This window comes from Simochromis diagramma, unplaced genomic scaffold (genome assembly GCF_900408965.1).
Source record: "Simochromis diagramma unplaced genomic scaffold, fSimDia1.1 OVJJ01000371.1, whole genome shotgun sequence".
Classification (NCBI taxonomy): Eukaryota; Metazoa; Chordata; class Actinopteri; order Cichliformes; family Cichlidae; genus Simochromis; species Simochromis diagramma.
In genome coordinates this window covers 4,777,079-5,273,058 of record NW_024386920.1, presented here as the reverse complement: position 1 = coordinate 5,273,058, position 495,980 = coordinate 4,777,079, and the positions used below count along the sequence as shown (strand labels likewise).

General features: G+C 40.5%; 4 protein-coding genes and 6 long non-coding RNA genes across 13 annotated transcripts; 5 read left to right on the top strand and 5 right to left on the bottom strand.

Moving 5' to 3' along the window:
- Positions 1-10,279: 10,279 nt before the first annotated feature.
- On the bottom strand, positions 10,280-18,336 carry LOC120736559. Its single transcript, XM_040036784.1, has 5 exons — positions 17,848-18,336; positions 15,791-15,847; positions 11,414-12,397; positions 11,191-11,343; positions 10,280-11,097 (listed from the first exon to the last, which is right to left on the bottom strand). Exons 3-5 carry the CDS (start codon positions 12,395-12,397, stop codon positions 10,993-10,995), a joined length of 1,242 nt encoding a protein of 413 aa, XP_039892718.1. The 5' UTR covers positions 15,791-15,847; positions 17,848-18,336; the 3' UTR covers positions 10,280-10,992.
- Positions 18,337-21,103: 2,767 nt separating this feature from the next.
- LOC120736560 lies at positions 21,104-22,154 on the bottom strand. The gene is made up of 2 exons (XR_005696534.1): positions 21,755-22,154; positions 21,104-21,656 (listed from the first exon to the last, which is right to left on the bottom strand). It is a non-coding gene; the product is annotated as an uncharacterized LOC120736560 (long non-coding RNA).
- Positions 22,155-39,501: 17,347 nt separating this feature from the next.
- ca10a (carbonic anhydrase Xa) lies at positions 39,502-379,143 on the top strand. Its single transcript, XM_040036833.1, has 9 exons — positions 39,502-40,073; positions 89,300-89,374; positions 186,609-186,751; positions 341,124-341,309; positions 364,825-364,920; positions 367,779-367,851; positions 372,566-372,720; positions 373,014-373,188; positions 377,343-379,143. Exons 1-9 carry the CDS (start codon positions 40,013-40,015, stop codon positions 377,363-377,365), a joined length of 987 nt encoding a protein of 328 aa, XP_039892767.1. The 5' UTR covers positions 39,502-40,012; the 3' UTR covers positions 377,366-379,143.
- Positions 47,517-68,657, top strand: LOC120736593. The gene is made up of 4 exons (XR_005696541.1): positions 47,517-48,764; positions 52,668-52,677; positions 66,841-66,845; positions 68,645-68,657. It is a non-coding gene; the product is annotated as an uncharacterized LOC120736593 (long non-coding RNA).
- Positions 135,611-138,618, bottom strand: LOC120736594. Its single transcript, XR_005696542.1, has 2 exons — positions 138,499-138,618; positions 135,611-135,752 (listed from the first exon to the last, which is right to left on the bottom strand). It is a non-coding gene; the product is annotated as an uncharacterized LOC120736594 (long non-coding RNA).
- On the top strand, positions 314,155-325,143 carry LOC120736592. Of its 2 annotated transcripts, none has more exons than XR_005696538.1 (2): positions 314,155-314,167; positions 324,977-325,143. It is a non-coding gene; the product is annotated as an uncharacterized LOC120736592 (long non-coding RNA). The 2 variants fall into 2 exon arrangements; XR_005696540.1 differs by lacking the exon at positions 314,155-314,167 and adding an exon at positions 322,122-322,133.
- A 19,994-nt stretch (positions 379,144-399,137) lies between the features above and the next one.
- Positions 399,138-412,315, bottom strand: LOC120736643. Its single transcript, XR_005696562.1, has 3 exons — positions 412,177-412,315; positions 409,768-409,772; positions 399,138-399,148 (listed from the first exon to the last, which is right to left on the bottom strand). It is a non-coding gene; the product is annotated as an uncharacterized LOC120736643 (long non-coding RNA).
- On the top strand, positions 404,937-425,288 carry LOC120736642. The gene is made up of 3 exons (XR_005696561.1): positions 404,937-405,042; positions 412,301-412,308; positions 425,278-425,288. It is a non-coding gene; the product is annotated as an uncharacterized LOC120736642 (long non-coding RNA).
- A 37,029-nt stretch (positions 425,289-462,317) lies between these two features.
- eme1 (essential meiotic structure-specific endonuclease 1) lies at positions 462,318-474,397 on the bottom strand. 2 transcript variants are annotated; one of them, XM_040036835.1, is made up of 9 exons: positions 474,178-474,397; positions 472,816-473,528; positions 472,522-472,649; positions 472,268-472,357; positions 470,771-470,892; positions 468,433-468,571; positions 466,508-466,623; positions 466,208-466,397; positions 462,318-462,599 (listed from the first exon to the last, which is right to left on the bottom strand). In XM_040036835.1, exons 2-9 carry the CDS (start codon positions 473,504-473,506, stop codon positions 462,423-462,425), a joined length of 1,653 nt encoding a protein of 550 aa, XP_039892769.1. In that variant the 5' UTR covers positions 473,507-473,528; positions 474,178-474,397; the 3' UTR covers positions 462,318-462,422. The 2 variants fall into 2 exon arrangements, with proteins under 2 accessions (XP_039892769.1, XP_039892770.1); XM_040036836.1 differs by lacking the exon at positions 474,178-474,397 and adding an exon at positions 474,043-474,130.
- A 3,806-nt stretch (positions 474,398-478,203) lies between these two features.
- Positions 478,204-481,258, top strand: mrpl27 (mitochondrial ribosomal protein L27). Of its 2 annotated transcripts, none has more exons than XM_040036841.1 (4): positions 478,204-478,334; positions 478,831-478,959; positions 479,417-479,484; positions 480,553-481,258. In XM_040036841.1, exons 1-4 carry the CDS (start codon positions 478,295-478,297, stop codon positions 480,757-480,759), a joined length of 444 nt encoding a protein of 147 aa, XP_039892775.1. In that variant the 5' UTR covers positions 478,204-478,294; the 3' UTR covers positions 480,760-481,258. The 2 variants fall into 2 exon arrangements, with proteins under 2 accessions (XP_039892775.1, XP_039892774.1); XM_040036840.1 differs by having other exon boundaries at positions 478,252-478,349.
- The last annotated feature ends 14,722 nt before the right edge of the window (positions 481,259-495,980 follow it).

Sequence of the window (495,980 nt, the reverse complement as noted above, 5' to 3'; positions counted from 1 at the left end):
TCCACAATACACAAGGGCCTGTGTACTGGCTGATGCCATTCACATTACACCAGGGCCAGTGGTGTTGGCCGAGGACATTCACATTTCACCAGGGCCAGTGTTGTTGGCTGAGGCCATCCACATTACACCACTGCCAGTGCTTCCTGTGTGGCATCATCACCACAACAAGTCCTGTGTGCCTGCTGAGGCCATCCACATTACACCAGGGCCTGTGCTACTCGATGCACCATGCAAATTCACCAGAGCTTGTGTTGCCGGCTTGATGCGATCCACAATACACAAGGTCCTGTTGCTACTGGCTAAGGCCATTCACATTACACCAGGGTGTGTGGTGCTTACCAATACCATCCATATTTCACACGGCAGTGTTGTTAGATTATGCCATCCACATTACACCAGGTCCTGTGCTGCTGGCTGAGGCCATCCACATTGCACCGGGGCCATGGGGTTGGATGAGGACATTAACATTACACCAGGGACTGTGTTGCTGGCTGAGGCCATTCACATTATACCAGGGCCTGTACTACTCGTTGATACCATCCACATTTTACCAGGGCTTGTGTTGCTGGCTGATGCGATCCACAGTACAGCAGGGCCTGTACTTTTGGCTGAGGCCATCCACATTACACCAGGGCCTTTGGTGCTGGCCAATACCATCCACATTTCACCAGGGCTTGTGTTGCTGGCTGATGACATCCACAACACAGAAGGGCCTGTGATATTGGCTGATGCCATCCACATTACACCAGGGCCAGTGGTGTTGGCTGAGGCCATCCACTTTACACAACGGCCTGTGGTGCTGGCCAATACCATCCACATTTCACCAGGGCAAGTGTTGTTGGATGAGGCCATCCGCATTGCACCAGGGACAGTGCTTCCTGTCAGGCCATCATCACCACATCAGGGCCTGTGGTGCTGGATGATTCCATCAACATTACACCAGGGCCTGTGCTACTGGTTGATGCCATCCACATTACACCAGGGCCAGTGGTGCTGGCCAATACCATCCACATTTCACCAGGGCCAGTGTTGTTGGCTCAGGCCATCCACATTACACCACTGCCAGTGCTTCCTGTGACTCCATCATCACCAAACCAGGGCCTGTTGTGCTGGCTGAGGCCATCCACATTTCACCAGGGCCTGTGCTACTCGTTGATACCAACCACATTTCACCAGGGCTTGTGTTGTTGGCTCAGGCCATCCACATTACATCAGGGCCTGTGCTTCCTTTGAGGCCATCTTTACCCCACCAGGGCCTTTGATGCTCGTTGATGCCATCCACTTTAGGGCCTGTGATGCTGGCCAATATCATTCACATTACACCAGGGCCAGTGGTGTAAGCTAAGGCCATCCACATTACACCAGGGTGTGTGGTGCTTACCATACCATCCATATTTCACAAGGGCCAGTGTTGTTAGATTATGCCATCCACATTACACCAGGGACTGTGTTGCTGGCTGAGGCCATTCACATTGCAGTAGGGCCTGTGCTGTATGGAGTGCCAGGACTGCCATAATGCATTAATTAAATACACCATTAAATAATTAATTAAATGTGGCAATAATTAATTAAAATTGGAATTAATTAATTAAATAAATAGTTATGACACATGTAATTAATTAATTATTGACACATTTAATTAATTATTTATGTATTTCACATTTTAATTAATTATTGACACATTTAATTAATTATTGACACATTTAATTAATTATTTAATGATATATTTATTTATTTCATTTTGGCAGTCATGGCGCCTGGCTCTCATCATGAAATAATTTTATCTGTCAGCCTCACCCATCAAACTCAGGGGGCGGGGTTAACGCTGATCGAGTCAAAACCATTGCTTTGGCCTGGTGGCCATTGTTTCTAGCACACAACAACCGGCATGTGGAAGCTAACAGAACTGGACTTTGAAAAACCCTGTTTGTGTGTCACCAAATACTGTTTTAATATTTTTTTAGCCGAGAATGTAGTGGTTTAATCTTCATGTGTCTGGTCGGTTTGTCAAGATACAGCCTCTTTGCAAAAGTGCTTCGATGATTTCGAGATGTCTGCACAGTCTCACGGCAAAGCGTGGGATAGACCCGCTCGCTCGCAAGCAATCCCACCGACAAAGCGCAGGCCCCGGTACACAGCTGTAGTAACCCCCGCTGACTTCTTTTACTGAGGTTATATTTATCGGGGTTTTATTTCCTGATGTTCGTATGTGTCCTACGTGTTTCAGTCGCCAATTCTGAATTATAACTAACATTAAAAACATGTTTAAGGAGGAGAGAGAGCAAATAAATCTGTTTACATCTGATCTTTGGGTTTTTGTTCGTAATCAGCGTGACCTGTGTATGAACGCATAAAGAGATAACGTTGGTGTTTCTGTCCATGTAGTAACTGCTGGCTTTAACTGTACAAAGGTTGTTCGACACTATTGAAACACATACAGACTTCATGAGTTCGGCTAATATTTTTATAGTGAATATTAATCATGGGGTAAACGGCCCTGTACACCACGGAGGGCGAGGTCAGCATATCCACGATATCCACGATATCCTCAGCTCCATGAGTTAACACAAAGTTTCCCAGCTGACTATCTAACTGCAACTATTCCAGAGACGTGAAATATACAGCATAAGAAAAGTGTAAGAGACTCGGCAGCAGATTAGATAACAGTTATACATTTAATAAATCACCAAATGAATCCAAGAAACGAGCAAACCTGTTCCGACAATTTGAGTTTGTATTCCCTCAGCTGCAGACTCGCTGCTGTTTAATGTTTGAAAAGGAAGATTAGATATAAAAAACGTCAAACATAGACTCAGTCTGCCTTCACATTGATATGAGGCCAGCACGTATAGTGGCTGTGTCCTGTTTTAAGATCATACATGTTAAATTGTTGTCTGACCTCCGTCGATCCAGCCGCTCAGTCCGTGGTTACCATGGTTACTGCCAAAGCAGCTATATGTTAACAGCTGGCATGGGAAACCTACACCAGCATGGGGTGTTTATGTTTTTCATTGAAAAAGAACCGTCTGAATGGTTAACTGAAGTTAACTTGGATATAAATTATAGTTAAGGAGTTTCACAGATACGCTACGTGAGCGACTGTTCACCTGAAATCAGCAGGCTATTACTGAAATACAGTGCTATATCATAAACTATGATATAAATAGGGAGGCTCTATTAACACTGTTTAGTTTAAAGACACCTTCCTGCCTTATTAGTCTCCTTCATGAGCAGTATTAGTTTTCTTCTAACATCCAGAAGTCTGCACCATGTGTTCATAGTTTGTAACAAGCCTTTGACGGTAAACATAACATGACCGAAAAAGAAAAAAAAAAAAAAAAAAAAAAGAGAGAGAGTGTTGACATAGAAGAGAAAATGCTCTCCATTTGGAGACAGGAAATGGTCATTTATGTTTGATGTGTGTTTATTCCTCCCTAAATATCGTCGGTGAAGTTTGCCATGCACGTCAGTTTTCCTGCGCATTTTTTATACCTCTGCCAACAGAGAGAGAAAAAAATCACATTCTAACAGACAGCTGGTGCTTGAATACGTTGATAATATTAAAAAACAGATGATATTTAGATGATAGTTCAGTCTAACACATTGCCAGTGAACCATTAAACGTCTGTGAAACTATGCAGTTATGAAACGTACTTTAACCTCAGCCAAACCGATTTGCTCAGTTGTAAATAAAAACAGCGAAGTAAACGTGACCCGACAGACAGAACCTGAGTTGAATGAAGTCCAGCGTTTACACCACTGAGAGCTAAAACTCGCTGGTTTCAAGCTGTGTGGGGGTGATTGGACATCAGCCGCTCATGAAGCTGCTTCGCCTATAATGCTCTGTAAGGAAACAAGCTCAGCAGCAGCTCTGCGCTCGGGGACAACATATATTTACTTATCTTGTGCAGAAAAATGCGCTGACATGCTTTATATCGAGCACCGGCTGCCGGTTTTAAACTGTGGACTATCACCAGTAACGTAGGCGTGTTTCTTGGAATTAGCCGCAGGTGTTAAACAGCTGACAGATGAGGAGGAGGATGCATGCAGGTAAACTGAGGGTTGTGAGCTGATCGCTGGTTTTCGTGAGAAAAATGTCAGCTCGTTCTTTTGTTACAGAAGCACAGAGCACAAGAGCAGGCGGAAAGAGCGATCGTTCGGTGAAAATGAGAATCTGCGAATGCAACATGTGGAACACGGAGAGTGGAATATGTAAACGATGGTGTCGAACAGTACCACACGCCCTGATGTAATGTGGATGGCATCAACGAGTAGCACAGGACCTGGTGTAATGTGGATGGCATGTGCCAGCAACGCAGGCCCTGGTGAAATTAGGATGGCCTCAGCCAGCAACGCAGGCCCTTGTGTGGGGAAGATGGCCTCACAGGAAGCACTGTCCCTGGTGTAATGTGGATGGCCTCAGCCAACAACAGTGGCCCTGGTGAAATATAGATGGTATTGGTCAGCACCACACGCCCTGGTGTAATGTGAATGGCCTCATCCAACAACACTGGCCCTGGTGAAATGTGGATTATATTGGCCTGCACCACAGGCCCTGGTTTAATGTAGATGGCATCAGCCAGTAGCACAGACCCTTGAGTATTGTGAATGGCATCAGCCAGCAACACCACTGGCCCTTGTGAAATGTGGATGATTTCGGCCAGCAACACAGGCCCTTGGGTAATGTGGAAGGCTAGCAACACTGGCCCTTGTGTAATGTGGATGGTATCAGCCAGCACCACAGGCCCTGGTGTGGTGATGATGGCCTCACAGGAAGCACTGTCCCTGGTGTAATTTGGATGGCCTCATCCAACAACACTGGCCCTTGTGAAATATGGATGGTATTAGCCAGCACCACAGGCCCTGGTGTAATGTGAATGTCCTCAGCCAGAAGCACAGGCCCTTGTGTATTGTGGATCGCATCAGCCAGCAACACAAGCCCTGGTGAAATGTGGTTGGTATCAACGAGTAGCACAGGCCCTGGTGTAATGTGGATGGCCTCAGCCAGCACCACAGGCCCTGGTTTGGTGATGATGGCATCACAGGAAGCACTGGCAGTGGTGTAATGTGGATGGCCTGAGCCAACAACACTGGCCCTGGTGTAATGTGGATGGTATTGGCCAGCACCACAGGCCGTTGTGTAATGTGATGATGGCCTGACAGCAAGCACTGTCCCTGGTGTAATGCGGATGGCCTCAGCCAACACCACTGGCCCTGGTGTAATGTGCATGGCATCAGCCAGTATCACAGGCCCTTCTGTGTTGTGGATGTCATCAGCCAGCAACACAAGCCCTGGTGAAATGTGGATGGTATTGGCCAACACCACTGGCCCTGGTGTAATGTGAATGTCCTCAGCCAGTAGCACAGGCCCTTGAGTATTCTGGATGGCCTCATCTAGCAACACCACAGGCCCTGGTGAAATGTGGTTGTTTTCGGCCAGCAACACAGGCCCTTGGGTAATGTGGAAGGCTAGCAGCACAGGCCCTTGTGTACTGTGGATCGCATCAGCCAGCAACACAAGCCCTGGAGAAATGTGAATGGTATCAACGAGTAGCACAGGCCCTTGTGTAATGTGGTTGTTTTCGGCCAGCAACACAGGCCCTACTGCAATGTGAATGGCCTCAGCCAGCAACACAGTCCCTGGTGTAATGTTAATGTCCTCATCCAACCCCATGGCCCCGGTGCAATGTGGATGGCCTCAGCCAGCAGCACAGGACCTGGTGTAATGTGGATGGCATAATCTAACAACACTGGCCCTTGTGAAATATGGATGGTATTGGTAAGCACCACACACCCTGGTGTAATGTGAATGGCCTTAGCCAGTAGCACAGGACCTTGTGTATTGTGGATCGCATCAGCCAGCAACACAAGCTCTGGTGAAATTTGCATGGTGCATCGAGTAGCACAGGCCCTGGTGTAATGTGGATGGCCTCAGCAGGCACCACAGGACTTGTTGTGGTGATGATGGCCACACAGGAAGCACTGGCAGTGGTGTAATGTGGATGGCCTCAGCCAACAACACTGGCCCTGGTGAAATGTGAATGTCCTCGGCCAACACCACTGGCCCTGGTGTAATGTGAATGGCATCAGCCAGTATCACAGGCCCTTGTGTATTGTGGATGGTGTCGAACAGCACCACATGCCCTGATGTAATGTGGATGGCATCAACGACTAGCACAGGACCTGGTGTAATGTGGATGGCATGTGCCAGCAACGCAGGCCCTGGTGAAATTAGGATGGCCTCAGCCAGCAACGCAGGCCCTGGTGTGGAGAAGATAGCCTAACAGGGAGCACTGGCCCTGGTGTAATGTGGATGGCATCAGCCAACAGTACAGGCCCTGGTGTGGTGAAGATGGCCTCACAGGAAGCACTGTCCCTGGTGTAAAGTGTATGGCCTCAGCCAACAACAGTGGCCCTGGTGAAATATAGATGGTATTGGTCAGCACCACAGGCCCTGGTGTAATGTGAATGGCCTCATCCAACAACACTGGCCCTGGTGAAATGTGGATTATATTGGCCTGCACCACAGGCCCTGGTTTAATGTAGATGGCATCAGCCAGTAGCACAGGCCCTTGAGTATTGTGAATGGCATCAGCCAGCAACACCACTGGCCCTTGTGAAATGTGGATGATTTCGGCCAGCAACACAGGCCCTTGGGTAATGTGGAAGGCTAGCAACACTGGCCCTTGTGTAATGTGGATGGCATCAGCCAGCACCACAGGCCCTGGTGTGGTGATGATGGCCTGACAGGAAGCACTGTCCCTGCTGTAATGCGGATGGCCTCATCCAACAACACTGGCCCTGGTGAAATGTGGATGGTATTGGCCAGCACCACAGGCCCTGGTGTAATGTGGATGGCCTCAGCCAAAAGTACAGGCCCTGGTGTGGTGAAGATGGCCTCACAGGAAGCACTGTACCTGATCTAAAGTGTATGGCCTCAGCCAACAACAGTGGACCTGGTGAAATGTGGATGGCATTGGCCAGCACAACAGGCCATATTGTAACGTGAATGTCCTCAGCCAGTAGCACAGGCCCTTGTGTACTGTGAATGGCCTCATCCAGCAACACCACAGGCCCTGGTGAAATGTGGTTGTTTTCGGCCAGCAACACAGGCCCTTGGGTAATTTGGATGGCTAGCAGCACAGGCCCTGGTCTGGTGATGATGGCTTCACAGGAATCACTGGCACTGGTGTATTTTCGATGGCATCAGCCATCAACACAGGCCCTCGTGAAATATAGGTGGCCTCAGCCAGCAGCACAGGCCCTACTGCAATGTGAATGGCCTCAGCCAGCAACACAGTCCCTGGTGTAATGTTAATGTCCTCATCCAACCCCATGGCCCCGGTGCAATTTGGATGGCCTCAGCCAGCAGCACAGGACCTGGTGTAATGTGGATGGCATAATCTAACAACACTGGCCCTTGTGAAATATGGATGGTATTGGTAAGCACCACACACCCTGGTGTAATGTGGATGGCCTTAGCTTACACCACTGGCCCAGGTGTAATGTGCATGATATCGGCCAGCACCAGAGGCCCTGGTGTAATGTGAATGTCCTCAGCCAACACCATTGGCCCTGGTGTAATGTGGATGGCATCAACGAGCATCAAAGGCCCTGGTGGGGTAAAGATGGCCTCACAGGAAGCACAGTCTCTGGTGTAATGTGGATGGCCTAAGCCAACACCATTGGCCCTGGTGTAATGTGGATGGTATTGGCTAGCAGCACAGGCCCTGGTGTAACGTGAATGGCCTCATCCAACAACACTGGCCCTGGTGAAATGTGGATTATATTGGCCTGCACCACAGGCCCTGGTTTAATGTAGATGGCATCAGCCAGTAGCACAGGCCCTTGAGTATTGTGAATGGCATCAGCCAGCAACACCACTGGCCCTTGTGAAATGTGGATGATTTCGGCCAGCACCAGAGGCCCTGGTGTAATGTGAATGTCCTCAGCCAACACCATTGGCCCTGGTGTAATGTGGATGGCATCAACGAGCATCAAAGGCCCTGGTGGGGTAAAGATGGCATCACAGGAAGCACTGGCAGTGGTGTAATGTGGATGGCCTCAGCCAACAACACTGGCCCTGGTGTAATGTGGATGGTATTGGCCAGCACCACAGGCCCTGGTGTAATGTGGATGGCCTCAGCCAAAAGTACAGGCCCTGGTGTGGTGAAGATGGCCTCACAGGAAGCACTGTACCTGATCTAAAGTGTATGGCCTCAGCCAACAACAGTGGACCTGGTGAAATGTGGATGGCATTGGCCAGCACAACAGGCCATATTGTAACGTGAATGTCCTCAGCCAGTAGCACGGGCCCTTGTGTACTGTGGATCGCATCAGCCAGCAACACAAGCCCTGGAGAAATATGGATGGTATCAACGAGTAGCACAGGCCCTGGTGTAATGTGAATGGCCTCATCCAGCAACACCACAGGCCCTGGTGAAATGTGGTTGTTTTCGGCCAGCAACACAGGCCCTTGGGTAATTTGGATGGCTAGCAGCACAGGCCCTGGTCTGGTGATGATGGCTTCACAGGAATCACTGGCACTGGTGTATTTTCGATGGCATCAGCCATCAACACAGGCCCTCGTGAAATATAGGTGGCCTCAGCCAGCAGCACAGGCCCTACTGCAATGTGAATGGCCTCAGCCAGCAACACAGTCCCTGGTGTAATGTTAATGTCCTCATCCAACCCCATGGCCCCGGTGCAATTTGGATGGCCTCAGCCAGCAGCACAGGACCTGGTGTAATGTGGATGGCATAATCTAACAACACTGGCCCTTGTGAAATATGGATGGTATTGGTAAGCACCACACACCCTGGTGTAATGTGGATGGCCTTAGCTTACACCACTGGCCCTGGTGTAATGTGCATGATATCGGCCAGCACCAGAGGCCCTGGTGTAATGTGAATGTCCTCAGCCAACACCATTGGCCCTGGTGTAATGTGGATGGCATCAACGAGCATCAAAGGCCCTGGTGGGGTAAAGATGGCCTCACAGGAAGCACAGTCTCTGGTGTAATGTGGATGGCCTAAGCCAACACCATTGGCCCTGGTGTAATGTGGATGGTATTGGTTAGCAGCACAGGCCCTGGTGTAACGTGAATGGCCTCATCCAACAACACTGGCCCTGGTGAAATGTGGATTATATTGGCCTGCACCACAGGCCCTGGTTTAATGTAGATGGCATCAGCCAGTAGCACAGACCTTTGAGTATTGTGAATGGCATCAGCCAGCAACACCACTGGCCCTTGTGAAATGTGGTTGTTTTCGGCCAGCAACACAGGCCCTTGGTTAATTTGGATGGCTAGCAGCACAGGCCCTGGTGTGGTGAAGATGGCCTCACAGGAATCACTGTCCGTGGTGTAATGTGGATGGCCTCAGCAAACAACACTGGCCCTGGTGAAATGTCCGTGGTATTGGCCAGCACCACAGGCCCTTGTGTAATGTAGATGGCATCAGCCAGTAGCACAGGCCCTTGAGTATTGTGAATGGCATCAGCCAGCAACACCACTGGCCCTTGTGAAATGTGGATGGTTTCGGCCAGCAACACAGGCCCTTGGGTAATGTGGAAGGCTAGCAGCACTGGCCCTTGTATAATGTGGATGGTATCAGCCAGCACCACAGGCCCTGGTGTGGTGATGATGGGCTCACAGGAAGCACTGTCCCTCGTGTAATTTGGATGGCCTCATCCAACAACACTGGCCCTGGTGAAATATAGATGGTATTAGCCAGCACCACAGGCCCTGGTGTAATTTGAATGTCCTCAGCCACCAGCACAACAGGCAGTGGTGTAATGTGGATCGCATCAGCCAGCAACACAAGCCCTGGTGAAATGTGGTTGGTATCAACGAGTAGCACAGGCCCTGGTGTAATGTGGATGGCCTCAGCCAGCACCACAGGTCCTGGTTTGGTTATGATGGCATCACAGGAAGCACTGGCAGTGGTGTAATGTGGATGGTTTGAGCCAACAGCACTGGCCCTGGTGTAATGTGGATGGTATTGGCGAGCACCACATGCCCTGGTGTGGTGATGATGGCCTGACAGGAAGCACTGGCCCTGGTGAAATGTGGATGGCATCAGCCAGTAGCACAGGCCCTTGTGTACTGTGGATCGCATCAGCCAGCAACACAAGCCCTGGAGAAATGTGAATGGTATCAACGAGTAGCACAGGCCCTGGTGTAATGTGAATGGCCTCATCCAGCAACACCACAGGCCCTGGTGAAATGTGGTTGTTTTCGGCCAGCAACACAGGCCCTTGGGTAATTTGGATGGCTAGCAGCACAGGCCCTGGTCTGATGAAGATGGCCTCACAGGAATCATTGGCCCTGGTGTATTTTCGATGGCATCAGCAAGCAGCACAGACCCTGGTCTAGTGAAGATGGTCTCACAGGACCATGAGCCATTTACACTGACCAGTGTTTCACTTTAACTGTAACACATTCATTATTTAGTTCCAACATTTCTAAGAGAAATAACTGAATGTAAAAAATGCCAGCCCTCAGGCCAGGTTTAATTGATAGAGATATATGCATGCATTGTGAAATTTATGTATCCCATATAATTGTTATTCACCTAATCATGGCATACCCACCCCTTCCTCCCTAGTTAACTGCAACCCAAAAGAACTAGTGGGGCTATTTACACACTCACAACCAGTGTGGGGTAAAAAGAGCCACCAAAAAGCTGTGTACCTGATTAATTATTTCATTTTGGGAACAATAATATCTATAGTCTGTGGACAGCTTTATGACCCATCAACATTTTAAAAACCATGTGAAGGACTCTGTCTACATTGTATGTTTTACAGAATTTGTAAAACTGTTAAAAGGTCTCTCTTGCAAATGCGACTCAGAGTCTCAAGAGACATACCTGTGTAAATCAACAATAAAAATAATAAAATAAATAAATCTAGACCCATTTGTGTATGTTTTTGGAATATGGTAAACTAATAAACCAGTATATCAAAAGAAAAGGTAAAATTACAATATTCCTATATACTTACTTTTTGACTCGTAAAGAACTTGGAGGCATTGTCCCCAAGAATAATTGGAAGTCCCCTCAAGGCGTAACATCTATTGACAGTGGGCTCCATGCTCTGCAACATGTTAAAACAGACACATTTACCACTCTAACTCATGAGATGAGACATGCTGTACAATTAAAAGAATAAAATATGATGCCAACTCACCTGCTTTTGCTTCCGAAGGTCTGCCAGTTCTTGGCCCACACGTCCTGTCTTTCTCGTGAAGACCTCTTCTAAGCCAGGATACAGACCATCCAGAGCAGAAAAGAATACTCCTATGACACTTTTTCCAGTAATTCTGTTGAATTCCAAGTTGACCTATAAAACAAGCCCAGTTATTATTTTCAAAAATACAACTACATGAAAAACATAAAATAAAATCACAAACCTGGCTTTCAGTAAAAAGCGCTGGCCACCGCTGAACCATCTGGCTGATGTCAGGCTTATCCTTCACTACTTCTGCTCTTCTTAAGGCAAAAGTGATGTTCATAGCATGTTTTATGATGGAAACATCCGGAGATTTTTTCTTCATTTCATCAACCATGGCTTCTCGGGCAGTTTCAAGACTAGCGCTATCCATTCCCTCTGGGAAGTCTGGGAGGTAGTTTACTTCTCCTTTTCGTGGTTTCTTTATGTTTTTGTGTGGAGGTTCACCATCAGAATTGCATTTTCCACGTTTGCCTGCATTTACAGTTACATCTGGGTGTCCCAGCTTGCGCATATCATTTCTGTAGTTGCCCATTTTAAATTTAAGGCTGTTCTTCCAACCTTGATAGCCAGATGATGAGCCTCGTTCTTTGAGGCATGGATGTTCCGCTACTAAGGCCTTTGCTACATCATCAATGTCCTTGTCTTCTGGGTAGGCTTTATAACTATAAATAGCCTCGGCCAGCCTGTCAAGGATGCAATGCTTCAGGTCTTTTGAGATTTTGAGGTAGGTTGCATCACGGAGGTATGTAAGATTTCCTTGGCGAAGTTGGTATTCTACACTAACGGAAAACTTTGGAATGATGAACGGGTCAGGCCACTCTTTGCGCACCTCCACCGATGATGATGAGACAGACAAGATCTCTGTATCTGCCTGGCTGCTTGTCTCACTAAAGCTGTCCAATACTGGCACTGGTGTAAGCATTATGATTGGGATGATACGAATTGTTGGCTTCTCTGGAACTTCGGACATATCTCTCAGATTAACAGGAGCATTGTCAAATTCAGGCTCATCATATTGCAAAGTAAACTCGTAATTTGCTTGAATGGTTGTCTTGATCCAGTTGATTAAATCATCGATTGTATTAGGACGTGGCTTTACCGTTAGTTTTCGAATGTCCCCTTCATTCACAATAAGTCTCATGGTCATCTTCGTTTCTGCCATCTAGGGGACAAAACAGCATGTTATAGCAAATTTATCTGACTCCAGTAAATAAATAAAGCTGGACATGTCTTGATTTAGATGGCCAAGGCTATATGATTAATTAATTTTCTTATCCAGTGCCAAATAAAAAGCAAAATTCAAACATTCGCCCTCCTCTGGATAATGTAAGAAGAGGACGTATGTATGAATTTGGCTTTAGTGACTGACTAATCACAACTGGGTAGCCAGTTTGGATGAATATTATAACATCAGCCATCTAAATCACTTCATGTTCAGCTATATCATTTTTTCAGATTTTGTGTATTTATCCACTACGATTTTTGAGTATTCTTGTTTGATTTGTTTTAACAAAGTACAAATCGCTTGAGAGTAACCATAAGCTTCCCTTGTATTTTGTAAGCACATAGCGGGAAAACGTCAGTCAAATCAGACCACTTTGTCACACAAAATGAACCCAAGGAGTGACATAACTCGTAGGACCGAATGTGCTCCTCATACCATGCGGTCATTTTTCTGCAGACAAACATGATTTCAGTGTTTGAAGCAATGATATGTGTGATCTGACCAAAAGCAGGCAGACCTGAACAGGAACCAATGCAGAGGATCATATCTACATTATATTTGATTCCATCGATGCAGACTGATGATGCAACAAGTACTGATCCAGGAGCAGATATACTTTGAGGGAGAGCTCTCTGAACATCAATGGAGTAAGATGAGACCAAAACCTTAGAAACTTTTGTCAGCTCAACTGGTGGCCTGAAAAATGAATTGCAGTCCAAATAATAACTAATTGCTTTCTGATGTTTCATTGCAAGCGTCAATGCCACATTTTTGAAGTTCTGTGCTTCCCTTATAGCTCTTTTGAAAAATTTATGTTTCCCCTCAAAGCGTATAGTCCAAACATCAGTTAATGGACCAAATTTTCTTATCAGCTGAGGGTAGTGTTCTACGTAATGGTGCTTTGGCCGCAATCTAAAGCTAGGGAATGTTGCTTGCAGCAGTTCTCTGTGTTCCTGCAGTTTGCTGTCAAGAAAACACAGCGTTTCCTCCGTGTGTTTAGGCATTACCACTAGCTCCACAATGTCCTTGAGTAGCATGAGAATGTCCCACGCTCTGACTCCTTTTGGAACACGGTGGCCTATGAGAAACGGTAATAGTCTGATTAAAGACCAGTTTTCATGGCCATTACCACCGATGGTCCCTTTGGCTGAAAATCCTTTACTGATTGTTTGTGGCTGATCAGTCTTGTCCGAAAAAGTATAGTCAAATGTTTTAATAGCCTGATTTACTTCATCAAGAGAGAAAAACTTCTGGCTAATCAGTTCTGACAGGCACAGAGATAATTCTACTGGGACAATCCCTTCCAAAACATCATGTAAAATGTCAGGAGGATAACCCTTGACGACATGGAAATGTTCCAGTTTCTCTGTAAGAGGGCATACACCTTTTACACCAGTGTTCTGACAAAACTGTGGGTCTTTTAACACATCTTGAACATGCCTGTCGTGATTTATTTGGTCTCTGATCTGAAAGACACCAGAGCATGCATCATTTTGTTGGATGCCATACAGAATCTGCAAAATTTCTGAACTGTAAAGCTTTCTTGAAAGCCTGCAAGAGAATGGGCTGCAAGGTTGTCGGCAACAACAAACGATACTGTTCCTTTGATACTTGCACCTAACTTTTCCACAAAAACACCGTGCTTTTCTAATGTGGCCAAATCATTAATTAGAGGCTCAAGCACTTTCCGATATCCACACTGTTTAATAGTGGTGGTGTTGCAAAGGAGACCAAGCTGAATGCAGTTGAGTGTAGATCTATACTTTGCAGGTAGATTAGCAATAGTCCAGTACACGGCGCACATTTTATGTTTTAGTTTCGAGGTTCCCAGTGGATTTGCTACCTCGAAGTCATCTACGTACAGGATAAGCGCAATGGTGAACTCATCCCCTGAAAGTAGTGTATTTTCTTTGAAATGCTCCCCATCAGCATATGAAGTAAATTCATTTGAGGCATGCAGGTTCTCTGCCATTGCTTTATCCAAAATTTCACTTTTGTTTAACAGTTTTGTCAACATACTTTGTATGGGCACATACACAACTGTTTTTGTGCCTTTTGCTACACGATATTCTACTGGCATTACCAAGGGAAACTCATTTCGCACATAGGCAGCTCGTCTTTTCTGGGTGCTCATCTTTCCATGTTTTCCACACAATGATGTCACAACATTGCTCTCAGAAACAGCACCAACAATTTCTTTTACAAGTGAATCATCCACATTTGGATAAAATTTTATCAGCACAGACTTGACATTACTGAAATAAAGTGGCTGTGACATGTCATGTATTTGGCAAAGGTACTCAATCACTTCTTGGGTAGCACTTTCTGGGATATGCAAAATAGTTTGCATTTTCAATAACAGAGATGCTACATTGTGCTCAAGTTGTTTTCTTAAATCATCTACATCATCATCAGAGGCTTCTGACAAGGTTTCTAGGTCTTCGGGTTCAGATGTTTGCATTTGCTCTTCTTCATTTTCACTTTCATTTGCCACTTCATCACGTACAATTATTTCAGGCTTGAAATCCTTCCAAGATTGCTCTTTGTGCATTTTACTTTTGTGCGAGTTGAATGTGGCATACACACTAGTTTGAAAGTCACAGTATTTAAATGGGCATTGAACATTGTGATTTACTTTTAAATGTGTACTTCGTAGATGACCCAAATATTCTCTTTCAGAGCAAGATACAATGAAGTCACATGACATGCAGCAGAAATTTACATTAGGGTTTGTTGGTTGCTGATCTGTGATTTTAGAGTGAAATCTGGATAGATGTATTTTAAGTGCATTCAAAGACTTGAACGTACATAAACATTCTTGATGTAAGCAAGGAAAAGGCTCAGTTCTTGTGTATGTCCCATGTTTTAGCCTTAAATGCTTCAAGAGCTGTCCTCTCTTCTCACAGATGAAATTGCAATACTTGCATTTCCACATCATGTTTGCATAATCTTTAAAATCTGCAAACGTACAACAATGATTACTGATTAAAAAGCTGTATTTATAAGACAGCAAGTGTACATTTAGGTTTTTCTGTAACGACAAGTGGTGGCTGTTTATTTTATAAGTTGAAGGTGTCTGAGTGTCCAAAGGTTTAATAAAATATTGATTGCAATTTAGGCCAAACAAACTGTATTGGATTTAGAAGTCTCTGCATTCTAAATTCATGACCAGTAAATCCTCATCATTATCAATCTGTTAATACATACAGCACTTTGATTCATATTGTGTAGGGATTACTGTATGCTCTATAATTAACTTGCATTGCCTGTGGAAACCCCTACTTTTTAAATAATGTCAAGTGAAGTTTCTTTCTGTGTACTATCATTCACCTTTATGGTAGGTATTCCTGGTTCCAACCTTTTTTCCTGGTTTATGTTGTTTCTTTCCTGAGGATAAAAACATAGAAAAAAATAAACATACAATACTGGTTTCTACAAGTTTTTAGAACATTTTAAATTCATTCATATTACTTTGAGCAACTGTATCCCCCACCCACCACAACAGCAACCTTTTCTGTGTAAACTTACCTTTATGGCAAATATTCTATTTTGTGCAATTTTGAATGCATTATTTTACAGTTTATGAAGCACGACGTGTTCTGCGTTCTGATTGGCTGAGGACCGTGACTCCGGTACGGTAGTGATGGGATTTCCGGCTCTTTTTAGAGATCCGGCTCTTTCGGCTCGGATCACTAAAAAGAGCCGGCTCTTTCGGCTCCGATCCGGCTCTTCAGGTTGTTTTGTTGCTTTAATTAATTTATTATTCACAATAATATAAAATTATGCACAAAAGAATTACTAACGTAAAAAAAGTGGTTTTATTTATATATGTTTATATATAAATATATGCGGTGGCCCCTAGAGACAAAACACGTACAAACTCCAAAACATATTTCTAGCATGAACTGAACTTCCAAAGCAGAGCTACTAGATCACATAAATTACACAATTGAAAACATGTGTGTATTGTTTGTGTATTTATACACAGGCATTCATATATATTCAAATAATTAAAAAAAAAGTTCATCTACCTGTTACTATCACACACCAAATCCGGTCGTTGGTACTTGCTGGCTTGTGTAGCCACAAGATAACAAAAGCTAAACACTGCACCCAGCATCCTGGAGCACTTCTGTTGTCTTTTGTACGTGTTTTGAGTTTTTATGTGCTTCGGAGTTTTTACGTGCTTCGGAGTTTTTACGTGTTTCGGAGTTTTTACGTGTTTTGGAGTTTTTACTTGTTTTGGAGTTTGTACGTGTTTTTACGTGTTTTGGAGTTTGTACATGTTTAGAGTTCGTACGTGATTTGAAGTTTGTATGCGCTTTGTCTCTAGGGACCACCGTAAATATACTTTTATTTATTCACTCCACATAAAATGTAATAAATAAATCATATAATACAAAAATCAACTATTCACATTTCAACTTTTAACTATTTAAATTTTCAGCTGTTTCCTTTTACAAATTTAAAGTGAAAACAACACAAAACACTGCAAAACACAACACAATTACATATAAATCATAATATGAAAACAAAAAGAAGATCCACATTCTCTGTCATATGGGCCCGCATGAATCCGCACTTTCTGAAACCTTTATCATCTGCAACCGAAAATAGTTGTGGATGATTACTATACCTTTCTAATGTGACGTTGTTGTCCCTGGCTCTCTTTCTCTCTCTCTCCCTCTGGCTCTGTTCCTGTGCTACTGAGTGTAACTACCGCCCCTCCCCCTCTGCCCAGCATAAAGCACAAGGCTCACGTGCAGAGTGAAGCTGAAAAAAGTGCGAGAGAGGGTGAGAGAAAGAAAAAAAAGAAAAAAAACACGTGACGGCTCGCGATAAGGAGCCGCTGGCTCTAAGATCCATTTCGTTCGCGAATGACCCATCACTACTGTATGGCACAGAATGCTTTCAGTTTGTCGAATGAAGTGCTATTTGTCACATCCAAACCTCAGTAAAGTGTTAAGTCCAGAGAGAGGAAAAAACACGAGTTTTTCTGAAACACTAGTCCCGTTTGCAGAGTTCAGTACGATGTACCGCACGGAGCAGCGAGGGCCGAGGACGAGACGCTGCTCAGCTCTGTATGGCGCTGCAGCAGCGCACATGTTAATAAAGTAAACTTTACAAGAGGCCGCGGTTTGGATGGACGAGGAAGATGCTAGAACCATTACGCATGAGCAGGGGTTAAGGCTGTGAGGGTTACAGCCTTAAAACATTTATAATAAATACTTTTCACTACTTTGCGGATTTCATTTATTGCGGGTTGTTTTTGGGACGTAACCCAGCGGTAAACGAGGGCTCACTGTAGATTGAATTAGCGTGCACATTTGCGTAATGTAACATGCAACTATTTTTGCTTAAAGTTGAAATACAAAGATTTAACTCACCAGTTTGCGTGGAGGTTTGAGGAAAAGTACTCCCTATCGACTGTAGACTGAAACAAACATGTCCAATCCCAGGCAAAACCACCAAAAACGACTTGTCTTAATTTTTTCTGACAAACAAGTCCAGACGTCTCTTCGGTTCCAGTGGCGGGAAAAATATGGGAGGGGCAACAAAAACTTAAAAATAGTGAAAGTGCTTTCAACTAAACATGATCAGTAAACATCAAATTTACTTTTATTATTTGAGTGTTGAGTTTAAAACTTATTCTCTTATAAAAAAAATGAACTTAAACTATTTATTAGAATAAACTTAAAATAGAAAGGACCATGTTAAATGTATTCATTTTAGTGCATCACATGCAAAACAATATAGGTTAAGTGCAAAAAGCTTCCACCAATGAGTTCTGTCTGACACAGTTATATGATTTTAGTTTTACAAAGAAAATTAATTACCATCAGTGATTATAGCTAAACCATTTGAATGCAAATAACTTTTGGGTTTACAGTGCAGCAACACAGGCCCTTGGGTAATGTGGAAGACTAGCAGCACTGGCCCTTGTGTAATGTGGATGGTATAGGGCACCAGCCCAAGGCTCCGGGCCTGGTGTGGTGATGATGGCCTGCAGGAACAGCACTGGCCCTGGTGAAATGTGTGGATGGCCTCATCACCAGTAGCACAGGCCCATTGTGTCTGTGGATCGCCCCTTGGTATCAGCACACGCCAACACAGAAGCCTTGGAGAGCCAATGTGAAATGGTATCACACCAGTAGACACAGGCCCCTGGTGTAATGTGGATGGCCTCCATGTCCCGCAGCACACCACGGCCGCTGGTGTATGAACCATGTGGTTGTTTTCGGCCAGCAAACAGGCCCTGGGTAAGTTGGATGGCTAGCAGCACAGGCCCTGGTCTGGTTTGAAGATGGCCTCACAGGAATCATTGGCCTGGTGTATTTTCGATGGCATCAGCAAGCAGCACAGACCCTGGTCTAGTGAAGATGGTCTCACAGGACCATGAGCCATTTACACTGACCAGTGTTTCACTTTAACTGTAACACATTCATTATTTAGTTCCAACATTTCTAAGAGAAATAACTGAATGTAAAAAATGCCAGCCCTCAGGCCAGGTTTAATTGATAGAGATATATGCATGCATTGTGAAATTTATGTATCCCATATAATTGTTATTCACCTAATCATGGCATACCCACCCCTTCCTCCCTAGTTAACTGCAACCCAAAAGAACTAGTGGGGCTATTTACACACTCACAACCAGTGTGGGGTAAAAAGAGCCACCAAAAAGCTGTCAGCCACAGATGTGCTAGAAGAGTTAGAAACTCTACTTATGGAGAAACTTTCTAAGTACAGGTACTCCTGCCCAAATAACATGATATAACCCCACATACAGCCCAGCCATAAAATGAACCAAGTCATTTAATTAAAGACAGCATGGGACCAAATGCATGTAACCAGCCTGCACCAACCTGGCATTTCTTCCTCCTGAATTAAATGAATGAATGGATGAAAGTTAAATGACTACAAACCTAAAGCCACTAGTTCCCACACTGGAGCTCCCTGACACTGTGTGTTAACCGTATTTAGCTTGTATCAACAGTTGTAACAGGCTAAGCCACTTGAGACACTGCATTGAATTTGTTCCTGTCTTAATGATTTCAGCTGACTGGTTTCAACTCAGATGTTCTGCTTTTTCCTTTCAGTAGATCAAATCAGCTCGTGCTGCTTCTGCTTCCAATTTAATGGCAAGAAGAAGAAGAAGAATGCTTCAGCGAAGTGGCATTCATGGTCTCAGTGAACAGTCATGGTCACACACTGCATGTGGTTTTAAAAGCAACATGTCTGTTCAGTACAACGATCGAGATGTGTAATATTAGTGCAGCTACGGTTTGTTCTTGAACATCAGTTCTGTTTTCTACTTTGATCACTTAGACCAAAAAAGTGTTGTTTTCAGATTCTTTCTTTTAAATCTATAAAGCACCTGCTCATTTTTTATTACAATTAGTTTCACATAAATGTTAGTTTTTCCTTTATGATCTTTTAATGCTTACACTACACTGTACACATTAGAGACATTTCAGTTACCTGTTTCTGTTGACTCAGAGTTGTGAAATGTTCTTTTATTTAATGCACAATATGAAGTTCATAATTTTCTTACAAATAAAACTCTAATGACAAACATGAACAGCTGTGCTTATTTCTGAGACATGAGTTTTTGAATGTGTTCATATTTAGACAGTGTGCATCTGTAATCTGAAACTGTAATGGTGAACCTGAGGTGATGGTCAACAGAAGGCAAATATATATCAATATAAAACAATATTGAAGGGCCTGTGGTGCTGGCCAATACCACGGACATTTCACCAGGGCCAGTGTTGTTTGCTGAGGCCATCCACATTACACCAGGGACAGTGATTCCTGTGAGGCCATCTTCACCACACCAGGGCCTGTCTTTACCCCCTGCAGAGTGTGGATGCTGTGCACACAATCACCTTATTTAATGTAGTAAACATGCACCGCTAGCTCACGTGACTGACTGTCTCCATAGTTATATCGTATATTATTAGCTATGTAAACAGCTTCCAAAGATACCGCCATAGCTCTCTGCAGCTGTAACACTTTCACACTTTGCAAATCATTTCACGATTTTGATAGTTATGAAGACAGAATATGTTTTTAAGGTCATGCTAGGCGGTTGCTATGGTGGTTGCTGTGGACTTGGCTGGACCGCGTCCGATTCCTGTTATTAGCTGTCCGCTGTAGGAAGGCTGCGTTCCATTTACAAGTAGTGACAGTCTGCCGCAACTCGAACTCAAACCCCGCTTTGTTCTTTAATTATAGGCCTTTTATAGCCGTTCATGACACGCACACACACACATAAAGCACTTTGCCTCACCATGAGAATGGAACTTTACCTAAGCTAACCTTTAAAATATCTGATATAGGATAGAAAAATGAAGCAACCAGAGATTTAATGATGAAGACTCTGGGTTCTGTAGTGACCTGAATGACTCTTTGCATACAATTTATTGAAGAGGATTTTAGAATGCACTTTTTTTTGATAAATTAGTTTGCTAAATTATAAGAATATATATATTTTTTCATTTAACAATTGCAACTGAAAGAAATTAAATATTGAACAAAAATATATTGTCACATTCTGAGCATGCTCAGCATGCTGACAGACTTGAAGTTGCTACAGATTTTAAGAAGTGATAATTATAGGGAAAAAATTTCTCTTTTTCATCCGTTTAATCAAACATTTGATGCCTTAGATGTCTCAGTCCTATAGCATTCTGCAACTACAACTAAGCTGAAGCTTGGATTTGGCTGCAGGTGCCCCTGTACATCCTTCTCAACATGTGGGTACCATTTAATCACACTTCTTCCTGAGCTTTGCTTCATCACAAGACCAAAGGTGGCATCCCGTGTCACGGTCATATCATCATCCAGAAGAAACATTTGAAGAAACATCATGGAGAAGAAACATTTACGCGCCTCCTGGTTTTGTTTTCTGATCCTGCAAAAAGACTGAGGACAACAAAGCCCAGAGAACACGAGATACACAACATCCAACATTCAGACTCAACAGCCTCCATAAATGAAGAGCACCAGGTTGGTTCAGTTATAGTAGATATGAGCATACTTCACATTACTGGGTATGAATAATAATCAAGAGACAAACTTTAAAGATGCAGAGCATGATGTCCCATCATCAGACTGTAAACAAACATCCACTAGGCTTCTTTGCTGGCAAAATTGATGATTCTCCTATCAGGGATCAGTAGAGTGTATTAACCTGTGGTATAAGCAGCAGTCACTGAAATATTACTGTTTCAGATAAGAAATCTAGCACATAAAAGCCAGGGTGGGAGGGATCTCTGCAAACTGACTTACCTCTGCAAGTGTGAAGCTCAACAAAAATCTGACTCTCCAGTCACAGACAAACAAAAAACTCCAGCTGGGAGATAGAAAACGCTGTCTGGGTCTTGGAATTTTTTAAATAAAGTCTGCAACACAGAAAGAGCTGTGATCATGCTATTTATTACTGCGCCAGCACACAACAAACATTGCAGTTCAGTCATGTCAGTGCTGCCACAGAAGTGGTGCTCCTACTCCTTTATGCATTCCAAGGAAGAGGGAGGAAGTTACAAACTGATCCTACATATTTATGGCTTTATCTACAAATAAAGCGTTTTTCATGGTCTTCTTAAAGACAGCTGTAAATTCAATATCCCCGTGCTGGGCAAACAGGTTTTGCAGCTGTTTGAGCTAAGATGTTAAAGTTATTCACATAATGAAAACCTATACTTTGTTTCAGGGCGAGTTCCCCATTCAAATGCATGTAATAATTAGAAACGCACTGTCTTGGCGAAATAAAGCGTTTTTGTACAACTTCATATAAATAGCTGTAGTTTTTGATAGAAGGCTAAGACACACACATTTATGGCTTTATCTTATACAATTCAATATCCCCGTGCTGGGCAAACAGGTTTTGCAGCTGTTTGAGCTAAGATTTACAAGTTATTCACATAATGAAAACCTATACTTTGTTTCGGGCGAGAACTCCATTCAAATGCATGTAATAGCGAGAAACGCACTAACGTGGTGAAATAAAGCCTTTTTATCGGTCTTCATAAAGAAGGCTGTAACTTTTGATAGAAGACTCAGAAATACATATTTATGGCTTTATCTTATAGAATTCAATATCCCCGTGCAGGGCAAACAGGTTCTGCAGCTGTTTGAGCTAAGATTTTCAAGTTATTCACAAAATGAAAAATACTTTGTGTCGGGCGAGAACTCCATTCAAATGCATGTAATAGTCAGAAACGCACTGTCTTGGCGAAATAAAGCCTTTTTGTACAACTTCATGAAGACAGCTGTAGTTTTTGATAGACGACGCAGGCTCACATATTTATGGCTTTATCTTATAGAATTCAATATCCCCGTGCTGGGCAAACAGGTTTTGCAGCTGTTTGAGCTAAGATTTTCAAGTTATTCACATAATGAAAACCTATACTTTGTTTCGGGCGAGAACTCCATTCAAATGCATGTAATAGCGAGAAACGCACTAACGTGGTGAAATACAGCGTTTTTAATGGTCTTCATAAAGACAGCTGTAACTTTTGATAGAAGGCTCAGAAATACATATTCATGGCTTTATCTTATAGAACTCAATATCCCCGTGCTGGGCAAACAGGTTTTGCAGCTGTTTGAGCTAAGATTTTCACGTTATTCACATAATGAAAACCTATACTTTGTTTTGCGCGAGTTCCCCATTCAAATGCATGTAATAGCGAGAAACGCACTGTCTTGACGAAAGAAAGCGTTTTTGTACAACTTCATATAAATAGCTGTAGCTTTTGATAGAAGGCTCAGAAATACATATTTATGGCTTTATCTTATAGAATTCAATATCCCCGTGCTGGGCAAACAGGTTTTGCAGCTGTTTGAGCTAAGATTTTCAAGTTATTCACATAATGAAAACCTATACTTTGTTTCGGGCGAGTTCCCCATTCAAATGCATGTAATAGCGAGAAACGCACTAACGTGGTGAAATACAGCGTTTTTAATGGTCTTCATAAAGACAGCTGTAACTTTTGATAGAAGGCTCAGATATACATATTCATGGCTTTATCTTTTAGAACTCAATATCCCCGTGCTGGGCAAACAGGTTTTGCAGCTGTTTGAGCTAAGATTTTCAAGTTATTCACATAATGAAAACCTATACTTTGTTTTGCGCGAGTTCCCCATTCAAATGCATGTAACAGTGAGAAACGCACTGTCTTGGCGAAATAAAGCGTTTTTGAACAACTTCATGAAGACAGCTGTAGTTTTTGATAGAAGGCTAAGACACACACATTTATGGCTTTATCTTATACAATTCAATATCCCCGTGCTGGGCAAACAGGTTTTGCAGCTGTTTGAGCTAAGATTTACAAGTTATTCACATAATGAAAACCTATACTTTGTGTCGGGCGAGAACTCCATTCAAATGCATGTAATAGCGAGAAACGCACTAACGTGGTGAAATACAGCGTTTTTAATGGTCTTCATAAAGACAGCTGTAACTTTTAATAGAAGATTCAGATATACGTATTCATGGCTTTATCTTTTAGAACTCAATGTCCCCGTGCTGGGCAAACAGGTTTTGCAGCTGTTTGAGCTAAGATTTTCACGTTATTCACATAATGAAAACCTATACTTTGTGTCAGGCGAGAACTCCATTCAAATGCATGTAATCGTCAGAAACGCACTGTCTTGGCGAAATAAAGCGTTTTTCATCAACTTCATGAAGACAGCTGTAACTTTTGATAGAAGACTCACACACACTAATATGTTCTCACTCTGTTGGGAGAAAACTCTGCAAAAGACCCAGGAGAAATAAAGACACAATGAGACAAGGTTACTTTTTATGCTTTAACGTGCGCACGGGTGAGCTGCTGAGAACAACTCACACCATGCACAGTGGTTTGGCATTTTTTATAGGCACAGAGCACAGAGACAGTGAGAACAGGATAAGAAAATAATAAACAGATAAAATAAAACAACTCCATATATGGTTCTAGTCTAGTCAGCAGAGAGCTAAGAAAGATAAAACAATCTGAGACAATATGTCCTTGCTGGGAAAATCTGAAAGACACTTCTAAACTACTTATCTTAAACACAGCTTGTACATTTAAAAGAAGGTAAAGTTACATAGAATCATTTTTCCTCTAACATATTCCCTCCTGTTTTAACTTATTTTAAATGTTTACAACAGTATCTGAAAAAGTCATTGATTAAGTATGTTTAGCAAGTTTTAAATTGTGAGCATAGCAAAAATGTAAATCATGTGGTCTAAAGAATAAAACAAATAAAAGAATAAAAGAATTAGGGAAAATACAATAAAAGAAAGTATAAAAGTAATAATGAAGAAAAATAATAAAACTAAAACTACAAAAATAAAAGGATAAAAAGAAAAGAATATAAACTTTATGTTGTACCTGCATAACTACTAATGTGTTAATCAGTGCATGATCACTTGACAAGTCATTTTTTTAATCACCACGTCATTTATTAGCAGCTATTACAAGTTCTTCTCTAACAGAATTGCAACGGGATGCTGTTCTTCTTTAGGCACGGCAGCATAAGCAGTCATTGTAGTTGTTATCATCTTTGAAATCATTACTCTTAGACATGGCGGTGTAGCTGCTCCAGATGTGTGGTCAGTGACATATTTCTGCAGAATGGTCAAATTCTGCAAAGCTTCATAAATGTCTCCTCCAGCTTCGTATCCATCAGGGATAAACGTGCAACATGTCTCCCCAATCAGCTTGCAAACTCCTCCTTGTGATGCTGTTAGCAGGTCTAGTGTCAGTCTGTTCTGCAGCACCATCGTTCTGATGGCCTTCTGTTCTCCTGCTAAAGCCGGTCCCAGGGTCTTTGTCAAAGTTGATGTTTCGTAGCAGAGCATATCGGTTGACCTCCACATGATCCCGCACCTCGGCAGCTCCAATGCCAGGGACCAAGCTCTGTAAGAATTTCACTCCTCCTCAGATGCGAAACTCTGGTTCCTTTACTGCTTGGTGCCGTCCGTGCACATCCTGTCTGGTACTGAGTCTTTGTTTGTAGTGGCATCCGGTAGATGTAGTTGGAGCGACAGTTAAGGCTCATCAGCGTCGTGTTACTGGCACAGGTTTCGTTGATTGAACAGGCCATACACTTCCTCTCGTTCCTCGGTGGGCAGAAAGTGTATATGTATTTACATAGGTGAGTAGGCAGCTCCCCCACTGCCCGCGATCCATTGTTCATCACACATACTGGCAGTTGTGCTGCGTTCAGTTTGTTAAGTAGAATTACATCAGGCAGTGGGTCTGAGACTTGGGGCCAGGTCAGTAGGTAGGTCTGTCCGGAACAGTTCACATTTGTGGGTGATGATGACCTCCAGGTTGCTTTTGCTGGGATGCTGTAGTTGGCCTTGGACCAAAGAGTACCGTAGCCTGGATGTGTTGCCAGGCCCAACAGGCACCAACTGCGATCTTCAGGTATGCTGTACGGCCACAGGCCAGACGTCTGTGAGGATAGGGGCATATGGGTACATGCATAGCAGTCAGTTTTATTATTCAAGTGAGCTGTAGTGTTCATAAGCTGCCACCAGAAGTTAGTGACGTAGCCATGGGGAAACTTGGTGTACTTTCCTTTGTCATACAGTGTCTGCCTTTTCTTCATATAGCGTGACTTGTTGTCCCTCACGGAAGCAAAGATGAGGAGCCCGGCCAGGGTCAGGGCCGCTGCAGTTATTAGGAGCCACCACCTCATGACAACAGGACACACCCTCCTGTCGTGAGTAGACCCCCCGGCCAGAAAGGCTGTTCCCTCCACCGGGCGAGATCACAACAATTGGGCGAGCCTGTGTCGGCTGAGTTTAGATGGCTTCACTTACTCGTCTGCAATGGCTCTGATGGATCCAAGATGGTCGTTCTGCAATTTTGCAAGCGGTGGGCGTGGTGAGGAGAACCTGATGTGGTCCCTCCCACCTGGGTGCGCTCCAGCTTTTCCTTTGGAGCACCTTTATCAGAACCCAGTCACCGGGCTGTAATCTGCAAGACACTTGATAGACATCATTACATTCTTCGTTATTTACAATCATCTCTTTATTTTCCTACAACTTAGACATACATTTTGCTACTGAAATTGTATCTGCCTTTTTCACTGGGTAGATTTCTGGCCACTGTGAGAATACATCTATAACCACTAGGGCGTATTTTTACCCTTGGCAGTCCTTTAGCTCAATAAAGTCCATATGAATTGTGTGAAAAGGGTGAGGTGGAGTGGGAAAACGGCCTCTTTTTGGTCTCAGATTTCCCTGAGCATTATATTTTTTGACACGTCATGCACGTTCTGACAAATTGTTTTGCTGAAGTTTCAAAATTTACAGTGTAGAAATGAGAGTTGACAATACAGGTCATTCCCCCCGATGACAAATGCGTACAGCCATGAGTCACTAATGCCGCCATCTTGTGGAGAGATTTTGGCAACACTGGCTTGCCATAACACATCATTAAGTCGTTTGTCAGAACTCCACCGTGTTTTAGCCATTTTGCCTGTTCGGCTGTGCTTGCTGCTTTTTGTTCATTTTTCAACACATCCAGTGGAATCTGATGCGTGTTTACTGCCATCAATGTGATGTTTGTCGTTTGTGCCGCCTGTTTTGCTGCTCTGTCAGCAAAGTTATTGCCTGTAGTAATGAAAGAGCCATCAGTTTTGTGTGCTGCACATTTACACAATGCGAGTTGTTGTGGTAAATGTATTACAGTCAGTAGGCGTTGTAGCAGGCTGGCATGCTGAACCGGTTTTCCGGTTGGTCTAATCATTCCTCTGTTTTGCCAAATTTTTTGCAAAATGATGCACAGCAGAGAAAACATACTGGCTGTCTGTATGTATATTTATTAGTTTGTCTTTGTGTATTTCACTTTCGCGTATCACAGCTATCAGCTCAGCGCTCTGTGCAGGACATGAAGAAGAAAGTGGTTTTGCTTCTATTATTTTACTATCTGTGGTTACTGCGTAACCTACACAATTTCGGCCTGTGCTGTAAGGTCAAATAAGTTCTTAAGTGGCTGCCTCAAAACTGTTTTGCATTATTTCTCTGTGGCCTACTCCTACAATCTCGTGTGAAGTGACCTTCCTCTCCACGGTTCTAGCAGGCGTTGTCTCTATGTTATCTGCTGTTTCTGCGTGGCTGTCTGCAGCCTTGGTGTTTGTGACTTTGCTCGCCTCTCTGTCCCTGATAGCCACCTGCGGATTAGTGTTTTAGTCTATTGTCAACACGTCAGCCTTATTTTTTAAGTTACAGAATGCTTCTTCTTTTTTTTGTCTTGGTTTGGGAGAATAGATGCAACACTACATTTTCACTTAAGGCAGTTTTAAATAATTTCTAGTTTTTCAAACAAATCATGGATCTCACACATTTCAAACTTTCAAGTTAGGGTTGTTTCCCATTTATACATATATATATTTAACTTTGCATTGCTCACAGCTCATAGCTCACAGCTCTAAACCTAGGCATTTTCCAATCATATGCCTAATCACTATGTGTCACTGTGATTCTCAAGTATTGTCACAAGTTCGTTTAAATTTGTTTCCAAAACCAACAAAATAATCAAACAAAAACAAAAACATACACGTGTCAGGACACAAAAGAAAAAGAAAAATGCTGCCACCCGAACAAGGCAGAAGTCTGCATATGTTGGCTTTTAATAGCATGCAGCTTCTGCTCTAAAAGAAACAAATAAATAAAAATAAAAGAAAATGTGTAACATGCTCATCAGCTTAGCAGTGTCTACATATTTAATTCAGCTTCTCAATCCTGTAGTTTTAGCTGTTGTCTACAGGGTTTTGCTTATTGGTTGTTATTATAGGTGTGCTCTATATCTCAGCAATGTGTCATTCTAGAATGATAGGTTTCAAGCTGGTCAAGTGCCTCTATGCACTTCATTAGTTTAGTTATTCTCTGTATTGTCTTCATCTCACATGTCATTACACTGAGTTTCAGCAAACCTTAAGCTTGATGCAGACTCCTGTTTAACAACTATCCACCTCACATCATAACCGACTAAGGTGCCTCTTCATATTAATATTATGTCATTGTTAATATTATCCTCTTTGTCTTATATAACAGCAATAGCATATTATAATATTTTATTAGTGTGTACCACTATACTACTACTGAGCCAATTTGTTAGTTAGGATCATCTTATTCAGCAAACAGATAATTTAGAATTCATCCAATCTGTGGTCACATTTGTTCTCTCTGTTGCATGGCAGACCAGGCAGTTCTATTATAATATATTATTTATATTTTATTTTGTATCCATCAAGGGCTTCAGATGACCTGCAGTATCATCCTTTTCCCAAGGTGGAGACAGTTACCTTTTCACACACTGTCCTTGGCTGAACAATGACACAGCCTTAATATACTTTATTTATGTTATTAAAATATTTTCGTGTGAATTATTTGCTTTATATTCATTTTATACATTGTGGGCATGGTCATCATGCCAACTGTGTTTCATTGTTAATATCACTTTACAGGTTGTTATCCTTGCTATTATTAATTTCAAATACTCTAAAGATAATTTCTACTGTAATTTTCCCTTTGTTTATCTTTATTTCGTACTTTTTATATTTATATCTACTCAGTGGGGTCTGTTTTCAACCCTTTTAAACTACTTCAAACTACTGTGATCTCTAGTTTTCACTTAATAAGGGATTATTATGTTCTTCCTGATATGGGTGGTGCTGCAGATGCGGCTGCAGGAATGAGTGTTGGTTTACTAAAAGGATTGTGGGCACTGCACAGTGTCTCGTCTTCTGGTTTTACTAAACTGGCAGTTGAGTTCTGTTCTTCTGACTGTTTATATTTTGATTTCTTAAATTTCTCAATTTACAGACATTGTTTTGTCCGGCCCCTGGACTTTTCTTTTCTCACCACTGCTCGTCAGCAGGAGTGAGTTTTAATTTCACAAGATTACCCATCTTATTTATGTATTTACTTATTTTTGTTTAAGTAATATATACACGATACAGCTGCTATCACCTTCGCTGGTATTAGAGACGAGAGTGGTTGCTCACACGCCCTTCGACTTTCGGACTAGTTCCGAAAGCGGTGTGAACTTTACGAGACGGAACTCGACCGTTCTCTCAACTCACCAGCACGTCAGTGAATAGCAGTAAAAGAAAAACACAGTAGGAGCAGCTCAGTCTCTTATTGGACCGTGAAAATTCAGCTTGCTCCGTTAATTAAAACAATACACACACACATTCACATTCACACCTATTCGCGCGACCGGAACCCTTATCATAAGGGGAGCTGCCAGTCTTTCTGTAGACGAGCTACTTACTCCCTAGACCCTGTCTAGACCCAGCTGGGGGAGCTACCCAGAGCTCCAAACCTAACCCACAGAGGTGGGGAGCTTCCAGTCGACGAGCTCCAAGCTACCAGTCGACGAGCTACTTCCGCTATTTCAAATTCCCTGAATTTAAAATACGCTTTTACGCAAGATTGTGTCAGTGTGTCTGTATCTACCTGGTCAGTGTCGCCGGGTCTGGTCCACCTCGATCGGGCCCCACCACCGTGGGTCGCTTTCTAAGACGTTGGCCAAGACCCGAATTTAACGCTCTTGGTCTTTTATCACACACCTGGTGTGTGAGCTGTCGACAGGCGAACAACGTGGACTGGTCACGGAGATGGGACACGATGGAGGCGCTCCGGCTCGAAGGACCAAGAAATGTTGGGAGAAAACTCTGCAAAAGACCCAGGAGAAATAAAGACACAATGAGACAAGGTTACTTTTTATGCTTTAACGTGCGCACGGGTGAGCTGCTGAGAACAACTCACACCATGCACAGTGGTTTGGCATTTTTTATAGGCACAGAGCACAGAGACAGTGAGAACAGGATAAGAAAATAATAAACAGATAAAATAAAACAACTCCATATATGGTTCTAGTCTAGTCAGCAGAGAGCTAAGAAAGATAAAACAATCTGAGACAATATGTCCTTGCTGGGAAAATCTGAAAGACACTTCTAAACTACTTATCTTAAACACAGCTTGTACATTTAAAAGAAGGTAAAGTTACATAGAATCATTTTTCCTCTAACACACTCCCAACTCGTCAAATGTGTGACGCATGGTCAGGCTCCCTCTGCTTCACTTATCGACGCGCAGTGTACCTCGCGTCGAGATTTGAAATGCAGGGTCCTCTTATTAAATACTATAGAGCTCCCTAAACGTTGCTTATTGACGACAAGAGATTTTCGCGGAAGAGCCTGTTGCTCGTATATTTATATATTTCCAAAATCAAATTGTAGTGACGATACAGAACACAATAAATTATATAATGTAAACAACTACCTAAGAAACAGCAGATACAGCAGATAAATTAAGGCTATTACTTTTGTGTCGTTTATTGCATTTATGGAGGGAGTGGTGTACGCTGGGTAATGGCACAGCTAGGGACTGGGTGACTTTATTCACCCGCTTTGGCTTTTATCAGTCCATACAATGGAACCTCATGCTCTGCATTTCAAAGTTTACCTCCTCATTATTATTCATACCCAGTAATGTGAAGTATGCTTATATCTACTATAATTGAACCAACCTGGTGCTCTTCATTTATGGAGGCTGTTGAGTCTGAATGTTGGATGAGGTGTATCTCGTGTTCTCTGGGCTTTGTTGTCCTCAGTCTTTTTGCAGGATCCGAAAACAAAACCAGGAGGCGCGTAAATGTTTCTTCTCCATGATGTTTCTTCAAATGTTTCTTCTGGATGATGATAAGACTGTGACACGGGATGCCACCTTTGGTCTTGTGATGAAGCAAAGCTCAGGAAGAAGTGTGATTAAATGGTACCCACATGTTGAGAAGGATGTACAGGGTCACCTGCAGCCAAATCCAAGTCTCAGGTTAGTTGTAGTTGCAGAACGCTATAGGACTGAGACACCTGAGGCATCAAATGTTTGATTAAACGGATGAAAAAGAGAAGTTTCTTCCCTATAATTATCACTTTTTAAAATCTGTAGCAACTTCAAGTCTGTCATGCAGAGCATGCTCAGAATGTGACAATATATTTTTGTTCAATATTTAATTTCTTTCAGTTGCAATTGTTAAATGAAAAAAAAAATATATTCTTATAATTTAGCAAACTAATTTATCAAAAAAATATATACATATATCTGTATTAGTTTTAATAAATTAATTTGACACCTGTATTGAAAATACCATATTGTATTCATACAGAATCAGTATGGTATCATTGTTTGTCTGCTCACTGATTGTTGAAACTAAGAGCTAGTTTGATCTGTTTAGATCTAAAGTATCCAAAGTTGAGCTCTGATGTTTCTTCACCCCTGTGTGTGATATGTGATTTCCTACATGCTGGCAGAGCAGCAGTTTGTGCTCACAGATGGTGACGGTGTGGAGAGACGGTGGTGTTTCCTCAGAAGAACCAGCAGAGTCACAAAGGGCACCAGTCCATCTCACCACCTTAACTTGCTGACTGATGCTCGTCTGCACTGCACAGAGGAAATCAACTGACCGAGGTTTGTCCAGTGACGTGTTATGAAATGTATATTTGTTTTATGCTTACAGATATGTTTTTCTTGACAGAGGCTCTGCAGAGGTTTGACAAAGCAGAGAGAATATGTGCTTTACATTTTACTGTGATTTATTGAGATATTTGTTGCCTGATGTTCAGCAGGAATGGAGAAATAGAATCAAAGGGAGATGTTTTTCCTGTTTTTGTAATGATGTAAGTAAATCTTCAATATTATTTATTTGCTTGGTTATATTAGGAGTGTTTCTGAGTGAGGAGTCGTCATCCAGGTAAAGTGACGTAGATCAGTGGATACACTTGTCTCCCCTTTAAAGGAGACGATCCAAGTCATCCTTAAATGTTAGTGCTTTCAAATACACAAACATTTTTAAAATCCAACTTTGACTGTAATACAAAATAAATCTTTGCATGTGTGTTTTCAAACTCTCAGATGGGCAGGATATCAGTCTTGGACTGTCCAACCTGCAGGAGCAGCACTGAACGACCACCACACATGAGCATGTTCCTGCAACATTCAGCATTTGATCCTTAATCTGTGTGCTTCTGCTTTTGGTAAGTATAGTTACCTAACTGCAGTAACTCTAAACACATGCCATCCATTTCTAACGGCCTGGTTACTTCCTGTCAGTTACTTTAGAAACCATGTGGTCACCTGACCTAACACTGTTTCTTCTTCTTCCCCTTAATGTTCAAGTGTCAAAAGTCAAACAGCTGGAGAGGAAACTACACCAATGTACTGGGATGTTTCACCAACACATGCCAGACGCTGTTCCTTCATGGTGACATCACTAGAGACAGCCCCGCCCACCTCAGGACCTCGCCATTGATCATGATGATTATAATGATGACAGCGAGCGGAACTAAGACTGTAAAAATCCATGACCATAATGTTTAGATGCTTTCTAATGTAATTAATGAATACTGAGTTTTTGTCTCTTCTTTTTTTCTCATTTGTTACTAACAAAGTTCACCAAACTCACACAGTTTACATTCTGTATGTTTCCATCAAGATTTATTTTCGTAGAAATCATTGTTTTTCTCCTTTTCTCAACATTTCACAATTCTGAGTCAACAGAAACAGGTATCAGAAATGTCTCTAATGTAGACATGTACAGTGTACTGTAAGCATTAAAAGATCATAAAGGAAAAAGTAAGTTTTATGTGAAACTGATTGTAATAAAAAAATGAACAGGTGCTTTATAGATTTAAAGAAAGAATCTGAAAACAACACTTTTTTGGTCTAAGTGATCAAAGAACAAACCGTAGCTGCACTAATATTACACATCTCGATTGTTGTGGTGAACAGACATGTTGCTTTTAAAACCACATGAAGTGTGTGACCATGACTGTTCACTGAGACCATGAACGCCACTTCGCTGAAGCATTCTTCTTCTTCTTCTTCTTCTTGCCATTAAAATGGAAGCAGAAAGAGCACGAGCTGCTTTGATCTACTGAAAGGAAAAAGCAGAACATCTGAGCTGAAACCAGTCAGCTGAAATCATTAAGACAGGAACAATCATTCAGTGCAGTGTATCAGGTGGCTTAGCCTGTTACAACTGTTGATACAAGCTAAATACGGTTAACAGACAGTGTCAGGGAGCTCCAGTGTGGGAACTAGTGGCTTTAGGTTTGTAGTCATTTAACTTTCATCCATTCATTCATTTAATTCAGGAGGAAGAAATGCCAGGTTGGTGCAGGCTGTTTACATGCATTTGGTCCCATGCTGTCTTTAACTAAATGACTTGGTTCATTTTATGGCTGGGCTGTATGTGGGGTTATATCATGTTATTTGGGCAGGAGTACCTGTCCCCTGCTAGACTTAGAAACTCTACTTATGGAGAAACGTTCTAACTCTTATAGCACATCTGTGGCTCTTTTTACCCCACACTGGTTGTGAGTGTGTAAATAGCCCCACTAGTTCTTTTGGGTTGCAGTTAACTGGGGAGGAAGGGGTGGGTATGCCATGACTAGATGAATAACAATTATCTGGGATACATAAATTTCATAATGTATGCATATATCTCTATAAACCTGGCCTGAGGGCTGCCATTTTTTACATTCAGTTATTTCTTTGTTGAATCTAAATAATGAATGTGTTACAATTAAACTGACACTGGTCAGTGTAAATGGCACATTGGGACATAGAAACCTTTAAATTAAACCCGATCACCTGATATTGAGTGTCAAACAATATCAAAGCTGTAAAAGCTGTTTACAGTCAGAATTTTTAAAAACTATGATTGTAAATCATATCAGGTGGCGGGGGAGGACGCTGGACAGACCTGGTGCACCTAAACGCGTAGTGAGGGTGTGCTGGGAACGTCTAGCAGAGACCCCAGTCCGCGAGATCTTCAACGCACACCTCCGGCAGAGCTTCAACAGCATTCCGAGGGAGACTGGGGACATTGAGTCCGAATGGACCATGTTCAGCGTCTCCATTGCCGAAGCTGCTGCATTGAGCTGCGGCCGCAAGGTGGTTGGTGCCTGCCGTGGTGGTAATCCCCGAACCAAATGGTGGACACCAGAGGTGAAGGGAGCCACCAGGCTGAAGAAAGAGTCCTATCGGGCTTGGTTAGCCTGTGGGACGCCGGAGGCAGCCGACAGGTATCGACAGGCCAAGCGGAATGCGGCTCAGGCAGTGGCTGAAGCAAAAACTCGGGTGTGGGAGGAGTTCAGAGAGGCCATGGAAAAAGACTTTCGGACTGCCTCGAAGAGATTCTGGCAAACCGTCAGGCGTCTCAGGAGGGGAAAGCGGTGCTCTACCTGCACTGTGTATAGTGCTGGCGGAGCGCTGCTGACGTCGACTGAGAAAATTGTCAGGCGGTGGAAGGAATACTTCGAGGACCTCCTTAATCCCACTGACACGTCTTCCGAGGAAGAAGCAGAGTCTGGGGATGAGGGGAATGACCCGCCAATTTCCGGGGGCGAGGTCACTGAGGCAGTTAAACAACTCCTTGGTGGCAGAGCCCCTGGTGTTGATGAGGTCTGCCCCGAGTTCCTGAAGGCTCTGGACGTTGTAGGGCTGTCCTGGTTGACACACCTCTGCAATGTTGCGTGGAGATCAGGGGCAGTACCTGTGGACTGGCAGACCGGGGTGGTGGTCCCCATCTTTAAGAAGGGGGACCGGAGGGTGTGTTCCAACTACAGGGGGATCACACTCCTCAGCCTCCCTGGGAAAGTCTATGCCAGGGTGCTGGAAAGGAGAGTTCGTCCGCTAGTTGAACCTCGGATACAGGAGGAACAATGCGGTTTTTGTCCTGGTCGCGGAACACTGGACCAGCTCTTTATCCTCTCGAGGATACTTGAGGGTGCATGGGAGTTTGCCCAACCAGTCTACATGTGTTTTGTGGACTTGGAGAAGACATTCGACCGTGTCCCTCGGGGTGTCCTGTGGGAGGTGTTGTGGGAGTATGGGGTGTCTGGCCCATTGCTACGGGCCATTCGATCTCTATACAACCGTTGCAAGAGCTTGGTTCGCATTGCCGGCAATAAGTCGGACTCATTCCCTGTGGGTGATGGGCTCCGCCAGCGCTGCCCTTTGTCTCCGGTTCTGTTCATAATTTTTATGGACAGGATTTCTAGGCGCAGCCAAGTGGCGGAGGGCTTTCGCTTTGGTGGCCTCAGAATCTCATCTCTGATTTTTGCGGATGATGTGGTTCTGTTGGCTTCATCGGGTGAGGGCCTCCAGCTCGCACTGGAACGGTTCGCAGCCGAGTGTGAAGCAGCGAGAATGAGGATCAGCACCTCCAAATCTGAGGCCATGGTTCTCAGCCGGAAAAGGGTGGAGTGCCCACTCCGGGTCGGGGATGAGTTCCTGCCCCAAGTGGAGGAGTTCAAGTATCTCGGGGTCTTGTTCGCGAGTGATGGGAGAAGGGAGCCGGAGATCGACAGACGGATTGGGGCTGCAGCTGCAGTAATGCAGACGCTGCACCGGTCCGTCGTGGTGAAGAGGGAGCTGAGTGTAAAAGCGAAGCTCTCAATTTACCGGTCGATCTACGTCCCTACCCTCACCTACCAGCCCAAACCAGTACTCCACCTCCACCTTGCTGGCGTCTGAGTCGGACTGGAGCTCTCTGCCCTTTACCAATCCAGCCACGGGCCCATCCCTCTGGCCCATCAAGACTCACTCTCATTTCATCAGTCCATAAAACCTTAGAAAAATCAGTCTTGAGATATTTCTTGGCCCAGTCTTGACGTTTCAGCTTGTGTGTCTTTTTCAGTGGTGGTCGTCTTTCAGCCTTTCTTACCTTGGCCATGTCTCTGAGTATTGCACACCTTGTGCTTTTGGGCACTCCAGTGATGTTGCAGCTCTGAAATATGGCCAAACTGGTGGCAAGTGGCATCTTGGCAGCTGCACGCTTGACTTTTCTCAGTTCATGGGCAGTTATTTTGCGCCTTGGTTTTTCCACACGCTTCTTGCGACCCTGTTGACTATTTTGAATGAAACGCTTGATTGTTCGATGATCACGCTTCAGAAGCTTTGCAATTTTGAGACTGCTGCATCCCTCTGCAAGATATCTCACTATTTTTGACTTTTCTGAGCCTGTCAAGTCCTTCTTTTGACCCATTTTGCCAAAGGAAAGGACGTTGCCTAATAATTATGCACACCTGATATAGGGTGTTGATGTCATTAGACCACACCCCTTCTCATTACAGAGATGCACATCACCTAATATGCTTAATTGGTAGTAGGCTTTCGAGCCTATACAGCTTGGAGTAAGACAACATGCATGAAGAGGATGATGTGGACAAAATACTCATTTGCCTAATAATTCTGCACTCCCTGTATTTATAGGTAACTAAAAGACTGGGCTTCTTGACTATTATTTGGAAGTCTATGCAAAAAGTACATGGAGCATGCTATCGTTTCTTTTTCACCAAACTCCCAAAGGAAAGGACGTTGGGAGTGGGACAGGGGACGAGGGCTGATGCCGGGGGCTGCCTGGCACCTGTGGCTCGGTCGGGCCCATTCCGGGGAGTGGGGGATCCTCAGGCTTGTAGGCCCAGGGCTCTGTCCAATCTGGCGTAGCTGACTATTTATTTTTTAGCTGTAGATGGTTTATCTGCTGCCTCTGATGAGACGGAACAAATCAGATCAGAATTTGCTTTGTCTAACTTTTTAACAAAGAAAAATGCTTTGTCAAAAGGTATGTGCCTTTGACAACGTCTCCATCTAGTGGTGAAATTTCTAAACTGCATCCACGGTCACACAAACAGAAGAGGCCAAAAATGTGCCTGATATTTCGGCCATTACTAAGCTTTCACTGTTTAAGGAGAACCTTTTGACCTTTGAGACTTGTAGTCATATTCTGAGCCTGCACAGATAATGAGGAGCAAAGAGAGAAATATATTTGCATTCATCATCAGTTGTTCAGTTGTTTTCAGTTACAGTTTTTCTCAATCAATTTGATGACAAAAAGTAGAAAAAAAGAATTAAATGAAATGAAAAGAAAAACGTAAACAGTCATTGTGAGTTGTTGTTGTTGTGCCATTGTTTGTCACACACTGGACTGTGGCTGTGGTCTGTGGCAAATTTTACTCTTCACCATAGCATTTGGTCTCTGGCAGTTAGCTTTGTCACAAACATAAAGGATCTAGGGGTGCCTGCGGGCAAAATCTGTTTTAAAAAGGTAAGTCATTACATTATCCTTTAAACACAGTGGGTTTATTGAAACACAAAGAATTCCAACACAGCATAGCTGCAACCATGTGGCATGTTATCTGCCTACAGAAAATAGCCAAATCTTACAGACAATGGTGGATGTCAGCCAGAGGGAATGTATCCACCAAACAGTCCAAAAAACAATTTTACTTTTGATCTGTTCTGGGGTTGCTTCTTGAGGTCATATGTAAAAACAGAGAGAACACATTAAAATGTCATGTCAATACATACAGTCTCTTTGTGCAGATTATAGAGGGACTTCACAAGCACCATGTCTGACACAAGCACCACAAAACACCAAACAAATTTTCCAAGTCCCACCCCCCAGTCGCCTCTACATCACAGCTGAGAGGCTCAAATGTCTTAAAATCAAAACATATGTGATAGAAAATTATCAATGTGCTAAAACAGAGCTTTTCTCTTTTTCCTACTTACAAAGCATTTTATTCTTAATCTAAGAGAAATCAAAATATAAATCTGATCAATATATAAACAACAAATGCAAAAGTGTTTGAGTAGTAGAAATGGCTGTTCTAATTTCTGAGATCTGTGTGTTAGTGTTTTCTGTGTGTGCACATGATCCAGCTTCAGGCTGTGTCAACAGCTCATCATACACATAATCCTGAATAAAAAAAAAAACCAAAACATTACGGCTTTGCGGCTCCCAGTGTTTTCTTTTGCGTGGAAACTGGGTCCAAATGGCTCTTTGGCTCTTAGGTTGCTGACCCCTGATCTAGGAGGTCTAGATGTATGCCTGAAGTGCACTGCCATGTAAATAATTTGCATTTACTGAATACGTACTGAGTACCACTGTTCAAAAGTTGAATAAAGAAACAAACTAATTTTTGCCTTTATTTTTTTTATTAAAACCACTTTATAGAACATCACATCAGTTATAATGTAGAATCCATGTCATTTATAGTTTACAAATGACAAAATGTTTATACAAAATCATGACAGCGTTTACATGATATCACCCACTACTAACACTACTTAATTTACTGTATCTTTTGAAAAATTACCGCTATTTATACAGTACAAGACTTAAGAATATTTAACAAGAGCAAGTTTCATTTTGCCCTGGTTTTACTACCACACTGTTCACCAAAACGCAGCAAACCTTCACCATCTTATCCAGAAGGGTCACCTCTTCACCCTCACATGAAAGAAGTAATCTGATTAGCATGGTGGTATGTTCGAAGCAGGGATTTCGGAGTGCCCCTTGTGTAGAGCGGAAACCCAGTCACGATGTGTTTCATCCATTTCATAGGCTGGTTTGCCTGCAATAATGCCAAATAATTAGCAACTCTATACATAGAACGTAGTTCTGCAAAATCACTCATTAGGATGTTTGTTCTAATTTGCTATGACCTCAGAGTGCATCGAAAATGAAACTAATAGGCTATAAAGAGTGATATGAACTCCCACACAGAGTCTTTTGTTATGCCCATAAATTTCTGTGTCTTTGGAAAGCAGAGTTGAACATATTCACGTGTAACGTTATTGGAAATTATCGGATTATGAGTAAATCAAAAAATAACTACAAGAGCAACGCACAGAGGAAAAAAGCTTATGGTAGGAATTAAATCTAGGCCAGCTGTTAACAAATTACTTATTACTTACAAATTACTTAATTATCATGTATATGTTATAAATTTGCACTAATTATGCTGGAATGCTGTCATCGTAAACTTACGGGTGCCTGTTTTATAGAAATGTATTTTTTCCTCACATTTTCAGATTTCCAACACCTTGATTAAGTTCTGTGTGCATGCATGAAAATGCACAAGCGCCGATAAGCGAGTACTTTTATTTTGTGAACTGTTGCCGGAAGTCTTGATGTTATTGGGTTAAACTTGGCACTGGTCCCTTGCGGTGACGGGGAGAAGTCTCGATCGGAAGCTCAGCACCTGGCGATGCGAGTTCACAGAGTTGTGAGGCGTCTCCAGGTGTTACACGGATCCCACCGCTGTCCCACCAGTCATTAACCCAGGCTTTCCCCCTGTATTTTACGCCCGATACACAGAATTTCCTGAAGCGATCATATGCGATTTTACGTGGTAATAAGGGGATGTCCGCTGTGTGAAACAGCACCGGATGGATGGAAGGATGTGGCCGTTCCATGGCGCACTGGAGTAATAATACAGTGAACTGACGAAGGATCGCTACAGTTTGGCTTTTCTCTTTCTTTTTACCCATCTTTGGAATCTGGTGGGAACGTGCAGTGTTTATTCCTAAGGCTTTAATCGCCTGTTATGTGCGTGGCGAGGAAAATACCCAGTGGAAGAGGTACAGCAGGATCCGACGTAAAGGCACAGAGCATCTGAAAAAGCTTCGTTTTCTGATTTGTTTGTTTTTTATGCTGGTGCGTAATGTACGTGGAATGAAGACAGAGAATGGATATAATTTGGGAGATACTGATCATTCTTCAAGCTAATTTTATTGTTTGTATATCAGGTGAGTTGTGGGTATATTAAAAAAAACCCAATTCATCAATGAATTATCTGGAACTTTTTTTCTGAAATTCTGTCTGATATGGGTGAGATTTGGTTTATCAAACTAGTGTGCAGGAAATGGCCAGGTGGAGGGGGACGCATCAGAATGCACTCTAGTTTGTGCGCCTGGCGAGAATCATTCTCGTTGTTTCTCTTTTTGCTCACCTATACATACCTCTTCGCGTGTATGTGACCTTTTATGTGGGACTCAAAAACAGAGAAGGTATCGCCTCCAACAACTGATGCGCAGTCTTTTGACACACGCATAACGCGAGATTGACTTTTTTTTTCTTTTTTCTTTTTGGTCACTCGGTGGATGCATTGCAGAAGAACTCCCACAGTCTCTCCTCACCGGTCCTTTCCAGTTTTTGTGAAGTCTCTAGGCTCCAGAAACAGTTCACTTAGAGTTATTGTCACATAAAGCTGTTATGCGCACCGCTGAGTGCGCTGCAGTCTACGATATGAGAAGCAGATTTGGGGCTGTAGGTCATGCAGCAGATGTACCTAAGCTTTCGGCGCTTGCCGATGGAGCGAAGCTTTTACTCTAGCTCATGTTTCAAGCAAATACAGGAGTTCAACGCCCATTTCTATACTCCGTACCTAATAGAGCACGTTTCTTTTTTTATCGGTATGTTAAAAGCACTTTGATAATTAAAAAGAAAGAATTGTGGCCCTTTTTGTCTTTAAAATTCTAAATTTGTCCGAATTTACCCGTAAGATTTTAGAACAAGACAGATATTTGCAGACCAAAAAACCGATGCGCATCAAACAAGCGAAGCTTCATTTTAAACACGTATCCGCGCCTCGGTGATAAACAGCAGGGACACGATTTGGTTATCTTTACTGCTCTGCCTTTATTTATTTATTTTTATCCGTCTTTCGAAATGACGCAAACCTGAGAATTCACAACGAAGACGTGCGTAAATCCTCCGTATTCACGCATTATGCACGCTAAGCTCTTATCTCATTTTTGTACCTACACGATGTCAGGGAGGGAAAATGATTTATATTCCAGTCAACCCACTATATAGTGTCCTAGCTTCCCTCCCTCACTCCTTCCCTACCTTCCGGTAGTGACTGTTTTAAAATGGTTGTAATTAAAAGCTTAGTACGGACAACGCTGTTCTTTTTCAACACTATTAAACAAACTTGAATAAGAAGGTAGAGGATTAACTTGCTGTCAGCCCCAGTAAGAAAAATGTGCTTTTCAGAAACACAATCAGCTAAGAGGTGTGGAATTTAAAATACAGCTGAGATTTACTGCAGCTGTCAAACACCATCATTCATCACATACATTAGTGTTTAGTGTTTAATCTCAGTTGTTCTAACCCTAGCATCTGGTATAATAGTCATCTATCCACCCCCAAGCATCAGTCACCCATGGGCAGTGTTTTCTGTGCTAAATCTAGTTAGTCAGTTATGGCCTTTTAAAATATGTCCCTTTATGAAGTTTATGAACCAAAACTTGGTTGAAAATGAATAGATTAAATGCTGGTTCTTCAGATGAACGACATCTGAAAAGATTATGTTTCTTTCTCAATCTATGTTATAGTGAGCTTATTTGTACAAGTCTCTGCACAGTCAGTGCTTATTGTTCCCACATACTTGTGAAACACAATGATACAGAAGAAGACCCTAGGTTTAAATCTGCTAGTGTTCTGATGAGGTCATAATAAATAAATGTTTTGCTTACCCCCCTCTTTACCAATTTAATCTTCTAGGACCTGGCGTCCACATATGTGGACATCACATTTTGGGTTATTTCGACAAAATACTCAATTTTGCTCTACATGGGCCTGATATCCACTTACAAGGACATTATACTGCTGCTGTTCTATCAAAATGTTAAACAAATATCCTCATATGTGGCTCTTATTTTTCTTAAAAACAAAAATAAGGTAAAAAATTCTTTGCTTTTACATTCATCGGGCCCCAATATGCCCAAATGTCAAAGAGAAATTAAAAATGCATGTCGTGGAAGAGTTCGGGTCTTAGGAGGTTAAATACGTCCAATTTGCAGCCAATCACAGAGTCAGCCATCCTGATCTTTTTTTTTTCTGTCTATTGTTGTCACCAGGTCTGGTGCTGCTCTCCCAGCAGACCACAACAAAGCAAATGGACTGGTTTTTATACAGCACTTTTCTACTTTACTTGAGCACTCAAAGGGATTTATGCAACATGCCTCATTCACACATTCATGCAAGCACTTTATTCTATTCTTAAGGGCTTTCTATCTAACATTCTCTCTCCAATGGATGCATTGGAGAGCAACTTGGGATTAGTAACTTGCCCAAGGATATTTGACAAGCAGAGTGGAGCAGGCAGGGATCAAACCACAAACCTTCCAATTGGTTGATGACCTGTTCTGCCTCCTTGGCAAAAACACAAAGATACAATATTATAACACAAGTGGAACAAACCCTGTGAACTAATTGAGGCAGGTAACTTCAGTTAGAGAGTGTCATACAGACTTACATGTATGCCTCTCTTCATATCATATACTAAACACACCCTCACTGTTTAGCAAATATCCCATCTCTCCCTCTGATGTGTCAGTGCTTCTGCTGCCTTGCCATCATTGCCTGCTGTTTCAACATTTCCATCACCACAGCATACACCTGCAGTCTCTGGGGGATGTTTAGTCGTCACTCCCCTACTTCTGTGGTTACCATATTTATTGGAAGTGACGATCATCAAGACTGGATGCCAGGTTATGTTTTCCAGTGCTGATATGAAGCAATAACTTCAAGGAAGAGCTATCAGATAGTAATATCTGTTCCAAATTTGTTCCAGTTATTCTAAAACCAAGTGAGATGTCTTATGTCAATTCAACGACATTTTTCAACACAGTTAATTGACACATATTTATACATGACATTCCTAAACACAGCATGAATAGCAATAACATTACTAGCTGCAAACCTGTCCATTTTGGAAGTTTGAGTAAAATGCAGTATTCACCTTTATATATCACTCAAGGTTTTAATTTCTTTGATTTATTTCAACTCCAACATAAATGTGTTGTGTAAATTGGCTCTAAAAGAGCTACTTTGACATCGTTTTTACACATATGTCATTTGTGAACCATTCATTTTGCTTGTGCATGCAATTTACAACATCCTCAGCACCACAGAGATCATTCCGGGTGATGTGACCTAAATATCTCAGGCTATTCACAACATGTAGTTGTACTTTTGCCAAATAAGATGAGGGAAAATTAATCCACTCTAAACATGTTTAGATGTTCAGATTTTCAGTTTTGATCATCTTTTAGTATTTCTTATCCAGTTCAGTTTTTAAAAGTCAGTAGCTGCAAAGGAAATGAGTAAGTGGAACCTAGGCAGAGATTGACTTGGGTCTCTGTAACAGTGAATCCAAGGACATGTTGATATTCTCTTTACTCCTGAGGCTTGGTGTGGGCATGTACACATTCAGCTGCTCAGTTAAACACTGGCATGCGCGCTAACCTATAGACCTCTGTGTCATCATGTGTACTTGTTGCCTGAGTCACATTTGACAGTGAAAATCTTTGCTTGATGGTGCTTGGGATTCTATAGTGTGTCAGCAGTTTCCTTTCAGTGACATTTATTCTTTAACAAATATCTGATGGATTGGAATACATTTATTAGCCAAATGTAGATACACACACATGAATGTGGACTGTGATAAGCAAAACTTCAAAGGCAGCCTATCATGCACAGTTGAGCCTGGATTGTGGACACAAAAGTCTCGTCATTGACAAGGCTTTAATCTATGCTGTAATCAAGATGCAAAGTTTGGTGTCGCTAAGATGGCAGTGAACATGAGGCTGACTCACTTGGTACTGTGACAGAACCCCTAGGTTAATTTATGAAGTGGAGGATCATTCGAAATCAAGGATACTCATAGTAGGGCTGTTTCAATCCACCAGTACACTATAAAGAATTTGCAACACATCAATCACAATCTGATTTAAGTTGCACCACATCTACAAGCTATTTTCAGCTTTTCTCTTATTCACTGGGGGTCACCACAGCACGTAGCTCAAGCATCACTGGCTACCATTATAATTCTGATAAGAATATTGTTTCAAAAATTTAGTAAACAACTTTGTTAGTACATTTTCAGCCCCATTTTTCTTTTGAGAATAGATGTTAGTAGGTGGTGACCTTTACAAACTAGCTATTAGTTACTCTTTTGGACATTATACCCATGAATTTACTTTTTTGTGATTTCTAAATATCTTTATGGATATGCACTGTGTTGGAACAAGGCATCGAAGAAGATAACAGTGGTTGAATCTGCTGTGATGAAATCTATTCCCACTGCTGTGTAATACATTATTGTAAATTTAAATGTTATTAGGAAATGATCAGACAAAGTGGGTTTTCAGGAAACACTGTTAAATGGTGTGAGTGTGATTAAAATGGTGGATGGGTTCTTTTGCATTTTGAGAGAAGTCAACTGAGTCTAGTAATAGATTCAATGTTGTACTGATGCTGTTATTTTTATTATCTACATGGATGTTAAAATCACCAACAGCAATTATTTTATCTTAGGCAGAGCACTAAATCAGATAAAAAGTCAGAGTAAGGCCCAGGTGGACAATAGAGAACAACAAATAAAACTTTTTTTGAGTTTTCCAGCTAGGGTGGACAGGGCTAAGCTTCAGGTTTTCAAGTGAACTACAATTCTGCCTAGGTCTTTGGTTGATTAACAAGCTGGAGTGGGAGATTTCTGCCACACATCCCCTCTGGCCTGTGTTTCAAGGATTCTGTCAATTTGTAATACTCAGAGGTGTTGATTCATTTAAACTAACATAATCATTATGGTGTAACAAGGTTTTTCTTTCAGGCAGAGTAAATCAATTTGTTGATCAGTTATTCATTTATGTACTAACAGGGACTTCTGCTGGGCAGACACTGTGCGATTTTTTCAGTCGCGCGATTCAGCTCCTGCTCAAACTGTACGATTGACTCGCAGGGGTTAGAAGTTCGTAGGTCACGATGCAGGGTCTCACACTATACGGCCCGATGCTCTGATGCGACCTGAGTGCTCACACTGTGCGTCCATAAAAATGAAGGTTATAACAGAAATTCTGTCGCTCGCTCTCCCTCTCTGTCTTTCACTCACACACACACACACACCACCGCCATCAACTTTGCTAAATTGCTAATGAAAAACGTTGATCAGGCAGCTGTGATTGAGCAGCAGTGTAGATCCAACTATTTTCACGGTTGTTGTGGTCGTGATAATTTTGTGAGGCCACATCGAAAAGGCTCGGATGAGCTTTCCAAAGTTCTACAAGTTGTGCCTCCATCGCTTGTGTCCAGATCACACGCTGCACTGCCGTGCTGCGCCGTCTTTTTCGCTGACATTTGTGTTTGCGCGTGCGCAGTGTGACAACCTGCGGTGACACCCTCACGACCAAGCGATTGATGATCGGGAGCTCGTCGTGAGGTGTCAATCGCTTCTCGTTACCCCACGTATACTACACGATGCACGACGCACGATGAAGGCCAAAATCGGGCCGATCGCCAAAACGGTCGCACGACTCAAAAATTAGCTCAAAATGGGCCAAAAACCGCACAGTGTCTGCCCAGCATTATAAGACAGAGACCTAATGCTTAACAGTCCACCTTTCACTGTTGTACTCTTGGGTGCAGCAGTGGATACTATATTGTTCTTTCTTTGTGATTTTTTTGTATTTAAATAATTTTTGGCAGGTTTTTGTGAGGGAGCAGACACAGTCTTCAGGGGACTGGGTTTTGGGGGGATAACAGGAAGAGAGAAGTTGCAAAGAGGAATGTAAGACTGCTTCCTTGTCCCAACTCTGGAAAGTCATATTTTGGAGGGTTAATAAATTTGGGCAGATTTCTAGAAATGAGAGCTGCTCCATCAAAAATGGGGTAGAGGTCTCTCCTGACAAAATCAGGTTTCCTCTAGAAGGTTACCGAAATTTCTATAAAGCCCATATTGTTTTTTGGACACCACTCAGATAGCCAGCAATTTAAGGAGAACATGAGGCTACACATGTCACTCTTAAATTGATTAGGACAGGGAACAGAAAAAACTTTGGAGTCTGACATTGTTTTGGCAAAGCTACACACCAACTCAATATTAATTTTAATGACCTTCAATTAAATTACTGCCAGCCTGAATTATAATTTTACCAAATTAATCTTTACCTTTAACCAGCAGTTTTGAATTTCCCTCAATGTCACATGCTCTTTCCCCTAAAAGACAATTCACTATAGTTGCCGGTATCCCTAGCTTCACGTCTCAAAACAGAATCGCCAGAGTTACCTGAGTTTGTTGTTTGGTGGGTGTGTCTCTAGTGCGTAAAAATGATTAGTGGTGGTGTACCGGGAGCTTCTGTTTAGACCTAACAGGGCCTACGATATCTTTGGCTCCCCTGGCTAAAGGTATGGCGTTATTTTTGTGCCACTATTCTGAGCGCACGTAAAAGGATGTAACGCAAAAACTCAGCTTTATTGCTAGACTGTCAAAGAAATTAAAAATAACCTAAAATGTGAATCTTGAAACCTAAACTAATTTATCCCAAAAGGTGATTCTGTTCATCTGGAAGTAGCGTTTTCAGTGGGAGAAACATTTCGTCATTCATCCAAGTGACCTGTGAAATATTAAAATCAGGAAACTTGATTCCCACACTTTGGTAGAATTTTGAAATACAATAAGTCTCATTGTCCATGAGAGAATGATAGTTAGGAAACATTTAACACTGTTATCCTTGTCTAATCAAAACTGAATTAGGTTTCCTTCCACATATAGCTTTGCAAAAATTGCATAAAAAGCGCTTGCAGGAACAAAAACATAATATTCCAGAAACAGGCTTTGCCGATCCGATCAGCTGTTCGTAACACTTCCCATATTGAAACAGGTGTCAGCATTAACGATCGCATGTCCGCCATTTCCTGCCCGAAACCGGAAGTGACGTCATTTTCACGGAAAATTTTACTTCTAGGCCTTAAAAGCCTATACTGGTGTTTTTATAAGTCATGTTTGACTTTATGCTTTTCTGAATAGTTTCTGGGATGCTTAGAACTTGAATTGCACTGCTGAAAATAGTTTATTTTGATGCACATGCTGTTTTCTTTGCAAATTTGCATCATAGGATTGTTTTTTGTTTTTCCTACAGTATATAAAAATTGGTGTATCTCAAAAATAAAACTATGAAGACACTCAAAATAAATTTCCTGTTGTTGTAAACTATTTTTTCCAACTTTTTAAGTGTGCCTATGCCAAGAGGCACACTTATTACTATTCGTCGGATTTATTATTAAGTGTGCCTATGCCAAGAGGCACACTTATTACTATTCGTCGGATTTATTAAGTGTGCCTATGCCAAGAGGCACACTTATTACTATTCGTCAGATGCACACTTATTACTATTCGTCGGATTTATTATTCTTATTAAGTGTGCCTATGCCAAAAGGCACACTTATTACTATTCGTCGGATTTATTATTCTTATTCTTATTCTTATTTTCCTTTTTCCGCCTGAAATTTTGCAGCGAAACCACAGTTTTGAGGCACGGTTCACATATGTTATATCATTTTGTGCGGCTGGATCTGGAATTGTGTGCTATGACTTTTGGTGTTTATGACTTTTATAGTTTTTTAAATATTAATATTTTAGTGAAAATTTTCCCGCGCTTATGTGCCGCACAGTTTTGACACAAGGGTTACATATGTTATATCATTTTGTGCGGCTGGGTCTGGACTAGTATGCTATGACTTTTGGTGTTTATGACTTTTATAGTTTTTTAAATATTTAGATTTTAGTGCAAATTTTGGCCCATTTCTAGGTCCATGAGAAAGATTCAACTTTTGGCACCATAGAAACAGATTTCAAACTTCATTTGTGGTGTGTTGGCTCACTCTAGTGGTATGTCGGGAGTGGTACGGCCTGTCTACCCGTATTTGTATTACCGTAATGATGACAACATCAACGGCGCGCACAGTGTCGCTGCTTTCAGGAACCATTGGAATTTTTAAGGTTGCGCGAACCATTGAATACTTACGGTAACCGCAAGGGTGTATGCTTGGTGGAACACTCCATATCCCACAATTCATAGCACGCCTCTACCGAGTGAAACAATGGTGGCCACCATTTCGTTTTATATGTATTTTATTAGTGTTTCTAGGTCACAAAATAAACTTTTAAGATATTTTCAGGCGAGAATGTAGGTGTGTAAACTTCAAATATCTGCTTGTTTTATCAAGACATCCCATATTAGCAAGTTCTCTTACGTGTTGCTGCTAGCCGGCTAGCTACCTAGCGCCGCTAGCGACCCTTTGCTAAAAAGCACCCGGGCTTGGCTTTCAGTGATGCGTCTCTAACTCCTTTCACCCCCGATCGCTCACAAACAGTCTTTGTCTTAGCTGGACTTATTTTTCGTTTATATGGGCCGATGATGCTGGTCGATGTGGAAAAAATAACTGAGTTGTTTGGTGGTGGCTAACGCGGAGCTACAACAGAGGGCAGCTATTCACCGGTGTATGACAGAAAGGTCATGCGGGGAAAGAGACATACGAGGCGGCCGCCGATCAACCGATGGTGGCTAACGCGGAGCTCAATCGTGGATCAGGGAAACCGAAGGCAGGAGAAGCAGGCGGCTGCCGGTCGAAGCGTGAGGTGAACTGAATTTCAGGTAAGAAGTTATGAACTGCACTCTATTTGCGTCAGATATAAACCGAGTTTAGGTGTAGTTTATTTTCGTTGTGCTGACTTTTTACAATAACTCTACTGTGTGCTAGCTAGCACGACAGAGTTTATATACAGCTGTGCGTGCTAAGTTACTGATGTTGAACTTTATGACAGCCTCCCCTGTCATAACTTCAGTCATGAAACTGATCAATGATCGGCTTTTCTCTCTTGTTTGTTTATTGCACTAAACAACAGCAGCACGTTTAAGCTTGATCAGCTGTTGTTAGAATTCATTTGATTTTAATGTCTAGTATCAGCTGATGTTTGCTGGAGTCACAGCTGAAAAAACGGCTGGTCCAAACCATGAGATGTCCTTACTGAATCATCAGAGCTGAACTGGTGATGGAGAAACAGGTTTACCTTTTAGGTGACATGAATGAGTTGAAGGGAAGTTATGAACTGTTTCTGAGTAGTGATGGGATTTCCGGCTCTTTTTAGAGATCCGGCTCTTTCGGTTCGGCTCACTAAAAAGAGCCGGCTCTTTCGGCTCCGAACCGACTCTTCAGGTTGTTTTGTTGCTTTAATTAATTTATTATTAACAATAATATAAAATTATGCACAAAAGGAATTACTAACGTAAAAAAAAGTGGTTTTATTTATATATGTTTATATATAAATATATGCGGTGGCCCCTAGAGACAAAACACGTACAAACTCCAAAACACATTTCTAGCATGAACTGAACTTCCAAAGCAGAGCTACTAGATCACTTAAATTACACAATTGAAAGCATGTGTGTATTGTTTGTGTATTTATACACAGGCAGTCATATATATTCAAATAATTTTAAAAAAAAGTTCATTTACCTGTTACTACCACACACCAAATCCGGTCGTTGGTACTTGCTGGCTTGTGTAGCCACAAGATAACAAAAGCTCAACATTGCGCCCAGCATCCTGGAGCACTTCTGTTGTCTTTTGTACGTGTTTTGAGTTTTTATGTGCTTCTGAGTTTTTATGTGCTTCGGAGTTTGTACGTGTTTTTACGTGTTTTGGAGTTTGTACGTGTTTTTATGTGTTTTGGAGTTTTTACGTGTTTTGGAGTTTGTACATGCTTCAGAGTTCGTACGTGATTTGAAGTTTGTATGTGCTTTGTCTCTAGGGGCCACCGTAAATATACTTTTATTTATTCACTCCACATAAAATGTAATAAATAAATCATATAATACAAAAATCAACTATTCACATTTCAACTTTTAACTATTTAAATTTTCAGCTTTTTCCTTTTACAAATTTAAATTGAAACAACACAAAACACTGCAAACCACAACACAATTAAATATAAATTATAATATGAAAACAAAAATAACATGCATATTCTCTGTCATATGGGCCTGCATGAATAAACTTTCTGAATCCTTTATCATCTGCAACCGAAAATAGTTGAGGATGATTACTATACCTTTCTAATGTGACGTTGTTGTCCCTGACTCTCTTTCTCTCTCTCTCTCCCTCTGGCTCTGTTCCTGTGCTACTGAGTGTAACTACCGCCCCTCCCCCCTCTGCCCAGCCTAAAGCACAAGGCTCCCGTGCAGAGTGAAGCGGGAAAAAAGTGCGAGAGAGAGGGTGAGAGAAAGAAAGAAAAAAAACCCACGTGACGGCTCGCGATAAGGAGCCGGCTCGCGTCGTTCACGTCAAAGAGCCGGCTCTAAGAGCCATTTCGTTCGCGAACGACCCATCACTATTTCTGAGAGACAAATAACACCAATATCCTTTTTTGTGTAGCTGACAGCTGGTAACTGTGCAGGGGCGGATCTAGCAAAGCTTTTGCCAGGGGGCCAGGTAGGGCATTAACAGGGAAAGGGGGACACAAAGATATACTTTTCTTTCTTACTCTCATATAAAATATTTAGCTTTTATTAAATAGTTATCTGAATCTTACAACCAAAGTTTGTATAATAATACACAAGATTGGCTGTAGACCATTGTTAATCATTCAGAACACTGTGTAAAAATAACAAAAAACAAAAAGTGAATGCAAAAGAGCATAAATATTTATTTTACGTGTTTGATGTGTGTGGCAGGGCGTGGTCTGCAGTGCCGCTGCAGGGGAGGTGGACCCACGGGTGTAAAGTCTGTGCTCTCTCAGCTGTTTTTTGGGTGTGTGTTGGGCTGTGAGTTGAAAAGCTACAGCCGGCTGTGTGGGTACACCAACCCATGTGTGAAAAGTGGTCCATAACGTAATGCTTCAAAGCGTGTTCATGCAAACATTGTCGGGTCTGCCGTGGTACAATGGGACTTCTGCTCATGAACCTCTGTGCACAGCGTCTGCAAATCAGGGCTGTACGAAGTCCCCTCATCTTTACACAAAACTGTAAGCTGTCATCTGTGAGGCGCAAGCGGTGTTTGATTTTACCATAGTTCATGGTGGACAATGGGTGCTCTGGTGAGTTTTGCTCTCTATAGCCGTATGAATGGCAAACTACACTGATTAGCAGCGGCATAGGCACACTTAAAATTTCTTCTGAAATTTTCGCTCTCTAGTTTGTATTTAAAGTTTTGAGGGATAAGCCTCTTAAATTTCTCCAAGTAGAAATGTATGTAAAAAACAAAACAAAAACGATTTTCAATTTTTTTTGTAGTTTATTGCACTTTTTTTTGCAATTAATGCCATTACTATGGACTTAATGCATACATACAGTATTATTAAAATATGGGCTATAACAGTTGTATTGATGTATAGCAACTTGAAATGCTCCCAAAAATGGCACTACAGCATATAAAAATATAAAGTAAGCTCTGGCGGACTTGGTTCTATGGTAGGTCTTAAAGGGTTAAGCGGGTCAGTAGTCTGAGTTTTGAACAACCTGTAGATGAGCTAGCCCTTTCTTGTTTAGACAGGTAAATAGACTATTACAATAGTTGAGTCTTGTAGAGACAAAAGCATGAATTATCATCTTAAGTTCACTTATTGACACCATACATCTAAGTTTTTAGATGTTTCCCAAATCCAAAAAGCAAATTCTTACCATTTGATTTAAGTTTTGCTCTAAAGAAAAAACTTCATCAAAAATAACACCTAGATTTCTGAGGTTATGCTTCTGTGAGGAACCTAAATCACCCAGTCACTGTTGAAAGCCAGACATTACACTGTCCGGTGACACAATCAAAGGTTCAGTTTTGTCTGGGTTTAGCTGTAAGTAATTGTTGTTCAACCATTGCTTAATGTCTGTTAAACAGTCATTTAAGTCTTCTGAAGATCATAAGCTCTCCGCTCTGATTGGGTAGTATAGCTGAATGTCATCAGCAAAAAAGATGATAAGATGCATCAGGAAACAAACAGGGGAAGTTTTAGGAGTGACAGCGAGAGAGAGAGCCAGAGAGAGACAGCAGAAAAAGAGAGAGAGCGAGTTTTGAGATGTGAGAGATTTGTGACGTTTAGCGTGTTTGAGGTGTGAAGTTAATGTGTTGTCTTGTGTAGTTAGTGTGTAGTGTTGTGGATAGTTTTGTGTTGTGTGTCAGAACAATGAGGCGACTGCTGTCTCCAGGTAGAAAAAGGAGTGATACACCTGCTACTGTCAGACCTGCAGGTATCAGGCTATGATGTTCTCCTTTATAGTGGACAGAAATTATGTTTTTGGAGTGACAAAAATAATTTGTGTGTATATGGGGGTGGGAATGCACGTTTGTGTCTGCGTGCGCCTGTTCGTCTGTGTCTATATGTCAGGTTGGGTCTTAGACTCAACCTCTCTGGGTACATCTCAGGCCCTCCAAAGTACGGAGGCCTATCTCCCCTCACCTCACTCCCTGCCGGTGGCTGATGCCCTCAGACGTTGGTGTGTTGGTGGTTCTTGTCGACTGGGGCTGGGCGCTCATGTATGTACCGGTTCACTCCTGGTCTAAACAAGGGTTTAGAATGTCTGGCGCCTGTGGCCCGGCTGGGCCCCTTCCGGGGGGTGGGGTGCCCTCAGGCCTCTGGTCTCGGGGGTCCTCTCTGGCACAGCTGGCTGCCGGCAGAGCCCGCGGGCACGCCACTGCAACCCCCTCTGGCCTCTGCTCCGTAGCTGCTGGGTGACCTCTCGTTTGGGGCTCTACTCAGCTCTTCCCAGGAGGGTGGCACGGTTGCCCCCCTTTTTGGTGGTCTCCTCGGGTCCTCGTACTCTGGGGCCTCTGGATGTCTGGGGCCTGGATCTCCTCCATACCTGCTTCATGCCCTGGGGGACGGGGCTATGGCTCCCCACACTCCCTAGCAGATCGTTACATGGAGAAACCTTTGGAATACAAGCGTGCTGATCCACACAGGTATGCACACAGGTGTACACATGGGTGTTCACAGACATGGACTACACCTTTCTTGGCTGCTGCCTCAAAGCACATTGTGCGCTGTCTATCTTGCGTGCTGCACAATAGCGTTTAATATTTAGTATCTACTGCTAGCTAGTTTATTGTGATGGTGCTGTATTTATTATGTTGCTCTTTTTTGTTTGCTTTCTCTTCTGTTTTTTTTTCTCCATACAGGTGATCCAGGTGTTTTGTTTGTTTTTCTTTCTTCCTTCCCCCCTTTCTCACCGTCTCTTCTCCCCTCTGTTTTTCTCTCTCTCCCTCTCTTTCTTTCATTCTTTCTCCCTGTCCTATCCCCCAGTCATGTCTGTCCCGTTTGTAGCAACCGAAAATAAAATAAATACATAATTATAATAAAGGTCAATCAAATGGACCAATATGGCAAGGCCATGATGATCCACTTGGTAAAATAAATCCGCTTGGCATCTTTCTTGGCCTTAAGACAACAATTCTGATGGCTAAAGATCCAAACGGGACAAAAAAAAAAATAATAATAATAATAATAATTTGTGTGGCATCTCGTTGAATGCAGAACAGCTGATTGTTCTGTAAATAGTTTGAAATGGTTATTTAAAAAAATCAAGGTAAAAGGTAAATGGATGCAAACTTTGTTGTTTGCAGAACATGTGCATAGGATTTTAAAATTGACAATTTATATTTGCATTTAAAGTTATGAAATATGATTCATTAAACATGTTTGTGGTTGTTACAGTAAAAAAATATAACTTTTTCTACTCTGATTTTATGTTTTTTGTCTGATTTTAGATCAATTGTCTTAATACAGTATGTCAAAATGAAAACATAACTGTAAATTCAGACACGTGAGGTTGTGCTGAAAATGATACCAAACAGGGCAAGTAAATAGTTTTTAAAGGTAAAATGTGGAGGGAAAATCAAAAGTAGTTAAAAATGGCCAATTATACCCTGGACCCCAGAGGGTTAAACGTTTTTCTTAAAGTAACGCAATAGTTACTTTTCAAGTAATTAATTACTTTTAGAATATTGTAACTCAGTTACTTTTTTGAAGAAGTAACTAGTAAATATAATTAATTACTTTTTCAACGTAACTTGCCCAACACTGGTTACTAGTGTCATTGTATCTGTGCCATCGTGGCAGATGAGGCAAGGGATGAAAAGGCAGGGCAGTTAGCTGTTTGTGTTAGGTATGTGTCAGAGGGGGCAGGGAAGGAGTGTTTCCTTGCACTTGCAGAGATAAAAATATTTGATGCCCAGTCCATTGCAAATGAGCTTCAGTAGCAGATCCAAAACAATGGTCTTGCAGAGCTTAAGTGTGTAGCACAAACATATGATGTTATGAGTGGCTCCACTGGAGGTGTACAAGCACATTTCAGAACGCTCCATCCTGAGGCTATGTGCATTGTTATGGTCATCAAATCAACCTGGTTTTGTGCAATACTTGCAAGGCTGTCCCAGAGGCTGTGGAGCTTTTCAGCTTGTTGGAGTGTGTGTATTCTTTCTTCAGCATCTCCCTAGTCAATCATCATAAGTTCATGGAGGCTCAGTCAAAGCTTGGATTGACAAAAACTGAGCTTGTGCAACTTTCAAACACTCGCTGGGCATGTCAGTTGCTATCAGTTAGTGCAGTTCTTGAGACATTGTCTGCCATTTTGGAGTGCCTGCTATCTGCCATTGGATCCCCCATAGCTGTTGGTCTCAGAGCAAAGCTCTACAAGTTCTCAGCAGTCTGTGCACTACTGATGTTTCACACTTCTGTCTGTAACCGAATGACTCCACAAGTTCCTGCAGAAAGAGACTTTAGACCTGGCAGAAGCTTTTATCTGCAAACAAATTGTGTGTGACACACTTAAGGGCAAACACTCAGATGCATTTGCCACAGAGCTGTATGAGAAAACCAAGGCCCCTTTGCAACACCTACGGTATCCCTGAACCAGGTGCCAAGCTAAGGCACAAACAGAAGAAAATGAATTCACGCACTGAAAATTTATTTGTGGCCTAAGATGTTTAATCTGTCCAAAACTTTGAAAAGCAATTCCTCAGTCTTTGTTTTCTGTTTGTGAAATTTTGTGCTCATGCACTATGTTCGTTCATATCGTGTGCTTCTCTTGGGGGCTAAGCCCACCCCTGTCGTTAAAACCTAGTGACGCCCCTGTTTAGAGGTACCATATCTGGGAACACAATGGCACTGATTTTGTCAAAAAGCTCTTGGGATTTCTCTTGTTTTTTTTATATGAGTCTAGAAAAATATTCTGATCTTACATTTTTCACTGTATCATTTAAGAAGATGTGAATGATGAAGCCTGTGTACTTTAAGTTTAGTTTTCTTCTATTGTCATTCTGTTTTATGGCATGTGTTCTCCTTAGGTTTAATGTAGACTTGTTTATCCAAGGGTATGTCTTCTCTTGTGAGATGGAGCTTGTTTTAATAGGTGCCACTTGATCCAAAATGGATGAGCATTCTCTATTAAAGGACTGGATAAGAGTATTTACATCATTTCCAATAGAATGTAGAGAACTGTCACACATGACAGAGAACCTCTCAGCAGTGGTCTCAGTTGAATGTTAAAATCCCCAAGAAGCAAAGCTTTCTCCAGGTTGATAATAGAAGATAAGAAGTCTGTAAAATCAAGAACAGAGTAGCAGTGCCAGGAGGGCGATAAATTAAAACACAATCGTGTGTCCTTGGGCGAGACACTTCACCCGTTGCCTACTGGTGGTGGTCAGAGGGCCCGGTGGCGCCAGTGTCCGACAGCCTCGCCTCTGTCAGTGCGCCCCAGGGTGGTTGTGGCTACAATGTAGCTTGCCGTCACCAGTGTGTGAATGGGAGGGTGACTGGATGTGTAAAGTGCTTTGGGGTCCTTAGGGACTAGTAAAGCGCTATACAAATACAGGCCATTTACCAATAAACCATTTTCGTATAGCCAACCTTAATTGTTTGTGACTCAAAAGATCAATAGTTTTCAGTTTGCATACCTCTGCATGCGTAACTATCTAGCAAGTCCTCCACCACGGTGACCTAAACTGGGGGCACCCAGATAGGAGCACCTAAAAAGTTTGTTTAGGGTGAATGAACTCACCATCTGTCATGTTGCCATGAGAAACAGAAAATGCAGGTTTTTTCTTGTGAAAAGCTCATTCAGGGAGAAGGATTTGTTTGAGATGGAGCAGGTGTTCAAAAGGGCAATCCGAATAAATGCTGGCAGCACCGGTTTCTCATCAGCTTGTCGAAGTGGAACTGACAACAAACACCTTGTCCAATCACGTGGTCTACAGTTGCGCCACCGAACCAGTGAGACCAGCCACTGGTTTTGCAATGCAAACTGCGAGGACACAGTAATCGACACAAATCAGAGCATCAGATGAGAAAGACCCAGCCTGTAGTGGCTGTGAGTATGCATTTACAACCAAATCTGGAAGGGTAACCGGCAGCAAAAACCGGGGATGCCTCCAGATTGTCTAATGTGCACTTGGATGTCGGCCCTACAGCCTCTTTTCCTCAATTTCTTCTTAGGATTGCCTGAGGCACATTTCGTAAGGAGCAAGAAGTAATCCGGTGAGGAAAAGGAGCACCCAAATGGTGGGGGGAAAGTTTTCTTATAACTGTCCCAATCATCATAAAGGTGTTCCACAGACTCTTTGATGTGGAGTACGGAAGAACAGTCATAAATCAGAGCAGCATAGGTACATAAATTAAAGAATAGGGCTGATAAAATATCATAAAATACAATAGTAGATTGCATACAGGCAGAAGTCAAGCCAAGCACAGGCCCCATCTTGTTTAGGTGTCATCAGCGTTCAGGTGTGAGCTCTCTGTTTTTTATAGCAGCTCCACAAAAATTGATGTAACAAAAGTGAAATCATAGTCATGGGTAGGAGGGCTATGGGTTGCTTTTGTTCGGATACAACTTGAATGTAACAGCAATCCCAAAGGGGTAAACATGTTGACACATCTGCTGTTTGGTCCTTCTTTAAGTAACACAGATAAGATGAAGTGGTGTTGGAAGTCCTTTGGCATGTTGAAATTGCTCTGATTATCCAGTTGTATTGAAAATTGGAGACAATGCTCCTGTAAGTTTTTTATGGGTCCACTTTTATCAGATCCGAGGTTTTAGACCAGTATAAACCTTTAGGTCTGGAGCCCTGAGGGCAGTCTTTTTTGCCTGGTGGGTCATTCAGGTTTTATGTAACAGAAGTGCATTGTATAGGTAAAATACTTCTGGAGGGAGTATGATAACCCACATTAGTTATAGAGTGATCTAGTTCTAGTTTCAGCTGTTTTGATAAGATATAACTCAGAAGATATAACTCTTATTCTAACAAATATTAACTAAACTGTCCATCATTATGAAAATAACCACATTGCTTTTACGCCATGTTTTCTTTTCTTTAATCACCAAATCATGCACACTAACCACATATAGAAATTAATTAAGCTTTTTGAGATATTACAAAAAGAGTAGTATTGATTTGTGTGTTGCTACATTGTGTTGCAGGATCTAACAAGATTTGTTGTGTGTGCTTTTACACAGTTCACTTTTTATAGCAAACAGCAGATATGCAGAAGAGTTCTTGTGATATGTTTCATTTTGCAGCATTGATCTTTTTGCTCCAAAAAAAGATATATGTGAGGAGGACTCATACTTGTGTCTGCTGTTCTTTATCTATTAAGAGCAGTGTTGGGTAAGTTACTTTAAAATAGTAACTTAGTTACATTACTAGTTACTTCTCTCAAAAGTAACTCAGTTACTTCAAGTTACTCGTTACTTTCAAAGTAACTAGTTACTAGGGAAAGTAACTTTGATTTTACTCAGAATTCTCTTGTTAATCAATCAATCAATCAATCTTTATTTATAAAGCACTTTTCATACAGAAAAAATGTAGCACAAAGTGCTTTACATAGTTAAAAGCAGCCCACCCCACCCTCCAACGCACTCCCCACACTCTCAATACACATATATCCCCCCACCCCCACCCACACACACATACACACACGCGCACACTTAAAGAGTAAAAATTGGGCTGGGCTCGCATGAGCCAAGTGAGGAAACATTATAACAGAGAGCCATCTGCACCGGGAGCCGGTCACAGACCGCAGCCTCCGGGCTGGGCACACAGCAGGAGGGAGGCCAAGGAGCCCCCCAACCAGGCTAAGAGGACCCCAGAGACCCAGCAGCCATGGTCAATAACAGCCCCGGTGCAGAGAGCGCCCTCCGAGAATGTGTTGCTTCCATAACTTTGCCAGTCTTCTAGCTTGCTTACTTGCCACAAGTGCACTGTGCCACCTACCAATAGAAAGAAAAAGATAATGTGCATATTTCCACGAGAGAAATCCCACGCCTGGACCGTCATTGACTGCTGCCATGATTCTAGCCTACGTCACAGCGTCATGTGCGCCTTTTACATCCAACACAAAAACTGCAGTCGTGGTGCTTTCGATTGTACTCAGAACTCGGAAATTCTGCCTTCTGAATAGGAAGATGTAGGTAACACCAGACTGCAGATGAGTTGCATACAGGGCTGGACTGGGACAAAAAAATCGTCCCGGGGAATTTGACTAGAGACCGGCCCACCATTATAGGAAAAATCATAAAGCCTTTGAATGAAAATAAACACTGTTGTGACAGTGATGTACACTGTTTTGATGGTATATATGCATCAATCTATCAATCGTTTGTTGTAAGATTCAGATAATTATTTTTTAAAAGCTAGACATTTTAAATGAGAATAAGAAAGAAAAGTATTTCTTTGTGCCCCCCTTTCCCTGTTAATGCCCTACCTGCCCCCCTGGCAACACTTTGCTAGACCCGCCTCTGCACAGTTACCAGCTGTCAGCTACCTAAAAAAGGATCCTGGGGTTATTTGTCTCTCAGAAACAGTTCATAACTTCCCTTCAACTCATTCATGTCACCTAAAAGATAAACCTGTTTCTCCATCACCTGTTCAGCTCTGATGATTCAGTAAGGACATCTCCTGGTTTCATCTTCATGTTTCCCTCTCACCAGATAACCAAACCATATCATGACCAGCAGCTTTTTTGCAGCTGTGGCTCCAGCAAACATCAGCTGATACTAGAAATTAATATTAAATAAATTCTAACAACAGCTGATCAAGCTTAAACGTGCTGCTGTTGTTTAGCGCGACATCCGCTGGTTTCCTCTTTCGGCGCAAAGTGGGCGATAAACAAACAAGAGAGCCGATCAGCTGATCATTGATCAGTTTTCATGATTGAAGTAGAAACGGGAGAGGGAGGGGGGAGAATGAGAGAAGAAGAGGCAGCTGTGCAGCAAAGACACAGAATAACTCCAGCTTTGTGTCTTTTTCATTGTAGCTAAATTACGGGACAAACTGTTCCCTTTCACCTCAATAAGAAACGCGTAATATTTTCTCTGAATACCAGACGGGATGGTTGGCAACTCTAATAACTTATGAACAAAATAAAGTTCAACATCATTAACTTCATAGCACCCACCCAGCTGTATAGAAACTCCGTCATGCTAGCTAGCACGCAGTACGGAAAAAGTCAGAATAACGAAAATAAACTCCACCTAAACTTGGCTCATATCTGACCCAGAGAGACTGCAGGTCATAACTTCTTACCTGAAGTTCAGTTCACACTTGGACCGGCAGCCGCCTCGGGTCTCTTTTCCTTCTGCGTCCCCTTTCCTTCATCCACCTGCTGGCCTCCACCACTTGCTAATGTTACTGAATCTGTGGAAACTCCGCGATAGCCACCACACGAAGTAACGAATAACGAGCCTATCTAAATCCCAGTAACGAGTAACGCGTTCCTGATTTTGGCATAATAACTAGTTACCGTGCTCGTTACCACAATAATAACGTAGTTACTGTAACGCGTTACTTAATAATGCGTTAGTCCCAACACTGATTAAGAGTAAGAAATTACTTTTCCACTGTAATATGACAATGGCCCAGCACAATAAAGAAAACTTAACATAAATTGGCAACTGGTAGGCCTTGCTCTGTTTTGCATCTTTTTGCATTTTGCATATATGTAGCCTTAAATTTGAAGAAGCCTGTGTCTCTCTTCCACAAAGAACATTGAAACACCTTGAAAGCAAAATGGTAAAGTATACGCATGTTAGCAAGGCAGTGACTTGCCTGACTTAACCCCTCTAACTGTTTCCACATCAGATAACTTTGTACCATCAAAATTTTGGATTAGAGATTTAGATTAAAGCTTAGTGTCCAATATTGGGACAAGGAGTTAAAAGGTTGTCTGGTACTAGTATAATTGTGACCTGTTTTTTAAACCTCTTAACATCCAACCAAACGTTGGTATCTCTAGTGTTGGGGGTAGGGTTTAGCTTTGGTTAACATCTTATCCTGTCTTATAGAATTTCTGTCTGTTTGGAACACCTAAAAGTAAAAGCTTGTAAAAGAAAAGTTGCAGTATGTGTGGAACATTAAAAAAAAAACATATATAACATCTTGTGATTTCTAAAAGAATTGCCTGGTTAGCATGTGGCAAAAAATAAACCCAAGTGAGGTCACTTGCAACTGTACATTAAATTTTTAGATTTTTGAATTTAAAAGGTAACATATTCTAGTTTCATGTGGCTAAAATGAAGCCTAACTGTATCCAAAATGGTTTGGTGGTGCTGGTGGATTTTAGGAAGTCAAGGTAAATTAAATGCAGAGGTTCACTTGCAGATATTTGAGCAGTAAAACTGAACTGTTTGAAAACAGTGCATTTGTTTAGTTATCAAACTCATCACCGTTCTCCTTCTTTTGTTTACCCTGTGCATTTTGTTTCTACTCTCTGGGGGTGATTCTAAAGTGGGATTTCAGCTTGCTGAACATGTATGAATGGAATCTTGAAAGTTTAAAAAATTCAATAATGAATTCTTTAGCAGAGGCAGTACCAAAATTGCAGAAGCAATAATGAAATTCCCAGGTCACCAATTACTAGAAAATTTCAAAACAACATGAGGCAACCTAATACTGGCTCCAAGCCAAAGTAATATTAACACCTGAATTCTACCAGGGACGACAACAGAACATCATCAGTGATTCTGCTTCCCCAAGCTAAACCTTTTGTTATAAATTGCGACCAGTGCAGTTAATCACACATTACCTTCAGAGAAAATGCAGCCTTCAGGAAGCTTACAAATTTACAGAAGGCAATGAAATCACAGGGTTGGGGCCTTTGGTGTATTCCTGACAATAACACATGTTTCTACTGGCTGGCCATATGCCATCTGAGAAAAAGCCATGTCACAAAGGATGCCTGCAATCACTCCCTTCTCCTCTGAGTTGATGTAGCTGTTGAAACCATGTGGCACCTGCGGTGCGTTTTTGCTTGAATCTCTACCCAACATTTTTCACATCTAGTTTTCAAATCTTTTTGGATAAATAAATTAAAGTCACATAATGTTCTCAACATCTTCCTGCAGTTAAAAAAAAGATATTTATTAATACAATTTGTAAAAATGTTACATCTTCTAGAGCTGCAGTAGCATGTTTCAGTGATAACAAATCCACAAACCAATTTATACATTTTGAAACAATTTGGTCTATATTGGTTCCAGTTGACTAAAACAATCTGTTTGTTTGATAGAAAACCCTATAATTACTGCAGAGTTATGGTTTGCCATTTTCACAGACAGTACACAGATTTCTAAAAAATATTTGATTCTTTCTTTACAGTATATGACTAAATTATATCCACCTTACGTTTATGTGCCCTCTACATGACAACCATGCTAAAAAAATGTGATGACGTGTGATTAATTTTCATCACTACGCGAGGATTTAAAACAGGCCCTGTGGATTATTTTTAGATGCATAACTTTGTATCGATTTTGTGTTAGAACAATTTATACTTCTACTACTTGTGAGCATTGGATCCCATTAGTCTATAGTCATAATTATACCAGGGGCCTAATCTAATTTTAAGTTAGTTTGGAGATTACTGTTGAAAGTGTTAGAACACAACATCTAAACCTTACTCAAACTACAGCTCTCGCACTGGGAAAACTACAGTGTGGGCTATTTATATGGATACACCGTAATAAAATGGGAATGGTTGGTGATATTAAAGTCCTGTTTGTGGCACATTAGTATATGTGAGGGGGCAAACTCCTCAAGATGGGTGGTGACCATGGTGGCCATTTAGAAGTCGGCCATCTTGGATACAACTTTTGTTTTTTCATTAGGAAGAGGGCCATGTGACACATCAAACTTATTTGTAATGTCACAAGAAAAGCAATGGTGTGCTTGGTTTCAACGTAACTTTATTCTTTCATGAGTTATTTACAAGTTTCTGACCACTTATAACATGTGTTCAATGTGCTGCCCATTGTGTTGGATTGTCAATGCAACCCTCTTCTCCCACTCTTCACACACTGATAGCAACACCGCAGGAGAAATGCCAGCACAGGCATCCAATTCAATTCAATTCAATTCAATTTTATTTATATAGCGCCAAATCACAACAAAATTCGCCTCAAGGCGCTTCATAGATACAGAGAAAAACCCAACAATCATATGACCCCCTATGAGCAAGCACTTTGGCGACAGTGGGAAGGAAAAACTCCCTCTTAACAGGAAGAAACCTCCGGCAGAACCAGGCTCAGGGAGGGGCGGCCATCTGCTGCGACCGGTTGGGGTGAGAGAAGGAAGACAGGATAAAGACATGCTGTGGAAGAGAGACAGAGGTTAATAACAGATATGATTCAATGCAGAGAGGTCTATTAATACATAGTGAGTGACGAAGGTGACTGGAAAGGAAAAACTCAATGCATCATGGGAATCCCCCGGCAGCCTACATCTATTGCAGCATAACTAAGGGAGGATTCAGGGTCACCTGGTCCAGCCCTAACTATATGCTTTAGCAAAAAGGAAAGTTTTAAGCCTAATCTTAAAAGTAGAGATAGTGTCTGTCTCCCGAATCCAAACTGGAAGCTAGTTCCACAGAAGAGGGGCCTGAAAACTGAAGGCTCTCCCTCCCATTCTACTTTTAAATACTCTAGGAACAACAAGTAGGCCTGCAGAGCGAGAGCGAAGCGCTCTAATAGGGTGATATGGTACTACAAGGTCATTAAGATAAGATGGGGCCTGATTATTTAAGACCTTGTATGTGAGGAGCAGGATTTTGAATTCAATTCTGGATTTAACAGGAAGCCAGTGAAGGGAAGCCAAAACAGGAGAAATATGCTCTCTCTTTCTAGTCCCTGTCAGGACTCTTGCTGCAGCATTTTGGATTAGCTGAAGGCTTTTCAGCGAGTTTTTTGGACATCCTGATAATAATGAATTACAGTAGTCCAGCCTGGAAGTAATAAATGCATGAACTAGTTTTTCAGCATCACTCTGAGACAGGATATTTCTAATTTTAGAGATGTTGCGCAAATGGAAGAAAGCAGTCTTACATATTTGTTTAATATGTGCGTTGAAGGACATGTCCTGGTCAAAAATGACTCCAAGGTTCCTCACCGCGTTACTGGAGGCCAAGGTAATGCCATCCAGAGTAAGAATCTGGTTAGATACCATATTTCTAAGATTTTCAGGGCCGAGTACAATAACCTCAGTTTTATCTGAATTAAGAAGCAGAAAGTTAGCGGCCATCCAGGTCTTTATGTCTTTAAGACATTCCTGCAGTTTAACTAATTGGTGTGTGTCATCTGGCTTCATGGACAGATAGAGCTGGGTGTCATCTGCATAGCAGTGAAAATGTATGCTATGTCTTCTAATGATGCTGCTTAAGGGAAGCATGTATAATGTAAACAGAATTGGTCCTAGCACTGAACCCTGTGGAACTCCATAATTAACCTCAGTGTGTGAAGAGGACTCTCCATTTACATGCACAAATTGGAGTCTATTAGATAGATATGATACAAACCACTGCAGCGCAGTACCTGTAATACCTACAGCATGTTCTAATCGCTCTAATAGGATATTATGGTCAACAGTATCGAATGCTGCACTAAGGTCTAGCAGGACAAGCACAGAGATGAGTCCACTGTCAGAGGCCATAAGAAGATCATTTGTAACCTTCACTAAAGCTGTTTCTGTGCTGTGATGAGCTCTGAAACCTGACTGAAACTCTTCAAATAAACCATTCCTCTGCAGATGATCTGTTAGCTGTTTGACAACTACTCTTTCAAGGATTTTTGATATGAAAGGAAGGTTGGAGATTGGCCTATAATTAGCTAAGACTGCTGGGTCTAGAGATGGCTTTTTGAGTAAAGGTTTAACTACAGCCATCTTGAAGGCCTGTGGTACATAGCCGATCATTAGAGATAGGTTGATCATATTTAAGATCCAGTATCCGTAGTTTCAGGTGCTGCACATCTCATATCTTCACACCATTGACAATTGCCTTCAGATGACCTAAAAGATAAAAGTGTAAGGGGGTCAGATCGGGAGACCTTGGGGGCCATTCAACTGGCCCACGACGACCAATCCACTTTCCAGGAAACTTTTCATCTAGGAATGCTCGGACCTGGCACCCATAATGTGGTGTTCTAAGGGTGCCATTTGTGAGTAGCTAATATCCGCCGAAGGGATGTTCGACTAATGCCACTCTCCAGTGACATGCGGCGAGTGCTACGCTGTGGGCTCTTGCTGAATGAAGCTAGGACAGCCACTGATGTTTCTTCATTAGTGACAGTTTTCTTGCGTCCACATTTTGGCAAATCCAACACTGAACCAGTTTCATGAAACTTAGCAAGCAGTTTGCTAACTTTAGCATGGGAGGTGGGTGGTCTCGTAGGGTGTCTTGCATTGAAATCTGCTGCAATGACCTGGTTACCGCGTTCACCAGATATCAACACAATTTTGATCCGCTCCTCACGTGTTAACCTCTTCAACATGTCAATGGCTGTGAACAAAGAGAAACTTTTAAATAACTCATGAAAGAATAAAGTTATGTTGAAACCAAGCACACCATTGTTTTTCTTGTGACATTACCAATAAGTTTGATGTGTCACATGGCCCTCTTCCTATTGAAAAAACAAAAGTTGTATCCAAGATGGCCAACATCTAAATGGCCCCCATGGTCACCACCCATCTTGATGAGTTTGCCCCCTCACATATACTAATGTGCCACAAACAGGACTTTAATATCACCAACCATTCCCATGTTATTACGGTGTATCCATATAAATGGCCCACCCTGTACATCTGTTCAACCAGCTGTATCAATTTGCCTTTTGTACTTTTTAGCTTATCTGGATGAATTACACAAGCTTATTCCAAGTTACGGCATCTCTCATCTATGTGGACATCCACATTTTGCAAGAATCACTACTCATACCACAAACAAATACATTTTCAAAATTGGCTGGAATGCAAAACAATTAGCTAAGAAAGTTTGTTAAACAGAAGGTTGGTTGAAGATTTAGATAGTTGAATTTGGCCCTTGAAGCAAATCCTCATATTAGATTTTATGATGAATAATGGGAACATCTTGCAACCTGCTGGTGATGAGTAAAAGAAAATACAAGGAGGTATCAAATCTGATAACAGATTACTACCACAATTAGAATAACGCTTCTTTGGTGAAGAGATTGGTTCAAAGTAAGGTCAAGGATTTGTCCTTTCACAATAAATACAAATATTTAGCTGTCTGGATAACCAGCGGAAGATTACTTTAACATTTAGTTTGTATACTAAATCTAAATCTACTATGACTCTAATAATATGCTGATATCCAACCCACTCTTCTGTTCTTTTCCTTTTGGTCACTCCTGCACAAAAAACAGTCTCCTAAAGGACTATTGTAAGTGACTCTAGTGGCCCTCTGTATAAATCCATCCTATTTGAGAAACAATAGCAAAAGTGTTTATTTGGAAGGAGGACTTAATAATTTTAGTTCTCTAAACTTGAAAAAGATATTCTTAAATAAATTTTAAGACTAAATTGCTTGCTGCAGTTACAAAGTCACTTACAGTCTGCAGCTAATCTTAGATTTCATTAGACTTTGCCCCAGTTCCACCTGAAAATGTATTAACCTTACAAAAGTGGAAATGTTTCTGATACTTCTTTATTTAGTTACATGCAAATAGCGAGAAAAATTGGAAAGAAGTAAGGGAAGGGGAAGAAGGAGGAAAAAGGAGGAGGAAAGGGAGGCCTTTCCATTCAATCTATGTAAGTAGTTTTATATTTTTAAAAAATGTTTTAAATGCTGTTAGAAAAAGAAGTCCTCACAACTGACAAATAACACACATCTGTGTATATGTGAGAGTAACAATAACATGTCAGAGTGGCCACCAACCGTTTCCCTATGCAGCCACAGCTTATCACATCTGCTGCTCTGGAATCTGAATTCTATCAACCAGCTAGAGTGAGAAGACCTACATGCCAGTTGTAATTTACCACTGTGAGATGGGATTGTGGAGTGTGTATGTACATGTGTATCTGTGTGGGAATGCTGCAGCCAGAGAGAGTGCAATGAGGAAGCTAGCAGTGACTGGTGAAGAAAGGGGTCTGGAAAGAAGCCTGGATGAAAGAAAGTGACTGTGGTGGCAATGATGTGGCAGCACTACACTGCAGGTGGGGAGGGAATTTTTTACAAGCACAGAAAGCAGTACTGTCTGGTCTGTACAGTGGCACCAGCCAAGCACCCTCAATTTACTCTCGATCCCACACACAGGCCTTATCAGGGAAGCCAAATCTCCAGCTGCTAATCTGATAATCCTGCGCAGATGTGTGTCTGCAGTGGGAGTAGGAAAACTGTGTTTGATAGAGAGTAAGTGAGTGTGTTCTACAATAAGTGGGAGAGTGATACAGAGACACAGAAAGCTGGTGTTTAACCAGGCAGACAGACTCTCTTCTTTTTCTGTGACGGTTGCTGTTTGCTTTGCTGTGTCACTACTTCTGGAATAATCTACACTGGTGTTTGCTCTGTCAAGGTTTAAATGCAACAGAGATGCTATTTGGTCAAACTAAAAATCAAGAAAAGTCACATTTCAGTAAACAATTAGATGCACAGTATATGGACAAGAATGGAGTTTTGCAATTTCTTGGGGCACTTTTTCACTTACTTTCTGTCCAGTCTTTGGACCTGACCAGGTGCAAGAGGAATGTTTTTTCTCTTTTCCTTTTTAATGAAACTAAAACAGACATATAACAGAAAACCAGCAGCAAAGAATCCATCAAACTGTATCTTTATCAACTTTGTTTCTATTAGCCTGTAACAACAAGTTGGTGGTTTTGCCACAGTAGAGAATTACTTCCCAGCACGCATCATTGTTTGCAGTGTTTTCATTTACAGCTGTAGAGTACTGCTGCCTGCATGCCTGTGCTCAGTGCCGCTGAGTCATATGACCATGACAACTAAACACAGCAGAGCAGGAAGGCGGGGGATGGATCAAAGTGTACCAGCATAAGAGAGGAGTTTTCACAGACATGTCTCCTTTCTGATGAACAGGAGCAATTTACTGAACTTAAAGAAGAGGAAAAAGCTAATGTATGGATCTGATAATTGACTCAATTCCAATACTCCACCCACCCCAATCCAAAATATTTGAAATCTCATCCACATGATCTCTAATTTGACACTTCCCTTTCTTGAGTCTGTGACACCTAGGGATGGGTATCGAAAACCGGTTCTTGTTGAGAACCGGTTCCCACTGTTTCAGTTCCTTGGAATTGTTTGCCATTTTTGCAAACGATTCCCTTATCGATTCCAGTCGCCCCGAATGACGTCACCACGTTGCGGAGCGTCATTTACCTGGCAGGAAACACGGCGGCTCAAACGCTCAAAAGTTTGATTATACTTTACGAGAACGGATGACAACAGGGCAACTTGCAATACTTGCAAAGTAGATACTTCATTTAAGGGAGGAAACACTACAAATATGCAAAAGCATTTGCTCACAAAACACGCGATGACCTTAAATGAATGTCGTGTTTTTAATTCCGCTCCGGACTCGTGAATTTCAACCCAGCAGCAGCGGTAACATTTGCATGTCCTCTCCCGCTAATGCGGCAGGTAAATAATCAACTAACAGTGCATATTATGTTAGCGCGATCTGCACGTACAAAACCTGCCATTACTGTGCGTTTAGGTGACCATGATGAGAGAGACAGACAGAGTCTGGCTCAGATGCTGGCAGTTCTCGCTGCAGTCTACCGTTAGCGTCTCCTTTCAGGCCGGGATAGACGAATGTCACCCAGCAGTGACTAAAAGTGGTAAAAGGCTTGAACCCATTTGCCACAGCAGATGGCCCCAATTTTCGGTAAGTGAATGTGTTTAATTGTAGGCAGGGACATTACTGGATATTCTTGTGTAGTTGCTACAGAATAATTTATGTTATACTTTGTTATTGTTACAGAAGAATATTTATTTTATTATTTTACATTTACAATTTTTTTTTCCTGGGGACCCTGTGACACCCCATTGAAGAGCCATAGGCTGGATCTCTTTTTTTTTTTTTTTTTTTTCTAAATGACATCAGAAACAGCAGTATGCGACATTACGTGATGGCAGAGCTTCAGTTCATCCTTTGTCATTTTTTTTTTTTTTTTTTTTTTTTTTTTTTAATAAATAGGACAGGGGGAATGAATGAGAGAAAGAGGGGGAGAGAAAGAAAGAAAACCAAAGGGGAGAAGAGACGGTGAGAAGGGGGGGGGAAGAGAGAAAGAAAAAAAAAAATAAAAAATAACTCCTGGGTCACCTGTATGGAGAAAAAAAAAACAAACAAAAAACAAACAAACAGAGGAGACAGCAAACAACAAAGAGCAACATAATAATAGAGAAAACAAAGCACCATCACAATAAACTAGCTAGTCATAGATATCAATAGTTACTAAATAATAAACGATATTGTGCAGCACGCAAGATAGACAGCGCACAGTGTGCTTTGAGGCAGCAGCCAAGAAAGCTTTAGTCCGCGTCTGTGAATACCCATGTGTACACCTGTGTGCATACCTGTGTGGATCAGCATGCTTGCATTCCAAAGGTTTCTCCATGTAATGATCTGCTAGGGAGTGTGGGGAGCCACAGCCCTGTCCTCCAGGGTGTGAAGCGGGTATGGAGGAGATCAAAACTCCAGACATCCAGAGGCCCCCAGAACACAAGAGACCATGGAAGACCAACAGAGGGGCAGCCGCGCCACTGTTCCAGTAAGAGCTGAGGAGAGTCCCAGATGAGGGCTCGCCCAGCAGCCGCGGAGCAGAAGCCAGGGGGAGTTGCAGTGACGCGCCCGTGAGCTCCGCCGGCCCCCAGCTGTGCCTGAGTGACCGAGCCCCAGGCCGAGAGGCCGGGGGCACCCCACCTCCAAAGGGGCCCGAGCGAGCCCCAGGCCCCAGGCCCCGACAAGCGGCCGCCAAGGAGTGAGCCGGTGTGTACCCGGACGCCCACCCCCAGACACAAAGAACCACCAACACACCGACACCTGAGGGAGTCCGCCACCGGCAGGGGAAGTGGTGGTGGGTGGAGATAGGCCTCCATACCTTGGAGGGCCTGAGGTGTCCCCAGAGAGGTGGCGTCTGATACCCAACCTGACATATAGACACAGACATACAGGCACACACAGACACAAACATCCATTCCCACCCTCATGCTCTCATATGCACTCACTCCACACTCAACCAACGTGGAGACAGACATAAAGAGACGCTGTACACACAATCACACTCCCCAAGCGTACTCTACAAACCGGGTCTAGGTACCCTTGCCCCTGGAGGGGGGAATTGCACCCAGACCCAGGTGGTGTTACCCTTTTCCCTGCGGTGGGGAGAGGCAGACCACCCCGACTCCGCAGCAGCAGGGAGGCCCCACACCCCAGACCGCAGTCGGACGGCCAACTCCTCCTACTAGCCCTCCCGCTCCAGCAGGCCGCAGAGAATGGGGGTGGGAGAAGACTCCAAACCTCCCTCCACCCGCTCATTGTAGTGTTGATGCATATGTGTTCTAAGGTGCAATTAAAACCCAGGAGGGCATGGAGCTACCTGCCAAGGAGCAGCAGGTAAGCGCATAGTCCCTCCTGCTAGCCCTCAATGACTAAGTGTATTTAAAATTGAGAGGTGGGCAACGATGTCAGGGGTGAGGTATACACCCTGATGGTAATTTGGACTCCGTGATTGTGCCCACCCCCAAGATCCTATATGTATGTGTAATGAGAGTGTGAATAATGTGAATGTCTAAGTTGTGGGATAAAATTGAGGCAGAGGCAGCCAGAAGGGGACAGAGGGGGGGGGTAGCCTCCTCTGCACCCTGGTGACATACCCCTACTCCAAGGCCCTGCATGTGTGGGTGGTTGTGGAGGAGCGGGAAGAATGTAATCAGTTCAGATTGTTTGTCTTGTTTGTCTGGCTGTCTGTTTTGTTAGCAGTCTGTCCACCACAATGACACCAAGTTTAGCAAATCACAAACTGCATGAATATATCTCAAAATCTAAACATTTATACAACTTATAGAAGCCAAAGATTTCAGCCAGTTCTGCTCCAATCACTTTAGTATGTTATATATATACTATATATATTATTTTTAAAATACAGCACTGTATGTCTTCACAATAACACAGATTACAAAAACTGCTGATGTCACCAGTCTGACATCATGTTGTAATAAAACCACCATAAAATATTGAGGTTAGGGTTAAGGTTTTTCCTTTACAACTCGTTGGAGGAAGTTGCAACCTGTCAGCGTACTTGCTTAAATTAAAGTTTTAACATTTTAATCATAACATTTTAAATAGTCCGGAATTCTTAAAACAGGGCTGAATAATAACGTGAACGTTATGCATAACAATTAGAGTTACTTTGTGAGGAAATATCCGTTCAAAACATCTATGGCAAGAACACTTAAAGGTTGTCCTAGAAATAATTTTTGAAGAGATGAAACCAACATGTACCAGAATAATTTTAAGAGACAAGCTTGGGGAAGGAAATTGAGGAAATTCATGATTAAAAGCATCTGCAAAACACAAAGTGAAGGCAGGGTGATGCCTTCGGTTTTTATGACAGCCAATAGTACTGAGTCAGTAGTATTTAAAGGCGATGCTTTATTGGTCATTGTTTTCTGGACTTAATCTGGCTGGCCAGTCATGCCCTTTCAAAAGACAACACTATTGCATCTCATTTCAATTGAAAAGTAAGTGATGTCTTTTACTTAGGTGCTTTTACGTAGGTGTTATAACGACTACAATTTTAACTCATTTTAACCATCCACTAACTATCAAGCATAAGCATACCTGTTCACACAATGAGTTTCTTCCATTACAAATCCTTCACTACCATGGGCAAGACCAAAGAGCCGTGAAAGGTTGTCAGGGACAAGACTGCAGACCTGCACAAGGCTGGAATGGGCTACAAAACTAGAACGGAATCCAAAAGTAAGCACTTTTCAGTCCATAATCTGAAAGTGGAAAGAACATAAACCGGCCACAACCAGATGCTCCCTTCAAAATTTCAGACAAAGGAACGGGAAAAAAAAGTATTTGTTCCTATTCAGGAACAAATACATTTCGTTTTCAACTCATCTCAAAACAATGAACAAGAAAACATCAATAATAAATACTACTGAACTTTGTGTTGTACTGTGAACATCAAGTGCTCCTTTGATTTCAGTTTGTATTTTTTTTGATAGGGTTTTGTGTTATGCTTTCTGTGGTGACTTTTTTTTGCATTTGATTCTGCTGGTTGTCAGACGTGTTTATTGGCGTGTGGAGGAATTGTGTTCTTTTACTCTTCACCATTTTTCAGATGTCTAGAAAACTCATCCTTCAATGTATTTTTCAGGGGACAGAAATTTAGTTAGGCTTAGTAAAAATATGAAAAACTTGCAAAGCAGCACAAGATGTAGGACAATTTGCTACGTTATCACAAAAACAACTTATAATATTTTATTTAACATAATATTCATTTCTGTGAGGCACAAAGCAGAAAAGGCCACTGATTAGAAAGCTAAGACTATATTTAGTTCAATAGGATCAGAGGCCACAGATGACAGATGTACTCACCTTCTTTAAACTCATAGTTTTCTGCTTTCTTCAAGTACACAAAAAAAGATTTTTTTTTTTCTTGTTTTGTGGTATTTGGTAGAGGAGAAATAGTGTGACATAGAGATGAGTAGTGTTGGTCAAGTTACTAATTACTGATTACTTCCCCCAAAAAGTAATCCCATTACTTTACTGATTACTTATTTTCAAAAGTAATTAATTACTTAAACACGATTTACAACCTGAAGAGGTAAAGCGATAGATCTTTCAGCCCAATTCTACTTTTTCTGCATAATCCATCATACAAAATGTAATCAAATGGAAAAGTCTCTCTTTTTTTTTTTTAACTTGTTTTATTAGTTTTAATCTTTTAACTTTATGCATCAAGTAAAAATTTAATTATATGCAACATTCTCTGACTGGAAGAAATTTGTTTAATATTTAAACCTATTTTCTGCACATTCCAGCACATAAAATAAAATATTTTTTGTGTTTACACTCAGTCTTTCAAATAGATGCAAGTAAAACACAGCAGAAAATAAATAAAGTCAAAGACTAGCGGTCCTTTTGCTCTATTTTCACCTGTAAAGCAGGAGTGGGGTAGGCGGAGGTGTGCCCTGGTGCAGGTGTGCCGCAGCGGTCAGTGCAACAATCCGCGAGTTTCTCTGTGAGTTTCCCACTACGTCGTTGCGCACTCTGTGCTTGTTTAGGGGGGGTTTTTTTTCGCTGTAAAAATAAGTTTTCTTCCCACGCACAACGGACACTAATGTTTTTGTCACTTTTTATGGAATCAAACTCAAAGTAAGGTCAGTACTTCCACGCTTTAAACGCTGCACGCTCATACTCTCTCCCACAATCGATATATTATCCATTGTTGATCTGCACACAGCTGTTGTCACGAACATCACACTCGCTTATGTCATTGTCATGAGACATTCTCGCAAAAAAATCACAGTTTTAGTAACGCAGTAATGCAGCGTTCCTACAGGAAAGTAACGGTAATCTAATTACTGTTTTTGCGATAGTAATCCCTTACTTTACTCGTTACTTGAAAAAAGTAATCAGATTACAGTAACACGTTACAAGTAACGCGTTACTGCCCATCTCTGGAGATGAGACACTGCACAGTGCAGTAAAAGTGAGCAAATGAAGAGTGTGTTCTTGTTAGGTGCACATTTACGTGATCAGTGAGCCGTAAACACGCAGCCACTTCTCTGTGGCTCCTCTCAATGCATGTCTGATAATGTCACAGTTAGGATGTGTAAAAGAATGCCACTCTGTTGACCCAACTTTGCCTGTTGGGGGTAAGAGAGCTTCAAGTACACGGTAAGACTGTTTGGCTAATCAGTGCACTAAAATTGAAAGAATTTTTCCTTTACAACTCTGTCTAGTGAGGTTTGGAACGGTGTAGTTGTTGTTGAACAGGTCACCTGCTAATTGAAAGGTTGGTGGTTCGATCCCTGTCTGTTCCAGTCTGCATGCCACTCCTTGGGGCAGATACAAACCTAGTATAAACAGTCTATGTTCAAGTTAATTTACTGTGCAGAGGACTTTTTTGTCTGTGAACTCTATGGTTGTATTGGATTTCCTTTTAGAATCTCAGTCAAAAACAAGAGGAAAAAAAAACCCCCACTTTCAGTAATCCAGGGTGAGTTGACAAAATTAACTGCATTTATCTTTTTCTCTGACTTGACATTTTCTTACTCCTCTGCACCAAAACAGTTGCTAAGACACACAAGCTCATTTAAATTTTCTGATGATAAAGAAACTCTCTTTATCTGTACAATATGACCTGCAACAGAGAAAACCATTTCACAAGGTATGGATGTTGCAGGCATTGCCAAGTACTTATATGCAATGGAGGCCAGCCTGCTAGTGATGGGATTTCTGGCTCTTTTTAGAGAACCGGCTCTTTCGGCTCCCAACCGGCTCTTTAGGTTGTTTTGTTGCTTTAATTAATTAATTATCAACAACAATATAAAATTATGCACAACAGGAATTAGTAATGTAAAAAAACTTGGTTTTCTTTATGTATGTTTGTATATAAATAGTTATGGGGGCCCCTAGAGACAAAGCACGTAAAAACTCCATCCATCCATCCATCCATCTTCATCTGCTTTATCCGAGGCCGGGTCGCGGGGGCAGCAGCCTAAGCAAAGAGGCCCAGACCTCCCTCTCCCCAGCCACCTCCTCCAGCTTATCCGGGGGAATACCAAGGCGTTCCCAGGCCAGCCGAGAGATATAATCTCTCCAGCGTGTCCTGGGTCTGCCCCGGGGCCTCCTCCCGGTGGGACATGCCTGGAACACCTCACCCAGGAGGCGCCCAGGGGGCATCCTTGTCAGATGCCCGAACCACCTCAGCTGGCTCCTTTCGATGTGGAGCAGCAGCTGCTCTACTCTGAGCCCCTCCCGGATGGCCGAACTTCTCACCCTATCTCTAAGGGAGAGGCCAGCCACCCTTCGGAGGAAGCTCATTTCTGCCGCTTGTATCCGCGATCTCGTTCTTTCGGTCACTACCCACAGCTCGTGGCCATAGGTGAGGGTAGGGACGTAGATCGACCGGTAAATTGAGAGCTTCGCTTTTACACTCAGCTCCCTCTTCACCACGACGGACCGGTGCAGCGTCTGCATTACTGCAGCTGCAGCCCCAATCCGTCTGTCGATCTCCAGCTCCCTTCTCCCATCACTCGCGAACAAGACCCCGAGATACTTGAACTCCTCCACTTGGGGCAGGAACTCATCCCCGACCCGGAGTGGGCACTCCACCCTTTTCCGGCTGAGAACCATGGCCTCAGATTTGGAGGTGCTGATCCTCATTCTCACTGCTTCACACTCGGCTGCGAACCGTTCCAGTGCGAGCTGGAGGCCCTCACCCGATGAAGCCAACAGAACCACATCATCCGCAAAAATCAGAGATGAGATTCTGAGGCCACCAAAGCGAAAGCCCTCCGCCACTTGGCTGCGCCTAGAAATCCTGTCCATAAAAATTATGAACAGAACCGGAGACAAAGGGCAGCGCTGGCGGAGCCCATCACCCACCGGGAACGAGTCCGACTTATTGCCGGCAATGCGAACCAAGCTCTTGCAACGGTTGTATAGAGATCGAATGGCCCGTAGCAATGGGCCAGACACCCCATACTCCCGCAACACCTCCCACAGGACACCCCGAGCGACACGGTCGAATGCCTTCTCCAAGTCCACAAAACACATGTAGACTGGTTGGGCAAACTCCCATGCACCCTCAAGTATCCTCGAGAGGATAAAGAGCTGGTCCAGTGTTCCGCGACCAGGACGAAAACCGCATTGTTCCTCCTGTATCCGAGGTTCGACTAGTGGACGAACTCTCCTTTCCAGCACCCTGGCATAGACTTTCCCAGGGAGGCTGAGGAGTGTGATCCCCCTGTAGTTGGAACACACCCTCCGGTCGCCCTTCTTAAAGATGGGGACCACCACCCCGGTCTGCCAGTCCACAGGTACTGCCCCTGATCTCCACGCAACATTGCAGAGGCGTGTCAACCAGGACAGCCCTACAACGTCCAGAGCCATCAGGAACTCGGGGCGGACCTCATCAACACCAGGGGCTCTGCCACCAAGGAGTTGTGTAACTGCCTCAGTGACCTCGCCCCCGGAAATTGGCGGGTCATTCCTCTCATCCCCAGACTCTGCTTCTTCCTCGGAAGACGTGTCAGTGGGATTAAGGAGGTCCTCGAAGTATTCCTTCCACCGCCTGACAATTTTCTCAGTCGACGTCAGCAGCGCTCCGCCAGCACTATACACAGTGCAGGTAGAGCACCGCTTTCCCCTCCTGAGACGCCTGATGGTTTGCCAGAATCTCTTCGAGGCAGTCCGAAAGTCTTTTTCCATGGCCTCTCCGAACTCCTCCCACACCCGAGTTTTTGCTTCAGCCACTGCCTGAGCCGCATTCCGCTTGGCCTGTCGATACCTGTTGGCTGCCTCCGGAGTCCCACAGGCTATCCAAGCCCGATAGGACTCTTTCTTCAGCCTGGTGGCTCCCTTCACCTCTGGTGTCCACCATTTGGTTCGGGGATTACCACCACGGCAGGCACCAACCACCTTGCGGCCGCAGCTCAATGCAGCAGCTTCGGCAATGGAGACGCTGAACATGGTCCATTCGGACTCAATGTCCCCAGTCTCCCTCGGAATGCTGTTGAAGCTCTGCCGGAGGTGTGCGTTGAAGATCTCGCGGACTGGGGCCTCTGCTAGACGTTCCCAGCACACCCTCACTACGCGTTTAGGTGCACCAGGTCTGTCCAGCGTCCTCCCCCGCCACCTGATCCAACTCACCACCAGGTGGTGATCAGTTGACAGTTCAGCCGCTCTCTTTACCCGAGTGTCCAGAACATATGGTCGCAGGTCTGGTGATACGATTACAAAATCGATCATCGACCTACGGCCTAGAGCGTCCTGGTGCCACGTGCACTTATGGACACTCTTATGTTCGAACAGGTCCAATAACAAAGCACCACTCGGGTTCAGATCAGGGAGGCCGTTCCTCCCAATCACGCCCCTCTAGGTCTCGCTGTCGTTACCCACGTGGAGCACCTTCCAGCACCCCCCCCCCCCCCCAGGGACTCTAAGAAGGCTGGGTACTCTGAACTGCCACTCGGCGCATAAGCGCAGATGACAGTCAGGACCCGTTCCCCGACCCTAAGGCGCAGGGAACAAACCCTCTCGTCCACTGGGGAAAAACCCCAACGTACCGGCAGCAAGCCGAGGGGATATTAGAATACCCACCCCAGCCCGCCGCCTCTCACCAGGGGCAACTCCAGACTGAGACAGAGTCCAGCCCCTCTCCAGGAGACTGGTTCCAGAGCCCAAGCCATGCGTAGAGGTGAGCCCGACTATATCTAGCCGGTACCTCTCAACCTCACGCACTAACTCAGGCTCCTTCCCCACCAGAGAGGTGACATTCCATGTCCCTATTGGGCAGGGTAAACTGTTCCCTCGATATCCTTTTCATAAGGGTCTTCTGAATCGCTCTTTGTCTGGTCCCTCACCCAGGACCAATTTGCCATGGGAGACCCTACCAGGGGGCAAAAGCCCCCAGACAACATAGCCCCTGGGATCCCTGGGACACACAAACCCCTCCACCACGATAAGGTAGCGATTCAAGGAGGAGACATAAAAACTCCAAAACACATTTCTAGCGTTAACTGAACTTCCAAAACAGAGCTACCTAGATCACTTAAATTACACAATCGAATGCATATGTCTATTGTTTTTGTATTAATACACAAACACACACACACACACACACACACACACACACATATATATATATATATATATATATATATATATATATATATATTAGGGGTGCAACGATATTCGTATCGATATTGAACCGTTCGATACAGTGCTTTCGGTTCGGTACGCATATGTATCGAACAATACAATTAAAAAAAAAAAATTTAATTTTTTTTTTTTTTTTTTTTTTTTTTTTTTTTTTTTTTTAAATGTGTCCCGTTTGGATCTATAGCCATCAGAATTGTTGTCTTGAGGCCAAGAAAGATGCCAAGAGGATTTATTTTACCAAGTGGATCATCATATTGGTCCATTTGATTGACCTTTATTATAATTATGAATTTATTTTATTTTCAGTTGCAAACGGGACAGACATGACTGTGGGATAGGACAGGGGGAAAGAATGAAAGAAAGAGAGGGAGAGAAAGAAAGAAAACCAAAGGGGATAAAAAAAAAGAACAATACAAAATTTGTAATTTATTTTATCAACTTTCCTTCTGACGATGCTGTCTGTGTTGAGTGCTCAGTGAATCTGCGTTCGACTACTCCGCCTAGGCTCGAGAGTGCAGCCTAGGCGGAGTAGTCGAACGCAGATTCACTGAGCACTCAACACAGACAGCATGGTCAGAAGGAAGAGCGCAGGGCAAGCTAGCGAGACAGAAGTGGACCTCCCCCACCCTCATTCAGATCTGGCGTTTGGAATTATTTTGGTTTTCATGTGACGTATGACCCTGAAGGTAAGCGAGTCATGGACTAAAGTAAAACAGTATGTTGGATGTGCCATGCAATGCTTAATTACATGGGTGGGAGCTAGTGTGTTAGCGCAGTTAGCTCGTTAACGTGTTGGCCGTCTAGCCCCATGCACGGGGCGATCGGTGGTAGCTCGTTAACGGAGATTTGCCGTGTTGTGGCGTTAAGGTTATTTCAACGAGATTAACCTGAAAGCACTAGTGGGAACACAACGAATATGACTGCACATTTATGCTGACATCATCCTAGTGCAAAGACAAAAACAACAAGCATGCTACTAACTTTAGCCGAGTCATTTAGACAGCTGTTAGCACATGATTCTCCTTATGGGGACCTGATATGTTTAATATGCTGCTGAGAATATAGCCCAGAAGAAGCGGATAGTATAGCTTTTATTTTGGAAAGAGACATTTCTCTGTAATAAACTCTCTTTTCCAAAGATGAGTGATTCCTCAATCAGATACAGGGCTCGCAATATCGCTAGCCCAACGTCCCGGGGCTATCTCTGCCCTGCCTGTCGGGCTATTGTAGGAAGGAAAAATATATGTCAATGCTTTTGCATTCTTTCAGAAATGTAGCTGGGTAATTATGTCATTGGGTGAGCCACTGTCAATATGTGACATATTGAAATCGTGTTTGAATTTGCGCTTGTTTTTTTGCTTTCACTTTGCAATCGCGCGAACTGTGTATAGAGAGCGACAGTACTGATCTGTGAGTGATGATAATTTGTGCACCAATTCCTCTGACATCGTCTTATTAATTGTTAGCTTACTATGCAAACATGACAAGTGAAATCTCCCGCAGCTTAAACATGTGAGAGGTTGATCGCGCAGAGAATCGCTGAGCTTATGTGAGTGTGTGTGTAAAAGCAGCAGGATATATATTTTAGTTCTGCTGAGCCAAATAAGACAGGTCAGGGTGAAGAAGTGACAGCCAAAGAAAAGCTTACCACAAAACGGAGAAGTTATGACAAATCAGACTATAAGGCAAAAAGAAAGTGCAGCTTTATGGTTTCATGGACAAAATAATTTCTGTGGCTGCAATATGACGAGCTAAATAACCAGGGCTGCACATAAGTGGTCCACAGGTGCGTATTCGCTGTCAAAATAAAAAACACGCACAAGGGTTAGGGTTAAATTTAAAAACTGTACTTTTGAGTTAAAATATATATTTATAATTTTAATAAATGACAAATTAAAAAGACATGAACATTTTTTTGTATCGAAAAAATATCGAACCGTGACACCAAAGTATCGAACCGAACCGAACCGTGAATTTTGTGTATCGTTGCACCCCTAATATATATATATATATATATTCAAATAATTAAAAAAACAACAACTTAATTTACCTATTACTACCACACACCCAATCCGATTGTTGGTACTTCTGGCTTGTGTAGCCACTAGGTAACGAAAGCTCAACACACCCCCTAGCATCCTAGAGCACTTCCGTTGTGTTTTGGAGTTTGTACGTGCTCCAGTTTGTACGTTTTGGAGTAATAAATCAATTATAAAATACAAAAACCAACTATTTACATTTCATACATTTCAACTTTTAACTACTTAAATTTTAAGCTTTTTCCTTTTAAAGAAATTTAAAGTGAAACAACACAAAACACTGCAAACCACAACACAATTAAATATAAACTAAAACATGGGGAAAAAGGGGGAAAAAAAGAACGCCCAGATCTTTAATTAAGGGAAAGGTTGGCATTTAGAAATATTAATATCACACTCAACTGACTGTGTTTTATCTTCCCATTGCACTGATGGGTGGACAGTTCTTAGGTGCCTGTGCTTGTTGTTTGTGGAGCCGGCTCTATATTATATCCTTTTCTTGTAGACTCTACACTCTGCCTTTGTTTTGTCAATAAGATTGAAATGGCTCCAGACTTTGCTTCTTTTCTTGGTGTCACTCATTTTCTTTACCTTTCCAATGTGACGGTGTTGTCTCTTGTTGTTGCTTCCGGCTCTCTTTCTTTCCCCTCTCCCTCCTGCTCTTGTTGTGTGCTACTGCTGTTGCAACTACCGAACCCGCCCCCTCAGCTCAGCGCTGAGCAGAGGGGGGAGGGGCGCAAACGCAAGGCTCTGTTTGACGTCTCTGCTCAGCGCAAACACAAGGGACTTGCAGCGTAAAGTGAAAAAAAGTGAAAGAGAGGGCAGGAGAAAGGGGGAAAAAAACAAACAAACCCCACGCTCGCATCGTTCGCTTCAAAGATCCGGCTCTAAGAGCCATATCGTTCGCGACCGACCCATCACTACAGCCTGCTGCTGTATGCTTGGACCACCACTCTAATGGACAGGCCTCTGTACTGATGGTGGGCTCTCCTGTATCGATGTATCAAAGCACACTCGAAGCTGAGTATTCCTCCTGTTCTGAATCAAACTGACATAGGAGCCAATACAGCTAACCTTTTCTTTGGTGGTGACATGTTGTTGCTTCCACAAGTTTCTCTCCAGCAACCCTCTGTTCCTTGAGCATGTTGGCGACTGAGACCAAAACTTCACCTCTGTCAGCTCTGTGCATATACTTGAAGTCCTTGAATCGGGGTCCAGTGCAGTAGCAATTTTCAGTTATGCAATGTTGATATTTTCTTTGTGTGTCTCCAGGTCTGTTCTGACTGAAGATCATGTAGGCAGGGTCATCATTTGAGCTCTCCATGACCCAAGAGAGTTCACAAAAAGCAGGCGGAACCACAGAACATGAAACATACTTTTTTCCTCCCAGAAGTTCAATCTCATACCTGCAAAAGAAAAAATACAAAAGAAAAACATTTAAAATGAAAATGTAGTGCATTCATTTACTTCTATACGCACAAAAATGTCCTCTAAATATTCATGCTATATTTACACACATACAGACGCTGTCACGGCGGGGTGCGCCGGTGTGAAGAATGAGGTAGACCCAGATGCAGACACGGTGGAGACAAGACGTAGTTTCAAAAATAAAGCGAGCCTTTATTGTGGCTGATTGCAGAAGAAAAACAGGAAACTAGGGAAACTAAGGAGACTATGAACACTGTGTTAACAGAAGGCCGTGACACTCAGTGACAGAACTATGTCAAAACTATGAACACTGAGTAAACTAGGAAACACAGTGACACAATGAGGTAAACCTATGAAAACTGTGGTGAGGTTAACAGACGATCTGACACACTGACTGAGCGGAAACACACCATGTGATTCTACTTCTCTTGATCATTCCTTATGTGTATAAATACACATAAGGAATGATCAAGAGAAGTAGAATCACATGGGGAAAACAGCTGACAACAATTAACATAATGACAGGACACGTGAAACTAAATACAATAAACACAAAACACAAAGCTCTTTCAAAATAAAACAGGAAACATAAGGAGACACAGACATGACTTGAACTTGACAAACAAAGAAAACTTGGACATGAAACATGGCAGAATGTAACTAGATAAACTGAAATGAAACTAGATTAAAAATAATAACAAAAACACCAACAAACTCAGAATACTGGGTCACATGACCCAGGACCATGACAGACGCTATTTCTCTCTCACACACACAGTAAGAAATAAATGATGTAAAACCTTCCTGCAGGGTTTCAGTAGTGTTTCTAACATCTGCAGTTTGTCCATTTCAGCTGTAGTTGGCAATCTTGCAATCTTGGTGTTCTGTGTGGACATCCTTGAGTGTCTGCTGGTGTCTGCGGATAGTTTTCATCATGTCCAGAATTTAATTCCATCTGGTGGAAATGTTTTGTTTGTCTTTCTTTTGTTTGCGTAAGTTTGTTGCTGTTCAAATTCTGTAACTCTTGCTGGGCTGTGTTTAAAGTTGTTTAGTTGCTTTGCAACGTGAATAAAATGTTCTGCACATGTTTCAGCAAAATGTCTGTCTTGTTCTGTTCTTCTGTTTTCAATACAGAAAAGAGACATTTTGTGAACACAGCTTCCGTTGTTCATCAGTACTCCACTTTAAACCTTAGGTAATTACAACTCGTATATTCTTCTTGTGATGATGTGTCTTGAAGGAGGCTCATACATGTCTACATTTGTTGGGATCCTAAGAACATTCCTTTAGACCAATATCTTCGACAACACTAATTGGCCTACATTTTTTTAGCTATCCACTTTGGTATGGCGTTTGTTAGCTTGTCTTACTTTTGTTTATCTATACTTACATGCTTAGATGTCCTTACATACTGCATCCAACGTAGTCTGCTGAAGCCTCCTGCCACAGTATGTTTGGGTGTGTGATTTGCTAATATCAATACTGTGTAGTGCATTGAGTGATCCTTTAGACTTGAAGTACTCTGGTGACGAGAAAACTCAACCTTGCAGTGTTTGCAAATAACTTTAGTGCTATCAACGCTGCAGTCAGGAACAGTTTTAAAATGAAAATGTCACAGACTTTCAAAATAATAATGATTTTGAAAAACTGCTTTAATGTGCGGTAAAATAATTGTCAATTAATTGGGATGTGCAATTAGTTGACTAGCCAAATAATTACTTACTAGTGATTTAATCTAACTGTTAAAATTGTTGTTAATGTTAAAAATTTAATTGATGCCTAAAACCGGTAAATTATTATGTCCTAAATGTTATGCAGCCCTCTGCCACCATATGGCGCATGGTTGTTGAGAAACCAAATCTAGGCCTTATCTTTGTAGTGTTAACCTTGTTAACACTATTAGAATGAGATTGCAGATACAAGTGGAAGTGAATGGGCTCTCCCTTAGCAGTTGAGTGAGGAGTTCCCTCATTCCGGAAGGTCTCAGGTAAAGCTGCTACTTCTCCTCAAAAGGAGATGGCTGTCATTCCTGGACACACTGGAGAGATTACATTTATCGGCTGGGCCTGGGAAAGGAGGACGTGGCGAGGGGGAAGTCTTTAGATAAGTGGGAGAAAATGGCTGGATGATTTATTGTTTTGATATTTTTAAATGTTATTAAAGTCGTTGTAATGAATTTTCTAACATTGTGCATTTTTCATAACACATGGCACGATATGCCACACTTCTCAGTCACAGTTTATTTATTTTTCAAATGTTGCTATTTTGTCATATTTTAGTTGTTTTATTATTTTAGTAATACGTGAGCTGTAGTAACATGTTTTAATATCGTATATAACATTGGTTTATTTTAAGTGTTTTTCTTCTTTGTTGTCTGTTTGGAGTATAGCGTGAAATGTTGATGATGTGCAATGCGGGGTGCTGCACAGTTAAATTGCACGTCTTAATTAAATTGCACATCCTAATTTAACGTTTTAGAGTAGTTGGTTGGTCACCTTTTTTTCTTTAGTTGACTAGTAAATAATGTGTTAATGTGCCTAGCCCATATATATGTATATATATATAGAGAGAGAGACATACATGTATAAAAGCATAGATTTAATTTTATTTGATAATTGATATTGAAACAGATTTTTAATCAGGTTGCCACAGTTATTGTTGCGTTAGTTCTTAGTTGCATTGCACTGCATCTTGTGACATTAAAAGTTACACTTAAAGCTATTAGGAGTGGCTCATGGTCAAAGAAGACATTAATTTGACCTTAATTATCTCCTTCTCCTTCTTCTGTCCATCCCTCACTCCACCTGCACTGCTCCATGGCTGGTGCTACCAAAGGCACCCTCCTGTGACTGCTAGGGCTTATTGCTAGTTGTTGCAATACTACTGTTGACAGCAGAGTAGCAGCAGCAGCCCTAACGGCTAACATGTTGCTTAATTTGACATATTTTACTGCATGGATTTTATTTTGTCTTAGCTTTTCACGAACCTCCCATTCACACAAGTGAATTTCTTGTGTGGACTCCCTCTTTGTTACCTACTTTGAGCCAGTTAATGACAACACACACACACACAGAATGAGAGAGATAATGGTCTCATAAGTCAGTAAGCACAGCTGTTGGCAAGGTCAAGTTTAATTTATGGATGCACTTTGGCACTTCTAGTTTAGCCTCTGCATCTCTTCCATTCTGACGTTCTCTTCTTTTCTTTCCCCTTTCCTCCCTTTCTGAGTCCATCCTGTACCTGCCCTGCTGTCCTGTCACGCTCCTCCATCCCTCTCTCTTCCTGCATGGTTGGGCTTATGAATTGCTCAAGCCCTTCAATGAATATCAATGCAAGAGCTTGGATATTTTATGAAAATAAACTGTTTACTGAGACTGTCTCCTTTGGCTTTATGGGAGGTTGGCAACGGCTGAATTGAGTGCTGCCTCATTCCCAAGCAGGGATGAAATAAGATGGTTCAATGCTAAATAGGATTCAGGTCAGTAAGAGTCTGTGGCCAGCCAGATCTGTCATACAGGTTTAGAGCAACATTCTCATTTCAGAAACCACACAACAAAGTGTGGAATTTTTTTTTTTTTTTACCAAGGGCGTTCTCACATCTGCAGCTTAAAGAGGGTAATCTCTTTAATCAAGGAGGAGTCCACTAATTGCCAAGGTCAATAAATGACTGGTTTCCAGCACAACACAGATTGTAATACAAACTCTAGATTAGGGCAACACAACTAGCACTCACAGGGGTTCAGACAGTATTTTACTAACCATAACAATAATTACCAAGCAATAGAAGGTAATTTATTTTTGTTAGCAAATAATATAATATAATATCTAATATTAGGTAATAGTCAGTTTTATCTTTCAAAGTCTAGATTCTAGGCAAAAGGGATGAATTGATAGATGGATATTGGTATTATACTGATAATCAGATACGAGGATAAATAGACTAGCGAGCTGTTGTATGTATAACAGTGCAGATATCAACACAGTTCTGTACAAGTAGCTAGATGCCCTTTGAAGGAGCAAAGAGCTTTACTTTACACAGCCTCAATTTAAAGGTTTGGTGAAATGGGTGACACTGGGAGCCCATGGTACATCATGCATCCATGAACATCTGATATTTAATGAGAATAAAAAGGACTCTGAAAAAATGAGACCACGTCAAAGAACACAAACTGATGACAGGCTTGTACATGTGTCTTCTAGAGCAGGGGGACCTTCCTGGTACTGCAACAAATTCAATCCATTTGGCTTACCTCAGATTTTCTTTATTGTTTCCCCTCCTTAAAATGCTTTTTGACAGCTGCTCTTCCACAAAGAACATTTGTGATGAGGCTTCAGGCAGGTAGTAGATAGACCAACTGAAGGCCCAGATGAATTTCTTAGGTCATGTCTTTGTTAAATTTTTCCCATTTCTTAAGGACATGATTTCCAGATATTGTTCATCTGTTGTCGATTTGTTTGTAGGTCTACCAAATCTTCTTTTTCCCTCCACTAAAATGAAACTAATAACTCTTTTAGAATCACTGTGTTGGTGGAAAAATACTATTATGTGCTTGTCAAACTCTTTGCTGTCTTTATGTGTACACACAACACTAGTTTATCCTTTGAAATATGTGCCTTTTGTCTTGAATGATACACAAGTGCTTGTTTTATATCTGGAATTATACATAAGTAAAATGTTAAGTAACTTGACAAACAACAATAGCAAAAACAAACTTTCCTATTAAAATGGTAAATTAGATGAGTCTGAAGCTGCGTCCAATGTAAATGGTAAATGGACTGCTTCTTATATAGCGCTTTTCTACTCTCACTAAGCACTCAAAGCGCTTTATACAACTCGTGCATTCACCCAAACCTACCCATTCACACAAGCACTTTATCTAAGGCGACCTGCTACAGCCACCCCAATGTCCAAAGCCAACCTTTCTAAGATCATCAGAAATCCTAGAGAACTGCTTTTAAAGACCACTTTAAACAATTCCAAAAGGTCTGACTCCCTGGAAGCAAAATATAAAGAAATGATGGGCGGCTCAAAAATTTTGCACAGTACTGTATAGATATCTGTAGCACTTCACAAGTCAAACTCCCACCTCTACTACTTGTAGTCTTGTTTTCATGTTGCTCCTTGTGTTATTCATTTTCTTTTCCTTCTATTTGTATGAGCTTGTGGCATGTTTGGGGATTTTGTCTTTTGCTTAACCTTGCCTGGTTTGTATGCTTTGCTGCCTGCCTTAATGTGTATGACCCATGTCCGTTTTTGCAATAAAAGTTAGATATTTTAAATAACACACCCAGCAACCCAGCAAGAAAAGTGTTTCCTGTGTTTGTCACAAACAGTTATATAGATAACTCCCGCAATAAACAAGGGACCACTGTAGGGACCACTGTATATATAGGGACCACTGCAAAGAGGGGCTAAGGCATTTGTGAATTTTGACTGCCTGATGAACTGAGGAGCTACATCCTGGTCACACTGAACTACAATTCCTTTAGCCCTCCACCCAAACTAACTCAGAGGGCAACCTCCATAAGGCCCACATCTATTCCTGCATCTGGGTTGACTGACAACAATACCTCTTGGATTACTGTTCTTCCAAAAACATTTCCCAAGGCCCCAGAGACTCATTCACTGCTTACCTCCCCAGAGAGCACATTGCAAGAGGTAACCTTTGGTCCCCACTTCTTGTTTTTGAGTCTGTGCTAACCTCCAAAACTGCTGTTGTGACTCACAGCCTTTCCCCTTCACTCCACAGTAAAATCGTCGCCAGTGTCATGTTCCCCAGTATAGCTGGTTTCACATTAATTAGAAAAAGCAGGTCACTGCCACTAACTGCTTTAAATGAAACTAACGTCATTTTCACATAATTTTTTTCAAATAATTAAACTAAGTCATTAATTTAGTACTACCTTGGTACTACCTACCTTGTCAAAGTGTAAAGTGGCAATAGCTGACTGTGGCTTGCTTTGTAGGCTACTGTGTTGTTCAATGATGCAGTTCTGGAAACTAGAATTACTTGCTTTGATTACAATAATATGACAAAACAGATATTTTAATGGAGAAAATTTGCATGCACTGCATTACTTTAACAAGGAAATTAATTATGTTATGGTTCACCAAGTTCTGGAGCCAATGGTAAAACTATTTTCTTCAAATCAAATCAGCACTATTGAGGTGTGTGTGTGTGTGGTTTCTGATCAAAAGTTAATCAGCTTTGTAGAAGTTTTGATATTTTTTATGATGTCCATCTGACTAACTTCCCAACATCTATCTATACATACATTTTCTTCCACTTATACAATTCAGGGTTCCAAGGTGGCCCAAGTGAGGTACACCCCGAACAATCACTATGCGAGCACACAGAGGCAAACAATGATTCGTGGTCATTAGGTTTACTGGCCATTTATAATTTGCCAGTAAACCTAATGTCTTGAGAGAGCCCATGGAGGCACATGGGGAGCTTGCAAACTAGACACAGAATGGCCCCAGCTGGTTGTAAGTGCCGTCGTTACCACTGTCACCTTATAGTAAAAGGTTCAGGGAATACAGCTCTCCAGTACATGGTAGTATAGTGGTATGCAAAAGTTGGGGCATCCCTGATAATTTTCATGATTTTTCTTCATAAGTCATTGGTTGATTGGATCAGCAATTTCAGCAATATATCATATAGCAGATGAACAAAATTATATTTGAGAAGTGAAATAAACTTTATAGAATTTACAAAAAGTGTGCAATAATTACTTAAACAAAATACAGTTGCATAAATTTGGGCACCCTTGCCATTTAATGATTTTAATACCTTTAGCACTAATTATTGGAACACAAAATTTGTTTGGTAAGCTCCCTGATCCTTGATCTACACACACAGGCGAATCCAATCATGAGAAAGGGTATTTAAGGTGGCCAGTTACACTGCATCATTCAACTATTCAGCCCACTTTGCACAAGGGGATGCTGTATGGGAGAGTAATGCAGAATTAGCCTTTTCTGCACACATGCCACAAACAGAGTGGCTTGAGGTATGCTAAAGCACATTTGGACAAGCCAGCTTCATTTTGGAATAAGGTCCTGTGGACTGATGAAATTAAAATTGAGTTATTTGGGCATAACAAGAGGAAACACACAGCATTCCAAGAGAAAGACTTGCTACCCACAGTAAAATTTGAGGTTGAGGGTCCCATGGATTCCAGTCAATATCAGCAGATTCTTTTAATTCAACTCAATTCAATTTTATTTATATAGCCAAATCACAACAACAGTCGCCTCGAGGCACTTTATATTGTAAGGTATACCATACAATAATACAGAGAGCAACGTTCAAGAATCAGTGACAAAGTTGAAGTTGTGCCGGATATTGAGCTGGATATTTCAACCAGACAATGGCCCTAAACACTGCTCAAAATCTACTAATGCAATCATGCAGAGGAACAAGTACAATGTTCTGGAATGGCCATCTCCAGACCTGAATATTGAAAAACTTGAAAATCTATGGTGGATTTTTCTGTTGGGGTGCCCAAATTTATGCACCTGCCTAATTTTGTTTAGGTAACTATTGCACACTTTCTGTAAATCCTATAAACTTAATTTCACTTAAATATCATTGTGTTCATTTGCTACAGTATATGATATAATTAGATGACAGTGCTGATTTATGAAGGAAAATCATGAAAATGATCAGGGATGCCCAAACTGTTGCATATCGCTGTAAATGGGTCACCAGTAACCTCACTGATGTTAGTTGCATTATTTTTTAACACGAATAAAGAGATCAGTGTGTATTCTGTCTTCGTCAGTCTCATGGTAGTAGCATTAGCCAAAAGTTGAAGAAATAAAACAGACTACATAAAAAGAAACCTGTTGCAATTTAGGTCCTTTTGGGTTCTTTGGGGGGGTTGCCAGTCTAGAAGAGCTGGCCAGAGGGTGCAGTCTTCTAATAGTCTGGAAAGACTGACATAGTCCTATTTGGTTGGTCGATGCAATGCTTTAGGCCAACTCCAATGAAATTGAACCTGCTCTCCAGTGTTACTGCAACAAGGATTTTGGAAGTGATAACAGAAGGAAGAGGGTTGTTCAACCACCTCAACATCCATTAAAGAGAAACAATCAGGACAACATCTGGACATTAAATTAGGCCTTAATTTTGGTGTTTAATTAGTAAATGAAGAGTTGGGGTTGTGGGGGAATTAAGATCCAAAAAAGTATGATTCCAAAAAAAGTAATTCTCACTCACAACTTTCTCTTTGTGCCCAGACTTCTAGGCCTTTGCCTTCCAGACCTTTGTCTACAGTTGACACAACATAAAATAATAAAATTTGTACTAATGTCTATGGAGTCATTGGATCACACAACAGCTTGCTAAGTGTATACACATGTGTGCGTTTAGGTTGAAACTATTTCCTAAGCCCTGTTGTTTATAAGAGGTTAACAGAGTATATTACAGTTAGGCTGGGGAAAAAAATCATTGTTGCTTCATTGTTTACATTTCAGATACAAGTGACTGATGTCCCTGTTGCTGTGTCTCTTCTCTCCCCCTTTAGCACAGCCAAATCCACCAAAAATTCATGAAGGATGGTGGGCATACAAGGAGGTGGTGCAGGGGAGCTTTGTTCCAGGTATGCTTCAAAACTGTGTGCAGCACTTTGATGCATATAGTTTTCACAATACAGATTTTCCTGCATGTACTTTAAATATAATATATATAGTGCACATGTATAGTGTGTGTTTGATCCAGAAGTCAGTGATTACTACACATTTAAGATTACATCGGGCAACGTTGCCCTTCTCTCACAGCTAACACGTCTTTTTGATTGATAGCAGCTCACTGATCCTCCCAACTTTTCCATCTTGTTTTGTATCTGCATGCCAATTATTTCCCAGAGATTGTATTTTCTGCTTAGCTTAGGTGCTTTTGAGTTGTGTGTGTGTGTGTGTGTGTGTGTGTGTGTGTGTGTGTGTGTGTGTGTGTGTGTGTGTGTGTGTGTGTGTGTGTGTGTAGATGATGCAATCTCTGTCTTTATGAGGACTAAATGTCTGCATGCAAAAAGAGCAATTAGGAAAATTGAAATAGAGGACATTTAATTTCTACTCTTGTACTAGCATCAAAGCGAACTTTACCTGCAGGTTAAATGTGAGCAGTGAATCTTTACACGATGAAAGTGGAAGTATTAAGGAGCAATTAGAGGTAACTCACCCTAAGGCTGTTTTGTCAACTCCCTGTTTCTCATGAGGTATCCGTTGGTGTCAATACCCTGACAAACTTGCCACTGCAATATCAGCTGGCAAGAGATAATAGTCCCTTTTTACAGAAAATTTAAAGACTGAGTTTGAAGGGCAGGCAGTGCTTTTGAAAAGGTTTAAAATCCCAGAGACTGGATTGGTGCACTTTCTGGTCCTGGAATCTTTGTGCTTTTTTTTTTTGCCTTCCCTTGTTCATTATATTTTCTGGCCAGTGTAATAGGCTGGTGCATCGGGTACCTGATACCAAAGAAAACCTTCTGTATATCTGGGCCACAGCGTGGTATCTAAAAATTCTCTCTTGTTGTGCATACAATAACATAACAGTTACCAGTGTACAGTTACTGTGTAACCTACATACACATTCACAGGTCATAGTTTCAAGACAGCTAAAATGCTGCTTACACTTGGTTCACAAGCTGTGAAGTTATTACAAATCCTAGACTGCTACTGGATTGGATGGGTTTCTGCTCATCATTTCAAAATCTATTTTTGTTGAAAGGCATATATTATCATAGGAAAATTTGTAATAGATATTGATTTGGATATTTTTTAGCAAGGATAGACAGATATAATAAAACTTTATTAAGTGTTCAGTGAGGGTATAATAAGAAAAACAAAATTGGTTGTGATTTGAGGTTTTGCAGAATTCTCCAATATTTCTCTCTGTGTATGAAGATGAAAATGTCATGATTTCAAATCACTCAAACGGATTCAGTAGCGTAATAAGGTAGCAGGACACTGCAGTATGTATCCTGTGAATAAAGTTCTGAAGGCCACTGTTCGCATTTCAGCTATATATAGTTATATTGCGATTATCAAAGAGACAGTTTAGGAGGAAATGTTATTTTGGATTACATAATCATCTGACAGGAGTTCTTAACAAAAGTAGCAGTTTGTATGTTTGATTGACGGTCAGATTATTGTTGTTGAAAAAGAAATGGAAATACTACTTCGACCTCACAGGGAAAAACAGTAATATCAATGCAAAGCTCATCTCAGGTTTGAAATAGTGCTATCAGAGTTCTGAACCCTCTTCCCTTCTTTTCACCTGTTAATAGCCCATTTCACTTTGCTGAAACACTTCTCTGTGGAGGTCAAAAACTGTGGCCCAGCATATTGGAACATTTGCACCCCAAGGTTAGCAAAGCAGATGTAATCACGTTTTCAGGCCTGGTTGACCTTCAGAATATTGCACAACCTTTCAGTGTACTCTCAATTAGCTTTAAATTTGATAAAGGTCAGATAAAACTCCAGGTACTGCATCAGTTTCCGCTTTGCGTTTACCTTTTGTTTCTTTGCCATGTCCTTACATGTGACTCCTTCAGTTAAAAGTTGTGTAATGTGTCATCAGCATCACTCACTGCACTTCCAGAAAAAAGGTTACAATAAAAGTCAATTTCTATGATCTACATGAATCTACCTACTAGAGCAAATTATTGTTTTGCTTTTTGGAAAACCAAAAAGGCAAATATATGTTCCCAAGTAGTAAAAAGTTGCATCCAAATGTTAAAGTGCAATTAGCAGACAGTGTTCAGAAAGAAATTATGATATAAATTTTGATGCAAAAGTTACCACTTTTTGAAAGTCCTTTGAAAATGCAAGTCGCTTTTCAAATATCCTGTATCTTATTTTGCCCCTTATTTTTTGCGTTAGGGCAACTGTTATGATTTGACAAATACATAAATAAAATACAATTGAACAGAAAATTAAATTAAAAGTTCATTTTTGTATCATTGTATAGCGTTCAAAACTGGTGTCCATAAGATACAAAGCATAGGGGTACTTATTTGGGAACTTGAGAATTACATTGCCCCAGTTATAAGCCATTGTACCTCTAAAGACACTATAAGGTAATTTATTTTGTGTTCTTCTTTCTGTAGCAAAGACTTGAGGGCTCAAACAATTCTTCCATTATTACATCTTTGGATTATGCTTCTTAGTTTATTCATTTTGGTATAATTAATGAATAAGCGTGCTTCATTTAATTTGTGTGCCATTTAGTTTTTGTCTGTGATCATATTATTCAGCTGAATTTGAATTAACATAGCAACAAGTTTTTTTTGTGCTGTAAAAACAATAACCACCATTAAAGTTATTAGAATTCTAAATGACCAAAATAAAAATTGCTCAGAAAAGCAGAGCCTCAGTTCTAGTCTGTGTTTATCTTAGAGCACAGGCATGAGCAGAATTTTAGGTATGCTAAAAATATCATACAAATTAGATCCTGCTCACCCAGTTGCAAATCCTTTGTTTTTGAGTGTATGAGTTTTCATATCCATCTAATTTTTATGTATTAATGCAAGACTATTAGACAGTGGCTCTAGTGGCAATACATACCAAGGAAGACTTGGGTATTTGAATCTTTCGGGGTTTCTTGATCTTAACAATGTTAAGAAGGAGTGTTAGTGTGTGATTTGTCTTATAAGGTGGCTCTTTTAAGTAAATCTTTTTCATTGGACTTAAATCCAAATCTATGTGAAGGTTTCAAAAATACCTGGATTGATGTAACATTGCTATCATAGACATAGCTGCACCAATAAACTATGGCTGCAAACCTGATATTTAAAAACTAATATGTATAACTTTTTACTAGAGGTGGGGAGATTGATCTAAATATTGATAATACTTGTAACATCGGACCCAAGAAACATAAGCTGGGCGAATATGGCGACAGCAGCACTTTTATTCAATACTGTGGTTTTGCATCGGGACACAGACACTCCCGCTCTCTCCCACTGCTGTCACATCCGCCCTCCTCTCCGACTGTCACTGCCAACATATAAAGAGTTGACAGTGACAGATCCCCAGCAAACCTGTTCACCCTGCCCCTGCGCTGCCCCGGGAGCTCACTGCGTCACCCCTCCTCTGCAGCTGGCCAGAGACCACACCCACGCCACAATACTTTACTGGTCTCAGATATTGGCTAAATACTAGTGCATCGATACTTTGTTTCTATCCTCTAAGTTTAATATGTAGCACACTGAATTATATTAAATCGCCTCTGTCAGTGCGCCCCAGGGCAGCTGTGGCTACAATGTAGCTTGCCATCGCCAGTGTGTGAATGTGTGTGTGAATGGGTGAATGACTGAATGTAGTGTGAAGCGCTTTGGGGTCCTTAGGGACTAGAAAAGCGCTATACAAATGCAGGCCATTTACCATTTACCATAAATAATTGTTTTGAGAAATGAAAACATATACTTCCAAATATGCAGTAATAATTTATTTTTGTTTTTAAGAAAAGTAAGAGCCACATATGAGGATATTCGTTTAACATTTTGATAGAACAGTAGCAGTATAATGTCCTCGTAAGTGGCTATCAGGCCCTTGTAGAGCAAAATTGAGTATTTTGGTCTAAATAACCCAAAATGTGATGTCCACATATGTAGACGCCAGGTCCTAGGAGGTTAATGTGCTTCCTGGACTAAGAGAAGCCCAATACAAAACACATAGAATGCTTATCACAGGCAGCCAACCTAATTTTTACAGTGAGCTGTTGGCTGGCAGTGTTTTAGAGTTTTGGTCACATTTCTACTTGGATATCAGTCTATCGTGAAAAGATTTACATTTTCTGTAATATCACATGTCACACACACAAAAAAAACCTGTCTTCTTTCAGCTACTCGCTTTAGTAGTTGCCACAGTGTATCATCTGCCTCCATCTAACCCTGTCCCTAGCATCCTGTGTCACACCAATCCTCTGCATGTCCTCTGTCACTACATCCATGAACATTCTCTGTGGTCTTTAACATTGTCTGTAACTTTCTCCAGTATATCCACCCCACATCTCTAAACATCTCCAAGCTGGCATCACTTCCTCCTTGCTAATATGCTGCACCTTCTGATTCACTAACTGTCCTCCTCTCTCTCATTTTATTCAATCACGAATTCCCTAGAGTACCGCTTTCACTTTCTCTACACAATGTCTTCACTTATTAAAGTATTTCCATCTCTAACCATAATAGCTCCAATGTGCTGAACATCCTTTCCAGCTATATTTAAAGTCCCTGCTTATACCTGCATACTCCTGCCTGTCTTTCAGTGTCAATGCCCCCCCCCCCCCCCCTTTTTTTTCTTCCTCTGTCTTTAATTGACAGTAACACAATTTCCACAAGCAACCCTTTGGCAAACAGCACAACAGCCCCGACTGATCTAGTATGGAAATCTCATTGAGAATTTGCATATTTGATTTTGCAAAGGTTTTATGCAGGGGCTCTTGGTGATGTCACCCTCGACATTTATCAGCACAAGGATGACACTGGCTTGTGGCCTCAACGTGCCTGGCAGCAGACGCACTCCAATCCCAACTTGTCAATCTACAGGGCCCACATCCCCTATACAGGAAGCCTGTTTCAGCTCTCTGTTAAAAGTCAAATTCTCTGATCCTATGAGTCTTACCCAGCAGGTAATGTAGAGTTCAGATGGAGCTGATGTGGGTGAAGGGACTCGCCAAATCATAACTACCTCGAAATCATCCAGGTGTCTTCCCTACTAACACTGATAAGCTAAGCAAACCTGAGTAGCCTTGCAGGTCAAATCTAATCAGTCCCACCTGTTTATGGATTTATTTTAGAGGCCTGGACAGTAAGTGTTAGGTTTTGTATTGTTGATTGTCATTTATGCTTAGAAATATTTACTTCTGTATGCTTAGAGTTTTATAATTAGTTTTAGATTGGTAGAGGTTTGATCCTTAATAGTCTGCAAACTTTGTGTGCATTAGAGAGCACTCTGGGAGCATGGGAGAGGTCGTACCTTCTCTTATTGTTTTATGGTAGGATAAACGTGGCTATATCTGTTTTAGGCTAAGTGCCTTTTGTTTAAATGAACTGCTGGACTTCCAAACCAGCAGGGTTAGGGAAGTCATTTATGGGGTCACACACACACACACACACACACACACACACACACACACACACACACACACACACACACACACACACACACACAAGGTACTCTTTGTTTGTATGTAGGCGTCATATGTTAATGAACCTATGCATATTCATGTAACCTCAATAAAAGAGCAGTGTTACGGGGGAGCGGACGAGAGCAACTGGGGTCAAGCGAAGGAACGGCGTTTGTCCGGTTCTCTCCCGTGCACGAGAAACATGAAGAACTTTGCCTACTTCGTGTCTTGCTTGCTGTGTAATTATATTGTCTTCAACGTGGTCAAAGGAGCTTGCAAAGAAAAGCGTCTGGACTTCTTTAAGTTGCTTGAAGACGTTTCACCTCTCATCCGAGAAGCTTCTTCAGTTCTAAGGTCAAATGGTGGAGAGTCCCAGATATAAACCTAGTGGGAGTAACCCCCCACAGAGGGACAAAAGGACCCCCTGATGATCCTCTAGTCGCCTGAGCCAAAGTGGGAAACTGGGTGTGGGTCCCAATCAGCCAGGGTTTCGGGTGTGTTCATTGTGAAACCTGGCCCCACCTTATCATGCGAATTCCTGAGGTCAGATGGCCCAGGATGTGGGTGGGCGTTTGACCTTAGAACTGAAGAAGCTTCTCGGATGAGAGGTGAAACGTCTTCAAGCAACTTAAAGAAGTCCAGACGCTTTTCTTTGCAAGCTCCTTTGACTACGATGACCTGGATGACTGAGAACCTTCACAGACATATTGTCTTCAACGTTCCAGCGAATAGGTTCAGGCTACAAACCTATCAGTAAGCCTCAAGATCTTATAATATAAAGTAACCTGTAACCTGCTATTTGCACTTTAAAAGAAATAATACTGAGATTTTTACCTTTACTATTTCACAAAAGGTTAAAAATTGAATGTCCACAATTTAGATTTTAATTGCAGGACATTTTATTATAGCGATTTAGCAGGAGCAGAGCAAAAGCAAAATCAAAAGTCATAATTACAAAATCAATAATCAAATCACCCGAACTATACTATAAACTTCTCTGAGCTAATGCTGATTTTGTTTGCCTAAAGATGCACTTATCACAACCAAGAGAAAAACAGCATCCCCTCAGCATTTAGTAGAAGTATGATGTAAACTGAAATCCTTCAGAATTAACCATCTAACATGGCAAAAACGAACAGAGAGGATGTATTTGTATCTGTTGTATCTATCTGTTGTATTTTCCAACTTCTTCACTTAATTTGTATCCATGTCTGCCCTTTCTCTCCCCCTATCTTACTGGATGTCACATCTTCTGAAATGACACCTCACTCCTGAGGACATCCAGCTGTGTTATTACATCTGATCACCCAATTACATGATTTAACACAAAGTTTAAACTTTAAAACTGCTTCATTACATGTTCTTCGTCATTTCTGACAGAAATGATAAAAGTATATTTAGATTTTTTTTTCTTTGATTAAGAATTAAATGCTTTATTATTAGGAAATAGGGAAAAGTTCTGTTTTAGCACTTTGATCATTTTTAATCACAAAGACCTTTTACCCTCTCTCAGCTATGAGGACAAGAAGCAGGGGGGACTTCAGTCACTCTCAACCTCACCTGGCAAACTAAATAATCTATTACATGGATTATATCTATATTCAAAATATACAAGATAATAGTTGGCATATACTCAGTTAATAGGATTAGCCACAGGGGGTGTACAACCTTAGTGTTTTCCCATCTATTGCTGTGCATTCATTGATTTTTCCAGCATGTACCATGAGCTCATTTATACCATATATTAACCTCTAGTGCACAGCATCTGTAATTGGTCATTGTGTGTTTCCTAGTCAATGGGTAATAAACTATTCTGTTTATTTAGAAAACAAAAAGATGTACATTTTATTTGAAATACGTAGTCCCAGATTTACACTAGCACCTGAATGCAGCTTAAATTTGGGTATCTCTACAATTTGTGAAGTTGAAAGTAGAGACTACATGAGTTCATGTAGTCTATACTTTGCATGGAGTGGAGCACATAAGTTGTTGGGACCTGGAAATTTAAACATTAATGAGTAAAACTGAAAGGCATTGATGAGCAGTACGAATTTACTTCATCTTATAGTAACTGACCTTTATTCACAGACTGCTGAAGAGAACTAGCCTTTAAAAAAAAAAAAAAATTCCTATTATTCCTCAAACTCTCTCTCTCCCCTTCTGCTCAAATAAACTATGTACACTGTTTACACAAGCTCAACATTTAATGAGTCTTTTTTATATTAAAGGCCCTGTCTCACTGCAAACTCACTCTCATTCAGTTCAGTTCAATTTCATTTATACACCACCAAATAACAACAACTGTCAATCAATCATATGACCCTCTATGAGAAAGCACTTTAGCGACAGTGGGAAGGAAAACCTCCCTTTTAACAGGAAGAAACCTTAGGCAGAACCAGGTTGAGGGAGGGCGACCATTGTCCGGCAGATGTTACAGTCAAATGGCCGGTGTGTTGTGGAGTCGACCTAAAAGCAGACACACAAGGGGCAGAACTGAAGTTTAATAAAAAGTGAGCCGTTTATTCAGGCTGGTGGAAAAAAACCCAAAAATGAACCAAGGCGAACACTAAACAATACCCTAAACTGAGTGAACTAAAACTAGACATGAGAAACCATAAACATGAAAAAGAACATGTAAATGTACTGAAGAAAAAAAAAAAGATTCTTGAGAGGCATGGATTTCAGTGACATGAGATGAGGAAAAACAATGAACAAAGGGAGACAGAGGATGTAAATATACAGAAGGGTAACAAGGGAAGTGGAATCACATGGGGAACACCACTGACACAAATGAGTGTGACGCCAAGTTATGGGGAAGCAAATCTAAACACACTGAACACTACGAGACTGTCAAAATAAAACAGGAAAGACATAAACTAAGACACAACGACTTGACAAGGTGACAGGGAGGTAGAAACGGGAGATGAGACATGGACCCAAACTAAGGGACAAATACGCAGGACATGATGGACACACAAAAGTGCACACGATGGACAGAGGAGACATAGCATGAAACACAGGGAAGGAAACATGTAACAGGAAGGGAAGATGAGACACCTCAACAACACAACATGGAAATGGAACTATAACTAAGCACAGCAGCTCATAGTATTGATTAATCCAATACTCAAGAATTAGCAACCAAAATATTACAACGCAAAGAAATCACAAAAACACCATGAACTCATAAGCTAGGTCAACTGACTCAGAACCATGACAGGTTGGGTGAGAGAAGGAAGACAAGACAAAAGAACATGCTGTGAAAGAGAGCCAGAGATTAATAACAAATATGCATTACAGTGGTATCTCGCTACAACACCGTTCACCTTTCGCGGCTTCACTGTTTTGCGGATTTGTGCAATTTTGCTTTCAGCTTGTCAAATTTACGTAAATCTTCGATCGCTAGCAGTTTGACTTAGAAGTTGTGTACTGTATGTTTGTAAGTTTTCTCCCCAACAAACACAACAATGTGGATGAAACGTTTTGCACCCTCAAAGTGCCTTTGAGGCAGCTGTGGTTGCCTTTAACGTAATATAATATATATATATATATATATATATATATATATATAAACAACACCCAGCACGCCCCTGCGGGCGGTTTATCCTTCAAGCTCGGGTCCTCTACCAGAGGCCTGGGAGCTTGAGGGTCCTGCGCAGTATCTTAGCTGTTCCCAGGACTGCGCTCTTCTGGACAGAGATCTCCGATGTTATTCCCGGGATCTGCTGGAGCCACTCGCCTAGCTTGGGAGTCACTGCACCTAGTGCTCCGATTACCACGGGGACCACCGTTACCTTCACCCTCCACATCCTCTCGAGCTCTTCTCTGAGCCCTTGGTATTTCTCCAGCTTCTCGTGTTCCTTCTTCCTGATATTGCTGTCATTCGGAACCGCTACATCGATCACTACGGCCGTCTTCTTCTGTTTGTCTACCACCACTATGTCCGGTTGGTTAGCCACCACCATTTTGTCCGTCTGTATCTGGAAGTCCCACAGGATCTTAGCTCGGTCATTCTCCACCACCCTTGGGGGCATCTCCCATTTTGACCTCGGGACTTCCAGGTTATACTCGGCACAGATGTTCCTGTACACTATGCCGGCCACTTGGTTATGGCGTTCCATGTATGCCTTGCCTGCTAGCATCTTGCACCCTGCTGTTATGTGCTGGATTGTCTCTGGGGCATCTTTACACAGCCTGCACCTGGGGTCTTGCCTGGTGTGATAGACCCCAGCCTCTATGGCTCTTGTACTCAGAGCTTGTTCTTGTGCTGCCATGATTAGTGCCTCTGTGCTGTCTTTCAGTCCAGCTTTGTCCAGCCACTGGTAGGATTTCTGGATATCAGCCACCTCCTCTATCTGCCGGTGGTACATACCGTGCAGGGGCCTGTCCTTCCATGATGGTTCCTCGTCTACCTCCTCTTTCTTGGGTTTCTGCTGCCTGAGGTATTCACTGAGCACTCGGTCAGTTGGGGCCATCTTATTCTTGGATGTTCGTTGTCTCATCCTGGACTGTGGTGCTGACACTCACCAGTCCCCGGCCCCCTTCCTTCCGCTTAGCGTACAGCCTCAGGGTGCTGGACTTGGGGTGAAACCCTCCATGCATGGTAAGGAGCTTTCTTGTCTTTATGTCAGTGGCTTCTATCTCCTCCTTTGGCCAGCCTATTACCCCAGCAGGGTACCTGATCACGGGCAGGGCGTACGTGTTGATGGCCCGGATCTTGTTCTTGCCATTCAGCTGACTCCTCAGGACTTGCCTGACCCTCTGCAGGTACTTGGTGGTTGCAGCCTTTCTAGCGGCCTCTTCATGGTTCCCATTCGCCTGCGGGATCCCCAGGTACTTGTAACTGTCCTCTATGTCTGCAATGTTGCCTTCTGGTAGTTCAATCCCCTCAGTTCTGACTACCTTCCCTCTCTTTGTTACCATCCGACTACACTTCTCCAGTCCGAACGACATTCCAATGTCATTGCTGTATAGCCTGGTAGTGTGGATCAGTGAATCGATGTCTCGTTCACTCTTGGCATACAGCTTGATGTCATCCATGTACAGGAGGTGGCTGACAACTGCTCCGTTCCGTAGTCGGTATCCGTAGCCAGTCTTGTTAATGATCTCACTGAGGGGGTTCAGGCCTATGCAGAACAGCAGTGGGGACAGAGCATCTCCTTGGTAGATCCCGCACTTGATGGTGACTTGTGCTATGGGCTTGGAGTTGGCCTCTAGTGTTGTACGCCACATCCCCATTGAGTTCCTGATGAAGGCTCTTAGGGTCCCATTGATCTTGTACAATTCTAGGCATTCCAGTATCCAGCTGTGGGGCATTGAGTCATAGGCCTTCTTGTAATCAATCCAGGCAGTGCACAGGTTGGTCAGTCTGGTCTTGCAGTCTCGGCTGACTGTTCTGTCTACCAGTAGCTGGTGTTTTGCGCCTCTGGTATTCTTGCCAATTCCTTTCTGTGTCCCACTCATGTATTGACCCATGTGCCTGTTCATCTTAGCCGATATGATGCCTGACAGGAGCTTCCATGTAGTACTGAGGCAGGTTATTGGTCGGTAGTTGGAGGGGACCGGTCCCTTCTTGGGGTCCTTGGGGATCAGGACCGTCCGACCTTCGGTTAGCCATTCCGGGTGTCTCTCGTTAACTAGCAGCTGGTTCATTTGTGCTGCCAGACGCTCGTGGAGTGCAGTCAGCTTCTTTAGCCAGTAGGCGTGAACCATGTCGGGCCCTGGTGCTGTCCAACTCTTCATACTGGAGACCCTTTCTTGGATATCTGCCACTGTGATGGTTACTGGACCCTGTTCAGGGAGGTCGCTGTGGTCTGCCCTCAGATCCACTAGCCACTGAGCATTGCCGTTATGGGTTGCGTCCTTCTCCCATATGCTCTTCCAGTATTGCTCCGTCTCCAGCCTTGGTGGTGCTGTTCTCTTATTATTATTGTTCCCTTGCCACTGAGAGTACACCTTTGCTGGTTCTGTGGAGAACAGCTGGTTTATTCTCCTGCCTTCTATCTCTCTGGTGTACCTCCTCAAGCGGCTGGCCAAGGCTGTGAGTCTTTGCTTGGCAGTTTCCAAGGCCTCAGGTATGGACAGCTTGCTGTATTTCTTATGCACCTTCTTTGTCGCACCTTTCTGCAACTCCGTTAGTTGGCTAACCTCCCTCCGTGCTACTTTGATCTTGCCCTCTAGCCTCCTTCTCCATGGAGGGTACTATATATATATATATATATATATATATATATATATATATATATATTTTTTTTTTTTTTTTTTTTTGCCTGTCCCGTTTGGCTCTTTTGCCATCAGAATTATTGTCTAAAGGCAAAGAAAGATGCCCAACGGATTTACTTTACCAAATTGACCATCCCAGCCTTGCCATAATGGTCCATTTGATTCACCTTTTATTGTTTATTTTATTTTCACTTGCTGAATACGGGACAGACTTGACTGGAGGAAAGAAGGGGAGAAAGAAAGAGGGAAAGAGAAACAGCTGAGAAGAGGGACGGGGGAGAAGGGCAAAAAACAAAAACCAACAGAATGGGCAGCAAAAAAAAAGAAAAAAAAAAGAAGCATATATCGATCACCTGCATCACCTGTTGAGAAAGAAAAAAGAAAACAAGCAGAAGAGAAGAAGAGTAATAGAATAAACAACATCACAATGATATATGGGAATATGACAGTAAATACTAAATATTAAACATTATTGTGCAGCACATAAGATCAACAGAACACAGTGTGCTTTGAGGTAGGAGCCAAAAAGGGTGTAGTTTGTGGGTGTGATCACCCGTGTGTACACCTGTGAGCATGGACGCGCTTGTTTTTAAAAGGTTCCTTCATGTAATGATCTGCTAGAGGGTGTGGGGGGGGCCACTGCCCCGTCCTCCAGGGCATGAAGCAGGTATGGAGGAGATCAAAACTCCAGAAATCCAGAGGCCCCCAGAACACAAGAGACCAAGGAAGACCAACAGAGGGGCAGCCGCGCCACTGTCCCAGAAAGAGCTGAGGAGAGCCCCAGATGAGGGCTCACTCAGCAGCCGCGGAGCAGAAGCCAGGGGGAGTTGCAGTGACGCGCCCGTGAGCTCCGCCGGCAGCCAGCTGTGCCTGAGTGACCGAGCCCCAGGCCGAGAGGCCGGGGGCACCCCACCCCAAACGAGCCCCAGGCTCCAGGCCCCGATAAGCGGCCGCCAAGGAGTGAGCCGGTGTGTACCTGGACGCCCATCCCCAGACACAAAGAACCACCAACGCACCGATGTCTGAGGGAGTCCGCAACTGGCAGGGGAAGTGGTGGGGGGAGATAGGCCTCCAAACCTTGGAGGGCCTGAGATGTCCCCAGAGAGGTGGCGTCTGATACCCAACCTGACATATAGACACAGACATATAGGCACACACAGATACAAACATCCATTCCCACCCTCATGCTCTCATATGCACTTACTCCACACTCAACCAACGTGGAGACAGACATAAAGAGACGCTGTACACACGATCACACTCCCCAAGCGTACTCTACGAACCGGGTCTAGGTACCCTTGCCCCTGGAGGGGGCAAGGGTAATATAATATAATATAATATAATGTAATGGACTTATTTTTCTACGAAGGTTTAAACAAGAGAGTAAAGTGTGAAAATGTTCATGCCTATCTCAAAAAAGTGTATAAAGTGTGTAGTGAGGGGTTTTACAGCCTTAAAACATCTATAATAATTGTAAAAAATAAAGTTGGCTACGTCGCGGATTTCACCTATTGCGGGTTATTTTTTAGCACGTAACCCCCGTGATAAACGAGAGACCACTGTAAGTAAAATTCTACTTTTAAATACTCTAGGAACAACAAGTAACCCTTGTGTGCGAGGGTTAAAGTACTCTAATGGGGGGGATACGATACTGTAAGGTCATTAGGATAAGATGGGGCCTGATTATTTAAGACCTTGTATGTGAGAAGCAGGATTTTTTTTAATTCAATTCTGTATTTAATAGGGAGCCATCGAAGCCAGTATAGGAGAAATATGCTCTCTCTTTCTAGTCCCTGTCAGTGTTCTTGCTGAAGCATTTTGGATTAACTCTTAGGACATCCTGGTAATAGTGAATTACAGTAGTTCAGCCTAAAAGTAATAAATGCATGAACTAGTTTTTCAGCGTCACTCTGAGACAGGATATTTTTAATTTTAGAGATATTATTCTGATGGAAGATGGCAGTCTGACATATTTGTTTAATATGTTCATTGAAGGACATGTCCTTGTCAAAAATGACTCCAAGGTTCCTCACAGTGTTACTGGAGGCCAAGGTAATGCCATCCAGAATAAGAATCTAAGATTTTCAGGGCCAAGTACAATAACTTCAGTTTTATCTGAATTTAAAAGCAAAAGATTAGAAGCCATCCAGGTCTTTATGTCTACAAGACATTCCTGCAGTTTAACTAATATGTGTGTGTTATCTGGCTTCATGGTTAGATAAAGTTGGGTGTCATCTGCATAGCAGTGAAAATGTATGTTATGCCTTCTGACGATACTGCCTAAGGGAAGCATGTATAACGTAAACAGAATTGATCCTAGCACTTAATCCTGTGGAACTCCATAATTAACCTCAGTGTGTGAAGAGGACTCTCCATTTACATGAAAAAAATGGAGTCTATTAGATAGATATGATACAAACCACTGCAGCACAGTACCTGTAACACCTACAGTGTGCTCTAATCGCTTTAATAGGATGTTATGGTCAACAGTATCGAACCCTGCACTGAAGTCTCGCAGGACAAGCACAGAGAGGAGTCCACTGTCAGAGGTCATAAGAAGATCATTTGTAACCTTCACTAAAGCTGTGTCTGTGCTGTGATGAGCTCTGAAACCTGACTGAAACTCTTCAAATAAGCCATTCCTCTGCAGATGATCTGTTAGCTGTTTGACAACTACTCTTTCAAGAATTTGTGAAAGGAAGGTTATAGATGATCTAAGACCGCTGGGTCAAGAGATGGCTTTAAGTACTGCCAGCTAGAAGGCCTGTGGTACATAGCCAATTATTAGAGATAAGTTCATATCATATTTAAGATCAAATAAGATCATATTTAAGATTAAATTAATGGCAGGACTTCTATGAGCAGTCTTGTAGAATTGGAGTCTGGTGGTTTGGAGGAAGTAATTACTGAAGTTAACTAGATTCTAAATAATAATAATACTGAAAGTAGCTCTAGATAACATTACAATTTTTTCTTGAGCAATTTTTTCTCTAATGGTTACAATTTTAATTGTGAAGAAGTTCATGAAGTCATTACTAGTTAACGTTAAAAGGATGGTTGGCTCAACAGCATTCTGACTTTTTGTCAGCCTGGCTACAGTGCTGAAGAGAAACCTAGGGTTGTTTTTATTTTCTTCAGTCAGTGATGAATAGTAAGATGTTCTAGCTTTACAGAGGGCTTTCTTATAAAGCAATTATAAACTATTTTTCCAGGCTAAATGATGATCTTCTAAATTTCTGATACGCCATTTCCTCTCCAGCTTATGAGTTATCTGCTTTAAGGTGCATGTTTGAGACTTATACCATGGAGTAAAGTCCTTCTGATTTAAGGCTTCCTTTTTCACAGGAGCTAATACATATACACACACACACACACATATATACACATATGCACGTGTATATATATATATATACTAGGGGTGCAACGATACACAAAATTCACGGTTCGGTTCGATACATACATATATACATATATTTACATATGTATGTATATACATATATGTACATATGTATGTATATACATATATATACATATATATATACACATACATATATACACATATATATATACACATACATATATATATATACACACGTATATACACATACACGTATATATATATATATATATATATATATATATATATATATACATATATATATATATATATATATACGTGTATGTGTATATACGTGTGTATATATATGTATATGTGTATATATGTATATGTATATAAACAAAAAAAAACAAACACCCAGCACGCCCCTGCGGGCGGTTTATCCTTCCAGCTCGGGTCCTCTACCAGAGGCCTGGGAGCTTGAGGGTCCTGCGCAGTATCTTAGCTGTTCCCAGGACTGCGCTCTTCTGGACAGAGATCTCTGATGTTATTCCCGGGATCTGCTGGAGCCACTCGCCTAGCTTGGGAGTCACCGCACCTAGTGCTCCGATTACCACGGGGACCACTGTTACCTTCACCCTCCACATCCATATAATAACCAATCTAAATCTTATGTAAAGAAAATACAAGATTACAGACATTTATACCACAGAGTTTACATAAAGAGCAGCTGCAGTCTAGCAGTGTGAATCTGTGAGTATGTTTTTTTCTATAGAACAGAATATGTGAGTGAAAGAGGGGAGGAAAAATAAAGAAATATAAACACAAAGAGGAAAACTGAAGAAAGTGAAACAAGAAACAAAGGAAAAGGAAATGGAATCCAAAAAACAGGCATTCTTTTTCACCTCCACATCCTGTCTGTAGAAATCCAAGCCAATATACAAGGGCCGTCCTTTTATTGTATTTGTCGACCTTCTACCTGTGTTGGATAGTCCTTTTTGCTTGATGGACACTTCTGTTGTCTCAAACAAAAGTCTTGTCCTGTGCAGCAGCTGCTGTCCTTATGTCTCCTTGTGTTGCTGCTTCCTCTCTAACTAAATGTGAATCTGACAGAGTTCACATTCACAGCCTGTGTGGTGTTACTGCTCACTGTCAGAAAGCGTGCACGAGATACACTCTCTAATCTGTACGTACACACACACACACAACACACACACACACACACACACACGGAAGCAAAATAATTCAGTTTGAGCAGAGTGCATGGAATCATGCTGCGCTGATGTTAGATTACTGTTTACATTTTTGGTAACCTTCTGTGAGTTACTAATGTTATAAATGTTGTAAAAATGACACACACACACACACACACAGTCAAGCTGACTGAACATACCCAGATGTTCTGAGACGCATACTGGTGTACACTGTGACAGCTGTGGGCATTAAGTGGCCGTATGATGGATGGGGTTCAGACAGCATGGCCATCATAACCTCTCCATTATTTACCCTCCACTGACTGAAAGCAGGGGAGGAGAAAAGGAAACAAAATAAGGCAGAAGAAAAAGAAAGGAAATGTGAAAAAGGAAAGAAGGGAAGGAAACATATATGAAAAAGTGGGAGAAACAGAAAATAAGGAAAAATGTAAAAGTGGAGTGTAGCAAAGAAAACAGTGGAAGTAGAAGGAGGAAAATAAATAGGTGAGAAGCAGTAAGAAGAAAAAAAACATAGCAAGAAGGATGAAGGAAAGGGATATGAGTGGGGGAAATCAAATAGCAAATGTACAAAATAGAAAGTAAAAGAACATAAAAAAGTAACACAGAAAATGAAAGTCAACACATCAGAAAAGGTGAAAAAGAAATGAAACAGATAATGAAAAGTTGAAAAACGTGCTAAAACAAATCAGAATATGATGCAGGAAAGGAAATATGACGATGAAAGGGTAAGAAGAAAAGAAACTTGAGGTAATGGAAATGTGCAGGAAACATTATTGATGAAGATGAGGTGGGGAAAGGAAACTAATGAGGACACTGCAAAGATGTTAGACATTTAAGAAAAAGAGTCAAAGATAAAAAGAGGGGAACTTACAGAAAAAGGAGAAGGAAAGGTAGAAAAGATATGGTAAAAGATATTATTAATAAAATGGTGCCAAGGAAGAGTAAAACTATGGAAAGGCAACAGGAAAAAGCGGTAAGGAAAGGAAATAAAGGAAAATTAACTAAGGGAATCTTAGCAAAAGTAATTATCAGATAAAATAAAACAGATCAGAGGACATCAGATAGAAAGGAAATCTGGGAAAAATGAGATAACCAAAACACATATGAATGGAATGATAAACATAAACAAAGATGTTAGAATTCAAAAGTGGGAAAGGTAAGTGGGTGGTAAAATGAGAGCAAAAAATGAGACCGAAGATAAAGAGAAGGTTGGAGGGGAGAGAAGATGAAAGAAAACAGATGAGAAGACACAAGAAACAGTAGAGTAGCTGAAGAGTGGGGGTATGCAGGGAAAGAGTCAAGTCTGAGTTAGACCAAGTGAGGAGATGAAAGCAAAGGCTAGTAAGAGAAATAAAGTTGATGGTTGAGGGATGATAGCACAGGCAGAAGAAATATAAATAAATAGAAAAATCCTCCTCCCTCCCCCATCCTTTTCACAAACAGCCTCCAAGGCCATTTCTATACAGGTCTTTAGTGAGGGGCCTGCTATTAGAATCATTATATTTTTTTTATTTGTTATATTGGTTTAAATGATATCTGATTATATTCTGATAAGTAGTAAGCAATCAAGAAAGATTAAAAATCAGCAAAGTCACATAAATCTTTCTGCGTTTAACAATTGCAACATATTAAATACAATTTCTTTCACTCACAGTCGTTTATAACGATGGACTGGAGACATATGTCTTATCTTTTCACATTCTTCCAAACAGTTTCAACCTTGGTCGATTGTGGGTGTGTCTGTGAGACTAAATTATGTCTACACACATCAATCAAGCCTTTATTTGTCACATGCAATGTTATACATACATGTTACCTGGATAAACTCTGTTATAGCATTCTGCATCACTAATAGAGAAAGCTGAATGTTAAGTGCTTTTACCCTCTCAGGTATAATGAGAGGTAAGCTCGGGGGGCGGGGAACTTCATTCAATTCAATCCCTCCTTCTGTTATGACCAGACGGTCAAAAGCAGGGAAGTGGACTCAAATGCAGACACCACACGGAGGCTCGGAAGGTACAGTGGAAAAAAAAACGATTTATTTGGGCACTACAAGTAGCACATGGTGAAGGTGGAAAATGAAAATAAAACACTACACATGAACAGAGGGCAAGAGGGAAACACTTGGCCTCTGAATTAAATCTACTAACGCAAGAACTTAGAATTTAAGCACTAAGAACTTGTAACTGAATTCACACTGTGACAGGTAAGAACTATGAGACCAAACTACTACTAGTAATGCAGAAAACAAAGCTATAAAGCACTCTGCTTGACTAGGGCAATCTCCACAAAAACCGAGGTCCGGGTGATGCTAAAGCAGTTCGCTTTCACTCACAGTGAGGTGCTGGGCAGGGAGGCAGGCAGGTGTGTTACGCTGAGAACAGGGGTCCGTTCTTTGTACCTCGCTTACTACATCCAAGATCAAATCATCGCGCCAACTTTGAGCTCGCTATCCCGGTTCTCCGAACACACCTGTTGTTGACGATTAGTATAGCTGGATGAAGTAATGTGAGATCACTGGGTGGCTTAACAGGGGCTACGCATCGATAGTAGAAACATTGATCGGCAACCCTTTGATTGGTCGGCGAAAATGTCGAAGGAGCGCGCTCAGTATTTTTCGGCAGCAGAGCAAGAACTCTTGATTGAGGGATTTCAGGAGTTTCAGAGTTTAATTAAAACGCAAGGGAACACTGCAAAGGCTGCAAAAGCAAGGAGAGAGGGCTGGCAGAAAGTTGCTGACAAATTAAACTCGTAAGTAATTTAATAATAATAATAATAATGGATTGGGTTTATATAGCGCTTTTCAAGGCACCCAAAGCGCTTTACAATGCCACTATTCATTCACTCTCACATTCACACACTGGTGGAAGCAGCTACGGTTGTAGCCACAGCTGCCCTGGGGCAGACTGACAGAAGCCAGGCTGCCATATCGCGCCATCGGCCTCTCTGGCCAACACCAGTAGACGGTAGGGTACATTTATTATATTATATTACATTATATCCTCTTTCACATTAGAGCCAAAACAGGACCCACTAGAACATGGGAACAAGTAAAAGTGAAATATAAGAATATTCTACAGAATGGTAATATTTATCACTTATATTGCTTTTAGTCTCTTGGAAAGAGACCCTGAAATAATCTGTTTGTTTATAACAGCAACCAAGAAAAGGGCAGAGCAAAAAAAGACAGGTGGTGGTCCTGCACCCCCTCGTCAACAAGTTGGTTAAGTAAATAATACCCTCACGGGAAAATCGATATCTCTCTATGAGCACACTGTCGCGCTGAGCTAAAGGATCCTGTCTATCCCGCAATATACGCTGAATTCTGGAAACTCTCCTTATCAATCTTGCACCTTCCGCAATGGGCTGCTCGCGTATACGGACAGGACATGGCTGCGACAGGCTTCCCAAATCCACCTTCGCTTTTATAGCCGTGGTCTCTCATCTTGCTTACATGAAGTAATTTACTATTACCACTCTAACATATGAATTACATCTGAAATAATCAAATACATGAAATAGAATGATTAATAGTACATTTCCCTATTTTTAGGAAATGACCTGTATGTATCTGTATGAAATCAATAAAAGAATCAAGTACTGCATTATCTTTAGTTACATTGATAATATTTATTTATGGACAAACAGTGGTAAAATATCGCTGTTGCTTTCGTATAAATGAAGCGGACATACCTGAGTGGCCGCGATCTAATCCTGTTTACATAAAGTAAGCCTGCTCCCAAGCAGGTTTATGTTTACGGATCTGTTGCTATGACAGCAAGTCCCGGATGAGCTTCGGAGAACCGAACGATCCAAGATCACGCGAAATCGTCAACAATCAAATCCAGCTAATTTACTTGGCGAGGTACGAAGAACGGACCCCAGGAAAGCACACCAGCGACAGGAGTTGGGTGGTAAATGACAACGAGTTCCAAACCTCAGTGAAGCTGTAGTGGGGAGAAGCCAGGGTTAGCTCAGAAAAAGACCTAAAACAGAATTCACAAGACTATGAGTCTCGCTGATGTTCCAGCAAGGAATGTTTGAGAACGCTGGTCTTAAGAACCTGCCAGCTGATTACACACAGGTGCCACAAACGAGGGGGTATGGTGACTCTGCCCAGTGATGGACTCACTGGCACGCAGGAAAAACCAGCACTCACCCAGACCATGACACCTTCAGTAAATTCCAGTCAGATTTAAATTATTTTGGTAAATAGTGCAGTGTTAAACTCTGTACATAGTCCCCTCAGAGAGAAGCAAATGTCTAGAAGCAAATGTCTATCTGTTTTCCTTCATCTATCACTTTTTAGTAATGTGATGATGAACAAAAAAGTTAAACTGCACAACTTTTTCTATTGATTATAGTTTTCAAGTCTTTGCTTTAAGCTCTTTAAACAATAAGTGAGACCCTAGCCAGACGTAGCTGAATAAAGCACTCACTGTGGAGAGTGTTAGTAAAACTTCTATTTGCCTTTGAGGATCTGCAAAGGAATGTCAGTGGAATGCAAAAGCTGAGTATTATATCAGGGGCATGTATTGTAGTGCCGTGCTTGGAGAGATGTAAAGATTAAGCTGCAATCGTGAGCTCAACATGCTCTCCATTTTGCTTATGGAGGCAGAAGAGCCAGATGCATAAAGAGTGTTTGGCAGCTAGCAGAGAGGTGGGAGGGAGACATTATGCAGAGTGCACAGGCAGACACTGATGGCTTCTAGCACAGACAAATCAATGATGGTCAAATGCACAACAAGCTCTGTCTCTGCAAAACCTCTGATCTATTTAAGACAGTCTCATATCTATCCCTAAAGTTGCATTAATCTTGGTGAGAAAATAACAATACGACACAAGAATAAATTGTGTTAGAATTGTTTTAACAGTATTTCCCCTAAGCACCAGGCATCCGTGTATAATACTTTCTGGTTGGCCTTTGTAGATGTTCTTTTTATGTCAACATTTGGTTAAAAAATGTTTTTCAGTCTATTAAAAAGATATTAAAAAGATTTTCTATTAATTAAAAGTCTAACACATGCCACAGCTGCCAAGCCAGTAATCAGATTAGATATGGTCCAAAATGAAAGTTTTGCAGATGTCTACATTCTGCCAAACCACTGCTTCAAAAACTGAAAACACAATTTATGTCCCAAAAGGTTGATTCTTTTCATCTGGACGTAGCGTTTCTTTCGCTTTTTTTGTCATCCACGTACCTGAACCAATGACTTGTTGTTGTCTCTGGTGTTCCAAGGTAGGATAACAAAGCCCTCTTTCCCAATTCTTCCATGTACAAGTTGGCCACAATGGGTGAAACTGGGGAACCCATGAAATGTGAAATAGGTGGAATGAAGGCACAGTTCCAAAAGCAAACACACTTGGTCAGTGCTGAGAGTGGTCCCGAGTTGATCATACTGACGATTGCACCCTGTTTATGTATGTTTGGTAAACACTACATCCAGATGAACAGAATCAACCTTTTGGGATTTACTTACCTGGATGATTGAGCATGCATCAAAACACATTTTATTTAGTTGTAACAAATAAAATATGGAATGGTTGTAACAGCCAGACAACATCTACACCAGGTACAGTGGTTCCTCGTTTATCGCTGGAGTTACATTCTAAAAATAACCCATGATAGGTGAAATCCGCGAAGTAGCCAACTTTAATTTTTACAATTATTATAGAACTTTTAAGACTGTAAAACCCATCACAACACACTGTATACACTTTTCTCAGACAGGCACGAACATTTTCACACTTTTCTCTCTTGTTTAAACACTCTCAAAGTTCAAACCTTTGTAGAAAAATAAGTCCAGTATTATAGAATGAAACCAAAGATCAAACCCTGTTTTCGGGTCCAGAACATGAGAATAGAACACCTGCAAGAGAATTCAACATTAATGAATCAGTGGTACTGAAGTAGAGGAAGCAAGAAGAATGAGTTGAGTAAACTTTGACTTATCTGACAGCTTTGTTTCACTTAATTCGCCTTATAATCCAGTGTGCCTTATGGCCCGAAAAATACGGTAACTTCTACCTTACTTCTACCATGTCCAGAAGTCCAACTTTTTGTGCGATTGTTACCATCTTCCTCCACTTTTTGGGTGCTACAGCAGGTACCTTTGACGGTGCAAAACGTTTCGTCAACATTGTCGTGTTTGTTGGGGAGAAAACTTACAAACATACAGTATAGCACTTCAGAGTCACACTGCTAGCTCTAAGATTTATGTAAATTTGACAAGCTGAATGCATTCTGTACTGTACAGGAGACACAACACGAAATTGATTGACAATGGTCTACAGCCAATCAGGACGCAGAAAACAATGCGCTGTAAAAAAAAAAAAAGAAGCAAAATTGCACACAAAAAAATCTGCGAAATATCGAGGCTGCACAAGGTGAACCGCGTTATAGCGAGGGACCACTGTATACAGATAAGTATTACAAGCTTTTAAAAAATAAATAAAAACATCTTTATCAATACATCAGATGTAGCTGCAGATGAGGTGTGGCTGTAGCTCAGCTGGTAGAGCAAGTCCTCTACTAAATGGAAGGTGGTTCAATCCCTGGATGCTGAAAGAACCCCTTGGCACTCATACATAATTGCTCCCACACACTGGTGTGGGATGAAGATACAGTAGTTAGTAGTGCTGTCTCACAGGAAGAAGGCTCAATCTGTTTAATTTGTACCGATTTTCAAACCTCTCCCTGAAGTTCTTACCCTTAGGTCTAAGCCACTTAATTGTGACTGTATGTTATATACCATCCAAACATCCAAAAGTCTTTGCCATGATGCAATTCAAAGACTCTTTTCCCCTGGTAAAAATGAAGGAAGCACCACACTTGTTTATTAATCTCTTTTACTTGGAAACAAATAAGCATACTATACAGGGCTCTAGACTAACTTTTTGCCATGGTTGCACTGGTGCGCCTAAAAATAAAATTTAGGCGCACCAGCATAAAATTTAGGCGCACCAGCATAAAAGTTAGGCGTACCCAAATTTTTTAACTGCATTACTTAACACCGCAGTTTTACATGTTCACGTTTTTTTGATTTGTAAATGATTAACTAACAACCTTTCAAAATGATTAACTTGACACCCCCTTTGCTGCCCAAATTAACAGCAGCTCCATCAGCCCCCATAGCAATGATTTTATCCAACCAGTTACTGCACTGGTCCCCAAGAGCAGCAAATGCTTTCTTTGAGGCAGCATAAATTCCTAAACAAATTAAAAAAAATACCATTTACTTATCAGATCAAAAGTTTACAATGCAGTCTTTTTCAGTTTGAGTTTCTATATTCATGTATTATTGCTATGTTTAATTTTCAATGATAAGAATATGCTAGATATGGTTAATTCAGTAACACGACATAATATTATTAATCATATACATAGGCTACGTGACATGACATGGCTTACCTTGGGCATGGGCATGCTGGACCTCAATGTGTCCAATCAGTATATTCGCTGGTCTTCCTTTTTGCAAGATACGAGCGTACACAATGACACATTCTTTTGTGGCGATGTCTGCGTCTCCATCGATCAGGAAGGCCATGTATGTACTGTTCACAATTTCCACTGACGTCTTTTTTTTCAGTGTGTCAGCGATTACGCCTATAAACTGGGCGCACGCAACATCATTGCTGTATGTGGGGTTTATGTCCAAGCCATTTTTCTTGTGAAGAGTTGTTTCTGACTTGAACTTAGTAAACGGAACTTCTTCTTTTGCAATATTGTAGGCGATGTTAAACTTAATGATCATCTCGGCCTCCTCCGATGACCTGTTTACTCCTGCCTGCCGCTGAAAGGCAGTGGGGAGCGGGGACATTTTGGCAGAGCATTTATCGCGGCATATAATGTGTCTTCTCGATGCTGTATGCTTTTTCAGCGTTTCAATTCGAAACGTATTAGCACCAGCGACAAATGCAGTGTTGCCGGCCATGGTCTTTCCACACTCGCGACAATAAATGCAGTGCATCATATTGTCAGCTTGGCTGTATCTTAGGCAGGGAAACTGGTCAAGCCACTCGATTCGAAATTTATTCGAAATTTTCTCACTTTTACTTTCAGTGGACTCCGGCTGGGAGTCGATCGTATGTGGCTCATTTTCTGATGCCGTCTCCGGACCAGTGTTTGACAAAAACAGAGAGGTTGATGGCTCCGTGTCAGAGCGCTGGCTCAGAATTTTGGACTGATCAGGCCTTAACTTAACGAAAAAGTTATCAATTGTTCTTTTCATATTTTCTCAATACCAACTTCATACACTTCTGACCTGGGCTACTCACCCTTCTCTATCTGCCCGCACTTTCAAACGTAAACACAAGTAGGTCTGCAGGAATATCTGGACCACGGCCAATCACAGAGGTCCCCGCCTCTGAGTATCTCTGATTGGTTTAGAACACGACATGGGCATAATGTGTGTCTGCTGTTGAACACACGGAGACTTTCAGGGTTGCTGAAAATTTTTTTTCTGAGAAAATACTTGGTTGCACCGGTGCGACCAAGTATTTTTTTTACTTGGTCGCACCGGTGCAACCAAGTATTTTTTATTAGTCGCACCATGGAGAAATTTGGTCGCATTTGCGACCAAATTGGTCGCACTCTAGAGCCCTGCTATACTTTATTTACTTTATTTAAGCAATCGAAAAAAACTGTAAATGTTGAGTGTTGAGCTATTCAATAGCTTTATTGATGAGAAAGTGCCTCTGGGGCAGATGACTTCCCCTGCAGCTGCTAACCAAATTTACAACATAGATCTGCACAACGACACAAAAATGAATTATCCAGATAGGATTTACAGCAAGGACTAAGAGAAATAGGTGGACAATGTCACAAGTATTCATTTGCCATAATCTTTGACTTTGATTTCATCACTTGTACCCAGCAGTGTTTTGGTTAAAATATATATATATTAGGGGTGCAACGATACACAAAATTCATGGTTCGGTTCGGTTCGATACTTTGGTGTCACGGTTCGATATTTTTTCGATACAAAAAAATGTTCATGCCTTTTTAATTTGTCATTTATTAAAATTATAAATATCAGGGCTCGCAAAATTTCAAAATCCCTGGTAGCCCTTCGGGCAGGGACTCTTCAGTTTTTTGTAGCCCAAAATAAGTTTAAGTAGTCCGAATAAAAAAGAGAGCAATTTTTTGATTGATGTTTTGTTTCCCGTTTTGTTTCCGTTACAATATTATACATTAAAGTATAATATTGTAACGGAAACAAAACATTAATCAAAAAATTGTTGAAAAACAAATTACAACATTGTATAAAAATTACAATCATGAACTCAAATACTTGGTTCTAATTGAACAGAAATTTCTATGAACTTGTAAGAACTGTGTAGGACATGAATCAGTCTGTGTCAGATCCTGAATTTGAAATTTCCACTGAAGTCACGGGTAAGAGACAAGTGGAACCAAGATCGAGGCCATTTGCTTTTTGAAGTTTGCAAAGACTGCTAAATTTTGCCAGTGGTAGTTCACTCTTTGCAACATAGTACGCTGTTCTAAACAGATTTTTCAGGTTTATTTTTAGTATGTTATTTGCAATTGGTGTTTGTTCTGGGAAAGATATTGCAGACTGAGCAATAATGCATTTCTTGCATTTCTCATGGGTTCTAATGGGGGCCTTTCTTAAAATGACTGGTCCCAGTAACAAAGGCGCTTGTCGACTCAGAAATCGAGAGAAAACCAACAACACACCCGGCAGAACATTATGTTATTTACACGGGTGCACATAAGTGGTCCACATGTGTGCATTCGCTGTCAAAATAAAAGACGCGCACCAGATAAGAAGTTGCAACGCGCGTTTGTGTCCATATAAAAGGCAGTGTTTTTGTCCACTAGAGTGGGATTTTCACGGCACATTCTGCACCACATCTCTGTGCGTTCATCATTTGTTTGAAGCCAGCTCACCTCCTGCAACCACTTTTCCGAGAATACGTGCTTCTTTTGTGGTTTGGACTCCTGACATTTCTTTGGAGGTAGAGGAACACCACAGTAATTGCTTAAAGGAGCTTCTTCGACATCTTTAAGAGTTCTAAACAAATGTCTGCCCTCCTCCAGAAAATCTTATGTACGCAAACACGCGTTGCAACTTCTTATCTTGTGCGCGTTTTTTATTTTGACAGCGAATGCGCACCTGCGGACCACTTATGTGCAGCCCTGGTTATTTAGCTCGTCATATCGCAGCCACAGAAATTCTTTTGTCCATGAAACCATAAAGCTGCACTTTCTTTTTGCCTTATAGTCTGATTTGTCATAACTTCTCCGTTTTGTGGTAAGCTTTTCTTTGGCTGTCACTTCTTCACCCTGACCTGTCTTATTTGGCTCAGCAGAACTGAAATATATATCCTGCTGCTTTTACACACGCACTCACATAAGCTCAGCGATTCTCTGCGCGATCAACCTCTCACATGTTTAAGCTTGCTGCGGGAGATTTCACTTGTCATGTTTGCATAGTAAGCTAACGATTGATAAGACTATGTCAGAGGAATTGGTGCGCAAATTATCATCACTCACCAATCAGTGCTGTCGCTCTCTATACACAGTTCGCACGATTGCAAAGTGAAAGCAAAAAAACAAGCGCAAATTCAAACGCGATTTCAATATGTCACATATTGACAGTGGCTCACCGATGCCAATGACATAATTACCCAGCTACATTTCTGAAAGAATGCAAAAGCATTGACATATATTTTTCCTTCCTACGATAGCCAGACGGGCAGGGAAGAGATAGATTTTGGTAGCTCGGCTGGAAAAATCGCTAGCCCCGGGACGTCGGGTTAGCGATATTGCAAGCCCTGTATCTGATTGAGGAATCACTCATCTTTGGAAAAGAGAGTTTATTACAGAGAAATGGCTCTTTCCAAAATAAAAGCTATACTATACGCTTCTTCTGGGCTATATTCTCAGCAGCATATTAAACATATCAGGTCCCCATAAGGCGAATCCTGTGCTAACGGCTGTCTAAATGACTCGGGTAAAGTTAGTAGCATGCGTGCTTGTTGTTTTTGTCTGCTTCCACTTGTCTTTGCACTAGGATGATGTCGACGTAAATGTGTAGTCATATTCGTTGTGTTCCCACTAGTGCTGTCAGCGTAAATCTCGTTGAAATGACGTTAACGCCACAACACGGCAAATCTCCATTAACGAGCTACGATCGCCCCGTGCATGGGGCTGGACGGCCAACACGTTAATCGCTGAGCTTATGTGAGTGCGTGTGTAAAAGCAGCAGGATTTATATTTTAGTTCTGCTGAGCCAAATAAGACAGGTCAGGGTGAAGAAGTGACAGCCAAAGAAAAGCTTACCACAAAACGGAGAAGTTATGACAAATCAGACTATAAGGCAAAAAGAAAGTGCAGCTTTATGGTTTCATGGACAAAATAATTTCTGTGGCTGCAATATGACGAGCTAAATAACCAGGGCTGCACATAAGTGGTCCGCAGGTGCGCATTCGCCGTCAAAATAAAAAACGCGCACAAGATAAGAAGTTGCAACGCATCTTTTCAGGAGGAGGACAGACATTTGTTTAGAACTCTTAAAGATGTCAAAGAAGCTCCTTTAAGCAATTACTGTGGTGTTCCTCTACCTCCAAAGAAATGTCAGGAGTCCAAACCACAAAAGAAGCACGTATTCTCGGAAAAGTGGTTGCAGGAGGTGAGCTGGCTTCAAACAAATGATGAACGCACAGAGATGTGGTGCAGAATGTGCCGTGAAAATTTAATAAATGACAAATTAAAAAGGCATGAACATTTTTTTTTTGTATCGAAAAAATATCGAACCGTGACACCAAAGTATCGAACCGAACCGTGAATTTTGTGTATCGTTGCACCCCTAGTATATATGTATATGTATATATGTGTATGTGTGTATATATATGTATGTGTATATGTGTATATATATATATGTGTGTATATGTGTATACTGTATATGTATATGTATGTATATGTATATGTGTATATATATGTATATGTATATATATGTATATGTACGTGTGTGTCTGTGTCTGTGTCTGTGCGCTACTGTATGTTGAATGGCACTGTGTTCAGTCTCCTTGAGTCTGCAAAAAGAAGGTGATGAAAGAGAGGTGTAAAGTGTGTGTTACAGCATGAGAGAAACGATGAGGTCTGTATACTTGACTGTTGATGCAATATGGCAGCCTTTTACTCAATCTGCTCTTAGGAATAAGATTTCCCTTGCTCTGTCTATTTGACAAATATCTTAAATACACAGAATAGACAGATAGACAGAAATTTGACACGAAAATCAATTCAACTCAGGAAATCATTTTTCAGTTTAGATATGTTCATTGGGGCTGATCCACAGTTCTTAAGTCATCAGTTCACTCTTGTAAATTCCTTGTAACAGATATTTCATTAAGTTGAGGTCTCTCAGGTCATTAAAATAATACAAATCCTCAAATTGTAACCAGTATTGGGGTCATTACTCGACCCCAATACATTGGTATAGATTGTGACTGGTCCATTGTCCTCCCTCAAAATTAGTTACTGATGTTGTTACAACAATTTTTTTTGGATCCACGGTGCATATGAGAAAGTAAACACTTGTCTTGTAAGGTCCATTTGCCATCCTTGACCTGGTACAAACTATAAATGGTCCATTTTCCTTTCTCTTGTTTTTGGCTCTCAATGCACTGATTTGAAGAATAACTTGTTGACAATTGCAGCACAATGTCACCTGTTTCTGTTCAAAATAAAAAATCGGAGTTGTTGCATAAAGCTTCGTAATTTAACCCTTTCAGTTTTCACTCATATTTTTATAAGTGAAAAGTGTTATTTGAAGCAGTAAACAGTGTCTTATTTAGACACTGAAATAAATAGTTTACTGCTAAATAAGAGACAAATAAAATACTAAATTTTAAATCACCAAAAGTCAAACACAAACTTCTTGAATGGGCTGTAACACACAGTTGGCAATTTGTCAGATAATTACACCCTTAACCAAAGCAGCTAGATTTAAACATTACCAGTTTCCAAATGGGTGATAAATAACAAAAACCACCATAAAGTTTTGGTTAATAGACTGGTACTTTTTTCTCCACCTGAGAATTCAAAGCACTTTATTCAACATATAGGTGGCTATAGCCGTGGCTGTAGCTCAGGTAGTAGAGTGGGTCACCTACTAACCGGAAGGTTGTTGGTTTGATTCCAGTCTGCATGCCAAATGTCCTTGGGCAAGATACTAACCCCTGGTTCCTCTCCGATGCATCCATCGGACTATGAATGTTAGTTAGGTAGCATTGTAAACCTAGAAAAGTGCTGGTGTGAATGAGCAAGTTGTTTAAAGTGTTTTAAGTGCGCAGATAGATTAGAAAAGTGCTATATAAGAACCAGTCTCATTCACACACACACTTTTTCTATGCTTACGTCCTTTTCATACATTCACACTCTGATAGATGCATTGGAGAAGAACTTGGGGTTAGTATTTTGCTGAAGAGTCACCCCCTGCCAAGCATTTTAAAAAATGGACATATAAAAAGCTTCTGCAATAACGTTGCATTTCAGACCTGGAAGCTATGTTCAGCTTTTAAATACCCTCAGTGGATATAAAGCAGTACTGAAAGAGTGTGGCTGACCATAGCTCCACTGTTGTCATTAAACTGAAGGTAACAGTAACAGTAATTTGTTCTTAGCTACAGTAGTTGAAATGAGATCAAAATGCCACAGGGGAACCAGATAACCAAATGAGTTCCAATCAATGACATTGTAAATATGCACGCAAACACAGTGCATGGCATATCTACTGTCAAATGTGGCAGAAAAGCACAAGCATTATTCCAGAATAATCCTAAATGAAGCATGCTGAAAAGAGAAGTGATATTTGAATTCAGTCTAGGACAAAAGCACATATGGAGAAACAGAGAGAGAGAGGCTGAATAATTACCAGAGATGAGGTTCCTCCAACCTCTTCTGCCCCTGCGATTTTCCTTGAAATGATCTGATCAGTGCTTCTGCTTTTAGCAAATTACCCCAAATTTGAGATAAGTCAGCCCATTAACCAACAAGCTGTGTAAAGATCTGAGGAGGTCGTGGACCTGCTCTTTTTGTTTCTTTTTATTGAATGCCCAAAAGGATTTAATATGCAGACCGCTGGTGCTTTTTTCTACTGTGATTGCTGGAGACTTGTAATCAAATCAGCCTGCACAAGCATTAAGAGAAGATTCGTTGTAGATGTTGTTTAATTTTACAGCCAAAAAATAGCACTGGGTAGCTAGCTGTCTTCTGTAGTGACTTTTAATTGCGTCCATTTTTTTCTAATCCACTTAGTCAAATAGATAAAGTGCCTGTAATATGATTCAGAAAACCACAAAAAAGAGAAACCAAAGCAGGAAAGACCATGTCCATCAGCTTTTTTTTTTAAATCTGTGTAAATGCCAATGTGTAGTACCTACCTAGTAAAGCCACAACATTTGTTATGGGTATTGTGTGACTTCCTTTGCCATGTTTCACTGTTTTAAAAAGTCAACTCAAAGAGGCTGCAGAGATTGTGCTCCTCTCCCCCAGATGGAAAGATAGATACACAAAAGAACAGCAGCACCTGGCCTCTGTTGTCTGTGTGTGTCGAGGATTTTTCCCTGCTCAAAAAATTTCTCTGCTGCCCTTTCTCCTTGTCAAGAGGCAATTTCTAATCAGAAATATAGCAAAAAGCACTTCTCGGCGTATTAAAAAAACATTTCTACACATGAACAAAAGACGTATATTTTTAAAAGTCTGGTAAATACTAAAGCTTTGAATCAATTCATCTTGTCAGCCCAACAGTGAAAAACAACAGGCTATGAACAGGATATAAATAGAAATATGAAATATAAAACTATACAGAAATATGAAATATGAACTATGCAAGTTGTAAACAGTTGTAGAATTATAATTATCATATTGTACAGAATGATTGTCTATACAGCATTTACAGTAGTGCAGTTTAAATCAGTGAGATATGTGGCTAATATAGGGAAGAAGTTGTTCCGGTACCTGGTGGTCTTAGTCCGGAGGCTCCTGTGCGCTACAGGCCAGAGGGCAGAAGGGTGAAGAGTCCATGTGCTGGTTGACTGGGGTCTTTGATGATTTTCCCAGCTCTTTTCAGACACCGCTTTCTGTAGATGTCATTTATGGCAGGAAGTGGTGCTCCGGCGATGTGCTGGGCAGTTTTCACGACCCTCTGCAACGCCTTCTGGTCCGAGCAGTTCCCATTCAAGACTGTTGTACAGTTGGTCCGGATGCTCACGATGGTGCAGCGGTAGAATTTCACCAGGATGTCTGAGGACAGGTGGTTCTTCCTCAGAGTCCTCAGGAAGAAGAGGCACTGGTGAGCTTTCTTGACCATCTTGGAGCAGTTGGTCATCCAGATGAGATCCTCGGAAATGTGGACTCCCAGGAACTTGAAGCTGCTCACACGCTCCACATCTGTCCCTTTAATATAGATGGGTATCCACTCATCTATATTAAAGGTGGGTCAGCATTCCTCCTGTAGTCCACAATGAGCTCCTTGGTCTTCTCGGTGTTGAGCAGCAGGTTGTTGGTGTCGCAATACTCAGCCAGACGATCCACCTCCTCTCTGTAGGCAGCCTCATTATTGTCATTGATGAGAACATTGTTCATTTGATTGTTCATGTAAAACTGAAGTGTAATGTTACCCTGTGAGGGTAACATTACACTTCGGGAAATAAATAATAATAATAATTTGTCAAATAATTATTCTTTTTTTAAATATAGAATTAGCTACTCAAAGTTCCAATTTTAAGGTATGTTACTTCATCCCAAGGCAATAAAGGCAATAAATGTTTGTTAAAGATTTGAGTTAATGTAATAGCCTTGAAATATCCAGCAACTAGTTAAGCTGTAGTGATTTCAGTATTGACATAAAGGTGAATTCATAGAGAAAATGTTATAGTTTATAATGTACTCAGAAGGGGGGATGTTATGGTAAGGACTAATTCAATGGTTCATGCAGTACCCTCTGGTGCCTGCGCCGTATGTGTTTGTTGTTGCAGCTTGACAATAAACAGAGTCACCACGTTAAGACAGAGCTGTCCCCGTCTCATTAATGTTGCTGCTATTATAAACCCAAGAACTACCAAAACATTTCACTCAGAGCAGAAGGCTTGACTTGTGCAGCTACGAATGTGTGGCGCTGCAGGCCATCGTTGAAGTAGACAGCGTGGTCACGGGGAGTCAGAGCGATAGCTAACCTTAACTGCGCTTTTCTTTAAGATCCATCACCATTTGCAGTTGCGTGTTGGCCGAGTTTTGGCTGTGAAGTGAACGTTCAGAGTGAGGCAGCAAGGCTGGCCCTTTCGCTGGGAGCTAACGAGTCTTCAGGAGGGCTTTAGCGACCTCGCCTTAATGTTGTCTGTTGTTGGCCTGAGATTGGGCTCACTCTATGGACCTGACGCCAAGAAAAAAGTGAGTCAGCGGTGAACGTGTTACCCTGCCATCCAGATAATGCCGTGGTTGTTCCTCATGCTTCGTTCGACTGCGAAAGCGCTCCCATCTCATAGCCTGAGAATTTTTTTGTTTTACTTTTTGTTTCATGCCATTCATCATCTTTGGACCCACGCTGTCTGGTGGATGGTTGATGTTTAAAGGAGCTGTCCAAACAAATCAGAGTTTCACATTCTTTAAAAGTGACTGTTTAATATTTATGTTAGACCAAAGCTGCAGTTGTCTGACAGCACAGCGTGCTCCAGGCAGGCGCTGGTTCTTAAACTTGAACCCTGGAGCCCCTCTTCCATACCTGCAGCAGCCAGATAAATGAAAACATTTTTACAGTTATAGGAGGGACCCAGATCCCATCACCTCTCAGTCGTTCAGTGCAACTTATACATTCCCATACCCCTACATAGAGGGGCTAATATCCCCTACACATGTATGGGTAACTAGCAAAAAATAATTTCCCCCTTAAAATTTAAAACAATCTTAAATACATAAATAAAAAGGTCTGAATACTTTCTGTAGCCAATGTATATATTTTTCTATTATAAATAATCCAGTCATGGATTATCCTCAATGAGTTCCTCCAATATTTCTCCAATACTTAACAATGTAAAAAATTTAAAGTTACTGAATAATAACTAATAATAACTAATAATGAACAGTGATCAGAGATGGGCAGTAACGCGTTACTTTAATCCGATTACTTTTTTCAAGTAACGAGTAAAGTAAGGGATTACTATTGCAAAAACAGTAATTAGATTACCGTTACTTTCCCGTAGGAACGCTGCGTTACTGCGTTACTAAAACTGTGATTTTTTTTTTGGGAGAATGTCTCATGACAGTGACGTAAGCAAGTGCGACGTTCGTGACAACAGCTGTGTGCAGAGCAACAATGGATCATATATCGAGTGTGGGAGAGAGTATGAGCGTGCAGCGTTTAAAGCGTGGAAACACTGACCTTACTTTGAGTTTGATTCCATAAAAAGTGACAAAAACATTAGCGTCCATTAGCATTGTGCGTGGGAAGAAAACTTCTTTTTACAGCGAAAAAACCCCCCTAAACGTCCAAGCAAGCACCGAGTGCGCTACCACGTAATGGGAAATTCACAGAGAAACTCGCGGATTCTTCAACTGACTGCTGCGGCACACCTGCACCAGGATAAACCTCCGCCTACCCCACTCCTGCTTTACAGGTGAAAATAGAGCAAAAGGACCGCTAGTCTTTGACTTTATTTATTTTCTGCTGTGTTTTACTTGCATCTATTTGGAAGACTGAGTGTAAACACAAAAAAATTATTTTATGTGCTGGAATGTGCAGAAAATAGGTTTAAATATTAAACAAATTTCTTCCAGTCAGAGAATGTTGCATATAATTAAATTTTTTGCTTGATGCATAAAGTTAAAAGATTAAAACTAATAAAACAAATTTTAAAAATGGACCTTTCCATTTGATTACATTTTGTATGATGGATTATGCAGAAAAAGTAGAATTGGGCTGAAAGATCTATCACTTTATCACCTATTCAGGTTGTAAATCGTGTTTTTAAAAAGTAACTAAGTAATTAATTACTTTTGAAAATAAGTAATCAGTAAAGTAACGGGATTACTTTTTGGGGGAAGTAATCAGTAATTAATTACTGATTTCTTTTTTCAAGTAACTTGACCAACACTGACAGTGATCCAGGTCACTTTCAGTCACCATCCAGTGAACATGTTTTGTCACTGTATGTATTCTCATGTTTACAACAGATTAGCACCCTGTCCAGGATGTACCTTTCCTCTCACCCTATAACAGCTGGGATCCAGCCTCTGTTTGACCCTGCAGTAGATAAGTGGAAGAAGATGGATGGCTGGATAAATGGATGCATCAATAGCTGGCTGGCTGGATTTTCATGCTTTTGCACTATATCTTTAAGATTTAATCCATCTCCTCTTTTGTCAGTGGCAAAAAATCCATGTAGATTCTGCACATAGACTTAACTACAGCAGCAGAGGATATTTTTATAGCTCTGCTACATCTGGCACATCAGAATATCTGATGTAATTCAGTCTCGTAATCCAGTAATTGGCAAGAGAGAACAAGGTAAGCAAAGAATTATGATATGATGAATTTACATTTCATATACTGGCTGAGTTAAAGCTAAAAACAAAAGCTTAGAAACTGGTGAGTGGCAGACCCCATATTAAATCAACCAATTCTTGGAATATTTTCTACGGGTCCATCTCCAATTTGCATAAATCATATATGGTCCAAAGTTTGAACATGTATAATGAGTCCTGTGAAATTTTAACTTCCCATGAATACTTTCCAAAATATACATATATATTTTAAAATAGTCCATCAACCCACTTTCTGTCCTTTCCCCCCGGCACATCTGCTGCAATGTTTGAACCCAAATATCTCATAAACTATAAAAGATAGAATACAAAAAAAGGCCTGAAAGTGTGTTGATCTTTCAAAAAATATATGTCTCGAAAAGCTAATATTTCAGTTATTCACTCATACCAGTCATAAATGTTCAAATTTTCTACCATAAAACCTTTCTGCACATTGGAGATGGTTGAGCAGAAGGTTCATGTTGATTTGAGACAGAAGTGTTTCAATGTTCTGTTTGCAGAGAAACAGTTTATTCATCTTATTTACCCACTATGGCAACCCCTTGTCACAATAGAGCAGCCAAAAGAAGCTACATTTTTACACTTTTAAGTCATTTAGTTGTAGTTGCCTTGATCAGTTTGTTTTTTTTTAGCTGAATTCGAACTGTCATTAGGAGTGTTTGTTCACATAGTTTTCCCTAAATTTTTTTTACACTGCACTTCCCATAGATCAATTTGCAACAGTAAATTTCCAGACTTACAGCAACTCTCACAAAAAACAAACAAACATCAAAACAAACATGGCAGTCTACCCAGACTGCTGAAGTACAACTCATGCTACAGTGTGATTTAAACCACAGTCTAAATCACCATGGAGACAACTTTATACAAACTACCTCAACATGTATTCTGATAATTGCTTATAAACAGTGGCTCTAATGATTATAAATATAATGAGTATAATGAAAATGTTGCCGACAGTGATAATCCCACAAAGAACCTGATTCTGCTATCCTTCTGCTAATAATTAGTCATCTTTGATTTCATTTGCACCAAAAGGAAAAATCCTTACTTTCCAAGAAAGTGGTGGTATGACAGCACATTAGAGTTGAAGTTTAAAAACATCAGCACAAACATGCATGTGGCATTCACTGCTTGCTAGCATTAGTAAGAATAGATTGATCAAAGTAAAATAATTTGGTTTAGAGCAACAAATCCGGTTTTGGTAGCGTCTGTTTCTAAAGACTGTGCTGTGGGATAATGTAGTTTTTTTGAAAAATGGTGTGATTTTTTTTTTTAAATTTATTAGCAGCTTTTTGCTGTTTTTATAATAGTGGAGGCTATTTGGTTGAACCTGTTGTCACTCACCGAAAATTTTCAATGAAATAACAATGTTTTCTCAAAGCCACTGGTAACAGGGCAGTAGAGGCAACTGCATTGCAACAGGGAGCAATCTCACTTTCAACTCCTTATTTAGGCATGCTTTGCATCGCATTTTAACATGCTGTACACTCACATGTCATTTTTAGTGTGGGTGCTTAAATAAGCAACACAAATCTCTGGTTTTATTGTCCTTCCTTTACTTAAATTCCTTTTCATCTTGCAAAGGCAGTTGCTGTGTTCATTGTAGCATTCCCTGCTAGCATGCTTGCCTTCCTCTAACTGATTAATGACATTGTTTTTCTTTGGATTTGCTTCTTGCCTGTTCAAGCCAAGTAGCTCTCGTTGCTCACCCAGTTTCTCTTCACTCTTCAATTAAGTACAAACAGTCTTTATTTTTCCTCTTTATATTTGAGGAAAACCCAACAGTGAGAGCTTAAAAGAGCAAAGAGAAAAGCCTAACATTTCTATTTAATACAGTCTTTAGTTTTCTAATCTTTCTTAATTTTAGATTTAGTGGTCCACTTTCTTTGATATTATGGAGTCCTACATGATACAAAGCCTAAAATGGATTCATCATTATTAATTCAATGCAGTTTTCAAACTATATTGAACACTAAACAGTAGTGACTGGCGATACTTATGTTGTAGTTCATCACAGGAGCTGAAGGAAAAAAAACATTAGTGTTTCCCCTAAACTTTTCTTGGTGGGGTTGGCCTTGTCCTTGTTTTAACACAGTGTGAGTCTAGAGCATTTGCAAAGCACTAACTAATTAGTGTCATAATTGAATTGGCTGAATAAACAGTTTTAGAGACTGATTAAAAATGAGTAGAAGCTAACTGATGCCATGTTCACCCTTTACAAATGATGGAAAATGCTTTAGTCTACGTTATACTTATGGTGCATTAAATTTGGATCTCATCTATATGCCTTTGCTTAATACTAGTAAACCAGAACAAAACAGAATTAGAAATGACTATTACTGATCACAAATTTGGTTTTATATTATAGTTTCTCCGATAGAGTAATGTTAAATCCCAATTAAACTGCTTAACTGAGCACCACTTTCGAAGCACCAGGTTCGAGTCTGATCTGCGGCCCTTTGCTGCATGTCTTCAAAACAAGCTAAAAACCAGCAAAAATGACTTAAACATAAAAAATCACCAAGAACAATACAGTATCATCAACAGCACCAAAAAGAAACAGTGAAATGTGCATTATTAAACATTTGGTCTTTGTTACTACATGAGTTAATAACTGATCAACAAATCGATTTAATCTGCCTTACAGGAACCTGTTTACAACAGGATGATTATGTCATCTTAAATTAATCAACACCCCCAAATTATACGAATAAGAATCCACGAAGTAGAGGCTGAAGGGGCGATGTGGCAGCAGTTTTCCACACCAGCCTATTGATCAACCAAATACCAAGACAGACTTTTAATCCATGTAAAAGCAACTTTTAAATTTACAATAATTAAAATACACAGCAGTGGGTAGTAGTTTTCATCACAGCAGATGTCTTTCTGAAAGTGCTGTAAGTAAGTTTAAGAATATAATTCACCCACTGTTATCATCTTCAATGCCCTGTACCAACACAGAGGAGAGCAGCTACCTGAATGCTACTCCAACAGAGGTTGATTATCTTGTTAATAATTTTACCTTCTCACTACGTATGACTCTGGACACTGAGAGCCTCAAATCAGAAAGACTTGACTCTTGGAGTAGCCTGGCTAACAGTGTAGCCAGGCTGACAAAAAGTCAGAGCACCCATTCCTTTAACATTAACTAGTAATGATTTCATGAATGTCTTCACAAATAAAATTTTAACCATTAGAGAAAAAAATTACTCATAATCATTTCACAGATGTAACATTATTTACAGCTACTTTCAGTACCATTAATATTTATTTACAGTCTTCTTCTCCAATCGTTCTGAGTTAACTTCAGTAATTACTTCCCCCATCTTTTAGACCCCATTCCTACAAGACAGCTCACAGAAATCCTACCATTAATTAAAGCTTCAATCCCAAGTGTGATCAACTTATCTCTAATAACCTGCTATGTACCCTAGGCCTTCTAGCTGCCGGTAGTTAAACCTTTACTTAAAAAGCAATCTCTTGATCCAGCGGTCTTTGCTAATTATAGGCCAATCTCCAATCTTCCTTTCATATCAAAGATTTTTGAAAGAGTAGTTGTCAAACAGCAAACAGATCATCTGCAGAGGAATGGCTTATTTGAAGAGTTTCAGTCAGGTTTGAGAGCTCATCACAGCACAGAAACAGCTTTAGTGAAGGCTACAAATGATCGTATGGCCTCTGACAGTGGGCTCATCCAGAGCGTTCTCACTCCCGAGGCGTAACATGTCGACGTTTTGTCACGTCCCGCGGCGTTCCTGAGGAACGCGAAAGGAGACCTTTGGCGTTCTTATGGTACGCGGCGGGTTATGGCTGGAATCCAGTGCAATGACGCTCCCGCGGTAGTAGACGTTCCAGCCCTGTATTCCAGCCCTAAACCTAACCTTATCCCTAGCCCTGACCATAACCTTATTCCTGACCTTAACCAGGACTTTAATGATGTTAAATAGCGTGTTTCTAAGCGATTTGAAGAAAAAGAGCGAACATGTGTAGGTTCAGTCCAGACGGTTCTCATATTTCCTCTTTTTCCGAGGTCGTCATTTAGGAACGTGGTGGGTAGCCGAAAACGTAATATGGTGACGATTTGTCACCTAGCGTAAAATGTTACGCTTTGGGAGTGAGAACGGGTTGGCTCATCTGTGTGCATGTCCTGCTAGACCTCTGCACTGAGTCAACAGTGAGACTGTTGTTTATATTATGGTCAACAGTATTACTGTTGACCATAATCTGTCTAATCGCTCTAATCGCTATTAGAGCGATTAGAGCATGCTGTAGCTATTACAGGTATTGTGCTGCAGTGGTTTGTATCATATCTATCTAATAGACTCCAGTTTGTTAATGTAAATAGAGAGTCCTCTTCACACACTAAGGTTAATTATGGTGTTCCACAGGGTTCAGTGCTAGGGCCAATTCTGTTTACGTTATACATGCTTCCCTTAGGCAGTATCATCAGAAGGGATAGCATACATTTTCACTCCTATGTTGATGACACCCAACTTTATCTATCCATGAAGCCAGAAAACATACACAAATTAGTTAAACTACAGGAATGTCTTAAAGACATAAAGAATGGCCTCTAATTTTTTGTTTCTAAATTCAGATAAAACTGAGGTCATTGTACTCTGCCCTAAATATCTTAGAAATATGGTATCTAACCAGATTCTTATTCTGGATGGCATTACCTTGCGCATCAGTGACACTGTGAGGAACCTTGGAGTCATTTTTGATCAGGATATGTCCTTCGATGCACATATTAAACAAATATGTAGGACTGCTTTCTTCCATTTGCGCAATATCTCTAAAATTAAAAATATCCTGTCTCAGAGTGACGCTAAAAAGTAGCTCATGCATTTACAGGGAGTGCAGAATTATTAGGCACATGAGTATTTTTTCCACATCATCCTCTTCATGCATGTTGTCTTACTCGAAGCTGTATAGGCTCGAAAGCCTACTACCAATTAAGCATATTAGGTGATGTGCATCTCTGTAATGAGAAGGGGTGTGGTCTAATGACATCAACACCCTATATCAGGTGTGCATAATTATTAGGCAACGTCCTTTCCTTTGGCAAAATGGGTCAAAAGAAGGACTTGACGGGCTCAGAAAAGTCAAAAATAGTGAGATATCTTGCAGAGGGATGCAGCAGTCTCAAAATTGCAAAGCTTCTGAAGCGTGATCATCGAACAATCAAGCGTTTCATTCAAAATAGTCAACAGGGTCGCAAGAAGCGTGTGGAAAAACCAAGGCGCAAAATAACTGCCCATGAACTGAGAAAAGTCAAGCGTGCAGCTGCCAAGATGCCACTTGCCACCAGTTTGGCCATATTTCAGAGCTGCAACATCACTGGAGTGCCCAAAAGCACAAGGTGTGCAATACTCAGAGACATGGCCAAGGTAAGAAAGGCTGAAAGACGACCACCACTGAACGAGACACACAAGCTGAAACGTCAAGACTGGGCCAAGAAATATCTCAAGACTGATTTTTCTAAGGTTTTATGGACTGATGAAATGAGAGTGAGTCTTGATGGGCCAGATGGATGGGCCCGTGGCTGGATTGGTAAAGGGCAGAGAGCTCCAGTCTGACTCAGACGCCAGCAAGGTGGAGGTGGAGTACTGGATTGGGCTGGTATCATCAAAGATGATCTTGTGGGGCCTTTTCGGGTTGAGGATGGAGTCAAGCTCAACTCCCAGTCCTACTGCCAGTTTCTGGAAGACACCTTCTTCAAGCAGTGGTACAGGAAGAAGTCTGCATCCTTCAAGAAAAACATGATTTTCATGCAGGACAATGCTCCATCACACGCGTCCAAGTACTCCACAGCGTGGCTGGCAAGAAAGGGTATAAAAGAAGAAAAACTAATGACATGGCCACCTTGTTCACCTGATCTGAACTCCATTGAGAACCTGTGGTCCATCATCAAATGTGAGATTTACAAGGAGGGAAAACAGTACACCTCTCTGAACAGTGTCTGGGAGGCTGTGGTTGCTGCTGCACGCAATGTTGATGGTGAACAGATCAAAACACTGACAGAATCCATGGATGGCAGGCTTTTGAGTGTCCTTGCAAAGAAAGGTGGCTATATTGGTCGCTGATTTGTTTTTGTTTTGTTTTTGAATGTCAGAAATGTATATTTGTGAATGTGGAGATGTTATATTGGTTTCACTGGTAAAAATAAATAATTGAAATGGGTATATATTTGTTTTTTGTTAAGTTGCCTAATAATTATGCACAGTAATAGTCACCTGCACACACAGATATCCCCCTAAAATAGCTAAAACTAAAAACAAACTAAAAACTACTTCCAAAAACATTCAGCTTTGATATTAATGAGTTTTTTGGGTTCATTGAGAACATGGTTGTTGTTCAATAATAAAATTATTCCTCAAAAATACAACTTGCCTAATAATTCTGCACTCCCTGTATTACCTCTAAGCTGGACTACTGTAATTCACTATTATCAGGACGTCCTAAAAACTCCTGAAAAGCCTTCAGTTAATCCAAAATGCTGCAGCAAGAGTACTGACAGGGACTACACAGAGCAAGCATATTTCTCCTATATTGGCTTCCCTTTGTTGGCTCCCCGTTAAATCCAGAATTTAATTCAAAATCCTGCTCCTCACATACAAGATCTTGAATAATCAGACCCAATCTTATCTTAATGACCTTATAGTACCATAGCATCCCATTAGAGCACTTCGCTCTCGCACAAAAACATTGTGTTTTTGTGAGACTGTGACATGCTTGGTGCAGCTGAACAGTGTCTCGTCGTCTCTTTGTTGAAATGCGCTCTGTGGGATCCAACTCGAGTCCCAGGCGCTGAAAGACGGAGGCAGAACACACTTCTCCGAACGGGCTCCGGAACTGAGCCCTGGAGTGAACTTGGAGCCCGGGCTGGTCCGACTCCGATCTCCCCGTGGGGGATGTTAGGCAGTCCGTTTCTTCTTGCGGTCCGACTGCTTGGCTGGTGGTGGGGAACCCTGAGCGGCAGCAGGCGGGACATGTTTCCTGGGCCAGTGGGTCTTAGGGTTCTGCGATCCTAGGGGACCCTGGGCCGCGACCTGTGGAGCTGGGCGGCGAGGGATTTTAAACGTCGGCACGCTGGCTAGACGGCTGGTGACCTGGCGAACGTGTGCCGACTGGGTGGAGGCGGGGGCGCAGGCTGGGTCTTCCTAGGGAGACACAGCTGCAGGGCCTCTCCCTCTTTCTTTTTCTCCTCGCACTGTCTTTGCATGGTGGCAACAGCGGTCCCGAAAAGGCCAGCGGGGTCGATGCTTTCATCCAGAATGTCACGTTTTTCTCTGTCCGAAAGCCCCGACAAGTTCAGCCATCTTGCCCTCTCCTGTAGGACAATGATGCTGAGAGCTCTGCCCGCCGCTTGTACCGCTGCTCTAGTGAGGTGGAGACACTGGTCCGTAACAACGCCCACCTCTTCCCACAGCTCGCTAGCATCCAGGTTCGCAGCAGTCTGGTCTTGGAGCTCCGCCGAGTAGGCTAGCAGGAGCGATGAGGCGTTCAATGCCCTCACGGTGGTGGCAACTGATTTATACGTCTTGTCAGCCAGGGAGGACTGCAGGCGTTCGGCCTTGGAGGGCAGGGATGGACCAGATGACATGGAAAGTTTCTGGCCACCAGATTCTCCACTGTGGGAATTTGGTAGATGCCCTTCTCCTTCATTCCAGCGCATTCAAACGCCGCCACTACCTGCATGGGGTTGGGTGACAAAAATTGCTTTGCCCAGCAGCGTGTGACCTTGTCCACGCATTCGGGGAAAAGCGGCAGTACCTGTTTAGTTGTGCGCTTTGCTTTGGGGAGCCTTCTACCCTCGTATCGTGAGGTGGAGGTCTCCGTTGTCACCGCGGGCCATGGCATTGCCAGCTTTTCAGCTGCCCGTTTTGCAACATCAAATAGCTCCAATCCGCGGGACTGTGTGCCGGGGTTATCACAATCGGCCCCTTGTGTCGCAGAATTCCGACCAGAGGGGGCAAAGAAAGCGTCGTCATCCTCGTCCGAGACGAGATGTTCCGATGCTACCTCAGAGGATTCACTGAGTAGCTCATCACTAGCCTCGAGGGAATCAGACAACATAGCTTCGCAGCTGACCTCGGCATCATCCACCAGCAGGAGGACGATGTCCATCTCGTCACCCCAGCTGGTGCCTGGTGTGGCTGCCTCAGTGTGCTCCATCGGCGGGCCGATTGGAGACAGCATTGGGTCCTTCTTCAGCGAAGGTTTTTTAGGGTGAAGCGAGCGCAGTGTTCGCATGAACCCGGTGTGGAAATAGCCACTTGGGCGTGTTGCAGCCCGAAGCACATCACACACGCGTCATGTGTATCTGAACCTGAGATTTTGCAACCGCAGGGGCAAATTCTGGGCAGCGGTTTGCAGTCTGCCATATTAAGGAAGCTTGGTGTAGCTAGCTTGGAATGGCTGGACAGCTAACGCTGATCTTTTTTCTTCTTTCGGTCGGGTAGCTATGGTGAGCTAGTATGACCTAGCTAGTGTGTTGGCTAGCGCTTGTGCTACTTGGCTTGGTGACCGTGTGTAGCAAAGACAGTTAGCTTGGTCAGCTAGCTGTTGTGCTAGGTGCGTGGTGACAGCTAACACACTCTCTGACCTGGCTCTGTGGTGAAGAGCAGGCGACTTGAAACGCGAACCGTGCTAGCGCCCGGTGACCAAGGTGTTAGCTTGCTCGTGTGGACAGTTAGGCTAGCACTCACGTTCACAGTCAGGAGAGATGAGGTTTCTAAGAAGCGAGAAGAGGAAATTGAATGACGGGTGACGCTGCGTCACACCCTTTTATAAGGAGGAGTGTGGCCCCTCCCTGATGCAAGCGTCACGACTGCCAGCCAATGCTGGCTGGAGTAATGATATAGAGGCTTCTGAGGACAACACTGAGAGAGCGTTCCCTATAGTAAGACACCGAAACGAATGTTTGAAAGAGAACACATTTACGTGGTATTAGTTGATGCATTGACAATACAATTTTGGTTAATATATTTTTATAGTTGATGTCATTGATTATGTCAATGAATTGTTGCAGATCATTATTAGCAGTTGCCTTTCAATTATTATTTTCAGTTTTTCAAAGCACTGTAATTCACAAAAAGCTCAAAATTAAGATAAAAATGCTGAGAACTCCAGATATCCTTCCCCTCAGCAACTTCTTTTCCCCTCATAATCTTTATTAATAGTTGTTCAGGGGCATAAATATTTTTATTGTCATCACTACATCTGCTCTCACATTAAAACACATAGAACAAATCCATTGGGAGAGTATTAAATAAAAACATTAAAGAGACAGCACAGGTGAAAGGTCTTAATAGCGTTCTTGATACTTTAATCAGAAATAGTTTTAATGTCTTTTTAAATAATATAAACAAGGGTTTAGAATGCCCTGGCGCCTGTGGCCCAGCTGGGCCCCTTTTGGGGGGTGGGGTGCCCTCAGTCCTCTCTGGCACAGCTGGCTGCCGGCAGAGCCCGCGGGCATGTCACTGCAACCCCCTCTGGCCTCTGTTCCGTGGCTGCTACCTCAAGGCACATTGTGCGCTGTCGATCTTGCATACTGCACAATAACATGTAATATTTAGTATCTACTGTTAGCTAGTTTATTGTGATGGTGTTGTATTTATTATGTTGCTCTTTTTTGTTTGTTTTCTCTTCTGTTTTTTCTTATCTCCATACAGGTGATCCAGGTGTTTTGTTTGTTTTTCTTTTTTTCTTCTTCCCCCCTTTCTCACCATCTCTTCTCCCCTCTATTTTTCTTTCTCTCCCTCTCTTTCTTTCATTCTTTCTCCCTGTCCTATCCCCCAGTCATGTCTGTCCCGTCTGTAACAACCGAAAATCAAATCAAATAAATACATAATTATAATAAAGGTCAATCAAATGGACCAATATGGCAAGGCTATGATGATCCAATTGGTAAAGTAAATCCGCTTGGCATCTTTCTTGGCCTTCAGACAACAATTGTGATGGCTAAAGATCCAAACGGGACAGGCAAAAAAAAAAAAAGAAAGAAAGAAAGAAAAAGCAATAGTTTTAATGTTGTGCTCGGTTTCCTTTTTAAATAATATAAACAAAGGTTTAGAATGACAAAATTTTACTTTGTGGGTAGGGTTAAGGTTAGCTATGATAATTACCTAGAATAATTAATATGTTAATTAGGTGTAATTACTAATTACACCTAATTACTAATTACTAATGTGTTACTATTGAATATTGAACTGAATAATACATTACTCCACCACAACAAAAAATTTAGAGTGAATATTATCAATAATGAATCATCCCCCAGCAACCATCTCCAGCTTATCTGGACTGTATAAAAGATGGACAACAACTTCCTGCCATTATAGAAAAATGAAAACAAAATTTCTTGTTTGTGGGGGCTGCTTTGTTGTACTTTTCGAGCCAGAGTCTGCACAGTCTGCGTCCAACACCCACCCACACACCTCCTGGACGTGACTGCGAAGATGTCCCCATACACTTTTTAAGTAGCCTCGCTGCACCAATTTTGAGGGTATTTGCTAATGGATGTACCAAGATTTACATGATGGCTCGTTTTAAAGTTTAAGGTAAATACAGCCAAGTCTCTATTATAAAAAGGACAGACATTTTAACATTTTATAGTTCCATACAACATCTAATATAATTTTGTAGCTGGCATAGTTAATTCGTTAGCAAGATTAGCAGTTAGCATGTTAGAGGCTTGTTGCTAGCTAGGTACCTTTACTAGTTAGCTATAATACAAATCTATCACATCTATGTAGTCTGTTCTTTTCAATTAAGAACTGGAATCCAGAGTTCATATTATTATCAACAGATACATTTATCTTGGAGGAAATAGAGTGAAGGAGGTCCTCAGGACAAGCTGGGTTTCCGGTTGTTTCTTTTTTTGGCAGACCCACCCTAGAAGATGGACAGCACAGAGTTAAGGCACAGAGATGAAGCACAGGGGCTCTGGACTTTTATATAATGATGTTATATTAAGTCCTGTAGAAAGTTATATATTTAACAAATATGTTATCCTTTCTGGTTACTGGTATGAATGACTCTGAATTACTTTATGGTAAATAACAACATTAGCAATACACAGTGAATAAATCCAGATTCCAGTTTTTAGTTCAACATAAAAGTAAAGAGCTTTGACCTTCCATCAGGTTTTATTTAATGCTGTGGAGGGAAAATATCATGTCCTTTTCATGCAGCTGACTACATTCAGTGTTTTAAACAGACACTGTACAGGTTTGAGATCAGCAGCTTTCTTAAACCCCAAACTGAGTTACTGTTTCTGCTGATATATAGTGACACCAGTTACACGGACGATTAATCCCTTTGCCTTTTTGTCTTTAACTTCAGCAATAGAACAGCTGCAGCTTTCACTGACATGCTATAGCACTTTATTTAATCAGTTAATTTTGGAGTGAACATACAAAGAAAAGACTACAAAAAGCAAACATATAGGATGATTTTTCTGTTGTCACTTGGTGCTGCTGAGGTCTGAATCTGAGGGCAGCTCCTGTAATCACAAAGGAAAAAGAATTATTACAAGCTGTGAACTCTGAAATGTATCCCTCAAATCTGAAATAAAGCTGATCCTTCCCTGTCATTGTACTCTTCAGGGTCTTAAGTTCTGCTCTAACAATTTTAATTCTGCAGTACTACGGATAGCTGACATTTAAACTGTTAAGGGCAAAGCCTTATATACAAACAGATTATTCAGTATCACATTTTGGCTGTTGTTGGTGCTTTTTAAATGAAGATCTGAAAAGATGAGATGATAGAGCAGATTGACAGTCCCTACTGCATTGAGGTCACCTGCAGGAAAACAGAGACATACATATGGCAGTGACAGATGTCACCAGTGTTTGAGCTGCTATCTGAGCATTGGACAATATATATTAAGGCTTCATATTATTTCTTTCAAATGATGTAAAATGTGCAGACTACTGCATGTGTACATTTGTAAACAATACCCCATAAAGAATAATTCAGGTTGATTTTTTAAAACTGAATATTAGAAATGAAAATATCTAAAAATAAATATACAGGGTAGGTCTAAACTTGGAAAGAAAGTGATTGGACATCTTTAACTCCATGTTATGTTAATTTCATGTTAAACAGTTTTGTGTTGCCAGTCAAAAGAGACAGTTCCAGTAAGACTCATTAAAAAATTTCAATAATAGATATATTTCAGTCCTTATGCTACATTTTTTTTAATCAACTGAAGGTCTTGTGAACATTACAACTTTTGAACTTCTGTTTGTTATTTATTGCCTGCATGTCTCAATACTCTGAGTTTATAAACCTTGAATTTAAGTTCTAAAAAATATAATTTCTGGATTATTTTGACTACTTGGCAGTCATCTCCAGAACCACAAACTTCACTTTCTGAAGGTTTCCCAGTATAAACAAGGGACATTGGAGAAAAAAAATGAAGATGAACTTTTGAGAGATCTCACAAACGTTTTGCGAGATCTCGCAAAAGTAACTTGGGATCTCGCAAAAATTGATCCTTATTTTTTTCTCCAATGTCCTTTGCGTGGCTCCGTAGTTTCTCATGTGGGGCTGACAGGGTAGGTTACATGGTTTTTGTCCTCCACTTGTTTTCTACATTTTCTTGTAGTCTGTGAGTCTTTTGGATATCACCTTTGAATCAAAACTTTTTTTTTACTTGAGCTGCAATGACAGTTCCAGTTCATAGGATGTCAGTGAGACAGTTTGAGCAAAGCTGGGGCCAAATCTTAGGAGGGAGAGAAATCGTCTCTAGGAGCTGACTGACCTGAAGCTGAGAAAAATAGGATTATTGTCTCATTGTATATTCAGTACTGTTCATATGTGTTTATTTGGACCCAACAGAGAGCTAACAGCATGAAGGAAAGCTGAAAACCAGCACAAAGAGACTTCATTGCAATTGCCACAGTGATTCTGCTGTAGAAACATGAGCATGCAGAAATAAAGGCTGCAGCCTGCCTTATCACCCATTGTTATCTGATAAAATTCAGTGGTAGCTGACTTTACCTCAGCTCACAAATGACTGCTCACTTGACTGCGGGTCCTGGACTGGGATCAGCATTCACTCAGCTTTAGTGTCACTTTGGGTTTTTGGCTAGCTTTATGTTAGCATGCTGTCTGTACATGTACTTGCAAAGACCAAATTTGTGTTAGCAGCGTAATACAGTTGTTTTTGTCGTGGACACAGCTCGCTCTCTGCAAGAACCAATTCTCAATTCCCGTCATTATCCACAAATTCATCAAGTGAAATTATGTGGTCGGTGAACAGCTGCCTTAAGAATAGGTGGGTCTGCATGGATGTTACTGTTCGGGTGTGCAAATTCCCTCAGAGGTGCAGGATTCTCGTAATCCTTTCATCTGCTTCACGTTGAGGTATATGTGTTTCCTTGTATAGAAAAATCAGGGCAGGACAGTATGCAGATAGTTTGAAAATCATATGGAGATTCCACACCACTGTTGGTTCCTAAGAATTCTGAATTACTAACATACACATGGTGGTAAGAACAAAATAGACTGGCATGCATGTGTCATAACCAGTGAGCCATGCTGGACTCAAACCCCCCACTCCTTAACGGGAGCAAGATGGTTGTGATAGAAGTCTTTAACCATGGTTTTATCTAGATGGCCAAACAAGGCACCCAGGAATATTCCTCTAGGCCGTAACCCTTCCAAGCCCACTATATGCTGTATGCCTCTGCCATGGCATCTAATGTCCATAACTGACCTGACCGAATATGCTGGATGCCTATCGATGAGCCAGGTGGGTAGCAGGCGGTCAGATGGTGACCACAGAGGATAACCTTAAACTGCAAACTGTGGGAAACATTGCAGATGTACATGTTGTGCGGAAGATTTAGTTGGACAGATGGGATTGATTATGTCATCAATTTTGAATGGACTGATAGAATATGGCGAGAGTTTCAGTGAGTAAAAGGACATGTTTTGTGGATGGGTTGGAAGTCACCACACCGGAGTGCCATCTCCAGCTCTTGGTAAGTGATTTTTGCTTGGCCATTGCTCTGAGGATGGAAACCAGTTGAGAGACTAGCCTGAGCTCCAAGGGAGGTAGGCTAATGACAAAATCCAGAGGTATATGGCACCATGGACGAGGTCCATGGTTGAACGAGGTTGGGGAAACCTGCCTGTCTTGCTTTGGGCACAAACTCAATAGACAGACACATATTCATGGGGATCTTTTACAAATATTGGCTCCCAGAACAAATGTTGAAGAAATGAGATGTGGTTTTTACCTAGGTGACAGGTGAACTTGCCAGTATGTCCACAGGTCATATGGATGACCTCGATGACTGGATGACTTCTGAATAGACTCTGGATGCCAACAGCTTCTGGTCCCCAATGATATAATTTTCTGCTGGAGAGAGCAAAGAAAGAAGAAGGCACAGTGATGCATTTTACCTTCCTTGGACTGGGATAAGATGACTCCAACTCCAGAATCAGAGGCATTGACCTGAACAATGATTTGCCAATTGACATGTCTGGCTGGACGAGAACTGGAGCAGAAGCAAATAAGGTCCTTGCAGGTGGAAAAGGCATTTTGTGCTGCATCATCCCACCTGAAGGCAGCTTTAGAAAATGTGAGGTCAGGGAGTGAGAGAGCGATCTTACTAAAGCTGCAAACTGGTGGTAAAAGTTAGTGAACCAAGAAAGACTTGGAGGTATTTCTGAGTGGATGTTACCACTTGAATCTTTGCTGGGTCTGCGCTGATCTATCCATGTCCCACAATGTAACCTAGGAACGAAAGAGTCAATGTATAACACACTTCTCCCCTTTGAAAAACAGTTTGTTTTCCAGGAGGTGCTGCAGCACCTGACAAACGTGAGGTTCATGTTCAGAAAGAGTCTTTCAGAAAGTCAGAAATTCATCTATATAGACAAACACAAACCAATTAAGATAATCTGAGAGGACATAATTTACCATTTTCCTTCATAGAAACCAGGTGATAGTCATTGCAAGGATCCAGTTTTTGTGAAAATTGTGGCTCCCTGTAATAACTCAAATGCAGATGAGAAAAGAGGCTAAGAGGATATTATATTATATATTATAAGACCACGAAAGTGAATACAAAGCCGTAAGGTTCTTTTTCTTCTCAAAAAAGAAGAAAGCGGCTCCTGAAGGAGAGGAAGATACTAAGATAATACCGGCAGCTGATTATTCAGTTATGTATTTCTCCAGGACTTTACATTCCGGTTTCATTAAGCTATAAAATCTGCTGTTGGGAAGAGGAGTCCCTGGGATTAGGTCTATCGAGGAGTTGTATGTGGAGGGAGAGAAAAAAAACACTGATTGGGAGGTTTTGGTTGCTTTCCCTAAGAGAGAGCAGTTCCTGAAAAACTAACTCTATCAAGAATTAGTTTCTCTTCCACTCAATCTGGGTGTTATGCTTCCTTATCCAAGGGTGCCCAAGAACCAATGAAATGCTGGAAGCTTCAAAATCATACAAGTCAATGTATTCAACATGATTGTCAGACAGTATCAAAGACACGGGAAAGGTTTGATGTGTTATATCAGGTTGCCGGGAGCCATCTAATGCAGTACTTAGCTGCACCCCTCCAAAGGCAAACACAGGTCATTAGTTAGACTCTTGTACAAAAAACTCTTGTACAAAAATTGCTTGGCGCATTGACCTCAGGGAGTTGTTTCTCTTGCTTCTGAACTCCTGCATATGATCATCCACTCTAATACACATTAAAATGAAAGAGTCGAGTGAGTCAGACAAATCAGTGGCTCCCAATGTATTCCTAATATCATCAGACAAGCTCTTGGGAGCTCCATAACCCCCTCCTCAGCCAATATCCAGATATCTATGAAATCATATGGTAAGGTCATTTGGAAAGGAAACTTTCCAAATTTTTGGCATTAATGAGCTCTTCACATGAACAGGAACAGAATGTCCTCCACCATTGTCTCTTACACAGATTTCTCCGACCAGGGAAACAATGGGGTTTGTGCACAGAAGAGAGAAACAGGTGACTAATCAGACAAGACAAGCGAGAGACTTAATGACTAGAGATGATCTTACTAACGTGGTTAGTTCAACTCTCAGGCAAAGGCTGAAGGGTCTATCCCAATATAAGTAGTGGCAGGTTGATCAGCAGATGACAAATGGGTTAGCTTGATCACTTTAGGTGTGCCAGAGTGGAGTGCGGGAATCCCGAAACAATCCTACCCCTGCAAGGAAAGGTGTGGTTAGAAGCACACACACAAATACACCCATACATTCATGCTGACAGAAAAGGAGACAGAAAATGAGAGAAAAGAGAGGATGGCAGAGACACACAGGAGGACTGGAGGACCACGACAGCACGTTTCATAGATTTGACAGTAATTTTTCACAGGGTAAAAACATTTTCATGCAAATATTAATACATGAGGATCAGTAACTTTGCCTTGCTGAACAAATCTTGTTTTCCTTTGCCTTTATGATTTTACTACTGGAATGTGCTCAACTTGGGAGTGACATCAAAACCAGCTCTGAGGAAACTCTTAGAGCTCGCAGCAACTGAGCAAAAACCATTTGTCAAGAATTCTTTTTCAAAAGATGTCTTATCTATCAGCAGCTACTGAAGACCGTGAGCAAAGATCAAATATGATGCTATATAGATCACTTCAATTTAGTTTTGTTTCTCTAACGCCAAGTTACAACAGCAGTTTCCTCAAGGTGCTTTATATTGTAATGTAGAGAGCCTACAATGATACAGAGAAAAGCCCAACAATCAAACAGCCCCCTTTTGAGCAATCCTTTGGCAACAATGGGACAGAAAAACGTCCTTTTAAGACAAAGAACCTAATAGCAGAATCATTTGCCACAGCCAGTTGGAGACGGTGAAATTTCCCTGCACAAGACCATGAAACACTATGAGGTTAAATTTCAGAAGCAGTCAGCGAGTGAAGCAGAAGCAGGTCCTCAAAATGAGGGGACACAAGATGAGCTCACGTATTGGTAACTTGAGGTTACGATATATGAACAGTTCATTACTGACTACCCAAAAGACCACTACAGATGGTTGTAAAGTACACCATCTATTATTTAAATAATATCAGACGATATTGTGTGTTTGTGAGAGAGAAAGAGAGAGGGATGGCTCAAGAAAGGAAAGGGTCACAGAGACTGCTAATGTTTAGGACCCAGTGTTCTGTGCTATGTTCCAGCATCTCCTCTGTTTCTGTAAAGCGCAATACTTTTCATTTAGTTTTAGTTTTGAAACCAAAGTTAAGTGGCTTAAAAGACTTGAAAGTGAATTTTAAAAATATCCAGAAATTGAAATGTAAAGGGACACTGAGGGAGCAACAAACAAGGTCTCATTGAAGAAAAACATCTCCTTAATGAAAAGTTAAGACTGTGTTTGGATATTGGATTAGCTTTTTAATTACAGAGCTACAGTGCTTTATAGTAAACAACAGACAATCAATATAGGAGATAACATTTGAACATCTTTTTGAGTGCCATGATTCGATCTACATGCTACTTGCAAGTGTCACTGTATACAGCTACATTGTCTAAATACATTGAACAGCCTTGTATCCAGAAACATCTATATTAATGAATCCCTGAAATATGAATATTGTGCATTTAGACGACTAAATAGCATGACAGTTGCAGGAAGAAGGTATGTATCTGGCAAATTAATTGCATTAATTTTATAGAAGTCAACACAGGGCTTAAATGTAGAATCTGGAGTCTTCTCCAGCAAACATGGAGATGCCAGAGAAGGAAGACTCAGCAATAAATATGGCATATATACTAAAATGGTTTTTTTTAGTTTCTTCAACCTATAGTTTTTTACCCTTATTCATTATGTTAAAACATCACTGTGCATACTGAGAAGCAGTTTGCAAGCTCTTCTGTGCTAATGTGTCATGTCTTTCATTCTGCTTTCTCATTTTTTTAACCACTTCTAGCTCCAGTCCGTTCTCAAGTCTTTTAGTTTTTTATTTGCTTCAAGCTCATGCTGTGCTCAGTCTTACTGGTGTGGTTGTGAAGCCCATCTAAAAGGCATGGCTCAGTCTGTAGTGGACAGATTCAGTCCTGTTTCTCTTTAACACATCTGACATACCAAAGAACATGTGGAGGATAAAAGAGAATGGATCTATGGTTAGTTTTGCAGAATGTGTTAAGTGGACTTGGGCTGTAAGTCTAGAATAAACTTTCAATAAACCAATGTGTACCATAACAGTAAATTAAGAAAACTGAAAATGTGAGTAAAATTAATAAGGTTTGTGGCACTTATTGTCACTCACTGCAAAATCTCAGAGTTTGGTATTTTTGGCAGTATTGCTGCAGATGGTAGATATGTATATGCATAGAGATGGCAATTATTAAGAATTTAACAATTCTGATTCCATTATCGATATCACATATCAATTCAGCTCCTTACTGATTCTCACTGGTTCCACTTTGAAAGGTTTTTTGTGCATGTTGGAGGTATTTCCCCTCTTTGTTTTCATCAGTGTTGAGGTCATTACTCAAAAAAAACTAAAGTAAAAAAGTTATTACATCTATTACACAAACATTTTTCTTACATTACATTACATTCAGTACATTACTTAATTATGCCCAGGAGAAAGACTTTTATTATAGTACTCATCATGTTACTTTCATGTTGCTCTGTAAAATGATCTGTCTCATATTAACCAATTAAAAATATAAACCTACAGGCTACAGTCCCACACACCACACAAATGCCTATCCTAATGAGGACACGTGATCTTTCTCTTAGTATTTAGGTATGAAAAATAACAAAACAAAATAAGCAAAATAAAGCAAAGATGAAAACCAGCTCAAAGAGCCTTTAAAGCAGTTGCCATTTGTGATTCTACTAGAAACATGAACAGGTAGAAACGGAGGCTGCAGCCTGACTGCTCATCAGTTTGTTAGATGTTGAAGTTCAGTTGGCTGGCTTCACCACAAATGACAGCTCACGGTGCTGGGCTGGGGTCAGTATTTACTCAGCTTTAACATCACTCCGGGTTCTTGGCTAGCTTAGCATTAGCATGCTGTGAAATGATCAGGACCCACATGGTGTTCGAGTGTCATAGCACCTTTATTTTGAAACACAGTGTTTCCCACTGCTTCAGCACAGTCCGCTTTCCAGCTTCTTCCCACACCCACTGCTCCTTCCCAACTCCAGACACTAAAAAGAGGGGAGAGTTCATTAGTTCCAGTCCCTCTCACCTGCCCCTTCCAACCTCCCGGCACCACCCCGTGAGCATACTGTGCCACCCCTCTACTGCAGCAGAGCCAGAGACCATACCCCTGCCACACATGCTGTCTGTGCAGGTGCTTCTGAAGAGCTGAAGTTGTGTTGTGGGAACAGTATAATGCAGTATAATCCTGGAGCAGGACAGAAATAACATAAATAGCCTGGCCATAAGAGGTGGCTCTTTTGTGTTGTGCCATCCAGTGCCATCTCCAGCCATGTGTATATATTGGCACTTAACAGTATGCACTATATTACTCTGTTTGTGTGATCCTTTGGGTGGACCAATTTTTAGCAAAGTGTGTTTTGGGGTTTGAAAACCACAGAGATGTGGTGTTTAGAGAAAATACGTCTCAGCTGTTCCGACACTCCTGACATATAAGGGCTCACTAAAGGTTTTTGCTTAGGCAGCAATTGTCCTTCTCTCCTGTCAACATAATAGAAAGCATCTGTTTACACATTGTAACATTATCTTTTGTTAGGCACTAGGTTCTTGCTATCCTGAGGTGAGTATTTGTATCTATTTTGGGTGTGGATGGAGGAGTATGTGTACATGCACATGCACTGAAAAATGAGGTACACCTACTATCAAAAATCAATCACTGAATAATTTGTCTTTTTCTGTACAAACAATTTATTTGCCACATGTCAAACTGAGCACTATGATCAGTTGCTCAACTATAAATCTTTCATCCTATGGTTTAAATCCAAGTCCACCATCTTAAATGGGTTCTTATGCTGGTCCTTGTTCTAGAGTGAGCAGAAAGGGAATGACTGTCCAAAAGTTGTCCATTGAGACAGGTGCAACATACTCAAAATGAGATGAAATTGGAAAGTAAAACTAGCTATGGAGAGTAAGCTTCATTTTATTTAAAGGAGATTTACAAGAATTGTCTGTGGACAAGTGGTCAGGGGTTTAGTAAGGTGGTAAAGTTTATGCACTGAAACTACTTGGCTAATTTCAGTGTATGTTAATACATGTGCTCCAATGAAAACTACAATAAAAAAATACTTAAAAATAGTTTTTAGAGTGAAACAGCAAATGAATTAGATCTAGCAGGGAATAAATGTGAAGATAACTAGCATCCTCTAGTAAGCAGTCCTCCCTCCATCTCCCCTTCCCCCTCTTCCTCTTCTCTTTTCTTCAGTCTTGGATTTACAGCATAGCCACTGCTTTAAGTTAAATGTGTTGTTACTGATGGAAGAAAACATGGGGCTAAACATAGCACAGGCCCTTTGTACTCATAGCTTTTCAGGTCACGCAGGCTCAAGAGATTACAAAAGCAATTGTACACCAATAACTCTAAATCAAGTGATACTACCATGTGTTCTCCTTCAGGCTATTAGCCCCCAGTGTGATGGTAGCTTTGCACTCTCACTGTAGTAATCACCAAAAACAATTCATGTCCACATACAAACACACATATAAACCTTGACCTCAGCAGCTCAGCAACACATTTTAAAACTCAAGAAATTAAATTGTCTAAATTCTGCAGTGTGAGCGTAGATGAGGTGAGGGATAACAGACAAACTTAAATATGAGCACTATCATGCTGAAGCAAGTAGTATGCAGGCAGTCATAGACTGCACTGCAATCAATTGGGACAAGAGAATAGGAAGTGAAAGTGTAGTTAATTTGTTGTTAATACTAAAGTATCCTCACTGGGTTTGTCTGGAAAAATTACAATACTTATCCATTAATATACATGCAAAAGTATTAAGCATGTTGTGTAATTCTAAGTAATTCTCCGTTCGTAATATTATACTTGTTCAGGTTGTTTCATTTGCCTTCATGTTAAATAAGCAAGCAGATAGCAGTTTATTTGCAACCAGAAGTCAACGATCAGTTAAGTATTAGCAAGCAGGTAAACTACACGCAGTGTTGGGAAGGTTACTTTTAAAATGTATTCCATTACAGATTACAGAATACATGCCCCAAAATGTATTCTGTAATGTATTCCGTTATGTTACTCAATGAGAGTAACGTAATCAGAAAACTTTGGATTACTTAATATATTATCATGCTGTTTACAACTACGTGAATGTACTATTGCTGTGATTTATTACTGTTACTGGAGGTCCGCGGTTCCGAACCGTAGTAAAGGGACCTCTGGCTAATATGGTGGGTTCTGTGTCGGGCTCGTAGCCGAAAAATAGCTTTACTTTGTTGTGTGGGTCAACTTTGCTTGCGAGAGACAGAGAGAGGCGTTGAAAGACTGCTCCAACGGAACTTATTGTTTCGGAGGAAAACACGAACACAGTGTACAATCGAGTCTTAATAGCGTACTTACAACTGGGCTCGTCAGGCACTCTTCTTGGCTGCAGTGGTTATTATTATATTTACATGCTTCCAGCTCCCGTTTTTGCTCGATGACAACTCGTACTTTTCCTTTTTCTCCCTCCCTCGACACATAACGGGTATGGCAGTCCATTCTCCCTGGAGCATGGACTACACTGCCTATGATGCTACATTCTTTAGAGCTATACCTGTAGCGTTCTGCCTATTAGCTTAGCACAACAACAACAAAAAGGCGCTCTCTCACCCAGGAAACACGCAGAGAGAGAGAGCGTCACCCTGTAACCATGGCAACCGTAACGCTGCCGCCTGGAACAACAGAACAATAGCTGTCAAACAAAACCCAAACAGGCCTGACCCGCCACAATATGAAACAGGAAAGTACCGCCGTGTAATCCATTTATTTCAACAAAGTAACTGTAATCTAAATACCACCTTTTTAAACTGTAACTGTAACGGAATACAGTTACTCATATTTTGTATTTTAAATACGTAACGGCGGTACATGTATTCCGTTACTCCCCAACACTGACTACACGTACGTCAGACTTTTACATGCTTATAAAACTGTAGGCTAGTTAGCTAGCTAGCTAGCTAGCTACTTATTTAGATGAGTTGTTTTCCAAAATGGCTTGAAGGCTGTGAGCTGGAAGAAGGTTTTCAGAGGGTTTTGAACCAGATTTCACACATGACAAAAAGCCAAAGACTTATAATAATGTTGTGTTTTTACATGTATTTGTAGGGTTTTAATCTTACAATTCCCTAGCTGGGTCCACATCCTCATTTAGATTTGACAATGGTGAATGAAGGATCGTGAACTGATGTTGAGGTTTGGGGAAGAGGGGACTGGCAGCAGCTCCCGGGCCATGCAGATCCCCAAAGAAGACATCCTCTAGAAGTAGTGACGATAGAGCATTGCGAAGGGCTTGGAGATTATTGTGAATGTATTACTGGAAGGCTTGTTATGATTAGTGGCCCATGAGCCTGATCAGGAGGTCAGGGATTCCTTTGTGAGAAGTGGATGTTGCTGCCCAAATGTTGAAGGAATGGCCAGAGAAAAGATTAGGATAAATTATAGAAAACGAGAGAATGTGACAAAAGTGTAGAAGAAAACAAGATTTGGTAGCTATGTGGCCAGATGTGTGATAAAAAGAGGTTCTGAAGGCACTGGAATTTTCTAAGGTTGAGGTAACAGGTCAGCAGCTTGGAGGGGCTTAGAGTTGAGTTTATTTTGAAATAGACTTTTGAAATCAGGCTGCCTAATTGATTGGTTTTACTTAGAGCTGCTCAATTAATCGAATTTTAATCACGATTACGATCTGGGCTTTCAACGATCATTAAAAATGACTGAGCCGATTATTAGCCCCTCCCTCATTTATCCGCGACACCTTAAAGGCCGGTCCGTGAAAATATTGTCGGGCATAAACCGGTCCGTGGCGCAAAAAAGGTTGGGGACCGCTGATTAAGAGGACCCGAGGGAAGCTCGGAAAGCTAAGCAGAAGTTATTTGGAGAGGAGAGTGACTGCCGTTGGTTGAAAAGAGAGGTAAAAAAAACTTCAGTGGTGTTGCACACTATTTTATATTATTTTTTAAAGTCATTATTCAATACATTGTTATTGTTAACCCTTTAAAGTCGGTCAGAGCAGCACGCTCCGTTTTGTGTAACTATTTTTAAATCATTGTAGAACCTGAACCGTGTAAGCTAGCGCAATAATTTGTTTTGCATATGAAACCGGAGGAGTTGTACTTACATCTTATGCCATCAGCTTGTCTTCGGTCACGGTTTCCTTCCACATATAGCTTTGCAAAAATTGCATAAAAAGCGCTTGCAGGAACAAAAACGTAATATTCCAGAAACACGCTTTGCCGATCCGATCAGCTGTTCGTAACACTTCCCACAGTGAAACAGACGTCAGCGCGAACTATTGCATGTCTGCCATTTCCTGCCCGAAACCGGAAGTGACGTCATTTTCGCGGAAAATGTAGTTTTTTTACTTGTAGGCCTTAAAAGCCTATACTGGTCATGTTTGACTTTTCTGAATAGTTGCTGGGATGCTTAGAACTCGAATTGCACTGCTGGAAATAGTTTATTTTGATGCACCTGCTGTTTTCTTTGCAAATTTGCATCATAGGATTGTTTTTTCGTTTTTCCTGCAGTATATAAAAATTGGTGTATCTCCAAAATAAAACTATGAAGACACTCAAAATAAATTTCCTGTTGTTGTAAACTATTTTTTGCAACTTTTTTGTATTTAAAGTTTTGACGGACAAACCTCTTAAATTTCTCCAAGTAGAAATATATGTAAAAAAATACAAAAACGATTTCCAATTTTTTTGTAGTTTATTGCACTTTTTTGCAATTAATGTAATTACTATGGACTTAATGCATACATATTATTAAAATATGGGCTATAACAGTTGTATAGCAACTTGAAATGCTCCCACAAATGGCGCTACAACATGTAAAAAAATAATATAAGCTCTGGCGGACTTGGTTCTATAGTAGGTCTTAAAGGGTTAAATAAATATCGTCAAATAATCGAGATCTCAATTTCAGTGAAAATAATCATGATTATCATTTTTGCCATAATCGAGCAGCCCTAGTTTTACTGCATTAGAGGGAGAAGACGAGGCAGTCATCGGAGACTGGATTAAGTTCACTTATGCAGGGTTGGAGATGATTGCCTCTCTCTTTTAAAACTTGTTATAGACGGGTTATGGTCCAGTCTGAAATCGTTGAAGGGAAATGGGTTGGATTTTTGGGAAACTGGGCTTGCCTGGGGAACACTTTCGGAGACTAGATTGTCGAGCAGCAAGAATGACTGCTAGAAGGTTTCCCAGGGAGCCCGGCGGCCTTTGGTCTCACTGCAGCGGCCTGAACGTGTCATTTAGAGATGTGAGTTTTGGTTTCTTGGACTGCCTGAAAGAGACCTGACGAGGATGGGCCGAGGGACAAAACGTCCATGGTGGATTCTTTTGCTCTTATAAGTAAAACTGTTAGCTGTTCAACTTCTCAAAAAAAATAAAATCAAAAATTTATTTATAAGCACATTTAAAAACAACACGGGTTGAGCCAAAGTGCTGTACGTAGCAGAGATAAAATAGTAAACATACATAATAATTACTATAAAAAACTAGTCATAATTGAAAGCTAGAGAGTACAAATGTGTTTTCAACTTTAAAAATGTCGAGTGTTGGCGAAGACCTAATGTGAAGGTGCAGACTGTTCCAGAGTTTGGGTGCAGCGATCGCAAAAGCTCGGTCACCTCTGTTTTTCCGTCTAGTTCTGGGGATAGTCAGAAGCAACTTATCTGCAGACCTGAAGGCTCTACTTGGATTATTTTTTGTTAAAAGGTCTGGGAGATAAGATGGAGCTAATCCATTCAGAGATTTAAAGACAAACAACAAAATCTTGAAGTCGTGGTACTAGTAGCCTGTGTAAACGTGCCAAGATTGAGATGATATGATAAAATTTGCGAGTCCCTGTAAGGAGTCAGGCCACCGCATTTTGAACTAAGTGCAGATGTGAGAGTAAGGTCTGGTTAATACCAAAATAAAGACTATTGCAATAGTCAAGCCTAGAAGAGATAAATGCATGTATCGCTCTCTCAAAATCAGCGGATGACAACATGGTCTTGATTTTTGCAATGGCCCTTAGCTGGAAAAAGCTGGTTTTAATAAAAGAATTTATTTGTTTCCCAAATGAGAAAGAGCTATTGAGAAACACTCCTAAATCGTTTGCAAACAGAATTCTGAACTTTTTCAGGGGGCCAAGGTCAACATTCAGGGAAGAACAGGGGTCAGAGGGGCCGAATATTATGATCTTCATTTTTTGATCACTTATATGCAAAATATTTAACATGAACCATGATTTAATGTCATCAAGACGGTCAAGTAAAACTTTGAAGGAGTCTGCAGAGTTCTTTTTAAGGGGAAAATAGATTTGAGAATCGTCAGCATAACAGTGGAACAAGATTCCATGTTTTCTAAAAATAGAACCTAGCAGGAGCATATACAGGGGGAAAAGTATTGGGCCGAGGACAGACCGTTGTGGGACCCCACAGGTGAGGGGGGTGGATGTGGAAGAAGAGCCCTTGAACCTGACAGAAAAACTCCTATCAGTTAGGTACGATCTGAACCATTTAAGTGCTGTACCCTTAATGCCCACACAATTTTCCAATCTTGATAGCAGAATTCCATGATCAACTGTATCAAATGCTGCACTCAAATCTAAAAGCACTAAAATAACAGGATTTCCAGAATCAGTAATCAGTAAAAGATCATTAACAACTTTTAAAAGCACAATTTCAGTGCTATGTAGTGCTTTAAAACCAGACTGAAATGATTCTAAGATGGCATTAGTCTCTAGAAAGGCTTGGAGCTGGAGATGGGCAACTTTTTCTAAAGCTTCAGACAAAAAAGAGAGTTTAGAGATTAGTCTAAAATTTGAAAGAACGGTTGCGTCAAGGTTTTTTTTTTTAAGTGGGTGGACAACAGTGTTGGTCAAGTTACTTGAAAAAAAAGTAATCCCGTTACTTTACTGATTACTTATTTTCAAAAGTAATTAATTACTTAGTTACTTAGTTACTTTTTAAAAACACGATTTACAACCTGAAGAGGTGATAAAGTGAGAGATCTTTCAGCCCAATTCTACTTTTTCTTTTTTTTTTTTTCTTTTTTTTTTTGTTTTGTGTCCCGTTTGGATCTTTAGCCATCAGAATTGTTGTCTTAAGGCCAAGAAAGATGCCAAGCGGATTTATTTTACCAAGTGGATCATCATGGCCTTGCCATATTGGTCCATTTGATTGACCTTTATTATAATTATGAATTTATTTTATTTTCAGTTGCTACAAACAGGACAGACATGACTGGGGGATAGGACAGGGAGAAAGAATGAAAGAAAGAGAGGGAGAGAGAGAAAACCAAAGGGGAGAAGAGACGGTGAGAAAGGGGGGAAGAAAGGGAAAAAAAACCCCAAAAAACCCCCCAAAACACCTGGGTCACCTGTATGGAGATAAGAAAAAACAGAAGAGAAAGCAAACAACAAAGAGCAACATAATAAAAAAAACAGCACCATCACAATAAACTAGCTAGCAGTAGAAAACAGTAGATACTAAATGATAAACGATATTGTGCAATTCTACTTTTTCTACATAATCCATCATACAAAATGTAATCAAATGGAAAAGTCTCTTTTTTTAACTTGTTTTATTAGTTTTAATCTTTTAACTTTATGCATCAAGTAAAAATTTAATTATATGCAACATTCTCTGACTGGAAGAAATTTGTTTAATATTTAAACCTATTTTCTACACATTCCAGCACATAAAATAAAATATTTTTTGTGTTTACACTCAGTCTTTCAAATAGATGCAAGTAAAACACAGCAGAAAATAAATAAAGTCAAAGACTAGCGGTCCTGTTGCTCTATTTTCACCTGTAAAGCAGGACTGGGGTAGGCGGAGGTTTACCCTGGTGCAGGTGTGCCGCAGCGGTCAGTGGAAGAATCCGCGAGTTTCTCTGTGAGTTTCCCATTACGTCGTTGCGCACTCAGTACTTGCTTGGAAGTTTAGGGGTTTTTTTCGCTGTAAAAAGAAGTTTTCTTCCCACGCACAACGGACACTAATGTTTTTGTCACTTTTTATGGAATCAAACTCAAAGTAAGGTCAGTACTTCCACGCTTTAAACGCTGCACGCTCATACTCTCTCCCACAATCGATATGTGATCCATTGTTGATCTGCACACAGCTGTTGTCACTAACGGCGCACTCGCTTACGTCACTGTCGTGAGACATTCTCGCAAAAAATCACGGTTTTAGTAACGCAGTAACGTAGCGTTCCTACGGGAAAGTAACGGTAATCTAATTACCGTTTTTGCAATAGTAATCCCTTACTTTACTCGTTACTTGAAAAAAGTAATCAGATTACAGTAACGCGTTACAAGTAACGCGTTACTGCCCATCTCTGGTGGACAATAGCATGTTTAAGATGAAGTGGAACAGTTCCAGTTAAGAGGGAGGTGTTAATGATAGTTAAAACGTGGTGTAAGACGAGAGGGGATAATGTCAAGATGACACATTAAGATGTTAGACAACTTCCAGCCAGAGAGTTCAGGGAAATCGACTCGAAATGATCAAACACAAGTGAAGAGAACTGGGGAACAGAGGGATCATAGGTGGAGGAGTGATATGAGACCTAATAATATCCACCTTATCAACAAAAAATTGTAAAAAGTTTTCACAAGTAACAGGAGACCCTAGTAAGTGAGTGGTGGATGGAGGGTTGACAACAGAATAAATAGTATTGAATAAAACACAAGAGCCATAGATGTGTTTAGTGATAATATCCGATAAGTATTTAGTTTTGGCTTTACGCACAGCATCTTGATAAAGAAACAGAGGATCTCTTAACATAGTGAAGGAAATCTGAAGTTTGTCTTTTTTCCATTTTCTTTCGGCTTTCCTACAGGATCTTCTAAGGGCCCGAGTGTCATTGTTTAGCCAGGGATCCGATTTAGGTCTAGGACGTTTAGTTTGTTTAAAAGTAGCAACCGTATCTAGAATGTTTGTACAGGTGACATTAAAAATGGTAAGCAAATAATCGACAATTTTGTTAAGGGAACAATTGTCCATGAAAGGGGGACCGGAGTTCTGGTAAGTAGCAGAGAAATGTCCTGCAGTGGCAGGTGTAACGATGTGGTACTGATGGACAGGTAGAAGAGGTTTAACTGAGGAACATGGGGCAGAAATTTGAAATAAGAATAGAATAGAATAGAATAGAATTCAACTTTATTGTCATTGCACATGCACAGGTACAGGGCAACGAAATGCAGTTTGCATCCATCCAGAAGTGCTTTAGTGATATAGATATATTACAATATATATTAGCAATAATATAGATATGTGAGTATATTACAGAAATGGGTCTATTATGGTATGTTATAATGTACACGGTATGAAGTATGTTGTGAATATTCTATAACTATAAGTATGTACAGGCTGTAGTGAGTACAAGCTATGTACAGGATATGAACAGGATATAAATATGAAAAACTATACAGAATATGAAATAAATAACTTTACAGAATCTGAGATATACAGCTATACAGAAATGGGAACTATGCAAGTTGTAAACAGTTGTAGGATTAAAGATTATCGAATGTACAGAATGATTATTTACACAGAGCTATACAGTAGTGCAGTTAAGATAAGTGAGGGTGTAGATAGTTTCTACAGAGGCTATATAAAGTGCTAGTGGTTGTGAGTGGTGGTTCAGTCCATGTTATTATTGTGTGTTTGAGGGTACAGTTGTCCATTGTGGGTGTGTGTATGTTCAGTCCATGAGTTTAACGTGGGTCAGATGTCAGGAGGCAGAGTTCAGGAGTCTGACAGCTGTGGGGAAGAAGCTGTTCCGGTACCTGGTGGTCTTAGTCCGGAGGCTCCTGTAGCGCCTCCCAGAGGGCAGGAGGGTGAAGAGTCCATGCGATGGGTGACTGGGGTCTTTGATGATTTTCCCAGCCCTTTTCAGACACCGCTTCCTGTAGATGTCTTTTATGGCAGGAAGTGGTGCTCCGGCGATGCGCTGGGCAGTTTTCACGACCCTCTGCAACGCCTTCCGGTCCGAGGCAGAGCAGTTCCCGTACCAGACTGTTATACAGTTGGTCAGGATGCTCTCGATGGTGCAACGATAGAAGTTCACCAGGATGTCTGAGGACAGGTGGTTCTTCCTCAGAGTCCTCAAGAAGAAGAGGCGCTGGTGAGCCTTCTTGACCAGCTTGGAGCAGTTGGTCGTCCAGGTGAGATCCTCGGAGATGTGGACTCCCAGGAACTTGAAGCTGCTCACACGCTCCACAGCCGTCCCCTTAATGTGGATGGGTGGATGTGGGTCAGCATTCCTCCTGTAGTCCACGATGAGCTCCTTGGTCTTCTCGGTGTTAAGCAGCAGGTTGTTTCTGTCGCACCACTCAGCCAGACGATCCACCTCCTCCCTGTAGGCGGCCTCATCGTTGTCACTGATGAGGCCAATCACCGTGGTGTCATCTGCAAACTTAATGATGGTGTTGGAACCATCAGCAGGTCTGCAGTCGTGGGTGAAGAGGGAGTAGAGGAAAGGGCTCATCACACAGCCTTGTGGTACACCGGTGTTCATTGTGATGGTAGATGAGCAGTGGTTATCCAGCCGGACATGTTGGGGGCGGTTGGTCAGGAAATCCAGTAACCATTTGCAGATGAGGGAACTGATGCCCAGGTCTGTCAGTTTCCTGATGAGTTGTGAGGGGTGGATTGTATTGAATGCTGAACTGAAGTCTATAAACAGCATTCTGGCGTAGGTGTTGTTGTTGTCCAGGTGTGAGAGGACAGAGTGCATTGCGATGGAGACTGCATCCTCTGTGCTCCTGTTCTGGCGGTATGCGAATTGGTGGGGGTCCAGGGTGGGGGGGAGACAGGATTTGAAGTGTGCTAGGACCAGTCGCTCTAAGCACTTAGTGATGATGGGGGTGAGTGCTACTGGGCGGTAATCATTGAGGCAAGATGGGTTGGAGTTTTTGGGTATCGGGACGATGGAGGTGGATTTGAAGCAGGCCGGTACCACAGCGTGGGCCAAGGACAGATTGAATATGTCTGTGAGCACTCCTGCAAGCTCCCCAGAACACGCTCTCAGAACACGCTCTCAGAACACGCCCGGGGATGCCATCAGGGCCTGCAGGCATATGATCCGAAAGGTTAAGCTTGCAAATATGAATATCATGTAGCTACAGACCACAGGATAGAACTAGGTCCAAGGTTTGTCCACGCTCATGGGTAGGAGTCTTAACTGATTGGATAAGATTAAAAGAATCAATAAGATTAAAATAAGGCCCAGTGAATCTTCTATTCTTTGTGGGCTGGAGTGGGTCAGACAGGCAGTCCTGCAAAATCAGTTTTTACAGAGACATAGAATTTGTTTAAATGTTAAGTTAAATAAATAATAATAATAATGTGTTTTTTAATTGCTTCTATACTGTATATAACTTGGGAAAAAAAACAATAAAGCGTTTAAACTCAAACAAAGCAAAAGAAAATATTTGGATTATAGTGGATACTGCTTATTTAGTGTCAGCACTTTTCATTAAAGTTTTTCATTATAGAGTCTGGTGAGACAGCTTCTCACATCTGACAATATTAAAGCAGAATGTGGATAACCCCAGTTTTTTCAGTTTTATTTTTATTTTTCACAGGTTGATGCTTTGTTCGGATTAGGGGTTGGTCTTAGATTAGGAACACCGGGCTGTCTGTGCTTTTTCTCCTCATTAGGGTAATTATTCTTGCTGTCACAAGAGTCCTTGTCAAGAAAAATGCAACAACTTGACTAATGTCTAGTGCTGTTGTTTTTGTCCTACACTCCATTTAGTCATTTTACGAGAGGAACCCCTGGAAACAAAAGCCTTCTTCTTTAATGTCAAATGAAAATAAACAGCTAAGCTCCTGCTAGTCACTTGTGACTTATAAGTGGCAGTGATTCAGGGTCCCCACTTCTGGTGCTGTTTCTGTACTTTCTGTCATCACATTTCTCTCTGTCTCTCCCCCACAATACCTCTCATTTCCCACTCATGCAAGGAGTGGTGGCTGGTCTCAGCAGGGCATCCATTTTATAAGTGCTATAAGAGTTTGTGGAGTGGCAGTCATGCTAGCAGAGCTACAGAGGAAGAAGAGCTTAAAGATGAAAAGAGAGGGGGATCCAGAGCTAGGGCAAAAAGGGAAGAATCTAGTGTGGAAAGGGAACACAGAAAATAAACAGAAGAAAGAGAAAAGGAATAAAACATTAGTAGTAAGAGACCTTTTGGCTACAACAGTGGCTGATCAGAGGCCTTAATGTCCCCTTCTAAATATCAGCTCATGCTCTATGCCATATTGTAAGGATCTAGTGTCAGTTTTCTTTTATTTAAATTTAGGAAATATAAATACCACCATGTTTGATCTAATCTTCATCTTAAAGTTTAAGGAACTGCAAAAATCAGAAATGTACATCTCCTATTTGTTATTCATGCATAAGCTCCAGTTTCTCTTGCCTCATTCATATCATACATCAAATGATTTGGCAATCAGGCCTCAGGGGTCTAGTGTAGTGCAGGAGAAATATTGCTCTGCGTTTCAGCTGTTCAGTAATTATTTTTAAGGCAGTAGTAGTGAAGATGCCCCGAGGCTGATGAAAGACCAGCAGACCTTTGAAGGTCCTCTGAGAGCCTCGATGCTCCATGTGAAGAAGCTCCATTAAGTGGAGCACCAGGGGAAATTAATGTGCTTGGAACAGGACACACACAACAAAAAATATCTATCTATCTATCTATCTATATCTATCTATCTATCTATCTATCTATCTATCTATCTATCTATCTATCTATCTATCTGTCTGTCTGTCTGTCTGTCTGTAAGCATGGCTCACAGCTATGTTTTTAATATTTTTACAAAGGTGGCACAGGGAAATAAGATAAACACACAAATAGTACTTTTTAAAAATATATATAGAATACCACCAACCTCATATGGTGGGGTGTGATGTAATTGTTTTTAGCACTTTGAAGGTCACATTGTATGAAGCACAGACAGCATAGACTACTACCATTTGGGCAGTAAGGTGCATTCCACATTGATTGTAAAAATTCAAACGTTTTACTGGGCTTGAAAAATAATGCAGGTTCAATTCAATTCAATTTCTTTATTGTCCCACAAGGGGAAATTAGTTTAGCAGCAGGAGGATAAAAATAAACAGAACAATACTATAAAATAATAATAACAATAATAATGATAGAAAGTTCAAGGACAATTATTTGCCATTAAGGAGACAAGACGCAGTAGGGATAGTAGGTTCATTCCACTGGCTTCACTTTTAAAACCAAGAAGATACCACTATCTTTTATATACAGTCTACTGATGTCCCTCTTGGTTTCCTCCTAGTTGGATATTATTGAATACCTCTCCAGTGTCCAGGTCACATACTGTTAAGATTACCCAACAACTTCGGCTGACTCCTTTAAAGTCTCTTCAAGTATAAAAACGCATTTACTGTTTGGTTTCCTTCTGAATGAAATCCATCTTAGCAGGCTATATCATATTTGATGTCCTACTTTTGGTCACATTGAAGTGCTCATGACCAAAGAGTTGGATAGAAAAGTAGATTGACTGGTAAACTGACTTTGCTTTTAGTGTTAGATCTCGCTTCTCCAAGATATACCAGTTCAACTGCGGGCCCATTCAATCTGTTGATATCAGACAGGCTGTTTATCCTCAAGGTCTTTTATTTTGCGCACAGTTCTTATGGGGAAAGTTATCATAATAGGGAATGTAAGATTTTAGTGTCAACCAGGTACTCCACTTTCATTTCCCACTCATTAGTGATCCTCTCTGTGTTATTCCACCCCTCCATGTTGTCAGCTAGAATAGGCTCCAGCCCCTGGACCCACATTTGGATAAATGATTAAGAAAGTAAATAGCTCTCATGTGCCTTAAATGTAAAGTTGGAAATTTGCTAAAAATGTACGTGGACAAAAGGGAGCCATCTTTCAATGAACGTTGTAGGTGTGTTTGCAAAGCCCTCTTGTTACCCAAAATAGTTCATGAGCACAGACAGACTTCAGATTGCAGAAAGCACAAAAATAATTCCAAAACAAATATGACCTCATTTAACCTTTTTCAGAAACAACATGTGACAGAAAATATGACTTTGGACTTCACCTGAGGCCTTTGCTTAGGAGAGAAAAAGGAGTTTGTTCTGTCTCTGCTCAGTATTCCCCATGTAATCTCGCTCAAAGCCTCAAGGCTCGCCCCCTGCCTTAGAAACACAAAAGAAAAAAACTATCTTTTACTGAATGAATCTTAAACTGTAACTCACATAAGTATTTTTATAGTGTACATGTCACACAAAATCACTTGTAAGTTGTCTAATTTATGTTCTAAAGATTCTGGATCTGTCAAGTGTAAAACTTGTTAAGAAAAAAGAGAGAATACAATGAAGGAGCAAAGCCTAATGATGCAACTGTACTCTGGATAAAGAAAATCAGGCTACGGATTTATTGACGTGTCTTCCAGCCCTGGGAACACAAGAAACTTTGGATAATCTGCTAATACAGCTCACAATATTGAAATGATCAGATCACATCATTACCTTGCCCTTTGTTTTCCTAGAGCATACAACATCAAGATGTGTCAGATATGAACATATAGGTACACACACTCACACACAGTCAGTGGGAATAATTTTGCTCTTTATTTTAAATAAGAGCAACTCAAAGTGGTCAAACAGAAACTTGGGGAGACAAAATAATTCTAAACTCTGTCAAGGACCATATTTTTTCTAAATTGTTTTAATCCCTGCATAGCAAATAGAACACTGAAAAACAGTCTGTTGGATTAGCATGAAAAAAATGTACACTGGTTGCAGGCAATAGATTTATTGGCATTGTCAAAGTTCATTTCCTGTGTTATAACTGCAGTTTTTATATGTTACGGTAATTGGAATATTTATGTTTAAATTTAATTATTTTTTATGTTGAGTAGTTTTAGTTGCCTTATGTTAAAATAACCTAATTATTTAATTTTCATAAATAAGTATACTGGTATATCTGCTAAACTGTTATTTAACATGTTTGCAATAACAGGTTTCAATTCAATTCAATTCAATTTTATTTATATAGCGCCAAATCACAACATAAGTCGCCTCAAGGCGCTTCATAGATACAGAGAAAAACCCAACAATCATATGACCCCCTATGAGCAAGCACTTTGGCAACAGTGGGAAGGAAAAACTCCCTTTTAACAGGAAGAAACCTCCGGCAGAACCAGGCTCAGGGAGGGGCAGCCATCTGCTGCGACCGGTTGGGGTGAGAGAAGGAAGACAGGATAAAAGACATGCTGTGGAAGAGAGACAGAGGTGAATAACAGATATGATTCAATGCAGAGAGGTCTGTTAACACATAGTGAGTGAGAAAGGTGACTGGAAAGGAAAAACTCAATGCATCATGGGAATCCCCCGGCAGCCTATGTCTATTGCAGCATAACTAAGGGAGGATTCAGGGTCACCTGGTCCAGCCCTAACTATATGCTTTAGCAAAAAGGAAAGTTTTAAGCCTAATCTTGAAAGTAGAGATAGTGTCTGTCTCCCGAATCCAAACTGGAAGCTGGTTCCACAGAAGAGGGGCCTGAAAACTGAAGGCTCTCCCTCCCATTCTACTTTTAAATACTCTAGGAACAACAAGTAGGCCTGCAGTGTGAGAGCGAAGTGCTCTAATAGGGTGATATGGTACTACAAGGTCATTAAGATAAGATGGGGCCTGATTATTTAAGACCTTGTATGTGAGGAGCAGGATTTTGAATTCAATTCTGGATTTAACAGGAAGCCAGTGAAGGGAAGCCAAAACAGGAGAAATCTGCTCTCTCTTTCTAGTCCCTGTCAGGACTCTTGCTGCAGCATTTTGGATTAGCTGAAGGCTTTTCAGGGAGTTTTTAGGACATCCTGATAATAATGAATTACAGTCGTCCAGCCTGGAAGTAATAAATGCATGAACTAGTTTTTCAGCGTCACTCTGAGACAGGATATTTCTAATTTTAGAGATGTTGCACAAATGGAAGAACGCAGTCTTACATATTTGTTTAATATGTGCGTTGAAGGACATGTCCTGGTCAAAAATGACTCCAAGGTTCCTCACAGTGTTACTGGAGGCCAAGATAATGCCATCCAGAGTAAGAATCTGGTTAGATACCATATTTCTAAGATTTTCAGGGCCGAGTACAATAACCTCAGTTTTATCTGAATTAAGAAGCAGAAAGTTAGCGGCCATCCAGGTCTTTATGTCTTTAAGACATTCCTGCAGTTTAACTCATTGGTGTGTGTTATCTGGCTTCATGGACAGATAGAGCTGGGTGTCATCTGCATAGCAGTGAAAATGTATGCTATGTCTTCTAATGATACTGCCTAAGGGAAGCATGTATAATGTAAACAGAATTGGTCCTAGCACCGAACCCTGTGGAACTCCATAATTAACCTCAGTGTGTGAAGAGGACTCTCCATTTACATGAACAAATTGGAGTCTATTAGATAGATATGATACAAACCACTGCAGTGCAGTACCTGTAATACCTACAGCATGTTCTAATCGCTCTAATAGGATATTATGGTCAACAGTATCGAATGCTGCACTAAGGTCTAGCAGGACAAGCACAGAGATGAGTCCACTGTCAGAGGCCATAAGAAGATCATTTGTAACCTTCACTAAAGCTGTTTCTGTGCTGTGATGAGCTCTGAAACCTGACTGAAACTCTTCAAATAAACCACTCCTCTGCAGATGATCTGTTAGCTGTTTGACAACTACTCTTTCAAGGATTTTTGATATGAAAGGAAGGTTGGAGATTGGCCTGTAATTAGCTAAGACTGCTGGGTCTAGAGATGCTTTTTGAGTAAAGGTTTAACTACAGCTAGCTTGAAGGCCTGTGGTACATAGCTGATCATTAGAGATAGGTTGATCATATTTAAGATTGAAGAATTAGTTTAACACAGTAAGCTCTTTAGTTTGATTAAGATACACACTCATTTGACCACACTTGTTTGAACTGTAATGTAACACAGCACTGAATCTCTAATATTATATCAAAGCAAGATAAGGTGCAAAAGTAAAATCACAACAGTAAAATTATTAAAATGCCTATAGAAAACTAGTAAAGCTGTTAGGATCCCCGGATTTGGAACCAGTGTTTCGAGTTTTGTTTACATTCAGTATGTCCTGGGCTTTCTGTATATTGATATTCTAAATTTATGTTTATCATCAAATTCAGTCCCAAGTTTTAGTTTTTGAATTTTAGTTTTCTCCCTCATTGTAGTCATCTCGTTTCCATTGTGTGTCCCCATGCTTTGTCTAGTTTTCGTCTGTTTGTAATTCCATGTTTTGTTATTTCCTGTTGTACTTTAGTAATCTTTTGTCTCCTGTGCTTCCATGTCTAGTTTAGGTCCTGTTGTCGTATTGTTCCTGATTTGTTCTCTTCTGTATTCCTTTGTGTTCCAGCCTCTGTAGTTAGTCTCATCTCCTTAGTCAGTCATGTGTCTTTATATGTTTAACTTTGTCTATGTCAAGTTCATATGTCTTAGTTGTTGTCCCAGTGTTCTTTCATGTTTTACTTTGTTAAATCTCTTGTCTCCTGTACATCATGTTCAGTTTTACTTTCTCCGTCTCATCATCCCAGATATGTTCCTGCTGTGTTTCCCAAATGTTCTCCCGTAGCCTCAACACCAACTGTGTATTTATTGTGTCCATCTCCCGTTGTTCCCTGTCACATCTTAATGCCATTAATGTGTGTTTTTTATCTGCGTTATGGGCTCCCTAGTTTCTAATGTTTTGTATACCTAGGTTCAGTGTTTCCTTCATTTTTGCTTTTGTATTTCTGAAATGTCACCGGCAATAAAACAGCTTTTGAGTGTATTTTTTCCTCCTGTACCCTGCATACTGGATCTAAATCTTGCTTTATGCTTCATGATAAAAGCAGGACTTGACCCAAGCAATGTCTGCCTTTTAGCTTCCAGATTAGCTAGGTGGTTTGAAGACAAAGTAAAGCTGTGTCCCAAAACGTCGGCTGCATCCTTCAGAGGCCGCATTTGAAGGCCGATTACGTCACAGCCAGGCGACGAAGACTGTCCCAATTCGTCGACTCCTTCAAATGCGGCCGACAAATGCGTCCTTCATTTCCCCGAATTTGAAGGATGGGCCGGGTGTGTCCTTCGTGGCTCACCATATCCCAGAATTCATAGCGCGGCCCAGCCAAATTTCTGAGTTTTAAAATTAGTCTTATTAATCTTTCTGGGTCACAAAATAAACTTTTAACGTGCTAAAGTTATTAGATTAAATAAAACTTTAAATAAAACTTTATTAATCCATCGGGTGGGTTCCTCCGGAATTTTCACACAGCTGAATAAACGTCAAACAGAAAACTGATTAAACAGAAGTGTGAGACGGTGAGAATTTACGCCAGTGTCCTGTTATATTTTAGATAGCAAGGAGCAGACGGACGAGTTTATTCAACTCCACCGACACAGCGGTGACGCACATCTGAAGGCTAGACCGTCCCATTTCACAGCCTCGCACTTCCAGCCTTCTCGGTCTTCGAAGGACCCGGCCCACGTAGACCGCGAAGGCCAGGTCCGTTTTGGCCGACGTTTTGGGACACAGCTTAAGTCTTCAGTCCAAAAAACATGGCAGACGGCAAACAGCAGAGTTTACTGTTTGCCCTCTGACTTGTCTAGGGCATCTCTGTGTTTTGAGTGTTCAACATTTTCACTGTGGTCTCCTCAGTGGGTCCTTGGTTGTGAAACTAGTCCAAAGTAACCTGTGTTTCACAAGGTTCTGCTCTGCATTAAATCAGTACAGAGGAACATGTAAGATGGATAAATTGAATGTCTCAAAGCCTAGGAAAGTCAGTATTCCAGTAGTAACATACCCAATGGAGTCATAGGAGTCATCAGAAAAGTAAAGGCATACAGCAGTAGCAGAAGTGGACGTGACCTCAACACACTCTAGGGTTGAGGTATTTTCAGTCCTGTGGAAGTGCAGGACTGAGGTAAGAGAAGTTCAATATTTTTCCAAAATGCCTAACATAAACCGAAGGTTGATTGTGGCCTTGTATACATCACGGCATGTCTTGATCCTCTGAAAAAATTGGATAAAGGTTTGTCTTAAATATATAGCTTCATGTATTTCATATTATTTTAGGGTCACAGTTATTTTTTCCTGTATTTTCACCCACATACTGATAAAGGTGTGAGGAAAAAAATACATTTGCAACATCATCATCATAAAGAACATTTTTGAAAACACAGAAAAATGTGATTTAAACAAGTAAATTAAGTTTGAATATTCACCAATAATACAGGGCGTTAGCAATGAGAGAGTTAAGACTGTTAACTGCATTTTACAGGGAGAATATCAGAGAGAGAGGAACAGCATTTACAACATTTATTCCCTAACTCTGAAAATAAATGGGCAATCATGGTTTACATGTTTGCTTGAGTCGGCTAATACACATGCTACTGCATCACATGTGAAAGGTTAGGGATAAATGAATTTAAACATCAAATTCTTACAGAAAATTCAGTTATTTCTTTAAACAGGAGTAGCTTTTTTTTTTTTTTAGTTTTTTTTTAAGGCAAGCTCAGCAAAATGCCAAGAAGGCATTTGACTTTGTCAGTTTGTCTCCGTGTAACTGTGCAGTGATTCACAAGCATACATAGCAGGTATCTGTATGAAAATGTCCACTCAGTGGACAGGATGCTTCGTGTGACATAAGCTTTTATTCAATTTTTCCAAGCATTCCGTATAAAGCAATGCCACGGGAACTGACTAAATGAATGAGGAAAAAGAGCTGGTGCTGGTGGTTTGCCCTGTAAATGTCACCTTGACAGGGTGCCTGTCTCCTACATTTGGGAAGTAAGAGAACATAATTCAAAAAAATCTTGTACTTGTTTCAGCACTGCAAGCCAAAGACAGTGGCCAAATTAATGAGCAACCAACTTTCAGTTCCACCCACTCCCATGTTGTTGTGAGAAGAGACTTCACATTGTGGATGATATAACACACTCTTGCACCTCAAATTATATCCCTCTGTTCAGGTGCTTTGAATAATGACAATGTACATTAGTACATTCAGAGCTCTACAGGTCTGTCCGAAAACATTACTAGTAAAATGTTTCATCCAGAGATACTGAGGACTTGGTGAGCATGCTCCATTAGTATGGAATACAGTGTATTAATTAGTTATAAATCTATTGTAGCTGGCTGGAGCGGTGTACAGTATATAGTGTCCAGTTGGGGTGGCTGTAGCTCAGGTGGTAGAGCTAGTGCTAGTCAGCTACTGACTGGAAGGTTGGTGGTTCGATCCTTGGCTTCCCCACTCTGTATCCTTGGGCAAGATACTAACCCCAAGTTGCTCTCCGATGCGTCCATCGGAGTGTGAATGTGTATGAATGCTTAGATTGCACTTAAGTGTAGAAGGAAGTGAATGGGTGAATGAGGCATGTTGTATACAGCGCTTTGAGTAGTTCGGGAGAGTAGAAAAGCGCTATATAAGAATCAGTCCATTATAGAGGGATTTTGAAACTGTTCATTGTGACATGACCAGAGTGAAGAATTTTAATCAGCTCCAAGGCCAACTTTTCATTTTCACTGGCACATTCCAACACCTTGATTGTTTTCTTTTATAGCCATTATGTTGTAGGTCTTCTGGTGTGCTTGAAATCATATATAGCTCTTTCAAACTACATATGGGTATAGATATTAGGATTTATATGTTTATTTGTGTGTTTTGTTTTTTTCATTATCTGTTTCTGCTGCTGTTCTGCATCTGCCACAATCACTACTCTCACGTTCCTCATCTGCACTTCATCCGCTTCCTTTTCCTCCTCCCCTGAAGCCTGGGTTCTGAATTTTGAAGCTAATTTGACATACCAAGGGTATCTTTCTATTATCTTGATTCATTTCTACATTCACAGTCTAGAGCTGCTTATCAACTTGCTAAGTTAACCCAGAATTTTCCCCATGTAATCACCAGTGTTGGGGAGTAACAGAATACATGTACCGCCGTTACGTATTTAAAATAAAAAATATGAGTAACTGTCAGAGGTGGAAAGAGTACTAAAATACTTTACTCAAGTAAAAGTACTATTACTTTGCTGAAATTTTACTTAAGTACAAGTAAAATTACCTGTCTAAAAATTTACTCAAGTAAAAGTAAAAAGTAGCTCATTTAAAATGTACTCAGAGTAAAAGTTACATAGTTACTTTTTTGTCAGCAGGAGGACAGCCGCTTCTGAGTAGTGCAAAAAAGACAATGGGATAAATCTCAAAGTAGTTGTTTTTTAATTAAAAGAAAAACTTTACAAATTAAAGTGCAGTGGCAGTTAAACTGCAAGTCTATACATCAAAATGGATAAGGGTCACCAAACCAACCAACCAAACTATCAAAACCATATAATTCTTTTACATGAGAATGTGGTCTAAATTGTCAAATAAGAGAACAAATACTGAATTGAGCTGTACGGCAGCTGCTATAAAAATGTGTTTTAATTTTTTAAACTTGGCCCTGCTCTGTTAATTTTGAGGAGCAATTCAATTCAAAACTTTATTGATCCTGAAGGTTGACCCCGAAGGAAATTGGGTTAAGGCTGCCGACCTTTGCCAGCGCCTTCTTACCCTTCTGACCATACATACATTACACAAACATCACATGGGGAAGACACGTCAGAGAGGTATAACAATGGAAAATGCACAACATGAGGAAAGATAAGGAGAATTAGTCAGATTAGTCAGAGGTCCCTTTACTAAGGTTCAGAGCCGCGGACCTTCAGTAATAGTAATAAATCACACAGCAATAGTACATTCACGTAGTTGTAAAAAGCATTAAGTAATCCAAAGTATTCAGAATTAGGGATGGGTACCGGTTCTGACATAAATTGTAGTAACCAGACCGAAAAGCAGCGCACATTTCGGTGCTTTATTTCGGTGCTTTTTTTTCCTGAGCTGTGATACGCTTTAGATTCTAGCCAATCATTTTACGTTTCCGAGGATAGTAGGCGGGGCCAGGTACGTACGTTCTTTTAGAGCAGAGCTACAGATTAAAAATGCCCAAGGCAAAGCGGTCAAAAGTCTGGCTGTACTTCACAGCAAAATATGCAAACTCAGCAGCCTGCAACAAGTGCTTTAAGCTGATACTGTGATACTGCCAAAGGAGGTAACACCTCAAATCTGATGAAACACCTGGCGACGCATAGCGGTTTTTCTAAAAGCCGAAAAATGCGCCGTATTTGATAGCTTGCTGCGAGACCTCACACCGAGCACATCTACTGCGGGTGGGTTGCCTGTTATCGGACCCGGAGTTAGCAACATCCCCCAAAAACCCGAAGAGGAGAGTCCTGGCCCCTAGCCCTGCCAGTGTAGCAGAAATGATGACGGATGATGATAGCAGCAGCAGCCGTTCTTCTCTGCGTGAGTAGCTTCATGTTGTTCGTGTGTAATTTACGTTGAGTAGGCTAACCACGTTATTACATTAATGCACGTAAGGTGAACTAGCAAACATCATCATAGCTACATGCGGCTGTCTTCTTGTTTGATGGCAGATACTCCCTTCACCCTGGCCAAAAAGGCTAAAATGACCAAAGAAAAAGTGGAAAACAATTAAACATGAGAGGTTTTTAGACAAAATTGGTGTTTTTTCCATTGATTAAGCACTGCTTCCAGCCAAGAGTGATACCATATATGCCCCATAGCTGCAGAAAAGGCTAACATCTTTATCTTTTTACAAAAAAACAGCTGAACATGAGAGGTTTTTGGACCAATTTTGTGTTCTCCATTCTTTAAGCACCGTTTAAGCACCGGCACCGTTTCAAAAGTACCGGTTTGGCACCGGTATCGGATAAAACCTAAACGATACCCATCCCTATTCAGAATACGTTACGGAATACGTTACAGAATACATTTTGGGGCATGTATTCTGTAATCTGTAATGGAATAGATTTTAAAAGTAACCTTCTCAACACTGATAATCACATGGTGGCACTGGTAGCATACGGCCAATCACTGTTATGAATAAGATTAGTGGCAGCAGATTGAATGATTTTACCAAGATAAAAATCGAATGTCAGAAAAAATCTTCAGAGGTTAAACACATAATGCAGAATGAAACCAACACAGATGCTGCAGAAAAATAAGCAGTATGATAGGAAAAGCACTGTGTAGTGGTTTAGTATTAAACTTGCTGAATGTATAAGCAATTTAAGTGCTTTGGTCAATAAGTCTGGATAACAGGTAGTAGTTTAAAAAAAGCTTAGTCTATTTGAAAACAGGAAATGAAGCTGGTAAAAATGCCAACTGTGTCAATTACCAGAATTAGGACTGCTACACCCAAATCTTTATCTTTACAATGTGGTAGATTATAATGTTTAAAAGTTGTTTTTATGTATTTTTTTTTTTCATCTGCAGCATCTGTTTTTAAAGCCCAAGCAAAGTATAAATATAAAACATAATTCAAATATAGGCTTAAACTATCTGCAATTTTGACTGTTTATTTGACAGTGTTGGGTCAACTTCAAAGAAAGTTTAAGTAACACCACCAACAGTGGCAAAAACAGCAGTACCTACCAATAAAAGAATTCAGCATATCGTCAACAACTCACCTTAGTATCACTGTCATAATTCAGACATGAGCTTTATTGTCTCATACCCATATTTAATTATAATCTTAACTGATGCTCTTTAAAAAAGTACCAGTCAGATTAGAATTCATTTGGAGCTGCAGTTTTTTTTTTTTGTCAGATTACAAGTGCAACTTCGCAACAATCAAATATCACAAAAAATGGACTTATGCACAACATATTAATTTGCACATTCACCCCACATAGACTAAACAAGAAAAAAATGTTTACAGATTTGTGTGTCTGTCAAAAGATTTTTTAGTTTGTTTTTAAAGCTGGTGACACAGATTGCAGCTTTCAATTCAATTCAATTCAATTTTATTTATATAGCGCCAAATCACAACAAAAGTCGCCTCAAGGCGCTTCATAGATACAGAGAAAAACCCAACAATCATATGACCCCCTATGAGCAAGCACTTTGGCGACAGTGGGAAGGAAAAACTCCCTTTTAATAGGAAGAAACCTCCGGCAGAACCAGGCTCAGGGAGGGGCAGCCATCTGCTGCGACCGGTTGGGGTGAGAGAAGGAAGACAGGATAAAGACATGCTGTGGAAGAGAGACAGAGGTTAATAACAGATATGATTCAATGCAGAGAGGTCTGTTAATACATAGTGAGTGAGAAAGGTGACTGGAAAGGAAAAACTCAATGCATCATGGGAATCCTCGGCAGCCTACGTCTATTGCAGCATAACTAAGGGAGGATTCAGGGTCACCTGGTCCAGCCCTAACTATATGCTTTAGCAAAAAGGAAAGTTTTAAGCCTAATCTTGAAAGTAGAGATAGTGTCTGTCTCCTGAATCCAAACTGGAAGCTGGTTCCACAGAAGAGGGGCCTGAAAACTGAAGGCTCTTCCTCCCATTCTACTTTTAAATACTCTAGGAACAACAAGTAGGCCTGCAGTGTGAGAGCGAAGTGCTCTAATAGGGTGATATGGTACTACAAGGTCATTAAGATAAGATGGGGCCTGATTATTTAAGACCTTGTATGTGAGGAGCAGGATTTTGAATACAATTCTGGATTTAACAGGAAGCCAGTGAAGGGAAGCCAAAACAGGAGAAATCTGCTCTCTCTTTCTAGTCCCTGTCAGGACTCTTGCTGCAGCATTTTGGATTAGCTGAAGGCTTTTCAGTGAGTTTTTTTGGACATCCTGATAATAATGAATTACAGTAGTCCAGCCTGGTAATAAATGCATGAACTAGTTTTTCAGCGTCACTCTGAGACAGGATATTTCTAACTTTAGAGATGTTGCGCAAAAGGAAGAAACCAGTCTTACATATTTGTTTAATATGTGCGTTGAAGGACATGTCCTGGTCAAAAATGACTCCAAGGTTCCTCACAGCGTTACTGGAGGCCAAGGTAATGCCATCCAGAGTAAGAATCTGGTTAGATACCATATTTCTAGGCTTTTCAGGGCCGAGTACAATAACCTCAGTTTGATCTGAATTAAGAAGCAGAAAGTTAGCGGCCATCCAGGTCTTTATGTCTTTAAGACATTCCTGCAGTTTAACTCATTGGTGTGTGTTATCTGGCTTCATGGACAGATAGAGCTGGGTGTCATCTGCATAGCAATGAAAATGTATGCTATGTCTTCTAATGATATTGCCTAAGGGAAGCATGTATAATGTAAACAGAATTGGTCCCAGCACTGAACCCTGTGGAACTCCATAATTAACCTCAGTGGGTGAAGAGGACTCTCCATTTACATGAACAAATTGGAGTCTATTAGATAGATATGATACAAACCACTGCAGTGCAGTACCTGTAATACCTACAGCATGTTCTAATCGCTCTAATAGGATATTATGGTCAACAGTATCAAACACTGCACTGAGGTCTAGCAGGACAAGCGCAGAGATGAGTCCACTGTCAGAGGCCAGAAGAAGATCATTTGTAACCTTCACTAAAGCTGTTTCTGTGCTGTGATGAGCTCTGAAACCTGACTGAAACTCTTCAAATAAGCCATTCCTCTGCAGATGATCTGTTAGCTGTTTGACAACTACTCTTTCAAGGATGTTTGATATGAAAGGAATGTTGGAGATTGGCCTGTAATTAGCTAAGACTGCTGGGTCTAGAGATGCTTTTTGAGTAAAGTTTAACTACAGCCAGCTTGAAGGCCTGTGGTACATAGCTGATTATTAGAGATAGGTTGATCATATTTAAGATTGAAGAATTAATTAATGGCAGGACTTCTTTGAGCAGTTTTGTAGGAATGGGGTCTAAAAGACACGTTGATGGTTTGGAGGAAGTAATTATTGAAGTTAACTCAGAAAGATCAATTGGAGAAAAAGAGTCTAACTTAACATCAATGGTACTAAGAGTAGCTGTAGATAATATTACATCTGTGGGATGATTACTGGTAATTTTTTCTCTAATGATAAAAATTTTATTTGTGAAGAAGTTCATGAAGTCATTACTAGTTAACGTTAAAGGGATGGTTGGCTCAAAAGAGCTCTGACTTTTTGTCAGCCTGGCTACAGTGCTGAAGAGAAACCTGGGGTTGTTCTTATTTTTTTCAATCAGTGATGTTCTGGCTTTGCGGAGGGCTTTCTTATAAAGCAGCAAACTATTTCTCCAGGCTAAATGATGATCCTCTAGATTTGTGACACGCCATTTCCTCTCCAGATTACGAGTTATCTGCTTTAGGGTACGTGTTTGAGAATTATACCACGGAGTCAGGTACTTCTGATTAGAGACCTTAGTTTTCACAGGAGCTACAGTATCCAGAGTCATACGTAGTGAGGAGGTGAAATTATTAACAAGATAATCGACCTCTGTTGGAGTAGCGTTCAGATAGCTGCTCTGCTCTGTGTTGGTACAGGGCATTGAAGATGATAACAGTGGGTGGATTATATTCTTAAACTTAGTTACAGCGCTTTCAGAAAGACATCTACTTTGATAAAGTCTACTCTCCACCGCTGTGTAATCAATTATTGTAAATGTAAATGTTATCAGGAAATGATCAGACAGGAGAGGGTTTTCAGGAAACACTGTTAAATGTTCAGTTTCTATGCCATATGTTAAAACAAGATCTAGAGTGTGATTAAAGTGGTGGGTGGCTTCTTTTACATTTTGAGAGAAACCAATTGAGTCTAATAACAGATTAAATGCCATGTTGAGGCTGTCATTTTTAGCATCTACATGGATGTTAAAATCACCCACAATAATTATTTTATCTAAGCTCAGAACTAAATTAGATATAAAGTCTGAGAAATCAGACAGAAACTCTGTGTAAGGCCCAGGTGGACGATAGATGATAACAAGTAAGACTGGTTTCTGAGTTTTACAGCTGGGGTGGACAATGTTAAGCATCAGGCTTTCAAATGAATTAAAAGTCTGTCTTGGTCTTTCATTAATTAATAGGCTGGTGTGAAAAATTGCTGCCACACCGCCCCCTCGGCCTGTGCTTCGAGATTTCTGGTAGTTAGAATGACTCGGGGGGGGTGTTGATTCATTTAAACTAACATAATCATCCTGCTGCAACCAGGTTTCTGTAAGGCAGAGTAAATCAATTTGTTGATCAATTATTAAGTCATGTACTAACAGAGACTTGGAGGAGAGAGACCTAATGTTTAATAATCCACATTTTACTGTTTTACTCTTTGGTTCAGATGTGGATACTGTATTGTTCTTTCTTTGATGTTTTTTATGTTTAAGTTGTTTGTTGCTGGTTTTTAGTTTGTTTTTTGTCTTTTTGGAAGCTGACACAGTCTCTATGGAGATGGGTTTTTGGGGGGTAGCAGGAGGAGAGAAGCTGCAGAGAGGCGTGTAAGACTGCAACTCTGCTTCCTGGTCCCAACTCTGGATAGTCATATTTTGGGGGGGGGTTAATAATGATATCAGGCAGGGCATTCTGTTGAGTTCAGGCTTTCACTGACTGTCCAAAAGCAGACTAAAACACAAATTGGAAAATAATTAAACATTTTCAAAACTCTTTAGATGATACTCCTCCAGAATCTAACAGTGGTGAGACTTATGTGAAACATAAAAACTTTGTCTCTGATCCAGAGAGATGGAGGTCCATGGTGCCATGTAAAACAAATTTGAAATTCTAATCATTTGATAATAAATTGTGAAAACTTATAATTTAAAATAAATAAAAAATAATTCAAGCATATTTTTCTTCTCTCATAAAAAGCCCAACACAATCAAATGTCATTGTATTAAAGGCACCAACAAATCCATTCGCTTTCACTTATACTAATGGCCAGTGATGTAGTTTTTTTCTATCCTTTGTTTCTCAGGAAATTCTTACAAAAATAGCTCTTAAACAGTAAAATCGAGCCAGTAATGTTTAGAATTACTTGTCTATTTGTCTGGAGTTAATAGTGTAATTTGAAGTTTTGTAAATTTGTACAACAGGAAACTCATTAAATGGAAAAAAATATTGAAAAGACAGACATTGATATATTTACATTGTTAAACGTCATTCAGACTGACCACAGGGTGCGTTTGGAATACAAAATCCTTCAATAAGTCAGTGCTGAAACCCTGAATAAACTAAAAAGTAATTTAGTAAGCAAGGACATCCTAAACCCCTGATTGCTGCAAATGTCTAGTGCTGAAACATGATTTAGCAAGAGTCCAAATTAGTTATATTTCTTGGAGCTGCCACTGACTTTTGACCTTCTTTCAGACATTTTTTTTACAAGGATCTTGAACAAATCACATTATTATTACCTGTAGGTTGCTCACCCACAATCCTCCTGTAAGTGAGTGTGTGACTGTTTACCAGAGGGAGAGAAAAGCTTTTTAATACTGCCAACAACAGCAAGCAGCCAAGGCTTTCAGCTCTAATACTCTGTCGCTTCATTAGCACGAACAGTGTGTATGTGTATATGAGTGGGTGTGGGAAGGAGAATGAGGGAAGAGCAGCGTTGATACTGTCACTCAGGTACCATTATGCTTAAAACAACCCACATAGTGGCAGACAGAGTCTAAGAAGCAATTATTAATATTTCTCATCTGAAATAAGCCTTTGTAGAAGATGTATACAGTATGGACTTTAATTGTTTGGTGGGACTGAAGTCCCCTTTATGGACACATGAAAGACACAATTTCTATTATGGGACCTTTTCAGGAGCTTGGCCAAGCGATTAGCACTGGAAATTTTCTGTCTTTTATTTTCAGCTAAAAGGTTGTTTTAGAAATCCATAGCTGATGACTGAAAAAGGGTTAAAAGAGAGCATTAGCATCAAACAGGTCTTTAAGTCAAGTGCCACATTTTGAAAATGTATTGATTGAATGGAATTGAATTTTTATCTAGCTTGATGAGAATCTATGTGTTTTGACAGACAAAGCAAACACTGTTGAAAACTCTGGTTTTGCACCCTGCTTCTCTCATTTGCTTCAAGAGATGCTACATTTTGACCCCTAAGGATTAGATACAGGGCCACGGCTAGTTTTAATCATCTTCTTCATTCATCTGGATAGACTCATGGTTGAAGTGTTTCCTAGACTGAGAATCAGGTGACCCGAGAGAGTGAGGTAGAGATTGCCTCTGCACATTTTCCCAAGGATTTAAAACCACATATAACCACATACATACTTGCTTGGACATGTTCTCTGTGTAGTCTGGTGAACAGTAACAAAAATGCAATAATATAAAGTGTTGAGGTGGCCCAGGCACTCTGTTGATTAAAATGGCAATACAAAGGTGTGGGAAACTGGAAGAAACGCTCAAGCTCAGATTCATTCTGCCACATACAAAGAGGTTGCTTCACTCAGTTCTGTTGTGTAAGATACAGCCTTATTGCTGGGTTGTCATCATTACACCTTGAAGTCATTATATTTACATTTTCTTTAAGACATCCACTCTTTTTTAATACAGTCACCTCCCCAGCATAGCTATCTGCTATGACAAAAACAAATTATCCCTAGAACTGTATTCTCTGAGCTGTAGATATTTTTACCTTTAGGAAGTTATTACTGAATTTGTTACTCTACTTGTTCCTGATTTTTTTTTTTACTCACCATTGTGGCTAGATTAGTGAGTATAAACCATCCTCTGAGGATAAAGGCATGATTTCCTTGAGTTGCAAGGTGTTTATCAGTGTGGCAGGTGGAAAGATTTGCCCTCAAATGCCAAAAATGAATATTGAAACTAATTGAGTCTCTCTGTGGATCAGGAGGGATAACGCTAAAACTCAGATAAAGATAAGTTGCTTATATACTGCGTTCACTTCATTTACAATTTTCAATGTTGTTGTCTTTTTGTTTTACTGAACTAAGTTGTGTGTCTTTGAAAATTTATATATTTTCTGAAAAATTTGCAAAAGAAAATCTAATACTCAAATACCAGACCCATGGGCTAAAGACATTTTTAGTAGCAACCGGTGGTGCTCTTTTAAACTAGAAATACTAATTTAAGAACAAAATGACAAATAACAGGTGATAAAGGTAGGCATGTTGGATTTCCCATTATGGTTATGTGATGGATCAACAGATAAGCAATCAAGTCTGGCTATCTATAGTTTTGTCATGTAGCTGACTCACTACCTTGTGAAACATCAAAAGATCTTATGTTTTGTTGACTTGTTGACTCTAGAGCATGTGAGTGTGAGTGGGCAGGATTGAAGGCTCACTGAAAGCCAAGTAACAATTGCTACAAGGTCTGCAAAACCATTCATGATTGTTGACAGCTTAAAACATTGTTTGTATCACAATAAGTAGTCAAATTTTCTATAGATTTCTCTTTTTCAAGTGATTTTAGTGAAATGTCAGCAAGGCAGTTCTCACTCAGTGACACAGTTACCTAACAGCTAATAAGTTAACAGGTCACTAAATTATCTGATTGGGTTCACTGCGGTAGCTGAGACAGACTGGTAAGTTTTTTGATACAATGATTTAAGTTTGCTCTTTTTTGTATGGCTAGCTAAATGCTGAAATACTGCAACTGCAACTGCAACTTCCCTGGAGATCTTCCTGGACATCTGTGCTCATTCCAGCGTTGTGCCGAATTTATGTAAAAGTAAAATGTTGTCAGAAAAAATGTTCTCAAGTACAGATACTTGAAAATTCTACAATTATTAAGTATGTGTACTTCCCACATCTGCACTCCTGTCTGCATATAAAGCATGCAGCTAGTCCCTGTGCTTACAGTGGAAGGGGTTAATACACTGGAAAGACATTTACACCTACTGGAAATTTCCAGTTTTCACTTATTAATGTGTCACATATTGTTAGAATGTTAATTTTTTTTTAAGGACGAAAGGCTTGATTTCACAGAATTTTTTTAACCACTGTGACAATCTGGCATCTCTGTCTGTACTTAGAGGAATCATCCCCATTGACTTACTCATAAATCTGTTTAGACAGCCTTTTTTTCTGAACTTTTAGGTGACACTTCCTAACCAGTACTCTCTAATGTCTCTTCTTTACTTTGAGTAGTCCACTGAGTAGTCCACATCCTCTTCCACTGTTTCATCCATCGCCTAGCTTCAGTTTGCCCTTATATTTTATGTTATTCCACCCCTGAGAGTGAAAGCCTCTCCTGGCCGCCAGCTTGTATATCCCAAACCATTAACAATATGACAGGAGGCATTATCTTGACTGGCATGTTTATTGTTCTGTTGACTGGGCAGTGCTAATGAGGCACTCGCACACTGCTGGGCCAGCAGGATTATCCCAGCATCACAGGACAAGCACAAACACGACCCGCTGTCACTGACCATTTCCCTCGACAGCCAGACACACATGAACACCCACTGTAATCACAATGCCTTCAGGTGTTCACACAACAAGCTCTAAATCTTGTGTTTAAAAGCTGTAAATTCTGTTTCTAAATGCATTTAAGCAGAATGTATTTTAAATTTTAAATTATTTTCTTTTAATTAAAAAGTTAAAGGCTGGAGAGCCAGATATTAACAAGCGATTTCGGCATTTGGCATACTTCATGTGATGGAACCACTACAGTGGGGTATGATCGGAATGGGGGGTGAATGGGTATCCCAGAAGGTAATAATGAAGAGAATTGACCACCCACCGTATAGCCAGGTACTCCTCTGCTAGATTATGCCTGGCCTCTTGCTCCAACAGTTTTCGGGTGATGTATACTAACAAGGTGGTCGACCTGAGCAATACAGTGTCACCCTTTGTCACCCAGTGAAAATTGTCTTAGCCTAGCCCTTCTGTTGTACAGGCACTGCTGACGTTCCTGGGCCTGGAACAAATTCTCCCATGACAACCTCCCCACTGTATGTAGCTTTGCTCTTAGGTCCAGAACGTATTGAATTTCATTCTTAGCTAGACTTGGATCTTCCACTCAGTTTTTTCTTTAATTAGGTCCAACAACCACTTTGGCTTCCTGCCAAACAGTAATTCAAAGGGGGGAAATCCTGTGGAGGCCTGGGACACCTCCTACACTGCAAAACAACAGACGGTCTAGTGAGCAATCCCAATTGCATTCAACTTCAGCATTCATTTTCACCTAGGCTTGGACCTTCCAACCATTTTTTTTAATTTTAAAAATCCCAACACCATTTTGTTAAAAGGTTAATATGGAAATCAAAAAATAAAATTTCACATTCACTCAGACTGGATCACAATTTGTTGAACCTTTTTTTGTTTTGTTTTGTTTTTCAGAAGCATTACAAAGCATTCATTTTTGGCTAACTAAGTTTTAAATAGTATAGCAAGGCGCACACATACTTATAAAAATCCATACTGAATATCTGTGCACATCTGCCATATTATTGTGACGAGGCATAGATTCAGAAATATGGTATAAATCTATTTCTAAAGTGTAACCATCGGTACAGCATCGGTAAAACTCTGACCCTCCTAAAACTTATTAATAATTCTGATTCATGATGAGATTCGATAAGTATACCTTGAGCAAAAATCTATGTATAGATGCTTTTTTGCACTTGTAAAATTGTAATTGTAAAAGTAAATTTATTTAAAAAAATAATTTTTAGTACAAAGACGTCCCTTCCCCCTGCAAAATTTTGAACATGTAACAAATCTAGTCGATTTGTAGTTAACCAGTTAAAAATAAAGGAAGAAAAAACAAATATATGTGCCATTAATTACTTATTTTGAACACACAGTATATGAACCTGAAAGAATAAACAACACTTTTATGGACTTTTATAAAACTTTATATTCACCACAGATAAACCCATCAAACAAACAAAATTGATAAATTTCTTGACAACATAACCATTCCGAAATTACCAGACAGTCAAGCAATGGCACTGGATTCAACACTGATGTAACCTGTCTGTAAGTTACGCCTGTCAGTGCGTTGTGTTCTGGCGTGTAAGCAAGAGGCAGGAGACACCACTGGGTTTTTGGGTTCTTTACTGCACATCTGCAACACAGGAATACAGGTCTTGTGCGCCTGCCAGGACACCTCTCCTCCGGCCAGGTTGAAAGGAGCTGTGCCTGCAGCTTTATTAACGCTACAATAATATAATAAATCAAATACAACAATTTGTTTTAAAATATTAACTTAAACTCTCAAATGAAATAATTCAAAAACAAATAAACAATCAGACAAATACAATTTAATAACCAGGACCCAATATTTTGGTGCTTATAGTTCAAATCTTATACTTAAGTACAATCATATTAATGTCATGTTTATGACAATCATGTTTATTAATATGATTGTACTTAAGTACAATCATATTAATAAACACCATCCAACAGGCAATATAACACTGTACCAGAAAAACAATGAATGAAGGACCGCATCCCCAAAACATAGAAAACATCTCCTTACCTGCAACACAGGAATACAGGTCTGATCTGTTTGTGTCACGCGCTTGCCTGATGAAGGAAAAACAGTGCATGCTGTTAAAAAAAATACTGCAGCGATTCCTTTCACCTGCCGCTAGCGACCAGGGTAACTCAGCATGCTAACATTACTGCTGCGTTCTCGGCTAAAGCTCATTAAAAACTTAAATTAGCAAACTCCGCCCTCCACAAAACTTACACCGAACGAGTCTCTCAGTAACAGACAAAAACTCGGCGGTTCAGCTATATTCGCATTGCAGCTTGTGGTCTTAACACACTTTAATTAGCTGAGAGCAGCATGGTGGTGACTTACCTCCGGCCATATTGAAAGGAGCTGTGACCGGGGCACACATGCACTCGCCTACGTCACACGCAGTGCACACACACACGAACACACACAGACTCAGATTACACAGACAGAAGATTAAAATGCAAAATGAAATATTTAATTTAAATATGGGTAAAATTCACAAGTTTTTAACAAATACGTTAGATTCACACACCCCCCCCCTCAATTTCACCAAAATCACTACACATATGAACGGTACTGCAATACCAAGAGGCACATCGATGCTGAACTGCCATCACCTCCGGACCAGGCAACCCGAGGATCTTATCCCATAGTTCAGTTAAAAAACTATCTGTAAACGAATTAAAAGAAGTTGGATAGGTTCTTCAGGCCTCCAACCCTTTTAGAACACAAAGGTGCAGCCTACACCTCATCAAACGTGATCCCCCAAAGACACACTGGACGGGCGTCATGATGCCCCAAGTAAATACACATTCATAATATACAATGGGGTGACTGGGAAACGGTCTATGCCAGAGACCAAGCCTTCTGTGGTGGTATCAAGTCCCAGACGGTAGGTTTCTGGACCATGTTCTCTATCAGCCTGTTGACTGACTTGACCACCCGACCTGCTCTGGTACCCACTATGCCTCGAACAGTAGCATGGTCAGGGTCATGTCTTGGCAAGTTGGATGAGATCTGATTCATGTCTGAGTCAAAAACAGGAACAGTCCGTGGAACGACAGTGTCCCCATGACAGGCAGCTGGAGGAGAAACTGCGCCAGACCGTATCACATCAGAGGTAGTGGAACAGTCAAACGGAGAAGGACGAACAAAGTGCTGGGTCTGAGCAGAAGGACACTGAGATCCCCCTCACTGGAGAAACCATCCAGGGACTGACTTCCCAATGAATCCTGAACAGGAAGGAAACTCACGTCCAACAGAAAGTTTCTGTGTACGACCTTACTCTGGCCTGAAGAGTCACTGATCTTGTAGATGCGGGTCCTGGAATGCTTCTCCACAACTGTATAAACCCTGCTGTGGCCATTCCTGTTTGGCTCTAAGAGGGAGAGCTCGTAACATATTGCCAAGTGTGCGGTTAAACCGCTCTGTGCCACCATTGCCCATAGGGTGATAAGCAGTAGTGTGGGACTTGGCAACGCCAGAAATCTGCAGAAGCTCAGACAACAGCTCACTCTCAAAGCTGGGACCTTGGTCTGAGTGAATACGCTCAGGGAAATCATAGACACAAAAAACAAAGTCCCACAACTTTCTGGCAACCTGCTTTGCAGTCTGATTCTTCCATGGGAAAGCAAAGGCCATCTTCGTGAAGTGGTCAGTCGCCACAAGCACATCAACAGAGCGCTTCTTTCTGTCCTCTGCTGGCCAGAAGTCGATGCAGACGAGCTCCATGGGAGCAGAGGTCTTAATGCTCTCTAATGGGGCTCGTGCTGCAGGCTCTGGAGTCTTGGCGAGTATGCACCTCCCACAGCACCGAACATGCTCCTTCACATCCCTCTCCATGTTGGGCCAGAAAAAACGTTGTCTTGCTAAATGGAGGGCTTGACCCTGGTATACTGCCAAATCATGGACACCTTCCAAGGCCTGAGCCTGTAAATTCGCTGGCAACACCAACTGGAGTCTCTTTGTTTTGTTCACAGGGTCTCTTGTCTCCCTGTAGAGAATCCCATCCCGAACCTTGAGCTTCTCCCAGTGTTTCAATAGGGCTAGTGCCCTGGAATCCATATCATGTCTCTCACGTCTGGAAGGGCGCCTCCTGTGGGCTACAAGCGGCAGGACAGTAGAGATGGTTGGATCCAGCTCATGCAAGCTAAATGATGGCAATACATCACGGCGAACCAGTTGCAGCTGCTGAACAAGGTGAAGAAGGGAAGCAGCCCTGTTCTCCGCAGCGGTTTCCTAGTGACCATGGTGAAGCAAGGTAACCTTGACTTCTGACGACCTGTAGGATTCTGCTGAGGTCAGAGCTGGAGCATTTTGTTGGACAACCTGAAGATTTTGGACACTAAACCTGAAAGCGTCCTACGTCACGCGCAGCGCGCACACACATGAACACACACAGACTCAGATTACACAGGCAGGAGATTAAATGCAAAATGAAATATTTAAGTTTAAAAAAAGGTGTTTTGTGTGAAATTCAGAAGTATTTAACAAATATGTTACACTGACATTAGATTAACTCGAGGAAGCCCTGAAAATGCCCAATAATAAGGCTTCAGATCCAGATGGATTTCTAGCAGAATTCTACAAAGAATTCTGGACAATTCCACAGATTGCTGCAGGAACTCAAGGAAAATGGCAGACTACCACCAAGTATGAGTTCTGCCAACATTAGTCTCCTGCTAAAACCAGACAAAGACCCTATATTTCACACCAGCTATTGTCCAATATCCCTTATTAATGTGGGCCTTAAAATAACATGCAAAGCTCTCTCAAAGAGAGTAGAGAAGATAACCCCCCATATAACACATCCTGACCAAACTGGTTTCATTAAATGTAGGCACCCATCAACAAATACATGTGGATTACTTAATTTGGTAGACTATCCATTTTGTAAAAACATTGAAACCACAATATTGTCTCTAGCTGCAGAAAAAGCCTTTGATAGAGTTAAATGGAAATTTTTAATTTGCAACTTTACACAAATTGGTCTTGCAAACTCTTTCATAAACTGGTTAAAAATATTATATAATTCCCCAACAGCTCGTGTCAGAACAAATGACCAAACATCCTCCAGCTTATGTCTCCAGAGGGGCACCAGACAGGGATGCCCACTCTCCCCTTTTTATCAAACCACTAGCAGCAGGAATTCACAGGCTATAGCGATTAAGAGCATAAAATGCAAGAGTGTAGAACATAAGATCAGTCTTTATGCAGATGATGTGTTACTTTTTGTCCAACACTCACAAACCACTCTCTCTGAGGTAATTACATTAATAAACTCTTTTTCAAGAGTTTCAGATTATTCGATAAGCTGGTTAAAATCTGGAGTTCTTCCAATTAATTGCTACTTCCATAATTATTCTTCTACCCCACTGCAATCGGGAAATATTAAATATTTAGGTATTAATGCCTCTCCTAAGCTTGCAGATTTAACAAAATTAAAATCACATCCCACTTTTAAAGAAAGTAGAAGACAATCTGGCTAGATGGAAATCTCTACCCATATCACTCATGGGAAGGGTCACTTTAATACAAATGATCGTCTTATTATTTATTATAATAATATTATTTATTATTTGGTCTTATTATTTATTTTGGTCTTATTATTTATTTATTTTCAATGATCCCAAGTAAACCGTCATCAGACTGGTTTAGATCTCTGGAATCGTTTATTTCAAAATTCCTTCCTAAATCCCGCTTATTAGCTTAAAACGCTACAAAGGATAAAGGACTAGATCCGCCTAACTTTCACCACTATTGTAGCCAACAGGCTACAATTCATCTCAGGATGATTTGTACCACCTGTGTGAACACTTGTGTTTGTATAAGGTGATAAGGTTTCTCCATGTAACTGTCTAATAGTAGGTGTGGGGAGCCATAGCCCTGCCTCCCAAGACATGACACAGTCATGGTGGAGATCCAGGCCCCAGACATCTAGAGGCCCCCCAGAACACGAGAGCCCAAGCAGGACCACTGCAGGGGCAGTCGCGGCACTCAACCGCCAGGGCTGAACTAGTACATACCTGAGCACCCAGACCTGGACACAGAGAACCACCAACACACCAGTAGGATGGGGGCATCAGCCACTGCTATCCACAGCCATCTCAGGCCCCCAAACACCTGGCTGAGATATTCCAAGAGAGGTGGAGTCTAAGACCAAATGTCACACATAAACACAAACATGTGTGAGGTCATGCATTCCAATCCTAATGCACACTTGGTGGAGAAAAGCAGACTACCCCCGGTCCTGCAGCAGCAGGGAAGCCCACCGGCCCAGACCTCAACCAGATGGCCAGCTCCTCCTCCCGGCCCCCCGTCCCAGATGGCGATCAGAGGGGGTGTGTGAAGACCCCATACCTCACTCTGCCCGCTCATATCTTGTGTTGATGCCGTGCTGTTCTAAAGTGTATTTAAACACAGGAGGGGCATGGTGCCAGCTGGTATCAGCACGGACCCTTGATTTCTGCTGTATTTGAAATACAGAGGTGGGCACCGGCACCAGAGGTGGGGCTGAATAAACAGACCATCTGGAAGTCTTTTAGTGTGCCCACCTCCGAGGCCCTATATGTATGTGTCACAAGAGAGTTCAAGTAATGCAAGTGTCTAAGTTGTGGAATAAAATTGAGGCACAGGTGGCCAGGAGGGGACAGAGGAGGAATGCTTCCCCTCTACCTCAGTGACGTACCTGTAACTTAAGGTCCCTCCATGTGTGGTGGTGTGATGGAGCAAGAGAGGCAATTAGGGATGGGGAGGAAAGGTTTGCCAATAGGCACCCCCATTCCCCGTAATTCACCAAAGGCAGAAGCCACGGGCCCCTCCAGACTACCAGCTCAGACTTTCCTCCAGCCCCGCCACACGCAGCTGCCAGAAAAACACCTCCCAAGGGCCACCAGAGCCCCATTCAGGTGTTGGTATTCTAAAAACCTCTTCTTGTTAATCCCATACTGTATAACTGATCTGTCACACGGAATAAAGTCTGTTCCTTCGAATATATGTTCATAGTATTCAATTACTTTACAACTCCAGCCTGGGAAGTTAATCATATTGTTCTGTAGTAGGTCTTGTCTGTTCTAATTGTAACAACTTAAAAGTGAAAAAAATAAATAAAAATAAAATAAAGATCAAATAAACAATGACAATCAAGTTGACCTGTATAGCAAAAGCCGTAATGGTCCACTGGGGTATTTTGGGGCATGTTGGGCATTTTGGTAAGGTAAGACAGCTTTTTCTAAATAGGAACTAAGTTGTTCTGCTCATTAAAATGACCACATGCCACTGAAAAAGAAAACTGTAATCTTACCCTGCAGAGCACACAACCAGTAAGTTTGTTTGTCTCACTTTGGTATATGCCTATTCTGAATCAAACTAAAAGTTGTTATATATTCTAGTCATACACCCTGTGTTCTTTCATCTTTTTTTGCTTGCTTGGTTCCTAAAACAAAAATGTAGCAGCTCTGGTAACATATCGAAAAAGGTATGTGGCAGCAAGTACAGCAACGGACATATGTTAAATTTAGCAAACTAACACCTTTACGTTTTCCGATCGCTTGAATAGCTGAAAACACTGGAAATTACTTTGTGATGTCTCCACAGGAATAGGACAATTGAGTTGATGACTAATATAATTCATGTAATTGTTGGCTTTGATAGTATAATTGGATTTTTTAACTGTGAGATTGTAATGTGTATGTAAATTTGTCAGACAAATGACCGTGCTGAGAATTCAGATGCATGTAAAAATAAATTATGACTTAGAGAGAAGGTCGGAAGGCACAGAGTGTCCCATTCCTGTTCGATTTAAAACTTGGAATAAATATTCTGGGGACATGTGACATTAACATTAATATGTCTTAAAGTGGTACAATATAGGACCATTAATGTTTACCTAATGCGAAGGGATTTGCTGGTGCTCTAAAAGTCTTTAAACTCCCCTTTCTCCATATTCAACAGAAAGGCTTGAGATTCTTCTTTCTAATCTGACTACATTTTAATTGCAGTGTTGAACAGTACAACAATGCTAATGAGATTTAAAATTTCTACAACATGAACAAAAAAATAAAGTAGTCTGGAATATCATTAACCCAGAATGATCACTCAAGTGATTTTAAGCAATCTGAAACATATTACTCATATTCAGCACAATTTATTTTGGTCCAATCTTTGCTTGAACTTAGGTATTAAATGTAGTCTTATAAATAGGATGTTATTTAACCTATTTGAAGATAAGGTCCCAAGGCTGGCTCAGCAGACATTGGTATAGTAAGTATGCTGTTTGTTAGGTCCTTGAATTTTTGAGAAGCAGAGCTCCCAATCAATTATACTTCTTTCTTACTTACATTCACAATAGAGGCTCCTCATCCATCCACCCACACCTTCACTATATGTTGAGATTATGGCTCTATAAGAATGTCCCCTTTATTCTTATCCTGTTATGATCGTAAGTGTTGTTGTAAAAGGGACTGTCATGTAAATATAACCAGTGGGCTCGTTCTGTTTGTCTTATTGTGGAAAAATGTATAAAACCGGCTGTAATTCCTAAACAGTCAATGTTTCTGTTGCTGAAAATCTGCCCTTCAATTACACCATGCTCAATTCAATAAACAGATAGATTACATTAATTGAACACATAATGTTATCAGGTTCTAGTTAAGTTTCATTCAAAACATATGTACTTATGCAATTGAATTATATATTATTTTATATTTTTTGGAAATTAAATGTTCATTGATCAGTATGGCCACAGTTATGCTTAAGATCACTTTGAAACAACATCCAGACTCAGTTCCTGACTGGCTATATGATAACAGTGTGGTGCTGACTGGGCTACAGGCAGAAGTCACAGCATACTCTAAGCACTCTGGAAAAATATGAATGAAACTAAACCACACCAGAATAAACTAGTGGATATAAATCCTGTGTAGATACACTATGCCACTAAACTTGACCCCAGGTATAGTGTTGCGCATTACTCTAACCTTTACTTTGTCCTTACTCACTAGGTGGTAGCACGTTGCATCCTTTATTTATGTTGCAGAGATTGGTGGTTGAGTGTGATTTTCAGTAGGCTCCATTTGTATATCAACTAGGACTAGAATTCCTATCACAGCAGTCCGTGGTTTATGCACCCTTGAGGATGCATAAACCAGAGACCTTTTTGAAGACATTTACAGACCTCCTTGTATTTGGCTTCTTCAGTTCGGATTCAATCACCCTGTTCCTGATGATGGGAATGAATCCGACAGCATAATCCTGTCATTACTACAGCTATTATTAATTTAAAAATGGTTTTTAGTCTAGCTTTGTATGTTCTTAATCCCATTTTTTCATCTCAGTCACCTCAGTTACTTGTGCTTGCCTGATGTGGGAAGTAATGAAGTAAATACTTTGCTACTGTACTTAAGTAGAATTTTCAAGTACCTTTACTTTACTTGAGTAGTTTTTTTCTGACTACTTTTTACTAGTGCTGTCAGCGTTAATCTCGTTAAAATGACATTAATGCCATATCGAGTTAGTGCAGATTGCCCCGTGCATGGGGCTGCATGGTATCAACGCGTTAGCGCAGTTTGCTCGTTAACCTGTTATCGCCATGCAGTTGTGTTCAATGCTCTCTATATAATATGTCCATCTTTTATGTGTGGATATATATTAAAGTATATGAGAAAGTGTGTTAATAAAAATTATAAATCTTTGCAAAGCTCGTCATTTTAGAATTTGAATTTAAACTTTAGAATTTAGAAGCAATCAGCATTTAGGTTTTTCTATCAGATATCAAAAGCACACAGCAGTTAAAGCTTACTAATTAAATTTCTCTTACTGTGAGTTTGGCAGTTCTGTGTTATAAAAAATGCTCAAACTCATTGGCCAGTACTAGGAATGGGAGTTGATACGAACATAGTTATTCCGATTCCATTATTGGTATCACTTACCAATTCAGTTCCTTATTGAGTCTCATTAGGTTCTCTGGTTCCGCTTTGAAAGTTACCAAGCAGCATAAAGACATTACATTCGTGCAAGTTAATTACATGGTGTGTGGTCAAATGATTGCGCTTGTTGGAGGTTGGTGTAATCAGTGTTGGGGGCCAGTACTCAAAAAAAGTAATGTATTACACATATTATTCTGTTCTTAAGTAATGCAGTTCTTTACTTAATTGCTGGGGAAAATGTTTTTTTATACTACTTTTGTGTTTCTCCATAAAATGATGTCAAGCACATTGTCTGATAACTGATTGTAAGAGTACAAACAGAGGCTGCAGACTGACTGCTTATGTGATTTTCTCTGACAGAATTAAATAAAACCTGATGAAGGTCAAAGGTCATCACTTGTATGTTGAACTACAAACTTGTCATCTGGAATTTTTTCACAGTTTTTTTTTTACACATAGTGTGTTATTTACCATAAAGTGATTCAGAGTTATTCATACCAGAGTAACCAGAGAGGATCACATATTTTTAAATATATAACTTTCTACAGGACTGAATATAATATCTTTATGTAAAAGTCCGGAGCCTCTGGGGAGTATCTGAGTATTTATAACATTACACAAACCAAAGGTCTCATCACAGTGTTGATGGAATGCTGGGTTTATCCATCTCCTGGGGCGGGCCTACGGAGGAGTGCTGAAGATTTCCCTGTGAGGGAGCTGCTGGTGAAGATCACGAGTCCTGCTTGATCAATGCCATGAGCTTCAGTCTTCCTGGTGTTTCTTAATTGATGCCTCTTACAGCGGGTCAACAGAACTTATGGTACAGGACAGCTGTGATGAAAGAAAGGGAAGAAGTTTCTCCAAACCTCTGGACCCAGGAAACCCAGCTTGGTCCTGATGGTCTCCCTCACCAGTTTCTCTCCAGGGTGAATGTAGCTGTTGATATAATATGGACTCTATTATTAAATGAAAAGAACAAATTAGACTAAACTACTGAAACGTTCTGCTGCTGTTTTTAAAGTTTCCATGTTACCAGGCTGTAGAGATTTAAACAGTTTTAGATCCATTACGCTCACAGTCTTATGTTAAAATCTCAAAGGACAGCATTATATTTTTGATATTAACAGTAACTCTGGGCCTCTGTAGAGTGTGCAGCTGATCTCATCGCTGTCTAAAAATGGATAAAAAAAAAAACATAAGTGTTGAAGACTATTAAGATTAACAGGTGTGTAGCATCGCTAACTAGCTAGCAACAAGCCTCCAACACAGTGCGTATGCTAGCGGCTAATCTAACTAACGAATTAACAACAGAGTGATTTTAGAACTATAAGATGATAAGCTGTGTGTCTTTTTTTATAACAGTGACATGGTTGTTTTTACCTTAATTTAACGAGTAGTCAGTCGCGGTAAACCAGCAAAAAACTCGAGCTGCCAGGCTACGTAAAAAGTGTAGGGGGGCGTGTTTGCGGTCACGTCCAGCGGGTATGTGGGCAGGAGTTTTACACAGTCGCTCCACCTCAAGTCACTACTGCGCAAACTCTGGCTCCAAATTTGCAAGATGGCAGCCTCCACAAGCGGGATATTTTGGCTTCATTTTTGCACAATGGTAGGAGGCAGTGTTGCGTCGTCTATCTTTTATACAGTCATTGGTACAGACACTTGCAAAGAGCCCAAGTTGTGTTAGTAGCATAATGCAGTTATTTCTGTGCTGAAACAACTGCAGTTTGCACTTTACCATCACACTCTCATCCTTTTGTAGAATAAAAATAAAAGCAAATGTCCATATCCATGCTGTAGACATCACTACTATTAAAGTGCAAATGTAACACATAAGTGGAATGAACAGGCAAGCAGACTAACAGCTCCAAATAAGTGAACTACTGGGATCCAGTTCTCAACAAGAATCAATTCTGAATTCCCATCCCTAGCCGTTACTGTGTGACCTCTGTGCAAAGGTCTCGCTATCTCATCAGTGCAGATGATCACCTGCTCTTGTATTTTGTGTTGCAGTGCCATCATTCTGGGGGCTGGTAAATTCAGCCTGGAACCTATGCTCAGTAGGGAAGAGGCAGTCGCCAGTGAACATCGAGACCAGCCACATGATCTTCGACCCCTTCCTTACACCCATAAAGCTGAACACTGGCAGACGCAAGGTAAAGAAGCATATGTTAATGTTTTTCTATGTTGTCTGCTTGATGGATGCTGGTGCTTTGTCGATTCTTTCTTTTGTATGCTCGTTGCACCTCTATGATGTCGCACTACATTCATCTAATGCTATTGTGTTGGTTTCTGTTGTACAACTTGACAAGGTGTGTGTCCCTGATCAGTGCTACCAACTGTTGTTTATGTTGGCAGACAATGCAAGCTCCTTAAGATAAAGTGCAGCTCACTTCATCCATTCAGGAATACACAACCCTTATGTTCTGGCTCAAGAAAAGCTGTGACTTTATCTTAAAAGCTTCACAGTTGATATCCTGCAGCCTAACAGTGCTTTAGTCAGTGGTTTCTCTTGTGATCTTCCCTGTACAGTGGTGTACAAGGACAGGACTCTTTTTGATCATGTGCCATATGACAGCAGCTAATTAAGAAGAATTCACAGATGGTGTGTTTTCAAAAATGCACACTTGCATTCTGAAATGAATGCTATGATTAGTTGTTATGTTTATATTCTAGCAGAGTACAGTGTTAGCCTTGGGCAGTGATAGTGCAAACGGGATGCATTGCAAATTATCACCTATGGTATACTGCTACAGTAGATGTCTTCATCTAACAGATCTCAAAATAAAGTGTTTTCCTTGATTTTTAATCATTTTAATTATTTAGAATCCATTGTAGATCCATCTGCACACAGAGAAACAAGGTAGGATTGGTTGTGAACCCTGTGATTACAATAGGCAGTTGCATTGTACATGTCTTGCAAAACTTATATGCGAAAGGAAATTGGTTGTGGTTATATGTTGTGGTTAATCAGTAAGGGGCAGGCAACCCTGAGACTTTCCTAACCAAATGAACTTAAATACATAACATCCAGGTGTAATCTAGTTTTAATATAATATAAAAACTAATTGCTAACATAATGTGATGCTTATGAGTAGGAATGGGTATCGAAACCCGGTTCTTGTTGAGAACCGTTTCCCACTGTTTCAATTCCTTGGAATTGTTTGCCATTTTTGCAAACGATTCCCTTATCGATTCCAGTCGCCCCGAATGACGTCACCACGTTGCGGAGCGTCATTTACCTGGCAGGAAACACGGCGGCTCAAACGCTCAGAAGTTTGGTTATACTTTACGAGAACGGATGACAACAGGGCAACTTGCAAAGTAGACATTTCATTTAAGGGAGGAAACACTACGAATATGCAAAAGCATTTGCTCACAAAACACGCGATGACCTTAAATGAATGTCGTGTTTTTAATTCCGCTCTGGACTCGTGAAATCCAACCCAGCAGCAGCGGTAACGTTTGCATGTCCTCTCCCGTTAATGTGGCAGGTAAATAATCAACTAACAGTGCATGTTAGTGCGATCTGCCTTATTACAAAACCTGCCATTACTGTGCATTTAGGTGACCATGATGAGAGAGACAGACAGAGTCTGGCTCAGATGCTGGCAGTTCTCGCTGCAGTCTACCGGTAGCGTCTCCTTTCAGGCCAGGATAGACCAATGACACCGAGCAGTGACTAAGTTTGTGGGGTGGCTGTAGCTCAGGTGGCAGAGCAGGTCAGCCACTAATCAGAAGGTCGGTGGTTCGATCCCAGGCTGCCTCCTGGTTGCATGCCAAATATCCTTGGGCAAGATACTAACCCCATGTTTGCCTACTGGTGGTGGTCAGAGGGCCCGGTAGCGCCTGTGTCCGGCAGCCTCACCTCTGTCAGTGCGCCCCAGGGCAGCTGTGGCTACAATGTAGCTTGCCATCGCCAGTGTGTGAATGTGTGTGTGAATGGGTGAATGACTGAATGTAGTGTGAAGCGCTTTGGGGTCCTTAGGGACTAGAAAAGCGCTATACAAATGCAGGCCATTTATCATTTACCATTTAAAAGGCTTGCACCCATTTGCCACTAGTGATGTGTCGGTTGCGAACAAAATGGCTCTTAGAGCCGTATCTTTGACGTGAACGACGCGAGCCGGCTCCTTATCGCGAGCCGTGGTTTTTTTTTTTCTTTCTCTCACCCTCTCTCTCGCGCTTTTTTTCCGCTTCACTCCGCATGCGAGCCTTGTGCTTTGCGCTGGGAAGAGGGGGGAGGGCGGTAGTTACACTCGCAGTAGCACAGGAACAGAGCAGGAGGGAGAGAGAGAAAGAGCCAGAGACAACAGCATCACATTAGAAAGGTATAGTAATCATCCACAACTATTTTCAGTTGCGGATGATAAAAGATTCAGAAAGTTTATTCATGCAGGTCCATATGACAGAGAATGTGCATCTTCTTTTTGTTTTCATATTTTTTAATTTATATTTAATTGTGTTGTGGTTTGCAGTGTTTTGTGTTCTTTCACTTTAAATTTGTTTAAAAGGAAGAAGCTGAAAATTGAAATAGTTAAAAGTTGAACTGTGAATAGTTCGTTTTTGTATTATATGATTTATTTATACATTTTATGTGGAGTGAATAAATAAAAGTATATTTACGGTGGCCCCTACAGACAAAGCACGCACAAACTTGAAAACACGTACAAACTCCGAAGCACGTAAAAATTCAGAAGCACATAAAAACTCAAAACACGTACAAAAGACAACAGAAGTGCTCCAGGATGCTAGGGGGCAGTGTTGAGCTTTTGTTACCTAGTGGCTACACAAGCCAGCAAGTACCAACGACAGGTGTTTGGTGTGTGGTAGTCACAGGTAAATGAACTTTTTTTTTTAAAATTATTTGAATATATATGAGTGCTTGTGTATAAATACACAAACAATACACATATGCTTTCAATTGTGTAATTTAAGTGATCTAGTAGCTCTGTTTTGGAAGTTCAGTTCATTCTAGAAATGTGTTTTGGAGTTTGTACGTGTTTTGTCTCTAGGGGCCACCGCGCATATTTATATATGAACATATATAAATAAAACCACTTTTTTTACATTAGTAATTCCTTTTGTACATAATTTTATATTATTGTTAATAATAAATTAATTAAAGCAACAGGAAAACCTGAAGAGCCGGTTCTCTAAAAAGAGCCGGAAATCCCATCACTATTTGCCACAGCAGATGCCCCCAATTTTCCGTAAGTGAATGTGTTTATTGTAGGCAGGGACATTACTGGATATTCTTATGTAGTTGCTACAGAATAATTTATGTTATACTTTGTTATTGCTACAGAAGAATATTTATTTTATTATTTTACATTTACAATTTTTTTTTCCTGGGGACCCTGTGACACCCCATTGAAGAGCCGTAGGCTGTGGATCTCTTAAGATCTCACTGTTGGGTTTGTAAGGCCATGTTACTCCTAAATTTCTATCTTGTTCAAAGAGAAGATATAAAACAAAGTTCTAAGCTAATCGACTTTAGTGTTCTCCTTTTTAAAAAATAAGAATCGATAAGAGAATCGATAAAGAATTGAATCGTTAAACAGAATCGAAAATGGAATCGTGAAAATCTTATCAATACCATCCCTACTTATGAGGCTATTGGAACTATTTTCCAAATGCAAGAAAAAAATTAAACAAACAAAAAAAAAAGCAAAAAAACAAAACTGCAATCCACATCATGTAACATGCAAAACAATATGTTTTGCATCTAAAATGACAGCTTCCACTTACTTTTTGTTTTTGTTTGTTAAGTCAGTTTTGGTTGGTGAGTTTATTGTTTATTCGCTCTTTTGAATTTGGTCATGAAGGTAAACACAAATTTTTCAGAGGTGGGAAACATGTTGATCATAGCATGCAAAGACCTCTGGAAAGAGATTGATTGTGATTAACTGTCAGAAGCCCACTCTCACAGCAAAAATCTCCAATAGTGCAAAACCTGTTGGTTTTAAAATAAAGGCACTAAATTTGAGAGATGTTGTTGCATTTCTTTTCCTGTTCTCCCTGTTTGTTCTTCACCTGTTTGCATGTTCTCCACATTTTCGTGTGACTTTTCTCCAGTTACTCTAGCTTTTTCCAAAAGTAACATGCAGTTAGTGGAGTTAATTGTTGAATCCAAGTTGCCCATAGGTGTGGTTGTCTGTCTTAGTCATGAACAGGTGTTTATTCTTGAAGGAATATCTGCATTTTAATGTCTCTGAAGACTGTAGCAAACAATAATAATAATAAAACATAACAATAATTAACATTAGACATACTTGCATACAAAACCAACTTTGTTAAGCTTAAGGCACCATCACTGTTGGGGTGCCGTATTTTGTTTGACCCTTTGGATGTTTTGGGGGTAAAATAAGAGTTTTTATGACCACATTCTATTACTGATCGATTAGTGTTTAAGAATCTTTTCAGGTCCTAGCCAAAACCAGTCAACAGCACCCAATAAATAAATAGAACTACTTCTTTAGTTAATAGTTACCACAGGCCATAGAGATCACTGCATTCATCATTTGGATGAAGACTGATAGTTATCAGGAAATGTTGCCAGATCCAGTTGAGACAACTGGGGTATGCTCTGGTCATGCCACACATGTACCTGGTGCTGCAAGCCTCAGTCTGCCTGGCAATGACCCTCCTTGGGCTGAGAAAAACCTCACCTGCATCTGTAACTGTCCCAAGCTTGGCTGGAAAATCTACTCAAAAAAGTTGCGTTTGCTCCCCAAAAATGCAGACGTGAAGGTAGCAAATGATTGTTCATCCTGTTAAATGCCAGCACACCCTAAGCAACGCATTAGGCAAACTGCTTGCTTTAAATGCCTGTAGTGTATTTTTTTTAGCTGTTTCCAGTCTTCTTCTGGGAGGTGTTGGGCTCTGCTAGGGCTTTGTCAGTGTTTCTGTTTAGAATTTTTCACAATTTCTAGACACAGCAAAGGAGCAGAGGGTGTCGGGTGTGGTGGAGTCAAAATGTGTGGTTCGGTTGGCTTCACTGAGCAATTACTTCATTGTACTAGGGTGGTTTGCTGCTTAATGTGAAGCAGCTGACATGAGAATTAGCACTCCCAACTGCAACGAGTTGCTACCCAAAGTGGCAGAGGTTAACTATCTGTTAGAAATGAAATGATTCTCTTATGAAGTGAGACACACAGAGTAGTGAGTTCCAATGCGTGTATTTACTTGCAAGGAAGCAAATGTCTATACGAGTGCTTGCTGGGGCAATCCGGTGACTTTCATCCAGTGTTATCCTGGGAACAGATATGTGTGTGATGCACTTATAGAGAAACAGTTAGCTACATGATAACAGATAGCAGAGGGGGCACAACAAGGTCTGAGAAATAGACATGTTAGAGGAACAGAGCGATAGAGATTCATTCCTTTAGCTGTAAAGAGCTTTAATTTTAAAGAGTGTTGCTGAGCTTTAATCATTTTTCTATCATTCCCTCCTGTTTATGCTACACTCCTACATCATAGTTTACAATATGCAATGTATTGTTTTTCTGCTAATACATCAGGCTTATCTCGCTCCGGTCATTATTGCTTTACACTTCCGTACTGTCTGCAGTGTCATTATAAGCCCTATTTACATCCTGCATATCCCCCACCTTCTCTGCCAGTAACACATCTAAAACTATACTACTCTGTCTTCAGAAAAGTTGCACAGGTTTCTTTCCTTTCAGAGGGGAGTCTAGCTGTCAGTTTATGATCCACCACACATTAGCCCTTCTGGTGGTATGGTTTACAAACCAGTCCTGTTGTAAGGGGAAGTGGCTCATGTCATGTCATAGGTGACATTGCACCAGCTTAGGTCATGCAGGTACTGGCCTTGTCCATTCCTATAAAAACAGGTGAAATTTCCATGATAACCTTTAGCATTAAGAGGGGGTTGGGGTTTTACAGGTGGGCACAAATAATCAAGAGATTTACTGATCTCCCTGAGGGGCAGTGAAGTGCTTCTAAACAACTGCTGGACCATTACCTGATCTCAGTCGAAAAGGTGATGTAACCAAGGTTGGCCTAGCAGGTGCACACAGCACACCTAGAAACATTAGCTTTGGAGGCAGTCCAAAACACAATTTATTATGTCAGTGTAACCTGTCTCTATTTCTAATACCTCGTCAGCATTTGTTATGTTTAGGGTCATTTCTCATGTGAGGTATGTGCTATGTACTGGAGTGTTAGTTTGGGGTGGGAAATGTTAGCCACCATTACATTTATTTTATAATACGTGCCTTATGAAATGGGAGAGTTCTGTTTATACTTCCTACTTGGAGAATGGCTCTAGTTCAGGTATACATCAGGTATACCAAAGAAATATCTTATAGAGGTAAGCACCTCTATAAGATATTTCTTTGGGGCTTAACATTTTTTTCGTAATTTGTAAAGGTTTCATTTATTATAGATACCTCCTCCTACGGAGACATGACTAGGCCAATGGCTACGTATCTAAATAAGCTTTGGTTCTATGTATTTCCCTTCAAAAAACATCAAAGATCTGGGGTCATCAAAACACCTTTCCCAAAATGTGAAAAACTGCAAGGAAAACAAAGTCTAACATGGTTTTTCCATTTAAACCCTGTTCTGCAGTATTTAGCTGTCACAAGCCTAACTTTTTGAGACTTTCTTGTCCAAAAAAAACCCCTTATTAAAACCATTTGATAATTAAGGAATTTATTTCTAAATTTAAGAGCTTTCAGACCACCAGGTATGGATGAACAGTATCAAATGCAACTGAAATCAACAAATAGAATCACATGATAAGCTTTTGCATGGAAAGAGTAATGCTGGCAGATTTCTTTCATTTACCACAGCCGTATTTTGTTATAATGTAGAAAGACATAATGTTTAAAGTAAATTTCTGTATACTGGCATAAATTGGAGGTTCACTGGTCTGGGACAAATAAGATCAAAATGGCCTGTGTGTTCCCCGTGATTTAAAATAAGTTTAACATCCCTGGTGTCGACAGTTAACTTTCTCTTTTTTGCCCATTCAAGAACTTCTGTTAATGCAGTTAAATCAGAGAATTGCACAGAGAGATGACATGGCCATGTGTGGGCAGTAATTGTATCTGTTAACATAACCACTGCAAACCCACTAGCATTAGTGCCGTCTGTTTTGTTTTTTTTTCTCCATAAGCCATCAACAAATGAGTGTAAAATCATTTGTCAACGGTGTGTCAGCACAAGTGAGTATTCTTTTTTTTTTTTTTTTAAATATATGTTTTTAGATTAATGAATCAATTACACAAAACCTAACGCTATGCCAGCTTCTAGCTTTACTCGACAGTGTGTGGAGTAAACCCGATGACACAAGCTCCTAAAAACCTAAATTAACAAAACAATTTTAAACTTTTACAACTTTGAGCAAAAGCAAAGTCGACTGAGCCCAAAAGCTGTTAGAAACCTGTGTGATTATTGCAATAAATATAGCAATTTTTTCTCAGTATGTTAGAATTTTGCAGAAATGCTTCCAATGTTCCCATGTTTCACAAAGCCTTGCTTTGCCCATTATGGATCGGGCACAAAGAGAAAAGATATTTCCCACATAGCAGACAGGTCTGGCTGGTGTCAAGCCGGCACTGCTGGCTGACTTCTGGCATGATAAGTGGTATGTCATCCAAATACGGGCCAGGTCTGGTGTAGATTGCACTGTTTATGTGACAGCATGCCATATCTGGCCTGATTATGGTTTGGTTTATGTGGCCCAGGCTTATAGAAAACAGGTCTGGCCCAGATCCGCCATCAAGCTGGCAATTCTGACTGACTGGTGTCACGTCAGGGTGTATGTCAACCAGATGTGGGCCAGGTCTGGCAATATGGCGCGATTTACAGTGGGGCAAAAAAGTATTTAGTCAGCCACCGATTGTGCAAGTTCCCCCACCTAAAATGATGACAGAGGTCAGTAATTTGCACCAGAGGTACACTTCAACTGTGAGAGACAGAATGTGAAAAAAAAATCCATGAATCCACATGGTAGGATTTGTAAAGAATTTATTCGTAAATTAGGGTGGAAAATAAGTATTTGGTCAATAACAAAAATACAACTCAATACTTTGTAACATAACCTTTGTTGGCAATAACAGAGGTCAAACGTTTACTATAGGTCTTTACCAGGTTTGCACACACAGTAGCTGGTATTTTGGCCCATTCCTCCATGCAGATCTTCTCGAGAGCAGTGATGTTTTGGGGCTGTCGCCGAGCAACACGGACTTTCAACTCCCGCCACAGATTTTCTATGGGGTTGAGGTCTGGAGACTGGCTAGGCCACTCCAGGACTTTCAAATGCTTCTTACGGAGCCACTCCTTTGTTGCCTGGGCGGTGTGTTTTGGATCATTGTCATGTTGGAAGACCCAGCCTCGTTTCATCTTCAAAGTTCTCACTGATGGAAGGAGGTTTTGGCTCAAAATCTCACGATACATGGCCCCATTCATTCTGTCCTTAACACGAATCAGTCGTCCTGTCCCCTTGGCAGAAAAACAGCCCCATAGCATGATGTTTCCACCCCCATGCTTCACAGTAGGTATGGTGTTCTTGGGATGCATCTCAGTATTCTTCTTCCTCCAAACACGACGAGTTGAGTTTATACCAAAAAGTTCTACTTTGGTTTCATCTGACCACATGACATTCTCCCAATCCTCTGCTGTATCATCCATGTGCTCTCTGGCAAACTTCAGACGGGCCTGGACATGCACTGGCTTCAGCAGCGGAACACGTCTGGCACTGCGGGATTTGATTCCCTGCCGTTGTAGTGTGTTACTGATGGTGACCTTTGTTACTTTGGTCCCAGCTCTCTGCAGGTCATTCACCAGGTCCCCCCGTGTGGTTCTGGGATCTTTGCTCACCGTTCTCATGATCATTTTGACCCCACGGGATGAGATCTTGCGTGGAGCCCCAGATCGTGGGAGATTATCAGTGGTCTTGTATGTCTTCCATTTTCTGATGATTGCTCCCACAGTTGATTTTTTTCACACCAAGCTGCTTGCCTATTGTAGATTCACTCTTCCCAGTCTGGTGCAGGTCTACAATACTTTTCCTGGTGTCCTTCGAAAGCTCTTTGGTCTTGGCCATGGCGGAGTTTGGAGTCTGACTGTTTGAGGCTGTGAACAGGTGTCTTTTATACAGATGATGAGTTCAAACAGGTGCCATTCATACAGGTAACGAGTGGGGGACAGAAAAGCTTCTTACAGAGGACGTTACAGGTCTGTGAGAGCCAGAGATTTTCCATGTTTGAGGTGACCAAATACTTATTTTCCACCCTAATTTACGAATAAATTCTTTACAAATCCTACCATGTGAATTCATGGATTTTTTTTTCACATTCTGTCTCTCACAGTTGAAGTGTACCTCTGGTGCAAATTACTGACCTCTGTCATCATTTTAAGTGGGGGAACTTGCACAATCGGTGGCTGACTAAATACTTTTTTGCCCCACTGTATGTTCCTAATTTGCTATTTTAGTTAGAAGACCCAAATGCCATGTTGCAATACTATGCTGCTATGGTAGCCAACGTTTCAAATGCAGGTTTGACAAGTTTGTGAGTGTACACTTTATCCAAAACCTAGTGAGGGTTTACTCATGTTTATGTGGCTGTAGCTCAGTAGGTAGAGCAGGGCATCTACTGATCGGAAGGCTAGTGTTTCGATCCACTAACTGGCTCCTCACATCTGCATGTTAAGAGTGTGATAGAGCACAGTGTTCTATAGAGCACTTTGAGTAATCCAGGAGAGCAGAAAAGTGCTATATAAGAATCAGTCCATTCACTGTCTGAACAATGCTAGTGTTAGCGGCGCTAACGGCTGCAGACAGGAAGATACTGCCAGCACCGGAAACGTGCTCGTCATCTCCGAGCATGAAGTAAGGAGAGCCTTCAAGAGAGTGAACACCAGGAAAGCAGCAGGACCAGACGGCATCCCAGGTCGTATCCTAAGAGACTGCGCATACCAGCTAGCTCCTGTGTTCACTGAGATATTCAACATCCCTCTATCTCAGTCGGTGATCCCCACATGCTTCAAAGAGTCCATCATTGTTCCTGTCCCGAAGAAACCCCACCCTGCATCTCTCAATGACTATCGCCCTGTAGCCCTCACCTCAGTAGTGATGAAGTGCTTTGAACGCCTGGTCAGAGACTTCATCATTTCTTCACTACCAGACACACTGGACCCACTACAGTTCGCTTACCGTGCAAATCGTTCCACAGACGATGCCATCTCTCATCTCCTCCACACATCACTCACTCACTTGGACACTAGAAGGGGGAATTATGTTAAAATGCTCTTCATAGACTACAGCTCTGCATTTAACACCATAATTCCCTCCACACTCACCACCAAGCTGGAGCATCTGGGACTCAGCTCATCTATGTGTCTGTGGATCTCCAACTTCCTAACTGGCAGACCACAGGCAGTAAGGATGGGCGGACATGTCTCAGCCTCCACCACTCTCAGCACTGGAGCCCCCCAGGGGTGTGTTCTGAGCCCCCTGCTGTACTCTTTGTACACATATGACTGTGTGGCCACTACCAGCTCCACCACCATCATCAAGTTTGCTGACGACACCGTCGTGGTGGGCCTGATCTCTGATAACAACGAGACGGCCTACCTGAAGGAGATTAGGAATCTGGAGAACTGGTCCCAGAGGAACAACCTCCTTCTAAACGTCAGTAAGACAAAGGAGCTGATAGTGGACTTCAGCACTAAGCAGGAGAGGAACTACCAGACCCCTGTCATCAACGAGTGCCCAGTGGAGAGAGTGGACAGCTTCAAATACCTCGGAGTTCACATCACGCAGGACCTGTCATGGTCCTGTCACATCAACACCGTGGTGAAAAAGGCCCGTCAGCGTCTCTACCACCTCAGACGCTTGAGAGACTTCCAACTGCCCTCCAAGGTGCTCAGGAACTTTTACTCCTGCACCAGAGAGCATCCTGACGGGAAACATCTTAACCTGGTTCGGGAACAGCACCATGCAGGACAGACGAGCTCTACAGAGGGTTGTGCGATCAGCTGAGCGCACCATCCGCTCCGAGCTCCCTGACCTGCACTCAATCTACAGCAGGCGGTGCTGGACCAAGGCCAGGAAGATCGTGAAGGACCTCAGCCATCCCAACAACAGACTGTTCTCTCTGTTGAGGTCAGGAAAGCGATTCCGCTCCCTGAAGACCAACACAGAGAGACTGAGGAGGAGCTTCTTCCCGCAGGCGATACGGTCTCTCAATCACACCACCACACAGTACTGACCCACACATATGGTTCTTACACACACTGGACATTCTGGACATTGTTTTCACTTCATTACTTAAATCACGCTGCTGTTATTGTGTATATGCTGCTGTTATTGTGTATATATTTATTTATATTTCTTCATACATTCTTATATAGTTCTATATTGTGTATTTTGTTGTACAGTTATTTTATTTTCAACTTTAATTTATATATTTTATCTTATTCTCCCAGTTAAATTTACCCTTCATTCTAATTTGTGTTGTACAGTTATTTCATTTTTAACCTTAATTTATATTTTATTCCTTCCTAGTTAAATTTACCCTTTTTAATTTTTCATATTTATTTCCTATCTTATTCATAGCCTTTTCCTTTTTTGTTTTCTTTAGGTCACGAGGAGTTGTCCAAGCATTTCACTACATATCGTACTGTGTATGACTGTGTACGTGACAAATAAAATTTGAATTTGATTTGAACAGAGTTTCGTCATGCTACTTTTGCACTATTATGTTCCAGCACATGTTGTTATTACATGGCTTGATTAAGGTACACATTAGGCTGACATTTGGGGCCAGAGCTGAAACTGTTCTGGGCCAGCACAGGACCACCAGTGTGTCTGCAACTGGCCCATGGCTGCACACAACTTATACGTGACCCACATACCACAAAGAATGGCGACCCTTTGTTGGCCCAGATCAGGTTTGCCAAAGGTAATCCACACATGGGCACATTGTGTGGGTCAGACCCGGGCCATACCAATTTGGGTTACAGAAAAATACTTTCGGTGACAAATAATTTATAATGGTGTGTGGGTCTGACAAACATGAAGCTCAGGGAAACACCCCTCATTTACTGAGGATTTATGGGATTTCAGCAAAGTGGGTTTCCCTCTGTCGTGATAAGCATAACATCAAAAGGTTGTCAGTTTTGGTTTATCTCCTTTAAGTGTACTGCTTTTGTTGCTGAGTTTGTACAGTTTAACAAAGATACATATGCCACCAGTGATGGCAAAAATTGTTTGCCAGGGCAGCGTGGGAACAGCTCCCAGTCTGTGGCATTGTCACACATAACTGCAATTGCCCGAGGTCGCCCCATTTTCCTGTGTGTGGTTTAGACACATGTGGGACATCCAGTCACTTGTAACATAGTTTACCAGTGTCTCTGAGTTTGCATGTCTGTGCGACCTGTGTCATCCCAATAACAAAGTGTCAACAGCAGTGTTGTGGATTTTTCTTTAACAAATTGCTTTTCATACTTTGTGTCAGGCCCCAGTGAATGTTTATAATACATGGTGCAGTGTATGTGAGCAGGGTCAAGTTCGCCTGCATTTTGTGGTGCCCTACGTAGCGCTAGCTTATGCAAGGATTCCACAGCACTGGCTAGTCCTGAGGTGCCTAACTCTACCAATAATTTGGTGTTGTTTCTGATGTGTACCACATGCACTGAGCCTTGCCTGTTCTTTGTGCATGCATTCCTCTCTGCGTAGGTACAGGACCAATTTTGCCATTAAGTCCCACCCTAGGAGGTTTATGGGACACAACTCCGAACACACCACCTGGTTGTTTTAGACAGAGGTACAGTGGGGCAAAAAAGTATTTAGTCAGCCACCGATTGTGCAAGTTCCCCCACTTAAAATGATGACAGAGGTCAGTAATTTGCACCAGAGGTACACTTCAACTGTGAGAGACAGAATGTGAAAAAAAAAATCCATGAATTCACATGGTAGGATTTGTAAAGAATTTATTCGTAAATTAGGGTGGAAAATAAGTATTTGGTCACCTCAAACAAGGAAAATCTCTGGCTCTCACAGACCTGTAACGTCTTCTGTAAGAAGCTTTTCTGTCCCCCACTCGTTACCTGTATGAATGGCACCTGTTTGAACTCATCATCTGTATAAAAGACACCTGTCCACAGCCTCAAACAGTCAGACTCCAAACTCCGCCATGGCCAAGACCAAAGAGCTTTCGAAGGACACCAGGAAAAGTATTGTAGACCTGCACCAGACTGGGAAGAGTGAATCTACAATAGGCAAGCAGCTTGGTGTGAAAAAATCAACTGTGGGAGCAATCATCAGAAAATGGAAGACATACAAGACCACTGATAATCTCCCTCGATCTGGGGCTCCACGCAAGATCTCATCCCGTGGGGTCAAAATGATCATGAGAACGGTGAGCAAAGATCCCAGAACCACACGGGGGGACCTGGTGAATGACCTGCAGAGAGCTGGGACCAAAGTAACAAAGGTCACCATCAGTAACACACTACAACGGCAGGGAATCAAATCCCGCAGTGCCAGACGTGTTCCGCTGCTGAAGCCAGTGCATGTCCAGGCCCGTCTGAAGTTTGCCAGAGAGCACATAGATGATACAGCAGAGGATTGGGAGAATGTCATGTGGTCAGATGAAACCAAAGTAGAACTTTTTGGTATAAACTCAACTCGTCGTGTTTGGAGGAAGAAGAATACTGAGATGCATCCCAAGAACACCATACCTACTGTGAAGCATGGGGGTGGAAACATCATGCTATGGGGCTGTTTTTCTGCCAAGGGGACAGGACGACTGATCCGTGTTAAGGACAGAATGAATGGGGCCATGTATCGTGAGATTTTGAGCCAAAACCTCCTTCCATCAGTGAGAACTTTGAAGATGAAACGAGGCTGGGTCTTCCAACATGACAATGATCCAAAACACACCGCCCAGGCAACAAAGGAGTGGCTCCGTAAGAAGCATTTGAAAGTCCTGGAGTGGCCTAGCCAGTCTCCAGACCTCAACCCCATAGAAAATCTGTGGCGGGAGTTGAAAGTCCGTGTTGCTCGGCGACAGCCCCAAAACATCACTGCTCTCGAGAAGATCTGCATGGAGGAATGGGCCAAAATACCAGCTACTGTGTGTGCAAACCTGGTAAAGACCTATAGTAAACGTTTGACCTCTGTTATTGCCAACAAAGGTTATGTTACAAAGTATTGAGTTGTATTTTTGTTATTGACCAAATACTTATTTTCCACCCTGATTTACGAATAAATTCTTTACAAATCCTACCATGTGGATTCATGGATTTTTTTTTTCACATTCTGTCTCTCACAGTTGAAGTGTACCTCTGGTGCAAGTTACTGACCTCTGTCATCATTTTAGGTGGGGGAACTTGCACAATCGGTGGCTGACTAAATACTTTTTTGCCCCACTGTATATGACCACCATCTTCCTTTGTGATTACAGTATAAGTAGTGCCACTGTCACAAAGAAAAGTTATTGGCTTACCTACAACCAGCAAAGTTAGGTTAGGTAGGTTCCTTCCTCTGACTTCTTCCATCTAGTCTTCCTTCCCACTTATCTTGATGATCATCATCTCTCCTGCCTTTTTTCCTTTCAGTGCAGTCCCATGCCCAATTTACACCCATATCCTTGCTTTGTCCTGGCCTCTGCCTCTCCTCTGATTTCCCTGTTTAACATCAAAAAATTGATGGGGGAGATGAAGTTGTTGGCGTGGCAAAGGTTGTTTGCATTGCTACATAGTACACATGGAAAGGCGGTGGCTGTGTCATCTGCAGGCAGCTTAGTGCTAGCATTAGAGATTGTTGTGGGAGAAATAGATGCAATACGGAAAAAGCTTTTTGGTCTGGCTTTGGCTTACTACAGTTACTACATCTTACAAGTTTTTTGTTTTACGTTATTTTGTTTTGTTTTGTTTTTAAATTGTGTATTTTATTTATTATGCTACTTTCATATGAACAACCCAGTGGATTGCAGTTTTTTAATGGCTTCTGACCATTGGTCCCGTGGGTCACGGATCTGTCATTCAAGGTTTTAACCTACCTGTACAGCACAGGGTTTTGTAGTGGTCCCTGACCATTTCTTACTCTCCAGTGTCCTAATGAACAAACTATGGATTTGGTCACTCCCCCGGTACTTTCCTGCTGTCGGCCTGACCACACTTTGTGATTGACAGCTCAGGGTATTACAGGAGTCCCAGACCTCCCCCGCCCCATGCACGGTATTGGTCAGCGTTGGCAGAAATTAACAGGAGAGTTGTTTAAATCTGCCTCGAAGGACCAAGGTGTTAGAAAAATTCCCTTATGAAGTGAGACACACAGAGTAGTGAGTTCCAAGTTTATTTACTTGCAAGGAAGCAATAATATACACAGTGAACATCAATGCGACTACTCACCGGGGCAATCCCGTGAGTTTCAGTTATACACTTCTTCCAGAATTATCCTGGGAACAGATTTGTGTGTGAAGCTCTAACAGAGAATCAGAATCATGTACTAGTACATCACATAGCTAACTGTGCTTTGGATAACAGATAGCAGAGGAGCCACAACAAGGCCTGAGAAAAGGACAGATAAGAGGGAGAGAGAGACAAAGAGTCAGAGACACGAGCCCAGAGTACAGCTGCTACTCTTTGCCTCTGCTTCCTGGGTATTCTAGGTCAAGTGTGTCAGGCAGACCCAGGACATGCTGGAGACATCTCTCAGCTGGATAGCTGTGCTTTTATTTAATTATTTAATAGTGGCATCAAAATGACCCTGAATGGTTTCATTAAGTACAAATAATATCTTTGTTAGGTTTAAAAGAAAGCAGTTTTTGGGTTTGACGTAACATCAAAATATATATTGACAAGGTCTTGATATATGCTCAATCATCCAGGTAAGAAAATCCCCCAAAACTGATTCTGTTAATCTGGGTGTGGCGTTTTCAGTGGTAGAAACGTTTCGTCACTCATCCAAGCAACTTCTTCAGTCTCAGTTGTCTAGGGCCTTGATATGATGTTCTTCTGCTTCCCTGGGGTCTGTATCTGTGGGAATGGTGTTCGCTTTGGGTTGTAGCACCCTGATAACACCCAGTTTGTGCTCCAGTGGATCTAAGGCCATGTCCACACTAATACGTTTTCGTTTGAAAACGCATCTTTTTCTCTCTATTTTGGCGTTCCATCCACACTGAGACACAGTTTTCAGTCAAGGAAAAGGCAGCTTTTAAAAAACGCTTGAAAACGCCGTTTTTGCGTCGCAGTGTGGACAGCCTTTTCGAAAATGATGACACATTTTAGTCATGTGATGCAGTCCTGTGACCAATTAAACTAAGATAGCAGAGGCATTGTACAGCAGTTGTTTTGTTTGCTCTCAATCTATTAAAGATTAATATCAGTTTGTACATGCTCCAGATTGCTTTACTTAAAATTCTTTAATTCTCACTCGCTTTTGCAACTTTGTACTTTTGTGTTACTCCACCTCATTGTTAGTCCATTTAAAAAAATTTTGCTGCGACATTTCAATGGGTAAAACTGGGAATCCATGGCAGACCCATGTTTCTGCCTGTAGTACTGACCATTGTATGTGAAATATGTGGAATGAAGTGTTTTTCTGCAATGGCTTTGCAGAAAATCCCCAACACTCTGTTCACAGCCCATTGTTGGTCAGTGGTGCTAGGTTCAGTCATTATGAAAATGTAATGTTTATGAGGTTGGGAAAACCTGCATTCAGCTGAGACTGAAGAAGTCACGTGGATGAGTGACAAAACATTTCTCTCACTGAAAATGCCATGTCCACATGAACAGAATCAACTTTTTGGGATATAGTGACAATAAACTCAGTCTTTACTTTACAGATTAATGCAACCAAAGTTAAGTTTCACTTAAGAAAAGACTGACTTTCATAAGTTGCTTAATTATAAAACGTAACTACAAGCCATCATAAGCTACCTGCTAAGTGGTGGTTCGAAACCACACAACTCACACACAAGCCTTGATTGTCCAACTTTCTCATTTAATTCTGAGAAAGGTTTCTACAGTCCAAAAGCGCTTTTGGACTGTCTGCTTTTTTACTCTTTCTATTTTTCCTTTATCTCCCCTTCTCTGTTTCTGCAGTGGCCTAAATGTAATCTGTTGTGTCTCCATCTCTCTGAGCACCTGAGCTGTCAACCGGTGAACACAAAGCTAGCTTCACCTTGTCAGTGCTGATTCATCCCTGCTCTGTCTCTGGTTGTTTGGCAGCCAGTCAACCTTGGCCAAACATGCTACAGAGACTGGTAAAGAGCTTCCGCCTGGGCTTGCTGCGGCTCAGCTTGCCACCTCAACATGGCAACAGCTTAAGCCTACTTTCTATCCAAGTGGTAGCCAAAGAAAAAGATTAACCTACCCTAACCCCTTCTCCCCATCTTACAATACACAATAAATGTATGAACTGGAGCCTATTTCAGCTGCCATAGGGCGAGAGGTGGGGTACATCCTGGACAGGTCGTCAGTCTATCACAGGGCTGAAAGATGAACTTGCCTTTTAATAAATTTTAATGTTGCCATGTATTATGACTAATACACAGTTAAAGGGAATTTAATTGACCTCCAAAGAGAAATTTTAATTAATGACAGCATGAGGCTATGTGCGATGGACTGAAGGAATCACAGTTATTAAAAAGGCACTATTAATTGAATATTTACTCTGCCATAGATGAGCTGCAATTATGTGAAGAGATTTAATGAATTTAATCACTTTGTTGCCCCAGAGGTGGAGAAAAAGCGATTATGGAGTGCTGTCTCTGTCTCAGTGTTTCCTGCACATTTATGAATAGTTCTTATGCAACAGGATTAAATGTATTTTGTTCCTCTTTATCCTTGGCTATTTTTCAGGTTAAATGTCTGATGGAATATATTAACATGATGGAATCTGTGACTCTCCTCACATTTTGTAATGCTGGCCTTTCTCCTGCTTTTGTTCTGACACTTGATGTCAGGTTTATTCATGTGCAGAAAAGAACTTTGAATTGTGTCATCAGTGTCAGATTTGATAAGAAAACTGATATTTTGTACACTTTATAAGTTTTGTGAAGTGCAAGTCTCAATTATGGAATTAAAGCTTTTAATGCTTTAATGTGTTGGTAAATGTGCTGCATGTTTTTTGTGACAATCTATGACCCTTCTGAACGTATTGGGATCATTTTTGCCCCATAACTTATAAATAAAAGATGTTAACATAAAAATATTACCAAAGCCCGAGATGTTGGAAACAACTTTTTCCACACGTCTGAACAACACTGAGATTTGTTTCGAAACTAAAAGTTGAAAAGATCATTGAAAAGTGTGTTTTAAAAGAAAACAATCAGTGGGTAAACTTGAACCTGCAATTAGTTGAAATTTGATTAAGTTCAAAATTTCTTAGTAGCCTGAGAAAACAAAAGCCTTTCAGTTTTTAAGTAAAATTTAGAAATAAGTAAAAGCTATAACTGGAACAAAAAGAAAAGCCCAGAAAACAACATCCATGGAAGCTGGTGCTTCATGGGAGGTCGTAATAACAGCTTTCAGAAACAACATATGGAACTTCTTTCGGGAACAGTTTCTGAAATTGTAATGTAAATTTTAGTTTTAATGTTAGTGCTGCTGCAATACCATCTAGTGGACTCATTGACTGATGGTACTTCCAATGCCCAAATGTATTTAATCACTGTTATTCAAACACTGAATAGCTTGCACATTTAAGTAATGATTCTTTGACTCCCCTTTTTATTTAGTCTGGTAGAAGACAGATGGCTGTTTTCATGCAATTGGCTTCTCAGTGGACTGAAAGAGATATATAAAAAAGAGATTCGCTGAGATTGATTATACTCAGCTTTGCTATTGAGCAGCTTCTATTACGTTCCATCACTTGAAAAAACTTGCCTTAAACTTAAAGTGTTCTATTATTTTTTATGTAATTAGAGATTATGGAACAATACCAATATTTCAAAAAATTATTAATTTAACAAATATTATTCTCAGCAAAATGTAATTACACTTGAAAAGAAAAATATTGATATTCAATATTGAAAGATAGATTAGTAACACTGTATAATATTGACCGTGACTAAGGGTATAATTAACCTTAATTAAATATATTTTTATTTTATTTGTATTTTATTTGAAACTCCAATGTAATTTAAGTTACCTACAAAAACCCAAAGGTAGGCATGCTAGGATAGAGGGTAACAAATTAGGTTACACAAGAAAAGAAATAAAAATACTGTAAGTGAATCTGAGTCTTCAAGTAATTTTAAATAATGTGCAAGTTATTTTAGTTAATGCATTTTTAAGTGTTACATAACAGGTATTTTACAGGAAAGAGGTGCAAATTACGCAAGGTGCAAGTTTAAGTACTGTGTAAGCAATTGTATGTACTGCATATAATCATGTATTTTACAGACAAGAATAAATAATTATATTAAAAGTAAATGCACATGTGATTTTAGGTACTGTGTAATTAATCTTGCTGTTATATTCTACAGGAAAAGAAACAGTCCTTTCCTAAAATATATAATATAATTAAAAGATGACATAGGCTCGCAAATTTTGATACTAATGATGTATTTGGGTTTTGGGGGGATGGTGATGGAGAAAAGTCCTTATAAAATTTACATTTGTAAAATAACACTGAATAATAGACAGCTGAATAATAGAGCACCTATGCACATCAGCATAATGAATACTAAATAAATATATAAAAATATAAAGGTGCAAAAAGTAATCCACTTCATAACATGGCCTGTGCTCTGAAAAGTACAGTGTATTTTCAATGTACAATGGGAAATATTGCTGTTTTGTTTTTTTGCAAAATTCCCTTGAAATGACACACTACTTAAAGTTACTTACGCAGTACTTAAGCATACTTTGGGGAACTCCTGATTTAATATTGAGTTGCGCAAATCTCAAACTAATTAAAACATTAAAACTTCTGCCCTTTAGATATGATGAGAGCCAATCACAAACCTGTGCTCTTAACTTGCTAGTATATATTTAAAATAACCGCATTTAAAATATATTTAAAATAACCACAGAAATAAACAAGCTGTCCGCTTGTTTATCTTCCACATAACCCTTTCAGAATAAAGCTCAAGATTCTGTTGAGACTTTTCAAAATAAATTAAAATCATGTACATTATTCTCAAACATCAAATTTCACAATATGCATCAAGCAAATTACCTCAAATAAAATCATAAGGTAACTATAAATGGCGCTTCAGTCAGCACGTGGATGCAGGCACAGAGAGTACCTGCATGGCCAGTGAAGATGAGGCAGAACCAGGTAGTTCCAAACAGAAGGACCAGTCAAAACAAATCAAGGATCTTATTCCTAAATGAGGGGCTACCTCTGTAGCATGGACGTGGTTTGGCTATGAAAGGTCTGACACAGACCAGAAGACTGTACTATGCAAATTATGCTGCCAAGCGGTCCCCACCTCAGACTCAAACACGGTAAACCTCTTCAACCACCTAGAGTTTAGGGATGAGAAGCGAAAAAGAGCCGTCAGGTGCTCAAAATGAACGTTCGACTCAAAAGTTAGTACAGGCTTCCCCGCAGAATGCCGTGTAATAAATACAAAAAAAATGGCATCCGTTACCAATAGGGATGGGTACCGGTATCCGGTGCCATGATGGCACCGGTTCTGACATAAACGGTAGTAACCAGACCGAAAAACAGCGCACATTTCGGTGCTTTTTTTTTCCTTAGCTGTGATACACTTTAGATTCTAGCCAATCATTTTACGTTTCCGAGGATAGTAGGCGGGGCCAGGTGCGTACATTCTTTTAGAGCAGAGCTACAGATTAAAAATGCCCAAGGCGAAGCGGTCAAAAGTCTGGCTGTACTTCACAGCAAAATATGCAAACTCAGCAGCCTGCAACAAGTGCTTTAAGCTGATACTGTGATACTGTCAAAGGAGGTAACACCTCAAATCTGATGAAACACCTGGCGACGCAAAGCGTTTTTTTTAAAAGCCGAAAAATGCACCGTATTTGATAGCTTGCTGCGAGACCTCACACCGAGCACATCTACTGCGGGTGTGGTGCTTGTTATCGGACCCGGAGTTAGCAACATCCCCCAAAAACCCGAAGAGGAGAGTCCTGGCCCCTAGCCCTGCCAGTGTAGCAGAAATGATGACGGATGATGATGGCAGCAGCAGCCGTTCTTCTCTGCGTGAGTAGCTTCATGTTGTTCGTGTGTAATTTACATTGAGTAGGCTAACCACGTTATTACATTAATGCATGTAAGGTGAACTAGCAAACATCATCATAGTTACATGCGACTGTCTTCTTGTTTGATGGCAGATACTCCCTTCACCCTGGCCAAAAAGGCTAAAATGACCAAAGAAAAAGTGGAAAACAAGTATACATGAGAGGTTTGTGGACAAAGTTTGTGTTTTTTCCATTGTTTAAGCACTGCTTCCAGCCAAGAGTGATACCATATATGCCGCATAGCTGCAGAAAAGGCTAACATTGTTATCTTTTTACAAAAAAAACAGCTGAACATGAGAGGTTTTTGGACAAAGTTGGTGTTCTCCATTCTTTAAGCACCGGTTCGAGCACCGTTTAAGCACCTGCACCATTTCAAAAGTACCGGTTTGGCACCGGTATCGGATAAAACCTAAACGATACCCATCCCTAGTTACCAATTACCTCTAAAAATGTATAGTTTCATGCATCGGTCAAAACACTCGGCTCCAGGTACACGACGCCCAACTGAAAACACTTCACACAAGTCGATTTGCCTGAGATTCACAGAATTTACAGAAAATGCACTATTTTACGATATATACCATTATTGGGATAAGAAATGTCATATGAGATTTGAGATTTTGGTCATATCGCACAGCCCTAAAGGCCATTTAGAAAAATAACTGTCATTGCCTTTGAAACTATGTCTCTTTATTTAGTTTTGTAATGCCAAAAGACGGGTTTTGTGCTGGCATATACAATAAATCTGACTCTGAGTTGTCAGAGAGCTTTCTCACATGGCCATATGCACAATATTTTCTCTTTACACTGCAAGTGGAAGTCTTTGACTTCTACTTTTCTCTTGACATAGAAAAACACTTGTATTTAGCACTATAACGGGGAGACACGGCTATGTGACTTAGGTGCAGTATCAAATTGGACTAAATTAATGGGCGTAAGTCATGTATAGTCTATGCCACTTCTGGCATTTAGCTCTTTGATCTATGTTAGTAGCCCAGCACTGAAGTTCAAGGAACACTGGACTTGGATTATAGTTCAAAGTATAATTAAATTTAATATGCAGTTTTTTCTATCCAGGTTTGCCTTCACCCTCAATAGACTGCTGCAATGTCTCTGTGTTTCCTCCTTATGACTAAAGCTATCAGATTAAAGAAGTGTGTGCTTGCTAGTTGTCTTTTTGAGGTGTTTGGGTGGTAAAGCAAGCTGGTGAGTGCAAAGGGTGTGTACAGCAGCATATGGTGGTATGATTCATAGAGAACTGGGTCAGAGTTGGCAATTCCTCAGTGGTCTAGCAGACCCATAGCACAGACATACAGGGTGAGAGAGAACTGTGAATGAGAGAAATAGCACTGCCTCCATTTTTGCTTTACAAATAGCTATGAAAGCAGGAGTAAGAAAAGCCTTTACAAGGTTGAAAATTTTGGACAAACAATTTTAGTCGTATTATTTGGGTTAGATCCTGTCCTGCCTGCAGCCCTCATTCATTTCTATGTCCTAAAAAATCTCTCTCGTGCCAGGGCTCATAGTCATGTCTCAAGAGAGGAAACTTTACACATGTCTCAAGTGTAAAGTTATGTTCTTTGTCCCTTAAACTAAATTATCATTTTTTTGCAACATTGAATGAAAGCAAAACAGACTAGAACATCCATCATGTGGAAAATGCTTTAAATTGTGTTGAAAATAGAAGAAAATTTGTGTTGTATGAAATAGCGCATGCTTTACAAGGTTCTTATGATCGATAATTTTATTTGAAAGCTAAATACATTTTGTAGAAGGCGTAATCTTCCCCTTTGCTTAAACTGAGGTCAACCACAACATAAAATGGAGGAAATGTCAGTTGTAACAGTATAAAGTTAGCTTTTTTAAAACAGCTTGAATTTATTGCTGCCTTCTGTGAAGTGGGTGATATATATTTATTAACTGTTTAGTACTTAAAAACATTTCTGGGCAAAGGAATGTCAGAAACAACGCCTGGCGTATCTCATGTTGACCCAGATTCAGTTAAATGGAAGAAAATGGCTGTAGGGTGATGGGGTGGCTGTAGCTCAGGTGGCAGAGCAGGTCAGCCACTAATCAGAAGGTTGGTGGTTCGATCCCAGGCTGCCTCCTGACTGCATGCCAAATATCCTTGGGCAAGATACTAACCCCATGTTTGCCTACTGGTGGTGGTCAGAGGGCCCGGTGGCGCCAGTGTCCGGCAGCCTCGCCTCTGTCAGTGCGCCCCAGGGCAGCTGTGGCTACAATGTAGCTTGCCATCGCCTGTGTGTGAATGGGTGAATGACTGAATGTAGTGTGAAGCGCTTTGTGGTCCTTAGGGACTAGAAAAGCGCTATACAAATGCAGGCCATTTACCAAAATTGATACAAATCCTAAAATACACACAAGGTTTCAATAAAAGGTTTCAATAAATATGAAATCGCCCCTTCTTAATTATATTTCAAATATCTTGTCCATATCTTTAAATCAAAGATGTGGATTTTCGTAAACTCTAAAGTAATAATAACAATACTGTTTATTTGATTAGTTGATGGAAAGCTTATTTAATGCAACCTCATTTTCACTGCACTAGGAAAGCATTATTTTAAGAGACTTATTTATACTATAACTGGGTTATTGGCTTCATGATAATTCTTAAAAATGCTACCCGTGTAAGATGCATGGGTCTATTCAAACCAAATCAGGCTGCTATAATTGATGAGGTTAAGCTAGTGCCTGTTGGGACTCTCTGTGAATTGTTATTGCTGGTGAAGACAAATTACTTAACCTAACAAAAATTTAGTTATGCAAGTCCATACTTAAAGTACTGGCGGGCCTATCACACCAACATCCCTTCCAAATACAGCATGGGTACCTATTCAGGGTGTACAAATGTTATTTTGGAGTAGACTTGCACCTGGAATAGATGGATTTTTACACGACTGAAGGAACAGACACATATGTCTAACAACTTTTAATTAAGTGATGTAAGAGTTAATTCAAGAGCAGAAATCTTCCTTTAAAATTTGCATAAGCATAATTTGAGGTTATATACTTTAACTCTGGGAAAGCAACCTTTGTAAAGTGAAAAAGTGGTTTATCAAGAGCATATTAGGATTTTAAACTGATCATTTGATTATACCAAAAAGTTATATCTAAATTCCCAAATTTACTGCTGTGATATGGAAAACCAATAACTAGAATATCCCTTAAAATAAGGAACATAACTTCAGCTTTTCTTGCTAATTCTAATTACTTCCCCTTAAATGACAGGACTAGGGAAAAGATTTTGGTATCATATGTGAGTTAATTATTTAACACGTTCATTAATTTTAATTTTACAGAATAAAACCTAAATGTAGGCGAATTACTACACATTACAGTTTTTCTAAACGGTGCCCATTTTTGTTGTTACACCTTTGCGTGTGGCTTGCATAACTTGCATTTGAATCTACATGTTTTTCACTACTTATCTGTCATCCATCACAGCGGTTGACAGCCAGCCTGAGGCCCCCACTACACGTCAGGATGGACAAGATAAATGAAAGTCCACCTGCTCCATCACTCCACGTCACCACTCACGCACTCCCTTTTTCTCCACTTGTTCTCTTCTCACCATAATCCCATATGTTCATCAGTCATTTTACTCCAGTCTCTAGGGCGTTCTTTGATGGAAGAATGATGATAATCCTGTTTATATGGGCCTGCTCTTTCTGTTGGGAGCGATAGATAAGAGGGAGTCATTTTTCCCAATATCATCTGTTTTAGTGTGAATCCTACTCCTAGTATAGGAGTGTCTTACAAAACAGATATAGCTCAGCACTTAGTCCTCAGATGCAATACTGCATTAGGTAGGTAAATTGAAATGTAGGAAAGAATGAAAGAAAGAAAAGTAAATTTTTCCATTCTGCAGATGTGCGCAAGTATTAAGTTATATTAATAATGTTTTTAATATTATATTATTAATAACAGTAAATAAGTTAATTTGCTGTTTGCCAGAAAGATTCTGACTTAAGACTGTCATTGTACATATGTGGGGGAAAAAATCATGAGGAACAAGCAAAAAAAACTCAGTTCTGTCATCAAAATAAACACTGTAAGAAATGTATAGCTCCGGCTATACAATAGCAATGGAAAGTAATTTTTGATGTGTTATGATGTTAATAATTTAGTCATGTATTTGTGGTTTAAATTAAGATGTGGACAAATTCAGATGATTTTTTTGTTGTGTAATCTGGCCTAGCAATGACCTCTCAACAACCTTTGCTGTTGACCTTGATCACGTGACTTGGCGCAGTTGCCCTTGCAATCACGTTCATATAACGCCAGTAAACTGATGCTACTGAAGCCAAATGGTTAAGAGTTGTAAGTTAAGAGTTCTTGTTAATAGAGTAACATTTAGCTGCCAGATGACTTGATTAGGTTTAGAAAAAATATTATGCCCAGTTTTTTGGTTTAAACATGCACTCTTCCACAATGTTAACTATGCGTTTGAATCATATGTTTGATACACTTCAGGAAAAGTTTCAGGTTTGTATATATGTAAATATTTTTTTTAGATTTGGCTTGAAATACTGGTAACATAATGATGCATTTGGTAATGCTATTGGAGCTGGTAGAGATACACTTAAGGAATGGACACAGTGCCACTACTGTAGCACTACTGTAATGCTTTGCTTCCCATTTCCCACAATAACATGTTAACACAAGATATTTTTATTATTTATCCTGGAGTCACTTGAGTTTTGAGACATTTAATAAAACATTTTGTCAGTTCGGTAGTTTACTATTTTATAAGGTATAAAGGCGACACAAATTGAAATGTATTGCAGTTGCTGTCCAAATTCAGCTGAATGTGTTCATCTTTATAAGCTGCTACTGAGATTCATGATACCTTATTGCTTTGTCTCTGGCAGTGCTTTACCATAACTGAAAATGTATGTGTTACGGTTCCCTAAGAGCACATCCAGTTAGGTGTTATCTACCTTTATTGCTCCGCCTGTTCTCTTTCTGGCTTGGTCAGGAACACAAAAAGTGAAAAGAATGCTACCATAATTACTGTATTGTGAATGTAAATTTTAATAAAGAAATACTATAAAAACAAAGCAAAAAACAGTGGATAGACAGAATAAAGTGGTGGCTTTGTCAGCGTCACCTTTTCACAGCAAGACAGTAGCAGTCAGCTTAATTAAGATGTGGATAACTGTTGCACTAATCAACATGCTTTTTGCCCTCCCTCCATCTCACCTCCTCCTGTTCTCTCATTTTATCTGTGTTTGTTCTAATGATCCTAGCTCAGGCCATTATGGCAGACAGTAAGTTAATGAACAGTAAATGGGAGAGGAAAATGGTATTAATCATCTCTGTGCCCACCTTGTGCTCTATTATCATTTGGCTCCTTTCATCTAGGACTTCCCCCACCTTGTCTACTCTCTCAGTGCCTAATGCTTAATGGTTCCTAGTGGTCACTGGATGATTCTTGGACTTTCATCCTACCGACTGAGGTCCTTGACAAAATGAGCGGTAGACTTTTTGTCATATCTCAAACATCCCTTTTCCACTCAATACCCTTTCTTATTGGTTTTAAAGTGTACCATGTCGACCAATCACAAAAATATAAATGGCAACATGTGGAATTTGGTTGTTTAGGAAGAGTGGGAAGTTTTAGGAGTAACGGTGGCGAGAAGGAGCGAGCGAAAGAGCGCGAATTTTGAGATGTGAGAGATTTGTGACGTTTGGAGTCTATAGTTATTGTGTGTTGTCTTTTGTAGTTGGAGTGTAGTGTTGTCGTTTTTTTGTTTTGTGTGCCAGTTATAAAGCCACCAAAGGCAGTTTGCAATGTAAATGCCATCTCTAGGCGAAAAACAAGCCTGCAGGGTTTAAGTCTGTGGTGTTCTCCTCTGTCTTATAGTAGACAGAAATTATTTTTTGGAGTGGCACAAATAATTTGTGTGACTTCTTATTTGATGCAGAACACCTGATTGTTCTTTAAATAGTTTTAAATGGTTATATAAAAATACCTGAGGCCCTGGCTGCATTTTCAGGTAAATAGTTCCATATAACTTTGTTGTTTGCAAAAATTGTGCATAGAATAGAATTCAACTTTATTGTCATTGCACATGCACAGGTACAGGGCAACGAAATGCAGTTTGCATCCATCCAGAAGTGCTTTAGCCATGATATAGATATATTACAATATATATTAGCAATAATATAGATATGTGAGTATATTACAGAAATGGGTCTATTATGGTATGTTATAATGTACACGGTATGAAGTATGTTGTGAATATTCTATAACTATAAGTATGTACAGGCTGTAGTGAGTACAAGCTATGTACAGGATATGAACAGGATATAAATATGAAAAACTATACAGAATATGAAATAAATAACTTTACAGAATCTGAGATATACAGCTATACAGAAATGGGAACTATGCAAGTTGTAAACAGTTGTAGGATTAAAGATTATCGAATGTACAGAATGATTATTTACACAGAGCTATACAGTAGTGCAGTTAAGATAAGTGAGGGTGTAGATAGTTTCTACAGAGGCTATATAAAGTGCTAGTGGTTGTGAGTGGTGGTTCAGTCCATGTTATTATTGTGTGTTTGAGGGTACAGTTGTCCATTGTGGGTGTGTGTATGTTCAGTCCATGAGTTTAACGTGGGTCAGATGTCAGGAGGCAGAGTTCAGGAGTCTGACAGCTGTGGGGAAGAAGCTGTTCCGGTACCTGGTGGTCTTAGTCCGGAGGCTCCTGTAGCGCCTCCCAGAGGGCAGGAGGGTGAAGAGTCCATGCGATGGGTGACTGGGGTCTTTGATGATTTTCCCAGCCCTTTTCAGACACCGCTTCCTGTAGATGTCTTTTATGGCAGGAAGTGGTGCTCCGGCGATGCGCTGGGCAGTTTTCACGACCCTCTGCAACGCCTTCCGGTCCGAGGCAGAGCAGTTCCCGTACCAGACTGTTATACAGTTGGTCAGGATGCTCTCGATGGTGCAACGATAGAAGTTCACCAGGATGTCTGAGGACAGGTGGTTCTTCCTCAGAGTCCTCAAGAAGAAGAGGCGCTGGTGAGCCTTCTTGACCAGCTTGGAGCAGTTGGTCGTCCAGGTGAGATCCTCGGAGATGTGGACTCCCAGGAACTTGAAGCTGCTCACACGCTCCACATCTGTCCCCTTTAATGTGGATGGGTGGATGTGGGTCAGCATTCCTCCTGTAGTCCACGATGAGCTCCTTGGTCTTCTCGGTGTTAAGCAGCAGGTTGTTTCTGTCGCACCACTCAGCCAGACGATCCACCTCCTCCCTGTAGGCGGCCTCATCGTTGTCACTGATGAGGCCAATCACCGTGGTGTCATCTGCAAACTTAATGATGGTGTTGGAACCATCAGCAGGTCTGCAGTCGTGGGTGAAGAGGGAGTAGAGGAAAGGGCTCATCACACAGCCTTGTGGTACACCGGTGTTCATTGTGATGGTAGATGAGCAGTGGTTAGGAAGTCCAGTAACCATTTGCAGATGAGGGAACTGATGCCCAGGTCTGTCAGTTTCCTGATGAGTTGTGAGGGGTGGATTGTATTGAATGCTGAACTGAAGTCTATAAACAGCATTCTGGCGTAGGTGTTGTTGTTGTCCAGGTGTGAGAGGACAGAGTGCAGTGCGATGGAGACTGCATCCTCTGTGCTCCTGTTCTGGCGGTATGCGAATTGGTGGGGGTCCAGGGTGGGGGGAGACAGGATTTGAAGTGTGCTAGGACCAGCTGCTCTAAGCACTTAGTGATGATGGGGGTGAGTGCTACTGGGCGGTAGTCATTGAGGCAAGATGGGTTGGAGTTTTTGGGTATCGGGACGATGGAGGTGGATTTGAAGCAGGCCGGTACCACAGCGTGGGCCAAGGACAGGTTGAATATGTCTGTGAGCACTCCTGCAAGCTCCCCAGAACACGCTCTGAGAACACGCCTGGGGATGCCATCAGGGCCTGCAGCCTCGTGGACATTTTTGTGGACATAGGTTTTTAAAATGTACAATTTTGATTTGCATTTCAAGTTATGAAAATGATTCGTTAAACATGTTTGTGGTTTTTACAGTAAAAAAACACAACTTTTTTCTACTCTGATTTTATGTTTTTCTTGTCTGAATTTAGATCAATTGTGCCAATACAGTATGTATGCAGCTTTAGATATGGTGTCAACTATGCTAGATGAGACAAGTGCTGTAAAATTGAAGGCCATACCTCTCTCCAATGACACAGTTCCAAGGCACATGTGATATTTCAAGTGACATTGAAGAACAACTCATTGATGGGCTGAAGGACAAACATTTCGCCTTACAAGTGAACGAGGGCTACAAACAGCAATAAAGACTGTCTGTTAATTGCTTATGTTCACTTTGTCCCTGTGTGAGGTTTTTTTTGTTTAGCAAGTATGTACCAAGAACAGCAACAGCTGATGAGCTCTTTAAGCTTCTTGACTGTTATCCTACAGAACATGACACTGAATAGTAGAACTGTAATTATTTGCATGGATGGAGCACAAACTATGGCAGGGAAGAAGAAGGGGTTGGAGGCACTTATCAAGAGTCTCACCAAATGGGCAATGGGTAGCAATAAAAACAGCTTATGGAATAATAGCACAGAAACCACCAGTGACATTTCTAAATTGCGGTGACATCAGTGACCATCTTCTAGTTTTTACAGTATATAATGGTGAGCTCAGCTTCAAAGTTATGCGAATTTTCACTCGAAGTTTACAACATATGGAGGACACAAGAACAAGCGCGTTCCTCAAGCAGATCAACATTTTTGGCACTAATAAATTGAATAAAATATATCACAAAATTCCAGAGACAGAAAGCAATGTGTGGCTGGGTTATTCATAGACTTAAGAAACAGGGAGCAGTTTGTGAAATTAAATAGTTGCTCCTTATGTATGGGCATTGCTTGTGGTGTACAGCAGGGGTCACTTTTGGGCCCAAAATTCTTTAACTTGCATATCAATGGTATTTGTAAAGTGTCCAAATTGTTAGAAATGGTACTGTTTGCTGATTACACTTTGAAACATTTTCTGCTCTAGTGATGACCTGCAACATTTATTAGATGAGATGACTAATGAAATACTTAAATTAAAGCTTTGGCTTTATAAAAAGAAATTATCATTAAATTTAAATAAAATAAAAATTATGTTGTTTGGAAATAATTAAATAAAAATGTAAAGATTTAGATAAATAGTGTTGATATTGAAAGGGTCAATGGAAATAGATTTCATGAAGTGATAATAGATGAAAGACTGGAGAGAAGACATAAGTAATATTCATTCCAAAGTATCAATAAGCATTGGAATGCTAAACAAAGCAAAGCAGGTATTAGACTGTACATCACTTCATATTCTCTGCTGTTCACTGGTTTCACATTAATTAAGGTATTGTGCAGAGGTCTGGGGCAATAACAATAAAAGCATTGCTTTCACTTTTCATTCTTAAAAAAGCACTTTGCATCATCCACAATGCAGGTTATAAGGATCATAGAAACTCACTATTCTTGCAGCCTGCTATATTGAAATCTGAATTCCAAACAGGACAGATTCTGTTCAGAGCAAAAAATAATGAATTCCCAGGTAATATTCAGAGCAGGTTTTTTTTTTGTTTTGTTTTTTTTACTGAAGGAAGGTGTAATTTAAGGGCTTTTTGTAACCTGAAAAAGGGATTTGTTGCACATTTGCACATTTCTGTGCATGGAGTGAAACTGTAGTTTGAGTGTAAGGTTGAAGCAATGTCCAAACATAAACTCAGAAAGAGATATAAAGATATGATCTTCACTAGTTATAAAGAGAAAACGATAAAAGTCAGGGAATGTCTTTGTTTAGGAAGTTTTATTCAAGCTTATTTGGATTGTACAATTACCTTTTCAACACTGGAGGTATTGGTTTTGTTGTGTAGAGGAAAGTTAAAGACTCACATAAACATGCTATGATAATAATTTATACTTTTTGTGGTGTATATATTATATTAGAAATAGGTTCATTATTATTACTGCAGGTTATATAAGTAAGGAAGCTGAATAAATATTAACTCATAACTTATTTCGAAGGGGTGGCACTAAATAAGTGTGCACTTCTTCCCACTTATTTTTGATATGTAACTAAGTCAGAAAAGGTGAAGTGAAATTGAAATGTATTTTATATAGCATTTCTTTCTTTTCTTTGCTGAATTAACTTGTATGTATATGTTGAGCTTATTTGTTTCACACTTGCAGATGAGAGTAAAACAGAATTAGAATACAAAGCCAAGGATCTCGCTTGTCTAGAAAGACAGCTCCCTCCGTCCACCTCCCATCACCACAGTTGGTCAGAACTGAATTTAATGCTTTTTCGTCAGTGTGTGTCTGTATGCATGTGAACATATATGAATGAGAAACCCACACACCTTAATGTTTATGAAATGTGGCCTGCCAGTCCTTCATCCCCTGGCCCGGAAGGTGAAGGACAGGGTTGAGAAAAGAGAGTTCACACTACTAATGATAGAAAAGGAGACATATCAGTCTGAGATCTATAGTTTAATTTCTATGCCATAATACCATTGCAGTTTGTCTCATTATTCTGTGTTTTTTTAACATGTACATCTCGTTTACACTGCTTTCCCTGAACAAACACACACACACACACACACACACACACACACACACACACACACACACACACACACACACACACAAACATTATTGTGATATTTTTTTCTGGTGCAACCATTACTGTGATTTACAGATAGTGGTCTGAAAAAGAAAATATAGTGACAGGCAGTTCTCTGGGTGAAAATACCTTGGTGATGTCAGCATTCAGAGAAGAATGGCCATCCTGCTTCAAGTTGACAGGAAGGCAATATTAACTCAAATAACCCTTTTTTAAAGAACCAAGGTATGTAGAATAAAATCTCTGCATGCACAACATGTTGAACTTTGAGGCAGATGGGATAGCGCAGAAAACCAGGAAACAGGAAAAGGCTACAATTTATACAGACTCACCAAACTTGGAAAATAGAAGGAAAAAAAAAAGTTGCTTGGTCTGATGAGTCTCAATTTCTGCTGTGACATTTGGCATAAACAGAAAAGCATGGATCCATCCGGCCTGGCTCAGGCTTTTTGTTGACACACTTTGATCCCCTTACTAACAGCTTTTTAAAATGCTAAAACTTACCAGATTATTGTTACTGACCATGTTCATCTCTCTATGACCACAGTGACCATGTTTTTATTTAGTTTTTAAACATTTAAAGAAATAAACATATCAGCACAAAACAAATCTCAGTGAGGCTTAAAAAACTGTTGCGCAAGACACTGGATGAAACTGTCATGATGCTCTAGACATATAAAAACCAAAAACTGTCCCATTGTTCTGTTAGAGCCTCTGTTTTGCTGCTTGGTCTTCCCAGCATTTTCTCAGTCATTCTCTCCCTACACATTTTCAGGGTTGGAGCCTGAGGTTCTTTCCATAGTATTAAAATAAGATGGACACAGGTCACACGTCCATTGTTTACCTAACTGTGGCACCTCGTCCCTGACGCCGAGTAGGCACAGTCTTGGGGGTTTATGTAATTTACATTTCACAGAGCCATCCATGTATTTTAAAACACTCTCCTATATTATAGAGACCAATAGAGTACATTTTGCTTCTTGGCAGTTCCAACACAAGCCATCTTTACTAAGGCAAATTTACCTCTGTTCTCCGTGATATAAATCCCATTTTCAGAAATAATTGAATCCCATGTTCCCTTGTCAAAGGAACAATCCAGATCTCTTTCCCAAATACTTTTAAGACTTTTACATGTATTGTTTGTAACTTAGTGACATAAATTATACCATTTTGAAGTAGTAGTAATAGTAGTAGGAAATTCTCCATGAGGTTTTTATCCTGAGAAAAGTTTATCTCTCAAATAATCTCTAATAGGTAAATATTGCCAGAGATGACCAGGTCCTTCCAAATTAAACTTTTCTATAAGCTCATTAAAAGACATGAACGTGTTCTCTTCATATAAATCACGTATTGTCCTTGTGCCTTTTTTGTGGCATTGTGGCCAATGAATTGTCTGTTTACCCATTTTAATTTTCGGGTTGTGCCACAAGGATGCATATTTTTGGAAGTATGGGGAAAGATTATAGCTCTCGTGAACCTCTTGCCATTGTCAGGTTTCCTGGGTCATTTTTCTTGTAAAACAAAGGGGGACCCAGTAAAAAAAAGTTTGGGAACCACTTAATTAGACTAAGTTCAGCCGTGTACTCACCTGTTTCCAATTGTCGTCATCATTCAGCCTGTGTATTTAAGTTCCTCCGTTTCACCAGTTCATTGTCGTGTCATTGATGTTGTCACTGCTGTCTATTCCACAGGTTTGCCTTTCAGTTCAGATCAGTCAGTCATTCAGTTCAGTCAGTCAGACAGCCAGCCTGCCTTCTTCCCTGTTCTGTTCATCCGTTCATCCTGCCACTCAAATAAACACCCTTAATTCTCACCACGAGTACAGCGTTTGAGTCCCTTTTCTCCACATCAACACAACAACTCCTGACAGCCATACTATTTTTGAAAACTTCAAAATAGGGTTATCTATCCTATTCCCTTGATTGCCTGTTTTTTGAGCTAACACCTCAACCTGGGTGAATGGAGAGGCTAGTTGACGTTTACTTAGAACCCAGTCTGCATTTGTTGCTGCCCAGTGTTTACACAGCTTAGACATTTCAAATGAGATGTCAATATTAATCTGAGGTCTACCACCACGCCAATAGAGGCGTTTTATCATATTATCATCTTAAAAGAATTTCTGGCAGAATACAAATTGGTATCATTCCAGTGAAATAATTGATCAGAGGAGCTACTACCATCTTTATTGTATTTACTTTGCCCCATAATGTCAAACATAGCTTGCCCCAATTATCCAGATTAGTTTATATCCTAGTGGGTATTTTTTCTACATTATAGGTCATAATTTCATCAACATTTAGATTAAGTATTATTCCTAAATATTTCATTCATTTTTGTAACCATTTAAAATTAAAGACTGATAGTGATTTAGCAGTGCTAGTTTGAGATACTGGCATTGCCTCCAAACTATGCCAGTTAATTTTGTAACCTGATAATTTAGAGAATCCATCAATAACATTTAACAATTTTGTTATGGAATTGACAGGACCCTCACACATCATGAAAATGTCATCTGCATACAGAAATAATTTGTGAGGGACCTATGGAATCTTCGACACCCAACATCCACAATGACGACGAAACAACTAGTAGCTCAGTGTTCCAACATTCGAAAGAAGGGACTGCTCTTACAGCTAGAGATTGACGAGGTACAACATAAATGCTACGGCAAGGGGGAGCCAGGACGCCAGGTCGGAGGGTGATATCATCACCCCCCACCCAAGATTGGGTACCAAGCCCCAAGTGCGATAGAAGAAGGATCGTTGAGTGCGAGAGGAACTGACCTGAAAGATAGGATCATGGCCGAGCTTGAAACCTGGATCCACCGTAGCCGGTTACCAAGACTACGTTAAGAAACCAGCACACCGCAGACCACGGCCTCTCTGTGTGAGGATCTAAACGTATTCTACGCTAGATTCGACACAGCGAACACCATGAGACCGGACAGTGTGCGCACCGCGGATAAAGTCAGTGCGCACACTGTGTCTGAGGAGGATGTGCGGAAGTGCTTCAGGAAGGTGAACGCACGCAAAGCTACTGGTCCGGACGGGATTCCCGGCCGCGTCCTCAAGTCATGCGCGGCTCAGCTGGCTGGAGTGTTCACGCACATCTTCAACCTTTCCCTCTCTCTGTCTGTAGTCCCAGCCTGCTTCAAAATGGCCACCATCGTCCCTGTACCCAAATCCTCCACCATCTCCTCATTGAACGACTGGCGACCTGTAGCCCTGACCCCCATCGTAAGCAAATGCTTCGAGAAGCTGGTCAGGGACTTCATCTGCTCTGCACTACCCGACTCACTGGACCCTCTACAGTTCGCATACCGCCACAACAGGTCCACTGATGATGCCATAGCCCTGACACTACACACTGCCCTGTCACACCTGGAGAAGAGAGACACGTATGTGAGAATGCTGTTTGTAGATTACAGCTCAGCATTCAATACCATCGTTCCCTCGAAGCTGGACAGGAAACTGCAGGATCTAGGACTGAGCAGCTCCCTCTGCAGCTGGATCCTTAGCTTCCTGTCTGACAGACGCCAAGTGGTCAGACTGGGCAGCATCACCTCATCCCCCATCACACTGAACACTGGTGCTCCACAGGGGTGTGTACTGAGCCCTCTCCTATACTCACTCTACACCTACGACTGCACAGCCACTAACAACTCCAACATCATTGTGAAGTTTGCGGACGACACTACAGTGGTGGGTCTTATCACCAATGGTGATGAGACGGCTTACAGGGAGGAGGTCAGCGCCCTGACCCACTGGTGTCAAGACAACCATCTCACCCTCAACGTCGCAAAGACAAAGGAGTTGATAGTGGACTTCCGGAGGTGCAGAGAAGTACACACCCCCATCACCATCAACGGCGCTGCTGTGGAGAGAGTGAGCAGCTTCCGGTTCCTTGGCGTACATCTGGCTGAGGATCTTACGTGGTCAGTACACACAAACAAAACAGTGAAGAAGGCGCAGCAGCGCCTCTTCTTTCTCAGGAGACTGAAAAGATTCAGCATGAGCCCCCGCATTCTCAGGACCTTCTATCACTGTGCCATTGAGAGCATCCTCACTGGATGCATCACCACCTGGTATGGCAACAGCACCGCCTACAACTGCAAAGCTCTCCAGCGAGTAGTGCGGTGCTCTGAACGGATAATTGGAGGTGAGCTTCCCTCCCTCCAAGACATCTACAGGAAGCGGTGCCTGAGGAAAGCAGGGAGGATCATCAAGGACTCCAGTCACCCCAGCCATAAACTGTTCAGACTACTTCCATCAGGAAGGAGGTTCTGCAGCATCCGGTCCCGTACCAGCAGACTGAGAGACAGCTTCTTCCACCAGGCCATCAGACTGCTGAACACGTCATAGACACCTCACCTTCACTACTGGAACTTTAACATTATGCACTCCATACTGTACAGTAATGCCACTGTTTTGCACATGTCTCAACTCTGTATATTTTATATATTTTATTTATTGTTTACTCTATTTAATTCGTAAAATATGTGTACACACACACACACACACACACACACACACACACACACACACACACGTAGAAAAATATTTAGTATACACATCCAGAAATGCATATACTATTATATATTGTACATATATTTATTAGTTTCAGATGTAGCCATTCTTGTATTTTGCTTGTTTACATTATTGTATTTTGCACAACTCTGTTGCTTGTGAAGCTCGCACACAAGAATTTCACTCACATATGCTGTACCAATGTACCTGCACATGTGATGTGACAATAAAAGTGAAAAAAAAAAAAAAAAAAAGTACCCTCAAAAGGTCTTCTAGATGATATTAATGCAGCACTACGGACGATACCTACAGCAACCATTACCGAGACTAACAAGCAGATCTACACCACGGCAGCAGTGATCAGTGAGATGCTCGGCTACAAGTTGAACAGCCACAAGTGGCAGTACCCTCCATGGAGAAGGAGGCTAGAGGCTAAGATCAAGGTAGCACGGAGGGAGGTTAGCCAACTATCGGAGCTGCAGAAAGGTGCGATGAAAAAGATGCCTAAGAAGTACCACAAGCTGTCCAGACCTGAGGCCTTGGAAACTGCCAAGCAACGACTCATAGCCTTAGCCAGCTGCTTGAAGAGGTACACTAGAGAGATCGAGAGCAGAAGAATAAACCAGCTGTTCTCCACAGAACCAGCCAGTGGCAGGGGAACAATATGAGAACAACACCACCAAGGCTGTAGACGGAACAATACTGGAAGAGCATATGGGAGAAGGACGCAACCCATAATGGCAATGCTCAGTGGCTAGTGGATCTGAAGGCAGATTACAGCAACCTCCCCGAACAGGGTCCAGTAACCATCACAGTGGCAGACATCCAAGAAAGGGTCTCCAGTATGAAGAGTTTGACAGCACCAGGCCCCAACATGTTTCACACCTACTGGCTGAAGAAGCTGACTCCACTCCACGAGCGTCTGGCAGCACAAATGAACCAGCTGCTAGTTGACGAGAGACACCCAGAATGGCTAACCAAAGGCCGGACAGTCCTGATCCTAAATGACCCCCAGAAGGGACCCCTCCAACTACTGACCAATAACCTGCCTCAGTACCACGTGGAAGCTCCTGTCAGGCATCATAGTGGCTAAGATGAATAGGCACATGCGTCAATACATGAGTGGGGCACAGAAAGGGATGGGCAAGAATACCCAAAGCGCAAAACACCAGCTACTGGTAGGCCGAACAATCAGCCGAGAGTGCAAGACCCCATTGACTAACCTGTGCACTGCCTTGATTGATTACAAGTAGGCCTATGACTCAATGCCCCACACCTGGATCCTGGAATGCCTAGAACTATACAAGATCAATGGGACCCTAAGAGCCTTCATCAGGAACTCAATGGGGATGTGGCGGACAACACTAGAGGCCAACTTCAAGCCCATAGCACAAGTCACCATCAAGTACGAGATCTACCAAGGAGATGCTCTGTCCCCACTGCTGTTCTGCATAGACCTTAACCCTCTCTGTGAGTTCATTGGCTGGTTTATTCTCCTGCTCTCAATCTCTCTAGTGTACCTCTTCAAGCAGCTGGCCAAGGCTGTGAGTCGTTTCTTGGCAGTTTCCAAGGCCTCAGGTCTGGACAGCTTGTGGTACTTCTTAGGCACCTTCATCGCATAAATATATATATATATATATATATATATATATCATACCTTTTTTTTAATTTTATTAAACTGAGGTTCTTTTCCTTTTAGTTTCCATTGATAAAAACAGCAACACTAAATCAAACAGCCTTTTTTCTATATTATGATATCAACTTTTTTAAATGCTGTGATTTTTGCTGCTCTTTGTGTAATATAGAGTGCATATATACAAACCCATTCCCTTAGAATCTTTGTCTCCTTCAAGACAACCAAAAAATTAAACCAAAATTAACCAAAGCACTACAAAAAGTCACAATGAAAGAACAACGCAACATCCATAACTGCACCAGAAGCAAACAAAGTTGAACAGGTCTCTTTCACTACACTGTAGTGTTTTAATCTGTCTGATATATTCATTCATACGAAGCTCATGCAGAAATCCAATAAGGAATATCTGAAATCACTCATCTGCGTGCTTTCCTGGGTGTATGACTGCTGAGCTATTCTTCGCTTCCTTTTCCCAACTCTGTCTAACTCAATGGCATCATTGCTCTAGTCTTATCATCGTTCTGCCCAGCTTGTCTGAGCCAATCAGCCTCTGTTCTGCATACTTTAAATCTCACTGCTCATCTGTCATTCTCCCTTTCAAACGTATTTGTGCAGTGATGTATATCTTTTTTGGTTTCTTGTGGTAATGCTTATGTGTTCAATCATTTCTGACTCTGCATGTAAAATATTTGAATCTAGCTACTCGCAGCAGAAGAGCTAGAGAGATGAACAAATTCAGCATCAATAAAATGTGGACATTGGACTACAAATAGAAGTCCAATACAACTTAAGAGAGAATGACATGGCAAACAAGAATGACAAACATTTAGCAGTTCAGCCAGATTATGAGCAACAAGAGAGGCTGATAAGAAGTGCTACCTGTCCTGTATGATAGATGCCACAGCACAAGCAATTCTAAGGTCAGAATTTATATTTTAGATAAGGCACAGTTTATGAAAATCATATATAATGGTTTCCATTTATTTCAAGTGTATAGCTCTATGTTTTTAGTCAACTAGTTTATGTCAGTCTTGCTCCAGCTTCAGATGCCGCAGCATTTTAGCCTTTTCAGATGTTGCTGCAGATTATCGAAAAGTATCGACATAACAAGCTGTAGCCATCTTCAGAATTCATAGAGTTTTGCTAATGTAGCATGTAAACGACATGTGCTGCTCTGTCAGGCTGTGGCAAGGACTAAAGATCCTCTGCCAGCTTGTTTGCTTAGAGGCTCAGTGTATTTTTTGCCTTCCCCTTCCCCTGCTCTGTGCTGTGCAGTACTAATGAGAGAAACTAGGGGGTGAAGACACAGCAGGGAGGCAGGCAAATCCAACCTTTAATGGCATCCCACTTTCTCACTCACTGTCTATGTTTGTCTCTGTCTCTGCATATCTTCATAAGTTTCACCTTGCGGGGTATGCTTTTAGGAGTGCTGCACTACACTGGTTGGAGGTTAAAGAAGAGGGCAGAAAAAGGTGTGGAAAAATGGTACACAAAAGGTCACAGACACCTCCATAGCCAGCTGCAGGGAGCTGTAGAGTGTTATGCAACATGCCATAAGGTCCACATTAAGTGCATTTTATAAAGTGAAATAGAAAATGTAGTTTACATTTAGTTCAAATGAGAAAATGCTCAAGAAAAGGTAAAAATCCCTATATGTATTCATGTAAGTATCCGATTGGTGCTCCGACTCCCTCGTTATTCTCTTGTTAACCCTTAGCTGCTGACCTGGTGTGCACTCATCAGCGGGGGCAGATGCAGTCTTAGCCACAGGCAATTTCAAGTCAACTCTCTGCACTTCTGTTTTAATTTTACTGTAGTGGGGTGGGGTGGCTGTAGCTCAGGTGGCAGAGCAGGTCAGCCACTAATCAGAAGGTCAGTGGTTCAATCCCAGGCTGCCTCCTGGCTGCATGCCAAATATCCTCGGGCAAGATACTAACCCCGTGTTTGCCTACTGGTGGTGGTCAGAGGGGCCCGGTGGCGCCAATGTCCGGCAGCCTCACCTCTGTCAGTGCGCCCCAGGGCAGCTGTGGCTACAATGTAGCTTGCCATCGCCAGTGTGTGAATGTGTGTGTGAATGTGTGGATGACTGAATGTAGTGTGAAGCACTTTGGGGTCCTTAGGGACTAGAAAAGCGCTATACAAATGCAGGCCATTTAGTGGAACTAGGTAGAAGAACATTCTACTTTCAAGCAATTCTACTGTCAAGTACTGTTTTAATCTGAGTTAAAATTGTTGTATTTCCAGCATTTACAGATTTAATGGAGTGCTTTAATACTAAAATAATCACCTGGCCTTCATGGTTTTATATTTCTCCCAAATGTTTGTTTCAGGCAGGAAAAGCTTCTTGAGATTCCCTTAGAGCATCCATCACTGAAACTCTCTCCTGAATTCTGAATACCTGAGAAGCTATTAGGCCAATCAAACAAACGGAGACAAGTTTTATTGTAGGTTTTACAGAAAGTTACAAACACAAACCCTACAATGTTTTTCTTTAATAGGTTGATTTTGGCTTATGTTGCATCTATGTGTATTGGATTTGTTGGTGCTCACTGATATTGACTTTTCTGCCAAGTCAAAAGACAGGAATTAGCCATAGAAAGAGTGGGCCCAAAAGACATTTATACTGAATGATATATAATAATGGCTGAAAGTGGTGGTAGCAGACGGTAGTAAGTTGTTGTTTATTTATTATTTCTTTTTTAATTGTTTTTAATCATTCCATGACCTATACTAGCCTGTTATTACTTCAACCATGGTGACACAGTCTATTTAATTTCACCTTTGGTTTGCCTTTGACAGGGAAGTTGTATACCACTTTTTACTCTTCAATATAGTCTAACTCTCTTAGGCACGTTTTCTTATAATGTCCTTAAGTGGTTTTCAGGAGCAGTTCTCTTGACTTATTGAAGGACATTCCAAAGCCTTTCTTTAGAAGTTCTCTCCTTTTTAATCTCTGTCAAGATGATCCAACTTCAGTAACGTCAAGCTCAGGGCTCTAATTTGGCATACCTCAGTCTTTTTTAATACTGGCTTCTTGACAGCCACCATCCCACTGAGACCATTTCTGATGAGGTGTCAGTGCACAATAGATGGATTAACTGAAAGGTTAGATGCATCTCTCAGATGGATTTTTCTTAACACTAAAAAAACATTTTTAAAACCATGCAAATGTAAAAATAAAACCTCCTCATTTTATATTTCAAGCCCATAGAAATTAATGTAAACCTGCTATTATGGGATTGTTTACACACTTTTTGACCTGAAATTAGTTAGATGTGGTTGATAAATAAATATATTTATCAACCACATATAGGTCAGGTTAAAGATGTTTTTGAACCAAGGATAGCGTGGGTCAGAGCAGTCAAGTTTGGGAGGGTGGGTTGCTGGAAGTCCAGAGCATACAGGTAACCCTACTTGAACTGAGCACAGAGTCCAGAGAGTGGAGGACTGAACCAAGCAAATAAAGAGTGAAATTCATAGAAGATCAGCCAAGTCAATTCAGGCCCAGGGTGCAGAGATTAGGAAGTTGAGGCCTGCAGACTAAGACGGCGCAATGTGGACTCTGGACGAGATTGTGGTAATAGGAGAGAGTAGTGGACAAGATGATAAACTGACTGTTCTACTTTTACTATATTTTATGTTTTTAAAATGTAGCAAGCTGTGAGGTATGTTTCATATGTTATGCTATCCCCTCTCTAATTTTGGTAAGTCCACACATATCCGGAAACCCAAACAAGAGGCTCTAATGTAGGCGTCCTGTGGACTCCAACCTAAAGAAACATTTGAAAGTAAGTTCTTTTTAAAAAACTAACGTTAGCTACCTGGGTTATGTGCCACTTCAGTATCTTCGATGTACTATTGCTGTGTGATTTATTACTATTACTGAAGGCTGCTACAACCTGCTAGCTGCAAATAATCAGTTGCAGTTCTGAAAGCAGACAAAAAGAAAAAACGTATTATTGATACAAAATAGTTTTTGATACGGGATCACTGCAAAAAAGTGCAGCTAATATCCACCCTACTGTCACTCATTTTATATTAAGATTTTAAAATCTAGTTGGTATTGGCATGGCGAGTAGCCTCCAGTAATAGTAATAAATCACACAGCAATAGTATATTCATGTAGTTGAAAAATGCATAACAATATATTAAGTAATCCAAAGTATTCAGAATACGTTACTCTCATTGAGTAACTTAACGAAATATGTTGCAAAATACATTTTGGGGCATGTAATCTGTAATCTGTAGTGGAATACATTTTAAAAGTAGCCTTCCCAACACTGGGCTTTGCAATTATTAAATGGATTGAAGGTAAAATACAGACAAACATAACCTTTCTGCACTATCTTGAGGTCTGGGTGGTAATCTGGTGACCAATTTAGAGCTGACGGCTTAAGTCTAAGATAGTTGACCAGAAGCTACAGTAAGTAGTCTTGACTCTTTTGAGAGTGTGAGTAAACAAGGTCACTTTTCCTAAAACGGGAGAAAATTGCACTAATCCTCTTTCCCATCGCTTTAAACACTTTCCGTAATTTCAGTCTCATCAAATACTCTGTGTGCATCCAACCTTAAATCATTGTCGAAAGAATTACCTCCGCCACCAACAACACCAGCAAAAAAAGATCTAAACTTCTTTTTCATGTTGATGAAACAGCAAGCAAGTCTTTGTCACCACTCTTCCTGTCGTCCTCTGTCTCTTTCTTCCTTCTCCTTCCACTGTCACTGTTAATTGCTTTCCCTCAACCTGCCTGCTCTTGATTTCCACCTGTCTTATTGTGTGATGTGATTAAAATGTAAAATGCTGTGGTGGATGGGGCTGCTCGCCTCCTACATCATTTCTTATTGCGCTGGGAGTGTGCGGGGGAAGATTGACTGGGTCTGTGGCTCAACGTGCTATTTCCTCTAATGCACGGCAGGCATGAAGGCTGTTGGGGGAGATTAATACTGGTTTGGGCTGTTTGTAACACTGGCATTTATACTCTCCAAAGTCCCAGCCACCTGAGGGCACTTCTTCATTTCAGCCCATGCCAGGCCCGTTTACCTAGCAACTATCTGCTTCTTGCCTCAACACCTGCTTCAATTCTCTTTTCCTTCTGCCATCCTTGCTGCTTCTTCCACTTATCCATGTATCTATCCTTTAATCTGATCCCCTCTCTCTTGCACCTTCCACTCCCTACATTATTTGCCAACAGGGTGCAATGCCCCTGATATTGAAGACAATACATGAAATACCAAGAATACATTTAGAAAAGCCACTACCAATTAAGCAAAGCAGACAGGTCCTCCACTGCAGATTCAAATGGTGGCATATAAACACCATTAAAGTGAAAGCATCTTCATGATTTAGAATTATGGGGTACGTGAGCACTGAGCAGTGTTTGATGGGATGGAAATGCACCCCATCAAACACACCGTGGCCTGTTACATTGAACTGAACATAAGCCATGTAAGAATGACAGTAGCCTGCAAATAGGTAAACAGCACAGAGATCCCCAGCTGAGTTATAATGTAGACTCCTGAGCTAAAAAACAACTTGGCTGTGTTACTGTGAACAACATGACACAACATACTACACTAACAGGTCATCTTTTTATATTTGTAAACTTTTAACTTCAAGTAAATCAAGCTGTTAGCTTCTTTCTCATCAGGTCGCACTTTTGTTAGCTTGATGTAATGCTTTAAATTTAATTACAGAATAATAATGTGTTATTCGTGTGATTTTTTTTTTTCTTTTCTTTTTTCATGGTCTCTTGTAGGGCTGCCACGATTAGTCGACTAGTCACGATTACGTCGACTATCAAAATCGACGACGACTAATGTAATAGTTGACGTGTCGTTTGAAGCTTTGTAAGATCCCAAAAGACGCAGGAATCAGTAGTAGGATTTAAGAGTGTAATAACGGACTGAAACAGAAGATGGCAGCACTGCATGTACAAGGATGCCAGCTGCCGTTAAACCCCGAAGAAGAAGAAACTGTCCCAGAATTCATAGCGTGACCCATCGCAGCCCTGCTCAGTTTCCAACAATGGCGGCATCTAGTTAGTTTTGGGCGACCGTGGCTCAGGGGGTTGGGAATCACATCTGTAACCGGAAGGTCGCCGGTTCGATCACCAGGCTCTCTGTCCTGGGCGTTGTGTCCTTGGGCAAGACACTTTACCCTACCGCCTACTGGTGTTGGCCAGAGGGGCCGATGGCGCGATATGGCAGCCTCGCTTCTGTCAGTCTGCCCCAGGGCAGCTGTAGCTACAACTGTAGCTGCCTCCACCAGTGTGTGAATGTGAGAGTGAATGAATAGTGGCATTGTAAAGCGCTTTGGGTGCCTTGAAAAGCGCTATATAAATCCAATCCATTATTATCATTATTAATGTTACTCTTATTATTCTTTCTGGGTCACAAAATAAACGTTTAACATATTTTCAGGCAGGGATGTTGCTGTGTAAACTTCAAATATCTGCTCAGTTTATCAAGACACCACATATTTTCAAAAGCGCTCCGACATTTTCGGAGACGTCTGTTACCCACCAGCTCGATAGCTAGCCGGGGTTCAAGGCTCACTAGAGCCGCTGAGAACACCGGACTCCCGGGAAATCGTTTTCAAACCCACCGCCGTCTTTCGCTACTCAGGTTAAACACGATATATAAGTCACTTAGATAACTTACAAATGTTATTGTTTGGCTTTTTTCAGTATTTTATTTGTTCCTGAATAAATCTGTTTGGCTGAGATGAAAGTTATAGTTTTTACACAGCTGAATAAACGTCAAGCAGACAGCTGATTATCAGAAGTGTGAGATGCTCGAGAATATACTCCGGTGTCCTGTTTTATTTTAGATAGCAAGGAGCAGACGGCTGCGTTTATTAACCTTCTCCGAAACAATCTGCAAATTTCATTTAAATTCAATAAACTATCATCTTATCTTTATTTTTAGTTAGCACATACCTTAAACACTTAGAGCTGTAAGCTAATGATAGTTATATAAGAGCAGATGCATGCTGGTGCAATAAGCTGTACGCTTTACGTCCAATGGATGCATGATCTGATTTGTCGAGTAATCGCAAAAATAATCAGTGACTAAGTCGACTATCAAAATAATTGTTTGTGGCAGCCCTAGTCTTTTGTCTGCTTCACTCTACAGACTTCACATATGTGAGGAGGTCCATTCACAATGATTGCAGCAAAAGGAAAAAACAGCAGCATTGTAAATTATATTAGTGTACACCAGCCTAATTATTTTTATACTGAGCTGAAATGACACTTGTTGATAATGAGTATTACAATAACAATTAGTATTTCAGTAAATTTATATTCTTGCATAGATTTGTTTGTTAGAGTTTAGGTTTTATATTAGGAAATCGTTGTTTAAGAATGATTCCCAGTCTTTTTCTCGCAATGAGGAATGCAGCCTTTTAATAAAACCCTAATATTGTATGAGTACCCTGTATTGTCAGTTAACTGACACATAGATATCAATTTTTTGGAAGCTGAAAAAGCTGGATCTCTAGTTAAATGCCCAGATTCCCAGATCCCACTCTCATTTTGATGTCTGTTGCCCTGTTCCACAAATCATAGGTCAGCTCTAAAGGACCTTTGATTTTGTGTCCATCCCCTGATATTCAGAGCTGTTTTCGAGAGTTGTTTTTCTACTCAATATTAGGACCATGTCAAACAACTCTGTTTATTTTGTGAAATGAAGGCTGGATAGCTACGTGGCTTTGGAAAGCTGTCAGGTGTTAAGGTGACGTAATCATTTTTAAAAATTTCAGTCAGAGACAACTCACATTTGAAATTACTGATTTAGTAGAATCAAGTTAGAGTTTGAAGTCTAGGGTTGGAGCTCATCACGCTTGATAAATATGTTATGCAGAAAAATGGGGAATGTGGAGTAGACATCTTCCAGAGGATGCTGGGGCTGTGGAGGACAGTGTCATGTCATGGGGGGAAAGGACCAAGGAAGACACTCTCCACCACATGAAGGCTAACCATAGCAGAAAACATCCTTTCTGTCTTCCTCTTACATATTCCTCCCACTTCACCAATTGATTCTGGGTGTTGAGGCTTACATGAGGAGAAATGCTACAAGGATTCTTTTTCCTATCTTTTCCTATAGAGAAGACGGTCTGAATCTTTTTCTCTGGTTTAGCTCTGTAACCGATAAAGCTCCATATCCAGTGTCCAAGTCTCTTTTTGTTATTTTTATCACTGGGGACAAGGCTACACTACATTTGTCTGAGCATCCGTTATTCGTTCTTGTTATATTCTTTTGTAGTGTTTTTCTTGAATAGCTCCGGTGTCACAGAGGCCAAGGCTTGAATATTTATAATTAATACACATGATTTAAAAAAAAAAAATACTATCATTGTGTTTGATTCTTCTTTTTTTCGAGAGACTTTTTATTTTCTCCAGGCAAATTTTATATACAGTTTCAACCTTTATCAAGTCAGTTTTAAGAGGAAATTTTTACCCTTGTCTCACATTTCAGTCATATTTTGTGATGTTGCTTTCATCAAAGTGCTTTTAATATAAATGTGCCTTCAGCCATGACTTTTGTTATTTCCATTGTGAACAAAACTAACAAGCAGTCAAGAGGAGAAAGGATGAAAACCTCAAAGATATGAATGAACGCTGTTAGTATTACAACAAATAAGGCCCCCTATTCAATAGCCTAAAGCTGGACCTACATTGTTTATGTGAAAACATGTTTATGGAATCAGATGTGTAAATGAAACGTGTCACGCTGGCAATTATTCCTAACACTTCACCATTGGTGTTCCTGAATGTTTTTACATGTTTCAGGTCATTGTTTGGGTTTTATGGCTCAACTACTGCCATTGGTTGGTTGTGTGGAAGGCATAGAGAGGATCCAAAATGTAGCTCTATGCAGACTACCTTAACTGAAAACAGCTGACAAAGGCTGATAGACAAAATAAAGAGCTGCGCAAAGCTGGAGCAAACTAACATAAACACTGCTGGCTGGCCGAAAAAAACCTGGAGAAAATGATGATGACGTGACAAGGAACAGAGAGAAACTGAGGACTTAAATATATATAAGGTAATTAGGGAGATGCAACACAGCTAGGGAAAACAAGGCACAGGTGAACTAAGCCAAGCTAAGGACAAGGGGAACAAAACTCGGGTAGTCAAGTCAATCAGTTCCCATAAGGAGAAACCATTAGTTGTCTCAGAGGCGGACTTGTGGATGGAAAACATGTCTATGCTGACAAGTGAAATTAAGACATGAATTCTGTGGTCTGCTTGAAAGCACAAGGTGAACAAAGCACAGACCTGGCTGAAAGTAACAAAAATGTGGAGAAAGAAAAAAGGTAGAAAGATGAGGAGGAGGGACTTCTGAGAGACTTTGTCCTTCACGTCCTTGATAGTCTCCACTGCTAGAGGCCATCATTTCACTCGCCTTTGATCTTCTCTCTCTTTAAACTTGCTACATAGTAAGAGTGTTATTCAGTAAGAGTGATGTGCAGTGAAAATGTTTTTTTTCCATACCTTTAGTCTTTCACCTGTTCAAACTGCAGCCCAAAGTGCACTACACACTCATGTGAAGACAGTAATCCACAGTAAACTAGACCATCTCCTCCTGCTGAAGTAGCAAAGCTGACATGTGTAGCCTGTTTGAGACCACTTGTCCTCCCAGGGTCATTATTAGTTTTACTGAACTCTAGGAATTATTTAAAGACCAATGATTCCTCTTTGGTCTGTCTATCTACCTCACAAGTTGAATTTGTCTTTCAAGTTCTATCTAAATGTCAACTTTTATAACTCGTGTTGATCATCAGCTCATTTTATTTACAAAGAAGTGAGCTTAACCAGTTTTTTAATATAAGCTGCCAGCATACAAACAGAAAAGCTGTGTTTCCTGCTGCAAATGAACTCTTAAGCACCATCGCTCCAGTAATAGAAAAATCACAAATGCACATGTAAATTCCTGAATTCCAGATTGCGTCAGTCAAATGTGGCACACTGAATGATGAGGAGTATTACTTTTGAGTAGTAAAATAATTTTGTTCTGATCATTTGCAAAGAAATGCTTCATTTGAATAGTTTCACACATGTTTCAGAGCTCATCACATTACAGAAACAGCTTTAGTTGGGGTGGCTGTAGCTCAGGTCACCTACTGATCGGAAGGTTGGTGGTTAATCCCTGACTCCTCCATTCTGCATGTCAAGTATCCTTAGGCAAGATACTAACCCCAAGTTGCTCTCCGATGCATCCATCGGAGTGTGAATGTAGTTAGACAGCACTGGGTATAGAGAAAGTGCTTGTGAGAATGGGCGTGACTGGGGTGAATGTGGCATGTTGTATAGGGCGCTTTGAGTACTCCGGGAGAGTAGAAAAGCGCTATATAAGAATCAGTCCATTTACCATTTACTTTAGTGAAGGTTAGAAATGATCTTCTTATGGCAGCAACAGTGGACTCATCTCTGTGCTTATCCTGCTAGACTTCATTGCACCATTTGATACTGTTGACCATAATATTTTATTACAGGTTGCTGTAGGTATTAAAGGTACTCCACTGCAGTGGTTTGAATCATATCTATCTCATATTGTTAATGTGAATGGAAAGTCCTCTTCACGCACTAAGTTTACATATGGAGTTCCACAGGGTTCTGTGCTAGGACCAATTCTATTTACATTTTACATGCTTCCCCTAGGCAGTATGATTAGAAAGCATAACATACTTTTTCACGGCTATGCAGATGATTTCCAACTATATTTATCTATAAACCCAGATAACGCACATCAATTAGTTAAACTACAAGAATTTCTTAAAGACATAAAGCACAGAATGACCACTAATTTCCTGCTTCTAAATTCAGATAAAACTGAGGTTATTGTACTTGGCCCTAAAAATCTCAGGGTCAAGTACAATAGAGATGTAGTATCTGACCAGATGCTTACTTTGCATGGTGCACATATTAAACAATATATGGAGCACTTTATTTCATTGCTAAATATCTCTAAAATTAGATACATCCACCAGTGCACAGTAGAAATTTCTTCATTTAAACTGGCAAAATTTGCAAAAAGTCAATAAGTCCTTAAAACAGTAAATTACTGAGTAGCACAGATCGTCTTTCATATATCTTTCATCTTTCGTATTTAAAAAGCTGACTTAGATTAATATAAAATATAAATCAACCAAAACATTATGGTGTGATTTAACTACAGTGGATTTACTCCACTTTTAGTCTTTACTTTATTAACTCAAGAATTATATGGAATTTGAACCATTTTTTAATGCAGAACTTTTGTACTTTTCCTCTTCTACAACTGTAAAAGGTTGATAATATATCTACATAATATAGATATTATATTCTATATTTTCTCTATAAAATGACCTGAAATGCATTGTTTCATAATTAGCATTTAACAACAGAAACATATAGATTACAGTTGAGGTCCTGGTGAGGACACACATATTATCTGTCTATTTGTATTTAGGGACAAACATACAATTGATAACATGAAGCAAAGATGAAAACCAGCACAGAAAAACTTTAAAGTGATTGCCAGAGTGATTCTACTGTAGAAACGGCAGCTGCAGCCTAACTGTTCGTCACTGCCTTTATTTCCTGTAGAAGTTCAGGGTCTAGCTGTGGAGTTGTGGTCAGCATTCACTCAGCTTTATCATCATTCTGGTTTCTTGGGTAGCCTCCTGTTAGCATGTTAGCATGCTCTCTGTGCAGATGATTCCAAAGCACTAAAGGTATGTAAGCAGTATTATGCAGTTGTTTGAGGTCTGGATGCAGTTTGCACTTTACAATCATAGGCTACGTTCACACTGCAGGTCTTAATGCGCAACTCCTATTTTTTTTTCAAACACAAAGCGCTCTGTTTAGACCCAGACCAAGCAGTATTGTTTGACTGTTTCGGACTTTACGTTTCCCAATTTTGCTTTAAGTTATAAAGTTATTTTGTTATTTACATATGGCCTAATAATTATCCTTATTGCTGTTTTAGAGAGGAGTGGTGCTTCAAAGGATAGTTGCAGATTTCTGTCAGAATCTGCAGATTATACAGAACAAATAAAATGTTCACGTTTCTCCAAGTTGTCTTCCCAACAGTTTCACTGACATCTACACTGGATGGCCAGGAAGCTTTCACGATGTCTTCTCGGGCGCTTCTCCAGCGCTGATAATTGGTGTCTGTCTTGTGTCAGTGACGTAAAAGACGGATTTAATGCGACATGACCATTCAAGCAGCAGTCGCTTTCTAAAACATCAGATATGTATTGGATTCAGTACCACATACGAAAGTGACCCAGGTCGGATTTGAAAATATCGGATTTGTGCCGTTCACACTGTCATACCATGATTGGATATGGGTTGCATAGGGTCAAAAAAGTCGGATTTGATGCACTTTCGCCTGCAGTGTAAACGTTGCCATAAATAAAATTAATGTCCATATCCATGCTGCAGACTGCACCACTATTTTACTCTCACAAACTGAAATCAGTTGACTGTAGTGAAGGTGATGGGGGGAACGCACAAAAATTGGAGCACTAGAGTCCAAAACAACACAGTCCAGGAGGCTGGCTGAGTGACCAGTGGCAGAAACGAAACAGTTCAGGGGATCAACCGGGAGGTCGACAGCACAGGAAAAGCAGTTCAGGGGCCGACTGCAGCATAGGTGGTCACACTGTAGCGATGGAGTAGGTGTGGAGGCCGACCATAGGGCCAGCACTGTGGCGTGACTGGTGAACTACTGCCTGGCCAATGGTACCTCACAGGGGCTCTCCTGGGCCCCAGCAGGCAAAAAAGATGGCTGGACAGGCTCTCCTGCGCCCCTAGTAAATAGAATTACTGCTGCCAGAATGCGTTCCACCTAGGGCTGTGCGATATGACCAAAATCTCATATCCCGATATAAGACATCTATCGTCCGATAACGATATAAATCACAAAAATTTTACATTTTCTGAAAATTCTGTGAATCTCGGGCAGCTTGACTTGCGTGAAGTGTTTTCAGCTGGGCGTCCTGTACCTGGAGTCGAATGTTTTAACCGATGCATGAAACGATACATTTTTAGACATAAGTTGTAATGACCGCCATTTTCTTTGTGAGTATTTATTACACGGCGTGCTGCGGGGAAAAGCCTGTTCTAACGTTTGAGTCTAAGGTAGGGCTGCTCAATTAATCGAATTTTAATCACGATTACGATCTGGGCTTTCAACGATCATTAAAAATGACTGAGCCGATTATTAGCCCCTCCCTCGTGCTTTACTCTCGCGCTGCTCCGTGTGGCAAATCGAGTGCACCTCTCTGCATTTCGAACACGCATTACAACAATTAAGAAGACCCAAGGGAAGCTCATTATTCAATACATTGTTATTGTTAACCCTTTAAATCCCTGTAGAACCTGAACCGTGTAAGCTAGCGCAATAATTTGTTTTGCATATGAAACCGGAGGAGTTGTACTTACATCTTATGCCATCAGCTTGTCCTCGGTCACAGTTTCCTTCCACATAAAGCTTTGCAAAAATTGAATAAAAAGCGCTTGCAGGAACAAAAACATAATATTCCAGAAACAGGCTTTGCCGATCGATCAGCTGTTCGTAACACTTCCCACAATGAAAACGACATCAACGCGAACTATCGCATGTCCGCCATTTCCTGTCCGAAACCGGAAGTGACGTCATTTTCGCGGACAATGTCGTTTTTTACTTGTAGGCCTTAAAAGCCTATACTGGTGTTTTTACAAGTCATGTTTACTTTTCTGAATAGTTTCTGGGATGCTTAGAACTCGAATTGCACTGCTGGAAATAGTTTATTTTGATGCACGTGCTGTTTTCTTTGCAAATTTGCATCATAGGATTGTTTTTTCGTTTTTCCTGCAGTATATAAAAATTGCTGTATCTCCAAAATAAAACTATGAAGACACTCAAAATAAATTTCCTGTGGTGGGAAACTATTTTTTGCAACTTTTTTGTATTTAAAGATTTGAGGGATAAGCCTCTTAAATTTCCCCAAGAAGAAATATATGTAAAAAAAACCAAAAAAGATTTTCAATTTTTTTGTAGTTTATTGCACTTTTTTGTAATTAATGTAATTACTATGGACTTAATGCATACATATTATTAAAATATGGGCTATAACAGTTGTATTGATGTATAGCAACTTGAAATGCTCCCAAAAATGGCTCTACAGCATATAAAAAAATAAATAAATAATATAAGCTCTGGCGGACTTGGTTCTATGGTAGGTCTTAAAGGGTTAAATAAATATCGTCAAATAATCGAGATGTCAATTTCAGTGAAAATAATCGTGATTATCATTTTTGCCATAATCGAGCAGCCCTAGTCTAAGGTTTATGTTTTTAGCACCTGACGGCTCTTTTTAATTCTCATCCGTAAATACTCTGCATACTCTTTCATGTGATTCAGTTTATTTTGAAAAGTCTCAACAGGACCTTGATCTTTATTCTGAAAGGTTTATGTGGAAAATAAACAAGTGAACACGCGATGGTTTTACCGTCGTTGTTGCTAATGACAACGCATAAAAACAGGCTCATATCCCTCTGTAGTGTGGTTATTTTAAATATAAGAGAAGGAGAGAACTTTAAGAAATTAATATAGCCACTACAGTGACCACCAAAACGGTGAAAAAATATTGACGTAAACAGTTTATTTTGCGACACCACGAAACAAACGATAACGTAAAATGAAACGATAGACGTTTTTATATCGTCATCCGATATATATCGTTATATCGAACAGCCCTAGTTCCACCCACAAGCAGAATGCCAACTATCATTAAAAAAATATAGTATTTAATGGTGTAAAAGTATAGTATTTAATTTGCAAGTAAAACAACTATTCCACAAGTTTGTGCCAACTAAAGAGGACTGAATGTTGGTGGAGACCGTTCAGTCATATAGCACTGTAGGCAGCATGTATGTTGTTCACATCACTCCCTTCTATGACCTTGTTGCTGTAAGATAAAAATACACCACACGATCATTCCACTGTGCATGAAATCACACACCATAAAACAGCATATGCCACCACCCAAAAATTAGTAACTGATCAACTGTAACAGATATTTCATGGACCCACTACAAGCTATCCACTCTGCTAGACCTTCACACAAGCTGAAATGTGAGAACAGGCTGCTGTTGGCCCTCAGTGTTCTCTCGCTCTCGGTTTATCTATTGTGTTTGCTATTTATTGTGCCTTGTAAAGTGGTTTTCTCCAGCATGTCGGTAACACAAGCTAAAGCATTTTTCCTGTCCAGGACGCCACCATTAGCAAATGATAGACTGCAGTAATACGAACTGGCAAATGTCTTCTTGTTGCTACTTTTAAACCTTTTATCTCAGATGTGGCATGAGTGTGCACTCAAGTGGACCATGACAGCATATTTTTCACTAGACGTGTGACTGATACCTCATCCGTACTGAGTAACAGGCAAATAAATTTCTGCTACACCTGAGAATGCGTATAAATCATAGCATACAATCACATGGATTTTGGTTTCATATTGTTCATTTCATATTGGATTGCTACCAGCAAAGGTTGTTTGAAAATTATAAAATGAACTGGCACTTATGCACTACTTTTCTACCTGAGCCTTCTGTGCCAATTCTATGAATGACATTCTGAGCTCTAATTGCCTGGCAGGGCACCTGACACTTGGATGGGGTGCAGACCCACAGGGAATGGGACAAAGATGGAGTGCTGCTCGCCATGTCAGACACACGCACACGCACACACACACACACACACACACACACACACGCCTTAGATACTACCATCTATATTGAAAAAAGTTTATGTCTGTAGCCAGTGACCTCGGCGTTGCATCCATCACCAATCTCAAGTGTGACCAAGGGGAGATGCATCTAGCGAGCATGTCTAGGCTCTTTTATCCCTGCATCCTTATCACCTGCCTAACCTCGTGAACCTACAATCCTGCTGTACCTAGAGGGAATTGCCACTCTTCGCCACACAAATCTAAGTAATACAATATACTGCAGCACAGGGGTCAAAACTGCACTGAATTCATCAACAGAAGAAACTCAATAGCCAGAAAAAAATGTAATGATCGACAGGAATTGGCAACCTTTTAAGAAAGAGGACATTAAATTTGTGCTAATACTTTCACTTTAAAAATAAACTATGAAAATGACACAAACAAAAACACTTGAGTAAACAATTTCTGCAAGGCCCCTGTGGCAGCTTCTGAGCTGCAAATCCAACACCAGGCAAGGCTAAAGGCTGATTTGGATTTGATGACTTTCATTGACTTTCCATCACTTTGTTTCCCTCCATCATTGCTAGTAAATTGGTCTGTGTCTGATGAAACACTAATGGAGAGCCTGCAAAATTTGCACTTGGCTATTAAACAGTATGTCAGTCAAAACACAATGAAAGCTGTGAAATGGAATTTGTAGAGGACCTCGGTGAACTGCATACAAAACATTTAGCCTGCATTTTCTGAGCTAGCTGACCTTAAACCTCTATAAAGATATGTCTTTATTCATGACTCTTTTTTGAGTGGTTAAGCTATGATATATATATATATATATATATATATATATATATATATATATATATTTTTTTTTTTTTTTTTTTTTTTTTTTTTTTTTTTTGATTTTCAACCCTTTGTGTTAAAAATGTACCTCTAATATTCATAGGCAAAATTCAGGAAATTTATAGGCTTTACTGTGATACTTTAAATTTATACTTAAAATGTAATCGGTATAGCTGTAGTTAAGAGAGGTCTATGTTTAAGAAACAAGGTTTACTCAGTACCCACCTATTTCACCTGGCTATTATTTTGCCTCAATACAAGTTACTGAGTTTCATTGACATTACTCAGTCCCTGGCTGCCATGTCATTGCCTATTTCTTCCTATGTGAATACAACAAGTATATGCTGTATCTGGGCTGGTAACTCTTTGTATGTCAAATTCTTTACATGATGATTTACACTGATCATTCAAACAATAAATAATTTACATCAGAGCAGCTGCTTGACTGCTGTCACTAAGGTGTGGTCATTTTGGAGTGAAAATAGTTGAGTTGAGAATAAAATTGCACCTCCACTTTCCATCTGGTGGTATGATGATACTTTGGTCTTTACTGAATGGTGAGGTTAAAAGGAGCTATTTTTGCACTGGAGCGGGCCACGTATACCTTTATCTTGATTTGTTCAGCTTCAGGCTGTGTCAGTTTAATTGTAATCGCTGTGTCTGAGGCAGTGATGAGGTCCACTATGGGCAGCTGTTGTGGTGATAATGCAATTATTGAGCCCCGTGGCTAAGATGTCCCTTTTGGGTTTGGTAAGGGCCGTATCTGAGAAGTTCTTCACCCACATTTCCTTTCTGTCTGTAGATGTAGTGTCTTCCTGTACTGGTACAGATGGTCTGGGTATGAAGTCAAAATAAGTTTAAAAGTCCTTGCTTGCAGTGTTTGGAATTTGTTTAGGTTGTCTTTCTTTGCCTATATATAACTTTACCAAGCACACTTATTTGGCTGCTTTTTATGCCTAAACCTCAGGCACACTAGTGCAGCGGTCTCCAACCTTTTTTGCGCCACGGACCGGTTTATGCCCAACAATATTTTCATGGACCGGCCTTTGTGTTATTATTAAGGTGTCGCGGATAAATACAACAAAATAAAACTAGTACCGGTACCGAAAAAAATATTTTTTTTTCATAACACACGTGAAAAGACCCAGGAAAACCGAGTAAACGATAACAAAATAACGCTGAAAACCGATAAAAACCCTGAAAGCTATACATTTCACACCTGAGCCTCAACTCTCGCGGCCCGGTACCAAACGACTCACGGACCGGTACCGGTCCGAGGCCCGGGGGTTGGGGACTGCTGCACTAGTGTACTAGTACATACAGTAATGTTTAAGATCGACAGAGTATGTATTTTCAGTGTCAGTACAATTTTGTCTAATTCTGTACTTCTGAAAGGAGACTCATGGCATGGGCTTTAAATGGGAAAGTAATTAGCAGCACATATGGCAAGAGAATGACAAGGTCTTTGTGCTACTGCCTGCCCGGCAATATATGTTTTTGTTTATGTGTGTGCTCACAGTACAAGGCCACCCACAAAAGAAGAGCCTGATTGACAGCTAAAGAATTATGTGAGGCGCAAACGCACAGGCAAAAAAATTGCACTCCTGTTCAATCACTACTACATGTATCAACAATGCTCTGCCAGCAGCTGTGCTCTGAGAAGAGATTCCCTCTTGGCTACTATCAACTATCATCCAACATCAAACTGAAGAACTAAGAGAAATATCAGTGTTTCTCTGTTGTTTTACTTCATTCCATGTTCCTCATTTCCCTCCCAGATGATCTAATAAATCTCAGTCTTTGGAGAGTTTACTTTATTGCCTACAAATCCAGAGCAACTAAACCCATTTATGTTTCATCAGATGCTGCCTTTGGTTCTGAAGCAAAGTACATGCAACAAATTCTAAGGAAGGATTGAAAGAGTGAAAAAGTGATGATTGTTAATACAAATATTAGTAAGGGGTGAATATTGCCAAGGACAGTAAACAGTGTACAGTTGTGATCAGAATTCAATGATGGAATGATTGTTCAGCATATGCAATGTAATGTAAAAAACAAAAAGCAAAAAAACAATTATATATAAAAATATATTCAAACACCCACACTAATATGTCACTGGCATCTTTTTTTTTGTGGGTGGGAAGGGGTATAGCTATAATTATGACTTCATGTAAAACACAGGGAAATTCATAAACATATTACTTCTGACTTTCTTTATTATTTTCTCCCTCATGAATTTTTACACTTTCCCTTAATTCTTTCCAGCCTTTCCACCTAGCCGATGTCTAAAAATGAGGTTATTTATCACCACTACATAGATGGACTCTTTTTAATGCACATGTTTTCACCTTCTTGGAAAAGACATGTTTTCCAGCAAAATTGCTTTTTTGACTCCTGATAGTGTTAATCCCCCAGAACAGTCATTTTAAGGCACTGGCTGTTTCTTCATCCCCTTTTGTAGAGTGCAAAAAGCCATTAAAAGTTGTGAGTGTCCTTGTAATGGCATTATGAGTGAATTGTGTGGCCTATGTATGCCTGAGCTTCCCTCAGGCCCTCGCCCACTCTCTCATGTTTTCTGTGGCATATGCACTTTCTCACTCTGTTTGCACCCACACATTCACCTAAGTTCACTCTGATCACGTACAACATTAGACTCAGTGTTTAAAAACAATTAGTCAAATTGTAAAAAAAAATACATCTAATTTCATTACCTTGGAAGGCCATTTGCTTAACGAGTCATTAAATTTCAGTAATTGTCCTCTGACTCCAAAATGAAAACTTTTTCCTTTTGAAATTATCAGCGTTCATGACCAGCGCTCCTTTTATTCTCTTATTCAATTAAAATTTTGCTTCTCTAGGGTACTGAATAAAAAGTAAAAACAGAATTTCTGAATACTGTTCCAAGTAAGAAAACCTCATTCATAATTCAAATGATTCATTCAAATGACGTTGGAAATAATTTTACTAATATTATCATGTTTTTGAAAAGAGGTTTTGAAAAAGATGTCCCTTTTTATCCAAACTTGAAGGAAAACTGAAATATCTTTGTACTCAACAGGCAGAAACCTAGAACCTTCTTGCCGTTAACTTGCAATGCTAACCTTACACCACCGTAATGAGAAAAAAAAAAACTAAGACTTAAGAAATCTCACAGTGCAACATACAATGAGACAAAACCTCATTAGACACATAATTCACATTATGTTTTTACATTTTAGACTTCTAATCAATGTAGTTGTCCTACAGTGAAAAAGCTCTTTGATCCATTTTGTGGGAATGTTGTGGGATGTAATGACAGTCACTAATGTTATTTGGTAATAAGCTTATATGTGATATATAATGGTACAATAAGTTTCCTTTTACATCACATTTTTACAAATACCTTAACAGCAAAGACAAAGTTTATGTGTGACAGAGCCTAGGTTTAAATGAAACAACCTGTTAGAAAAGGAAAAAAATAATGGATAACTAATAAAAATATGTGGGGCACGCACATGCTCAGAAATAGGGCTACAGTGAAAGTTTAGGTATAGTCTATACAAATGCATAGCCTAGGGCTAATTATTAGGGGTGCAACGATACTCGTATCGATATTGAACCGTTCGATACAGTGCTTTCGGTTCGGTACGCATATGTATCGAACAATACAAAATTTTTAATTTATTTTATCAACTTTCCTTCTGACGATGCTGTCTGTGTTGAGCGCTCAGTGGATCTGCGCTCGACAGTGCAGCCTAGGCGGAGTAGTCGAACGCAGATTCACTGAGTGCAGGGCAAGCTAGCGAGACAGAAGTTAAGCTCTCCTTGCAACATGGCAAATTGAACCTCCCCCACCCTCATTCAGATCTGGCGTTTGGAACTATTTTGGTTTTCATGTGACGTATGACCCTGAAGGTAAGCGCGTCATGGACTAAAGTAAAACAGTATGTTGGATGTGCCACGCAATGCTCAATTATATGGGTGGGAACTAGTGTGTTAGCGCAGTTAGCTCGTTAACGTGTTGGCCGTCCAGCCCCAAGCATGGGGCGATCCGCGGTAGCTCGTTAACTTGCTGTGTTGTGGCGTTAACGTCATTTCAACGAGATTAACGCTGACAACACTAGTGGGAACACAACGAATATGACTGCACATTTACGCCGACATCATCCTAGTGCAAAGACAAGTGGAAGCAGACAAAAATAACAAGCACGCATGCTACAAACTTTACCCGAGTCATTTAGACAGCCGTTAGCACATGATTCTCCTTATGGGGACCTGATATGTTTAACATGCTGCTGAGAATATAGCCCAGAAGAAGCGTATAGTATAGCTTTTATTTTGGAAAGAGCCATTTCTGTGTAATAAACTCTCTTTTCCAAAGATGAGTGATTCCTCAATCAGATATATTTATTTTTTTTATTACTTTTTTGTTTCAGCAACATTAAATTTAAAAACTGTACTTTTGAGTTAAAATATATATTTATAATTTTAATAAATGACAAATTAAAAAGGCATGAACATTTTTTTTGTATCGAAAAAATATCGAACCGTGACACCAAAGTATCGAACCGAACCGTGAATTTTGTGTATCGTTGCACCCCTACTAATTATGGACTTTAAGGTAACTTAGGGCCTAAAAGGTACATGTATATCCCTAATCAATAAACAGTACATATTTGCACTATTTATTCTTCTTCTAAAATTTAATGTTAAACCTCAGGAAACAGTCAAACACCAAACAAATGACATAAAATGTTCATTATACTCTTACACTTTAGGTTTGTGCTCTCTTTTGTCAAATGTAATTAATATATTCTGACAAAGTACATTCAGTTTCTCGTGCATCTTGGCACTACCGTTGTGCAATAGTTAAAACTATTGCATTACTGCAAGAAGGTACTGCATTGAAGCCTGCTTTTGTTCTTCATCTTTCTGTATGTGTAGATGTCCAATAGAAAAGATGTGAGTGCTCGGTCTGTCTAGAAAAGTACAGTAAAAATGCCAGTCCATTTTCAATTGTATAGTACAGGGTGTATAAAAAGAAAGTTGGATTTCAAAGTGCTGTAATTCCACAGCCGTTTACTGTTAACAATCAAAATACATACTTTTAGAAACAGGACATTCATGACTTTCATGTGGTGGACCGTATGTAGCATAACAACATCAGGGGCTGCAGGTAGCATATGGGACAAGTTCAATTGTCGAATTGTGTCTGGAGGAAGACACATCAAGCAAGTTTTGTATATAAAGCTGTATATTGAGCCATCTATTTTAAAATTTACCCCAAGCTTCTAGGTTCATTACTTTAAAAAAATATAGCTTTTTCAAACTGGATGGTTCTTTTTCATAAACATAATACATACATATAAAATGCACATTAAAATAGAAGTGTATTTAAATAGAATAGCAGTTTACAGCTAGTCACACAGAGATATGGTTTAAACCTTGTGACTTGTTGTAACACCATTTGTACCACAATAAAGTATGTATAATAGGGTCATTTTGCTAAGTCAGATCAATTGCACATGGGCTGGGAGCATTTTGTAATGAACAGAAATGAATAATGAACATCCAACATTATATAAATGCATTTCATCACAAACCTACATGGACAGACTAGTTGCTGATGTATCCTTCAGGTGCTCAGGTGCTGATTTCAGTAAATTCCAGCCAGTGCAGTTTTGCCTCCCGTGATCCAAGAAGCATACTTCGTTACTTTGTTATTTTGCAAATGAGTCTCTGTTCTGAGAAAAATTACATTTTAGCCACTTGAGAGAGAGTGAAAGAAATTCATAAGGAGCCAAAATGATTTGATTAATATGTGATGAAAAATTAAAATCTAATGGAAAATAACCCTCAGTTCTCTTTTGCAGTAAGCCCTTTCTTAATGACTTTAGTTGCTTAACAACTAGTTTTGACTATCTACAATTTTAAAACAAAGGTATTATCACAGGTGGTAACCGCTGTTACATTTTGGAAACAGCCAAAATATTTTTTTAATAACTTTATGACATGGATTTGCCAATTTAGCCAATAAGTGTGCAGTGCTCCTCAGTTTCTAACTCTGGCTTCAAAACACAAGATGGAAAAACATTTAGTTTTAGGCTAAATGGTGTCACAGTCAGCAGATGCAGACTGTGTGAAGTGGAGAATAATGGACTCAAACGCAAACACAACTGAACGTGGAACATAACTTGAGTTAACAAAAGGCGAGCCATTTAATAAGGCTGATAAAAAGGTACAGACAAAGGGCAGTCAAACTGATGCACTAAACATGAACTTAAACTGGGTACACTAAAATAGATCATGAAAGACCCTGACATGGACAAGAAGATGAACAAACCTGGACATGAATACATGAAACCTTGAAACCGTGTGAAACAACAGTCGACCTGACAAAGAATACATGGGAACACAAATGCACACAGGAGGGGAAGTGGAAACACACAGGGAAACAGCTGACTAGAATGAACATAATGACGCCACAGGGGAAATGAAACTAAACACAATGAACATGGGACACCAGACCTCTTCAAAATAAAACAGGAAACATGAGACGCAGACACGACACAAGATTTACAACATAGGACATGCAGACATGAAACACATGAAGGATGAGGGAGACTTAAACACAGGGGTGAAGACACAAGGGGAGTCTAATAAACAATGAACTATAACAGAGCCCCCTAGAAATGAATTAACCTAATGAACTAAAACATAAACCATAAACATCAAAATATATTAAACTCAAAATGCTGGGTCAAATGACCCAGGGTGGTGGCAAAATAGACTTAAGTAAACAGTGGGGAATGGGTCCATATACAATCTATGGTCTGTGTTACATAACTACAGTGGGGCAAAAAAGTATTTAGTCAGCCACCGATTGTGCAAGTTCCCCCACTTAAAATGATGACAGAGGTCAGTAATTTGCACCAGAGGTACACTTCAACTGTGAGAGACAGAATGTGAAAAAAAAATCCATGAATTCACATGGTAGGATTTGTAAAGAATTTATTCGTAAATTAGGGTGGAAAATAAGTATTTGGTCACCTCAAACAAGGAAAATCTCTGGCTCTCACAGACCTGTAACGTCTTCTGTAAGAAGCTTTTCTGTCCCCCACTCGTTACCTGTATGAATGGCACCTGTTTGAACTCATCATCTGTATAAAAGACACCTGTCCACAGCCTCAAACAGTCAGACTCCAAACTCCGCCATGGCCAAGACCAAAGAGCTTTCGAAGGACACCAGGAAAAGTATTGTAGACCTGCACCAGACTGGGAAGAGTGAATCTACAATAGGCAAGCAGCTTGGTGTGAAAAAATTAACTGTGGGAGCAATCATCAGAAAATGGAAGACATACAAGACCACTGATAATCTCCCTCGATCTGGGGCTCCACGCAAGATCTCATCCCGTGGGGTCAAAATGAGCATGAGAACGGTGAGCAAAGATCCCAGAACCACACGGGGGGACCTGGTGAATGACCTGCAGAGAGCTGGGACCAAAGTAACAAAGGTCACCATCAGTAACACACTACAACGGCAGGGAATCAAATCCCGCAGTGCCAGACGTGTTCCGCTGCTGAAGCCAGTGCATGTCCAGGCCCGTCTGAAGTTTGCCAGAGAGCACATGGATGATACAGCAGAGGATTGGGAGAATGTCATGTGGTCAGATGAAACCAAAGTAGAACTTTTTGGTATAAACTCAACTCGTCGTGTTTGGAGGAAGAAGAATACTGAGTTGCATCCCAAGAACACCATACCTACTGTGAAGCATGGGGGTGGAAACATCATGCTATGGGGCTGTTTTTCTGCCAAGGGGACAGGACGACTGATCCGTGTTAAGGACAGAATGAATGGGGCCATGTATCGTGAGATTTTGAGCCAAAACCTCCTTCCATCAGTGAGAACTTTGAAGATGAAACGAGGCTGGGTCTTCCAACATGACAATGATCCAAAACACACCGCCCAGGCAACAAAGGAGTGGCTCCGTAAGAAGCATTTGAAAGTCCTGGAGTGGCCTAGCCAGTCTCCAGACCTCAACCCCATAGAAAATCTGTGGCGGGAGTTGAAAGTCCGTGTTGCTCGGCGACAGCCCCAAAACATCACTGCTCTCGAGAAGATCTGCATGGAGGAATGGGCCAAAATACCAGCTACTGTGTGTGCAAACCTGGTAAAGACCTATAGTAAACGTTTGACCTCTGTTATTGCCAACAAAGGTTATGTTACAAAGTATTGAGTTGTATTTTTGTTATTGACCAAATACTTATTTTCCACCCTGATTTACGAATAAATTCTTTACAAATCCTACCATGTGGATTCATGGATTTTTTTTTCACATTCTGTCTCTCACAGTTGAAGTGTACCTCTGGTGCAAATTACTGACCTCTGTCATCATTTTAGGTGGGGGAACTTGCACAATCGGTGGCTGACTAAATACTTTTTTGCCCCACTGTAAGTAAAATTGAGAATTTGTAATCTTGAGTTTACTACATATCAACACATTCTTATTCCCACAAACACTTTGGTGAAGATCTCTCATTACATACTTTTAGCTTTAGTTTCTAATTCAGGTGTGGGGGGACATCTATTAAAAGTTATCAAATGTTAAAGGGGTATCCAGTTCAAATCCCCAGAAACCCTGATCAAGCAACCGTATTTAATGAGGTGGACAGTCCTCTTGAACAAGAATTTTCTTGTATGGTAAATTTTTTTTAGTTAAACTAACAATAATTAGCCAGTATAACAATTTACAACCTGCCAATGATTGTTCAAAGACCTTTTCCCCTGATACCAGACATAAGTGGGCACAATCTATGTTTCTTTTGGCAGTTACAACTTAGCTATGGTGGAGGGATTGAGCTGGTCCCCAAAATTGGCTTCGAAACTGATCATGGTGTTGTGGCAGCTACGTGTTAGGCACATCTAACAGCTGGTCCATGTAAGGACCAGCTGAAGAATCTATAAAGAACCTATGGCTGAGTTGAGACAGCCACACTCAATCAAGGCCAAATGTGGCCCATAGATCACTGCAGATGTAGGCCACATTTGGACTAAACATTCACAGCAGACTGGGTTTATTCCCTAATATCACTTCCAATTTGGAGAAAATAAAAAGTGGTACCATTTCATGGAATTAAATGTTGGCCTGAAACATAAGCTATTGAGTAGTTTCCTTTTAGAAGTCCCATTAGATTTTGAGAGTACTTTTGCACTTGCACACATGCACGCACACACACACACACACACACACACACACACACACACACACACACACACACACACACACACAGCTAATGTGCTTTGCAACTCTATACACACACAAGTGCTCTCCAAAAGAACGGAGATCAACAAAGACGGCCAAGACACAAAGAGTTTCACAACTCACTTACCGTCGAGCTGAGTGATGGCCAGCAGGGAGAAAATCAATAGCAAGAGGGTAGACACCATCAAAGCTGTCTACGGACTAACATCCTGTTACTGTCGACAGGTTTTAATCCATAAAACTGGTGTCTCCCCCAGAACAAAGAGAGAGACAGCAGAGTCTTCTCTTGTCTCTATCATGGCTTTGAATTACAAAGGCCTATCACTGTGGATTTAGAGGGAAACTATGTGGAATTACACTTAGGATCAGTCTCTTGTGGGAAAAGAAGAGGTGTCATTGTTGTCTAGTTGTTGCCGAATACACGAGTTTATAAAGTTAATAGAACATGAGGATAAATAAAAATATCCATTTAGCAGATAATTACATCTAAAGTTCATGACAGCTTTTCTGTTTATGTTCTCTGCATCCGTGTGGTGAAATCATATTTCTCTCACGTTCTCTGTAAATACAAGTGTACTAAAATAGCAAGAATACCAAAAACAAACAAACAAACAAACAAAAATACTATGCTAGATACTCCAACATTACTACAGGCCTTAGGTTATAGCGAAGCAGTTCCCTGTCCTGCCTATGTTGGTGATAGACAGCTAATCAGTGAGCCTGTAACTGACATGCTTTGTTTGATTGACAGCTGTGCATTTTCTAAATAATGTGATAGACTGTGAAAGACTAAGGTTTCCAATCAGATCACAGGATGAGACAACAGCTTGCAGAAAATATTGACTTATGACCTGAGGAAAATGTACATGAAAACTGCATATATGTTTCTCTATATTGTGCCACTCACTTGGTTATGACGTTCCATGTATGCCCTGTCTGCTAGCGTCTTACACCCTGCTGTTATGTGCTGGATAGTCTCAGGGGCATCTTTACACAGCCTGCACCTGGGGTCTTACCTGGTGTGATAGACCCCAGCCTCTATGGATCTTGTGCTCAGAGCTTGTTTCTGTGCTGCCATAATTAGTGCCTCTGTGCTGTCTTTCAGTCCAGCTTTGTCCAGCCACTGGTAGGATTTCTGTATGTCAGCCACCTCCTATATCTGTTGGTGGTACATACCGTGCAGGGGCCTGTCCTTCCATGATGGTTTCTCCTCTTTCTTGGGTTTCTGCTGCCTGAGGTACTCACTGAGCATGTGGTTGGTTAGGGCCATCTTCCTGATGTATTTGTGGATGTTTGCTGTCTCATCCTGGACTGTGGTACTGACACTCACCGGTTCGCGGCCACCTTCCTTCCATTTAGCATACAGCCTCAGGGTGCTGCACTTGTGGGAAACCCTCCATGCATGTTTAGGAGCTTCCTTTCTCAACACCTACTCCCTGCCTATGATCAAGTACCCTGCTGGGATAATAAGTTGACCAAAGGAGGAGATAGAAGCCACTGAAATCAAGATCAGGAAACTCCTGACCATGCATGGAGGGTTTAACCCTAAGTCCGGCACCCTGAGACTGTACTCTAAGCAGAAGGAAGGAGGCTGGGGACTAGTGAGTGTCAGCATGACAGTCCAGGATGAGACAACGAACACGATTACATCAGGAAGATGGCCCCAACCGACTGCATGCTCAGTGAATACCTCAAGCAGCAGAAACCCAAGAAAGAGGAGGAAGAAGAGGCAGCATCATGGAAGGACAGGCCCCTGTATGTACCACGGGCAGATAGAGGAGGTGGCTGACATCCAGAAATTCTACCAGTGGCTGGACAAAGCCAGACAGAAAGACAGCACAGAGGCACTAATCATGGCAGCACAGGAACAAGCTCTGAGCACAAGATCCATAGAGGCTGGGGTCTATCACACCAGGCAAGACCCCAGGTGCAGGCTGTGTAAAGATGCCCCTGAGACAATCCAGCACATAACAGCAGGGTGCAAAATGCTACCTGGCAGGGTATGGAACGCCATAACCAAGTGGACGGCATAGTATACAGAGACAACTGTGCTGATTATGGCTGAAAGTCCTGAGGTCAAAATGGGAGACGCCCCCAAGGGTGGTGGAGAATAACCGAGGGGACTTCCAGATACAGACGGACAAAATGGTGGTGGCTAACCAACCAGACATAGTAATGGTAGACAAACAGAAGAAGACAGCCGTAGTGATAGATGTAGCGGTTCAGAATGACAGCAACATCAGAAAGAATGAACGCGAGAAACAGAATTTTATTGGATTTTGGAAATTGGAAAAAGATTAAATTATTTATCACGTTTAGCAGTTCCTCCCCCAATATTTGAGTGACACTGAGAGATACATATGTGTATCTATTATTAATGATTTTTTTGTTTAATCAGTGAAGAGGAAAGTGCATCAATCGAGTAAATATCTATCCTAACAATTGGAAACCTTTTCTCACCTGAAAACTCTTTTGATCTACTGGCCTCATTGTCTTCATCCAACCTCCTCAGTATATCTCTGAATGTATGCATGGGTTTGCATGTTCTTCCTCATCTACTTCACTGTGTGTGTGTGTGTGTGTGTATGCGCGCGCACACAGAGACAGGCTCATGTAATATTCAGCAGACCCCAGAGCCCCTGGGTGTCAGTAGCGTGCCCTATGCTGGAATAGATGTGTCTGCCCTCATCTTACCTAGTGACTGCCAAAGGAAAGAATAAGTATAACCACTTACCTCAGCCCCCCACCCCACCCAACACACACACACACACACACACACACACACACACACACACACACACACACACACACACACACACACACACACACCTCTCTTCTCTTTCTTCCTTCTTGTTCTACTCTTCTAAATTTGTATATTCCTGCCAGGTTGCTGCAATCCAATGTCCCTTGACTTTTTCTTCTTTCTTTTACTTAGTGTTGCTCATATGACTTCTATTTCTTCCTCTTTCAGCTTTCAGCTCAGCATGCCACCAATCCCATATCTAGTCTGCCTTCTCTTCTTCTTCCTCCTCACTGTGCAACCTTTTGTCGGCCTCACACCTGCCTGTTTTGCTCTCACCATGGCAGAATTAGCCTGCCTTCATCAATTCCTTCCCTTGATCCTGCAGGAAATGAGAATATTGTAGTCTGATACTAACTTTCACAGATTCAAATTCAACTGGCTCAGCCAAAGAGACAGAGGAATGGATGTCACATTGCTCACTTTCCCATCAGTCTCCCTACTGCCAAAGGGGATTTGTTAAACTATGGTCTGTCTGTATGAAAAAGTGTGGGTACGTTCACAAAGTGATTGTTCTGAGTTCCTCCTGGTGGCAGGGAGTAAATGGGCCAAATACAATGATCCGTAGCAGCTACAGCAGAAAATGCTCATGTTCTCAGCATCTGTTCAGGGACAAATTAAAACTACTTCTTCAAAGTGAATATTATTTTTATAGATGATGATGAAATTAATGCGTTGGTGGTGCAACAAACTGTGCTTGAATAGTATGCTTTACATTAAAAAAAACCCTAAATTTCTGCCTTATTGTAAGTTAAGTTTTAAAGTGTCAAATAAACACTTCATAAGATGAGAAACCTAGAAACATGAATTTGTTAACCTGTTAACCATCTACAGTACACACATATTTAAGCACAGATTGCAAAATCAAGGAAAAATGTGAACTCTTGTTCTACCCTTCACCTGTTTTGCTTGTCGCTGTGTGCAGTAGGAGCTGCCTGAACTGTGACCACACAGAAAGTCTGACACAGAGAGCAAAAGACAGGGCAGAAGCTGTGCCACCAGAAACAACAAGCCTCATCTGAAATCATAATTTCATAATGCATTGTTCCAGTTTGGGTGTAGCAGGGGATGTGAATTTTTCTCATGGCTGAAAAAAAAACAATGTAAATATTTGTATTGAAGAAATACAGCCTAAAAGTAGGCCAAAATTTCAAATGTGAAAATCCATAATGAATTTATTTATATACTTTTCAAAGTTTTTGCCAGGATTACCTAGCAAGCAAGCACTAACCAGGTATTGTTTGAAAGGTATGATTGTACTGAATTCACCAATATATGTGTGACTGTATCAGGTACAATAAATTTTCTACACTACACTTCATGATACAGTCAGGCAGAACCTCATGCTGAGACCACATGGAGAATTTCCATAGCATCTTGAATTTGTTTTTGCTCTATCTTTGATATAAAACATTTTTGTTGCATACCATGAAGCTTTTTTTAACAATCAGAGCAGGCAAAGTTTTGAAATGTATAAATGTACACTATATTGGCAATATAGTGTACCCTATAATGCCCAAAGTATTGGCTCACCTCCCTTTACACATATGAAATTAATTGACATCCTGTTCTTAATCCATAGGGTTTAATATGATGTCAGTCCACCATTTAGAGCTATAACAGCTTCATATATTCTGGGAAGGCTTTCCACAAGATTTAGCAGTGTGTTTATAGTAGTTTTTGACCAGTCTTCCAGAAGTGGATTTGTAAAATCAGAGACTGATGTTGGCTGGGAAGGCCTGGCACTCTGATTCATCCCAAAGGTTTTCAATTATCTAGATTAAAGAATTCATCAAATTTGATATTTAGTGGTATGTGAATCAAGCTGATTGAAGAATTATAAATGAGACACCTGCATCATATCAGGTTGGCAGAAGTAAAACTGACAGTAATGGACAAGAACCAGTGATTCCAAATTTAAACATAAATCACTTGAAGAAGAAATACAACAAAAATCGTAAACTTAAAAAAACAGAACTAGAAATTCAAAATATTCTGCTAATTAAAAGTGTTAATTTGGGATCCTCCCAAAATGTTTTGATATTCAGATCCTTTTTATTTTCATGGAATGGTACACAACTGTAGATTTGTGTGTGCGCGCGTGTGTGAATATGCACATGCAGATTATGGAATGTACAGGACCACATGATACTGCCATTTTAATAATGCCACCATTCTAGTGCAGGAGCCCACTGCCCACTGTACAGCAACTTACACACAGAGCTGGCACTTTGTGTGCTGGGACTTGGCTCTGCTGTACAATCTTTGTTTTACAAGGACCAACAAATGCAAAGGACCCTCAGGATAAGAACAACACTTTTGTTTTTTTTGTTGTTTTTTTGACACAGCAGTACAAGAAAAGCAAGAAAACAGCAAATTATGTGTGATAGCTGAACAGCTGCAGTTGCCAGTGTAATATGGGAGCAGATAGGAATGGGTGGGACGTGTCAAGTGCAATGGGAGTTTCAAGTCAAGCGGGTAATCTTTTTACCAGCCATCAATGTATTTCTGTGTGTAGAGTTGTTGAGGCTCAGCTGGTTGTGTGTATGCCAGTTTTGAACATCTGGGCATCTTTTTGAAGTACCCAGGTGGATAGTACCACGACAGCTGCAATGCTTCCCTCGATGCGTCTCAGAAAGATGAAGGGAGCTTGACAAGCAGAAAATCCCCCTTGATCTACGATGCCTCCCCCTCCGCTCTTCACCTCCAAAAGCCTCTTTTCTTCTTTTTCATGTTTGCACTATGAGACCACCAACTCTACCAACTTTAAGTCCTGGCAGTTGTGGGGAAATGAGCCCTCCGTATAGGTAGATAAATGGCAACACATTTCCCTAAGAAGCTCTTCCCATCACCAACAGCCAAATAGAATAAGCCGAAACAAGCTGTTGCTGTACCAGCTGGTCCAATGTCAATGAAAGGGAGTATGTATTATCCAAAGACTGCACATGTCATAGCTGCTACCAAAATCTAAAATCTATGAAAAAATTACTTGTAAGATGTTGTTCAGTTCAACATTTTGGATTTTGTATCACACATCTGCTTTCAAATGCTTCTGTGAAAAATATTTTTTTGATTCACAATTTTTTTTCTCCTTGATCTTTATGCTCAGTTGTGATGATAAAGATCCTTTCTGCAATGTGATGAGGTAGTGTTTGGTCCAGATAACGAGACTGCTGAAACGTTCTCTCAAAGTTCTCTTAAAACTCTGAAGTGATTGCTTATTCATTTAACTTACTTTTTATATAAGTCCTTTCTTTGAACTTTCCCAGCAGATTACAGCAACATAACTTTTTTTTCTGTAGATCCTGAGGCTGGACTCTTTTACTCCAAGATGTCTGTTCTCTTTCATTTGAATTTCTGTTTTTATAATATCTTTCTAAGGTATCGCAGTGTAATGCGCTAACCGATTTGAGATTAATTGAAAGAGCAATAGTAGTTTCCTTTTACAATTATGTTTATAAAACTGTAATTGAAATGAAGATCACATCTGCACGATGAAATGTGGCAACTGCTCGCCTTTTACTGTCGTCATTTAACCTTTTTTATCTGGGGATCCCTGGATTTTACCAGTCCATATTAATTATGAAAATAGAAACTGTCACCATTTTTCCTCCATCAACTGGTTGTAGCAAATAGTTGCCCCTCCCTGAGTCTGATTTTGTATAAGATTTCTTTCTGTTTAAAAGGAATTTTTCCTTTCTATTGTCACCAAATATTATAGTCAGCTATTTGAGAAAAGAGTTTTTCACTTTTAGACATCTGGCAAAATTATTTTCAACATCTTTTTGTGGATTAATTTCAAGTCTATGTAGCTTGAACAAATAAAGAAAAAAGTTTATATATTCACTTTTAAAATTATTTCAAATTTTTAGATTGTTCATTTTTAAAGCCTTACAACCAAAAGTACTGAGCCTAATAACTGAGTGCTTTTTATTTTTATTTTTTAAATAACATAAAACATAAAAGTTACACAGACTTAAATTTTAAAATTCTCCTAAGTAAAGTATCTCAAAGTTTTTTGTGTGTATAAAGAGTACAGCACTGTATGAATGTATGGTTAAAAACTGACTTGAGTTTAAAGTGCTTTGAGTGGTCAGAAAGACATTACATCAGTTTTTCAGATGGTATTACTGTCCAAGTTTTGCTATGTTTCTTCAGGTGAAAGTTAAAAAAAAAATCCTGAAAGGGCATCTGTCAAAAGACAGTGTATGTGTGTGAAGTATGAATCCATCTGTACCTGTATGTCTCTCCAAAAAATAGTGTGGGAAACACCATTGAAAGCTGTCCTAGACATCTTCCTTCCATCTCAAAGAAAGTGTTCACCTTCTATACTCTAATCTAATTTACCACCAGGCAGTGTAATTACACACTAAGCTCTGCTCCAGTGGGCAAAATGGCTTCTGTCTTCTGCTCGGGTGGCACAAATAAAACCACTGTCCTGTCACGCCCGATGAAGAAAAAGAAGGACCACCTGACACAAAGCAACTGAGTTACAAATGAAAGTCTTTTGGATTAATCAGTAAAACTGTCACGGCTGCCGAGGCGAGCCGTGTGGTGTTGGAGGGAGAAAGGACCCAAAATGCAAGCAGTGGATGAGAATGCTAGTGAAGTTTATTTACAAAGAGGGAGGACAATAAACTAAAGAAACCTAAACTGGGAAAACTAAATGACAAACCTGGGATGATACCAAAAGAGATGAGAGGCAGAGAGACACAGATGAGGAACAGGACACCGTGGAACACAGACGAACCAGCAACAGGCAGGAGAACACACAGGGCTTAAATACACACACCAGTAATCAGGGGATGAGAGACAGGAGGGCAACACACCTGGGAGAAATCAGAGCTGATGGGACAGGGGAAACGTAACCTGAACACACTCACATGAGACGGGGACCTTCAGAATAAAACAGGAAACTTTCCCATGCAGATTCGCAAGCAGACAGTGTGACGCCATAGACAGACAGAGGGAACACGGAAGTGGGACCAGGGCAGGCACAGAACAGAAACCTAACAAATGGCAAATCATAACAGAATACATAATCAGAATAAACAAAAGCATAAAGAAACAACAAAACACTGACTCGGCAGACTCAGGACCATGACAAAAACCTCAGTTGTGTACCTCTGGTAATTAATGGAGAGATTAAGGATGATGGTCTTGTTGTAGCTTATGAAATTCCATAAATGGCAATGAAAAATCAGATTTAAGTTTCAAGAATATACAATGTGGATCCATCAGCTCATCCTACATATGGGTTATGTTTAGCTTCTCTGTGCATCAATATATTTTACTTTCCTCATTAAAAACATGTTTCTTCTTTTGAAACTTCTTTTTTTCCTCTCCTGTCTTAATTTTCAAACAACACCGAACATCTAATTCTAATGAGCCTTGCAGTGGACTAGCTTGAACTGGAAAGCAGCGGAGTTAGATGTGCCTCAACACTTTTCCGGGTTTGTTTAAGGGCAGTTCTTCTCCTCGTCTTTAAAAAGTGATGCTTGGGAAGAAATCCCCATTCGTGTCACCTTTTAATATGATGGGGTTGCTGGAGCTTATCCTTAACTGTCGAATTGAAATGCATTGTCAGGGTACATAGTGGGCACAGTCAATCACTGGGCTAACACAGAGACAAGCACTCGCACTCACGTCAATTTTAGAAACACCAATTAACCTAACAGGAAAATTACAGAGACAATTCAGTTCAATTTTATTTATATATAGCACCAAATCACAACAGCAGTTATCTCAAAGTGCTTGAGACAGGACACAAGACAAGCTTGTGGAAGAGAGTCAGAAATGAATAATAATTAATGATTCACTAGCCGGGCCCACGTCCTCATTTTATGTTTGACAGCGTTTTTGTAGGCAAAGTTGAATGGCTTGGACATGAATTGAACTGTGTTTGGGGAAGGCTTCCAAGGGGAGGGAGGTTGGGGCACATAAACGAGAATGAACAGCTTGTAGGACTGGAGGAACCTATAAAGATGAGAACCAGAAGGAGCATTTATGGAGGCGTGGTCCCGCTCCTGAAATTCCGATACTTAATCTCCAATTATGCGAACCCAGCCCAATTTTTACTCTTTAAGTGTGCGTGTGTGTGTGTGGTGGGGGATATGTGCTACATTTGTGTACATTTTTGTGCTACATTTTTTGTATGAAAAGTGCTTTATAAATAAAGACTGATTGATTGATTAAATGCAGAGTGCTACATAAACATGGCCTGGGAGCTTAATGGTCCTCCACAGTATCTTTGGTGTTCCTACGACTGCGCTGTTCTAGCAGACCCAGTAAGGGGGTCACAGATCCAGTTACCACGGGGACCTCTGCTGCCTTCACTCACCAAATCTTCTCGAGGTCCTCTTTCTGCCTTTATTTCTCTAGCTTCTTATGTTCATTCCAACTGATATCACTATCACATATAGCTATGTCTCTCACTAGTGCCTTCTTCCTTAGCTAGTCCACCACTACTATGTACAACTGGTTAGCCATCACCAGTTTTTCCATCTGTATTTGGAAGTCCCACAGGATCTTAGCTCCACACCCACTAGAATGGTTGAGACCAACCATTTACAGAAACAGAACAGAAACAGCATTAGTGAAGGTCGCAAATGATCTTCTTATAGCCTCTGACAGTGAATTCATCTCTGTGCCTGTTGTGTACTAGACCTCAGCGCAGTGTTCGATACTGTTGACCTTATTTTATTACAAAGATTGGAGCATACTGTAGATACTAAAGGCTTGAGTCACATCTATCATGTTACTGGGGAGTCTTCGTCATACACAAAGTTTAATTAGTAGTTCCGGAGTTCCGAAAGATTCTGTGCTAGGATCAGTTCTGTTTATATTATGCATGCTTCCCCTAGGCAGTATTATTAGAAGGCATAGCATACATTTTCACTGCTATGTAGATGATGTCCTATTATATATTAAAACATGATATACATCCTCCCTCTGAAATCCAGACGACAGTGAGTCTTATTTTCTTGCTCATCTGAAACTCCCACTGTCTCCCACTATTTTTCCTTATCTGGTAGTATATAAACATGCATGCTCAGCACAGTGTGCCAGGTAAAAAATTATCCGGTTGGAAAGGGGGCATTAATGATGCATTAGCAATCTGTGGGAGAAAAAAAAGTCACAGTAAATTACATGCAGGCAACGTAATAGTACCATGGCAATTTATACTTAATGGTTACGATAAAGCTATTTTAACCATTGTACATGAAAAAACCTGTGATACAAGTTGATATATCGCCCACCCCTAAGATGATGCACAGCTTAAAATTTCCATGAACCCAAATGACACCAATTAATTAAACTCCCAGAGTGTCCTAAAGACATAAAGACCTGGATGACCTCTAATTACCAGCTTCAGATAATACTGAGGTTATTGTACTGCCCTAAAAATCACTTACTCTCGATGGAATTACCTCAGTCTCCAGTAACACTGTCTTGGAGTCATTTCTGACCACAATATGTCCTTCAATGCACATATTAGACTAATATGTAGGAGGGCTTTCTTACATTTGTTTAATAACTCTAAAATTACATACATACATTCTCAAAATGATGCTGAAAAACGTGTTCATACATTTATTACTTCTAGACTGAATATTTGAAATTCATTATTATCAAGTTGTCCTAAAAACTCCTAAAAAAGCCTTTAGTTGATCCAAAATGCTACAGCGAAAGTACTGACAGGGCCTTATTGTAAAGATCATAGTACCATATCACCCCAATAGAGCACTTCGCTCTCAGACTGCTGGGTTACTTGTGATTTCCCTTAAAAGCAGTATGGGGGGCAGAATCTCAAATTCAAATTCAAATTCAAATTTTATTTGTCACGTACACAGTCATACACAGTACGATATGTAGTGAAATGCTTGGACAACTGCTCGTGACCTAAAGAAAACAAAAAAAAGGAAAGGCTATGAATAAGATAGGAAATAAATATGAAAAATTAAAAAGGGTAAATTTAACTAGGAAGGTTATAAATTAAGGTTAAAAATGAAATAACTGTACAACACAAATTAGAATGAAGGGTAAATTTAACTGGGAAGAATAAGCTAAAATATATAAATTAAAGTTGAAAATAAAATAACTGTACAACAAAATACACAATATAGAACTATATAAGAATGTATGAAGAAATCTAAATCTAAATAATATATACACAATAACAGCAGCTGTACAAGTATTAACCGGAAATGAAGAATATAGTATATCTTCAGCTTTCAGGCCCCCGTTCTGTGGAACCAGCTTCTAGCCGGTCATGGCAGATGGCTGCCCCTTTCTGAGCCGTGTTCTGCCTGAGGTTTCTTCCTTTTAAAAGGGAGTTTTTCCACTCCACCTTTAGCTAAAGTACTTGCTCATCAGGGGTTTTCTGATTATTGTAGGGTCTTACAATACCTTACCTTACAATATTAAGCAGCTTGAGGCGAATGTTTTTGTGATTTGACACTATACAAATAAAACTGACTTAAACTGAATAGAGTTCCAGTCCACACTTGGCACAGATGTTACTGTATACTGTGCTAGCCACTTGGTTATGGTGTTACATGAATGTCCAGACTGCTAGCATCTTGGACCTTGTTGCTAAGTGCTGGAATGTCTCGGGGGCATCTTTGCACAGCCTGCACCTGGGGTCTTGTCTGGTGCGGTATATGTCAGGCTATCTTGTCTTTAGAACCTGTTCCTGTGATGCCATGATTGCTGCCTCTCTGCTGTATTTCTAGGATTTCTCGATTATCGGCCACTTCTTCTATCTGCCAGTGCTACATGCTGTGCAAGGGCCTGTCCTTCCATGATAGTTCCTCTTTTTGTTTCTTCCTTCTGGCTGAGGGCTGTTTGTGAGACTGGAGGTGTGGGACCTGATTGACTGGTATTCATCAATATATTTGATGATAACATTGGTGGCTTTAAGTACAGTCATTGGTGTACAGCTGGGGGCTGAGAATGCAGCCCTGTGGTGATTCGGTGCTGAGTGACGGGGACCTGCTTGGGTTGAGGGGGGTAGACAGTCTCTGATGTGCAGAGAAACTATCAACTCGAAAAACTTCATGACATGGCTTCTAACTAAAATGAGCAGTGACTGCCTATAATTCTGCTGTTATGCAGTCGTGGAGTACATAAACACAGAGCCCTTTCATGATTAGATGATGCACGCCGGCTGCAAAAACCAGCCTCCCCTAACAACACACTCTGAACTTGCTGCTCCACTCCTCCCCTGCAGCCAAGCCACCAACCACACCTCACCACATATATTATGAGGAAATTGCATTCATAACCTGCAAGGTTGGAAAGCTCAAACACACGCTACGTAATTAACCGACTAATAAAATAATAAAATTCGCCTCACTGAAATGCGGCACCATAGCATGTCATATTGTTCGTCAGATAGTTCCACTAAAATGCTCCAAAAGGCACTAGCAGTGCAAACACACTAAAGATGTCCAACCTAGTCATTCAAATTAGTAGCAGTAAAGCCTGACAGACATCTCAGTCAGGTACATTGGCAACTACGGCCAATCAAACCAGTGACATTGACTAGTGGTGTGTGGATGTGCTGACATATTGATTCTTTCAATACCAGATATTTTCGTTCTAGAATTGATTAAAATATTGATTTTTTTAGTAATTAGGGGTACATTTAATTTATGTAATGTAGTTTATGATTAATAGGAATACAGTGGAAAATAAATATATTATTGGGATTGTGTGAATGATTGGTAGGAACTAATTCTTCTTCTGCCTGTCGTAGTAATATGTAAAATACAGTTGTGTAAATGCATCACAGCTCTCATTTGCTCACTCCCTCAGTTCATGACCGTAGGCGGAGTCATGTGTGGAGCTATTTCAGCTCCACAAACAGCAAAGACACATGTGACACGTGGCAAGTCCACAAACCTTGTCAAATGCAAACAAAAGTAAATTATAAAACATAATAAGATGAGTTTATGATGAGGTGAACTGAAGAGACGAAGACGGACAGGTGCTGCTGGGTGAGAGAAACTGCTTGAGGAGACTTTTGGTGCTATCCTGGTGCAGAGAGAGAAAATGCTGCTGGCAATGTTGGAAACTGACTTACATCTAGGCTTAGGTTTTTGTGTCTATCTTTAAATGAGAGGAATTCACCACATCCTTAAAAAAATTCCATTTGTTCAAATTGTAAAGCACTGAAAGTAGATTATATACACTAGAGATGGATCGATCTGATATTACGTAACGGCATCGGTCCGATACTGACCTAAATTACTGGATCAGATATCGGAGAGAAATAAAAAATGTAATCCTAGGCTTAAAAAAAATAAAACTAGAATTCAAAATATTTCATACATACAATAGATAGATAACATGTATGTACATATAAAATGTTTCTTAGCTTTATTATTATTTTGAAACAGTCATATTTGTTTTTGACTGTTAACTGAATATTTTAAAATGTAGCTATTGACTTTTCAGTGTTTTTTTTTTCTTGTATCATAATTATTCATATTTAAACACTAAGAACAAGAAAACTGATGTCTTGTATTCATTATGAATGTATAGTTAGAAACACAATACTTTCTATTTGATTTTCCAAACACATAAAACACATAAAGGTATCAGTGTCGCATCAGTATTACCAATACCAGCCTGGATTTTTAGAAAGGAAATCAGTGGTATTGCACATCACTTCCGGTATTTTAAAGCCTTACCAATATTCAAAGGGATTAGTTCTTAAAAAAAAAAGTCACTCGCCATCTAATTTTTATAAATGGGACTCTATTTATAGCTCAATCCTTTTAATTGCACATGGCTGCAAATATGCTTTTTGATACTGTTGAGCATTTTTATTAAAAAAACAAAAAACATGAAGCTTTTAGACGTGACACTTTTGTTGAGAGGTTGCTTTTAATACTAATAATGTCAGTTTGAAGGTTTCCTGATGGCCTTGTCAACATTGGGGCCTTGGTAGTTGTTCCACTACCTCCTTTTTCATTGCTGCCAGAAATATAAAATGTGGCTCAGATAGTATCCACTTTGGCTTACCCTGATACATGAAAAAGCAAAAACTGTAATTGTTTAAGGTTTATAGCATTTACCAGATCATTGATGACCCACCTAGGATTAAAAGCAGGATTTGTGTTCACTTGACATTTACTTCTTTTTGAATTGCCACGCTCGACTACACTTTTGAACAAAGGTTTTAACAAAAAAATTATAATAAAAATTAATTTATATAGGATATTACCTTAATTTGAAAGCTAACATTTTGGTTTTCTGAAAAAAAGTATCTTATGGTTACAACAAAACCCTACCTTGCCTCTAACCTTGATAGACAGTGAGTGTTAAAAGAGAGAGAGATAAGAGATTAGAGAGTAATTTCTCTTGACGCCACTATTGTTCTCATCTATCCCACTATATGGAATTCTCACCTGGCATACCCAACTGGAAATCTAACTGAATAATGCTAAGGTTAAAATATAGGTAAAACATTAGATCTGAATGGTAACATCTTCTAGTTTCTGAAACTATGGTTGTGACTAAAATGCAACCCTAACCCTAATAGTAATTAATCTAGTTAAAAAAATTAAACGTTCTACCATATTTACCCTGTGGGCCATGTCATCACTTGATGCAATTTTATGACACCCCTTAATCTAATCTTGGCCATAAAAAATGTCACATGACTAGATTGTTGTTGCAAAACTATATATTCCATTAGAGATTAGATCATTTCCCGTAGAGTTGTCACAAAGAAAGACAGGGAATGGACAGTGTGACACAAGACAAGCCGTCCTGGCCTAGTTTTGGTTTGGCAATGAAATGCAGTTTTCATTTGGAGTTGAAATTCACATATGGAATTACATGGGGCCATGAAATGAGGGAGATAGCTGTACATCATTGTCTTTCTTCACTGGTAAAGCTTTCAGGGTACCATAATGACATGGTTTGCAGGTTTTTGGAATTTCTCTGTTGATCAACAGATCTGCAAAGTTCCTTATGAGTTGTGGGCGACCCACCAGCAGCACAGAAGCCCAAATCATGTCCTAAAACACATGATCATGGCTCTCATGTTTCTTCTCTCTTTTTGTCACTACTCCTGGCAAACAGGCAACAGTACATACATGTGTCACTTAAGTAGAAATACAGATACCCGTGGCTCTATTTGGTGTTGCCTACTTTATATGTGGATTACTTTGCCTCCACACCTAAACAGCAGTGTGAGTATAGACAGGAATATGAGTAAAGCTGCCAGTACAGTGATATCATTGGGTTTGTTGGTTGGTTGCGGTCAATAGACAGTTTTTGTTAGCTAACTAGTAACAGAACCAATAACTCAGAGGAAAACGAGGGAACTTATACTAAATATCAGTCTAAGGGAATCACTTTTGTACTGCCCCTGGCTTTTGTACTGCCCCTGTCTTACGTGCCCCTGGTACTGCCCCAGGCTATAACAATGACTTTTATGTTACGAAATGGAGAATATGCTGTCCACTTTCTCTATCAATTAGGCAGTAAGTGGTTCTTGGTTGTTTGACTAGCAACACTGAAGCAAAAAATTCACCTGTTAGCCGTAATGTTCATGTAAAGCACTTTATGAATGAGAGCGGTGTGGCGCATAGTCTGTTTGAGTCAGGTGACAGGTGGTTCATCAGACAGACAAGCTGGAGTCAGAAACAAATTTCTCCTTGTGTGGCTGGATATACTGAGTGGCGAAAATAGCTGATGTGATTTCATGCAATAAAATAGTCTCTCTTTTCCCAAGCCACAGGTTACTGCATGCACATTACATGATCAACAATCCCCTCAGCACATCTGCAGCAAAAATAGGTCAATGTGTGCAATGAAAAAACAAAACACAACAAAAAAAGCCCCAAAACTGGATGCTCCAAGGAAGAGATGCCACATTTTTTGGAGACCTCTTTTCCTCACATCATTGCAATGACTGGATTACTTTATATTAGAATTAAGGAAAAGGAAAGCCCAAATGTAAATGAAGTGAGTTTAACATGGAGGGTTTGTTTCTCCTGTGGACATGCTTAAAGATGTCAAGATTCCAAGTCGTTTTCCGCAAGAAACATAGTTATTTGTGTGGTGTGACCCCTATATAGTAACCTTTTATGTTTTTAACTATTTGGTTGTGCTTGGGGATACGGAGACAATATTATTTCCAAAAGCAGCGCTAATCCGATATTGCCAACATCTGCTTTGCTAACTGATTCTGTAGCTCAGTGCACTCAGCCAGAGGAAAATCAGAATGTTGAACTCCAATTTGTCAGTTTGGTAACCTAAACAGGTCCTGCTTTGCGCTGTCCTCATTTTTAAAGCACTGTACAAAACCAAACATTAAGGCTAACACGTGAATTTTCACATTTCAGTGCAACTAACCAGACAATGAGGAACCACTTACTGCTTAAGTGAACAGTTTATCCTTGTTTTTTTAACATAAAACTCATTGTTACAGCCAGGGACAGCCCAAAGGTGATCCCCTTTAAATGATTTTTCGATTAAATTCCCTTGTTTTCCTTTGAGTTATTGGTTCTGTTACTAGTTAGCTAACATAAACTAGTCTATTGACTGTAACCAACCAACAAACCCAGTGATGTCACGTCCTGTACTGGCACAAGTTGGCGCTAAACATGTTTTAAAAAATTTAATTTTAAGCACGTATTTCTTAAATCCAGCTCCACAGACAGTGTTACATCTGTGTTAGTTTCTTAGAGCAGAAGTCCATGGTGTAAATGACCTTTTATAGATAGTGTTTCATGTCTACTGCAAAAATAATTCAGCAAAGGATATTTGTCACTTTTGAAAGAGATACTTCGCTCTAAAAAAAAAAAGAGCATCTATCTATCTTAATCTGTTTTTTAATGTCCAACCCAAAATAGTTAAAGTTTGTATCACACACATTCATTAAGTTGTGGTGTAAAAAGCTTTTTTAACTGTTTTATTTTTAAATTAAATTGACATTAATTAAATTTAAATTAATCTAAAGTATATGACCCTCTCACAGTCCAAAGACATCCAGGTACTGGGGGTGGGTTAATTGGTGAGTAATGTGAGTGCGAATGGTTGTCTGTCTCTCTATGTTATCCCTGTGACGGACTGGCAGTCTGACTAGCCTGTATCCTGCCTCTCGCCCTGTGGTAGCTGTAATAGACTCCAGCCCCCCGCCACCCAGATTGGGATAAGCGGAAGACAATGGATGGATGGATACTATATCTCAGTGACCACTGAAAATAAAGCTATGGGTTTTTCCTCTTTCATTTGGAAAAAAGATTCAAGATCACTACCCGCATAACTGCCCAGAGGCATTATCAACATGGTTGCCAGTTTATGGTCTTTCTTCAAGAAGGCCATGTATATAACAAAGGTGGTCATTATGTATAAATCTCTTAACATCCACTATATCAAAAGCAGCTTGAGGGTTAGGGTTAGTTTTAGTTTTATCACACACTAAACAGGCAAATTTACAGACACTGTGAAATGTTTCCTTTTAAATGAAGGCCTGTTCTGTGGATTTTAAAAGATTAACACATCACTATATGGTGCACGGGTGTTGTCATTACACTCATTGCACTCACAGTTTATGCCAGAGATTTAAGTTAATATCTTCTGACCATATAACATAGGCGCAAACTTTGTTCAAACTTGACAAGATCTTACAGGTTCCCTGATAGGGTTTTTAAAAGTATTGATAATCACAAACTTACTGCAAATGCTAATACAAAGTTCTCCAGAGGATTCAGAATCAGAATACTTTCTTAATCCCGAAGGAAATTATGGGTTACAGCAGGCAGCACACTAATGGCGCATGCGCACTTACAAAGGAACCTTCTGACCAAACTTTACACAAACAACACATTGGGGAGACATGTCAGAGAGGTAGGCTGATAGAAAAAGACAACAAAAATACATAACATGAGGTGAGAGGAGGAGAAAAAAACTCCACTCAGACTGAGCTCCTAATGGGAGAACAGTTTGATAACAGAAAAAACACCTCAGCACAAAAAGCACATGTCTATCAGAATCAGAATCAGAATGGGGTTTATTGCCAAATGTTGAGCAGGTTTACAACATTAGGAAATTGCTGCGGTGCTTCAGTGCAAACATGGTGTCATAAATAACACTTAAATAGACATGGAAAAAATAAAAGTAGGGATAAGAATTAAAAGTGCTACGTGGAAAGATATGTGCATGAGATATACATGAGATATATACATGAGAGTAAGAATTAAGAGTGCTACGTTGAAAGATATATACATGAGTGCAGGTGGTGATCAGTGCCAAACATGGAATGATACAGTGAACACAGCGTAGGGTCATGTGTTAGTGGTGGGGATAGTCATATGGTTATTGTTCATGTGTCCAACAGCAGAGGGGAAGAAACTGTTCTTATGGCGAGAGGTTCTGGTGCGAATGGACCGGAGCCTCCTGCCTGAGGGGAGCAGGTCAAACAGACTGTGACCAGGGTGAGAAGGGTCAGCTGAGATCCGAGCTGCACGCCGCAATGTCCTGGAGGTGTACAGGTCCTGCAAAGATGGGAGTCTGCAGCCAATCACCTTCTCAGCAGAGCGCACAACACGCTGCAGTCTCTGTTTGTCCCTGATAGTGGCTCCAGCGTACCACACGGTGATGGAGGAGGTGAGGATGGACTCGATGATTGCGGTGTAGAACTGCATCATCGTCCGTGTTGGCAGGTTGAATTTCTTCAGCTGCCTCAGGAAGTACATCCTCTGCTGGGCTTTCTTGATGACGGAGGTGATGGTGGGCTCCCACTTCAGGTCCTGGGTGATGGTGGTACCCAGGAAGCGGAATGAGTCCACAGAGGTGATGGGGGTGTCAGTCAGGGTGATGGGGGGGAGTGGGGCTGTGTGCTTCCTGAAGTCCACAATAATCTCCACTGTCTTCTGGGCATTCAGCACCAGGTTGTTGTGGCTGCACCAGGACACCAGACGTTCAACCTCCCTCCTGTAGGCAGACTCGTCCCCGTCCGAGATGAGTCCAATAATTCTATCAATACACCATAGAAACACAAGACAAGCAACAGGGGCGGGTAAAACGGTAAGAGAGAGCCGGTGTAGACAGCGCATCCGGTCCTGCAGCATGTCTGCGATGGTCCAGTCGACCGCCATCTTCCGCGGGAGGGGACAAGCATCGAGGGCGTTTGGAAAGGGAGGGGGGATGAGGCACGATCTGATATCGTTGTGTTGGTGTTGTTCCCAGATCAACATAGTAAATGTTGTTCCAGGATCAACATTGCAAGTGACCAATCAGAATGTTGTGAAAAAAACCGCCGTAAAACAAAAAACTGTACTTAAGCTGCGAGAAACCGCCTCTGTCCGCCAATCAACGGAGCCTGACCCTGACCCTAACCCTAACATTTTAATAAACGCTAAGCAGAATTGATATTGTCCTTGCAACATTGGAATTTCATAAATGCACGAATGGCTTGGCGCGCCAAAGAATAACGTCACAACAATGTGATTGGTCACTTGCAATGTTGATCCTGGAACAACATGTACTATGTTGTTCCAGGATCAACACCAATACGACGATATCAGATCATCCGGGGGATGAGTGTGTATCAGTGCATGTGTGTCCAGAGTTCAGCTGAGACAGTGTCCTTCGCCCTGCTAGGCTAAGTAAACAGTCTTTCAGCCAACCCAGGTGGTCTTGCATAGTATAGGAAAAAAGCAGTCTATGCACAGTCTGTTATCAGGGTGTTTTTGTTCAGCTCCAGCCTTGAGACCACAGCTGGCGCCAAAGTGGTAGTCATGGTGGTTTTTACTTTAGTGCGAACAACTCATGTGAATTTCAAAGCGGTTCTAGCAGTCCAACACTGGTCTCTCAATCTCCTGTTGGAGAGCTGTGAGCTTCTCCATGATCTTATCCATCTTGCGCTCAAAGAGCAGATTCTGAGAACTCACGACCCCCGTGATCTTCACCAAGATGTAATCCAGTTTTCGCTCAGCAGTCTTATTCTGAGTGTTCACAGCAGCCTCAAGCTTCTCCAAGATCTTATCCATGCTGTGTTCAATGAGCCCATTTTGAGAACTCACGACTCGTCCCATCGTTTCAATCACAGTGGGCAGCCTTGTGGGGTTTTGAACAGCCGATTCCGCTGTCTTTAATCTTTGATAAGCCAGGGCCAAGCCAGCTTCGATCAGCAAGAACCCTGTTATCATGGTTCCAAAAAGGTAGATGTCTTCAATGTCCTCAATCGACAGTCCCGCCAGGCACACGACCCTCCAGTTATGCCACCCGTCCATCGTGTATCCGGCAGGGAAAGTTCCTCCAGGACACTCAGGTTCACCCGAGCCCCGGCTTCTTGTTGAGAAGAGGGTGTCAATTGCATTCAGGGACCAGTTGATCAAATCCATAATTCCTCTTTTAGGTTTTAACAGACTGTGACAGTGTTCCAGGGAAAGAGTGAAAAAATAGACGAGACTAGACAAGGACACAAGAAGCTAAGCAGGGAAGATAAGGGAAGGGAGAGGAGAAAAGTGCGACTGCCTTCGCCAAGACCCAGAAGAGAAGAGAAGATTGTTTGTGAAAGTTTTGTTCCTCCAACGAAGGAAGTTGACTCATAATTCCTAGTTGTACAAAATGTCTGAATTTAACTAATGTCCCTGACCTTGGACATATCACCAATATGTATATTTGAATGCTGATATAGGCTACGTCCACACTAGCCCGGATAGATTTGAAAACGTCATTTTCATCTGAAAACGGTCCGCGTCCCCCCTATTGTTTTCAGTCGTTTTCACAGAGTTGTGCGTCCACATTAAAACGTCCGAAAGCACTTAAGCTCCAGTACTGCGCATGCGTGAAACGCAAGACGATTCAACCTGCCTCAGTTCTGTCTGCTGTTTATTTACTTTCCGGCTCTTTGAAACGTTGCGGCAAAATGTCGAGGAAAAGTTTTTTAAATGAACTAACAATGAGGTGGAGTTGTTGCTGCGAGTAACACAAAAGTACAAAGTTGCAAAAGTGAGTGAGAATTAAAGAATTTGAAGAAAAGCTATCTGAAGCATGTACAAACTGATATTAATCTTTAATAGGGGTGTCAAAATTGAGCGCAAACAAAACAACTGCTGTATAATGCCCTCCGCTATCTTAGTTTAACTGGTCACTTGACTGCATCACATGACTAAAATGTGTCATCGTTTTCAAAAAGTCTCTGTTTTCGCTGTCCACACTGCAACACGAAAGCACCGTTTTCAAATGTATGCATTTTCGGAAGCGTTTACAAAATGCTGCATTTTCCTTGAGCCAAAATGCCATCTCAGTGTGGACAGGAGGCCAAAACGGAGAGAAAACGATGCGTTTTCGTTTGAAAACGCATTAGTGTGGACGTAGCCATATTTTCAAAGTATCAGTTCTTTTGTGCTGTCAGTCTATTTGACTATTGACTGCAAACCTGTTGGTCTCTCAGCATTTAGGCCACCTCTTTGAGGGATAAGATAAGCATCCTCTTCACACTGGTGTGAAGAGGATGCTTATCTTATCCCTCAAAGAGGTGGCATAAATGAGAGCTGCCCCTTCAGTTCCTCCCATAATCTGCTTGCTCATTTGTTATTTCAAATTATGTATCAAATTCAGAAACAACAGGCAGGCCACATCCAGGACCACCAAATATTAAAAACTGTTGATTTTCACAAAATGTTTTCAAACATTTTATCCTGTTGAGTGTAGCCTCTCCGTAAAGTTGCTTAGCAGCTGTTTGGTCGGTTCATTCAACCAAGTTTATTGAAAGCCATTTGCTTCTCTTGAGTGATTTTAAACCCTTGCATTCGTGAAGGTTGAGTTTAAAGGTGATTACACTCCCGTTTGTGCAGGGGGGAACATCGGGGAAATATGGGCTCTTTTCACTGCCATATGTTTTCATGGTTATAATATATGGTGCAGGAACACATTGCGGCTTGTATAGGTTGTTCATACAAAATAGCTTTATGTAACTGTTTGGAGAAAACCTGATTCACACTTAGATTAATAAGATTGTTAGTAACCTTTTTTTTTATCCCAATCGTGCAATGGTCTTATTCCTTTAATGCCAAATGTATCATGTTTGATACATGAGTTCTTGTGAGTTACTGAGATATGATACAAAATAAAACTCATATGCAAATTAATATTTAAAATAACAGTAATATTTAAAATTTGTCAGAAGGTAATTATTTAATGGTTCAGTCTTTACAGTTTTAAGATACTAGACATAGAAAGCAGAGGTCAGAGAGGTCACTGAAATTGGAACAAGGTTTGAGTCCTGTTCTAAAATATGTGCTTGATGTTGGAGAAGGAGAAGTATTTTAAACTCAAAACATCTTTATATGTTTCAAGTTTTGGGAAGACTAGAATCATTCTGTAAGCTTGGACAAGACAAGATTTGGCAAGACAAATCTCTACTCAGGGTACATTTACTTGCTTGTAGCATTCGCTGCTGGTTCAGTTTGTTTCACTTTCACTGAAGTTGTTGAAACTTCATTGCACTCAACTTTTGAAACGTTTGTCAGTTTTGATATAGAAGTTGTTGCCCTCAGAAAGTACAGCTGATAAAATGAGTTCAACCTGAAGTCAATTTATTTCCAATTATTTTTGTCGATTTTGTGGATTTCTTGTACTTTATCACTCCTCTCTCAGCAGCAGAATCAAGACAGCGGTAAAAGTGCTTTAAGACATGTTCAAATGGAAACATGAAAGCGCTGTGTCAGTGATCTGGGCTAGAAGACAGAGTGGCCGCTCTGTTGAAGCTAAAGCTATTTCTCATTGTTTGGCCTTCATAACCATGGAAACCAATGCAAAGCAAATGGCATGGCATTGGAGTTCTCATATGCCTCTTCTCCACTTGAGAACAAACAGATCAATAAAGAGAAATTTCCCGTTTAAAAAATCACTTTGATCTCACATCCATTAAACATAATTCATTAACTAAATGTATCATTTAATGTTTGGCGACTGAGTGTAATCTATTTTAAATGTATCAGAAGTAGACAGCGGTACTACAATTTGATGTGTTAGTAGATTAGCTGTCTCCAAGTTATTCAGATTATTTTATGATTTAGTATGGAAAATAAAATATACCTAATGATATACATATGTGAGTGAAGTTGTCGTGTTTCCAAGTTCATGTGTGAACTTCAGTGATGTTGTTTAAATCTTACCAAATCTTCCCTGATAAAACTTGGCCTCTTGAAAAAACCTTTTTAAATTATAGCCTACAGTTCTGAAAGGCACTGATGAGTGATGTTTTCATATGAACAGGACCAACAGACAAGAAAAAAAGTCAGTATAAAACAATCTGTCTTTTATCATTTAGAATAGGAGACTTGTTATGGTTGTGTTTACCAAAACCTCTTTGCTAGTAAATAAACCCATATGGAAAAGATATATATAAATCTTATAAAGTTTGTATCTGTCTTGTGTGAAACTTGTATGAAAAGCATACAAGAGTGAAAACAGATATAAGATCCCTTGAAAAATTATATAAATGAAAGTTGTATGTTTTGGATACTTACTAAAACAATATATGAAAGTAATGATAAAGTGGCCACTTTCATGAGTAAATCATATAAGCCTTATATGATTCACTATATGAAGTAGGCCACATCTTATGCAAGTCTTTTATAAGTTTTTGCTATTTCCTTTGCATATGGGAAGTACCAGCAAAATTAAAACTTTCCACTTTATTGTTTACAATAATGAGAAACCCTATAGCAGCCTGCAGAAATGGAGGGTTCTCATCTCACAAGTAGGCTTTGGGTGTGCCCCAAATCTGATTTATGCCGCATCCTAGTAATATGCCTGACCTTAGTTTGAGCGCCTCCGAGCAGGGCTCAGTCTGAAAAAATGCATTGTGGATTGACCAGCAGTCAAATCAGAGACTCTTTGATACCTGATTACTAGGGGTGCAACAATACTCGTATCGATATTGAACCGTTCGATACAGTGCTTTCGGTTTGGTACACATATGTATCGAACAATACAAAATTTTTGATTTATTTTATCAACTTTTCTTCTGACGATGCTGTCTGTGTTGAGTGCTCAGTGGATCTGCATTTGACTACTCCGCCCGCCTAGGCTGCACTGTCGAGTGCAGATCCACTGAGCGCAGCGCAAGCTAACAAGACAGAAGCTTAGCTCGTTGCAACATGGCAACTGCCTCAACGCTACCCGAAACTGAACCTCCCCCACCCTCATTCAGATCTGGCGTTTGGAACTATCTTGTTTTTCATGTGAAGCATGACCCTGATGGTAAGCGCGTCATGGACAAAAGTAAAACAGTATGTTGGATGTGCCACGCAATGATCAATTGGTGGGAACTAGTGCGTTAGCGCAGTTAGCTTGTTGACGCCGTCCAGTACCCACGCACGGGGCGATCCGCGGTAACTCGTTAACGGAGATTTGCCGCGTTATGGCGTTAATGTCATTTTATTATTTTGTTGTTTCAGCAACATTAAATTTAAAAACTACTTTTGAGTTAAAATATATATTTATAATTTTAATAAATGACAAATTAAAAAGGCATGAACATTTTTTGTATCGAAAAAATATTGAACCGTGACACCAAAGTATCGAACCGAACCGTGAATTTTGTGTATCGTTGCACCCCTACTGATTACTTAAGCTTGAGTGCTATGATTACTATATATACTATATTATTATATATTTAACTTAAAGCTCTGAGCTAAGTTTAGGCAAGGAACAATCCTCTACAGTCCTCCAAATGCAATAAATAATAACTATTTTCTTATGCTGATAAAAAAAAAAAAATCTCACTGGCACTTAGTTTGACACAAATTTTTGGAAATTACTGGTGCTGTCAGCGTTAATCTCGTTGAAATGATGTTAACCCATAACCGCATTAACACGGCAAATCTCCATTAGCGAGTTAATGCGGATTGTCCCGTGTTTGGGGCTGGACGTCGCTAATGCGTTAACAAGCTAACTGCGCAAACGCGTTGATGCCGTGCAGCCCTACGCATGCGTTAATGTCATTTTAATTGATGACGCTGACAGCACTAGAAATTACACGTGTAGGAACAGATTTTTGAAACTGTCTTAGCAAGTGTGTGTGGTTATTGCCACTGTGGAATCACACTAAATCCTCATCTTCAGTCAGCTCTGTCCACTGCTACAAGGTCTCTAAATGTCATGAGCACTCACTGTGAAATTGTAATTAAGAAGGTAATAAATAAGTGATCGAGAAACACTCTCACAGGCCTGGACAGACCAAGAGACATCCAGCTAATTAAGATTTTATGATCAATTAGAAACTTTCATGGTGAGGGAGATTTTAGCGCAGTGCAACACAGGGATGTAAGTTAAGTGCTCCTTCATTTGTTTCCTCAATTTCTTTATATACTGTATGTACATTGTGGGAGTTTGACTGAGTGGGCAGTTTTCCTAAATACTCCAACTCATCTATACACACACCCCTCTAGTGTGCACCTCTATCCAGGTTGGCGTGGGAAAGGGCTGTAAAGATGACCAGGCAGATTTAAAGTGGCTAAAAAGGAATGTGCAGTGTCTTTCCAAAGCGTCTCACAAGCAGTGGGCAAAGCCAAGTTGGAATTATTGTCTTTGTGCACAAGAAGTGGTTTTCTAAGAGCAGAAAAACAAAAACATGAAGGAAGAAAAGGATGTAGTCCTGCAGACTATAATGAATTTCAGGTTGAAACTAGATCGTGGACAATTAGGGAAGAAGTGGTTGACTTCCTAAACAGTGGTTCTTCAAGGACTCATTTCAGATGGAGACTGATTCTGTTTTCCATGTCTGAGAGGAAGTGTTGTCTCATGCTGTCATTAGTCACAGCAGATTAAATCACTCCAAAGCTTTTTGGTCACTTGAATTATCAAAAAGACCAAATTAGATTCCTCCCTTCATTTTCTTTGTCACATACTCCAAAAATATGTGCAAAATGCCCTCTTGTGTTTACAAGCCTTTGAAAGTTGAAGTGACATATACGTCAGAAAACCAAGGCAGATACAGAAAGATTGAGATGAATAAGGAGATAAAAGAAAAACAGGGACAGGGAGAGATCACTGTAATGAGCATGACAGATTGGCTTCTAAACCAACTAATTGTAATAAGGCATATCCCCTTTTAAAAATAGATGAGGAGTAATGAGGCAAGGACAGAGAGGACAATACAGAGGGTAATGGCATGTGTGAGGCCTCAATGATTGTCTCTGGAAGGCACACAGCTATATGTGAACATGTCTTTTGGTACAAAATAATTTGTGGCCTTGAGCTGCACATTGGGGAAACAGGTGGATGAAATCACACATTGTGATTTCACATAAATCATTTGTGTTATGTTGTTTGTGTATCCAAGCAAGCTTTTACTTGACAGGGAGATGATATTTTTGCTGTTTTAAGTACCATTTACACCGATAGTAATTTCATTTTCCTTAGTTATTCACTGCTTCAGTATTTGCATTTGTTTTAGTCATACTAAAGAAATGCATGAGACATGGATGGACATTGCATAGATGTGCTCAACAAGTAGGTGCAAAATACAAAGGTAGACTGTAAGGTGAAGATGGACAAAGTAGCTATGATGTCACCAACTGGTTAGCAGCATCCACATGCACAACCCTCTTTTTGTTTTCAATATGACCATGATGAGCAAGTGGTGCATCTGACTGGACAACTGAAAAATACTGGAAGCTCAATAGGTTAGCAACCAGTCATACAAAGAAGTATAACTTGATTTAACCCTCTGGAGTCAATGGACGCACTGGCATGTTGAAATCATCAACAGTAAGAGGCAGCCTCACTACGTCTCCATTTCAACCTTTTTTTCCTGAATGCTTTTGTCATGTTTAGTGCAGTGAGACATGGTAAAAGATTGGGATTTTAGAAGGAGAAAGTGCTTGAGAGCAAAAAGAAAAATCATGATATTCCTTATGTCTGTGAAGGTTCTCAGTCATCCTGGTCATCGTAATCTAAGGTGCTTGGAAAGAAAAGCGTCTGGACTTCTTTAAGTTGCTTGAAGACGTTTCACCTCTAATCCGAGAAGCTTCTTCAGTTCTAAGGTCAAACGGTGGAGAGTCCCAGATTTAAACCCAGAGGGAGTATCCCCCCAAAAGAGGGACAAAAGGACCCCCTGATGATCCTCTACCTAATCACATGAGCCAAGGTGTGAAAACGGTAGTGATGTGCGATACCACTGATTTCCTTTCCGATCCAATACCAAGTAATATTCAGGGTGGTATCGACGATACTGATCCGATACCGATACTTTGTACAAAAACTTATTTTATTTATTGTATCTCAAATTATAGCATCATAATGATTACAGGACATCAGATTACTTCTTCTTATCACTTAATAATGCAGTTTATCAAATAGAAATAAAAAAACTGAAGTTGTGCGCTATTTGAACACATTGCCTGCCTGCAGCACTAAAGGACTCCATGAGAGACGTCTGTCTCGCCCTAGCAGCGTCGTCCCTGTCCTCCTCTTTAGTTCGTCTCAACATACGCTCGTCATATTCTGTGATATGATTTACTCTGAGGTGTTTGACAAGGTTAGTGATGTTGCCACAACCATACATGCCAACCCTCCCGATTTTTCCGGGAGAATCACGAATTTCAGTGCCCCTCCCGAAAATCTCCCGGAGCCACCATTCTCCCAAATTTCTCCCGATTTTCCACCCGGACAACAAAATTGAAAAACCATATCGCAGAATTCATAGCGCGGCCCAGCCAATTCCAGTTTCCAACAATGGAGGCAGCTACTTCGTTTTAATATTACTCTTATTTCTTTTTCTGGGTCGCAAAGAAACTTAGCTACATTCTCACCTGAAAATATGTTGTGTAAACTTCAAATATCTGAACCGACTGACACATCATCTTCAAACCCCCGCGGTCTTTCGCTACTCGGGTTAAACGTGATATATAAGTCACTTTGATAACTTAAAAATGTTATTGTTTGGCTTTTTCAGTGTTTTATTTGTTCGTGAGTAAATCGGTTTGGCTGAGATTAAAGTTATTAGATTAGATTAAATTAAATGTAACTTTATTAATCTCTCGGGAGGGTTCCTCTGGGGTTTTCACACAGCTGAATAAACGTCAAACAGAAAACTAATTAAACAAAGTGTGAGACGGTCGAGAGTTTATGCCAGCGCCCGGTTATATTTTAGATAGCAAGGAGCAGACGGCAGAGTTTCACTCCACCGAGGGAGCCTGTGACTTACTACCCGGCTTTCTTTAGACTGCGAAGGCCGGGTCCTCAGGTGGAAGCAGCCTCTGAATTTGGACACCCTCGCTGTTTCCGGGCCGGCCAATAATAACGGTGACATTTAACGTATTTTATCCGATAAATAAACACTGTAAAATGTATTTGTCCGCCCCCCAGCAGCCCTTTTGAATGTCTCCCTAATTCTGAGGTCTCAAGGTTGGCAAGTATGGCCACAACACCTCACTTTTTTGCCACATGTATCGCAAACCACGTCTCAGCTGTTTGTGGAGGTAAAATACGTTCACACAATTATGCTCAGCCATTGTTGTGAGTGCGCACGCCAAGGGGCTGCCAGACATTTATACAGCCATATTTCGCACATGACTATGAAAGGCGGAAGAGGAGGTAGTTCCTGTCAAACCATCTGTCCTCTCTATCCAAAATGTGAACATTGGCATCCTCGAAAGAGTGTCCTTTGTCATTTAGATGTAGATGGACTGCTGAGTCTTGTCCCGTGGAAGTGGCTCTTCTATGTTGTGCCATGCGCTTGTGAAGTGGCTGTTTGGTCTCTCTAATGTAGAGGTCTGGGCATTCCTCACTGCACTGTACAGCATACACCACATTGTTAAGTTTGTATTTTGGAGTTTTGTCTTTCGGGCGAACCAGTTTTTGTCTGAGTGTGTGGCTGGGTCTGAAATGCACTGGGATGTCATGCTTGGAGAAAACTCTCCTGAGTTTCTCTGATACACCGGCTACATAGGGGACGACAATGTTGTTGCGTCTGTCTTTCTTATCCTCCCTAGCTGTTGTCTCGTCTTCTTTTCTGTACCTCTTAGCTGACTTTATAAACGCCCAATTAGGATAACCGCATGTTTTAAGCGCTTCCTTTACATGTGTGCGTTCCTTCTTTTTCCCTTCAGGCTTAGAGGGAACATGTTCTGCCCGGTGGTGTAGGGTCCTAATTACTCCAAGTTTGTGTTCCAGAGAGTGATGGGAGTCAAAGAGGGGCTCTGTGTGTGTGGGCTTCCGGTAAACTTCGATGTTGAGGTTGCCGTTCTCTTCAATGTGCACAGCGCAGTCCAGGAAAGGCAAACAGTTGTCCTTTGTGTCTTCCCTGGTGAACTTGATGTTTTTATCCACGGCGTTAATGTGCGCAGTGAAGGATTCCACTTCTTGTGTCTTGATTTTGACCCAGGTGTCGTCTACATATCTGTACCAGTGGCTGGGTACTCTTCCTTTGAAAGAGCCAAGAGCCTTCCTTTCCACTTCCTCCATGTAAAGGTTGGCTACAATAGGTGACACGGGGGAGCCCATGGCACAGCCATGTTTTTGTCTGTAAAAGCCTTTGTTGTATTTGAAATATGTAGTGGTGAGGCAGAGGTCTAACAGTGTGCAAATCTGATCGGGTGTGAAGTTGGTCCTGTCCTCCAAGGAGCTGTCTTCTTGTAGTTGTTTTCTGACAGTCTCCACTGCCTCCGTGGTGGGTATGCAAGTGAAGAGAGTGTCACGCACTGGTTGTAGGGACTCAAGCGCAGAGCAGTTAGATGTCTCCAAAATACAGTTTATTTACAGTTCCAGTGCACAATATATATACAGTGAAGGGAATCCAAAACTCCAGGGAATCACAGGGTAGCTCTCTCACACTCGCTCACGTCTTCTTGCCCACACTCACACACGTTCACACGACAGGGAGGTCGCAGGTCCGGGGGGGGGGGGGGGGGGAGGTCTGAAGCAGAAGAGAAGGGAAGTCACAAACTAATCACAAATCACGAAGCACAAGTTCACAAGAGCTGTGAGAACACTAACGTCAGTAGTACAATCATCCAGCGACGAGAGGATCTGTGTTCCAGCCTCAAATAGTGCTCCCGGTGATGACAGGTGATTGTCGTCAGGTGTGTGGGCCAAGGGCGGGAGCCCACAGTGAGCTCCACCCAGGCAGAGAGGGAGAGAACTGAAACAGCAAATGTAGCCTTGTGGGGCCGGCCGGGCAGGCACGGAGACCATGACAGAGAGAGACTACATCAAAGGACACCATGGTTTTATCTGGATCCAGCGTAAGTTTCTGGACCTTGTCGGTGAAGTTGGTGGAGTTCTTGATGTGGTGTGTTCCCCACAAGAGGTGCAAGGATGGTAGCAAGGTGTTTTGAAATGTTGTAAGTGGCTGAGTTTATGCTACTGACTATGGGTCTGAGTGGGACCCCTTCTTTGTGGATCTTAGGAAGTCTGTAAATGCAGGGTATGGCATCCCCTGGGTAAAGGCGGTGATATGTGAGGCGGTCAATGATTTTGTCCTTTTCAAGGTCTTGAAGGCAAGCTATAACTTTCTTTTTGTAGCTGCTTGTGGGGTCTCACAAGCAGCAGGTTGACCATATTGTACAGTAGATCGTACAATAATAGATACAGAGAAAAACCCAACAATCATATGCAAGCACCTTGGAAACAGTGGGAAGGAAAACCTCCCTTTTAACAGGAAGAAACCTCCGGCAGAACAAGGCTCAGGGAGGGGCGGGGCCATCTGCTGCGATCGGTTGGGGTAAGAGAAGGAAGACAGGATGGAAGACATGCTGGGGAAGAGAGACTGAGATTAATAACAGATATGATTCAATGCAGAGAGGTCTATTAACACATAGTGAGTGAGAAAGGTGACTGGAAAGGAAAAACTCAACGCATCATGGCAGCCTACGTCTATTGCAGCATAGAGAAATATGCTCTCTAGTTCTAGTCCCAGTACTCTTGCTGCAGCATTTTGGATTAACTGAAGGCTTTTCAGGGAGCTTTTAGGACATCCTGATAATAATGAATTACAGTCGTCCAGCTTGGAAGTAATAAATGCATGAACTAGTTTTTCAGCATCACTCTGAGACAGGATATTTCTAATTTTATAACTGCTGTGCAAATGGAAGAAATCAGTCTTACATATTTGTTTAATATGTGCATTGAAGGACATGTCTTGGTCAAAAATGACTCCAAGGTTCCTCACAGTGTTACTGGAGGCCAAGGTAATGCCATCCAGAGTAAGAATCTGGTTAGATACCATATTTCTAAGATTTTCAGGGCCGAATAAAATAAACTCAGTTTTATTTGAATTAAGAAGCAGAAAGTTAGCGTCTATCCAGGTGTTTATTTCTTTAAGACATTCCTGCAGTTTAACTAATTGGTGTGTGTTATCTGGCTTCATGGACAGATAGAGCTGGGTGTCATCTGCATAGCAGTGAAAATGTATGCTATGTCTTCTAATGATGCTGCCTAAGGGAAGCATGTATAATGTAATCAGAATTGGTCCTAGCACTGAACCCTGTGGAACACCATAATTGACCTTAGTGTGTGAAGAGGACTCTGCATTTTGATGTACAAATTGGAGTCTATAGATAGATATGATACAAACCACTGCAGTGCAGTACCTGAAATACCTACAGCATGCTCTAATCGCTCTAATAGGATATTATGGTCGACAGTATCGAACGCTGCACTGAGGTCTAGCAGGACAAGCACAGAGATGAGTCCACTGTCAGAGGTCATAAGAAGATCATTTGTAACCTTCACTAAAGCTGTTTCTGTGCTGTGATGAGCTCTGAAACCTGACTGAAACTCTTCAAATAAACCACTCCTCTGCAGATGATCTGTTAGCTGTTTGACAACTACTCTTTCAAGGATTTTTGATATGAAAGGAAGGTTGGAGATTGCCTATAATTAGCTAAGACAGCTGGGTCTAGAGATGGCTTTTTTAAGTAAAGGTATAACTACAGCCATCTTGAAGGCCTGTGGTACATAGCTGATTAGAGATAAGTTAACCATATTTAAGATTGAAGCATTAATTAATGGCAGGACTTCTTTGAGCAGTTTTGTAGGAATGGGGTCTAAAAGACACGTTGATGGTTTGGAGGAAGTAATTATTGAAGTTAACTCAGAAAGATCATTTTGGAGAAAAAAAGTCTAAACGAATATCAATGGTACTAAAAGTAGCTGTAGATAATATTACATCTGTGGGATGATTATTGGTAATTTTTTTCTTTAATCAGTTTCTCTGATTTGGGGCCTTAGTTTTCACAGGAGCTACAGTATCCAGAGTGGTACGTAGTGAGGAGGTAAAATTATTAACAAGATAATCGACCTCTGTTGGAGTAGCGTTCAGGTAGCTGCTCCGCTCTATGTTGGTATAGGGCATTGAAGATGATAACAGTGGGTGAATTATATTCTTAAACTTAATTACAGCGCTTTCAGAAAGACATCTACTGTGATGAAGTCTACTCCCCACTGCTGTGTAATCAATTATTGTAAATGTAAATGTTATCAGGAAATGATCAGACAGGAGAGGGTTTTCAGTAAAGCAGGGTGATATGATCAAAAAGATTTATCACGATATACTTTTGAAAATTTGCAGTAACGATATAATTGACACTAGACAAAATACTTTACAACTCCACAACTTTATTATTGTAAAAAAAAAAAAACCATCAATGCATTTTCACTTAAACAAGCATCCGTTTTTATGTGTATTAAAGCCACATAAAAATGTAACAGTGCAAATGCAAATACCTTGCTGACAGTTTAACCAAAAGGCATTTCCAGCGGAAACTGGCCGACATATCCTCAGCATAACCATGTATAATATCAACAAAACTTAAAAAGAGGTTATACACACACAATACGGTAATATTATGTTGACGCACAGTACGTATCACTCCGCGAGGCTCCTGCCTGCGATAGCCGTAATGCTCCGACAATCCATCAAGCGGTGTGGGTTTGTAGCTTAGCAAATAGTGATGTGTCGGTCGCGAACGAAACGGCTCTTAGAGCCGGCTCTTTGAAGTGAACGACACAAGCCGGCTACTTATTGGGAGCCGTGGGGTTTTTTTTCTTTTTCTCACCCTCTCTCTCACACTTTTTTTCCACTTCACTCCGCATGCGAGCCTTGCGCTTTGCGCTGGGAAAAGGGTTGGTAGTTACACTCGCAGTAGCACAGGAACAGACACGGAGCGCAAGAGAGAAAAAGAGAGCCAGGGACAACAACATCACATTAGAAAAGTATAGTAATCTTCCACAACTATTTTAAGTTGCGGATGATAAAGGATTCAGAAAGTTTATTCATGCAGGCCCATATGACAGAGAATGTGCATCTTCTTTTTGTTTTCATATTTTAATTTATATTTAATTGTGTTGTGGTTTGCAGTGTTTTGTGTTGTTTCGCTTTAAATTTGTTTAAAAGGAAAAAGCTGAAAATTTAAATAGTTAAAAGTTAAAATGTAAATAGTTGGTTTTTGTATTATATGATTTATTTATTACATTTTATGTGGTGTGAATAAATAAAAGTATATTTACGGTGGCCGCTAGAGACAAAGCACGTACAAACCCCGAAGCAGGTAAAAAGTCTAAAACACGTAAAAACTCCATAGCATGTACAAACTCCGAAGCACGTACAAACCCTGAAGCACGTACAAGCTCCAAAACACGTAAAAAATTCCAAGGAGTCTCTCAGGGAATTTGTGTGTTCGCTCAGACACGTGAAAAATTAGAGGGAACATTGCTGGGGTACACCACAAGCAATGTCGATACATGATGAGCAACATGTATTTAATTTCACAAACTGCTTCCTCTCTCTTAAGGAACTCCCAACCCAATTTAAAAACTACCTCCAGCACCATAACTTTCGACTTTTCTTATTAATATATCTTGATCTTGATCTTGATTGGTTTTGTAACCTTGTAAACCAAAATATCTGAAATTTTTATATTTGTGCACCTATAGATGAGAATTTGTGTGTGTAAAAAAAGATTTGAGTTTGTAAAAAAATATTTACACAAGTTTTTTGGTAAGGTCAGGTTACAGGTACAAAGCAAAAAACTATGTGTAAAATATGGCGTTATTTTTGTGCCACTATTCTGAGCGCATGTAAAAAAAAATTGAGCGCACGTAAAAAAAATTTGCAGTTGCAAGTTGCATTTTGAGGAGAAATTTAGTTTGAGCGAAGAAAAGCTACTGTAAATTTGAGTGAACAAAACTCATTGCTGCGTGCAAAAAATGTATTTCAGTGTTTGCTATTATCCACACACACACACAATAGCAGCCCCTCTCGCTCAGTTTTTGCATTTGCGCTCGCTCGCAATGTGTTGCTTGCGCTCTCAACATTTCTGCTCGTGCGCGTTCAACTCTTTCTATACACCGTTATATTTGTGCCACAAAACCAGCCAATCACAGACTTGGATGCAAAAAAATCTGATTGGCTACTTTGTTCTCCAATCAGCTCGAAATGACAAAATGCAGTATCCCAGAATCCATTCCGCCCAAAACTCAAACGAGGCAGTGGCAGAGGAACACAGAGTGGCGGAGTTTGAAATATTACTCTTTCTGGGTCACAAAATAAACTTTTAAGATATTTTCATGCGAGAATGGTGCTGTGTAAACTTCAAATACCTGCTCGATTTATCAAGACATCACATATTTGCACAAGTGCTCTAAACGTTTTATGTTTATGTTACAACAAGATGATTAAGTTAGTTTACGTTTGAGGGTGTAGGGTGGATGTGAATAGATATGGCTCTCTGTGCAGTTCCTCTGTGTATGTGTGTGTGTGTGTGTGTGTGTGCGCGCGCGCAGTTCCTGTGTCTGTGTGTGTGTGTGTGCAGTTCCTCTGTGTGTGTGTGTGTAGTTCCTCTGTGTGTGTGTGTGTGTGTGCAGTTCCTCTGTGTGTGTGTGTGTGTGTGTGTGTGTGTGTGTGTGCAGTTCCTCTGTGTGTGAGAGAGAGAGAGAGTGTGTATAGCTAGGCATGGGCCTCGCTAAGCCTTGGCTTAGCCTTGAGGGGGGTCTCCCACCCTGTGGCTCCCCACTGATTGTTGCTGCTAAACCATTATTTAAAAAGCCATCACCTGACCCAGCTGGCTTGGCTAATTATAGGCCAATATCCAACCATCCTATTAGTTGAAAAAATGCTTGAAAGAGTAGTTGTCAAACAGCTAACTGATCATCTGCAGACAAATGGTTTATTTGAAGAGTTTATTTTGAAGGTTTCAGAGCTCATCACAGCACAGAAACGACTTTAGTGAAGGTTACAAATGATCTTCTTATGGCCTCTGACAGTGGACTCATCTCTGTGCTTATCCTGCTAGACCTCAGTGCAGGGTTTGATACTGTTGACCATAATATTTCATTGCATGCTGTAGGTATTAAAAGTAGTGCACTGCAGTGGTTTGAATCATATCTATGCAGTAGACACCAGTTTGTTGTGTCTTTACACACTAAGGTTAAATATGTTTATGAGTTCCACAGGGTTCAGTGTTAGGAGCAATTCTGTTTACATTATACATGCTTCCCTTCAGTAGTATCATTAGAAGGTATAGCATACATTTTCACTGTTATGCAGATGACACCCATCTTTAGCTATCCACCAAGCTAACACATACCCACTACCTACAGGAATGTCTTAAAGACATAAAGACTTGGATGACCTTTAATTTCTTGCTTCTAAATTCAAATAAAACTGAGCTTATTGTACTTGGCCCTAAAAATATTTTCCTAAAAACTTTAAACATGGTGTCTAACAAGATACTTACTCTACTCTCTGCAGTCATGCCACCAAACATAGTTATGCCTGTAGACCTAACTATAAATGGATAATGATAAAAATCTCCATATTAAAACAGAATCTGTAATGTTCTTGAATCCAAGAGGAATGAAATGGCTGACAGTAAGTGAAAAAGGAAACTTGTCTGTGGATGTTAATGTAGCTTCACACAGAAAGAGAGAGAGAGGAAGAGAGAGACAGAGTGTGCTGGCAGATGGAGAAAGGGAACCAGACAGAGATGCCAATTTTAGAGACTCTGATCATTTATTTATGTGTGGGTCACCTTTTTAATCTCAAATCGTATTTTTCTGTAATTTAGATGTGAGACTTGTGTGAAGACTGAGACCTACAAAGCGTCACGTGTACAAAAAAAAAAGAAAAATCTGGAAAACAATTATTACTATTCCGTGTGAGTCCGTCTGCATGAAGGGAGAGAAAGACCGAGCAAGAGGCCATCTCTCCCCCTGCTAAAATCAATTTAAGGAGGACTGTGAGTGCAGCATACTGATGAGCCTTCATTCACATGTATCCTTGCTTTGTTGCTCTTTTGGCCTTCTGCATACCAAATCTGAAATTAGTATTGGATTTATGGAAACCTTTGAAATCAGGCAAATCATCTAAATGATGACTACAGTGGATGCCAGTGCAAACAATGTCTCTTTATCTAATATAGATTTTATAGATATAACCTATAGCTATAGATATCCTAGCTTCGTAGGGCAAGAGGCAGAGTATGGGCTGGACAGGCCACCACTCTGTCGCAGGGCTAACACAAAGACAGATGACCATCTGTAATCAAATTTACATCTGTGGACAACTTAGAATCACCAGTTTACCTAACCACACTAACTGCATGTCTTTGGATTGTTGGAGGAAGTCGCAATACCTGGAGAGAACCCACACTGGGAGAAGATGGAAACTCCATACAGAAAGACACCAGCCAGATGGTGGATTTGAATATTTTTACATGTATACTTTCGAGAACGTGATAAATCTCTTTCTGCTGTCTCTGTTAGTTTTGTCATTTGCCTCCCTGACAAAGATCTTTATTTAAATTATTCAGGTTTATTCTAAAAAGCAGCTGCAATGGAATACAATGAAATGTTATATAGATTTACAAAGGTGTTGAGTATGAAACTGACTTTCTGCAGCTTTGAAACTGGGTTATTTGGAGCGATAACCCAGTTCCTGTCTCTTTGGGTCATCTTCTGTTGTTTAAATGTGCTATAGGCTATTAAAAAAAGATAAATGTGACAGTAAGCAAAAAAAGGTTCAGAGATCTTTCACATTTTATTATTAATGTAAAAATTTTTCATCTAAAAACATTTAACACCATTCAATGTGTTTCATACTGAACTTAGGGGATAGAAATAAAGTATCATTTATTTCGCGCTAGTATTGAACTGATACCAATACCAGAATTGGTATCAATACTGCTGACTGCTGGATTGATCCCCTCAGCTCTAGTTTTTTTGCCCTGATTTACTTTCTTAAAGCCACTGGCAGTCAACAAAACATTGGCATATCTCCTGTATGCATGTGCTTTCTTCCTTGTACAGTCTTTCTGGCTTTGCCTTTTTCACCATTTGTTGCCCAAAGGCAGAATATCAGAGAAGTCTTTAATCATCTTTACTGGCCACTCTATAATCTCTGCTAAGAGTCTGATCCATGACATTCCACGATGAAGACCAACCCCACTGAATCAAGAATAGAAAATGAGATGTACAGTGGTGTGGAAAAGTGTTCGACCTCTTCCTGATTTTTTTGTATGTTTGTCACAGTAATCAAACAAATTTAAATATTAAGCGTAACACAAGTAAATACAAAAGGCAGTTTCTAAATGAAGGTGTTTCTGATTAAGGGGGGGAAAAAAACAAAAACAAAAAACTGCATGGCCTTATGTGAAAAAGTGACTCAGGCAGAGGAAGACAGAGCCCTAAATACACAGAGCGTAACAAGGGGATGAGAAACAGGAGGGAAACACAGCTGGAACAGATCTAACCTAGTGAGGAAGGTCTGTGAGGAACCAAAACCGAATACAGTGAACACAGGACAAGGGACTATCAAAATAAAACAGGAAGCAGGAAATGCACACTAAGACACGGACTGACTGAACAGAGGGAACAGAGGGGACGAGACACCTGACTGGAATGCAGATGAATAAATAAGGAGAGAGAACGAAACATACATGATAGATATGACAGGCTACGCAGGGAGGCACAAAGGGGAACTAACTAAATGAATAAAAAACTCAGAAATAGAAATACAGCTGATTAAACTAGGAACAACAAGGAAACTAAACAATACCAAATGAGAACATAAACATAGAAACACTGGGTCAAAGACCCAGTACCATTACAGAATCTGAATTTCTGCACACAAGTCCTATCAGCTGCCTCTGAAATCCCACAAGCTAACCAAGCCTGATAGAACTCCTTCCTCAGCCTGGTGGCTCTCTTCAGCTCTGGTGTCCACCATTTGGTTTGGGGGTTACCACCACGACAGGGACCAACCACCTTGCGGCCGCAGCCATTGCAGCGGCTTTGGCAATGGAGGTGCATTCGACTCAATGTCCCCAGTCTCCCTCAGAATGCTGTTGAAGCTCTGCCGGAGGTGTGCGTTAAAGATCTCACAGATCGGGGCCTCTGCCAGGCATTCCTAGCGCAGCCTCACGTCTGTCCAACATCCTCCACTGCCAACTGATCCAGCACACCACCAGGTGGTGATCAGTTGACAGCTCATCCGCTCTCTTTACCCAAGTGTCCAAAACATATGGCTGCAGGTCTGGTGATACGATTACAAAATCGATCATCGACCTGCGGCCTAGGGTGTCCTAGTGCCACGTGCACTTATGGACACTCTTATGTTATAATAGGTGTTTGTTATGGACAAACTGGTTTGCACACAAGTCCAACAACAAAACACCATCAGGTTCAGATCCGGGAGGCTGTTCCTCCCAATCATGCCCTTCCAGATCTCACTGTCTTTGCCCACATTAATATTGAAGTCTCTCAGTAGGACAACAGAGTCCCCAGGTGGAGCACCCTCAAGCACCCCGCCAAGGCTCTCCTAGAAGGCTGGGTACTCTGAACCGCTACTCGGCGCATAAGCGCAGACGACAGTCAGAACCCGTTCCCTGACTCAAAGGCGCAAGGAACAAACCCTCTCGTACTCTGGGAGAAACCCCAACGTACAGGCAGCAAGCCGAGGGAATACTAGGATACTCACCCCAGCCCGCCGCCTCTCATCAAGGGCAACTCCAGACTGAGACAAAATCCAGCCCCTCTCCAGAAGAATGGTTCCAGAGCCCAAGCCATGCATTGAGGTGAGCCTGACTATATCTAGTCCGCACCTCTCAGCCTCATGCACTAATTCAGGCCCCTTCCCCACCAGAGAGGTGATGTTCCATGTCCCAATTGCTAGCTTTGGTAGCCGGGGATCAGTCTGCCAGGGCCTCCGCTCTTGGTTGCCACCTGGCACACCTTGCACCCGACCCCTATGGCGCCTTTTGCAGGTGGTGGGCCTGCAGGAGGATGGGCCCATGTCTCTTTTTTGGGCTGGGCCTGGCTGGGCTACATGGATGCTAGCCCTCAGGCACCCTCCCCAGGCCTGACTCCAGGGCGGGGCCCCAGTAACCCTATCCCAGGCAGGGTGAACTGCTCCCTTGATCTTTCACTCATAGGGGTCTTATGAATTGCTCTTTGTCTGGTCCCCCACCCAGGACCAATTTGCCATGGGAGACCCTACTGGGGGAAAAAGCACCCAGACAACATAAACCCTGGGATACACAAACCCCTCCACCACAATAAGGTAGCGATTCACGGAGGGGGTTGTTAAAGAAAAAATAGGTTGATGTGTTTTAAGAGAGACGATAACCATCAGAATGCCAGTGCAGTGGAAGACCAGTGGAGTGCTCCCCTAATGAATCCGAGAGGATGAAGAGATATATAATTTAGTACTCTTTAAAGCATGTTTTATTCCACTTTGAATGAATATTGAATATTAAGTTTAAAGCAGATATGTTTTTGAAAGTCTTGGAATTGGCAGCAGCATGCAGCAGCAGCTGCATGTTGATGTCACCAGTATCTAAGTAAGTTAGTCACAGCATGATGAAGAATATGCTGTCAGATGGGTCTAAATTATCTTATTTGTTTGGATAACCGGTTTTATACCTTTAACTGCAGAAGGATAGGGCTGTTCTGTATCATAGCTACACACTTCTGGTAGCAGATACTGGCAGTCAATGTTCAGATATGCCTAATGACAGCCATAATTTTCAAATTACATGAATCTTGAAGGCAATACCTAGATTCAGCTGCCACCCAATTACTGCCATTCAGTGGCATTAATTCTACTAGTGGAGTTGGTTCAATTACCACAACTGATTAGAACTGCCTCTCAAATAACTTTGGGATCCCACTGGGTATTGATCCAGCATTAGCATGATCAATTAAATATTGACCCTGACTACTTCAGTGTGACAGATGGATTAGTGGTCATTTTCCTCAGACTGCTGGAAACTCTATATGACTGGCAAGTTGATATCTTAGTCACCTAGCTATGGTATCCATACAGTGTCCAGCAGTATTCATAAGTGGAAATAGATATCATTCAGTATAATACATTGTCATTAACGGTGGTTAAGACCCTCTTTCTTATGTTTTAATACTATTAAATACAATACCTCATAGTCCTATATACCATGCCTCATACTAATGCATACAGTTATGTAACAATCAGTTAGTTAACTCCCAAGCAGCTTGTGTTTAAGGTCATATTAGTTGACTTCTTTGGTCTCTCATGGGCAGCACAGCACTGACATCTAATCATCATGTTGTGACTAAAACATTTGGGGTTGTGTTTCTAGTTCCCTGTTTAAGCCAAACAATGCCTTCTGTTTAACATCAGTTTTGTTCTCTTCCATTACCAGCAAAAATATTTATCCATCATACAGGATGTGTTTCACAAACAAGGATTAGGACCAGTTCCAGACTAAAATGCCCAGTCTGGTGTTTGTAATCTCCGTTAAGTCACATTGATTTGCAGTCATGCTGATCAAATTAGTTATAGATTTAGCTTGATTTGGATTAAAGCGGAGTTTAAAATAACTTCAGCAAGGATTGCTTTATGTTAGACTTGATAATATTTCTAATGAAGAATATTAGTTTGGTACAAATTTAAAATAGCTTGCCGTAAGGCTGAACGCTATTTATCAAGTCATTTGAATAATTCGATAATTTAAAAAATTCTTGACACAAATTTTTTGGTTGAATGTTTTGTTTAATGCACGTGAATACTCTGACAACATTGAGCCCAGGCATCGCTCAATTTATCAACACAAAACACTGATAACACAGCAGCAGCGTTGATGATGACACTGGCACAGTTTAAAGTGGAGCTGGAGTCTGTTTGCACTAACATTACGAAGAGCAAAGAGGCAGAGCCGTTACTGAGATGGTAATGTGGTTTCTAGCATCCAATACAGCAGGGCTCTTCCTGTAATCACCATTAAAACCTTTACTGGGAAAAAGCTAGTGGAAATCCTTCATCAAAGTGTCTGATCAACAAACTCTGACGTGAAGGAAAGCGAACTTTGTAGCTGCTTAATCCACCGCTGTTTGTTTTACACAGCGAAAAATCTGAAGAAAGCCTCCAGAAGTTGTATTAAAATATGCAGATGAGCTGTTAACTTATTCTGATACCATGTTTAAATTACACAGCTTGCTGAAGGGTGACGGCAGCCATCCTATTTTACATGGAACCTGCAGCAAACATGGTTAGACTAAAGGAGGGCAAGGGGTGTACTAGAAGATATTTATTTCAAGCCTTTTTCAACATTTTTCAGATTAAAGCCAGTAAAACTCCACTGACCTGAGGGTTGTTAGGTTTGAAAGACTTTACTTGCACACTTAACCATGCAGAGACACAAGCACAAAAACTCATAAACATTAATACACACTGTATCTACCTCATCCAGGAGATAAAACACTGTCAGAACTGTTTTTGCCTCCTATTAATGTCAGAAAGCCTTCCAAGAAGACTGGTAAAGGTACATTTTTATATCTTTGTTTAGATTGCACTGTATATCTAATTGTATTTTACTTTTACGTTTGAATGGACTTAGCATATTTATATATTTTTCCATTTAAGAAAATGTTTTATTGAAAAATCATTTTAATATGGCACATAAATACAGTCAGAGGGTTGTTGTTGTTGTTTGTTTTGTTCTTTTGACAGATGTTTGCAGTTAAAGTTTAAAACATTGGAATTTCTCCAATGGAAACCAATGAGCAGTTAATTTTGAAAGACCTATGTTCTTTCTTGTGTTCTCATGTTCTTTTTAAAATGTTCATTATTGCTTATTAATAAGATTAATAAAATAAGAAGTATTTCTTATTCCATTAATCAATTAAATGGTAAATGGTAAATGGCCTGTATTTGTATAGCGCTTTTCTAGTCCCTAAGGACCCCAAAGCGCTTTACACAACCAGTCATCCACCCATTCACACACACATTCACACACTGGTGATGGTAAGCTACATTGTAGCCACAGCCACCCTGGGGCGCACTGACAGAGGCGAGGCTGCCGGACACTGGCGCCACCGGGCCCTCTGACCACCACCAGTAGGCAACGGGTGAAGTGTCTTGCCCAAGGACACAACGACTGAGACTGTCCAAGCCAGGGCTCGAACCGGCAACCTTCCGATTACAAGGCGAACTCCCAACTCTTGAGCCGTGATCGCCCCTAATTGGTGTAATAATCAATTATTATCAGTAGTTATAACCTGGCCTGCTTCTGTTGTAGCTGCAAGGTGTGAACGCTATCCATGAATCACACACAAATCGTGCTGTATGCTGTCCACAGTCTGTATTGTAGCGTGTTCCCACAAGTATCTGTTGTCCAGAGGCTTTACACCACTCAGTTCATGGGGTATCGCTGTGATTCTGAGATTTGGAACATACTCCAGCCACTTGGGAACCAATTCGGTATCTCTTCGCAATTTGCACTCCCAGAAAAGCAGCAGAGTAATAATGACATGAATGATGTGGGGTTTCAGTGTTTTAGAGTTACTGTTGCCTTAGCCGCATAAAGAAAGCCGGAGGGCCAGGCATAGGGTTTTCCCTTTATATAATTCCCAGTGGATTGTTCTGTACCACAAACAAAATAAATAAATCAGAGCCAAGTACCCAGAAGCAAAGTGTCTGTGTGGGCGACCTCCCCTATTTTAAGATGCATTATGAGGACAAGATTTTTTTTCTATTTCTCTTTGATTCACTTTCCATTTCCACCCTCTCTATTTTTCACCCTCATTTTCCACTTTAGCCCCCTTTCTTGTCAAAGAATTATTTTATATAATCAGTAAACTTGTAAAGTTCTGCTATCGTGTACCATGTTCAATCCCTGAAAGCATCACAATTCGGTATGCCCATACTCTGTTTAGGTTCAGTATCCCCCATCTTGAAATGCAATTTTTAGGTTGCTAAAACAATCCCCTCCAGTTTCAGTTTCAATTATATTCACACAGCGCCAAATCACAACAACAGCCACCTCAAGGCGCTTTATATTGTAAAGTAGACCCTACAATAATAGTTGAATGTAGACATTAGTTAATCTGAGTATAGGCTTTGTTCTGCCCTTTAAACCAGTCTGTATACTGTAGACTGCCAGAAAGAACACAAGCATGGAGCTTTTACCTTGAAAAATGGCAGTGGCATTTTCCGGCATTAGTCTGCTGTTGGAACAGCTGGAAATGTGGTATGAACTGAGACCTTCACACAGAGATAAGATACAGTATTTCATGCAGCCTGATGCGTGCATATGGCTCTGCTTTTTAATCACCCCACAATGATAAGTAGGCCGACAGTAGCTTTGCAATCCTGCACTCTGTCTGAATGCTAATGAGAGTACCATTACACAACCAGAGCAGCTCCAGCAGAGAGCTCTGAGCATTATAGTGCAAATTTAATGAAATCCTGACTTCCTTCTCTCCCTCTATATATTAAAGGATGCTGTATACTTGAATGTCATGAATGTCATGCAGGATTTTCAAGTATCCAGGTGTTTGTGGTGCTTATGTGTATATGAACTGAATCCAAAACTTGTTTCATCAGTGAAATACAGAGGCACAACTTGTACTTGGCATAATGAAAGGACCTTTGGCTGAAAGCATCATCCAAATGACTTACTCCTGTGAATCACAAAATCGAGGATGTACCGATATGCCCCGTGTACCGATAATATCTTCCAAGTTTAGCTTCACAAAACTTTAATCATCACAAACTAGTTTCTTGACCTTTTATAATGAATTGACTGTACTCAGATTACCTCCACAGTCACCCAATTTCAATCCAATTAAGTATTTCTGGTGTTGGAGGTTCACATAATGGATAGCATCTGACAAATCTGCAGCAACTCCATGATGCTATCATGTCAGTATGGAGCAAAATCTTTGAGTAATGTTTCAAGTGCCTTTGTGAATCTATGCCACAAACAATTAACGTAGTACTGAAGACAAAAGGGGTGCAACCTAGTACTATCAAGACGTAACTAATTAAGTGACCAGTGAGTGTGTTACCACGTTATTCGGATGAAATGTTTAATATTTCAGCAGACAGTCACTGATTTATACATTTAGCAGACATAACCACTATTAGTATTCATTTGGAGTAGGGATTTTAACCAATGCATGAACATAACATTTCAAAAAAGTACATTTGCTAGAAAAAACATTGCTTATTTGCACACTGTGCAGTCACAGAGCAACATTAGTATTCATTCACAGTTGTTTATGATTAGTTATCGAACATACATATGTATTCATTCACAGTATTTGGATTCTTCAGCAGGCAGTTCTTAAAACATCTCTTACTATCCAGTTTTCAAAAAACGAAAGTTTCATTCAGCTTTATTTGTGTTTTAAGAGAGTCAAAAACATTAAAGTCAAATATTAAAGGGTGAATTTTGAGCTAGATCTTGTAATTGCAGATTGGTATCCCAATTTCCACCAGAATGTCACAGTACTTTCTTCTGTTTTAGTCAAAAAAACAAAAAATAACCTGGGGTTTATTTTCCAGGTTAGTCACAGTGTAGATAAGGGGTGTCCAACTCCAGGCCTCAAGATGCGGTGTCCTGAAGGTTTTAAATTTCACCCTGGGTCAACACACCTAAATCAAATGATTAGTTCATTATCAGGCCTCTGGAGAACTCTAAGACATGTTGAGGAGGTAATTTATTCAATTCAATTCAATTCAATAAAACTTTATTGATCCTGAAGGTTGACCCCGAAGGAAATTGGGTTAAGGCTGCCGACCTTTGCCAGCGCCGACTTACCCTTCTGACCATACATACATTACACAAACATCACATGGGGAAGACAGGTCAGAGAGGTATAACAATGGAAAATGCACCACACGAGGAAAGATAAGGAGAAAAAAAATAACTCCCCCCAGACTGAGATCCAACAGGGAGATCAGTTTGAGAACAGAAAAAAAACACCTCTGCACATAGCACATGAAAAAAACTCTTAATACACCAAAGAAACACATGACAAGCAACAGGGGTGGGTAAAGGGTGAGAGACAGCCGATTTAGACAGTACATCCGGGCCTGCAGCCTGTGCGCTGGTCTCCTTGATCCACCGTCAGCATCGGAGGGGAATAAGCGTCGAAGGCGTTTGGAAAGGGAGGGGGGATGAGTGTGTGAATATCAGTGTATATGTATGTGTGTGTGCGTGTCCAGAGTTCAGCTGAGACAGTGTCCTTCGCCCTACTAGGCTAAGTAAACAGTCTTCCAGCCAACCCAGGTGGCCTTGCATGGAATGGGAAGGAACAGACTCAACACAGTCGTTATCAGGGTGTTTTTTGTTCGGCTCCAGCCTTGCAACTGCAGCTGGCACCGAGAGGGTATCCGCATGAAGTGATGGTGCTTTTTACTTTAGTGCGAACAACTCATATGAATTTCAAAGCTGTTCTAACAGTCCAACACTGGTCTCTCAATCTCCCGTTGGAGAGCCGTGAGCTTCCTATGATGTTATCCAAACTTACGTTCCGTGATGTTGTCGTTCTTTTTGCTCAAAGAGCAGGTTCTGAGAACTCACGACCGCAGTGCACTTCCCCAAGATGTGATCGAATTTGCGCTCAAAGGTGTTATTCGAGCTAGCCCCTCCAGATGTAATCCAGTTTTTCACTCAGAGGTCTTGTTCTGAGTATTCACGGCAGCCGTGCGTTCTCCAAGATCTTCTCCGTGCTGCACTCAATGAGCCCATTTTGAGAAACTCACGCCTCTTCCCATCATTTCAATCCCAGCGGGCAGCCTTGTGGGGGTTTGAACAGCCGGTTCCACTTCCTTAATTCTTCGATAAGCCAGGGCCAAGCCAGCTCCGATCAGCCAGAACCCTGTTATCATGGTTCCGAATAGGTAGATATCTTCAGCAGTCAGGCTCCCCCGAGCCCAGACTTCTCGTTGAGAAGGGGTGTCAGTTGCATTCAGAGACCAGTTGATCAAATCCATAATTCTCTTATAGGTTTTAGAGAACAGACTGTGAGAGAGTGTTCCAGGGAAAAGTAATACAAAAAACACGAGACTAGACAAGGACATAAGAGGCTAAGCAGGGAAGCTAAGGGAGAGGAGAGGAGAAAAGTGCGACCGCCTTCGTCAAGAGCAAGAGCAGAAAAAAGTTTAGCCATTTGAATCAGCTGTATTGGGTCAAGGACACATCTAAATCCTGCAGGATACTGGCCTTTGAAGCCTGGAGTTGGACACCCCTGGTATAGATGATGAACCACAATTTCAATTCTACACTGGTGGCTTCTTGACAATCACCACCAAGTGTCAGCCAGGACACAAGAATCCATCCTTCTAAGCTCAGGCTTGACTTGAGAAACTCAAGATTTAAGTTTTTCTGCAAAACAGTCTAAGGAGCTTGGAAAGAAAAACATCTGGAGTTCTTCAAGAAACTTAAAGAAGTCCAGAGTTTTTCTTTTCAAGCTCCTTAGACTATGATGGCCTGGATGACTTCACAGACACCCTCCAAAACAGTATAGTAAATCAAATTTAAAAAAAATATTAATATCACTTAAGACTGATAAGGTCATACACAAAGAATTAACTCACTTTACCTGAAACATTCATCTTAGGTCAAACCTATCAATGGCAGTTACGAGGGTAACACTTGGTGGGATTAACTGACTATGACATCCACACACTAAATTTTCAATAATTAACATTATTTGATGCAAGTAACCAACTGCACATGAGGTAGAAAATGATGCACACAGGAATACAACACTGACTGGACTGGTTTGCACAGAAGCCGCACTCCAACTGAAGACAGCCCTATATGAGGTGCCGTAAGGGACATTATTACTGAAACGCTCTCGCACACACTACTCAAACGCTCTCACACACACTACTGAAATTTTATCTCTCAAACACACAAATTTTATCTCTCACACACACTACTGAAAACCAAGAAGATTTCATTTGAACAGGAAGGTATTTTAGCTGCACAGGAAGGTGAGGAAAAACAACACATTAATGCACAGCTAACACCGCGGTGACGTCTACAACAGTCTGTTAGAGGTATAATTGAAAAATCTTTTGCCTTCACCAGTGACTATCCAAACATTATTTTAGGGTAGCAGCCTATTGCAACAAGTCGGGGCATCCTGGCTATGCTAGCTGCCCGTATAATCTGGAAAGACAGTCTGACAGTACCTCATCTACAATGAAATTACATCGGATCCTTGTCATTTTTTACATACATTCTTTGTTGTTTGAGGTGAGAACCAATGAAGAAGATGTTGAAAGATTTTTTACTTGTGCTCTGCAATGTATTGGGGCGCTCCAAAATGAAAATTCGGACAATATCAGACAAGAGCAGCTTTATAGAGAGCTAGATGATCATACACAAACTCTATCAGAATTTCTTGCTGCTGTATCTCAATATGATCCTAATAATAGGGTTGCCACCAACCTACTAGGATCCTTGTATAGATGTTTTTGCAGCTTGCTACATGAATATGATGCTAGACAGAGATCTGCTTATGTGACCCACAGATTGTTACCCCCAACCACCTTGAGTGGTCATCCAGGTCGGCCACGATACACTATATCTGCTGAACAAATTTCTCACTTTGTTTCCATTGGTATGACATGGCAGAGAATTGCATCATGGTTTGGAATAAGTCGAAGAACCCTGTACAGACACAGACAAACTTTGGGAGTTGAGCCATTAAGCTATGTGGATATGTCAAATCAAGAACTGAATGGCCTTGTGACGGATATCCTACAGAAGACTCCAAATGCAGGGGAAGTATATATTCTTGGAAGTCTGAGATCTCGTGGCTTAAGAGTTCAACGTTGGAGGGTCAGTCAAAGTCTACAGGAAGTGGATCCTATTGGACGTGCATTTAGACATTGTCATACGATAAGGCGAAGGATCTATAGTGTTCAGGCCCCCAACCACTTATGGTAAGTTCACTGGTTTGAAACAAATGGCCAGGCCTTGTGTTTAAAAGTATTAACACAATACATCAAAATTAAAGGTCCTTCATTCAAAACATTACTGAAGTTAATCTATATGATCAGCATAAGGTAATAATAATAATAAAAAAAAAACAATAACCAAAAAAACAGAAATTACTTTGAGTATGTTAAATATTTGGGGGGATTCAAAGTACATCAATTTAGATGTCGTCTAATGTATATACTGCTGAGTTGTTTAATCACAATATAAATCTCTAACATCGATTGTGCCAGGTAAACGTAGTGTGGAAAAAGACATTTTGTGCCACTGTGTGTATGTGTGTGCACGTGTAAGCACGTGTGTGTGGGGGTGGGGGGGTACTCCCCATTGGAAGTAGTATAACATCTTTGTTGAAATGGTCATGCTGCTGTGCCATAGCTTTGAAATATAAATATAACTATGAGATACCATAAACAACAGCAAGTGATAACTAATAATACTGAGATGCAGACAGCAGAACACTATCCAAACCCCTACACGGAATGCTTTCATAGACAAAATTGTTTTAGTTAGGCAAACATAAGGGTTAATTTTATATACTATATTGTATTGTATTCTGCCTTGGTAGGGTGATAATGAGTGGCAGTCTGTTATTCAATTAAATTAATTAATTTATATTAATTAAATAAATTAAATTAAAATATTGGAAACTTTGCCATTATAGCAATATGTTACACTAAGGTGTTGCAGTACATAGGAGCCAGACTTACAAACGCTTTGCGACAGCGCGTTTGTTGGTATTTGGTATTTTAAAAGACAACGCAGTGACAATAGTGACAAGACACGGTAACGGTAAATTTTTGCAACTGACCCTGTGACATATGCATTTCTGGAAGTTCGTTTCTTAATGTAAAAAATATGGAATGGGTAGATGGGATAAAGCAAGTCTGCAAACCGATTTACTAAGGCTTGATACAAAATGAACTCAGTGGTTTAGAAAATAGGGCACCCATAAAACTAACTACACCTATGAGCTGTGCTATTTTTCCCCATTTAGTAAATCTGGCCCTCAGTATATTCTTAAATATCAGACTATTACATATCGCCCCATTTCAGACAAGTGAATACAAACTCATTAAACTTTGTAACTACCTTTTTCTTCTGGTGCCTGATGTCCAGCTGCCAAAGCATTGCCGAGTTTGATAGGTGCACATTCTCTCTTGACTGTAGATGTCGCTGGCATGGGCAGCTCATGCTGACGTGCGGGAAAGAGGGATGTTAAGTGACTATCCAGTCCATCCACACTGGTGCTTGCAACAGGTTGCTGCCCCACGACTGTCGCATTTGACAGAGTTCTGATGGTCTCTGCTGAGGCTAATATACTGTTGAGTAATGCGGCTGCTTCACTCAGGCTACTAGCAGGTTGCTGAGTAGACATCTGTGTAGTGGTTTGAAATGTACCACTTTTTCCTTCACTTTCCTGGTCTGGACACAACTTCCTATTCATCTGAAATGCCTTCCTGTTCTACTGAAATGCCTTCCTGTTTTACTGAAATGCCTTCCTGTTTTACTGAAATGCCTTCCTGTTCTACTGAAATGCCTTCCTGTTTTACTGAAATGCCTTCCTGTTCTACTGAAATGCCTTCCTATTCAGTAGTGTGTGTGACAGCATTTCAGTAGTGTGTGTGTGAGAGATAAAATATTAGTAGTGTGTGTGTGAGAGATAAAATATTAGTAGTGTGTGTGTGAGAGCGTTTCAGTAGTGTGTGTGAGAGCGTTTCAGTAATAATGTCCCTTACGGCACCTCATAGCGCTATGCCTGCTGTGAGTTAGGTGTATTAATTTACTTCTAAATCCAGTAGGAAGTGCACCACTACCACAACAAATAAGGTGGAGGTGAAACTCAGAAAAAACATGTAAGGAATATTATAAAATCACAAAAAACATAACAAAAGACTAAATATGCCCAAGTCATTCCAACACACAGTATAAAGTGTCAGCCAAAAAAATTATTTGAAAGACAATACATTGCATACTAGAGCGGAGAATAATCCGCTGCAGGTTTGTTACCCGCACGGGTTAGTTAATGGTCATGATGGGAATCCCAGGTATTAAGAAAGTGCTGACATGCTTGTTTTTGTATGTTCAGAAGCATGCGTCTAGTATTGTGTTCCATGTTGTGTGCCCCTAGTTGCGTCTCTCCCTTGTCTACCCTCTACTCTCTGTGATTTGTCTCATGAGATACCAGATGGCACTGTGGGATGGATTCCAGACTGCTTCCTTCTACCAGTTCTATGCTGTGCTGTCATCTTGCTGGCATGGCATCAGTCTTAATCAGGGGCTAGAGAGATGCTACTTTACACCTGCACTCTGTCACTAATGCAGAAAACACTAATGTTGATTCATCTGAAAAGGAGGCAATGCCCCAACCCTTTCCTCTCCTTTCTTTCTGCATTGCATGTGGAAGTTTTGTGGTATTATCTTTAATTAATATTATGTTCTATTATTATGATCAATAGTTTTTGATGACTTTTTTGTGAACTCCCTGCAGGGATGGACGTCCTCAGGGACGCCGTCTCTCTCATTGAGACACGGAGTGCAAGTGGTGCCACAGCCCAGCATCTCTGTGGAGTCAGTACTGTTGAGACATGGGGACAAAGTGGGGCATGGAAACACTGCATACGTCTCCCATATGAATAACGGGGTTGTTGTTTTTGTTTAGCAACCTAAGATCGTTTTAACTTATTTAAAGTGGGATTTCAAAAAACAAAGAGTTAATCAGTTTTCCCCTTGGCTGTACTGTCCACCCAAATCATTAGATGTCTCTTTCCATGTTACACATGAGGGACATTATATGGTGTATGCAAGTTCAGGTGTGATGAAATGCTTTGAGTGTGGACATGTGTGGAGAGAAGAGATCACTTGCCCCTACAGAGAGCAGGAGGCAGAAGTGGCTACAGCTGCAGCACCATCGTTGTTACTGTATGTGGAGGCAGGTAGTGCTGCCTGGCACTACTACACTGCGTCAGATTATTTATCTTTTGTGGAAAGTGTTTTCCAAAATAGAAATCAGTACTGTGTAGAAGAAATTAACTCTTTTTGTGGCCTATAGTAATGGGAGATCTGCTGTTGTAACAGACTCTTTTCCTGATGTTGAGAAGCTTATTCAGTCTGTGAAGAAAATACAGAAAGTTGTTGGTCTGGATCTCCTGGATGAGAAAAAGCAATACAGTTTAAGGACAAATATTACTAATGTAAGACAGGAGAAAGGAACGGTCAAAACTAATTTGAGGAAAAAGTGAAATCTTTAGAATAATTCTAAGTTAAGTAGACATCAGTGGGTGTTTCTAATTTTCCTTTTTTCTTGTCTCCTTTTCTTCCTTCTCTCAATATGGAAAATTTAAAGGTGGCCTTCTTTAAATGTAAATGTGGGATGGATGCACAGAAGAGAGCTTTGATTAAAGAAACACAGAAGAAGCTAGATGTAACTTTTTTACAAGAAAGCCACAGTGATAATGCTGTGGAAATAGAATGAGGGTACGGTTGCCCCGTCCAGCCTTGCATAAATAAATGCATATTTAGCCATGGAACAAATTGCTGTGCAGGGGTCGGTATCTTATTTTCGCCAACTTTATATATCCAGATTTTGGCAAGTACAGAATATATTAATGTCAGAAATTCAAGGAGTTATCATTCATTTTATTAATGTGTATTTATCAAATTATGGTCCAGAATGTAAAGTTAATCTAAAATATTGGAAGATAAACTAAGTGTTATAGATTCCAGTGAATGTTTTATTTTGGGTGGAGACTGGAACTGTTGTGTTGATTACACAGAGAACAGAACTGGCGAAGGAACACATTTCGAGTCCTCCTACAACAATGATGGACTTAATTGATGTGTTGGGAAGGAATAATCCTTTGAGTAGACAGTACACCTGGGCCAGAATAGTTGAGAGTAGATGCCATGCAGGTAGGTTAGACAGAATCTATCTTTCTGGCTCTTATAGCACTCGTGTTTTGAATTGCTACATTGTTCCTGTTGTGTTTACAGATCATCACATGGTTTTGATGGAACTGGTTATTACTTCTATGGGGAAACAGAAATCTTTTTGACACTAAACTGTTATGTGATTTTAACTTTTGTGACAATTTAAATTTTTTTTAAATCAAAGAAAAATGATTTTCAATCTCTAATTAGATGGTGGGAGGTAGGGAAAGCTCAAATCAGAAATTTCTGCCAGCAGTACACTTATAGATCTACTAGTAACATTAGGAGGGTAAATTCAGAAACTGGAACAGGAAATAACACCTGTAGAGTGTTTCCATTTGTCAGAATAGTCAGAAGGATTTATTGTCTCATAAAAGAATGTAATTAAATTATCTTCTTCAGGAAAGAGTTAAAGGGGCTCTAATTCGAGCTCGTTTTACAAAGCCTAAGGATATGGATCCACCAACAACATTCTTTTTTAACTTGGAGAGGTCAGTTGCATGAAAAAAGGCAGATGGTCTGCCTTGGCCTACCAAATGACCAAGTTACAATGAATCCAGCAGAGATGAGAAAACTTGCAACAGAGTTTTATGCAAATATCTTTTTGAAAGATACATGTGATGAAGCAGTGGCAGCAGAACTTCAACTCACTGCAGAGGATCAAGCGATATTCAACACAGACTTGACATTGAGGGAGCTTACAACGGCTGTTGCACAGATGGCATCTGGGAGATCCCTAGGAATAAATGACCTACCTGCAGATTTTTTTTTAATATTTATGGAACTTACTGGGGATAGACCTTTTGTACAGACTAGAGATGGACCGATCCGATATTACGTATCGGTATCGGTCCGATACTGACCTAAATTACTGGATCGGATATCGGAGAAAAATAAAAAATGTAATCCGATCCATTAAATATCACGAAAGCACCTCACAAAACTTGCAACACGCCGTAACTCACCTCAGAACGTTAGCACGTCGGAGCAGTATGCATCACGTGATAGAGCGGCTGTGGCATGCGGGACCTGTCGGTGGTCTGGATAGCATTTGGAGCTTCGCTAGCAACCCAGCATTTCATCTCCGACAAAGTTATCCCGAGAGAAGTAAAGCAAGTGTGTAAGTCCATCTCTGAATGTTTGTAAAGCATTCCTGCGTTAAGCTTAACAAGCGACTGCCTCTTCTCGCTGCTACTTCAATCATGAAACTGCTTAATGATCAGCTGATCGGCTTTTCTGTCGGGACTCCGTCTCTCTTCTTTGTTTTTGGCCCACTTTGCACCAGAAAGAGGAAACCAGCGGCTGAACAACCGCAGCACGTTTAAGCTTGATCAGCTGTTGTTAGAATGTATTTAATATTACTTTCTACTCCAGGATCTTTTTCTACGTAGCTGACGGCTGGTAACTGTGCAGGGGCGGATCTAGCAAAGTTTAGCCAGGGGGGCCGATAGGGCATGAACAGGGAAAAGGGGGCACAAAGACATACTTTTCTTTCTTATTCTCATTTAAAATGTCTAGCTTTTAATAAATAATTATCCAAATCTTACACCCAAAGTTTTAATTTGATGTAAAATGAATAGAAGTCAATTACTGTATATAGTGACTATTAAGTCTAATATACCCTAGTAAGCTATAGTACTTTTTCCTTTGGGAAGGTACCATCTGTGCAGTCTGCAATTTTGTTGAAGAAAGATGTTGAATCTATTTAATATTTCTTGAAAAATAATTGATTTCTGTGCATTTTTTTTCACACTGCATCAAATTAAGGTTGATTATGTCGATTAAGCATCATGAGGTGGAGGGTGGTTCCCTATTTTTTATTTATTTATTTTTGTTGTTGCTGGGAGTTGGGACCCTATTAGTTAGGTTGCTTAATATTTACGCTAAGTACTCTTTAAAATACCAGAATAGGGAGGATGGTGTAGGTTTAAGTTTATTAGATTGATCAGTATTGCTGAACTATGAAATATTTTTTTTTGCATACAGGTATAACAGAATAGCTTTAGTGTAGTTGTTGTTTTAAACTTGAGTATGAACTTATACAAAATGCAGCAAGATATTTAAAAAACAGTTTTGTTGATTAAAAAACACTATATCGGATTCATATCGGTATCGGCAGATATCCAAATTTATGATATCGGTATCGGTATCGGACATAAAAAAGTGGTATCGTGCCATCTCTAGTACAGACTATAAGATTCTTTCAAAGGTGTTATCCAATAGACTGATCCAATATCCAATAGACCTTCTAGTTCCAGTAGTTCCAGTATTGTGTTCCAGGCAGATCTATGTTAGACAATGTATTTACTATGAGAGAAGTTTTTGCTATTTGTGAGACATATGACCACTGTTCCCTCTAAGCTGAGCACGTGAGCAATCGTGCATTGCTGACACAGTCTCCGTGCACAGAAAATCAGCGAAATAAAATAAATACATGTATTTACTTTAATTCCAATTCAGGATGGATGTTTTTTTTGCACACAGCGCAAATTTTCTGTGTGGGGAGACCATGTCAGCAGTGCGCAATTGCTCACGCGCTCAGCTTAGAGGGAACATTGCATATGACCTAAATGTGGGGATCATCTCTATTGATCAGGAGAAGGTTTTTGATCGTGGAGATCATACTTTTCTTTTTTTCAACTTTGCAAGCATTTGGTGTAGGAAATGTTTTTCTTTCTTGGGTAAGGTCACTCTACACTAATGCTAATCAGTTAATAGAGGTATTAGGCAGGGTTGTCCTATCTCGGGTCAGTTATATAGCTTAGCAACGGAACCTCTTATTTAGATTGAGAGCTAGATTAAAAGATTTTACATTACCAATTTGGGGTCAGAGTCCTCCAGTAGTTTTTTTTCTGCTCATGCTGATGTTATTATTTTTTTATTAGAAATCAGCGTGATGTGTGTGAACTGAGGAAGAGCTTAGCTTTGTATGAAAAGGCTTCATCCAAAGTTAACTGGAACAAAAGTGAGGCCTTATTGGTAGGTAAATGGTGTGCAGACAACATTCCAACCCTGCCAGGGAATTTATGCTAGGGAAGGAATTAAGACATTGGGAAGGGATATGCAAATGTTACTAACATTAAATCCATCAGAACCTTAAAGAGGATTCTGGAAGAAATCTGAGAGTCATTACTTGTGTCACTGAGTGTTTGCTAAAGACCATGCTTTAGCTGACCAGTGGCATGATGGATATTAGTATGTATATTCAGTACTTTCAGTTTCTCCAGCTGTTGATAGTTGGCGTGAGGAGAGTGGACTGCGTCTTTCCCTGAGAATGCCTGTGTTGGGTGTTCACAGTTTATGTAGGAAGAAGCACCTATATCAAAGTTGTGTTAAGGTGCTGAACTTGTGCTCTCTAGCTGGGGTCAGAGAGTCGAGGTGGGCACAGGATTTTGGTTTTAGACCTTACCCCTAAAGGGAGATGGAGGGTCTTGTATGAGCCACCTGTTGAAAAATGCCTTGTGACCAGAGGTGGGTCGAGTATCCAAAAATTGTACTCAAGTAAGAGTAGCATTACTTTAAAATATTATTACTCAAGTAAAAGTGAAAAGTAGTCATCAAAAAAGTTACTCAAGTAAGAGTAAAAAAGTACTTGGCGAAAAGACTACTCAAGTAGCGAGTAACTGTTTGAAATGTCCGATTTATTTTTTAAATAAATGTTATCAGACAAACAAAAATAAATAAATATACAAATTTTACCATTTTCAAAAGGAATATATGTAAAAACATCAACCAAATAAGGCACAACAATTCTAATTTCCAGATTTCAGTTTTTCACAACATAAAGCTTTTTTCACCAATACCTACAGTAAATAATATAAATATATAAACAATTTCCAGTGACAAGACATGCTGTAAACTTTATATTCATTTTTGCTCCAAATGCCACAGCAGCCTCAGAGAAAATATTAGAACGAGGCAACTTCAACATATGTTCATACAAGGCAGCTCATTTTACCATAAGTTGTATGGGTGTGCATTTATTTCTGCATATTTAAATGTGCCCTTTCTTCACTCAGTGAGGTGATGGTTAAGCTTCAGCAGCAGTTTGCTCTCAAGGTTCTTTCTGTGAAGCTGTAACTGTTTAGCAGTGAACAGGAGTCCTGCATGACTAAGAAGTCCTTCACAAGCTCCAGATGCAGGAAGAGCTGTATTGACGTTGATCGACAGCTTCTTGATGTGAGGAAAGCCATGCAATAGATCCACACCTCCAGTGAATGGACATGAAAGGTACCTCTCCAGCTCCCCTGCTTCTGGCTTTCCTGACCCCATGGATCCATCATCTTCGTCAAATAGGCCGCTGTTTGTGCTGGCCTCATGCAGCTCTGGGTCTAGGTGATGTCTGATGAAGTGGAGACCTGTGGAAAGATGTATGGTTTTCAAAAGAATTAGGTCTGGTCATTATAGTGCTGTATACACTGCCAAGCTGCAGATGTTTGTTTGGAGCTAGCCTCCAAAAGCTGGCCATACACGATTTTTGTGCGATTTTTGGCCCATTTTGAGCCGATTTTTCAGTCGCGCAACCGTTTTGGGGATCGGCCCGTGTTTTGCCTTAATCGTGTGTGCATCGTGTAGTATACATGGGGTAAAAGAAAAGCAGTTAACACCTCACGACCATATCATCAATCGTATGGTCGCATGATAATCAAACCTGTTTGTAATCCTGTCACCCCTCAACGCAGCCTCTCACACTGCGCACACACAAACACAGAAATGAAAGAGAAAAGGTGGAGCAGCACGGCAGTGCAGCGTGTGATCTGGACACAAGAGATGGAGGCACAACTTGTAGGATGAGGCAAGCTCATCTGTGTACGTAAGCGTACAGCTGCCACCCAGGCAAAAGAAAAATAGAGCTATGTCACGTTATAACGTGAAAAGTTTATTGTTCTAACAATATACTTTTCATGTTCGTGCAATATACCTTTCACGTTTGAACAATATAATACCACGTTCGTACAATATAATATTTATATTATACGAACGTGATAATTATGTATATTGTAATAACGTGATATTATATTGTTCAAACGTGAAAGGTATATTGTTAGAACAATATACTTTTCAAGTTATAACGTGATATAGCTCTATTTTTCTTTTGCCCCGGTGGCAGCTCTACGCTTCCGTATCCGAGGCTTTTCAATGTGGCCTCACAAAATTATCACGACAACAACAACCACGAAAAGAGTTGGATGGACATTGCTGCTTAATCACAGCTGCCTGGTCAATGTTTTTCATTAGTAATTTAGCAAAGTTGATGGTGTGTGTGTGTGTGTGTGTCTGTGTGTGTGTGTATATGTGTGTCTGTGGGTCTGTGTGAGTAAAAGACAGAGAGGGAGTGCGAGGGACAGATTTTGTATGATAAGCTTCGTGTTATGGACGCACAGTTTGAGCACTCAGGTCGCATCAGAGCATCAGGCCGTATAGTGTGTGTCATGGTCCTGGGCCATGTGGGCCCAGTATTCTTAGTTCCTTGTATTTTTGTATTTCGTTCCTTATTTAGGCCATGTTTCCTGAGTTGCCCTGTTGTGTTGTTCCCTAAGTGTTTTCCCTTCGTGACTCTTACCCCCTGTGTGCCCCTCTGTGTATTTATGAGCCCTCGTCTCTCTTTGCGTTTTATTCTATGTTTTCCCCAGCCCGTTATGTCTGTGTTCTCCCCGTGCTCTCTCTCCTCCTGTCTGAACCTCTGTACTTCCTGTTTTACTTTGCCCGTCTCCCGTCAGTGTTGTGTTCACTCCTGCCATGTCTCGTTATGATTATCAGTGTCACCTGTGTTCCCGATGTGCTCCCACTTCCCTCGTTAATCCTCTGTGTATTTATGTCTGCGTCTCCCTCAGTTCTGTGTCGTAGTCTCCCTCATGCTGTGTGTGATTCTCCCCGTGGTTCCTGGTATACTTTATGTTTAGCTTTCCCAGTTTAGTACTGTTTTTGTGTTTCACCTTTTGCCAGCATTAAAGCTGTGTTTTTGAGTTTACGTTTTGTCTCCGTGAGTTTGCGTTTGGGTCCTCTCCTGCCTGCCACACAGCCGAAACATGACAGAAGACTACGACCATTACATGGACCCAGAAAACCGCACTCAGCTGTATGAGCGCCAGGAGGCAGCCCTCGCCCAGCCGGAGGAGGAGCTCTGCTGGAAGCCGTGGCGCGCTCCGGATTTTGAGCACTTATTCCGCGGAACTCGGCTGGCTTTTGGAGGTCCCCGAAGTTGCCAAAAGCCTCCGCCTGTTGCCCCGCTTGCACCCAAGCCTCGGCCGCTTCGGGTGGGAGTGCTCCGTTTTGCTTCGGATACTCACGCTCCAGCCTCTGCATTCCCGTCCCGCACGTCAGAGGCTCAGCTGTATGCCCCGTCAGCTTCCTCTCCTCAGAGGAAGCGACGCTTACGCCGCCGACACTTTTCGTTTGCTGAGCAACTCCCGGTGGGAGAGATGAAAGACACTACCCGCTCGCCTAAGTCTGCACATGCGTTTAAAGGAAAAACTGTGAACCACTCCACCAGGTCTCAAACACTCAGTTCAGGTCCTGTCAGTTCAGGTTTTGTTAAGTCTGGTTCAGTCATCCCCAAGTCAGCTCACTCTGCAACTGTTAACCCAAGGATTTCAAAAACTATTAAAACAAGGACTGCTAATACTAAGACTGCAAAACATGAAGTGGACGGCGGGTTCATTTTTGATAGATCTATTTTTGTCGACCCTGAGCCTGCTGTTTCTAAGACTGTTTTTTCTGAGCCTGCTCCTTTTCCTGCTCGTGTTTCTCCTCCCGGGACAGCTCGGGCCCGGCGTACCTCTGCACCCGTACCAGTTCCTCGGGTGGGGGAGGCTGAGGCCCAGTTGGTCCCCGCTCTGGTTTCCAGGCCGGCTGAGGCTCTGTCCCTTTCTGCACCTGTACCAGCTCCTCGGGTGGGAAGGCCAGTTGCCCAGCCGTTGCCGGTGCCTGTTCCGGTCCCCAGGGTGAAGTCAGCCAGGATACAGCCCGTCTCCGCACCCGTACCTACTCCTCGGGTGGGAGTGGCTAGTGTCCGGCATGTGCCTGCACCCGTCCCTGTTTCTGCTAAAGGCTCAGGAGAGTTCAGTCCACAACCATCACCACCATCACTACTGCATGCTTTTCAGTCTATAGCTCAGTCATTAGCTCTGTTAGCAGCCCAGTCCGTAGTACACTTTCCTGTGCTTCCGTTAGCTCAGCCTTTAGCCCACTGTGCAGCTCAGTCATGTGGTCAGGCTTCAGTTTTGTCTCCAGGTCAGGCTTCAGTTTTGTCACCCATACCCCTCTCTTTAGCCCAATCCTCTGCACATCCAACCGCTCAACAGTCTGCTCAGCACTCCGCTGCTCCCACGCCGCCGCCTGTTTCGGCTGGAGGGCCCGAGGAGCCCGTCCGGCCTCATGCCACGTCAGCTGGAGGGCCCGAGGGGCCCGTTCAGCCTCACGCCGCGTCAGCTGGAGGGCCCGAGGAGCCTGTCCAGCCGCCACCTGCGGCCGCTTCGCCGTTGCCTGGTCCAGCTTCGGCTTCTGCTACGCCTGGTCCGGCCTCTGCTTCACCGTCGCCTGGTCCAGCTTCGACTCCGGCTTCAGCCTCATCTTCATCTGGCCCAGCCTCGACTCCGGCTTCAGCCTCATCTTCGTCTGGCCCAGCCTCGGGGTCTTCGTCCTCGTCTGGCCCAGCCTCGGGGTCTTCGTCCTCGTCTGGTCCAGCTTCGACTTTGGCTTCTGCTCCTCTTGGTCCAGCTTCAGCCTGTGCTTCGCCTGGTCCGGCCTCTGCGTCGCCTTCAACGTCGCCCGGACCGGCGTCGGCCTCTGCTTCTGCTCCGCCTGGTCCTGCTTCGGCCTGTGCTTCGCCCAGTCCGGCCTCAGCCTCAGCTCCTGCTTCGCCGTCGCCTGGTCCGGCCCCCGCATCGCCACCGTCTGGTCCTGCCTCGTCTGGTCCTGCCTCGACTGGTCCTGTGCCCACTGGGCCATGGCCAGCATGCCTAACACTGGAGAGCCGCCGCTGCCTTCCGCGTGGCCGGCCCCCTGAACTGCTCCGCCTCCTTCGCCGCCGCCGCTGCCTTCCGCTGCCTTCTGCTGCCTTCCGCACGGCCGGCCCCCTGAACTGCTCCGTCGTCTCCTTCGCCGCCGCCGCTGCCCTCCGCGCGGCCGGCCTCCTGAACTGCTCTGTCGTCTCCTTCGCCGCCGCTGCTGCCCTCCGCGCGGCCGGCCTCCTGAACTGCTCCGTCGTCTCCTTCGTCGCCACCGTTGCCTTGCACACGGCCGGCCCCCTGAACTGTTTCCACGTCTCCACCATTGCCGTCCGCGTGGTCGGCCCCCTGAACTGCACTGTGTTTTTGGGTTGTTTTTCTTGGGCTCCGGTGTTTACTGTGCTCTTTTGTTTTCTGTTCCGAGCCCTCCGTCCTGGGCCCCCGCCGCCCGCCCTGGGTCGTTTTCTGTTTGGTTTTGTTTTTCTGTGTTTGGGCTGTCTGGTGCCAGCCCTTGCGGGGGGGGGTGATGTCATGGTCCTGGGCCACGTGGGCCCAGTATTCTTAGTTTCTTGTATTTTTGTATTTCGTTCCTTATTTAGGCCATGTTTCCTGAGTTGCCCTGTTGTGTTGTTCCCTAAGTGTTTTCCCTTCGTGACTCTTACCCCCTGTGTGCCCCTCTGTGTATTTATGAGCCCTCGTCTCTCTTTGCGTTTTATTCTATGTTTTCCCCAGCCCGTTATGTCTGTGTTCTCCCCGTGCTCTCTCTCCTCCTGTCTGAACCTCTGTACTTCCTGTTTTACTTTGCCCGTCTCCCGTCAGTGTTGTGTTCACTCCTGCCATGTCTCGTTATGATTATCAGTGTCACCTGTGTTCCCGGTGTGCTCCCACTTCCCTCGTTAATCCTCTGTGTATTTATGTCTGCGTCTCCCTCAGTTCTGTGTCGTAGTCTCCCTCATGCTGTGTGTGATTCTCCCCGTGGTTCCTGGTATACTTTATGTTGAGCTTTCCCAGTTTAGTACTGTTTTTGTGTTTCACCTTTTGCCAGCATTAAAGCTGTGTTTTTGAGTTTACGTTTTGTCTCCGTGAGTTTGCGTTTGGGTCCTCTCCTGCCTGCCACACAGCCGAAACATGACAGTGTGAGACCCTGCATCGTGACTTATGAACTTCTAACCCCTGAGATTTAATTGTACAGTTTGAGCAGGAGCTGAATAACGTGACTGAAAAAAAATCGCACAGTGTTTGCCCAGCTTAATGCAGACTGTTTAAACTAAACAAGCTGCTGTTTCAAATAATAAATCCTGTCACCCGCAGTACTGCCTTCTGTTTTAACAGTTAAAGCAGTAGAGACGAGCTGTTTGCATGTGCGTGGAACTCTAGCGTCATTAACCAAGCTAGCTGTTAGCTTATAGCTCACGCTAGCTAACCAGCGAGCAGACAGCTGAAGCTGCACAAAACACCCACAAACTTATCTCACTACAACGTAGCGCCGAAAATATGACTCGCAGCTCGAGCTCGACACAGCTGCTGTAACATAAGACTGACATCCAGCTAACCACAGCTAAAAAGATATTTAGAGATTACATTAGTCTTGATACAGCCTCTGCCACCACATTAGATCAATTGCGCTGGGCTCCTTTGATCAGCTCCATCACCTAGTGGGGGTGGGTGGTCATAGTTTAGTCCCACCTTCGCTGTTGTGATTGGTAGGGGACAGGCTTAGGGCGTTGGGGGATTCCCCAGGAGCATTTTCCTTGGAGGGCTCAACCCGGGGTAGCGGTCATGGCCTATTAAGGGCTCTGTTGGCTCTTAGGTGACGGTTTCCTCGTGGCTGCATGCAGCGGGGAGGGTCTGTGCTGCCGGCGGTGGGTTACTGACCTGGTAGCCTGGCTGCCCCAGGGTGGGTCCCGGATGGGCGTCGGGTTGTGGGGGTGCTCCGTCTCCGGGCTTGGGTCCTGGTTGGTGTGTGGGCGGGTGGGTGTATGGGGGCCCAGCCTTGGCGCAGGATGCCGCCAGTGCATCGAGCCACCTGGGGGGCTCTTCGACTGGTGGGGGAGGTTGTTACATCTTGCAGGAGCTCGCCTCTCTTCAGGAACTCACTCTGCAGGAGGGGGAGATACAGGAGAGGTGGAGGAAGATCTCAGCCTGGGCGTCTATTGTCTTATGTAGTCTGGAAAATGAGTGGGTGCAGTTTTCTCTGTGGTGGGGTTGGGTGGACTGTCCCGGGCTCTGTGGGGCCGGGCGGCGCTGCTGCACTGGGCCCCGGTCCGGATGGGCCTGGGCCCCCTTTTCCCTGGTGGGTCGCAGAGTATGGGAGTGCCTACTGGGGTCAGCGGGGGAGCTGGCCCCAGGGAGGGGTCACTTGCCCCTCCCTTCCTTCCCTCCCCATCTCCAGCTGCCTCCCTCTTCCCGCTCCACCACAACCACCCACACATGCAGGGCCTTGGGGTAAAGGTGTGTCACCAGGGTGCAGGGGGGCATCCCCCCCTCTGTCCCCTTCTGGCTGCCTCTGCCTCAATTTTATCCCACAACTTAGACATTCACATTACTCACACTCTCATTACACATACATATAGGATCTTGGGGGTGGGCACGCTACATGGACTCCAAATTACCATCAGGGTGTACACCTCACCCCTGGCGTCGTTGCCCACCTCTCAATTTTAAATACACGTAGACATTGAGGGCTAGCAGGAGGGGCTATGCGCTTACCTGCTGCTCTCTGGCAGGTAGCTCCATGCCCTCCTGGGTTTTAAATGCACCTTAGAACACACATGCATCAACACTACATATGAGCGGGCGGAGGGAGGTTTGGAGTCTTCTCTCACCCCCGTTTTCTGCGGCCTGCTGGAGCGGGGGACCAGGAGGAGGAGTTGGCCATCCGACTGGGGTCTGGAATGTGGGGCCTCCCTGCTGCTGCGGAGTCGGGGCGGTCTGCATCTCCCCACCGCAGGGAAAAGGGTAACACCAGTTTGGTGGTGCAGTTTCCCCCTCCAGGGGCAAGGGTACCTAGACCCAGTTCGTAGAGTACGCTTGGGGAGTGTGATTGTGTGTACAGCGTCTCTTTATGTCTGTCTCCACGTTGGGTGAGTGTGGAGTAATTGCATATGAGAGCATGAGGGTGAGAATGGATGTTTGTATCTGTGTGTGCCTGTATTTCTGTGTCTATATGTCAGGTTGGGTATCAGATGCCACCTCTCTGGGGACATCTCAGGCCCTCCAAGGTATGGAGGCCTATCACCCCCCACCACTTCCCCTGCCAGTGGCAGATGCCCTGAGACATCGGTGCATTGGTGGGTCTTTGTGTCCGGGGATAGACGTCCAGGTACACACCGGCTCACTCCTTGGTGGCTGCTTATCGGGGCCTGGAGCCTGGGGCTCGCTCGGGCCACTTCGGGGGTGGGGTGCCCCCGGCCTCTCGGCCTGGGGCTCAGTCACTCTGGCACAGCTGGCTGCCGGCGGAGCTCCCGGGCACATCACTGCAACTCCCCCTGGCTTCTGCTCCGCGGCTGCTGAGTGACCCCTCGCCTGGAACTCTCCTTAGCTCTTTCTGGGACAGTGGCGCGGCTGCCCCTCTGTTGGTCTTCCTTGGTCTCTTGTGTTCTGGGGGCCTCTGGATGTCTGGAGTTTTGATCTCCTCCATACCTGCTTCATGCCCTGGTGGACAGGGCTGTGGCTCCCCCACACCCTCTAACAGATCATTACATGAAGGAACCTTTTAAAAACAAGCACGTTCATGCTCACAGGTGTACACAAAGTGCCAAAAATTGCTACCCTTCCACACTCAGCTTTATCACCAGTGTGAATTTACACTGATTAGCCAAGGTGCTCTTCAGATGTGTCTGCATGTGGCTGTGAATGCACCAGAAATAAGATTAAGTAAAAAATTTGAGACAGATTTGGACAGAAAAGTAAAATCTGAAGCTAATTATTCATTTTTTTAAAAATGAATAATTAGTGTATAGTGTTACTTGCATTACTATTCGTTCTATGTTTTGACAAGTTCACATGGATTTAAGTGTGTGTGTGTGAATTGTTATATGAATAAAATTGGATGTTAAAGGTCTTTCTTTCTTTCTTTTTCCACTCTCTGAGAAATAAAAAATAACATCCAAAAGGCAGTGGGAACAGAGTCTAAGTAGAAGAATGACAGCCAGGATGATAGTCCTATATTTCTTACCACATTTGTTATACATGAAGGTTAAATGACAACATTTGACTTTTGTTTTATGTGGTTTCCATTTATTTTTAAAACATTGCACATGTTTTATGGGAAGCGCTTCCATTTATGCAAATCAGCAGCTAAATTTTCTTTCTTAAAAAGGCTTGGCACCATCTGTTGAAGTGTCTCAGAAGACGTTTACTGATGTTTAGAACTTTTTAAATTGAAAGGACTTCTTTCACTAGTGAGTTCAGCAGGTTCCTAAAGTATTTCTGAAATTTTTTTTTAACTCAGTATCAGACCTATCACCTTTTTCAAACATTACTAAAAACACAAATGCAGATTCAGCCTGCTGGCAAGAAACTACCTGTTATTATGTTAGGCTGTACTGGTTCCATAACTCTTCTTCTGAGCACAAAAGCCCATCAATAGCATAAAATATTTATTGCTGTAGCTGTCTCCCATCAAAGCTATTGGCTGCTTTTTTCCGTTCTTGCCCCGAGGTAAGTGCTAGAATGTCAGAAAAGTGGAAGAGAAGGAAAACTCTATTATTTTTATTCGCCCTCTCAATATTTGTACACTTCATATGCGTATATGACCTTGGCAGAGAACTTTCAGATTCAGGAACAAGCTGAACTTTCTTGTACCTTTATTGAATTCCAAAACAGAGTCCTTGTCCAGTGTTTTCATTGCAATCAACTGCTAAAGCAGTGAAGCTATGACATTATGCCCAGCTTTTTTCATCTTCCCCCTTTTCTGCCTTATCAGCTGTTATCTGATTTCCAGCATTGGTTGCAGGTAAGCTAATCTGGCCAGCCAGCTCCATGCTGAAAGCTAGAGACGTGGCTTGAATAACCAAGAGAGTAATAAGCTTGGGAGGAAAGTTAGACCCAGCAAAGGACTTAAGTAACAGAGGATTGAATCTGGTCACTCGTCATTTAGCAATTAGAATCATAAATGTGGACACCTACGGACCATGCATTATGTCTGGCTTTTGAGGATCTTTTGGTCTACTCCACTTTATCAGTCAGGTCCTATTTAAGTGATTTCTTCATTGAGAACAGTTGTAACAGTAATCAGGCCACTGTGTGGCTAGAGAAATTTGAACTCTGCTTTCCAGAGATGTAACACACCACAGTTAATTTATGTTATAAAAATAAATTATAACATAATTTATGTTATAAATTAACTTCCCCCTTAATAATAAACACCTTCATATAGAAACTGCATTTTGTGTTTACTTATGTTATCTTTGTCTAATATTTGAATTTGATTGATGATCTGAAACATTTAAGTGTGACAAACATACAAAAAAGAAAATAGGAAGGGGTCAAACACTTTTTTACACCAGTGTATGCTATGGTTAGACCTTGGTGTAGATAATTTGGTTAAATGATCGCCAAGCAATATTTGTTTATAGCTGTGTGGGCTAGTCCAACCGGTATGGGGGGAGTTACTGTATGTTCTTCCGGTGTTCAGCCATTATGTTTATTGTGTGCTGGAGTACGCATTAAAAAGTTTACAGCAGAATAACATCTGGACTGATCATTGGCTCGTCGCACCACACGAGAATGCTACATGGTGTCAGAAGATGGCACGGACTATATTTATATCCCTCTCCGGATACCGCATTGCTTATCCTGCACTATGTTGGACCAGCCGCTAAAGAAATAAAATTTAAAAAAAAAAGTCGCCCCATCATGGCGACAGATTTCGCAAACCTGACCCTCTGGTTTTTGATGAGAACATTGCTGAGAATTGGCGTGTTTTTGAATGGGAATATGATATTTTCATCGCCACTGCCCACTCTGACAAGCCGGCAAAGACGAGGGCTTACATTCTCCTGAATATTCTGGACCAGATGCCATTGAACGAGAATGCTCAGTTGTTTATGTTCCTGCCGTTCGCGTAGCTGGTGCAGATGAAGAGATACTCACTGCTGCTGAGTCGAGAGAGGATCTGGAATGTTTGAAGGCAAAGTTTTGTGAAATCTGCAATCCACAGCACAACAGGACGATGGAAAGACACAAGTTCTACACCAGAAATCAGAAGCCAGGTGAGACACTTGAATCATTCATCAGTGATTTGAAGATCAAGGCTAAATATTGTTACTTTGGGGACCTCACTGATGAACTGCTCAGTGATCGTATTGTCTGTGGTGTCATTAGCGACACATTAAGAAAGGCTCTGTTAAGAGACAGCAAGTTGACACTTGCTAAAGCGATCTCTGTGTGTCGAATACACTATGACTGAAAAAAATAGCAATACACTAGCGACACAAGCTACCAGTGTCAACACAGTAAAGCCCATTCTGAACAGCAAGCACAAGCCTAAGCCCCTTTCATTCCCACAGACTGTCACAAATTAACAGCAAGTGAGCTGCCACTTCAAGATGAAACATTTTACGTGGATGGCATAGAAATTGACAGCCAGATCGATTGCATCCACGCTAAAGCCAATAAGAAAGACGAGGGATTTGTCACAATACACATAAATGGCGAGCCTACTGAGATGAAAGTAGATACAGGGGCGAAATACAATGTCATGTCACTTTCAAAACAGTGAATGGCAGAAGACACACTGTCAACAAGAGAATCCTGTGAGCCTTGTTGCCTATTGAGGCATGAGAATTCAGACCACTGGCACTGTTACACTACCTTGTTGCTTAAAGGAGCAGTGTCACACATTGCCTTTCTTTTTGGTGGACAGAGAAGTACAACCACTGCTAGGATTTCAAACATCCATGGATATGGGCATTGTAAAAATGAGCCCTGAGGTCCACCAGGGCAGCACAGAAAGAAGCATAGATTTCAGCTCCCACATACTCACACAGTACCAAGACCTGTTCGGTGATGAACTGGGGGAACTTCCAGTCACATACTCAATGATGCTAGACCCTGATGTACAGCCTGTGTTCCCTTCAGCTCACCGCATCCCTGTCGCGATGCAAGAAAGAGTCAAAGCAGAACTTGAACGCATGCAACGCATCAGCGTTGTAACACCAGTCACTGAGCCTACTGACTGGGTGTCCTCAATGGTGGCAGCACACAAGAAAGACAAGTGTGAGCTCAGACTGTGCATAAATCCAAAAGACCTCAACACAGCACTGAAAAGACCTCACCACTCAAAGCACAGCGTTGAAGTGGCAGCACAGATGTCAGGAGCAACAGTGTTCTCTGTGCTAGATGCAAAAACTTGTTCTGGCAAATACGCCTCGACGAGAAGTCCTCAATGCTGATGACATTTGGCACTCCATTTGGGCAACACAGGTTTCTAGGGATACCCTTTGGCATCAGCTCTGCAAGTCAGCTCTGTTTGCCGGTTACCCATGCTCTGTCATCGTGGATGACATCATCATTTTGAGGAAATGGGGTGGTCGAACATGACGCCAACCTGAAAAAAGTGCTGACATGTACACGGGAGATCAAGCTCAGGCTAAACCCTGACAAGTGCAAATTTTGCCTACACCAAGTGTCATATGTGGGCCACATCTTCACAAAGGACGGCCTAAAAGCAGACCCCTCCAAAACCATGGCAATAGGAGCAATGCCAGTGCCCACAGATATCACGTCACTACAGCGCTTCCTCGTTATGGTCAGTTACATACCGAACCTTAGTGAAATCACCGCACCTCTAAGGAAACTGACCCACAAAGAGCCACCTCAGATCATGCCTCTCCAGCCCACCAGTATTGGCATATTATAACGTCAAGGAGCCAGTTACACTGACATGTGATGCATCATGCTATGGACTAGGCGGTGCATGTTTGCAAAATGGCAGACTGGTGGCCTTCGCATCGCGTGCTCTCATGGACACAGAGACGCAATATGCCCAGATAGAGAAGGAGCTCCTCGCCGTGGTGTTCGCCTGCACGAAGTTCGAAGATTATGTTTATGGCAAAGCAACAGTCGTCAAAACTGACCGCCAACCCCTGGTGACCATAATGAAAAAGCCCATCCATGTCGCCCTTGCCTGGCTCCAGAGGATGTTACTTGCCTGGAGGAGCTAAGACAGCACACAGCCCGAGATGATGTGCTACAAGCCCTCAGCACAGTCATCCAGCGAGGATGGCCCATCAGAGAGAGCCAAGTACAGCCCGCTCTAGCCCTGTTTTCTCCATACAGAGATACAATACAATACAATACAACTTTATTTGTATAGCACATTTAAAACCAGAGGTAGCTAAAGTGCTTCACATAAACCAATAAAACAGTAGTAAAATACAAATGCAGATAAGCTAGCAGATGGCAGGCATTGATTAACCAAGCATACAAGTACGCAGATAAGCAAGCAAGACTTAACAATAAAACAATATAAGCAAAAGAGAGGAAAGTGGAGGGCAAGAAAGAACAGTTAAAAGGCCTGCTGTAGGACCCAGCGTTCTACTGGGAGTATGCACACTAAGGAGATCAATAAGGTAGCTGGGTGCAATGTTATTTATGATTTTATAAGCAGTAGGATTTTAAAATCAATGCAGTGTTTAATTAGGAGCCAGTGAAGGCCAGTGAGAATTGGGGTGATAGACTCAAACCCTACGAGTACCAGTTAGAAGGCGAGCCGCGGCGTTTTGGACGAGTTGCAATCTATGAAGAAGGGCAGAATGAAGCCCAGTGTATAGGGAGTTGCAGTAGTCTAACCTGGATGTGACAAAGGCATGGACAAGCTTTTCTAGATCCTCATGTGGTAAGTATGGCATAGCCTTAGAAATTAATCCAAGTTGATGGAAACAAGATTTAATAACAGAGGACACATGCTTGTCAAGCTTAAAAGAGACGTCCAGGTAAACATCCAAATTACTTGCGGAATCAGAAAAATAATCAGCAAAGGTCCCGAGGACACCAGTTAGATGGGCTGTAGGGGTATGACTATCAAATATTACAATTTCCGTTTTCTTGTCATTAAGGATAAGAGAATTGCTCAGCAGCCAGTCGTTAACTTCACTTATACAATCGAAGAAGCGAAGCATCGATGAAGTTTCATCCTTGGTCAATTCAAAATAAATTTGAATGTCATCTGCGTAGCAATGATAAGAGAGTTTGTACTTTTCAATAGTACGACCAATGGGTAACATATGTAGAGAAAACAGCATAGTACCCAGCACAGACCCCTGAGGGACACCACAGGTAACGGGGGCAATGGAAGAGGAGTAGGTACCCATCGTGACAGAGGACCTCTCCGATAAGTAGGATTTAAACCAACTAAGAGCCATACCCGTAATGCCAACCAGATGTTCAAGCTTCATTAAGAGGATATTATGGTCACAAGATCAAAAGCAGAAGACAGGTCCAACAAAACTAAGACAGCGGGGTGCCCAGAGTCAGTAATTAAAAGAAGATCATTGAAGACCCTCAAGAGAGCCGTTTCCATGCTATGGCGCAGTCTAAACCCAGATTGAAATTTATCCCAGATGTTATTCTCATTCAGATAGGTCTGAAGTTGTGATAGGACAATCTTCTCGAGGATTTTTGACAGGAACGGAAGTTGCGAGATAGGTCTGTAATTAGCGAGATTTGAGTGATCTAGGGAACGCTTTTTAAGAAGAGGTTTCACTACGGCATGTTTAAAGGCAGCCGGAACACAACCCACTGACAAAGAAAGATTGATCAGTGATAATATACAAGGCCCAATTACATTAAATGCAGAATTTAAGTTTTTTTAGACGATCAATGATTCCCTTAAGGACAGGAAGTGACACTGGTTCGAACTGAGCAAGTGTCATAGAGCAGCGTAAAGTGGGGGCTTGGGACACCCCGAGGCTTTTAAGGCTCTTAAGGTGGAGATTTTATCAGTGAAGTAATTTAAGAACTGCTCACAAAGAGCTGATGAAGCCAGTCACGATGCTTCAGGATAAGGGTTAACCAAGGAGTTAAAAATATTGAATAAAACGCGTGCATTATGACTATTATTCGTAACGATGGCTGACAGAACAGCCGCTTTAGCCATCTTAGCAGATTTCTGGAATTCCAAGCGCGTCCTGCGTAAAATGTCAAGGGACACCTGGAGCCTATCCTTTTTCCACCGCCTCTCAGCTTGACAGCAGGTACGGCGTAGAGCACGTGTAGAGTAATTTAACCAAGGTCGGGAACAGCTTCTAGGACATTTCACTTTTATAGGGGCCACAGTCCAGTATGGAGGTGCATATACAGTGGGGCAAAAAAGTATTTAGTCAGCCACCGATTGTGCAAGTTCCCCCACCTAAAATGATGACAGAGGTCAGTAATTTGCACCAGAGGTACACTTCAACTGTGAGAGACAGAATGTGAAAAAAAAATCCATGAATTCACATGGTAGGATTTGTAAAGAATTTATTCGTAAATTAGGGTGGAAAATAAGTATTTGGTCACCTCAAACAAGGAAAATCTCTGGCTCTCACAGACCTGTAACGTCTTCTGTAAGAAGCTTTTCTGTCCCGCACTCGTTACCTGTATGAATGGCACCTGTTTGAACTCATCATCTGTATAAAAGACACCTGTCCACAGCCTCAAACAGTCAGACTCCAAACTCCGCCATGGCCAAGACCAAAGAGCTTTTGAAGGACACCAGGAAAAGTATTGTAGACCTGCACCAGACTGGGAAGAGTGAATCTACAATAGGCAAGCAGCTTGGTGTGAAAAAATCAACTGTGGGAGCAATCATCAGAAAATGGAAGACATACAAGACCACTGATAATCTCCCTCGATCTGGGGCTCCACGCAAGATCTCATCCCGTGGGGTCAAAATGATCATGAGAACGGTGAGCAAAGATCCCAGAACCACACGGGGGGACCTGGTGAATGACCTGCAGAGAGCTGGGACCAAAGTAACAAAGGTCACCATCAGTAACACACTACAACGGCAGGGAATCAAATCCCGCAGTGCCAGACGTGTTCCGCTGCTGAAGCCAGTGCATGTCCAGGCCCGTCTGAAGTTTGCCAGAGAGCACATGGATGATACAGCAGAGGATTGGGAGAATGTCATGTGGTCAGATGAAACCAAAGTAGAACTTTTTGGTATAAACTCAACTCGTCGTGTTTGGAGGAAGAAGAATACTGAGTTGCATCCTGTTGAAATCTCCCAATTCTTTGAATCTTTGGGCTGAAGGAAGGACAATACTCGGTGTATAAATGCTCAATCAACAATCATTTATTTCCATACAATTCAACACAAAGAGCATTTAGAACCATCATGATGGGGAGACGTGCCTGAAGAGGGTCACAGCAAGTCTCAAAATGGTGACGGTTTACACAGCTTCTTATACCCTCTAACGGCCCCCACCTAGTCGTAAAAGACCAAACATCACATTCTTTCTCTGTTATGGGGCCTAAGTTATGACCTCGGCTCCCTGTCTTTCTCTGCTCTCTGTAAAGGTGGGGGTATGGAATGTGGTCTATCTCCCCTGTCTTAGACACCAAGTCTCCTGCTTACAACCTTCTTTTTATGATTCAACAATAGAGCATGTCAAGAAAACAGTGTAACACATTCCCAGCAGATCAAGGATACAGAGTGATGCACATTTATCTAATGAACTAATATGTGAATATGTTCTGTTAACTCAAAAGTATAATGAGAACTAAACTACATACAGATCACACACTCTATATTAAAGGGTATAATATGATCTACAGCAGTATTCTAATTCAACTACTTTGATTACATATATAAGGTAACCTATAATAACAGAATAATCTAATAATCCCAAGAACACCATACCTACTGTGAAGCATGGGGGTGGAAACATCATGCTATGGGGCTGTTTTTCTGCCAAGGGGACAGGACGACTGATCCGTGTTAAGGACAGAATGAATGGGGCCATGTATCGTGAGATTTTGAGCCAAAACCTCCTTCCATCAGTGAGAACTTTGAAGATGAAACGAGGCTGGGTCTTCCAACATGACAATGATCCAAAACACACCGCCCGGGCAACAAAGGAGTGGCTCCGTAAGAAGCATTTGAAAGTCCTGGAGTGGCCTAGCCAGTCTCCAGACCTCAACCCCATAGAAAATCTGTGGCGGGAGTTGAAAGTCCGTGTTGCTCTGCGACAGCCCCAAAACATCACTGCTCTCGAGAAGATCTGCATAGAGGAATGGGCCAAAATACCAGCTACTGTGTGTGCAAACCTGGTAAAGACCTATAGTAAACGTTTGACCTCTGTTATTACCAACAAAGGTTATGTTACAAAGTATTGAGTTGTATTTTTGTTATTGACCAAATACTTATTTTCCACCCTGATTTACGAATAAATTCTTTACAAATCCTACCATGTGGATTCATGGATTTTTTTTTCACATTCTGTCTCTCACAGTTGAAGTGTACCTCTGGTGCAAATTACTGACCTCTGTCATCATTTTAGGTGGGGGAACTTGCACAATCGGTGGCTGACTAAATACTTTTTTGCCCCACTGTAGCAAGTAGGGAGTTGGCAAAGTCATCAAATAAAGACTGTGTGATGCCAGCCGTATCAGGGAGCACAGATTCAGAGAAAAACGCAGAAAATTCAGCCACAGTCCCAGAATCAATGAAACGGCCAAGGCGTCGAGGGCCCCCAAGGTTCAGATCAGTTTCGCATAGATCAGCATCAAAAAGGACTGGAAATTGGTCAGAAATCCCAGTGTTGCTAGTGTCCCTGACACAAAGGTCCAATTCATGAGAGAAAACGAAATCAAGCGTGTGACCTTTAGAGTGGGTTGGAGTATTTACCCACTGAGTGATGTTACGAAATCAGTTTCACCTGGTTCTTTTTATTCCTCGAAGCATCCAGAGACGGCACCGGAACTCAGTAGTCATTTCACAAAACCTTTATTCATCTTTATTCATATTTCATTTAAGCATGCATCTTCTAGAAGGGGAGATGTGCAAGGCCGGTGTCCCTCTGCAGAATCTTCCACCTCTTTGTAAGTTACAGCCAGCTTTATAGAAGTGACCCCATCATAAAACCCCCATGGTGTGCTGCAAACTCTGTGTGTCTGTGTGTGTATGCACGAGCACGTGAGTGCCTGTGTGTGCGCGTACCCGTGTGTCTATGTGAGTGCACGTGAGTGACTGTGCATGTAGGTGTGGGTGTGTCGTAACAGTTAAAGCACTGTGTGTGTCTCTGTATACCTGACTTCCTGGGGGTCATAAAAGTAATCTCCTCACCTAAGCTAAACCAAATTCCTCTACACAACATAGAAAACAGAGTTAACATATTACAAACACTGAGACCCACACCCATGTCTCGCCTGGGGAATTTCCACTCAACATTAACTTCTCTTTGTCTTACTTTCGCAGTTCAAAGTGGGGGAGGACCTCCTAGAAATCTACTCCTAAATTCATGACACACTCAGGCCTTTATTGCATCCAGGGCAGTGTCAGTGTATCTACAATAATTCTACATCCTACCTAACACATTTTTAAACTCTCAAATAAGCTACGCATATCTTCAGTGAGGATAAAAGAATCAGCTAAAACAAGAAAGTCTTTAGCAAGCCTATCGTCTTTACAACAGATATGAATGTTAAAATCACCAGCAATAAGAAGACGGTCATAATTTAAGCAAATAGATCCTAAGAAGTCAGCAAAATCATTGATAAAAGTCTTGTTGTATTTCGGAGGACGGTAGCCAGGGGGGGACCAGCAAGTTCCAATAATTGTGCTTCAAAGCTAACAAACATAGGTGGGGCCAGCTGCCGTATCCGGAATTTATTCCTTAAGACCACCGCAAGTCCTCCACCCCGATCCGAAAGTCTCGGTGAGCTGAAAAAAGCACAGTCCGGGGGAAGGAGCTCAGAAAAGGGAAAGGACTCACCAGGACGAATCCAGGTTTCCGTCAGGAGCAGTAAATCCAGACCTGTAGTGGTAAAAAAGTCATTCATGATAAAAGTCTTGTTCATCAACGACCTAACATTTAATAATGGCATCCAGGCCGAAGACGCCAGGTCGAGGTTAGAGGCACATCTCGGGGGCGCAGGTTGCCATAACGCACGCCACCTCTGGTAGCCTTAAGCCAACTCCGAGCTGGCAAGCAGGTCACCGGAAGGGCTGGGTATGCTTGACTTTCAGCAGGGCAAATCCATTGATGATTGAGCAGTCTAAAAGTGAACTGCTCCTGGGAAGCGGAGGAAGGACGAAAGGTTCTGACGGTGAAGTCAAAGCCAGGCTCGACCCGTGCTTTAAGATGAGCCTTTATCCATACACGGACACCGCTGTGTTTGCCCCGCTTCCTACGGCGTCTACGCTGAAAATGAGGCAGAGGTAGGCAGCATGAACCAGAGAGAGAATCCGTCTGTGTTGAGATGGCATCACTGACCCTCCAACACGGTTCTGGCCTGTAGGGGTCCGGCCCATAAGTATGAAGTGGGCGAAGACTTAAAAGAGTAAGCTGGTCATAGGTAATCAAAGCAAAGCCACCAGAATAGCATATGAGCAAAAGGACGAAAAACAACAGAAGACGAGGACGTAGACAGAGACGGAGACGGCAAGCCGAGCACACTGGCGCCAGCTAACAATTTTATGATAGTGCAGTGACAGTAGGGATGGGAATCATTTAGGTTTTGTCCGATACTGGTGCCAAACCAGTACTTTTGAAACAGTGCCAGTGTTTAAACGGTGCTCGGACCGGTGCTTAAGGAATGGAGAACACAAACTTTGTCCAAAAACCTCTTATGTTTTTATTTTTAGCAGTCTCTTTTTTTCTGCAAAATGATAACCAAGTTAGCCTTTTCTGTTGATACAACATACCTCCTTTGGTTGGAACCGGTGCTTAAACAATAGAAAACACAAACTTTGTGTATCACTCAAACAAGAAGACAGCCGCATGTAACTACGACGGTGTTTGCTAGTTCACCTTACGTGCATTAATTGAATAACGTGGTTAGCCTACTCAATGTAAATTACACACGAACAACATTAAGCTACTCACCCAGAGAAGAACGGCTGCTGCTGCCATCATCATCCGTCATCATTTCTGCTACACTGGCAGGGCTAGGGGCCAGGACTCTACTCTTCGGGTTTTTGGGGGATTTTGCTAACTCCGGGTCCGATAACAGGCACCACACCCGCAATAGATGTGCTCAGTGTGAGGTCTTGCAGCAAGCTATCAAATGCGGTGCATTTCTTGGCTTTTAAAAAAAATGCTATGCGTCGCCAGGTGTTTCATCAGATTCGAGGTGTTACCTTCACCTTAAAGCACTTGTTGCAGGCTGCTGAGTTTGCATCTTTTGCTGTGAAGTACCGCCAGACTTTGACCGCTTCACCTTGGGAGTTTTTAAACTGTAGCTCTGTTCTAAAAGAACGTACGTACCTGGGCCCGCCTACTATCCTTGGAAAGGTAAAATGATTGGCTAGAATCCAAAGTGTATGACATCTCAGGAAAAAAAAAAACACAGAAAAAAAAAGCACAGAAATAAAGCACCGAAATGTGCGCTGCTTTTCAGTCTGGTTACTATCATTTATGTCAGAACCGGTGCCATAATGGCACCGGATACCGGTACCCATCACTATGTGACAGTCACATATAGTACCTAAAGCTATCTTCACATTGATAAACTCAGCGTGGAGGATGGGAACATCATGAAAAGCCACAAAACAGTCATTCACCAGTCCCTGCACAAAGAATACATCAACATCCTACACAAAGGCCATCCAGGTACAGAAGCAACCAAGCGCAGAGCTAGGAGTTTCATCTTTTGGGCAGTAATGTCAAAAGACATCACGGAAGAGCTGCTCTCTTGCACAGTGTGCAGCAGCACTAAGACACATCAGCAGAGAGAACCGCTACAACTGCACCCTTTTCCAGACCTCCCATGGTCAACGGTGGCCACCAACATTTTCACCTGGCATGGAAAACAATATCAGGTCCTTGTAGATTCCTATTCGGGATGGATTGAGATTGACCTTCTCCGTGACTTGACCACAGCAGCAGTCATCTCCAAGCTAAAGAGACAGCGGAATAACATGTGTGATCATTGGCTCGTCGCACCATATGAGAATGCTACACTTGGTTTAACCTAAGCTTCCAAAATGAAAGAACAACAGTTCCTAGGAGCCTATGCTTCGAATCCTAGGGACTTAGTATTCTAAGTTCCTAGGAGCCTATGCTCCTAGGAGCCATATTAATGACCCCCTTGTGAGTTTTGTGTTCCATGCTGTAGCTGGAGAACCACACAGCGATACAGTATATCAGGACACTTCCAAATGAGCAATGATAGAAGACGATCAGCACCTCCTTATTCACGTCCATTTTTCGGAGGATTCTAAGAAAATGGAGATGCTGTTGGGCCTTCTTTGCAATCTCCAAGGTACTTGAGCTCCATTGGAGGTCTGTGTCTATGTGCAGACCCAGGAACTTGAAGCTGGCCACCTTTTCCACGGACTCCCCGTTGATGCTGAAGTGCTGCAGCTCGAGCTTCCTCCTTCTGAAGTTGACTACTAGCCCTTTCGTTTTCGTGGCATTGAGTTCCAAGTTGTCCACAGACCAATCCAACAGCCTCTGAACCTCAGCTCTGTATGTCTTCTCATCAACTTCTGAGATGAGCCCCACCACAGTCGTATCATCTGCAAACTTAATAATTGCATTGTCTGGTTAGGTTCTGACACAGTCATGTGTGTACAGAGTGTAAAGTAGCAATAGAAAATTTGTTAGAATGAAGCGTAAAGCATAGCTGGGGCTGATTAGATGTTCTGTGGTTCACCAGTTATGACAAAATATGTCAATCTTTCTCACTGTGGGAGCATAACATGAACAGCATCCAAAATTCACAACACTCTGCTATACAAACATGCAATGTGTAGTCACATTTGCAAACCCCAATGAAGCTCCAGACTTGGTTTGGAAATGTACCAAGAAACCTCCTTGTCAACAAGAACTTTATCCATGTAATGTGGTCTGCACCCTGCTATGATTGCAGTGTTCTCAACATTCTAGACAAACCAAACAAAAGCAGAAACCATGCCTCAGGATTCTGAATTTGCCTTGTTAAATCTAAAAATAGACATAAATTAAAATGTACCAAAGTAAAGCAATCCTTTCATCTCAGACAAAGCTGCAATGAAGCTCCTCGCCTGTATAAATCCATCCGTTACATTATTGCCATTTTGTGGCCACAGTTAGCTATTGTTTCCAAAAACTCTGCTTGTTACATGCTCATAGTATTATGTATTATATCACGTATAATTGTAAGATCTTTACCTTACCGTATAAAGTGCATTGAGGTGACTTTTGTCGAATATAAACAAAACTGAATTGAATTGAAACCTACATAGGAAACTGTAGCGCCTGTCAATGACATGAGCTAACCAAGCTGAGAGGCAAACAGTAAGGCAAACTGCTGTGGGCTTTACTTTCACTGCATTGAGGTGAATTATGTGCTTTATATGGAAACACTGTTAGCATTGGGAAGTAAACATGCTTCAGTGGTTTATCATCAGATAAATAACAGATGAGTTTTCTCTTGCTTACCACTTTGGCCAGAAATGTGTGATATAGAGAAGATTGAGTGTGAAAATGTTAATAACACCTTTAGTACATTAGCAAGGAAAGCTCTGATGATGATGAAGATGGCAGCTCTTACCATGTACAGTTTAATAAAATAAAATAAAATAACCTCCATCGGAAATCATTGAATATGATACATTTAACCAGCTTTTTTGCCAACACTCAAGTTAAAATTTTATTAATATGTTTAATTGCAATAGATATTGACAGTTAGCCATGTCACATATTCCTCAAGCCTTTTAATCCTGCTGATTTTTTAAGTTAATATATTTTAAAATAAGTATAGATATTGTACCAAGTATATTGTATAAGAGACTAATGTAACAGGAGAGTACATGCTTCAGAATTTGCCTAATCCACCGGTTTTAAACTTTTCTTCACCATTAAAGAGGTTAGAGGTTAACAGCTTTCAGTATTTCCACTGCTACACAGCAAACAATAATGGATGAAGTTAATTTGGCAAACTTTTCATTTTCCAAATTAAATACAATTTAAAACAGTGCTTATGTTGATGCCTCAATGTAACCATCAAAGGATGGTACATGGATGACACCTGGCTCAAAACTCAAGAAGTAGAATCCTTCACTGCTCATATCAACTCAGTGGATAGAAACATAAAGTTTACCATGGAAGACACAAAGGATAACAGTTTGCCATTTCTGGACTGTGCTGTGGGCACTGAGGAGAATGAAAACCTCAACATTGAAGCCCACACACACAGACCAGTACCTTCTCTTTGACTCTCACCACCCTCTGGAACACAAAGTTGGAGTACTCAGAACATTGCTTGAGAAGCAACTGTTAATTAATTAAATAAGTAACTAACTAATAACTTATAAGTGATATGAGCGTTTACACTTTTCATTATGTCAGAATTGTATGAATTAGTTATGTTATAGTTGGGCTCAGTGACAGATGACAAGGTCCATCCATCCTCAGAAATCTTGTACTCATGTGGACTTTCCAAGTAGGAATGAGCAAGGATGCAGGCACAAACCGGTAAGAACTGTGCACTACTATACTGAAATATATATGCTATTACTGAAGGCAGATTCTAGGCTAGACTAGTAAATTTCCTGTCTACATTTAAACAAACACTTGTAAATAATTTAAAACAAACACATGATGACAGATGGCAACACCATCTATAGTGAAGGAACTTACGGACTCCATAGATTGACTTTTTTTTTTTTTTTACCAGTCCTTCATAAGTAATCCCACAAATGACCAGATAACCTGAGCAAGCGGAGCAACTAAAAGAGGAAGACTGACTAATAAACTGACCCAGAGGACCTCCTCACAAAAGCCTGACCTCTGACCTTAAGGTCAAAGTTAGTGGGTTTTAGGACATGCATCTATGGTATCAATTTGAAACTCCTACGTTGCCTTGGTCTTGACTTATCGCATTCACAAAGTTGAGTGTCCATGCTGCTGGCCCACCTGCCTACCCGGTAGGGTGATCATAATACCAATCAGCCTCTTATGGCTGAGGGGTATTCTGTGTGGTACTTCATACAATCCGCTCTGAAGATACTGACAGAAACTTTCAACGCCATCGCATTTCATCTTTTACACCATCTTGGAGCCTAAGGAGGAAAAAAACACATCCTATCCTTGCTGAATTTGAACATTTCCAGCAGAAAGAGCTTGTTAAAAGCAAAGGGAGTGAATTAAATGCAACATCATATGGGATTAATGACCAGTTTCCTAACGAAATCAATAACAGATATTAAATACTATATTCCATACTAAAGCAACACAGCTAGAAGGGGCAAATGGCTCTGCTGTGGCCGATAATAAGCTTAGAAGTATATCAAAGGACAGCTTAGGTTGAGAGTTTCAGAAAAATAATTTGAAGACATTACACATGCAGAGAAGGCATATTGGATACACTGGACAAAGGATTCTGAATATGGGGCTGCCAGGCTGGAGGAAAAGAAGAAGACCACAGAGAAAGTTCATGGATGTAGTGAAACAGGATGAGCAGAGGGATGGTGGATGCTAGGGGTTGGTTGAAAGCGAGGCAGATGATCTACTGTAGCAAGTCCTAAAGGGAACGCCGGAAGGAAGAAGAAGAATGGTTTAATTGGTGGTTTATTTGATGAATGGTGAATTCTGTTTTGTTTTTATTTTTTGAATAATTCATATGATAGTTCAAAGTGGCTTAACAAAAAAAAAGATCAGGTACAATGACTGGACTGAAAATTGGTGATGTCCAAAGAAAAACCTTCAGAAAGATCATTTGAAAAGAAAATCTAACAAAGTCTGTCTTCTTGAAAGCATAATATAAAGAAAAGACGGATGGCTCAAGACAGAAATGTCATGTTTTTCAAGTCTTACTATCTACTGACCACAGTCATGCTCTGTCTACAACTTAGCAAAGAAACATCTCACCATATAATATGCCAAGATATGTCTTAAAAATTTGAGGAAATTGAGTAAGAAGAGAACAAAAGAAGATGTGGAAGCCCTAGTCAGCAGATGAATAGTAACTCAGTGTGTATAAATCAGAATCAGAATACTTTATTAATCCCTAGGGAAATTATGTGGGTTACAGTTGCTCCAGTACAGTACCAGGAAAAAAAACAGAAAAAAAATAGTAAAAAATAGTAACTGAACTGAATATTTAATTGATGCACCTACTGTTTGCGAAAGCTTCATCAGAAATGTAAATTAGTTTGATCAAGCAAGTTTTTAGTTCATCATTGCCCTTGCAAAATTGGACAAAATGAGAGACTAAACATGTCATCAGAACTTATTTACAAAAACATACTGTTTTCCCCATCCAAATCAAATTCAATCCAACTAAACCTTTCTGTAGAAAATATAAAGATGTTGATACAGTTAATAATGATGTGATTTAGGTAAAATATTTCCCACTCACATCAAAATAATTATTTTAATTGACAAACCTGTGGGTTTGAATAAGCTAAAACAACTTTGGGGTAATGGGATAGTACAAGTTGTTTTCAACAGTGTTGCTTGTACTGCTTCATACAAAAACATTTGAATCTATTCAGTCAGAGTGCCTTTATAACTGAAGTAAGGAAAATCTAAAAGTACAGGGTGGGCCATTTATATGGATACACCGTAATAAAATGGGAATGGTTGGTGATATTAAAGTCCTGTTTGTGGCACATTAGTATATGTTCACAGCCATTGACATGTCGAAGAGGTTAACACGTGAGGAGCGGATCAAAATTGTGTTGATATCTGGTGAACGCAGTAACCGGGTCATTGCAGCAGATTTCAATGCAAGACACCCTACGAGACCACCCATCTCCCATGCTACAGTTAGCAAACTGCTTGCTAAGTTTCGTGAAACTGGTTCAGTGTTGGATTTGCCAAAATGTGGACGCAAGAAAACTGTCACTAATGAAGAAACATCAGTGGCTGTCCTAGCTTCATTCAGCAAGAGCCCACAGCGTAGCACTCGCTGCATGTCACTGGAGAGTGGCATTAGTCGAACATCCCTTCGGCAGATATTAGCTACTCACAAATGGCACCCTTACAAAGTTCACGCAAAAGATTTTGTTCAGTGATGAGGCAAACTTTTATGTGAATGAAGTTAATAAACAAAACCACCGCTATTGGTCTGACACTAACCCACATTGGATGGATCCCTCCAAGACTGTTGGACCAACAAAAGTGATGGTTTGGTGTGGTATATGGGGTACAACGATAGTGGGTCCATTCTTCATCAATGGAAACCTCAAGGCCACTGGATATTTGAAATTGCTACATGATGATGTGTTTCCCTCTTTATGCACTGAAGCTGGCACGTTCCCTGAGTTTTTCCAGCAAGATGGTGCACCACCACATTATGGGTGCCAGGTCCGAGCATTCCTAGATGAACAGTTTTCTGGAAAGTGGATTGGTCATCGTGGGCCAGTTGAATGGCCCCCAAGGTCTCCTGATCTGACCCCTTAGACTTTTATCTTTGGGGTCATCTGAAGGCAATTGTCTATGGTGTGAAGGTACGAGATGTGCAGCACCTGAAACTACGGATACTGCATGCCTGTGCTGGCATTTCTCCTGCGGTGTTGCTATCAGTGTGTGAAGAGTGGGAGAAGAGGGTTGCATTGACAATCCAACACAATGGGCAGCACATTGAACACATTTTATAAGTGGTCAGAAACTTGTAAATAACTCATGAAAGAATAAAGTTACGTTGAAACCAAGCACGCCATTGTTTTTCTTGTGACATTACCAATAAGTTTGATGTGTTACATGGCCCTCTTCCTATTGAAAAAACAAGTTATATCCAAGATGGCCGACTTCTAAATGGCCACCATGGTCACCACCCATCTTGAGGAGTTTACCCCCTCACCAACCATTCCCATTTTATTACGGAGTATCCATATAAATGGCCCCAGCCTTTAGTTACTGTTATCGCCTCTATACGTCCTTGCCTTTGAGTGCGACCTCTTAAAACAGACAAAATTTTCTACAAGGCTTTGCAAAGTATGGTAAAAACATAAACAGTGTCTGTATACCATGGTTGCCTTGACACATACAAAAAAACAACTTGTGGCATTGAACATTAAAAACACTGTCAGTGAACATAATTGGTTTTGCAGAATCACCCAATATCTGCCTTTTAGTCTGGCAACAGGATTGATTTGAGCAAACCACCGATGCTGTTTTTCTTTAGCGAGCACAACACATTCTCTGAAAATCGTTTTCCTAATGCCTCAGATCTGTGTTGAGTCTTTCTCATCATGTAGCATTACTGGAACTGCTTTGCTGAAATTGGAGTCCATAACTCCACTGAGCTGCAGCCCACACAGTCCCACTAGTATTTAATTCATCATAGCTGGTCTTCTTTTCTCTATTATTTCTTTTTTTCTATTTTAAAAATCTCCATTGCCTCAAATCTGATCACTGGTGAACTAAATAACATGGTTTATGGTTAATAAATGTTAACTACTCTTACATATTTCATGGAATGCACAGCATTTGGGTCAGGAAACTTTTTCCTTTCAACCAAATATTTTGTCCTATATTTGATAATAATGGCTTTGGTGTTGGAAATGTTCTGGGTAAATGCAGCAGTTTGTAAAGCTCAACATCTGCAGTAGCCAGTGAAGATGATTTCTTGCAAGAGGTAATTTACTCTATTGATTTGTGTGCTCAGATAATTATGATGTTCCGTGTGTTTCTCACTACCAGCACGCTACTGCTGTCTTCTATTACAGTGGCTGTCTGCCATGCCAGCCCCAGACAGTCAACTTAATCCTTTATGACTTGTTTATGTTCACCAAGCTATTACCGCTAATGTGATGGCACGTTATGATCATCACTATCTATTAAGGAAGGACAAGTGCACAGTGGAGTTGTCCTTTTTGGCTTCATCACTTCTGGAAGCTTTTTGCAACAAATTAAAAACGCAATTAGGTGGCTTGATAAAATAAGGTGTGAGAGAAGACATATAAGGCATATAACAGCGAGGCTTTACAATAATGAACCCAGAAAGCCTAAATACTCCTAAACTACACTGCAGTCTGCTTTTAAATCTAGAAAAAAGCAATAGGAAATGTTTTGTCAGTCAGAAAGTAATTTTGCAGTTATGCTTCTCTCTTATCCTTGTCATTTCAAAACAACTAAAAATACATATTCACAAAGAATTATAAAGCAGATGATTCTAGAGGGAGTGTGGCCAGACTAAAAATTATATCTGAAGGAAGTGGAAGAATAATACAAAAATTAAGAAAACTCTTGAAAATGGAAAATAGTAGTTTGCAGTTTGTTATGTTATGTTATGTTACTACCAGTCTTTCTGTATTCCAGTTTTTATGAGTAAGTTTTTTGCTTAATACTAAGCAGCAGGTCAATTTTTATTATATGCTAAACTGAGGTTGGTTATCAAAGTCAGCAACAACTGTATTCATGTTTTCATGGCTTATTTAATGTAATTACATAATCTTAAATACATGGATTTGAGCATTGATAGAAATTAGATCAGCTTGCTTGCTCAGTAACAAAAGTATCTAAAAAGTCCATTTAGATGTACAAAATCATTACAATAGGACTTTGGTGTTCATAACCTCATGGTGTTGGCTGTTGAAAATAATGGCAACATTTATCTACCAGATGAGATCTTATCCTCCTGACTACCAGGAAAAAAATGTTGTCCAATCAAAAAAAAATTTAAATCCCCCAATGTTTGTAAGGTAATTAGAAGACTGAAATAATTTTTTGGGAAAAAAAAAGTTTACATTCTTTAGATATCACATGTCCACTGCAGAGGACATTGGAAGGCCAAACGTGTAAAAATGAACTTTGATGGCAAACATTTGCTTCAACTCTTCACCAAGGAGAAGTTTGAACTCAAGGAACTGTAGTGGTTTCTTCCCCCAAAACTGCAAGTCACTGCTATACTGAAGCCACGAGTTGGTGATTGCCAGATCAAAAAGTAGAAAACTGCACATACTGTCAATTTCTGAGTGCGAGAGACCATCCTGTAGAAACTCAACATTCGGCAACAAGGTCCACGTCACCTATATTGGTAGTGTACTCAGCAATTGCGAGTGGACTTGGCACATGGACAAACCTTTTGTTTTTCTTAGACCATCTTGTGCGTCTGTCCTGAGGTTGATTGCCATAGGCAGAGGATGCCATGACAACTGTCCAACCACTTAATGACAGCAAGTTCAGGTCTGAGTACCATCCCTGATGCTCCTCCTTCTTTCTTCTTCAAGGGCTTATTCCCTATGATCTTCTTCATCAGACAACTCAAGATCTGGGTTTCCCTCATCAAACTGCAATAAATTTCTTTCTGCTTCTAAAAAGGACTCCTTTTCTGGTCATTTAAAAAAACAGAACAAAATGGAGGAAATGACTACAAATGTCCACTATGGAGGACATTTTTTAAACACTTCAATACTATACTAAAATGAAGTTAGAATTAAGCATACTATGTTTTAATGTGTTATTAAGAGACTTATTTAAAATATGTTAACAACATTTATAGCTAAAAATTGCTCAATAAGAAGTTTTATGCACTTACTTTTCTTCTTCCCATAAAATGTGCTTGCAGCGATGGCCGCCATGTTCCTTAATGAAAAAACTAAAGTTCCCAAAGCTCCACCCCTTCACATTTGGTATCATTGGAAAGCCCTAAATGTCCTCTGTAGATACCAAAAGGAGGCAATTCTGTAGTATGCAGTGCATGGGAGATATTCAGGTTTAGAAAGGTGCTCTACAGAGGACAAATTTGCATTGCTGGTAGTCAGGAGGATATTACAGTGTTCACCATTTTAATTTAATGAACAGCCTTGAAAAACTGCAGTTTCAACAGGTTGATCAGATAAAATTAAAGCAATATTTTTACTTTGTAATGTACTGCCATAGTTCCTTACTTTTGTTCAGAAGATTGCTGTGATATCACGTAGACAATAAAGCAGAGAATAAAACTGACAATAAAACATTTGATTATTATGTGCTCATAATATATAAAAATGATGTAGAGAATAAAGTTTTTGAAATAAAAAAAAATACTTCCATAAAAAAGTTCAGTATCAAACAACTGTGGCAATTCTATTTTTAAACAATAAGTCACTCAAATAACAATGATTACTTCTCACTGCATCTATTTATTTGGGGCCGTGTTGTAACAATGTGTGAAGTGTTGTATCAGCTGTTGGGCTCAGCATTGGTGTTGTTTGCTTTGTTTCTGTGTAAATCAAGTTAAGTTGGCTGCTTCCCCTGTCTCATGGGTTTTTGATAAATTTGTATTGATGAGTCCAAGTAAAAGCCATTTCGATTGATCCACTGTTTTTAAAATGTGTTTGTATGTTTAGAACATCACCTAACACAATAATAGTGTATGCTTGATTCTGGGGGTTCTGGTTTAGAGGTGCAAGGTTACAGGTAAGTTTAAAGAGACTGTATTTTCAGGTACTAATGCAACAAATATGATCTATTTAGCCAACATTCTGTGTTGCAGAGTAATCCCTCATTGCAGTATTGGCAAGTATTTTTTAATCCAGGGTGTACCCTATACTTGGCACTTGCAGGTAAAAAATTGAAGTGGTGGTCCAACTCTCTTTTGAGGTGTGTGTAACACACATAGTGTGTAACACTATGTAACACTTTTATCTCTACTGCATTGTAGTCTGATTTATCTTTGAAGATTTAAAAACTTAAGTATGCACGGGTGCTACAAATGAGCTTCTCCCCAACATTATAGATAAGTTACATTTTGTTGTATGTACAGCAGTGATAGGTCAGCAGTGCAGCTGAAAATTTCTTGCTACTTAATATAACACACGTCGAAGAAGCTGAAAAATGTATTTATTTAATTATTTATTTATTTATTTATGTAACAGCTTGTCTCTACTTTTAAAAAAAGAGGGTTAACAAAGAAAAAAAACATTTGATGCATTGCTCTGGTGTTTTCTGGGTATGCTAGTGTATACTATGTTTAAAAACTGGACTGGAAGTCTAGCCTGTCATCAGCTATCTTTAGTATGTGACTCGCAAACAAAACTTTAAATCTGGTTTTAGACTCAGATGCTGTTTTGACAATGTCACTGTCACAGCTGCAGACATGTGGGGTGATGAGAGAAGGACCCCAGTGGAGGCACTGACCTTATGAAGTTAGCTTTATTGACAGTGGCCAAACAAAATACAAACGAAAGCTGAGCATGGCAGCAACTAAACTAACACAAAAACCTAAACTGGAAGCAGCTACAAAAAAATAATATAAAGGAACTAAAGCCTGAGACTAGAAACCTAAACCCGTAACGGGGAAACACAGAACATGCAGACCAACAAGAGAGACACAAGACTGAAAACATGAAGAACTCAACAGGTGATACACAGGATAAAGTCCAGTAGAACACGTAGATGAACCAGCAACAAACAGAAGACACAGGGCTAAAATACACAGAGGGACAACGTTGGAACGAGAAACAGGAGGGAAACACAGCTAGGGCTAATCAGGCATCATGAGACAGGGAGGAGGCAAAGCTGAATACACAGACATAAGACAAGGTCTATCAAAGTAAAACAGGAAGCACGAGATAATCACAAAGACGCAGAGTAGACACTGAGACAGAGACACAACGGACTGGGGAGACAGAGAGAACATGGAGACAAGAGTGACTAGACAAGAAACACGGGGAAGGAAAAGTAACAGAAACCTAAATCCTAGGAATTGAAAATAAACACGAGCAGAAAACCGTGAATGACAATAATCCAAGAATATAAATTAACCAATAAACACAAAACACTGGGTCACAGACCCAGAACCGTGACAGTCACATTCCTTTCTGTAACTTTTCCTTAACTTTGTTAAACTTTATTTCTTTAACTTTACTTTCTTTAACTTACTTAGCAACACACAGGATCTATACTGTCTCCAAAAAATTAGAGAATTTTTCGCAGGTCTGGTTGGTTTGTATATAATTAAACACTGCATTGTATTTGTATTTGCTTGGGTTATCTTTGTCTAATTTTAAAAACATGATCATGTGACAAATATGTAGAGAATTAAGAACTCAAAAAGGGAAAATACCTTTTTGCAGCACTGTGTATTCAGTCCATATAATTCTATTAATTGATTTCTGAATTTGATGAACATAGCCAATAAAGTATTCATTTAAAAAATGAAGTGATCTTAGTTTATGGTGACAGCTAAACTTCCTGGAACTGCTTAGAAGATGGGCAGGTCTCAGTTTGGGGCTTGTGATTGTTGAATTTTAACAATACAATTTACATGGCAATATTCACAACAAATAACAGGGCATGTGTGTGGCAGAGCATTTCCTTGGGTTTTTCAGAACCCATTAACATAAAGCCAGAGACTATATAATCAGTATAATACTAGAATGCTGAGACATGTGATGAGTTTAGCTCCTGTTTTTTTTCCTGACTGTCATATAGTGGTGTTCATCTGGGCTCAGTATAGCAATACACGGTCATCTGTTTCTCTGACTGTGTTTTTATGAATTAAGTACAAAAGCCAGTGATTTTGATAAATACATTCAGTGCACAGAAAATATGAACTCCACAATCTGTGTGTAATAATTACTTCACCACTTGCAAACGTGTCGGCATTCAAAAGAATAATGAGAAAGCAGATTGGAATATAATGTCTTTGTTTCGTTTGCAACCTTTCCACTACATTGCCTTGTAATTGTTGCAGTAGGAACATGACAAGATGAAGTAAGCAAGTTTTACTCAACTGTGTATTGATTTATTCTTCAAGCATGGTTCCCATCAGCTGGGTAAATGTAGCTAAATGTGATCTCTGTCTATCCTGTTGCATAAGACTTTTTTTATGCCTTTATTATCTTTCCAGAATATATTTTGGTGCTCCAACAATTTTTTATTGTGGTTTTATTTTGTTTTTTTGTTTTTTTTATTTAAATCACCTCTAATGAAATTATTGGCATAATTAGGTCACAGACCTCACCTATAACCAGTGTTGGTCAAGTTACTTGAAAATAGTAATTATTTACTAATTACTAATTGCTTTACCAAGAAAGTAATCCTTTACTGATGACTTATTTTCAAAAGTAATTAGTTATGTTATTACTTTTTAAAAACCTGGTACACAACCTGAATACATAATAAAGCAATAGACCTTTCAGCCCAATTCTATTTTTTCTGCATAATCCATCATATAAAATTGAATCAAATGAAATAGTCTCTTTTTATTAGATTTAATCTTTAATTTTATGCACATTACATCAAGCAAAAATTTAATTAGATGCAACATTGACTGAAATAAATGTGTTTAACATTTAAACCTATCTTCTGCATATTCCAGCACATAAAATAAAATATTTTTTTATGTTTACAAAAATTAAAAAATTGCTGTAATTCATCCAGCTGAACAGCAGGGGGGCCCCAGTAAGGCAATCCTCAATGAACAGGAGTGAATAGAGCTAAACAGTTAAAATAATGATTTATGCCCTGCTTCTAGGGAATAAAATACAGAAACAGATGATGTTTTTTGTTCGAAGTAAAAAAAAAACCTGTTTAGCAGGAGTGGGGCGGGTGGAGGTTTGCCCGGGGCTGTAGCTGCCATGTCAGTGGGAGGATCGGGGGGTTTCTCTATGAATTTCACATTCCCATAGCAGCGTGCTAGGTGCTTGCTCAGATTTGAGGTTTAAGTTTTTTGCTGTAGAAAGAAGTTTTCTTCCCACGCAGAGTGTACAGCAGACGCTAATGTTTTTGTCCGGTTTTACAGGATAAACCTTAAAGTAATGTCAGTACTTCCAAGCTTTATGCTTTTGCATGTTTCTCTTTTACTGTAAAATACAAATATAATTCCACTCCTCACCTCTCATTCCAACCACACGTCACTACCTGTATCTCACAGCCAGGCTCCAGTCATTAACACTTACCCAAGGCCCCCAACGCATACAGACAGAGTTAGCATTTTGCAGTGACTAAAGCAATAATGTCACCATTGTCAAATATGCAGACCACTGCATTTTGCCAGTTTGTCCAGCTACCATGCTAGACCTGCTTGCATGTCATGTGGGGTGAAAGTCAGGTAATTTTGGACTTGTACATTATTTTTCCCAAGTTCCAAGCACCCAGAAAAATAACTTCACGTTAAAAGAATTAATGCTGAATTCATTCAACAGATTTTCAAACACAAGAGTATAAATTAGCATCTAGGTGAACCAAACCGAAGTTGGAGTCACTTTTTTCTCCGTAAGATTAGTCTCAGGATCTAAATAAATTGGTTTTATTTGGTTCCATTTAGCGTTTTTTTAATGATATAATGAGTTATTAAATTATTACATTTTTTCTTGGTTTCCTTTTTCTAAACAGAATATTATTCAACCTTCAATGTATTTGGAGATTGACTGTAAAATATGTAAAGAATTAAAGATATAAATGTCTTGCCCCCATTACATACCAAACTACCTTACTTCAGTACAGACCATTTCCTAAGACAGCTGGCCACTGACTCAAAGGAAGGACCTTCTTAGTCTCTGATTTTAGACCTTGAGGGAGATAAGATTTTTCTGTCCTTTTCAGGGTTCTCACCTCACCTCTACTGCCTTGCCAGGGAGCCAACAAAGCCTCACTTTACTTCGTTACTCTTCCTCTTTTGGCACTAAATTCAACACACCTCTCTCCTAACAGTACTTATCTCCTCTTTGCATCACTCTCTTTTCCTATCTGTTTCTCCTTTCAAATTATTGACTTTTCAGGGCATCTATAAAATATTTACAATGTGAAGGCAGACTCCTTTTTGCTAGGATTTTTATAATAGTGTGTGGGGGGGTGGGGGTTTGAGGGGGATCATTTTGAAAGCGCTAGCACTAAAAGGAATGAAAGAGCAGAAGCGAAGCAGATGCAGAGAAAGAGTAGATGGAAGTCCGTGCAGAGTCACGGCATGAATACCAATGCTTTACATTGAAACACTGATGATTATGAATAATATTATAAATAAGCAAAGCTACTAATATATACCATATTTCCCATGTATTATGAATTGTGATTCTACCCTGATTATTTCAACCTTCCTTTCTTTTTACTGGGTCAGAGTTCTGCCAAATTAAAATAAAGCCCTCGGGACTGTTTCTGCATTAGTTCTGTTGACCGCATGTCATTAGTAAATACTTACATTTCAAAAATGCAAGACACCCACATCTCCATATTAATAAAAGTCAAACTCATATAGCTTAAAAAATTGCAAAAAAGCCAACATTTCCTTCACAATTCTCCAACGCCATTCAGTAAAAAGTGTTTTAAACCTACAGATAAAAAAAAAAAAAACACAAAAGATACTGAAGTTTTTAAAGAATCGGGTGTAAGATTTGGTCAAACTTTTTTGTATTGCTTTAGCACTTCCTGCCAGTTCACTTTTTTATATAACCTGCACGCAGATAATCTTTGGGTATATGAATATATTGTATTACACACTTTCCACCCAATCATATTGTGTTAGTCCTTTTTTGTAACAGTGTTCCCTCAAAATTGTTTCTGTACAACAAGCATTTAACCTATCTTGTGGTTCCGGCACTTGGAGCTCCAGGTTTAAGTTTTCTCCAAAAACTGCCTGGGTTTATAGGGGCAGTATGGTAAAAATGATCTATTTATAACTGGTGAAACTGATAATTAACTTTGTCGTAATGTTTGTCCCGCTCACAACTGCATCTCATATTAATATTTAATCACCTGTGCGCCATCTGTTTTGTTTGTTTTTTTTAGGTGGGAGGAACAATGTACAACACAGGCCGTCACGTCTCTCTTCGACTGGACAAGGAGCACCTGGTTAACATCTCTGGAGGGCCAATGACGTATAGCCACCGTCTGGAGGAGATCCGGCTACACTTTGGCAGTGAGGATGTCCTGGGCTCAGAGCACCTACTTAACGGACAGGCCTTCTCTGGAGAGGTGTGTGCAGATGTGAAACTATTATGTGAAATAGCTAGCCATAAAAATAGGTGTTTTTGCAAAGCAAATTTTAACTAAATAAATTACCAAATGAAAATGAAAATCTATTTCACTGACTAGCATTATATCAAAATTAGTAGTTGGTTGTCAAAGATAAAAAGTTGGTCTTGCAAATTCTCCAGCCAGTGCTAGTCACACTTCTGCTGAAGGAGAAGATATTAAAACATTGATTCATTAATTCATCATTCCTGAAATAATACACATTTCTTACAGCAGTCTGATGAATAAAAGAATGACACCATCTTGATACATTCTTTATCGCAACAACATCTGCTTTAAATCCTGCAAACCAGTGAAGTCACTGAAATCAGTGGTAGGCACTGCAGCTCAATTTTAAAATACTGATCAGCTCCAAGTGCACTAAATGATCAGGCATGTGTTTCATGTTGACATCAAAGTCACTCAGTAGTATCAGGGGGAAAAGTCAGCTTGTGCTTTATGTCACAGAAACATGCAGGTATGTGTCAAGCCAGAAGGTAGGTTTTTGTTTTTTAATTTTTCTTTATTCAAAATATATTTAATGAGCATAATTTGCATTGCTATCTGAAGATAACATTGACACGCACATGCATTTTCATGAAATTAAGAAAACAACCCTTTTTTCTTCACGGTCTTTAATCTTGTCACATCCTGTTATGGCAGGCAGGGAGGGCTTGCAAATAGGGATGGGTATCAAAACCCGGTTCTTGTTGAGAGCCGGTTCCCACTGTTTCAATTCCTTGGAATTGTTTGCCATTTTTGCAAACGATTCCCTTATCGATTCCAGTCGCCCCGAATGACGTCACCACGTTGTGGAGCGTCATTTACCTGGCATCAAACGCTCAAATGTTTGGTCATATTTTACGAGAATGGATGACAACAGGGCAACTTGCAATACTTGCAAAGTAGATATTTCGTTTAAGGGAGGAAACACTACGAATATGCAAAAGCATTTGCTCACAAAACACGTGATGAGCTTAAATGAATGTCGTGTTTTTAATTCCGCTCCGGACTCGTGAATCTCAACCCAGCAGCAGCGGTAACATTTGCACGTCCTCTCCTGTTAATGCGGCAGGTAAATAATCAACTAACAGTGCATATTATGTTAGCGCGATCTGCCTTATTACAAAACCTGCCATTACTGTGCGCTGCATTTAGGTCCTGGGGACCCTGTGACACCCCATTGAAGAGCCGTAGGCTGTGGATCTCTTAAGATCTCACTGTTGGGTTTGTAAGGCCATGTTACTCCTAAATTTCTATCTTATTCAAAGAGAAGATATAAAACAAAGTTCTAAGCTAATCGACCTTAGTGTTCTCCTTTTTTAAAAAGAATCGATTAGAGAATCGATAAAGAATTGAATCTTTAAACAGAATCGAAAATGGAATCGGAATCGTGGAAATCTTATCAATACCCATCCCTACTTGCAATAAATGATGTTTTTTCAGGTGCAACATATGGAACAGGGAAAGTGAATTATGTCAACAAATCTCACCAGCTAACTAAAATCTAGTATTCCTGGTCCATTAATGGAACTGTCCTTGACTTTTATGTAATATTGTTAAAATGGGATTTTTAGCACACTTGTTGTTTAGCGGGTAGCCAGCGGTCCTGAGACAAGTGGATCCCATGGCCAATCTCCTAAGTAACGGGGACAATATTAGAAATAATGACGCATGTTTATGTATATTTTTGTGCATTAGAGCCCTGACTTTAGTTCAGGGTATAAAGCTTCAGGTGAGGATGAAGAGGATGATATTTCATTACGGTCCTGGTGGTCTTCACTTTCCTTTGCATTTTAATAATAATACATTTTATTTATTTATTTATTTTTTACTTATTTAGGGAAGGGGACCTCTTTTCTGACGATAAAACAAACTGACCACTATATTCAGATATGTTGGGGGAACATGGCGATTTCCACAAACCAGTGCCTGCTCCTGTGTATTTTTAATGTATTCATTATAAGTTTATGAGAATGCATCCATTTTTTGAAATGTAATTACAATCTAATTATGTATATTTATGAGTGCAATATCTTTTTTTTAAAAAATTAAATAACCTCAAAAAAATACTAATCGTACGTTTAAGTTTGCGTGTTTGTACAGGTCGGTAGTACAGAACAGACTCATATGGCAATAGTAATTGGAACAAGCAGAAAGGAATGATTAAGGCATTTATTTCTGGCCAGCATTAAGGCATACTGGTCATTAGAGAAGAAAGACATGCTGTACTCCCTTGCTTTCAGCAGCAGAAAAAGCTGAGCCATAATGAGTTTGTCAAAAAAGATTTTCCAAACATACTGAGGTGACACTGGAAGTGCTTTTGCTGTCGTTTGTAATTACACACAAATCTCTCTGATTAGAGACATATTAGACAGTTTTGATCAATGTCCTGTGAGGTGACAAGTAATTAACGTTACATGATGCTTTATCATAGCTGATAAATCATCATGTGTAGTTACTCTGCCTCAGTTTGATTTGCAGCATGTTTCACAATATGAAAAACACAATGTTACATGTTTATCTGATTACCTAATATCTGATTACAAACATGAGGCCTTATATGTAAGCTTTAAATTTCCGGTTTATCAAATACCATTGAGCAGTCCTTACCTTTAAATCTAAGCTCTCTTCTTCCTCTCCTGTCCTGTCTTTCTTGTCTTTCTCCATCTGTAAGTGACGTTAGCTCTCTTTCTTTTCTCTCCCTGTGAAATGCAGTAGCTGGACCTTTAGATAGCAACACACTGTGAGACAAACCACACAAAAACAGTTTGTGTGTTTGCTGATGTTTTTTTGAGCTGATAGAAACGCTGTATTTGAAATCACCTGACACTTAAAAAAGTCACTCACTTTATGTTCACTCCTCTTCAGTAGTGCTAGCTAAATGCTTAAGTACCGCAACTTATGGAGACCTGCAGTCATTCTGGAACTGTGGCAAAAACACAACAAAACAAACAAACAAAAAAAACACCGTCCAACTTTGGCACTTGACTTTGGCACACATCGTCTCTTTTTATGTGGCGATAATACACAAACAGGATTGCCTTTCATGTGTTTCTGTGTAGACTCAAATTGGTTTGATGTTTGAAGGCTCAGAATGACAAAATAATAACTCAACCCAATTGCATTAAAGCAAAATTAATGAGCATGTTTTTAGAAAATGTAAGAATTAGAAAGTATTGATATTTGTTTAAAAATATAGGTAGTAAAAGTAAAAAGTAGTCAGAATATAAACTACTCAAGTAAAGTACAGATACATGGAAATTGTACTTAAGTACAGTAACAAAGTATTTGTACTTCATTACTTCCCACCCCTGGAAACAACCAACTTCCATCAGTGCTTCCCCAAAAACACAACCATAGTTACGATGGTAGCAATGGCACAGGTGTGTGTACAGTGATATAAAAAAGTGTTTTTACTCTTTCTAAGGTTTGTTGGTGGCCCAGATCTGGTTTGCCAGATGTGGCCCACACATGGACCAGCAGCAGACACACCGTGCTGGCCCAGAACAGTTTCAGCTCTGGCCCCAGATGTCAGCGTAATGTGTACCTTAATCAGGACATGTAATAACAACATGTGCTGGAACATAATAGTGCAAAAGTAACATGAAGAAACTCTGTTCGGACAGTGAATGGACTGATTCTCATAGCGCTTTTCCCTATCCCAGATTACTCAAAGTGCTCTATCATGTCACATTCACACACTTTCTCTAAACTGAGTGTTTCATAACTACATTCATACACATTCATTACTCTTGGCATACAGACTGGAGGAGCCAGGGATCGAACCACTAACCTCCTGAACAGTAGGTGACCTGCTCTACCTCCTGAGCTACAGCCACACAGTGATAAGCATGAGTAAACCCTCACTAGGTTTTGGATACAGTGTACAGTCTCAAACCTGCATTTGAAACGTTGGCTACCATAGCAGTATAGTATTGCAACATGGCATTTGGGTCTTCTAACTAAAATAGGAAAATAGGAACATAACTGGTGTATGTCAACATCTGGTTGACATATACACCCTGACGTGACGCCAGTCAGTCAGAAGGGCCAGCTTGATGCCAGATCCAGGCCAGACCTGTTTTCTATGAGCCTGGGCCACATAAACTGAACCACAATTGGGCCAGATATGGCATGCCATCGCATAAACAGTGCCATCTATGCCAGGCCTGGCCCATATCCTGATGACATACATCTTACCATGCCAGAAGTCAGCCAGCAGTGCCGGCTTGATACCAGATCCGGGCCAGACCTGCTTGCTACGTGAGTAATAAATGCCACCAGAAATACATTGTGGCAGTACATAATAGAACAATAATAAGTTTGAGGGGGGACCTCTAAAAAGCTTTAGAATTGTTTCCTACTTTGTGAAACAATGTTAAGAAACACAGCTTTTTATATTAAAAAATTAACTTAAAAACATTAAGAAGTAGCGTGACATTCAGTAGGTTTTTCTACTTGTTTCTACTGAATCAGGGTTGATGAGATACTGTATGATAGGCTCAACCAATGTTTTGAAAGAGCTGTGCTTGATGTTATTCACCTGTGGCCATGAAAGTGATTGGAACAATTTAGTGATTTGGAATGGTGAGTGAATACTTTGATTTGAGAGTTCTTTCTTGCCAACACTGGAAAAAGTAAGTGAAGTAAAATGGATTCACTTTAAAATTGTACTTGAGGAATTTCAATACAATCAAAATGCAGAATTATAAGGACTTTATAGATGGAGCACATGAAATCGAATGATCCCATGGAAACATATATTGTTTGAAAGAAAAATTGAACATCTACAAAAGTCTCCATTTGTTTAGTTTACACAGTGGATTTCAAAAAACCTCCCTTCGAAATCTCCAAATGTGAAATTACCTCTTGCATGACTGTAGTGATTCGCATCAGTCCTTCCAGGAGGCACAGCCCTGTCATAGGCATGGCGGTGAAGCATCTAATTTGACTTCTGTATGCTTTTTTTCATGCATAAAACAGTGTGCTTTTTGTGCTATTCCATTTAAAATTTTTGATGAGTGAAAGAATTAGTTTCACTGGCTTTGTTCATGAGCCACTCACATTGCTGCATTCTATCATGGCCATTAGATAAATAACAAATTTGTACAGCAGCAAAAGTAACTGCAGTCCTGACAGGGAGATTTATTATAATTAATGAAATAATTTTTCCTCCTTCAGAGAATGGAAGGTGATATACAAATCTTGGCTTTTTACATCCCCTCACAAGCTGACAGATCAGCTCTGAACAAACTGTACAACATTATTATTGGTTTACAGGACTCTAACCTAGAAGTAATATTTATTGTGCTGAGATACTTTAACAAAGTCAGTATGATGAGAGTTCTACCCAAATACTATAAAAACATTTATTTTCCTTGAAGGTAATCCCTACACACATTCTTAAATCTTAGTTTATCGGATCATACTGACAAATCTCAGTGACCTTAACTTCAAGGTCAAGGTCAGAGATCAAGATTTCTTAATATCTTGTGAACACTATAAGAAGGAAGTCACCTATGATTTTCAAATTCATACCCTAGGTACATGTACTATGACCCTGAGGGGTAGTACTGGTGGCTGCAGGTATTTTTGCTCTTTCCCCCCCTATTTAGTATTTGCAGTACCAAAATATTGTGGACATTGTGTGGCCACGCTAACTCTAATACAGACATTGGAGGAAATTGACAGTTACACATAATAGGTTGCAAATTCAAAATAATTTGAATGAGTTCTTTTTAGCTTTCTATAAAGATGATTCTTTTTACATTTTTAAATTTTATTTGACTGAAAGTCAGCACATGCTGGATGGAAACACCTAGCAACTAACATAATGCTTCAATTGACTAATATCAGTTTACTTTCGGCTACTACCACTACTACTGCTTTCCTACAGCCTCATAACAAACTTTTTAAATGCTTGATGTAAAAATATTGTTTCCTGATATGTGTTGTTTATTGTAACTCGTGCATTAAACAGTACATATATCTTACAATGAAACGGGTATTAAATATGACCAAGAGGAGGTATATAGATGATGAATAAAAGAGGGTCCACGACAGATTCCTGAAGAGCTCTAGTAGTAACTGGAAATGAACTGAATTTTAAATTTCATAATTGAATAAATTGAGTGCTGCCATAGAGATAAGATTCAAACCAATCTAAGGCTGTATCTGTGATTTCAATAGAAGCAAGAGTCTCAAGAAGAATGCTATAGGATATAGTGTCAAAGGCAGTAGACAGATCAAGGACGATTACAATGGTTAATAAGCCAGAGTCAGCTGCCATGAAAAGGGCGTTTGGCAAAAACCAGACTGGAATTGTTCATAAAGGTTACAACCAGACAAGTGAGTGGGACCTGAGATGCAGGTACTTTCTCAAGGATTTAAGATATAAAGGCTAGGTTGGATTTACAACGACGATTGATGAAATTTTGGCAAGCTGCGCCAGGTTTTTTTTTAAGTATAGGTGTTATCTGCTGATTTGGGAAATCAGGGAACAATACCAGAGGTGAGGGAAGAAGGAATAATAGCAGGTATTATGGTGTTCAGAGAGGGTCAGTAGGCTCCAACCAAGAGGGTAGAAAGTCCAATAGAAAGTCCAATCAACAAGTGGATGGCTTGGATTTCAGATTAAGTCAGAAACTTCAGAAACAGAGGAAAGTGTCAGACTTGAAAGTGCACCAAAGAAATAGTTGAAGCTGAAAGCCTTTGTTGTCATTATACACAGTATAACGAGATTAAAAAGCAGCTCCGTAAAAGTGCACATATGCTAGCACATTATATGAAACTATATAATAAAATAACCATACAAATAATGTAGACATACAATATAGACAGACAGTTTGAGCACCGACAATTTAACACGCACGCAAGAGTTAATGCTAGATATTTCAGTGCGAATTACTTTTGTGCAAGGTTGAGTCATAGGCTGAGGGAAGTGAAAAAGTGGTTAGTTGCTTGTAAATCTTGTAAACTTTAGTGTTCAAAAATGACATTTAAGTATTACAATAAGTGGCAGAATACAAATTGATGGCTATGGAGAAAAGGGCCCTTGTGTTCCCTTGACCTAAACTGACTAAACCTTCATATTAAGAAGATATTGCTGAAGGTATAGCATCCTTTTTAAAGATGACTATGGTTATTGTACATTTTCTTGTGGATGTCCAGATCTTTCATAGAGATGTTCCAGATGAAGGGCTTTAGCTTTCAGCTGACATAATTCAAACGCAAACCATCGTCCAGAGTGGGTGAAAAAGGTGAGTGTTTTATAAAGTAGCCAGGGCATCTAAAATTCCACGGAGGCCATCATTATAATGAGCAACTAGTTCTTCAGGGGTGGATGGAGGATTTATGCTGGGGAGACTGTCAATACCACTCAAAACAGCATTTAAATTAATGCCTTTGATCTTGTGAAATGAAATGACACGTTGGATATTTGCTTTGGATAGAGTGAAATTAACATCAAAAGATATTAACATGCGGCCAAAGATGGGGGAGATCAATTGCTATACAGTTAAGACGAGTGACGCCAGAACAACCGATTAGGTCCAGGATATTTACTTTGCAGTGTGTAGGGAAATCATCATGCTGCAGCAGTCCAAACATATCCAAGCAAGAAGTAATGTCCCTAGTGAGAGATGATTATTGATATTGTCCATATGTAATATTAAAGTCTCCCAGTAATATGGGGAAAATGAACAAAATGGGTGAGAAAAGCAGCATATTCATTGATAAAATCAGCACTGGAGTTAGTTGGGCTATACACAGAGGTGACTATAGGGATATGTCCATTAAGTTATAGGGCAATGGATTCAAATTAGTTCTTGACTGGCACATAAATAGATGAAACCTGCCGTGGTGGATCACAAGACCTCCCACTCTACCAGATGCTTGAGGCTATCAGATTTAAATAAATCTGTGAGGAGCAGAGTCACACACTGTGAAATGTCATTTAGTTTTTGCTACGTTTCAATCAAACACAAAAAATTAAACACCAAAAGAAAAAATTCTTTAGGTTTTGCTAGGACAATGCAAAATGTGTGCAGCCATTAATTAACACAATGTGCAAAATAAATGGGAAGCTAGCATATAAACCAAAAACAGAGTTTTTGTTACGAGCACCTTAATTCTTCAAGATAGCCCGAGCTCTCTCTGGGAGTTTTTCCTTGAGTAGCCTTTGGAAATAGTTCTTCAGGGTTCTTGAAGGACATTCCGAATCTCTTCTTTAGAAGTTGGCTGCCTTTACTGTGGGGTCATCTAGACAGAGAACAGAACAGAGCTTTCCCTGTTAAGTTGATCCCATAGTGCTTCAATAATGTTGAGGTCGAGACTTGGGGGGGGATGCAAAGCAGTCTTTCAGTTTCTGAACTGGACCTATGAAAAGCATGAATACAGTTAACTTTTTTTATTTTTTATTTTTTCAGCTTAATACCTGGCCTCACCTCTTGCATATATTGTCAGTTGTACTGCATGCAAGCTGGCAAATAACAGGGAAACCAAGGCCAGGAGATAGCCAACAGACGTTCCCGTTTTTCATCCTATTCCATTTTGTCATATTCTACTCACTCAAACAATTGTTTCTGGTTAAAATGGCAACTAGAAAACATCTTACTCATCCTTCACCACCCCCCGCCATAGCCCTTCTCAGAGCTAGAGTTGTGATTTCAAGGTCCAATAAGATTCTTCATAATTGAAAATGAAGAAAAATTCTCGCTTGCCAGCTCCCTTGCCTGATGTGCAGATTTTGCTGACGCTGTGCACATCCTTGAAATGTGAGCAAAGAGTGGAATATTCAAACTTTTTAAAGCAGAACCTCTTTCTGAAATTGCTTCCTGTGGCAGGAATGGCACGTGTTTGTGTATATGTGAGTGCATTAAAACTCAAGCTTTCATCTTTAAATCACCCCTTTTTATTGTCAAACTCAGCATGGCTTTTTCTTTGGTCTTTCTCTTCCACTTTGCTGAAAAATGGTATGTAACTGTGTTTGCCTAAGTTTTTATTTATGTCTGTGTGTGTGAGGGTGTTTGTGTGTGTTTAGCTCACATTTACTTTACCGCATACCAAAAAAATGCATGAATGAAATGTATTAAATAAATATAAAAGAGTGGCAGAACATAATGAATTTAATAAAGAACAGAAAGTCTTTCTTATTATTACATAAAACTTCATAGTCAGTGTTAGGTGGCAGCTCATTACTCACTCTAATTACACTAATTCTCCCTCTAGAAAAAAAAGAAACTGATAACATCGCATATAAAATAATGACTTGAAGTTATTGCTGTTTTAAAAAACAACAACAAAAAACCCAACCCAAAACAAAAAAAGCAGATGATTTTTAAAATTATATCCGGCAGTGTAGAACTAAACTGTACTTCCATGTCTTTCATGGCTATTTATAGATAAAGATAGAGATACATAAACATGTAAATACACATAAACATATAAAAATAAGAATAAAGGTAGAAAATAATGATAATGGCTGAGCATTCTCTGTGTAAAAACAGAAGCTAGCCTGGTGGACACATAATATTTTAGCACCTGTTAAAAAAACCAAGGTGTTTCATTTTCAGATTAAATTGAGTGGCTGCTTCAGGAGAGCAGAGCTGCATGCATAAATTAACCCCTAGGTACTGGAATACCAGCCAGCCAATGCACAACACACATCACCCAAATACTCTCACACACACACACACACACACAATTAATAATTCCCGGTATGCTGATTCTTTCTCCTCTTGTGTACATCTCATTTATATACAGGAGCTCCTCAGTACATTGCATTATAAAAGCATACTGAGTGCTAAATGGGTACTAGACAATTAAAAGCCATTTTAGTGAGCACCATGTAAACAGTGATAGTCTATTGAAGGTTACTGAAGTAACCAAACAATGAAAGACATCGAAGGCTGAATGAGGAATAGAAGATGGACCTCACTAATATAACTGAGTACTGTAATTACAGTACTTGATCTGAAGGCCAACTTTATTCATATTTTCTTGAACTGCTTTAAATTCAAGCCTTTCTGAGAAAATTAAAAAACACTGAGTCTCTTAACAATGACGCAAGCAAAAATTTTACTCTACTATATTTTAAATGGCATCAATCTATTCTGAATCATACTATGCATTGTTTAAGAGAAAAAAAACACTCACCTTTTGTGTAAATGTTGTAAACCATTTTAAAATACCAACAGCACAGTAATAATAGTTACTTGCTCGGTAATAAGATTGGCTGTGCAGCTGAACTTCAGTGTTTCACTTTTCTTTTGTCTACACATAAATGTGCTGCATGTCATTTCAGTCAAACCAGACAAAAAGCATTCAGTTTTGAGATGTAACAGGTAACACTGAGGAGCCTTAGTTAATGTTAAGCCAGTAACATTATTTATATAACCTACGAAAGACCAGATAATTGTTATCATCCCCTGATATATAAAACATTAGAACTGAAAGAGGAAGTACATTTTTGTGTGTGTGTTTTAAAGTAATCCAAATTGGTTGGATCATCATCAACCAGTGAGAGCTGGCTGTCCGACTATGAACAAGCACTTTTGAGTCTTTCTTTGTTTTTGCATTTTTATGCCAGTTGTCAATATTTAGTTTCTTTAAACTTTACCAGAACACTGGGTCATGATCATCCTACATATTATACATAGAGTGAAATTCCGTCAGAGTGTGAATCATTGTGGTGACTGTTTTAGCCCATTAGGTACAACAACATCATTTTCACCAACCCTTTTCTAAAGTGTGCTGTAAGTTTTAGATTGATTTTCCTCCTTCCAGGCAGCTGCTGCTTTGAGTGCTTTCAGTTCACTGTGGAGACATAATATGTAGGTGATCCATCACAAAGAAAAATTCCTCTTCTCCGTTTGGCCCGTGTAATACTGAAGCAAGGTCACATGGGCACTATGTTAAAAAAATATTTACCAACGTTATATTCACAGGCTCTCTAATATTTAACTGAAATTCAGAATTAGCATCTTATAGGCCCAATGTTCTTTTGCCTGTGCTTGGTTTATGATCTTGTTGATCACAATGATGCGCTCCATTTAAATAACCTGTCTTAACGGTTCAAAAGTGGTGTTAGTGAATCCACCAGAGAGTGTCTTAGGCAGAAAATAATTACTCTGAAATGTAGATGAAATTATTAACAGATTCGAATCAGTTCATTTAAATCTGTTTATCAGTTAACATATTTTTAAGTCTGTTTTTTCTTGTCTCAGCTGAAAATGCTAACATGCGATATTTAATTGGAATTTTGAATAGAAATCTATGGTTTACTCTCTAATGCTAAGGATGCCTTATGGCACCACCCCTTCCAGGACCGAGCCAAAACAAAGCCAAGCTGGGTACATGAACCAATCAAACTGTTGCAGTTGTTGCATATACATAGTTGAGGTTGACGAGAGTTTCAACTGTGAAATGGCAGGCATATATACAGGTTCTTGTCCAGTTATCCTTGTAAAAAAGTAGGTGAATAAACTATGTTTTAGACATCTGGAAATTTTCTCCCACCCACCCAAAGTTTGAAGTCCATTTCTGAGCTTAGGATGAATTGTGTCTTATAGCCTGCATGGCTGTGTTGATAGCTTCAGCCAAACCATCATATACTTACATTGCTTATCCAGTAACAGAGCCTCATGTGTATTATCATTATTTTTGGAAGGAATACAAAACTTTGGTTTGGCTTAAGGGTCAGGTGTGATCATAGAATGGAAAATATACAGGATGGTCATTTTATGTTACAGAGAAGAGGAGTAGGCAGGTGTTTCAGTAATAACCAAAGAATTGAAAGACTGTGGGCAGAACTCCACAGAATTGTATCAAGACACCTTAGAAATATTTTTAATTTTATGGAAGAACGGGATATGTTGGATTCACTGAATGAGCTGCATCTTTTTTGTCTGTATTATGTTTATTCGCCAAGGATTGAAAAAGCAAGAGTACAGAGCAGAATCAGTGTCAATCAGTGGAACAACCATGGTCTCTCTACACAAGGAGGACAGGCGCCTCTTCAGCTGTGGCATACAGGTGTCACAAACAATGTGGGAATCCAGTCATTTATAAATGACATTTTTCACGTCGATAACTATTATGGCATTGATGAAGGGCCATTACCCCGGCCATTATTTCAAACAAACAATAATGTCATAATTCCAGATAATGTCGTCAACATTAATGAGACCGCAATGAACATTATTCAACAAGTGAATCTATTAGAAAATGATGGAAATCAGGGAATATATGTTTTTTCTTCACTTTTACACATTTTTTGTTAAAACATATTTTGTTGAAAAAAAAAATAATTAAGAAATATAAGAAAACATATCCGATCAAAACTAACAACATACTGAAAGCATTTTCTGTAAAATGACAGCAGAAACTGAGACAGCAGAAGAATGAACAGACACAAAGACAACCATGTCAAAGACACATGAACAGAGTAATGTGAGACAAAGACTATATGTTCACACTCAATAGTCTAAATAAACTTCTGAAGTGCTGTTAAATGGTTGGTATCTACCTGTATGAATCCTGAAGAACAATCACCGTAACGAGTCTTAAAACATCAATCTGACTGAGACAGATGAATTTGGGAATATTAAAACCATGACAAGTTAACACAGTCCTGCTCAAATGGAATACAAACTACTTCTAATGCAATATAAGATTTATAAAATAAATATACTTACCTTTTTGACTTTTTTTGAAGAGTTCCAGGTCAGCTATGTGTTCCAGAGTTGGATTTGATGAATTGCCAACCAGAAGAGAAAATGCTGTTGGTGACAGAAAGTTAGGTGGTTAGGACCACCATGTACCAAGCTTACTGCAACAGAATTAAAGGAAAAGCAAAACTGTCAATAATGTTGCCTGTAAAGACCCATATCAGTTAGACAGTTCACACTATTAATCTTAGAAAATCGGTAATTACCAGTACTCTCAAGAGCCAAGTTCTTGCAGTTTTATTTCCCCTCAAACATGGGTGACCCTGCAATGGTGTCCATCAGTAGTCTCAAGAATTCCCTCCTTGGCCCACCTAAATCAACCCCTTTCTCATTTCACACACATCATCAAATTGGGCTCATGAGATATCCTTTGAAAACCATGTAAGGCTCCCTCCCACACAGCAGAGCGATTTATATTACATTTGCACTGCTGTTTTGTGCTAATTTTGCTTGACAGTTCCAGCAGTATCTCTTAAAGCGGGACTTTTTCTGCACTAAAAAAAGAAAATAAAACACAAAATTAAATATATCAGCTACATGGTCATCTTACAGAATTTGAAAATATGTGTCATACTGATCATAGAGATTTAAAGTTTTGTATTCATTTGACAATTCTGGAAAGCTGTAATTCAAATTCTGTACATCTGACTCTCCAAGCTTGCAATTATAGCTTGATTTAATTCTTCATGATCTGAAGGATTGCCAGAAAGCGATGCCGCGAGAGTTAAATATGAGAGTAATCAGCGTTAACACTCATGGCAGGGATGTCTTCACTTCTTGCCATGAAACCTCTGCTGTGACTGCTTGTGCCAGGTTTGTCATCACTTCTTGCCATGTAGCCTTCATCACAAATGCTGCTCTCATCACTTACTTGCTTTGCTTTTTACCAACACTCCTGGCAATACAGTTGGTGCCAGTATCATCTTCTTCATCACTGCTAGTGCCAGGGTTATCATGCTTAACATGACTTCTAAACCTTTTAGTGACTTGGCTGCTCATGTCTTGTTGAATTTGTTGAGTATCAACTTCAAAACAATCATCATCACTGTCCTTATCAGTTGCACACCTGCTTAATGCTGATTTGGAGCTGATGTGGGAAAGATCTTTGTCCTTATCTGATTCAGTCTTCAACAGGAAAAGGCCAAAAATATACATCAAAAGCAAGAAATGATAGTTTATCTTAAACAAATTAAAATAAGAAATAGCCATCTTGGTTGCTCCCAAACATTTGTTTTAAATAAATATATGTTATTTTGCTTGAAGACAAATTGTTGACATTTTTTTCCAAATGATGATACTTTTTCGTTTCTTTTAGGAACTTATTAAAAGTGTCCTTACATAGAGGGCTTTGACTTTAAATACCTTTGGGATTAGCATATCAGTTAACTCGTGACCATCTTGGAGCTTTGGACACACCAGCTTATTGTCACAAGCCATTAGAAACTCGAGGCTACAAAAAATAATTAGTTGAAATTGGTGTAGTTAGGCAAACAGAAGAGTTAATTTTATATACTGTATTGAATTATATTATATATCATTATATAGTATCTGCCTTGGTGGGGTGATAGTGAGTGGCAGTTTTTTTTTTTTTTTTTAAATAAGATTGGAAACTTTGCCATTATAGAAATACAGGGTGGGCCATTTATATGGATACACCGTAATAACATGGGAATGGTTGGTGATATTAAAGTCCTGTTTGTGGCACATTAGTATATGTGAGGGGGCAAACTCCTCAAGATGGGTGGTGATGGTCACCACCATGGTGGTGGCCATTTAGAAGTCGGCCATCTTGGATACAACTTTTGTTTTTTCAATAGGAAGAGGGCCATGTGACACATCAAACGTATTGGTAATGTCACAAGAAAAACAATGGTGTGCTTGGTTTCAACATAACTTTATTCTTTCATGAGTTATTTACAAGTTTTCACACCTCCAACGGCCCCAACAATAGAGACACTTTGGACACTCATTCCCCTACCTCTCCCCCCTCCATAGAGCCATCACCACCTTCAAACACTTCACCTACAACACCCCCCTCCTCACCCCACACAAAGGAGGATTTCACACCACCTCCTCCCACCACAACTCTTCATATTCATGAAGCAGGTGTGAGGAAGCAGTTTAAGAGTCTGAATGCTCGGAAAGCTCCCGGCCCAGACGGCGTGTCTCCTGCCACCCTCAGACACTGTGCAAACGAGCTGGCCCCAGTGTTTTCTGGCATTTTCAACTCCTCACTGCAGGCATGTCATGTGCCTGCCTGCTTCAAGTCCTCTACCATAATCCCTGTCCCCAAGAAACCTAGGATCACTGGACTAAATGACTACAGACCCGTGGCTCTGACATCTGTGGTCATAAAGTCATTTAAGCGCCTGGTTCTCTCCTATCTCAAGACCCTCACGGCCCCCCTCCTGGACCCCCTGCAGTTTGCATACAGAGCCAACAGGTCTGTAGATGACGCCATCAACATGGCCCTACACTTTATCCTGCAGCATCTGGACTCCCCAGGAACCTACGCCAGCATCCTGTTTGTGGACTTCAGCTCTGCCTTCAACACCATCCTTCCAGATCATCTCCGAGGCAAGCTTTCCCAGATGAATGTGCCTGATCCCATCTGCCGGTGGGTCACTGACTTCCTGACGGACAGGAAGCAGCATGTGAGGCTGGGAAAGAATGTCTCGGACTCCCGGACCATCAGCACCGGCTCCCCTCAGGGCTGTGTTCTTTCTCCTCTGCTCTTCTCCCTGTACACCAACGGCTGCACCTCCACCCACCAGTCTATCAAGCTAATCAAGTTTGCAGATGACACCACCGTTATTGGACTCATCTCGGACGGGGATGAGTCTGCCTACAGGAGGGAGGTTGAACGTCTGGTGTCCTGGTGCAGCCACAACAACCTGGTGCTGAATGCCCAGAAGACAGTGGAGATTATTGTGGACTTCAGGAAGCACACAGCTCCACTCCCCCCCATCATCCTGACTGACACCCCCATCACCTCTGTGGACTCATTCCGCTTCCTGGGTACCACCATCACCCAGGACCTGAAGTGGGAGCCCACCATCACCTCCGTCATTAAGAAAGCCCAGCAGAGGATGTACTTCCTGAGGCAGCTGAAGAAATTCAACCTGCCAACACGGACGATGATGCAATTCTACACTGCAATCATCGAGTCCATCCTCACCTCCTCCATCACCGTGTGGTACGCTGGAGCCACTATCAGGGACAAACAGAGACTGCAGCGTGTTGTGCGCTCTGCTGAGAAGGTGATTGGCTGCAGACTCCCATCTCTGCAGGACCTGTACACCCCCAGGACACTGGGGCGTGCAGCTCGGATCTCAGCTGACCCTTCTCACCCTGGACACAGTCTGTTTGACCTGCTCCCCTCAGGCAGGAGGCTCTGGTCCATTCGCACCAGAACCTCTCGCCATAAGAACAGTTTCTTCCCCTCTGCTGTCGGACACATGAACAATAACCGTATGACTGTTCCCACCACTAACACGTGACCCTACGCTGTGTTCACTGCATCATTCCATGTTTGGCACTGATCACCACCTGCACTCATGTATATATCTATCTACTTAGTACTTTTAATTCTTATTCTTATTTTTATTTTCATGCCTATTTTAGCGTAATTTATGACAGTATGTTTGCACTGAAGCACCGCAGTAATTTCCTAATGTTGTAAACCTGCTCAACATTTGGCAATAAAACCCTTTCTGATTCTGATTCTGATCTGATTCTGATTCTGATCCCTTCGGTGGATATTAGCTACTCACAAGTGGCACCCTTACAAACTCCAGCTACTGCAGCATCTCAACGAGGATGACCCAGATCGGCGCACAGAATTTGCAGAATGGACAAAACAAAAATTGGAACAGGACCCTCAGTTCATGCAAAAGATTTTGTTCAGTGATGAGGCAAACTTTTATGTGAATGGTGAAGTTAACAAACAAAACCACCGCTATTGGTCTGACACTAACCCACATTGGATGGATCCCTCCAAGACTGTTGGAACAACAAAAGTGGTGTGGTATATGGGGTACAGCGATAGTGGGTCCATTCTTCATCAATGGAAACCTCAAGGCCACTGGATATTTGAAATTGCTACATGATGATGTGTTTCCCTCTTTATGCACTGAAGCTGGCACGTTCCCTGAGTTTTTCCAGCAAGATGGTGCACCACCACATTATGGGTGCCAGGTCCAAGCATTCCTAGATGAACAGCTTCCTGGAAAGTGGATTGGTCGTCATCGGCCAGTTGAATGGCCCTCAAGGTCTCCCGATCTGACCCCCTTAGAATTTTATCTTTGGGGTCATCTAAAGGCAATTGTCTATGGTGTGACGATACGAGATGTGCAGCACCTGAAACTACGGATACTGCATGCCTGTGCTGGCATTTCTCCTGCGGTGTTGCTATCAGTGTGTGAAGAGTGGGAGAAGAGGGTTGCATTGACAATCCAACACAATGGGCAGCACATTGAACACATTTTACAAGTGGTCAGAAACTTGTAAATAACTGATGAAAGAATAAAGTTACGTTGAAACCAAACACACCATTGTTTTTCTTGTGACATTACCAATAAGTTTGATGTGTCACATGGCCCTCTTCCTATTGAAAAAACAAAAGTTGTATCCAAGATGGCCGACTTCTAAATGGCCACCATGGTCACCACCCATCTTGAGGAGTTTGTCCCCTCACATATACTAACATTCCCATTTTATTACGGTGTATACATATAAATTGCCCACCCTGTAGTTTAACCCTTTAAAGCCGGTCGGAGCGGGCACGCTCTGTTTTGCGCAACTATTTTTAAATCCCGGTAGCACTGCAACCACGTAAGCTAGCGCAATAATTTTTTTTTGCATATGAAACCAGAGGAGTTGTACTTACATCTTATGCCATCAGCTTGTCCTAAGTCACAGTTTCCTTCCACATATAGCTTTGCAAAAACTGCATAAAAAGCACTTGTAGCAACAAAAACATAATATTCCAGAAAGACGCTTTGCCGATCCAATCAGCTATTTGTAACACTTCCTATGTCCATCAGCGCGAACTATCGCATGTCCGCCATGTTCTGCCCAAAACCGGAAGTGACGTCATTTTGCGGAAATGTAGTTTTTTTACCATCAGGGCCTTATGAGCCTGTACTGGTGTTTTTAAAAGTTATGTTTGACTTTATGACTTTCTGTGTCATTTCTGGGATGCTTAGGACTCATATTGCACTGCTGGAAATAGTTTATTTTGATGCATATGCTGTTTTTTTTTTATTTGCATTATAATATTTATTTTCGTTTTTCCTGCAGTATATTACGGAGCCCCGCAGGGGACATGGGAGAAAAAAAAATTAAGACGGACTTTTGCGAGATCTCGCAAAAGTTTTGCGAGATCTCGCAAAACTAACTCGGGATCTCGCAAAAGTTGAATTCCAACAATGGCGGCAGCTACTTAGTTGTAATATTACTCTTTCTGGGTCACAAAATACACTTTTAAGATATTTTGAGGCGTGAATGTAGTTGTGTAAACGTCAGATACCTGCTCAGTTTACAAGACATCACATATTTGCAAAAGTGCTCCGACGTTTTCGGAGATCTGACACCCACCATCTCGGGAGGTCGAGACCTACTACAGCCGGGAGGAACACCGCTTTCCCGGCACATCGTGCCTCGACCTCCCGGTCGGCTTCGAGCTGGCGGCCTCCGAAGAATGCGGCTAAAACTTTTGCGAGACCCCGAGTTTGTTTTGCGAGATCTCGCAAAAGTCCGTCATAATTTTTTTTTTCTCCCATGTCCCCTGCGGGGCTCCGTAGTATATAAAAATTGGTGTATTTCAAAAATAAAACTATGAAGACACTTAAAATAAATTTCCTGTGGTGGCAAACTATTTTGTGCAACTTTTTTGTATTTACAGTTTTGAGAGATAAGCCTCTTAAATTTCTCTAACTAGAAATATATGTTAAAAAAACAAAAACGATTTTTAATTTTTTTGTAGTTTATTGCACTTTTTTGCAATTTATGTAATTACTATGCACTTAATGCAGACATATTATTAAAATTTGGGCTATAATGGTTGTATTGATGTATATCAACTTGAAATGCTCCCAAAAATGGCACTACAGCATGTAAAATATAATATAAGCTCTGGCGGACTTGGTTCTATGGTAGGTCTTAAAGGGTTAAACAGCTTATGGCTGGGGTGGCTGGAGTCCTTATAACCAATAACCAATCCTATGTGTGCAGAGACTTTTATCTCATAAACTGAAAAACAATGTCAGACTTTTGGTGTCATTTGAAACCTTATTATCAGTAGGAATAGACCAGTTTCCTTGATCTTTTTTTTTTTACCGATTTATATTATCTTATAAAATAACATGATCGTGGACAAATAACTTAAGAAAGTACCATTCAATATTAGTTTTAATGGATTACATTAGGTTTACACCTAATACATTTGACAGTGTCAGCCCCACAGACAGAAAGAGACAGCACTTATTTCTGAAGAGGGGATCCAGATACATTTAATTCAAATCTTGTCAGGTGTTTGAAAAGGATTTGCCACAGGCAGTCGCTTCAAACATTTTAAATCCCCATCAGCCACAGAAACATACCTTGGATATCCTATTTCAAATATAGTCACACACAGAAAATCACATTGAGCTAATATTGCTGCGGCAGATTATTGGTCACAGAGCTGCAGATGAGGAGACTCTTCCTATTTTATTTTCTCTTGCTCTAATTATCATTAATCACTATTAAATGGAACATTACACCCACATTTGCACCACAGTAGCTTTGTTGTGAAGGATCTTGGATTAAAATTGCATCATAACACCAGTCATTGCTTGTTTTGAAGAAAAATATCAGTGAAGAAAAGAAAAACGAAATTTGGGTTTATGCTCAATTACCATTGCAGTTTATTTTGTATTAGCACAGCTGATTTTATCGGAGATGCTTCTAATTCTGTCACATTAGAAAAAAAAACATGGTGAAAAACGACAGCAAAAAGCCAATGCAGATACAAATCCAGAGTGTGATCAGCATATTTGTACATGGCAGCAAGACTTCTCCATTTGTAGGTTTCTTGATACTATACATTATCCTGTTAATCTGAAGAAGGGTCCAAGGATTAACTGAAGCTGAGATGGGGAGCATCATTTCCAGCCCAGCGCTTAGAAAGCTGTTAGTGCTAAGCACCCTTCTTTCCCATATCGACTTGCTGTCTCCATATTTCCCTATCCCTGAGGGCACCGAGCCATCATGCCATAAAGAGACTGTCATGACCCCTTGTTGTGAGTAATAGTGACCATTCATACCCTATTCATTCAGTGCAGCTTTCCACCCAGGCTTAACTGACCTAAAAATGGCCAAAGAAGCTGCTAACTCACCAAGTACTTAGAAGAGCTGCATTCAGTGGAAAGTTTTAGTGTGGTTGCTTTTTAAAAGATTTCCCATGGAATCATGTGCAAAATTATTCTTTAATCTTTTGATATATTTCCAGTATTTATCAAACAAGCTATGGTTTGATGTTTGACTTAATGCTGGCCTTGTTTCATTGTTACTGTTGATGTATTAGGTGAATCCCATATTTTTCAGCTTTAAGCCGAAACATTATTTTTTGTTATATGTTTTTGGAAATTTTTGATGGTAATGCTTCTGCAAATGTAAGTCGTAATAATGAAATCTCTTTCTGCCATTCCTGAAATTGATTATTAAGAACTGAAAAGCTAGCTCTGACAATATACATTAAATGCTTTGTGTGTTTTTCAGTGTGTGGAAGATATTAAATAGAAGTCCCTTGATGACTAAAATATAATTGTTTGCTACAGATTTCTGTGTTGTTGATAATGGAAAAGAATGGAGGAGTGGCTTGTTGTAGATGTTTGTTGTTGCCTTCAAACATGTAGTTACAGTTGTGAAAGGATGTAAACCTAAAAGTTATTGATGGCTAAACCTAATCAAACAAGGGAAAACAGTTAGTTAAAAAATGTGAAATGTGTTTTCAGTCATCCAGATCATTGTAGTCTGAGGAGCTTGGAAAGAAAAGCATCTGGATTTCTTTAAGTTTCCTTGAAGACGTTTCACCTCTCATCCGAGAAGCTACTTCAGTTCGAAGAGCAACTGGTGGAGCACTCTAGGCCATTTGACCTCAGTAAATCACATGATAGGGTGGGGCTAGATTTCACAATGGGTTCACCCAAAACCCTGGCTGATTGTGATGCACATCCATTTTCACACCTTGGCTCATGTGATTAGGCAGAAGATCAATAGGGTCCATGAGGGTCCATTACCCTCTTGGGGACACTACCATAGGGCTTAAAAATCTGGGGCTCCCCACCAATTGCTTTTAGGACTGAAGAAGCTTCTCGAATGAGAGCTGAAACATCTTAAAGAAGTCCAGACGCTTTTCTTTCCAAGCACCTTAGAAAGATGGGTTGTGAACTTACCTTACTTGACTTATAGTACTTAGAATGTTCCAATGAAGTTCTTGTGCATTGTAGGCCTTTTCCCACTCAGTACTCTAGTGTTACGGAACTACATAATATTCAGCAGAATGAAATAGCGTTACCGCTGAATCTAAGTAACATGTTCCTGTTACATTGATAGACGTGTTGAACTTAATAGTTAGTGTGAATTGTTTGAACAGCCCGAAGCTGCAATAAATGATGAGGTACAGTAGGCTCACCAGTCTGGCCCACACATAAAATTACCTTCTTCTGCTCTTTCTGTAACTATTTCTGTGTCTAATTACGACCTCTATTTTCTCCCTCTTTTTTCCTTCTCTATTTGGCAGACATTCTCACTTTATTATGGCCCACACTGGCCTTTTATTGCCCACCAGCAGCACACTTTGAGCAATTTGTCATTGGGAGAGTGGGGATGAGTTCTTTTGGCTGCCTCTGCCACTCTCACCTAAAAATCTAATCAGATCAGCAAAGGACTCTAATCACTTCCTCTCTTGCCTTGATTGCATTTATAGAAGTTCTGCTGTGCTGCACTCTCCCAATCAAGTATTCCATAATTACTCTCCTCTTATAATTGTTTATTTATATACCCCTGTACAGTATGCTCTTTGCCAGTGAGTGAGGAGGAGAAGTTTATGGAGGTGAGGAGGGAAAGCCTTCGAGAAAAACCTGAAAATTATTGCCAGCCGTTTGTGCTTGAAATAAGTCATTTACCACCTTTGTATTCATGGGGGTCATTGTGTATTACCACATATTGAAAAACTATAACGTAAAGGTAATACATTTTTAGGCATTCTGCCAATCTAAGAAGTAAGTGACAGATTTTTTAATACCCAAAAAAGGAGACTTTTTCTCCTGTGCTAATATTTGTCTGCTTGGATAAAATACTATGGGTATAGTTTTGTTATTATTTATGACCCAAATGCTAAGCTAATCAACCATCCATAATGCTATGGGTTAGGGGGAACTGTAACGGAACTGTAACCCCTAAAGCGAAGAAGATATTTTGTGAAAAAATAGTAAATAGTTTTTGATGCATGAAGGATGATTACATTTTTTGCAATGAATGTGTATAGCTGCCAGAAGTGCAGACTTCTTGCAGTTTCTGAAATGTGCTTCTGCTTGGTAGTCTCGGGAGCTGGAGATCAGTCCGTCAGGATCTCTGCCCCTGGCCGTTGCCCAGCACACACTGCACTCAACTCCTGTGGCACCTCATGCAGGTGGTGTGCCTGTAGAAGGGTGGACCCATAATCCCCTCTTTAGGCTGTGCTGGGGCCCGTGGACATGGCCACAGGGTGTGGCACCGGTAACCCTATCCCTCCACCCCTCCACCACAATAAGTTAGCAATTCATGGAGGGGACAAAGGGTATTGTATTTTATATTGTATCGTATTTGCATAACTGGCAACCTTCCAGTTATGTTGAGCTCCCCAACCCCCTGAACCATGGTCGCCCCACCATGATGCTATTCCCAGATTTCAATGACCTCCCTTAGCTTGCAGTCCACGTCAAACTACAAAGATCAGATAAGAAAAGTAGGAAACAAGACGCAGGAATGGCACACAAAAGGATCGGAAGGTGTGATTTATAGATAAAAAAAAAAAAAAGTATTTGTTTGTTGCATGGGTTACTTTCCTGTCAACTACAGAAATGTATTTAATTTCCCTGTCCTCTTTTGCTTTCAGTTCATTGTTAAAATCTGATACTTTTAAACCTTTTCTCTAAGAAGTGCCTATTCATGATATATTGTATATCTTTCAAATGCACATAGGTTAGGCATTTTAAATGTAAGAGTTGGAAGTTGAGCGGTTGGGTCTGCCCATGCCAAAACATCATTAACAGGCTTAAACTACCGAACAGCTGTTGTGGATGAAGCATCTGTCAGTCAAACATTAACCTCATGCTGGAAGATTGTTTAGCTTTCTCAGCAGGCTGGCCTTGGAGCAAATAATGACAGAACATCCCCGTCTCTTAATGTCCTTCATATTACTTCTGTCCTTATACACATTAAGTATACAAACTATCTGCATGTCAGCTGCTTCCATTTTAATTTACCAGAGATTTGTATTGATTTTCCCTTTTTAATCATCTGATATGCTAGCCATAAGGAAAGATTTAAGTGAATGATTGAGTATCAGTACAAGGCAACTATACATTCTTGACAAAGGTGCTCAAAGGTTTCTATTTTATAGTAACTGTTTCAAGCACCTTCATGATGTTTAAACTAAAACTATCAGACTGATGTTTTTCTTTCTGTAATTCCCTACTTCTCTTCTCTTTATGTTCCAGGTTCAGCTGATCCACTACAATCATGAGCTGTACACAAATTATACAGAAGCTGCAAAAAGCCCCAATGGACTGGTCATAGTGTCTATATTCATGAAGGTAAACCTCATACATATGTTTAATCACTGCGCGAATACAAATGTGTACTTGTATTCACTCACAGAAATGGAATTTTATCTTGACACAGAACAACTTACAGTTACTATGGCGTTCTGACTTATAGCAATAAAATCCAGTAGAATGCAAATTGCTACATTCTGAGTTTTATACATTCATACTGAATCTGGGCATAAACGCCATGTTAATTTTGACCTGGTTTAATCAGTTTTTAAGTATTACAAGCCAGTAACAGTATACTTATTCAAGAATAACTTAAAGCAGTTTTCCTACTTTGACAGAATTCCATGACTTCTATGAGTGTGGAACTCCACTGTCATGAGTATACAGTGCTCCCGGAAAATTCCAAAATAAAAAAAATGAAATTAATTTTTTTCACCTCAAAATTCTACACACAATACCATATAATCACAAAGCTAAAAACATTTGTTTGACATTGTTTCAAATGCACAAAAAATAAAACATGTACGTAAGTTCATGTGGGTGGCTGCAGGTCAGGAGGTTTAGCAAGTCATCTACTGATTGGAAGGTTGGTGATTAGATTCCTGGCTCCTCCAGTGTGCATGTCAAATATCCTTGGGCAAGATACTAACCCCCAGTTGCTGTCTGATGCTGTCTGATGCATGCATCGGAGTATGAATCTGAATGTGTGTGAATGTTAGGTAGAAAGCATAGGTGTGAATGGGTGAAGGTGGCATGTTGTATAAAGCTTGTTGAGTGCTCCAGGAGAGTAGAAAAGTGCTATATAAGAATCAGTCCATTTACCATTTATTTAAAACCTTTACAATTACACTCATATTTGAGCTCGGGTGCATTCTGTTTGATTGGAGCCCATCTATGGTAAAGTTAGTTGACTGGACATGATTTGGCAAGAACTGTCTATATGAGGTCCCACATTTGATAGGATATGTGAGAGAAACAATGCCATGTTTCTCTCACATACACAGCTGGGACGAATAGAAATAATGACACAGAGAAGCAAAACTAAACACACTGAACACAAGAGACTGCCGAAACAAAACAGGAAACACTAAGACACAAATTCAACATGTGGCAAGACACATGGCTGGGAGGGAGGAACGCACATGAGAACAGAATTGACTGGAAAGACAGAGGAGGGGGCCAAAAGAGGGAAACACTGACATAATTCAGTGTACATACATGAATACACAAGAGAGACAGGCAGGGGGAACGTGGAGTGAAACACAAGGAGGAACATGTAAACAGAAAATGGAAACAAGACAAAGGTACACACACTCATGGGAAGTGAGGGACAAAACACAAGGGGAACCTCATAAACCTGATAATTAAGGAATTCAATAAATAGGGAATTATAGGAATAATAAACTGAGATCAGCAGAAAAATCCGAAACAATAACAAGAATAAATTCAGGACTGTGAAACTTGAATCATAATAACACAAAAACGCTCAATAAAACAAAATAAACTCCAAAGCTGGGTCCAACACCCAGAAAAACTTTGCTTGACAGTGTGTTTTCATTTTAGTTATGGAGGTCAGAGTAAAGGATGGACTTGAAGCCAATAGCTGAACAAAAATCGGATTTTCATGAGTTCATGTCAGGCAAGGTTAGACAAAAAAACAAATCTTTGATTTTTACCATACCTAGTATTCTTGGAATTATCTCAGTACTAGACAACTGGAGGACAGGCTTTTGAACAGGCATGTAGCCAGAAACTGAGACTTACTATACCAGTAACAGCCTTTTTCCCCAGCCACAACGAAAGTGAATGTTTGTTTGTTTTGTCTTTAGCAATTTGTGTTTCCAGAGCAATTCATCCAGGTAAGTTTATATGGTACTGTCCTAGCATATTCCTTCATTATTCTTGTTTTGACAATTAGCTGTACACCTACTGTGGATGTGTGCTCCGTAATAGCATAAGTGCCTAAATGACTGCAAAGCTGCTGTAAGAAATGTCATCTCACGGCTTAGCTGTTTCTCCAAGCACGCACTGATGAGGACACTTTAAAATGTTTCACAACTGTTTACCTACAGAAAATAGTGAGTTGCTTGTCAGTTGAATATCAGTTCCACTTTCATCAGCATGCAAATTCAGCAGTGTGTGAGACTGGGCCACAAGATGAAACTCAATATCACAACATGAGTAAGAATATGTGGATGTATGTATACAATAATCAAATAACAAAGGAAGCAAAATCATAGTAAAAATGTGTGGAAAATGCAAACTAAAAACAAACAAACATCGGGGGTTTCAGTAGCCTATCCTCATTTTCATATACTTCTTAAGCAAAAAGAAAATCACAAGGTTATGTCTTTGTTTTAAATAAGAGCTATACATGGAATCCATTACCTAACCCAGTAGTAAAACTCACAGGGGTCAAACTGGCCCAGCAGTGTTTCCGCCTATTGTGGATCCACAGAATTAACAACTTGGCTCAGAAACTGATTGTCTCCTTCTTCCACTCTTCTACTGAGTGTGCGTCGACCTAAAGCATGTCTGCATGGTTTGCCATCTGCTTCTCAGCAGAGTGAAGTGCACTCATAAGGGCCATTTCCACTGCCCAGAAAATTATCCATTACCCACTTGCCTCCCATGAAGACATTTAAAACTCCTGCTACCTCAACAGAGGCAGACTTCAGTTCAAGTTCTGCTGTCATTAGAGCACAGTGTTTGAGGCTTTTTTTAATAGTCTCCTAAAAAGGTGGTAGATTAAAAAATACACTCTCATTATACTTGGAAGTACTGTCCCAAATAGATTAAATTTCGTTTAATCATACAAGAGCAGAGCTCTCAACTCATTATGTGACCATTTAACCTCACTCTTTTGACCCTCTTTTTTCCTTTTCTCTTTTTTCTAGATTGCTGAGACCTCGAACTCATTCCTGAATCGAATGCTGAACAGAGACACCATCACAAGAATAACATATAAAAGTAGGTGGTTGTGTGTAATAAGTTGTTAAAGCACCAATCATAAATTGGCCAAGCAGCATGCTCTGCATAGTGCTTCAAGTGGATCACAGTTCATGGGGTTTGCATGGTTGGGTTGGATAGAACCTGTCCAGTGTCATCATCCTCAGCACAGAGGGGAGCCCTCAGGACTGTGTTCTGAACCCTCTACTTTTCACCCTGTTGATACGCAACTGCATCCCCAGGGTTGCTACCCATCACATCGTGAAGTTTGTGGATGACACAGTACATGGTGGGCTGGTCAGAATCAACAACCTGAATATCGATAAAGCTCGGGAGGTCATTGTCAACATCAGAACCAACCCAGCCACGTCCCACTTCTCATCAACAACACAGCTGTAGAGGTGGTCAGTAGCACCTACAGTGGGGCAAAAAAGTATTTAGTCAGCCACCGATTGTGCAAGTTCCCCCACTTAAAATGATGACAGAGGTCAGTAATTTGCACCAGAGGTACACTTCAACTGTGAGAGACAGAATGTGAAAAAAAAAATCCATGAATTCACATGGTAGGATTTGTAAAGAATTTATTCGTAAATTAGGGTGGAAAATAAGTATTTGGTCGCCTCAAACATGGAAAATCTCTGGCTCTCACAGACCTGTAACGTCTTCTGTAAGACGCTTTTCTGTCCCCCACTCGTTACCTGTATGAATGGCACCTGTTTGAACTCATCATCTGTATAAAAGACACCTGTCCACAGCCTCAAACAGTCAGACTCCAAACTCCGCCATGGCCAAGACCAAAGAGCTTTCGAAGGACACCAGGAAAAGTATTGTAGACCAGCACCAGACTGGGAAGAGTGAATCTACAATAGGCAAGCAGCTTGGTGTGAAAAAATCAACTGTGGGAGCAATCATCAGAAAATGGAAGACATACAAGACCACTGATAATCTCCCACGATCTGGGGCTCCACGCAAGATCTCATCCCGTGGGGTCAAAATGAGCACGAGAACGGTGAGCAAAGATCCCAGAACCACACGGGGGGACCTGGTGAATGACCTGCAGAGAGCTGGGACCAAAGTAACAAAGGTCACCATCAGTAACACACTACAACGGCAGGGAATCAAATCCCGCAGTGCCAGACGTGTTCTGCTGCTGAAGCCAGTGCATGTCCAGGCCCGTCTGAAGTTTGCCAGAGAGCACATGGATGATACAGCAGAGGATTGGGAGAATGTCATGTGGTCAGATGAAACCAAAGTAGAACTTTTTGGTATAAACTCAACTCATCGTGTTTGGAGGACGAAGAATACTGAGTTGCATCCCAAGAACACCATACCTACTGTGAAGCATGGGGATGGAAACATCATGCTATGGGGCTGTTTTTCTGCCAAGGGGACAGGACGACTGATCCGTGTTAAGGACAGAATGAATGGGGCCATGTATCGTGAGATTTTGAGCCAAAACCTCCTTCCATCAGTGAGAACTTTGAAGATGAAACGAGGCTGGGTCTTCCAACATGACAATGATCCAAAACACACCGCCCGGGCAACAAAGGAGTGGCTCCGTAAGAAGCATTTGAAAGTCCTGGAGTGGCCTAGCCAGTCTCCAGACCTCAGCTGAAAGTCCGTGTTGCTTGGCGACAGCCCCAAAACATCACTGCTCTCGAGAAGATCTGCATGGAGGAATGGGCCAAAATACCAGCTACTGTGTGTGCAAACCTGGTAAAGACCTATAGTAAACGTTTGACCTCTGTTATTGCCAACAAAGGTTATGTTACAAAGTATTGAGTTGTATTTTTGTTATTGACCAAATACTTATTTTCCACCCTGATTTACGAATAAATTCTTTACAAATCCTACCATGTGAATTCATGGATTTTTTTTTTTCACATTCTGTTTCTCACAGTTGAAGTGTACCTCTGGTGCAAATTACTGACCTCTGTCATCATTTTAGGTGGGGGAACTTGCACAATCGGTGGCTGACTAAATACTTTTTTGCCCCACTGTAGTTTCTGGGGCTGTACATCACGGATAACCTCATGTGGTCTGTGAACACCATGTCACTGGGGGTGGGGGTGTTGTTGGGTGGCAGAGGTGGATCTTTTGGGTCCACTAGGAGGAGCAGCAAAAAAGCATGGATTTTAACAGCTGTCAAAACTCTGTCAGATATGCTGTTTCGCACACACTGACTCACAGAAACACACATACAGATGCTGTCACACACCACCCACTCATACCCATGAGTCCTTAGGCATATCCCTCTCACAGCCAATAATGCTACCAGCCCAGCGTTTTTCTGTTTTTCTTTCCAAAAGCACAGATTTACACTCAGGTGTATATGAAGATACATATACATTAAAAATCCACACCATCAAATATCAGTGTAGGTGGAGTGGCCTAAAGTGCTTTTTATTTTTTCACAGCTCCTATTCCTTTGATGCATCAGTTAGTATTTAGTAGTGATGCAGCTGATTCAGCATTAAAGCTGCAGCAGCCCACCACTGTGACCTCACCACAATCAGTAGCCCATTTGTCATGAGAGGACTAGTAGACAGCAAGTTATAGCGAATGGAGGGGGAGAAAGAGAGGAAGAGGAAGTTGTAGTCTGTCCAATTAGCATCCTGACAGTGGAGACAGTTTGAATAAAAGAGGTTTTGTGTTTCCACACCAACAAGCTGTCATTCACAGAACAGCAAATGAAAGAAGTGAGAAAAAATGAAAGAGTTGTAATGATAACCAGACTCCGTATGAGAAGTGACTCAAATTACAGCTTATTTGTTACACCAGTGTATTTCACTGTTTACTACTCAATTGGAGTACACAGATTTATGCCATCCACTGTATTTGTTCTACAATTGCAGTTGAGTTAGAGTACCCTAGTAAGTTTCTGTATGAATGAAAATATCAGCTCAGCAATTTATGTTAAATACTGAATTTTATAACCATCCATCCATCCATCTTCATCCGCTTTGTCCGGGGCTGGGTCGCGGGGGCAGCAGCCTAAGCAAAGAGGCCCAGACCTCCCTCTCCCCAGCCACCTCCTCCAGCTTATCCGGGGGAACACCAAGGTGTTCCCAGGCCAGCCGAGAGATATAATCTCTCCAGCGTGTCCTGGGACATGCCTGGAACACCTCACCCAGGAGGCGCTCAGGGGGCATCCTTGTCAGATGCCCGCACCACCTCAGCTGGCTCCTTTCGATGTGGAGCAGCAGCTGCTCTACTCTGAGCCCCTCCCAGATGGCCGAACTTCTCACCCTATCTCTAAGGGAGAGGCCAGCCACCCTTCGGAGGAAGCTCATTTCTGCCGCTTGTATCCGCGATCTCGTTCTTTCGGTCACTACCCACAGCTCGTGGCCATAGGTGAGGGTAGGGACGTAGATCGACCGGTAAATTGAGAGCTTCGCTTTTACACTCAGCTCCCTCTTCACCACGACGGACCGGTGCAGCGTCTGCATTACTGCAGCTGCAGCCCCAATCCATCTGTCGATCTCCGGCTCCCTTCTCCCATCACTCGCGAACAAGACTCCGAGATACTTGAACTCCTCCACTTGGGGCAGGAACTCATCCCCGACCCGGAGTGGGCACTCCACCCTTTTCCGGCTGAGAAACCAGTTTCATTAAAATCATACACTGACTCATTTTTAGAGCTATGGCCAAAACAAAACAACCTGCAAGCTTTAATAAAAACTGAAGCAAATGCAGATGTGCCATAAACCTACATAATGACCAACATGTGGCTAATCCTCTAGTTGCAAAAAGTCTTCAGGCTGTATAGAAGCATATGGGAAACTCAGTAGAAACTTTAGTTTGAATCACTAATGTTAGGTCATACTAAATACAACATTTTGTGAATTATAGTCCCTGTTAGAGTAAGGAAATGCTCACTGACTAATAATCTGTCAATCACAAGTTTTTTGCCAACTTGGAGGACTGGATTTAGATTCCAAACATCAAGATGAAAAATGTGGAGCTCAAAGATTTCATTAAGCATTAACCAATTAGCGATGTCACAGTGACTATGTGCATCCTTTATATATAGTCACATTTACGTTGCATGGTACTCTAACAATTGTGCTGTATGAATCAGTGTATATCTTTATGGAGACTAATGAATCAGTCTCCACAAAGATATGCACCAGAGAGTTGTGCATGTCTCTAAATAATGGAGTGCTGCTTCTCCTTGGTCAGGTTGGTCGAATTTGGTGCCAGTGTCCAACTCCCAGATCTGAATACTTTCTGAATATCTAAAAACATTTGGACAATGATTTAGCTTTCACATATCTTTCCCTTATAATACTACCACTTATTTAAAGTCAAACAAAAAACACGTGACTGAAAACTTTCAGCACTGATTACAGAATTACAGCCATTTTTTGACATAGTTCCCCATTTTTAAAGACTCAAAAATAATTGGACAAACTAGCATAAGTCAAAACAAAAGGATTGCTTTACTGCTTGGAAGAAAATCCTTTGCATGAAATTATTGCAGCCACCTTAAGTCGCTGCTTGTTTGTGGGCCATTATTTTTTGTCTCCAGTAACTGAAACAGGTAGTGTAACTGTCTCCTTACCTCCAAGTCTGTGAAAAAAAATCACAGTATATGATAATCTTTTAGTAATTTGTTTACAAATCCATTAATTTTTACATGTGGAATACAATTTTTGTACAACTACATTTCCAGTGTCTTCTGATGAAACAGAGATCTCATTTTGTTTTGGTTTTCTGCCTTTTTACCCTGCAGATGATGCATATCTACTGAATGGCCTGAACATAGAGGAGATTTATCCAGAAACAAGTAGTTTTATCACATATGATGGATCGATGACCATCCCTCCATGTTTTGAGACCGCCACGTGGATCTTGATGAACAAGCCAGTGTATCTCACACGGATGCAGGTGAGCCTCATCCACCAGCACAGACCTGAAACAAAGCTCCCAGAATACACTGGGGCTTACCTGTCTCAGATCAGGATTCTCTCTCAAAAAATTACTCTGTGAAATATGTCTACTCACATTGAGGCTTTTCCTCCAAAATCTCTCCTCCTGTGTGTAATCTTCTACTCAGACCTTGCTGGAAATTAATGCAGTGAATAAAAAAGGCTGGCTCACATTTCCATGATACTTTAGCCAATTTTGCTTCTCTTCCCTCCCCCTCTTTCTCACTCTCTCTCTGTCTGTCTTGATGTTAGATGCACTCCTTGCGGCTGCTGAGCCAGAACCAACCCTCTCAGATCTTTCTAAGCATGAGTGACAACGTTCGTCCTGTGCAGCCTCTAAACAACCGCTGCATCCGCACCAATATTAACTTCAGCATGCAGGGCAAAGACTGCCCAAACAACAGGGCCCAGAAGCTCCAGTACCGAGGTAAAAACTACTTCTACAAATGGCTGGTTTGGGTAACTTTCTCAGTGTCTGACATTTAAACAATATTTACTTACAGATATTATGATATCTGTCCTTTCATAAGATCGCACAATTTGGTTATAACATTTGTTTTTGTGCACACAACAGAGCAATTATACAAAAACAAATACATAAAATAGGCAAGTCATATTTCTGTAAAAAAAAAACAAATCTTTTGAACCCGAAAAAAATACAAAGATGCTGCCGTTATTTTTCTTAGTGGTCATACTAGACTGCTCCTTTACTGAATGTGCTACACTAGGCAACCATTAACAAAAAATGCTAGGAAAGCTTTAAGAAATGTACATTATATGAACAAAAGTACTGAATCTTTTACACTTTACACCTATAGAAGCTAAAAACAACAACAAGCACATCAAAAACATAGTTTTGTTGTACATGTACAATCACAAGAAATGACTATTCTGTTCTATTCTAATGTTGTATTAAATTGTTTTCAAAATGGCAACAGAGTTTCAAAGTACTTCTCAATTCTGGGCTTACACATTACCAGCCTGGAACTAGGTCCAGATTACAGCAATTATCTTAGTGAATAAACCATTCATTTTGATAAAATGATCCCCACAAATAAGAAATGAGATCATCTTCTTCTTTCAGCTGATTGCACAGGTCATCACAGTGGACTCACAACACAAGCATTCTCTTCTGAAACACTGACTCTCCTTCACTACGTCTATGAATCTTATCTGTCATCATCCTCTTTTCCTCCTTCCTGCCAGCAGCATATTAAACATCTTTTGCCCAGCACATCCACAATCCATCCACTGCACATATAGACTATCTCAGCCTTTCCTCCTTAACTTTGTCTCCAAAACGCTCAACGTTGCCCCTCCGACATGCCTGATTCTAATCAGTCCTTTCTGGTCAGTCACAATCAAAATCTTAACTCTACCACCTCCAGCTTTGATTCCTGCCTTTTTGTTACTGCCACAGCTGCCAAACTAGAACATGATAGCAGGTCTCACTACCATCTTGTAAAGCTTCCCTATCATTTTTGTTGCTATCTTCCTGTCACAAATCACCCGTGACACTCATCTCCGCCCACCCGCTCTCTTTTTCACCTCTCTTGTGTATTGTCTGTTGCTTTGTATAACTGACCTCCTTGCAATTTTGCAACTGTCTGCCTCTCATTTACACACATGTATTCCTTCTTGCTTCTCCAGGCTTTAATTCTTTTTCTCTCCAGGCTCTCTCCCACCTGCTGCCTACTCTCACTACAGATCACAATGTTTTCTGCAAACATTATAGTCCATAGAGACTCTTGCTTGCCTGCTTCACCTCATCTGTCAATCTGTCCATCACCACTGCAAATAGGAAGGGCTCAGAGCTGATCTCTCATGTAATCCCACCCCACCTTGAATCCATCTGTCACTCCTACCCCACACTTCACTGCTTTCTCACTGTCCTCATAGATGCCCTGCACCACCCTCATGTACTTTTACGCTTTTTATCAAATTGTTCTGACTTTGTCTGTAGTTTTCCATCAACACTCTCAAAGCAAAAATTGCACCTGTAGTGCTCTTTCTCAGCATGAAGCCACTACTGCTCACTAATTGTCACTTCCCTCTTTAACATTCAACAACTATTTCCCATATCTCTATAGTATGGCTTATCATCTTTATCCTCCTGTAGTTATAACAGATCTCCATGTAACCTCTGTTCTTGAAAATCAGTACCAGTAGACTTCGTCTCCACTCCTCAGGTCAGAGGAATGGTTCAGATGACATCTCCTTACCACCTTGGTAAGGTGGTCTTTTCATTTGTTAGTACATTTCCAGTTGTATTCTAAGCACTCTAACCTGCAGCACATCCTTTTCAGCTTAATCTCTTACTAATTGAAACAGACCATTTTCTCCTACCTAGTGTCCAGCTTCTAGACATCTCCATATGAGAACTTTTCTTTGCCATACACCGGACAAAAAATCTTGGCATTGCACTTCATCTGTACTTTTCCAGCATTCTGGTAATTCTTCCCTACTACCCAGAGGCTGTCTTGACTCCTCTCTAAATTCTCTGCAACATTCTTCCTTTTTCAACTTCCAACATTTAAGCATTGGCTCCGCCTTCACTCACTCCTTCTTGATTTCCAGAGTCATCCTAGAGACTACTGTCCATTGCTGCCTTGCTACATTTACCTCATCAACGCCATGCAGTCTTCTATCTCTTTGAGACTGAACCTTCTGTATAGGATGTACCTGATCTGTGTACACCTTCCTCTGCTGTTATATGTCACCTTATGCTCCTCCCTCTTCTTGAAGTATGTGTTCATAGGTCTTTCCATAATTGTCATCATCTCTGTTCCTTTCACTTATGTATCCATAAGTGGAGGCTGAATCCTGGTTTACCATAGCTCTCAGGAGCATAGGGAGGGTTTGTCGTCTGTATCTAGTCTCTCATTGGTTCTCTGTTCTGCTATTTGACATTCCCTTGCCTTCCTCTTAAAAGATGAAATTATTATTCTAGGGAGCAGTTGTGGGGAGAGATTTCAGAAATTCACCCACCTTAGAGTCTCCTGAGCATCAAACAAAAAGCACTCTCTGCACACCTTGAGGGGGGAAGTTGCAAAAACACCAACGAGTCCTGCTTCTTTTAATTGTTCTGAGAATTGAGGACCTTCAGGATGAAGTAGGGTGGGGATGTCTCATTAAAAGGGGAAATGTATCTGCTTTCTTACAGAAACATGACCCCACATTCTTGTCACACAATGTCAAACACTGTCTTTCTGTTTAATGGTGCCAACACGCACACAAGGTGTCCTTTCCTGTCAGTAGTGCATTGCACTACTTCTTAAAGATTCTCTTTTAAGGAGCGAAAGCTTTAAGGAAGTTGGAAGGATGCTGGTGGAGTCTGGAGTTCATGAGTCTGTGGTTTGTGTCCAGGTTTGGATTTGATTTGGATTTGGTTTGGATTTGAGTTTTGTGATGATTTACAATGTTTACACTTTCTTACTTTTGCTTTCGATTACTTACATTCCAAGTACAAAAACAACTTGTGTATGTTTAGACACTGAAAACCAATTTGTTACATTTAGGTACTGATAACTGTTGGGTCTGTGTTTCCACAAGCCCCGCTGGTTTAGAGACTTATTCATCATGAAGAAAACAAGACAGTCAGCGATCGGTCGATTTTCTTGCAAGGGAGGCCTCGTCGGTGTCTACCACAAAATGACCCCAACGACGGCCTCCGCTTGCTGCCTTTTATTGGGAAAACAGTTCACACAATACACATCACAGCAAAAGCACCGCCCACGTAAAGCCACCAAATGGTTACAAAGACAAGGCACTGTGTGTATATGTGTGCGTGTGTGTGTGTGTGTGTTCCTGATCACAACTGTTTCTACAACATCCTGGTCATAAAGAGGGTAGTCTCCCCCACACCCAATGTATGGTTCACCATGGATAACACAGTGAAGCCATACAAAGGGCAGGAAGCTTACCAAACATCAAACAGAATCTTCACAAGGGATGTGTAATAATCCTCCCCCAGCACAGAGTGGCTGGAGAGGTGGTCAGGGACAAAGGCATGTCTTGATCCTATAGATTGAACTAAGACCTTACAAATTTAAGAAGCATAATGACAAACATTCAACAATTAGACCTAACAATAACTACTTTGTCAGTCTTAGATACTAAAACCTACTTGAACTGCTCAGCTTAGGCTTAAGAAAACAATTAGGCTTTGGTCTCAAATACACCTTCTTGCAGCATTCTTGAAACCATGTGGTCCTTCAAAAATGTTTATGAAAAATCTGTAAATCTTTCCATAAACATAAACAGATAAACATAAATTATCTATCAAGATGCATTAATACAAAGATTCATAACCTATCTATTAATTGAGCTAAACAGATCAAAGCTGATCATGATAACAGACTGTAGCAAATTCCTCCTGCCTACATCTACACACATTTATGGCATTCACTTAAGGCCATTTTAAACTGTAATCCTGGCTAAAAATGAAAAATGGTGCGGGGTGGATGATGTCAGAGAACAGCTGAACCGTGAAGAGCACTGCATATATATATATATATAACTGTGTTCATATATAATTATATATAATTGCATGTCCACTCCTGTCCCACTTCTCTCTTCCAGTGAACGAGTGGTTGCTGAAGTAGCCTTCTCAGATGAACGTGAAGACGAGACAGAGATGGAGTTCAGGATGAGGGGAGAGAAATAGAAAAAGAAGTGAGGCAGGGAAGAATGAAGAAGAAAACTGGTCTCGAGGCTGTATCTCATCTAAGACTTTTTCATGGCATTGTATAAAGACAAATAACACCAGACATTATTTAAATGAAGGAACTTTGCATTGCAAGGAAAGAGACTCTTCTTTTCATACAGTGAGAACGGTTTGAACCTTTGATCAAACACATGCTAACAGGTCCTTTCCCCCACTGAACAATTATATCTATATGAACATTTTGATATCAATACTTTTTGGGAGAAAACAAAAAATAGACAACCTAAAAAAAAACACGAAGCATTTATTTGGTAGCCAGTCAACCACTATGACAACCTTAGGGACCTTTGTAGATAAAAGATGTTGCTATCAGTAAGAAATTCCTAGAACTAAGTCATTGCCTTTCCCCTGCTCAACAATATGGAGCCATCAGGAAGACTCACGTGGACGTTTCATTTCAGTCACCAACAGGGCATGCAATCAGCAAAACCAACAGAGAGGGAACACAGCCTTACCTTGTCATTTTCCAAAACTAGAGTAATGCCATGGGACAACTTCCAAAGCTTTCATATGGTCTCAAAGCAACTGGTGTCTTGGCCTCATATGTACATATTATAATTATCAATACAAAAGAAAAATGAATGTGTAAAGAAAAAAAATAATGAAATAACATTCAAAAAATATATTAAGAAGATATTAAAAAGACAAAAAGTTAAGAATTTTAAAAAGCTTGGCGCACTTTGAATTCTGCAGCAGTTCTCAGTCTGAGCTGATGCCTTTTATTTCTGTTTTATTTGTTTACAATGGTCATACACTGTGTTTGATGTTATCAGCCCAATAAATGTGTCTGGAAAGTTAACTTTGGAACATGTTTCACTATCTGAGGATTTTACTTGTTATATCTCCACCTGTGTGTACTGTTTCACATTAAATATGTTCATGTTACAGTATTCCCCTTTAGAGGCTTGCTCAATAACTCTGGCCACACCGAAATGGATGCACCGAAATGCTTGCAGGTAGGCTTCAGAATCTCAGAATGGGCAGCTTGGAATTGCTGGTTAGGATACAGATCAAACTCAGGTAGCACTGTCAGGGTTACTGTGATCTGTAGTACTCTTTTAGATCACATCAGAGGACGTGAAAAGAGGAACCTCACATGTTAGGAAATACAGATCTAGCAGATTGATGCCTGCTTTGCAGTAATGGTGTCTCCATGGGTTGCTGAAGAAAAATTTTGTGAAGAACTCAATGGTGGAAAATGTCTGGCTCCGGGAGAAACAGACTATCAGCATGGTTGTGACAAGCATATTAAAGCCCAAAAGCAGGAAATGTGTTTTAGAATTTATGGAAAGAAGAATGACCAATGTTGCAATTATAAAGAGAAACAACAAAACGAAAGAAACCAAATTTCCTCAAGCAAAAAGTAATACTGCTGACCAAAGGAGTGTTTATCAATATCAAAGGCAGCAACTGATTTACAAACAGTGGGAAACTTGTTGTGAGCTGCTTCAAGCTGTAGTCATATTCTGTTGGATGCAGAAATCCAACTGAAGGGCGCATGCTTAGTTAGTGTATTGAAATGCAGTGTCACAAAAAACTGCAGGTAGTTCGCAGGGATCCATTCAAACTCTGAATGAACTCGTGAACTTGGGGGTTTAGAAAGCATCTTAGAACTACTGGATATTATTCTGGTATACTCAGTTAAGGTATTTTGGAGTTTGAATCTGAAACACATATAAATATGTTCCATCATCTTATCATTAGCCTCTGGATGCTGGTGGCTACACTGCAAATCTTAGTCACTATGCTGGGAATGCAAGCAATCTCTAACAGTGGCACTTTAGTCACTAGGTTAGGGATTCTATCTACTATTAATATGAATATTTGTTTATTAATTACTGTACTCCCGTTCTCCAAGCTAAGCTAATGGCCGCTTGTATCACTAGCTACACAATCTGCAGGGTTAAAGATAGACATAGAGTCTCCGTAAAAAGAACCTCTATCAGTTCTAAGGTTTTATGTATTGGAACATAACAAAAAATAAAAACACAAGAATTTAGCAGCTCACAGGTTTCTTTCCCTTGTTTAGTTCAACTGTCTTTGATCTAAAGATAAGTTAGATGAAGATTTGAAGATGCAGTGCATTTTACAGCATCTCAATTCAATTTGCATATAATTGCTTGTAGAACCACAGAGCTCCACACAGCACAGTCCTTTAATTGGGTTGAGGTTTAGACTTTGTCTAGATCATTGCAACGGATTCTTTTCTTTTTTAGCCATTTTATCTAGATTGCATGCTCAATTTTTGTGATGTTTAAGCTGTTGAACTGTTGAACCTGACATTTTACTCTAAAATACTTTAATATACGTAGGAGTTCAAGGTTGACTCCAGGGTTCCCAGGTTCTGTGGCTGCAAAACAAACTAAATTCATCATCCTTCCACCATTGTACTTGATATTGTTTGTGCTGATATGCAGTGTTGGATTTTTAACCAAGCGTGTCTCCATGCATTATAGGCAAGCATTGCAACTTCGGACTCCTTGCTCCAAAAGTCTTGTGGTCTGGTCTGGTACAATTTTGCAAAGCTTAGCCATCCTGCCACAATCTTTGAGAGAGAAGAGACATTCTTCCAAACAAGTTATACTTTTTAATATTTTACTCACAGTGAGCGCAAGGGTCTACATGAATGTCTGCATCTTGTGATATTATAATCGATCTAGTACATATGCAACCCAGAGAGTGGACTTCAAGGAAATATGAGGAATGATTACCTGTCTGACAGATCTCCAGCTACCCATGTTAAATGGTAAATGCACTCAAAGCACTTTACACAATTTTCCTCATTCACACCAGCAATTTTTTCCATGCTCTACATAAGTGCTTTCTATCTAACATTGACACACCAATGGATGTATTAGAGAGCAACTTAAGGTTAATATCTTGCCCGGGGATATTGGGCAAGATATCAAAAGCAGAGGGGGATTGAACCACCAACCTTCCAAATACTAGGTGACCTGCGCTACTACCTGTGCTACAGACACCCCAGGATACATCGAGAGCAGAATATAATCTAGGCTTATTCTTTTTTTACACATGGCTTCTTATTTTTTTTCTTAATTTTTGCTAAGGATGTGTTAGGTATATTTGTTATGTCCTGTAGCCTTTGAATTTTAAAGAGGGTGTACTTTTTCTGACTGTAGGATCTAATCAGTTCTTCACTTTGGCTCACTAACACTTGTGTGATAAAGCTTTACACATTAGTTATTATGTCAGTTATCAGTATTAATAAGAACATTTGTGTTCAACAACATACTGTATGTTTCCTTTTATCAAAACTTGTTATTAAATGGATATGAAACAGAAAGCAGTGTTTCAGATTCACCGCATATACAATGAAAAAATATTGCAGGTGTTAAAGTGGATTGGTGTTCCTGCACCTTCAGCTTAACAGTAATTATATCTGAAAAGCAATCCCTGTGCTATTGAATTCTTTAAATATTTCTCCTAATCCTTAGAAGAAATGAGATGTAAAAAAAAAAAGTTTTCGTACTTTAAAAAAAAAAAAAAAAAGAACTTGGGTGGGTTTTTTTAAGCTTTTCTCTACCTTAGCAGTAATATTCTGTAACTCTAAAACAAACAACTAACAAACAGTTTATTTTGCTTCCCTCCCAAACATAGTTGTAAACTGTTGTTCTCCTACTAGCAAGAACCACAGCTACCCCAAATTATAAAAAGGTAAACTAGAAGCATGCTTTCATAAAGAGGGTGATGCAGAAATATGGTACAAATATGGAACTGCTCTGTAATATCTTTTTTAAGTCCATGGTATTGAATTCACAAAAGTAAGCAGATGTAGACCGATGGTCTGGACATTCTGTCAAGGTCCAAACAGTCAGTGGCCTGAAAACTCACCCCTGACTGGTGAGTCAATGAGTTAGTGAGTCAGACTGGCTAACAACCTTTCAACTGAATACTAATAAGAGTAAGAATAGATTTTTATGTTAAAATATTCAAACATTACATGCCCTTTGAGACATTCTGCTGATGCTAATGGGTTCTGTTCTTAACATTTTAAGTATTAAACAATTTGAAGAACAGCAAGCAGGTGCAGCAGAGGCAAGCAGACTCTTTAGGTGTTTTCACAACTGTGGTGTTTCGTCAGTTTAAATTTAACTCTGTTTCGTTTTCGAACTTGGTGCAGGTGTGAACACTGTAATTGCATTCGAGAGCAGACCATAAATGACAAGTCCAAACAACTTCCAGAGTGGGTCATTTATGGTGTGAATATGATCCAACCGTGATCCAATCCAAAAACCAGGTGTATGTTACAACTTTGACCTAATAAACGGTCCTGTAGTCATGTATGCTTTGCTTCTTGATGTGGGAAGGTAATATACATGTGCAAAGGTCTGTACGGGCTAGCGCTGAGCTGTGAAATGAACATAAATTCTGAGTCTTCACTGATAGGCCAGAACACAACACCACCTTCTTGTATTTAGTTTTTTATGCTCACGCCTCAGACGCATTTAGCCAATGAGGTGACTGAACATTCTCAGCTGGTTTGTAGTGATGCATTGATTTCACTTGGATTTTTCTCTGTGTGAGAATAAACCAAACCAATAGAAAAAGCTACAAGTTTACAAACTCATCTGCTGATCTGGACCAGCGTAAATGAACTATGAGTGTGAAAACCCCCTTTCTTTCTCTCTACTATGTAGAAAAGATTGCACAAATATAATTTTTTTATGTGTTCAGTCTGTCTCAGAGTCTATTGTGCAAGTATCAAGGTATTCAGTCATGAAGAAAAACATTACAACCTTATATACCCTTGGTCCTTTGCTTTTGCAAAAACAACTCTGACCCACCAAGGTCTCTAATCTGCCAGACCTCAGAAGGTGCCTTCAGGTATCTGACACAATAATAGTAATATGAATAATTATTAAACAGCTGTAAGTTGATAAATCTGCAAAGCTTTAGCGTTTCAAGGTGGTGCACAGTAAACACCTTCTCAGAGATTCAGTTAGAGGAAATCCTCTTTGGACATTCTGGATTCAGTAGTTGTTTAAGTTGACATTGTAGTCTAAATATATAAATACTCACATTGATTGGGATTTATAAACTGTAATAAATTCAGAAACTGGGACAGATCATGATACGCTTGTAGTCAGCTGGCCTTGTATTTAAGGGAGTAAGTCGGCCATATGTTGTTTGTTTCCTACAAATAAATCCACACTGCAGTGATCCCTCTCTCATACCCCTCCTTCATTAATATCCAATCAATTGAGGATGCCTCTTCTTGTAGCTCTAATGTGCAGAGAAATACTGCCTCAAACCAACTGGGAGTATCTGTGCAATGGTGCACTCACACGTTCATTTTCTGTTTTCAATTTGATCTGTGTCTTCTTATAGATCTGTAATGAAAAGATGGAGAGGGGAGGGAGAAAAAAAGAGTTTTCAGTAGCTGTGAAAGACCAAGGTTATGGAGGCCATTATTTTACCTGATCTAGGAGATGCAAGATTGAGCCAGAGCTGGAGGATGGATAATAAATATGCCCAGTGATTCATTGCCCCAACCACCACAACTCCACCACATCCCAACAAATAAACAGTTCCAACCTCGTGACTCTGCAGTAGATCTCGCTGGACTTGGCCACTATCTGGCCCTGCCAAAAGGAATGGATGTTATGAAGCATGTATATTTTGTTGGGCTCAGATGTTTGAGGACATCTGAAAGCTTTAATAATATTACATTAACACAAGTGTAGTAATGCAATGGCTACCAGGGAGTTCCAGTGCAGTGGAACAGCTGCTGGGCCAAATAAAAATGTGCAACTCTTTGTATGTTTGTAGACTCAGGAGACATACCTGTCCAGATGTGTTTGCAGCAGTGGGGCTTTCAATCAACCTTGCTACAGTTGAGTTAAACTTTCTCATTACTCTGGGTAATATTAAATACTTTGTGTTACACTTTCAGTTTTCTGTACCACTGACACCATAATTGCAGAGTAGCAGTATAATATCATTTTATATTTGTGCAGTGACAATAAAGGCATTCTGGGATTTTTTTTCTGTGGTGCATATGGAAATTCCCCATTCATTCCACTATGACAACTTGCTAGTGAAGGTTGAGTGTCTTGACCAAAGGCAGCTTGGTTAATTGAATTCTATTTTATTTATATAGTGGCAAGTCACAATATCAATTGCCTGAAGGTACTTAATATTGTAAGCTAAAGACCCTACAATACAAAGAAAACAGAGAACCCCCCCCCCCCCCCCCCCCCCCAACAATCATGTAAACCCCTTTTAACAAGTATTTTGGCAACAATGGGGAAGAAAAACTACCTTTTAACAGGAGAAAACTTCTATCAGAACCAGGCTTAGGGAGGGGCGGCCATATGGCACGACTGGATGAGATGAAAGGTGGAAGACAAGACAAATGGAAAAGAGACAGAGATTAAGATTAATTAAGGATAAAATGCAGAGTGGGGTATAAACACATAGTGAGTAAAAAAGATGTGAAAAAGGAGCACTTTCATCATGGAAAGCCCCCAGCAGCCTACACCTATTGCAGTCTGAGAGTGAAGTACTCTAATTTGGTGATATGGTACTACAAGGCCATTAAGATAAGATGGGGCCTGATTATTCAAGACCTTGTATGAGATGAGAAGGCTTTTAAATTCAATTCTGGATTTAACAGGGAGCCAGTGAAGAGAAGCCAATATAGAAGTCTGTAACATTTTGGATCAACTGAAGGCTTTTCAGACAGTTTTTAGGATATCCTGATAATAACAAATTACAGTACAGTTATGCCAGCTTGATGGTGTACCTGTGGTATGTAGCTGATTTATAGAGATAGACTGATCATATTTAACAATGAAGCATAAAATAATGGTTGCATTCTTTTAGGAATAGGGTTAAAACACACATTGATGATTTGGAGGAAATAATTATTTAGTTAACTCAGACAGATCACTTGGAGAAAATGAGTCTAAATAAATATGAATTGCATTGAAAGTACATAATGTTACATCTGTGAGATTGTTATGTATATTTTTTTCTCTAATTGTCAAATTTTTATTTGTGAAGAAATGTATGAAATCATAACTAGTTAAGGTTAAAAGAATGCTTGGCTCAACAGAACTCTGAGATTTTTGTCTGCCTGGTTACAGTGGTGAAGAGAAATCGTGTTGTACTTATTTTCTTGAATGAGCGATGAATAGTAAGATGTTTTAGTTTTGCAGATGGTTTTCTTGTACAGTGGCAAACTATTTTTCCAGGCTAAATGATGATCTTCTAAATTAGTGGGATACAATTTCCTCTCCAGTTGAGGAGTTATCTGCTTTAAGGTGTGAGTGAGAGTTATACCACACAGCCAAGTACTTCTGATTTGAGACTTTCTTTTTCAGAGGAGCAGTATCCTATGGAGCCCTTCTGATGACATGGTCCAAAAAATAAATAAATTGTGGCCACAAAATACTACTTCGTGCCCTCGAAATAGGTATAACGTGCGCACGAAATACTAATTTGTGGGCACGAATTGGGTATAACGTGGCAACGTTATACAACGAATTACGTATTTGTGGCAACGAAATAGATGACGTGCGCACATCATATTGATACAATTCCTGGACAGTTGTGTAGAACCATAGGCATAAGAGTAGGCTAAACCTATACACCATGTACAGAGACAGTATGATTGAGTTTTATTTTACGGTTGGGAATGAGCTACAAATGCATTTAGAAAAGCCTGGCAATGCAAGGAACCATTATTACGGAGAGACATTAAACAGGATATTGAGAGCCCAGTTGCTTTATAAACGCAAGTACGACCTGGACACCGAGATAGATTTTATTGTCAACCAACTGCAAGGGCCTGGGAAGGATCACGGTTATCGGTCAAGTGTTTTGTGCCCACAAATTTGCATTTCGTGCCCTCGAAATAGTATTTTGTGGCCACAATTTATTTATTTTTTGGACCATGTCATCAGAGGGGCTCCGTAGTATCCAGAGTCGTGCACAGTAAGGAAGTAAAATTATTAACAAGGTAATCGACCTCTGTGGGTGTAGACTTCAGGTAGCCGCTTTGCATTGTGGTAGCACGTGGCATTCAAGAAGATAACAAGTGTATGAACTATATGCTTAAACTTCCTTACAGCACTTTCAGAAAGACATTTACTGTGACAAAATGTATTGCCCATTGTTGTGTAATCCAGTATTGTAAATTTAAATGTTATTAGGAAATTATCTGAGAAAGACGTTTTTTACGGAATACTGTTAAATGTTCAGTTTCTATGTCATATTTAACAGTGTGATTAAAGTGGTGGGTGGGTTCTAGAAATAGATTAAATATGCTGTGTTAAAGGCATTAAGAGTTTTCCAGCTAGAATGGACAAGGCTGTGTTAGCGTACCTGGGTCATTGACTGAGTGTTTTGAGTTTTACATTATTATTGAACTTTGCTTTTGCCATTGTTTATCATTTCTAGTCTTTTGGTTTCTTTGTTAGAGTCTGCTGGTTTCTGCCTCTGTGTTCCATGGTTGCTCTGTCTCCCCTGTCAGCTGTATCCCCTTTTTCAAGTCTGCGTCTCTGTGTTATGTTTCCTGTTTTATTTTGACAGTCTGTATCCTATGATAATGTGTCTGGTTTTGCTTCCCTTGTCTAGTTAGCCCTGATTTGTCCCAGCTGTGTTTCCCTCCTGTCTCCCATTCCCTGATTGCTCCTCTGTGTATTTAAACCCTGTCTTTTCGTTTGTCTCTGTTGTGTTTTCCCTCATGCTATGGTGTGTGTTTTGCTTGCTTGCTTGTGTAAGTTTAATTTTGTATTTTCAGTTTGGTTTCTTTTGCGTTCACGTTTTGCCACCCAGTGTCTGCACTTTGGCTCCTCCATGCTGCCTGCCTGCACACAGCCATGACATGCTGAGGCTAGCCATCCTGATTCTGACAATTAGTATATCTCATGGTTCTTGATTCATTCAAACTAACATAATCATCCTGTTGTAAAAAGGTTTCTATAAGGCAGAGTAAATCAATTTGTTGATTAAGTATTCATTCATGTACTAAGAAAAACTTGGAAGGGAGTAACCTAAAGTTTCCCAATTTTCTACAAAGCCCACAATCTTTTTTTTTTTTTTTTTTTTTTTTTTTTTTGGACACCACTCCAAGAGTCAACAATTTCAGGGGACACACACACAGCTAAAGGTGTCACTCCTGGTCTGATTAGGGAGGGGACCAGAGAAAATGAAAGATTTTAACATTGTTTTCACAAAGTTACACACCACTTTGATATCAATTTTAGTGACCTCTGACAACTGTGACACTGTCACATTTTGCTGATGTGAGTTAGAATTTTACAGAATGTGTTTATTCTGAGCCAGCGTTTTAGGGATTCTAGTAATGTCGCCTACTCTGGCCCCTGGAAGCCAATTCACCATGGTTGCTGGCGTCTCAAAACGGAGGTCGCCAATAACCAGAGTTTGTTCCTCGGTAGGTGTGTCACTGAGTGGAGACAAATGGGTTGATGGTGAACCTGGAGCTTATGTTTAGCACTACACTTCCTCCTCCTCCCTGTCACTCAGCCATCCTGTTTTCCTAGCTGCTCATGACAATTTGCTAGGATACAGCTAATAGTAGCCATGCTATCTTCAGCTGCACCAGATACAAGCGCCAGGCTAGCTACAAGGTTTTTCAGTGGTGCGGAGCTGGGTCTCAAATTCATTCCTGTGACTGAGCACATTAGATTCTACTGTCAGTTCAGTCCTATTCAACACTTAACAGGTTAATTCATCTAGGTTATTTCACCAACAACTACAGCCTAATTCAGACTGTTGTGAGTTCCTAGGCTTGTTTTGTTTTTTGTTTTTTTCTTATCTGGCTATATGATATCCTGGAGTATTATGTGGTCCCCTGTGCAATAAAATATAACGGGAAGGGGGCCTGTCCAAGCATGAGCACATGACGAGTTGAGTGACAAAATGTTGCTATATCAGCTGCAAAATTGCTTTTGCAAAGTCTTAGAGTGAGACGGGTACAGCCATTTAAAAACAGACAAAACACACGACAGCCTTGAGATCAGATCAGTGTCATGGTACTTTTGTCAATGTATCGCATGACATTATTTTTGGCAATTTACTGCAACATGCCAGACATGTTTAACCAAAACACATTCATAAATGGATGTTTATCTTAATCAAATTCAGAATGTTTTGGTGCCTATGCGTAAATCACGAGTGTAATTAACAAAAACACTGAGCAAAATACATTTTCTGTGAGATGTTTCCTTACAGCACACACTTCCATGTTTATTTGTATAATTACATACTCGGATGAACTGGTGAGATGAACAGCTAATAAGAAAATTACATCTGTGTTCTGACTGAGATTTTCACCAGCATGTTATCTATACAGAACAATGTCTGAGGACGAGCAGAATATTCTACTTTTACCATAATCACCAGCTTGAGCTTTTTAAGCCACCAAGGACTGACACTACTGTATCTCTGAGGATGCTAATTAATTTTATCATTCATCCTTCCTTAACAGATGCATGCTATTCAGACTTCTTTTTATGCTCCAAGAGAACATTATCACATGCATGCTTTGCTTAATTTATTTGCGATGTTCCCACAGTGCAGTTTGCTTGGTAGCAGTGAGATATCACATATGCAATCAGGTAGGACCATGAAAGCAGAGGGTCTTTTATCTTCATTATGAATTCCAGTTTTTATTTTTTTTTAGGCAGAAAGTCTCCTTGTTTATTATCATTGAAAAGACTCATTATTAGGGCTAATAATATGCAGGAGAAAAGAACTGAAGTACTTTGTCATTAAAGAGTTTTATTTTAAGGCCGTACAGTACAGCATGGCCTTACTAAAGGCAACTACATGCATGATTACAAGTTTGCCTAAGCTAACCGATATGAAGTACCTGGATGTTCTGATATTCATGGCCCTTAAGCTGAAAGCAGTTTCCAGTGACACAATGAACAGAGATGATACAAAGTGAATGACATTCAGTGACTTCAAGCTACATGGGTAAATAGCCAATGCTAATACAAAGTAGGGACCCAAGAAAAACTTTTTCAACTTCCAGTCAAGAAACTGAAGTGATTCTAAAAGAAAGCTCAAGATAATGTTGATTTACATACAACCTAATAGTCCATTAGAGGGTTACATAGGTAGCCACAGCCTGGTGTGTGTCAGAGATGGGAAGTAATGAAATACTAATACTTTGTTACCATACTTGTGTAGAATTTTTAGGTATCTGTACTTAGACTATTTTTTTTTCTAACTGCTTTTTACTTTTACTGCCTACATTTTCAAACAAATATCTGTACCTTCTACTCCTTACTTTTCAAAACAAGCTTGTTATTTATTGGGGTTGATATTTTACGCTAAACAAATTAAAGTGTAATCAGTAACGCATGAAAGGCAAGCCTTTTTATTAATCAACAGAGGATGTCTCATAAAAAGAGATGACGTGTGCCAAAGTCATGGCTTAAAAGTGGGATGTTTTTTCTTTTTTGGCACAACAACACCTGAACAACTGCAGGTGTTCAGGTGTTGTGGTACTTTGGCATTTAGCTAGCACTACTGAAGCATAAGGGGAGTGATTTCTTTTTGTTTTGTGTGTTGTTGTTGTTGTTGTTTGTTTGTTTGTTTGTTTGTTTGTTTGTTTGTTTGTTTTTTTAAGTTGCAGGTAATTTCAAATGAAACATTTCTATCAGCAAACACCCAAACTGTTTGTTCAGTTTTTTTTGTTTTGTTTTTTCCACACAGTGTGTTGCTAAATAAAGGTCCTGCTGCTGTATTTAACAGGGAGAGGGAAAAAAAGGTAACTCCATTCAGTACTAATGTACACATTTCCCAGTTTACAGGCAAAGTCACCCTCTACAGAGGTGTTTTTTTTTGTTTGTTTTTTTTTTGTTTTGTTTTTTGTAATTTCCCTTTTCTCCAGATTCAAGCTAAGTATAATTAGATTTATTTAATTTTTTTAAAGCTAGAATAAACTTTGTATTTTCATCCACTGATATTGTTTTATTTTCATGTTAATATAGCACAAGGTTCACTTAGCTTTGCACAAAAATATCCTCCAAATAGCGCTTTTTTTTTTTTCTTTTTTTTTAAAACTTTCTTACTCAAAGCACATTTCAGAGCCTGTCCTTTACGTTTACTTGAGTGAGACAAGTCAGTTAAGCACATAAACAGTCCATAACCTACGGCCCAAGCTGGGTGAATTCCATTGAATGGTTCTTATATTACACTTTTCTACTCGAGCACTCAACGTGCTTTATACATGTCTCATTCACACACACATTCATACAGTCTGTTTGTTTGTTCTCCTTTATTGAAGCACTTTTTATCTGCCATTCCGACACCTTCACTGTCGGGTGTAACTCAGGGTTTAAACCTACATGGGAACCGCCAAACAACCAGGACGGAGATTGTGTGTATTTAAGGGCTTCGATACACACATGAGGTAATTGGAGAGATGGAACACACCAGACACCAGGTGAACATGATCAGAAAACAATGTACATAGCACAAGACACTATCAAAAAAAAGACACGAAATAAAGAGACAGAGACCCAGACATACAAACTTGATGCAAAGGAGGAGTATGGAGTTTTTGTTGGTGGAGGAGAGGAGGAGAGGGTTTTTTGTTTTTTTCCCCTTTACAGCTTTGGGTCAGGGAACAAGTCCTGACTTTTTACTTTTTCATTGAGGATATTCGGCATATTAGAATGACTCATACTAAATAAAAGAAAGTATTTGTGGGTTTTTTCCTGAAGCTCCACCCTCTGGAAAGTTGTTTTGAACAGAAAGTGACTCAACGTTGAGAGTCATGCTTGTCTGGGGTCATTTTTTTGGGATGTTTCCCTTTATATTTACTCTATATTTCTATTAAAGATTTTGTTTCAGCTCTTTACCGGTGGTATTACAGTGTAACTGTGCATACTGACAATGACTTAGCTGCTGTTGTCAGTAGTGCAGGGAATCTACACAGTGTAAGATTCAGTGTAACAGTAATCCAGTCCTCTGTTAGAATAACCAATAAGTAACTCACAAAGGCGGATGTTAATGCTCACACCACACACTCACACTTAAAACGAATCCAAAAAAGAGAATGTCCACTTTGCAGACAAGATACAGCAAGGGCAGGATGAAAAAGCATTGATTACATTTCTGATCTGATTACAGCAGGAATAACTGACAGCAAAAGCACATAAAGCTCTGCCATTCTGTACTACAGTAAAACCACATCTGCTGGATTTTAGGCCTTTTACTTAATTTGAGGTTGGAGCAAAGCCAAAGGGTCTCAGTGACACCACTTTGATCTGTAACAGATGTCAGGGCTTGAGGAGTATACCACAAAATGTTCATCATAGTTCATCATCATACATGCTTCATCATATGTTTCTTTCTTTTCATTATACTTTTATTTTTCTTTGAAAGGACTTCAAATGAAGGAAAAGGATAGAAATAGTATATAAAAATCTTGTTAATCTAACACATTAAATTTGTGCAATTAGATAATGGAAAATGAATCCTAATTAAACATTACTGTGTGCACAAGAGATTATTTTAAATGCAAATACATTAACTGAAACTAAGCCTTTACTACAATAGTGAAATTTGTATACTCTGAGCTGACAGATCAGCATTTCACTGAATCTGTGGCAGGGGCCTCTGTTATCTCTTTCTGATTCTCAAAACATTTATAAATCAACAAGGAAGGAACGAAAAGGGTTCTACACAGAATAGTTTAGTATAAAAATATTGACTGCTGCTACTACTACCTGGGAGTGTGCTTCTAGTACCTTATAAGTACCAAACAGAAAAACTATAACACTGATACATACTGATAAGGACTTGGAATGTCTTAGTGTGTTTTATTAAAACACCTAACTAAAGTAAAATGGTATATTGTGGTTGTGTTATGTGACAGTTGCTCCTGGATGTTTTCAGTGTCACTCAGTGGCCACAAGTGCCATATCAACAATAACCATCATCCTGTAATGAAAAGACTAAACAGAGCTTACACTGCAAACTAATGACAAATATTTGCTTTGTTCTCTAAAGCTTTGTAAAACACACGTAATGGGTTACTGAATTTGTACTACTGACCACACATTGATAACCCCTGTTTTTCACACCCACATGCACACAGATATAAAAGCCTTTAGATGCCTGAAATAAGCCTATTGCTGCATACCATAAATCACCTCCAGTGAGCGTTACCATTTTAACAACTCAGCAAGTGTCACTGGCCTGCTAGTAGCCAAGGGTATAAAGGCTTCAGTGTGGCAGTGAAACATGAAGGACTGTTATCTATATTATGACCTTTCTTGTTCACTCCACCACTGCTGCTTTCGCCTGGTTTTATTAGTCAACAGATGGGCTTCTCTCTTTCTGCTGTTTAATTTGTTGTGGCGTGCAGCTACACAGAAAATGTATGTAACACATCTCGCGTGTTTTCATGTTTTAACACCTCCGCTAAGAGCAGGAGCCTGCAGGGTTTGGTCTAGCACTGAGCCTCGGTACATGGTGTTTTCCTTCATACATTTCTTGGGCATTTCTTAGAAAGTAGTCTTCTCTTTTGCATTTTAAAAGTGTCATGATGGGCAGAATATAATAATATAGGTACAAATTCTACCTCTCAGATAGAAATGCAAAAGTATATCAATATATTCCAGCTTTCAATCCAATTATTTACATTTAATTACATTATTCGATTTTTTTCTGACTTCATTCCATTTATTACTGATGTTTGTTTCAATCCATATATAAGCTAATACAAAATTTGTATTTGGTTGAATTTTTTTTTTTTAAACAAAGATGCAAATTCTACCTCTGCTATTTACTCTTGTTTGGCATTGTTTATTGGATAGAATGCTTGAAGTCTCAAGAAACGGGACACACTGTCAATTTAAAAATGTACTGATTTAATAAACAGGGTCCTCAATAGCATGTGGAAGAAGTACAGCAACAACAGCCTAGTACCGCCTCATGCGTGTCCATTTTTTAACAGGCTGAAAGCCGATGTAGTAGTGTTGGTCACTGACACAAACTGCATAGCCAAGCTGATTCGTTGGGGTTGAGGTCTTCTATTGTCATAATTGTGGGACGTCCACTTCATTGCCTGTCTCTGACATCACTGTTATATGGAACTTGGCCTAAAGAATCTGCAGTTTCAAGTTGGCCTATGACAAATACTTGGGTGTTCACCTCAATAACAAACTGGATTGGTACACAAACACACATGCACTCTACAAAAAGGGTCTAAGTCGTCTCCACCTGCTATGGCGGCTGAGATCCTTCGGGGTGAACAGGACACTCCTAAGGACTGCTATCTTTTATGCTGTCGTCTGCTGGAATGGCAGAGAGGGACAGGGGGAAACTCAACAAACTACTGGTCAAGAGGGCCAACTCTGTCCTGGACTGTCGCTGAAGTCCATCGAGCAGGTTGGGGAGGAGAGGATGCTGTCTAAGCTAACATCAGTTAACATCATGGACAACACCTCCCTGCTTGAGAGCACTGAGCAGCTCGTTCAGCAGTAGACTTTTGCACTCACAGTGTAGGAAGGAGCGCTACCGCAGGTCTTTCTTACCAGCAGCTGTCAGACACTATAACACCAGTTTAACATCCTTTTGGGGTATCTTACTCATCACTGTACATTTTATACATATCTCCATACAATTTTTCTATCCATATTTCTGTACATTGTCAACTTTATATATGAACTTTAGTTGCTTATGTATAAAGGACTACTTTGTGTCTTCCTTTTATATTTTATAATCCTCTTGCTATCATCCGTGGGATAATAAAGGTTCATTCTATTCTATTCTATTCTATACAGACCCCATCCATGAAGAGTCAGTCGCTGTTTGGCATTGACAGAGAAAATTTGGCAAGTTTTTCATGGGCGCAATCTACATACTCAGCTCTGTTGCATTTTCATTACAAATGCTGCACAACTCAAAGCAAAATAAACAGGCTTTTTTTCTAGTGGTATAAAATTTATTGCCAAAAAAATTTGACCAAACACAAATTTCCTCATTTATCAACCAAAGCTTCAATGACTTTACATTCTCATATATTCACATTTTAATCCATATAGTACAGATGTTTGTTCCCTGTATTCTTACTTTTAGTTCTTGCTTTTAAGCTACATTTCATATACTTAATCTAGGCCATATCATTAGAAGGCATAACATACATTTTCACTGCTATGCAGATGACACCCAACTTTATCTATCCATGAAACCAGATAACCTACCAATTATTAGAACTACAGGATGGTGTGAAAGATCTATAGACCTAGACAACTTCTAACTTTCTGCTTTTAAATACAGGTAAAACTGAGGTTATCATACTCATCCCTAAAATTCTTAGAAATATGGTATCTTACCAGATTCTTACTCTGGATGCCATAACCTTGGCTTCCAGTAACACTGTGAGGAACCTTGGAGTCACTTTTGACCAGGATATGTCCTTCAATGCACATATTAAACAAATATGTAAGACTGCTTTCTTCCATTTTTTTCAATATCTCTGAAATTAAAAATATCCTGAATGATGCTGAAAAACTAGTTCATGCATTCATTATTTAGGCTGAAATACTGTAATTCGTTATTATCAGGATGTCCTAAAAACTCCTTGAAAAGCCTTCAGTTAATTCAACATGCTGCAGCAAAAGTCCTGACTAGAAAGAGAGAGGAGTCTCTCTTTCTAGTCAGGACTCTCTCTCTCTCTCTTTTTTTTTTTTTTTATTTAACAGGGTCCCTGTTAAATAAAAAAACAAAAATTAAAAATTAAAATTTCAAAACCTGAATTCAAGTAGAATGGGAGGCAGAGCCTTAAGCTTTCAGACCCCTCTTCTGTGAAACCAGCTCCCAATTTGGATTCTGGAGACAGACACTCTCTTCTTTTATGATTGGCTGGGGAATCCCATGATGCATTGAGTAATTCTTTTTTTTAATCACCTTTCTCACTCACTATGTGTTAATGGACCTCTCTATATTGAATAATTACTTATTCTCTGGCTCTCTTCCACAGCATGTCTTTGTCCTGTCTTCCTCCGCTCACCCCAACCAGTAGCGGCAAATGGCCGCCCCTCCCTGAATCTAGTTCTGCTTGAGGGTCCTTCTTGTTAAAAGGAGTTTTTCCTTCCCACTGTCACCAATGCGCTTACTCATAGGCAGTGCTAATTGTCTTGCAGACTGTTTGTTTTCTTTCTCCCCTTTGTTTTCTGTTCTCACTAGATACACAGAATGCAGGCCAGTGCCAATTTTGAATCTCCTGCTAATTGGCCATAGAAAAATTTGAAGGCACCAACCATGATTGAGGACTGCCCTATAAAGGAACCTTGCCCTCGCTGCTGATGACTGTTTGGCAGACCTGTGTTGCTGCTCTGGAGAATTTCCTTTGTTAAAGGTTTGTTAGGAGTTAGAAGACTAGGTAAGTCTGGGGTGCCCTGTACATTTTCACATGTAGGTTGTTTTCAGTTAAAAACACTAAATAGGATTGTGCCACCCATGTAATGGTTTTGAGCCTTTTTGTTAGATAAGGATATTAAGCGTTCTGAAGCAATGAAGCTTGTATTGAAAAATGGTTCATTAATCAAAGCTTTTTAACACAGTCCTCTTTAGGGACAACAGACATATGAAGAGAATCTACAAAATATAATGAACTGCTTCATTATGATTGCCCACTCGAAAAAGCTGAATCGACAGTTTCTTTTTGATATCATGTGACAGTTCTGTCTGATATCGGGCTGATGTGGTGCTTTGAATATGTGTTTTTTGGGGTGAAAAAATTATGTTAAGTCTGTTTTAATAATAAATCATTTAGATGAATAAACCTTGTTTAAACATGTGCCATGGTGTGTTCTCCTTTTGCTTGTGATTTCTTGATGTTTTGTATTATTAAAAATAAGAAATGCGCTATATATATAACAATGTACAACACAATCTTGCAATAGGTTGGGAGTATGCTTGTGCTGTAAAGTACCTGCCTCCAGCTGATTATGTAATTAACAAGTGGACAGGTACATTTACATATACTATAACTTCTATAGTTATAACTGTGTGTATTGTGTATTTCTTATGCACATTTTAGACCTGGGAGCAGAATTGCTGATGAACTGGTTTTTGATTAGGAATAGGCAGAGCGTCTTCTTTTCCTGACTCCATGTCTCTAATTATGTTGCACACTTGTTTGTGATCTTTTGCACAAAATCACAAAACACAGCACAAATCCTGCCAATGATTCAGTTCCTTATAAAAGTGAAGTGTCGAATGGAGCTTTGAATGTCATTGATCACATGACTCTGTTCAAGTGAACAAAGCCTCGGCAGAGAGTTCCTGAAGAAGTGTGTTGATTTTTTTAGACACATTCGCTGGAGTTTCAGCTCTGGGTACTTTTTGAGAGACAAAAGAATACTTTTAAAAAAATGTTTATAAGCAATCTGTCAAATTATTATGGTTGTCGTGTTGCGTTCTTCCACCTAGGTGTCGTAACAGGCAGTCATATGATTGTTGGGTTTTTCTCTGTATGCATTATTGTAGGGTCTACCTTACAATATAAAGCACCTTGAGGTGACTTTTGTCGTGATTCGGTATGGATAAATGTAATTGAATTGAGTAGTTTCAAATTTTTAACATTTAAAAATTCCTTTGCTTCCTATTCAAATTGCTATTCAAAATATGGTAAAGCCAGCTGTCAGTCAAATATGGACGTACAGAGCCAGCAGAGTTGAGGAAAAAAAAGGATTTAATAACTATACAGGTGGAAAGCCTTTTCCTCCTAATTGAAAACTGTGCTCTAGTTTTTTGTTTTTTTAAATGCATGTGGGAACTTAAAGGTGTTAAAACAGTTATCTAAAGTTAATTAGTTAGATTAGGAGTCCAGTGTAATTTCATAGTTTGAAATCAGCCACTGACCCCAAGTCTTTAATAAAGTTAGTAGTTTGCATTTACCACTGACTGGACTGTGATAGCACTGACGATGGCACGAGAAAGACCTCTCGGTTTTTGTTTTTGTTTTTTTTTTTCCCCTAATTAACAGAAGGAGGGAGTTCTGTGGAACTGCAGCCCATCAATTATTCATTGTGGATTTTTACAGAAGATTCTTGGGAGTTCCTGTGAATATTAAAGCAGACAACCGAGCAGATGTGTTACATTGCTCTCATCTAACAGATCTCTCTGGGATTCAGCCTGTTCCTCTTCCCCTTTGCTTTCATTCTCATCTCTGCAGGCAGCGTCATAGCCAAATACTTCACCTGGGTCAGTGGGCAATATAAACTAAGGGTGAGGGGCAATATTTGTTTGAACTTCTTGAATTAAACTGTTTTTCATAATCTTCTGCTTTTATTTTTTGTACGAAATGAGTCTCAACCACTTTGCTTATCAGCATGTTCCTTTTTTCAGTGAAGTGGTACCTTCAAAGTGGCCTGCTCTGCAATGAATTCCAAATTGACACATCATTCCATTAATGTTTATTATGCTGACAATGAAGACCAGTGTATGCCAATTAGTCCATTAGTTATGTTTGCCTAGCTAAGTGCTTTATGGGAGTAGAAGTTACTGGATGGATGGGGTTTTCAGCTGTCCTGACCCAACCACGTCAGCAGTGTGCCTTAAAATCGCAGGAACAGTGTTGTTCATTTTAAAACCACAAACGTATTTTTGTGATGCACAAAGAAATTGATATCTACAGTGGGGCAAAAAAGTATTTAGTCAGCCACTGATTGTGCAAGTTCCCCCACCTAAAATGATGACAGAGGTCAGTAATTTGCACCAGAGGTACACCTCAACTGTGAGAGACAGAATGTGAAAAAAAAATCCATGAATTCACATGGTAGGATTTGTAAAGAATTTATTCGTAAATTAGGGTGGAAAATAAGTATTTGGTCACCTCAAACAAGGAAAATCTCTGGCTCTCACAGACCTGTATCGTCTTCTGTAAGAAGCTTTTCTGTCCCCCACTCGTTACCTGTATGAATGGCACCTGTTTGAACTCATCATCTGTATAAAAGACACCTGTCCACAGCCTCAAACAGTCAGACTCCAAACTCCGCCATGGCAAAGACCAAAGAGCTTTCGAAGGACACCAGGAAAAGTATTGTAGACTTGCACCAGACTGGGAAGAGTGAATCTACAATAGGCAAGCAGCTTGGTGTGAAAAAATCAACTGTGGGAGCAATCATCAGAAAATGGAAGACATACAAGACCACTGATAATCTCCCTCGATCTGGGGCTCCACGCAAGATCTCATCCCGTGGGGTCAAAATGATCATGAGAACGGTGAGCAAAGATCCCAGAACCACACGGGGGGACCTGGTGAATGACCTGCAGAGAGCTGGGACCAAAGTAACAAAGGTCACCATCAGTAACACACTACAACGGCAGGGAATCAAATCCCGCAGTGCCAGACGTGTTCCGCTGCTGAAGCCAGTGCATGTCCAGGCCCGTCTGAAGTTTGCCAGAGAGCACATGGATGATACAGCAGAGGATTGGGAGAATGTCATGTGGTCAGATGAAACCAAAGTAGAACTTTTTGGTATAAACTCAACTCGTCGTGTTTGGAGGAAGAAGAATACTGAGTTGCATCCCAAGAACACCATACCTACTGTGAAGCATGGGGGTGGAAACATCATGCTATGGGGCTGTTTTTCTGCCAAGGGGACAGGACGACTGATCCGTGTTAAGGACAGAATGAATGGGGCCATGTATCGTGAGATTTTGAGCCAAAACCTCCTTCCATCAGTGAGAACTTTGAAGATGAAACGAGGCTGGGTCTTCCAACATGACAATGATCCAAAACACACCGCCCGGGCAACAAAGGAGTGGCTCCGTAAGAAGCATTTGAAAGTCCTGGAGTGGCCTAGCCAGTCTCCAGACCTCAACCCCATAGAAAATCTGTGGCAGGAGTCGAAAGTCCGTGTTGCTCGGCGACAGCCCCAAAACATCACTGCTCTCGAGAAGATCTGCATGGAGGAATGGGCCAAAATACCAGCTACTGTGTGTGCAAACCTGGTAAAGACCTATAGTAAACGTTTGACCTCTGTTATTGCCAACAAAGGTTATGTTAAGTATTGAGTTGTATTTTTGTTATTGACCAAATACTTATTTTCCACCCTGATTTACGAATAAATTCTTCACAAATCCTACCATGTGGATTCATGGATTTTTTTTTTCACATTCTGTCTCTCACAGTTGAAGTGTACCTCTGGTGCAAATTACTGACCTCTGTCATCATTTTAGGTGGGGGAACTTGCACAATCGGTGGCTGACTAAATACTTTTTTGCCCCACTGTATGTATTGGTTAAAAGGAATTTCATTTGAATCTGTCTGTAGATTTTCGCAATATCTTGTCACAAAGCTGCTTAATTAACTCCTGTCATAAGGCTGAGTGAGGCAGGCAGGAATGAGGTCCCAAAATGCAGACTCATAGGCAGAACAAAATTCAGCTTTATTCCTGGACTGCAAGAATACCAAACTAGGAGGTACTAGAAACACACAGCTGGCGAATGAGGGAGATCGCAACAAGGAACTAAAGAAAACAGAGGGCTTAAATACACACAAAATCAAGAACCGGGACACAGCTGGGAAACATGATATAACATGCAAGCTCCTTTGACCATGATATAACAAACACAAACTAGGCATGGGCAAACAGAGGGCCATAAACACTTGAGAATAACAATGAAAACCTAATCAAAGCTAAGGTAACATTTAAACTGAAAACTACAAGGTCAAATGGGAAATATCATGCTTCTCCTGTCGTCGGTGTTTTCTTTTGCATCAGTTGCTCTTTTTCCTTTGCCATATTTTTTGTTTTTACAGAGCGCTATAGCCAACTTGGTCTGACCTGAGTCATTCTTGGTCATGTTTGTGTTGTTGGTGCTTTTTGAAATAATTATGAAATAATTATTTTTAACCAATACTGTAAATAATATGCCCTGTTGTGATCTAGTATTTTATTAATCTGTTACTTATTACTAATTAGCAAACATGTGACTGGGAATTGTATCTATGCACTTTATGGCTGCAGCTTGCTAATGATGCACTAACATTAGCCGATTGATTCACCAACGTGAAAATGGAAAGACCATTTCTAAATCGAGGAGGGGTCCTCATCTTTTGCCATCTTACAATGCTGTGATTGCAACCATTTTGGGGAATGGTTGCATCTCTGTGAATGGTACTCATGACAATTCGCATATTCATGCTCAAGGAATTGACCTCACAGCCCATTGTTAATTCAGTGGGCCAGTTTCAGTTATTGTGCAAATATAAGGCTGGGGAAACCTGCAGTCAGCTGAGACTGAAGAAGTCACTTGGAAGATGGACGAAACATTTCTCCCACTGAAAACGATATGTCCAGATAAACAGAATCAGCCTTTTGGGATCTACATACCTTGATGAATGAGCACGCATCAAGACATATGTATACAGAATTCAGAATTACAGAGTTGGTCTCTGAAACTAATGTCATGGTGGCCACGTCCATTTTTTTAAGTGTATGAAATTATTAGGAATTAGTGATATCCAGCATGGGAAAATGGAAAAGTGAATAATGGCTACAGCGCTATTATAATATGTAGAAAAATAATTATGCAGATGATAACCAGCTTTATCTACCCATGAAATCAGAAATACATTTCAAAATAATAATGATAATCCTATAGTCTTGCCAAGTATGATGACCTCCAGTTTCAAAGATTAGGAAAAAACAAATCAGACCTGGACTCAGATATAAACCTCATCAAAAGACATCAACTGTCTCTGAATTATTTTGATCCAAAGGACAGTCCATTTTCCATTTATTCCTAACTAATTATTTATGTATGAGCTGTTGTGTTTGTATACCTGCAATTTTGGCAACAGTACAAATGCTACTTTTTATTCATAAGTGTATATCTGCAAATTTGCAATTTATACTGTGTTAAACAAGTAACATGGAAAAAAACCAAAGGTGCTTAATGAGGAATGAAGTTGCTTTGAGTGACTGTTTCCACATAAAGGTAAAGTCATGTTTGGAGAAACGTATCGATTGCTTCAGCTCCAAGGCTTCACTGTGTACTTGATTGTCTCTTCTGCTGTCCCTGACAGACTTTTTGTTTGTTTGTCTTGTTTTTTCAAGGGTGAAGAAAGAGTTTGCTTTCATATGAAAAAATAATTAGATTTTATCTAGATGGGAGATATTTCTTCACTGAACATCCTTTCTGTGCAGCATAATTTTTGCATTCTGCACCATGTTTCCAATCTTTCCAGTTAACAATGACAAAAAAATACCTATCCACTATGTCTATAATTGTTTCAAACAAGCACTGCATTTGATGCATATAATCATCTCCATGATGTCTGTAGAAAACAAGAAATGTTACAAACTAGCTAAATGCAGATAAGGGATTCAAAAACAATGCAGTTTGTTTCATACAGAGATTCAAGATTCTGTATTTCTCACATGCATAGTTATACAAGTATAACATGCAGTGAAATGTATCCTGACATGCTCCTCGACTGTGCAAAAGGGGAAGAGAAGAACATTATATACGCGAATATAAGTGAATATATACATGGGGAGCACTATGTGCAGTAGCAGCATTGTATGCAGAACAAACTGCTGCCAGCTAGTCAAATAAATCCCCCTTGTTTAACCATAAAATCTGTAGTTGCACTCAGAGTACCAGTGTGTTCTCTTTCTCTTTATTTTTTATCCTGTTAAAAGGGAGTTTTTCCTTCCCACTGTTACTAAAATGCTTGCTCGTATGGTGTCATCACGCCGGTGTGAAGCGGTGGCAGGAGGACAGGCAGGTGCAATAATTGAAATCCTTCCCAGGAGACGGAGCAAGAAACTGCAGTGAGTATGGCCGGGTGTCCAAGTGGCAAGCTTAGATAAAGAGCATTTGCGTGGCCTGAGAGCTGTAGCTCAAGAAAAAAAGAAGTAAAGTGCATAGACATAGACTAAGAGCATGAAGTGTGAGATCCTGTTACCAGTGTGGGCAAGTTGACAAACTGCTGGTGGTCTTAAATTTCCTTAGTAAATTGCAGACGCAGGAGAACATGGATTCTGTGGAAATTTACCAGCAGCTCACCTGGACTATGACATCACCAGGTGTGGAAAGGCATCCAAGCCCTCCCCAGTTTGAAAGGCCAGAGTGCCCCAACCACTGACAGCAGCCACAAACTAGCAGGGGAGTTCAACAACTTCTTTGCTCGAGACCACTCCTCCCCCACACTACCTTGCCCCCCACCTGCCCTTCACCTGGCACACTCCCCCTCTCCCTCCAGGAGCATGAGGTCATATGCATGAGGAGGAGACTAAGAGAAGTGAACCCCAGAAGAGCTGCCTTCCCCGACGACATCCCAGGGGCTGTGGTCAAAGCCTGTGCAGACCAAATGGAAGGGATCCTCACCAGGCTGTTCAACCTCTCCCTGATTCATGCCACTGTTCCCGCCTGTCTGAAAGCCTCCACCATCATTCCCATCCCCCAAAAGACTGGAATAAACAGCTTCAGAGACTACAGATATATTGCCCTCATAGTCATAAAGTTTTCCGAGTGGATAGCGTCTCAGTACATCAGAGACTGCCTACCCCCCTCTCTTGACCCCCTACCAGTTAGTTTACAGTGGAAATAGGTTGAAGAAGTCACCATCACCCTTTACAGCTGAGCCATCTGGAGAACATGAAGAACTATGTGAGGATGCTCTTTGTAGACTACACCTCAACATTCAACACCATAATCCCAGACATCATCACCAACAAACTGGACCACCTTGAGACCCTTATAAATGGTGAACTGGTGGAATCTGTCTTCACCTTCAGGTTTCTGGGCACCCACATCTCCGCCAATTTCACTTGGACCCACAACACCAACGCCCCAGGAGCAGCTGCCCTTACTCCATGTCCTAAAGAAGAATGAGCTGGACCAGAAGCAACTGCTGGCCTTCTGCCGCTCCTCAGCGGAGAGTGTGCTCTGCTACTGCCTGGGGGTCTGGTATGCAAGGGCCACTACTTAGAACAGGAAGGCTGCGCAGAGGGTAATCAGCACTGCCCAAGAAATCATTGCTCTGCCACCCCTGGAGGCTATTGCCAGCTCCTATTACCTAAGACCAGTGCAATAAAAGGTGCCCCCTTGCATTCTGCCCACCACCTGTTTGTCCCGCAGCCATCCGGTCAGGGCCAATTAGGTCCCACACCTCCAGATTCACAAACAGCTTCTTCCCCTGGGCCCTTCGGACTGTTAACAAACATTAATTACACCCCACCCCTGCCCACCCACCAACCAATCTGAGCCATGGTCTCACTAACCCTCATCATTCAAGCCACTCACACACAGATTCTATTCAGACCAAGTCCTTTGCACCACTTCCAAGCCCTTTACAACCTGGTCTCTAATGTGTGCCTTTCGCTTGTTTTGTAAATATTTCTCCTGTTTGTTATTTATTCCTCTTGTCCTACTATTAATATTTTATTTCTACAGGGCTGGTGTAGAGCACCAACAAATTCATTGTAAATGTACAATGACAGTAAAGGTATATTCTATTCTATTGGATTGAATTCTATTCTATGTGTGTATGCTGCATGTTGTCTTTGTAAGGCAGAGGTTATGAGGAAAACTACTATCCTCATTCCTTGTCCTGCCAGCAGAGTTCAAGCTGGGTCCAACAGCAGATTTATTTAAATAACTAAAAAAATAAGAGATGTGTGGGGATTCAGAGGCCTGGCAGCAGGCTGTTAGCGTTGTGCCTGCCAATATATTTAACACAATGTGTTTACCGGTCATGTATTTGCTGTCATCTTACTTAGCACTTTCCCTGCCACTGATGTTCCAGTAATCAGTGTTTTCATGTTATGTGCACTTTCATTTGATAATAATATGTATATATCTTAATATATACATAATATAACTAGAAAAAAAACAAACAAACTAGAAGCTAGGGGGAAAAAAGAGATCTTCAATGGGGAATGTCAATCTATGTACAACCTTTAATCACTGCTAGCTATCACCAAGTTCAAAAGTACACCATAATCATTAAAGCTTACCTTTTTTCTGAGACTATTTTGATCTACAAATCTTTTCTTCATCTATTTCATAAAAGTTCATCTATTCCTCACTTGCTTTGAGATCTGTAGAGATGTTTAGTTGCATGAACCCTGTTTTCTTTTTCTTTTTTTTTTGCTCTGTTCAAGAGTTTCTTAAGCACCTTAAAGCCTGTCACTTATGACAAAGCATAAAAGAAAACTTTATTTGCAGGTGCTTCCAGCCCACATGGAAAAGAAATAGTAAAAACTTATATGTGATTACTCATGAAAGTGGCCACTTTCATGAGTAAATCATATAAGGCTTACATGATTTACTCATGAAAGTGGCCACTTTCTCATTACTTTCATACATTGTTTTAGTAAGTATCCAAAACATACAAGTTTCATTATATAATTTTTCAAGGGATCTTATATCTGTTTTCACTCTTATATGCTTTTCATACAAGTTTCACACAAGACAGATACAAACTTTATAAGATTTATATATATCTTTTCCATATGGGAGAAGCCAAGGCAGGCCATCCTAACAATTATTATATGTAAATGTACTCTTCATAATTTGCCTAAAAATACATTTGATGCAGTTATTTCAAGATAACAAAGTTTCAAAGCATGTTTTGTTGTAATAACATTAATCACAAATATGAGCTTTTGTTTTTCTCAAAGTCATGGTACAAATATAGAAAACTACCTAGTTGCCTTTTGTGGTTACTAAAAGAGTTAATCCATCCAGCTAGATCACTGAACTGTGCTGTTCTCTGAAGCTGCAGTGGGGTATATTGTATAATCTCGTCTGTAACAGAAAGGTGCCTTATGATATCTGTTCCTATAACTGAAAAAAAAGTGCAACTGGGGGCTACTGAATTTGCTAATTTACTTCTTGAATAATTTAGTAAATGGTCAGTTGTCACCTGGTCAGTCGTAATCTCCATCACAACTGACCAGGTGTGGAGTCAGCTGAAGAAGATGAAAAGCAGGAAGCTCACGGGTCCAGATGGAATCAGCTCCAGACTATTGAGGGACAGTGCAGATCAACTCTGTGAGGTTATCACATACATCTTTAACCTCAGTCTGGAGAGGATCCCCATTCTGTGGAAGACCTCCTGCAGAGTGTCGGTCCCAATAGACCCATTCCTCTGACTTCACACCTGATGAAGACCATGTAGAGGATCATACTTCACCACCTTCACTCACTAGTCGGGAGAGATGTAGACCCGCTGCAGTTTGCCTACCAGCCGAACATCGGGGTGGATGACGCTGACCTCTAACTGCTGCATTGGGCCGTCTCTCATCTGGAGAGCGACAGGTGCACTGTGAGAGTTTTTTTTATTCCTCCAGTGCCTTCTGGACTGTCCGCTGAAGTCCATCAAGCAGGTTGGGGAGGAGAGGAGGTTGTCTAAGCTAACATCCATCATGGACAACACCTCCCGCCCCCTGCAGGAGACTATACGAGCACTGAGCAACTCATTCAGCAGTAGACTTTTACACCCACAGTGTAGGAAGGAGGGCTACCACAGGTCATTCTTACCAGCAGCTGTCAGACTCTATAACACAGTTTAACATGGTTATCCTCCTCATCACCTGTTTAATTGACATATCATGCGTTCCTTAATTGCAGCTTGTTTGTACACGGTATTGGGATCATTAGGATCATAACCTATCATTACCTATACCTATAGAAAGAGTGCATATATGTATATTAGGGGTGCAACGATATTCGTATCGATATTGAACCGTTCGATACAGTGCTTTCGGTTCGGTACGCATATGTATCGAACAATACAAAATTTGTAATTTATTTTATCAACTTTCCTTCTGACGATGCTGTCTGTGTTGACCGCTCAGTGAATCTGCGTTCGACTACTCCGCCTAGGCTGCACTGTCGAGCGCAGATCCACTGAGCGCTCAACAGACAGCATCGTCAGAAGGAAGAGCGCAGGGCAAGCTAGCGAGACAGAAGTTAAGCTCTCCTTGCAACATGGCAAATTGAACCTCCCCCACCCTCATTCAGATCTGGCGTTTGGAATTATTTTGGTTTTCATGTGACGTATGACCCTGAAGGTAAGCGCGTCATGGACTAAAGTAAAACAGTATGTTGGATGTGCCACGCAATGCTCAATTACATGGGTGGGAGCTAGTGTGTTAGCGCAGTTAGCTCGTTAACGTGTTGGCCGTCTAGCCCCACGCACGGGGCGATCAGGGGTAGCTCGTTAACGGAGATTTGCCGTGTTGTGGCGTTAACGTCATTTCAACGAGATTAACGCTGACAGCACTAGTGGGAACACAACGAATATGACTGCACGTTTACGCCGACATCATCCTAGTGCAAAGACAAGTGGAAGCAGATAAAAACAAGCATGCATGCTACAAACTTTACCCGAGTCATTTAGACAGCCGTTAGCACATGATTCTCCTTATGGGGACCTGATATGTTTAATATTGTGGCGAGCTCAGACAAGGTGGAGACGGAGGTGTCGTTTGGTCTTGCTTCCCGTGAGCTAGCCAGGGAGCACAGCCGTTTATTGACATCTGCAGAAGAACACTGCCGCTAGCTAACTGCTCAGCGCGGCAACCGCACAGCAACAACAACAACAACACACAGGGCGCCATCTGACCCCGGAAGGACACACCGTCGCAGCGAGAGAGCGTCACCCGTCACTATGGCAACATAAACAAAACATAACTGTACAAACAGAACCCCGAACAGCCCTGACCCGCTACATAGCCCCCACCTAAGGGGTCAGTCGTTCCCGACGACCCCATTACCCCACACAAAGTCCTGCAAATGTCCAGGTGCCTTCTTTTGGCGCACCGGCCGGTCACGACCGGCAGGGGAAAAGTCACTCGGGTCAGAACATGGGGTGCCACCATCATCCCACTTCTGACACCAATGTGGCGAGCTCAGACAAGGAGGAGACGGAGGTGTCGTTTGGTCTTGCTTCCCGTGAGCTAGCCAGGGAGCACAGCTGTTTATTGACATCTGCAGAAGAACACTGCCGCTAGCTAACTGCTCAGCGCGGCAACCGCACAGCAACAACAACAACAACAACACACAGGGCGCCATCTGACCCCGGAAGGACACACCGTCGCAGCGAGAGAGCGTCACCCGTCACTATGGCAACATAAACAAAACATAACTGTACAAACAGAACCCTGAACAGCCCTGACCCGCTACAATATGCTGCTGAGAATATAGCCCAGAAGAAGCGTATAGTATAGCTTTTATTTTGGAAAGAGCCATTTCTCTGTAATAAACTCTCTTTTCCAAAGATGAGTGATTCCTCAATCAGATACAGGGCTCGCAAAATCGCTAGCCCGACGTCCCGGGGCTAGCGATTTTTCCATTCGGGCTACCAAAATCTATCTGCCCTGCCCGTCGGGCTATTGTAGGAAGGAAAAATATATGTCAATGCTTTTGCATTCTTTCGGAAATGTAGCTGGGTAATTATGTCATTGGCATCGGTGAGCCACTGCCAATATGTGACATATTGAAATCGCGTTTGAATTTGCGCTTGTTTTTTTGCTTTCACTTTGCAATCGCGCAAACTGTGTATAGAGAGCGACAGCACTGATTGGTGAGTGATGATAATTTGCGCACCAATTCCTCTGACATCGTCTTATCAATCGTTAGCTTACTATGCAAACATGACAAGTGAAATCTCCCGCAGCAAGCTTAAACATATGAGAGGTTGTGTGTAAAAGCAGCAGGATATATATTTCAGTTCTGCTGAGCCAAATAAGACAGGTCAGGGTGAAGAAGTGACAGCCAAAGAAAAGCTTACCACAAAATGGAGAAGTTATGACAAATCAGTCTATAAGGCAAAAAGAAAGTGCAGCTTTATGGTTTCATGGACAAAAGAATTTCTGTGGCTGCAATATGACGAGCTATATAACCGGGGCTGCACATAAGTGGTCCGCAGGTGCGCATTCGCTGTCAAAAAAAAAAAAAAAAACGCGCACAAGATAAGAAGTTGCAACGCGTGTTTGCGTACATAAGATTTTCTGGAGGAGGACAGACATTTGTTTAGAACTCTTAAAGATGTCGCAGAAGCTCCTTTAAGCAATTACTGTGATGTTCCTCCACCTCCAAAGAAATGTCAGGAGTCGGAACCACAAAAGAAGCGCGTATTCTCGGAAAAGTGGTTGCAGGAGGTGAGCTGGCTTCAAACAAATGATGAACGCACAGAGATGTGGTGCGGAATGTGCCCTGAAAATCCCACTCTAGCGGACAAAAACAGTGCTTTTTATATGGACGCAAACGCGCGTTGCAACTTCTTATCTGGTGCGCGTCTTTTATTTTGACAGCGAATGCGCACATGTGGACCACTTATGTGCACCCGTGTAAATAACATAATGTTCTGCCGGGTGTGTTGTTGGTTTTCTCTCAATTTCTGAGTCGACAAGCGCCTTTGTTACTGGGACCAGTCATTTTAAGAAAGGCCCCCATTAGAACCCATGAGAAATGCAAGAAATGCATTATTGCTCAGTCTGCAATATCTTTCCCAGAACAAACACCAATTGCAAATAACATACTAAAAATAAACCTGAAAAATCTGTTTAGAACAGCGTACTATGTTGCAAAGAGTGAACTACCACTGGCAAAATTTAGCAGTCTTTGCAAACTTCAAAAAGCAAATGGCCTCGATCTTGGTTCCACTTGTCTCTTACCCGTGACTTCAGTGGAAATTTCAAATTCAGGATCTGACACAGACTGATTCATGTCCTACACAGTTCTTACAAGTTCATAGAAATTTCTGTTCAATTAGAACCAAGTATTTGAGTTGATGATTGTAATTTTTATACAACGTTGTAATTTGTTTCCTTTACAATATTATACTTTAATGTATAATATTGTAAAGGAAACAAAACAGGAAACAAAACATCAATCAAAAAACTGCTCTCTTTTTTATTCGGGCTACTTAAATTTATTTTGGGCTACCAAAACTGAAGAGTCCCTGCCCGAAGGGCTACCAGGGATTTTGAAATTTTGAGAGCCCTGAGATATATTTATTTTTTTAATTACTTTTGTTTCAGCAACATTAAATTTAAAAACTGTACTTTTGAGTTAAAATATATATTTATAATTTTAATAAATGACAAATTAAAAAGGCATGAACATTTTTTTTGTATCGAAAAAATATCGAACCGTGACACCAAAGTATCGAACCGAACCGAACCGTGAATTTTATGTATCGTTGCACCCCTAATGTATATATGTGAATTTTCACTAATTTAGTGGATTTGTCGTTATTGTTATATAGGCTGGTTTTTAAGCTGCAAAGACAAATACAAGACTATAGTTATCATACAAGACATCATACAACAATCAAATCAGCAACAATGAAAAATAATGTGTGATAAGATTTGTGGAATGTTTTATTTTTCGGTATAGGTTAACTGACTGTAACAAACTTGTATCAGTGTCTTGTAGTAAGCTGAGCTACAGCAGTGTACAACACCAACATATTAATGTAAGGTACCTTAGCGAAAGATGCATGCTGCTACAACATAAAACAATGTCTCACTCATCTAATTTCCTTAGTGATTATTGAAGTATTCTAATTGTAATATCAGTTCATATTTTTGATTTGTTTGGCTTTTTAATTCATATTTAATTTATATTTATATATTTAATTCACATTTTCTAACTGTGCTTTTAACTGCTTTATTTCAATAGAATGTATTAAGACGGAATCATCTTCAGTTATAATCGTGCATCAATAGCAAATTGTATTGCTCCATTTGCAAAGTTTTTTAGTTTGCTGAAGAGACAGATTAACATAATTCCACATTCCGCAGCTGCAGCATAGAAACTATGTGTCACAATTAACCTATCATATAATAGGGAATAGTTGTGTGACAGACCCTACCGTTCACCAGAGGGTGAAAATGTACTTTGTCTTCTTTCCAGTGTCAACCTGACAGCAATGCAATCCATGTTTCTTTAAGTGTGACTGTTCTGTTTGTTCAGCATCACTGACATACAGCACATAGAAATCGATGTAAAAGCCGACGTGCTCAGGCTTTCTAACTAGTTGCTGTATCTGCAAAGTCTGCAGTGTCAGATAACAAACTTCTGCACTTTTTAAGCAATTTTTAATACCTGCCCTCAATCTTTTTTATGCATTACTCTAAAAGACACATGGCACCCTAACCATAAAATAGCTGCCTAGCATCCCAGAAGATCAATCAAGGTAATAGAATGAGTAAATGTAAATGTGTGGCTCCATTTCCCATAACTGTAGCTGCTGCAGCTATCAGAGGCCAGTGCAATCTGTTCTTGTCATACCGAGGCTGAGGAAGAAGCCTGAATAATATATTCAGGCTGGGAAATTGAATAAGGGTGGTGCTTGTCAGCACTGTGGGGTGGTGTGTGAACATTATATGATTGTGTGTGTGTGTGTGTGACTGGAATCCACTGATCTTCAAGCCAGTATTTTATCCCTGGGCAAAACAACATAGTTATCACAAGAGTATATGATTAGCTGTTGTTGGGTTGTACGGAAGCAACAGTGGTAAGACCAAGGCAGCTCAGACGCTGCGTGTGTGTGTGTGTGTGTGTGTGAGTGTGTGTGTGCGCGCGCGCGCGCGCATCACACAGGAGTCATAAATTCAAGCTAAATTAAAGTAAGCAACATCAAACATAGTCTAAATGCCATGCCTATGAAATTTTCTTTGTGGTATGTGGCTATCATCCTGCACAGACACATATACACCAAGATTGTACTTCATTTGCAAGCCTTTAAACATGTATATGAAAGGATAGGAGGCACACAGCAGACCACAGTCACTAAGAATCTATCCATCACAGAGCTCAAATTCAAAAAACATTAATTAGATAAAAATGCTGAAAGTACATGAGTGAAATGAAAGCCAGGTCAGTTTTGAGTAAATTCTTCATAATTTGCATACAGTGCACCAGTGTAAGTGAATAAAATACTTGAACCCACAATGGTGCCATATGACTACTGTGTCAAATATACAGGTCTATAGAGTTTCCTAAATATGGAGATATATCTACAAGAAGTGTGGTTGCATTCACATTCTGCAATGCTCCCCCTCAAATGACATCTTTGTCATATAGTTCCTCAGCCTTGCTTAAAACTGCACATTTGCAATTGCATATATCCTGATACTAGAGATGGCACGATACCACTTTTTTATGTCCGATACCGATACCGATATCATAAATTTGGATATCTGCCGATACCGATATGAATCCGATATAGTGTTTTTTAATCAACAAAAGTGTTTTTTTAAATATCTTGCTGCATTTTGTATAAGTTCATACTCAAGTTTAAAACAACAACTACACTAAAGCTATTCTGTTATACCTGTATGCAAAAAAAAATATTTCATAGTTCAGCAATACTGATCAATCTAATAAACTTAAACCTACACCATCCTCCCTATTCTGGTATTTTAAAGAGTACTTAGCGTAAATATTAAGCAACCTAACTAATAGGGTTCCAACTCCCAGCAACAACAAAAATAAATAAATAAAAAATAGGGAACCACCCCTCACGCTCCACCTCATGATGCTTAATCGACGTAATCAACCTTAATTTGATGTAGTGTGAAAAAAAATGCACAGAAATCAATTATTTTTCAAGAAATATTAAATAGATTCAACATCTTTCTTCAACAAAATTGCAGACTGCACAGATGGTACCTTCCCAAAGGAAAAAGTACTATAGCTTACTAGGGTATATATATTAGACTTAATAGTTACTATATACAGTAATTGACTTCTATTCATTTTACATCAAATTAAAACTTTGGGTGTCAGATAATTATTTATTAAAAGCTCGACGTTTTAAATGAGAATAAGAAAGAAAAATATGTCTTTGTGCCCCCTTTTCCCTGTTAATGCCCTATCGGCCCCCCTGGCTAAACTTTGCTAGATCCGCCCCTGCACAGTTACCAGCGTCAGCTACGTCGAAAAAGATCCTGGAGTAGAAAGTAATATTAAATAAATTCTAACAAGAGCTGATCAAGCTTAAACGTGCTGCTGTTGTTCAGCCGCTGGTTTCCTCTTTCTGGTGCAAAGTGGGCCAAAAACAAAGAAGAGAGACGGAGTCCCGACAGAAAAGCCGATCAGCTGATCATTAAGCAGTTTCATGATTGAAGTAGCAGCAAGAAGAGGCAGTCACTTGTTAAGCTTAACGCAGGAATGCTTTACAAACATTCAGAGATGGACTTACACACTTGCTTTACTTCTCTCGGGATAACTTTGTCGGAGATGGAATGCCGGGTTGCTAGCGAAGCTCCAAATGCTATCCAGACCACCACAGGTCCCGCATGCCACAGCCACTCTATCACGTGATGCATACTGCTCCGACGTGCTAACGTTCTGAGGTGAGTTACGGCGTGTTGCAAGTTTTGTGAGGTGCTTTCGTGATATTTAATGGATCGGATTACATTTTTTATTTTTCTCCGATATCCGATCCAGTAATTTAGGTCAGTATCGGACCGATACCGATACGTAATATCGGATCGGTCCATCTCTACCTGATATATGCAGAGATTTTCTGTACTGTAGCTTAACCCTAGCTGTTTACACTCAGATTGCTTATGTTTGCTAACAAAAATCCATGCTTAGATTTTCCTGTTTAAAAACAAGACAGCTTGATAGCAGTGTGTTTCAAGTGCCCTGGGTGAAAGGGTCCCGCTGAAATTCCAAAGACCTGTCCTTTACTGAACGGGGCTCTAGACTAACTTTTTGCCACAGTTGCACTGGTGTGCCTAACTTTTTTCTTAGGCGCACCAGCACAAAAGTTAGGTGCACCAAAATTTGTCAACCACATCGCTTAACACTGCAGTTTTACATGTGCACTTTTTTTGGGGGGGGGGGGCGTAAATTGCTGTCCATACAGACAATATTGATTTGTAAATGATTAACTAACAATCTTGTGCTTGTGCTTAAAGTGCTTAGCCACTCTTTGGCAATACTTTAGACAATGTTAAACTTAATCATCACATCGGCCTCCTCTGACGACCTGTTTGCTGCTACCTGCTGCTGAAAGGCCGTGGGGAGAGGGGACACTTGGGCAGCGCATTTACCACGACATAATGTGTTTTCTGGATACACTGTGCTTTTTCAGCGTTCAAAGATTGATGGCTCTGTGTCAGAGCACTGGCTATGAATTTCAGACATATCAGGCCTTAACTTAACAAAAAAGTTATCAATAGACAGACAGTCAGAAATATTATAATTCTGATCATTCAGTACTGATACATGTGAGACCTAATCAGAATTGTGAACATCACAGCAGTTGCCTTTGTGTCAAAGTAACTGAGGATAAAACACAGAACATGAAGGAGATAACCTTAAAAATATTCTGCAGTTTTGCATAATTTTAAAAAGTTTACATTTCTTCAGTATTGAACAGCAGAAATTAGGCTTTCTAGTCAGAGGACATTTAAGTAAAAAAAAAAAAAAAAAGACAGTGACTGATAGCGCTGTAAACAACAGTAGACTGATGGGTAATAAGTGAATGAATAATGCCGAAAACAGAAATTTGAAATGGGAAACTGTTCTTGAAGTACACACACACAGGGAGAGAGAGAGAGAGAAAGCTGTGCATGAAGTGTGATTTTATCGTGGTGGAAGCAAAACAGCAAAAGCAAGAGCGAATTCATGACGATGTTTATCAAATGTGAAGCGTAATTTGGATCTTCTTTTGCTACTGGTTCAGTGAATTTTGGTTGGAGAGACAAAACCTGCAGCTCAGAATCTAGCGCAAAAAAGACATAAATAGTGTGGACCCGACGCATCAGAATCAGTGAGCTGTCGGCTTTCAGCCCCTACGGCGTGTCCGTGTACGGGCCGTCGGGTGAGAAAGCCGAGAAAGAGAAAGCTGCGTCGGGTCCGTTCTGTGTTTACGTCTTTGTGTGGAATCCGTGTACCTGCTCTCATTTATTGTTTGGTGGTTGTTGAAATAGTTTTGTGAGCTTTAACCTGAGATTCTGGGGTTTCTGGCAAAATACATTTACATTTAAAAGTCGATTCAGGATTTAATGAATCATCGCTTTATTCAAGCTACTCACCTCTCTCTATCCACCTGCACTTTCAACTGGACCACGGCCAATCAGAGAGGTCCCGCTCCTGACTATTTCTGATTGGTTTAGACCACGATAGGGGCACAATGTGTGTCTGTTGTTGACCACACTTTGGCTGTGTCCCAATCCAGCGACCGCACGCTCCTGAGTATGCATTTTGAGACCTATTACGTCACAGCAACGCGACCACAGCTGTCCCAATCCGAAGTGTACTCCAAATGCGTCGTCGATTTCCCAAAATTTGAAGTGTGGTCCGGTGTACTAGTGATGTGTCGCGAACGAAACGGCTCTTAGAGCTGAGTCTTTGAAGTGAACGACGCGAGCCGGTTACTTATTGGGAGCCGTGGGTTCCCCCCCCCCCCCCTTTCTCTCACCCTCTCTCTCGCACTTTTTTCCACTTGTGCTGGGAGGAGGGGGAGGGGCAGTAGTTACACTCGCAGTAGCACAGGAACAGAGCGGGAGGGAAAGAGAGAAAGAGGGCCAGGGACAACAACCTGACATTAGGAAGGTATAGTAATCATCCACAACTATTTTCAGTTGCCATCCGCAACTGAAAATAAAGGATTCAGAAAGTTTATTCATGCAGGCCCAAATGACAGAGAATATGCATCTTCTTTTTGTTTTGATATTTTAATTTATATTTAATTGTGTTGTGGTTTGCAGTGTTTTGTGTTGTTTCACTTTAAATTTGTTTAAAAGAAAAAAGCTGAAAATTTAAATAGTTAAAAGTTGAAATGTAAATAGATGGTTTTTGTATTATATGATTTATTTATTATATTTTATGTGGAATGAATAAATAAAAGTATATTTACGGTGGCCCCTAGAGATAAAACACGTACAAACTCCAAAACACAAAAGAAGTGCTCCAGGATGCCAGGGGGCAGTGTTGAGCTTTTGTTACCTAGTGGCTACACAAGCCAGGAAGTACCAATGACCGGATTTGGTGTGTGGTAGTAACAGGTAAATGAACTTTTTTTTTTAAATTATTTGAATATATATATATATATATATATATATATATATATATATATATATGAGTGCTTGTGTATAAATACACAAACAATACACATATGCTTTCAATAGACTATGTGCACGTTAGCATATGCTACTTCCGGTGCGGAAACTTCTGTGGGGAGCTTTGTTTCCGGTGTCCTATTCGCGCCCTATTTACGGTCCAAAACAAGTTAAGCAAATGAATGAATCAAGCGGCAATTTACATTTCTATAGATGTCTTGGGCATTTACCCAATATATCTGTAAATGATGTTCATCGACTTGTCGATATTTTTCCCCTGCGCCTCAGAGCAAAAGAGAAAAGGGATTCAAATGTTATATTTCTCAGCTGTCCCTCGTTTATCGCGGGTGTTATGTTCTAAAAATAACCAGCGATAGGTGAAATCAAGTAGCCAATTTTATTTTTTGACGGTGCAAAACATTTCCTGGACATCGTGGACATCCAGTACTGCACTTCAGAGTCACACTTCTAGCGATCGATGCAGCGATTCTGTACTGTACAGGAGAGACGTCACGGAGGAGATCGTCTGCAGCGATCAGGACGCAGGACACAATGTGACGTAAAAAAAAAATAAGCATGCAAACTTGCACTAAAATCCGCGAAACAGCGAGGTGAAAGGTGAACTGCGTTTGGCACATTTATGATTTGAATGCAACAATGCATTCAGATCATAATTCTGATTGCTGCCAGACAGGACAGAACAGGAAACAAAAGAAAAGAAAAATAAAAGTAATTAAGTTAGCTTTAATAGGTTAGTAATGTGTTATTAAATAGGAGGAGGAAGTTTTGCATTTTGTAGCTCTGTTTCCTGCTTATTGCACAGAAACTACCACAGATGTTTGTCAGATCATATTGTTACCAAGGTATTACGCTACTGTTACTAATTGGTTTTGGTCTTTATTTCCACATTACCCCCAGTTTTTGGCCCTTATTATCCAGTTACATACATGTAAGTGTAATATTACTCAACTATAACCACTGTTGCTGCCATGATATTACTTGATAGCTGTAATAGAAAGTGCTACCATTATTTCTTCCCAGCACACTAGGTATACTATGAAAATTGCTGTCTTAGCTGTTCACTGTGCAATCACTCATCAAACATGGACACTAATTAATATTGCCAGTGGTGGTGGTAAAGTGATGGGTTTAGCTGGTGGTGGGAGCCCCAAATCAAATTATGCTTAAAGCCCTGTAATACATTGGGCTGACTCTGAGAACCATTCGCTTTAAGAATAGTTTCACGTTTTCTATTTCATTTTTTAATTAGCACAGAATCATGGTCTAATCATTTTCCTCATGGTAGAAATGTTTTTACTCAGAGCAAAAAAAGCCCAGCCAAGTTATGTAAATCTCTCTAGAATGTCCAAGGGTAAACTAAGGAAACACCGGAGAGATTTTATCTCTACTGACCTGGGAAAACGGGGAACACTGAGGAAAGGGCAGTCTGGGTTTCCCTGTTCAGGCTACTGCCCTGCAAACTGGCCCTGGATAAGCAGAAGAGCTTCTGTTTGTCTATATGAGAAAACACATTTACCACCAGGAGAAACAGTGGACGTACAGAAGGCTGCACCTTTAAGGTGACGATGCAATAGAAAGTTTAACAAAAAAAAACAAAAAACCCTGAAACAATTGCATCCAAAGAAGAAACCAGAAAAGGCACAGTTTTCCAAAGTGTTTCTGGTGTTTCAACTGAAATGACCGCTGTTTTTTTAATAAACAAAACAGTGCCAAGAACTGAGACTGTAAGAGTTAACATCCAGCCATGATACAAGTAATTTTTTAATAATCTTGAGGATTTTATGGGCTTATGGTGTTGTAGAAAATTCTAAATAAAGGGCAGTTATCAAGAATTGCAAATTTTCGACAAGGAGGGTTGAAAATGCTTTAGATGGATTGTTATTCATCCATCTTTACATGCATTGAAAATAAGTATACATATATTTGCATATATATGAGTATATATATTTGTGACGGCAGCTCATAACACAACCCTTTGTATGCGAAAAACACAACACAACAATGGAGGACATTGAGGCAATGATATGCCTGTTCATCATTGGACTAAGGTGTTGATTTGTGTGTTGCCATCACCCTCACTGTGGGGTTCAAAAAATGTAAAAGAAAACATTTCTGAAATCAACATTTGAAAAAACAGCTTTCCTTCTTTTTGCCTCTAATCAGCCTGTGGTAGTGTCTTCACTCTCTACTTGATTCGCTAAAAGCAAATACATGTTGCTCTGTACCCACGCAGCAGATGAGTAAACAGAAGTTTAAAATGAAGTATTAAAAATGAGGCAAAGACGTGGAGGAGAGCTACAGGGAACAGCATGAGGGTGAAGAACTGCAGAGAGGGTTATCACAAAGAGTGAAAGGGCAAAAACACAAATTTGTCCAAATATTTCCATCTCGGCACATGTTAGATCCACTGTGTACATCTATAAAGTGTAATTATTCAAAAATCAACTTTCAAACGCACCATTTTTATTTAACTCCTGTTTCTGAAGAGCCTGGAAGCGATTTGATCCTCCCAGTGCATGTCAGGTTGATTTACATGTACCATGTAGTGAGAGGTGTCATCTCATTATTGCTGCCTGGTGCCAGCAACCCTCAGGTGCTCACTTGGCATTATTTCACTACCTACTCAGAGGGACACGTAGCACAAAAACAAGAAACTCTCTGCATAAAAACAGGAAATCATACATTTTGTAATTGTTCCACAGAGGGTGTGATTTTCTTGACCCTTTTACCCTACTGCTCCACCCAATTTAATTTTCTCTGATGTTTTCTCACTGTATATGTGAGCTGATGTTTACATGTCTCTGGGAAGCCAATTAAAAGCTAGCCTGTGGCTAGGCTGCACGGGATAAAAGCGCCTAACGTGACACATCCTGAATATATTCATCCTCCTAATTCACCTGTGGAAGTCATGATGTGCTGATCAAACAGTGTTGGGCTTTGCATGCATTTGCATGTAACTGATCTGGTTGAATGGCATAAATAAGGCTCAAGAAAGGAAACAAATTGTTAATCCCATGGCCAGAAAATTATTTAGAAATATTCCAAGTGCCACCTAGTTATTCCATTCTTTAGCCTAATACACAGATTTTCTTCATTTAAAAAAAAATATTGTAGGCTTTACCTGACAATATAAAGCGCCTTGAGTCGACTGTTGTTATGTTTTGCCACTGTACAAATACAATTGAAGTGAATAGTCATATGAATGTGTTTATTAGCTAAATCAGTTTTTGGAATACAATTTTTACTTTTCTTTTTTTTGCTTGATAATATACTTTGTATTTCAAAAAAGTTTTTAACACACAGTTCTTTATTTTAGTAATAATGGATTTTTTTACAAAATAAAATACTAGCAGGACACTTTAGTGTATAAAAGAGAACAGCAAAGGAAATAATGGAATCAATGGCTTGACTTTTATACATAGGCATTCCATCCAGTGCTGTTGACAGTCAATATTAAAACATACCACTTAAAAATAACTGATATTTTTAGCTTACCTAACATAAATTAAAAAGTTCTAAAGGATCAGAAGTATTTTTTCAACCACACAGACCCAGAAGATGCCTCTATCCTTTATACTGTCTATGGTGGTAAAAATCAGTGCTGTCAAAATAAATGTAAATGCTGCTGTTACAACCAAATTTCCCCTTGTAGGACAATTAAAGGATTATTCTATTCTATTCTATTCTATACAAATCCAGCACATAACAGCAGCGTGCAAGATGCTAGCAGGCAGGGCATACGGTAGGGCATTCATGGAACGCCATAACCAAGTGACCTGCATTGTACACAGGAACATCTGTGACGAGTATGGCCTGGAAGTCCCGAGGCCAAAATAGGAGACGCCTCTAGAGTTGTGGAGAATGATCGAGCTAAGATCCTGTGGGACTTCCAGATACAGACAGACAAAATGGTGATGACTAACCAACCAGACATAGTAGTGGTGGACAAGCAGATGAAGACAGCCGTAGTGATAGACATAGTGATACTGAATGACAGCAAAATCAGGAAGAAGGAACACGAGAAGCTGGAGAAATACCAAGGGCTCAGAGAAGAGCTCGAGAAGATGTGGAGGGTGAAGGTAAGAGTGGCCCCAGTGTGGTAAGTGGCACTAGGTCCAGTGACTCCCAAGCTAGGCGAGTGGCTCCAGCAGATCCCAGGAACAACATCCGAGATCTCCGTCCAGAAGAGCGCAGTCCTAGGAACAGCAAAGATACTGTGTAGGACATCATATATTTATGCTCTCCTCTTTCTTTGCCTTGAAATGCTTTCTAATACTTATGAAAGTGACACTGAAGGAAATTTTCAGCTCCTTTGTGAAGCAGTTTGAGTTTTCAATTTAATATGTTCTGTTCGACACAACAGAAGTCTACAAATGGTAATATCAGACTCAAACGCATATCTTAACACATCGCTTTTTTTGCAGGCTGATACTAATTAACATAAACCGACTTTGCCATAAAGTTAGGTGATGTGAAATGTTTTTTCAATTCCATCTGAGTGAAGTTAAAATTAGGCAAAGAGAGGGGTGACATGCAATTGCTTCACTGTGGGGATCATTTTCTGCAACATTTCCTGCTATTGCATCTCTGCACTGCCATGCTTTTATTCAAAATCCTACATGTATGCAACTCTGTCATTACAACGACAACTGTGATGATGATTTATGCTAAGAAGCGATAATATCTTCTAAGCTAAGTATAATATAAAAGTGTAATAACAATTACACTGAGCAAATATGCAAAATGGGAGCTTAACAACTTAGTGCTTTTAGGCAGTTAAGCTTAGCGAATGAAGTAAGCTGGACCTGTCAACCCATGAAGCATTTCAAATGGGGATGAAGACAAGGGCCAGAAAGTGTGAGGTTTGTTTTTATATTTTCTGCTAAATAAAAGGTAGCAGCAGTGTGAAGTGTAATACAGGATAGAAGTAGAGCTCAATGGGCTTTCACTTTAGCTTTCCTTTATAATGCATACTTTCTTGGTTAAGTCTGTTGTCTCTCAGCTACTTAGTGAGACATGCGGTTTGTACACAACTATCTGACATGCAGATCTATACATTTCCTAGAAACATGATCTCCCCATTTTGTTAGCTAACATTGCATTTTCTAAGACTAACAGTATCTTAGCAAATGGATCCTTGCGTTAACTGAATCTCTACAGCCATACCTTTCTTTTATATTTAAATATTAGTATATGTACCAATTAAAATTTCCCCACCTCTTTCAGTTCCTCTGGGTGGAAACCAGGGCATTTCCAAACTAACAACATAGCTGCTGACATAGTATTTCCACCCATTCCTAGGTTTGCACTCAGATCTTCCCATTTTATCATGCCTGAAACACTTCACCTGAGAGTTGTCTAGAAGGTATTCCAGTCACATGCCCATACCGGCTCCTTTTGGTGTGCAACCCCTACTCTGAGCCCCTCCTAAATAACCTTGCTTCTTATCTTATCTATAAGGGACAGCCCACACTGAAAAAAGTAATTCTCACCCCGTAGTAAAACCTTTTTTGTTTTAGTTCATTCGATTGATTTTAACATGTTTTTTTTCCTTAAACATATGCATTTTCATTCATTTCAAAATGTAGCGCTTCTTCTTAAAACTACTTTATTAAGTTAATTAAATGTAACTTGAAATAAATACTTACATCCAATCAGCTGTACAGTAAACTGATCTGCACATGTGCGTAGATTACACCATACAACCTAAAAACGTGTTCATCCTTCTTCTGACTTTTGAAGATGGCGAGAGCAGGTCGACAGTAGTTTGGCTTTGGTGAGTAAAGGTTTCAAACATTTGAGTTTAATTTTTCACTTAGAGGTACACCTCTGATGTTGTGATCTGTACTGTTTGCACCACTTCCATGACTTGTTGTTCTTTGTCCTAAAGGTAGTCTCAGGCTGTATGTTTGTCATGTCAAGATTTGAAATTGTATTAATTTCTCAGCATTAGGGACACTTAAACACCGTCTCAATCCTGCCTCAATTTGCAAAAACATTTTTCCCAATATGAGAAATAATAAGAAATAATCTTCTAGAGATCACTTTGCAGCTTTTCTAGTTGGATCACTGGTTGTGAACTAGTTGCCTAAAACAATGTAAAAATCAAAACTGATACACGATGTTACATTGTTACATGTTTCATTTTCTTCAGTGTTCACTCTATAATATGATTTAATTTATGTTTTATGTTTCCTTTTTACAGTTTTGGTATGACTATAAGTATGAAATCTAGGGTGCTGGTCACTTTTTCTATAAATCTTACATTTATTGCTACCTAAGTTACTACTTACATGCGTTTGAATACTTTTTTTTCATACAGTGGAAATGCCAACTGTACTGCTGTGAGGAGAGTCCCTGCCATACGTTTAAGTTCAAACTGACCTAAAGTATCTTATTTGTGACGTATTTACTTGGTGCTTCAGGTACATTTCAATTCAAGATGGCTTGCATTGCATTTCAGATTTGACAATAAATGCTGCAAAGTGCATTATGTCGTTTTCTTTATTTGTAAAACTAAGAATGAGGTTTTAAAAAATTACTACAGTAGAGCGAACTATTTGCAAATAAGCAGTTTAATACATCTGTGTACTCAGAATTGCTAAAGGGAACCTCACAATGGGTCTGATTCTCTTTGCCACTAATATTCATGCATAGACTTTTTACCCTGCTTGAATCTCAATTAGACTTGTTTTTTTAAGCTTTTCCTTAATTTGTTTTAAAAATTCAATTTAATATAACTGCATTCATTCTCAAAGACTACGTTCACACTGCAGGCGCATCAAATCCGATTTTTGAGCCTATTATCAAAAAATCGGAATTGAGCATTAAGACCTGCAGTGTGAACGTAGCCAAAGATGCAGTTTTTTAATGCAAGACGAAGATTTGAAGCACTGAAAATGACTTTCCTCAAATATCCTCAAGTAATTGCAAACACAACATAACCTTCCTTCACACATAATGTACTACAAGCACCACTCTCATGAAAGAGGTGCAGTGATGCAATATCAATTTTTTCACTAAGTGTGTAAAAGCTCCGGGGAACAGATTTCATAGTGAGGTTTCTTTAGCCTTTCTGAGAGTGAAACGCCCTGTGCTCCACAAAGCGAATAATTCAAGCCAGTCTTAAAGCATTCCTCCCAAGTCAAACAGAGAGGGGGGAATTCGTGTATGTGTGTATCAGATAATACATACGAGCATGATATGCAAATGTGTTAGTGTGCATGTATAAACACAGACTTGCACATGTGGATACAATGGTTGCTCCTCTGGTAACAGCGTTAGGAATTAGTAGGACAGCCAAGGCCAGACAGCTAAAATAAATTCAATAAAATATGTAGGCAGGAAGCGTAAGAGGCAGAGAGCACCTTTACCTGCTTTCCTTTTCTTTCTGGTGTCTGTTGGGACCAGAGGTTGAGATGAAAACAGGAAATAGAGGGGATAAAAGAGGGAGGAGGGTAAGAAGTTCAATCCCTGAATGGAGAATGGAGAGCGAAAGAGATGGCTGAGACAAGAGATGGCTCAGGTCTCTCAGGGGCCACCCAAGGCCTTTAAAGCAGCACAGAATGGCTTTATGCTTCTCTTATTGTTTTTGTATCTCTATATTTTCACTTTCTGCACTGGTAAGATACATGTTTAAATATGTTAAAAATGATGTGAACCTTGTATGTGTTATTGTAGGGTTTACCTTACAATATGAAGCGCTAGGAGGCGCCTACTGTTGTGATTTGGTGCTGTATAAATAAAATTGAATATGCTCCTTTTTTTTCTCTTATGTTATTAAAAATATCAAATGCTTATCTTAAGGAGGACTTCTCAGATCAGCTATTTAAAAAGGAAATTAAAAAAAACAAGTGTTATTTCCCATATTACACATGCAACAATTTTAGATCATACAACCAATTGTGTTGCATGTGGGGATAATGTTGTCTGAGGAAAAAATTCTTCAGTCCCTGTTTACAATATGCAGTTAATCTGTTTATTAGGTTAGCAACCTAACAAAATGAAAAACAAAACATCTCTATCGCCCCCTGGTGTCTAGCTGCAATATAGGTCATAAACCCCACGTCCTCCATGTTAGTGGAAGGACTGGGATCAAATTAAAGCAAAGAAGCTCTCTAAAAATGTTCTTTATTCACTGACTTCCTGTAATATCAGTTCCAATTTCTAGCTGATATTTCAGTTTGTTACAAACATAGCCACACATGACCACAAAATAAAAAAAACGGTAATAAAATAGCAAAGCATAATATTTATGTACTGAAATCAACTACAGACATTTGGCATCTCAAGTCAAAATGTTAAATTTTTCCCATTTTTTTAGCACTGACTGTTTTTTTAACTGAGTTTGTTTCAAGTATTCAGGTTAAAGAATCAGTCTGAATTATTCTTGACGAGGTACTTTCATAAAGTTATATGTGCAGTACTGCATACAGCTTACATTCTTTGAGAGAAATACTGTGAAGGATTAATAAATGTTATCTAAAACTCAGGCAGCAGCTCAAACACTGATTTCTAGAATCCATTCGATTCAGATTCAATTTGAATCGGGGAAATTTTGCCTCAGACAGTCAGAAATATTATAATTCAGATCATGCATCAGTACATTTCCATATTTTTATATCTATAAAAAGAAAGCTGACACTTGCGAGACTTTATCAAAGCTGTAAGCATCACAGCAGATGCCTTTGTGTCAAAGTAGCTGAGGATAAAACACAGAAAAACATGAAGGCGATTTTTCTGGGATTTTATAAAAATATTCTGCAGTAGATCAAAAACGAAAGAAAACCATTAATCAACATATGAACAATAGCTGATGCTGCTGAAGTGAAGTAGAGCAAAGTTACAGAGGTTTTATTGGAGACACAGCAAAAAATGCATAAACACAAAGCGCGGACCCGCCGAAACATCAGAATCAGCGAGCTGTTGGCTTTCAGCCCCGCCGTGTCCGTGCCGTCGGGTGAGAAAGGCGACATCTCACTGATTCTGATCCGTCGGCGGGTCCGCGCTTTGTGTTTACGTCTTTGTGCAGAATCCGCGTACCTGCTCTCATTTACTGTTTTAGCTGTTTGGTGGTTGTTGAAATTTTGTGAGGTTTAACCTGAGATTCTGGCATTTCAGGCAAAATAAAATTATATTTAAAAAATCGATTCAGGATTTTAATGAATCGATCAGAATCAGAATCAGAATCAGAATCAGAAAGGGTTTATTGCCAGATGTTGAGGAGGTTTACAACATTAGGAAATTGCTGCGGTGCTTCAGTGCAACATACTGTCATAAAAATATAAAAATAAGAATAAGAATAAGAATTAAAAGTGCTAAGTGGATAGATATATACATGATATATACATGAGTGCAGGTGGTGATCAGTGCCAAACGTGGAATGATGCAGTGAACACAGCGTAGGGTCATGTGTTAGTGGTGGGAACAGTCATATGGTTATTGTTCATGTGTCCGACAGCAGAGGGGAAGAAACTGTTCTTATGGCGAGAGGTTCTGGTGCGAATGGACCGGAGCCTCCTGCCTGAGGGGAGCAGGTCAAACAGACTGTGTCCAGGGTGAGAAGGGTCAGCTGAGATCCGAGCTGCACGCCGCAGTGTCCTGGAGGTGTACAGGTCCTGCAGAGATGGGAGTCTGCAGCCAATCACCTTCTCAGCAGAGCGCACAACACGCTGCAGTCTCTGTTTGTCCCTGATAGTGGCTCCAGCGTACCACACAGTGATGGAGGAGGTGAGGATGGACTCGATGATTGCAGTGTAGAACTGCATCATCGTCCGTGTTGGCAGGTTGAATTTCTTCAGCTGCCTCAGGAAGTACATCCTCTGCTGGGCTTTTTTAATGACGGAAGTGATGGTGGGCTCCCACTTCAGGTCCTGGGTGATGGTGGTACCCAGGAAGCGGAACGAGTCCACAGAGGTGATGGGGGTGTCAGTCAGGATGATGGGGGGGAGTGGGGCTGTGTGCTTCCTGAAGTCCACAATAATCTCCACTGTCTTCTGGGCATTCAGCACCAGCACCGATATCACGTTATCCAAGCTAGAATCGATTTTAATCGATAAATCGATAATCAAAACCCACCCCTATGTAGCAGGCTCAAGAGGCAGTGCCAGGCAGGCTTAGAGCGCAGGTGAAGATGGTCACGTTGATGAGGTCTCGGGCCCTTTTTAGTGATGCCGCGGAACGGAGACAGGAGTGGAGTATGGAGTCGAGAAATAAAGAAAAAAAATTTAATTGTCACCTGAACTCTGTGTAGGTCCTGATCATTCATATAAGGTTTTGTCTATTTTTTTGGGGGGGGGGGGGGTTCTTTTAACAAACAGCTGTCAGCAGAACTGTAGAACTAAAAAATGTAAGAGCAGGACTTCAGATCAGTGTGTGAGGACAGGGAACAGTTGGCTTTATTTCAGATTTAAGGGATGATCTTTACATTTCACAGTTTGTGATGATTTTCTCTTTGTAATTAAAGGAGCTGCCCTCATATTCAGACCTCAGCACCAACAAATGACAACAGAAAAATCTTCCTATATGTTCACCCTTTATATTAACTCCAAAATTAAATGATAAGAAAGTACAGAGGCTTAAGTACCGTATCATGTACTGTCAGTGAAAGCTGCAGCTGTTTTATTGATAAAGTTAAAGACAAAAAGTCAAAAGGATTAATCACCCGTGTAACTGGTGTCACTATATATCAGCAGTAACTCAGTTTGGTGTTTAAAAAAACTGCTGATCTCAAACCTTCACAGCCTCTATTTAAAACACTGAATGCAGTCGGCTGCTTGAAGAGGACATTGTATTTTCTCTGACAGCATTAAATAAAACCTGATGGAAGGTCAAATCTCTTCACTTGTATGCGGTACTAAAAACTTTAATCTGGAATTCTTTCACACTTTGTTTTGCCAATTGTGTGTTATTTACCATAAAGTAAGTAAGAGGAATTTTTTGGACGATTCAAAGTCAAAGCCTCTCATAGTCAAAGATGATGTTTTTTGTAAATTTTTGGTTTATCAAAATTAGCTTGTTGAATTTGAGTAGAATTGTTTCACTGACTAGAGGTTCCTGCAGTTTGGACCCAAAAGCAGACTCAGTGTGAACTATGCACAAGGTTTATTTACAGAATGTCGGCTGACTTATGGTCACTAAGACCAGAAAAGTCCTATATAATGCCCCAGTCCATTAAACCTAATTGTATTTTGACTTGTATTTTTTTGGGCTTCCAACAACTTGCACAATGAAACTATTGCACAATAAGATTGTACAACAGAGAAGAGAGTGAAAGACCATCTTCATATCATTCAGCTTTTTCCGCTGTCAACTGAGTAATAATGTTTTCTTTCAGGGATTCTTTTATTATGTGCATAAGAACAGGTAAATGAAAGCCACAATGAAAATATGACATTTCAGAGAGGAACCTCATTTGTATAGCCAGCCATACATTTCACTGAGCTGCTGCTAAATGCCCCTGTGCTTCGAGCCATAGACTGTTGTGAATCACTTTGCTGTTCTGACACACAACGCTGCACTTCAGACACAAAATTCATTTTCAAATAGTTGACTTGTGAGATGATCAGCTCAGCGTATCCCAGACATCTACTTTGCAGCAGCACTGCTATATTGGAGTTGTTGTTGTTGTAGAACTGACACGTAGATAGAACAGACTGAGACTTGAATTTGAGTCCTCTTCAAGTATTCGTCAAGTATTCTTAATGTTTTTTTGTGTGTTTGTTTTTCCTACATTTCTCTATTACAATAATTGGCCAAACCCTTAAAACCATAACACTGTGTGTAGCTCCAGTTCATCCTATGTCCATGGCCAAGACCAGATGCAGATATCATATTCATATTTTTGCTAAGTTGTTTGTATGAAAGGACCCAGTTGACAATCCTACCAAGATGCCGCCTACACGCCTTGTAGGTGAGATATTCTGGTCATATTCTACTGGAAAGAGGCCCCGGGTGGAGAGATAATAGACCTCTCTGCATTGAATCATATCTGTTATTAATCTCTGTCTCTCTTCCACAGCATGTCTTTATCCTGTCTTCCTTCTCTCACCCCAACCGGTCGCAGCAGATGGCCCCGCCCCTCCCTGAGCCTGGTTCTGCCAGAGGTTTCTTCCTGTTAAAAGGGAGTTTTTCCTTCCCACTGTCGCCAAAGTGCTTGCTCATAGGGGGTCATATGATTGTTGGGTTTTTCTCTGTATCTATTATTGTACGATCTACTGTGCAATATAAAGCGCCTTGAGGCGACTGTTGTTGTGATTTGGTGCTATATAAATATAATCGAATTGAATTGAATTGAGATTATATCTCTCAGCTGTAGGGATGGGAATCGAGAACCTGTTCTTGTAGAGAACTGGTTCCCAGTAGTTCAATTTCTTGGGAATGTTAGTCTGCTTGCATATCAATTCTACTCATCAGTTCAAGTTGCACATGTGCTCAATCAGCTGATTTTACTTTGTGTGCTGGAGGAGAAAAATAGTGATGCAGTCTACAGCGTGGATATGGATATTATTTTTATTGCACAAAAGGACAAGAGTGAGGGTGTAAAGTGCAAACTGTGCCCAAGACAGAAACAACTACTCCTATGCTCCTAATACTCTTTCCAAGCTTCTGAACAGACAGCACGCTAACATTGAGCTGACAAGTGATGATAAAGATGAGTGAATGCTGATCCCAGCCAGACCCTGAACTTCAACAGTTGGGGCTTTAAATGTAGGAGCTATGACTAGTAAAGGGAGATATTTGTCTGACATAATGGAAAGAAGGAAGGTAGATAGACTATGTGTGCAAGGGACAAGGTGGAAGGAAAGCAAGCCCAGGAGTTTGTGTTTTGTTTTGTTTTTTCCATTGATTAAGCACTGCTTCCAGCCAAGAGTGATGCAATAAATCCCCTATAGCTGCAGAAAAGGCTAACATTGTTATCTTTTTTTACTAAAAACAGCTAAACATGAGAGGTTTTTGGACAAAGTGTGTGTTCTCCATTATTTAAGCACCGGTTCAAGCACCGTTTCAAAAGTACCGGTTTGGTACTGGTATCAGATAAAACCTAAACGATACCCATCCCTACTGTATACTTCCTGTTTTACTTTGATAGTCTCTCGTCGGTGTGCGTCATGTTTTGTTTTGCTCTTCCCCGTCTCGTCAGTGTAATTTGTGCCAGCCGTGTTTCCCAGCAGTTTCCTCTTTGATGTGTTTCCCTCTTGTATTTAGTGTCTGTGTCTTCCTATGCTTGTCGCCGCGATCCCCCTCATTCCTGCTCTATGCTCTGCCTGCCAGCCTGCCTACTTTATTTTGTATCCTCAGTTTAGATAGTTTTTTCCTTGTTTCCAGCATTAAAGCTTATTTTGACTTTACTGTCTGTGAGTCTGCAATTGGGGCCAATCCTGTCTGCCACACACAGTTTCATGACAAATACAGGATGACGTATAAGAGTACCAACATATGAAGGTGTCCACAGATGCAGACGGCGCAATCTAAAAGAGATGGGAAACTGAAAAGTGGTGTCAGGAGAGAAAATGGCTTAGCAGCATTGGATGGTAGTCTTGGACGATGAAGAAGAGGAAGCGAGTGAAGGCACAGCCAACAATGGTGGAAGTTCTTGGTTCTGGGTTGCAGTAAAAAGTTACCTCGTGACTAGGAAAGTACAGAAAAAGTGGTGAGAGAAATTGTCAAGAAGGTATTTGGTTTATTCAGTGAACAGAGGAAAGAAGACAAAGAGACTTGTTGGTGAAATGAGGAAGTGCAGGGAAAAATTCAAGAACAGAGGTTGGCAAAGAAATGGGGGTATTAGCCAGGGAGATGAAGAAAGTAGACAGGAGTTCTTTGAGTAGGCAAACAGCAAAGAAGTAATGAGCTATATGAGAGAGCTGGACACTAAGGAAGGAGAAAAGGACTTAGATTAAAATGGAAAGAATGTGTCAAGTGTAGCAGTGAGATACTTGTTAGGTGTGCAGTATTAGTCACAGATTATTTCAAATTATGGGTGGGATTACATCTGGGATCAGTTCTGAGCCCCATCTTGTTTTTGGTGGTAATGCACAGGGTAAAGGTGAGGTCAGGCAAATGTCTTCATGGACTGTGAGGTTCATAGACAAAATTGCTTGAGTAGGGAGCGGGTAGAAGAGAGCCTACTCTCTTCTACCCGCTCCCTAGAAAGGTGAAGGTATTCACTAGAGAAAGGAAGTCAGCAAAAGCCAGACAGAATGTGTGTGTGATTGAGAGGAAGACAGGCGGAAAGGTGAAATTGCAAGGAGCAGCGGTAGTGAAGCTAGGTGAGTTTAAATACCTGGGGTCAACCATTCAAAGCAACTTACAGTGCCCAAGGAGCCTCAGATGGAACAAGGGGCCAAGCTGGAGGTGACAGAGTTGATGTTATTAACGATTTTGTTTCAAGTGGGCAGGAGGGACCGGATTAGAAATGAGTTTATCAGAGGGAGAGCTCAGGTTGATTGGCAAGGTTGAGGTGGTTTGGATATGTGCAAAGGGGAAATACTAGATATATTGGTAGATATATGTATGCTAAAAATAGTGGTACCAGGCAGGAGGAAAAGAGCAGGACCATAGAGAAGGTCAATTTTTTACATATGGGAAAAACCTTTTAGTCCATTGTTGCTGGGTTTTTTTGTGTTTTTTTTAAATTTGCCTCATATGTCATAAAGAAAAGCATAAGGCTCTGTACACAAAAAGGGAAAACAAATAATGAATTTGATTGAAACTGACATGAATTTTGGGTTTTGTTTTGGGTTTTTTTGGTTTTTTTGTGCAAAAACAACAGCCCTTTTAAAACCCCATGCACGATTGTTGATATCTCTATTGACTTGCAGAGTTTTATTTACTTTTGTGTCAGTGGGAGGATTTGTGACATAATTGTAGCAACCATGATTCAGTGATGAAATTTCTGTTAAAGTTCACACAGGCTTTCTTCGTTCATATATTTCCTTTTACTGGAGACTTAGGGTGTGTTATAATCAGTGAATAAACATAGGTGGCACAAAGAAAGGTTATCGCGGGTGATCATTTTGTCTTTCCTTCTTATTAGTGTGCTCCCTCTGTCTCTCTCTCTCTCTCTCTCTCACTCACACACACACACACACACACACACACACACACACACACACACACACACACACACACATCATTTTAGATTTAGCCAGTGTCTTCAACTTCTACATGTCTTTCCCTCCCTGTCTCTCTCTTACTCATTAGTGGCTTCTTAATATTTTAACTGCCCCTACTGCAATCTGCATTGCACAGGATCTATACCGTAGGATGCATTATTTTTTCAAAAGGTGAAGATCATTATTATGCAAAAAGAAGAATGGCCATCATGCATTATTCTAACTTTTCAATATTTACTCCCTTTTTCTTAAAGTTATCTTTTTCCTTTTTTTTAAACTTGGAATAGACTGTGGTGCTGCTTATCATGAATCAAAACATCATTTTCATTTCCCAATTATCATTGTCAAAAAATTAATGACAATGATATATCCGAAAAAGTAAAACAAAAATAAAGCAATGATGCAATCACCTGAGAGTGCATGTAAAAACATTTCTTGTATATGTATATGTGTGTATGCAGATAGATAGATAAATAGATAGATGCCAAAAGGGGAAACACTCTAAGGTGTCTCCTCCTCTTCCTCTGATGTTAGCAATCAGAGACCTTTAGACGGGGTCTTCAGGCACCCACAAATCCTCAGAGGTCTCTCCGGTGTGGCTAGACATGTTTGTTTGATCATGTGAGGATGAGGTGATGTGAAGAAGCTGTGGAAATTGCTTTGTGCATTATTACATATCACTGCGTATGCATATAGCACAGATAAAATACTGGCCTCTTTTCTGATTAAAAAGAGGATTTTGTAAATAAGACTGCACAGTTTTAGTGGATACAGACAGCAATTTAAAATCATTTCACCATGTCATTCTGTTTTCAGCCTGTCCCAGTTTAGAAATTAGTTTGTTAGTATTAATGCCTGATTGAAGCTTCCACTTGCTCTTCCACTCAAATCATGAGTCTGGGCAGGAGTTGTTTTACCCTGGAGTGACTGGTGTATTGAGCAACAGAACCAGAGGTCTGTGTGCATCAGGGTCACACAAGCAACGAGCCTCTGAGGCCACTGATTGAAGTATCACCCTGAGAATATACTACTGTCCCTTCCTCTGCATTAGGCAGGTTTTTATATTAATGTTGATACAATAAAAAACCTGAATTGAATTTTTGAGACTTCCCCTCTGCGAGGGATATAAGTACACATATCTGGTTGAGTCAGCAGAATAACATCAAAACTAATCACAATTTAATGGACTTCCGAGTCCCAAGGTCACAGCGATGTGAATAAAGCATAGCCTGAAGCACACTTGGAAAGCCCTGTCCTCTCTACACCCAGGCAACTTTAATGAGATAAATATCAGGGCTGGGTTTCCTGGAAATTGACACTTTTTGCCAAAGGCTTTATTCAAATATGAAGTTCCTCAGCAGCCATCCCTTCAGTAACATCCGTATGATAAACCATCCACAAAGCTTTCTTGTTGAACTCAAAACCACCTGAGTGAAAGTGACACTAAAAAGTAAAAGTGTGAAATTTGGTTGGTTTAGCTTGTAGCTTAAAGCTATGCCATTCATTAAAAATGCTTGCTTAACCATTACACAGCATTTAGAGTTCTCTTTCTCCACATCTTTAACATAATGTGGACAATTTCTGCCACTTACTCACCTCTATGTATGCATCCTTTGAATGTCTTTGATCTTTTGCTAACATTTATCATTTAAGCAGTTTTAATGTAATGCCTCAAAGAGAAACTGTTGTCTGCAATTAAACATTTGTCTTACAACCCTCTATGACAGGGGTCAGCAACCTTTAACACCCAAAGAGCTATTTAGACCCGGTTTCCATGTAAAAGAAAACACTGGGAGCCGCAAATACTTTTTGACATCTAAAATAGATAACACTGTATGTATTGCTTTTTACCTTTATGCTTTGTGTGAACAACTAAAGTGTGCTGCTTATGAAGTCCATGAAGTGCTACAGAGAAAATAACATTTTATTTATGTAATTAACACATTTTGAACGCTTAAAGAAATATAACAAAAGGAAAGACACCCAGCTGAACTAAAATGATCCATGTAGCAAACAAAAAAAATAATAACTGGGAATAAAAGCACTATACTGCTAAAAAATGAAAAATAGATAGTTGCAAAATTCTGCCTAAATATGTATTTTACCTGGTTAATGTGAGTGGCGGGGCGTGGTCTGCAGCGCCGCTGCAGGGGAGGCGGACGCACCTGAGCGGCACCCGCAATCACGCCTTGTTACCTTAACGTCTGTGCTATCTCTGCTGTTGTGTTGGTGTGTGCCCGGCTGTGAGCTGCAAAACTACAGCCGGCTGTATGCGTACAGCAACCGTGTGTGAAAAGTGGTCATGTTCATGCAAACATCGTCAGGTCTGCTGTGATATGTTTACAACGGGACTTCTGCTCCTGAACCTCTGCGCACAGCGTCTGCAAATCGGGGCTGTACGAAGTCACTTTCATCTTTACGCAAGACTGTAAGCTGTCATCTATGAGGCGTGAGCGGTGTTTGTTTGTAACATAGTTCACGGTCGAGAATAGCTGCTGACATAATGTGGATCCGAACATCCATAATTGGCCTACCTGGGGTTGAAAGTCTCGATAAATGCACTGCGTTTCGGCGGCTACACCGGCTTCCGCGAGTGTGACGCTTATTTTGAGCGATGAAAAAAATAATAGAATATAATTGTATTTTTATATTTCAATATCACAATAATTTTCCAGTTTAGAACTACAAGTTAAAAAAGAACTAACATAAATAAAATACACTTCTACTTCTATTTTATTTTCCCAAACCACCCGGAGCAGGTTGGCGACCCCTGCTCTATGATATACAATCATTTGCATTTAACTGCAGTCATTTGGAAGATATTGCTGGATAACACATTATTTTATTATTTTTAGTTATTCTCTGCTGGCACTGTTTAACACACAAATAATTTCTGGGCCTCACATTAAGCTTTTTAAAATATTAACAGTCAGAACAATGTTACTCTCAATTACCCAAGCTTCAGCTCAAGAAAAATACCTTACCAAGATTATAATGGTTACCTTGGTCAGGACTGAAGTCAAATATCTGCATGGATGCTGCATTAGACTAGTCTCTTTTGTTAATCCTTTTCTTCTGGCTTGTGCCTGTTGTGTTGTTCCACTTTTAAGTGATTTTACAGAGCTTGCACAGTGGGAGACCTTAGAGAAGCCCTCCCCTCCTGCTATTTTTGAATAATTTAAGCGCCTTGACTCTGTATCACAAAGACAGCCTGCTTTGATATTGCATGTGCAGTAGGACCATTCCTCATACACCTTCTCTCTCAAAGATAAAGCATGCCCCGTGGGGCAGGTGACACGAGCATTAAATGATTAATTAAGAAACACATTCCTCAGTGACAGGCGTTTCAATTACTGTGTTTGCATATTTAAATTGTTCACCTGAGTAGGCTTCAGTGAGTCAACATCTGTGAATGTGCAATGCAGTGGGGTGGATTTGGGTCATTTTTCTACAAGCTGTGCTGGTGAAAAACATTGTTTATCTGTCACTGTGGTACTTATAATCTCTTTCCTTTAGATAAAAATGGTTTAGACACTTGAACAGAAGACCTGTGCATATAAAGAGTGAGCATGTTCCTTCTCCTGAATGTTGGGCAAAAGCATCACACAGGAGAAGCATCAGATAAAGGTCATTGAGTTAGTGAACTCATTGCAATAACATGTTAAAGTCTCCTTACACTTTATTGGGAAACACTTGGGTGGCTGTAGCTCAGGTGGCAGAGCAGGTCAGCCACTAATCAGAAGGTCGGTGGTTCGATCCCAAAATATGCCAAATATCCTTGGGCAAGATACTAACCCCATATTTGCCTACTGGTGGTGGTCAGAGGGCCCGGTAGCGCCTGTGTCTGGCAGCCTCGCCTCTGTCAGTGTGCCCCAGGGCAGCTGTGGCTACAATGTAGCTGCCATCACCAGTGTGTGAATGGGTGAATGACTGAATGTAGTGTGAAGTGCTTTGGGGTTGTTAGGGACTAGAAAAGCGCTATACAAATGCAGGCCATTTACCATTTCACTAATGTAGGAATGTGTTCGCAGGTTCCATGGTGGTCATCTTGCTTTCCCTGTTTTTAAAAAAAAAAAGAGGCCCACCGCAGTTGCAGCTCTTTTATAAGCCAGTCTGAATTGAGAAGGCGTGGTCTCAGAGTATTTAAAGCTGGCAGTAAATGGATGGGGAGCCATTTTGGGAAGTTGCTGTCATGTACAAGAGATTGGCAAGAGACAATAAAGCACAGGTGTCGAACTCCAGGGCTGTGTCCCAATTCAGGGTCTGCACGCTTTTAAGTGCGATTACGTCACCGCCACGCGACGACGGCTGTCCCAATTCGAAGTGTACTTCAAATGCATACTCCAAATGCGCCGTCGATTTCCCCAAATATCAAGCGTGGTCCGGTGCACGCTTCGTGGTCCCATATTCAATTCATAGCGTGGCGGTGGGTGTGGATAATTTTGCCGCAAAATACAGCAGAAGGGAGCGGCCGAAGAGTGAACTGTCAAAAGTAAGTACTGAATATGATGTCACTTATTTATGTGCAAATGTTTAATAACGAAGAACAATAATACATTGCTGTTGGCCACATGTCGGCAAAGTTATGTGACATTAGTGATGTTTGTACTTTCAGCGTTAACTTGGTTTTAAAGCCTCATATCTCTATCTCTATCTCTACTCAGATACTCAACTAATCAAAGTGATGTCATGACAAAAATGAATGACCAACAAAACATTAATTTCTCCTTCATTTATGTCACACAATGCTGTATGAGACGTTTCTCACGGTTAATATCATGGTTGCTAGGCAATCTGAACAGCGCGACGCAGGCTAGACCGTCCCATTTCACAAGCCTCTCACTTCCGCACTTCTCGTCCTTATAGTATGCACCATACGTAGTGCGCGTACTTCAAGCGTGCAGACCCTGAATTGGGACACAGCCCAGGCCTGTGCTGCAGGTTTTAGATGTGTCCTTGATCCAACACAGCTGATTCAAATGGCTAAATCACCTCCTCAACATGTCTTGAAGTTCTCCGGAGGCCTGGTAATGAACTAATCATTTGAGTCAGGTATGTTGACTCAGTGTGTTATCTAAAACCTGCAGGACTCCGGCCCTCGAGGCCTGGAGTTCGACACCCTGCAATAAAGTAACTACTTCAGTTAAGACAGAGTGATGTCTGATGTTTTCCTCACCACACCTCTCTGTGTGTGCCACTATGAGCGATGGTAAGAGGTCATGGAAATAACACCCCCAATTAACACACTGCAGTTTTTGCCTTGAGTTGGAAATCACTTCTGGCCACGGACGCAATGCAGCAGTTGCAATGATGTTTGCTTGCTCATACAGGCCTATTCATAGTGGTGCTTAAAGCTAAAATTCAAATCCCTTCTGAATCAAGTGTTATATCATGATTAAGCACATTGTAGCTCATTTAAGACAGCCCATTTAGTCTATTTAAAATTATACCTGGCAAACACTAGAATACTTTGAGATTTTGAAAATATCTCTAACAGGATAGACTTTGTTTGCCTCTCATAAAGACTGGGGGACTTGAAGGGTCGCTATTTGCAAAGGTGTGATTAAGTTATTTTTGAGAGGATTTCATATCATGCTCATGGTGTAAATTTACAAGAAAAAACCTATGGATTCAACTCCATGGCAAAAGAAAAAAACTAATCATTACAACTGGTTGTTCAACTCATTCAACTATTTTGTCCAATATTAGAATTTATTATAAAACTAAATTAATAATAATTTACTGTTGTAGGGTTTATATGGTCTTTTACTAATTAAGAGAAGTCCATTTAAGAAATACAACCTATCCTTAAGGCAGTAATAAGTGCCTGGGAGACACAATGGAATTCCCATTTATGGGCCTTACACTTTCAAGTCGCAAAAGCACATTTTTAGAGGTCTTGTAAAATCCCTTACTCTAAGGCTTGAAGCAGTTTTGGCAGCGCACAAACACCAACAAACGAGCCTTTTAGGCAAGGACGGGTGTAATAATTCCGCCCATTATATAAAAAAACTAAGACTTGGTGGAAGTAGAGGAAAAAATATGAAACTAAAATCAAAGATTGCAAGTAATTTAGTAAAAATGATCCCAGGTAGAAAATGCTACCTAATTACTGATTAAATCAGTGGGAGCACTTCTTACCCACATGCAGAGGAGGTAGTTATAAAAGACAGCAGGAAATCAGCAACTGTAGAAATCTTTTCATGTGCATCTCTGGGAAAATATCTTTTTGAAATACATGCTTAAAACACATGTACCTTCTCTTGTCCCGTCTGACCCTTAAGCTGTGAGAAACCGCCTCTGTCCGCCGATCAATGGACCCTGACTCTAACCCTTTAATTAACGCTAAGCAGAATTGATATTGTCCTTGCAACATTGGAATTTCATAAATGCACGAATGGCTTGGCGCGCCAAAGAATAACGTCACAACAATGTGATTGGTCACTTGCAATGTTGATCGCACACAACACCAACACGACGATATCAGATCATCCATCCGACTAGCAGAGCCTGAAATAATTCAGCAGCTTGTTGGTCACAGAATCCTGATCCACAAACAGCCCAACATCCAGGCACCAATCATCTGGGAAATTGATCCTGGCAAAGACTAACACTCCCATGATGAGTTTTGGTAGGTTTATTTGGTGATGACTACGCATCAGTATGTGACCAGAGAGAACATGTGTTTTTGTTCACCTGCATGGTCATACGTATAATTATACAAACCGTTCTACAAATTCTACAAGTTCTACAAACTGAGGTGTGAAACTGTGCAGGTCCTCATGACTGATATTTATGTTTATTTTCATTTTTTGCAGGGCAGAACCTGCTAATTGGTCAATGATTCCTTATCTTTGCATCTTTTCTGCTCTTTTCTCAGACTCCTGTTCCACGTATGTGTATGTGCACTTTCTAAACCTTTCTCATTTCTCTGCCTTCACCATCATATTTTCTCTGTTCTCTCTGTGTATAGTTTCTCCACATCTCCACATATAATTTTTATTTGAATTATAGAAATGTTTCACCTAAAGACAATTAAGACAGTGAGATTCGGGAGGAGATAAAGACACAAGAGATTCATAATTACCTAATTAAAAACAAGATCAACAAGAATAATTGAAACCAGATATCTGTACTACAAAGCAGGATCTTGTCTTATTCGGCTAACTTCATAGTTTACCCTGCGTTTTCTGTACTATGAAGATGGTTCACTACTTACCTGGGTATACAGTGGTCCCTCGTTTATCACAGGAGTTACGTTCTAAAAATAATCCGCAATAGGTGAAATCCGCAAAGTAGCCAGCTTTTTAAAAATTAGTATAGCTGTTTTAAGGCTGTAAAACCCCTCACTTTATACACTTTTCTCAGACAGGCATGAACATTTTCACACTTTTCTCTCTTGTTTAAACACTCTCAAAGTTCAAACATTCGTAGAAAATTAAGTCCAGTATTATAGAATGAAACCAATGATCAAACCCTGTTTTCAGGTCCAGAACATGGGTCTCTCCTCTTGCCTCCCCTTTCCCTCATCCACCTGCTGGCCTCCACCACTTGCTAATGTTACTGAACCTGTGGAAGCTACGCCATAGCCACCACCAAACAACTGAGTTATTTTTACACACCGGCCAGTATCTGGCCAATCCACCACCTTTCATTGTTTATACCGTTACAAAAGAAAAGAAAAAATCATCGGCCCATAAAAACAAAAAATCACCATCGGCCCACCGAGCAAATGCCTGGTATGTCCGATGACCAGTGCAGATATGGTCGTGCCATCATCACAGCTGGTACGCGTGCCTAGGGTTGCCGACCCCTGCAATAGAGGATATAATGGGATCGGAATCACTAACTTCTTAAAAATTCCCATCCCTACTTGCAAACTTTGCACATCAATAGTACCATGCTACAGCTCCGAATGTAAAGCATATGTATCTTAAACTTGCAACATACACCAGGTAGTTGGTTTGGATCAAGGAACCGTTCTGGAGTTCATTTGGAACCCCACCGAGACCACCTTCTCCACAGGGTCTTGGTGCATTTGTTTCACTCAACACTCAAGTTTGATTACTGTGTTCACATATGCACAAGCTGGGAAAATATGTTTTATGTGTGCAAGCTTTCAAGCTATGCTAAATAAAAACAAATGCCACAAACTGTGTTTCATATTGTTACAGGAATCTGCATGTATTCAGTTGGGAATGGAGAAAATGTTTAAATGATTGATTCTAATTTGCTGTTAAGTCTCTTTCACACTGCTGGAATTGCAGCTACAAGAACACAGAACACACACTGTGGAACAGTAAGCTTTAATTTTTTAAATGGGTCCAGTATAAAGTTGTAGTGCTCTATTGTGCATCAATCACTATAGAAATACACAGCGGCATAGAGAGTACACTGAGCAATAAAATCATTAATTTGAATTAAAATGTTTATTTTACTGCTCTGTGCACTAAATCACCAGAATAACAATTTGCTGTTACATTCATCTCTTGTCCTTTTTACTTTATATTTTGTTGGCCTGTAAAAAGCATTATTTGTAAAGCAGCATGGCATTGTGGTGGTTATCACTGTTGCCTCATGGCAAGAAGGTCCTGGCTGTGGCCTTTCTGTGTGGATTTTGCATGTTCTCCCCAGGTTTGTGTGGTTTGTTTCCAGGTACTCCAGCTTCCTCCCACAGTCCAAAGACATGCATTTAGTGAGGTAAGGTTCATTGATCATTCTAAGTTGCCCAAAGGTGTGAGTGCAAATGGTCGTCCGTCACAATGTGAATAGAATGGGATAGGTTCAAGTCCCCCCGTGACCCTGATAATAAGAAGAATATATATTTTGATGTTATATTTTTAAGTTCTTTAGAGATTTTTTATTAACATTTTATCATCATCTGATACTGTCTGTAGCAAGTGGCTCTCAGCGATTCTGTATGATCACTTTCTCTGTGTGTGTGGGGGGGGGCTGGGTCTGTTCTGGGTCTGTCTGGGTCTGTGTGGGTCTGGGATTGCTGAGCTTTGGTCCTTCTGGAACATTGTTATTGAGGGTGGGGGGGTTCCCCTCCCTGCTGCTCCTTGCTTGGTCCTGCCTTGCTAGGCGTTTTTCTTGTGGTTGCTGGCCTGCTCCCATGGGGGTTGTGGTCTGAGGTGCCTTGGGCCTCTTTATCATGCAGTGGGGGCTCCACTGGATGTTGGGCGGTACCTGGATCCCTGGACCCCGTCCTTTGCACGTACCAGGGTTGGCTGCCCACTGCCTCTGGTTCTTTGCCACTCCTGCCCTTTCGCTGTGGGTGCTCAATCTGGGGCTTCCCTCTGCTAGGGTGGACGCACAGTTGTCATCGAGATGTGTGAGTTCAGGTCCTCGCTACTCTTCAGGGGCTGTGGATGGGCCAAGGTCTCCTGGGTCTGGCTCTCCAGACTGCATTGTAGCAGTCTCTCACCCTCATTTTTAGGTGTGATTCATGGAAAATGCTCATACACAGACCCGCACAGTCTCTGTCTCGCTCTCTCTCTCTGTCACTCACACACACACACACACACACACACACACACACACACACACACACACACACACACACACACACACACACCTGTTTGTGCACCTCCCTTTGTTTTGTCTTTCAGACACTTTATAATTTTTTTAGTGTGTTTTGTTACAGATGCAGCAGTTGGAGATCCAGCGGCATGCTGTTGGCTTCATCCTTCATCACTTTCTCTTTTTCTTTGTATCCACTTTCTTTTTCTGTTCCTCCGCCTTCTTCTGCCATCTTTCACCAACCTGCCCTTCACCCTTTCCAGCATGATACTCACTCTGATAAAAATATGAATAATAAAATAAAATTAATAAATAAAGCAAAAAAAGATTAAGATTTGAAACTGAATATTAAAACATTAAACAAAGGGTGAATGTATATTTTTGCAATCTTATTTCATTGAGCCAGAATTAGGGAATAAAATTGCTATTCCATATAAGTAGCAAGGATACCTTTCTTGTTTTGCTGTTGGCGCAGTGTAAATGTGTGTCTGTCAAGACTGGTTGACAGACTGCGCTCTTGTCTTTGTGTGCAATAAAAAGAAAAGTAATGTTCATATTCACAAGGTAGACTGCGCCACTATTATCCTTCTCCAGCAAACAAACTGAAATCAGCTGATTGTAGTGCAAGCTCATAAGAAAAATCAATAGGCAATGGCAATGCAGTTATTATTTGTTTGTCTGCATTTGTTTGATGACTTGTAATACTGTATTTAAATATGTTGGTCAATCTAAATTCCTACTTCAAAATAATCTTTAAACTTGCTGAGTGTAGAATAAAGGAGCTAAGGTTCAGTCAATAATTCTTTCATCAATACTTGCTTCACTGAATTAATCAAAAAACTTTAAATCTTCTAATAATTCCTTTTGTGTTATTTAAGCAGTATCCCTGGTCATTTGCATTTGTACCCCATCAAAATTTTTGATGAAATGAGATCCAGGCAAGCGGGTTTTCTGGAAAACACTTCTTGTCTTATGTCTTCAGGGAGAATAAGAACACAGTAAAACCTGTAAAGTAAATCATATCCCAACTGCAATTACTATTGTTACTTAACAGCTAAGAAATCTGTGGAATATGTTCCCAGGTCAATATTGCTGTGAAACTGTATTCTATTCTTCGCTGGCAGAACTGTAAACAAACGATGCAGAGACTGCCAGTCGTAATTGGCATCACGGAGATATGAAATCAGTTGGACTAGCCAGAGAATCTGATGCTTTGAAACCCAAAACAGCACAAGGTCATTGCTCTGCTCATTTTCGCATTGTGGCAGATGGTAGAATAAGGGAATGGCAGATGGAAAATGAAGGATTAATCCAAAAATTAATATCCTCTCTAAGTGACTAGAAGTGAAAGTTGTGCTAATTCAAACTTTTATATTGACGGTGATTAAAAACTCCACATAATATGGAAAAGGGTAACTCATACAGATAAACCTACAGTGACCTGGCTCAGTTTCAGCACCTAAGTGTTTTCTTCTAGAACCAGAAAAAAATCTCTCAGGAGCACATCTTTCTTAGTTGGTGGCCATGGATAAACATAGCAGAGTATATATCAGCTAAAGAATCTCAGGACATGGATCTAGTAGAGACTACTACTACTACTACAATTAGAATTGGTTCCAGAAAGATCACTGTGTTCATCTGGATGCAGTGGGAGAAATGTTTAATAGTTTATCAAAGTGACTTCTTGAGTCTCAGCAGGTTTCCCCAACCTGATAAACAGGACAGTTACATAATGACCCAAAAATAGCACCTCTGGCTAACAATGAGCAACAAGCTCACATTAGGCAGGTTTAACCATACTTTTACTACAAAGATATTCAAACATATCCACTTTGAATATCTTTCTGGCCTTGTGTATTTTGCTGCCACAAGTAAAGCTACTTAGATTTTTAGATTAGGTTTTCCTACAGGTACATAGAGCTCAAAAGAAGGTGAAGAAATCCTGTCTGGAGGAGGAATATGTGAACAATAAATGATTTAGTACTGTTGTGCAATATAAATACACATAACTCATTTGTGCTAAGAACACAAAAAGAGATGGTGTTATATATTACGACTCCCTTGAACAGCTAAAAGTAACAAATGTCAACTCATGTGTTTGGTGTTGTCAATATATAAAGTTTGTCTTCGATGTCACTGCAATGCTTTCTGTGCATGTTCAGACTTTGTCTTGTATAGAAAGTAAGCCTGCGCACTGTGAATTTTATGAAGTGTAGACTTACTAACCTATTTACTGCTATGTCACACAGTATATGCACAGTATATACCTGGATGCATTACTGTGGTTTCTAAAAGCAACAATGTCATTTACAGTTAATTGTGGAATATCGTTTTGGACAATTTTCATTTCATTTAAAGTTTTAAGTAAATAAGTATAAGTTTACTTGAAGTCCAAATTTAGATGATTTTTTTTTTTTACTTTTAAAGTCATTTTTAAAACATTTATCTTCTTCAGTTTTGTTTTGTTTTTTTTAGTTTTTGTGTGTGCTTGTATATTACAGATTGCAGCTGTAACAGTTCTTTTTATTTTATGCTATATTATGTTTTTAAAGCTAACTTGAAAAAAGTTGCTTTCCCTTTGCTATCCCCCGATGAAGTTCTGACTAATGTTTCTTCATGGAACAAGGTCTCATTACAGGACTTGACACTTCAGAGTTATGGTGACATTTGCAGCAACGTAATCTTGTCAGGAGCAATGAGTGGATCAATAGCTGTTCATGAGTATTGACCATAGTACTTAAAAGCCTTCATCTTTAACTTTGGTGTATGGGACACACACTACCAGGTGGGATAAGCTCCAGCCCCTCATAGCCCTAAATTGGATAAGAGAAAGAAAATGGATGGATGGGTGGATGGTTGGATGGATGGATGGATGGATGCATGGATGGATGGGTGGATGGATGGATGGATGCATGGATGGATGCATGGATGGATGGGTGGATGGTTGGATGGATGGATGGATGGCCTGTCAAGGAGCATCTAATCAGTTGGCAGTGATTGCAAAACTAATCAATAAGCATCTAGGTCAAAAATCTTTAGTGAAATGCTGCCTGTGCTCTTTGCTCATTCCCCTGGAGTTAACAGACCAATGACAAGATAAATGGAGCCATTCAGAATAATGAGTACCACAAGTACATAGGTCAAAAGCTCTTTTTAGTATTAAATTAGTGTGAGGGTACTGAGTCATGGCTATTAAGTCAGTTGAAGGGTGAAATTAGCACACAGCGTGAACCTGTGAAATTTAGGACAGCGCGGTGGTAATTGGCTGAGATGCTTTCGCTTCTAACCTGTTTTTGTGCACAGGGGGAGCGAGGGCAATTTGCCATGAAAATGCTCTGCCTGATACTGCCTGCTGAGACAGTGGTTGTGTGCTGGACTGAAAAAGGTTAGTTTATTCAACATTTTACCTGTAATTAATGTTCTGATTGAGTCCTTCTTTATAGTCTAAAAAATACTTCTTAACCTGTAGATCACAAAGTAGTTGTAGCAGGGTCACAGGAAGACAAAAAAGGTTAAGTAAAAGCATGCTGAAATTATGATTTTATTCACAGGAATGAGTGTACAAAATAGAGTGCAAAACGGCCAAGGATTGAAATGACGACTCAAAAAATCAAAACGAGAAACGGCAGAAGCGAAAATGTGATAAAAAGTATTCTAATTGCGATTATGACTTTTTATATAAGTTTTGGAAACATTAGATATCGATTGGCTCACAACCAATGTGCAGCTGAGCAGCAGGAGTGATTTAGATCACTGTTAGTGTAGCTGTAATCAACAAGTCATGCAGTCACTTTGTTGTAATTGGATGTAAAGGCACATGTCTTTGCTTATTTTCTATCTTTGCAGTTGTTTCTCATTAGGACATTTTTGCATCTTTGTCGTGTCTCATGTTTCATTACGCATTAGGCATTATATTTCTGTTGTTGTGTGTTTCATCATATAGTTTTCTTGTCACAGTGTGCATCTTTCTTATTATTTTTGCATTTCTTATTTTGTGTTAAAAAGTTTCCATGGGTTCCCTGAGCCTTCAGCTCCTAGACCTGATCCTCTGATGAATTTGTAAGTTTGCTCATTTACAAAGAAATGAACAGTATTTTTATTATAGTTTAATTTTAATGGACAGACAAAACATCAGCCAAACACACAGAAAGAACATATTGCATAAAAGTTCTAAATTAATTTGATTGAACACAGACTTCTGTTTGGGTTTTTTTTTTGTTTTTGTCTATGTGTTCATGTGACAGACATTAAGTCAATCAATCATTTATCCTCCTAATCTCATCACCCACAGAGTAGAGCTCCATGTGAAAGATGGGAGAGCAGCAGAAAACTATGAAGGTAAAATGCAAAATATGAGAGCTTGTAGAAATAGTGAGAGTGTGTCGAAAAATTGTATCTTGAAATTCTCACACACATTTGTGAAATTTAAAATTTTGAGTTACAGAAAAATTATTCAAAAGTGTGCAGATTGATTTACACATGTATACAGATATCTGCAAACTTGTAATTCAAATTTTACTCATATTTATTTATTTATTACGTACAACCTCAGGTCTGTGATTACAGCCTCTGATATCTCAAACACACAATGATACCAACCTAAGGAATAGGACGTTTGTTTCCTTTGATGCAGGCTGAATGGATGAAAAGCATGAAAACAACTTTAAACACTTGGTTTCAAACATGACTGTAATGCAAGGATTAGTCTCTTTAGTGCTACCAACAAATCTGTCCATACTCTTTTAGTATATCTTTGTAAAATAAACAAATAATTTATTTTCAAAATGTTATTGATTTACTATAGCGCACACAAAAGACATACATTAGACATTATACAGACAGTATACATTTGACCGTTGTTTTTAAGTGAATAATATAATAAGGTTTTTATGCCAATAGTTAAATGCTGAGAGATCAGAGAGGTCCATGTGTTGACCTAAGCTATGATAGCCTTGTCATCACTTGTCAGGTCTGTAAATGCCATTAGCATTTATCTTTCGTCGTGCCACTGAGGAAGCTCACAGTTAATAGAGATATAGGCTTTAGAGATCAGCTCAAATACATCTCAGAGCAAACTACTCCCCTTCTGTCCCTGCAGTCGCCTTTTGTCTGAAAGCCATTATAATACATAATTATAGTCCCTGGTAATAATTGCTAGAAGGATATCATACACCTATTACAGCAGAAATTATCAGATACTTGCACTCCTAAAGGAGTGTTAAACTGATTTCATGTGAGTGATATAAAGTGTCCTGGAATGTGTTGAGTAGCCTACGATACAGCAGAGACACATTACTTCCTTATAGGTATATTAGGGATATTTGAGAACGATCTTGGGTTTATTGTTAGAAGAAATGTAATATTTTCACAATAATCTCAAGGGGGAGAGATCTGGATTCTTACACGGAGCTCAAATCCTGTAAAAATATGAAGCGTGAACAATTATCAGTTACTAGCTCCATATGAGGAGCAGATAGCAGGATGGTGGTTTTTACAGCAGTGGTGCTGTGTGTGTGTGTGTGTGTGTGTGTGTGTGTGTGTGTGTGTGTGTGTGTGTGTGTGTGTGTGTGTGTGTGTGTGTGTGTGTGTTGCTCTCCCCTTCCTCTGCACAATTTGTCTTCCTCCCTCAAACTGAAGGTGTTTCCGCTCATAATCGTGGGCATAGTTTATAAAGAGGAAGAGGGGGAGAACCAGAAGAGCTGTTTGGCCATTCGAGGCAGTGTGTGCACTGTGTGTGGATGTGAGAGGAGGACTCCTTGTCATTGCATTACTCCCATTGGGTGGGGTGTTCAAAATAGTGTGTTGTTTAGCAACAGACATGCACCAGATTTACTGGTTGGAGATTGTTTTGAGTTCTAGTTAGTATGACATTAATAAAATAAACCATGTTTTTTGTTGCCTGTGATTACCTTGGCCTCCAACTCCTTCTTTCAACCCGTAGACCTTCTTTTTCTCTATATAGAAGTATATTTGCAGTAGACTTGGTAAGTCCTTGTTTTCCACTTATATTAGTTCGTAGGGAAAAAAGAACTCTAAGAACTCTAAAAACAGTCTAAGGGGGGCACTTGTGTACTGGCCTTGGCTACAGCAATGTTTTTATGTTTTTAAAAAAAAGGAAAAGAAAAATGATGATATACTGTCCACTTTCACTCTGTGTCTCTTAAGCAGTAAGTGGTTCCTCATTGTTTGATAGCTGAACTGAAATGGGAAAACTGACCTGTCAGCTGTAATGTTAGGGTTTGTAGAGCATTTATTAAATAAGAACAGTGTGGGGGGAGAGCTTGTTTGAACCAGGTGCACCACTTGTTCACCAGAGTCTATTAAGTCTACTAGCAGCAACCGACCACTCAGCCCAGCTCCTGTGAGAGTGGTTTATGTTTTTTCACTTGTTTTTTTTAGAGTAGGGCTCCATCATGTAAATTAATCTTTATATATCTAGTGTTTCATGTTCACTTTAAAGAAACCTGTCTGGTCAGGATAAATGAGTTCTGTAATGACCTTTGCTTAGAATTGTAATGTCTGCATTTATGAGAGAAAGTGTCTATAATTAGGTGCTCGAGAATCTTAATTTGATTTTAACAGCAGGATGGTCGTTGCAGTATTCATAGAAAGATCGGAAAGAGAAGTTATGAAGGTAGTCATAAATTCTTTGAACATTCTTATAAACAAGGGAGAGAGGGCCAGCCAGAAAAAAAAAAAGCCATCTGGACCAGGTGCTTTGTTATTGGACATTTTATTAAGAGTGTACAATTGTTCTCCTGGAGTATATGGGTTTATCTAAAGTCTTGGCCCATTAAATGAGGTGAATCTGTGAATACCTTCCAGATTTGGGTTATTGTCAGTGGTAGAGAACTTTATATAAAACATTTTTTTACAACTGCAGAATTATGGGAAGATTCATATATAGAGCTTTTTTACTGTATTTGAGCCTTCTATACAAATTGCCACAATCACACCTTCTTATTAAGTGCTTTCTATTTAACATTTACATTTTAATAGATGCGTCTGAGAGCAACTTGGGGTTTAGTATCTTGCCCAAGGATATTTTAGCAGCCAGCATTCAAAATACTGCACCAGCCTTCCAATTACTAGATGTCTTGCTCTACTTCCTGAGCTACAGCCGTGGATTTGTTTTCTTAAATCACACAGCACCTTTTCAGAAGGATTTATTGTGTATGTGCTTTCTAGTAACTTAATTTATTCTTCCAAAATCTTTTTTCTAGTTTGGTGTCTTTTATATATAAATTTGATGTCTTTCTTCCTGTTGTTTGAAGTATTTAAGGAACGCCTAGAGAAGAAGCACATTAAAGTCATGGAGTGACCTAGCCAGTCTCCAGAACTCAGCCACATAGAAAATCTGTGGAGGGTGTTGAAGCTTCAAACTGCTGAGCAGCAGCCAAGAAACCAAAAGGATTTTAAAGAGTTTCTGCAAAGAGGTCCTGAGATGTATGCAAACTACTGGTGACCAACTACAAGAAACCTCTAACCACTGCTTGCCAACAAGGATTCCATCCCTGTTTTTCTTGGTGATTCAATTCTTATTTTACTCAGTGACATAAATAGTTGGTTGTGACAGGAATCAATGTAATATTCCAAGTTTCCCAGAGCCCTTATCTGTGATGTGTCGGAAGGTTTTCCGACACATCACAGATGAGAAAAGTTTTAGCAGAGAAAATTGTGTCAGAAAGGGCTGTGTCAGGAAAAATTTTCTGACACAATTTTCTCTGCTAAAACTTTTCTCATCTGTTCTCATCTTTGCCTTTTGACAGTGGAGCAGATCAGACTCAAATCCAGGCCACTGCACTCTGGCCATGTGGCATATGGTCACCTGCTCAATTTTGTTTATATTCTTCTTCTTTTTGAGAGCCTGTTTGTAAACCAAGTTTTCCAAAAGGGAAAACAAAACGAACTGAACTGAAGGATACTGGTAGCATCATGTTGTTGGGTTGTTTGCTGTCAGTTGTACTCATACATTGCAAAAAGTGGATGGATAATGAAGGACTACCTCCAACCTCCACCTAAGATCAACAGCTAAACAACTGAAAGTTTGACATAAATGAGTCTTCCAACAGAACAATGATCGTGAACACACCTCAAACTGGTTTAGAATGGATAAAGCAGGCAAGCTTCTGGTATGGTATGGCCTTCCAAAAGCCCTGACCCCAGAGAATCTGTGGACTATGCTTAAAAGCCAGTACTTTCCTGTACCAGGAAACAATGAATTAAAATAATCCAGACAGGATGAGAAAAATGCATGACAAACAATTTGATATAATGGAACTGAACTTTGCAGTTTTTCTTAAGCAATAAAACATGAGTGAACCAGGTTTAACATCAGCATCTAAAGTGAAACCTGCATCAACGGAACCCAAGGTTCCTGATAGAAGATTTAGAAAATGTGGCAAGGGGACCTACACCGTAAAAAAAAAAAAAAAATCAGTAATATTCCGGCAGCTGAGGCGCCAAAATAATATCAGAAAATAACAGAAAATAACTTTCCCATGAAAATACGGTTATTTTCAGTAATGACAATACAGTTTGTTACCCTAATTCTACATGGGATTTTGCCTTTTTCAAGTGCTTTTAAACATTAAATTAGGAACAATTTAATGTGATTAAACAAATGAAATGAATGAAATTACTTATAAACAAGGTCATTGAATGCGGCAATATGAATAATAATACTTAAATGTACAGTTAACAGTTAGTTTAAATAATAATGGATTGCATTCATATAGAACTTTATGAGACCCTCAAAGCACTTTACAATTCCACTTTATAATTCCCCCCTGGCCATCACCAGGTGATAGGTAAAGTGTCTTGCCCAAGGACACAACGACCAAGAGTGTCCAAGCCGGGGCTCGAACCGGCAACCTTCTGATTACAAAGCGAAATGCCAACTCTTGAGCCACGATCGCCCTAAATAGCAATAATAATAATTATTATTATTATTTGATGTAAAAAAAGTTTATACAAATCATTTTATATTTTTTTCCATAGCATTACATTTGAATTTAACAGTTCAATCTTTCAAATAACGGACAAATATTTGTGAAATTATGATGCATTTGTGAATGTATTTTAACAATTGAAATATGCATATGGACAGACAAATACATTTAAAAAAAACAAGAAAATTATGTTTTATTACATTTACAGTAATTTTACGTTAATTTGCATTTGAAATGTAAAATCACAGTCTATTTATGTGAATTTAATGATATTCTAGAAGAACAGTACAAAACTGTAAAATACACGGTAAAATACTTTTATATTACAATTTTTTTTTAGAGTTTATATTACCTTAGGTACAAATCGGTTGGGGGCACAAAAAAAGACTTCTGTTTTTCCATTAAGTTATTAGTCATCCAGCCTCTGCAAAATCTGTAGCTTAGAACATTCTTGGGGCTTAAAAGAGATATATAACTCAATGTCATCTGCATAATGTTCTTAAAACTGCTCAAAAAGGGCTGAAAAGGGAGCAAATATAACAGAAACAATAGGGGCCTCAAAACAGGACTTTGTGGTACACCATAGGCAAGAGAAGTGGAAGAAGGCCTTTATTGTAAGCAGCAGCAGATTATTAAAGTCATCAACATTGTTATGAGAGGATAAATAAATTAAAGCATAAGAAGGTTTTACAGCAGTAGAAGAATTTAGGGTACGAGAACTAACCACAGGGTGAAGTGGAGACAGAAGAACAAGAAAAGTACAAGTTGAGAAAAATACAATGATGATTAGAAATAAAAACAAATACGATCAAATGTTGATATTTACCCAGAGTAAAAACAAGCTCTAGTGTGCATCCTTTGGTCTATTCGGGCTAGGTGGATGATAAACAGATACACAGTCAAAAGGATCCCGATTCCCCACCTTAATCAGCTGTAATTTTGCTGAACAACATGCGAAATGTTCTCCAAATAGCAGCAAGATCTCTGAGATATTTATCTCGAGGTCAGGCCACATGATCATTTTTAACCAAGGAAAAACAATGAATTAGGGAGTTAAACATATTCCACATGGACACCGGCTCTTTTCTGTCGTTATTGCACCAATTATTTTCTTCTACTTTGGTGCTCCAAAAGTAGTAAACTTTCACATGGGCTAAAAGAATAGTCCACAAATAGTGACTGAATTTGAAATTAAAATTTTGAATTAAGGCAGGGCTCATTGGTCATTCCCAAAGGCTTGCAATATGGATGATAAAACAGCATTTGAAAGGATTACCTAATAAAGGTTTGTGTGCCAGAGCCTGGAATTTATGATTGAACACAGTGCGTGTACACAAAGCGCACCAGAGTAGACATGAGGAAAATTAGGCATGATCCAAATTAGAGAATTACTGTAAATTAGAGATCCACCTTAGATTGCGAGAGTGACTCTGGTCCATTTGGATCCACCAGGGTTTTGGATAGCATAAAAACCTGAGACTTGCATGGCAGTAAAAAAGAAAAAAAGATACATATTTTTGACTGAGCAGAGTTTGGATCAAGACCAACACCATTAGTCAGTACCAGAAATTTCCACCAGTTAGAAAACACGAATCAAAGCAAAATACCTCTCAGCCAAAAATGAGCATTTATTACATTTGTTTACCATAATCTCATGTGTTTGTCCAACAATGAACAGCATCAGAAATAAAGGAAAAAGGAATCATTGGAGTAAAAGTCTTCAGTCACCCCAGAGCTGAGGTAGCTTCTCCATGCTACACAGCCATTTCGTTTCTATCAGGGTTGGGTCATTTCAAAAGTGCCACTGAAGCCTGACTTTATCTGGCAATCCACATTACTCTCTCTGGTCACACATAGCACTCAGCCAGACAGGGCAGAAGAAAAATGCTTCACACTTTCTTTTATTTATACACCCACTCGTGATTTTTATAACTAGAAATGAGCAAATTTTATCCAGCAGAGACATTACCTAACTTAACAACAGCAACAAACAAGTCTGCATTTGCTTGATTATCCTGCTACATGACACTTGAGAACGGTATCTAAACTGTATGAATTCTCTGAATGATTTCTGATATAATACTTTCTTTGGCATTATTTACCAGAGTTTGTCAGCTGACAGAGCAGCCAACTGGAGCGATGCATCTTTCACTCCATCATGGGTAATGGAGTGGAGACAAAGGAGTAAATGGGCTGGAGGAGAGGTACCATTGATAGAGTAACACAAGGGCCCAAGGTAGCATACCATTTATTCAAGTTTATATGAAGCGGAAACATTGTGCAAGGTTGCTGGACAAAAGCTGCTGACTCATTAGGCTCATAGTTTAGGGACTAAACAGAGATGTTAAACTGAAGGAGGGGTGCAAGCCAGCATACTCTACATGTCAGTTTCCAGTCAGAAGCTATGATACTTTAAACTCCCACACACACACTCAAACATAGATAGATAGATAGATAGATAGATAGATAGATAGCTCATCCTTTCATGCTTAATGATTTTCATGTCTGCTGTTGGGATCTTTCTTCTGCTTTCCTTGCAGCACGTCTTTTATTTCAAAAATGTATAATGGAGGGGTTTAACTGAGCCATGCCACTAAAATATATATTACTGCAGCATAGGTCTTCTTTTCACTATAGTCTGTATAACGAGAACCACTAAACTATCCAAGTCAGTTACCCAGTGACATGAAGGTCAGTCAGTCTAGAAGATTGGAAAAAGAAGGGGTGGCTGTAGCTCAGGCGTTGGAGCAGGTCATCCACTGATTGGAAGGTTGATGGTTCGATTCCTGGCTTTCCTGTTGTCTGCATGCTAAATATCCTTGGGTATGGGGCTGTTCAGGGTTGCTCTCCGATCAGAGTGTGAATGCTAGAGAGGCACCAACAGTTTAGAAAAAGTGCTGGTGTGATTGGGTGAATGAATAAGTTGTATAAAGTGCTTTGAGTGTTCAGATAGAGTAGAAAAGCACTATATAAGAACCAGTCCATTTACCAAGAAAGTTCCATATTTTAATGTAATTGTTAGTAGTGTATCCATCAGATGTCCATTAGTGGGTAAATTGATTTAGGTGAGAATGAAGTTATTAAATTTTTTTCATTTATGCTTTGTTTACAATCTTGCTACCTAATTAACCCCTTAGAATCCGCCAAGTCACTGGTGACCTGTATAACATAAGGTTGGTCTCGAGTCAGACGCTCACAAATTTTCAGAAAGTGTTACCTTTCAAATAAATTCTCATGTTTTTGACTTTTTATTTTTCTATTACAAGCTTTTCTGTTTGTTTGTTAATAGGCAAAAATTCTATAAAAGGAGTGGATGTTAACCCATACAAAACACTAACGCTAGATTAGGGTTGTGGTTTACCTGGGAGACCTTAAGTCATGTGTGTTATTTCATTATGTTGATGTTTTCAACTTTCCTTTCTGCATGTATCATCCACCACTCATATGTGCCATGCAGCGGTTAAACTATCAGAAGCTAGCAGGACCATTGTAAACACTGCAGAGGATCTAATCAGAGCACAGAGGACCACTTCAGCCATGAATCCTGGGTTTTTCCCTCTGTGTGTTTTCTTTTGTGCGGTTCACCAGGGAGGTATTCCAGTGGATGAGTGACACGACACGTAAATTCTCCCTCTTCCTCTCCTTCTTTCTCTCTGTCCACCTGTCATTGTTTCGTGCTGTCTCTTTATCTCACTGTGAGGAAGAAGACACTTGTCTCCTTCCTGTCATGTGTTATTGTACAGCAGCATAAAGGGACATCGTCCAGCAGCAGTGCAACTGGAAGCCACATAGAGAGAAGCCTTTGCACAACACTTCAAGGGCCTGTCACTCTCTGCATGTTGAGGACAGCAGGGAGCAGGACAATTCATGTCCAAGGAGCTGTGGTGCAGGATTTGAATAGAATTCTGTGAATGGCAGTTAGTCTGGTGAAGCCAAGCCAGAAGGTGATGCACAACAGCCTGTGTGTCTGTACAACAATAAGGAAATGCACGTGCCCTCACCTCGGGGGATGTGTATGTAAAATGCATTCATATCTGCACCTATTTCCATTTATTTGTGCATGTCTGCCAGCGTGCGATTAGGAAATCATGCTCCTTGTCTATCTGTGAACTCCCTGAGAGTGTTTTCAACAACTGAATCAAAGGCTATTCCCAATTTGTTTGTGTGGCTCACGCAACCAAGACGCAGCTGAGTGGAATGTTAAAAAAGGTGCCCTGGGGGAGCCCTAGTCTCCAACGTTACCAGTGAGGAGTGAATGCTTAAGTGCTGGTGCTGAAGCTGCAGACAGCAGAAGGAGGAATAGGGGTAGCCAACTTCTACTTTCCTCTTTGGGGATATTCCCAAACCCCTGAGAGCTGCACTGTTTGTGTATTTTTGATGAAGTTCTGTTTCTCCACTGGGGGCTTGTATTGTGAATTCTAAGCAAACAGAAGAGGATCAGACAGCATGGTGATGAAGAATGAGTAGACCAGTGTAAATTTATGTGCTTTCTGACTGCTGATTTCAGAGGCAGGATGTATGGTAACCAGCAGACCAGCTCCTCAAAGGCCAGATTTAAGATTCCCCCATGCTGCTGCTTAGATTATGACTTAAGGGTATAAGCTGACCTCCGATAAAATGCCAGAGGGCAACTTCCTCATGTATTTCAAGTAGTCCTGTTCCTAGTGAAAGGTAATTCTCTAAGCATAACTGCATCCCTGAACAGAAAAGGACTACAGGGAGCAAGAGGATGACAAATATAATTTAACTTTATATGCATTTAAATCAGGGTCAGGAAGGGTTTCTAAACCTACAGTCACGAGTAATGGAATGCCAATAGTACCAATCTGATTTTGTAAATCTGTCAGATGAATTTCAATGAAAAACTATGTCTGGATGGAAAAAAAAAAGATATTTCACTGTAAAGTAAAAATTAGACTGTGGAAATCTGAGCTAACAATATGTGTGGTAATGTTACAGATGTCAAATGCACTTCAGTGGAACAAGAAGTGATTTTTAAACATGTGCAGATACAAAGCAGAAAGTTCCCACCCCCTGCCACCATGGTCCTGAGTCACAGCCTGTTACAGCAGCTCGCATAGATGGTTTTTATATTTATTTTGATAACTCTCTCGGCTGATAAAGCTGATTTATGCTACTTGAGATAGTTTTGGTTTTGCAAGTCTTGTTAAGTCAAGTTATACAAGTTGTTTTGTAGCATTATACTTTTGGCAATGGAGAAAATTCCCCAGCTGGCAATTCTACTGCCCAGAGGAAGGTTTCATGAGCCCGGGAGCAGTTTGGGGTGTAAAGACTCACAAAGTAATATGTTACATTATGTTTTTCAGTAATGCAGTGACGTAACGCATTACTGCGCTAAATTCAACGGTTGCATTACAGTTACAACGATGCCGTTACTCCCGTTACAAAGCTTCTACAGTTATTATGGCATGCATAAAAATTATCACATTTTCATTCAGAGGAGGGACTCCAATATCTATTTCAATTCAATTCAGTTTAATTGGGTTTATTTATATATCACCAAATCACAGCAACAGTGCTTTATATCTGAAGGGAAAAACCCTACAATAATACAGACGGAAAAAGAAGAATGCTTATCAGCTTTCCACTTCTCTATGGATTATTCTCCTTGTCCTTCTGTCCATCTTGTTTTTGTTGTGAAAACTGCAGTACTCTACACTGAATAATGTATTATGTAATGGAATTTTCAAGATTTGCCTCTTTGCATTGATCTAAACTCTGACAAATACACTTAATTATTTCACATCAATCTTTTTCTAGCAGTTATTTCCACTGAGTTTGCTCAATACAGTAATAAGTGATAACTTAACTATAAATTTCTCCTCGCCCACATCTGTACGTCTATCTGTCCATCCATCTGTCCATCCTTCCTCTCTCCCTCTCTCTATGGTTCCCTTCACTTTGTCTCTTCTGTTTTTCTTTCTGTTCTTCTCAGTTTGTCTCTTCTTGTTGTTTTCTTCTCTTCTCTGGGGTTCTGAAGGAGGCAATTAATCAATTAATGGAAGGCTCTACCTCTGTAGCACAATGTGGGGCCTACAAATTTTGATTGGAGAGCTATTTAAATATATCTGCACAATATAGATGCCTACCTATATTGATAGTTAGTGCTAGATTGTCTCCTGAACGTCTCACAGCAAAAAAGACAATTGGTGCTAATTTTGAAAAAAAAAAAAAAAGTAGATGAGACCTACACATCTATTATAACTTCATCCACTAAACTGGAACTTGTGCCACTTGTTCAATTTAGTTTTTGGCACTAATTGTTGCCTAGCAACAGAAGGTTTCATGTCAAGTCATCACTTATTGTTATTCAATGTAAGTCATTTCAGAAAGTATTTAGAGCCATTCACTTTTAGCATGCTTTATAAAATTGGATTTTCAGTCGACATTCAGTAACCTGTTATAACAAAGTGTTATTTTAAACTTTGCTTATTTATAAAAAATCAAAAACTGAAAAATCATTCAGAACCTTATGTTTCCAGTCATGGGTAAGTCTCTACAGGCTTGGAACACCTGGATTTGGACAGTTAAGCCCATTTTTTAGGCAGATTCTGTCAAGTTTTGTCAGAATTGATGAGAAGCATCTGTGAAGTGCTGTCTTCATGTCTCTGCACAGAAACTCTGCTGCTTTTAAGTCTTGGCTTCAGCTGGGCCACTCAGGGACAGTCACACACTTGTCCTGAAGTCACACTGTTGGCTTTTTAAGGTCTTTGTCATTCTGAAAGCTGAACCATCAACACAGTCTCAGGTCATTGCACTCTGGAGCAGGTTTTTTTTTTTTTTAAGAACTTCTCTTCTGGCTGGATTCATTTTTTACTCATATCAGACAAGTCTCCTTGTCACAGCTTTAGAGAAGACCCCCAATGAACATGATCCACCCAGCATGCTTCACTGTAACTTATTGTGAAAAGGCTAATTTATTTCTGAAGAATAATATTTATTATATGTAAAGTTTTTTGTTTTTTAATGTTTGAAATTTGACTCTGGCTTATGATAATCACAAGCATCTCATTTATTATTAGAATATTTAAGAATCATCAAGAACCTACACAAGGAGGTTAAGCTACAGAAGGTCGCTGGTAAAAAGGCTGGCTGTGTTGTATCAAATCATATTAATAAAAAGTTGGCTGGGAGGGACAAGCATAGTAATAAAAGCTGCACAATTACCACAGCCTTGAGAAGATTATCAAGAAATGTTGATTCACGAGCTGCAAAAGGAGTGGACTGCCAGCACATGAAGAGCCAACATGCACAAATGTCAGGAAAGGGGCTACAGATGTTGCATTCCTATTATCAGGCCACTCCTGAACCAGAGACCAGAAGATGGTATTTCAATATGGCTGCATTAAGACTTGTTTTTAGATTACAAACTGCAGGAAATTTCCAGTTGTGTTCCTGTTAGATGTTTATTTCAGGTGGAAAGAATTGCTCTGAAAGAATGATATCTGAGGTCCTCCATAGTCCTTCAAGAAGTAGCTATGCTAAAAAGCCTCTGAGCAGTTCTTTTGAAGTCTTATCTAAATTAACTTCAATTGCAGTGGTTGCCAGGAATAATTAAAGTTAAGTCACTGGCTACATCTGATATAAATATCTCAAAAACTTTTCTTGATTTGCCCTTTCTTGGGGAAAAAGATATTTCCCAGTTTTGAGGGGTGGCTGTAGCTGAGGAGCTAGAGCAAGTCACCTACTAATTGGAAGGTTGGTGGTTTGATCCCTGGCTACTCCAGTCTACATACCAACTATTCTTGGGCAAGATACCAACCTAAGGTTGCTCTCTGATGCATTCATTGGAGTGTGGATGTTAAATAGAAAGCACAAAAAGTGTGTGAATGAGGAAAGCAAAGACAGACACTCTCTCTACTTTTAAGATTAGGCCTTTCCTTTAAAAAAATAAAAAATAAAAAATAAATAAAAAAAAGCTTATAGGTGGATCGGTTGAGTCTGAATGCTCCTTTAGTTATGCTGCAATAGGTCTAGGCTGCTGGGCACTTCCCGTGTTGCATAGAATGTTTTTTCTTCACATACCTCTTTTATTCTCTGTGATTTTATGCACAGCTCTGCATTTAATCATTAGTATTAATCTCTGGCTCTCGTCCACAGTATGTTTGTTGTCCTGTCTCCTTCCCCTCACCTCCAACTGGTCGTGACAGATGGCTGCCTCTCCCTGAGCCTGGTTATAGCAGAGGTTTCTTCTGTTAAAAGGGAGTTTTCCCCTCCCACTGTCAATAAGTGTAAGTGCTTGCTCATTGGGGGTCATCTGATTGTTGTGGTTCTCTCTGTATTATTGTAGTGTCTTTACCTTACAGTATAAAGTGGCTTGAGGCAAATGCTGTTGTGATTTGTGATTGCTATGTAAAGTGAAATGAATTGAAGTTAAGTTGTGTACATGTCCATGATGAATGCTTTTTATGCAGTTTCTTTGCTTTATCAGGTTTATTTTTATACACATTCAGATAATATGCAAACACACACGTACACAGTACAGTGCCCCCTTGATAATCTGACATTCTATCACAATTCATGATCATACATTTTTAATCAGGCACAGAGCAGAGCTAAATAACCTGTATGACCTTAATCCACAATGACAGTTCCTCCTTACTGCACACTATGAACATGCATAGTTCTCTCTTCAAGGTTCTCCACTGCTAAAATCCGTGAAAGCCACTTATATACCAGACAACATCCTATGTAGGAATAAAACACTGACACGCCCTTCACTCTGAAATCTTATCTTAGCGTATAGGAAATCCTCCCAAACTTATCTCAGCCATTTATCAAAATCTTCAGTAGCTTTCTGTGTGTATATTTATCTTCCTCTTCCCATCCTTTAGTTTACAGGATTCATTTTCTGCCTGCCTGATAATTTATCCAGCCTCAAAATCCTGACACATCCTGATGTTTTTCCTATCTCCCTCCCCCATCTGACTATTCTGAGCCAGAGCACAAGTCTGCCCCCTGGCGTTTACATCCTGTCACGTCTGCCTGTGCTTTCCAGAACTATGTACTCATTGTCAGTGAATGTTATCATTTTTCTAAGTAGATGAATTTCGTTTGATCTTATTTGTGTCTTTAAAGTCACACACAGAACATTAGATTGGATGCCCTAATTTCTAAGTACATGAGTGCAGTATACTGCATACTGCAAAGTATATGGTGAACTAACATTAAAAGATGGACTCTTGTGAATCAGCATTTCCACTGAACATATAAAAGCAAACCTGTATAAAATAGTAAAAGTAGCTTTACTTCAACCAGCTAGAGCAGAAAAATGCTGCATTTATGTTAATTTAGTAACAGTAATAATACGTTATTTTACAGACTTCACAGAATGTCGCTTGCAATGGAATATTTTTATGTTGCAAAACATCTGTCATAATCAAGACATCCCACATCTGTAGGTATGATGTGTGTATCACTTATGTCCATTCATAGAAATTGCTTCCCCTCAATTTTTCTCCAATCACTGTGTGTTGATATCAATTGCTGTCCCAGTGGTTTGTTTTTTACGCATTTTTGTTCGATATTTGTATTTTTATGCCTTTATGCCAGCAACAGCCATGCCTGGAGGCATTATGTTTTCAGTTTTTGTCTGTTCCTGCATATGATAATTCAGGAAAGCCAAGTGGGAACTTTACATCGGCATGTTCACTTTCCACTCAAGCATAAAATGATAAGAATTTGGCTGTCAAAGATTAAAGTTATTTTGATCCCCAAACAGTTTTTTTGAACCTTGCCTAAATTAAAACTGGTGGGTGTCTAGTATTCCCACAATGGCTGCATCATATTTTGTCTCCATCATAGCCACTGGAACTGATTACATCTCCTCAAGACAATGCTTGTAATTATGAAACTCTCCACTCATGGTCATTAAAAAATGACCCCATCAAGTGGCAACCTTGGAAGGCAAAGTGCCAAAAAACTGCAGTTCCTCAAACAGCTGGCTCAAAAGGAAGTCAATCCCCATTGGCTAACATTTAAAATTTATCCAAATTAAAAATCATTTTTATCTGATAGATAATCTGTTTTGCCAGTAATTCTTAGCTGGTAAGTTAGCACGCCAGCAAATTTCCCAAATATGAGCCATTCTGGCTCCAAAATAATAAAACAAAATAAACAAAAACATAAATAAAGAAAAAACAACATGGCAGCCTAATCCATTTCATCACTAACCAGTTTTTTGATATTTATATTGAAAGATTCCTATTTTATCATTTTATTTCTTCTTCTTTTTACCTTGCACAGCCCCTTACTGTTCTTTATTCTTTTATCAAAGATATGAATAAACCGCAATTTTCTCTCTATGCTGCATATTTCAGTGTGAGTCAGTCTGAAATCTACCTCCTATCCCCTAAGTTGTTGTACCTCTAAGTGTCTCTCTGCATGCAGGACCTGGAGTGATGAATGCTGCTCATCACTTAAGCCCATTAAACAGTTCGTTACCCATCTGTCTCTTTCCCCGTCTTTTCCTCTGTTCCTCTGTCATCACTTCTTGGTCAGGTTCCAGTCTTGCTAATGCGACTAAAATGAGCCGTGTGCGTGGCAAAGCAAAGTGGATCACATTTGTGGAGGCTTTTTAACACTTCACACTATAACAAGACAACAAGACTCAACACACAAGGAACAGACAAAGCAGAGAGCAAAGACACAGAGAGCACAGGCGGTTCATTTGGACAAGGGTTAAAACACACAAGGTATGAGACACTTCATATAATGGCTAATTAAACCAAATTAAAAGTGAGCCACAGAGACTTAATTTAACTGCATTATTACGGCATACACTGCTTTGGTCATTTTGTCAAGGAAGGAAAAGGAAAAAGGGTGGGAATGAAAAATAAACTTTAAATGATAAAGATGCAATAAAATCTTCACCAAGTATTCTAAGACCATAAATTATAGCTTTAAGAACTTAGAAAGAAAAGAGTAAAGTGAAATTCCAGCATCCTGGCAAACATTTTGATTTTCAATAACCACCAGATCCATTTCACAGTCTTTACTCTGGGTTGAAAAATACTGCTAGAAGAAGTTTCTTAAAGCTTGCCTGGTAGTCCTTGATAGAAGCATGAGAAAGTTTGTGTCCAAGAACCTTTTTATTTTACTTTTTTATCTTTAAGAAAAATTTAATGAAACATTCCTGATTCAAAGAATGTCAAGAAAAATCCTGAGACAATAACTCGACCTCCTGATCTCCCAGTCTGTGATACATTTTTGGTCCTACTGTGTAAACTCACTAGAAGTAATGGTTGTGATAGTCCACACACATTAAGTACGCCATGCAAGAAATGAAATGAAATTTAGATGTACAGAAAAGGAAATGGATTAATAATGTGTTTTATCTTTAAGAAAATACATAAAGCCCGCTCCTGTAATGCTACTCTCTCTACCTGGGATGGCTGCTGTGTGGCTATCCATAAATCCATTCATAAAATAGTTGTGAATGTGTAACATCTATTTAACAAAAGAAAAACATTCATATAATTTCTTCATTGCAATATATAGAAAATGTATAGGTTCCAGAAGCCAATGCAGAAGTGCCTCAAATCTACAGTCATCTGGTGGACTTCATTTAGAATTTACTTAATAGGTGTATGGTTCCCATCCACATGTGGAAGTTTATGGTAAGTTTATGGACTGCTTTGTTACAGATTCTAGAGGGAAATGTGACTTGCTGAGTGTGAACCACTGAGAAAAGGGGGATGAGTGAAGGGTTTAAGGTAACAGACAAAATCTTTGGTATTGCACTAAGAGCTCCGAATCATCCATCCAAAATGGCAATTACACACTCATTCTGATAGCATTTGCCCCTGACTGCTAGAAGCAACCAATACGGGCTTCACAACAGGCATAAGACGTGCTTTTTCCCATATTAGATTTAGCACAATATTTGCAGTAAATTGCATGCCACAAATATTAGTGTGATGAATGACCATCGAGCAGCCAGGCTACAATTATTGCAGGCTGGATTTAGAACAACCCAAGTCTTATTATTTTTATTTATGAAAGTTTTAATTTTCAAACCTTAACAGCTCTGTGCAACACTAGTGACCTATATCAGCAGCAAATATAAACAGCGCTAATTGGGTAATTGGCAGCCTTTTATACCCTGCTGCTAATGAGCCACACTTTACATAACATGCTGGGGGTATTTCCAAATTTCCTAAAAGCCATTTAAGCCCCGTAACCATTTATATATTAGAATTTATAATTAAAACTATCAGCCAATAGCATCTGTAAATCCATTTGCAATAAGACCGTGTAACCCTACAATTACCAAACGCACCCAAACTCTCCACGCATTACCCTGACAAAGTGGGTGAGAAGACCATTTGTCTATATTCTTAGTTAACATTCTTGCTTTGAGTTAACCATATTTCACATGCAATCTGCAATAGGCAAACATCTACTATCCCGGGTTTGTTTATGTTCTGCACTTTTACAGATTATATAATATAACATCTTGGTTTAAATCAATTCATACAAGTTTGTTAAGTTAACATGTTTTTTATTTCAACTGTTAATTGGTATTGTTTAGAACTTACCTTACCTACCTGTCTTCCAGAAGCAAAAGGAGGAAATGTAGTTTTACTTCCTGCTTTATAACTTCTGGGTTCGTTTGAGGTCACAGGAAGAGACCAAGTGCAGAAGGGGAAGAACTCTTATAATTTAATAAAGTTGATTTTAGAGGGTTTGAGAAGAAATAGATTTATTGTTGTAATATGTATTGATTACACCAGAGTTTATGTTGCCAGTAAAGAGGAGTAGTAGAGGTTTGAATATAATCACGTTCATCTTACCTACCTACTGAATGGAATAGTCCAGAGGAGAAATTGTTTGGTTAAGTGGACTATTTAAGCAGAAGAACTCAGGTGTTTCGGGGAAAAAAGGTTCAGGTCAGTGTAGCTTGACCTTAATTTCTGTTGATTTAAATTCAGTTATGTTCATTTGAACTGAGTTAATTATAGAGTTGAGTTTCTTTGTAAATATTGTTTGGGCCACAAAATGGTGAATAAATCACTTGCTACACTGGACAGCATCGGTCTCCTGCACTTCTTTGACCGCTTAAGTCGAGTGCTACCACATACCCCCACCCAACTTATTCATTGGTCTCTCTCAGAACCCTTAAATACTGTTCTGATTCTCATGCCCAAAATTCCTGGAGAAGACAAAGGGGAAGACGGGTGTTTGCGACACCTCAAATCCACTTGGACTACAGATGGGCAGATGAAGCATTGGGTAGAGTAATACATCTTTCTCATTGTAACAAAAGAACATTTGAAGCTTCAAAGGCTCAAAGCTATGCCCAACTAGTGACATTTAGTCAGCTACAATTTTCCACAAACTTCTACATTATTCACACGTAATGGGCTCAAATTGTGGTCATATTTTGTACTTGTAAATCAGACTGTGTAGTTGTGAACTGAGTTTTGTAACCTTGTAAACAACAATATCTGAAAATTGTGTCTTTGTGCATTTTGTCAAGATCTACAATTTTTGTATATAGATAAGAATTTGTGTATGTCTAAAAAAGATTTGTGTTTGAAAATGAAAAAATTACACAAGTTACACATTTTTTTTGTTAAGGTCTGTTTACAGAAACAAAGCGTAAAACTCTGCGCTCAAGTTCCCTCGCTTCTGAGTTTCAACTTGCAAATACGAATTTTGACCAGAATTTTTTTTCCTTTCAGCTGATTGGTCAATATCATTGTGTTGGGGCGTGCCACCTGAGCACTGTGGGTGAGGCTTAAGATCCAGTGATTGGAAACAGATGTGGATGAGATGATAAATTGTGACTGTTCTAATTTTACAATAATATATTTAATATGTTTCTTACATTTTTGTGAAACATGATTTAGACTGATATGGCAGGTTTGGTCTTTGAAGTGAGATGACGGGTATTTCAACATGTGTTTCAAATAACTCAAAGTTATCACAACTGAAGGTGTCTTTCAATGCTATGAAGCAGGGAGGGAATACATGTGTAAATAAAACAGTGCCAAAGATTAAAATCAGTCACCTCACTAACACTTAAAGTGAGCTGTAACACAATTTCTCCCAGAATCAATTAAGTATGGTTGATGTGCATATCTTATAGTGGTCTTCAAAACTGTTATTTGAATAAAACTTCAATACATAAATAAAAGTTTTAAAAATCTGAACTTTAATTACATAGCATTAAATTCAAAGATATGACCACAAACTGCCAACTCAAAGCAGGTGAGCCACAAAATCAAATTCAAATTTCAGAGATTAGAGTCTAGACTCAGTTCTGGATCACAGGAGCTCATTGTCAAGAAGATGCGTCTGGAGAGCTCCAGACCAATCCTACGAGTGGTGGAAGTGACACCTTCTCCTCTCCGGATCAGTAGGTCAGAGAGCAAAGAGATCTTCTCTTGTTTCGTCCTGCACAGGTTGTAAGCCTACAAACAGACAAGGAAATATCAAGCATTAACAAATAAACTGACATGTTTGCAGATGTGCCTTGTGATGTGTTGATTCACATCCGAGAAATCTTATTGGCTGCACTTAACATTGTGATAAATAAAGTAATAAAAAAGCCTGAGCTCTTCATGCCACCTCCAATGAACACAGACCAAACACAAAGTGAAGTTTGTATGTAATTGTTTTGCTTGCAAAGTCTATGAAAAGACGCAAGCCGACACAAATTTATGCAGGATAGAGCAAATAGAGGTGATCACACATCAACAGGATTTGAAAGAAAATGCTTTGTACTCTATTTAAGGTGCTTGGATAACTGGATTCTCAGCATAGGTACATACTGTAATATTCTTCTGAACCATAGATGTCATTACCCAAGGAAATACCTCTACATCAGCACTTAATATAGGAAGAGAAGATGTCAAAACCAGAAGATTTTTTTTACCCCAACAAAATGATCTTTTCCAACTGTTGCAATACCTCCCTGTGTAAAGTCAATAAAATCATGGTAAAAAATTAACAACAACATGCTGGTACACTAAGTGTTCAACCCAGCGGTAGCAGTGACAGCACAACGTGCCAGCTTCCAAAAAAACAAGAGATGCACAACTGGCAGAAAGTGGTTTGCAACAGAAGATATGTCAGTTTTGTCATACATACAGTGGCTTGCAAAAGTATTCAGTCCCCTTGAACTTTTCCACATTTTGTCACATTACAGCCACAAACATGAATCAATGTTATTGGAATTCCACGTGAAAGACCAACACAAAGTGGTGCACACGTGAGAAGTGGAACAAAAATCATACATGATTCCAAACATTTTTTACAAATAAATAACTGAAAAGTGGGGTAATTGTAATTGTGTAATTATTCAGCCCCCTGAGTCAATACTTTGTAGAACCACCTTTTGCTGCAATTCCAGCTGCCGGTCTTTTAGGGTCTGTCTCTACCAGCTTTGCACATCTACAGACTGAAATCTTTGCCCATTCTTCTTTGCAAAACAGCTCCAGCTCAGTCAGATTAGATGGGCAGTGTTTGTGAACAGCAGTTTTCAGATCTTGCCACAGATTCTCGATTGGATTTAGATCTGGACTTTGACTGGGCCATGCTAACACATGGATATGTTTTGTTTTAAACCACTCCATTGTTGCCCTGGCTTTATGTTTAGGGTTGTTGTCCTGCTGGAAGGTGAACCTCCGCCCCAGTCTCAAGTCTTTTGCAGACTCCAAGAGGTTTTCTTCCAAGGTTGTCCTGTATTTGGCTCCATCCATCTTCCCATCAACTCTGACCAGCTTCCCTGTCCCTGCTGAAGAGAAGCACCCCCAGAGCATGATGCTGCCTCCACCATATTTGACAGTGGGGATGGTGTGTTCAGAGTGATGTGCAGTGTTAGTTTTCCACCTCACATAGCGTTTTGCATTTTGGCCAAAAAGTTCCATGTTGGTCTCATCTGACCAGAGCAGCTTCTTCCACATGTTTGCTGTGTCCCCCACATGGCTTGTGGCAAACTGCAAACGGGACTTCTTATGGTTTTCTGTTAACAACGGCTTTCTTCTTGCCACTCTTCCATAAAGGCCAACTTTGTGCAGTGCACGACTGATAGTTGTCCTATGGACAGATTCCCCCACCTGAGCTGTAGATCTCTGCAGCTCGTCCAGAGTCACCATGGGCCTCTTGGCTGCATTTCTGATCAGCGCTCTCCTTGTTGGGCCTGTGAGTTTAGGTGGACGGCCTTGTCTTGGTAGGTTTACAGTTGTGCCATACTCCTTCCATTTCTGAATGACTGACATTAGATTACACACAGGTGACTCTATTTAGTCATTAGCACTCATCAGGCAACGTCTATGGGCAACTGACTGCACTCAGACCAAAGGGGGCTGAATAATTACGCACACCCCACTTTGCAGTTATTTATTTGTAAAGAATGTTTGGAATCATGTATGATTTTTATTCCACTTCTCACGTGTGCACCACTTTGTGTTGGTCTTTCACGTGGAATTCCAATAAAATTGATTCATGTTTGTGGCTGTAATGTGACAAAATGTTGAAAAGTTCAAGAGGGCCGAATACTTTTGCAAGCCACTGTATAATAGGGCCCCTATAATTCAAAATTGGCTTCACAAGCCAGAGACAGAACATAAAAACGAGCAGTAGGACTTCTGAAAGCACATTACTATTAATGATTCCAGTTATTGGTCCCTTACCATTTCATGTTGTGGTAAATATTTGTGGATTTTAAAAAACACCCATTTGGCAAAAAATACACCTAAAAAGACTGAGACCACACACACCTCAGAGGAAGTTCATTTGTGTGTGTTTTATTCTTTTAATCACTCATGGCCATAGCTGAAGGTAGGAACTAAAAATGTCACAATACCAGAAATGTAAAGTATACCTTCATACCCAACTCTTGATGCCTGTATTATCAAAAACTACATGGGGCCATTTTCCTCATGTAGTTTTGCTGTGCCATTTGTAGTTTTCTTATGGCCATCATCTTTTATCAACATGTAAAAACAGTATTGCTGTCAGAATTAATCTCATTAAAATGACGTTAACACAATAACCGCATTAACGCGGCAAATCTCCGTTAGCGAGTTAGCGTGGATCACCCTGTGCTCGGGCGACACACGGCGTCAACACGTTAGTGCCGTTAACGTCGTTTTAACAAGATCAACGCTGACAGCACTAAAAAAAAAAACAGATGAGAAGACTTGTATATATATGCAATTCTCATCAGTTCAGGAAGAATTACAACCTTGATACATTTGCTTCCTATAGTACCACATTTTCAAAATTTTGCTATTGAAATCAAAAGCTTTGCTTTCACGCTCAGCTGTCTCTTCAGCACAACAGACCAGTACAGCACCTGCATCACTCCATCTGTCAGTGTCCTACTCCACTCTTCTCCCACTTTACTTGCTCCACTTGAGGCAGCAATCCATCCCCAACTTGAACGCCTGGCATCAGACTTGGAGTTGCTAACTCTAGTCAAGTATCAAGTATGTAGCTTATCAAAAATATACAAGATTGTTACTGTAATGTAATGTTTTTTGTATATTTTATATTTTTGTCTACTGAACATATTTTTAATGTTTAGGATCAAATTCTAATATTAGATAAAGATAACTCAACTCAATGAATGACAAACGTGAAGATAATCCAGAGAAGTAAAGGACTTCAAACCATCAAAGAAAAGTTAAAAAGAAAATTACCTCAGAGTCTGTAAATAAAATGATCAAATATTACATTACATTGTTTGACTTTCAAGCAGCCAATGTGAACCTGCCTTAACATAAAGACTGTAGCAGAGCTCCATTATATGGAACTTCAGTGAAAAACCTAATAATTCTCTGCAACTGTGTTCTGAGCAACGCAATAAGAGGTTAGCAGTGGATCCTTTAAGTCCTTACAAGCTGTGAATCGGGGGTTGTTGTTGCCATAAGAATAGAAAATATTTTTTCATGTTAGAAGAATCTGATAGAACTGTTCTAATTACATACAGAAGCAGGAGTAAAACAGAAAGGCAGAATTATATATTCTTCACCATGGCCTTGTCAGTAAGCTGTTGCTATAATCAAGCTTGTACCTTCTTGAGCAGCTGTGGAGAGGGATAAGCTGCCAAGATGGCAGCAGCCATGTCTGGGCTCACTCTGTTGAACTGCTGAATCTGTCTCTTCCACACCTGCAGCAGGCCCTTACCACCTCTATCCACCCGCTGGCCCCCTGCCCACTCACTCTCTAGGTAGAAGGAAAAGCCAGTCTTTTCCCTCTCTCTCCTGAAAAAACAGGGAAACATGGGAAATGACTGTTTGATCTGGCAGAGGTGGTGTTAAGCTGAACTGTGATGAGAGAGGAAAACCCCCCCCCCAAAAAAACAGTTGCTCACTTGAAAGGGGCCTCTGCAACTGCTTTGGTTGTCATGGTGATGTGATCCGAGAAGTCCCTCCAGGTACAAAAGAAGCAGACTGAGACACCAGTGTGAAGCTGGAGATGCACCATTGCCTGAAGGGATATCAGAAAACAAACATGAATCACTGTAAGCCTAAGCAAAATAGTAACCATGATTTAATTTGCCCCTTGAAAACACACCAGACTCTTCAGTATAAATCAACATGTTTGCCACTGCAGCCAGAGATCCTTGAAATTGTAGACCGATATAAAAAAAAACTAAATAAACATCTTACAGTGGTGTGAAAAAGTGTTTGCACCCTTCTTCATTTCCCCTTTTTTATGTTTCTCACACTTAATGATTCACATCATTAAACAAATTTCAACATTAAACATTAGACAAAAATAGCACAAGTAAATGCAAAATGCAGGTGTTTATTGTTGGGGGGGGGGGGCAGACCTACGTGGCACTGAACCTAAACCTAACAACTGGTTGGCCCATCCTTAGCAGCAATCAAGCGTTTGCGATAGCTGTCAGTGAGTCACTCTGACATTCCTTTGGATGGCGCTCTGCTTGGTGTTGGCTCTCTCTGCGGTAGGGTATCACTTCCTGTTACAACACAGTGGTGTTTTTGTGTAGCTTATTTGTATAGCCAGTTGTATTAAAAACTAGATAAGATCCTATTTCACAGTGTCATCTTCACACACTTTATCCAAAACACACGAATAAGTTTTACATTTTAAATTATTTAATTTAAAATATTCACTCACTCTGTATTTAGGGATTCACTAGCTTAGCTCATAGCAAACCTGCTAGTACCATGGCCTCTACACCTGTTCCTCCTGCATTTTCCTGCTCATTGTGTCAGATGTTTAGTTTACTTCTTGGTCTCCTGTAGCAATAATGATACTTGTAATCAGTGTAGTGTGTTTGCAGTCCTGGAGGCCAATATCACTGAATTTGAGACCCAGCTTCACACCCTTGAAAAACGCAGGTTAGGCAAGCCCCTGTAGCCGGTGCAACAAAAGGTAGCGTCTCCCCCAGAACACTGTCCCGAGCAGCCAGGAAAACAGGATGGCTGGATGACAATGAGGAGGAAGCGTAGTCCTAATTTAAAAGATTAAAGCAGATAACTAGTAAAGCTATAATATCTTACTGTTCATCACTGATCAAGACTGTTAAAGGCAGTCCTATCTTAGCGGAGGTATCATTAGAGGGCATACCACACATTTTCACTGATATGCAGATGACACCCAACTTTATTTAACCATGAAGCCAGATAACACACACCAATTAGTTAAACTGCAGGAATGTCCTAAAGACATAAAGACCTGGATGGCCTCTAATTTCCTGCTTCTAAATTCAGATAACCCTGAGGTTATGGTACTCGGTCTTAAAAGTCATACGGTATCATACTAGATGCTTACTATGGATGTCATTACATTGGCCTCCAGTAACACTGTGAGGGAGCTGGGAGTCATTTTTGACCAGGACATGTCCTTCAATGCACATATTAAACAAATATGTAAGACTGCTTTCCTCCATTTGCACAACATCCTGTCTCAGAGTGACACTGAAAAACTAGTTCATGCATTTATTACTTCCAGACTGGAATTTCAATGGCTTTATTTCTCATTTGTTCCTGACTTGCCTTGGATTACAGCATGATGTCTGGCTTTTTAGGATCTTTTGGTCTACTCCACTTTGTCATGCAGTTTCCATTTAAGTGATTTCTTAGGGGTAGCAATCACTTTTTCCCACACATGGCCATGTACGTTCATTTTTCACACATTATCCACTATTATATTTAAGGGATATATTGATTCAGTTGCATGGGACTTGTTTAATTAATACAAAAGCTCTTTAATTTTATATTTTTTCTATATAATTATAAATTGTCCTGTGCCAACCACCTAACCTACCTCCTCTACGTCAACTCGCGACACCTCAGGCAGTACACCAGCTCCACCATTCTTCTTTCTCCTCTTGGCTTTACTTCCCCCCGTCTCCTCCCCTGCAACAGCCTCTCGAAAATGCTTCTGTTTTTGTGATTTCTGTGATCTTGGGAAAAAACATTTTTGGTCATTTTAGACATTAATGCTCAGGACCTTCATTGATGCATTTACTCTCTTCACACCTATTCCTCACAGCATTTCCACCAGAGGTTTTCCAGATTACACAGTGATGCTTGTGATATTTTCAGACAGCCATGTGTTTTCACAGTTATGCAGTTTCTGAGTGCTTGCCTTGTTGTTTTTAAACACTTTATGAAGCACTTTACTCTATACTATTATGCAAGTTACACAAAGAGACACCTTTATAGGACCATAAAACTGGTGTAATGGACAGACCATTCTCTGCGTTTTAGCTCGGTTGTCGCAAAGATACAGAAAATCTTTACCACCTCATTGCATATATTGATTGTACATTTAAGTTCCTTATTGTATCATTTTTAGATTTTGATTAACTGGGGGTACTCGTTTATTTGTATTTTGTATTTAATTGGTAATTGTAACACATTAATTTCCCAATTTTGGTAAATATTTATCATTTTAATTTCAGTATCTTTCAGTTTTTTATTCAGTTCCAGATGTTACTTTAGTGTTTACATACAGCTTTCCTGCTCTAATTGAGCACTCAAAGTGCTTCTTACCACCAGCCACATTCATATTCACACACATATTCATACAGCTTACTGACAGACCCACACAGTCACAGTTCATTGCTCTGGGGTGAGCATGTAGCTCAAGGACACTTGGGCATGTGGAATCAATCTCCTGACCTTCTGCCTCCTGAGAAACAGATACCACCACAAGTGTTGATGTAGTCAAAGTCATAGGGCTTTTAAATTATTCAACTTAAAAAATGAGCCTTTTTTTCCTTGGGGGGGGGGTCCCAACTTTAAAATGGATCATGATACTTTTGAAAAATACAATAAAGAAGATAGGTTTCAAAAAAATATTCTTTTGCATTTTACATCAAATGGGTTTTAATAAGAGCTTTCATGACTGGGTGGTGTTGTTTCTGGCAGTGATCATTAAAAAAAAGTTTTTTTCATAGTGAGAAAGAAAAGTAATAAAGCCTGAGAGATTATCTATTTGGTGATATATTCAATTTAACAACAGTCACCTCAAAGCACTTTAGGCAAAGACCCAAATACAAGACAAAAACACAAAGAAATACAGAGAAATCCCAACAATCATATGATCCCCTATCAGCAGGCACTTTGGTGACAGTGGGAAGGAAAAACTCATCATCATGGGACTGCCCCAGCAGCCTAGGCTTATTGCAGTGTAACTAAGGGAGGATTCAGGGTGACCTGATCCAGCCCTAAATATATGCTTTATCAAAAAGGAAAGTTTGAAGCCTAATATTAAACGTAGAGAGAGGCTGTCTGTCTCCTGAATCTAAATTGGAAGCTGGTCTCACAGAAGAGGGGCCTAAAAGCTGAAGGCTCTGCCTCCCATTCTACTTTCTTACTTTTTACTTAAATTTTCTGGGAATCATAAGTAAGCCTCCAGTCTAATATCGTCTGAAATATGCTCTCTTTCCCAGTCATTTTGGATCAACTGAAAGCTTTTCAGGGAGTTTTTTAGGACATCCTGATAACAACAAATTACAGTAGTCCATCCTAGAAGTAATAAATGCATGAACTAGTTTTTTAGTGTCACTTTGAAATAGGGTGTTTCTAATTTTAGAGATATTGCGAATGGAAGAAAGTCAAACATATTTTTTTAATACGTGCATTGAAGGACATATCCTGGTGAAAACCGATTCCAAGATTCCTCACAGTGTTACTGGAGGTCAAAGTAATGCCATCCCATAGTAAGCACCTGGTTAGAGACCATATTTTTGAGATTTTTGGTGGCCGAGTACGTTAACCTCAGCTGAATTTAGAAGCAAAACATTTTAGGTCATCAAGGTCCTTATGTCATGAAGACATTCCTGCAGTTTATCTAACTGGTTTGTTTTATCTGGTTTCATAGATAGATAAAGTCAGCTGCACAGGAGTGAAAATGTATGCTGTGCTTTCTAATTACACTGCCCAAGGGAAGCATTTGTAATGTAAACAGAATTGGTCCTACCACAGAACCCTGTGGAACTTCATAATTAAATTAATTAAAATCCGATGGATCCTGAGCCATATGAACAACTATCCCATTAATAGAGGGGCTAAATACAACGATAGCACATGCTATAGAGCAACAATAACCAAATTATCCTTTAAAATGTTCTACAGCTCAACCTTCAAATCCTTACCTGAAGTATTTCTCAAGCTCAATAATTGCTAGGCTAAGGGTCTTGCCAAGGTGACGCCTCTGCTGCTCCTGAACCCAGGATGTCAATGTGGACCCACAGTCTGATCTGCCATGCCTCTCATTCTGGATTAGACAGGGAGGTAGATATTAGGAAAAAAATTAACTCTATTGATATGCAATTAGAACTCTTTCAAATTAATTATACTATGCAACTAATGACAAGAATGAAAATTATGTAAACGTTTACCTTTATTTCTTACATGTAATAACATATTTTCTTGTTTGCCATGTCCTGCATAAGCAATTTTCTGCGTCAGTTTTTCGCCACGCTCACAATTACAATATATTCAATACACACAATTTATGATTGTGTGTATTGAATATTGAAAGCCTCATACCTATTATTTCTCTGTGCCATGAAGCTCCAGTGTTGTACATGTTATTTAAAAAACATAAATAAGACAACACCTTTCATCTCAGTGTCTTTCTGCAACAAAAATCATTCTATGCCACCAAGAATATATGAATCCACTACTGAAAACAGTTGGCTACAAATACATAATTTACCCTAGTCTTAGTAAGGTTTGTTGAAAACTACTGCTAAAACTACCTGTTTCAGAAATGTAGTAGGTCTTTTGTTAAATGGTACTATATTTGTAATTTTTTTAAACATATTTACATTTTATGGGGAATTCGTTAGCTTGGAGTTGACCATTTGTACATGTTTAGCATAATCTAATTTTCTTGGTTGATGTACAAAACGTGGATGTCATCAATGTTTAAGCTCACACTAGCTGTACATATAAGCAGCACTGCAGGTGCCACTGGTTTTCTAAGGGTAGAAATTAGCAATAGCTATAAAGCTACTAATCGGAAGGTTGGTGGGTCAATCTCTGGCTGTCCCAGTCTCAATGCCAAATATCCTTGGGCAAGATAGTAACCCAAAGTTCCAATGCAGCCATTGGAGTATGAATGTGTGTGAATGTTAGAAAGCACTGCGATAGAACAAGCAGAGAAAAAAGTTAAATAGTTACATGAATGGTTGTAGGTCAAGGGAAGTATGTTACTCACCCTCTTAAATAAGTAAAGAATAAATAAATATTTTTCTCAAAATATTTTCACACTCATCCTCGTATTTTTATTGTTCTATGGTTACTGTTGTCTCACAGAGAATTTTTATGGTTTGAACCATCTGATCTTTTTTTTTTTTTTTTAAATGGACCGATGGAAGTTTTTATCATTTGTGTGGTTTTTTTACCCTAATGGCCAAAATACATAACTCCTTTAACATTACCTAATGTCATTTTCTAATTGGCGCTTGCCTTTTGCCTTCTCCGTTTTCCTCCTGTTGTTCCTAAACTCGCCTAGTTTCTGATCAGATGCAGTTATGCTTCATCTAGACTTCTTCTAAACAGTAGAAGAAGTCAGAAGTCAGTAGAAGAAGCAGTGGTTCTGCTCTGTTGATCCTTCAAGCATACCATCAGCACCCACAACAAACCTGAACGTAGTTGTGGATCAAAGTAATGAAGTCCTCCACTGTCATCTGTATCACAACATAGGCCTCTGGTACAGATGCTCCTTCATCTCCCTGAAACATGGCAAAGATAGTAAAAGGTGTTACTGCTAAATAAGCACTCATGAAACCACTTCTCATTCATTTATGGCAATTACGGCAAATTTGACAAGTTCACATTCATGCTTCACTTTGAGTAAAGTGAGGTAAAGAGAAAAATATTGCATGTGTCTTATCACCTGCGCACAGGGAGCTCTTCTCATCCAGCTCACACTGCGTGGGAGGGATTGTTTCTTGATGGCACAGCTACAACCCAGAGCCTGTAACGAGGCCAGCAAAGTGCCACCTCCTTCCAGCTGTAGGAGAGCTGCACACACAAACACACTCAGCACAATTACAGCCACAATTAGCACATTTAATGACTTCAATAATACTGCAGATGAAAGACTGGCTGCATGTGCAGTTTAAAATAAAATTTGTAATGATCTGCATTTATCTACATTGCCAAGTATAATTTAATGTTTTCTTTTTACCTGGATCCACCACCACCACCATATGCTTGATACATTCCTCTGGCCTCAGGGCCCTAGCTGCCTCTGCCAGAGCTTTCCTCTCCATTTTCTGTCTCTTTCGTTCCTCCCTGAGCACATCCTTGTCTGGCTGCTGTCTCTTCTTAGCCTCCCTCTTACTCAGAGCCACTTCCCTGGAGGCCTGGATCTCCTCAACCGTTCGCTTGCCAAGTTTCCTCTTGGAAGGAGAAGTGTCTGTGTTCCTTGCTCCGTTCAGAGGAAGCTCCTGTCCACAGCTCATTTTTCTCACCTGATGTGAGCCGAGCGGGCACTCTGACTCTGAAAAGCCATTCTGGCCAGAAAACTGTGAGCTGGTCAGACAGAGCGGCAAACAGTGCTCAGCATCGTTCTCGTTAGTCATGATGGTGGAGGCGCTAATCACATTGTCTCGCCTTGCCTTGATTCTTTGTGCCAAAGGAACATAAGGTGCATCATCATCATCGGAACTGCTGCTGATTATCATTACATTAGCCATTCCCATGCACACGCCACCACTCCCCCTCCCTGGGGAGGAGACAGCTGCTGCTGCAGCATCAGAACCATCAAAGTCGACCAAGTCTGGTTTCTCTGCACGTCTGTGGGAGGCTGGCTGGAGGAAGTCAAACACAGGCAGCTCCTCATCTGGGTCACTGGTGCAGTCACTTTGGCTGCCCATGCTCACATGTCCACGGAGGTTACTGTACATATTGTGTGACACAAGAACAACAAGAGCATCATCACTCAACAAGATTTGAAACAAAAGTCTTTATGCTTCTTAAATAATTAACAAATTATTAGGTAAACCTGAAAATCAAAACCTAAAGCAACAGGTAAAGGCGTTTTCGTAAATTCGACTTGAACTCAGTCCAACCAGCAAGCCTTATTTCAGTGAAATTCTTATTTGAATAAACAGTGCGCAGTGCTTGTTACCGCCCACCGTAGTGTTTTCTGCAGTTAGAAGATAAGCAAGGCCAATTATAGGAGTCGCTTGGTGTAACGTTATTGACTTCTCTCACTTAATTGAATATCCAACTTACAGCTACGCTGTGTCTAACCAAACAGGACCTGGCGATAAAGAAATTACTTTTTAAATTGAGTTTGGCACGACATTAATGTTCTTTTAGAAACGATCAGGAAGGACAACCCGAGCACATTTTACCCGACTGCAGGCATCAGCTGAAGGTTAGCAGACTAGCTTAACGCGTCACTTACTGCGGTTCGCTTAACTCTTTGAAATTACAAGGCAGTAGTAATTAAGTAGTTAATAAAGAAGCAGCATAGATAAGAAAAAATATTAACTACTCGCTCTAACTTCAAACTACAGCGAGAAATTATTTCTTTATTTACCCGAACACAGAGAACTGCGAGACTTGTTTGATTTCCCCGGGTAATGATGCATTCAGGGGTTCCCCGAGGACGAGGATTTTCTGAAACTTCCGTGGACACTGAGGCCGGGTCTTGTGGCCACATTAAGAAAAGAAAAACTTTTTCAAATAATGTTTCTGAACTCAAAGTATCGACCTTAATCCCAAAATAGAAACTAACCTTTTTTTTAATGTGGCCCTAACAGTAGTAGAGATAGTAGTCGTGCGTTTAGAAGTAGAGGTTTGCAGACGGAAAGAACGTGACGGCGCGAGATTTAAACTACAGACAAAAGTGATTCATAGTTTTTTTTGGTTTTTGGACTACGTCAGGGCTGTGCAATACTGCAAATGTCGGTATCGATCCGATATCAAATAAATACAGGGCCAGTATTGCCGGTACTGATACTTTTAACTTATAAAGGCAGCTTATGTAGGGAAGTGCAGTGTGTAATGATTTATGAGATGAATCGTCATCGACCACTAAATCACTCAGAATTTTAATTTCTACAATACTTAGTTAACACAACAAAACACAACACACATGTATTTCAAAATTTGGGTTCTTTGAGACCTGTAATGTAAATAGGCGTGTTTATAAAGCACGTTGGGTCAGCTTCTGTTGTTTAAATGTGCTATATAAAATAGTTGTGACAGTCAATACAAAAAGGTTGAGATATTTTTCATAGTCCATGTTTGAGGTGTATTTTTTTCATTTCCTAATAAATAATAGATTTAACACAATTCAGTGGGCTATTTGCTGAACTTGGAGGACAGAAACAAAGTATTGATCCTATTGCAATAGTGCTGATCTAATGCCAATACCAATTTTGGTATCGATAACTGGATCGATACGCCCTCCTGATCTGGATCACAGATTTTTGCGCTTGGCATAAGCTGGTGTGTGGCTGGACTAGAATGACATTTCAGGTAGAGGATGAGGACGACATGGATTAGGGAGACTTGATGCCGGTCTATGGTGAAAAAGAGTCACGAAGAGAGAAACAGAAGAGTGGATGGAAATTTATTAGGAACACAGAGCAGCAAACAAAAATTTAGAGGAAATAGTTCAGACGAAGGTAGTGTAGTCTGGAAAGAGATTATAAGAGAAGAGTTTAAAATTAGTCCTAAAATTCAGCAAGGAGGATGGGGGGGTGCAGTTGAGCCCAATAATTTTTTTGCACGAACTGAAAAAGAGGTTAGGAGAGGTCACACTATCTAAAATCCTTAGAGATGGAAGTCTTTTAATAGCAGTTGTGTCTGTATCTTTTTGTTTTAATATCCCAACATTTCAGGCCACTTACTTCAGAAATAAAACATAATGATCAAAAAGGAGCAGTAACTGAAGAATTAAAGAAGAAGAAAAATCTGGTACGCCTAAATGATGGAAGTGGTACAAGAAGCAATGTCCTCGATGGTACGGAATAACCAGTTGATCTCACATTAGTATCAGGTTCACTGGTATGTGTTTGTTCATGGCAGGTAGTTAAAGAAACAAGAGCAGGAAATGACAGAACTACAGAGGAGTGTGATACAGGCGGCGTACAAAAAGTGATGTTTTAGTTCTGCAGATTGGAAGACATTTAGACTTGTTAGTGACCAGCAGATGCAAAAAAAATTTTATGGATGTTAATAATGATGATTTAAATTCTTCTGTCTGCAATGCTATTCAAGAAGCAGCAAACCAGAGTAGAAAGAAGAAAAGAGTAAAAAGAAGATTGTACCCGAGGGAACAAAGGAATGTGATAAAGCAATTAAGAGCTGAAATAAAGCTTTTAAGATATTAAAAAGGAATCAGAATTCTCAGAATATTATTGAACATAAAAGGTCACAGGCTAATGTAAGAAGAACCATTAAAAATGACAAGGAAGCTGCAGCAGAGAATCATGAAGAGAAGGCAGGTGTGCTACTAGAAACTTTTGCTAAAGTTCATAGTTTAAATAACAATAGTGACGACGGGAAATAGGTAGAGGCATTACAGATCTAGAAAATGACACAAAGGATTTCTTGAATATACCGTTTGCAAAGACAAAGGATCAGGTTTGTTATACAATGGTTTACATAAACCAGGGAAGAAACCAAAACCAGGAAACTACAGACCAATAACTTTAACATCTAATGTCTGCAAAATAATGGAGAGAATGAAAAATGAAATACTATATAAATAAAGGATAAAGGATTTATGGCGAAATATCAGAGTGGTTTTAGAAGAGGGAGATGTGGATCCAGCATCCTTAAGCCACAGGTAAACAAAGAGAGTGTATTGGCAGTTTTCTTTTATATAGAAAAAGCATATGATATGGAGAGAAGGTCTATTAATTAGTATAAATGGTCAGTTGTACTTGTATTTTTCTGTCTTTTTAACAGACAGTCAAATATTACTATTAGTTAGGTATTAGATTACAGGTGTATAGCATATAATTCAGCAGGATAAAATCCGAAGAGAGCAGCTAACACTCAACTACTGGGCAAATCTACAGGGACATGAACAAGATCATCCAAGATTAGCTGGGAAATAGAGAAAAGAGGAATACAGAGCTTTGGCTGGACGGTGAGTAGGAAAGCAACTCAATTTAATCTGGATCAGGTCAGAAGAAAAAGGACGCGGTTTTTATTTTAAACTCACATACAATGCAGATTCATCAAACACTTTACAGAGTCAGTTTGATGGGACTTAGGGTTACTTTTGTGGGTACCAGCACAATATGGAGTTAAAGGAAATTAAATCTCTGTTTCTACCATCCATCCATTCGCTTCCGCTTATCCTTTTCAGGGTCGCGGGGGGTGCTGGAGCCTATCCCAGCTGTCATGGGGCGAGAGGCGGGGTACACCCTGGACAGGTCGCCAGTCTGTTGCAGGGCTAACACACAGGGACAGACAACCAGTCGCACTCACATTTATACCTAGTGGTAATTTGGATTATCCAATTAACCTATCCCCACAAGCTGCATGTCTTTTGGACGGTGGGAGGAAGCCGGAGTACCCGGAGGGAACCCACGCAAACACAGGGAGAACATGCAAACTCCACACAGAAAGACCCCGGCCTGATAATGGAATTGAACTCAGGACCTTCTTGCTGTGCTGCAACAGTGCTAACCACCATGCCACCGTGCCTGTTTCTAACAATGATTGTGTTTTCTACAGTCATTGGTTTCTACACTCATTTTCTATGAGCACTTGATCTTTGTTGTATATTTGCTGCTATGACAACTCAATTGCCTTCTGGGATTAATAAAGTCTCTCTGATTCTGATTCTGAAATGACAGATAGAACAGGAAAGAAAGCCACAATAAGTCACTCAGTGTCAGCATGACAGATATAAAGAGCATAATAAGGCATATAATAAGAAAATGAAGAAGAGGTGGAAAAAGCAATGGGATGAAAAAAGAAAAGGAAGGTTGGTTTTACAAAATCCAAAAGAAAGTAGGAGAGAGGAGAAGCACAGGAAGGAACAGCATAGAGAAGATCACATCTTTGACTTGGGCATACAGGTTTAAACAGCACATTATTTTTAATAGGATAGCATTATACAGGAAAATATGACAGCAATAGAGAAGATGAGACCATAGAGCGTGATTTAGTGCATTATCGGAAATATGAGGTTGAGAGAAGACAGCTAATCCAAAAATTTGGTTACATGAAAATGAAACTGGACTTTGTTGATTTATTTCAAAAGAGCTCAAGAAGTGTCTCAGCAGGTCATATTGTGCTCTTTAACACACCATGGGTTTTTGTTTTGGTTTTTTTAGTAATTTCGGTCCACACTCCATACCAAACGGTGGCGGTAATGCACCGTCGTTGTTTGAAAACCGCCAACAGAAATAGCAGAAGGAAGAAGAATAAGTTGTTTTGGGGTTTTTTTTTCCAACAAGCCTTTATTCAACATATGTACAAACAAACAAAGGCATCTATTTGTCAACTGAAATCACGTATCTTAACTGCAATGCAGGTTGGACAGGTATACTTATATGTTCATTTAACAGAAGAAGAAGTAGTGCATTTTGGTCTCTATTTCGGACTTTTCTGTATTTCTTGAGGAACTTGAACGTAGCAAAGGTAAACGGATGTGACGCGGGTGAATGACGTAGGCAACATTGCTCAAGATGGCTACGCTGGTGTCTTTAATGGTCAAGTCCAGAACAGGTATCAAACATTTCAATGAGTGCGGCAAACTTTCAAACGGACATTACAGATTACTGCTCACACGAGCGGCTTTGAAGTTTGCGCAAGTGCTTCTGTCGAAGTGTAACTTGGCAACCACTGTGTCCTAACTTGTCTGCATGTGAGGTAGCGCTGAATGTCACGATGCAGATCAAATGAAGAGCGAATAGGATTTGTTCTTTTAAAATATTAACGTACACTTCACTGTTGACAGTGTTGATGCAATTTATTGATTCTCCTCAGTTCTGGTAGTTTAAGATACGTGGGACACGTCTCAATAAATGCAATATAGATCGTGTTCACTGTAAGCTAACCCTGTGTGTTGATTGAAGACCTCATACCACTAGGTAACAGTCAGGGCATAATAGTGGGGCAATATCATGTCATACATATAGATTTTTTAAAAAAGTGTCACGTGCCGAAACTGGATTTAAAGCGAAAAGAACTCAAGTGAACGCGCTTGTTTTTCTGATTTCAGGTTTGTTGGTACCTGGTCAGCTCTCTCTGCTGGACTCGGTGAGGTTTGCGTCTAAGAAAGCCGGCGGCAGCAGCAAGAACCTCGGAGGAAAGAGCCCTGGAAGAAGATATGGCTTCAAGAAACAAGATGGTAGCAGCAAACAATTATATCCATATATTTGTATTCCAAGTTAGGACCTGTTCTAGCCTGCAGTATTGGGATGTGCAGGTGAAGTTAACAGGATGTGGGACAGTTAATGTATTTTTGTGCTTTCCATTAGTTTTTATTAGCATTTAGTTTTAATGTTTGCTTGTGGGGTTTTTTTCCAGAATGGGTCTGCTCAATTCAGTTTAGTTTATATTGGTTTCATGTTTAGCTTTTGTTATTATGATATGAGCAGCATTTGTCAGACTGAGAAATTCAGAAGAATGCAGTGATACAGCAATACAGACACTTGACACATGTCACTGATGGGTTCTAAAACTGGTGGCATTGCTGAATTTGACTTTTCATAGTGTAAGCAAGAAGTGTATACAATAGCTAGAATTGGCATAAAAGGTCGGGGCTGGAATTTATTTTTTATTTTTCCCCCTCTTCCATGTGGTAGGAAACTTTGTCCATGCTGGTAACATCCTTGCAACACAGAGGTTGATGCGGTATCACCCAGGAGCTCATGTAAGTTGCACACTATCCAAAAATGTTGGTGTGATGGACTTTCAGCCTGGAATTAAAAGTTTCATCTTAACACCACACTGTCAACAGTTAGTTCCACGTGGCACTGTGAGCTTAGGGATGGGTATCGAAACCCGGTTCTTGTTGAGAACCGGTTCCCACTGTTTCAATTCCTTGGAATTGTTTGCCATTGCAAACGATTCCCTTATCGATTCCAGTCGCCCCGAATGACGTCACCACGTTGCGGAGAGTCATTTACCTGGCAGGAAACACGACGCCTAAGCGGCTCAAACGCACAAAAGTTTGGTTATACTTTACGAGAACTGATGACAACAGGGCAACTTGCAAAGTAGATATTTCATTTAAGGGAGGAAACACTACGAATATGCAAAAGCATTTGCTCACAAAACACGCGATGACCTTAAATGAATGTCGTGTTTTTAATTCCGCTCCGGACTCGTGAATTTCAACCCAGCAGCAGCGGTAACATTTGCATGTCCTCTCCCGTTAATGCGGCAGGTAAATAATCAACAGTGCATATTATGATAGCGCGAGCTGCCTTATTACAAAACCTGCCATTACTGTGCGTTTAGGTGATCATGATGAGAGAGACAGAGTCTGGCTCAGATGCTGGCAGTTCTCGCTGCAGTCTACCCTTAGCGTCTCCTTTCAGGCCGGGATAAGACGAATGTCACCCAGCAGTGACTCAGTTTGTGGTCAAAGGCTTGAACCCATTTGCCACAGCAGATGATTTTCAGTAAGTGAATGTGTTTAATTGTAGGCAGGGACATTACTGGATATTCTTGTGTAATTGCTACAGAATAATTTATGTTAAAAGTTGTTCAAAGAGAAGATCTAAAACAAATTTCTAAGCTAATCGACCTTAGTGTTCTCCTTTTTTAAAAATAAGAATCGATAAAGAAGCGAATCGTTAAACAGAATCGAAAATGGAATCGGAATCGTGAAAATCTTATCAATACCCATCCCCAGTGAGCTGTGGCAGATAGTGAAGAGCTGGTGTAACTGCTTTTCATCTTGTTTCACTGCTGGTCCTTTTTCCTTGCCCTGAAGGTTGGAATGGGAACCAACAAGACACTCTTTGCTTTGGAGGATGGCTATGTCAGGTTCACTAAGGAGGTCTATGTCCCAGCACCACGGAGCCCAGAGGCTACTCAGGTCATCACCAAGCTGCCAAGAGGAGCCGTCCTCTACAAGACTTTCATCAATGTCCTTCCAGTCAAGCAGGAGGGTAAATTCAAGCTAGTGGACATGGTCTAAAACTGAGCACATAGAGCTCATTCATATGTTGGTCAGGATTGTTTAGGATTCACCCTGACTTGGATTCCAGGGATTTCAAGAGGATGGCTGCTGACCTCAAAGATCTTTCCTGGGATCCCTGGAGTTACACGACTCTCTCAGTCTGACTTATAAACAAAAGTTTGGGTCAAACTCCCACAGAATTTTACAATTTCTTTACAAAACAGAAATGAAGAAAGACATCTGTTGTTTCATTCGGTATAAGTTTTTGAGACAGGAGTTAAAACTGGTATGAATCCAATATTTCATGGTGTCATTCCAGTAGTCCATGATACAGGAAGTGTGGTGAAAATAAATGTACAGTACATGACAAGTAAAGTGAAGAGAGTAAATTATAATTGTAAACTAGACAGTTCACACAGGAATTCCCATCAGACTGAACTGAGGCGTCATTGCTGTCATACTGAATATACATATATTTAGTGTATTAAAGTTTTCTATGTGAAAGTCTTACATTGAATGAGTTGTGTCAAGAGCCTTATTGTGTTTAAGTGCTGTGAGTTTTCAGAGTAGAAAAGCACTCTACAGGTACCCATGTAAGTTTTTAAAGGGGCAAAAAAAAAAATCTATTTCTAGACATTGCACAAAGTCGTATAGGAGATATAACTTGTCTGCATTTGTCCTTACTCTTTGATTGTGAATTGGCTTCTGTTTACTGACAGAGGGATCTGCTGCTATTGTTATAGTTGTGCAACAGGATCAACTATAGTGTCCTTACACCAGGTAATTGAACATGCCACCAATTTTCTAAGTAAATATATTTCTAAAGGTTTTAATGACATTAAATTCTCACCAGACGTCAGTATCAGCTCATCCGCTCCAATCATACAAAGGAATCAAACCATAAGTGTCAATAAATTATGTCTAATAATGGAAAAATGACACAGGGAAAGTGAAAAACAGAAAAAAAGAAAGGAAGGTGTGAAAAGTCATGACACCAGCTGAAATCTATCAGTGATTAAAAAACAATCCTGCCACTTAGTGCAAATTAATATCAGCTGGTTCAGTCCCAGGTGATGGCCTTAATAAGGTATCTCGTTACCAAGGTTTCATGATGGGCAAAACCAATGAGTACTTTCAAAATCTTTGGATCTTTGGATCTTTTGTTGCAAAAAAAGAAAGAAAACAGTAAGTACCTCAACCACCATGGCTTGTGTGCATGCTCACCACGCAAGACTCTGAGAAAAGAACTGAGAAAAAGCAGGTTGAAAGCTTGCTGAACAACATTTAGACAAACCTGTGAAATACTGGGAGACTATAGTCTAGTCCGATAGGACCAAAACTGAACTCTCTGCATGCTGTAACACACACCAGGTTTGGAGGTCAAAGGAAACTGCATAGCACCCTGAAAACACCATATCAGCAGTGAGGTTTGGAGGTGGGAACATCATGGTGTGTGGTCATTTTTCACCATGGCACAATTGAAGAAAGGCTGAAGGGTGGACATTTAAGCAAGAGAATGATCCCAAACACAGACGAGGAAACTCTTATGTGGTTTCAGACAAAGAAAATAAAGCTGCAAGAATTACCCAGCTAATCATCTGACCTCAATCCAAAATCTATGAAAAGAACTAAAGCTCAGAGTTCATAAAAGGGGCCCACAGAACCTGACTGTGGGCAAATGAGTGAATCCCGCCTGAGCAATGCATGGGACTAACCTCTGCATACAGGAGGCATCTTAAAGCTGTCATCACCAACATACGCTTTTAGTATTAAATACAGTTCAGTAAGCGTTATCAGTACTTTTTTCCAGTGTCATTTCTCATTAATACACATGATTTAATTTATGGACATCTATGGTTTGATTTCGTTGCATGTGTGGATTGGGTGAGTTGAGAATTTCAAGTCAATAGCACATTTACAAATATACTCATCTGGAAATCTGGTGACATGTTCAATGTTCATTTTACTTGCTGTATATACTTCTTTTCATCCAATGCCTAATTCCTAGTATCACTAATCTAGAACCAGCTTAGTGATGGTGTGATCAGCATTAGGACAAAAAATATGTAAAGGAAAAATGGTGCATTTACTCCAATAATTAATTAACCAAGAAGTGTCACAAGTGGAAAGTAGGTGGTTTTGTTTATAGCTTAAATGTAACTAGGTTGATTAGAATTGGATAAAATCAACCAAACACTCATTTACCCATAGAACCATACTCTTTAATATGCTAGAGAATGTTTAAAATGTTTATAACAGTATGCCTAAAATATTCTCCTATATGTGGACACTTGCAGAAAGCAGGGAAGCATGCTTTTCTGACCCAGAATCATTTGCACAGCTTTACATTCAGCAAAACTGTGAAAGGAACAATCTTAAGTATGGTGGATCAGTTTTATGCAAACTCCACAAAACAGTGTTTACTGCCTGATGGAAGCTGGAGTACTAAAAAGTACAAAGAGGTCTGATTTGAAATGAAGGGTTGATATTTTTTTCTGGTGCTCTATTTTTATATCTAATTAAGTTAAAAAAAAACAACCACAAGATGGCACATCTATCTCACCTGTTACAGATGAGGATAAAACATCCAATGAAACTTCATGTTTTGGTTAAAACTGCTTTTTTCAACAAAGCAAGGGGACTTTCAACATAGGATTTCTAAATATAGCAGTTTATTTGTTTTCTTAGAGAGCATAAATTATTTCTATTTGCACACAATAACAAAATAATTTCAGAAAAACGGGTTAATTTTAGGGTTAATATTTTTAGCCTCCTAGTGTGTAATGATGTGCTTTAGCTTTTTAATGCTCAGACTAATAAAATCAAGTTAACAAGTTATCAGTGTACATACAGTATAAAATCTCCAACAAGGGTTTGACCTTTAACTTGACAAGCATCAAGTCAAAAAGAAAACTGCTGCTGCTCACAAAGCAGGAAATGGATATAGAAAGTTATCGCAGCATTTCTAAGAACTGGACTGAGAAGTATGCAAGAATATTAAGAAAACAGAACAAAATACAGTCAACTTGGACGTCAGACTGTAAAATATTCATTAAGTTAAATGGAACACCAGTGCAGGCTAAGGTTCTAGTCATCAAAGAGATGACAGAAAATATATAATAATATAATATAGAAAAATATAACTGATAAATCAGAATGCAAAGCAGTGCTAAATATGATGGGACCGTCTAAGCTGCACAACCAACTCAGATGTCTGACAGTTTTCAACTAACAACTCATATAGATTTTGAAAATAAGACATTGGTGTATGACAGCAACATAGATCTTGATTGTAATTTCTTTAACAATAAGACAAATTAATGCAATTATTATACAAATGAGCAACTTAAAAAGAAAATCAAGGTAGAAAAGGGTATAACAATGGTCCACTTTAATAGTCGAAGCTTATATGCAAACTTTCAATCCATCAAAGACTACATAACACAGTTTGAACAGCCGTTCAAGGTGATAGCCATATCGGAGACCTGGATAACTCCTGGAAAAGAAGAAGACTTTAAAATAAATGGATATGAATTCCTTCATGTAGACAGGATCAACAAGAAAGGAGGTGGGGTGATAAAAACCTAAAGTACGAAAGAATGGGAAGAATGACGACTGTTATTGATGGAGTGATGGAATGTTTATCAGTGGATAAACAATCATCCATTCCCACCCTCATGAGAGCATGAGGGTGGGAATGGATGTTTGTGTCTGTGTGTGCCTGTATGTCTGTGTCTATATGTCAGGTTGGGTATCAGACGCCACCTCTCTGGGGACATCTCAGGCCCTCCAAGGTTTGGAGGCCTATCTCCACCCACCACCACTTCCCCTGCCAGTGGCGGACTCCCTCAGGTGTCGGTGCGTTGGTGGTTCTTTGTGTCTGGGGGTGGGCGTCTGGGTACACACCGGCTCACTCCTTGGCGGCCGCTTATCGGGGCCTGGAGCCTGGGGCTCGCTCGGGCCACTCCGGAGGTGGGGTGGCCCCGGCCTCTCGGCCTGGGGCTCGGTCACTCAGGCACAGCTGGCTGCCGGCGGAGCTCACGGGCGCGTCACTGCAACTCCCCCTGGCTTCTGCTCCGCGGCTGCTGAGTGAGCCCTCATCTGGGACTCTCCTCAGCTCTTACTGGGACAGTGGCGCGGCTGCCCCTCTGTTGGTCTTCCTTGGTCTCTTGTGTTCTGGGGGCCTCTGGATGTCTGGAGTCTTGATCTCCTCCATACCTGCTTCATGCCCTGGAGGACGGGGCTGTGGCTCCCCACACTCCCTAGCAGATCGTTACATGGAGAAACCTTTGGAATGCAAGCATGCTGATCCACACAGGTATGCACACAGGTGTACACACGGGTATTCACAGACGCGGACTACAGCTTTCTTGGCTGCTGCCTCAAAGCACATTGTGCGCTGTCTATCTTGCGTGCTGCACAATATCGTTTATTATTTAGTAACTATTGATATCTATGACTAGCTAGTTTATTGTGATGGTGCTTTGTTTTCTTTATTATGTTGCTCTTTGTTGTTTGCTGTCTCCTCTGTTTGTTTGTTTTTTGTTTGTTTTTTCTTTCTCCATACAGGTGACCCAGGAGTTTGTGTTTTTTTTTTTTTTTTTGGGTTTTTTTTTTTTGGTTTTTTTTTTTTTCTCTCTCTTCCCCCCCCTTCTCACCGTCTCTTCTCCCCTTTGGTTTTCTCTCTTTCTCTCCCTCTCTTTCTCTCATTCATTCCCCCTGTCCTATTTATTAAAAAAAAAAAAAAAAAAAATGACAAAGGATGAACTGAAGCTCTGCCATCACGTAATGTCGCATACTGCTGTTTCTGATGTCATTTAAAAAAAAAAAAAAAAAAAAAAAAAAAAAAAAAAGGAAATAAGTATGGAAAAAAGGAAAAACCTAATTGTCAGTTGTATATACAGAACACCAGGATCTAAGATTGAGATATTTAAGGATAATATGAAGGACTTATTTACAAATATAAATCAGAAAAGAATGTTTATCTGTGGGGACTTTAATGTTGACTTATTGAATCCAAATCATAATAAGAGTACAGAAGAATTTATTGATTCCATGTACAGCATGGGTTTATTTCCACTGATAACAAGACCGACCAGAATAACATCTCATTGCGCAACTCTATTAGATTATATATTTACAAATATAATAGAAGGAAAGGTAAAAAGTGGGCTGTTAATCAATGATATAAGTGACCATTTACCTGTCTTTGCATCTTATAATTGCCATTATAAAGTGAACAACGATGGACACAAGATTATTTACAAAAGAATAAGAACAGAGAAGACATTAAACTGTCTTAGAAATGAACTTTTAAAGCAAGATTGGAATATTGTATATGAACAAACAGAAGTCAATAAAGCTTACGAAGTATTTTTAAGAACATTTAACACATTACTTGATAAAAAAAAACTGCCCAGTAATTGAAATCAACAGGAAACACAACTATGTAGGAAGACCATGGATGACTAAAGGACTACAAAATGCCAGCAAAAAAAGAATACCCTATATCGAGAATTCATAAAAAAGAGAACCATAGAAACTGAAAGGAAGTATAAAACTTACAAAAAGAAATTAACTAATATAATGAGATCCTGTAAAAGAGAGTATTCCATTAAAAGGTTAGAACACAATAAAGATAACACAAGAGGTATATGGAATGTATTAAACAGTATTGTAGGGGTCGCAAGACAATGTGAAGGGGACCAAATGAAAAAAACAACCACACGAGCCTTCAATTGTTTTCAAAGCTTTGAATATAGTCTCTCCTTTTATGGTACAGAGGTTTTTCGTCATGCTCACCAGCAACACATCTAGAAATAACCACACGCGCCTCTCAACAAACCCCTCCTTAAATAGATGCTGGTCATACCATCACCAATAAAATGTAAAAGGTCTTCCCACCCACACAGCCCAGCTACAAAAACCTATACAGTGAAATACTGCGGTTATTTTGACACACTTCACAAATATCTGATTACAAAACACCCCCCAGCTAAACAATATCCCAACTAACTAAATCACTCCCCCCCCCCCCCCCCCCTCAGCTCTCATCAGATGGTTCAACCCACTATCAGTGGGTGATTGGAGAACTCCATTCAGGTGAACATCATTAGGCCATAATCATGTGTGCACTCCATGACTAAGGCCTTCAGGAAGTTGACTTCAAGGGAGGGAGAGAGAGAGAGAGGTTAACGGACTTCAAAACAAAAGCATAACAAAATCAAAACTTCCCATCAGACACTGTGAGTGCGTACATCACTTAGTGAGGGAGATGCTCCCCAGCACCCTCACAAGTATAATAATAATAATAATGGATTGGATTTATATAGCGCTTTTCAAGGCACCCAAAGCACTTTACAATGCCACTATTCATTCACTCTCACATTCACACACTGGTGGAGGCAGCTACAGTCAAAAATGAATCAAGGAATAATGATTACCCTGGGTACTTTATAGAAGGGACAAGAAGTATTAATAACATGAAAGAGATAGTAAATGGTTTTAATGAATTCTTCGTAAACATAGGGCCAAAACTGGCAGAAGAAATAAAGGTTGATGGAACAGAAAGGGACACTGGTGAAAATACTGAAAGGAATAGAAGCTCAATGTTTTTAAGAGCAGTGGAAGATAAAGAGATTTATGGAATAGTTAGAGGACTTAAGAACAAAACCAGTACAGATTGGAATGATATTGATATGGTAACAGTAAAGACAGTTATTGATGGTATTGTAAAACCATTAAAATATATATTCAACTTGTCATTTCAAAAAGGGTTTTTTCCACAAAAAATGAAAGTTGCTAAAGTTATTCCCATTTACAAAACCGGTGAAAGGCATCATTTTACAAACTATAGACCAGTGTCAATACTCTCCCAGTAAAGATTTGACAGTTTTGTGGAAAAATATGAAGCACTGACAGATAGTCAGTATGGGTTCAGAAGCAACAGATCAACAGCTTTGGCACTGATAGATTTAATGGAAAAGATAACGGAATGTATGGATAATAAGAGGTACGCACTCGGAGTTTTCTTAGATCTAAAGAAGGCGTTTGATACTGTTAATCATGAAATTCTAATTAAAAAATGGAAAGGTACGGGTTTAGGGGAGTGATTTTGGACTGGTTAAAAAGCTATGTAGGGAATAGGCAACAATATGTACAAATAAATGAATATAAATCTAATTTGATGGATATAGCTTGTGGAGTACCTCAAGGTTCAGTATTGGGTCCAAAAATGTTTATTATGTACTTAAATGATATCTGCAGAGTATCGCAGATTTTAAAGTTTGTAATATTTGCAGATGACACAAATATACTGTGTTCAGGTGTGGAATTGCCACAGGTTTTGGAGATGATCACACAGGAATTAACGATATTAAAGAAGTGGTTTGATATAAATAAATTATCATTGAATCTATGTTATTTGGAAACCAAAAGAAAAACATCAAAGTAGAAATATGTGTTGACAATGTATACTTAGAAAGAGTAAATGAAATAAAATTTCTTGGGGTGATCATTGACCACAAGCTCTGTTGGAAGCCACAAATTACTTATGTTGGGGAAATTGGCACGGGGCATTGCCGTCCTGGGGAAAGCAAAGCATATGTTGGATCAGAAAGCACTGCACATTTTATACTGTGCTTTACTACTGCCATATATGAGCTGCTGTGTAGAGGTCTGGGGAAACACATACAAAAGTAACACACAAACAATAACTATAATACAGAAAAGGGCCATTAGATTAATAATAATGTGGGGTACAGGGACCATACAAATGCACTCTTTGTCAAAATGCAACCTATTAAATTCCAAGACTTGGTGAAGCTTAAAACAGTGCAAATAATGTATAAAGTAAGAAAAAAATTGCTTCCAAAAGAAATCTGTAAATTGTTCATAGAAAGAGAAGGTGGGTATAACTTAAGAGGGAAATGGAATTTAAAAATACAAAGTGTTAGAACAACTTTAGAAACGATGTCTATCTCAATTGCAGGAGTTCAATTATGGAACAGTCTAACAGAAGAAATGAAAGAAAGTAAAAACATAAACCAGTTTAAATTAAAATATAAAAACCTAATTTTAAATAAGTATTAATGAAGAAAACAGGGTTAACCCCGGATGGAAATGTTGCTGGTAATGGTGTTGTAGTGCTATTTTGGTTTTTTGGTTTTTTGGTTTTTTGGTTTTTTTCCATAACTTGTGAATCTGCAAATTTACACATTCTGTATTTTTCATATGAAAGAAACTATACTGTGGCAGGGCTTGCTTATTTCTTGTTTTTGATTTATGTATGTTTTGTTTTGTTTTGCTTTGCTTTACTTTTGTTTCATAAGTTGTTTGTTTAATTTAAGACTAAAAGAAAATTAAATGAATGAGAGGTAAAACTTGAGGGGGTACAACATTAAAGTCAGGCTCAAGTCCTTGAAGGAGTATGTCCTTAATATGATAAGGTTTCAGGAAAAGTGGGTCTGGACCACTTTGTCTTCCAACATGACAACAACCCACAACATATATCACTCCTAGTGAAGAAGTACCTCCAGTGAACATTAGCAAACGGCCTGCACGAAGCAAATAGACTAAATGATTGACAATGATTATGGTCATGGAGGCTAGTATTTTTGGGAGTGGTAACTTTGTGTGAAATAATTTTGCTACTGTGTGCAAAGTAATCTGTTCTCCATGTACTTTTATTTAAGCCCACGATGGTCCAAATTGAACAAATCACGGTGTAAACCAGTCATTGATGCACCAACTTTTGCTGACCTACAGAAAATGGTTTTGTTTGTTTTGGGGAGGTTTCATTCTTATGGGAAAGCATTTTATTAGCAGAGCAGGTGGTGTTTTTTTAAATTACTGATTTAATCTAATAAGTGAACACAATGCTGCAGTTATTAGCGCCCTCATTTCACAGCAAGAACCTTCTAGACTCAAACCTTAACCAGGGCTTTGCTGTGTGGAGTTTGCATGCTGCCCCTTTGGGGATACTCTGACGTAATTAGTGAGACTAAATTGGCCCTATTGTGTACTCTGTGTCATACTCAGTGTCTGCTGCAATAGCCCTCCCCATAACTGGATAAGCAATTAAAAAAATTAAGCCAGAATGATCTCCCACCACCAGTATCATTTCCTGCACAGTCCTTCAATAACTGATGAATTTATTCCCTCAATGGCACTTTGACATCACCAAACATTTTTTAATCCAGTGCCAAACCATATAAATAACAACAACAACAATAATAATAATAATAATAATAACACTAACACATGATAATGTACAAAATAAATGTGCATCTATATCACACAGACTGTACAAACTGTTATAAATATGGACAATGCAACTTAGCACAACCAGTTTACTTTTGTTCTTCTTTTAGCTGCTCCCTTTAGGAGTCACCACAGTAGATCATCTGCCTCCATTTCTGTCACACCAACCCTGCAAGTCCTCCTCACTACATCTATTAACTTTTACTGAGGTCTTCCTCCTCCATATTCAACATCTGTTGGCCAGTATCCACTGTCTTCTCTGTGCACATGTCCAAACCATGTGAACCTTGCCTTATTAACTCTGCCACCTTCAGTTCTGGCTCTTGTTATTTGTGTCTTTTTGTTAATTTCACCATCTCCAAACCAAACCAGATAATCTGAGTCACAGCAGATGACTCAGATCTCACCCTATTCTTGCACTGACTTCTGTCACACCAGTCTTCTGCATATTCTCCTTTTTTACATCCATGAAATTTCTATGTGGTCTTGGCAGCTCCAACATTAAAATAAGACCCAGATTTCAATAACAACAATAATAACTGAGCTTATTATTATGTAAGCTTATGTAAACTCTCTTGCTTAAATAATTTGCTCTGGGATAAATAAAATATTCTGATTCTGGTTAATTATTGTTTTAGCCCATTTACAGACTTACAAGCACCTACGCATAATCCACCTAATCAAACCCATGTGCAGTCATAAACATATATAAACAATTCAATACTTAATTTACAGGAGAGTAAGAAAACATGAACTAATGAAACAATGCATTGTCCTCATACTTTTAATATTTGTTTCTAAATCTTATAAAAGAAGATATTTCCTCCATTATATTAATAACATTGTTCAGTTTTAAGGTTGGACTCACTACACCCACACCTAGAGCTTTGTCTGGTGTAGCCAAGTGGTAGAAGGCTTCCACTTTGGTGGTCTCAGGATCTCATCTGTACTTTTTGCAGATTACGTGCCCTCCAGCTCGAACTGGGATTGTTTGCAGCTGAGTTTTACTCATTTGCCAAGACCCGTTATTCCTTCACATAAAGGAAGGATTATGACCCGGTTATGGGCACTTCCCAGGTAGGGTGTTCTGGGCATACTCAACACTCATTGGAGGACAGCCCAATGATCATTTTTTGAATTGATTATCCCATATCTTGCTTATCTCTGCACCTTCATATCCTACATTTCATTTTTAACCACATAAGTGCTTCACTAATCACATGAAGGGGCTTATCTGGCTCTAACTGAAGATTTGTCCACACACTCATGCAATCTTGTGTATGCTCCACAGCAATGTACACAAGGCTTGGTACTTTAAACTGCACACGGGCATAAAAGATCTCTTTTTGTTTATATACATTAGCATTTACAATGCAAAGACCTTTCATCTTAATTTTTTTATTTAAAAAAAAATCTTTACAGATAAATAAATATCATGTTCTGTGCCAGATCAGTTGTGAATAATCTGGACTAATCAGGAAAACAGTTTGTCTCTTGAAATGAGTTAAACAGGAACAGCTGTATTTTAGAGGTTTCTGAACAAGTGAGCGTAATGTGTGGTCCACTGAACAGGAGCTGGAATGCTGTCGTATGATGTCATACGCTACATCCAGATGAACAGAATCAACCTTTTGGTATCCACTGCTTACTCTGACAATGCACCAGAGAAGTTTACTTTTTAAAGCACAGCATTGTATATGTATTTGGATTTAAAATATAGATGATCCTCCTAATAAAGAGTCTTAGAGTTTCTGAATACCCAAAGTTCAGGTCAGTGTGGACCATTCTCAATATATGTAAAAACATGCAAGTTTCAAAGTGCATCTTTGAGATGCTCTGTGGTTTTTTATTTCTATGGTAAATGTTTGATCTAGTTAAAGATCAAACATGCATTCATACCTTCCTCTCAAATGGAACTAACAGTCACTGGTGAACTCAGAACAGTTACTATTTGGAAACTGATGTTAAAGGAATAGACAATTCTGACAATGACAAAGTCATTCACATCATTAAGGAATGTACTGCTCGAGTCATGGTCATTATCATGAGAATACTTGAGAATCAGAGAGCTCAATCAGCAGTCTCAAAGCATAAGTACTCGCTTCCCACAACTCCTTTCCTTTCTCTGATGGCTCTGTTGTCAATCTACCAGCTGCAAAAGATGGAAAGTGCCCTCATGTTGTGGCTTGATGAAGAGCCTCCTCAAAGAGCATAATCCTTGAGGTCTGTGCAGTACGTGGAAGTTGGCCTCTGGAGCCTTGCATATGATTGACTCTGCCATTGTGTGTCTTCAGCTGTCCTTCCAAGTGTGGTTTGACAGGTGAACATCCAATGACTGCTCATCTGTCAGACCCCCTATTGTAATGCCACCACTGGACTCTGGAGTGACAAATCATGCTTCTCTGTCTTGCAGTCTGGGGAATGAGTCTGGGTTTGGCGGTTGTCAAAAGAACGGTACTTGTGTAAAGTTTGGTGGAAGTGGGAATATGATGTAAGGTTGTTTTCAGGAGCTGGCCTCGACCCCTTAGTTCCAGTGAAGGGAATTCTTAATGCTTCAGCACACCTAGACACTTTGGACAGTTTCGTGCTCCCAACTTTGAGGGAACAGTTTGGGGATAGTGCCTGTATTCCAACATATAGACACGGATAAGCAGGTTTGATGTGGAAGAACTTGACTGGCCTGCACAGAATCCTTTGTGATGTTCAACAGCAGGTCAGATTTGCTGTTAGACCCCACTTCCAGTCTTTATGCTAAGTGAGGCTAATTATCTCCAGCTCATCTCGTCATGGCAGCCTATACGGTCAAAGTACCGGCCGATCATGCTCTAGATCTGTCTCTGCCTGTCCTCCTTATGAAAAAGCTCTTGCAAAGACATTGGTGGGAAATGTCCATCTAAGTGATAGTTATTTGGTATCCCGATGATGAACAGCCTTCTAGGAAGCTCGGTTTGACACACACAGACTATCCTTACCTTGGTCCAATAGTTCTCAAGTTCTGGGCAGCATTGTGCCCATTGTTGGCAATGCCGATCAAAGAATGCCTGCTGTTTTGGTGGGGAAGATATTCAAGAGAAGGCAGATTTAACAAAGTTATTACAAAGTAATGGCTTGATTTGGACCCACAGTGGTTAGTTTGTTTTACTCGTTATCTACTCACTCTTCACCAGATAAATTTTTATTTGTCTATACACCTACAATTTAGACAGTGCTAACCTCTTAAGCCCTAATCTAAGGCCCAATTGAATAACCTCTGTCTTATTTCATAAGACAAGCTAAATAATTAATAGCAGTGTAAATGGACTGAGTCTTATATAGCCCTTCTCTACTCTCCCGGAGTACTCAAAGCGCTGTAAACAACATGCCTCATTCACCCAATCACAAGCACTTGCTTCTATACTCAAGTGCAATCTAACCAACATTCACACTCCTATTGGAGAGCAACTTGGGGTTAGTATCTTGCCCAAGGATATTTGGCATGTAGCCTGGGGAAGCCAAGGATCAAACCACCAGCCTTCCAGTCAGTGGCTGATCTGCTCTACCACCTGAGCTACAGCCACCCCGGTGGTAGTTGGTACTCCTTACTGTGTACTCCTGTCTTCTATGTGGTCTAAGCCTGCAACAGAGAGGTTCTTTTCTATAGATGGCCACCACCACCACCAGGATCACCAAACAAAACACTACAAAGAGGTTTAGGACAGAGACAGAACAACAAGCTGTTACTGTTTCAGCTGTTTCAAGCTGCACATATAATATAGTTCATGCAGTGAACACAGCCATTTGGTACAACCAAGTTATTTACAATTCCTAAATATTGAACCTACAGACTTCTGCTTGTAAATTTTACTTGATCCAGTTCTCTTCATTTTTATTTAAAGATTTTGTGTTTTCATAAATGTATTAGCAGTACATCTCACAGTACTTGATTTAAATTATAAGCCAAAATAATTGAAAGCATTAAAAGAAACCCACTGCTATGTAAACGCGTAATATAGAAGAAGGATTATATTACTGTATTAATGTATTGTTACCTTAAACTTTGTAATGTTATACACAGTGATGCCAAAGCAACTTCAACTCAGAAAACAGGCTTACTTGTGGTTCTTAGAGTATATATTTTGTGGAACCAGCTCCCTGTTAGGATTTGGGGGACAGACACCCTCTCTACTTTTAAGATTAGGCTTAAAGCTTTCCTTTCTAATAAAGCATATAGTTAGGGCTGGATCAGCTGAGCCTGACCATTTCCTTAGTTACTAGGGTTAGTAGTAGGTCTACACTATGGGAGCTTCCCATGATGCCTGAGTAGTTCTTCACTCACCTTTTTTCAGTCACTGTGTTTATACACCACCTTACATTAAACATCACTAATTAATTTATGAGCTACAATCTGTCTTTTGTCCTGTCTTCCTCCCACTCACCTCCAACCAATAAGGGCTGCCCCACCCTGAAAATAGTTCTGCCGTATGTTTCTTCCACTTAAAAGTTTTTCCTTCCCACTGCTGTGGTGTGTCTGTAGCTCCGGAGGCAGAGAGCACAGAACAGAGATTAGCTGAACTGAGCTGTCTTTTTCTCAGCTGTGTGCAGAAAACAAGTAATTGCTCTCTGTTGATGTCAGTGAAAATTCAACTATTAATGAATCCATGTTACTCTGTTATGTTAATGCCTGAGTGTTGCAATGTGCTATTAAAAAGGCTCACGCATAAATGTCAACAACAGAGACAGCTTGTCATCTGACAGTAAATACTGTTTTGTGTTCTGCATGTCATACGGGTCAGCTGTTCCACACTTCAGTTTCATACGGTGGAACAGTTTGTAATGAACCTTATGCGAAGTATAATAGTGAAGTTCTATGGTCTCACATCTGTCCGCTCCCTGGTGTTGCTGACTAAATCTAAGCTTGACATCACTTCCACTTTCCCACACTGTCAAGCTGTTTGTGACATCCCTGGTCTAGTCCAATCATCTTCTCCCGGCCTTTTTCAGGCCAATCAGCATTCGTGCCACATACTTTGAATCTCACTGCGCATCTGTCATTCTCCTTTGCAGATGCCTTCGTGCAGCCCACCCCCTCCTCATCACCGCCTCTCATCACTTAGGTTCCATCTAAACCACTGTCTTCATCTCCACCACCAGCGTCTAGACTCTGGGGGGGTCCTCCTCTAATCCCATAACACCTGGGGTTCTGTTCCACTGAGTCAGGCCATTGGAGTCTAACCACCAAATATCTCTATCTTAATTCTCTACATCAATAAATCATGTTCATTCTTTCTAATGGCCTCTCCTTATTGAAATAATAAAGCCCTCCTCTGGATAAATTACACAGAACCTTTTGCACTGTGCCCATTGATTATATCAGAAAAATTAGCCCTTAAATCAAAAGCATATTGATTCTCCTTTATTCTCCTCTCCTGCTGTTTTCAGAGGGAAACTTATGTTGAAACCTGAATTTACACTGGATTATTTGGCTAGTAGGCCTTCCACTCCCTTCCTTACATTTCCCCATCAGGTCTGCTGAATTTTGAGCTGCTAATATGTGCAGCTCTGGGCAGAGTGCTGTTTATTTCTAAAGTGAACTGGCTCCATCTTTGTAAATAAATTATAGTGCATTATTAGTAGATCTCAGTGTGATATTGCAGAAAATTTGCAATATGTAGTATCACAATAATTTGCCCTGCCTGTTGTGATCCAATTGACCAACTCATTTCCTCCTCCCTAGGATTTCTATAAATGCAATAACAGTCACTGAACTGAACTGAATAATCCTAAAGCCTACAATACAAAAACAAACATTATTAATTGATTATAATTAACCTTAATATAGATTTATGTTCTTCAGGGCAGACAACATCTTAACAAGTAGGGTTTTTTCAGCAGTTACAATTAACATTTACATGTTCTGCACTAAGTCATTTATTATGTTGATTGTTTTTCATAAATGAACTCAGGGACATCACAGTGAATTATGGCATTTTCGCCTCTCC

Bases quoted from the DNA above. Each gene is read 5' to 3' on its own strand.
- mrpl27 (XM_040036840.1), top strand. From the start codon at position 478,295: ATGGCTACGCTGGTGTCTTTAATGGTCAAGTCCAGAACAGGTATCAAA. The intron at 478,350-478,830 runs ATGAGTGCGGCA...TTCTGATTTCAG, and splicing joins AACAGGTATCAAACATTTCA to GTTTGTTGGTACCTGGTCAG. The intron at 478,960-479,416 runs GTAGCAGCAAAC...TCCATGTGGTAG, and splicing joins TGGCTTCAAGAAACAAGATG to GAAACTTTGTCCATGCTGGT.
- LOC120736559 (XM_040036784.1), bottom strand. From the start codon at position 12,397: ATGGCAGAAACGAAGATGACCATGAGACTTATTGTGAATGAAGGGGAC. The intron at 11,344-11,413 runs GTTTGTGATTTT...CTTGTTTTATAG, and splicing joins CGCTTTTTACTGAAAGCCAG to GTCAACTTGGAATTCAACAG. The intron at 11,098-11,190 runs GTGAGTTGGCAT...AACATGTTGCAG, and splicing joins ACCTTCGGAAGCAAAAGCAG to AGCATGGAGCCCACTGTCAA.
- eme1 (XM_040036835.1), bottom strand. From the start codon at position 473,506: ATGGGCAGCCAAAGTGACTGCACCAGTGACCCAGATGAGGAGCTGCCT. The intron at 472,358-472,521 runs GTGATAAGACAC...GCCATGTTTCAG, and splicing joins GAAGAGCTCCCTGTGCGCAG to GGAGATGAAGGAGCATCTGT. The intron at 468,572-470,770 runs GTAAGGATTTGA...TTTTTTCCCAAG, and splicing joins GAGCTTGAGAAATACTTCAG to ATCACAGAAATCACAAAAAC.
- ca10a (XM_040036833.1), top strand. From the start codon at position 40,013: ATGGATATAATTTGGGAGATACTGATCATTCTTCAAGCTAATTTTATT. The intron at 372,721-373,013 runs GTGAGCCTCATC...TCTTGATGTTAG, and splicing joins TGTATCTCACACGGATGCAG to ATGCACTCCTTGCGGCTGCT. The intron at 373,189-377,342 runs GTAAAAACTACT...TCTCTCTTCCAG, and splicing joins CCAGAAGCTCCAGTACCGAG to TGAACGAGTGGTTGCTGAAG.